Source organism: Carcharodon carcharias, chromosome 10 (genome assembly GCF_017639515.1).
Source record: "Carcharodon carcharias isolate sCarCar2 chromosome 10, sCarCar2.pri, whole genome shotgun sequence".
NCBI lineage: Eukaryota > Metazoa > Chordata > Chondrichthyes > Lamniformes > Lamnidae > Carcharodon > Carcharodon carcharias.
This window is the reverse complement of record NC_054476.1, coordinates 48,493,106-48,970,274: the sequence shown is the minus strand read 5'-3', so window position 1 is coordinate 48,970,274 and position 477,169 is coordinate 48,493,106. Positions and strand designations below refer to the sequence as shown.

The following is a 477,169-nucleotide window of genomic DNA, read 5'->3' as shown; positions in this document are numbered from 1 at the left end:
GACAAGCGTCTGGGGGGAGTTGAGAGATCCATAGCATCTGGTTGAGGTGGCATCTGTCACTTGGTTTCAGAGTGTGTTGTGTCTGACCACAGGGTGCCTACTGCTTTACATGGACTGTGTATTTACTGTGAACATTAAAATGTAAGATAGCTTTTGAAATTTGTGTTATCCTTACAAACCTGTATACATCTGTAAAGGCATAGTTATGGGTGAAGGAGTAATATAATATAGTTCATCTTCTCTTGTCGAATAAATGTTTTATTCTTTTGTTAAAAGTTCATCAGCTGACTCCTGTGACTCTGTTCAATAGCTACTCTCCACGTATCAAAACAAACAAATAAAAGTTAGGATCTATCAAGCTGGGTTTCACTCTGTGAGCAGGCTTGTCCAGGGGTAACTTCAGTTGCGAACGTAATACTCATGACACAAAAGTGAATGACTTCACATTTCCCCACATTGTACTCCATCTGACTCCTTATTGACCACTCCCCTAATCTGCCTATATCTCTGCAGCCTCTTTGTATTTTCCTCAAGGCTTGGTTTCCCACCAAGATTTATATTGTCAGTAAATTTGGATACATTACTCTCAGTTCCCCCATCTAAGTCAGTCATATAGATTGTAAATAGCTGAGGCACAAGCACTGGCCTTTACTAGCGGCCCACTAGTTACAATATCCCAACTTGAAAATGCCCCTTCTATCCCTACTCTCTGCTTCCTGTCATCAAGCAATCCCCTAACCACGCTAATATATCAATCCCAACCCCATGAGTCCTTGTGTGATCACATTTTATGTGACACATTGGCTGGGAATTTCTACTCCCATTCACGGAGGGCAGGAGCAGAAAATATTGCGAGAAGGTCACAAATCAGTTTTACAGTGTCATAAAACAAGATCGCAAAGGTGCGTTCCAGCCAACAATGCCAGGCGGCGTTTCCTGCCGTGGCACATCAGGAATGTCATTTTCATTTTTTGCATGACATTATATGGTCTCCTTGCCGGAATCATCCCTCAAAACTGGATCATCCAGGCACGTCAGCATGCAATTAGAATGATGTGTTTCACAACACTATATAAACAATGTGCACCAGTGACGTGCACTTTGCTCCTCACTTTGAGGTGAGTTCGCCTATCCTACTTCATGCAGAGCTCGCAGGAATCAACCCCAAGCTTTGCAGCCAAGTCTCTATCTACCAGATCAGTGGTAAGGCAGGGGTGGCTTTTAATGGGCTGCAGGCCTAGGCCTGAACTGGGGAAGGAGGGCAATTGGCCTCAGGCAGGAGAAGGGGCTGCCTGTACTGTTGGTTACAAGTGGGAAGGTTGCATTCAGACAAATGACTGGGGGGAGAGTGCGGTGGAGGGAGGCAGTATATGTTGAACATTGTAAGTTGCCTCAAGATGGGGATGGGTGAGGTTCACATGGGCCATAGGCACATCCACTTCAAAACGTTCAGGGGCGAACAAATGGATATGCACCAGCAGCACGCAGGATCAGGGAATACAGGAAGTGAATGGGGAGGTATGTGAGGGAGGGGGACCTGAATGTAAAGCTCCTCCAGGATGATGGGATGAGTTTCCATACTCACACAGGGAGGGTCCAAGCTGGTCTGGCAGTGGGAGTTCTGCACCACTTTCTTCCAACCTGTAGTGATGGTGAAGTACAAATTTAAAATGAGGAGAAGCTCTGCTGCTGAGGGGCCTGTGGGCAGATTGGAGGGTAGCTGCATGCACTGGTTTGGGGGTGTGGGGACGCTGATTAAAGTGGCACCCAACTGAACTATGTATTGCCAAATAAGGAGGGAGGTACAGCTGAGACATGTTAGGAGTCTTTCAATCACAGTGCAGGGAATCAGGAAAGTGAAGCAACGATGCCCATTCATGCAAGGCTAATCCTGCAGAGTGGCACTAATCGATTTCCTTGTTTCAACCCCTGGAAATTCCCCAGTCATAATGAACTCCAGAACAATTGGGCAAATGCTCAAGCTTTAGAAGCCTGTTAGAAAGTTGGCATTGGATGCTTCACTGAAGAGAAGACTCAGGTCCCCCTCATATAATCCCATTTCCTGAATAAACGTTTACCTCATGCTTATTCCCAAGACTGTAGTATTAGAGTGCAGTGAATGAAACTCCCAACACTTGGGCTGAAAGCAGCACAACAAGCACCTGGCCAAAGCAATCTCATTGCAGTCTGTCATGTTGTTGTGTGGAGGGGGGGGGAGGCGAGGTGGTTGGGTGCGGATACACACTCCGCACTGACCATCATCTCAGGAGCGAGCACTCTCCCACACAGGAACAAAGCTCTTGAACCCACTTTCACTGACAAGTCATTAAGAGAAAGAGGACCTTTGGAGACCAATGCTGACACTTGTATGTTTCTCATTGATATTGTAGGGAGGAGACCATCAGGAAGATGGAGGCTGGATTTATTGCTGCCTGCATTATTGCTTACAGACAGGAGAGAAGAAGGAGAAGATTGTGATGAAGGCACCTGGATCGCCAAAGGGAGAAGCAATACCTTCAAGACCAAGAGCCAGCGGGGCCATTTCCAGACGCAGAGGATGGGGCTCACAGAAACATGGTGCATAAGCGGCTCGCGAGACCCAGGGCCTACAAAACTCACATGTCTTATCCGCAAACGAGTGAGAATCAGTGTCGCTGATGGCTCAGCATGTCCAGGGATCTGGGGACTCATTTGCCATATTCGCCAGGAATTGGTGCCATGGTGACTGGGAGAGCACCCATTGCCGGTGGCTGTGAAAATAATGGCCACTCTGAATGTCAGTGGCTCCTTCCAGGGTTCCATTGAGGACCTCTGCGGGATCTCTCAAGCATCCACGCACAAATGCATTCAAGAGGTTACAGACGCCCTTTTTGCCAAGGCCCACAATTATATCAACTTTGACAGAGAACAAGCCAGGGTGCCAGACCTCTGGGCTTTGCTGAGATTTCCAGATTCCCACAAATGCAAGGTACCATTGACTGCACTCATGTGGCTATAAAAGTTCCCAGGCACTGCAATACATAAATCGGAAAGGTTACTACTCGCTCAATGTTCAGCTGGACTGCGACCATAAGAAACTGATTATGCAGGTTTGTGCCAGGTAACCAGGACGCATCCACAACCCTTACATCTTGAGTAGATCGCAGATCCCAGATGTCTTTGAGGGACCACACAGGATCCAGGGCTGACTCTTCAGTGACAAAGGGTACCTGCAAAATGGCTGGTGATGCCCGTGCGGCAGCCTCAGTCTCCTGCAGAAAGAAGATACAGCAATGCTTATGCTGCTACCTGAGTATTGATGAAGCATGCCATAGGCATTTGAAAAATGTGATTCTGATGCCTGGACAGACCTGGCAGAGCACTCCAGTACAATCCCTAGAGGGTCTCATGGATCATCGTGGCTTGCTGTGTGCTGCACAACCTGACACTGCAAAGGGGAGAGGACTTGCCAGATGATGAGATGGAGGAGCTGTACATCCCTTCTAATGAGGATGATCTCGAAAGGGATGAGGGTGTTGAATTCAAGGAAGCCGAGGTTGCAGGGGCAAAGGCCATAGCACAGGCCGGATGAGGCAGGTGTGCACATGAAGCCCTGATAGCCACCAGGTTCCACCAGGAGGATGAAGAGTTGCAGTGAGTATCCCTTGGACAAATGCCCTCCATCATGGGCCAGCGTGAGCACCAGCGTTACTAATCCCTTTATTTAGATCATGCACTTCAATATGAGATTAGTTAGACATCATGCTCACATTGTCCAGATCCTTTGAATGATGATTAGCCCTCGACAGCATGTGTCCTTGCTGAGATGAGGTGCTAACTGGAGGAGGGTGTCCCAGCATTAGATGTCAGGAGGTGATGCTTCTTCAAGTGTCTCTCCAGCATACAAGAGTTGCAATTGCACCTGGCAGGAAGATATAATAATTTTCATAATGTGATTGAAATTTATTGTAAAATAGTGGTATCTGTGTCTTTATATATGTGTGTGTGTATGTGTGTGTTTGTGTGTGTGTGTGTGTGTGTGACTTAATTGGATTAAAGGCAGCTGGTCTGAAGGCTTTGATGTTTTAGAAGAGAAGCTTGGGTTGAAATATCAAGTAGGTAAACATAGAGGTAAAGGGAACATTTACATTTTAAATAAACCAGACTAGATTGTTTCTAAAAGAAGGAATGAAATGTGTTACCTAGCCAGGTGAAGTTTACAAAGAGTGTGTTTATTTTTCCCAAAGATTACTGGTAAAACTTAGTGCTATGAGAGATTTTTATTATCAGAAAGATAAAGTCCAAAGACATAGTGAAACAATGGGAATTTGCATTCAAAGGGAAAAATATGTTTGAAGGAGCAAAAGCTGTGTGTAAGGGAAGGCATTTTTAAGATCTAACAAGCGTGAAAAGCCTTCAGTATCTATGCCTCAAGCTGCTGTCTTCAAAGAACTGAAGTTAAGAAAACTCACTTTGAATTCGACTGGTCCAAGGTGCCACGTTTCTTTGTCTGGGTCTTTTAAAATCTATGTGTCTTACTGTTGCTTTAATGAAAGTATAACTGGGAGTTAGACTGATTAGGAGTTATCAAAGTAGTAATTTTTAGATCTATGTTTTGTGCTTAAAAATCATTTACCTTATTAATAAATGCTTAATTTAGTTTTGTAAAAACCAATAAGACTTGGTGGTCTTATTACTATTGAATTTAAAGCACACATCTTGAAATTTATACAAATTGCAAAACAAGTTGTAGCAGTTGTTTCAAGTTTCCCTTTGGGATTTGAAACTCAGCATTTACCAATGGCTGTGCCCTAACAATAATAATAGAGGGAGAAAGTAAACTTTGGGGGTAAACTAGCAAGTAATATAAAAATGGACAGTAAGAGCTTCTTTAAATATATAAAAGGGAAGAGAGAGACCAAAGTGAACATAGGCGCCTTAGAGAATGAGGCTGGGGAAATCATAACGGGGAACCAGGAAATTGCAGAGGAGTTGAATAAATACTTTGCTTCAGTCTTCACAGTAGAAGATACTAATAGCATTCCAAAAATACTAAATAATCAAGGGGCAAAAGTGGGGCGGAGGAAATAAATACAATAACTATCAGTAGAGAAAAAGGGGGGCATTTTTGGGATGGCAACCTGTATCTAGTGGAGTGCCACAGGGATCAGTACTGGGGCCTCAATTAGTTACAATATATATTAATGACCTAGATGAGGGAAATGAATGTACTATCGCCAAGTTTGCAGATGACACAAAAATAGGTGGGAAGGCAAGTGGTGAGGATGACACAAGGAGTCTACAGAGGGATATAGACAGGTTAAGTTAGTGGACAAAAACTTGGCAGATGGAATATAATGTGGGAAAATGTGAGGTTATGCATTTAGTCAGGAAGAATAGAGGAGCTGAGTATTATGTAAATGGCAAAGACTGCAGAAGGCTGCAGCACAGAGGGATTTGTGAGTCCTTGTTCATGAATCCCAAAAAGCTAACATACAAGTTCAACAGGTAATAGAGAAGGCAAATGGAATAATGGCCTTCATTTCAAGGGTAATGGACAGGGCCCTCAACTGTGTCCAGCCCATCTCCTGCGCATCTGCTCTCACACCTTCCTTTCCCTCCCAGAACCATGATAGGGTCCCCCTTGTCCTCACTTATCACTCCACCAGCCTCCGCATTCAAAGGATCATCCTCCGCCATTTCCGCCAACTCCAGCATGATGCCACCACCTAACACATCTTCCCTTCACCCCCCCAGCAGCATTCAACATGGATTGTTCCCTCCGGGACAGCCTGGTCCATTCCTCCATCACCCCCTACACCTCAATCCCCACCCACTGCACCTTCCCATGCAACTGCAGAAGGTGCAACACCTGCCCCTTTACTTCCCCTCTCCTCACCGTCCAAGGGCCCAAACACTCCTTTCAAGTGAAGCAGCATTTCACTTGCACTTCCCTCAATTTAGTCTAATGCATTCGCTGCTCCCAATGCAGTCTCCTCTACATTGGAGAGACCAAACGCAGACTGGGTGACTGCTTTGCGGAACACCTCCAGTCTGTCCGCAAGCATGACCCAGACCTCCTTGTCGCTTGCCATTTCAACACACCACCCTGCTCTCATGCCCACATCTGTCCTTCACCTGCTACAATGTTCCAGTGAAACTCAAAGCAAACTGGAGGAACAGCACCTCATCTTCCGACTAGGCAATTTACAGTCTTCTGGACTTAATATTGAGTTCAACAACTTTACATCATGAACTCTCTCCTCCATCCCCACCCCCTTTCTGATCCCCTTTTTTCCAATAATTTATAATTTTTTATATATATTTTTTAATATATATTTTCCTTTTCCCACCTATTTCCATTATTTTTAAATGTATTTCCATCCATTGTTTTATCTTTACCTTTAAGCCTATTTCAATCCCTTCCCCCCAGCCCACCCCCACTAAGGCTATCTGTTACTTGCTTGTCCTGCTTTCTACCCTTAATGTCATCATTAGCACATTCCTCAGCTAATATCACTACCGTCAACACCCCTTTATCCTTGTGTCTTTGACATCTTTGGCAATCTCTTCTTTGCCTCCACCTTTCACTGGTCCTCTATCCAGCTCTACCTGTCCCACCCCCTTCAACCAGCTTATATTCCACCTCATTTCTATATTTCTTGGTTCTGATGAAGAGTCATACAGACTCAAAAGATTAACTGTTTTCCTCTCCGCAGATACTGTCAGATCTGCTGAGTTTTTCCAGTTATTTTTGTTTTATAAAAATAGGGAAGTCTTGCTGAAGCTATACAAGGCACTAGTTAGACCACACCTAGAATACTGTGAACAATTTTGGTCTCCTTATCTAAGGAAAGATATACTGGTATTGGAGGCAATCCACAGAAGGTTGATCCTGGATATAGAGGAATTTTCTTACGAGGAGAGGTTGAATAGGTTGGGCCTGTACTCATTGGAATTTAGAAGAACGAGAGGTGAATTTATTAAAACATATAGGATTCTTAGGGGGCTTGATAGGTAGATGCTGAGAGGTTGTTTTCCCTTATGAGAGAGTCTAGGACCAAAGGTATAATCTCAGAGTAAGTGAGTGCCCATTTAAAACAGAGATGAAAAGGAATTTCTTCTCTCAGAGGGTAGTGAATCTGTGGAATTCTTTACCGCAGAGGGCTGCAGAGGCTGGGTTGTTAAGTATATTCAAAGCTGAGATAGACAGATTTTTAATCAGTAAGGGAATCAAGGGTTATGGAGAAAAGGCAGGAAAGTGAAGTTAAGGATTATCAGATCAGCCATGATCTCATTGAATGGCAGAGCAGATTTGATGGGCTGAATGGCCTACTTCTGATACTACATCTTATGGTTTTATGGACACACAACCACAGGGTGAGAGACACTCAGAGTTGGACATTTAAGCGCCAGCATAATAATGTGGCTGAGCTTAGTCAAGGTGGCAAGGTGCTCCCACTTATTGCTGAGCTTAGCAGATGTACACTCTGAAAGTGGAAACATTCTTGGCTGACAGCAATGCTCACAAACTCTGAGTATGGGCTCATTGCATGAAAACCCTGCCGAGAGACAGAGAGCACATGGAGTAGCAGGATATATGAGCCTTCTCCATGCATGGACACATCTCTCTATGAACATTACACCTTCACCTTTCAAGAATGCAGATGAGATAGGAGAACACCTCTGCCTCAATCTTACACAGCCAAGAGTAAACATGGCATGACCTTGCCAAGCATGTGAACGAGGTTCGTTGCACAAGCACACTTAACATTAAGTTGGAGGGATCAGTGACATGGAGAATGATCTGGAAAAGGGACACGTTTAGTGGTGATATGGAAGCACACCGCGCAGACAAGAGACCCATAAGAGTGACATTTGTGATGTGGGGGGGTCGGGGCCAAGGTATCTCATGTGATTGACAGCGGCACAGCTCATCATAAGAAGGAGGCATACACAAGAGGAGGAGTTGTGAAATGAATGTGATTCCATTTACATTTGTGTACATTTTATACATGTTTATGAATACCCATGCCACCGTAGCGCTCCTAAATCTTTTAAACTTCCCTAACCCTACCGCTATGTCTTGGTTCTTCCCTGACATCCACAGTTGAGGTGGAGACAGCCAGTTAACTTCTACGCCCTGTTGTATGTGATGACCTTGGTGGGTGTCCTCTGGCAGGCTGTCAGTGTCTTGCCATGGAGTTGGTGCACTCTACTCATTATGTGGAGCTGGAGGTGATGGGGTCACAGGAAGAGGGGATTTGGATCTGCCAGAGAGTCCTGGAGTCACCTAGCTGGATGGCCCTGGGGTTTCCAGCTGCTGGTCCTCCTCCCTATGGGTGCCCTCGGGTCCCTGGCTGACCCCATGAAGAGAAGGGGATGCTAGAATGAGATCTAGGTGCCCCAGCCCCTGCCCCTTGCTTAGCCACTGATGGATGCCATAAAGGGCTGCAGCGATGGAGTGCTGTTTCTGCAGCGGCGCAGGAGTGATGTACTGGACCAAGGTCTCTGCACTGGTAGAGGATGTGCATGAGTGTTGTGATGGGTCTTCTGCTGTGCTGTCCTCTGGTTCCTCATCCGAGGTGTAGTCGGGGCTGGAGCTGAGTGCCTGGCTTGTGGATGGTCTCGGGAGCTTTCCAGAAGTGCCAGTGAAAGAAGGGAGAGATTATGAGTGCATGGCAGGCAACACTGAAACAGGACAAAGCACTCACAGTATGGTTGTCTGATGGACGAACTGGTGCAGGATCCTCACTTGGGTGTGCGCCATCCACCTCACCATTGGCACAGGCATGGGTCGACATCCTCTCCAGCCAGCTCTATTGCACAGTTTTCAAACACATGAGGACCTTGATATTGGGCACTCCACCCCGGTCTGGAACCTCTCCCTTTTATGGTGTGTAAGCTTGTCCTGCATGAAGACAGATGGAGAGAGTGCGAGCAAGACATATGCCAGGGGAAATGATAAGGATGCCTGGTGCATGTGCGTGGTGAGTGGAGCCATGGACAGGATGAGGACACAAGCTCCAGAGGAGATGAGGCCAGATGGAGATGTGAGGGTGTGTGTGAGAGTAAGTTGTGATGTCCCTTGACCTGGCAGTGAGTGAGATGGCAGTGAATCTGTGATGGGCTCGCGAGTGTGTGAGTTGAGAGTGATGAGATGGTTGGCTTACCCTGACAGAAACAGATGAGATCATTCATATCATTCATCCTCTTCCAGCACTGGGCGGCTGACCTCTTTTGCGTGGCATTGGCACTGGCCACCGCTGCCACCGCCCCCCCAAGCCAGAGTAGTGACCTTGCTGGACTGCCCGCAGCCAAAGCAGGCAACATTGACAATGTTGTGCAGGGGTGCCATTTAAATGTGACATTTGGAGTGAGGGAGCGGAGAGCTAACAGTGGGGTGAGCGAATCAGAGGCTGCTCACCAGACACCTGCCGTGTTTCACATGTGCGTGTGCATAATTAATGAGGTGGGGAGCAGACAATATGGCGCAAAAACCTACCAATAGGTAAAATGTCATTTTTCACACGCACTCCTGCACTTAGTGCAATGGGGGGAAATCCCATCCATTGTTGAATGCCTTTTGGAAATTTGAATGTGCTGCACCCACTTGTTTTCCTTTGTCGATCTTGTTAGTTACACATTCAAAAAAATTTTAGTAAATTTGTCAGACACAATTTCCTTTTCATAAAACCATATTGATTCTGTTTAATCATGTGATCTTCTAAGTGCTTTGTCTTCAGTGCTTTTTCTTCAGTGCTTTTTAAAAATAGATTCCAGCATTTTCCTTGCAACTGATGTTGGGCCCTATTTTTTCTCTCCCTCCTTTTTTGAATTATGTTGTTATATTTGCTTACTTCCAGTCCACTGGGACCATTCTAGAAACTAAGGAGATGGAAGATCACAATCAATGCATCCACCATCTCTTCAGCCACCTCTTTTAGAACCCTATGATGCACTCATTATGCCCAGGGGTTTTGTTGACTTTTAGTCCCATTAGGTTCTCTAGCACTTTTCCTTGACTGATATTAATTACTTTAAGCCACTCCCCTAAACTGTCTATATCTCTTTGCCGCCTTTTTGGATTTTCCTCAAAATACAGAGGAAATTGGTTCCCCATTAATTTAAGTATACTTTTTATTAAAAGTCAAAGATCAAAAATATTTGCTATGTTTGTCTATCTTGAGGTACCACCTTGTTCTTCTTTCTGTCTGAGAAATGCCCACCTCTCCCAGTGGGGCTGCCAGCCATCCCCAACAGTGGACTCTCTGATTGGGCCTGCAGCATCAGGAGCCCATCCACCCACCTTTCTTAATTGGATGGCAGGTGAAGGGGTGACCAATTAGGAGGCCGCCTTGCAGAAGATTGCTTTGAAATGCACCCTGAAGATCCACGTGGGATCCAAATTCAGAAATGGTTCTAACTCCTGAAGAAAACTATCATCAGAAGATTCTATTCTTTTTGTGGCCAAAGCAGTTTTTCACTTGCTAAATTATATGGATCTTCTCCAGCCACTGGCAAAGATCTGGTGGCAAGCTATAACTTAAAACTATTTGTGTGCAAGTTTGAACTTGCACAGCTGCTTCTGTGTTGTTTCACTGTCATAGAATCCAGATTGTTCACTGCACCTGGAACCTGAGGCAATATCTGTAATATAGAATCGCTTTGAGTAATATAAGTGCAACAGAAAACTCTCTGGGATTCTCCTCCAAAACATTATTGAGGCAAGGTCATTGAAAATTTCAGAACTGAGATTGATAGATTTTTGTTAGGCAAGGGCATTAAGGGATATTGAATAGGTAAATTGAGTTAAGTTACAGATCAACCATGATCTAAATTGAATGGTGGAACAGGGTTGAGAATGACTGGCCTACTCCTGTTCCTAGAAAATAGAAGCAGCTGGTGTCAATCATGAGACAGTGCTGCATTGTCAGTAAGTACCTTTATTGCAAGGATGGAGCCTGGCATTCTTTTAATTCCGCATGTTTTTTGACAGCTAATGCTTGTTGCCAAATCAGATTCAAGCCCTACTGTCAAGTAGTAAGGAAGTTTTGACAAAATGAGATATGAAAAGCTCAAAGCACTTCCCTAACAAAAAATCCCTCTCTTTTAATGCTACTGAAATCTGTGAACACTGCAGTCGAGTTGTTTTTGACACAATGACGTTTCCTTGCTGTTTCTGTTAAACATTACTTCATTCTCAGCGTTGTCATTCTACTATTTGTTTTCTTCAAAATATATAAAGAGAAAAATATCAAAAAATAAACAATTATGATTCAAAAACTGTAAAGCCTGTGTTATGATCCCCATGGGGGAACTATAAACCAAAATAACCAAATTACCATCAAAGAATGAATTACCAATAAGATTTCACATTTTGCAACTTTTACATCAACACAAATCTGAATTAAAGTAAATTAAACATGAATTAACAGGCAAATGCTACTTCAAATAAAAAGCTAAATTTCATTTTAACTCGTCAATACAACAAAGATACATCTTATGCAATCACAAGCATTTGCATCACTCTCCACACAAATGTGTCATTACATAGTTACATAGTTCCACGATATGCTGCTCTTTATTCATGCAGAGTTGGTGGGGTCCTGTCCAATAACAACTTTCACCTTTGGGTTTCATGGGTACAATTACCATCAGCAAGCCACACTTACACAAACCCTTTCTCCCTTGGGTCACAATAGTCCTGATGGCTTAGCTATACAGAGCTTCTTTTCAAACAATCAACCAATTACACCCCAATTCATGATTTGACCACGTCTGGGAAAACACACAGCTATTTAGCATCTCTGAGCAACTCATACAGCTTTCCAGGTTTTAGATCTTTTTAACCAACTTGCACATTGCCTCTTGTCTCCTGTCCTTTTCTGCCAAACAGGAAAACTGACCTCTTCCTGAGAGTGATTTTCTTCTTACGACAATTCTCCATGTTTCTCTCTCTGTATCTGTTTGCTTTCTCTTTGTGTCTTCATTTGTGCACTAACCGCCTTCACCCACCAGCTCCTCTGCTTGTAGCTCTCCTTTGTGTCTGCCAGCCACATGGCTTCTTTCTTAATTTCCTTCCTATTGGTACTGCTTCCTGGTCAAGGGCCAACAAGTCACATGGACTAGTATTTCCTATTATCCAAGAAAATTGATTCTTTTACAATTGATGCAAATTTTTAAACATTCTTTAAAACAATTGTAGATTACACAGACAAATTATAAATCTTCCTAACTACTGTTTTTAGGTTAAAGGCCATCACAACTGTGCACTTGTATCTATAACAATAGGTGCGCAACTGTAAAAATTGACAAAGCTTCTTACTTCAATTGTGATTGAATTGTTCTCAAGCAGGGAATAAAAAATAGTGACTTAGTATTTGTGGAAATGTTCAAATTGTTCAGTACCAACTAAAGAATATTTACTAATGAACTATTATATGCGGTGTAACAAATACAAAATAAGCACAAATAAAAGGTTGTCAAGTGGCACCATCTGGTATACCACTAAGCTATACAAATTAGGTAGCTGTAGAACAATTCCTGGTCTGTGTTGATTTTGTGGACTGCTCACAGCACACACACAAGAACCTAATGAAAATCTAAAATACGTTAAAAATGTCAAAGGTTGAAATAAAGAATAAAATAAGCAAATATGGCTGGTAGCTCAACAAGTTTATCAAGTGAGTAGCTGAGTCAAACAGCAGAAAGATCCCAGATACTTTCTCTGGGCTGCCATAAAGTTTGTTGATCTCAGCAGGTGATGATAGAGATGCTACAAATAGCCTGAAACCCTGGGTAAGGAGGGGGAATGTCAATTCCTCATTAATATCCAGCAGTTCTTACTGGAAGTATGCATGTTTGATGTTGATCAAGAACTGGATCAATCTTGGTTATCATGTTCCTAAAATAGAATAGCTTGCTGGCACTTACTGTCACAGCTCAAACTTGAATAATGGCACTTGGGTAAGTTATCAATGAAGATGTAGAACTGTACCCAGGAAGGATTGAACATCTTCAAAGAAGGAAAGAAAGCTAACTATCTAGACAGAAAAAAAATGTGGTTGCACTTTTTAACATTGGTATTTCCTGTTCTAAGTAAGAACAAATAGAATAAATTTTTATGTTAACAGCTGTTTTGGAAAATTGACATAGAAGTTATCAACTATTTGATGATAAGCTAAACAAGTAGTAACAGGAGTCAGGTTTTAGAGGGCTGAATAAAAGGGATGATAAGCAGGGCCTTTACAGATTATTATATACACTTGAGGAAATTAAAAATCCACTGGCCCTATTTGTTTGTATGATCTTCATTTGTTACAGATATCTGAAATAAGGAATCAAACGTCCTATAGGTGAAAACATATAATACAGGACAATTTTGACTTTTCAATGGATCATGCTGTTTTTGGTCATTGCTATGTGGGTTGAGCTTCATTCCAGAATTTGAGCACATAATTTAGGTTGACATTCTATTGCAGTACTTGACAAAGTGTTGCAGTGTCTGAGGAGCAGAAACTTTGGATGGAGCTTTAAACTGAGGTCCTAATAACCTGTTTAGGTGGTGTTAAATAGCCAATGACATTTCTCCCCTCATATGAATTTAATTGGGTTTGTTTAAGTTTAAGATTTTTGTTTGTGATTGGAGAATGTTGCTGTCAAACGTAACATGGAATTCAATTGTATTATGATCACTAGTTCCCAGTGGATCTTTTACTATGAGGTTACTAATTAATCCTGCCTCATTACACAATATTAGATCTAAGATAGCTTTATAGTTAATTGGTTCCACAATGTATTGCTCCAGGAAATTGTCACAAAAACATTCTACAAATTCACTTTCTAAACTACTCTTGTCAATTTGATTGGTCCAGTCCATATGAAAGTTAAAGTCCGCAACAATTATTTCCTTTGTTAGACAAGCCCATAATTTCTTGTTTAATGCTCTGTCCAACAGCATAACAACTGTTAGGGGGCCCATAAACTACTCTCAACAACGTTTCCTGAATTTGCTTGTCCTAATCTCCATCCATGCTTATTTTACTTCATGATCTTCTAAGATCTTTCCTCACTAATGTGCCAATATCACCCTTTACAAGTAAGGCTGCACCTTGTCCTTTGTCATTCTGTCTTTCCTTTCAAAATATTATTTATTCTGAAACATTTATTTCCCAACCTTGGTCACCATGTAACTATGTTTCTGTAATGGTGATTTGAACTAAGCCATTTATTTCTATTTGTGCCAACTGGTTCATCCATCTTATTGTGGAAGCTTTGCGCATTCAGATAAAGAGCCTTTAATTTCATTTTTCTACTACTATTCCCTGCATGGACCTTACACATTGATTCACAGTTACTGTTATATTCTGTCCAATTCTGCTTGTTTTACCCACCTCGCTACACTGTTCTGTTACCTCCACTTTTCTCTTTTGTTATGGACAGGAAGGGGATTAATTTAACAGCCCTGATTTCTCCAATCACCACCCATCCGTAAATAGAAAGGTGTTTTGATTTTGATTTCCTCCTTTATAAATGGCGCCATATTTTCCCAACCCCTCAGTTTTGGGGTAATCCAACTGTTATTAACAAATCTGCAGCAAACTCGAGATTTGGTTAACTAAGAAAGTTAATTTATTTGCACACATACAAACACAAGAGGAGAGGTCACAATGTAGTCTCATTTTTTCACTCTTACAATAAAAGAAAGGTGGTTAGAGAAAGAAAGGGGTATACAGGGCAAAAACCACAGAATAAAGAAGTTCCATGTGAGTCCAAAGTCCAAAATCTAAATCCAATGGTGTATTATTTCACAGAGTCGGCAGGTTGAAGACTGATGCTGGTTAATTCACTTTTCTACTAGAGATGACTTCCTTGGTAGAATAGGCACGTAGAGGTGAATTACCTTTGTAGGCGCTGATACAGAAGTTCATAAGTTCCAGTAGAAATGGTGTTGATTGGGTGAGGCATTTAAACCTGGACAGAGCTCTGGTTCTGCTTGCTAGATGGAAGATGCAGACCGCTATGCAGCTCTACAGGGCAATATTACAGTTGGAGTGGTCATGTGACTCCAATCTCTCCACTTTGGCTTGGACAAAATATGTATATTCCTTAGTCTGGATTCTTGAGATTGGTAATGTTTCAATTATTAAGGATTGAAAAAGAGATTTCAGGATCCTTTGTCCTAGTATTGTCTGTTGACCAGGCCGAGCCTTAGAAATGTACAATTCCCTTGGAATTTGGTCTCTATAGTCACCAGGTCATTAACATCTCCTCAGAGATAATGAGGTTGCTGCTGTTCTGAATGGCAGAAAGTTCCTTTTGCCTCAGTCATAGCCAGCCATGCTTTCAGTCATTTTAAAGCATTTGTTCAATTTTTTTCTAAATTATAAATTAGCCCTGATGATATACATATTCTATAAAAGTATAGAGTGAAGTCTTAGCCCCCTGACACTTTGGATTTCTAAATCTCCCTTCATATGAACCTGAACCAGTGCACCGTTTTTAACAAAGGTAACAAAGCAACGATTATTTTTGAGGTTCTGTGTTTTAAGTTGCACTATAACTCTTCAAACTCTCTCAGCAGTACACTATTCCTAGTTCTACCTGTGTTGTTGGTTTCTATGTAGACTATGACAACTGGATCCTCCACCTGCCACTCCAAGTTTGTTTCCAACTGTGAAGTGATGTCCTTAATCCTGGCACCAAGCAGGCAATACAACCTTTGGAGCTTGTGTATTGGCTATAGAGAAGAGTGTCTATCCTCTTTTCTATACTATCCCTTATTGCTACCTCATTCCTTTTCACTCCACCAACTTGAATGGCATCCTGCACCACAATGCCATGGTCAGTTTACTCATTTACCCTGCAGCCCTTTTCAATTACACAGTTTTCAAGCACGTTGTACTTGTTGGTCAAAGCCAAGGGCTGAGGTTCCTCCATCAGTACCTGCTGAACCTTCATACATGCCTGACTCACAGTCACAACCTCCTGTTCCTGATCATTAACCAGCTCTAAAATTCTACCTAACCAAAGCATATGACTGCCTCCTGGAACAAAGTCCAGATAGCTCCCCACACCACTTCCTGATGCTTCACAATGTCTGTGATTCTAACTCCAGCTGAACAAGTCTGAGCCAAAGCTGCTCATGTCACAAACACCGCAGTTATGATTGTCCGGGACTACAATGCAATCCACAGATTTCTACATGTTGCAGTCATGGCACACCACTATCCACCACTATGTCTGACTAACCTTACTTATTTAATTATTCAACTTGTTGTTAATTTACACAGCTAAATTAATAGTAAGTCACATAGATTAGAGACAAGAGAAAAACACTCACCGGTTATTGGAGGTTGAAAAATAGTTGATCAATTTCTCTGCTCCTGGAAACAATGGCTTGATGTTCAGTGGTGGGGTCATGGTCCAGGGAGAGGTAGGAGGAAGTGTCTGCGAGTTGACGCTCAGCCTCCGCGAGGTAGAGGTCAGTGCGCCAGACAACAACAGCACCACCATTGTCAGCGGGTTTGATGACAATGTCAGGGTTGGACTTGAGAGAATGGAGTGCAGTAAGTTCAGAGAGAGAGATAGAGATTAGAATGGGTGAGAGGAGCAGAGAAATTGATCTTTTCATTGAGAACTGTCGGCGCAACATTAGTTGTCTCAATTTCTCTGCTCCTCCCACCCATTCTAATCTCTCTCTCTCTGAACTTACTGCACTCCATTCTCTCAGGTCCAACCCTGACATCGTCATCAAACCCGCTGACAAGGGTGGTGCTGTTGTTGTCAGGTGCACTGACCTCTACCTCATAGAGGCTGAGCGTCAAATCGCAGACACTTCCTCCTACCTCTCCCTGGACCATGACCCCACCACTGAACATCAAGCCATTGTTTCCAGGACTGTCACTGACTTCATCTCCTCTGGGGATCTTCCTCCCACAGCTTCCAACCTGATAGTCGCCCAACCTCGGACGGCCCGCTTCTACCTCCTACCCAAAATCCACAAACAGAACTGTCCCAGTAGACCGATCATGTCAACTTGATCCTGCCCCACAGAACTCATTTCTCGTTATCTTGTCTCCCTTCTCTCTCCCATTGTCCAGTCCCTTCCCACCTACATCCGTGATTCCTCTGACACCTTACGTCACATTAACAATTTCCAGTTCCCTGGCCCCAACCGCCTCCTCTTCACCATGGACGTCCAATCCCTCTACACCTCCATCCCCCACCAGGATGGTCTGAGGGCCCTTAGCTTCTTCCTCGAACAGAGGCCCGAACAATCCCCATCCACCACTACTCTCCTCCGTCTGGCTGAACTTGTTCTCACACTGAACAATTTCTCCTTCAACTCCTCTCACTTCCTCCAAATAAAAGGTGTGGCTATGGGTACCCGCATGGGCCCCAGCTATGCCTGTCTCTTTATGGGGTATGTGGAACATTCCTTGTTCCAGTCCTACTCCGGCCCCCTTCCACAACTCTTTCTCTGGTACATCGATGATTACTTCGGTGCTGCTTCATGCTCTCGTTGGGACTTGGAAAAATTTATTAATTTTGCTTCCAATCTCCACCCCTCCATCATTTTCACGTGGTCCATCTCTGACACTTCCCTTCCTTACCTTGACCTCGCTGTCTCAATCTCTGGTGATAGACTGTCCACCAATATCCATTACAAGCCTACCGACTCCCACAGCTACCTTGACTACAGCTCCTCACACCCCGCTTCCTGTAAGGACTCCATCCCATTCTCTCAGTTCCTTCGCCTCCAGCGCATCTGTTCCAATGATGCTACCTTCAAAAACAGTTCCTCTGACATGTCCTCCTTCTTCCTTAACCGAGGTTTTCCACCCACGGTCGTTGACAGGGCCCTCAACCATGTCCAGCCCATCTCCCGCGCATCCACCCTCACGCCTTCTTCTCCCTCCCAGAAACATGATAGGGTCCCCCTTGTCCTCACTTATCACCCCACCAGCCTCCGCGTTCAAAGGATCATCCTCCACCATTTCCGCCAACTCCAGCATGATGCCACTACCAAACACATCATCCCTTCAACCCCCTGTCGGCATTCCATAGGGATCATTCCCTCCGGGACACCCTGGTCCACTCCTCCATCACCCCCTACTCCTCAACCCCCACCTATGGCTCCACCTCATGCCCACGCAAAAGATGTAACACCTGCCCCTTCACTTCCTCTCTCCTCATCGTCCAAGGGCCCAAACATTCCTTTCAAGTGAAGCAACATTTCACTTGCATTTCCCCCAACTTAGTCTACTGCATTCGTTGCTCCATTGCGGTCTCCTCTACATTGGAGAGACCAAACGTAAACTGGGCGACCGCTTTGCAGAACACCTGCGGTCTGGCGGCAAGAATGACCCAAACCTCCCTGTCGCTTGCCATTTCAACACTCCACCCTGCTCTCTTGCCCACATATCTGTCCTTGGCTTGCTGCATTGTTCCAGTGAAGCCCAACGCAAACTGGAGGAACAACACCTCATCTTCCGACGAGGCACTTTACAGCCTTCCGTACTGAATATTGAATTCCACAACTTTAGGTCCTGAACTCCCTCCTCCATCCCCAACCCCTTTCTGTTTCTTCCCCCTTCCTTTTGTTTTTTTTCCAATAAATTATATAGATTTTTCTTTTTCCCACCTATTTCCATTATTTTAAAATATTTTTAAATCTTTTATGCTCCCCCCACCCCCACTAGAGCTATACCTTGAGTTCCCTACCATCCATTCTTAATTAGCACATTCGTTTAGATATATATCACCAACTTCAACACTTATGTGTTCTTTTGTTCTGTTGTCTGTGACATCTTTTGATGATCTGCTTCTATCACTGCTTGCTTGTCCCTACAACCACACCCCCCCTCCACTTCTCTCCCCCCACCCAACCCATACACCCCCTCCACACACACACACACACACACACACACACTACACACACCTTAAACCAGCTTGTCTTTCATCCCTTTCCTATTTCTACTTAGTTCTGTCGAAGGGTCATGAGGACTCAAAACTTCAACTCTTTTCTTCTCTGCCAATGCTGCCAGACCTGCTGAGTTTTTCCAGGTAACTCTGTTTTTGTTCTGTTTGGATTACTTGACCAACTCGTTTAGAGAGAATGGGATGTTGCATCTAAAAGGTGTGACACGGCCTACCTCATACAGAGGCACTTCAAAGTAAAAGATACAATGCAAACTGAATTGTAATCTCCTGTGGTGGTGGAGATAATGGAAAATGATTACCATCTCAGCCGAAACCACCTTCTGTTGAATTATATCCCAAACTGTGAACAATAACTGAGTTGAATAGAAAACAGATCTGGGTGAATGATATGTTTGTTTTTTTCCCTTTCAGAGATACACAAGAAAAGAGATTTAAACAAGCCAACTGCAACCCTAGTTCTGTGTGTGACTCTGGTGTTCTGTTCTGGTATGTGTGTGTGCTGTGAAGGTCACAGTTGAAGAATTCCAATTGGGCATCTCCGCGCTTTTAGGTAAAACAAAACTCCCTGATTGCTGGAAGCAAGTCACAAGTCAGCAAAGCCACAGTTGAAAAAGAAACAGGACAGCTCCTTTCAGCTAACCTGCAGCACCAAGAATCTCTAAACCAAATGCTCAACTGCCAAAGTCAGTGCTGCTGGAATCACCCCAACTTAACAGCCGCAACATTTGACCTTCTACACCTCACGGGACAAGCCAAAGTACTGATTCGTATTTTTATAACTTTTACTTTTGGACTCAATTTCTCATTTCTAATCTGTGTGTATGCGTGTTGCCTTTTAATTCTTTTTCTCTCACATTTTAGTAACTAATAAACTCACTCTTTTTAACTCAAGAAAGTCTGGTTAAATTAGCTCTCTTTAAAACATAAATACATTTGGACTGGGAAAAGGTCCACGAGGGAAAAGATCCTTCATAAATTAGCCTTGTTGTGACCAACTAAGGGAGTTAAAGGAGGACAAAGTGCCAGAGCAGTAAAGCTAAAGTGTGATCTGGTGATAAGTGCATGACAGGCTGAGTGCTAGAAGGTGTAGCCAGGCAAGGAGGCTTCATTAAGAGGGAAGGTGTCATCACCTCTCAGCCAGGTTTCTGTTCGGGTCATGATGTCAATGCAATCATCAATAATAAGTTCATCAATGGCAAAGGCCTTGTTAACAAGTGAACTGCTAATCTGGAGGGAGATGTGTAAAGTGAGAGCTGATCTGCTAGCAAAGTCCAGAGAGTCAGCAGTGGAAGAGGTGAGTTGGACAAGGAGAAAGTTAGTAAGAGGGCACACTGGGCGGGAAGGTCAACAAGAGAGTGTGATGTGGCAATTAAGTTTCTGCTTGTAATGTGTGCCAATGCCGGGTGCCTCAAAGACTCTGTTAGAGGATGACAATAGGGAAGTTGTAGGCTTGTCTAACAAGAAGCCAAGTCTGGGATGCTGGCTAGAGAACCAAAAGTACTGAAGGGTTGGGGTAAGGAATTGAGAGGCTTGATTTCCAGAAAGTGAAGAAGTGAAAAGAGGTATGACACTAGAAGAGAGATTAAGAGGGGTAAAGAGAAAAGAAGTTAAAAAGAAAGAGCAAAAGTGGAAATAGATTGATGGGCTTGGGTCCGGAGTGACAGCCAAAATGGGCACGCAGATGGATGCAGAGAGAGCTCAAGTTACATAATTCTGGCTACATAAAAATTAGGGTACATCAAAGCATGATAGTAAATGGAAAATTGGAAATAAATGGTGTTAAGAGGAAGACGTCTAGAGTTCAATTCAGAGATTCTGTGGTGGAATAACAATGACACAGGTAGGGTGGAATCAGCATGAAGTATCAACGAGCTGTTGTCCAAGTTTGTAGACAGGTGAAGTGAGTGAATAGCGGTCATAAACTGCACTTTCAGAGAGCTTTGGGCTACTGCAGTCAAGCATGAGTTAGGATGGAGTGGGGGGCATGAGAAGGAATATGTGGCAGGTGAGTTAGTAAAGAAACAACTAACTTAAAAATATATTTTAACTTATAGCAGAATACGAGTGAAACAGTTATAGGAGGTGGCTCTAGTTAGCCAGGGTTCAACTCAGATTCAGTGTTTTATCTGTATTCTCACAGACATCATTGTCAATTTCATGTCATCTCTGATAGCCAATGTGCAATATTATCCAGATTATTACTTCCAACATCAATAAATAAGAAGAACAGGAGAAATAAAGCTGCAGGGGAAATTAAGGATTTTTTCTATCATTGCTTCATAGTTACATTGGGTTTTTCCTGCAGATCACCCTTTTATCTGTATTATTCTTGTAATTGCTTTTGGGTCTAAAGATTCCCAGTACATTTTGTATATTATGTGCATATTATATATATATGTATGTAATATATTCATGTATCAATTGTTATTAACGGTTATATTATTGTTATTTGTAACTTGTTGTTTAGTCTTAAATAGCTTATCTGCTTCCTTTTATTTTTCAGTTACCTTATGATCTTCTGTGCTGTTTATGTGTATTCCTCTTCTGTTGGTTCCCCTCTGATGTTATTGTTTTTTTCTTTTTTTTTGTCTTTTGGTCTTTCTCACTCTCATACCACTTTCCCTTCAGCATGGATGACCAATGACATGGTTCTTATTTCATGCCATTTATCTGCTTGATCACTGACACCTAATGTGTCCATCCTTTTTTTAGCTTTGTGGGTGACATTGGCAAAGTGATACTAAGAGTACATACCTTGTTTTTCTGAGGGTTTCTCATAGTCAACCAAATCAGATGGACTGGAGTCACATGTCTATCAGATCAGGTGGGACTGCCAAGTCCCTTTCCTGAAGGACCCAGTTGAGTTTTAAATGACAGTTTTCATGGTCATATTTACTGGTTCTAGCCTATAAAATGAATTCAATGTTTTAATTTGGCATGGTGGAATTTGAATTTATGACATTTGGGTTGCTGGTCTACTATGTTATCTATTCAACTACTTACTGTACCTAGGATGCCTTGTTTTACTTGTACCTCCTGTTATACACAAGATTGGTTATGAAAAGGGTCTCAGAGGCAGAGCCATCCCGGTCACTACGAGTTCAAACTGTTCCACTCCTATTTTTAGGATTTTTTTTATTTGTTCATGAAATGTTGGCGTCGCTGGCTCAGCCAGCATTTATTGCCCATCCCCAATTGCCCTTGTTCAGAGGGCATTTAAGAGTCAATCACATTGCTGTGGGTCGAGAATCACATGTAGGCCAGATCAGGTAAGGACTGCAGATTTCCTTCCCTAATGGACATTAGTGAACCAGATGGGTTTTTATGACAATTGGCAATGGTTTCATGGTCATCATTAGACTTTTTTAATTCCAGGGAACAGATGACTACAGGTTTGCAGTTATATATTCTTAATTCTCCTTAATATTCTCATTGCAATCAGCTTTATCATTCTATGTTGTTCACTTAATATAATTGATCACTGGCACTGTTGCTCTGAAATGGATATTTTTTCAATAGAATGGTACAGATTATGGGGTGATATGACAGAAGTGTTTAAAATTATGGAAGAATGGGATGGGGTAGATATAATCCAATAATTGAGGCCAAGAGTGAGGACCATGAATGCAAGATTAAATGTAAGAGATTTAGAACAGAAGGCAGGAGAAAATTATTTACAGAGTTGTGAGACCATGGCATTCACTTCCAGGATAAGTGGTTGAGGCAAAAACTATGCTAACATTCAAGATTAGATTGGATAGATGGATAAAGGAGGGTTGAAGGGATATGAGAACAGGGTGAGTAAATGTGATTTATGCGTAGAAGGTAAATGTCGACATGGGCTAATTGAGACAGAATAAAAATAAAATACTGCAGATGCTGGAAACCTGAAGCAACAGATAAAGCTGGAAAAACTTAGCAGGTCTAACAGCATCTGTGGAGAGAAAAACAGAGTTGACGTTTCGAGTCTGTATGATCCTTTTTCTGTTTTTGTTTGAGACAGAATAGCCTATTTCTACGTTATGAATAATGTTTAATCACACGGACTAATTCTTCCCTCAAATTTTAATTCCTGTATCCTACGCTTTAATTGATTCTACGTATATTTATTTTTCCTTGTTCTAGGCTAGAATTGAAATATTAGCAACAGCCAAGTCTAACAAGGGCGTAACGAATTAATTCGTACACTATACACAAATCGGCAATATCAAAAATGTTAATAAATAGTTCTAATAAGAATTTTTGTCTTTTCATTGGTACGTCCTTATAAACAGATTGCTCGATGATGAGTAATGCGCAGTACATCATTAAAACTGCATTACCGAATCCGTTTTTGGAATTCAAAAGGGGAGAAACAAAAGTAACAAAAATCAGCATTTAAGCAGTCTTTATGTAATGAAGGAAAATGCTGTAGTTTCCATTGAACCAGAGATAGACGAAAAACATCCAGAAGTGTGCTTAAATTCCTCTTTCAATAAAAGGGTGTTGTTTTTTTCTGTCTGGATCTGCAATGCAATTATGTCACGATTGATAGTCTGCTGGCGGATGAAAAAAATCATTTCTGCCAATTTACAATCAACTAGAAAATTAAATGGGTATAACTTTGCATTATAGTTTTGTTTTTTTTCTTCTGCAGATAGAGAAGGAGTGCTGATTTAAATAGTAGTATTGAGCTGAAGTAAAAGATAAGAAATGTGTGAAGAGGGGAGGTGGTGCAGTCACTATGAGGCGGGGACTCGTTGTCTCTTTAAGGGGTGGTTTGTGTGGCGTAGCCCAGCATGCAATGCAGCACCACTCTAACGGCGCTGGCTCGAGCTGTGATGGAAGTGCCGTGCGCCGGCGCTAGCCCGGGCTGAAGGGTCGGCGCGAGCCGGAGCGAGAGGGAGCTCGAACCGGGAATCCAAAGCCAGTGGCCACCTGCCCGCCGCTAATATGACCGCCAACAACACTACCGCTGGCTGCCGCTTCGCCGATTACTTCGTCATCTCTGGTCTGGATCTCGAGACCGGTTTGGAACCGGACGAGCTCTCGGGTGAGCGTCTCTTTCGTTTTTCTATGTTATTCTCAATCTCTGTCTCATCATTGTGATTGGAGCCGAGGGAAAGCGGAAACTTCAAACCTCTCGGCTCCTGGCACATTAAAAATACACGGCCACTAATATTTCAGGAGAAGTATTTCGGAATCCGAGCGAATAGAAGATACGATTTGAATGATTTGATAGCTCTTTTGGTCCAGATAAAGGCAGCGTTATTACCATCTACTGTTGCAGGAAGTGATGATATAGAACTGCCTTTTGACAGTTCGCAATCCCTGCAAATGGAGTTCGCTTTGTCCACTCTATTTTACAGCATCACTTGGTTTGATATTTTGAGCCCGGTAATTAGGCACTTTCATTAGTGCGAATATTTTTTAGCGAGCAACATAACATATAGTTATTAGTCGTTAACTAGTGGTACAATTGTAAACAAAGACACTGTTTAACCTACAGCACCATTTATGGATTGCATTAATTCACTATCTTAATATCTTAACTTTACATAGATAACGAACACCATCTTTGTGTGGTTAACAGTTTCCTCTTTTGACCATATTAAATAGGTCATATACTATCTCTTTTAAGTGATTTACATGGCTTCTGGTGGATCTATTTTAAACTATGACCTAGTTTTATAAATTTTGAAAGCATTTTGAACAAAGTCCTGTTTGGCACATTAAAGTCTAGCTATTGGTAATACAATTAATCTTGCTGCTGATGTCCTATGTTTTTGGATATGAAAATGGTACAGCAACTAGTTGCTTTCTTTAATTTAATGAATCATATTTTGTGTGGAGTTTAACACATTTCTAATTTTAATATTAATTATGTGATACACAAAACTCTTTACCGTACTTCTAAGTTTATCAAGAACACTAGATTTTCTTGACTTTTTTGCAGATCCATATTTCAAAAAGTGTCTTAAATTCTCACACTGTTGCATCAGTCATACCTCCTGTGCATGAGCCCTCCCAATACAAAGAACATTGAATCATAGACTGGTAACAGCACAAAGAGGCCATACAGCACATTTTTCTTTTACTTGCTTTCAATCAGTTAGCTAAATGAAAATGTTCTTTACATTTCTAACACTACTTGTTTATGAATGAGGATTACGGTATGGAGGCATGCTCTTTTCTGAATAAACTCAAACTTTTTGTTGTGAAAAATGCTACTGTAGGCCTCAAAGGATTAAGTGCTGCAGTTTGAGCAGAAAGTATCTTTGTGTTGTAGATTGCAATGTGTGTAAGTTAATATGATAGTGCTTTCATTTTTTTGGTATGTTTTGAAGATGAACATTTTATAAATCTAATGAAGTAGTTGCACAGTTAGTTTTTCCCCGTGCAAATGCATAGTGTTTAGTATAATTAATGTTGCTTGAGGTATTTGTTATTTGGCATTGTGGGTGCTGTGCATCAATGTAATCTAGACAGTCTTGTAAACAATAGAGAGATCCTTAGAAAAGGGGTGGAGGGTGGGCTTGAATCGTCTGCATTCAGATTGTCCTTGGGGGTCCTTCCACATCATTTCCTCTCAAGCGAGGCTCGAAAAGGATGATGTCATTGTTACTGAAATTCTCAGGAAGACAGCAACGACTATATGTTTCTCTTGGGATGCTGCATAGCCAATCCTGGCACAGACTTTGGTATTTAGCTAAAATGTGACTGTGAGGATGAGCTTAGAATATGACTGGAATACCAGTGCCCCAAAATTAATAGTTTCTGAGTGAATGCATAAAACTGCTCTTGATTTAAACTAGTTTGAATTAAATGCTTTAAAATGTGCACAGTATATTCCTTCTGTGCATTTTTGTTGCTAGTTCATCTTACTGTGCATGGTGATTATAAATAAAATATACACAGTATAACCAAGCCCCTATTTTAATTCAAAAATTCTGATAAGAAATTAGTGCACAGACGTGTTTACCAGCTTTGGTTCTTTTGTCAGAGTATTAATGATTTCAAGATACATTCTTCTATAAATTGCTTCTGCATATTATAAGACATAAGGTATAGGAGCAGAAATTAGGCCATTCGGCCCATCGAGTCTAAGTTTCTCAACCCCATTCTCTCACCTTCTCTCCGTAACCTTTGATCCCCATACCAATCATGAACCTATCTATCTCGGTCTTAAATACACTCAATGACTAGGCCTCCCCAGCTTTCTGTGGCAATGAATTCCATAGGTTCACCACTCTCTGGCTAAAGAAGTTTCTCCTCATCTCTGTTCTAAAAGATCTTCCCTTTACTCTGAGGCTGTGCCCTCGGGTCCTAGTCTCTGCTACTAATGGAAACATCTTCCCCATGTCCACTCTATCCAGGCCTTTCAGTATTCTGTAAGTTTCAATCAGATCCCCCCAAATCCTTCTAAACTCCATCGACTATAGACCCAGAGTCCTTAAACGTCTCTCATATGTTAAGGCTTTTATTCCTGGGATCGTTCCCGTGAACCTCCTCTAGACCCTCTCCAGGGCCAGCACATCCTTTCTGAGATACGGGGCCCAAAATTGCTCACCATAGTCTAAATGTGGTCTGACCAGAGCCTTATAAAGCCTCAGCAGCAAATCCCTGCTTTTATATTCTAGTCCCCTCAAAATAAATGCCAACATTGCATTCGCCTTCCTAACTACTGACTCAAACTGCAAGTTAACCTTAAGAGAATCCAGGACTATGACTCCCAACTCCCTTTGCACTCCAGATTTCTGAATTCTCTCCCCGTTTAGAAAATAGTCAATGCCTCTATTCTTCCTACCAAAGTGCATGACCTCACACTTCCCAATGTTATATTCCATCTGCCACTTCTTTGTCCATTCTCCTAACCTGTCCAAACCCTTCTGCAGCCACCCCGCCTCCTCAATATTACCTGTCTCTGCACCTATCTTTGTATCATCTGCAAACTTAGCCAGGATGCCCTCAGTTCCTTCCTCTAGATCATTAATGTAGAAAGTGAAAAGTTGTGGTCCCAACCTGACCCCTGTGGAGCTCCACTAGTCACCGGCCGCCATCCTGAAAAGGACCCCCTTATCCCCACTCTCTGCCTCTTGTACCTTGCCTCTAACACCATGGGCTCTTATCTTACTGAGCAGCCTCCTGTGCAGCACCTTGTCAAAGGCCTTCTGGATGTCCAAGTAGATAACATCCATTGGCTTTCCTTTGTCTAACCTACTTGTTACCTCCTCAAAGAATTCTAACAGATTTGTCACGCATGAACTCCCCTTGATGAAACTACGCTGACTTTGCCCTATTTTACAATCCATTTCCAAGTATTCTGAAATCTCATCCTTAATAATAGACTTTAAAATCTTACCAACGACTGAGGTCAGGCTAATCGGCCTGTAATTTCCCGTCTTTTGCCTCACTCCCTTCTTAAACAGGGAGGTTACATTAGCGATTTTCCAGTCCTCTGGGACCCTCCCTGACTTCAGTGATTCCTGAAAGATCACCACGCCTCCATTATCTCTTCGGCTATCTTCTTCAGAACTCTGGGGTGTAATCAATCTGGTCCATTTTGATTGTTTTATCTTAAAAGATTCAATCTGGTCCAGGTGATTTATCCACCTTCAGACCTTTCAGTTTTCCTAGCACCTTCTCCTTGGTAACGGTCACCATATTCACCTCTGCCCCCCGGACTCTCTTGAACTTTGGGGATGTTACTCATGTCTTCCGCTGTGAAGACTGATGTAAAGTACCTATTCAGTTCCTCCGTCATTTCTTTTTTCCCCACTACTACTTCTCCAGCGTCATTTTCCAGCCGCCCAATGTCCACTTTTGCCTCTCTCTTACCCTTTATATATCTTAAAAAAAACTCTTGCAATCTTCTTTTATATTGCTGGCTAGTTTACCCTCATATTTAATCTTCTCCCTCCTTATTTCTTTTTTAGTTGTCCTCAGTTGGTCTTTGTAGGCTTCCCAATCCCCTGGTTTCCCACTGCTCTTCGCTGCATTGTATGCTTTCTCTTTAGCTTTTATGCTGTCCCTGACTTCCCTTGTCAGCCATGGTTGCCTCATCCTCCCGTTAGTATGCTTCTTCTTCCTAGGGATGAATTTTTGCTGTGTCTCCGAAATTACTCCCAGAAACTCCTGCCATTGCTGTTCCACAGTCTTTCCTGCTCAGCTCATCTCCCACTCAATTCTGGCCAGCTCCTCCCTCATGCCTCTGTAGTTGTCTTTATTCAACTGTAATACCGTTACATCTGATTCCAGCTTTTTCCTCTCAGAATTTACCCTGCAATTTATCATATTATGGTCACTTCCTCCTAAGGGTTCCTTCACCTTAAGCTGCCTTATCAAATCTGCCTCATTACACATCACTAAATCTAGAATTGCCTGTTCCCTAGTGGGCTGCACCACAAGCTGCTCCAAAAAGCCATCTCGTAGACATTCTACAAATTCCTTTTCTTGGAATCCACTACCAACCTGATTTTCACAGTCTACCTGCTTATTGAAAACCCCCATGATCACTGTAACCTTGCTTTTCTTACACACCTTTTCTATCTCCTGGTGTTTCTTGTGCCCCACATCCTGACTACTGTTTGGAGGCCTGTACATAACTCCCATTATGGTTTTTTAACCTTTGCGGTTCCTCAACACGACCCACACAGATTCTACATCATCTGACCCTATGTCATTTCTTGCTATTGATTTAATTTAATTTCTTACTAACAAAGTAACCCCATCCCCTCTGCCAAGCTGTCTATCTTTTCGATAGGATGTATATCCTTGGATATTTAGCTCCCAGTCCTGATCCCCTTGCAGCCATGTCTCCGTGATGCCCACCCACATCATACCTGCCAATTTCAATCCGTGCCACAAGCTCATTTACCTTACTTCATATACTGCGTGCATTCAGATACAACACCTTCAGTCCTGTATTTCCTGTCCCCTTTCTCATTGTCGTCCCTTTATCTGATGTGGTTGAACTTAAGATTCCTAGCTCTTTCCAAACACTCTGTCCTACTTTGTGTTCTGGAGAATTTAATAGCCTCTCCTGGGCTCTCCTTTCTTTTCAGTTTTTTCATAATTTTCCATGAAGTTGAATCCACCCCCTCACACGCTAACATGCTGCTTTGTTTCCCATTAGTCATACTTCTTGGAGTTTTACCTTTTCCTACCCCCCCACTTTCTAGTTTAAAGTCCTGTTGACCACCCTATTTACCCTTGTCGCTAGAACATTGGTCCTAGATCGGTTCAGGTGGAAACCGTCCCAAAGGTACAGTCCCTCCTGTTCCAATACTGATGCCAGTGCCCCACGAAATGGAACCCCTCTTTCCCACACCACTCCTTTAGCCATGTGTTTACTTCCCTTATTCTCGCATCCCTATGCCAATTTGTATGCGGCTCGGGTAGTAATCCGGAGATTATAATCCTTGAGGACCCGTTCTTTAATTTAGTTCTTAGTTCCTGATAATCCCCAAACAGGTCCTCTTTCCTAGTCTTACCTATGTTATTTGTCCCGACGTGGACCACAACAACTGGATCCTCCCCCTCCTTCTCCAATATCCTTTCAAGCCGGTCGGAGATGTCCCTCACCCTGGCACCGGGCAGGCAACATACCATGTGGGACTCTCGATCCTGCTTACAAAACTTGCTATCAATTCCCCTAATTACAGAATCCCCTTCAACTACCACTTTTTGCTCCCCCGTCTTGAATGGCCTCCTGTGCCATGGTGCCATGGTCAGCAGGCTTATCCTCCCTACAGCCCTGTTCCTCATCCACAAAGGGAGCAAGTAGCTCGTACCTGTTGGACGAGGTCAAGAGCTGAGGCTCTTCTGTTCATGAACGCAGGATCCCTCTCCCTGCCTCACTTGCAGTCACACCCTGCTGACCCTGACCACTGACCTAATTTGAGGTACTTAATCTACCGGGTGCGACCGCCTCCTGAAACAAAGCGTCCAGGTAACTCTCCCCCTCCTGGATTTGTCGCAGCATCCGGAGCTCAGACTCCAGCTGATCAATTCTGAGCCGGAGTTCCTCCAGCAACCAACACTTGCTGCAGGTGTGGTCACTGCGGCTCGCAATGGGACCTGCCAGCTCCTACATCATACAGCTACAGCACATCACCTGCCCAGCCATCTCGACTTAGTTAATTAATTTATTAATCAGCTTGCAATTTTTTTTTTCAAATTTGGTGCAGATTTCCTACCAGCCAATCAGGTCACAGCTTTCCTGTGATGTCACTTTTTCAATTTTGGCTTCAGTTACTCTGTGCCCCGAGGTCACCGCTCCAGTGCTCCTCCCTCCGAGACTGCTCCCTGGAGACAAAGCCGCGAATCCCCGAGGTAAGCTAGATTTATACTCACCGCTCCGGTGCCCCTCCCTCCGAGTCTGCTCCCAGGATTTACTCACCAATCAGGTGCTTTTTCTTTAAAATCCACTTTCAGAAGAGTGTCCCTTGCAGGTCTGGTGCACTCCTAAAGGTACTGCCTCTTGCCCTCTTTTTTTAGGTTTGAGGAGGAGGGAGGGATGGAAACACTACAGCAATGTAATGTTTGGGGCTATTCCGTTCTTTGACAGTGGGTCCTCCTCGATTCCCTCCTGAGTCGTGGTGTCTGCGGCGACTTCTCCCAGAATGCTTCAGTCACTTCTCACCAGCGCCCTCTGTTGGATGCTCTTCCTCCTGTTGAGTGCAAGAATCCATTCGAGTTATTTGGAAACAAATATCTGCAATAGGTCTACAGTGTTACTTTTAATATGGTGCATTTTGTATTTAGAAGAAAAGGAAAAAGTTTTAGAACTCATGGACACTGGCACCAGTACTGAGACAGAAATAAACTGTACTGTTGGGACAGGTTCCGCCTGAACTAGGCTAATACCAGAGTCTGAGCGGAAATGATAAATAGGGCGGCCAAAAGAACTTTAAACTACCACATGTTGGGGAAGGACTCAGGTGGAGAAGGTAGTATGTTGCAGTAATAGTTCTAAAACAAATGGAAGGGAAGAGAGCAATATAATAGTCAAAAGCAGGCACTGCAGGTAAAGGGAAAATTTGAAAGATGAAAAGTGATTTTAAAAAAGGAGGCAGAAGTAAGGAATGTGTCAGTAAAACGTTGGAGCAGAAGGACAGGATAGGGATGTGTAGCCCAAATAAGTATTCTTTACACAAATGCACTGAGTATAAGGAACAAATTGAACGAATTTCAAATGCAAATTTAACTTGGTGGGCATGGTATGGTAACCATTATCGAGACATGACTATAGATGGTCAGGACCGAGGCTAAATATATTAGGTTAGAAGAAAGGGAAAATGGTAGCAGGGAATGAGCAGCCTTGGGCCAAGACCTTTAGGGTGGGGGGCGGGGGCCGCTCGCCGACGCAGGATGACGTCGGATGGAACTCCCAATGTCACCCCGCATCATTTCAATTTTCAGGTCGGCGGGGGTGCAGCCGAATCAGCTGTGCGCCCGCCGACCTATGAATGGTCTCTTGAGGCCATTTAAAAAATAATTGAGATAATTAATGGACTGGGCGGGCAGGCCAGGAGCCCTGGCGGGCTTCAGAAAAAACATAAAACCTCATCCACAGGTGGGATGAAGTTTCATGAGGGTTTTTAAAATTTACATAAATGTATGCTTTAAATTGATGGACTTGTCCCAACTGATGTGACATTGTCACATGAGGTGACATGTCAGGGAAATTTTATTTTTGCATCTTCACCATTTTTAAATTTGGGGCCAATCTTCCTGAGGCAGCACTTAGCCTCAGGGAGATGAGCGCACTCTCGGCTGAGGGATTCCGCCCCCCCCCCCCCCCCCCCCCCCCCCCCCAAACCCCGCGCAGGGAGCACATAAAGCTCCCTGCCAGATGTCATGCTGGGCGGGCCTTAATTAGCCCGCCCATGTAAAATGGCAGTGTGCCCGCTGATCGGGGGCGCCGATCAGAAGCACCCCCGCCTGCGCCCACTCCTGCATTTATTACCTATCTCTAATTGTTCTTCAAAATGGTGGTGAGCTGCCTACTTGACCTGCTGCAGTCTATGTGGTTTAGGTATACTGACAGTGCTGTTAGGGAGGGTGTTCCAGGATTTTGACCCAGCAACAGCAAAGAAGGGTCATGAAGACTTGAAACGTCAACTCTTTTCTTCTCCGCTGATGCTGCCAGACCTGCTGAGTTTTTCCAGGTAATTCTGTTTTTGTTTTGGATTTCCAGCATCCGCAGTTTTTTGTTTTTATCTATATATTTCCAAGTCAGGATGTTGTGCAGCTTGGAGGGGAACTTATAGGTGGTGGAGTTTCCATGTCCCTGCTTTTCTTGTTCTTTTAGGTGGTAGAGATCATGGCTTTGTGAGGTGCTATCAAAGGAGCATTGGTGAGTTGCTGCTGTGCATCTTGTGGATGGTACACACTGCTGCCATTGTGTGCTGTTGGTGGAGGAAGTGAATGTTTAAGGTGGTGGATGAACTGCTAGTCAAGCAGGTTGCTTTGTCCTGGATGGTGTAAGGCTTCCTGAAAGTTGTTGGAGCTGCAGTCCTTCAGGCAAGTGGGGAGTATTGCATCACACTCCTGACTTGTGATTTGTAGATGGTGGACAGGCTTGGGGAGTCAGGAGGTGAGTTCTCATTGCAGAATTCCCAGCCTCTGACCTGTTCTTGTAGCCACAGTATTTGTATGATTGGTGCAGTTCAGTTTCTGGTCAATTGCAATCCCTAGGATGTTGATGGGGTGTTTGGAAGGGAGAAATGTAAAACAGCTATTAAGATTCCAGATTTATGTAAGGCTAACTTCAATGGAATCAGTCAGAGACTGTCCACAGTAAACTAGACAGCTTTTAATGGGTAAAATGACAGGAGATCAGTGTGACATGTTCAGAAAATAATTTTAATGTTATACAGAACCTTATACTTCTAAAGGGCAAGAGTTCGACTTGTTAAAAAAGCCAGCCATAGACAACTAAAGAGGTAAGAGACAATACAAAACTAAAAGAAAAACTATCCAAAAATCCAAAAATATTATAGATCCTGGAAAATGGCAATGGAAGGAATAACAGAGGGTGGTAAAATAGATAGTAAGAGCTACAAAAGGAATTATGAAAAGAAACTTGCAAAGGATGTCAAAATCAACACAAATTTTCACAATTAGTAAAAAGAGGGTGGTCAGGAGTAATGCCAGCCCTTTGAAAACTGTTAATGCTAATATTGTAAATGAAAATAAGGAATTAGCAGACAGATTGAACAATTAATTTGTGCCAATACAAATAGCAGAACATGAGGTTAGCATGACAGACATTTTAAAGAAACTAATATTGAAATGTAGACCGTGACTCACCAAAATCATTGTAACAAAATAAGTGCTGAACATAATAATGGCCATAAGAGTGACATATCTCCAGAAATAGATGATTTCCATCCCATGGTTTTAAAGTAGGTAGGTGTGGATATAGCAGATGCCCTTCCAAAGGTCTCTTGATTTAGGAACTGTTCCTTTTAGATTGGAAAATTGTGTATGTCACTATGCTATTTAAGAAAGATGAGAAAAGGAAACCAGTGAATTATAAATTGATGAACCCAGCACCTGTTGTAAGGAAATTACCAGGATGTTGCCTGGGCTGGAGAGTTTTTGTTATGAGGAGAGATTGGATAGACTGGGGTTATTTTCCCTGGAGCAGAGAAGATTGATGGGGTACATGATTGAGGTGTATAAAATTATGAGGGCATAGATAGCGTAGACAGGAAGGAACTTTCCCCCTTGGTGGAGGGATCAATAACCAAGGGAAATAGATTTAAGGTAAGGGGCAGAAGGTTTAGAGGGGACGTGAGGAAGAATTTTTTCACCCAGTGGGTGGTGGGAATCTGGAAGTCACTGCCTAAAGTGGTAGTAGAGGCAGAAACCCTCATAACATTTAAGAAGCATTTGGATATGCACTTGCGATGCCATAGCTACGGGCCTAGTGCTGAAAATGGGATTAGAATAGTTGGGTACTTGTTGAGTCTGCGCCAGTCAAATGGGCCGATGGGCCTTTTTCTGTGCTGTAGACCTCTGACTGTATAAGAATGTGCTTAAGGATGTAGTGATTGAACATCTTGAAAATTTTGAACAGAGAGAACCAGCATACATTTGTAAAGGTCATGCCTGAGGAATTTGATTGAATGTTTTGAAGAGATAACAATAGTAGATAGGGGAATGTCAATGGATGTTAATTATATGGACTTCCAGAAGGCATTTGATAATCCCTTGTAAGGGACAGTTAGCTAAAGTTGAAACTAATAGAATTGAAGGCAAATTGTTGACCTGATTAGGTGATTAGTCGAGTGGTAGAAGACAAAGTAGAGATAATGGATGTGTGTTGGGGCCTCAGATATTCGTTCAATTTATTAACAGCTTAGATGATGGGATAGAAAGCCACATATCCATGTTTGCCATTGGCACAAAGACGGATGGCATTATAAGCAGTGTAGATGGAAACTTAAAATTACAAGAGATACTAATAGATTAAGTAAATAGGCTAAACTATGGCAAATGGATTTCAGTGCAGGCAAATGTGAGGTCATCCACTTTTGACTTTAAAAGGATAGAACAGGGTACTTTCTAGACCACTAAAAATGAGAAACATTGGAAGGTCAAAGTGAGTTCTGAATAAGAATCATATTCAACCCGAAACATCAACTCTGTTTCTCTCACCACAGAGGCTGACAGAGCTTCTTGAGTATTTCCAGCACTTTGTTTTTATTTTGGGTCGTCTAAGTACATAGATCATTAAAATATCATGAGCAGATACAGAAAATAATCAAACAAGCTAATGGAATGCCGGCCTTTACATCTAGAGGATTCGAATAGAAGAGGCAGTGGGGGTTGGGAGCAGTAGAAGTTCTGCGACACCATACAAAGCTCTGCTTAGATCACACCTGGAGAACTGTGAGCAGTTATGGCCACCATTCCTTAGGAAGAATGTATTGGTCTTGGAGAGAGTGTAGTGTAGATTTATCAGATCTCTGGACTCTAAAGACTAATTACAAAAAGAGATTACAGAAACTTGGATTATATACCCTGGATTTTGGAAAATTAAGAGGTGATTTGACTGAAGTTCTCAAGATATTAAGGGGAACATATAGAGTAGGTAGAGGGAAACTATTTCTGCTGTCTAGGGCACCATCTAAAAATTAGAACCAAATATTTCGGGACTGAAGTTAGGAAGAACTTTGACATGCAAAGCATGATAGAGGTTTGGAACTCTCAGCAAACAGCAATTGAGCAGTTGATCAAATGTCGACTTTAAATCAGTGATATATTTTTGTTATCGAAAGGTATTAAGGTATATGGGACAAGGGCAGATGTATGGAGCTCAGTCACAGATCAGCCACAATCCCATTGAAAGGCTGCAAAACAGGCTCTAGGGGCTAAATGCTTGTTCCTTTTTCTATGTTTCTAGAACTCCTCTCATAGCAAGCCTGCCATTTTAGCAGTAAAATGGGGTATAAGTTGGTGTATCAGTTTGACTTAGTTTAAGGATTCAGGTACCATTCCAGGAACTGAGTCTTTGTTTGCCTTCTCAGGTAGACAACAGTCCCAAGGCACTATTTCGAAGAACAGGGAGTTCTCTCTTGTGTCCTGGCCAATATTTATCTTCGTCCAATGCCACTATCTTGCTGTCGCACTGTTATTTATGGAAGCTTCCTATGTGAAAACTGGTTATTGCATTTGTAAAACACTTTCATCTTTCCTACAGCATTTTCTTAATGTTCACTATGTAATTGACATTGGGAGTTTAAGCTTCTCCAAGCCAAGTTACTAAGAAACTTTAAATTTTTGTTTACTTTGTATGAAAGCACACATTCTCCTCATAAGATCGTTCTTTACTTACTTAAATCCAGAGGGTTTGGGTGTGGATTGGTGGAAACGTAGATACCCACAAGTGTGTATTAAGTGTCACGATCCTGTTATGGACCATTAACTTTTAAAGAAACAATCTGAACACCCAGTAATTAACTGATAGAACTATGTCACAATATTCTACCTTTTTAACAAAAACAAACGTTAGTGTATATATAAAGAGAAATTAAACAAAGCAAACATTAAAACTTATAGCATTCTACTTTTTTACTCCCCACAAGAATTCCCTTATCCTACGAAATCTTGAAGGTTCATTCAGTTTTCCTGGGACCAACCCCAAAGGTATGCAAAACCTTCTGGAATTTACCTTAATTCTCCTTCGTATTCCACCCTTGAGGTACAAATTATGTGGGGATCTTTCCATTAGCTTTGGCTAAGCAATCCTCAAATTTTCTTCGAAGACTCTGACTGTGCACTCCTCATCTCCTGGCTCTCATCATACATTGACTGTTTTTTTCCCAGTCTTCCCCTACAGCTTCTGTACTTCTCTTTCCAAGCTAACTATTCAACCTGACTGCTTTCTGCCACAAGGCTCTGTGAGGACCACTGTAGATTTCTTCCACTAGCTGAAAACTAGAGTAAATCTTCCAGCTGTGCAATCCAAACTGATATAGAGCCACACCCACATTCCATGTGATGAACATTGAAGATAGGGCTGCACTTCAAACAGAGAAAATTCTAATTGACTATTGCTTCCTCTTGGCTCTCTCCATCTGGTGAGATGCAGCCTACATCACGGCAAAACTGCAACTGCCTCTGCCTGTTCCCAGACTGAACTGCTGGCTCCTTTCTTCTGTTTGCAAACACGCACAGATAACTTAACTTAAGCAAAATAACTCTCTACCCACACATCCTGTTTCCATTACGATGTGGTATGCTTTGGGATGGGCGCAAACAGAAATGAAAATGAATTAATTTACCTGCAAAACAGCCCTTTGATTCTGTAACCCACATGAATAATTTACATATTTGATGGAGTTTTATTGCTCCCTCGCCCAGAATTGCTGGCCTTGTTAAAGAACTCTCTTCTTGATGACCTGGTTTTACCTTATTTTGATCTGAGGACTACATTCATAGTTTAAATCTTTTATTAAAGTAAGGGCAGACCTTCTGCCTCCATTACAAGCCCAGAGATGGCTTATTCATTATTCAAGTTTAACATTTCGACCTCTGACCTTGTAAGATAAACATAGATTAGCTTCTAATTGTAATTAACTCCGAGATTGTTTGAATTGCATTTACTCCAGGTTGTTTATCAGCTTCTCATTCAGATGCCCCCATTTTCTACAGTTAAAACTTTAATCCTTAAAACTAAGTTATATTCTAAAACCTATGAATAATGATCTAGATATTCGCAACCAAAGGAAAGGCTCAATTAATCAAGGGAAATTGTGCAGGTTTTGGACTTACAAATTATAAGTTTTTTTTGCTGCTTGTCTAGCAAAGACCATCCTACGCCTTATAACATTAGCTTGAAGAGTTATTTGAATCTGAGTATAAAGGTTTCCTTTTTGGAGTACCCTCAATTTCTTCATAACACTTCATTGCTCTCTCCTGTGAGACCAGTTTCATGCCTGTTTTCTTAACTGTCTCTGGGAGCTGAAAGTTGCTGTTGTGCCTTGGTGACCAAAACTGGATGTGCTTACAAATCTTGCTATTCATTGCTTGCCAACAATTTGGAACATGAATTTCTTTATCCTTATTTGCATTCCAGTACAGACTACTACCACCCAGTATACACGTTACTTTTGTATAACTGCTCTGTGTCATGATTGGTGATGGTGTTAAAAATCTCAGGAATGAGACAATGATGGGCCTTTCCTTTCAGGGATTGGACCATGTTTTAGTGTCAAATTATTTTCTATAACAACAACTTGTATTTATATGGGGGCTTTAATGTAGCAAAAATGCCCAAGGAACCTCATGCATGGCCAAAGAGCTAAGTTTTAAAGAGCAACTTAAAGGAGGAAAGAGAAGTAAAGAAGTGGAGAAATTTAGAGAGAGAATTCCAGAGCTTGGGGCCTTGACAACTGCAGGCATAGTCACCAATGGTGGAGCAATTGAAATTGGGGATGTTCAGCATGGCCAGAATTAGAGGAGCGCAGGTTTCTTGGAACGTTGTGGGCTGGAGGAGATTCCAGAGATAAGGAGCATTGAGGCCTTGGAGGGATTTGAAATCAAGGATGAGGATTTTAAAACTCAGGTGTTGCTTGACCAGGAGCCAGTATAGGTCAGCTAGCACAGGGGTGATAGGTGAACTGAACTTGGTACAAGTAAGGACACATGCAGCAGAGCTTTGGATGAGTTCAAGTTTATGGAGAGTAGAATGTGGGAGCAGCCCAGGATATCTTGGAGGGTTTTGGGGCTAGAGGGGGCTACAGAGGTAGAGGGGGGAAAGATTCACAAACAAGGATGATAATTAATTGTGTTACTTAACCAGAAACCAATGCAGAATTGGGTGTGAGTTAGAATGCAAGCAGCACAGCTTTGGATGACCTCAAGTTTACAGAGGATAGAATGTGGGAGGCCAGCCAGGAGTGCATTGGAATGGTCAAGTCTGGAGATAACAAAGACCTGGATGATAATTTCGGCAGCAGCTGAGCTGAGGCAGGGCATGTTGTGTTATTATATTTTACATATTGGCAAGTTCACTCATTTCAATATATGATAACGTAAATAGTTTCATCACAGGGCGTGATGAAATGTCATGTGATGCAGTAGCTATCTTAGTTAATCTGCACATGTGTAGCAGCAGTAAGAAGAAACTTCCTTTAAAGATCTGTGTTCAACCTCTATGTCTGCCCTTCTGGAAAGCAATAATGGTAGAGGTAGTGAGTGGACAGCATTAAGCAGCAGCTGAAAACAACAATTTACATCAGAACCAAAAACAAAAATTGCTGGAAAAACTCAGCAGGTCTGACAGCATCTGTGGAGAGGAAGGCAGAGTTAACGTTTCGAGTCCGTATGACTCTTCATCAGAACTAAAGAGAAATAGAAATGTGGTGAAATATAAGCTGTTCAAGGGGGGGGTTGGACAGGTGAAGCTGGATAGAGGGCCAGTGGAGGCAAAGGTGGGATTGCAAAGATGTCATAAACAAAAGGACAAAGGGGTATTGACGGTGGTGATATTAGCTAAAGGATGTGCTAATGGTGACATTAAGGGGTAGAAAGCAGGATGAGCAAGTGACAGGTGGCCCTAGTGGGGTGGGGGGAGGGGATCGAAACAGACTAAAAGGTGGTGGGAAAAGAAAGAGATAGTTCATGACCTGAAGTTGTTGAACTCAGTGTTAAGTCTGGAAAGCTGTAAAGTGCCTAATCGGAAGATGAGGTGCTGTTCCTCCAGTTTGCGTTGAGCTTCACTGGAACATTGCAGCAGGCCAAGGATGGACATGTGGGCATGAGAGCAGGGTGGTTTGTTGAAATGGCAAGGGACAGGAAGGTCTGGGTCATGCTTGTGGACAGACTGAAGGTATGATTTATATCCTGTACATTAGAAGCCCTACCTGAAGCACTGTGGCTGGATCATCGTTTTCACATCATAGCTAGACTGTGACTAGTGTAACCGAGGCGTACTCCTGGTTTTGCAAGAGCCAGTAAAGATAAATGGCGGCGATTTCATCTACAGAGTTCAGCGCAGCCTTACGTTTTGGGGTGCATTCCTTCCCACCATCACATTTGCTAACCTTGATGTCAGGGCCCCTCCTGTCAGCAAGCCAAAAGCCTGGGCTGCAGCAGCACTGCTTGGGGTGTGGCTCCTTCTCAGCTCTGCAGCCACTGCAGTTTGCTGCAATTCCTAAAGCAACAGTTGGTCCTTCAGGGAGAAACGAACAGAAGGCTGAGGCAATGTCAGCAAGATTTCTGAGATGAACTGGAAAGCATCCAGTGTCTCAGGAGAGTTCAAACTGTTCAGACAGAGCATTGAGCTACACTTCCGAGACCACGAGGTTGTGGATGTGGAGACACTAGCTATACAGATTAGATTGCCATTGGAAATGAAGGTTCATGCAGAATTAATGCCTTGGACATGTCTGAGAATGACCAGGAAAATCTGGCAAAGCTATGGGCAACATTGGAAAATTAGTTTAAGATTAAATGAATTTCAGGGTACACCATCTGGAATTCATGTGGTACAGACAAAGTCAGCAAATGCCTAGTCAACTTTATTAACCAGTGCAGGGAAAAGGCAAAGGAATGTGATTTCTTTGGCTGATTTCTCAGGATGAATTATGGAGTTGGCTACCGTTTCCATCCCCAATGAAACTTTCCAGAAGGACTTCCTGAAAAAGCTGAGAGGACACAGCGTGGAGAAAATATTACAGGATGGGTGCAGATATGAGGTAATTGTCATAGGGAGACAGTATTTGCAAGCCTTAGGGTCTGTAATGTCTGTAGGTACAATATCCAAGGCATCCAGGCAGAACAAGGTGTATGGTAACTGTGGACTCTCCCATAAACCACAAAGACACCTGGCATATGCCAGCACATGCAAAGCCTGCATGCTTAGTGGTCACGGGCAGTTTTGCAGAATATCCAGCAGCGGCAATATGGGAAGAAGCCAGAGAGGACAGCATTCAAACCACAGAAATATGCCACCCAGAGGCAAGAACCCTCCAGGAATTGCTGAAAGCACAGACCCATACATGAAACGGGGGAATGTCTGATGAAACTGGATGAGGTGGATTGAAGTGAAGACGTTACATAGAAACAATTATTTTGTATGTTAATCTTCGTGGAACAGGTCAGTTCTTCTGTTAACAACAGAAGCTTTCGCAACGCTCTAGATTGTTTGCCCCACCGAGCTTGGCAGACATAGATTTGAGCGTGAATGTTGACGCAGGTGTAAGTGCCAAAGCTCTACTGTTCTGTATTTTCAAAGACTTACCACAAGGCATGGAAGTCTGTGGTCAAGCCCACTAGCTAAAGCTTAGGGCATATGATGGTTTGACAATAAAGTGCCATCGTTCCCTAGTCCCGGAATATTCAGGAATGGTCTACTCAGATGTTGTACATAGTGGATGTATCAGGATCAGCAGTAGCAGGCCTGCCAGTGTGCAGCCAACTTAACATGGTCAACATCTATGACCTGACGCAGTCTAAGGACCACAGCAGCCAAAACAGATGCACACCCACAGAATCAATCAGGATACCTTTTTATTGTGCCAAAGATGCTGAAGAAACAATATGACTGCTGTGTTCCTTATGTTCCAGTTCACAGCAGTGAGCACCCAGAGAAATAGGAGCAAGCCAAGGATAAATTCTTGGGGGACACCAGAGGTAATGGCGTGGGAGCAGGAAGATAAGTTTTTGCAAGTGATTTCCTGGCTATGTCCCGATAGACAAGGGAACCAGGTGAGATCAGTCCCAGCCAGCTGAACAGTGGTGGAGAGGCAATGGAGGTTGGTGTGGTCAGCCATGTCAAAGGATGCAGACAGTTGAGAAATCAAGAATGAAATAGTTTACTTTTGTCATAATCACATGGGATGCTATTTATGACTTTGAGACCTGAGGCAATTTCTATCCCAATTTAAGACTAACACAACAGGGAATTTTTTTTTTTTTTTTGCAGTGTGGAATCTTTTGTTGCCCTTTAATGTCAGTTAAGTTAGACGAAAAGCTATTTTCTTTGGTGTTTAAATATTATACATGATAATTTGGTAATTAATATTTTTGTCTAATTGAAGTTTGCTATTTAAATGAATTATGACCCCATTGGCAATGTTTTAATTTTCATTTACATGACTTAGATCCAAACTCATAGTTAAGCACTACGTACATGGATAAAATATTACCAAAATGGAAAGAAAATAATGTGCATGGAAATTCAAAGACTTTAGGGGGCCTTGATTGATAATAAATTGAAGCTGACACGAAAATGCTAGGCGGCAAGTCAGATGTAAAAACAGAAAATGCTGAAAAGCACTCAGCAGGTGAGCTGGAGAGAAAGTTAACCTGTCAGGTTGATTAGGATGCAAGTAAAATTCATTATTGAGCTGAAATAGTGAGGTAATCTTACCATTTTATAATTCATTGCTGCAACGGCATTTAGAATATAGTGTACATTTCCACCACACAAAAAAGGTATTACAACTTTGAAAGGATGCTGAAGAGAGCAACCAAAATGATTGAGGAGATAGAGAGATTGGATTATGAGGAGCGATTATGTAAATTGGGCAGGTTCTCAATGAATAGAGAAGGTTGAGAGGTGATATGCTGCTCTTGGGATTCTAAAGAGACTAGATGATGTAAACCATGACAAGCTATTTCACCTTGTCTAGAACAATACAACCAGAGGACATTCCCTGTGCTTGAAGGAAGAGACAGTGGAAGCAATTAGTATTGATTCATTCCAATGCATATTTGATTTCTTTGAGCAAATAGCATTTTCGTATATATGATACATTATGTGAGTAATGTGAGACAAGACATGTGGTAATTGTAGCATGCTTGGGAGGAAAAGGGTGACTTTGGGCCTATGGTTCCCGAAGCTCTCTACCACTCGGTTTGTTGTTCACCAATGATAGCATTCAATCTGTATCAATTAGTGAACATTTATTATTTGGGGAAGAGAAACAAAAAGATGAGGTGTTCTTGAGAATTTTATTCCTGTTGTGATTTTTTTCTTATTTGCAAGCAACATTTTTTAATGTCCTGAAAAGGCCCAATATTGTATTTTTCATTTTTAGGAATCTGCATGGCATCTCACATTGGAATTGCCAAATGGTGTTAAGTTAGGGATAGTTTATAACTATAATTTGTTAAGTCTAGGTTCTAAGCACAACTGCTGTTTAAAAGAGCCAACACAGGAATAATGGGCTGAATGACCCCTGTGTTGTAATTTTCTCTTATTCTAGGTGCTAAAAAAAATCTCCAGTGTTTGCTGAATTGGCAAAGTTTTTGATGACAAAATTAAAGTGAGCAAAATTTGACTTTGTCATATCCTCCTAACCTTGATCTCAACCATCAAATGCCCCTTTGGAAGATTCACAACTCTGCAAAAAATTTCATACCAGCAATCTTTTTGTCTTTTCTGGGATTCCTAATTTGCGTTGTATTACAGACGGGTTTGTTCATATTTATTGAGATTTCCCTTTGTTTACACCAAATCCATTTTAACTCCAAAGAAGTGAGAAACTGATGTATTTATGATTTTAATCATAAAATATTTCCCCAGTGCTGTGGGTCTTTGTGTATCTATGAGGAACTGGGTGGAGATTGCCTTTCACAACTAAGAGTTTGAGCAAGGCAATGTGCTAATTAACTAATTAACTTTGCTGCATCTTGGTCTGTTCTGATGCTTTGAAGTAATTCCAGATTAGGTACATAATAAAATTGGCGGAGTTGGTCAAGTTGAAGAAGGTCGGATATGGAAAATATGGAGTTTTAAGGTTTGATGATGTTTGATAAATAGGTTACTGCACCTTGTATTTGGTATTTTTCTCGCTTTCCAGCGAAGAACCAATTGTACTTTTTTGTACAATTGCAAATCTGTATCGGTGACTTGGATGAAAGGACCAAATGTGTCATGGCTGGATTTGCTGTTGACACCAGGATAGGTAGGAAATTAAGTTGTCAAGAGGTATTAGGGAGTCTGCAGAGGGATAGAGATAGGTAAATGAGCGGGCAAAAATTTCACAGATGGAGTACAATGTGGAAAATGTGAACTTGTCAACTTTTGCAGGAAGAATAGAAAAGCATATGCTATTTAAATAGAGAGAGATTGTAGAACTACAGAGGGATCTGGGTATCCTGGTACATGAATCACAAGAAGTTAATATGCAGGTACAGCATGTAATTAGAAAGACAAATGAAATGTTGCTGTTTATTGCAAAGGGAATGGAATATAAAAGAAGGGAAGTTGTACTGCACCTGTGTAGGGCCCTAGTGAGCCCACATTTGAAGTACTGTGAACAGTTTTAGTCGTCTTATTTGACAAAGGATATAATTGAGTTAGAAACAGTTCAGAGAAGGTTCACTTGACTCATTCCTGGGGTGAAGGGCTTATCTTATGAAGAAAGGTTGAAGATGTTGGGCCAGAAGAATGAGTGGTGATCTTATTGAAACGTACAAGATCATGAGGGAATTTAATAGTAGATACTGGGAGGGTGTTTCCTCTTGTGTGCGGGAGTGGGGAGCTTAGAACTAGGGGACACAGTTTGATATGAAGTTTCCCTTTTAAGATGAGGAGAACGTTTTTTTTTTTGAGGTTGTTAATATGTGGAATTCACTTCCCTGGAAATTGGTGGCGACTGAATCATTGAATTTATTCAAGGCTGAGTTAGATATATTTTTGTTGGACGAGGGAGTTGAGGGTTGAGGAAGTTGAAGACATCTGGGGGGACTGAAACTGGTTGAAACCATATAAAAGGTCGCAGAACTCAGATGATGATCCCAGTGGTGCAGTGCAGACAGGGTGAAGAAGATAGAGGCTAGATCCAGAAGCTGAGAATAGGTCAATATACAGTTACTGCAGCGGTTTCTGTTTCTTGAAGAAAACATTGGATCAACATCATCCAGATCGTCATAAACAGAGTTGAGGAGGTTCTGCAGATGTGCACCATTTTCTTGGGAAAACCGTGCCCATGGACTTGGGTTGGTTGTGCAGTGCTGTAAAGTTAAACCTCAGAGAAGAGGAGCTGAAATTCTTCGTGATAGAGGACTTTTTTAATGGAGTTTGAAGACATGTATGCTGAGTGGACTACCAAGCCAATTTGTAAGATCTGTCTTAGTTGTATCTACCATTTAATGTGTAACTTATAGCTTATAATTCATGTTTAACTTCGGTTGATTTTGGGTTTTGCAGTATGGGTCGATATCCAAGATAGTACTTAGTGTTTGCTTTGTTTGACTCTTGTACAGTAGAAATTCTTTGTTTTGAATCAGGAATCTTGAATCACTCCTTTAGTAAATAACTGGGATTTTGGATTTCTTTTTGTTTTAATAGAAGTTACTGGTCTTGACCCAGATCATAACAAGTATATCAAAGAGATTACAAGGAAGAATGTTAGAGGGTAAAAATCAGAATTTTAAACAGTTTAAGAAAATGAAGTTTGACATACCTGGTCTGTGTTTTTGTCAATTCTCTACTTTGTTAAGAAGCTTGCACCTTTCCTACAGGAAACAAAAAATGCCTCAATTAAAAATAGCATTTAGTGGAAAATAGAGACCATTGTAAGTGAAGCAGAGACATGGGGGGAGGAAGTGAGAAAGCAGGCTTTGATGCTGGAGTGCTTTCGTACAAGTACAGAAGTGGTCAGACTTCCTCCATACGTTATCAATAGAGCGCTGTTCTTTTTTGAAAAAGGAATTCTGTACTACCCAGCATAATTCAAGTTATGATTAGGTGATTATTTGAATAAGATGACCTTTTAAAAAAATGCTCCTTGGCTAAATGTGAATGGATAATGAAAATAAATTAAAATCAGAATAAAGATAAATTAATCCTGAAATAGAGTTGCTATTCCCAGTATTTGTGTCATTCTCTCTCTTCCCCTTTCATGACTTCTCTATGCAGCTTCTAGATTATGCCTTCAGATGTAAATAGTGTGATTTTTCTTTTTATTGTGTAAGTTTCTTTTCCCATTATTTTACCCAATGCAAAGTATTACAAACAAAACAAAATTGTTTCAGGCCTTTAAGATACCTGAACTGCATTTAGTCACTCAATTTCTATTTTCTCTCGGATGATTGCTATTTTCAAGTTAACTCTTTTTTTCGTATTTATTGGACAGTCCAGTCACCCTCGCTGATTTGCAGCAGTTTGAGATCCTTGAGAATAGGAACTATAAATACTGCACTATTAAAGCTGGATTGAACCTGTACTATGTCAAATATAAGATGAACCTTTTGAAGGGAAAATGGAGAAGCACAATGCAGGACTGAGCCAATAGCTGGCAAAAGTGTGAATGTGTTAGAATTATGCAAGTTGAATGGAAGAACATTTCTTCTCCCTGGGAAGTTGAATAACTTTAGTCAGTTGTACATATTAAGATTTTTGCTATTGTTTTGCCCTTGAACTTTTCAGTGTTTTTTTTTCTCTGTCACATATTTTTCTTTTTTCACTGTTAGGATGTTCCCTTTGCATTTTCCCTTTCCTGAAGTCATTGAATCTTTTGGAGTCTGGTTTCATGGGTGTCAGCTGCTGGTCGCTGCCTTGACCAAGTTATTTTTCTTATCTATGTTGGTGGGCTATATGGCTTCATGGATATTGAACCTGGGACCTGCATGGTTTGTATGGCTCATAAGACTGGCCACCATTACCAGCTGAAAAACAGAAAATGAGCTTTATGTTTTTGGCTATCAGGTTTGCTTTGTCCGGCAAATGCTAGCTGCGCCCTTGATATTAACACATTAGTTGATGCTTGAAACAATATAGGCAGAGAGACCGATTAGCTGAACAAACACTGGTGGTTTATTGGAATTAAGTACAGAGCATTAACAGCATGTGTACTTCTTCAATCACCTCCAGCTCTAGACTTAGTTCCCCAAGAAGCCCGTGCTGTGTAGCGATTGGTCAATACAGTCACATGGTCAACTAGCTACATTCTCTTAAAGGTATGTAGCACTCTACCTCATCACTCGCCTTTTACTTGAAAGTACAATTGACAAGTATCACAACATCCCAATTATTTACATGAATAACTATTTACAAGTCAAGTCTCTCAGGAGGCTTCCTTGGACATGTCGAGCATCGTTGCTCAATGGCCCTGGCTGGCTTTTCTGAGACCCCCTTCTTGGGTCAACTGTCCACTAGGCTTCTAAGTTTGTGTCTTTGACCTTCCCTGGCCCAGCAGGCCCCACTGGTGCTTCCAAATCGTGTGATGTTTCTTCCACGTGCGGTGCAGACTCAAACACAAATGATGATGGCATTCCTTCTTGTGGAACTGTCTTGTCTTCTCTTCTCTGGAGATGATCCACTTGTCATTTAATTATTCGGCCGTTTACTGACACATTATAGGAGAGAGGTCCTGTCACAGCACTCATTTCGCCTAATAGCCAACTGGGCCCATTTCCAAAGTTCTTTGCGAGAACTGTGTTTCCCACCGTGAAATTTCTTTCATGATTATGGTCATCATGTATAGCCTTCTGGGCCTTTTGGCTTCTCTCCATCCCCCTAAATTCGGCCTGATAAGAGTTAGACGGATGTGGACACATCTCTTCATTAGTAATTCAGCAGGGGCAATATCAGTGGTCGTGTGTGGCGTTGTCTGGTATGCGAACAGGAATCGTGACAATCTGGTGCTGATGGAATCCCTGTCCAGCTTTTTCATCCTGGATTTAAGTTTGGACTGCCCGCTCAGCCAAACCATTAGAGGCAGGGTTATTCCGTTGTGAACCTGTAGAACTCCCTGCTGGCAGATGCAGTCCCATTGTCTGACACGAGCACCTCTGGTAACCGTGCACCGTAAAACTCTGTCGCTCATGGTTTACAGTGGCATCAGACGTGGGTGACCGAAATTCGTAGACATCCATCCACTTGGAGTGGGCATCTATTAGTAAAAGGAACATTGTGCCCAAGAAGTTGATGTGGAGGCGCATCCATGGCTGCCCTGGCCATTCCCAGGGGTGCAAAGGAGCTAAGGGGGGGTAGCTTTTGTACCTGCTGGCATTGAAGACAACTTTTGACTAGGGTCTCTATGTCTGCATCCATCCCCGGCCACCACAAGTAGCTGCACGGTAGCGCCTTCATCCTCCTAATGCCAGGGTGAGTGCTATGTAATTCGGCTAGTAATGGCCTTCGCCCTCTCGGGGCCATGATAACCCTTGCTCCCCAGAGCAATATGTCGTCCTGGTAGGTGAGCTCATATCTGCAATTGAAATAGGGTTTCATATCATCAGATTTTTGGCTTTCCTGACCATCTGTTCAAGACCTGTTCCCGGACATGAGATAAAAGTGGATCTCGGCTTGTCCACTCATGGATTTGTTTGGCCTGGACAGGGGAGAAATCCAAAATATTTAGTACCAAATCAAGTTCCTGGGGAATTGGGACTTTCACGTTGTTATCTGACAGGGGGTAGCGGCTCGGCGCATCAGCATGTGCGATCTGGCTTCCCAATCGGTGAATAAAAGTGTATTCGTAAACAGCCAATATCAGTGCCCACCACTGGATGCAAATAGATGTGATGGGGGGTTATCACCTTATCCTCCACAAATAATCCCAGCAGAGGCTTGTGGTTGGATATAATGTGAAAATGGCGACTGTGGAGGTATTGATGGAATTTCCGAACACCAAACACAACAGACAAGCCCTTCTTTTCAATTTGAGAATATCATCGCTCTGCAGCACTGAGCGTGCGGGATGTATAGCCAATGGGTCATTCAGAGCCATCCCCAACTCCATAAGGGGATGTGTCACAAGTCAAAATCAATTCTTTCTTTGGGTTAAGGTGGACCAGTAGGACCAATGATCTTTGTAACTGCTTTACTTTTAGAAATGCATCCTGGTGCGGAGCTTGCCAAATCCATTTATAGTTTTTCTTAAGCAATGCATATAATGGAGCCGGTTGATAGATTTGGGAGGCATCTCCCATAGTAGTTTATCAAGCCTAAGAAGGCCTTTAGTTCTGTAGTGTTTCTTGGTGCAGGCGCCTTGCGAATAACCTTGACCTTTTCTTCCAAGCGATGTAGCCCCTGCATGTTGGCCTTATGACCCAAGTAAATTACCTCTTTGGCTTGGAAAAGCCATTTTGCTCACTTCAAGTGCACCCCCGTTTGTGAGAAGCGTTTCAGCACCTCTTCCAAATTAGCTAAGTGTTGTTTGTCAGTTTGTCCAGTGACTAAGACACCATCCAGATAAACAATGACATGGGGCAGTCCCTGAAGCAAATTTTTCGTGGTACCCTGGAAAATAGCACATGCCGATGAAACCCCAAAGGGTAGTTGAGCATATTGATACAATCCTTGATGTGTATTGATGGTAACAAATTCCCTAGAGCCTTCTTACAACTCTACCTGCTGGTAGGCGTGGCTCATGTCAATGTTTGAATATGTGATGCCCCGTGCCAATTTCGAGTATAAATTGTCAATCTTTGGTATCAGGCCTCTATCAATTTTGGCCACTCTGTTTACAGTTAACTTAAAGTCACCGCATATGCGAACACTTTGGTCTGGCTTCAGTACAAGTACAATGGATTCCGCCCACTTGGAAAATTGCACCGGTTGTAAGATATCCAGTTTATCCAGCCTGTTTATCTCGGTCTCGACCTTGTCCTGTACAGCATAAGGGACTGGTCTGGCTCTGATAACTCTGAGGGTTGCGTTAGGGTCTATATGGATTTTGGATTGTAGCCCATGAATCCTTCCTAGCTCGTCATTGAAAATGGAAGCATACTTTTGTAACAACTCCTGTAAGTTTCTTGTTCTGGTTTGAAAAATCTCAGCCCATTGCAATTTAATCTTTTTGAGCCAGTTGCAACCAATTAAATTGGGGCCCGCCCCAGCTATTACTATAAGGAGTAAATTTGCATACTGATCCCCATAGTGCACCAGGACTTGATATACCCCTTTCACTCTTATTTCTTTACCCGTACATGTTTTTAATTTAGTGTCCAATTCTTCCAATTCTTCCTTAAAGGATAGACTCCTTTTACTCAAGTATCTGAATTTATGTTCTCCTATGACAGACACTGATGTCTAAGTATCGACCTCCATCTTGATGGGTTGTTCATTGACTCTAATGACTACCTGGATTGGCTCAGTTCTACCGACTTTCAGGTTGTATAATGAATAGATGTCATATTCTGGTTCCTCTAGTTTTTCAATGAGACAGATTTCGTGATTTCTACCTTTGTTTTTAAAATGCTGTCTCAGCTTATCTTGACAGTGCCGCATGATGTGACCATTGCAATGGCAGAAAAAGCATTCTGTATTTATGAACTGTCGATTGCCTGCAGGCTGTCTGGATGCAGTTCTCTCATTTTAATGTTGTGGATTTTCACTGTAGTACTATTGTTCTTCAATGGTCTGTACATAGTGGGCGTTCCCTACCTCTCTACAGAGTCTGACGTTTTTGCGCCTTTTGTTACCAGTCTTTCCCAACCTACAAGATGGATGGCGCAATTTTGTGTATCTTTTATTGCCTCTGAGGCTCTAACAGCGCTCTCCATGGCCGTTGCCAATTCTAATGCCTTACTGAAGTCTAGATTAGTTTCAGATAGCAATCGATTTTGAATAGCATCCTCCCTGATCTCTGCATATCAATTGGTCTCTCAACATGTTATTAGTTGAAGTTCCGAACTCTCAGTATTCAGTTAATTCCTTTTAAATCAGCTACATAGACAGTATCTATGTGTTTAGTGATGTGTAATGAGGCAGATTTGATAAGGGAGCTTAAGGTGAAGGAACCCTTAGGAGGAAGTGACCATAATATAGAATTTACCCTGCAATTTGAGAGGAAAAAGCTGGAATCAGATGTAACGGTATTACAGTTGATTAAAGGCAACTACAGAGGCATGAAGGAGGAGCTGGCCAGAATTGACTGGGAGATGAGCCGAGCAGGAAAGACTGTGGAACAGCAATGGCAGGAGTTTCTGGGAGTAATTTGGGAGACACAGCAAAAATTCATCACTAGGAAGATGAAGCATACTAAAGGGAGGACGAGGCAACCATGACTGACAAGGGAAGTCAGGGACAGCATAAAAGCTAAAGAGAAACCTTACAATGCAGCGAAGAGCAGTGGGAAACCAGGGGATTGGGAAGCCTACAAAGACCAACAGAGGACATCTAAAAAAGAAATAAGGAGGGAGAAGATTAAATAAGAGGGTAAACTAGCCAGTAATATAAAAGAAGATTGCAAGAGTTTTTTTACATATATAAAGGGTAAGAGAGAGGCAAAAATGGACATTGGGACGCTGGAGAAGTAGTAGTGGGGAACAAAGAAATGGCGGAGGAACTGAATAGGTACTTTGCGCCAGTCTTCACGGTGGATGACACGAGTAATATCCCCAAAGTTCCAGAAAGTCGGGGGACAGAGGTGAGTATGGTGGCCATTACCAAGGAGAAGGTGCTAGGAAAACTCAAAGGTCTGAAGGTGGATAAATCACCTGGACCAGATGGATTACACCCCAGAGTTCTGAAGGAGATAGCTGAAGAGATAGTGGAGGTGTTAGTGTTGATCTTTCAGGAATCACTGGAGTCAGAGAGGATCCCAGAGGACTGGAAGATCACTAATGTAACCTCCCTGTTTAAGAAGGGAGTGAAGCAAAAGACGGGAAATTACAGGCCGATTAGCCTGACCTCAGTCGTTGGGAAGATTTTAAAGTCCATTATTAAGGATGAGATTTCAGAATACTTGGAAGTGCATGGTAAAATCAGGCAAAGTCAGCATGGTTTCATCAAGGGGAGGTCATGCGTGACAAATCTGTTAGAATTCTTTGAGGAGGTAACAAGTAGGTTAGACAAAGGAGAGCCAATGGATGTTATCTACTTGGATTTCCAGAAGGCCTTTGACAGGGTGCCGCACAGGAGGCTGCTCAGTAAGATAAGAGCCCATGGTGTTAGAGGCAAGGTACTAGCATGGATAGAAGATTGGCTGTCTGGCAAGAGGCAGAGAGTGGGGATAAGGGGGTTCTTTTCAGGATGGCGGCCGATGATTAATGGAGTTCTGCAGGGGTCAGTGTTGGGACCACAACTTTTCACTTTATACATTAATGATCTAGAGGAAGGAACTGAGGGCATCCTGGCTAAGTTTGCAGATGATACAAAGATAGGTGGAGGGACAGGTAATATTGAGGAGGCGGGGAGGCTGCAGAAGGGTTTGGACAGATTAGGAGAATGGACAAAAGTGGCAGATGGAATATAACATTGGGAAGTGTGAGGTCATGCACTTTGGTAGGAAGAATAGAGGCATAGACTATTTTCTAAACGGGGAGAGAATTCAGAAATCTGGAGTGCAAAGGGAGTTGGAAGTCATAGTTCTGGATTCTCTTAAGGTTAACTTGCAGTTTGAGTCAGTAGTTAGGAAGGCAAATGCAATGTTGGCATTTATTTTGAGGGGACTAGAATATAAAAGCAGGGATGTGCTGCTGAGGCTTTATAAGGCTCTGGTCAGACCACATTTAGAATATTGTGAGCAATATTGGGCCCCGTATCTCAGGAAGGATGTTCTGTCCCTGGAGAGGGTCCAGAGGAGGTTCACAAGAACGATCCCAGGAATGAAAGGCTTAACATATGAGGAACGTTTGAGGACTCTGGGTCTATACTCGATGGAGTTTAGCAGGTTGAGGGGGGATCTGATTGAAACTTAGAGAATACTGAAAGGCCTGGATAGAGTGGACGTGGGGAAGATGTTTCCATTAGCAGGAGAGACTAGGACCTGAGGGCAGAGCCTCAGAGTAAAGGGAAGACCTTATAGAACAGAGATGAGGAGAAACTTCTTTAGCCAGAGAGTGGTGAATCTATGGAATTCATTGCCACAGAAAACTGTGGAGGCCTAGTCATTGAGTGTATTTAAGACCGAGATAGATAGGTTCTTGATTGGTAAGGGGATCAAAGGTTACGGAGAGAAGGTGGGAGAATGGGTTTGAAAAACTTATCAGCCACGATTGAATGGCGAAGCAGACTAGATGGACTGAATTTCTGCTCATATGCCTATGTCTTATGTCTCTCCTGGAAGCCTATTCCTTGAATTGAATAGTGCTGCATAGTGACTCAGGGCTTTGGCTTCAGGCAGTTTTTTACAGTGTTTACTAATTTGTTGAAAGTCGTCTTATCGGGGGTGCTGGGGAGGCTGTGGATCAGGCCACACGTTTTGCTCCCGCATGAGGACAAAATCGCCACTGCGTTGTCCTCCCCTGCGATGTCATTAGCAGTAAAGAAGAATGCTAGGCATTTAAAGTAATGAGACCAGTCATCAGAAATGGGGTTGAATAGTTCAAGATGTCCAAACAACAGCGTACTCGATGACTAAGCAGACTATGCTTTCAAACAGCTTTCAAAATAATGTAACTGGCTCACTGTGGCCTTCTTGCTTGCTATAAATTGATCTGATTTATCCTCGTCGCCAGTTTTATGTTATCAGGTTATTTGGTTATCAGGTTCACTTTGTCCAACAAATGCTAGCTGCGCCTTTGATATTAACACATCAGTTAATGCTTGAAACGATATAGGCAGAGAGACCGTTTAACTGAACAAACACTGGTGGTTTATTGGAACGAAGAACAGAGCACTAATGCCATGTGTGCTTCTTCAATCACCTCCAGCTGTAGACTTAGTTCCCCAAGAAGCCCGCGCTGTGTAGCGATTGGTCAATGCAGTCACATGGTCAATTAACTACATTCTCTTAAAGGCACAAAGCACTCCACTTTACCACAACCTTTTCAATTGAAGGAGGGAATCATTCAAGAAAATGATTTGTCACCAGAATTTTCAAAATAACTTTTTTTTTTGAAGAGTCATTTCAATAATGTCAAGGTTCTAACATTGGCTCAGCAACCACAGTAAATGGTATGCCAATGAGCAATTTTGACCAGAAACCCCCATTTTGTGCTGAGTTGATTTCAGCTAGTTGGTGCTGGTGCTGCATTTGACCTCCGTGTCCTTTTGGTGGTGGAGGGGGACAGGGAGAATGTGTGCGGCAGGGGTGGGTGAAAGGAGGAAAGGAGAAGTCAGGATTGATCGCTATAATCACATGCTCATGTATGGGCATCAAGATAGTTTCTTTTAGGCTCCAGTCCCCTGCCCCCTCAAATAGTCAAATAGTCTCAAATATATGAAGAATTATCAATTTAACGTGGTATGTGAGGGCAGCTGGTGCTTTTGGAACTACAAGTTCCATCATGACCCAATGTTTTCATGACAGTGGGAGAAAATTAAGGAAGGGAGAGAAAGGCTAATGTTATGTTTTCTAGGCTTAACTATGTTACTTCCAGGTCACTGCACATGTGAGCTGTACTGCAATGGCTTTAACATAATTAATCAAGTTCCATCATGACCCAATGAATCAGTGCTTTGGTGAAACCATGTATGCAGATATTAGATGTGTATTCTTCTAAATCCTGCCTTGTTTAGTCATAGTTTTGACATGGGTATTTATCTTTTCAACAGAAAAAAGATTCAGAGCTGGGGAAAGCAGAAGTTAGCTTAGGATTTAAAGAAAAAAACAAATAAGCCAGAATTGTGACACTGTGGAGTGGTGGGCAGCTTTGATAATGCCTAGCTGATCTTGAAATTGCAGCTGTAACCTCCAGTTTATATAGGCTTCAGCGCTGAGTGTTGTCACTTCAGTTCAAATGTAGTAATTTTGCACTGAGCAGCTGTTAATGGTGTCATTGTGCTCTGATTCATCATGTGATGTTGCTACTACTGCTTTTTATTGTGCCAAGTAGCAGACTCTGAGAACCTCTTTTTTTTATCTCTGAGAACCTCATTGGTTTGTGATGGGAGATGGCTGCCTGCTTGTTCTTGGCCTAATGGGATATTTAGATTTTAAAAAAAATGGATGATATAAAATTTTTGACAATTCAACACTATGCTTAGTCAATATGTAGGTATTAATTTTAAAGTTCCTCCTTTTAATTCTCATCACAATGGATTATACTTATGTCTGCAGTGAATGACTAGATTTTACATTGAAATGCAGAAGTTTGAGGTTTTGTATAATACTGTGTGCTTTATGGGGGCATGTTCCCAGTCTAACTGTCTCTGTTCAGCAGTTTATGCCATTTGTTAAATCGGAGGAGTGGCGATGGTGGGTCAGGGAGTGGGGAGGGTTGTTGAATGGAAGGGAGGGATGGAGGGAAAGTGGAGGTGGGGAAGGAAAAGCTTTATAGGCCAGCCTCCCAGATTATAGCTTCTGTAAACTTGAGGCCATCCAGAACTCTTACTCATGTCAAGTACCGTTTACACATTACTGTTGTGTTCGCTGACCTATATTGATACCCGGTCAAGCAATGCCTGATTTAATAATTCTCAACTTTGTTTCCAAGTCCCTTCATGGCCTTGCCCCTCCATCTCTAGAATCTCCTCCACTGTCAGAACCCTCTGAGATATCTGCGCTCACCTAATTTTGGCCTCTTGAGCATCCCAGATTTTAACTGCTGTCTACCATTGGTGGCTGTGCCTTCAGCTGCTTAGGCCTTAACGCTTAGAATTTCCTCCCTTCTATGCCTGTCTATTTCTCTTTCCTCCTTTTAAGACTCTCCTTTAAAACCTACCTCTTTGACCAAGCTTTTGCCCATCTGCCTTAACATCGCCTTGTGTGGCTTGATGACAAATTTTATTTGCTAAAACTCCTGTGAAGCACCTTGGGATGTTTAATTATGTTAAAGCTATTATATAAATACAAGATGTTGTTGAAATGCCATCCAGTTTGAGTATTGCGCTTCTCTTAAGAGCCAGCTATAAAGTGATATTACTAGTAGAGGCCTAGAGATCAACTTATTTGCAACTACACTCTTGGATGAGGTTGCTACTCAGCACAGAGATTAAAACACAACCTTGATGGAGAGAATGTTTTTTTTTAAATTATATTCTTCCTTTTCTTCCTAAGTTTTAATGCTTTACTTCATTCTTTTCCTCTATCATCTAGAAAGTAGTGTTGGACAAAAATTAGACAGAGATACATCTTTTTGGTTTTGATTAAGTATTGGGGTCTCTATTCTTTGTGGTACAAGTCTCATTGAATAGTGCTGCAGTGTTCACCGAGTTTATTTACTTACTGCTGTGGCAACAGTAACACTGCAAAAGATTAAATTAATTCTCACAAACCCCAACTGTAATTAATAAAACCTTTCAACTAAAATAGCAGAATGTCATACTTTTAATAATGAGCAGCATTCTCATTTCACCTTTTGTGAATAAAGGGAAATATTCTGACCCTTGCAGGTTGAATGAAGTTGTTGCTGTAGTACATTCGTGTGCTGAAATTAGGTGCAATTTGTGAAAGATTTCTTAGGAACAAAATATAGCTTGAAGTTTAATTTGTATTTTGTGTTTGGGTGTTAAGAAAGGTGAAACATAAGTTTAATTTCATTTATAAGTTTTTGTGAGCTGGGTGCCGGGAAGTCTCGGGCCCTGTTTGTATTGATGCATTTTAATGAGGTTTTACAACTCTTGAAGAGATGGGTTACCAAGAGGTCTAGTAGTTCAGTGAAGTTACAAAATAAAGTAGAAAAAATTGTGCTGTTGCCTAGCGACAGGGGTCCAGAGATACAGAGTGACAGCAAAACAGAAGGGCAGTCAGTTAGTATATGTATACCAGAGAGCGCAGGCAGAAGGTCCAATCTATCTAATAAGAAATCTTGTAAGTGTCCTGGGGAACTGAGTTTACGGAACTCATGCATTTGTTCTGAAGTTGAAGTAATAGCGAGTTTTGATTGTGGTTTTTGGGGTGTCTCAGGGAAAGATATTAACTGAAGAAAAGCATCTAGTGAATGCTCAGAAGTCCGCCAGAAGAAACTGTTTGAAACTGAGCTAACCCAACAAGACAGCTTGGTGTTGGGACAGTGGTAAATCTTCACTGGTATTTTATGTATGTAAGGGTTGCTGGGATAAAAGGAATTGGAGTTTGAATCATTTTCTGTCTAATCTTTTTGTCTAGTGAAATATAATTCATTTTTTCTTGTTTAATAAACATTTTATTCTTTGTGTTAACTGTATACTGGCAGACTCTTGTGAATGTGTTCACTAACTGACCTCCATGGTTTCTTTAAAAAAGGCAAAGTTCGGATCTACCAAGCCAGTTTTCATTCTGGGATCTGACTTATCCCAGCTGATGTCAATTCTGGACCATAACAAAGTGAAGGCTCTTGTAGTATTTTTAAAATCCTTGAATTTTGGTGGGATCTGTGAATCCTTAAGGAAACAAGTACATGGAGGTACTGGGAATAGGAACAGGATTTGCTGTGAAGTATATTACATGGGCTGGGATTTAAAAATTGCTCTGCCTGTTGCTAAGACTTTTTCTGGGTGTGGAAGATGGAACAGATTGCTTGAAATCCTTGGCTAAAGTTAAACAGAGAGAGTGAGCAGATAAATTGGAGGTAGATATAAAATCAGGATTTTGTAAGGATGATATGATCAAAGTAATAACCAGAATTTCGAATTAAAAGAGGAGATACCTGAAATTGGTGTGTCACAGCTAGAGGCAGCAAAAAATTCAGTTGCAAATGAAGCAACTTGGGAGAGAAAGAGATGAAAAAACTTCAATTGGAAGAAAAAGAGGAAAAATTTAAAAAAACTTGAATTCGAAAGAAAGGAGAAAGAAAGAGTAAAAGAAATAGAAAAGAAAAAGTTCTTTCTAATTGGAAAAAGAGAAAGAAATAGAAGCTTGAGTTTCAAAGAGGGAAAGAAATCAGACAAGGTACCTTGGCTAGAGAAAAGTTTTGAATAGAGGAAGAAAGAGGAGATAGTAGCTCAGAGGCTGATGCTGATTCCACTGAAGAATTTCATTTGACCAAAAAGCTTCATTTAGTGCCTAAATTTACAGAGGATGGAGTTGAAAGATATGTCATCTCATTTGAAAGGATAGCTGTGAAGTTGAAGCAGCCAAAAAATGCTTGGACCTTTTAATGTCGTCAGGTACAGCTATGAGTGTGTACATTAGTCTGTCAGAGGAACAGTATGCAGCCTATGAAGCAATTAAAAAGGCAATACTCAGTTCAATGTTTATGAGCTTGTTCCTGAAGCTTATCAGTTAAAGTTTAGGATCATAAAGAAACCTAATCTGATATTTATAGAATTTGCAAGAGAGGAAGGAAAGATCAATGGTTTTGATCACTGTAGCTATAGAAAACTTTTGAGAATGTGAGGGAAATCATAATTATGAAGAATTCTGAAACAGTATTCCAGTATCCATTAAGATTTATTTAGATGAGTGTCAAGTATCAAAGATCTGAGAAATAGCAGTTTTGGCTGATACCTATGATATCTCACACAGCTACATGTGGTCATATGGGAATCAACAAAGAAACTGGAGGAGTAGAAAACCTGGGGTGAAAAAGGTACTAGCTCTAGGGAACAAACAGAAGGACGCCAAAATAATGAAGGACATAGGCTAGAACCTAAATGTGGTGGAAAGGAAACAATGTGCTTTCATTGTAATAAGACTGGACATACTAAAACCAATTGCTGGAAACTAAATGGGAGACCTACTGCAGTGCTCAAGGAATCCTCAGAAAAGGTGGTACCAGGAAAGGAATTAGATATTAAAACCGTAGCAGTGGTACAGGTGAAATGTGTTCTCTCAGAACCTGCTAGGAAGGAGGATATGACTCAGGATAGTCAAGAAAATCTTTTCTTGATCACTGCTAAAGAGAGTCGGGCTACCAGAGGTTCTGGATGTTTTAACTCGAAGAGAGATGTCTTTTCTTACTCCTCCAACAAAATAAGTAAACCAAGGCTCCTTAGACAGCATCTTCCAAACCCATGGCCACTACTACCTAGAACGCCAAGGGCAGCAGAGAGATGGGAACACCGTCACCTGGAAGTTTCCCTCCAAGTCACTCATCGTCCTGACTTGGAAATATATCGTTGTTCCTTCACTGTCAGTGGGTCAAAATCCTGGAACTCCCTTTCTAACAGCACTGTGAGTGTACCTACATCACTTGGACTGCAGCAGTTCAAGAAGGCAGCTCACCGCACCTTCGCAAGGGCAACTAGGGATGGGCAATAAATGCTGGCCCAGCTAGCGAAGCCCACATCCCGTGAATGAATAAAATAAAAAAGTTATGGAAAGGTTTGAAGCTTTTGTTTATAGAGAAGAGGTATTCCCTTATTCTTCTAATCAAGGAGGCAAACCAATAAAGATATTAAGAGATACTGGGGAAAGTCAGTCATTGATGCTAGCTGATAATAAAATTTTGTCTTCCGGGGGGCAATAAAGGAAACAATATTAATTGGAGGTTACAAGTTGGATTAAAGAGTGACGTAGTAAGTGGAGAGGTTGCAGTTGGAATAGTGCATCAAATCCCTATAGAACAAATTGATTTTATTTTGGTGAATGACTTGGCCGGTTCACAAATGTTCGCCTCATCGATGGTGTTGGAACAATCAGTGGAAGTGAAAGAAACTGAGATGCTACAGGATGAACATCCTGGATTATTTCCTGACTGTGTTGTGACTAGATCTCATACCCATGAAAATTAGAAGGGAAGAGGAGGAAGCTATACAAAAGGGCAATGATGTAGAAGTTGTTATCTGACACTATTTTTGAAAACTTTAGTAAAAAGGAGGAAGGTAAAAAAAAACGAGGCTCACATGTTTAACCCATCCTCTTTAGTGAAATGCAACAGATTGATGCTGAGTTGAGAGAGCTATATCAAGTCTTAATCCGACTGAATCAGAACCAATACCTGAGTGTTATTATTTTACAGACAAAGTGCTAATAAGGAAATGGAAACCGCCTCAAATACCAGCCGATGAGGAATGGGCAGAAGTTCATCAGGTGGTTGTCCCATCAGGGGGTATTGTAACAAAATTTTGAGTGGCTCACGAAATTATAACGGCAGGTCACTTAAGATTAGGAAAATGTGGGCTAAAGTACAGAAACATTTTTATTGGCCAGGATTACATACAGGTGTGTGGTTAAAGTGGGGAAACCCCAATCATCAATTAAACCTGCATCCTTAATTCTTATACCAGCTTTTGAAGAACCGTTTAACAGGGTCTTAATAGATTGTGTAGGACCCCTACTTAAAATCAGAAGTGGGTATCAGTATCTTTTTAACAAAATGGATGTTTCAGTAAGAATCCCTGAAGCAGTGCCTTTGGGGAAAATTACGGCAAAAATGGTAGTGGAAAAGTTAGGTAATCCAATCCTTGTAAAGAATTGAACTAAGGAGATATAATCAGATCAAGGCTCAAATTTTATGTCACAAATATTCAAAGAAATAATGAATAATTTGGGAATAAAACAATTTAAATCTTCAGCTTATTATCCATAATCACAAGGAGTGTTTAAAAAGGTGGTAAAAAACTTTAAAGATCATGATTAAAGCCTATTGTCAGGAATGTTCTAATGATTGAGAAAAAGAAATTCCATTTTTACTGTTTGCCATTAGGGATGCCCCTAATGAGTCCACAGGATTCAGTTCTCTTGAACTGATTTATGTGCATGAGATGAGAGGACCCCTTAAATTAGTTAAAGAAAAAGTTATAAACCAAAGTTCAGAGACTAAACTTTTCACCTATGTGTCACATTTCTAGGAAAGATTAACCAAAGCATGAGAGTTGAGAGCTATATCAAATCCTATTCTGACTGAATCAGAACCAATAACTGAGTGTTATTATGTAACAGACAAAGTGCGAATAAGGAAATGGAGACCACCACAAATACCAGCTGATGAGGAATGGGCAGAGGAGGTGGTAGCATAGTGGTATTGTCACTGGACTGGTAATCCAGAGACCCAGGGTAATGCTCTGGGGACCTGGGTTCAAATCCCTCCATGGCAGATGGTGGAATTTGAATTCAATAAAAACCTGGAATTAAAAGTCTGATGACCATGAAATCATTGTCGATTATGGTAAAAACCCATCTGGTTCATTAGTCCCCTTTAGGAAAGGAAATCGGGTCGTTACCTGGTCTGGCCTAGAGCAGATAAAAATGCCAGAACTCAAACTTTGTTGCCGGAGACCTGTCCCTGGTGAGACATGGTGAACCATTAAAAGCAAGGTTCTCTGGATCTTATCAAATCAAAAAAAACTTGATGATGTAAATTATATATACTCTAGACAGGAGGAAAAATTCAGCAAGTGTGTCACATTAATATGATAGCAAAGATAGTCAGGAGAGGATTGTGTTTACAGTAGTAAAAGAAGTAATGAAATAAAAATATAGAGCAATTCGAGAATGAATCAGAAATCAGATTGGAAAACATGGAGGTGCTTAAAAATTTAAATGTAATATTATGCTATCTTCCAGAAAACTGTTGAGATGACTATTACAAACTCATAAATCAATTTGTGTAAATAGGCCAGGGAAAACATCTTTGGCCATACATGATGTTAATGTGGGAGATGCATCAGCCATAAAGCAACATCCTTACAGACTCAATTCAGAGAAGTTAGCCCATGTGAAGGAAGAAATCAAGTTCATGATGGAAAATAACATTATTGAAATGAGTCACAGTAACTCAGGCTCACCTATTATAATGGTACCGAAGCCAGATGGGTCACAATGATTATGTATAGATTATTGCAAATTCAAATTGGTAACAAAGGTGGCTTCATCTCTGATTCCATGATTAGAAGACAGTATTGAGAAGTTTGGACAAGCAAGGTTCGTTACAAAAATCAATTTTACTGAAGGGATTTTGGCAAGTTCCATTGACAAGTATGGCCAAAGAAAAGTCAGCTTTTGTAACCCCAGATGGACTTAATTAATTTAAAGTCATGCCTTTTGGAATGAAGAATGCACCAGCAACTTTTCAAAGATTAATCAACAAAGCTCTTGAAGAATTATGCAACTGTGTTGTATATATTGATGATTTAGTTGTGTTTAGCCAAACCTGGGAGGAACATTTACAATTGTTTGATCAGTTACAAAGAGCCAATTTGGTCATAAACTTGGCAAAAAGTGAATTTGCCAAAGCAAAAGTGTTTTATTTGAGCCACATGATGGGACAAGGCCAAGGAGCACCTGGAGAAGCAAAATGAAGAGCTGTCTTGCATTTTTCAGTGCCTAAGACAAAACACGAGATTCTGCAGTATCAAGGCATGAGTGGATTCTATTGGAAGTTTGTTCTGAATTTCAGTACTGTAGTAGCTCCTTTGACAAGCTTCTTTAAAGAAAGGCTAGAAATTTGAATGGACAGAGGAGTGTCAGTGCTTTTGACAGCTTGAAAGCTGAACTGACTACCGCACTGGCTTTAGCAGCACTAAAGTATGCTAAGCCATTTAACCAGGCTGTTGATGCCAGTGACATGGGCGTTAGTGCAGTTTTACTATAGGAAGACGAAATGTGGACTGAATGGCCAGTCAGTTACTTTTCTTGAAAGTTAAATTCTTTCAGTGGGGGGAAAAAAGACTGAGTTTGGAGTTGGCTCTACAACATTTTGAAGTCCAACAATCCTGCAGAGACTGTTCTTTATATGGACCATAATCCTTTAACCTTTTTAGCAAAGTTTCGTACCAAGAATCTGAGACTCTTTCATTGGAGTTTAATGCTGCAACCATACAATTTGAAAATCATTCATGTAGCAGGAAGAGACAATAACATAGCAGATGCTTTATCAAGAGCAAATATGGGGGAACCAGAATGCCGTGATCAAAATGGACTTGTCTAGAATATGATTTATCTGAAAAAGTCCTTGTGTATTTGATGTAAGTACATTGTTATTAAAGTCTGTATAAGTAAAATAGAGATAATGATAAGAGGAGATTGTAATAGAAAATGAAAATGCCTCAAAAATGCCTTTTCAACTTTTCTTGTGGGGAGGTGGTAGGAACCATGTACAGATTGAAGTTTAATTTATATTTTGTGTTTGGGTGTTAAGAAAGGTGAGCTGGGTGCTGGGAGATTTGGTGCCCTGTTTGTATTGCATTTTTAAGGAGGTTTCACAACTCTTGAAGAGGTGGGTTACCAAGAGTAGTTTAGCGAAGTTGGGAAAAAAAGTCTAAGTGGGAAAAAAAACTGTGCTGTTGCCTCACGATAGGGGTCCAGAGAGACACAGGGACAGGGAAACACACAGAAGAGTGGGTTTGTGTGTGTATACCAGAGAATGCAGGTAGAAGGTCTAATCTCGCTAATAAGAACTCCTGCAAGCCTGTTGGGAAACTGAGTTTATGGAACTCGTGTTTGCTCTGAAGTTGAAGTAAAAGTGAGTTTAGATTGTGGTTTTTGGGGTGTCTCAGAGAGATACCAGCTGTAGAAAAGCATCTAGTAAATGCTCAGAAGTCTGCAGGAAGAAAAATATTTGAAACTGAGCTAACCAAAGCAAAAAACCATGATGTTGAGACAGTGGGCAGAATTTTGCCCTTGATGGGCAGGTGGGCCCCACCGGCTTGGCGGTGGACGGGCAGCCGATCACCGCTGCCAAAACGGGCTCCGCTGCTATTTTAAGTGGGTGGGCCAATTAAGGCCCGCCCAACGGGCCTCCCAATGGGAAGCACTATGTGCTTCCTGTGCGGTGAGGGGGGGATTCCCAAACTGTCAGAGTGCGCTCTTTCGTGCATGTATGTGAAAGAGCGCACATCTCTCTGAGACTAAGTGCTGCCTCAGGGAGAGTGCTGACAGTGTTTCAAACTTTGAAAATAGAGAAAAAAAATTAACATGCCCCCCTCATATGACAATGTCACACGGGATGGGACATGTTAATAAATATCACAAAAACTTTATTAAACTTCTTCAAAACAGACATGAAACCTCATCCTGCCGGTTTCATGTTTTTTTCAGAAGCCCGCTGGGGCTCCTGGTCTGCCCACCAACCTTAAGGTTGGATGGGCAGGGTCTTTAATTGCACTAATTATCCTGTCAATGTCCATTGACAGGTTGGCAGGCAGACAGCTGATCGTGCTGTCTGCCGGCCTTCCTGAATATTTAAATGGAGGGCCCGCCCCCAGCTCGCCGACAGAAAAATTCTGCCCAGTGATAAATCTTCACTGGGGTTTTGTGTATGTAAGGGTTGCAGGGGTAAAAGGAATAACGTGAGTTTGGATCATTTTCTGGTATCTGTAGTGAAATCTTTCCAACCTTTTTGTTTAGCGTGATATAGTTAATTTTTTCTTGTTTCATAAACTTTTTATTCTTTTTGTTAACTGTATGCTGGCAGACTCTTGTGAATTTGTTTAATAACTGACCCCCCTAGTTTCTTTAAAAAAAAGTTAGGATCTACCAAGCCAGTTGTCACTCTGGGATCTGACTTTTCCAGTATTAACATCAGCTGGGATCATTACAGGTTGTTTTTCCTAACTGTGTGGCTGAGATTAATTTAATCGAAGAGCTTTCCCTTGCCCTGTAGGATGCTTCTGTTGGGCTACTCATTGCAGGGGAAATGATACAAATCCTCCAACTCTTCTCCTCTGCATTCCTCATTCAAAATCATTGGGGGAGATTTTAACTCGCTCAAAGCCCATTCACTTGCACAGAATTAAAATTGGTCCCATTGACTTTGTTATGCTTCGGAATAGCATTTTGATACCTCGTCAAAGTGACCATTCACATGTGTGAACCTACACATTGTGTTGGCATCTTATTCAGCTGTTGAGGGCCGAGTCTGACCCTGTCTAAAATATCATGTTCTCTGACAAGAATCACTAGTGATCAGGAGTGATCATCTTAACTGAATTTTCTTCTCCCATTCCTAGCCCAGAAGTGCTGAGGTCAATTGTAACACCCCTGCTGTTAAATGGCTGTGACCAGGAATGTACACTCAAACAATGACCAAATGTGAAGTTTGGATCTCCATTTTTGATATACAGGCGGGATGTGCAAATGAAGTTAGCAACTTGACAGCTGCTTACATTGGGCACTTAGCATCTTTGTAGCATGTGCAAATTTGTACCCAAAGTATAACAGACTGAAAGTAGTACAACAGCTACTGGCAGACAAAAAGACTTGCTTTCATCATTTTATTGTTTTTATAATGGTCCAGTGAAAATGGAATGGTGTTAGAAAAATATATTTTAAAAAATGTTATTACGACAGTGGTTCATTTTTATTTAATTACTTGAAGCCTAGATGAGTGATCTGAATTCAGTTTGTCAAAAACTTTCTTCCAGCCACATATAATTTAACTCTGCTGGAAGTGGATGACAGTCAAGTAGAGAAGTGGACTACTCCAGTAGAAGTACCAGTCTTAATTTCTAGATGATCTTCTGATGAAAGTATTTTAAGGGTTTGTTATTAGTCCATGTGATGATGCTGTGGATAATCTGGTTTAATCTAATCTAATTTTAGATGTCGTTGCTGTTGGAAACAACCTTGATTATTATAGAGATGGTGAAAAGGCAAAAAAAGTCCAGTTAGATGGTTGGACCCTTTTTTATCTGTCCTTCATAAGTAATCTTTTTCACTTGCTTACATCATTTCTGTAGCAATGGCAGAACCTTAATTTTTGTTGGCTTTTATTCTGTTATGCGTTCCATTATGGTTACATTTATGGCATTGCAAAATGTAAAACTATTATCTGTAACATGGAGCACTTAATTTGGAAATTGGTCTACAATTGTATATTCCAATTAAGAATGCACACTTTTTGATAATTTACTGATTCTCCATCAAAGCTGTTCTTAATTAAGAGTAATAAAAATGGATTTAATTTAATTTACTGGTAAGTTGAAGAATTGCAATGTTGATTTACTTCGTTTTAGCTGTGTTGATCAATAAATGAAATATGTATATGATGCTTCAAGAAGTTTATTTAGGTTAGCTAAACACGACTTTATCTTTTGTAAAATCATGCTGATTCTCCATAATCAGTTTAGAATTTTCACTTATCCTGTCCAAGATAATGGATCTAGCAATTTTGCCACTACTAATGATAAACTAACTGACCTGTAGTTATTTGGTTCTGCACCTTCCTCTTTTTTGATTGGTAGTGTATTATTTGCTATTTTTTGTGTTCTTCCAGAACTAGATAGACTGGAGAAGCTGGGGCAGTTCTTCTATGAGAAGAGAAGGTTGAGATGAAATTTGATAGAACCATTCAAAATCATGAGAGAGCTGATTGGCAAAAGAAGCAATAGAGACATGAGGAACAACATTTTTTACACACAGAGTGGTTAGGATCTGGAATGCACTGCCTAAGAGTTTGATGGAGGTGGATTCAGTCGTGGCTTTCAAAAGAGTATTGGATCATTATCTGAAGAGGAAAGATTTTAAGGCTATGAAGAAAAGGCGGCGGTGGATTGGTGTTACTAGGTGAATTGCTCTTGTCAGCACAGCCACAATGGGCAGAATGGCCTCCTTTTGTGCTGTAACCATTCTATGATTCTATGCTGATGACACCCATCTATATCTCGCCACCACCTCCCTGGACCCTCCTGATTCTAAATTGTCCGCCTGCTTATCTGAAATCCAGTAGCAGAAGAGCAGAAATTTCTTTCAATTAAATATTGGGAAGACTGAACCATCATCTTTGGATGCCACCACAAAATCATGTCCTTTCCATGGCAACTGCCTGAGGCGGAACCAGACTGTTCACAGCCTCTGTATTAACCACCGTTTCATATTTGACCCTGCAATGAACTTTCAGCCACTTATCTACTCTGTTACTGAGACTGCTTATTTCCAACCAAAATAATATAGCCCATCTCTGTCCGTGCCTCAGCTGTTCTCCTGCTGAGACCCTTATCTATGCCTCCGTTAACTCCAAGCTTGGCTGTTCTAATGGACTGCTGGCTGGCAATCCACATTCTACGTGCTGTAGACTTGAGGTCATTCAAAACTCTGCTGCCTATGTCCTAACTCACACTGAGTGCTGTTCACCCATCACCAGTTGTGTTCTCAGACCTACACAGGCTCCCAGTTAAACAATACCTCGTTTTTAAAATTCTCATCCTTATTTTTAAATCCTTCCATGGCCAGTCCCCTCGCTATCTCAAACAAAAACAGAAAATCCTGGAAAAACTTAATAAGCCTGACAGCATCTGTGGAGAGAAAAACAGAGTTAACATTTCAAGTCCCTATGACTCTTCAGAGCTAAAGCAAAGTAAAAATGTGATGAAATTTATACTGTTTAAGTGGGGTGGGGTGGGGGGGCGGGGGGGTGTTGGTGGTGGAGCAGGTGAAGCTGGATAGAAGGCCAGTGGTAGATGGGGACAAAGGAGAGATTGCCAAAGATGTCATTAACAAAAGGACAAAGGGTTGTTAATGGTAGTGGTACTGGCTAAAGGAGGTACTGATGTTGGCATGAAGGTCAGAAAGCAGAATGTGATAATAGCAGGACAAGGGTAAGCACCCTGAAAAGAACAACATGAACAAGTGACATACGGCCCTTGTGGGGTTGGGTGGGGGGAGGGGATGGTAGTGGGAAAAATGATTGAAAATAGGATAAAAGATGGGGATAAAACAAGAAATAAAAATGAAAAGAAAAAGAAATGGATGAAAAATAAAAATTAAAAAATGAGTATTGAAAAGAGGGGATAAAAAGGAGTGAATATGGAGAAGAGAGTTCATAGTCTGAAGTTGTTGAACTCAGTGTTAAGTCTGGAAGGCTGTAAAGTGCCTAATCGGTAGATGAGGTGCTGTTCCTTCAGTTTGCATTGGGCTTCACTGGAACATTGCAACAGGCCAAGGAACGATATGTGGGCATGAGAGCAGGATGGTGTGTTGAAATGGCAAGCGACAGGAAGGCCTGGGTCATGCTTATGGACACACTGAATGGTTCCACAAAGCAGTCACCCAGTCTGCGTTTGGTCTCTCCAATGTAGAGGAGACTGCATTGGGAGTAGTGAATGCAGTAGACCAAATTGAAGGAGGTGCAAATGAAGCGCTGCTTCACCTGAAAGGTGTGTTTTTGCCCTTGGACAGTGAGGAGGGAGGAGGTAAAGGCCAAGTGTTGCACCTTCTGCGATTGCATGGGAAGGGGAAGAGGTATTGGGGGTGATGGAGGAGTGGACCAGGGTGCCCCAGAGGGAATGGTCCCTCCAGAATGCTGATTGGGGAGGGTGAAGGGAAGATGTGTTTGGTGGTGGCATCATGCTTGAGTTGGAGGAAATGGCGGAGGATGATCCTTTGAATGTGGAGGCTGTTGGGGTGAAAAGTGAGGACAAGGGGGACCTCATGGGGTCATGGTTCTGGGAGGGAGAGGAAGGTATGAGGTGTGGGAGATGGGTCGGACACAGTTGAGGGCCCTGTCAACCACAGTGGGTGGGAAACCTCAGTGAAGGAAGATGTGTCAGAAGCGCCGTTTTGGAAAGTGGCATCATCAGAACAGATGTGACAGAGGCGAAGGAACTGAGAGAATGAGATGGAGTTGTTACAGGAAGCAGGGTGTGAGGAGCTGTAGTTGAGGTAGCTGTAGGAGTTGGTGGGCTTGTAATGAATATTAGTGGACAGTCTGTCACCAGAAATTGAAATAGAGAGGTCAAGGAAGGGAAGCGAAGTGTTGAAAATGGACCATGTGAAGGTGATGGACGGGTGGAATTTGGAAGCAAAATTGATAAATTCTTCAAGGTCCAGGGAGCATGAAACGGCACCGAAACAATCATCGATGTACCGGAAAAAGAGTTGTGGAATGGGGCCTGAGTAGGACTGGAACAAGGAATGTTCCACATACCCGATGAAGAGACAGGGATAACTGGGGCTCATGCGGGTACTCACCCTATGTCCTTTAATCCTATAACCTTTGAGATATCTGCACCCCTCTAATTCCAGCCTCTCGAACATCCTAGATTTTAATTGATCCAGCATTGGTGGCCGTGCCTTCGACCGGGCTGAATTAGTTGAATGAGGTGGCCGTACTTACCAGTGTTTTATTGGTGGCATTACTGTACCTTGAGAATATCACTAGAGGCATTAGAGTGGAGTTGAGGATTTTTTTTCATGCAGAGAATGACAGGGATCTGGAACTCACTGCTTGAAAGGGCGGTAGAGGCAGAAATCTTCCTTGCATTTAAAAAATACTTGGATAGGTATTTGAGGTGCCGTAACCTACAGGGTTGTGGATTGAGCTAGAAAGTGAAATTGGCTGGTTAGCTCTTTTTCGGCTGGTATAGATATGTTGGGTTGAACAACCTTCTCTGTGCTGTAAGTTTTTTCTATATTAGTATGTTTCTGTATCCTTCTTTCAAGCAGTAGTTTCTTGTTCTCTTGCACTCATACCCAGATAGAATGAACAAGCTAATCTTAAACTGTACATGCACAACTTAACTTGCAAATTCTACATATGGATATTGCACTTAATTAAATATAATTTTTGGTACATTTTTGGTATAATTTTTGATCTTGTAGCTTTGACAGGTCTCCCGAGGTGGCTTTGACAAGTCTCCTGAGGATGTCTTTTTTGGCTTTCTTCTGTCTCCTCTGCTAAAGTTTGGTGTTGTGGTGATTCAGCACTGTCAGTAGCTTATCACCCACTTGGTCAATTTACCATCTCCCAGCATGGTGCAGTCAGTAATAGAAAACAAAATGCTGCATATATGCATTTCTTGTTTCTTGTATGGATTCTGTTATAACTGAATACTAAATGATTCGGTGAGTCTCCTTAAGAGGACCAGAATCAAAGTTCAGGTGCAGGAGGGAGAGAGGAGTGAAGTAATTGGGATGAATAGGTTTTATTGAAAAGCTGGTGACCTAAGACAATTATCTGTGTGGATGTGAAAATACATCAAAAAGATATGAAACTGGCTAATGAAAGAAACTGGAGATCTGACTTAAAATAGAAAATGATGGAAATTATAACAGGTTGTAAGTTCAAGTTGTTTGGACTGTTCTCTTGTTCTAATTCATATTTTTTTAATACTAGAGTGTACATGCAAGCATTTTTAATGATGCAGGATAATTTATTGAGACATCACACTTCAGGATTCCAGTATGAGTGAAGCATATAGAATCTCATAATTCTTCTTGTATTATTTCTACTTTTGATCTCTACATTCTGTGCATGCCATTACTAAATTAAAATAAATCAAAGATACATTATAGTGACATCAAAATAACAGCATTGAGCCAGCAAATGCCCTTAGCCCTTTTCCAGTCATCCTGTTATTTTGCCCTCTCAATCTCATCCCATCATTTTATGATTATACTGAAGGGTAGATGGTGGCGTAGTGGTAATGTCGCTGGACTAATAATGCGGAGATCCAGGCTAGTGCTCTGGGGACAAATCCCACCATGGTAGTTGGTGAAATTTGAATTCTGTTAATAAATCTTGAATATAAGAGCTAGTCTCAGTAATGGTCACCATGAAACTATTATCAATTGTTGTAAAAACCCATCTGGTCATCTGGTTCACTAGTGTCCTTTCGGGAAGGAAATCTGCCATCCTTACCTTGTGTGGCCTACATGTGACTCCAGATCCACAGCAATTTGGTTGACTCTTAACTGTCTTCTGAAACGACCTGGCAAGGTCAGCTCAAGGGCATTTGGGGATGGGCAACAAATGCTGGCCTTGCCAGCGATGCCCTCATCCCATGAAAGAATAAAGAAAAAAAATTGTCCTTACAAAATCCTCCTGTTCCCATAAACACAGCTTACATGGTTGAGTGAATTTCAGAGATTCCATCACTCCTTTCATTTGTGAATATATCCTTGTCCTAGGCTTGCTTATATAATGCATCTAAGCTCAGCAGAAAGCTGTTTTATCTCACGTTTAACTCATCTAACAGTCCAAAACATTTGAGGTACGTGGGTAATGTAAACTTTTATTCCTACACTGACCTTGGCCTGGACAGTTCTGATCCACATCTATACTGTTAACTTAGTTCCCCCATAGACCTGCTCCACGTCATCCCTAAGAAAATTGAAAGGTTTTCTGAAGTACTAAAGTCAATTCTCTGACCAGAGGAATGCATAGTACTTAAGAGAAAGATGATGTACCTGAAGCCTGCTTTGACCTTGGGTAGAAATGCCTGATTGAGATTGGAAGAGGGAATTGAAATGTCACATCAAGAAGGCTAACATCACAGTTGCAGATGGAATAGAAGTGTTTGGTAAAGCAGTTAACTAATATGAATTTTATTTATTTGGTGTAGGGAAGACCGTACCATGAGCATTGAATATTGTATATTTGATAGAAAGAAGTACCTTTAAATTGTTTCAATCAAAGAAATGTTTAAGATTGAGGGAAGAAGTGAAGGAATAGGTGCTGGCCCTGCTATAATTGCATGGGAACATATTATGGAAAGCCAACTGGAAGTAAAGTTGATGGAATTATTAACAAGTGTATTTGGGAGAAAATGCTACCCTTGGAAAGTGCAGATGGCAGGTGAAAATGGCCTTAGTGGTAGGATCACAGGTGGTAGAAAATTATCTAGGAAATGTGGAGGCTGAAGGTTAGGATTAAGGTTACCATCTTAGTATGAAAGGTGATATGAGAAATGAGTTGAAGAAGGCCAATGATTTGTCAGCTATTCTAACCTTGGCTGAGGGGTGGGGGAGAGAAAGAGAGACTTTCAAAAGCTCAAGTGCCAAAAGTTTAGCCATCAAACCAGGAAACCACGAGAAAAGGTTGGACTGCGCAAGAGGAAAAGAAGATTTAATCTAGGTAGATTTGGAAGTCTGCAAGCTATCTGTTGAATTTCCATTTCTTAGGTTTCCAGGGAAGAGAGGGAAAGTTAGGAAGGAATGGAACAGTCAGCAATTGGCTGATTTTTGTAAAGTTGGCAGATGGATGAAAATTAGATGTATATATATAGTCAATAAAATTCGGAAAATTAGGATGAAAACATGAAGTAGCACCATCAGTCATCCTTGTGATGAGGAGAGGTTAAGAAGGATCAGAATAAACTAAAATTACTAAAACAGCTATACTTGGACCTGTGCAAGTTCCCTAATGACACTCGTTAACTGGAAGAATTGAGTAAATTTAGACATTAATTTAGATATTCAGGGTGGGAACATGTTCAGCCAAGCCAAGGTGATAGGTGGGTCTGGTTGAGTTGCTGTTCAGGGAAGAAGCGGAGGCCCCATAGATCATCTCGATGAGGAATGGAAGTAGAAAGAACCAAACATCCGTTGTTCACCTATGATGATAGGGATCAGAGAACCTGAAATTGTCAAAATGTGAGAAGAATAATAGTACTGACTAGAAAGGGGCAAGAAGAATAGTCGAGGAAATTAGTTCGATGGAAATAATTGACCTGTTGGGACAATCCCATTTGTGTATCTTGGGCAACTTATAAAACAGTATAGAGACACCTAATCTTGGTGGTGATGAGAAGGAAAGATCTTTGGAAAACATGCCATCCATGGAAAAATGATCACAAATTCTTATGTATTGTAAAATGATCATATCAGGGTATTTAAATAATTGCTGTTAGACTTCTGAATATCTTTTTTGCCCCCAAAGCTCAGAAGTTACGGTAATTTACATGCTTCAAAAAATAAAATACATCAAATTTTGAAGATGAATTGTGAATCTTTTTTTTCCTGAATTGTTTGTATTTATCTGCCAGTAGGAAATTCCAGCACTTCTCAAGCATGTGCTCAACTGTGGTACATTCTGAACTATGCATACAGGTGTCAGATGTGAGCATCCTTTCAGTAAGCCTCATGCCTATGTTTGAAATCTGAAACCAGATGGTGTATTCAGCCATCATTTAAAGGAATTTATCTAGTTCTTTAGGGCCTTTTATATTTCTTTGCTGTGTGTGTTGATTGTTTGTTTGGCATGAGGGTTTATGTGTGATTTTAAAGCTTGGGGTGTGGTGAAAAATTTAATTGTCAGGGTTCCTGTGACAGATTACTATTCAGTAATTTCTGCTTGAAAGTACGTGCGTGCAGATCTCTTGTGGAGAAGAAATTGTTTTGATGTTCCAACAGTTGTTGCTTGCAACAATTTAAAGTTAATGTATGAAGATTGTCCATTTGGGTGAAGTACAGAAAGGTACCCAGCATCTGTGAAACTACCATTGGAAGAGTTGGTGCTTGCAGGAAGGAGACCAAGAAAAAGAAAACTCTATTCTGTTAACGAGAGACAGAAACCAAATATTTCTTTTGGTCACAGTTGAAGTTATTAATTTATGTAAATAGTGACATAATATAATCTCTTCTACCTTAAAACTTGCCAAAACTAATTGCTTACATGAAACCATGTTGGATTTTGTTTAAATTGAAAAACAGAGGTAAAGAGTCAAAATGCTGAGACACTGTAAAGTTGTACATCAAGATTTGCTGATTGTTATTGGACAATGATGAGTAGGGCTACTAGGTAGTAAATGTACATGCTGAACTCTGGCTTTGAATTTTCCACTTTGAAGTGGGATACAGTTCTTATTAAGAATGCTTTCTCCCTCTTTAATTTCATCTCCATCTCTCCGGAAATGTTGACTTGTGCTGAGATGCAGTTTCATAGTGGCTGTTGTCATCCTGTACCTCAGCCAAGTTACTTTTTTTTCTAGTAATGTTCAATCCTAAATTTATTTTTTTAATGTTTATTGACCTTTGGGAATCTTGTGGCTCTTTTTATTTGTTCATGGGATGTAGGCATCGCTGGTTCGGCCAGCATTTATTACCCATCCCTAATTGCCCTTGAGAAGGTGGTGGTGAGCTTTCTTCATGAACCACTGTAGTCCATGTAGTGCAGGTACACGAACAGTGCTGTTAGGGAGGGAGTTCCAGGATTTTGACTCAGCAAGTGAAGGAATGGCAATATATTTCCAAGGCGGGATGGTGTGTGGCTTGGAGTGTTCAATGAACGGCATGACACTAGGAAGTTCTGAGGAACAAAGGGACCTTGGCATGTGTGTCCATAGATCTCTGAAGGCAGAGGGGCATGTTAGTGGGGTGGTGAGAAAGGTATATGGGACACTTGCCTTTATCAATCGAGGCATCGATTACAAAAGTAGGGAGGTCATGTTGGAGTTGCATAGAACCTTGGTGAGGCCACAGCTGGAGTACTGTGTGTAGTTCTGGTCACCACATTATAGGAAGGATGTGATTGCACTGGAGGGGGTGCAGAGAAGATTCACCAGGATTTTGCCTGGGATGAAACATTTAAGTTATGAAGAGAGGTTGGATAGACTTGGATTGTTTTTGTTGGAGCAGAGAAGACTGAGGGGCGACCTGATTGTGGTGTACAAGATTATGAGGGGCATGGATAGGGAGCAGCTGTTTCCCTTAGTTGAAGGGTCAGTCACAAGGGGACATAAGTTCAAGGTGAGGGGCAGGAGGTTTAGGGGGGATGTGAGGAAAAACCTTTTTACCCAGAGGGTGGTGACGGTCTGCAATGCACTGCCTGGGAGGGTGGTGGAGACGGGTTGCCTCACATCCTTTTAAAAAGTATCTGGATGAGCACTTGGCACGTCATAACATTCAAGGCAATGGGCCAAGTGGTGGTAATTGGGATTAAGTAGGTAGGTCAGGTGTTTCTCACGTGTTGGTGCAGACTCGATGGGCTGAAGGGCCTCTTCTGCACTGTGTGATTCTGTGATCTGTGGTGTGTGGCTTTGGAGTGTTACTGACTGAAATGTTCATCATGCTTCCAACTCATTCTAAAAGACCATTAGTAATTGCTCTATACTTGACTTTCAATTGCCCTATTAATAAAGGGAACCCTTTTTGTCTTTGTACTCTAGCAGGATTTCCTGTGCATTGGTCTGATTTCTAGCCTGAGAACTCACTCAGTGAAAGCAGATTGGGTGAGGCAGAGCGTATGCTGATTCAATACTGCAGGATATGTACAGTGCTTGTATCAATTGCGTATTGATTAAAAATTAAGCAGAATTAGATTTTATAAAATTTCCTTTGTGTATGTATAAATGTTTGTTTCCTTGCCATTGCTCAACTTGAAGGATATTGTCCATGGTTTATAATGTCTCGTACTCTAGTTCTCCTTCTCCTTCATGTTTACTGTCAGCTCAGCATTGGCACTCTTCCCTTGGAATGAAAATTATGGTTTGTGTTGATTATCTAGGTTGATGTTTAAATACTGCATTGTCAGAGAGTTTATTTTTCAAATAAGATATTAAATCAAAAAGATTTTTGGTACTTTGTGAAGAAGAGTAGGGACTTCTCTTGGTATTTTGGCCAAGGTTCATTTTTCAGGCAGCACCCATTGGTCTTGCATCTCATTACTTTGAGTGGGTTCTTGCTGTTGTTTGTCTACAAAAGTTATTTTTCTGAACAAAAACATAAAAAACTGGAAAAACTCAGCAAGTCTAACAGCATCTGTGGAGAGCATCTGTGGAGAGAAAGTCAGATTTAATGTTTTGAGTCCATATGACTCTTCAGAGTTAATTTTTCAGTTATTTTTCTTCTGTGTTATGACACAGCTGATGGTAATGCTGAGCTGTTCAAATCCAGGAGGGAAACTTGAAACAACTGTCACAACTAATTTTTAATTTGTATATTTCAAGATGCAGACTTTGAATTCGGTAATAATAAGACCACTGAATCTTAAATAGGTTTTTTATAAAACTAAATTAAATATTTATTAATAAAAGAAAAGATTGTAAGCACATACATGTGTCTACAAATTACTGCTACAATAACTTTTAATTCCCCTAGTTAATCTGATTCCCAGTTACACATTTGTTCAGGCAACAGGAAAACACACAGATTTTAAAAAAACCCAGGCAAAGTAAACGATACCCTGAACAAATATAAAAAAATAAAAACAAAAAACTGCAGATGCTGGAAATCCAAATCAAAAACAGAACCACCTGGAAAAACTCAGCAGGTCTGGCAGCATCGGCGGAGAAGAAAAGAGTTGACGTTTCGAGTCCTCATGACCCTTCGACAGAACTGATTCTGTTCTGTCGAAGGGTCACGAGGACTCGAAACGTCGACTCTTTTCTTCTCCGCCGATGCTGATACCCTAAACAGTCGATTTCAAAGTGAGTTCTCTTAACTTTAGTCCCTGGAGGCAGCAGTTTGGTACATACAGGCCGAAGGCATTTCATCCTTGTTGAATCTTAGACTGCCTACCCTTACACACAACCATCACTCCTTTATAAATATTTTCCTCTTTGAATGCAAATACCCATTGTTTCACTATGTCTTTGGACTGTACTTTCCTGATAATAAAAAGCTCTCGTAGCACTAAGTTTTACTAGTAATCCTAGGTAAAAATAAACACTCTGTTTCATAACTTCTGGTTAGGTGTAATACTTCACTCTCTTTTTGAATTCAAGCTAGTCTAATTTATTTACAAATGCAAGTGTTCCTTACATCTTATATCCTAACACTCCACTCATGTTTACCTATTTAGCATTTCAAACCTAGATTCTCTTCTCATCAAAGCCTTCAGACCAGCTGCCTTTAATCCAATTAAGTCTCTCTCATGCACACACAAGCACACGCATACAGAGACACATACAGGCACAGATATCATTATTTTACAATAAATTCCAATAACATTGAGAATTACTATATCTTCCTGACATCTGGCTAAAAGTACATTAAGCTTGGAGGCTGAACTTTTAGGTGGTCGATGCTGAGAGTACTGAAAGGTACATTATATGATAAGTATTTTGGGACCTTAAACCTTGCCAGCTTATATCCAATGCTTGGGTGTGACAGAAATGGTCTGGCATGGCATTCCTGTATTTTGCAGAACTATTCATATATTAGAACAGTATCTCCCATGACATATAAATGGTAAGAGGATTTGTTACTTTATAGCAGTTTGGATGTTTATGCTACTTTGTAACAGCATCAGGGCCACTGATTTACAGTGACTGAATAACTTAAGTTCTTGTTACCATAAGGATTAACATAATTATCTGTCACAGAACTGTTGAACATTATCGGAAGGAATGTTTTTGAAGAACTGAATATCATGTTTTAAATTTTTAACAAAAATTAAAGAATGTTATTCTGCAGGACCTTTCGTTTCATTATATATCTCTATAATATAGCTCCTGTACTTTAAGGCATATAAAGTATTGTATTTTTTTCATTCATATGGCTTGGGTTGCAGTTATAGTTCTATGTCGAGGTTAACAATCTTATTTAGTGGCTTCAGTTGACGCAGTGTAAATGGTTGTGATGTCACCAGAAATGGATCTCTTGGGGCAAAAGTTCAGTTTATGGGTGATGGTCTAACCTGGATGGCCACAGTCACAACTTGAGCTGTTCCTCATGTTCTGCTTGTGGAGCAAGTGGCCATTGTAGTTTGAAACCCTGAGTGATGCCTGTTTCTTTAATTGGTGAAGAGATTTGTGTAATGAAAATATTTGTGTTTTGTTGATATTGTGAGATAAAAATAGAAACTTGCAATCACTTTACAAGGCTTCATTTACTCATAAAAATAGTACTTTTTTGGGTGGGGCATTGCATTAAATTGGATCACAGGATGCAACTGTTATTTTACCATTGTTTATTGGGGCCAAAATTGCACAATGCCTGAATGATACTGACTTCTGTCATTTCCAACTCAAAACGTAAAATTTTCTAATGCTGCACTGGTACGACTAACAGCTGTGTTGGGTTCGGCTTGGTAGTGGTGCTCCCTGTGGTTGATTGATGTGCTGTCATTATCAGTTGAGGTTGGGGAGGGGGGCTGGTAGGTGGGACGTGGAAGGAGTTATTATGATGTTTTATTATTCTACCCATTTTTGAGGTTTTTTTTGCCTAGGGGATGTCTGTCTGTTGAAATAAACTCCACTGAGGATAGATGATTTGATTATATTTCCATCACAAAAGAATGTTGTAATGATATTTGAGCTTTAAGTGGTGAGACTTTATGACTTGAGTGTGTCCAAGCACCAGTGTGTTCAATGCTAGGAATTGTAGCTTTTTCCTGGTCAGTCTTTCTCCTCTTCTCTTTCCATCCCTGAGGGCATTGAGTCTCGTTAATTACCCTAAAATATGTTGCTCTAGTGGACACATTTCATGCATAAGTCTTGATAGCAAGTGTTGGCAAGCCATTTGACTACATGATCATCCTGCCTTCATTTAGAATGTTGGATAAGTCTGAAGATTTAGCAGCAGTGGAGAAGGCGAGAGAGGTGGTGGTGAGATAGAGCTGGGTGTTGTTAGCTTACGCCTGAAGTCTAATGCTGTGCTTTCAAACAATGTTGCCAAGGGGCAGCATATAGAGGGCCAAAGACTGATCTTTGGGAAATCAAATGTGGATGCAATTGAGCAAACCAGTAGCTGATAATATTTGAAATATTATGGCAAAAGGAATGCCAAAGATCAGACTTTTGGAATTTTGAAAGTGCCGTTGAAGCGAATTGGGGAATAGTTCTTTCCAATGATGCATACATAAGGGCCAAATCTTCTGGTCAGTGTTTAAACTTTTTAAAAACATTTTAAACATTAAAAGCGTTTAAACTTCCTGGGTAATTTCTGTGTATGCCTGTGCATCAGAACTTCTGCAGGATCCTGATGTGTATCTCCTAACTTATGTCCCATCTCCAACAATCTGGAGAGTGGAAGATTTGGGCCTAGCAGTTAGGGTTGGGGCATGGAAGGGGGATGTTGATGGAGAGTGATACTAGGAAATGATCAGGTATAAAATACATCTATGCACTTCCTTAAAATTGGAAAATTCTGATTTTGTTAACTGCTTCATAGCTGTTGATTGTTGAACCCACACTGCTCATAGAAAATTAAAACCTGGAAAACATTGCTTTTACCTACACCCAAGCTGCATTCCACTTTCTGGAGCGGTACTGGATGAATGATGTCTTTCTAGACATATTTGTGCAAATGCTAGCAAGGTTTTTGTTGTTGACCGCTTTGGTAGTTGTACTCAAACTAAACTGGGTAAAAACAAATAGTGCTGCTAGCTAATTCAATAGATTTTCTTAGAAAAGTCTGGCCTATTTGTTGCTGTCAAAAAGTAAATAACCAATTATTAGTAGTGTCGCCTTTCTTGTCAGTCTACAAGGGAGAGATTTCATCCTCCTTGGATCAAGATAATTGAAAGATATGCCAGAAGCCCCATGTACAAGCCTGGTGAATATCTCTTATATAACCAAATGATGACAAGAACATGAAACCCTGTAGCTTCACCTCAACACTGTATCAGACTGCGAGATATTGCTCCCCTGGCTCAAAGAAGTGCAGAAATCTAGATAAATAAAATAATTTCCTATTTATGTATGTGCTGAAGTTCTTTTCACCACAGGCCATTGTTTACTGGAGGAGTTATTAATTGAAAAATGCCATCTCATAACAATTTTATTCCCTGGAAATGAAAATGCTTTAATTAAAACCTGAAACAACTTGGAGTTCTAGCAGCCATATCCTCTAATAACTATCGGGAATGGGCTCTGGGTTATCAGTTGACCCCTGCTGAAAAGTATATTATGTGGTCAAGCTGTGAAGATATGATTAGGTTTGTACTGCGCACAGTTGAATAACCTATGGACAATCACTTTCTAGATTTGGACATGAAGACTGGCGACTAGGGTTGTTGATACGTGAGTTACTGCTTTTAGGAGAGAAAGGAAAAAATAAATATGGTTTCCAAACTATTGCTCATACAATTGCTTCAAGAAAGTATAACAGCAGTTCTAATTTGGAAACCCTTAGTTACTTCACTGTGGTTTTGTGTCAGGATTGGTGCAGAGTTTTTATTGTGAGGGAGTCTGTCTTTCTGGATGCATGTCCCAATGTCTCTCAATCACATGAGATTATTCATGCTGGGGGAAAAAAAAACATTCTAATTTAAGACCAACAGTCAATAAACCTGATGAACGCACTTAATTGACTATTAAATTTGTTTGAAATTTCAACTGTAAATGATCCTTGGGGACTCTTCAGTTCTTAACTATTGCGCTGTCAATTTAGTCCTACACAAAATGTTCTTTTCTGAATTTTTTTTTTATCTTGTTCTTTTCAGTTTGTTTTCATTTTTTCATTTCTTGCATTTAAAGAGCCTGAAAATTTCCTATTGCTGACTGCAACGCGCTGGAAATTGGAAATGCAAACATGAAAATCTGGTTCACTATCCTTCATTACCCAGAAAAAAAATTAATTTGAAATGATTTTCTGCCATGTGATGAGATCCCTTAACTGCAAGTCCCTCCCTCTGTCTTTCTTTTGTTTGTAATGCTGCTTAGTTTCTTATCATTCTTCTTGTCCACACATGAAACTTCCCAAGCTATACATCTTTAATTGCATCTTGAATGAATGGACAGCAGGCATCCACTTTATCAAACCCGCTGGTGCTGTGTGACCAGCTTATGGGGAGCGTTTAATGTGCAATGTAAGGTCTAGATTATCCCTTCTCATTGGATTTCTACCTCCTCTCTGTTCAGTACTGTGATTGTTCAGTACTGTGATTGTTCAGTACTGTGATTAGGCAGCAAGCTGAAGTCATTGACTTGCTATTTGGAAGAACAAAGTATTAGCTTCAGTGGAGGCAGATATTTGAACCAGAAACTGGCAGTTCAACGAAAGTTCACCTAACCTATTTCTTTTTGCAAGCTGGAGCTGAACTTATTTTATGAACTGTCTTTCTTGTCAGGATTTTTTCCTTTGTGGATTGAACATTTAAGAGGACATTTCCATGTTAGTTGCCATCTCCTTTGACAAAAAAAAAATAACTTATAGGTGTACTTTTTTTCTCCCTCTTTGTCAATTTACTTTCATTTACACCCCTGAAGACACTGATTCCTTACAGTGGTGTACTGTGATGAAGACTGTTGTCCTCTATTGCTTTGTCCAAATAGCATCCTTCCTTCACCTAGGAGCCTTGATCTTGAGTGTCAGTGGGCTTATTTGGTCATGATGGAAATTGTAAATGATGAGGGATATTACTGCTTAACTTGTTTATGCATGCATGCTTGTCAGCAAGTGAGAGCATAATGTCCATTCTCAGTTGTTACAGATGAGTTGTTATTGCTCCAGGAACAATACCCCACATGAGTTAATATCTTTGAATGAATGAGGAGAAAAACCATTTCAGAAAATCCATGTATGGGGAAACCGGCTGCTGATTAACATGCTATTGTGTAGCTAAAAATTGGAGTAACCTGATATTCAATCTTGTACTTGATTGTAGGATGCATAAGCACAGAATAGCCTAATCCTGTACTGAAATGGGTGTCTACCAGTGCATTTTGCAGGTTAGAAGTGAGAAATGAAAGAAGAAGTATGACATATCAGGAGGGAAGTAGCAGTAAGAGAGATTAGAGATAAATAAAAGGCCACTTAGATTTCAGGAAGTTTGGGGGTGTGGGTTAGCTGGGGATGGTGTGTCAGGAATGGAGTGAGGCTACAGGGCAAAAAAGCATTAGTTTAGACTGAAGTAGGAGGACATTATTGGAGGTAATTATAATTATTTAAGTAAGATTAAGGGTAACAGAATTTTAATCTATAAGCATGCAATGTTATTCACAATAAGGGACTGTAGTAGAAAAATTAGTCCAGGTTGGTCTTTAGGTTCAAGCTAGTTTATTTTTCAAGATAACTCCTCAGTGGTACTGACTTCCAAGTAACATCCCCACAACAAAAACAGAATTACCTGGAAAAACTCAGCAGGTCTGGCAGCATCAGCGGAGAAGAAAAGAGTTGACGTTTCGAGTCCTCAACACAAAGTGTTCCAGCTGTAACTTTTTATTGTTTAATTGGGATAATCAATGCGCATCATCTGTTAACTAGCAATTGTCTTTAAAAAGGTGATTGTTATGCATTGACAGATTCCCTTTTTTTTAAATTAAAGCTTTGAAAATAAAATTAAGGAACATTCTGTTAGAAACAAACAGAAGGGAATGTCACATTTCTATATCTATAGATCCTGTATTTTCTTTACCAGATGTATAAACAACAAAAGTTTCCCCCCCCCACCCCATTTCATCATAAGACACTCCTCTTCTGATACTTCAAGTAGGCACTTCTTTTTGTAAAACAGTCTGATAGTTGATGACTTGTCAACCCATTTTATATTAGAGACCTCTCTTCTCTCTAACATTTCTATTCTTAGCCTTTTCTCAGTGACACTTCGTCGCATGAATATTATCCCAAAGAAACCTATTATCAACATCACATTCTATGGGCAAATGTTTCCTCACATTGCCCCTTATGATATTTCTGTCAGTATATTGGATATGTAAACCCTCATTTCTAATGCTTCTACTAAGGCCAGTTTTGCAGCAGATAAGGCGCTTTTCACTATTCTTTATTTCAAGTCCATTGCCACTGCATCGTTAAACTCCTGGCTGGTGGCAAGTCACAATAGGTTGTGGTGGTGTCTTACGATATTTAAGACAAATTTCACACTCAGTAGTGATTCATTCAATAAGATCATATCCTTTATCGATCACTCCCTCATCTCGAAGTAGAGTCTTCGGTTTGTGGTGCCGGATGTGCAATGCAAAATGCAATTTCCAAATGATCTTTTTGTCCACCAAATTCTTATTCTCAGCAGTTAATGAAACTTCATGAACTTTTTGATGAGAAATCTCTAGCTTCCTTAGTGGTATGCAGTAATAGCCTGACCAAGTAAAACATAGATCCACATTTTTTCCAAACATGACTGCTCTATCATTCTTTATATCTAGCTTCATCTTATCGACTTAACAATAGCAGTATCTCTCTAGAAACCACATCAGCACTGATAACAGATTAATATCCTCTAAACGGGTGGTCTTCCCTTGTAAGGTAGCAGGGATCAACGTATTGTCATCTGAACCTGAAGCAGGTAGAGCTTTCATACTCCTTGACCTTCTGCCGGTCTGCCCCGTCGAGACACTCCAGATAGCAGTCAAGCCAGTCCATGCTACATGTTGTAGAAGTGCAGCCACTGAGAAGGAATCTACCATCAACACACTCAGCACTGGATTCAAACTCTGATCAATACAATTCCACCATGGCAGCCACCATTATCATTTTCAGTTTCAGATGAATCTGTCTTGCGGGTCACTTCAAAAATGCAATTTCTTCACTGTGGCCAGTTCATCACGTAATGATACTGGGAAATAACACCTATTAACTATTCCCTGTGCATGTTTTGGGGTTAAACAACCATAGTCACCATCCCAGACATGTTTTTTGTCCCGACTCTCAAATTGGCTAGGGTTACAACCATTTTCAGATCTCTTGTCATTAACCCCATCTTTGTATTGGAATCTTTGTCTAATATTTGGTTGACCTCAAAATCCAGCCACCGTTGAATCCTCTGTCCTTTGTTTCACAGCATGATTGTTCACGTTTGCTAAGAAAGTGGCAGGGAACGACTGTGTTTCCCCAGAAATTTTTTAGGGCAGCAGCCATTTGATGTAGGAGAGATTGTTTCCCTCAGAATTGAACCCCTGTAGGTACTAAAAGACTATCAATGTGGGAAATACGAGCATAGTCCAGTAATTTAAATGCCGATACAGTTTCCAGAATTTCAAGTTCAAATCTGTAGCCTCCTTCATCATTTATCAAAATCCCTGATATATTCTTCCATGGACTGATCTGATTTCCTAAACCTATCAAAGATCATCCAATCTTCATACATTTCCAATAACTTACAATTTTTGGATATGTTTTACAAAAAGGATAACAGAAGGTTCAATCCCTCTTCGTGATCCAAATCATCCATTTTCTACTCTGAAAATACCTTACTCCTTATCTTACTTTTGGCTGGTAATGATAATACCAACGCCATACCTTGCTTCATCTGGGGCATGCAGGTAACCCAGGTCGACATTTCAACTTCAGCTTTTCATTGCTGATAAGGTTCAGAGTCAGAAAAAAAAATGGTGGATGTTCAATGCTTGCAATTTTGCCCCATCCTGCCACCATTCCATAACTTAAGTTGTCAGCAACACACTTCTCTTCCCTCAGAGGACTGAGATAAAAATCATATATAGCAATCAATTAGCAACACTTAAAGTTTATTCTCTGCTACCAAGCTATTCACAATAAGAGGTTGTAGTAGAAAAAATAGCCTAGGCAGGTCTTTTGGTTCAAGCTAGCTTATTTTTCAAGGTACCTCCTCAGTATTACTGACTTCCCCACAAAGTGTTCCAGCTGTACCTTTTTTATTCTGTTTAGATGGGATAATCAATGCCCATCACCTGTTGATCTTGCAATTGTCTTTAACAAGGTGTTTGCCATGCAGTGTGATTATTTTTACCTTGACATGCAAGACTATTAAAAGGATACTTAATTTTTTGTCTATGTTGTTTGTTTCCTCTGTAAAGACTAAAAGACTATGGAGTGATGACCTCCGAATGATTGTCAGGAAGTAACTTGATGAGAATTCTATATTTGAGGAATAAAGATTAACAAATTACAGATTTTAAATAGGAATAGTTTTGCTGTGAACTGGAAGTGAAATCTATTTTCAGGATATTGGCTCTCTCTCTCTCTCTGATGACTGAAATTACAAATTGAAAGGATCCAGAATGTAAATGAACTGGTGCTCGCACAGCTGTGCTTGAATATTAGGATATTGTGGCTACAGCACTTCACTTTCACAGTCCCATTTTAGAGTGGCAGTTGCAGCACCAGCAAGAATAATACACCAACTGTAATTCTTCTTGCATGTTTATACAGTGAGACATGGCACATCTTATTTCACACTCCTCCGTGTATGTGAATATTATTAGTAGGTTTTCTCTGCCTCAGGGACAGATCATTTCTTTTGCACATATTTTGAAAGGGCCAATTGAGCATGTTGCCTCTGCATTTAATCAGTAATCCTGATAGATGAATAATTTAGAAATTGGTCGCTAGCAAATCTGCTAGAGTTTGGACAATTTGCTAACATAATTTTTATTTTATAATTTACTCCACTGTCTCTGTCTCTGATTTGCTTGTTTGACATAGTGTTGGATGAGAAGAAATTTCTTCCAACTAAATATTGGGAATACTGAAACCATTGCTTGCATTCGCTGCCACTGACTCAATCCCACTCTCTGGCCTCTGTCTGAGGCTGAACCAGACTGTTTGCAGCCTTGGTGACTTATTTGATCCAGAACTGAAATTCTGACTTCCTCTTTGTCAGCAGGACGGTTTCTGTAATGTCGCCTGTCTCCACTTCTGGCTCAGCCCATAGGCTATGAAACCCTCAATGTTTTGAATGAGCTGAAGTTTACGGAGGTGGGAGGCTGGCCAGAAGAGAATTACCATATGAAGAAGGCATTGATGAGCCAAAACTACTGCCAGCTTAATACTGACATAACTTAAGGCTATCCTTTGGCTCTTACAGCAGAAAGCTTATAGATATTTGGAACTCCATATTTTTTCTTATTCATTCATAGAATATGGGTGTTGCTGGCTAGGTCAGTGTTTATTACCCATCCCTAATTGCCTTTAAGAAGGTGGTAGTGAGCTACCTCCTTGAACTGATGCAGTCTATGTGGTGTAGGTACACCCACATTGCCGTTAGGGAGTGAGTTCCAGGATTTTGACTCAGCAACAGTGAAGGAACAGCAATTATATTTCCAAGTCAGAATGGTGAGTGACTTTGAGGGGAACTTGTTCTTCTTCTTCTAGATGGTAATTGTTGTGGGTTTTAGGTGTTGAGGGTTTGGAAGGTGTTGTCTAAGGAGCCTTGGTGAGTTTCTGCAGTGTATCTTGTAGATGGTACACACTTCTGCCACTGTGCATTGGTGGTGGATGAAGTGAATGTTTGTGGATGGGGTGCTAATCAAGCGAACTGCTTTGTCCTGGCTGGTGTCAAGCTTCTTGTGTTGTTGGAGCTGTGTTCATCCAGGCAAGTGGAAAGTATTCCATCACACTCCTGACTTGTGTCTTGTAAATAGTGGACAGGCTTTGTGGAATCAGGAGGTTAGTTATTCGCCGCAGAATGCCGAGCCTCTGACCTGCTTTTGTAGCCATGTTATTGATATGGCTAGTCCAGTTCAGTTTCTGGTCAATGGTAACTCCCAGGATGTTGATTGTGGGGGATTCAGTGATGGTAATGCCATTGAATGTGAAGGGATGATGGTTAAATTCTGGAGATAGTCATTGCCTGGCTCTTACATGGCACGAATGTTATTTCCCACTTGTCAGCCCAAACCTGGATATTGTCCAGGTTTTGCTGCATTTGGACATGGACTGTTTAAGTATCTGAGGAATCGCGAATGGTGCTGAACATTGTGCAATCTTCAGCGAACATTCCCACTTTTCTGATGTTATGGTGGAAGGAAGGTCAGTGAAGCAGCTGAAGATGGCTGGGCCTCGGCTTCCCTGGCCATTAGCCAAAACTTAGTCCAGGGATGCGGACCTTTGATGAATTACTCAGCCCCGAGTTGAGCTTCTTTCGGGAAGTCTTTGGGAACTGGTAGATGTAGTGTATTTGGATTTCCAAAAGCCATTTTATAAGGGTGTCACATGTAAAGTTACTACACAAGGTAAGTGCTTATAGCTTCACCGCGCACAGAGCTTCACAGCTATGAAGAATAGTCATATAGATTCAAAACGTTAACTCTGTTTCTATCTCCGCAGTTGCTTTCAGACCTTCTGAGTTTCTCCAGCATTTTCTCTTTTTGCTTAAGTGCTCATAGTATTGGGGGTGATATGTCAGCATGGATAGAGGACTGGCTAACTAACAGGAAACAGAGGGTCGGGATAAATGTCATTTTCAGGATGGAAGTTGTTTTTTGGTTTCTTTTTTTTTGAAATTGCTAGTTTCCACTGGAGTTTAGATGAGTGAAGGGCGACTTGATTGAAATATATAAGATCCTGAATGGTCTTGACTGGGTGGACACGGAAATAATGTTCCCTCTTGTGCGTGAGTCTAGAACTAGGGGGCACTGTTTTAAAATTAGGGGGTGCTCTTTTTGGACAGATGAGGAGAATTTTTTTCTGAGGGTTATGCGACTTTGGAACTCTCTGCCTCAGAAGGTGGTGGAGACGGGGTCATTGAATATCTTTAAGGCAGAGGTAGATAGATTATTGTTAGGTAAGGGAATCAAAAGTTATCGGGGGTAGATGGGGATGTGGAATTAGAAATACAAATAAATCGGCCATGAGCTTATTGAATGATGGAGCAGGCTCGAGGGGCCGAATGGCCTACCTCTGCTCCTATTTCATATGTTCTCGTATGAAATGTAACTAGTGGAGTGCCATAGGGATCAGTGCTGAGGCCTTAATTATTTATGATCTGTATTAGTGACTTGGATGAAGGGACCGACTGTATTGTAGCCAAATTTTTTGATAATACAAAAATAGGTTGGAAAGCAAGTTGTGAAGCGGAAACAAAGAGGCTGCAAAGGGACATAGGTTAAACGTGTGGGCAAAAATTTGGCAGATGGAGTATAATATGGAAAAATGTGAGATTATTTTTCTATTCTTCCTGCCAAATTTGACAGAATAAATGGAGAGAGAATACAGAATGCTGCAGCAGAGAAGTACCTGGGTGTCCTTGTACATGAATCACAAAAAGCTGACATGTAAATTGAAGTAATTAGGAAGGGAAACAGTATGTTGGCCTTTATTGAAAGGGGGATGGAGTATAAAAGTAGGGAAGCCTTGCTACAATTGTACAGGGCTTTGGTGAGACCACACCAGGGTACTGCATACAGTTTTGTTCACCTTTAAGGAGGGACATACTTGCATTGGAAGAGGTTTAGAGAAAAGGCTGATTCCTGGAATGTGTGGTTTGTTTTATGAAGAAAGGTTGAGCAGGTTGGGCCAATCCTCATGGGGTTTAGAGGAATGAGAAATGATTTTATTGAAAAATAAGATTCTGAGGGGACTTGACAGAGTAGTTGCTTGGAGGATGTGGCCCCTCATGGGAGAATCTAGAAATAGGGGGCACAGTTCTAAAATAAGGGGTCTCCCTGAGATGAGAAGGATGTTTTTTCTCCAAGGGTCGTTAATATTTGGAATTCTATTCACTGGTTAGCAAGGGAGGCTGTTTCGTTGAAGATATTCAAAGCTAAATTAGACAGATTTTTAATGGAACAGAAAATGCTGGAAACACTGAGCAGGTTATGTGGCAACTGTGGAGAGAAACAAGTTAATGTTTCAAACCTTTCACAGGGGAAAGTTAGAAATGAAATAGGCTCATTAGATCCACCCATGATTATTCAGTGTTTGTCGGACTGCTGTTCTTGCCAAATCCTGAGACCTATTCAGCAGCACCAACTTGCTGTCTCTCAAAAGCTGTCCTGCTCCACAGTTTCATTTTATCTTGCAGCTCACCTGACATTTTAACAAAATACTTTTTCTCTTTCTTTCAGGTGTTAAGGATCGTAAGCTCCAACAGCCTTTGGGTGCTGGTGCCCCTCTAGATCTCTCTTCTCCTTCACTTTCCTCTGACCCCAGCTCCTTTTCTAATGTCATTCCTTGCCGTGTATTCCTGACACCTTTTCAATCTTCCTCTCTCTGAAGCTGAACGATCTAGCCTTATCAAAGGAATCAACTTTATCCCCTTATGCCCCCACCTTAATGAATTTGAAGCTTGGCATGATGTTGAGCTCTTCTTCCATTACCTTCACTCTATGCCCACTTCTTTGGCCAGGAGACCCACCCACCCAATGGACAATTTCACCTGTCTCCAATATTCTCCTTCCATCTGAAACCCTCCTTCTGGCCTCTTGTCTGTTCTTGATCTTTTCATTGAGAACTGCCGACATGATATTGACCATCTCAATTTCTGCTTCTATATCTTAAGGTCTTGTCGTCTCTACTCCCCTCTCTTGGTCCAACCTGTTTCCCTCTCTGAACTTGCTGTACTCCGTTCTCTCAGGTCTAATCCTGACATTGTTATCAAACCTGCTCTGTTGTTGTCTGGCAAATTGACCTCCACCTTTGCAGACGCTGGACGCCAAATCTCCAACACTTCCTCCTTCCTCCCCTGGACAATCAACAAACATCAAGCCATTGTTTCCAGAATAGTCACTGATCTCACCTCCTCTGGTGATCTTCCCTCCATGGCTTTCCACCTCATGGTTCCCCAACCCCTACAGCTCATGTCTATCTCCTTCCTAAGATTCATAAACAGGACTGTCCTTGTAGACCTATCATTTCTGCCTGTTGCTGCCCGACTGAACCGATTTTTTCCTACCTTGACTTGTTTTTTCTTCCCTTGTCGAGTCTCTCCTTATTTACATGCATGTCTCTTCTGATGCTCCGTAAGTTCAACAGTTTCCAATTTCCTAACCGTCTTCTCTTTATCACTGATGTTCAATCTCTCTGCACCTCCATCTCCCACTAGCATGGTCTGAACGCTCTCTTCTTCCTTGGACAGAAGCCCAACCAGTTTCTATCAAGGAATTTATAAAGGAATATGGTTATGTTTAGTGAGTGGGAAGTTGGTAACTTGTGGGCAACAGGCAGAAAGTGAATTTGATGCCAAGATCAGATCAGCCATGATTTTATTGAATGGCAGAACAGGTTTGAGTTTCAAAATGAGTGTTCATATGAAGTACTTTTTGAAGTGTAGCCACTGTTGTAATGTCTGAAAGTATTGTACTTGGTTTTAAGAAGCACCTTAAAGGGGGAGGAAGTGAGGTGTAGATGTTTAGGGCGGGAATTCCAAAGGACAGGGTCTTGGCAACTGATGGTCACTAGTGACTAAAATAAAGAATGCCAAAATTGGAGGATCACAGATACGCTGGAAGGTTTTGAGGGGTTTGATTAAGACACATTTTTCCAATGGTTGAAGTGTCAATAGCCAGAAGGCACAGATTTAGAGGCAACATGGGGAACAACTTTTTATGCTATGAATGGTTAGGGATTGGAATGATAGGGTGGTGGATGCAGATGCAATGTATTCTTCAAAAGGAAATTGGATAAATTCTTGAAGGAGAAAAAATTTGCTGAGAATTGGGGAAAAAGCAACAGAGTGAGACTAACTGGATTGCTCTTCGAAAGACTGGCATGGACTCAATGGGCTGAAAGGCCTCCTTCTCTGCTTTACTAATCAATGATTCTATGATAACCCCACTACCCTCCTCTGCCTTGCTGAACTTGTTCTCTCATTGAATAATTTCTCATCCTCCGCATAAAAGGTGCGGTTTTCGGTCCTTGCTACGTCTGCCTTTTTGTAGGATATGCCGAACATTTCTTGTTCCAGTCCTACTCAGGTCCTCCCTCAACTCTTTATAGTACATTGATGACTGTTTCAGTGCCATGTCCTGCTCTCGCCCTGAATTGGAAAACTTCATCATCTTTGCTTCCACTTTCCACCCTTCTCTGTTTCACATGGTCCATCTCTGACTTTTCCCTTCCCTTCACTTCCTTGACTTCTCTGTCTCCATTTCTAGTGATAGACTATCAATGAATATTCATTATAAGCTCACTGACTCCCACAGCTACCTTGACTATATTCCCTGACACCGTACACCTGGTAAGGATTCCATTCCATTATTCCAGTTCTTCCATTTTGATCGCAACTGTTCTGATGATGCAACCTTCCATATCAGCACTTCTAAGATACCTTCCTTTTTGCCTCGACCCAGGATTACCCCACTCTGGATGACAGGACTCTCGACCGTGTCTGCCACATTTCCCACTCTTGTGTTCTCACCCCTTCGCCTCCCTCCCAGACCTACAATAGGATTCCTCTTCACCTTCCAGCCTACCAGCCTCCATATTCAACAGACCATTTTCCACCATTACTGTCACCTCCAGCGTGATGCCACCAACTGACACATTCTCTGCCCACCCCCCCCCCCCCCCCCCCCCCCCAAACCTTTTCAGCATCCTGAAGCGACCATTCCTTCCATGATACCTCGGTCTACTCTTCACTCACCCTGAACACCCCAACCCCTTCTCGTGGAAACTTTCCATTGCAAATGCAAGAGATGTAAACATGTTCTTTTACCTCTTCTTTCCTCATCAACTAAGGCTCCAATTACCGCTTTCAGGTTAAGCAGACATTTACATTTACCTACTATTTCAATCTAGTCTACTGTATTTTCTGCTCACCATGTGTTCTTCTCTACACTGGGGAGACGAAATGCAGATTGGGTGTCTACTTTGTCCTCCATTCAGTGTGCAAGATTCCAGTAGACTTTCATTTTAATTCTCCACCTTACTCTCATGTTGACATGTCTATCCCCTGCATACTACACTGTGCTCCAGTGAAGCTCATCATAAGTTTGAGGAACAGCACCTCTTCTTTCATTTAGGCACATACAGCCTTCTGCTCTCAACATTGAGTTCCGCAGTTTCAGGTGCCAGTTTTGTTTCCTTTTCTTTGCATGGTTTGGTCTTTCTCTTATTTTTTGCTGTTAGTCAGCAGAACATCTGTCCTAGGCAAGCTTTGATTTCTTTGTTTCTTTTCTTGCTCCATTGCCATTCTCTTCGATCCTGGAAGACTAACTCTTCTGTCGTTCAATCTCCTCTGTCTTTCACCCTATCACAGACTTCCTTTGGTTCTTGTTCCATCCTATTACATTTTTAACTTTTCCTAGTTCTAATGAAAGGTCACATGCGTGTAAAGTTAATTTTGTTTTTCTTTACATATGCTGCCATAACCAGCTAGTGACAGCATTTTCTGTTTTTAATTTCAGATTTCCAGAATCTGTAGCGTTCTGATTTTTGATTAGACAGATTTTTGATTGACAAGGGAGTTAATGGTTATGGGGGACAGACAGGAAAGTGAAGTTCAGGCCGCAATCAGATCAGCCATGATCTTATAGAATGGCAGAGCAGGCTTGAGGAGCTGAATGGGCCACTCCTCCTATTTCTTATGTCCTTGTGTACCCTGATATTTAATCTCTCACCAAGACTGGTTTCTTTCATCTCCGCAATATTGCCTAGTTTCACATCTCTTTGAGAAAACTTTCAGTCCCTAATTGCCCCCTTCTAAGCTTTGTATCAATTTACCTTGTATCTATTTGTGAAGTATCTTATAATTTGCTTCTTTAAAGGCACTTTACAAATGTAAGTTGTCGTCATCATCAATGTTGTACTGAATTTATTGAAGGCTATAACCTTCAAGACTGCCTCTGTCCCTATCTGCTTTGATCCTTCCTGTCCTACATCCCTGTAGGAATGGTCCAGTTTTCCACCAACAATCTTCTGTCCTATTTTCCGTTCCACCTTTGTCAGCTCCTGTTCTACCTTTATCAACTGCTGTTTGAGCCATCTTGATCTTACCTCTTTTTTTTCCCCTCCCTTCTTACCTTCAAAAAACAAGTCATTGAGTCCGTAAGACCTTCCTCTTTGACTGCTTTTGCCTCCTGCTGATTCTCTTTTGCTGGACTCAGTTTCCACTACCCTGTGTTTTAAAAAAAAAACTGGTTGTATATAATGAGTGCAATAGCAATATAACTTATTGTTGCCTGCCTATCTACTGGGCACAACATTTTTTAAAGACTTTGTTTCTGGGCATGCCAGATGCATTGCTGAATCTTCTATTTCTTTTTTTTGCTACTTGCCTTTTGTAAGGGCCCAATGGATATGAATTTGGATGCTCTTAATCCAATTTCTGGTAGGTGTGGGCCCATAACACAACTTTTGCTGATTTAATACCAACTTGCTATGTTACTTAATAGACACAAGGATACCTGGTGTGGGAAATTGGGAATTGTTACATTGATGCAGTTGGAGGCCCATTTCTGTATTTGTGGTTAGGAACAGGTTCATGCTGCAGCTGGCTGTTAATGTGCTATGTCTGGAAGAACTAAATGTTGACACGATTGGAAACGGAGGAAGAGTTTAGAATTGGAACTTTGTTTGCACTGATCTGCATCATAACATTTTTTTAAAGTTTGTTTTAGAATTTTGATGTTAGGAAAAATACAAGTTTTTAAAAAAAAATTAAACCAAGAATTAGAGTAGTAATTTAAAAAAATTCCTAACATTTGCTACAGCTCAAATGAGTGTAAACCTAAAATTAAAAACAAAAATGGACATGTAAGAGCATAAGAAGTAGGAGCAGGAGTTGGTCATTTGGCCCCTTGACCCTGCTCTGCCATTCAATAAGATCAGTGTTAACCTGGTTGTGGCTTTAACTCCACTTTCCTGCCTGCCCCACCATAACCTTTAATTCCCTTTTTAGATCAAAAATCTGTCTTAACTCGGCCTTGAAAATATTTAATGACACAGCCACCAGTGCTCTCAGGGGTAGTAAATTCCAAAGATTAGTGATCCTCAAAAGAAGTTCCTTCTCATCTCAGTCTTAAATGGAGACCTATATTTTGAAATTGTGCCCCAAGTTCTAGATTTTCCCATGAGGGGAAACATCTTCTCAGCATCTACCCTGTCAAGCCCCCTTGGAATCTTACATGTTTCAGTAAGACTACCTCTCATTATTCCAAATTTAAAAAAGTACAGGTCCAACCTGCCCAATCTTTCCTCATAAGACAACTGTTCCATCCTAGGAATCCTCTGTACTGCCTCCAATGCAATTACATATCCCTCCTTAAATAAGGAGATGTAAACTGTATGTAGTACTCCAGGTGTGGTCACATCAATGCCTTGTACAGCTGTGTCAAGTCTTCACTACTTTCATACTCCATTCCTCTTGCAATAAAGGCCAACATTCTATTTACCTTCCCAATTATTTGCTGTATCTGCGTGCTACCTTTTCGTGATTCATGTACAAAGACACCCAGATTCCTCTGTACAAGTGCATTCTGCAGTTTCTTTCCATTTAAATAATATTCTGCTTTTATAATCTTCCCACCAAAGTGGACAACTTTGTTTTTTTCCACATTACATGTTAAATGATTCAAGCCAGATGGTGAAGTTCAAGCCACAGACCTTTTCCTTGATAGTAGGTTTATCATCAGGCTACAGCAGTACAAATCTTGGCATCCTAACCATTAACCCAGTGTTCCAGTAGACTCTATTTGTACTCTTTTTGAAACCAATTAAACAAAATAAACAAACTAATTAACAACCCCTTAAAGGGGCACTATAACAAAAAAAAATTTCAAAGGAAACTTATCAAAACAAAATGGTGTTCCAGGGGCAGATGACGCACTCCAACCACTGAAGCACTGACTGGTCACAGAAGGCCTCAAGCATACCGGTGGACAACCAGGCACGAACATAACTCTAGCCGGGTATAACAACCCCCTCCACTGCCTGCTGCCTGGACCTGTTAATGGCCACCTTGGCTAGGCCCAGGAGCAGGCCCACAAGGAGGTCTTCAATCTGCCCACCCCTCAGCACCAGGTGGCCAAAGATCAAGAGCATGGGCCTGAAGTGCAACCAAAATTTGAGGAGCAGCCCCTTCAGATAATCAAACAGGGGCTGCAACTTCTGGTATCCCATATAAACATGGAACATGGACTCCTCAAGGCTGCAGAAAATACAGGCAGCCTGGGAGTTCATGAACCAATTTGATCTACGATTGCACAGGACATCTGCGTGCAACACCCTCGAAGCCAAATCCTCGATGGTAAAGGGGAGGACTCCCGTGTAGAGAGCCCTCCACTGGGGACCCCACCATCTCTGGTTGGCAGTAGATGCTCTTTATTTGTGCTCTCAGCCTTTAATCAAATAACACCCATTATCTACATCTTTAATGGTTGGTTGATTATATATTAATAGATTACCCTTCCTTTAAATGAAAAAGTTAACATACATAAATAATTACAACGCAAAAGAAAAAATTGGTTTTCTATCTTCCTTATACTCATAACACAAAATGACCCTCTTCTGGACCTCCAACAATTTCTTGGATCCAGCAATCCACTTTGTAAAACAGTCTGATTATCGGTGAAAAACAGTCTGATAATTGTCGTTTGGTAGTACAGAACTTGAGTAATGCTGAAAAAAAGACTTTTTTTTCAAAGCTTTTTTTCTTGCACTCATCAGGACCATCACAAGGCTACCAATGTCAGGGGAAGCAACAACTTTATACCATATGAGAAGAGTGCAAAGATTGGCAAGTGGACTCTGATTGGTAGAGGTGTTGGTATGAAGAATGCACCAGTTAACTGCCAAGCATTGTTTGAAATTTAAACGAGACAGCTTGGCCCTGGTCAAGACATTGCCCTGGGGAATGAACCAGCGAAAGGCTGTCACTTATTTTGTTTAGCTGAAACAGGTGCAATGTGTGTACGTGTTCTTTCTGTCTGCAAAGAACAGGGCCCTGTGTATTAATATATGTAGCTTCCAGTATACGCAAATGCGCCACATTGTGAGGCCAACTGACAATCTTAAATTAGTTAGCATAATTTTTAGCACAGTGAGGATTTAGTAAATGTCCAATCGTGGAATCACATCGAATGTTGAACACTGTTTTGAATTTTGCAAGCACGTGCTGGTTGGGTATGGTCTGTACCTTGCCCTTTGTGAACAGTGGAAGGGACATGCTGTTTGATATGATCCACCAGTCTTTGGACCATATGGCCTACATACCTAGCATCACACTGGCACTGAAATTCATATACTATATTACTTATTTGTGTGATAGCAGAACATCTTTTTGGCTTGACAGCAGCATCCTGTTAATGGTGAATACTACCCATGCAGTAGCAGAATGAAACAGCTAACTTTATCCAGCTTTGTCCTCTATCCAGCTCTTTTTGTGTCCCCCCCCCAACCAGCTTTTATTTCACCTCTCTTCTATTTTTACTTAGTTCTGTTGAAGGGTCATTTGGACTTGAAACTTTAACTTTGCTCCTCCCGGTAGATGCTGCCAGACCTGCTGAGTTTTTCCAGGTATTTTTTTGCTTTTATCTTAGTATTTAATTGACTGCCACTTCTCTTCAAGGAATGCCTACCTTGAAGAAGTTTTGTTCTTCTCTCCATTAGGATTTTCGTGTCTCTCTTTTGCCTTGTTCACCTTCATTGCTTTCCATTTCTCTCCTGGTGTTTGACAAGGTGTTTACTAAAACCTGCTTTCACAGCCATATTTCCTTCCTCAGTGACTGTTTCCGTCTTCAACTTACCCCACGTGGATTTCAACTGAAGTTCCATCCCTCATGTTTCGAACCCACCCAGGATTACAGGTATCTTCAGGACAGACAACGCTCCTTGGACTGCTGTTCTCGTCGCATTCTGAGATCCACACTCTGTGCCATGCGCCGCCATATGAACACACTCGACCTCTCCCTCCAGCAGCACTGCTGCACCCTTTTTCAAAGCTGCGTGTGCCCCCAGTTTCATTTTATTCTTTGTCTCATCCAACGCCTCAACAAGAAACTTTGTCTCCTTGCTTTCAGGTGCAAAGGAACGCAAGCTCCAAAAACTCATCGACACCAACACCCATCCAGGACCCTCCATTCCTGCCTGTCTCTCTGTCCCCATCCTGTCTTACAATCCCAGCCCCAGCCGTGCATTCACCATACCCCCTGACCTTCCCCTCTCCGATGCTGAACGTTCAGTGCTCAGCAAAGGACTTAGTTTCATACCCTTACGCACTCATCTTAATGAATTTCGGGCTCGGCATGATGCTGAACTCTCCTTCCGCCGCCTTCGTCGCCGTACTCACTTCTTTGGACAGGAGTTGTCTCCCCATTCAACGGATCCTTTTACCCACCTCCAATATTCTCCCTGCACCTGGACCCCTCCCTCTGGATTCTTACCTTCTCTTGATCTTTTCACTGAGAACTATCGTCATGACATTAGTCATCTCAATTTCTCTGCTCCTCTCACCCACTCTAACCTGTCTCTCTCTGAACGTACTGCACTCCGTTCTCTCAGGTCCAACCCTGACATTGTCATCAAACCCGCTGACAAGGGTGGTGCTGTTGTTGTCTGCTGCACTGACCTCTACCTCGCAGAGGCTGAGCGTCAACTCGCAGACATTTCCTCCTACCTCTCCCTGGACCACGACCCCACCACTGAACATCAAGCCATTGTTTCCAGGACTGTCACTGACCTCATCTCCTTTGGAGATCTTCCTTCCACAGCTTCCAACCTGATAGTCTCCCAACCTTGGGCGGCCCGCTTCTACCTCCTACCCAAAATCCACAAACAGGACTGTCCTGGCAGACCAATTGTGTCAGCCTGTTCCTGCCCCATGGAACTCATTTCTTGCTATCTTGACTCCATTCTCTCTCCCCTTGTCCAGTCCCTTCCCACCTACATCCGTGATTCCTCTGACACCCTACATCATTTCAACAATTTCCAGTTCCCTGGCCCCAACTGCCTCCTCTTCACCATGGACGTCCAATCCCTCTACACCTCCATCCCCCACCAGAATGGTCTAATGGCTCTCCGCTTCTTCCTCGAACAGAGGCCCGAACAATCCCCATCCACCACTACTCTCCTCCGTCTGGCTGAACTTGTTCTCACACTGAACAATTTTTCCTTCAACTCCTCTCACTTCCTCCAAATAAAAGGTGTGGCTATGGGTACCCGCATGGGCCCCAGCTATGCCTGACTCTTTATGGGTATGTGGAACATTCCTTGTTCCAGTCCTACGCTAACCCACTCCCACAACTCTTTCTCCGGTACATTGATGATTGCTTCGGTGTTGCTTCATGCTCTCGTCTGGACCTGGAAAAATGTATTAATTTTGCTTCCAATTTCCACCCCTCCATCATTTTCACATGGTCCATCTCTGATATTTCCCTTCCCTTCCTTGACCTCTGTGTCTCAATTTCTGGTGATAGACTGTCCACCAATATCCATTACAAGCCTACCGACTCCCACAGCTACCTTGACATCCCGTTCTCTCAATTCCTTTGCCTCCGTCGCATCTGTTCTGATGATGCCACTTTCAAAAACAGTTCCTCTGACATGTCCTCCTTCTTCCTTAACCGAGGTTTTCCACCCACGGTGTTTGACAGGGCCCTCAACCATGTTCGGCCCATCTCCTCCGCATTCAAAGGATCATCCTCTGCCATTTCCACCAACTCCAGCATGATGCTACCACCAAACACATCTTCCCTTCATCCCCTGGCGGCATTTCTTCCCTCCAGGACACCACTCCTCCATCACCCCCTACACCTCAACCCCCTGCCACGGCACCTTCCCATGCAACCGCAGAAGGTTCAGCACCTGCCCCTTTACTTCCCCTCTCCTCACTGTCCAAGGGCCCAAACACTCCTTTCAAGTGAAGCAGCATTTCACTTGCACTTCCCTCAATTTAGTCTACTGCATTCGTTGCTCCCAATGCAGTTTCCTCACATTGGGGAGACCAAATGCAGACTGGGTGACCGCTTTGCAGAACACCTTCGTTCTGTCCGCAAGCATTACCCAGACCTCCCTGTCGCTTGCCATTTCAACACTCCACCCTGCTCTCATGTCCACCTGTCCATCCTTGACTTGCTGCATTTTTCCAGTGAAGCTCAACGCAAATTGGAGGAACAGCACCTCATCTTCCGACTAGGCACTTTACAGCCTTTGAGTTCAACAATTTTAGATCCTGAACTCTCTCCTCCATCCCCACCCCCTTTCCGATTTTCCCCCTCCTTTTTGTTTTTTCCAATAACTTATATAGATTTTTCTTTTCCCATCTACTTCCATTATTTTTAAGTGTATTTCCATCCATTGTTTTATCTCCACCTTTTAGCCCATTTCGATCCCTTCCCCCAACCTCACCCCCATTGGGGCTATCTGTACCTTGCTCGTCCTGCTTTCTACCCTTAATTAGCACTTTCCTTTGGATAATATCACCACTTTCAACACCTCTTTGTCCTTTTGTCTGTGACATCTTTTGGTTACCTCCACCTATCACTGGCCCTCTATCCAGCTCTTCTTGTCCCCCCCTCTTAAACCAGCTTATATTTCACCTCTTCTATTTTTACTTAGTTCTGTTGAAGGGTCTTTTGGACTTGAAACATTAACTGTGCTCCTCTCCGTAGATGCTGCCAGACATGCTGAGTTTTTCCAGGTATTTTTGATTTTGTTTCAGCTAACTTTACCTGTTGCTCAAATGTTTGAGATACCTTCCAAGGTAATCTGAGGTAGACTGGGCATTTTTCAAGGCCAAAAGTGACGGCCTTAAACCCGTTCATGAGTTTGTATAATATGCAGCACAAAATGATCTGATCAGGGTAGCCATTATCCTGCAGGATGTCTTTGATCTGCCCTATTTCAACATCAAGCTTGTATGGTGAGCAAATGGCTTGGTCCCCATTTATGAGGTTGCCAATAAGGTCAATCTTATAGTGCGTGGAACTATAAGAATCCCAACATGTGTATTGACCAATGAAGGTGGGCTTGTGGTAGACCATGGTAGAGAACCCTCGGACAGATTTCTCAACCAGTATGTCAAGGAAAGGAAGTTAATTTGACTGCTGCATTTTAAGGTGAATTTGAGTGCAATATGGAGCTCATTAAGACGTGTAAGAAAATTATTACATGCTGCTATGGATTTAAATGTAGCAAAGATATCATCCTCATACTGAAAATGTGCAAGGGGTAGGAAGTTAGGTGTCATTCTAGCAAAGACAATTACGCTGACGCCTAGTTTAAGATTGTCACTCGGGTCGGATGGCATTTGTGTCTGTTCTGGAAACTGCATATATTAATAAACCAGGCTCTGTTCTTTGTAGACAGAAATAACATGTACATACATTGTGCCTGTTTCAGCTAAACAAATATGTGATAGCCATTCGCTGGTTGACTCCTCAGGACAATGCCTTGACCTTTTCAGGGTCAAGCTTTCTGGTTTAAATTTCAAACAATATTTGGCAGTTAACTTTCAGTCAGCATTAACTGGTGCATTCTCCATGGCAACACTGTTACAAATCAGAGTCCATTTGCCAACCGATCAGCAGTCTCTTCTTATACAGTATAAAGTTATTGCTTCCCCTGACATCAATAATTTTGTGATTTGTCCTGATGTGTGCAAGACGAAAAGCTTTGACAAAATGTCATTTTTCAACAGTACTGAAGACTGATAGTTGATGACTTGCATCAACCCATTTTCTTAGAGATCTCTTTTCTCTCCAATGTTTCCTTTTATATTTGCAAAGTCAAAGTCAATCTTTAGCCTTTTCTCAGCAACACACTTTGTTGAATGACATTATCCCAAGGAGAACGATTATCCACATAGCGTTCAATGGACAAACTTTTCTCAAAGCCCCTCGTACAGGATTTCCTTCAGAATGTTAGATAGGTACAATACCATATCTATTGCAACTGAAACTAGGGTGCTCTAAACCACTGTTCTTATTTTCTTGGCTTCTCAGGCCAAGGGACAACACTTTCCCTTTTTCCTGACCAAGAATATGATGAACCCAGCTGTATTCAAATTTATCTATTCAGAAGATTGGTCTGGGAAGCATCATTACAAAGAACTAACTTCATATTCCTGATCGCTCAAGGCTATAAACTTAAGTGCGCATTTCTCCAAATTGTTTTATTTGCCCTCAAAACCTCATCTGTAGTATGTTTCTTCATAGTACTGAGTTCCAGTACATCATAACTGGCATTGGGTCTTGTCTGAGCGCATAGCTAATTTAACTTTCCAGTCAAGCTTCTTAACTCACTTTGTTTCTTTTTTGGATGCAAGACCATCTTTTTGTGAGGACCTGTCCTGATTTATTGGGGTACAATTAACACTTTCTAGACATAAAAGTTAATTCAAGGTTACTCCCAACCTCTTCTAATTAATCTCAAACCCTATACAATTAAAAGGTCCCTGAAGCTTGTTACGAAAGTTTCATCATTTTCTGGTTTGTTGTAAAGCATATTTATGGGTGTGAGTGTAGATGGTTCCGTATGGAGTCATTTGGAGTCAGGTAGACTGCAAGCTTGAAATTATCAAAAGAAACTAGGTGAATAAGTATACTTGAAATGTTAATAAGTAAACATGGACGCTGTCTTAGCATGTACGATGTGAATGGAATTTGCATTTTTAGAAAAGTGAAGGGATTGTTTGGATTTCAAAGGGATGTTAGTCTGTTTACAACTAGCTAGATAAGCAAGGCTAAGGATTGTGTTTATTTTTCCCAAAGGTTACTGACAATATTGGCAACATGAAAGTTTTTATATTATGGGAAAGGTACAGTTCCAAAGACACATGGAACAATAGAATTTACATCTTAAAGAGAGAGAAGCATGTATAAAGGAGAATGAAAGGGTATGTTGAGAGGCAGGTAAGAACTAACATGGGTGTGCAACAGCTTTGAAGAAGCCTGCTGCCATTTGTGCATAGGTCTGTTGTGACCAGTAACTAAAGTTTAATCAAGCCATTTGGAATTCCATTGTTATGTGGGGACTGTGTTAACTTGCTGTTTTTTTTTAAGTCTAAAATCTATTTTGGACCGTTGCCTTAAAAGGGCTGTGTAATCATGAGTAAGGTTAATTTAGGAATTTTGGGAGTGTTATAGGATTAAGTAATTGTAGTCTTATGTTTGTCTTGAAATCTTTTATTTCGTTAATAAATATGTTAATTTAATTTTTATAATCTCATTAGGTCTTAGTGGACTCATTACTCCTGAATTCAGTGTATACATCTTCTTGTAATAAATACAAATTGCAAAACCATTGTGATAGTGTAACCAAGTTTCCCTTGTGGATTTGGTCCTTCTGGCACACATCATCTGTAATGTCACAACAAAACTGGGGGCTCTTTGAGAGATGTTTGAAATTTGGTTTGGAGGTGTTGAATCTTAAGGCTGCGATTACGAGAAGCACATTGAACTCAGGAGTTGGTGTGAGGAAGTTTAAAGCAGCGAGACTGCAAAACTGGCCTTATCCATGGCTAAAGCTTTTTTGTAAGCAGGAGACATAACTCTGATTGGGTTACAAAAATATCTAAGCGTAAGTTAACAGTTGGCGGATAAGTTGCAGTTGAGGTTACCTGTAGGGGCAAAGAAAGCAGACATAGTTGAAATGATAGCAGAGCATTTGAAGTTGGAAAGGATACCTGAAATTAGTGAGTCACAGCTGGAGGTAGTAAGACTTCGGTTACAAATGAAGAAGCTTGGAAATGACAAAACTTGAACTAGAGGCAAAAGGAAAAGAAAAAGAGAGAAAGGGCATTTCAAAGGGAGCAAGCAGAAAGGCAGGAGAGAGAAAGAAAACAGGAAAGGGAATTGGAACTGGGGAAATTAGCAAGGGAGGAAAGAGAAAAGGAGAGAGAGAGAGTGAGAGAATATCCGCTTAGAAAGCTGGAAGTTAAAAGAGATATCAGATGCTGTGGCAGACTTTGATATGGAAATAACTACTTCCAGTCCAAAGCCCAGTGGAGAGATGTTTAAATTCGTACAGGCTCTTCCAAAGTTTGAAGAAAGAGATGTATAGGCATTCTTTTTTCATTACTTCTGGAAATAAGAGCACTGTGGATTCTGAGGTCCAAGCATGGGAAAACCCAATCGTTTGTGTACAGGTAAACCAGGGAGAATAAGTGATAGGTAAAGATTCATAATTTACCCAAGGGAGTTCTGAAGAGCAGGTTGCAGAAATGTTTAAAGATTTTGTATGTGACAGGAAAGTCTTTCCATTTGTACAGGATGGAGCAGGAAACGGTATTAAAATTTGAAGAGACACAGGCTAATCTATCTTTAATGTTATGGGATGGTAATATTTGTTGTTCAGAGGGAGTATTGCAGGAAAAGGTGATAATAAGTGGGGTTCATGGAGATGTTAAATCTATTCCATTGTGGAAGGTAAATTTAAAGAGTAAGTGGAAAACAGGTGAGGTGAGTGTTTGAGTAGTGGAAACATTGCCCATGGCAGGGGTTCAATTTATTTTAGGTATTGATTTTGCTGGGTCACAGATGTGGGTGATATCTACAGTAGTTGAGCAGCCTGTGGAGGTGCATTTAATGGAGGTGTGGCAGAAACAGCTTCCTGGATTGTTTGCAGATTATGTAGTAATGAGATCACAAACTCACAGGCTGAAACAGGAAAAGGAGGAAGTTAAAAGCCAGGGGAAAGGTGTTAACTTCGATTAGCTAATATTATCTTTGATAAGATTGTTCAGGGAGAGAGAATGGAGGCGAATGAAGCTGAAGTGTTTAGCTTAAGGAAGTTGGCAGAGTTACGACAAAAGGATCCACGAATAAAGCAGTTATATCAGACAGCTTACTCAGAAACCAAGGCAGAATGTATTCTAGAATGTTATTACCTTAAAGGTAATGTGTTAATGAGGAAATGAAGGCCGTCTCAGGTTTCAGCAAATGAAAAATGGAAGTTCATCAGATAGTTATACCATCTGTATACAGAAATGAGATACTGAGAGTAGCTCATGAAATTTCAATGGGGGTCATTTGCATAACCATGTAATCAAATTCTGTCAAACATGTCACACATGTCAGGTGACAGGGAAACCATAAGCAGTGATTAAACTGGCACCTTTAATTCCAATTCAGGCATTTGAGAAACCTTTTACGAAGGTCCTGATTGTGTAGGATACCACTAAGACTAAAAGTGGGAATCGGTACTTGCTGTCTGCAATGAATGTGTCTGCAAGGTTTTTGGAAGCGATACCTTTGCGAAATATTACAGCAAAGAGAATTCTGGAAGAGTTGATTATTTTTTTACAAGATATGGTTTGTCAAAGAAATACAATTAGGTCAGGGTTCAGATTTCATGTCACAGCTGTTTAAGAAAGTAATGGGGATAAAAGCTTGGGGATAAAACAGTTTAAGTCAACAGCTTACCATCTTGAATCACAAGGTGCTTTGGAAAGATGGTGTCAAATTTTAAAAACCATGATGAGGGCTTATAGCCAAGACTATCCACAGGATTGGGATAGGGGAATTTCATTCTTGTTATTTGCTATTAGGGATACTCCTAATGCATAAATAGGATTTAGTCTTTTGAATTAGTCTATGGTTATGAGGTAAAGGGACCATTGAAATTGAATTGGGAGAAATTGGTGGGTTAAAATTCGGAAACTACTCTCCTGGATTATGTGACAAACTTCAGAGAAAGATTGAACAGACCATGCGAGTTAGCTAAGGAACATTTAAAGATATCACAGCTCATGATGAATGCGAAGGCAGGTAAAAGATCCACAGCTCGTAGTTATGTTGCTGGGGAAAAAGTGTTAGCTTTGTTATCAGTATTGGGTGAATCATTAAAGGCAAAGTTTAGTGGGCCTTGCAGGATTGAAAAGAAACTGAGTGAAGTAAATTGTTTAATAAATACTCCAGACAGAAGAAAGAAGTAGAGGGTGTGCATTGTAAATATGCCTAAAAAGTACTTTGATAGGGAAGATAAGCAAAAGGAGGTACTGGTGGTGGTAGATAAGGAGAAAGAGATAGAAATGAAGAATTCTGAAATTGATTTTCCTCTAATCAAATTGGATAATGAAGGGTTACTTAAAAATTTAAATATAATATTGAATTACCTTCCAGACAAGTGTCAAAGTGATTTGGAGTAGCTTTTGCATTCACACAAAGCTATTTGTGGGAATTAGCTGGTGGGGACAAATTTAGCTACACATGATGTAAGTGTAAAGGATTCAGTTCCGATAAGGCAATACCCTTATAGATTAACTTCAGCAAAGTTATCACAAGTACAGAAAGAGATTGATTTCAAGCTTCAAAATTACATAATTGAGTCTAGTTGCAGTAACTGGAGTTCGCCTACTGTGCTGGTACCGAAACCAGATGGAACACTAAGACTGTGGGCAGAATTTTCTGCCTGCCGGGCGGACTCGACCCAATTTCCGGCGGGTGGGGAGCTGATCTCCACTGGAGAAGCAGGCCCCACCGCCATTTTATGTGACATCCGGCGGGAAGCGCTATGCGCACGAAAGAGTGCACATCTCCCTGAGCTAAGTGCTGCCTCAGGGAGATCGCTGACACTTCTTAAAAATATGAAAATTAGAAAAAAAATTCCCTAACATATCTTCCTCATGTGACAATGTTCATAATTTACATTATAAGTTTATTAAACTTTTTAAATCCCTAAATGAAACCTCATCCTGCCAGTGGATAAGGTTTCATGTTTTTTCTATTGCATGCTGGGGCTCCTGGCCTGCCTGCCAAACTTAAGGTTGGACGGGCAGGTCCTTTAATTGTTTAAATGATTCTGTCAATGGCCTCAATTGGCCATTGACAGGTTGGCGGGCGCATGCCCCCACCCTCCTGAAAATTTAAATGTGGCGGGTTGACGTCGGGGGTTCTCCCCGACGTCATCCCATGTCATTTTACACGTCGGTGAGCGTGCCCCGCCCCCTGCTCGCTGACGGCAAAATTCAGCCCTGATTGTGGACTATCGAAGTGCAGTGAGAAAAGCGGATTCATATCCTTAACTATGGCTGGAAGATTGCACTGAGAAAGTGGGACAATCAAAATTTATCACAGAGTTTGAGTTGCTGAGAGAATATTGACAAGTACTGTTATCGGAAAGAGCAAAGGAGATATTGGTTTTTGTGACATCAGATGGACTATATCAGTTTAAAAGTTATGCCATTTGGTATGAAAAATGCACCTGCAACATTTCAAAGACTGACAAAGGAAGTAATTGCAGGGCTAAGCAATTGTGCGGCATATATTGACAACTTAGTTTACAGTCAAATGTGGGAGGAGCATTTAAAACATTTGGATGAACTGTTTCCATGCATGAAGTTAATTTGGTGATGAACTTGCACTTTTGCAAACTGACTCTTAGCCAAGTTACATATCTAGGCCATACCATTGGACACGGTAAGGTAGCTCCGAAAGATTTGAAAGTAAAAGCCATTATGAATTTTCCTGTGCCCACAACAAAATGACCGTTTTGAGATTTCTGGGCATGAGTGGGGCTTTACTGGAGGTTTGTACTGAATTTTGAGTCAGGTAGATTACAAGCTTGAAATTATCAAAAGAAGCTAGGTATAGAAATGTACTTAAAATCTTAGTGAGTAAACATGGATGCTGTCTTAGCACGTAAGGTATGAAGGGAATTTGCACTTTTAGATACATGACGGAATTATTTGGAATTCAAAGGGATGCTAGTCTGTTTACAACTAGCTAGATAAGCAAGGCTAAGGAGTATGTTTATTTTTTCCAAGGTTACTGACTATATTGGCAACATGAAAGTTTTTATATTATGGGAAAGGAACAGTTCTAAAGACATATGGAACAATGGAATTTACATCTTAGAGAGAGAAGCATATATAAAGAAGAATGAAAGGCTATGTCGGGGTCCATTAAAGATCCAACAGGAGTACATGAAAGAGCCTTGAAGAATCCTTCAGCCATTTGTGCATAAGTCTGTTATGCCCAGTGACTAAAGTTGGATCAAACCCTTTAGAATTCCATTGTCATGTGGGGACTGGGTTAACTTGCTGTTTTTAAAAATCTAAAATCTATTTTGGACTGTTGATTTAACGGGGGTGTGTAACTGGGAGTAAGGTTAATTAGGAATTTTGGGAGTTATTATAAGTAATTGTAGTCTTACGTATATGTTTGAAATCTTCTTTTGTTAATAAATAATTTAATTTAACTTTTCAAATCTCTAAAGGTCTTAGCGGACTCATAACTTCTGAATTCAATGCACATATTTTAAAAAAATTACTGGCTAGGCCAGCATTTATTGCCTATTCCTAATTGCCCTTGTTCAGAAAGTGTTTTAGGTGGAGAAATTTTGTTAGACAGTCAAAGAAAAGACCAGCTTAAAGTTGCATATCTATATTCAGTGGACTCCAGGATGCCGAGGAAATGCCAAAGTGTATTTATAATGCACATACCATTATTCTTGACCACCAGTTGCCTATAGAATATTTTGAGAATGCAAATTCAAATGGGAAAAAAGAAACCAAGACTTTTCTACCCTGCCTTTCACGATCTCCAGATGTCCCAAAGCGCTTTATAGCCAATGAAGTACTTTTTTCAAGTGCAGCCACTGTTGTGATGCAAAGAAGCATTAAATGTGTAAGGTGTAGACAAAACTGAAAATTCAGAAAATAAGGTGCCGTGGGAGGGGGTTGAGGTGTAGGGGTGATGGAGGAGTGGATCAGGATATCCCGGAGGGAACGATCCCTGCGGAATGCCACCATCTTCCACCTTCCCATGCAATAGCAGAAGGTGCAACACCTGCCCCTTTACTTCCCCCCCTCCTCACCATCCAAGGGCCCTAACACTCCTTTCAAGTGAAGCAGCATTTCACTTGCACTTCCCTCAATTTAGTCTACTGCATTTGCTGCTCCCAATGCGATCTCGTCTACATTGGAGAGACCAAATGCAGACTGGGTGTCTGCTTTGCGGAACACCTTCGGCCTGTCCGCAACATGACCCAGACCTCCCTGTCGTTTGCCATTTCAGCACACCACCCTGCTGTCATGCCCACATGTCCATCCTTGGCCTGCTCAGCACAAACTGGAGGAACAGCACCTCATCTCCCGACTAGGCACTTTACAGCCTTCCGGGCTTAATATTGAGTTCAGCAACTTTAGATCATGAACTCTCTCCTCCATCCCCACCCCCTTTCCGATCCCCCTTTTTCCAATAATTTATAATTTTTTATATATATTTTTTAATACATATATTTCTTTTCCCACCTATTTCCATTATTTTAAAATGTATTTCCATCCATTGTTTTATCTCTACCTTTTAGCCTATTTCGATCCCTTCCCCCCCACCCCACCCCCACTAAGTCTATCTGTCATTTGCTCGTCCTGCTTTCTACCCTTAATGTCACCATTAGCACATTCCTCAGCTAATATCACTACCATCAATACCCCTTTGTCCTTTTGTCTATGACATCTTTGGCAATCTCTTCTTTGCCTCCACCTGTCCTCTATCCAGCTCTACCTGTCCCACTCCGCTTCAACCAGCTTATCTTCCACCTCATTTCTATATTTCTTGGTTCTGATGAAGAGTCATACGGACTCGAAACGTTAACTGTGTTCTTCTCCGCAGTTACCGTCAGACCTGCTGAGTTTTTCAAGGTATTTTTGTTTTTGTTTCAGATTTCCAGCATCCACAGTATTTTGCTTTTATCTTACTGAAAACTCAGAAGCTGCTTCACCTGCCAAAAAGAATTTGGTTGTTAGAAACCCACCATTTATTTTGTTTGAAACAAATAAATAGTTAAGGAAAATAGATTTATGCAAATTTATGAATGTTATTTAAATTATTTAGAGGAGATGGTGGCATTGCGGTAATGTCACTGATAAATCCAGAGGCACAGGAAATGCTCCAACGATATGGGTTCAAATTCCACCATGCCAGCTGGGGGAATTTAAATTTAACTAATAAATCTGGAATATGAAGCTAGTTTCAGTAATGGTGACCAAAAACTATCATTGATTGTTGTAAAAATCTTTATAGTTTACTAATGTCCTTTAGGGAAGGAAATCTGCCATCCTTACCTGGTCTGACCTATGTGACTCCAGACCCACAGCAATGTGGTTGACTCTTAACTTCCCTCTGAAGTGGCTTAGCAAGCCACTCAGTTCAAGGGCAGTTAGGGATAGGCAACAAATGGTGGCCTTGTCAGTGACGCTCACATCCCAAGAAAAAATAAGGGAAAAAAAATTGAGGAGCCTCTAAATACAATCCTTGTTCAGTGGAGGATCATTCCTTATTCCTTTGTGGAGCAAGAGATTAAGCCCCTTGAGCTGAATTTTCTTGGTTTTGGAGGCAGAGTGACAGGGAAAGTAGCAGGAAACCCTGTGGGCATGGCTCTCTGACGCTGTCCACCTGCTGACTTTCCAGGAGTGGGCTGCTCCAGGAATCAGCGATCTGCAGCATGGAGGTGGGCAGCCAATTAAGGCCCAAGCCTAGGGCCATTTTCCCCCAACACTTCAACTTTCCTGGCATTGCACGGACCTCTACTGTTTGGGAGCCGGCAATGCCGCAGAGGCGGCTGCTTGCCGGGTGGTCACCGGACCATAGGTAGCCGAATTAATTGGCAGTATCAGAGGGTCATAGTGTTCACAAGTGTTCACGAGAGGTCACGAGAGGTCACAGGCTCACTTCTTGAGAAGGCAGTACTACATCCTAGACCTGTCATGGCACTTCGTCATCTTTTTCGCTACTGAAGAGCGACAACTTTATGAGCGCCTCCAGTATAAGTTCCCGTAAGTCCCCCTCTTCACAGCAGCATTCACCATTCCCAGTGGGGCTCCTGTCTGGACATTACTGCAGATCTTCTTATTGTCCCTCCCAACTAGGGGCTACAGTTTGAAAATAAGGGCTCTCCCATTTAAGATGGACATGAGGAGGAACTTCTCTCAGAGGCTCATTAGACTTCGGAATTCTCTTCCACAGAGAGCAGTGGAGGCTGGAGCATTGAATATATTCAAGACAGATTTTTGATTGACAAGGTAGTTAAGGGCTATGGGGGGGTGGAGGGCGGGGAACAGGCATAAAAGTGGAGTTAAAGCTACAGTCAGGTCAGTTTTGATCTTATCAAATGGTGGATAGGCTTGATGGGCCAATTGGCTTACTCCTGTTCCTATTTCTTATGGTTTTGTGTATTAATTGGGGGAAGCCAGTCAACCAAGTGTGATAGCTGAATTAAGTAAGCCTGCTGGAGGTTTGCACTACATACAAGGCTTTTAATATAGAATTAGTAGACCTTCCATTGCTTTGCTCAAGATAAATCAAATAATTAATTGTTCTTTTTTAAATTGGTGTATTATACAGTTGTTAAGTTGGAGTTTAAATTGGCTTGTCCTGTAAGGTCAGCAAGTTCAATTATTAACAAACATAGAGCTGGCTCACAGTTTAATTCTTTGGTCAGTGAAATTTTTAGATTGAAATGTGTTTGTAGGTTTCTGATTTTCCAGCATTTTAAAGTCATTTTAATAGTTTTATGGACTTAGGCAGATGGAAAACTAAACTGAACCCTGATGCAACCCCAAAGGAAAATGCTGTCTACAGCTGCTGTTGACCGCTGTGCTATACCATGACACTTGCCACCCACCACCCAAAATGAATGAACAGAAGAAATCGTACTTCAAAGAAAAGCAAACATATAGAAGCAGTCATTATGACACAACGCGATTAAAGTTCTGTGGGGATTCTCCTGATTGTCAGCTGTAACTTGATGTATTTGGACTATTGTGAACAATTTTTGTCTCCATATTATGGGTTATAGAGACACTGGAAAAGATGAAAAAAAAGATTTACTAGAATTATCCCAGAACTGAGAGGCTATACCAATTGGAAAGATTTAACAGGCTGGTGCTCTTTTCTCTAGAACAGAGAAGACTGAAGGATTATCTGATGGAGGTTTTCAAAATTATGACAGGGTATCTGAACAATGGGCTGACTTTAGAAAAGAGAGCATTCAGGCGGAGACAAGGTATATTCCCACAAGGTGGAAAGGCAGGGCAAATACGTCCAGAGCTCCCTGCACGACAATAGAGATAAAATTTAAGATGAAGGAAAAAAAACGTCTGCACAAAGCAGATGTCAGGTGAGCGATACAACTGAGAACCAGGTTGAATATAGAAGGTTCAGAGGGGAAGTAAAAGCATGTAAGAGATGCAAAGAAAGAGTATGAAAAGAGATCAGCAACTAATATAAAAAGGAATCCAAAAGTCTTCTATAGGCATTTGAATAGTAAAAGGGTGGTAAAAGGAGGAGAGGGGCTGATTAGGGACCAATTTGCACATGGAGGCAGGGGTGCATGGCTGACGGATTAAATGAATATTTTGAATCTGTCTTTACCAAGGAAAAAGAAGCTGTGCAGGTCATAGTGAAAGAGGAGGTAGTCCAGACACTTGAAGGGTTTAAAAATTATAAGAAGGATGTATTAGATAGGCTATCTATACTTACAGTTGATATGGCACCAGGACTGGATGAGATGTGTCCAAAGATACTGAGGGAAGTGAGAGTGAAAATTCCAGAGGCACTGGCCATAATTTCGCAGTTTTCCTTGGACTCAGGTGGCGTCAGAAGACTGGAGAATTGCAAATGTTATACCCTTGTTTTAAAAAAAAAGGAAGCACTGAGGGTGGCAAGGGCGCAGAATGTACTCTGGGTGGGGTACTTCAATGTCCATCACCAAGAGTGGCTCGGTAGCACCACTACTGATTGAGCTGGCCGAGTCCTAAATGACATAGCTGCTAGCTTGGGTCTGGGCAGGTGGTGAGGGAACCAACAAGAGGGAAAAACATACATGATCTCATCCTCACCAACCTGCCTGCCACAGATGCGTCTGTCCATGATAGTATCGGTCAGAGTGACCACCGCACATTGTGGAGACGAAGTCCTACCTTCACGTTGAGGGTACCCTCCATTGTGTTGTGTGATACTACCACTGTGCTAAATGGGATATATTTCAAACAGATCTAGCAACTCAAGACTGGGCATCCATGAGGCGCTGTGGGCTATCAGCAGCAGCAGAATTGTACTGGAACACAATCTGTAACCTCGTGGCCTGACATATCCTCCACTCTACCATTAACATCAAGTCAGGGGATCAACTCTGGTTCAATGAAAAGTGCCAAGAGCAGCACCAGGCATACCTAAAAATTAGGTGTCAACCTAGTGAAGCTACAACATAGGACTACTTGCATGCCAAACAGAGAAAGCAGCATCCTATAGATAGAGTTAAGCAGTCCCACAACCAACAGATCAGATTTAAACTCTGCAGTCCTGCTGCATCCAGTCGTGAGTGGTAGTGGACAATTAAACAACTCACTGGAGGAGGAGGCTCCACAAATATCCCCATCCTCAACGATGGTGGAGCCCAGCACATCAGTGCAAAAGATAAATAGAAATGTACATAGAAAATAGGTCCAAGAGTAGGCCATTTGGCCCTTCGAGCCTGCTCCACCATTCATTATGATCATGGCTGATCATCCAACTCAATAGCCTGCTCCCATTTCCTCCCCATATCCTTTGATCCCTTTCACCCCAAGAGCTATATCCAACTCCTTCTTGAAAACATACAAAGTTTTGGCCTCAACTACTTTCTGTGGTAGCGAATTCCACAGGCTCACCATTCTCTGGGTGAAGAAATTTCTCCTCATCTCAGTCCTAAATGGTCTACCCCGTATCCTCAGGCTGTGAACCCTGGTTCTGGACTCCCCCACCATCGGGAACATCTTTCCTGCATCTACCCTGTCTAATCCTGTTAGAATTTTATAGGTTTCTATGAGATCCCCCCTCATTCTTCTGAACGCTAGCGAATATAATCCTAACTGACTCAATCTCTCCTCAAGATAAGGCTGTAGCATTCACAATCTTCAGCCAGAAGTGCTGAGTGGATCATGCATCATGGCCTCCTCCGGAGGTCCCCAGCATCACAGATGCCAGTCTTCAGCCAATTCAATTTGCCGCATGTGATATCAAGAAACGGCTGAACGTACTGGATAGTGCAAAGGCTATAGGTTCTAACAATATTCCGGCAATAGTACTGAAGACTTGTGCTCCAGAACTTGCCACACCCTTAGCCAAGCCATTCCAGTACAGCTACAACACTGGCATCTACCTGGCTATGTGGAAAATTGCCCAGGTATGTCCTGTATGCACACAGCAGGACAAATCCAACATGGCCAATTACTGCCCCATCAGTCTACTCTTGCTCATCAGTAAAGTAATGGAAGGGCTCGTCATCAGTGCTATCAAGTGGCACTTGCTTAGCAATAGCCTGCTCACTGATGCCCAGTTTGGGTTCCGCCAGGACCACTCAGCTCCTGACCTCATTACAGCCTTGGTTCAAACATGGATAAAAGAGTTCAACTCCTGAGGTGAGGTGAGAGTGACTGCCCTGGACATCAAGGCAGCATTTGACCAAGTGTGGCATCAAGAAGCCCTAGCAAAACTGTGAAGTCAATGGGAATCAGGGGGAAAACTCTCTGCTTGTTGGAGTCATACCTAGCACAAAAGAAGGTTGTTGTGGTTGTTGGAGGTCAGTCCTCTCAGCTCCAGGACATCACTGCAGGAGTTCCTCAGGGTAGTGTCCTAGGTCCAAGTATCTTCAGCTGCTTCATCAATGACCTTCCTTCCATCATAAGGTCAAAAGTGGGGATGCTTGCTGATGATTGCACAATGTTCAGCACCATTTGCGACTCCTCAGATACTGAAGCAGTCCATGTCCAAATGCAGCATGACCGGGACAATATCGAGGCTTGGGCTGACAATTGGCAAGTAACATTTGTGTCACACAAGTGTCAGGCAATGACCGTCTCTAACAAGAGCGAATCCAATCATCGCCCCTTGATGTTCAATGGCATTACCGTCACTGAATCCCCCACTATCAACATCCTGGGGGTTACCATTGACCAGAAACTGAACTGGACTAACCATATAAATACTGTGGCTACAAGAGCAAGTCAGAGGCTAGGAATCGTGCGACGAGTAACTCACCTCTTGATTCCCCAAAGCCTGTCTACCATCTACAAGGCACAAGTCAGGAGTGTGCTGGAATACAAAAACAAAAATAGCTGGAAAACTCAGCAGGTCTGACAGCATCTGTGGAGAGGAAGACAGAGTTAATGTTTCAAGTCTGTATGACTCTTTATCAGAGCTTCATTTCTCTTTAGTTCTGATGAAGAGTTATACGGACTAGAAACGTTAACTCTCTGTCTTCCTCTCCACAGATGCTGTCAGACCTGCTGAGTTTTTCCAGCTATTTTTGTTTTTGTTTCAGATTTCCAGCATCTGCAGTATTTTGCTTTTATCTTAGTTTGATGGAATACTCCCCACTTGCCTGGATGAGTGCCCCTCTTGCAACACTCAAGAAGCTGGACACCGTCCAGTACAAAGCAGTCAGCTTGATTGGCACCACATCCATAAACACTCACTCCCTCCACCACTGATGCACAGTGGCAGCAGTGTGTACCATCTACAAGATGCACTGCTGGAATTCACCAAAGCTCCTTAGACAGCACCTTCCAAACCCACGACCACCACCACCACCTGGAAGTTCCCCTCCAGTCACTCACCATCCTGACTTGGAAATATATCGCCCTTCCTTCACTGTTGCTGGGTTAAAATCCTGGAACTCCCTTCCTAAGAGCACTGTGGGTGTACTTACACCTCATGGACTGCAGCGGTTCAAGAAGGCAGCTCATCACCACCTTCTCAAGGGCAACTAGAGATGGGCAATAAATGCTGGCTCAGCCAGCGAAGCCCACATCTTGTGAATGAATAAAAGAAAAATGATAAGCCCAGCAACTTCAGGCCAGTTGGTTTAACTTTGGTTTTGGGGAAGCTTCTAGAAATGATAATTTGGGACAAAATTAATAGTCACTTGGGCAAATGTGGGCTAATTAGGGAAAACCAGCATGAATGTGTTGAGCAGAAATTGTGTTTAACTAACTTGTTGGAGATTTTTAATGAGGTAACAGGAGAGGGTTGAGGGTAATGCTGTTAATGTGGTGTACATGGACTTTCCAAAGGCATTTGATACAGTGCCACAAAACAGACTTGTGAGCAATGTTAGAGCTCATGGAATAAAAGGGACAGTAACAACATGGATACAAAATTGATTAAGTGACAAGAAAAACAGTAATGGTTAATGGCTGTTTTTCAGACTGGAGGGAGGTTTGTAGTAGTGTTCCTCAGGGGTTAGTGTTGGGACTCTTGCTCTTTCTCATTTTATATTAATGACCTAGACCTTGGTATACAGGGCACAATTTTAAAATCTGCGGATGATATGAAACTAGGAAGCATTTTGAAGGGCGAGGAGGATTGCATAGAACTTCAAAAGTACAAGTTTGTGGAATGGGAGAAAGTGGCTGATGAAATTTAATGCAGAGAATTGTCTGATTCTTTTGCTAGGAAGAATGTGGGGAGACAATATAAAATAAAGGATACAATTCTAAAGGGGTTGTAGGAGTTAAGGGACTGGGATGTATGTGTGTATCGATCATTAAAAGTGACAGGACAAGTTGAGAGGGTGGTCAATAAAGCATACAGCTTTATAGGGGCATAGCGTACTAAAAGTTATGTTGAATTTAAATGGAATATTGGTTTGGTCTTAACTGGAGCATTGCATCCAATTCTGGGCACCACACTTTAGGAAAAATGTGAAGGCATTAGGGAGAGTGTAGAAAAAATTCATGAAAATGGTCCCAGAGATAAGGAACTTCAGGTACGTAGATAGATTGGAGAAGTTGGGATTGTTTTCCTTGGAGAAGGGGAAGTTAAGAGGTATTCAAAATCATGAGGTGTCTGGACAGAGTAGATAGGCAAAAAATGTTCCTATTAGTGGAATGATTGTGGACAAGTGGACACAGATCTAAGGTAATTGGCAGAAGAAACAATGGCAAAATGAGGAAAAGCTTTTGAAACTGTTTAGGAACTTGAATACACTGCCTAAGAATGTGGTGGAGGCAGGTTCAATCGAAGCATTCAAGAGGGAATTGAACTGTTTTCTGAAAAAATAATGTGTAGGGCTACAGGGAGAAGGCAGAGGAGTGGCACAGGTAAATTTCTCCTAAGAAGAACTGGTGCAGGCAGCCGAATGGCATCCTGTGCTGTAACAATTTTATAATTTTGTACTTTGATAGAGTAAGTGTAAAGAAGGTGTTTCTACTTGCAGGCTAGACCAGACTTGGAGACCAGAAATATACAATAATTGCCACTAAATCCAGTGGGGCCTTCAGGAGAAATATCTTTGTCCAGAAACTGATTACAATGTGGAACTTGCTATCATAATGAGTCATTGAGGCGATGAGCATAGATGCATTTAAGCAATAAACACATGAACGAGAAAGAAATAGAAGGTTATGTTGATGGGATTAGATGAAGAAAAGTGGGAGGAGGCTCATGTGGAGCATAAGCACTGCTTTCAACCTCTTGGACCGAATGACCTGGTTCTGTGCTGTAAGTATGATGTAAAATTATGCAAAATCTGCAGAAACCCAAGAAAAATGGCCAAATTTGTGTTTCTCTGGGGTTTTCATAGATCTTCTCATAGATAGAACAGACAATTGGCTGGAGTCTTAATGGAAATTCAACTCCAAAACCTGTAACCTCTTGAGTGTCTTTGCCAAGCACACTTTGAGGCCTGTTGTCAAGCAGACTTCAGAACGGGTGACATGAACCTCTCCCCTCTCTGTTTGACCGTTTCCCTTAGTTTCTGGAAAGTTCCCTTAATCCACGACCAGCAGTAAAGACTGTTCCGATGATTCTTCCCCTTTGGCCATGCCAGCACAAATCTCCCGAAATCCGTAGACGGCTGTGGGATGGGTTTCTTTAACAGAGACTGCTTACCTCCTGCATCTGTGGAACTTCACAAAGCCAAGCAGCCACTTTTCTCTGCTGACCACACAAAAATGCTGTCTGACATTTGTTGATTTGAAGGGAAGCCTGTAAGCTGATCTCAAAAATAGCTTCAGAAACGAAAGACTCAGTTCTAAAACATAACAATCTTATGAACTTCATAATTGTAAGATGTGCCATTTTTGAATTGGTTAGTTATTAAGTTTACAAGTTGGCTGTTGTTGAGCATTGTTATTGTGGAGGGAGAGAAATGAGGAAGATAGATCCTCATGCCATCAATTGTTGAGTTGTTAAGATTGTTGTAATGAAGATCCAGATAAGTATTCTGTAGTTTGTTTTTGTTGTTTGATGTTTACTTATTTTTCTGGAGTTCTGGTTTGCCAGAATGTGAATGATGTGTATCAAGATTTTTTTCTTTCATTAAGTTTTTTTTTGAGGTTTTAAATTTGACAATTAATTTTCAGTTTTGGAGCAAACTTTAGTTACAGCGCAACTGACTTTAATGCAAATCGTTTTTGTACAACTTTTAGTTTATTGTTTTAACCATTATCATTTGTGAATATACTTATAAAGTAGAGAAGAAATTTGTTTGTTTTAATCTTTTACCTCTTGGGAGCTGGGTTCAAAAGTGGCCCGAGTTAGGATGATAGGTTATGAAGAATCCAAATAGATGGTTTTGATCAGCAAAATACTCTGAGTGAATTCAAAGTGCTTATTAATTACTCCAAAAATAATTTTAAAACTATAGATTTGTTATGAAGTGTATTCTGATATTTTGCTATTGTGTAATAGGAGTAGATTGGATAACAGTTTTTCAAAAAACTATTCTTTGGGAGTTGCTGGCCATGCCAATATTTGTTGCCCCTCCCTAATTGCCCTTGAACTGAGTGGCCTGCAGGCCATTTCAGAGGTCAGTTAAGCGTCAACCACATTGCTGTAGATCTGGAGTCACATGTAGACCAGACCGGATAAGGATGACAGACTTTCTTCTCTAGAGGACTCTAATGAACCAGATGGTTTTTTATGACAATGATAGCTTCATGGTTACCATTACTGAGCCTAGCTTTCAATTCTAGATTATTATTAAATAAATTCAAAATCTACCACTTGCCATGGTGGGATTTGAACCCTTTTCCCCAGAATATTAGCCTGGGCCTCTTTTCCCCTGATTGTATTTATTAAAGTTATAAATATTATACTGGTTATGGAAAAGTATGCTGATTATCTTTCGTTAAAGCACCCACTCAGTATTTGTACTGGTCCAGTAACTTTATCCCACTTGATTAATATTTATGTACTCATTTCCTTTCTCTTATTATATGTACCACAAACAAATCAATTTGTAATTAATTGTTATTTTATTTGTTATATAGCTTTATGCCAGTTCTTACAGGCTTCTAAAGGCAGAGATGGTGCTGGCCGTGTCAGTTCAAGTACAGACGAAGGTAAAATCCCTTCTGATGGTCCTATGTCAAGCTTATGACTTTAGTGACCTTTTGATCTTTTAACTTTCCAGCTCCTTCTTTTCACAGCAATGCTGCTTAGCAGGTGACGGGACTTCCAGATTGTATTTTAGGCTCCTCGCCTGGATACAGCTCTTGGAATAGCCTTTAAAATTTTTTTTTCATGTGGTGATTTCGGAAAGCTCTTCCTCCTTCTGAAAAGATGTCTCTCTCTTTTCTCTTTACCTAATGCAAAAAAGCACAGCAAGCTTTTAGAAGTGATTTTGTTGAATACAGACTGTCGTTAACAGTGCTTGTAGATTTCTCTTAATCACTCCTGTACAGTACAATAATGGCTAACAGTACCATTTTCAATTGGGGATAAACATTTTAATAACATTAAATATTGACATTACTGTTTACTTGTTGACCTATTGGAATTTTAAAGGAATAGTGTAAAAAAAAACAATTGGCTTCTGTTCAAAATACAAATATCAGATTTGTAAAAGAGTAAATACTTTCTGATTTGTAATGCATACATATTTACATAAAATTATGACTCTTAAAAGTTGTGCAAGGATCTTTATAGAGCCTTTTTTCCTAATTAAAGCAACCGAAAAAAGATTGAAACTGCACTATTTTTAACTTGAAATTATGGAAATGAGTACAGTGCTTTTTAAAGCTTTGTTATGCACATTTAAAGCTTTATAAAATTTGGCCTTAAATAATACTTTACTGTGTTTGTTGTGTAAGAATCTTTGCGCATCCTTGACCACTTTTATAACCAGTACTTTATGAATTCTGACTTTCCCTTTTGTAGGGTGACTTACTGTGATTCAGTCTATTCTTTCTTGGATTTTGGTCACTGCTGTATTGTTGTGTTTGTGTCCAGGATGGAAATGTTTTATCAGTCCATATGTTTGTTTTCTTTGTTTCAGGTGAAAACTATGAGCAGAGTCCATTGCGAAGAACTTTTAAATCTAAAGTATTGGCTCACTATCCAGAGAATGTGGAATGGAACCCTTTTGACCAGGATGCTGTTGGGATGGTTAGTATGCAGAGCATGTTCTGAGAAACTGGTCTAAGTCCAAACAAACAATTTCTGGAAAAGAAATAGATTTACTTGTTTTTACATTCAGACCCCTGGGTGGCAATCGTGGGACAAGTTCATGTGGTGAGATTCAGATCTGGGCCATACTTTGAGGTGAAAGTCAAGCTGAAGGCAGGTGCTTCCTCATGTGGAAAGGCAACAATTGTTTACCCCCCTTTTTCCCCTAATAGAAGCCTGAAAGGGAAGTCATTTATTATTGAAGTTGGGCAATAGGTATAGCCGAGGCGACGCAGATCAAGAGGAGAAGATAAATTAAATTACCCCACAGCATGTTGTTGTTAACATGATAATCAACACATGGGGGAGAAATTTCTCCCTGTCGGACAAGCTGGGCAGGAGCAGGCACAGGCGGGCGTACAGCCGATTGCCACCCATGATCGGCTGCTTGCTGCCATTTTGCGTGGGTGGGCCAATCAAGGCCCGCCCAGTGTGACATGCACCCGGAAGCGCTGAGCGCTCCCTGTGTAGGCGGGGGGAGGAGGGAGAATCGGGGTCTGCGCTCTTTCGCGCATGCACGTGAAGGAGCACAGAAATCTCCGAAGCATGGAGCTGCCTCAAGGAGATTACTTTGATGTTGAAAAATTGCAATTAAAAAAAATTATTCAGACATGTCCCCATCATGTGACAGTGTCACGAGCTGAGACATGTCAATGAATTTTAATGAAAATTTTTATTTAAATTATAAAGCCTTCATGAAACCTCATCCCGCCCATGGATTAGGTTTCATGATAAATTCGAAGGCCTCCTGGGCTCTTTACCTGCCGGCCAACTTTCAGGTTGGACAGGCAGCCCTGTTAATTATTTCAAGTGGTTGTTAAATGGCCTTTATAGGCCTTAGACAGTTTGGTGGGCGCGCAGCTGACTCCGGTGTGTGCCCGGCGAACTGAAGATTGGAATGACGCACGTTAACATTGGGACGCATGCCCGATGTCACCGCGTGCCATGGTACGCATCGGCAAACAGGGCTCGCCCCCGCATGCTGACCAGAAGATTCAGGCTATGGAATGGGCATCAAGATAAAGTAGTGGATTTAAAAGTTTTTGAAATACTTTAAAAACAATCAGGCGCAGCAATGTAGGGAGACTAGAGTCTTTTACAGATGGACAAGTTATGACAGGCCAAGTGGTCTGCCTCATTTGGAAATACCTTCTGAAGTTGTGTTGGGTATACTCCAGCCCTTGTGTATATTAAATGCTGCCTTGTAACATCTCTTATAATTCCTTCCATTAACTTGCTTATCACTGAGGTTAGATTCATTGATGTACTGACTCAACAGCATATTGGAACACCATAGAGTGGTGGACCAGTAGTTCAAAAAAGCTTCTCTTAGCCATGCTCTATAAATACTTCTGGAAAAGCCTGATATCGGAAGGTTAAACATGAGGGGACAGAATAGGATAATATAGCTTAAAACAAAAAGCATGTGTTATGGCACAGCTGATGGCAAATGCCGAGATGCCCAAATTCCATTGGGAAACCTGAAACAGCTGCCAAAACGGTTTTGCAATTTGTGTAGTATGAGGAGAGGTTCTGAAATCAGGAAGTGATGTCCCCGACCACTTGTGATGACTTTATAGTAAAGTAAACTTTATTAAAAGCGTAAAGAAAAAACACAATTACACTTAGACACAAGAATGGCTTTACACTTTAAAACAGTTCCTCAGGATCTTAGCTTAACTATACTCAGAGCTAACCTTCCTCTTTTGTGTTCAGCAACTATCCTCATAGATTTTCAAACTCTTTAGAATTCCAGCAATTTTTACGACACAGTACCTTTTTTCCTTGGGGTGGCCTCTGAGGCTGACAGCAACTATTAGGTCTTCAGAACAAAAACAGAATTACCTGGAAAAACTCAGCAGGTCTGGCAGCATCGGTGGAGAAGAAAAGAGTTGACGTTTCGAGTCCTCATGACCCTTTGACAGAACAGGGTTATTAGGTCTTCAGGCCTGGCCTTGTTCACACAGTCTTGGAGTTCTGACTAGCGGTCCTTTGGGAGATCTAAGCAGCTACCCTGCTGACTTCTGGGAAATGTGACCAGCCAAGTCCACCTAGGCATCAGTATTCCCTTAAATGCATCCCTTCCCTCTAATCTCTCCATTGTCTCAACCAGTCTCATTAGGAATGCATTCTTCCTCGACTTGATTAGACTTTACTTTAGATCTTAGACTTGTAAAAGCAAACTTACCCTTTCTTTACCTTATACCTTTTACAACCTGCGTATATCCCTTTTAACTAAAACAACTCAATTCAAAAGCGCTCCTGTTATTGCTTTATCTAAAACTCTGATTGAAGTTCCTCTTGGTTCGTTAACATATCAAAACCACTTCTTACTGTTGACTTTAGACCCTTGCTGCCACTCTAGCTCTTAATCCAATTACAGCCTGACTTCTAGTAGATTAAAAAAAATGACAGGGTTATAAACAGAAGAAAAATATTACAATTTCTTGTTTACTTAACACAAGCTTCTTGCAGCTACTACGTAGGAATACATCCTCCTTGTGAAATGTACAATGGGCTTGATTGTGGTGCCCTCTGGCTGAAGGGAATAGATGTTTTGATATCTTGTGGCTCATGAAAGAATTGAAAAGGCCAGAAGAAAATTAAGATAGCACCTAAACATGGGAGAAGAACTAAGATTATAAAGCAATAACTATCCAGCAGTTTCATTTCGTTTAGTCCTTCACATAGTTGTGGACATTTCAGATTCAGTATACAATAAACTCCTGTTAATATAGTCTTTTGTCCAAAGTATTTGCCAGTAATTAAATTAAACAATTTAAATGAAACATCATGGGAGGCAGTTTGTATTTTTTTTAAAAAAAACGAATTAACAGGCAATTCAAATGAAATGATTTGAATTGTAAGTAGAATGAGTTCAAATTTCTTTTCCCACTTGGTTAAGTAATTTTCTTCAAAAAAAAAGTTGATTTCTCAATGACTCTCTTGAGATATAAGCAATCTTGCTACTATCCTAATTGAATACCTTCTTGAGTCAGATGAGATCTTATTGGACAGTTTATCTCATTTTGGAATTTGTTTGTCAAAACACTGGCCTAGATTTTGTGGTCAATAGCAAATGACTGGGGCTTGCCATTCACTACGCTTACAACTGCACACAGACTTTTTGTAGCCATTTGAATAGCAACTTGCTGTAGTTGGGCAGCTGATTCAGCCCAGCATCCTCTACAAGGGTCTATGGTGAATGTGAGTTGATGGTCAGAAGGGGTGAGGGTGTGAAACTGATTGCACAGGTGATGTGGGATGGAGGATGGGGCTGGGGAAGAATGGGAAGCCAATTGCATTGGTCTAGGATGTTCTCGATTGTGGGGGTGGGGTTGTAAGTAGGGGAGAGTGAGGAGCCACTTGTGTAGCTGGGTGGTGGTTCCAATCACCGAAGAGGCAGGGTGGGGATTGCCTGCCTTTGTTCCACCTACATTAAAACAGCATGTGAGTGGGTTGGATTCCTGTTCCAGTTTTAAAAATATTTTAACCTCTGATCCAAAACTAACCCACCCGTTTTCACAAGTTAAGATTCTGACCACAAAGTGTAAACCAGAAGGTGTAAATTAATTTATTGTAAAATCATGTATAAAAAGCACAGTAATGGAAGAAAAAAGAGGGAGATAAAAAGACAGAAACTTGAAAAAAATGTTTAATTTAAAAAAAAACTCCCAACAATTTTTCCAGATTTTTTCTGTTGAGAAACCAACAGGCTATTTTGGATCTAGTATTGTGCAGTGAGAAAGGGTTAATTAATAACCTTGTAGTAAAGGAGCTTCTAGGAAGAGTGACCATAATATGATAGAATTTATTATTGAGTTCGGAAGTGATTTAGTTAAATACAAAACTAGGGCAGAATTTTGTCCTTGGTGGGCTTGCAGGCCTCACCAGCTTGGCGGCAGGCGCACAGCCAACCCCCGCCATCGAAACGGGGCCCGCCGCCGTTTTGAGTGGGCGGGCCAATTAAGGCCTGCCCAGCAGCCTGCCCGACAGGAAGCGCTATGCGCTTCCTTTGCGGCAGTGGGGGGAGGGAATCCCCATCTGTCAAAGTGCGCTTTTTTTGAGACCAAATACTGTCTCAGGGAGAGTACTGACAGGTTAAAAAAACCCACCAAAAATAGAAAAATTTAAAAATTATTAACATGTCCCCCTCATGTGACAATGTCACACGAGATGGGACGTGTTAATAAAAAGGACATAAACTTTATTATACTTTTTAAAAACGGACATGAAACCTCATCCCACCAGTGGATGAAGTTTCATGCATTATCAGGAGCCCGCTGGGGCTCCATGCCTGCTCACCAGCCTTAAGGTTGGATGGGCAGGTCTTTAATTATCTTAATTAGCCTGTCAATGGCCTCAATTGGCGATTTCGCTGTCCACCCACCTTCCTCCTGACATCATCCCACGTCACTTTCCTGTCAGCGAGCGGGCCCTGCCCCCAGATCGCCAACAGGAATATTCAGCTGCTAGAGTTTTAAATCTAAACAAAGCAATGGTATGAAGACAAGTTAGCTAAGGTGGATTGGGAATCTATGTTGAAAGATATGACAGTGGACAAGCAATGACTGGCATTTAAAGAATTAATACGCAACTTGTAACAAATATATATTCCTTTATAAGGCACGAAAACCCCACAAAAAATGTGATCCAACTATGTCTAGCAAAAGGAGTTAAAGATAGTGTATTAGATCAGTGGAAGAGGCTTATAGTGTTGCCAAAAGAGTAGTAAGCCTAAGGATAGAGAGAATTTTAGGATTTAGCAACTGAGGACCAAGACATTGAAAAGGAAAGAGAATATGATTGGCAAGAGACATGAAAACAGATTGTAAACTTTTCTATAGGTATGGAAATAGGATGAGATCATTAAAAATAAACATGGACCCATTAGAAATATGGACAAGTGGAATTGTAATGCGGAATAAGCAAATGGCAGACGAATTACATTAATACCTTCATTTTTTCTTTACAGTAGAAAACACAAAATACATTTATGAAGTAATGAGTAACCAAGGGAAGAAATTTCCCCCCGTCGGGGGCGGGGGGGAAGAGAATGTCCAGGAGCGGGCGTGTGCGGGCGTGCATTCGGGGGCGCGCTGCCATTTTACGTGGGCTGGCCAATTAAGGCCCGCCCAGTGTGACGACCGCCAGGAAGTGCAATGCGCTCCCTGTGCGGGCGGGGGGCAGATTCCCTGAGCCAGGAGTGCGCCCTTTCACGCATGCTCGCGAAAGAGTGCACTCGCCTCCCTGAGGCTAAGTGCTGCCTCGGAGATCGATGCCAAATTTAAAAATAGTACATGCAGATAAATGAAATTTCCCTGACGTCCCCTCGTGTGACACTGTCACATGAGTTGGGAAGTGTCCATCACTTTTAAATAAACTTTTATTAAATTTTTAAAAACCTATATGAAACCTCATCCCGCCCGTGGATGATGTTTCGTGCTTTTTCTGAAACCTGCCAGGGTTCCTGGCCTGCCTGCCAACCCTAAGGTTAGACATGCAGGTCCATTAGCTAGTCTAATTACTTTTTAAATGGCCTCAATTGGCTGTTGACAGGTCGGCGGTGCACAGCTGATTCGGTTGAGCCCCTGCCATCCTGAAAATTAAAATGACGTGGGGTGAGGTTGGGACTTCCACCCGATGTCATCCCGCATCATTCTACGCGTTGGCGAGCAGGGGGCGGGGCCCGCTCGCCGACCTCAACATCTTGCCCCAAGGGTTCAGCTAGAATTTGGAACTTAAAGAAATCAGTGTTGGTAAAGAAATTGCCCTGGAGAAATTTATTGGATCAAGTGGAGGGTTGTCATATAAGGAAATATTGGACTGGTTAGGCTTGCAAACACTGGAGTTCAGAAGAATAAGAAGTGACTTGAATGAAACATATAAGGTCCTGAGGGGTCTTGACAGGGTGGTTTTGGAGAGGATGTTTCCTCCTGTAAGGTGTTGCCCATTTAAGATTGATGAGGAGAATTTTTTTTCTCTAAGGGTTGTGAGTCTTTGGAGCTCTCTTCCTCAAAAGATAGTGGGAGAAGAATCTTTGAATATTTTTTAAGGCAGAGCTTGATAGAACCTTGATAAGCAAGGGGTGAAAGATTATAGGGGGTATGTGGGAATGTGGAGTTGAGGTTACATTCAGTTCAGCCATTGTCTTATTGAATGACAGAGCAGCTTAAGGGGCTGAATGGCCTGTTTCTGCTCCTAATTCGTGTGTTTGTATGTTTGTGGCAACAAATCCCCCTGAACCTGACAACTTGCATCCTAGGGTTTTAGAAGAGGTAGCTGCAGAGATTGTGGATGTATTGATTTTTGATCTTCCAAACTTCCTTAAATTCTAGAACAGCTCCCAAGGATTGGAAGGTAGCATCATAACCCTACTATTTAAGAAAGACGAGAGAAAACTGAGAACTAGAGGCTAGTTAGCCTATGCAAAATGCTCAAAGCTATTATTATATGGACGTGGTTACAGGCACTTAGAAAATCATAATAGGATTAAGCAGAGTTAATACAGATACATGAAAAAGAAATTGTGTTTGACAAATCTGGATTTTGAAAATGTAACTGGTAAGATGGATAAAAAGGAGAACCAGTGGATGTAGTGAATTTGAATTTTCAAAAAGCATTCGATAAGGTGTCACACGAGGTTATTGCATTAAATTAGGACTCATGAGACTGGGGATAGTAAATTAGCAGGGATTGAGGATTGGTTAGGGACAGAAAACAGAGATTACCTGCAAACAGGATATTTTCAGGTTAGCAGGATGTAACTAGTGGAACCACTAGGATCATTAGTTTGGCCTCAGCTATTTACAATCTATATTAACAATTTAGATGAGTGACTGAGTGTAATGTATCCAGCTTTGCTGACTATACAAAGTTAGGTGGGAAAGTAAATGGAGGAGAGGACACGTAGAGGCTGTAGAGGGATGAAGGCAGATTGGGTGAGTGGGCAAAAATGTGGCACATGGAATTCAATATGGCAAAGTGTGAAGTTATGCACTTTGGTAGGAAAAATAAAAAACAATGTTTTATGAATAGTGAGAGAAATGTTTGCAATAGAGGGGCTTGGGTAGCATGTACATAATCACAAAAAGTTAACATGCAAGTACAGCAAGCAATTAGGAAGGCAAATAGTACATTTGTTTTTGTTATAAAGGGAATGAAGTAAAACAGCAAAGAAATGTCACTATAATTATATGGGGCAATGGTGAGGCTACACTAGAATAGTGTGTGCAGCTTTGGCCTCTTTTCTTAAGGAAGGAGTTGTCTTAGAGGAAGTGCAACTAAGGTTTACTAGAATGGTTCTTGGACTGAGGCGTTTATCCTTCACTAGGCTATAGACTAGGCCTAAGATAAAAGCAAAATACTGCGGATGCTGGAAATCTGAAACAAAAACAAAAATAGCTGGAAAAACTCAGCAGGTCTGACAGCTTCTGACGAAGAGTCATATGGACTCAAAATGTTAACTGTATTCCTCTCCGCAGGTGCTGTCAGACCTGCTGAGTTTTTCCAGCTATTTTTGTTTTTGTTATAGACTAGGCCTATCCAGCTTTGTTGACTATACAAAGTTAGGTGGGAAAGTAAATGGAGGAGAGGACGCACAGAGGCTGTAGACAGATTAGTGGGCAAAAATTCAAGTGTGACTACATGTTTGATGGCGTGATGAGTCTTAATTACTCATTAAGGGCTTGACAGGGTAGATGCTGAGAAAATGTTTCCCCTGGTTGGGGAATCTAGAACTTGGGGTCACAGTCTCCGAATAAGGGATTGGCCATTTAGGAACAAGATGAGAAGGAACTTCTTCACTCAACGGGTTGTGAATCTTTGGAATTCTCTATTCCAGAGAACTGTGGTTTTCAGTCGTTGAGTATGTTCAAGACAGAAGTTGCGAGATTTTTGGTACCAAGAGAATATGGGAATAATGCAGGAAAGTGAAGTTAAGTTAAAGGATCAGCCATTATCGTGCTGAATTGTGGAGAAGGCTCGACCGGCCAAGTAGCTTATTCCAACTTCTATTTCTTATGAATGAGACCCCATGTTTCTAAAATTGCACTTCAGTGCCAGAGATTTTTGGCAGTAATTAAGACTCATCACGCCATTAAATGTAGTCGTACTTGAATGCAGCAGCCCTAACTTTTTCTCTTATGTTTAGTGGGTAACCAGTGGATAAGTACTGCAACTTTGATTGGTGTCAGTGCTGAGTTGAGCAAGTGGAGCACAGCCTGTGGAGCAGCAGGACACCTCCGACAACAACTTCCAGATTTCAGTAAGATAAAAGCAAAATTCTGCGGATGCTGGAAATCTAGAACAAAAACAAAAATACCTGGAAAAACTCAGCAGGTCTGACAGCATCTGCCGAGAGGGATACAGTTGACGTTTCGAGTCCGTATGACCCTTCATCAGAACTAAAAAATATAGAAATGAGATGAAATATAAGCTGGTAGAGGGGGGTGGCACAGGTAGAGCTCAATAGGGGGCCAGTGATAGGTGGAGGCCAGGAAGAGACTGCCAAAGATGTCATAGACAAAAGGACAAAGGGGTGTTGACGATGGTGATATTATCTAAAGGATGTGCTAATGGGGACGTTAAGGGTAGCAAGCAGGACAAGCTAGTGGCAGATAGCCCTCGTGGGGGGAAGGGCTCGAAATGGGCTAAAAGGTGGAGGTGAAACAATAGATCGAAATAAATTTAAAAATAGATGGGAAAAGAAAAATATATTTGAACACCTTAGGTCTGATGCAAGCATGACCCAGACCTCCCTGTTGCTTGCCATTTCAACACACCACCCTGCTCTCATGCCTGCATGTCCATCCTTGGCCTGCTGCAATTTTCCAGTGAAGCTCAACGCAAACTGGAGGAACAGCACCTCATCTTCTGACTAGGCACTTTACAGTCTTCCGGACTTAATATTGAGTTCAACAATTTCAGATCTTGAACTCTCTCCTCCATCCCCACCCCCTTTCCAATCCCCCTTTTTCCAATAATTTATAATTTTTTTTACAAATATATTTTTCTTTTTCCACCTATTTTTAAATTTATTTCAATCTATTGTTTCATCTCCACCTTTTAGCCCATTTTGATCCCTTCCCGCCACCCCACCTCCACTAGGGCCATCTGCCACTAGCTTATCCTGCTTGCTACCCTTAATATCCCCATTAGTACTTCCTTTAGATAATATCGCCACCATCAACACCCCTTTGTCCTTTTGTCTATGACATCCTTGGCAGTCTCTTCTTGGCCTCCACCTATCACTGGCCCCCTATTGAGCTCTATCTGTCCCACCCCCCCTCTACCAGCTTATTTTTCACCTCATTTCTATATTTTTTAGTTCTGATGAAGGGTCATACGGACTCAAAACATCAACTGTATCCCAGTCTGCAGATGCTGTCAGACCTGCTGAGTTTTTCCAGGTATTTTTGTTTTTGTTCCAGGTTTCTGTGTTTAACTGCCCATGTGCGAACTTTGGAAGTTGCTATCTGATTTACTCCATGCTATCAGTGAGCGCTGTTAGCTTAACCTTTATTCCTAATGCAAAATCTGTGCCAATAAGTGTTTCCCCCCACACCCATTTTCTGCTATTCCCACAAGGTTTTAACTGGTGAGTATTGTATGAATGAATCCTTCAACTTATTTTTAATCAGCACAGTGCTGAATAAGCTTTAGGGTAGCTCGAATGACTATGATCTTTAACTGCTGATGATAAATAGAATAAATGAATAAGAAATTATTTAAAATTAAATTTTAAGAACAGTCATGAACTGAATAGGAGGAGTTACTGATTTCAGCTGACTGAATTACCATTTAAGTTTTATCTTAACCAATTACGCTTTTACATGGGGTGCCACAGTAGTCTTGTGATTTAGCTCCCTCATGCTTCTGGGTTTTGTAATTTATTTCATAACGGTAAATGCCATGCCCTAATTTGAAAGCTGTCCAAAGCAAAATTGTGCCTTCATTACAGAAAATTTCTTTGTGCAGAGCAACAGATAGAAGATATGAATAGAACACCAGGCATATTGACCCATTCTCCTTTTACTCACTGTGTTGAGTGCATGGAACTCGCTACCATATGGAGCGTTGAGGTGAAAACATAGATATATTTAAAGGAAAGCTAGATAAGTTCACGATGAAGAAAAGAATAGAAGGATATGATGACACGGTGAGATGAAGTCAGGTAGGAGAAAGCTTGTGTGGCATAAACACTGGCATAGCCCTGTTGGGCAAACAGCCTGCTTTTGTGCTGTAAATTCTATGTAAGATATAGGGGAAAATAAAGAACTCTCAATACATTGCTTGAGTCTCAGGTTGACAAGTATGATGATTTACTAGGTTCATTGTGATTCCTTTGTTGGACCCCAGTTTGTAAGCCTATGTTTTAAAGTCGCTTGTTTTGCATTGTTGTGTTTATAATCTAACTCCCTTGTTTTTTTTGTTCAAGCTCTGCATGCCCAAAGGGCTTTCCTTTAAAACACAATCTGACAACCGAGATCCGCAATTCCATTCGTTCATCATCACCCGTGAAGATGGTTCCCGCACCTATGGATTTGCCCTCACGTTTTATGAAGAGGTGGCTAGTAAACAGATCTGCAGTGCAATGCAAACATTGTATCACATGCATAATGCAGAACAATATGACATCCTTCATACTTCGTCTACGATCTGCATAAACTCAACTGAGAGTAACTCTGATAGTTGCAGTGATATACCTACAGGCATGACAAAACTACAGCGTTTTAATTCATATGATATTAGCAAGGACACTTTGTATGTCTCGAAATGCATTTGCTTGATTGCACCAATGCCTTTTATGCAAGCTTGTAAGAAGGTGCTTGAGCAACTCCATCAAGCTGTGACTTCTCATCAACCTCCTCCATTACCACTAGAAAGTTATGTTTACAATATACTGTATGAGGTGCCTTTGCCGCCAGCAGGGAGGTCTTTAAAATTTCTGGGTGTATATGGTCCAATTGTTTGTCAAAGGCCAAGCACCAATGAATTACCACTTTTTGACTTTCCAATTAATGAGATGTTTGAGCTATTGGGTCTGGAAAATGTACTACAGCTCTTCACGTGTGCACTGCTGGAGATTCAAATCCTGCTGTATTCTCAACGTAAGTCCAGCATTCATTCATTACTTTTACATTTTATAGAAGTACCAGTAACTTTGATAGAAAATATTAGTACATATGCAACAGATTACAAGGGCAATGATTTAATCAAGGTGTTCAGATCACATCCTGAGTGAAAAGTAGTGCAAAGCTTCATTGTTAAAATAGGGAAGGAAAATAAAGAATCAAAAACAGATTGAAAAGAGCTAACTATGGAAAGATTTAAGAGGGTTTAACCTGAATAAATTGGAGCAAATTAACTGGTGAATCAATCAGGTATAAGTGGGAAATATGGATGTGTAAAGTTATGGTACAGTATAGCCTAAGAGCATTCCACTGAGAAAAAAATAGAGCTGCATCCTAAGTTACATTTCCATGAATGAATAGTTAAATGATACCAAAAATTGCTAAAACAGAAACCTGTGTTGCTAGGTTCAGCTTTTTCATAAAAGAAGTTGGGAGAAATACAAAAAGAGTAAAGGGAACTAAAGGTGAATATAAAAAATATACTTGCAAACAACGTAAGGGAAACAGACAATGTTTTTATAAACCTATGGAGGAAGAGAACAATTGAAGAGGATAAGGAAATGTAGAACTGTTTAATGAATGACTGCTTAAGTATTTAAAGAGGAAATTCCAGGAATTTTTCAGAACCTTGTGAATGAGGACATGGAAAGGCACCCAGTAGATGATATTTGCATTAATAAACAAATTGTGCTTGAGGTTAATGCTTCTTAAAATTGTGATCCAGGTGATATTCACCTCAAAATACTGAAGATGCTATGTGAGGAAGTAGAAGGGACTAAACATGATCTTTCAAATTTGATTACAGTAGTATCCCAGAAGTGTGGAGCATGTCAAACGTTACATCTTTGCTCAAAAAGGGAAAGGCTACGTTTAACCTGTTAGCCTTTAGGTCAGTTGTGATTCGTGTCATAAATTAATTTATGTCATAAATCACTTCAGACCATCATTAGAGGTAAAATAAATGAACACTTGAAAGGACATGGATTGAGAAATTAATTTACAATTGATTTGTGAGAGATGGGCCATATATGAGTGACCTGAATTTTTTTCAGAGGAGAAGAAAATATAGCTGTACTGTGATAGATACTATTTACACTGAGTATTTTTGGAAGTTTGCTTAAAGTACCATGTAAGAACTTGGTTGAGAAAATTAGGGCTATGATGTAAAAGGGAAATTGGTGGCATAGCTCGGGAAAATGGCTGAAAAGCAAATAGTTATGGCAAATTGATATTTCCCTGAATTACTGGAGGGGAACTCTAGGGATCAAAATTATTCTTCATCTTTCTATAATATATTGCATATTTTATGGTACAAGTGTATAGGATTAACTCTCAAGTATCTTAGCAGACTCCAAACCTGTGATTTTAATCGGGCTTTTCATTAAAAAAATTATCTTTCAAGTTGCTGTGGGTGGTGCAGCAATACTTGCAATGGGAGTACCATATGCTTTGTGGTTATGCAGACAATCTTATATAGACATCATTTTCCATTCCTTTGTTTTATCCAACATTGTGTTTATTCCCATCAACAGCAAAAATATAATAATACTGGATTTTTGGTATACTGACAAATGTGTCAAGGAACCAGCTGAATTCACAAAATCTTTGTCTAAACTCCTCAAAAAGGAGATTTGAGATTTATCGACCGTCTTAGATCCAGGAGTGAATGATGCTGAGGATTGGCTTGGCGACCTACTTACATCACCTAGTTTGGATTGAATATTCATCTTGCCAACCCTTAATTCAGATACCCACAGTTTACTGAGTGATTGAATTCACCATTTCTTGCTAAATCATCAATGAAGTCCAGTAGCGAGTCATAGCAAGTCATGCACTGACAATCGTTCATTGACTTTCAAATTATAATTATCACTACTTAAACATTAAGTATATAAATAATTTAGACCTTTAATAGAATAATAATTAATAGTCACTTAACAAAATAAATTGACCCAGCATTGGCCTGAATTTTACTGTGGGAATGACAGCAAAGCCGTCATTACTTCATTAAACCAATAGCATCTTCAAGATTTTGGACATGTGCAGAAATCCAATGCAGAAATCAGGAAGCTGCTGTCAGCAAGTCTATGCCCTTCGTTATGACATACTGCAGAGGTTCACAAAGACTATTATCTCCCTTGAAAAGCATGGATTGATGAGAACATTCAATCTAATGCTGTTAATCTCGCTGTAAAAACCCTGGAAAAAGTTACATCTGGCTCAGTGAGGTGTAACTGGGTTTTTAACAATGTGTTAATTTCATAATTTTTTAAATAAACTGTTGAGATGTGAGTATTGCTGGCAAAGCCAGCATTTATTGTCCATCCCTAATTGCCTTTGAGAAGGTGGCAGCTTAGGTACACCCCTGTTGTCATTAAGGCGGAAGTTCCGGGATTTTTACTCCGCAACAATGAAGGATCAGTGATGTAATTTCATGTCATGGTGGTGTGTGGCTTGGAGGTGGAACTTGCAGGTAATGGTGTTCCCTTGCACCTTGTCCTTCAAGATGGTAGAGGTTGTGGGTTTCTAGGGTTCTGTCAAAGGTGCCTTTGTGAATTGCTGCAGTACATCTTTTAGATCGTACACATTGAGGTCACTGTGCGCTGTGCATGGAGGGAATGTTTAACATGGCGGATGGGTGGTGATCAAGGGGGCTGCTTTGTCATGGATGACGTTCAGCTTCTTGAGTATTTTTGGAGCTGTACTCATCCACGCAAGTGGAGAGTATTCCAACACATTTCTGACTTGTGCTTTGTAGATGGTGGACAGGCTTTGGGGAGTCAGGAAGTGAATTTCTCACTGAAGAATTTCCAACCTGTGACCTGCTGTTGTAGCCACATCATCTATATCGCTGGTCCAGTTAAAATTTTGATCATTGGTAACTCCCAGGATGCTGATAGTGGGGGAATGCAGCGAAGGTATTGCCGTTGAATGTCAAGGAGAGATGGTTACATTCTCCGTTGTTGGAGAAGGTCATTGCCTGGCAATTGTGTTGTGCGAATGTCATTTGCCACTTATCAGCCCAAACCTGAATATTGTCCAGGTCTTGCTGCATGCGCACATGGAATGATTCAGTATCTGAGGAGTTGTGAATAGCACTGAACACAATGGAATCATCAGCGAAAATTCCCATTTCTGACCTTATGTTGGAGGGAAGACCATCGATGAAGCAGCTGAAGATGGTCGTGGCTAGGACACTACCCTGAGGAACTCCTGCGGTAAATTACTATTAAGCACCCTTACTAGCCTTGGAAAAATTAATTTTATATTTATGGAATGTCAAATTTTTCATTGATTAAAAGTTCCACAGTTTTAAAAGCATATTTTTTCTCTAAATGTCGGTTTATCTTTATTTTAGCTTCTGTCTTAATTCAGTCATACTTAAATTCAATTTTCAACTAGCAAAATATAAATGTGAAGAATTTTAAGCACTATTAATTTCCTGGTTTGCTGTATATGAATATTTCCACTTGATGGATGCCTGCTTGTTGATCACTGCAACTGCACACCAAGATATCCCACTGATTTTGCACCAGGTTTAAACAGCTGTGGCAGAAGGGGAAATTCCTGTCACTGAGATCACTAGACCTTTGTGGGTGGCTTTCTTTGCACTCAATAGCTTGTGTCCTTGCTTCCCGACTGATTGAAAAAATCCAGGCCAATATAAAAACAGTTTTGCCCATCACTAATCCAGCTATAACTAGATCACTGATTATAAAATTAAAGTTGAAGTCAGTGTATGAGGCTACTACAAATTAAGGTCAATATAAGACTGACTCCTTAGCAAGCTGATAAGTTAACTACATTAGATAGCCAGCCTATTGAATAGTTTAGCACCTATGTGCAGGTGATTAGATATGTTTCAGATTTTATAGAAATTTGTTACAATGGATGAGTTGATTATTTGCATATTTTTGGATGTTGACCTATGCTTCTGGAATTTTTGGATGATGAACCTCTCTTAATAATTCTTTTATTCTTTTTATGTGAACCTTCTTTTTCAGGATACCTTCTGCACTAGTAAACCCCATCTGAACTAGCTGGCTTAACTCTTGTTTTATATAACCTCGGGGAATTTATACATTCAAGTGACACACTTCCTTTGCCTGTAACTGGTTCATACAGCCTTACAACTTGACTTCTATAATCACTTTCTCTGTCCTGGTTACATTTTGGTACTTTTATTGTTTTGCATTTGCTACAAAAGAAGACTAATGTGGACAAAAAAACTCTACATCTAATGAAAACATAGAATCTAAGATAATGCAAGAGATGTGCCAAACACCCTCAAATGTACATTGCTTAAGAACAAGATCCTTTCCGTTCAATTGACTGATACGTTTGGGTCAATCACTTCTAACAGTCAGTCATATAAATACTCTGGAAGACCTCGAAATGAATGGGTGTCCAGGCATGTCAAATCACACTTTTACACCCTAGTTCCTCAGTCTTTTTTTAACACAGGGTCTTGTACTGGATCAGCTGAAGCATGGCATATTTATACCTCTTGGCCTTCTGAAATAGATTTTCTGTCACTAGTAAGGAATGTTTTGTTTAAATGTACATTTTCATGGCTTTAATTAGTTTGGATTCCCCAGCGTTTGGTTTAAATATTGACACCATTTCCTTTAAGCTGAAATTCCATTTTGAGGACTTATTTCAAGCAATGACTAGGGTATTTGCCTTGCAATATTTCAGCACAATAATATGTCTCCCGATGCACATAATATTTGCATTATCAAGCAACACAATGTAAAAACATAAGCACAATTATGAAAATAGTCTGAAAATGCACAAAACTGTCTCAACATTCTGTAGTAAAAACAATTTCACTTATTCAAACATATTAAGCAACTCTTATAATTTACTGTATGTAACATTGGACTCACCATAAGCACTACCATGGGAACTAAGTTATGAATCTGGACTTGGAATTAAATTGGCAAAGTTTACTGATACTGGTGGAAAGAGTAGCAAATTGCCAGAAGAAAGTAAGGTACTAAAAGGGAAAAGCAAACAGCCAAATAGATTGCAGAGGGAAGTGGAAAATGCAGGTTAATATAGAAAAATGAGAGTTAATATTTTTTGGGAGCAAGAATGGAAAATACATTTAAATCTGTTGATGCAGATACACATATGGGTTTTAGGCAAAAAATGCCAGTGAAGAAAATATGACTTTGAAGTCTGTGTCAGGGAGGTTTGTAAACAGGCTACAGTATTATTAAGTATTTGTGGCTACAGTATTATTAAGTATTTGTAGGACAGACATCAGCCATTTGTCCCATCAGGTCTATGAAGGTGTTTAAACTCCACATGAGCCTCCTCCCATCCCTCCTCTTCCCATTATAGATCACTAAAAGTGGATTAATAATACTACAAAAGTTGAACAAAACACTGGGCCTCATTTCTAGAGGGATAAAATTGAAAAGTATATGTTATGTTAAACCTATATAGAACTTTGGGTAGGCCACACTTTTGAGTACTGTGAACTGTTTTCTTTTTTCCATATTATATAAAAGGGATACAAGGTTTACCAGAATGATTCCAGAACTGAGGTTGTTACCTATCAGTAAAGATCGAATAGGCTGGGACTCTTTTCCACTGGAAAGCTGAAGGGTGACGTAATAGACATCTTCAAGATTATGAAAGGGTTGGATAGGGTAGATGTAGAGAAGATGCCTCCACTTAGAGGAGGCCAGAACTACTGCAGATCGCGGTGTATATGTTGATCCGGCATATAAAACAACCCCATTTTTTCGGTGCCGAAAATTATGTTTGGATCTATACTCTGTATAAGTTGGACCCTCCCTGCACTTTTCCTGCTAAGAATGCTAAACTTGCATTCATTTTTCACCTCAGAATTGTGTGTTTTACTCACCTTATCAGTTGATGCATGGGATCAAGCTGGGGAGCCGTGTTGCCAAGGCAATGCACTTTAGTTTAAGACTCACCCATGCAGAGCAGACCACGTGTGCTGAATGATGAACTGAAATGGGTCCTCAGGCAAAAGAATGAATTATGAAGCTGGTTTCAAGCCACAGAACATAACGCTAATTCATCAACTGCTGCAGTGAGGGAATTTATTGTTAGTGAATAACTGGTGCAAGAATGGAAGAAGAAGGAATATGCTCTGAAGAAGGTGCCCAAGACCAAATGCAACATGAGAACAGGGACCAGCCAGTAGTCTGATTCTGAGAAGCTTGTATCAGAATGGGTCCTCAAAAGTCGACAGAATGGTTACAACATCACCAGAAATGCAATGCTAAAGTGGGCTAAATCAAACCCCGATTGCAACAAAGATTTTGGAGCAACAGTTGGTGTAGCCGCTTTATGGAATGAACATATCTATTATCGTGGTAGAAAGCCAAAGCTATTGAGATGACCAAAGGACCTTGTTGCCAAAATTACAAATTTCCATCGATTCATCATCAGACAGTGGCATATTGGTAACATGGATGATACGTCCATGATTTTCAATATGCCAGGAAGCCAAGCTGTGGAGTGAAAAGGTTCAAAAACAGTTCTGGTGAAAGCCACAGGACATGCGAAGACAACATTCAAGGTAGCACCAGTCTGCATGGCCTACAGAACTAAATTAAAAACTATGGTAAATTTTCAAACAAAACCATGCCAAAAATCAAGTTCCCTGCATGAGTTTTCTTGTCCATGACAATGATTGGATGGATGAGGTTGGAGTGAAGCTCTAAATTGACAATGTGTTGAATAGACATCCTGGCGGCCTATGCAAAGTACTCAGCTTCTTAGTGTACACATGCTGAGATCTCATTTTACCGATGAGATCAAGAGGTACCTGCGAAGCAATAACACCCAAATTGTAGTTATACCAGAGGTCTAACGTCCATAGTTCAATCTTTTGGATGTGTACCTCAAGTCATTCAAGGATCATGTCTGCACAAAATAGAATAGGTGAATGGTTGATGGAGAAAAATCTTCACAAAGAGTGGAAATATACATGCTGCCCTGCTTGATGTTTTATGTGGCTTTGTCATCAAACCGTAGGATGCTATTAATGCACAAACTGTCTTCAGATTTATTCAAAAAATGGAGAATATCCTGTTCACTGGATGGAGAGTGAGATGTGATTTGTTGCAGAGGGATGATTCTGAAACCAAAAGTGCCAAATCTGATCCAGAGTGTGTTCCTTATGATTATGCCATAGCCAAAGTGACTCAGACTGAATTTGATGAACTCTTTGCATTGGCTGCTGAAGACAATTAATTTGATGGTTTCTAAAATGTTTTGATTGTGGTTGAAGCTAAATCAGGGCTAATGTGCATGTATGTGAATTACATAGTGTGATTAATAAGATTGGTGAACTACAGGTACAGGTTGACAAATGGAATTATAATATTATTGCTATAACAGAGACCTGGCTCAAAGAAGGGCAGGACTGGGCGTTAAATATTCCTGAGTACAAGGTGTCCAGGAGAGACAGGAAAGGAAGATACGTGGGGGGGAAGTGGCGATTTTGGTTAAAGTTGGCATTACAGTACTGGAGAGAGAGGACGTTCCAAAAGGGTCAAGGACAGAATCTCTCTGGCTAGAGGTAAGGAATGGGAAAGGTACAATAACATTGATTGGAGTAGTATTGGAAGGGATGTGGGGAAACAAATTTGCAAATAAATTATGGAGAGATGCAAGAGTTATGGAGTAATAATGGGGGACTTCAATTATCCAAATATAGACTGGGAAAGGAATAGTACAAAAGGACGAGGGGCGAGAGTTCCTGGAATGTGTTCAAGGTAATTTTCTACAGCAGTATATTTTCAGTCCAATGAGAGGACATGCACTTTAGGACCCAGTTCTGGGGAATGAGTTGGCCCAAGTGGATCAGATATCAGTAGGAGAGCCTCTAGGGGACAGTGACCATTGTATCATAAGGTTTCGGTTAATCATGGAAAAGGACAGAGAACAATCCAGAGCAGGGATAATTAATTGGGGGAAAGCCAACTTCGACAGGATGAGAATGTATCTGAGTCAAATGAGTTAGAATCAAATGTTGGCAGAAAAGACGATGAGTCACCTTCAAAGAAAAAGTATTGCATGCAATGTCAAGGTATATTCCCTTGAAGGGGAAAGGTAGGGCAAATAAACCCAGAGTGCTCTGGATGATGAGAGAGATAGAGATAAAGATGAAAAGGAAGAAGTACCCGCACAACAGATGTCAGGTAGAAAATACAATGGAGATTCAGGCTCAATACGGAAGGACCTGAGGGGAAGTGAATAAAGTAATAAGAAAAACAAGAAGAGAGCATGAAAAGAGGCTGCCACTGAACATAAAAGGGAATCCCAAGGTCTTCTATAAGCATGTAAATAATAAAAGAATGTTAAAAGGAAGAGTAGGGCTGATTAGAGCCAAAAAAGGGACTTGCATGTGGAGGGAAGCTGGAGAAATAGCGGAAGTGTTAAACGAGTACTTTGCATCTGTCTTTACAAAGGAAGAACTTGCTACCCAGGTCGAGGTGAGAGAGGAGGTAACTGGTACACTAGAAGAACTTACAATTGAGAGGAAGGTGGTGTTGGAAAGGCTATCTTTACTTAAAATAGATAGGGTACCAGGACCGGATGAGATGCATCCAAGGGTACTGAGGGAAGTGCAAGTGGAAAATTGCAGAGGCACTAGTGATAATCTTGCAGTCTTCCTTAGACCCAGTGGACGTGCCAGAGGACTGGAGAACTGCAAATGTTATACTCTTGTTCAAAAAGGGGTCCAAGGATAAAGTCAGCAACTACAGGCCAGTCAGTTTGACCTCAGTGGTAGGGAAACTCCTGAAAGCTGTAGTACAGGATAAAATCAATAATTACTTAAACAAGTGCAGGATAATTAAGGTAAGCCAGCATGGATTCATCAAGGGAAAATCATGTTTAACTAACTTGCTGGAGTTTTTTGAGGAGGTAACAGAAAAGGTTGATAAAGGAAATGCTGTTGATGTGGTGTATATGGATTTTCAAAAGGCATTTGATACAGTGCCACACAATAGACTTGTGAGCAAAATTGTAGGGTAGAATCTTCGGCTCAGCAAGCAGGGGGCGGGGCCCACTCGCCGAGGCATAAAATGTCATGGAGTGACGTTGGGCGTGTGCCCTGACGTTACTGCCCGTCATTCAGATTTTCATTTCGGCGGCTGCGCAGCTGAGTTGGCTGCATGCCCGCTGAACTGTCAAAAGCTTATTAAGGCTATTTAACAATCAATTAAATCATTGACCTGAGCTGCCCATCCAACCTTAACATTGGCGGGCAGGCGAAGAGCCTAGGTGGCCTTCGCGGTTTTCATGGAACCTCATCCACGGGCAGGATGAGGTTTCATGAATGTTTTCAAAGTGTTGGAAAATTTTTTATTAACATAGTTTCACAAAATTTTTTTCTCCCTTCACTCAATGTTTGGAACCTTAATTGGCCTGCCATTGTGAAATGGCGGCGCGTACCCAACCGGGGGGCACCGATCAGGTTCACACTTACTCCCACCTGCCCTGGCACAACCTCGCCGTGGGGGTCAAAATTCAGCCCTAGGTGTTAATGCCTATTCTGATTAATTCATTGTTGAGTTATTTCAGATTTTATATTGATGCAGGATGACAGCAGCAGTACAGATTTACCAGGCACTCGGTAATGAAGAAGCCAATTATTGACAACTGCTGGTTGAATCTAGTCTGCAATGCCTCTTTTTACTTCAGTCAGTTATCTTTGTCTTCCTGAAATGAAGTATACATTGTTGGTATCTCAGTGGCCTTGTTTAGTAATAACTTGATTTTCAATTGATATAAAGTTTAAATGCTGAAAACTTGTAAATTTTCAATGGTGATTGAACCTTTAGAGTATGCAATATTGTTTCAATGATCTGCAAGATGAATTCCTAATTGAAACAATATCAGTGTTAGTTCATGAATATTGCAATTTTGGAAGAAACCAATTTTTTTTGTTTGTTTTTGAAACCAAAGATGGCCATCAAGTATCAAGGCAGTTGGAAACTAAGAGATAAAAACAAAAAACTGTGGATGCTGGAAATCCAAAACAAAACAAAAACAGAATTACGTGGAAAAACTCAGCAAATCTGGCAGCATCGGCGGAGAAGAAAAGAGTTGACGTTTCGAGTCCTCATGACCCTTCAACAGGACTGATTTTTCTTTACAAGCAGAGGGGTGAAATATAAGCTGGTTTAAGGTGGGGAATGCGGGGGTGGGGGTGGGGGGGTGTGGTTGTTGGGACAAGCAAGCAGTGATAGGAGCAGATAATCAAAAGATGTCACAAAAGAACAAAAGAACACAGAGGTGTTGAAGCTGGTGATATTATCTAAACGAATGTGCTAATTAAGAATGGATGGTAGGGCACTCAAGGTATAGCTCTAGTGGGAGTTGGGGGGGGGCATAAAAGATTTAAAAATAATGGAAATAGGTGGTAAAAGAAAAATCTATGTAAATTATTGGAAAAAACAAAAGGAAGGGGGAAGAAACAGAAAGGGGGTGGGGATGGAGGAGGGAGCTCAAGACCTAAAGTTGTTGAATTCAGTATTCAGTCCGGAAGGCTGTAAAGTGCCTCATTGGAAGATGAGGTGCTGTTCCTCCAGTTTGCATTGGGCTTCACTGGAACAATGCAGCAAGCTAAGGACAGACATGTGGGCAAGAGAGCAGTGTGGAGTGTTAAAATGGCAAGTGACAGGGAGGTTTGGGTCATTCTTGCGGACAGACTGCAGGTGTTCTGCAAAGCGGTCACCCAGTTTACGTTTGGTCTCTCCAATGTAGAGGAAACCGCATTGGGAGCAATGAATGCAACGAATGAATCTGTTCTGATGATGCTACCTTCAAAAACAGTTCCTCTGACATGTCCTCCTTCTTCCTTAACCGAGGTTTTCCACCCACGGTCGTTGACAGGGCCCTCAACCGTGTCCAGCCCATCTCCCGTGTATCCACCCTCACGCCTTCTCCTCCCTCCCAGAAACATGATAGGGTCCCCCTTGTCCTCACTTATCACCCCACCAGCATTCACATTCAAAGGATCATCTTCCGTCATTTCCGCCAACTCCAGCATGATGCCACCACTAAACACATCTTCCCTTCACCCCCCCCCGGTGGCATTCCGTAGGGATCGTTCCCTCTGGGACACCCTCGTCCACTTGTCCATCACCTCCTACTCATCAACCCCCACCTATGGCACCTCCCCATGCCTACACAAAAGATGTAACACCTGCCCCTTCACTTCCTCTCTCCTCACCGTCCAAGGACCCAAACACTCCTTTCAAGTGAAGCAGCATTTCACTTGCATTTCCCCCAACTTAGTCTACTGCATTTGTTGCTCCCAATGCGGTCTCCCCTACATTGGAGAGACCAAATGTAAACTGGGCGACCGCTTTGCAGAACACCTGCGGTCTGTCCGCAAGAATGACCCAATCCACCCTGTCGCTTGCCATTTTAACACTCCACCCTGCTCTCATGCCCACATGTCTGTCCTTGGCTTGCTGCATTGTTCCAGTGAAGCCCAACGCAAACTGGAGGAACAGCACCTCATCTTCCGACTAGGCACTTTACAGCCTTCCGGAATTCAACAACTTTAGGTCTTGAGCTCTCTCCTCCATCCCCACCCCCTTTCTGTTTCTTCCCCCTTCCTTTTGTTTTTTCCAATAATTTATATAGATTTTTCTTTTCCCACCTATTTCCATTATTTTTAAATCTTTTATGCCCCCCCACCCCCACTAGAGCTATACATTGAGTGCCCTACCATCCATTGTTAATTAGCACATTCATTTAGATAATATCACCAACTTCAACACCTGTGTTCTTTTGTTCTTTTGTCTGTGACATCTTTTGATTATCTGCTCCTATCACTGCTTGCTTGTCCCAACAACCACACCCCCCCTCCACTTCTCTGCACCCCCCCCCACCTTAAACCAGCTTATATTTCACCCCTCTCCTTGTAAAGAAAAATCAGTTCTGTTGAAGGGCCATGAGGACTCGAAACGTCAACTCTTTTTCTTCTCCGCCGATGCTGCCAGACTTGCTGAGTTTTTCCAGGTAATTCTGTTTTTGTTCAGTTGGAAACTAACGTCATTTTCCTGAGATCAGAAGCTGAAGATATTTGCTTATCTAATTTCTTCATCTGTGATCGAGTTGAAAATCGCAAGTCTTGCTGTCAGTTTGTACTTCAATAGCATGTGTATTGACCCTTAGGCCTGATATGTCAGTTTTGTTTCGCTGTACCATGAACAAAAATTAAATTTGCATTTGTTGATGTGATAACCCAGTTTTACACACTACAATGATTTTTCTAGGTTGTTGTGTAATTTGGAATGAAATATGAGCAACATGAACACATTGGTGCTAAGTTGTATTCCTAAGGCACACTAGATGTGCTGCGATTCCTTGTCAAAGGACCACAGTGCACATAGTCCCCAATCTTGGCACCTATTACATTATTTAGTGATCTTTGATATTCTATATTGGAAAATTATGAGAGTCACATTAACAGCTGTAAACAGGATACCCGTGGGTTGATATGTATCTGAAAGTGAAAGATAAGTTACAATTTTGGGTGAGATCTGACAAAATACAGCTGCTAGCGCTATATTACCTAATTTTTTGAATTGTTAGGGCGCAGCCTGTGGTAAATGCTGACTTGTTCAAATCCCAAAGGGAAACTTGAAACAATGCCACAGCTTGTTTTGCAATTTGTATAAATTTCGAGATGCATGCCTTCAATTCAGTAGTAATAAGACCACCAAGTCTTATGGGTTTTTACAAAACTAGATTAAACATTTATTCACAAGAGAAATGATTTTAAGCACATACGTATGTCTACAAATTGCTACTATAATAACTTCTAAATCCTCTACTTACTCTGACTCCCAGTTACACTTTTGTTCAGGTAACAATACAACACAGATTTTAAAAGACCCAGGCAAAGAAACATGATACCCTGACAATCCAATTCAAAGTGAGTTTCCTTAACTTTAGTTCTTTGTAGACAGCAGCTTGAGGCATAGATACTGAAGGCTTTTCACACTTGTTGGATCTTAAAATACCTACCCTTATACACAGCCTTCGCTCCTCCATACATATTTTCCCCTTTGAATGCAAATTCCCATTGTTTTACTACGTCTTTGGACTTTACCCTCCTGATAATAAAAGTCTCCTGTAGTACTAAGTTTTACCAGTGATCTTTGGGAAAAATAAACACACTGTTTCAGAACTTCACCTGGCTAGATGACACATTTCACTCCCTCTTTTGAAAACAATCTCGTCTGGTTATTTAAAATGCAAATGATCCCTTTACCTCTATGTTTACGTACTTAACATTTTAACCCTAGCTTCTCCTCTAAAGCATCAAAGCCTTCAGACCAGCTGCCTTTAATCCAATTATGCCTCTCTCTCTCTCAAACACACACACACACACACACACATATAGACCATTATTTTACAATAAATTCCAAAAGCATTATATCTTCCTGGTATAAGATAACTAAATTGAACTAGCAAAGTGGCAATTTTGAGCTTAAAAAACTTTGTATTATTCGATCATTTGACTTGAACAACTTTGAACTAAAAATGGCCTTGGATACTTTCATATGTGAATCTGGGTGCTCCGTGCAGGGGAGGAGTTATTGTTTTTCTGCTAATTATTGGATAGTTTACTTTTTGGACAGTGCAAAATCAAACTGTAATAAACTAGTGGGATTTAGGGATTTTCCAGCAGGAATAGTCAACAAGAACCTGTGGCAGACTTCCCATAATACCATTGTGTTGTCTACTGGAGGCAGTTGATGTACAGGATTTGACATAACATATGTAAAGTAGATGTTCAGTTGCTGTCTTGAAATTGTGTTCATTGAAAACGTGGTGACTTTTCCAGGTTACATTGTCCCTCTAACAAATAGATACTGTAAAACCATCTTACTGACATAAAACAATCTGACTGCAGGATTTTAAAAAAACCAAAGGTGTCATTTTTCTTGGTGCAGATAGAATTGTGCTGTATATAAAATGGCTGATGTGTTTATCTGCACAACAGTAGGCTTGTCACATAATACATGTGATATTTCTGAATGATGTGGCATGGTGCTTTAGGAGCGTGCAGCCATCCTTATAGCATGTTAGGTAGCTCAGTGGAGTAATTATGTGGGGAAGGGGTTTTGATGTAAAACATTGTATTGAAGGCAGTCACTATAATTTGAATATTGAGATCCTGTATCTCTGCTTTCTCTCTCTCTCTTCAAGTATCATGCCCTAAGAGGGTCCATGATTATGCTTGGCAAGGTACTGCGGTGGTTTGACATTGCCTTCTGCAGGTTCTGGTTGACTGGGGACTCTCTAGTTCTAAAGTGAAAGCAAATGCTGCAGATGCTGGAAATCGGAAATAAAAACAGAAAATGCTGGAAAAACTCAGCATCTGTGGAGGGAGAAACAAAGTTAATGTTCTGAAGAAGAGTCATATGACCTTGAGACATTAACTCTGTTTCCCTCTCCATGGATGCTGCCAGGCCTACTGAATTTTTCCAGCATTTTCTGGGTTTTTTTTCAGACTCACCAGCTTTTACTGCCTGCCATAGGCATATTGGAAGGATTTGCAGGTTGATCATCAACCTGTTTGGCCACATTATGAACATATCTTCTGTGGCCATCAAGTCCTGGAGAGGGTTTTGTACTCTGAGCTTTTGGCTCAGAGGTACGGATGCTACCACTGTGTTACAAGACCTCCCTTGTATCTCTGCTAGCGTTGCACAAATAATTAACTCCTTGCCATTTAACGTTTGTGTTGCTTCTGCGCAAAATCTATGATATATAATGAATTGCAGTTTTTGCTCTTATGTCTTATAAACCTTGTAAAGAATTCAGAATAACTCTGAAACAAAAATTGCTATTCATTATATATTGTCATAGGTTTTGCACAGACGCAACATAAACGTTAAGTGGTAAGGAGTTAATTATTTGTGCAACCCTAGCAGAGATACAAGGGAAGTCTTGTGGCACAGTGGTAGCATCCCTACCTCTTATAAACCTTGTAAAGAATTCAGAAAAGCTTCTTTGAAACATAAATTATCCTTAGTCAGTTGATGAATGTGAGAAATTTTATGGAGTTAGGAGTGAGACCTCAAGCTTACTCCACAGAAACACCTTCTGACCAGAGCTTGCAGTTACATTGTGATGGTTGACTGGACAAAATTGAATGGAAAATCACGGCCACAGGAAGTAAGATTTGTGTGCAAAGTGTGCTGTACATAAGATATTTATTAATGTATAGACATTAGTATTAATATAATAAATGGGACTTTTTTCTGCCACCTCCCCACCCCATTCCCAATTATTGGGAGTAATGCTAACAAATGACATTGAAAGCAGGATTGGTCTGATAGCTGCAGTTATCATGTAACCTATACTGTAACTGAACTAGTAATAATGAAGTATAGCTGAGATTTGTTGCAAAGCAGTATGTTATTCAGACGTTCAGATGATGCATCATTTTTTCCACCTATACCTGAGCCAACAGCTTTGAAATCATTCTGATGTACATTTTTCCCTTCTTGTGTAATCCAGTATGCCATGGAGCTTGCAATGGTGTTTGTGTGACTGCTTCCACATTAACAGACTGGATAAAGAATTGTGCTTTAATTACTAGACTTTTTAATAAGCAAGTGCAATATTATAAAATTGTCAGTTTTGCTGTTTCAGAGAAGTTTTTCTGAATTCTTTACAAGGTTTAGAAGAAGTCATAAGAGCAAAAATTGCTATTCATTATATATTGTCATAGATTTTGCACAGAAGCAACACAAATGTTAAGTGGCAAATGGTGAGAGTGGTATAACATCTTCAGGGTGCTTTTGGGTCAAATATGTTATCTTAAATATAGAGTTGAGAGTTAATGTATGGACTTAAAATTAACACTTAACATGGCTGTGTGTTTTTATAAACAGATTACCAACGACTGATGACAGTAGCAGAAAGTATCACTGCAGTACTCTTCCCCTGTCAGTGGCAGCATGTGTATGTCCCTATCCTCCCTGCATCGCTCCTTCATTTTTTAGATGCTCCTGTTCCTTACTTGATGGGTTTACATTCGAATGGGCAGGATGACCGGTCCAAATTAGAGTTACCACAGGAGGTAAGTGTCTCTTAATTTACTTAACTCCAAATATGTAATATTTCTAGCTGTCAAGGCAAAGATTGTCTAGTTCTCTATAACAGTATCTTTTCCTTTTTGAAATAATTAGCTGGGTACAGCAGTGTCAAGACTATTTTACTGGATAATTAACAAGAGACCTGGACTGATAATCCAGAGAACATGATTTTAGATTCCACTATGGCATATTGAAAATTTGAATTTACTTCTAAGAATCTTGAAATGAAAATTTAGTAGAAGTGACCAGAAAGCTGTCTGATTGTCGTAAAACCCACTTGGTTCAGTATAATTTTTTATGTTCTTTCATGGAATGTGAGTGCCGCTGGCAAGGGCAGCATTTGTTGCTCATCCCCCAATTGTCCTTGAGAAGGTGGTGATGAGCAGCTTTCTTAATCTGCTGCATTACATCTGATGTAGCTATACTGACAGTGCTGTTAGGAAGGGAGTTCCAAGTTTTTGATCAAGTGACATTGAAGTGATATAGCTCCATGTCAAGATGGTATGTGGCTTGGAGGGTAACTTGCAGGTGGCGGTGTCCCCATGCATTTGCTGCTCTTGTCTTTCTAGGTGGTAGAGGTTGCAGGTTTGGCAGATTCTGTCAAAGCTGGCTTGGCAAATTGCTGTAGTGCATCTTGTAGATGGTACACACTGCTGCCACTGTACATCAGTGGTAGGGGAGTGAATGTTGTAGGTGGAGGATGGGGTGTCAGTCAAGCAGGCTGCTTTGTCCTGCATGATGTCAAGCTTCTTGAGTGTTGTTGGAGCCATGTTCATCTAGGCAAGTGGAGAGTATTTCATTACATTCCTGACTTGTGCCTTGGTGAACAGGCTTTGGGGAGTCAAGAGGTGAGTTACTCGTCTGAGAATTCCCAGCCTGTGCCACAGTAGTTGCATGGCTAGTTCAGTTAAGTTTTGTAATGACAAGTGGTAGTTTCAGCAATAAATGCTGGCCTTGCCATGATACCCATATCACAAGAATTGATACGCACAGGAGAAAAAAATAATAAATGAGTTGGTTATTTTCTAATTTTTTATTCTGCAATTCTACCCCCTCCTTGTTGACTGAAGTAAGGTGTGGCTGTAATGCAATATTTTAAGTTATTTATTCATTCACTGGACATGGACACACTGATGAGGACAGCATTTATTACTCATTGCGAATTCCCCTTGAGAAGTTGATGAGAAGCCTCCTTGAACCACTGCAATCAATGAGGTGAAGATAGTCTCACAGGTTAGATAGATTTTCAAGATTTTGCCCCAGTGATGATGAAAGAGTAATGGTATATTTCAAACTCAGAATGGCGTGTGACTTGGAGGTAAGTTTAGAAATGGGTCGTGTTCCATTTGCCTGCTGCCCTTGTCCTTCTTGGTGGTAGAGGTTGTGGGTTTTGGAGGTGCTGCCACAGAAGCCTTTGTGTGATGATGCAGTGCATCAGTGTGGATGGTACACACTGTAGCCAAAGTTTTACAAAATGGGTGAATTTGAACTGAAAGGAGTAAAATATTGCCAATATCAGTAGGAACATTTGGATTCTAGAAAGGAAAAAGATTTTTAAAACTATATTGCAGAAGTCAAAAGGATCTTGCTTTTTTTCAGGATGATTTTGTGTACCTGTATTTTATGAATAAAATCTTTCATCTGTACACATTTTCTGTTTGCTCAACGTGACTTCCTGTTTTCATGTTTTGTCTGCTTCTTTTTGGAACATAGGAACAGGAGTAGGCCATTTAGCCCCTTGAGCCTGTTCTGTTCTTCAGTGACATCATTGCTGATCTGTGGCCTAACTCCAAATATCTGCCTTATCCCAATATCCCTTAACACCTTTGATAGATTTTTTAACAATCTCATTTATAAAATTAACAATTTATCCAGCATCAATTGCCATTTGCGGAAGAAAGCTCCGAACTTCTACCACCCTTAGTGTGAAGAAGTGTTTCCTAATTTTACTCCTGAATGGTTTGGTTCTAAATGTTTCACTTTGCCCAATAATTGGAAATAGCTTCTCCCTGTATATTCAATATCTGTTCCACTTAATATCTTGCATACTTCAATCAAATTGCCTGTTAAACTTCTAAATTCCAGGGAATACAGCCCCAGTTTGCTCAAACTCTTCTTGTAGTGTAACCCTTGGAGTCTAAGTATCATTCCAGTAAATTTATGCTGTAATCCTCTGACTAATATATCTTTCCTAAGGTGTGGTTCTCAGACTACTTGCTCTAGCCAAGGCTTTGTGTAGTTGAAGCATGACCTCTTCACCCCTTGTATTCTAGTCCTCTAGATATATAATCCATTCACCTCTTTGTTAATGAATACAATTAATAGTTGAGGCCCCAACAAGGATCCTTTTGGGACACCACTAATCATATCCTGCCAATTAAATGTACCTGCCATTATCCCTACCCTTTGTCTCCATCCACCTAGCCAATTTCCTAGCTGGATCAATAATTTGTCTTAAATACTGTGAGCTTCAAGTTTAGTCTCTTATAAGGAACTTTATCAAATGTCTTCTGGAAGTCAATATAAATAATATCCATTGACATTCCCTGTTTACTCGTCACCTTTTCAAAAGAATTCACTCCGAATTATCAGGCATGACCTGCCTACTATAAATTCCCATGTCCTCACTTAACTGCTCCAAAATACAGCTAAATCCCTTTTCCCCTCTGCAGTACTGCTCAGTGCCATTGCTATCCAATTCCAGTTGGTGTTCCTTGCATACCATCTTGCAGAGTCTTATCAGCTTGTAAATCTGAGGTATAAACGATAAATAGTTGGCAAAGAAATAACATTTTCGTAGCAATGGATAGTGTTGAGGATACCATCTCTCATGTGGCATAACCTCCCATTGTTAGTAAGTCGCAGTGCCTATGCCTTACTGTGAGCTATACCAGTGGTGATTTACATCTAATGTATTAAACACTAGACTTTGTATCCATTTTCTGTCAATGTTTCCCGTTACAAATTCTTCACCCCCCTTTAATGGATATTGCCTATGTAAACTTCTCACATTATATTTACACACTCCAGTCAATGGTAGGAGTGTATTAATACAGTAGGACAAGTTTAGACAGGGAGTTTGTATTATAAATGTGAGCATGTTGGGGGGGTTGAATTTTAATGGGCAAGGTGAGGTTGGTTTTGATGCATCCAGGGAGTTAAATCCCCTAAAAGTAGAGTCAGGTTGGGAACCCTACATCATCTTGCCTCTTCTGAGTTTCAACTAGTTGGATTTGAAGATGAGTGGGGAGACATTGCCAAGATACTACAAGTCAGATGCCCACAAGTGCATCACCCAGTTCACCAATACCTTATTTGCCAAGGCTGCTAATTATACCAACTTTTCCAGGGATGAGGCCACTCAAATCCCTAGAGCTGTCGGCTTCACAGCCATTGGCTGGATTTCCACAGGTCCAGGAAGTGATTGATTGCACACAGGGAATCAAACAAGGGTCTCCTACATGGATTGCTATAATTCAGCCTCTAATAAAATTACAGAGCTATGATTGAATCTTAGAAAAACCTATGGCAGCCAAGGTGGCCTGAGATCTGCAGGAATCTTCGTGGATTGGAAGGAATTGCACTTCCTTAATGTCCAGCAAGTTTGGAACCATTGTAAAATCATCATACATGTTTGTGCCAGATATCTGGGATGCTACCATGACTCCTTCATTCTTCAAAAATCTCATGTGCCTCAGGTTTTCTCTCTACTGCACAGTCTCTGAGGCTGGTGGCTGGGAGCCAGGAGCTACCCGCTGAAGGCCTAGCTGCTGATTCCTGTGAGGAGCCCTACCACCGAATCAGGGGAGTGCTGTAACATGAGCCATATCATTGAGCCAATAATTGAGCAAGTGATTGTGTTGCTCAAGATGCAACTCAGGTGCCAGGAAAGATCTGGAAGTTACCTTCAATGTGTCCGAGCAAGGATTTCTAAGATTGTTTTGGTCTGCCTTGCTCTTCACAACATGGCATTGCAGAGAGAAGTGGCACTGCAGCAAGAGGAAGGTGGCATCCTCTGAGGAGGAGGGGTTTGGCGGAGGCTTCTGTTGTGCTTATGGTGCCTGCAGTTGCACACCTGGCTGCCAGGAAAGCCTGCAATAGACTCATCCAGGCAAGCTTCACTTAAAATGTGTCTCTGCAGCCATCAGAAAGCATGTGACTCCTGCTCCACCAACACATCTCATTCCAACAGTTGACCAGTGAACCATCACACTTGTTCTTCATCAAGGCTAATCATGGCATTCACCAGAAGACTACTGTCTGGGGTGAATGTGGGACGCAACATGATAGAGGCCATGAGAATGAGTTCACACAGAGCCATACATTCATTGAATGAAACTCATTATTAGTACATTAACATTGTTATAAATAATGTGCAACTTGTGCAACTAAAACGTCTTCCTTTGCTACTTTCAATTGCTTGTACATCGTGCTACCCCTCTAGCTTCAACTGAGTGGGAGGCAGGCTACACATTATCTTGCTCTTAGACATGAGACACCTGTGATGGATGTCCTCTGGGTCATGGAGACCATGAGGGCCCTGCCAAAGACTGTCTCACCTGCACTTGTACAGGGGCTGGCTTGGATATCGGGGCACGAGATAGCTTGTGTGGCTCTGCCTGAGCAAGGGTAGAGAAATGGGGTGCTGTGAGAACAGTCCCCATTGCCACATATTCCTGTGTCTTTCCTCTCGGCCTACCTAACCGCCAGCGGTAGAGCATTTGGCTGCTTGTCTTCTGTAAAGTGGCAGCTGTTAGTCTGGACCAGCATGCAGTCGGTGGCCTGCAGCATCTGATTTCCGATGGAGGTGGTGACCAGTGCAATTGTCTGAGAGATTCTAGCACTAATGCTTGGGATGCGCTCCTCTATTCTCTCTCCAGGGGTGTGCACTGCCATCGGAAATGCTGACAGCAGCATACACGTTTCCCCTTGTTGCTCCATATGTTTTTTTCATGGATGACCCATGAGGCTAAGCATCTAGGTCCAGCTGATCTGAACTTGGAGTGTGCTGCACTCTCTGACGGGGTCTCTACACTATTTTCCCTTTCTCCAGCACATACTCCTGCTCACATGTGATGTGCTGCATATTTTACTTTATCTGTCATGTATGACCCACCGAGGTGTGTGTATCTGTGTCAATGAAAGGTGTGCAAGAGTCATGTGATGGGGCATCTTCAAAGTGCTCTTTGGCCTGGTGCCTCATCATCTCCATCAGGACATGCAAAGAACCTATGGGAAATGAAAGACATGAGTTAGTGCTGAGAATGAAAAAGGGTAGAAACTCAGCATATGTAGATCTTGACATTTCATTTATTGATGACATCAATTCAATATGGGTTATGTTAAATGGCAGTGCATTAACTAATGCTGTCACCAGGTGTCCAGGTCAACCCCATAATTCCACTGCTGAGTCCAATACTTGTGCCAACTTGTTGATCTTCAGGCTGTCCCCCTCCATTGTGGTCAGGGTAGCAATGGCTGTAGTTCCAACGCTATGTTCTCTCTGGTGTTTGTGGGTGTTGCTCTACAATGAGAGAAGCAGAGAGTTATGAGTGTTGTGGGTGGAATGATAACATTTGAGGAGGCTAACCGTGAGGAGTGGGTGCGAGAGGACAATAGGATGAGGGCGAATCTGAGTGCTGTCTGTTGAGATGGAAATTTGGGGAATTTGTGTAACAGCAAGGTGTGCCAATCAGAGTACTGTGCAGGAGAATGCTAGGGAGGTCAGAGAGTGATGGTTTCCAGGTGAGAGTGGCATCACACTTGGCCTTGCAGACCTAATGAGGTTATTAAATCTTTTCTGGGACCGAATTCATGTGCTGGGCATCACACTCCTACTGCTCACAGCATCTGCTATTTCCAGCCACGTCTGCTTCATTAAGCTGGCTGGCCTCCTTCTCTTGTCCTCAGGTAAGAGGACTTCTCGTCTAACCTTCTCTGCGTTCATCATTATCTTTGAGGAAGAATCCAGGAATTGGGGAGTGGGTGGGGCAGGCTTCCTGGGTCTTGCTTCCATAATCCAGGCATTTGGCTTCATAGCAAGATTTCCTGCAGTCATTCAGGCCCCTATGGGGGTTCATTTGAATAATGAGCTTTTATCAATAGACCTGATGTGTGATCCCATCTTCCCCCTCTCATTGGAAAACCCAGAAGCAGGAAGCTAATGCCGTGTCTGGGTTAAACAGCTACAGCGAAGCTCAGTACTAAAACAGACTAGTTTCCAACCCGCTACAGGTCTCACTTGCTCCAGGGGCTATCTGTTTAAAATACCACCTAGGATTTTAGAGTGGAAATTTGAAAATGGGCAAAATGATTTACAAACCCTGAGCTAAATACTCCCCAAATATCTAACCCAGCTTCATCTGAATACTGTACTTTGTGTTAACATTCCATGCACAATGCACAGCAGACTACTTTTTAAAGTAAAATCTCAGAAATCATCTTAAGCAATAGATCTGAAGTTGCAGTCCAATCAGTTAAATAAATATGCCATGCCATAATTGGACTTGGGACACAGCTTGAATGGCAGAACAGGGTCAATGGCCCACTGCTCCTCCAATTGTCCTATGTTCATGAATTAATTATTTTTTAGATTTAGAGCAGCATACACATGTCAGTGCTGGCTAGAACAGGATGAATTAGTGATTGCAAACTTGAAGGTTCTGTAACCTGCAGAGACCAATAGTGTGCACGTGTTCAGTTTGAAAAAAAGATCAATTTTTATCTCTGCCAATTTTTATCTATTTCAATTTTTATCTCTTTCAAATGTAGTTTCAGCTGAGCATTTGATTATTGAAACTGACCATGATATTTGAACATGGGTTCTCATTTGTTCAAATAATTTAATTAATTTGTTCTTTCTAAGAGATTTTGCACACTCTGTAAACTGCTGATTCATTCCCTTAATTTCTTTTGGCTTACTGTATAAATTTGAGTATTATATGTGCCAAGACAGCTTTACAGTTATATGTGGGGTATAGGATACAGTTGTGCACTATATTTATGTCACCTTTGTGCTGTTACTGAAAGAAAAAAAGCTGGGTAAAAGTAACTACTGTTCAAGAAGGCAGCAAACCACCACCTTCTCTAGGGCAATTAGGGATGGGCAATAAATGTGATGCCCATATCCCATGAATGAATGAATGAATGAATAAATAAATAATTCTATATTATATACAATTCAGGTGCACACACCACCTGGGATAGTTTATTGAGTAAAATGCACTGTGTAATGTAATCCTAAGCAATAGAGACCTGGAAGACCACGTTTCTACATTTTAAACTGATGAACCAAATCTGTTTACACTCAGAAATCCATATCACCTATGCATTTTTACAGTGCTTGAATACATTTGTGCATTATTCAAAATTATCTTTATGGTAATTGACAATTATGATTGGACCATTTTTGTTTAAGTTTTTCAGGCTTTTTAAATAAAGAAATCTTCTAATGTATGTAACTATTTTTATTAACTGTATGCACTTGGAAGCCTTTATGTAAATAGGAGTGTGCCTTAAATGCATCATCTAGGTGCAGTTATTAATCTCTAATTTAAAGAATACATGCACTAGCTGACCTATAGCATTGTATAATTAAAAGAAGTGGTAAAATCTTTTAGTATGCTAATGCAACATATAACAATTCAATGAACAAGTTTGGATTATGATTACTTAAATTGTGAAGTTTATTTACTGAATTGTAAGAGTTCAGTGAGGAAAAGGGAAAGACTTCTTCAGTGCTTCTGGCTAAAACAACAAAAAGTTGGGCCTTATCCTTTCCTTTGCAATTAACAGTGACTTACTATGTATCTATGTTTATCTTATTTCTTCAGAGCATGTGTAATATTCATTGAGACTGAACTAAACAGCTCAGCAAATTTAAAGGGATGTTATAAATTATATGGTGCCAATGGAATAATTTGTTAAAGAGCTTGATTTTAAATAATACTTTACCTCTCTCTGACATTTTCTTTTGAAAACTATTGCTGTATTATGGAATGCACTTTAGAACATTCCTCCTTTATCCCTTTAAATCTGTTGTACTGTAGACATGGCCAGTGCTTAATAGCAAGATAATAGACAATTTGCTGAGCTGTTTAGTTCAGTCTCAATGAACATTACACATCCCCTGAAGAAATAAGATATATATATATAGATGTATAGTAAGTCACTGTTAATTGCACTTCAAACCACAATTGATTGTGAGAAGTTCTTTACAACATTTTAGCAGGGATAAAATGGTATGTAAACATTTTTTAAATTTAGTGATGGAATAGATAATAAGGAATGATATTTATTTGATCCAGTATAACTCCTTTTGGAATTGGCATGTGTCCATTTTACCAGACAATTGGTGGTCTATTCACGGTGCAGTGCTTTAGAAAATATTCAGTAGGAAGTTGGAAGGGGCTGAGAAATATAAAAGGAACTTTGATAAATCACCTACACATCAGTGAAAGACCCATAATCATGTTTAATTTGTTAATATTGTGACACCTTTTTTCATAACTTTTTCTTTCTTCTGGCCTTTTCAGTCAGATGAGTTTTTTTTATCTATGGTAGTTTTAAAAAATATTTTTAGCAATATTTGATCTGCCACAGCCTATTCTCATTGAAATAATGCCTGTGGCCTCTGTTGTTCTACTGTTGTCTGGCATCTGAAAATCACTGCAATGTTTATTTTTGGACGAGGACATGCCATTTATCCATTTTTACAGACTGACTGGTCAGACTCCAACTGCTCAAGTGGGCCACCAGCATTTTTTTGTGGTTATCCAATAAGACAGCACAATTCCTGTGCTGCCACCCATCATATGACAATGTGATGAGTGAAAGTAGAAAGAAGGGAAAAAATAAACTACAGACAGGTACAGAATATAACACAAAGGTAATGTTAAAAGAGCTGAGGAGCAATCTGTACTGCAGATAGACTGAAATGGGAAAAAGTGGCAATGATCTTTTTAAAAAGTATGTGGAGAAAATGCTACAGAAAAATATCTGTCAGAGACATAATAGAAACTCTAGGAGAGAAGAGATGACACAAGGGGAAACGAGTGCACAAGTCATGACAAAAAAATTGTGAGCATGTGGAGGGGAGAACAAATGCTAGGAAAAAGCAAGAAGATTGATGGAAATAGCAGATTGGTGATGAAGTACAGGAAATTGACCAAAGCCATGTAAGGCATTCAATAAAAATGCCAACAAGTTGGTGAAGTACCTCCTTGCTGGTTCCCTGCTGAAACCATCAATCTCTTCACACAATTGAACTTTGTGTTTAATTCCCATCATAGACTTGCTCCTTCCTTTGTAACCCCTTCCAAATTCCCTCCCTAGATCCTTCTGAGCTGTTAAGATCTTCCTCAAAACTCACCTCTTTGATCAAGCATTTTGTCACCTTCCTATTATGAAGCCTTTAGCTCAGTGTTCAATTTTTGGATTATGCCTCTCTGAAGCATCTTGGGGCATTTTTCTACTTTCGGAGCACTACAATGCAATTTAATTTCATGCCTAATTGTTTCCCTATTCTGAGACTATGCTGTACTGTAAGGTTTTCCTAGCGCTGATAAAAGTAGAATTGCTAATATTCATAGGGATGATTGTTAGTCTGTTGCTCTAAACTATATTTGGAATGGAGTGTTGTGGGCCTAAACCAGATCCCCAAGTTTTTGGTAAGATCCGGTTAGGGACCAATAACATTTTTGTAAAGTAGGCACATCGCAGGGAGGCGATGGCGTATTGGTATTGTCGCTGGACTAGTAATCCAGAGACCCAGGGTAATGCTTTGGGGACCCGGGTTTGAACCTGCAGATAGTGGAATTTGAATTCAATGAAAACATGAAATTAAAAGGCTGATAATGACCATGAAACCATTGTCGATTGTTGTAAAAACCCATCTGGCTCACTAATGCCCTTTAGGGAAGCAAATCTGTTGTCCTTACCTAGTCTGGCTTACACGTGATTCCAGACCCACAGCAATATGGTTGACTCTTAAATGCCCTCTGAAATGGCCTAGCAAGCCACTCAGTTGTAACAAACCGCTACAAAGTCACAAAAATGGAATGAAAACGGACGGACCACCTGGCAATGACCGAGGCAATGGAAACAAAACGGCAATCTCAGCTCTGTTGACCCTGCAAATCCTCCTTACTAACATCTGGGGGCTAGTGCCAAAATTGGGAGAGCTATCGCACAGACTAGTCAAGTAACAACCTGACACAGTCATCCTCACGGAATCATACCTTACAAGTAATGTCCCAGACACTACCATCACCATCACCATCCCTGGGTATGTCCTGTCTCACCGGCAGGACCGGCCCAGCAGAGGTGGCGGCGCAGTGGTATACAGTCGGGAGGGAGTTGCCCTGGGAGTCTTCATCATCGACTCTGGACCCCATGAAGTCTCATGGCATCAGGTCAAACATGGGCAAGGAAACCTCCTGCTGTTTACCATGTACTGCCCTCCCTCAGCTGATGAATCAGTACTCCTCCATGTTGAACACCACTTGGAGGAAGAACTGAGGGTAGCAAGGGCACAGAATGTACTCTGGGTGGGGGACTTCGATATCCATCACCAAGAGTGGCTCAGTAGCACCATGACTGATCCAGCAGGCCGAGTCCTGTAGGACATAGCTACTAGACTGGGTCTGCGGCAGGTGGTGAGGGAACCAACAAGAGGGAAAAACATACTTGACCTCATCCTCACCAACCTGCCTGCCGCAGATGCATCTGTCCATGACAGTACTGGTAGGAGTGACCACTGCACAGTCGTTGTGGAGACGAAGTCCAGCCTTCACATTGAGGATACCCTCCATCGTGTTATGTGTCACTACCACTGTGCTAAATGGGATAGATTTCAAACAGATCTAGAAACTCAAGACTGGGCATCACGAGGCCCTGTGGGCCATCAGCAGAATTGCACTGGAACACAATCTGTAAACTTATGTCCTGGCATATCCCCCCATCTACCATTACCATCAAACCAGGGGATCAACCCTGGTTCAGTGAAGAGTGCAGGAGGGCATGCCAGGAGCAGCACCAGGCTTACCTAGAAACGCGGTGTCAACCTGGTGAAGGTGTCACACAGGACTACTTGTGTGTCAAACAGCATTAGCAGCAAGTGATAGACAGAGCTAAGCAATCCCGCCACCAATGGATCAGATCTAAGCTCTGCAGTCCTGCCACATCCAGTAGTGAATGGTGGTGGACAATTAAACAACTCACTGGAGGAGGATGCTCCACAAATATCCCCATCCTCAATGATGGAAGAGCTCAGCACATCAGTGCAAAAGATAAGCCTGAAGCATTTGCTACTTTCTTCAGCCAGAAGTGCTGAGTGGATGATCCATCTCAACCTCCTTCGGAGGTCCCCAGCATCACAGATGTCAGCCTTCAGCTAACTCAATTCACTCCACATGATATCAAGAAACAGCTGAAGGCACTGGCTACTGCAAAGCCACGGGCCCGAAAAATATTCCGGCAATAGTACTGAAGACTTGTGCTCCAGAACCTGCAGTGCCCCTAGCCAAGCTGTTCCTGTACAGCTGCAACACTGGCATCTAACCGGCTATGTGGAAAATTGCCCAGTTATGTCCTGTCCACAAGAAGCAGGCCAAATCCAACCCGGCCAATTACCGCCCCATTAGTCTACTCTCGATCATCAGTAAAGTAATGGAAGGGGTCATCAATGTGCTATCAGATGGCACTTGCTTAGCACTAACCTGCTCACTGACACCCGGTTTGGTTTCTGCCAGGGCCACTCAGCTCCTGACCTTATTAAACCCTTGGTTCAAAGATGGACAAAAGAGCTGAACTCCCGAGGTGAGGTGAGAGTGACTGCCTTTGACATCAATGCCGCATTTGACTGAGTGTGGCATCAAGGAGTCATAGCAAAACTGGAGTCAATGGGAATCAAGAGGAAAACTCTCCGCTTGTTGGAGTCATACCTAGCTCAAAGCAAGATGTTTGTGGTTGTTGAAGGTCAGTCATTTCAGCTCCAGGACATCACTGAAGGAGTTCCTCAGAATAGTGTCCTCGGCCCAATCATCTTCAGCTGCTTCATCAATGACCTTCCTTCCAACATAAGGTCAGAAGTGGGGATGTTTGCTGATGATTGCATGATGTTCACCATTCGCGACGACTCAGATACTGAAACTGTCCATGCCCAAATGTAGCAAGACCTGGATAATATCAAGGATTGGGCTGACAAGTGGCAAGTAACATTCGCAACACATAAGTGTCAGGCAATGACGATCTCCAACAAGAGAGAATCTAACCATCGCCCCCTGATGTTTAATAGCATTAGCACCACTGACTCCCCCATTATAAACATCCTGGGGATTATTGTTGACCAAAAACTGAGCTGGACTAGCCATATAAATACTGTGGCTGCAAGATCAGGTCAGAGGCTAGGAATCATGCGACGAGTAACCCACCTCCTGACTCTTCAAAGCCTGTCCACCATCTACATGACACAGGTTGGGAGTGTGATGGAATACTCCCCACTTGCCTGAATGAGTGCAGCTCCCACAACATTGAACAAGCTTGACATCGTCCAGGCCAAATCAGTCCGCTTGATTGGCACCATATCTACAAACATTTACTCCCTCCACCACTGACGTACAGCAGTAGCAGTGCGCACTATTTACAAGATGCACTGCAGGAATTCACCAAGGCTCCTTCGACAGCACCTTCCAAACTCACGAGCATTACCATCTGGAAGGAGAAGGGCTGAAGATTAATGGGAACACCACCACCTGGAAGTTCCCCTCCAAGTCACTCACCATCCTGACTTGGAAATCTATCGCCGTTCCTTCACTGTCGTTGGGTCAAAATCCTGGAACTCCCTTTTTAACAGCACTGTGGGTGTACCTACATTACATGGACTGCAGCGGTTCAAGAGGACAGTTCACCACCTGCTCAAGGGCAATCAGGGATGGGCAATAAATGCTGGCCCAGCCAGTGAAGCTCACATCCGATGAATGAAAAAAAGTTTGAGATTCAAAACATTTGCTAAGTGAATACCACCACAAGATTCAACTTGTTTTGAGCAATCAATGAACTTTACTATATGAGGTCAAAAAGATAAAATAATTTACAATATCTATCTTATAATACTCAACATTCAGGGTTAATGAGAGGCACATGTGAATTAACATGCAAACTGCGGTTGAACACACCACACTGTGCAATAAATAGCAAATGTGATCAAGACAGGTCATCGATTTCTCAGCAACCCACCCAGACATCTGTAAACACTCTGTCAATCAATCTTGTTGAAACTTTGTCTCCCTCATGAGCGTCTCCAAACTTTTCACTCAAAGCCAGTCTGACTTGAACTGCCCCAACAACTGTACCTCTCCCAGGGTTTCAATCTTGTCTCCCGAGACTCCGTTCCCCTGGATTTCAGAGTCTGCATTCCAGCCTCTACTTACTGGCACCATTTCAGCTCTTCAATAGCCATCTAGTTTCACTGGGTTGGCACTGCTCCTGGATTTCACCAAGCTCCAATCTACCCAGCTACAGAAGCTATAATTGGCTACCAGGGCTTCTTCTGAGCCTTAACCCTTTGCAGCACGAACCAGTAACCTTCTGCCACCTTCTCAACTCCCCAGGACTTCTCCTGAGCCCTAATTGAACAGAGCTATCAAGTGGCTCCTGGGACTTCAGAGCCCCAATTACACACAGTCAGCAAACAGCAACACTTTTGCTGCCTGGAGCCTGTTAATAGCAGCACCTTTTTGGTATGGCCTTGTCCCCTGCTGTAGAATACTCACTCCTCTAGCAAACACATGATAATTTGAAACCCTAGCTCCACCCATTTCCATGATGATGTAGCCTTCCAGGACTCACTGAATGCTTTCAAATTAATAGCAACTCAGACCCCCGAAACAAAACAATTCTCTATTCTGCATTTCTTTGCAAGCAGTATAGACACCTCATTTCCAATTTTCCAGCTCCCAGCTGCTGTTTTGTGATCTTACCTTTCTAGCTGTTAACCCCTGTCAACATTGCCCAAACTTTTAATAATTAAACTTTCACCTTCCCAGAACTAAAAATTACCTCTAAAATTTTACTATGAACCATGAACTAGGTGTTTATAACAGTAGAGTCTCTTAACTTGAAGCAACTACAATAAAATCTAGCATGTAATTTGCTTCAGTTTTACAGTTTCTAATTTTGACTCAGTTATAATTTCTTTATTAAATTTATATTAAATTATAAGTTGCATACGTATATTTGTTGACTGTGTTCGGCATAGATAAAAGTATATATTTAAGTGCAAGGTAGCCGTTAGATTATAAGTAACCCTCAACGGGAATTAACTAGGGACTAAATTTAGGTCAAATGTGTTTTACTAATTATTTAATTGCGTCAACAATATGAATATTTTGTTCTTACGGAATAAGAGTTCAGCATGCTACTTGAACAGATTTTAACTAAATAAACTGTATTGGGGTTTGGCAGGGTTGCAAGAAAGTAACACAGACACCTGCAAACAAAGAAATTGTCAGGAAAATATTTGAATTTGAAGCAGCAAATGGATCATCATTTGCTTCTGAGAACTTGTTTAAATTCTAGCAACATCTCCAGTGCAAACTGGTGCATGTGGAAGGAAATTTAGACTGTTGGCAGTTGTACAAAATAGTGCTACTTTGTCTGGCATGGTATATTTTTTTTCTTGGTATGAAGCTGACCTGCCAACAGAATAAAGTGCTTCACCATTATTAGGATTTTGGCCAAATGCTGATGTGTCTATTGAGGAATTTTGAATAGCTGCTGTTAGATGTTTATTACAGAGAAATATTTTATGCTGTTTCAATTCCTGCAGCAGGAAGAAAAAAACATGTGAATTCTTGTATACGTAGATATAAATGTTTAAACAACTTTGGGTAGAATAGTGAAAACTTGTATTTAAAGAAACAATGCTCAAGTGCCAGACATTCTTGATTAGGGTACTTGAGTTTTAGCAACAGTATTGTGTTGGGTCAAGGGCCAAAAATGTTTTATTATCTAATGCTTTTGGCAGAATTTTAGGTGCTAGTGGGGGTGGGCTCAGAGACTGGCAGGTGAGAAAATTAGTGCTGCTGGCTGGAGTGCCAGTTTTATTTTGCAGTTCCTGCCTCCACCCATTTTCCTGAGGTTGGGGAAAGTGAGCCCTAGAAACCTAGCTGATTTGGAAATGAAGCCAGTTACTTTTGTTAATGAGCTCAATGTTTGCTTCTAAAGGATCAGTGGGCACACAGGTTGTATGCTGGTTCAGGGACAGTCCAGGTGCATGGAGGTGGCAAAACAGTAACAAACAAGTCATGGCTGCACCATGAAATTAGGTGGGCCCATAAAAGGGACCATGGCTGAGAGAGGCACAAAGCAGTTGGCTCACAGGTGCCATTGAGAATGTAGAGGTTGCAGGGAGAATAGTATGGGCAGTGGAGGGAGACTTGAAAGTCGTGTATCAGGGAGCTATAAAATGAGGCTATTAGGGTTCCAGACATTATTGTGAATGTAGCTGAGCATAAGTAAGGCAATGACAGGTGGTGGGATTAGAGTTCTCAGATATTGGGTCGAGTGGAGAAGAGGATTGCTATTGTCAGCAGCAGAGGCAGAGCCCCAGGCATGAAGAGGGTACAGGAAAGGAATGAGGGGCAGGAACTCAATGGAGCCATACCCACAGCATAGGTGTAACGCCAAAGACTGAGCTACTTGGACATGTTGGATAACCAGTGCCGCAGAAGATTGCGCCTATCCAGACTTCTCACTCAGATTTATACTCTTAGTGAAAGACCTCATACCACTGCTTTCCATGCCATGCCAGTAGCCGTCAAGGTCACTGTGGCCTTTAACTTCTTCCTCTATAGCTCTTTCCAAGGTTCAGCAGTGGACCTTGGTGGAATCTAGCAAGTGGCGGCAACCATTGCAGCCAACAGGATGCCTTATTTGTGAAAATTGGTTAGTATGTTCAATTTCAGATAGATGGGGCCTCGGAGGCAGAAAAGGCAGTAGGATTAGTGGAGTTTGCCTCCATCTCTGGATTCCTGCAGGTGAAGGACATCATCAGTTGCACCCATGTGGTCATTGAGGCACCAAGTGTGCATTCCTTCAGTGTTCAACAAGTCTGCAATCAGACCAAGAGCTTAACACACACGTGTGCTTGCAATCTTGGCAGCTGGCACCCTCCAGCTGTCGAGTGTGTCACAGCTCCTCATTCCACCCCCCAAACTTTGTGGATGGAAGGGATGGCTACTCACTCCTTTGTGATTCTGCGATTGAGGTGCTCAACTGAAGCCATCTGCTTACAAGGGACACCATTGAGAAGGACATCAGGCTTCTGATGAGGCGGGACCAGTGCCTGGACCAGTCAGGTGGTGGCCGGAAGTACAATTCTGTAAGAGATTTTTCATTTTTCACTGGATGAGCACATTGCTGGCTAAGCCAGCATTAGTTGCCCATAACCAATAGCCCTTGAGGATGTGGTGGTGAGCCGTCGTTATGATGAGTAAGGCAGATGAGTTGAGGGCACAAATTAACACATGGAAGTATGATATCATTGCTGTCACAGAGACATGGTTGAGAGAGGGGCAGGATTGGTAACTCAATACTCCAGGATATAGGGTCTTCAGGCGAGATAGGGAAGGAGGTTTAAGAGGAGGGGGGTATTGCAATATTGGTCAAGGAATCAATTACAGCAGTAAGGAGGGATGACACCTTAGAAGGCTCCTCAAATGAGGCCATATGGGTAGAACTTAAAAACAAAAAAGGAGCAATCACATTGCTGGGAGTGTGCTGAAGGTCCCCAAACTATCAGAGAGAAATAGAAGAGCAGAAATGTAGGCAAATTTCAGAGAATTGTAAAAATAATAGGGTAATAATAGTGGGGGATTTCAACATTCCCCAACGTTAACTGGGTTAGTCATAGTGTGATAGGTTTACAGGGAGTGGAATTCTTAAAATACATCCAGGAGAGCTTCTTAAGCCAGTTTGTAGAAGGCCCTACAAGAGAGGGGTGGTCCTGGACTTAATTTTAGAGGATGAAGTCAGGCAAGTGGTAGAGGTATCAGTGGGGGAGCATTTTGCAGATAGTGATCATAACTCATTTAGATTCAAGGTTGGTATGGAAAAGGACAAAGATGGGCCAGAAATCAGAGTTCTAAATTGGGGGGTAAGGCCGATTTTAATAAGATCAGATATGATTTGGCTAGAATGGATTGGGAGCAGCTACTTTTAGGTAAATCTATGTCAGAGCAGTGGTACTCATTCAAGAAGGAAATAGGGAGAGTACAGGGCCAACATATTCCAGTAAAGACATAGGGTGGGACCAACAAATCCAGGGAACTCTGGATTTTGAGGGATATACAGGATTGGATAAAGAGAAAAAGAGAGGCTTATGGCAGATACTGAAGGCTCAAAACAGCGGAAGCCCTAGAGGTATACAGAATGTGTAGGGAGGAACTTAAAAAGGAAATTAGGAGAGCAAAAAGGAGGCATGAAAAAACATTGGCAGGTAAAATAAAGGAAAATCCAAAGTTATTTTACAAGAGTAAGAGGATAACTATGGAAAGAGTAGCGCCCCTTAATGACCATAGTGGTAATTTCTGTGTGAAGCCTGAAGACGTAGGTAGGGTTCTAAATGATTACTTTGCGTCAGTGTTCACAATTGAGAGAGACGACCTGGATATTGAAATCAGGCAGAAGGACTGTGATATAATTAAAGAAATTAGCATAGAAAGGGAGGAGGTTCTAAGTGGTCTGGCAGGCTTAAAAGTAGATAAATCTCCAGGCCCGGATGAAATGTATCCCAGCCTGTTGAGTGAGGCAAGGGAGGAGATCGCGGGGCACTGGCAATAATTTCAATACGTCTCTGGCCACAGGAGAGGCGCCAGAGGATGGGAAGACAGCCAAAGTGGTACCGTTATTCAAGAAGGGAGGAAGGGATGAACCGGGGAACTACAGGCCAGTCAGTCTAACCTGAAACTATTGGAAGCAATTCTGAGGGACAGAATTAATCTACACTTGGAGAGGCAGGGATTAATCAAGGACAGTCAACATTATTTTGTTAAGGGGAGGTCATGTCTGACCAATTTGACTGAATTTTTCAAAGCAGTGACCAGGTGTGTAGATGAGGGCAATGCATTTGATGTAGCTTACTTGGACTTCAGCAAGGCTTTTGATAAGCTCCTGCATGGGAGACTGATAACGAAGGTAAGAGCCCATGGGATCCAAGGCAATTTGGCAAATTGGATTCAGAATTGGCTGAGTGGCAGGAAGCAGAGGGTGATGGTCGAGGAGTGTTTTTGTGACTGGATGCCTGTGTTCAGTGGGGTTCCACAGGGATCGGTGTTGGGTCCCTTGCTGTTTGTGGTATATATAAACGATTTAGACTTGAATGCAGGAGGGGTGATCAGTAAGTTCGCGGATGACATGAGAATTGGTGGGGTGGTAAATAGTGAGGAGGGTAGCCTTAGATTACAGGAGGATATAGATGGGCTGGTCAGATGGGCTGATCAATGGCAAATGGAATTTAATCTGGATAAGTGTGAGGTGATGCACTTGGGCAGGATAAACAAGGCACAGGAATATACGATGAATGGTAGGTTCCTGGGAAGTACTGAGGATCAGAGGGACCTTGGTGTACATGTTCACCTACCTAGCATGTCGCTACCTTAAGGTAGTGGGACAGGTAGATATGGTGGTTAAGAAGGCCTATGGGATACTTGCCTTTATTAGCTGAGGCATAGAATATAAGAGCAGGGAGGTTATGCTGGAACTGTATAAACCGCTGGTTAGGCCACAGCTAGAGTATTGTGTGCAGTTTTTTGAATCTGCATTATAGGAAGGATGTGATTGTATGTGATTTTATGGGAGGGATGTGATTGCAGTGGAGAGAGTGCAGAGGAGATTTACCAGGATGTTGGTTGGGCTGGAGAATTTTAGTTCTGAGGAGAGATTGGATAGACAGGGGTTATTTTCCCTGGAGCAGAGGAGATTGAGGGGAGACATGATTGAGGTGTATAAAATTATGAGGGGCATAGAAAGGGTAGACAGGAAGGAATTTTTCCCCTTGGTGAAGGGATCAATAACCAGGGGGCATAGATTTAAGGTAAGGGGCAGTAGGTTTAGAGGGAATATGAGGAAGAATTTTTTCACCCAGAGGGTGGTGGGACTCTGGAAGTCACTGCCTGAAAGGGTGGTAGAGGCAGAAACCCTCATAACATTTAAGAAGTATTTGGATGTGCACTTGTGATGCCATGGCATACAAGGCTATGGGCCTAGTGCTGGAAAATGGGATTAGAATAGTTAGGTACTTGTTTGGCCGGTGCAGACTCGATGGGCCGAAGGGCCTTTTTCTGTGCTGTAGACCTCTATGACTATGACTCTACGATTCGCTGCAATCACTGTAGATATATCCATAGCGCTGTTGGAAAGGGAGTTCCAGGATTTTGACCCAGTGACAGTAAGGAACAGTGATATGGTTCCAAGTCAGGATGTTGTGTGACTTGGAGGGGAATTTGGTGGTGTTCCCATGCATCTGCTGCCTTTGCCCTTCTAGTTTTTAAGGTGCTGTTGAAAGAGCTTTGGGTGAGTTGCTGCAGTGCATTTTGAATATATTGCACACTGATGACACTGTGCGATGGTCAGTGAACATTTAAGGTGGTGGATCAGGTGCCATTCAAGCAGGCTGCTTTGTCCTGGATGGTGTCAAGCTTCTTGTGTGTTGTTGGAGCTGTATTTGTCTTTGTCCAGGCAAGTGAAGATTATTCCATCACACTCCTAACTTGTGCCTTTTACATGGTGGACAGGCTTTGGGGAGTCAGGAAGTGATTTACTTGCCACAGAATTCCCAGTCTCTGAACTGCTCTTGTAGCAACTGTATTTATATGGTTAGTCCAGTTCAGTTTCTGGTCAGTGGTAACCCCCAGGATGTTGATAGTGGGGGATTCAGTGATGGTAATGCCATTGAATGTTAAGGGGAGATGGTTAGATTTTCTCTTGTCTCAGGTCATTGCCTGGCACTTGTGCAGCACAAATGTTATTGGCCACTCATCAGCCCAAGCCTGGATGTTGTTCAGGTCTTGAGCAAATGGACACGGACTGCTTCAGTATCTGAGAAGCCACAAATAGTACTGAGCATTGTGTAACCATCAATGTGCATCCCTGCTTCTGACCTGATGGAGGGAAGGTCTTTGCTGAAGCAGCTGAAGGTGGTTGGGCCTAGGACACAACCCTGACGAACTCCTGCAGCGATGTCCTGGGAAGAGATGCTTAAGCTCGCACAACCGCAAACATCTTCTTTTGTACTCGTTATGACTCCAACCAGTGGAGAGTTTTCCCCCTGATTCCCATTAACCTCAGTTTTTCTAGGGCCTCTAGATGCCACGCTCAGTCGAATGCTGCCTTGATGTCAAGGCCAGTCATTCTTCTTACGATCCTATTAGGGACCATTAACGTTTGAAGAAGAAATCCAAACACCCAGCAATTAATCAGCAGAATTACATCACAAGGTTTCATGTTTATTTTTGACAAAATCAAACTTTATCGTATGCATTAAATGAAATTTAAATAAAGCAAGCCCCACTAATTTGACACTATAGCTTATAAAGACTTATGCTGTAAACCCCCCCACCCCCAAACCCCCATCACCACCACCACCACCAACCCCCACTCCCTGGCCAAAAGTGACCCTATCTTACAAAATTTTGATGGTTCATCACAGCCCAAAAAGTATGCCATAGCCCTCTGGTATTTACTTTATATTTATCCTTCATATCCCAGCTATTTCTCCAGGTAAGCTTCTGCACCGGTCCTTCCATTTAACTTTTTGGCTATGCAGCTCTCCACCTTTTTCTTTATAGACGTCACAACAATGGTTGCCTCAGTCCTTTGTTCAGTTTGCTGGCTGATGTCCAGCTGCCTTCCCACAGCTTCCCAAGCTAACTTTGCCGACTGCTTTCTGCTGCAAGGCTCAGTAGATTTCTTCAGTAGCTACAAGCGGAAATCTTCCAGCTGCCTTTCCCTCATGAAACCCAAATTGAGATTGCACCCAACCGACTTCCATGCAGTGAAGTTAGTATTTTCTCTGCTTCAAATGCAGGCCTAACTGATTATTAACTCTTGTTGGCTCTCTCAAGCTAGTATGATGCTGTTTTAACCAAAGCAAAAGTACAACTGCCTCTGTTCCCAAACTGAACTTTCCGCTTGTGTCAGAAAATACACACACACAAATTAAACACAAGAATCTTTTAACTAAAGCTCCAACCTGAATCACTATCTCCGTGGCAATATGTGATGTTTTGGAGTTGTTCAACCTCTTTTATTCTGTAACTCATTTAAATAAGTTCTATCTCTCAATGAATTTTATGACTCTGTTTCCTAGAATTGCTATCATTTACCTTATTTTATTAAGAGAACAGTAGACATCCTGGCTGTACAGAGATGTCCAGAAATGCGTCAATCATTGTTCAAATATCTAAACCTCTCCCTCTGACCTTGTGAAATAAAAATAAGGTAACTTTTAACTAATTAATTCCCAGCTTGTTTGAATTGCATTCACTTACAAGCCCACGACAGCTATCGACTGGAAGGATAAAGGCAGCAGACATATGGGAATGCCACCGCCTGGAAGGTCCCTCCAAGCCACACACCATCCTGACTTGGAAATATATCACTGTACCTTCACTATTGCTGGGTCAAACTCCTGGAACCCCCTCCTTAACAGTATTGTGGGTGTACCTACATCACGAGTACTGCAGCAGTTTTCAAGAAGGCAGCTCACCACCACCTTCTCAAGGGCCATTAGGGATGGGCAATAAATGCTGACCTAGCCAAACGACACCTAGATCCCATGAATGAATAAAAGAAAACTTCAGAATTATTACCAGTTTCTCAATCAGGATTCTCTATTTCTTCTACGTGGAACACTTTAACTTCCAAGTGAAGAGTTATATTCCTAAAACTAAATGTTATATTCCAAAGCATATGAATCATGGATGAGATATTCACAACTCTCTTAACTCACCTCTTGAGTTTAGCTCTTTTGTCCATGTTTGGACCAAGGCCGTAATGAGGTCATGGGCTGAGTGTCTCTCGCGGAACCCAAACTGGGCATCAGTGAGCATGTTATTGCTGTGTAAGTGCCACTTGATAGCACCATTGACAGCACTTTCCATCACTTTGCTGAGTATCAAGAGTGAACTGCTGGGTGGTAATTGGCTTGGTTCGATTTGTCCTGCTTTTTGCAGACAGTACATACCTGGGCAGTTTTCCACATTGGGTAGATGCTAATGTTATAGCTGTACTGGAACAGCTTGGCTTGGGGGTGTGGCTAGTTCTGGAGCACAAATGCTATCAGAGTCTATAGCTTTTGCAGTACCCAGTGCCTTCAGCCATTTTGTGGTATCATGTGCAGCGAATCGAATTGGCTGAAGACTGGTATCTGACATGATGGGGACCTCGGGAGGAGGCTGAAACAGATCATCCATCGGCACTTCTGGTTGAAGATGGTTGCAAATGCTTCAGCCTTGATTTTTGCGCTGATGTGCTGGTTTCCCCATCATTGAGGATGGGGATATTTGTAGTGCGCCTCCTCCTTCAGTTAGTTGTTTAATTGTCCACCACTATTCACGACAGGGTGTGGTAGAACTGCAGGGCTTTGATCTGATGCATTGATTGTGGGATTGCTTAACACTGTCTCTCACATGCATCTTCTGCTGTTTAGCATGCACGTAGATCTCTGTTGAAGCCTGACGCCTCATTTTCAGATATACCTGATGCTGCTCCTGGCATTCTCTCTTGCACTTTATGTTGAACCAGGTTACATTAAAGGTAATGGTAGAGTGAGGAATGTGCTGGGCCTTCTGGTTACAGATTGTGATTAAATATAATTCTGCTGCTGTTGTTGGCTCACAGCACCTCATGGATGCCTAGTTTTGAGGTGCTAGATTTGTTCTAAATCTGTCCCATTTAGCATGATGATAGTGCCGTACCTTATGATGCCGGGTATTCTCCCTGTGAAGACGGGACTACGTCTCCACGAGGACTGTGCCGATGGTCATTGCTACCAATACTGTCATGGACAGATGCATCAGTCACAGGCAGATTGGTGAAAGTGAGGTCAAGTAGGTTTTTCCCTCTTGTTGGTTCCCTCACCACATGCTGCAGGCCCAGCCTACCAGCCATGTCTTTCTGGACTCAGCCAGCTCAGTCAGTAATGGTACTGCTGAGCCATTTGTGGTGATGGACACTAAAGCCCCCCAACCAGAGCATATTCTGTGCTTTTTTCACTCTCAGTGCTTCTTCCAATTGATGTTCATCAGCTGAGGAGGAGCGGTGGGGGTGGCGGTGCTGGTGGTGGGAGCAGTAGGTGGTAATCAGCAGGGGGTTTCCTGGCCCATGTTTTAACCTGATGCCATGTGACTTCATGGGGTCCAGAGTCGATGTTGAGGACTCCCAGGGCAACTCCCTTCAGACTGTACGCCACTGTGCTGCCACTTTTGCTGGGTCTGTCCTGCTGGTGGGAACAGGACATACCCAAGGATGGTGATGCTGGTGTCTGGCGCATTGTCTATAAGGTACAATTCTGTGAGTATGATTATGTCAAGCTGGTGCTTGTCTATTGGACAGCTCTCCCAGTTTTGGCACAAGCCCCCAGATGTTAGTAAGGAGAACTTTGCAGGGTCGACAGTGTGCTGTTGTTTCTGATGTCAATGACAATGCAGAGTGGTCCATCTGGTTTCATTCCTTTTCGACTTTGATACAGCTGAGCTGCTTGTTAGGCCATTTCAGAAGGCATTTACGAGTCAACCACATTGCTATGGGTCTGGAGTCACATGTAGGCCAGATCAGGTAAAGATAGCAGATTTCCTTCCCTAATGGATACAAGTGAACCAGATGGGTTTCATGATCATCACTACTGGGGCTAGCTTGTAATTCCAGATTTATTAATTAAATGTAAATTCCACCAGCTGCTGTGGTGGGATTTGAACCAGTGTCCTCAGAGCATTGGCCTAGGCCTCTGGATTACTAATCCAATGACATTACCATTGTGTCACTACTTCCCCCTCATGTCTCGTGCATCGTAACGCCACGCCTTGCTCTCCGTAACATGGATTTCCAGAGAGATGTGGACTTTGAAGAGGTTGAGGCCCTAGCATGACAGAGGAGGAAGAGGAAAAGCAGGATGTAGTAGAGGAGGAGGAGGAAGAGATTGATGTAGAGCATCAGAGGTGGCCAGGGCCAGTGTAGAACTTGTGGGTTTTATCAGGATGCCAGCAACATCAGGGAGCATCTGATCCAGGAACATTTCAGCTGAGCTCTTCTAATTCAGGAGGACAACATGCTCCGGAGCTCACTTTGCATTGCATGTGAGAACACTTTCATTGAAGGTACAACCTGGAATAGATCCATTCTTACTGCCAATGAATCTGGAGATCTCACTTTCCCTCTGCAAAGACCCTTGATTCTCTTTACCACTTCTTCCCTCTTCCAGTCTCACCATGAAAAAAATGGAAGTTCACAAGTCTGAAATCATGTGACAATATTTACAGTGTGCAGTAGCAACACTGTGCTGTTCGCCACTAACAGGATGCTGCCGTCAAGACAAAGACGTTCTGCCTATCACACAAATGAGTAATGTGGTATATGAATTTCAGTGCCAGTGTGAAGCTAGGTATGTAGGTCATACATCCCAAAACCTGGTGGAATGTATCAAACAGCATCTCCTTTCCGCTGTTCGCAATGGGCAAGGTACAGAACGTACCCAACCAGCTCGTGTTTGCAAAACTCAAAACGTAGTGCCCAATGTTAGATTTAAGGCTGCAGTTGGACAACATGTGCTAACTAATCCTCAGTGTGCTAAAAATTATGCTGACAACCAATTTAACATCATCAGTCGGGCTCGCATTGTGGCGCATTTCCGTGTGCTGGAAGCTACATATATTAATACACAGGGCTCTGTTCCTTGCAGACAGAAAGAACATGTGTACACCTCTTTCAGCTAAACAAAGTAAGTGATAGGCATTTGCTGGCTCATTCCCCAGGGCAATTCCTTGACCAATAAGAGTCAAGCTACCTGGCTTAAATTTCAAACAATGCTTGGCACTTAACTGTCAGTCTCCATTAATTGGTGCATTCTCCATTGAAAGACCTCTAACAATCAGAGTCCACTTGCCAACCAATCAGCATTCTGTACTCACAGTACAAAGTTGTTGCTTCCCCTGACGTTGGTATTTCTTGCGATTGTCCTGATGAATGCAAGATGAAAAGTTTTGAGAAAATGTCTTTTTTCAGCAATACAGCAAATTAGTTGATATGCCCCTTACAATCGTGACTGACAATCATTGGATCATGGTGGCTGCCTGGCTGTCTAGCATTGTAACTGGAACGTCGTAGTGAGATTTGCTTTATTTCAAATCCAGTTTTTTTTTTTCCTTTTATTCCTCTTCATTAAGGTAATGAAGCATGTTAAAGTTGCAGCCTAACTTGCCATTTTTCATACGAGTCTGATTGGGTATTTGGCTGACCATATGTTCTGATAAATGCCTGATCCTGTTTTGACCAAGTCTCATATGCATGCTTGCAGCAGGGTTACTGGGTCATGAAAAAGATGGAACTCTGGCTGATTTGAAATATATAGATTGTTGCAATCAAGATCATGGAGCTCGAGGCTTATTGTTGACTAACACAACACTATAAAACTTTAGTGGTCTGTTCCTTGGCCCACACTGGGTGAGAAGTTGATAATGTGGATTTTTCTTTAATGCTAGTAGCATTATCAGTGCTTGCATTTCTGACAATAGAGTAACTTCAATTTTTTTCTAAATATATATTGAACTTTTTCAGGCAAATCTATGCTTTGTGGACATAGACAACCATTTTATTGAACTTCCAGAAGACTTGCCACAGTTTCCAAATAAACTAGAGTTCATTCAAGAAATCTCAGAAATCCTAATGGCATTTGGGATTCCACCTGAAGGGAACCTGCACTGCAGTGAAAGTGCCTCTAAGCTGAAGAACTTTAAAGGAAGTGATGTGGTCTGTGATAAGAAGAATGGAAATGTTGCTGGGTCAGCATTGAACACTTATGAATTGCTAAAGGAAAATGAGACCATGGCAAGGTTGCAGGCTCTTGTCAGAAGAACTGGCGTCAGTTTAGAGAAGGTTAGTTTTTAATTAATTTTGGGTTATACAGCATGGTTTGAAGTTGTCTCCTAATGATGGCTGTGAAGATCTGAAATAGTCTTATCCTTCGATATATTTATTTGTAGAATATAAACATGATGAATCTTCATAAATGCTTGTTTTTGTTCTTCTTCTGTATTATTTTAATTTGTCCCTTATTGATAATCAGAATGCAAAAATGTTTTTAAGGTATGATTAGCTTTGTGGTGTTTTCAATAATCTGTGAAAAATTTACACTCACTTAATGTGATTGCATCAGGTTTAAGATTTATCAATTTCAAATTGGAATAGACGTTTTAAATTTTTCTTTCTGGCATTTTGCAGCTGGTGAGTGTTGTATTGAGTTGAAAATTTTAATTCCTGCTCTGTCTGAGCACTGGTTGACTATTTGAAATACACACATTCTCTGGCTCCAAGTTACATTAAGAGTCTTTGAACAGAGCAAAGAAGGTTAAGATAGAGGTATACAAAATCATAAACAGTTTTGGTAGAGTAAATAAGTGGCAGAAGGGTTGGTAACCAGATTTAAGGTGATTTTTTTATGCAGCAAATTGTTGTGATTTGGGATGCAGTGCCTGAAAAGGTGGTGGAAGCAGATTCAATCCTTTCAGAAGAGAATTGGATAAACACTAATTTGGTAAATAGGCATAGACATGTTGAATATAGGCTTTATCGCTACGTTTCAGGAGGGCATAGGTATGCTAACTGGATTTTCAGATAGATATAATTCAAAGTTGAAAAAATATAATCATTGGAATTAAGGAAAGAAAATACACCTTGAATGGCAAGATATTAAATGGAGTATAAGTTGAAATAAGAACTTGCTTTTCATGACCTCAAGATATCGAAAGTGCCAAATTACACAGCTAGGTCTCATAAATACAATGAGATAAAAGACCAGATAATCTATTTTGGTAGTATAGATTGACCAATAAATGTTAGATGGCCATTTAAGAAGCTGCCTTTGGGTAACCCGTCCAAATAAGGATGGATAAGGGAGCCAGCAGACCTAATGAGGGCCAGTAGCGATGAACAGCTGGCAGTCCCATCAGAAGAGGTGGTTGCTGCCAATGTAGGTGTAGAACATGAGACACTATAAAAGTATCAAGAATAAGTGATTCCACAGCTGTCAGCCCATCAGTGGAGAGAGGGAACCCCTCCATCAGATGGCCTGTAGGCTCTGCTATAGCTCTTTGGCACCCATAACTCCAGGATGGTGGGGAGGCTGGTGTTGGTCAGACCCTGCCTCTGGCAAGATTATTTGGAGATGAGATTGCATCTGGGAACCTCCTTGATGTGATTCTCTAATTTTGTTTCTGGTGCTGTCTCCAAATCATCCTCTGCAGGACTGTGAAAATTCAGCCCATAGTCTTTTAAGAAAATGATGGAAGGGACTTCTTTATTTTTTGCTTGTATCGGCTATGATTAGAATGAGATTTAGTTGATTTTAACCAACACACCATATAGTTTTAATATATTCTGATCTAAAAAATATTTCTAAAACTGCAGCTAGCCAATTACTGTGAGCCAGATAACTGAAGGAAAATAATCAGTAATTTATCCTGCCTGTCCATGTAAAGGCGGTTGGGGAAATTTATCTTTAAATTTATCACAGCATTGTTTCGCCACTAGCATTGACCACTGTTAAATTTATTTCCTCTATTTGCTAATTTAGTCAAATGGTGGCATCTAAAAGTGATTACACAAAACAACTGGAGGTCAAAGACAGACTTTTTAATTGCACTTCGAAACTTAACATTTCATGATGGCATGCTTGTTTCTGTTGTTTAATCACAAACCTCCAGCCCTCTGAAAGGATTTTGATATCACAGCAACATTTCGGTAACGAATAACTTTTGGGGAAATGTCCTGTTTTAGATCATCGCATTACACCAAAAAGAAAATTCAAAATGATTTGTGGAAAAATCATTGCGCTGTTGATGTACATCAACATGATGTATTTTGCAGTTGATTTAAATGAGAGGCGTATTTTTCATATAAAAGCAACAGTGAATTTTGCAGAAAGAGGTACATTTTGTTTGTGATCTTATAGTTGGTACCTTCTTTCATCTACTGTTGCTCAAATTATATACCAATTATTAATCAATTTCTTCCTTACCATTGCGTTGCTGATTTTTTTCACCTCTTTGCCTGTCCTGATCCCAAACGTTGGAGATGTTGGGGTCCTTTGCCAGTAACTCTTAGCCTACATATTAGTCTGCTCTGAACCTTTTGCTCTCTGTGAACTGTTTTCTTGGAAGGACTGTTTTTCCACTGGTCCATCTGTTTTCTATACTGTAGTTTTTAGGAGTATGAGAGGACTAAGTCTGTATACATTTTTATAAAATAGATATCCTCATAGTTATTTCTAAAATTTTAAAAACTGGACAAAGATCTTTTAAAATGGCTAAAGCTGTGTCTGTCTGGAGCTACCATGGTAGTACTGAAGAAGCTTGCACCTTGTTATCTCTGTGGGCTGCAGAGCCCAAATTCAAAGGCCATCTGCATTTAATAACCCAGGCTGGCCAACCAGAGTCTACTGGTCTGCTATGTTAAAGGGCCCCGCAACCTTCCTTTCAATTCTTAATGGTTGGGATATTTAACCACCTCGGCAACTCAGACGAGGGATACACGTCCCTTGTCAAAGACAATGTGATGAGATGAGAGTCATGTGACATGGACCTCTAGCTTGCGTAACCAGTAATATTGCCTCGCTATGCTGTAAAATCTCTGTCTGCTGTTTATCGTTCTATAAGCAGCCTCATAGAAAAAGTGCTTCGCCAGATGGAATACCTGGCCCCAACTACACTATTTCTGCTGGAACGTCTGTACCATCACCGACAAGATTGATTCATCTCTGCATGCCTATCTCATATGAAGTCAACTCCACCGGAAAAGTGAATTATACAGCTTTGATTTTCAGCCTGCCAATCTCCATGAAGGAATAACCCATTGGACTTTCATTTTGGGCTCTGAAACCCATGTGAAATGCCATTCCTTTCCTTTGTGGTCGCTGCACTGTAAACTTTCTTTTTCTCCATCCTTTTCCTATAACCGCAATGTTGTGATCCCTGATCCCTTTGAGTTCATCCTATCTTGAGTTGCTGTGGGGTTATTAATAGAAATATGTAAACAGAAAGGTGTTTTGATTTGCTTCTCCCTTTCTGTTTATGGATGGGTGGTGAAAGGAGAAATTAGTACTGTTTAAATTAACCCCCCTCCTGTCCGTAACAGAGGTTGAGCTGCTTTACTGTTATGGGATGGAACTGGCAATAAAGTTCAGTTGTGCGGCTACTTCAATGAGACTAAGTTTTCATGTAAACTATAACAATAAACTTAGGCAGTGATTTACAGTCCAACTCAGGCTGTATACTTTGTGCATTTCTCCACCCAAGATAACACACTATTTATCTTGCAGCTTTTAGTTTTTGGTGTCTTCGTCTGTTTCTTTCTCTTCTCTCTTGTGTATTGAGTTTGGTTTTTCTCCAATGCACGGACCCGATCAGAACGCTCTCTTTTATCCTTGCTCTTATCTGATTAAGCCCTCCATGTGCCCAGTCATAGTTCATGTGAGCAGTGCTAGCCTTATTTAATTACATAGTGCTCTGTGTATCATTATCATCATCGCCCTATTCCTACTTATCCCAGGGCTGTTACATCTTGTTGTTATTTGTTTCAAGGAGGTTGATGTATTAGCTTACACAACCAACTTCAAGGTTTAGTTTTCAGCTACAATAAGCATCTTTTTAAAAGCTTGACATTATTTCCCATAATCCCTGTACCTTAGCATCAATTGATGCTGTACCCTACTTCTAAGTCTTCCCACTGTACGAAACTACTAAGACTAAGACTTGGAGGATTGCTGGAGACCAGGCCCCTGCTCACTCCGAGTGAAATTTTTATAGCCTAATAATCTTACAACACTAATGTTCATAGTTTTATGTGGATTTTATGTTTGTGTTTAAAATTAAACAAACGTAATGTAACGTAATCTTGTATCTACTGATGTTTTAACAATGTCATTCTGTTTTCCAAAGTTGTGTTGTTTTGTAAGATGAGTGGAATTTTCAGCCTCCATGCACCTTTAATGTAATCTCAAGAATTCATTGTTAAACATAGTGAATCTATTTTTCTACTTCCACCCTTTGGAGAGATGAATTTCAAAATCTGGTTGAATCTGATTTAAAAAGGAAGATATTAACAATTGGTGGCAGTGTGTGCAGTTCTACTGTGGTAAATGCAACTACTTTTTATCGGCGCAGGAAACACTTGAGCCCCCTGTCTCAAGAAGTGCCATCAATGTAGAGTGCACTTTTGGTCACATATGAATGACTCAGTGAAGTGTTCTGGGAGAGGAGTAATGGAGGATGCTGTTAATGATGTATACCACATTCTTTTAGCATTATACTTTGTGAAGATAGTGGGCAGAATTTTCCACTCTGGCGACTAAGTGCAGCGATGGGCGGGAAAGTCAGTGTGATTCCCACTGGGCGGTAAGTCACTGAACACGTGCGATCTTCTGCTTTTCTGCTCATTAATTGTGCATCAGCAAGGAGCTCGGCAAATCTCGTGGTGGGACGGGTAGGGATTAGTTCGTCCCTCTGTTACTTCGTGGGGTCGAAGGTTCTGGCGCCATACTTAAATGGCACCCACACAGACATTAATTTACTGTAGCCCAGATGTTCTGTTGGACTGGTAATCCATGACACGAAAGCGATCAAAACCATCAGCACCTTGGTTCAGCAAAGCCTCCCTGGGGATTTTTATCCAGCAAAGGCGGGAAGGCCCTCGTTCCAGGGATGGGAGCATGAGGTCTTTCCACCTGACCACGCTGGCTTAGGAGGAGGTCACCGGGGAAGTTATCGCCCGTGTAAAACAAAAAAGGACAGCCTTCTAATGCCAAAAAAGGATGAATGATCTGCTCTGCTCCTCCAGGGTAAGTGAAAGGTCTTCTCACTCCAAACTCACACTCCCATAAGGGCATCAGATAGTCTAATGGTTGGAGCCCATAGGGGTGTCACACTCCACCAGCAGATGGGACAACAGTGTTGAATACCTGCAAGCCATTTTAAGGTCACCATCTCATGTAGGAACCCGGCAAACAGTTTCTTAATCCCTTACTGGGAAGGGCTCAACATGTATGCTTCAGATACTGGTATTGTCACTGGTAATCCAGAGACCCAGGGTAATGCTCTGGTGATGCGAGTTCGAATCAGGCCACGGCAAATGGTGGAATTTGAATTCAATAAAAATCTGGAATCTAAATTATGACCATGGAACCATTGCCTAGTGTTGTAAAAACTGACCTGGTTCACTAATGTCCTTTAGGGAAGGAAGTCTGTCGTCCTTACCTGGTCTGGCCTACGCATGACTCCAGACCTACAGCAATGTGGTTGGCTCTTAAATGCCCTCTGAAATGGCCTAGCAAGCCACTCAGTTACAAAGTCACAAAAAAGGAATGAAACCGGATGGACTGCCCAGCATCGACCTAGGCACCAGGTACAACAATAGCAATCTCAGCCTGTTGACCCTGCAAAGTCCTCCTTAGTAATATCTGGGGCCAGTGCCAAAATTGGGGGAGCTATCACACAGACTAGTCAAGCAACAACCTGACAAAGTCACCCTCACAGAATCATACCTTACAGATAATGTCCCAGACATCACCATCACCATCCCTGGGTATGTCCTGTCCCACCTTGCAGGACAGGCCCAGCAGAAGTGGTGGTGCAGTGGTATACAGTCGGGAGGGAGTTGCCCTGGGAGTCCTCAACATCGACTCCAGACTCCATGAAGTCTCATGGTATCAGGTCAAACTTGGGCAAGGAAACCTCCTGCTGATTACCATGTACCACCCTCCCTCAGCTGATGAATCTGTACTCCTCCATGTTGAACACCGCTTGGAGGAAGTTCTGAGGGTGGCAAGGGTGCAGAATGTACTCTGGGTGGGGGTTCCTGATGTCCATCACCAAGAGTGGCTTGGTAGCACCACTGCTGACCAAGCTGGCCAGGTCCTGTAGGACATGGCTGCTAGGCTGGGTCTGGTGGTGAGGGAACCAACAAGAGGGAAAAACATACTTGACCTCATCCTCACCACCCTGCCTGCCTCAGATGCATCTGTCCATGACAGTACTGGTAGGAGTGACCACTGCACAGTTGTTGTGGAGACAAAGTCCTGCCTTCACATTGAGGATACCCTCCATCGTGTTGTGTGGCACCTCTATGGGATGGATTTCTAACAGATCTAGCGACTCAAGACCGGGCATCCATGAGGCACTGGGCCATCAGAATTGTACTCGAACACAATCTGTAACCTCATGGCCTGGCATATCCCCCACTTTTATCATTACCATCAAGCCAGGGATCAACCCTGGTTCAATAAAGAGTGCAGGAGGGCATGCCAGAAGCAACACCAGACATGCCTAAAAATGAGGTGTCAACCTGGTGAAGGTATCTCACAAGACTACTTGCTGCTTATGCAGTTTGGCACACAAGTGATAGAGCTAAGCGATCCCGCAACCAATGGATCAGATCTAAGCTCTGCAGTCCTGCCACATCCAGTAGTGAATGGTGGTGCACAATTAAACAACTCACTGGAGGAGGAGGCTCCACAGATATCCTCATCCTCAATGATGGAAGAGCCCAGCACATCAGTGTGAAAGATAAGGCTGAAGCATTTGTTATAATCTTCTGCCAGAAGTGCTGAGTGGATGATCCATATCGACCTCTTCCGGAAGTCCCCAGCATCAGAGATGCCAGTCTTCAGCCAGTTCAATTCACTCCATGTGATATCAAGAAACGGCTGAAGGCACTGGATACTGCAAAGGCTATGGGCCCGAAGAATATTCCGGCAATAGTAACTGAAGACTTGTGCTGCAGAACTAGCCACACCCCTAGCCAAGCTGTTCCAGTACAGCTGCAACACTGGCATCTACCTGCTTATGTGGAAAATTGCCCAGGTGTGTTCTGTACACAAAAAAGCAGGCAAATCCAACCTGGCCAATTACCACCCCATCGGTCTAATCTCGATCATTCTACAAGGCACAAGTCAGGAGTGTGATGGCATACTCCTGCACTTGCCTGGATGAGTACTGCTCCCACAACACTGAAGAAGCTGGACACCATCCAGGACAAAGAAGCCTGCTTGTTTGGCACCACATTCACAAACATTCACTCCATCCACCACCAACGCACGGTAGCAGCAGTGTGTACCATCTACAAGATGCACTGCAGGAATTCACCAAGGCTCCTTCAACAGCACCTTCCAAACCCACGACCACTACCATCTAGAAGGACAAGGGCAGCAGATAGATGGGAACACAACCACTTAGAAGTTCCCCTCCCAGTCACTCACCATCCTTACTTGGAAATATATCACCGTTCCTTCACTGTCCCTGGGTCAAAATCCTGGAACTCCCTTCTTAACAGACTGTGAGTGTACCTACACAACAGGGACTGCAGCAGTTCAAGAAGGCAGCTCACCATCACCTTCTCAAGGGCAATTAGGGATGGGCAATACATGCTGGCCCAGCCAGCAAAGCCCACATCCCGTGAATGAATAAAATAAAAAGGATTGCTCATTCATCTACAGTGCTCACAGTCAATTTACCTGTCTTTATGCAGGACAAGATTCCCTATAACAAAAGGGAGAGAGCCAAGACCAGAGGGGGGACCCCAGAGTTGAGGGCATTCTCCCCTTAACAGGAACAAGCTGCAGAGCTAGCTAGAGAAGATAGGGATTGATTGGCTTCCCCCAACAAGTTAGTGAGAATGCATCCTGCATACATCGTCCACATGCAGACCATGACTGTGAGCGATCTTTAATGTAGGAGTATATCTAATCAATCACTAGTTCTCTTCTTCTTTCTTTTCCAGGTACCAGCAAGAAAAGTTAAAGGACATCCTCCTGCTGATGACTCAGCCCCAGGCCACCTCAGATGAGGAGGCAGACCAAACATACCATGAAGAATCGTCACTGTGTTCACCTGCATCCTCCACCAGTGCAGATTTATGCACCTCGGTGGGACCTCGTTCTAGAGTAGGCTTGGTTTTACAACCTGCTGATCACCTCACTGACGCAGCAGTCTCAGACAGTGACAGCTGTGTCCTCCAATACTTGGAGTATTGCTGGAGACCAGGCCCCTGCTCAGTCCGAGTCCGATGACAAGCCTTTGGAATTGACCTTAAGAGAAGTGTCTGAGATGCAGAGACAGGCAGGGCAACATCAGGTAGAGTTGTCAGATGCCATCAATAGGCTGGAACAAAGGATGGAGGAGTCCATCCACATTCTATCTGATGTCGTGGCTCTAGGATGCCATTGGAAGGGTGATGGCCACCTTGGAGACGCAGCTCCAGCAGTTTCTGCTAGATTTGTGCTCAGGCTTCCACACCATCACCCTAGCCATGGGTGCATTTCAGCAGTGGCTAGGCAAGAGGGGAATGGGGCACCTCGACCTTCCTCCAGGTGCCTCGTTTCCTCAAGGATTCATGGAGGGGACATTGGGCAACCAAAGGTGAGTATGGTGGCCATTACCAAGGAGAAGGTGCTAGGAAAACTGTAAGGTCTGAAGGTGGATAAATCACCTGGACCAGATGGATTCACCCCAGAGTTCTGAAGGAGATAGCTGAAGAGATAGCGGAGGCGTTATTGGTGATCTTTCAGGAATCACTGGAGTCAGGGAGAGTTCCAGAGGACTGGAAAATCGCTAATGTAACCCCCCTGTTTAAGAAGGGAGTGAGGCAAAAGACGGGAAATTACAGGCTGATTAGCCTGATGTCGGTCGTTGGTAAGATTTTAGAGTCCATTATTAAGGCTGAGATTTCAGAATACTTGGAAGTGCATGGTAAAATCAGGCAAAGTCAGCATGGTTTCATCAAGGGGAGGTCATGCCTGACAAATCTGTTAGAATTCTTTGAGGAGGTAATGAGTAGATTAGACAAAGGAGAGCCAATGGATGTTATCTACTTGGACTTCCAGAAGGATTTTGACAAGGTGCCGCACAGGAGGCTGCTCAGAAAGATAAGAGCCCATGGTATTAGAGGCAAAGTACTAGCACGGATAGAAGATTGGCTGTCTGGCAGGAGGTAGGGAGTGGGGATAAGGGGCTTCTTCTCAGGATGGCGGCCGGTGACTAGTGGAGTTCCTCAGGGTTCAGTGTTGGGACCACAACTTTTCACTTTATACATTAATGATCTAGAGGAAGGAACTGAGGGCATCCTGGCTAAGTTTGCAGATGATACAAAGATAGGTGGAGGGACAGGTAGTATTGAGGAGGCGGGGAGGCTGCAGAAGGATTTGGACAGGTTAGGAGAATGGGCAAAGAAGTGGCAGATGGAATACAACATGGGGAAGTGTGAGGTCATGCACTTTGGTAGGAAGAATAGAGGCATAGACTATTTTCTAAATGGGGAGAGAATTCAGAAATCTGGAGTGCAAGGGGACTTGGGAGTCCTAGTCCAGGATTCTCTTAAGATTAACTTGCAGGTTGAGTCAGTAGTTAGGAAGGCAAATGCAATGTTGGCATTTATTTTGAGAGGACTAGAATATAAAAGTAGGGATGTGCTGCTGAGGCTTTATAAGGCTCTGGTCAGACCACATTTAAAATATTGTGAGCAATTTTGGGCCCCGTATCTCAGGAAGGATGTTCTGTCCCTGGAGAGGGTCCAGAGGAGGTACATGAGAACGATCCCAGGAATGAAAGGCTTAAATATGAGGAACGTTTGACGACCCTGGGTCTATACTCGATGGAGTTTAGAAGGATGAGGGGGGGATCTGATTGAAACTTAGGCCCTATGTTTTGGTGAACTCCTCCCACATGCCCTCAGATCCTCCTCTATCGATTTTTTTTTCCCTAGCTTGTTTTTCAAACTGCATTATTCTACGGTGATTGTGAAAATGGTGCTTTTAACTTTAATAAATAAGACCAGCTTCCAACCTCCCCCTATCATCCACCAAATTCCTCCCATCCTCTATACTCATTGCCTCTTAATTCCCATTCCTCCTGTCACTATCCAGTCTACCACTGTTAACCCTTGACTCCATCATTGTACCTGTTGATATTCCTTTTCTCCCCCCGATCCCTTCAGCGTTGATGCCCCCTTGCCCTTTGTCGATCTGACCCTGTCCCCGCTTCTTGAGGCCACATACACATTTACTTTTCGGGACCTGCCCCACAGGACCATCGAATACTTACTCCATTACTTTTCAGCTGCCGACATGCAGAATCCAGATGCCTCCCCTGAATATAACTGTGCCCTTTGTCTCTCAATGCCATGACTCAAACCCCCAGGACCAAATGCCTTTGGCGCTAGCCACACCCTATACACTGTACTGTCACTGCTCAGAGAGGCCTTTCCATGCCTAAGACTGGGATCAAGAAATATGTGCCATGCAGTGCCCGAGAACATGCCTTAAACAGCCCCGGGACACTCTCCGATATATGTCCCTGACAGCATGGCCTCAGCACCAGGGCACACTTTGATATATACCCTCGGTAGTGTGCCTCAGCCCCAGGACAGAGGGTTGTGGATACTCCATCATTGAACACATTTAAGGCTGGGACAGACACATTTTTGGTCTACAGGGAATTAAGGGATATCGGGAGCGGGTGGGAAAATGGAGTTGAAGCTCAAGATCACCTTCCCCTCTCATGTCACAAGCCCCAGCCCTGCCTCCGCCTCACCTTTCCCTTTTGTGTGCCACCCCGCCCTAGTCCTGTCTCTGTCTCACCCCTCCCTGCTGGTCCTGCCTCCTGTGCCCAGCCTTGGAGCAGCTTGTGCTACAGGCACTTGATATTTTGCAGTTACAGCTTAAAAGAAGGCGATAACAGCATCTACTATCCTCCAAGTCACGAATGAACTGAAGCTCGCCAGATGTGTGCCACTTATACAGTCATAAAACAGACTGTTCTAATTGTTCGCTGGCAAGCCACATAATTTGGAGAGGTAACATAATTCTCGTGAATTAGCCTTTTAATGAGCATTCATGAGCTGCAAATTTGGTTCTCAACATAGCTCAGTGGGAAACTCGATCCACCTTTAGCCCGCAATCAAAGTCAGGAGAACAAAATTCCAAACTAATTTTCTGCGGGCAGGAAACTGTCTTTTTCGTTCATGCTAAATTTAGTGCCCTCGCCTGTCACGATTGCTGCTACTGGCAGGGGCAGAAGATTCCACCCAATGTGTCTATTATTTAATGTTTTATTTCCTCCCAGAATTGTGTTGCTAATGAAAACTTAAAAAACATTACTCCCAAATCATTTCAACTTTTTTTTCTCAAATGCAGAAAACAAAAGAAAAACCAGAAATTAGAAGATTTACATAAAAGCACAAGACTCCCAACCCTTTCATCAGCGAACAGAGTAGTAAATTAGACCTAGAGAAGATGCTAGGAGCTCGGATGAAGCATACCTTCTGTGGAACTCCTTTGTTGCAATAACATTATTGCCAATAATTGCTTTAGAGAGTTCATGAATCACTTTTTGACAGTAGGTGACAAAATTTTCTCTCTTTTTAAGGAAGGTACATTTCTTTATGGGACAGAACTGCTATTAACTAGCAGAAGATGATCCTACTTCAGTTAAATGCTCAACTATTATTGCCACAAAAATACCACTGTATATTTTTTAAAAGGCTGGGTATTAGTGCCCTTTCCCTCCCCAATAAATCTCAGCCATTACGTAGCTTTATAGTGTTATCATCTGGGTGGCAAAAGGCTACATTTTCTTAAGTTTGTTTCACAAATTGTTTCAGTTGGAACATGAACTGATTGTAAAAACAGACAAGCTCCCAGCATGTCTGAGTCTGTGGATCTTAGGTAGGGCAATTGTGGAAGTGCAGTAATTGATCTCGCTGCCCTTTGGTTTGGGAGAGGAAAATCAACAATTTCTGTTCCTTATTACTGTATTGTGATCCTTCTTGAAAGTTTTGAGTGTAAGCCCTTGGCTCTTATTTTTCCCTTCTTCCATACAGTTGAAGCAGCTAACACTTACTGTCTAGATTCATATATGAAGATTGTTGAATAAGGAGCCAGAGAGATGAGTAGTGCCCATGAAGTTGTATCTTGGCATAAGTTGGCCCCTTGGGATCATTGTGGGTGAGAGTATGTGGGAAGAAATAGGGATAAAGAGAGATGATGATTGTGGAGTGTTATGACCCATGACCAGAACCCCAGGTTTTGGTAAGGTTCAGTTAGGGACCAATAACATTTGTCATAGACAAACTTTGAGATTTAAGACACTTGCTCAGTGAATAAAGCCACAGGATTTCATGGGTTTTGACAAACAAAAATAGACTTTACTGTGTAAGATTGATAAAATTAAAACAATTTACAGCATCATTCTTATACTCTAACATTCAGGGTAAATATGAGAAACATGTGAATTGACAAGCAAACATTGGTTGAACACACCACACTATGCAATAAATGGTAGTGACAATGTCTTATTAATTACATTGTTAAGGTTTAATGGCAATTACATGGTTAAAAAGGGCTTGGCCTAAATAGCCAAGTGGTTATGGTACTGGGTTTGTAACCCCAAGATCAAGAGTTCAAATCTCACAATGGCAAACTATGAAACAATGTAACTTCATCTGAAACAGATGGAAACAGGTTTACTCAAAAAGAGTATCAAGAGTTCAAATCTCACAATGGTAGACTATGAAACCATGTAACTTCATCTGAAACAGATGGAAACGGGTTTGTACTCAAAAGAGTTACATCTAAAAAAAAATAATCAAGAGTTCAAATCTTACAATGGCAAACTATGAAACAATGTAACTTCATCTGAAAACAGATGGAAACGGGTTTGTACTCGAAAGAGTTACATGGTTAAACAGGTGATTAGTATTTGTACATCTATAAATGAGGTTAGCTGTGGCACTGGGGATTGGAATAGTGTTGACTGTGAACTAAGTTAATAAACTCTCTCCAGCAAAGAAAGCAGCTATGTCTTTGTTTTAACTACACCAATCAGCGTGGATTCGTCTAACAGTGCTAGCAGAGAATGGTTGGCCTAAAAGGTGAAGATTGGAAACTAAGATAGCTTTTCAAACAAAATATTGTTATCGGAGAAGAATGGCTGAAAGCAAGTGTAAAGTATTAGAGTATGATTTTCCACCATTGTTCTGTGAAGCTGAACCTTATGACCAATGGAAAAATGAAGTGGATACATGGACATGGGTCTTACCAATGAAAAAGCAAGGTATGGCTTTAGCACTTCCGCTTCCCACCAGAAGCAGAATCAGGTGCCAAGTATTTTCAGAGCTAGAAAATCATCTTTTGAAAACTGAGGAAAATTTGGATAATCTCTTAAAATTAATGGGTAAAATTTATAGGAAAGATGAACTGTTAAATGCATATGAAGCTTAAAAAAAATTTCTGAGGGAACATTGATTTCCAGCCACTTTCATGGCACCAATGGAACATTCAGCAGTAACACAAAAATTGGACGAATCAATGCAGACAGCATTTTGAAACAGTTTAGATATGGGGTGCAAGCATCAATATGAAAGAAGAACCCTAAACTAAAGAAATGAGGCTAGAGACCCTTTTGGAAGCTCTAACATGACAGGAAGTAGGTAACAACGGCAGGAGAATGAGCCCAGGAATAACTGAGGAACAGAAACATCGAAGATGAAAAAATACATATAATTTTGTTCAGTTTGAAAGATTGTTATGGAGTTTTCAAAAGTTTAATTTAAAAGAAAAGGGGGGGAGGAATCTGTCAATGTATCCTGCACTTCAGTGTCACTCTGTTCATTTTCAATCATCCCTTTATCTGCCATAATCTGCTCCTCATAATTGACCAACATATGTATCTGTGAAGTGCATGGTACCTCTTCACTTCCTATGCCCTGCTCAGATTCTGTAAATGTACACAGTGCCAGTTAGCCTCAAGGAATGTGCCCTAACAGCTTGATTCCCATGTCATAAAATTACTGCTTTCCATCACTGCCTATAACTTTCCCAGGTCCTGCAGTGCCACAGTATTTATATGGTTAGTCCAGTTCAGTTTCTGGTCAATGGTAACCTCCAGGACATTGATAGTGGGGGTTTCAGCAATGGTAATGTCAAGGGGTGATGGTTAGATTCTCTCTCTTGTAGTAGGAGATGGTCATTGCCTGGCACGTATGTGGTGAGAATGTGACTTGTCACATGTTTGCCCAAGCTTAGATATTGTCCAGATCTTGCTGCATTTGGACAAGAACTGCTTCGGTATCTGAGGAGTCGCGAATGGTGCTGAACATTGAGCAAGCACTTGCGAACATCCCCACTTCTGACCTTATGATGGCAGGAAGATCATTGATGACGCAGCTGGAGATGGTTGGGCCTAGGGCCTAGCTGTGTCTTTGTTATAACTTTGCCAACCGAAGTGGATCCGTCTAACAGGCAGATGTAACAAATCAATTGCTCAACAACCCACCCAGATATCAGTAACACAGTCAACCAATCTCACTTAAATTCTGTCTCTCTCATGAAGGATTCCAGTCTTCACCTTAGAAGATCTCGCCTTGAAATGCCTCTAAGAAGTAGCTCCAACTTGGATGGTGTCAACAACAGCCCAACCCATTTCAATCTCATCTCCCAAGATTCCGTTCCCTTGGATTCCCACGTATTCACCCAAGTACCAACTCACAAGCACAGCTTCAAACCTTTGGCCACACTGAGCAGAGCACTACTGATCCAAAGGGGTACCTTTGCTGCAATAGCCCTCAGCATGGAGTTATCAACCTTCGGCTGCCTTCTTGGATCTTCAGGGCTTCTTCTGAACCCTCTTCAATTACCAGCCTTAGATGGCATCAACAACAGCCCACCTTGCAAGGTTTTAATCTTGTCTCCTGAGATTCTATTCCCCTGGATTCTGGAGTATGCACCCAAGCACCAACCCAAAAGCACAACAGCAGCTCTTTGACTGCGCTGAGCAGAACACTACTGCTCCAAAGGGGTACCTTTTCCTCAGTGGTTCACAGCTGAGTTATCAACCTTCAGCTACCTTCTTTGCTTAAAGTCTGCTCCATGAAGCCCTTTTCTTGTTTGGAGCCTGTTTCTCTGCTCTTCTCATTTTAACTGAACTGGGACCATTCCCTGTCCCTGAACCCTCTCTGGGACTCTTCTTTCTTGTATGTGCAAAAGCTCTGAGGTCCATCAGGAGTTGAAGTTCCTGACCTTCACTCTCAACGAGGTAAGTACGGTTTTCATAACAGGAGAACATAAAAAAACTTTAGGACATGTAACTTGGGAGTGTGGATTTTTACTTTAGTGCATAGTATTATGAACAAGCCATTATGCAAAAATACATGAACTATTCATTTTATTTATATAAGCCCTCTCTGTTCCAAATTCCTTAAGAGCTCATTAAGGCTGTTTTGAGTTTAACCAAGCAGTAATTTATCAAAATCTTTGTTATTTTCTTCCTCCTTCTCCTCCTTTAGAGGGCACTGGTGACCAGGGACTTCCATTCGATTAGTTCATGATTATACTTTGCATAGTACTGCAGTGGTTTGCTGTTGCCTTCTGCAGTATGGGTGACCAGGAAACTTTCCCGCTTTTTCTGCCTGCCATCAGGCATATTGCAAGGGTTTACAGGATGATGATCAACCTGTTTGGCCACGTTATGAATGTGGCCATGAAGTCCTGAAGTGGGACTTGAACCAGAGCCTCTGGTTCAGAGGTAAGGATGCCATCACTGCCACAAGACCTCCCTGGTATTTTCTTAACAGGTGCACATTTCAATTTTCCTATTGATTAGATGGCAGGTTAATTAAAGTTATGAGCTGCAAATTGTATTCAATCCAGGTGTTGAATATCCAGGTTTGAACTCCTATTGCACTGGAAGATCACCAGTTTCCACTCTGAATACTTCTCTTAATTCCAGTCAGCTGCTCTTGCTGGGAGCTGAACAAAACTTTTAATTAAAAGCTGCCAGAGAAATAGATAATTTTGCAAGTACTTGGCAACTGTATATTTTTTAAAAAAGTGCAACTGATTGCAAAGCTTGAGCTCTGCATAGCTTCTGCTGTGATATCAGATTTGCTGTGATGTCAAACTTTAATTTTTCATTCTGACTATAGTTCACAGAAGCTTTATTTCACCATTATTGGTTGAATAAAATGATTTTTTCAGCTGCTGTTCTTTTATAAAATAATCTAGATATTGTTTCATGCCATTTCTTTCCTAAAGCTTGATTTAGTTCTGACATTGCTTATTTCCACAAGTTCAAAGTGCAGGGCATGTTCTTTTTAAAAAGAAAAACAAATTAGTAAATGTGTTATTTAGTCACAAGTTTTGTATATTAAACAATGGCATTTATCCAAAAAGAAAGTTAATGTGAAATAAAAATAGCTGGAAAAACTCAGCAGTTTTAAACGCCATTGTTTAATGTGATCTCAACAATAAGCAGATCAAGTTGTTCTACATGATGTCAGTTAGTGATGTCCTAAATAGTGTTATGAAGTAGACTTAGCCAAAAGCTATACCTGTTTAGTTCAGATTGAGCATCTTGCCTCAATGGGAGCCTTTTATCCCACATGTAGAATGGTTGTAAACTATATGTAATGTTTTGAAGAATCAGAAAATCTACACAATGTTCTTTAAATAAGCAGCAGTCTTTCAGCAAATGCATTATCGAAACAGTAGCTAAATATCTTCATTAGTGACATCAAGGTGGCTTCAAGGATTCCCATCATCCCTACAAGCAGTGTGGTAAACTTAAGGAATGATTGACCTGTTGCCTGTTGTATTATTGCAGTTGGAATTGAGAGAGGAAGCTGGAAGTAACAAAGATTTGAAGGTTCACTGTGATGAGGAGGAGCTGAAGATTCATCAGCTCAACATCCAAATCAGGGAAGTCTTTGCCAATCGGTTTACTCAGATGTTTGCAGATTATGAGGTGTTTGTAATTCAGCCAAACCAGGACAAGGAATCTTGGTTCAGCAACCGGGAACAAATGCAGAACTTTGATAAGGTGAGTTAAATGCGAAAGATACGTTGTTTGTTAAATGTCTCTTAAGTGGAGCTTGGAGGGATGCATACAAGGTTATAGTTATTGAAGACATTATGTTATTGCTTTTTTTTAAAAATCAGATGTTCTTTATCCTCCACTTTTTCTCCTGCTTTTCTAGTCCTTATCACCCTTCTTCTGAAAGTAGTGTCTCACATTGAGAAAGAACTCTTTGACTGGGACTCTTAAATAAGACTTGTTTAAAAAAATGTTTTTTTTTTGTTAACCTCTGTTTCTTCTCTCCGTTTGTCAACACTGAATTGCACCGGAGGCTTTGAGACCATGTGATTTCACACCATTTTTGCTAACTACTTTTTGGATGAAGGAGATAAAATGCAGCTGAGACAGACTGTGCTCAAGTAATAGCATCCTCATACCTGCATTTAAAAGGTAGAGGCACACCTACCTGAATTTATCAGAGCAGCTTTGCCTGTAGTTGGTCAGAATCACTAGGAAAGCACTGACAGCTGTGCCATCTGCTGCAAGAAAACCTACAGCTAGCATGCAGTAATGGTCAGCTGTGCCCCAAAGTTCTCCCCTCTGCTCCCTTTTAAGCATGCTGCAAACCTGGACATCCTGACGAATTGAGATAACATCTCCACTCATGCATCAGTTCTTCTTCAATCCTCAAACAACGTGTTTTCAGTGTTGCACAGTTTTACCCATGGCCAAGGACCCAGTTTCCTGCCACTACATTTATTGCATGAACCATGACGCTCTTAAATTGTTTTGTTATCCAGTCTTAGCAACGTCTGAAATACAGGTACCAGACCCCATATCTGGGAAGCTTGGGACTGGACATGTGCCGGATTTGGGGATTTTGGGTCCTGCACTTATAATCCATAAAATACTTATAATACAGGAAATAAATTATGAAAAATAAAGTTACAAACAACAGCCTCCTCCTGTTGAGCTCTCGCCTCGTTACAGTTGATGAGCCACTGAAACTCTACGGAACCTGTGGACAAAATCACAATTAATGACCCTCAATATAGCCTGAATTAGATACTTGCCACTGGCCTGAAGGCTTCTGTTCTTACTCGCCAGCTGTCCCTGGGAAATTTGACTAGCTCTGGGAAGTAGTAAGGGAGCCGTCCAGATGCGTTTTTCCAGCAACCCTGATACAATCAGAATGCTGGTTGTAACAGAAATAACACTCCCATACTTCTTTGACAAGGTCACCTGTCAGTTATGCTTCTTAAGAAGAAGTGGACAGCTGAAGGAACCAACATACGAACATAGGAAAGAGGAGCTGAAGTAGGCCATTTGTCCCTCGATCCTGTTCGCCATTCAGTAAGACTATGGCTGATCTGTTTGGGTTTCGAATTCCACATTCCCATCTACCCCCGATAACCTTAGGTTCTCGTTAGGCAAGGGAATCAATCTACCTCCATCTTAAAAATATTCAATGATCCCGTCTCCACCACCATCCAAGGCAGTGGAGAGCCAAAGCCATACAACCCTCAATAAGTTTCTCCTCATCTGTCATAAAGGGCGACCCCTAATTTTAAAAACAGTGCCCCCTCGTTCTGGGCAGACCCACAAGAGGAAACATCCTTTCCACATCCACCTTGTTGAGACCATTCAGGACCTTTATATACTTCAATCAAGTCATCCCTCAATCTTCTAAACTCTGTAAACAAGCTCAGTCTGTCCAACCTTTCCTCATAAGACAACCCGCTCATTCCAGGTATCAATCTAGTAAATCTCTTCTAACCCTTTACATCCTCCGTTAAATAAGGAAACCAAAACTGCACATAGTATTTGAGATGTGGCCTCATCAATGTCCTGTATAACTGAAGCATAACATCCTTACTTTTATATTCAATTCCTCTAATAAAGGATAGCATTCCATTAGCCACCTTAATTACTTGCTGTCCCTCCATACTAACTTTTTGTGACTTATGCATTAGAGCATCTAGATCCCTCTGCACCTCGAATTCTGCAGCTGTTCTCCGTTTAAGTAATACTTCTTTTTTATTCTGCCTGCCAAAGTGAACAACTTCACATTTTCCCACATTGTACTCCTTCTGTCAGATTTTTACCCACTCAATCTATATCCTTCCACAACCTTCTTACATCCTCTTCACAACACACTTTCCTACCTATCTTTGTGTCATCTGCAAATTTAGCTAACATGCCTTTGTTCCCCTCATCTAAGTCATTGATATAAATTGCAAAAGGTTGAGGTCCCAGCACAGACCTCTGCAGACTCCACTCGTCACACCCTGCCAATCAGAAAAAGACCCATTTATGCATAGTCTGCTTTCTGCCAGCTTCTTTCCATGCTAATTTGTTACCCCCTACACGATAAGCTCTTATTTTCCACAATAACCTTTGATGTGGCATCTTATCAAATGCCTTCTGAAAATCTAAGTACACATGTCTACAGGCTCCTCTTTATCCACAGCACATTACTGCTTCAAAGAACTCCAATAAATTGGTGAAGCATGATTTCCCTTTCACAAAACCATGCTGACTTTTGCCAATTACCTTGAACTTTTCTAAGTGCCCAGCTATAACCTCCTTAATGATAGATTCTAATACCCTTCCCCCCTGACAGACATCAAGCTAACTGGCCTATAGTTTCTGGTTTTCTGCCTCCCTCCTTTCATGAATAGAGGCGGTATATTTGCTACTTTCCAGTCTGATGGAATCTTTCTGGAATCTAGTTAATTTTTGAAAATTCACACCAACGCACCTACTACTTCATTAGCCACCTCTTTTAAGACCCTAGGGTGAAGTCCATCAGAACCTGGAGATTTGTCAGCCTGCAGCTCTATCAGTTTGCTCAATACCCCTTCCCTAGTGATTGGTATTTCACCAAGTTTCTCTTTCCTTTCAACCTTCTGATTTACAGCTATTACTAGAATTTTTTTTGTATCTTCTATAGTGAAGACAGAAGCAAAATATTTGTTCATTTCATCTGCCATTTCCTTATTGTCTACTATTAATTCCCCATTGTCACCCGAAAGGGGACCAAAACTCACTTTACGTACTTTTTTTTTCTTTTTAAATACCTGTTGAAACTCTTGCTATCCATTTTTATATTTCTAACTAGCTTCTTCTCATACTCCAATTTCTGTCTCCTGATTAACCTTCTTGTCATTCTGTACCATTCTTTATATTGTAATCAATCATCTGACCTGCCACTCATCTTTGGGCAGTTATGCTTTTTCCTTAACTTTTAGTTAACCACGGATGGTGGGTCCTCCCCTTAGAATTTTTCTTTATAGTAGGAATATACTTATTCTGAGTATTCTGAAATATCCCCTTAAATGTCTGCCACTGTTTCTCTATTGATCTATCTCCTGCCCAGTTCACTTCAGCTAGCTCAGCTTTCATGCCTGCATAGTTGTTCTTATTTAAGTTTAAAATACTAGCCTTAGACCCACTCTTCTCCCTTTCAAACTAGATGTAAAATTCAATCATATTGTGCCTTCACTCTGAGGTCATTAATTAATCCTGTCACATTACACAATGCCAAGTCTAATATAACCTGCTGTCTAGTTGATTCCAGAGCATGTCGCTCTAAGAAACTCAAAAGCATTCTATGAACTCCTCATCCGGGCTACTACTACCAATCTGATTTTTCCAATTTATATGTAGATTAAAACCACCCATGATTATTGCCATCACTTTATCACAGGCACCCAATATTTCTTGTATACTTTGTCCTACATTGTGGTTACAGTTAGGGGGCCTGTAAACCACTCCCACGAGTGACTTCTTTTCCCCTACTATTCTTTATCTCCACCCAAACTGATTCTACATCCCAATCTCCTGAACTGAGGTCTTCTGTAGCTATTGCACCAGTGCAATCCTTGATTAACAGTACTACCCCTCCCTCCACCTTTACCTAGCTTCTTGTTCTTCTTTAATGTCAGTTACCCTTCAACATTAAAGACCCAGTAGGAGGTACAGCATTGCTTTTCCGGAAACCAAGATAACATAATATCACAGAATGAAGAGAATCAAGAAGAATAATTGGGTTTGCTTGCCAATTTCAAGTTGCCGGTTTTCAGGTCCTTCTGGATTTTGGGACGCCCCAGATAATGGTTTCTAAAATCTTTCCCACCGTCAAGGCTAAACTGACTGACCTGTAGTTTTTCTTTTAAAAAAAAACAGGGGTATAACATTTGCAATTCTCTAGTTCTCTGACGCCACCCCTGTATCTAAAGAGGAGAGCTGGCATAGACTCAATGGGCTGAATGGCTTTCTTCTGTGCCGTAATTGACTCTGGTTCTATTGTGATGAACTCTGATACTTATCTTAATTGGCAGTCAGAGGTCAGGAGTTTGAAGATCAGGAACTACAATTCCCAGCTGGCGTCAAGCATCCTACACATGTGCCAGCTGGGAGATGGCCACACATGCATGGTTTGTTAATTTCACACATGCGCTGGATGGGAAATGTTTGTCTTTTTTACGTTCTTTAGCCTAGCAATTGGCCTTGCGCACATGTGCAAAAGTAAAAGAAGGAATGTGAAATGGCGTGAAACTGCAGTTCTGGTGACCTGAAGAAGAACACCATTGCAGAGAAGGTGTCCCAGGGAGCAGGACACAGGGAAGGGGACAGGGAGATGGTCCCAAACCAAGAAGAGAGTCCAAAACAAGGGAATAGGACAGAAACTGATCCAAGAAGGCAGTCCTAGGTAAAGAACAATGTCGGAGATCAGAAATACATCCTGTTAAACAAAGTTGAGAGAGGAGCAGAGCATTGATTCTGAATTAGACAGCTGTGGGGAACAGACTTAAAGCAAAGTGGGTTCGAGAGAAGGCCTGACGATCAGATGGAAATCCTGCAGGCGTATTCTTGTTGAAACTGTCTGAGTGGTAGCGACCTTTGGAGAGAATTCCAAGACAAATTTTTCAAATGTGGTGATTGGAAACACTCGTGAAAAAGATGGAGCTTTAGTGAGACTGGTTGGCTAACAGTGTAACAAGCGTTTTAGTGGGTTGTTGAGAAATCCATGGAATCTGATTTGGTTGTATGTGTCATTTACTTTGAAGTGTGGTGTATCTGTCCATAGCTCACCATGGTTCACATGTACTACACACTTGCCCTGAATATAATATAGATATGGTAAATTGTTTTATCTTTCCAAGAATTTCTATGTGTCTGTAAAGAAATAGCTGGAGTGAAGGAATAGTGAATATTTGAATCATTTTCTTGTGTTTGTTTTGAGATTTTTCCAACCTTTTTGTCTGGTGTAATATAGTTCATTTTTCCTGTTTAATAAATGTTTTATTCTGTGTGTTAAAAGTTTATCAGCAGACTCCTGTGAATGTTATTTTTTTTCCACGGATTCATAAAAAAAAGTTAGGACCTTTTCACTTTGGGATCTTCCTTATCCAGTATTAACATCAGCTGGGATTGTAACACTGCGACCTTCAAAATTTCCACGCCTACTTTTCTGAGCATCTTGTTTAGCATTCTTGGATGTATTCCATCTGGTCCTGGTGATTTATCAACTTTGCATACAGCCAGCCTTACTAATATCTCCTCTTTTATCAGTTGTTAGCTCATCTAGTATTTCAATAACCTTCTCTTTTACTCTGACTTTGCCATTTGTATATTCTTTGGTAAAGACAGATGCAAAATAGTCATTCAGTACCTTAGCTATGCCCCCTGCCCCCATGCATAGACTCTTTTTGGTTCCCATCTCTTACCACCCTTTTACTATTTGCATGCCTATAAAAGACTTCTAAATTCCTTTTTATGTTACTTATCAGTCTCTTCTCAGACTCATCCATTGTCTCTCTAATTTCCTTTTTCTTTTCCCCTTCGAACTTTCTATATTCAGCTTGATTCTCACTTATTACCAATCTGACATCTGTCATACTTTCTCTCTTTCTGCTTCATCTTACTGTCTTTTATCATCCAGAGAGTTCTGGCTTTGGTTTCCCTATCTTTCCCTCTGGTGGGAATGTACCTTACTGTATCTGAACCAACTCCTCTTTAGAGGCAGCCCGTTATTCCATTTCAGTTTTGGCTGCAAATCATTTATTCCTAATTGCCTGGAACATGTTCATTCTCACCTGACTGAAATTGACCCCACTCCAATTAAGTGTTTTTACTTTAGATTGCCCCTTTTCCTTTTTCCACAGCTAATCTAAACATTTTGATACTATGATCACAGTTGCATAAATATTCCCCTGACACTTAACCCATGTTAAACTTCTGACAGCCAGTTGGTGAAGGAAGAGATCAGAAGTCAATCTTTACCCAGTTTTAGATTTACATATGGACATACAAATTAAGACCAGGAATAGGCCACTTGGCCCCTTGATCCTGCTCCTCAATAATTCAATACTTATTCAATAATTCAATAAGATCATGGCTGATCTGAATGCAACCTTAACCCCACATTCCTGCCTATCCCCAATAATCTTTCACTCCTTGTTAAACAAGAATCTATCTAGCTCTACCTTAAAAATATTCAAAGACTCTGCTTCCACCACCTTTTGAGGAAGAGAGCTCCAAAGACTCTCAACCCTCAGAAAAAAATTCTCCTCACCTGTCTTAAATGAGTGACCCTTATTTTTAAACAGTGACTCCTAGTTCTAGATTCTGCCACAAGAGGAAAAGTCCTCACCCTGTCAAGACCCCCCCATATCTTAAAGGTTTCAATTAAACTGCCTCTTATTCTTCTAAATTCCAGTGGATACAGCTGAACCTGTCCAGCCTTTCCTCAAAAGACAACCCGCAAATTCCTGGTATTCGTCTAGTAAACCTTCTCTGAACTGCTTCTAACGCATTTACATCTCTTTAAATAAGGAGGCCAGTACTGTACACAATACTCCAGGTGTGGTCTCATCTATGCCCTGTACAACTGAAGCTTCACCTCCCTATTTTTGTAATCTATTCCCCTCATGATAAATGATAACATTCTATTAGCTTTCCTAATTACCTGTTGTACCTGCATACCAGCTTTCTGCGATTCCTGCTGAATTCAGAGTTCCTCATTCTCTCACCATTTAAATAATTTTTTATTCTTCCTGCCAAAATGAACGATTTCATATTTGCCCACCTTATACACCAGATCTTTGCCCACTCACTTAATCTACCCGTGCCACTTTGTAGCCTCCTTACATCCTCCTCACAATTTACTTTCCTACCTATCTTTGTGTTGTCAGCAAATTTAGCAACCATTCCTTTGACCCCTTCATCAAAGTCATTTAGCTAAGTTGTAAAAGGTTGAGGCCCCAGCACTGATCTCTATGGCACACCACTTGTCACATCCTGCCAACTAGAAAAAGACCCATTTAAGCCAACTGTTTCCTATTAGCTAGCCAATCTTCAATCCATCCCAACATGTTACCCCCTACACAATGAGCATTTTATTCACCAAACTCCAAGTCTTCACTCAGCTAGTCGGCTGCACTCCGTAATGTTTCACTTTATGAATAAGTGTATAACTCTTAAGTATACAGCCCATGCTTGTGTCAATAAGTATCTCTTTATGTATTTTTCTTTTTATAAGGAGAGACAGCTCCTTAAGGTCAAGTGACAAGGTGAGACACCTGCATGTTGTAGTCTGGAGCTATGGATAATGATGGTAGAGGCCCCAACATTCCTTCCATCATATGGCTGGCCAGGAATCTCTCTCACTCTTAGCACCTGCTATTGGTGTGTTTTGGAAGTATTTGCAGGTTGATACATTGGTTGCATTACAAATGTACCTTCCTTGGCCATCAAGTCTTGGGAGTGGGACTTGAACCCCGGAGCTTCTGGCTCAGAGGCTGGGACGCTACCCATTGTACCACAAGACCTTCACAGTGTGTCTTTATACTCTTTTGGGCAAAACAATTAAACAAATTATCTAATTAACAACTCCTTAAAGCAGCAGTGTAACAAGTCTCAACAACTTTAACAGAAACTTATTAAATTAAAATATCACTTCGGTGACTGACAATCCACTCCAACCCCTGTGGTGGCTAGCACTCACGGAAGGCCTTAAGTGTAGTTGCGCACACCAAGGGTCTCTCACCAAGGATACCTGGGCGTGGACGCAGGTGTCTGTCTATACTCCTTTGCATATACCAATAAAATAAACAAATTAACAAATTGACAGCCTCTTACAGGGGCAAGTGTCTCTTTCTACTCTTTTGAGTATACCAGTAAAAGAAATAAACTAATTAACAAATTGACAGATCCTTAAAGGAGCATAAAGTCTACTGCACCTGGTATTCCCAGTTAGTCTCCCATCCAAGTAGTAACCAGGCCTGAGTCTGCTAAGCTTCTGAGATCAAGGATTTTCAGACTAGTATGCCTTTAGAGGTGTCTCTTGAAATTATTTTGTAAATCATAAACCAATTTAAAAAAAAACTAATTGACAAATAAACTAATTGACAAATTAATAAACAAATTGACAGAAAAGGGGCACAGCGTCTCTTTATACTGTTTCAGGTCTATGACATTCCCGGAGAACTGAGGAAGCTGCAGCTACAAGGAAAAGCATTAACCCCTGTACAATCACAGCATAACACAACAGCTAGTGTCTCTTTATATATGCACAAGTAATTATCCAATGTGTGCCCCCCACTGTATATACTTATCCTTAATCTATACAATTGACAACCCAACTCATTCCCTTTTGATAAGATTCAGCAACACCACCTTCCTTGTTGGGCAGAAGCATACTAATTAAGAAGCTTCTCCTGCACAAATTCAGAAACTCATCCCCTCCCTGACCTCTACAATATTAATATCCTAGTCTATATTAGGATATTTAAAGTTCCCCTTTATTACCACTCTATAGTTTATGCATTTCTCTGTAATTTCCCTGCAAATTTGCTCCTTGGTAGCAGATAGAATACACTCAGTAGTGTAATTGGTACCTATTATTTCTTAGCTCTAACCAATAGATTCTTTCCTTGACCATTCCAGGACATCCTCTCTCTTCAGCTCTGTGTTATTCTCCTTAATCAAGACTGCCACCCTTTTTCCTTTCTTTCCTTTCCTATCTTTCCTGAACACCTTGTATTCAGGAATATTTAGTATCCAGTCCTGCCCTTTTTGAGCCTGGTATCCGTTATCACCACAACATAATATTCTCACAACATAATATTCCCATGTGGCTGTGGCCACCTGTGCTTTCAGCTCACCAACCTTCTTTGCATCGTTTTGTGTTTTTACATACATGCACTGTAAACCTAATTTAGATCTTATTGCATTCCATCTTAGTATGATCACAGCTCATTATATTTCTTACATTGGCATTTTCTGTCTGTCGGCATCCTCTGTGCACCTTGTTCCTCGCTTCTGGTGCTAAATCTTGGTTCCCTCCCAAGTTAGCTTATATCCTGCCACCCCCACTGCCCCAATGCCCACCCCAGCCACCAACAACAATACTAACAAACCACCCTTTGAGGACATTGGTACTGGCTCTGTTAAGGTGCAACTTGTTGGCAACCTGTTGGCCTGTATAGGCCCCCAACTCCCCTAAAATCCAATGCAGGAATCTAAACCTCTCTTCCTGTGCTATCTTTCCAGCTGTGCATTGATTTATTCTCTCCTCTTACTTCTATAGTCACTGGCTAGTGGCACTGGGAAGTAACCTGGAGACTACTGTCTTTGAGGTCCTGCTTGTTTGTCGTCTTCCTGGTTCCCTAAAATCCTCATGCAGAACTTTATCCCTATTTCTACCTATGTTCTTCATACTGAAATGGACCCTGATCTCTGGCTGTTTGCCTTCTCCCCTTCAAACTGCTTGACAGTCATTCAATGACATCCTTGACTGTGGAATCACATCTGTAGCCACAGAAATGTCTGTCGGTTCCAAAATATAGAATCCCCTATTGCTTTTCCAGTTTTCCTCCTGCTCCTTTGTACAGTTGAGCCACCTGCTGTGATGTGAACATGGCCCTGGCTATAGTTCCCAGAGGAAGCATCATTCTTACCAGTATCCAGAACTGAGTGCTGGTTGAAGAGCGAGATGTACTCAGGGGCTCCTGCACTACCTGTCTGGTCCAACTTGACTGTCTGGTTGTCACCCATTCCCAATCTTCTCCCTACTTCTCCAATCCATACAACTGAAGTCCCTCATCTCTGGAACCATTCTTTTGAATCTTTTCTGCACCCTCTCTAAAGCCATCACATCTTTCCTAAAGTGTAGTGCCCAGAATTTGATGCTGTACGCTAGTTGGGTGCCAAGCCAGTGTTTTATGCAGGTTCATTATATCTTCACAGGATCCCATATACCTCTTTAAGTGCTTTCTCATCCTTGCTATCTAGTCCTGCCACATTCAACAACTTAAGCACAAATACCCATGAGTCTTTCAGAACTGCACCCACAGCAGAATTATACCCTTTATATTGCTTCTCTTATTCTTCCTAACAAAATGTATCACTTTTATATGGCTAAAAAAAGTTGCCTACATTAGAGTAGCAGCCTTGACTCAGTGGTGACACTTTGCATCAGAAAAATGTGGGTTCAAGCCCTACTTCAGAGACTTCACGTAGTCGAGGCTGACAATTCAGTGTACTGGGGGTGTACCACACTTCTGGGGATGTTGCTTTTTGGTGAAAAGTTAAACTAAGGCCCTGCCTACCCCTTGTGATTCTTCAGTCTGCTTCCCTTCTTCACTGTCTAGTCGCATTGCCAAACATTGTGGCCCAACTTCTGTCCCTTCTGAGACACCCTTCATTGCATCTCATTGAGATATTTTTCATCTTGGCTTCCAGCTTCCCTTCATCCTCTGCCAATGATGCCCTGCTTGTAACACTTCTTGACCTGGATACTGCTTGATCTTGATTCCCCATGTGCAACACTAAGGAAGAGCAACTTGGTTATTAAAACTACTGGACGAAAATTCCGGTTATGCCAGATAATTGTTTGGAGAAGTGCCTTTGTGCAATATGGTCATGGGCTTGCCATAGTTATGGGACGATAGTCATCCTCCATGTATACAGGCTTGAGAACAGAGACCATTTCATCCAACACTTGGAACATGGTGTCAGGGGTGTGTAGCTGAAAGCGAGTGGATTTTGACAGCTGTAAGAGAGCCAGCAGCTGTAAGAAACAGCCAAGTATAATTAAAACTTCAATCTGCAACTTTGTACAGGACACCGGTCACTGGGTAACTCAGTATGGCTTTGCATTTTCCAGTACCTGCTGTTATGGAGGTGACGGCATGTTTGAACATAAATTGGAAATTCCTTCAGTTTCAATGGTAAAACTATGAAACTGCCACAGAGTTAAACAAGAAACCTAACTGAATAAGAGTAGCAACTCTGTTTTCAGTGCTGGGGAAAGAGTGCTACAAGCTGTATTGCCCTCTAGACCTCACTGAGGAGCAGAAAAACCACACGTGAAATTTTGGAGGCCTTAAGGACCCACTTTGAGCCCTCTATTAATGTTATGTATGAATATCATGTTCAACACCAGAGCTCAGAAAGAGGGGGAGAACACTGGACGCACCTCAGGGAGATTGCTGTGCTCTTTCACGCACATGTGTGAAAGAGCACTGGCCCTGACTCTCCCTCCTCCTCCCGTCCACACAGGTAGCGCTGAGCGCTACTGGCCATGTGTTACGCTGCACAGGCCTTAATTGGCCCGCCTGCGTGAAATGTCGGCACGGAACTGATTGCAGGCGGCGATCAGGCCCGCCCCCATTCCCATCCAGCCTGCCCGCCATAGGAAAAACCCTTTCCATGAAGTGTCAGATAGACACTAGTGCTACATACGATATCATGAGCTTTGCATACCTGTTTGAAACTGCTTAAGATGGTGACCCAAAAATTAATCCGTTGAAGGTAAAGTTGAGGCTATGTGATGGAACAATGCACACGCCAAGCGGGCAAATCAAGAAGAGACCCCAATGGGTAGAAAGAAAATTTGCAGTTCCAAATAGTAAACATTAAGCAAAATCCACTCAACTCAGCTGAAACAAGACAAAAGCTTTCACTGATAACCTTCCAGGTACCAGAAGAGGTTTGCAGTGTTTCGCACAGCACAAATCCTAAAAAATTACCAAGCTTTTTCACGAGTCTCGGATGTCTTCCTGGTGAATTTCACCTTGAAGTAGATAATAGTGTGATCAACCTAGTATCTTTCAAGGAGAGTTCCGGTTGCCACCAAGTCCAGACTGAAAGTCAAGATAGACGAGCTTGAAAAGGTGGGAGTAATCAAGAAAGTGACATCCCCTACAGACGAGGTTAGCCATAAAACAACTTGGAAAGCTGAGAGTGTGCATAGATTCAAAGGATTTCATTAAAGTTTTGAGGAGCTCTCACTACCCTGTGCCAAACATTGAAGAAATTTTGCCACAACTTGCCAAGGCAAAAGTCTTTACCACCCTAGATGCGAAAGATGGATACTGGCAAGTGAAGTTGGATGAAAGCAGCAGTTTCTTGACTATGTTCTGGAGACCATTTTTGGGAGGTACATGCGCATGCTGTTTGCATTTCTACTCCTGTGGAAGAGCATTAATGCCAACAACATGAGATAGTCAAATGATCTTCCAGGAGTGGAAGCGATTGTGGATGATCTGCTCATCTACGGATATGGAGATATGTTGGAAGAAGCCATCGCAGGCCATGATCAGAATCTCGTGAAACTGCTAAAGATAGTTTACTTGGTGGACCTGAAGCTGAAGATGACTGAAGTCAAGTACATAGATCATGTACTGGCAGCAAAAGGAATCTTTCCTGATCCTGATAAGGTGAGAGCTGTAGCAGAGATGCAGCAACCAGCAGATGTGAAAGCAGTGCAACAGATTGTTGGATTTGTGAACTACCTAGCAAAGCTCTTGCCAAATTTGCCATCAGAGTGTGAACCTCTACACAAGCTCACTAAAGGATGTTCAGTGGTTTTGGGCAAAGAACAAGAAGCAGCTTTCACTCGCTTCAAACAATTAGTGATGACAATGCCAGTGCTGAGATACTATGATGTCAACGATTAGGTCACCCTGCAGTGCGATACCAGTGAGACAAGACCTGGAGCAATCCTCATGCAGCAAGGATAACCAGCTGCGTTTGCACCTAGAGCATTAACGCAAACTGAATGATGCGACACGCAGATTAAGAAGAGTTCCTGGCTATTGTCTTTGCGTGTGAGCATTTTAATCAGTATATGTTTGGAAGAGACAAAATGACAGTAGAATCTGACCACGCACCACTTCAAAGCATTTTTCTCAAACTACTACTTTCTGCTCCAAAGCATCTACAAGGATGTTACTTCATTTGCAGAAATATCATTTGGAAGTGAAGTACAAGCAGGGGAAGCAGATGTACATCACTGACAAGCTGTCAAGAGCTGCACTCCATTTGAAGAAAGTTGCTGACAGTACAGAATGTGAAATCTTCCAAATTCAACAGAAGCAGCAGCAATACATGCTCTGGAAGTCATCAACCCAGCAGAGACGTTGAATCTGACAGATAAGTATCTTTCTCAGATCAAGCAAACTATGCAATTCTCCAAGTGCTACAGAAAGTAGTGATGAAAGGATGGCTGGAAACCATCAAAGACACATCTGTTCCTGTAAGAGAATATTGGGCATGACGGAATGAAGTGATTGCCCAAGATGGCATCTTGTGCAAAGGAACTAGAGTCGTCATATCGAATGAGATGAGGAAAAAGATGCTGAAGCGCATCTAAGCAAGCTATCAATGAATCGAGTCTATGCTGAGGAAGGCAAGAGAAATACTCTGCTGGCCAAACTTGTGCAATGAGTTCAAGGACATATCAGTCAATGAGTGCTTGTAATGAACAACAAGCTGAGCAAACTAAAGAGCTGCTCATGACTCATGGCAATGCAGACAGACCCTGGATGAAACTTGGAATAAATCTCTTTAGCCTCTTGGAACTGTTTATCTTAACACTGTTGGTTACTATTCAGACTACTGGGAGTTAGACAAGCTGACATTAATGAGCACCAGTGACCACCATTCCTGACATTGTGAGCAGTGACAGTGGCTCTCAGTTCATGAGTGAAGAATTCAGGTGCTTTGTAAATGATTGGGAAATTCAGCACTACACATCATCTCCTTACTACCCCCAGTCAAATGGAAAGGCTGAGGCAGCGGTGAAAATTTCCAAAGTGATCATCAAAAAATCGAGTATATCCAGAACAGAGGTGTACAAGGCAATCCTAGAGTGGAGAAACACACCTCCTGAGGGCATGGAAAGTAGTCCAGTTCAGCGACTAATGTCACACCACACCCAAACTACTGTTCCAATTGCTAATACACTATTGATGTGGAAGCAATAACAGGAGTGACTGACAAAATCAAAACGAAATGACAGCTAAATTTCACTTTGATAAAGCTGCCAAATCATTGCCAGAGCTGTGAATTGGAGAGCCAGCCAGAGTTCAAGCATTCAGTACTCTCAACAAAAGTCACTTGGCAACTTGGGACGTATGTGGAGAAGTTGTCACCTTATTGTACATAGTGAAAATGAATGACCAGATACATCATCGTAACTGCAGACATGTACATACAACTGAAGAAGCTGCTCCTTCACAGCAGACAGATGACGAGGAAAATGTGAGTTCACCAACTGCACAAGGAACTGAACAGCATCAGTCCCAGAAGCCAACTGTTCCCCAACAAAGGCAATGGATCAGCAACAATACTTGCCATGGCAGCAAAATTCCCTGGAGAGGCACCATCACTCCAGGAATGAACAGACAATAGACAAACAGCCAATAACAACCCACACTTGTATCATTAGAGGACCCGAATTCTTTAAAGGTTATGTGTGCAATGTGTGAGTAGTGACAAACGGAAGTGGGTCAGACTAGAATGACCAATTTTTTGTACATGGGCGATGATTTTCATTGTAGCTCATGTATGTGCCTGCCTTGCAGTGGCATATGATAGGATTTGCAAGTTTTTTCCTTTTTATGAAAAGGGGGATGTTTGGAGAAGTGCAATATGGCCATAGGCTTGCCAGAGTCATATGACCTCTGGTGTCATCCTTGGTGTACAGAGGCTCAAGAGCAGAGCCACTTCATCCGCCACTTGGAACAATAATAGTGCCCAAAATAGTAATTTTATTGTAATATTTCCCAGGAACTGATGCTACCCAAAACAATGAAGTAACACGTTTAAGTATACATGCTTAGTATCACACCTGGTACTCACCTGGTGCATGTTGCATTATAAATAAACTGCAGCAGCTCCAGACCAAGTTTAGGTCATTAGGCTTTTCATTAATTGTCAACTGAAATGGTTCTTTCATCTGTAATTGGTTGTATGTTTTTTGAGTCATTCTTGTATTTTTTCCCCACAGGCCTCTTTCCTTTCAGACCAACCAGAGCCTTACCTGCCATTCCTGTCCAGATTCCTTGAAACACAAATGTTTGCCTCATTTATTGACAACAAAATAATGTGCCATGATGATGATGATAAGGACCAAATCTTAAGGGTATTTGATGCCCGAGTTGACAAAATCAGAAGTTTGAATGTTAGAACACCAACGCTTCGTACATCAATGTATCAGAAATGTACTACCATAGATGCAGCAGGTGAGGGAGTCATGGGATGTCCAATGTTTGATGTATGTTCCACTTAATTCCTATCTTTCAGTGGACTGTTGTCTGTTTTGATTTCATTGTAGAACCTGTTGTCAAAAACAGAGGAAATGGGCATTTCTGTTTTTTAGCTGTACATGTACATGTGCATTCTGTGAGTTGAGCACAGATAGATCCACATCTTCCCAAAGATAAATACCACATCTTCCCAAAGATAAATTCCATTATGTAAAGATATTGATTTTTTTAAAAACATTTTTCCCCTCAAATTCTTTGCTTGGTAAGGTGAGGAATTTTGTTCCAGAGGAATGTGGCCTCAAGCATACTTAGGCCATATATATGTATAGTAATCGTCCTCTTACTCTGCCCTAACAATATATCACAAGTATAACAATATAAATTTTCCCATTTCCCAAATCCGTTGTGATTTCGCTTTTCTGAACAAGACTTACAATGTTGAATTAGTGGTGGGTATCATCCAACTTACCTGGGCAACAAATTAAGCCTTGCCAGCAAGATTCAAATCCTGCCAACAAGATTTTTTGCTTCAAACAGTGCCCATTCATTTCATATTGAATGTGTAAAAAAACTTTCCTTATAGACATAAAAATGTGAACAGCAGATGAATGCTTAGTAGCCACATTTGCACCTAGTTGCTTAGTACCAGCAAAACTTGGTATGGTGATTGACCCGTTGAAGCACAATTGTGATGCAGAATGAGTAAATTACTCAATTGCTGGCAATATTTGACCAAGGAAAACTGTTTCAGAACATCTCTGGTGGAGCTTGAGTGAAGTATTTAATTGTTTTTCAGTTAAATGACTTTTTTAATATGCCCATATTTTGATACATTTCCGGCGTAGTAGTTCTAGTTGCCTGTGGAAAAGGCTGTATGGCTGCCCTGAGAGATAATCAGGATCATCTGCTCATTTCATGATGGCCAGTGTGATGCAGAATACTCCCTCATCAGATACCTTTCCTGTCAGCAATGGCACCAAGCAAGGCTGAATAATGGCTCCAGTTCTGTTTGCCATCTACTTTTTGGGCATTCTCTTGTTAACAATCAAAAGTTCTTGACATAGGGCTACACATTCAGTTCAGGACATGTGGCAACCTTTTCAATCTCAAAGGCCCAAGCTTGCACAAAGATCACAGAGCAATTACTAAGTGAATTCTTGTTTGCCAATGACTATGCTTTCATAGCACACACCAGAGAATATCCAGCTGTCTATTGGCCATCCATCAGTTCCAATTGAAAACTACAGCATATTGTACTGTGATGTATGGAACACAAATTTTGACTCATATAGGGCAAATTCTCAAACCTGGCCTTGTGAAAGGAAGTACTCAGCAGAGTGTAATCTTTTCCTGAATGCGGGATGAAAAATTTAATTCATTGTTGTTTAATTCTGCTAGCCTGGTTGACTCTGGAATTTGTAGGGACCCCAGAGCAGGGCGCTTGCAAGTCCCTTCAATCAGAGGATGTAGTAAGGGACAAAACAGCAGAAATCAAAATAGAGGGATTTAAATATATTTAATTGACCAGGTGATATATATTTCAAAAATACTTATCTAAAAATAAGTTTACAATTTTAATAAAAGTTGAGTCATGGTGCACATTAACAATATTTAACTGAATTCTCAGGTCTCTTCCACTAACAGGTTAAAGGTAGTGTGCATGCCGGTCCTTCTACCAAATCACTATATATTTAGTTATCTAAATTTAAGCATCCTTAAGGACTTACTGACCCAGTAGCTTAGGGGAATAGAAGATGCAGATTTGTCACCTAATATAAATATTTTTATTTTAGGTTCAAGCTGTTCAATGATGAACGATTTTGTGAACTTTTAGTCGAGGCTGAGAATGTAAACTTGTAAGCAAATTAATTAAGATGCCAGAAATTATAACAGTTACAGTCAAACAAGGCTACCCTTAAATGAATTATTCTTTTATTGGGTAAACTTCAGGGTATTGGCTGATGAAAAGGCTTAAGCTGCCATTAATTTCTAATCAAATGTTGTTGTTTCTGATCTGATATACAGTTACGAAGAATGAGAAAAATTGATGTGTGGCAGCTAGTGAACTGAAGGCTTGTGTTTATTTAACATCTTTTTCATATAATCCTTATAACTGTTGTAATGGGAGTTGAATTGGGCATTCTCCAGACCTTCATTAGGTCACATTTTTTCTCCCTCTCTGCATCCCTCACAATCCGGCTACTTGTTCAATTGAGGTAAACTAAGCAGAAGCTATGAATCTTGCTTTTAGAAGTTTGAGCTGATGGTGTTTTAATTCTTTATTTGTTTGCCGTTTTCAGATGCACTACTCGAAAAGAGATTTGAAAATATTGACATAATAGTACCAATGCCTCATGTTGTTGGAACGGAAAACTGCAGAGCTCAACTTAGTAAATACAGTAGTTCTGCATTAGGGTGCAGTGGTGTTAAAGCTACATTTTTACTTTTTGGAAATTTCTAATGTTCATGTAGTCAAGGATTTATTGGAATTTTACACATAGTAGAGTGCTGCGTTCTGGCTTCTTCAACTCCATTTATGTTATCAGTTTGAATTCTGATTTTAAGATGGATTGAGAGCAAATGTCAAACAGTACAGTTTAAAAAGGTTTAGGTTAAATTTGGATTGACAAATATTGGACAAGGGATCGGGGTGGTGCAGCAAGTGGAGAAAGGAGAGGGGATTTCAGTACTGGGAACCAAAAAGAGTTTTTTTTTACAGTAATTGCAGCAGACATGAGCTGAAATAATTAGCATTTAATGATGATCACCGAATTTTTATAACACAGGAGACCATTTGGCCCATCGAGCCAGTGCTGATTCTCCGAAGGAGCAAGTCATCTACTGGCACTCCCCCTCCTTCTCCCTGTAGCCTCGCACTTTCTTCCTCTTCAGATAATACTACAATTCCCTCTTGAATGCCTTAATTGAACCTGCCCACTCTTAGGTAGTGCATTCCAGATCCTAACCACTCGCTGCATGAAAACCGTTTCCTCATGTTGCCATTGCTTCTTTTGCCAATTACCTTAAATCTGTGTCTTTTTCTTGATCCTTCCACCAATGGGAAAAGTTTTTCTCTATCCACTCTGTCCAGACCCCTCATGATTTTGAACACCTCTATCAAATCTCCTCCCAACCTTCTTTTCTCCAAGGAAAACAGTCCCAACTTCTCCAATCTATCTACATAACTGAAGTTCCTCATCCCTGGAACCATTCATATGATTTTTTTCTGTGCACTCTCTAAAGCCTTTACATTCTTCCTAAAGTGTGGCACCAAGAACTGGATGCAAGGCTCTTGTTTTGTATTCTTTTGTACTCTATGTCCCTATTAATAAAGCATAGGATACTGTATGGTTTATTAACCGCTCTCACAGCCTGTTCTGCCACCTTTACCAATTCCCTGTGCTCCTGCATCCCTTTTACAATTTTACCCTTTATATTGTCTCTCTACATTCTTCCTACTGAAATAAATCATTTTGAACTTCTCTGCATTAAATTTCATCTACCACTTGTCCATCCGTTCCAGCAACCTGTCTGTGTCATAGAAACATTGAAACATAGAAAATAGGAGCAGGAGTAGGCCATTTGGCCCTTCGAGCCTGCTCCGCCATTCGTCATGATCATGGCTGATCATCCAACTCAATTGCCTGCTCCCGCTTTCTCCTCATATCCTTTGATCCCTTTCACCCCAAGAGCAATATCTAACTCCTTCTTGAAAACATACAATGTTTTGGCCTCAACTACTTTCTGTCCTTTTTGAAGTTCTACTCTACCCTCCTTACAGTTCACAATATTTCCAAGTTTTGTGTCACCCACAAGTTTTGAAGTTGTGCCCTATACACCAAGGCCGAGGTCATTAATATATAAAGCAAGTGCAGGTATCCTAGTGCCAACCCCAGGGGAATTCAACTGTAAGCCTTCCTGCAGCCCGAAAAACATCCATTAACCACTGCTGTGTGTTCCCTGCCACTCAGCTAACTTTGTATCCGTGCTGCTACTGTCCCTTTTATTCCATAAGCTCTAACATTTCTCATAAGCCTGTTGTGCGATACTTTATCAAATGCCTTTTGGAAGTGTAGCACCTGTACTATGGTGTTACTTTAACTTGACATCACCACCAATCTGCAGGGAAATAAACTTAAAAATAAATTTTAGTTATCCTGAAAAAATCTGATTTTGTAAATGAAAACTGAGTAGCTGTGACTTGATTGACCTTTTTGATAATTAAACAGTTTTATTTTTACTGTAATATTTTAATCTACATTTCCAAAACTAACTTAGCTTTCATCAAAACTCTATGAACCAATTTACACATAAGCTTTGTGTAATTTCTGAAATACTAAGTTCCTGGTCATGGTATTTTTTGTGGAAAATGACCAGAGGAGCTGAGGCACTCTGAAAGCTGGAGAAAAAAACCTGTACTGTTGCTGAGGAGCCTCCTGATGGCTTACTCAAACATTGCAAAAGCCTGGCAGCAGTTAGTTTGTTGGGAGGAAATACCATGGAAGATTCAGGAAGAAGGGTTAATTGTGAGACAGTGGATGGAATATGGTGACAAGTCCTCCAAACTAAATTTGTCAGCTGACATGATGAAAATGATTCAGATTTTTTAATTATATAATTATTTAATGATTATTATAATAAAAGATGGTGTTTTAGATTGTCTTCAAATTGGTTTGTATTAAAACAGTTTTCTCATATTGCCATTGCTTCTTTTGCCAATTACCTTAAATCTATGTCCTCTTTTTCTTGACTCTTCCACCAATGGGAACAGTTTTTCCCTATCCACTCTGTCCAAACCCCTCATGATTTTGCGCCTACACAGACCTAGAAAGGAAAACTACTTTTTGGAGATGGGCGATTAAACAATGTTTTCAACTAAACATTGGTCCTTCAATTCTTTCTTACTACTCACAACTCACTACTTTTAATTCATTTTTTTGTTGTATCCTCTGGGCATTCTGACATTCTTCCTTCCTCCTTCTCCCATCCCCTCAGTTTTCTTCAGTTTTAGCACCCCCTCTCTTGAGATGCTGGTCAGATGCTCTAGATCCTTTGGTCCTGTACCCATGTGACTATTTCCTGTTGTTTGCCTGTAGAGGCCATCACTGTTGAACCAAGCTCCCTGCCCTCACTCAATAATGTCCACATAAATACATTTTTCATCAACAGCCTCTGGATAGAAAGCAAGAAAGAATTTGCAATTATATAGTGTCTTAAAAATTTTAGAAAGATCACAAGGTACCACATGTACAACTAATTCTTATTTGAAATGCAACTAAATACAGCAACCGTTTTATGCACAGCTGAGTTCTACAAACAACAATGTGATTAATATAAATCTGATAGCAGTGATTGAGCAAAGAATGCTGGTACCAGAAAGAACTTTTAAAAAGTGCTTTAGGATCCTTTAGCATCCACCTGAGCCATTGGAACTAGTTTACAGACTGTCTAATTGATATCATTTCTGTCGATGTGTCAGTGCCTCAGTAGTGCACCAGAGTGTAGGCCCAGTATATGTGCTGGAGGCTTGAATTCTCAAAATTTTGATTTGGATCAGAGATGGCTACCAACTGCCCAAGTTGATGCATAAGGCTCAGGCGTGGAAACCTGGCTGGTTCATCTCCCCAGTAGGGGGGCATTTTTTTTTTAATTCATTCCTGGCCTAGGCCAGCATTTATTGTTCATCCATAATTGCCCTTGTTCAGAGGGCATTTAAGAGTCAACCACATTGCTGTGAGTCTGGACATGTAGGCCAGACTAGGTAAAGACAGCAGATTTCCTTCCCTAAAGGGCATGAATGAACCAGATGAGCTTATGACAATGGTTTCATGGTCATCATCAGACTTTTAATTCCAGATTTTTACTGGAATCTGCCGTGGTGAGATTCGAACCCTGGTCCCCAGAGCATTACCCCAGGTCTCTAGAATCTCTAGTCTAGTGAGAATACCACTATGCCACCCACTTCTCATTTGGGGAACAGTGATCATAGTATCATAAGGTTTAGGTTAGCTATGGAAAAGTTCAAGGACTAATCTGGAGTAAAATATACTTAATTGGAGGAGGGTCAATTTCAGTGTGGTGAGAATATATTTGGCCCAAGCAAATTGGAATCAATAATTGGCTGACATAACTGCAATAGAACAATGGGCTGCCATTAAAGAGAAGGTCGTTCAAGTATTGTCAAGGTACATTCTCATAGAAGTAAAGATAGGGCAAGCAAAGCCAGAATTCCATAAACGATGAAAGAGATAGATCACCAAGGTGAAACAGAAAAAGTGAGCATCTGACAAATGTCAGTTTTTATAGTACATGTAAGAACCAAGCTGCATATAGAAAGTTTAGAGGGGAAATGATAAAGGAAAGTAGAGGCATAGAAAGAATGAGAAGTGAATGGCAGCTAAAATTAAAGGGAATCCAAAAGCTTTCTGTAGTCTTGTAAATAGTAAAACAGAAGTAGGAGGAGGGGTGGGGCCAATTAGGACCAAAAAGGGGATTTATGCTTGGAGACAGAGGTCATGGCTGAGATACAAAATGAATACTTTGCATCTGTCTTTACCATGGAAGGTGCTGCTGCCAAAGTCATGTGAAAGAGGAGGTAGTTGGTTAGGCTAACTTGATAAAAGAGGAGGTTTTAGAAAAACTGGTTGTACTTCAAGTTGATAAGTCATCGGGGTTCGATAGGATGCATCCGAGGATGCTGTGTGAAGTCAGGGTGGAAACTGTGGATGTACTATCCGCAATCTGCCAATCATCCTTAGAAGCAGGGGTGGTGCCATAGGGCTGAAGAATGACAAATGTTACACCTTACTCAAAAAAGGATGTAAGGATAAACCCAGCAACTGCACGCCAGTTAGTTTAGCCTCAGAAGTGGGAATGCTTTTAGAAATGATCATCTGGACTAATGTGGATTAATTAAGGAAAATGAGCACAGATTTATTAGAGGCAAATTGTGTTAAACTAACATGATTGAGCTTTTTGGTGAGCTTACAGAGAGAGTAGATGAGGGTAATGCAGTTAATGTGGTCTAATGGACTTCCAGAAGGCGTTTAATTAAACATGATATAATAGGCTTGGAACCAAGGCTGAAGTCCATGGAATAAGAGGGAGAGTGGCTGCATGGATATAAGGTTTACTGAATGACAGGAAACAGAGTGATGCTGAATGGGTGTTTTTTGAACTGGAGGAAGATATACAGTAGGGTTCCTCAGGAGTTGGTACTAGGATACCTGCTTTTCTTGATGTATATTAATGACTTGGACTTGAATTTGATGTACAGGTCACAATTTCAAAATTTGCAGATGATGCAAAACTTGTATTGTGAACTGTGAGGATAGGAAAACAACAACAACTTATATTTATATTTGTTTATATTTAGGAGGAGATGGAGGCGTAGTGGTAATGTCACCAGACTAGTAATCCAGAGGCCCAGGCTAATGCTGTGAGGGGCCTGGGTTCAAATCCCACCATGACAGATAGTGGAATTTAAATTTAATTAATAAACCTGGAATATAAAGCTAGTCTCAGTAATGATGACCTATAACAGCCATCATAGATTGTTGTAAAAACTGATCTGGTTCAGGGAAGAAAATTTGTCATCCTTATCTGGTCTGCCTAAATGTGACTCCAGACCCACAGCAATGTGGATTACTCTTAATTTTCCTCTGAAATGGCCTAGCAAGCCATTCAGTTCAAGGGCAATTAGGGATGCGCAACAAATGCTGACCTTAGCAGCTATGCCCATATCCTATGAAAGAATATAGAAAAAGAATCTAGTGCTTTTAACATAATAAAATGTCCCAAAGCATTTCACAGACATCACAAAACTAAATATGACACTGAGCCACATAAGGAGATATTAGGTCAGATGACATAAAAACATTCTCAGAGGTAGGTTTTAAGGAGCATCCAAAAGGAGGAAAGCGAGCTGGAGAGGTGGAAAGGCCTAGGGAAGGAATTCCAGAACTCGGGGCCTAGGCGACTGAAGATGTAGCCACTATTGGAGAAGCGATTAAAATCGTGTGTGCCCAAGAGGTCAATTAAAGGAGTGCAGAAGTTATGGAGAACTGTGGGATTGGAGGAGATTACAGTGATAAGGAGAGGTGAGACCATGGAGGGATTTGAAAACAAGAATGAGAATTTTTACATCAAGATTTTGCTTCATTGGGAGCCAATATAAGTCAGCGAGCATGAGTGATAGATTAGTGAGTCTTGCTGCGAGTTAAGACATGAGCGGCTGAATTTCGGGAGACTGCAAGTTTACAAAGGGTGGAATGTGGGAGACCAGCCAAGAGTACATTGGAATAGTGAAGCTTAACAGTAACAAAGACATGAATGAGGGTTTCAGGTTGCAGAAGAGCTGAGGCAGGACCCAAGTCGCAATATTACGGAGGTGGAAATAGGCAGTCTTGGTGATGAAGCAAATATGAGGTCAGAAGCTCATCTCTGCTTCAAATGTGTGACACCAAGGTCATGAAAAGATGAGCTTAATTTCAGACTATTCCCTGGGAGACAGATGGAGTCAGTTGCTAGAGAAGGAGTTTGGAGCAGGGGAGAAAAACAATGGCTTCAATCTCCCAATATTTAATTGGAAGAAATTTCTGCTCATCTAGCCCCTTCTTACACAGTCCCTTGGGATCGAGGATGACTTGATTCTTTTCTACTCCAATTTGATGGGATCTGCAATGGCTGATAAGTCCAAAGATCTGCAGACTTTGCCACATGCAGGGCATGTGTTGTTAGAAGGGTTGGGTGGTTGAGTTGTTTGGATGTTTGTGCGCTCTCTCTGATGCCTCAGCTTCATCCTTGCGTGTTCCCAATGAAGTGTCTCAATGTTTTTGCTGCGTTCTCCATTTTGGTTGGTCACAGGCCAGGGACTCCCATGAGTTGGTGGGCATGTTTGACCACCTCAGGGATGCTTTGAGGATATCCCCAAAATGTTTCCACCATCCTCCTAGAAGTCTCCTGCTGCAGCAGAGTACAGTAGTTGCTACGGGAGTCTGGTATCAGGCATACGAACAGCATGTCCTGCCCAGTGGAGCTGGTTTGATTGATTAGTGCCTTGTTACTGGGTATGTAGGCTTGGGAGAGGACTGTGCTGTTTCTTGCCACTGAATTTGGAGGATCTTGAGAAGTCGCTGTTGGTGGTACTTCTCTAGTGCTTTTTGGCGCCTGCTGTAAGTTGTCCAAGCCTTTGAAGTGCAGGGATCACGGCTTCCTGGTAAACCATGACCTTTGTCTCAGCTTTGAGATCCTCGTCCACAAATACTCATTTCCTCAGTTGTCCGAAGACTGAGAAGGCACATTGGAAGCAATGATGAATTTTGTTGTCTATGTCTGCCTTCATCGAGAGGAGGTTTCCAAGATGTGGAATATGGTATATGTTTTCCAAGATCTTGCTGTTTAATCTTAATCAGTGGGGCAAGTGTTGTGTTATGGGAGCTAGTTGGAAGAGGACCTTTATTTTCTGAGTATTTAGCGAAAGGCCCATTTTCTCATATGCTTTGATGAAGGAGTCAATAATGACTTGGAGCTCAGTTTCTGAGTGAGTGCACAAATGTCATCTGTATACTGGAGTTCAGTGACTGAAGTTGGAGTGATTTTGGTTTTGGATTGAAGGCTGTGTAGGTTGGACAGTTTCCTGTCTGTTCTATGAATTATTTCCACGCCTCTGGGAGTTTGCTGGAGGTGAGGTACAGTATTGCCAAAAGAAATAGGGGAACGAGGGTTGGTGTGTTGAGACAGCCTTGTTTGATCCGAGTCTTCACTGAGATAGGGCCTGTGGTGATTCCACTGGTGAGAATCATGACTTGTTTGTCATTGTGGAGTAGACAGAGGAAGATGATAAATTTCTCAGGGCAGCCAAATTTGAGGATACTCCACAAGCTTTTATGATTGACAGAGTAAGAGGCTTTTGTGAGGTCGCAGAAGGCCACGTACAGCGGTTGGTGCTGTACTTTACATTTTTCTCGGATTTACCGCTCAGTGAACTTCATGTCAGTAGTGCCTCGTGATGGGTGGAAGTCACGCTGCAACTCCGAAAAGAGCTCTTTGGCCACTGGGCGGAGGTGATTAAGCAGGAACCCTTGCAATGATATTCCCTATGGTAGACAACAGGGACACTGTTGGACTTGTCTCCCCTCTTGAATATAGCCACGATCACAGCATCCCTGAGATCCTGCAGCATGCACGCCTTGTCTTCCCAGATGAAGGATATGAGATTGTGCAGTTGTGCTAGGAGTATTTCTCTGCTGTTTTTCAGAATTTTGGCAGGGATTCAGTCTGCTTCAGGGGCTTTGTTGTTTTTCAGTTGTCAAATAGCTTTTTCACCTTTGCTTTGGACTGGGGTGGCACTGAGCCTGAGTAGGACAGGATCTTGTGGAATGGAAATGAGGATCTTCAAGTTGAAGACAGAGTCTCGGTTGAGGTGTTCTTCAAAACGTTCTCTACAGTGAGCACTCACTGCCTCCCAGTCCTTATTGAGCTCCCCTCCATTCTTGGCTTCCAACAGGGTGGGCCCTTGAGTACTTGGGCCACAAATCATCTTGACAACCCACAAGAAACTGTGCATGGAGTTCAAAACAGCACGAGAGGGGAGAGATCAGCTAGTTGTGGTGGAGGCCCAGTCTTTGAGCCCACCACATTCGGAGTAAAATAAAAAGTGACATCGCAGGGAAACAGGTAAGTGATTGGTTGGTACTTTGCTCATTTATCTTTCAAAACTCAGGTAATTTATCAGTAATTGTATAGCTTCATTAACATTAGTAATGTTTACTAGCGGTAATAAGCTTATTGGGAATAGTGAGGTTTATTAATTATAAGTTAATTAAGTAAAAAAATAAATCTATTATCACATAATAAAGATGGCAGGGCAAGTGATGTGTTGCAACTGCATGACGTGGGAGCTCCTAGGTGCCGATGTGATCCAGGGCAAACATGCCTGCATTCAGTATCTGCGGCTGCAGGAACTTCGGCTCAGATTCATTGGGCTGGAGGCCGAGCTGCAGACACTGCAATGCATCAGGGAGGCAAAAGTTAGCTGTACAATTCATATCAGAAGGTGGTCACACCCTTAGGATAGGGTCTTCTTATTTGGTAAGTGGTCAGGGACATGAGGGTGTGAGTGCGAATGAGGCAGGTATGGGGACCCAGAAGATAGAAGTGGAAGGGAGACAGCCTTTGCAGATGTCTAACAAGTTTGCGGTTCTCGCAACCTGTATGGATGAAAGCGAGTGCTGCAATGTGGGTGAGCGAACTGACTATGGCAGCATGGTACAGAAAGCCATTCATGCAGCGAGTGGGGATAGCATAGTCAGGGGTATAGACACAGTTCTCTGCAGCTGAGAGTCCAATAGCTTTGTTGCCTGCTCACTGCTGGGGTTTTGCTCTGAGCTGGTGGGGACCTTGCAGTGGGAAGGGGAGGATCGAGTGGTCATGGCCCATGTAGGTACCAAGAACATAGGTAGAACTAGGAAAGAGGTTCTGCTGAGTGAGTATGAGCAGGGAGTGTCTTATTAATAAACAGAATCTCAGAGTTGGTAATCGCTGGATTATTACCTGAGCCATGAGCAAATGGGCATAGGGTAAATAAGATTACAGAGTTAAACACATGGCTCTCAGATTGAAATAGAAACGGGTTTTGATTCGTGGGGCAGATGAATTGACAGCTCAAATAGAACTAAATATTATTTTGATCCCTGTTATGTTACAGCTGGACGAGCCAGATCCCAGGGTGGAAACTGGCTTGATAGATCCTAATTTTTATTTTTTGTTTAGAAACATGGAGGGTACCTAACGATCAGTCACAGGAGTCAGCTGATGAACTTTTAACAAAAAAAAACATTTATTAAACAAGAAAAGATTAACTATATTACAACTGTTTTTCACCCACAACTATACCTCTACAGATATATACGGGGCAAAATTTTTCGGTCAGCGTGTGGGGGTGGGCCTGACACGCCAACGTGTAAAATGACATGCGATGATGTTGGGCGTTCAGCCCGATGTCACTGCATGCCATCGTAATATTTCGTCTGGCGGGCGTGCGCTGGAGTCGGTTGTGTGCTTGCCAAATGAAATATCGGAGCACCTGCCTCAACGTCACCGCGCATCATTTTACATGTCGGTGAGCAGGCCCCGCCCCCAGTTGCCGACTCGTAAAATTCTGCCCTCTGAAATCAAGAAACCAAGTGACAGATGGCACTCCAAATAGTTCTCTCATCAACTCCCCCCAGATGCTTGTCACACTGTGAGCCAACCGGTCTCACTGAACTCTCTTTCAAATGAGGGTTTCCAATTACCACTCTCGAAGAACCCGCTTTGGAATCTTCTCCCAAACCAACACCTTCTCCCAGACATCTTCCACAAGGGTCCAACTCCAGGATTTCAAACTCTCCTCCCCATGTTCCTCCCCTCTGGATTGCCATGTACATTCAAGCTCTGTTTTCCACGGACATTCTCTTAAATGCTCATCTATGCCAACAGAACACCACTGCTTCACATGCCCATAATAAAGAGCTCCAGACCTTCAGCTGTCTCCTTGGATCTTCTGCTTCTTGCAAGCCTATTTTGCTTTAAGTCTATTTCCTGCAGCTTTCTCCCTTTAAGCTTGGAGCCTTTCTCTGCTTATTCCTGTTAACTTCACTTAACAGGACCTTTTCCGGATTCCTGTCCTTGTCCTTTGACTTAACTTAAAAGGCTTCTTGGGACGTTTCCCTTTTTCCTTTAGGACCTGCTCCCTGCAATTCCTTCTTCCAATAGATTGCTGACAACTTGGTATCTCCCATGAGATCCAGAACACACTCGACATTCACTGTTCCTTTACCTTTAAAGTGACTCATTTAAGATTCTTAGACTTTTCTCAGCAGCCTGCTGTTAAGCCCAGCTTGAAAGAGACTTAAACTGCTCCCTTCACCTTAGAACAGAATGACCAACTGAACTCAAATGTTTTCGGTTTCTTTGTCTGTGGGCCTCTCTCTCTGGACCTCTGTTGCTAAGCAACAGCACAGCTTTTTCTACTTTGTGTTTGGTTTAACCCTCCCTTCAAGAGTTGTAGAACCCCAATTATAATGCAGGTATTTTTAAAAATGAAACTAAAACTCAAGTTCACCCTTTCTTAACACATCAAAACAGAAGCACAAATCAAACTTAAACTTAAAACTAAAACTCATTCCTGATACCCACAAATACAAATATAACTTACTTGAACTATCTTTAGTTCCTAACAATATGTAAGAACTGTTAGCCATTACAGAGACATGGCTGCAAGATGACAAAAGCAGGGACCTGAATATTCAAGGATACATGACATTTAGGAAGGACAGGAAGGTAGGAAAAGTGGAGGGTTAGCTCTAAGGATGACATTGGTACAATAGAGAGAGAGAGATTACCTTAGTTCTGGTGATCAAAATGTAGAATCAGTTTGGGTAGAGATGGGAAATAGTAAAGGTAAGAAGTTACTTGTTGGAGTGGTTTATCGGTCCCCTAACAGTAACCACACTATAGGACAGGGTGTATAGGATGAAATAATGGGAGCTTGTGAGAAAGGTACAATGATAATCATGGGTTATTTTAATCTACATATATATTGGATGAATCAGATTGGCAAAGGTAGTCTGGATGATGCTTCATAAGCGTGTTTTTGGGACAGTTTCTTAAAGCAGCATATTCTAGAGCCAAGAGCAGGCTATAGTAGATTTGGTACTGTGCAATGAGACAGGCTTAATTAATGACCTCATAGTGAAAACACCCCTAGGTAGAAGTGATAATAACATGATTAAATTTCACATTCCGTTTGAAAAAGCGAAGGGTGAATCTAAAACTAGTGTTTTAAACTTGAATAAGGGCAATTTTGAGGGCATGAAGGCAGAGCTAGCAAAGTAAGTTGGCAGATAAGTTTAAGGGGTAGGTCAGTAGAGAAGCAATGGCAGACATTTAAGGAGATATTTCAGAATACTCAGAAAAGATAGATTTTAGTGAGAAAGAAATACTCTAAGGGAAGGACGCACCATGTGTGGCTAACTAAGGAAGTTAAAGATAGTATCAAATTGAAAGGAAAAGCATATAATTCTGCAAAGATGAGTGGCAGGTCAGAAGATTGGGTGGAGAATGAGGAACAGTTAAGAATGACTAAAAGGTTAATAACGAGGGAGAAATTAGGTTACAAGAGAAAGCTAGCTAGAAATATGATAATAGATAGTAAGAGTTTCTACAGATATGTAAAAGGAAAAGAGTAAGTAAAGAGAGCATTGGTCCTTTAAAGAGAGAGTCTGGGGAATTAATAATAGAAAATAAGGAGATAGCACATGAATTAAACAGATGATTTTTCATCAGTCTTCACTGCAGAGGATACAAATAACATCCCAGAAATAATTGTGAATCAGGAGGTGAAAAGGAGGGAAGAATTTAAAATAATTACAATCAGCAGGGCAAGGGTACTCAACAAATTATTAGAACTAAAAGCTGACAAGTCCCCAGGTCCTGATAGACTTCATCCTAGGGCCTTAAAATCAGTGGCTGCTGAAATAGTAGATGCATTGGTTTTATTTTTCCAAAATTCCCTAGATTCTGGGAAGGTCCCATCAGATTGGAAAATAGTGAATGTGACGCCTCTATTGAAGAAAGGAGGGAGACAGAAAGTAGGAAACTACAGGCCATCTAGCTTAACATCTGTCATTGGGAAAATGCTGGAACCTATTATTAAGGGGGTTATTGCAGGTCACTCGGAAAACCTCAATGCAATCAGGCAGAGTCAACATGGTTTTGTGAAAGCAAAATCATGTTTGACTAATTTATTGGAGTTTTTTTGAGAAAGTAACAGACAACATGGATAAAGGGGAGCATGTGGATGTGCTATACTTAGATATTGAGAAGGCATTTGGCAAGGTGCCACATCAAAGGTTACTACACAGAATAAGACCTCATGGCATTGACAGTAACATTTTGGCATGGATAGAGGATTGGTTAGCTAACAGGAAACAGAGAGTAGGTATAAATGGGTTATTTTCGGGTTGCCAAGATGTGACGAGTGGAGTGCCACAGGTATCTGTGCTGGGACCTCTGCTACTTGCAATTTGTATCAATGACCTGATGAAGGGACTGAATATATGGTTGCCAAATATTTGATGGCACAAAGATAGGTAGGAAAGTGAGTTGTGAAGAGGACATGAGTCTGCAAAGGGATGTAGATAGGTAAGTGAGTGCACAAAAATTTGGCAGATGGAGTATAATGTGGGAAAATGTGAATTTATCCACTTTGGCAGGAAGAATAGAAAAGCAGAGTATTATTTAAATGGAGAGAGATTGCAGAACTCAGAGGCACAGAGGGATCTGGGTGTCATGGTACATGAATTCAGGCAAAGTTAGTGTGCTGGAAAAGCAAGTGATTAGGAAGGCAAATGGAATGTTGTCATTTATTACAAGGAGATTGGAATATATAAGTAGCGATGTTTTGCTACAGTTGTACAGGGTGTTGGTGAGGCCACATCAAGAGTCTATAACTTGCACTGTGTACAGTTTTAGTCTCCTTATTTAAGAAAGGATATAAATGCATAGAAGCAGTTCAGGCAAGGTTCACTTGACTGACACCTGGGATGCGGAGCGGGGAGAGGTGGGGAGTGCGGATTATCTTATAAGGAAAGGTTGGACAGGCTGGACTTATATCCAATGGAGTTTAGAAGAATGAGAGGCGATTTTATTGAATCATATAAGGTCCTGAGGGGACGTGACAGGGTGGATGCTGAAAAGATGTTTCCCCTTGTGGGAGAGACTAGAACTAGGTAACACACTTTAAAAAAAATAAGGGTTGCCCATTTTTGTTCTATTCATTTATGGGATGTAGGCATCGCTGGCTAGGCCAGCATTTATTGCCCATCCCTAATTGCCCTTAAGATGGTGGTTGTGAGCTGCCTTCTTGAACTGCTGTAGTCCCTGTAGTGTAGATTAGGAAGGAGTCCCAGGATTTTGACCCAGCAACAGTGAAGGAACAACGATATATTTTCAAGTCAGAATGGCGAGTGGCTTGGAGGGAAACTTCCAGGTGATGGTGTTCCCAAGTACCTGCTACCCTTGTCCTTCTAGATGGTAGTGGTCATAGGTTTGGAAGGTGCTACCTAAGGAGCCTTGGTGGGTTTCTACAGTGCATCTTGTATGTGGTACACACTGTTACCACTGTTCGGAGATGAGGAGAGCATTTTTCTCTGAGGGATGCGAGTCTTTGGAACACTCTTCCAGAGAGCAATGGAGGCAGGGTCAATGAATATTTATAAGACAGCTGGAGATAAATTGTTGACTAACAAGTGTTATGGCAGGTGGTAATTGCTGGGCTGACCTAACCCCAAAGGGAAACTTGGTCAAGCTATCACAATGATTTGCAATTTGTATATATATTACGAGAAGGTATGTGTACTGAAGTCAGAAATAAAGATTCCACTACCACTTTTGGAGGTTTTAAATATTAAATTAAAATAATTATTAACGAAAGAAAACTTAAACATACAAGATTACAGTTACACAGTTACATTTAGTCTTATAACATTTCCTAAAAGATTTCTACTTAGCTAGACTCACAAATAAACACCTTTTTCCAGGCAACAGTCTCTCTAGATTCTTAATTTATAACACATCCAGTAATATTACTGCAAGGCACCCACTGTTGCTATAGGGGATGTATCTCAAAGGGCTCCTTTCCCCTCTCACTCAACAATGGAAATCCAAGGCTTGCAACAAAACCTTGACTTCAGGAACAACCAGGCACTTCTATGGGGTGGCTAGAGGCTGCATCCTTCACAGATCTGTTTTTACACAGCGCACTCTTCAAAATCTCACATGGCTGTACACCATACAGTTTTCAATCTTTTTTTAAATATGTTTTCATTCTCTTTTACCTTTAAACCTATTGTTCTTAACTTTCCTTGGAAGTCACCTTTCCCAGAATATAAAAATCTTACATGTTGTGTTCATGGTCACTATGTTTGGGAAACATAAACTTAATAACTTTGCCTTATTCATTTATGATCTTTGACAGTTGTAAAACTTCCTTTTTTCTCTCTTTGAAATTCAACAACTAAAAATTCAACTCCTCATTTATCTCCTAATGCACATTACTGTTCATGTCCTATTTACTTGTATCCCCTCTTAGCTTGTCCATTTCCACTTCAAAATGCCCACTTTTGCACCCAACTCTTTGATGATTTAAACCTTGCAGTCTGACTGTCTTCAGTTTAACTAAATAAGCCACATACACACACAAACATACACACAGCCCCCACAATCCTGCTTCACAGTATTTCGCAGTAATATTGGAAAAAATTATATTTTCTTTACACAAGGGAGTTAAAGGGGCTTGGGATTAGGTGAGAATGTAGATTTGAGGCTGCAATCAGATCAGCCATGATCTTATTAAATGGCAGAGCCAAATGGTTTACTAATTTGTATCTTTGTATGGTGTTGAGTGTTTGGATCTCTGCACTCTTTTTACCTAGCATTTGTCGTTTATGTCATGGGTTTTATGCTGTACCGTTGCCTTCAGATGCCTGTAGGATCACTGCATTTTCCTTGAGGTTGGTGATTAGTCCTGTATCTCTTCGTCTAGAACATCATGTTGTCATAATCAACCATAGGTCCACCACAATTAGCACCTGCAATTGGCCTCTCTACCCACAAAATATTGTGACTGGTTTGATGAAAATGACCAAGAGAACCTAACCATCGATTAGTAGTCTGATAATTTAGGAACAGTTGCGAGAGATGGTGGTATGGTAGAGCTGGGTGTCATCAGTATGTATGCGAAAGCTAATGCTGCGCTTTTGGATGATGTCACTGAAGGGCACTATCTAGATGAGAAATTGGAGGGGGCCAAGAATAGATCCTTGAGGGAGCACCAGAGGTAACAATATAATGATAGACTCCAAGAGGACATAGACGAGCTGGTGGAATGGGCTGACCCATGGCAGATGAAATTTAATGCAGAGAAATGTAAACTGATGCATTTTGGTGGGAAGAATGGTGAGAGGCAATATAACTTAAAGCTTACAATTCTAAAGTGTGTGCGGGAAGAGAAAGTTCTGTGATACCCGTGCACAAAGTGATGAAGGTAGTCGGGCAGGCTGAGAAAGTGGTTAAAAAGGCTTACGGATTCCTGGGCTTTATAATTGAAGGCAATGGAGACAAAGAGTACAAAATCAAGGAAGTTAGAATGAACCTTTATAAAGCACTAGTTCGGCCTCAACTGTAGTATTCTGTCTAACCCTTGGCACTGCACTTCAGGAAGAATCTAAAGGCTTTAGAGTGGGTGCAGAAAAGATTTATGAGAATGGTTCCAGGGATGAGGGACTTCAGTCATGTGGATAATCTGGAGAGGCTAGGGCCATTTCTTTAGCGTTCAATAGAGGTATTCAAAAGCACGATGGGTCCAGGCTGAGTAAATGGAGAGAAACTGTTCCCATTAGTAGTAGAGTTGAGAACCAGATGACACCCATTTAAGGTGAATAGCACAAGAACTAATGGCAAGATGAGAGAGAACTTTTTTTTACTGCAGCGAGCTGTTGGGATCTATAATGCATTGCCTGAGAGTGTGGTGGAGGCAAATTCAATTGTTGCTTTCAAAAGAGAATTGGATATTTACCTGAAGAGAAACAATTTGCAGGGCTACAGGGAAAGGGCAGAGCGGTGGGACTAGCTAAGTTGCTCTTGCACAAAGCCAATATAGACACGATGGGCTGTATGGCCGTCTTCTGTGTTGCACCATTCAACAATTGCGTAATTCCATCTATTTTCCTCTTTTCTTTCTTTTATTCCCCTATCTCCTATCTTGCCACCTTTCCCCTCTTGCTATTTGCCCTCTCACCTTCTTTCCCCCTTCCATTTCTCTTCCTGCTCCCATTGCTTGTTCCATCTTTCAACACATCCCCTTTCTTCCCATGCTACTAGGATCAAATGTAGCATCTCCACTGCTGCACTGGTTGAGATCATATACCAGGATTAAACCTGTGATCATTCTGATCTGTATGACTCAGTACTGCATCATGCATGACATCTACCTATTTAGGAGCTTAATATTTTTCAAAATCATTTACCATTGGACACAACTTTGGGGCATTAATATTCCAACATTGCCTGTTGTCACACTTGATGTCATATAAAAGGTCCAAAGCAAGCAAATCACAAATGACATTCACTTCATCCCTGCATGGATAATCCACTCTTAATAACTAGCTTTGCTGTATCAAAAATGGACATTATTGTGGTGAATTTTGAATTAATAAAACCTGGTGAGAACATAATTGCATGGTATTTGTGTTAGAACTTTACAGTAATTGCATTGCCTATGCTATGATTCAGTAAAATTCTGCCGATCTTTGAAGTGTTTAACTTTTTGCTATTGCCTACTGGACACAACATTTTTTTCAATTTTTTTGTGCCAGCATTATGATTTACTTAAATTCTCAATCATGAAAATGATTTGTGTTCTGCAGAGAAGGCCATTGAGCAAAGACTTGCAAAAATTGACCACACTGCTGTACACCCTCATCTGCTGGATATGAAGATTGGCCAGGGAAAATATGAATCTGGATTCTTTCCCAAACTGCAGTCAGATGTACTTTCCTCTTCACCAGCTAGTAACAAGTGAGTAACTCTGGTGTCTCCTAGTGTACATGGGCTGCTCAGTTACATTGTCCTGCTCTTCTATTTACAGTGCACCCTCCTCTGATTCAGTTCAATTAGACATAAACCTATCATGAAGAAACACAAGCATGTAACATTTTTTAAAATGTGTGCTTTTATGGCTGCACATTACAATTGTGACAGAAATCACTATTGAATTATATTGATTGGTGCAGCAGGCTCAAAGAGTCGAGGAGCCTGCTCCTGCTCCTATTTTTTATGTTCTATAAGACCCTATAGTGATCAATATATCTTTATGCTCATTGCTGATTGATAACCAACCTAGTTTTGTTTTTCACCATTCATGTATCATAATTGATATATGAAATATTGCATTAGCCTTACAGTTGATTGACTCAAATTTCATCTCCATGAAACAATATTCAGAACTGAACAGATAAGTAGCATATCAATTGAACATAGGAAAGACAGGCATAAACATGCAATGGAAGAATACTCAGGATATATGAAAACAGTCAATTCTGATTTACTAGTCAGCAAAACCTACTGTGAAAGGATAAACTAACTGTATGGAAGGACGAATGAAGTAGGCTTTCTATGGCTTTCCTGATCTTTGCTGATCTTTATTGACCTTTTATGGTCAAAGCAAGAGATCAATGAAATCACTTGCATATTTTATGTAATCACGTTTTGGCTGCCATTTTGGTTGGTCTTCTGCGGCCAATTGTATAATAACTTACAACTTATTACATAGAAAACATGTAAAAACATTACTAATTTGTTTAATTTATCCAGATAATTGCCTTATGTGATTGGAAATACACCAGCTAAATTTTTCAGGTGCTTGGGGTTTGTCTTTGGCTCTAAAGCCATTGCCTGGCCCAAGTGCTGTCCCAGCCAGAAGACAGGAAGGAAAATGTATATATATATTTATATGTATAGACGTCAACCGGGCTACTTTATAAAATTATTATTTTTATTTTATAAATGGTCAAGGCTTTACCCTGACTAGCCATGACTCATACCGGAGGAATTTTTAACCTTCAGAAATCAGCAGGGCCCTCATTATCTTTAAAACTCTGCAAGTGCCCTCTGTGACTGCCAACAATCAAATTCCAAAGAAATGCACCAAACCCATTTACATTTCTGAGGCAGAGCTCTGGCGAATGGAGACGGTATGTCTGCAAAGGACAAATGGGACCCTGACACCTCTATTATACACCTCAAGATTTCAGACCTGGAAAAATATATCCTTTGTCCAACGCCCAGGAGAAGAAGTGGGAGGTATGTCACATGACCTCCCCCAAGGTGCTAGAACCTAATAATATTGCTGTGTGGAACTGAACCCAGACGGTCTACCATTTTACCATCAAACAGGTAGCAGCAGCAAGAACTCTTTCCGGGCAAATTGCCTGGCCCTCACCTACACTGTGAACCACTAAAACATTGGAACTGCTGTATCTGTGCCTTCAAGGCTAATTCATCTCGACATGCCTTCTCCCATCATGAAAGTCCTCACATCTGGAGAGTCGGATCACCCTGCAAAAGTTTCGGCCTGCTAACCTCTGATGGAATATACCACTGAACTTGATTCTAGAGTCTGGACTCACGTGAAACCGTAACTCGTAATTTTATTGTGGTCTTGCCCTGCACCCCTTTCTTTCTTGTATGTAAAAGGGGTGAATGTTGGGAACCCCCTTATTGCGTTTTGTGTCTGTGTTTTACTTTATCTCAAGTTTGCTGTGGGATTATTAATATAGGATTGGATCATCCCAAACTGAAGGGTTGGGGAAAACATGCCACCACTTATAAAGGGGGAAATCAGAAATCAAAAACACCTTTCTGTTTACGGATGGGTGGACAGAAGAGAAATCAAGGCTGTTTAAATTAATCCCCCTCCTGTCAGTAACAGCTGCTTTCCAGCAGTTCTCGTGTGGCCTTGAGGTATGCCACACAATGTTCGCTATTTTGTTTTTTGAAACAATGTCAGCAGAGTCCATGACCAGTCATCCTATTAAAGTGGCTTTTTTGGATTATGATACAGTGGGGGATATGGCAGTAATCGGGAAAGTAAATATGCGATTGCTTATCCCATAATACTGTTATAATGTGTTTATTCTCTTTAAGGTGGGTAAAGCGGAGTGCCCCAGCTCAGTGGAGACGAAAGGACAGGCAAAAGCAACACACAGAACACCTACACCTGGATAATGATCAAAGGGAGGTCAGTAATTTCATTTGCAGTAATTTATTTAGTTTTTCTGACAATAATTGCCATTTTTAAAAGAAAAACTTAATAATTCAGACTTTATTGCCATGTAGCATGTACCTACTGCACTATTCAACAAAGGAGGTTCACTGATGAGCTTCTGATTGCTTGTGGTCTTTTCAGAAATATTAAATGATGGGGCATAAAATGAGCAGAAGCAGTCTATTCTTGCTTGGACTTTAATGGGATTCAGTTTGCTTCATATGCTATTTTTAGTACACTGGTTAATTTGCTTGCATGGATTTTCACCCTTGTTCCCCTTCTGTGTTGGCTGTATTCAAAGTAAATTTGTGCATTCCATTACTTTGAGAATAATGAAACATTATCCTCCCATTGAAGAGGCTTGCAAGACACTTACAATGTAGAAATATTGAGTGGGCAATTTTGTTCTAATTCAATCATACATGCAAACTTTAAAAAGTCCACTAAATCATTAAATTAGTGAAACAGTTCAGAGAACTGTATATAGTGAGGAACTCTAATTAATTAATAAGAATATGAATTCAGCACAGACATTTACAATATGGTAAAGTAGTAAAGATTTGCAGGAAGATGCAATCAGTTTGTATAAGTAACATTCCATTTTACTGTTACTTGGAGAGCCATCTTGAAAAGGATTTTAGAGAAAATACTGTACAGGTTTAAAATCTTACCTTGTGTTGGTGTGGAATTTTAACTCACTAAAACCCATTCCGTAGCACAAAGTAAAAATTGAGCCCTTAGTCATAAAATCATGGAACAGCTACAGTACATTGTGAGGCCATTCGATCATCAAATCTGTGCTGACTTTCTGCAAGAGCAATTTAGCTAGACCCACAATCCAGCCCTTTCCCTATCACCCTGCATTTTTTTCTCTTCAGGTACTTATCCAATTTTCTTTTGAAAGCCACAATTGAATTTGCCTCATATCATCCTTTCAGGTAGTCCATTTCAGATCCCGTAATTAGAGCTATCATCTTCCCAACAGATTTAAGTGTAGGTACAGAGACTTACCTTTTCTATAATTTGGGGCTAGTGGATTATTGAATGGTGGGATAACAAGACTAGAAATGTGCAAATGGTTATTTTTTTGGGCTTGATTGTGTTCAAATGGCAGTACAAGAACACCTCTCGGGTGCAGTAATTGAAAGTACTATATGTTTAAATGTCTAACAATTGCAAACAGCAGCCAGTATACAGTTTTTGTTTTGAAATTTCTTTATCTGATTTCAGTTTTACTTTTTCTTATTATGTAACTTTTTCTGTTTTTGTTGCTTTCTGTGATGATTTCCTTTCATGCTCTTTTTCTATCTTTTCTATCTTTATAAGGTTGAACATTTGTCTGTGTTGCTTTATTTCTTTTCCTTTTGATACTTTGGTTGTTTGTCTGTCTCACCATATCTCGATTGCATGATTCCTGTCTCATCAGTATGTGGATTGTCTGACGCCTGAACCGGAGATCGTATTGTATTTCAACTTGGACAGGCGTAACCAGATTACTAGGACCTCTGTAAAATCTGTGTCTGAGTTTTATCTGGTACGTTATAGGGGCTCACCTGCTCCTCAGTCAAGTAGCACCTTTATGAATGTTCCTGGTCATTTCACACACCCTGTGCAACCTTCAGAACTTTAGCAAATCCATTAGTTATAATGTTTGCAATGTTGAGATGTGACTGCTTTTTTGTTTGTATGTTTTGGTTATTAAAGGCACTCTTACATTATACATAAAACTTGAAAGAGAGGTAAAAGAACCTTTGGAGGTCATTTTTGAGCATTTTTCTTGCAATTTGCTTCTGCTGTTCTGTACATCCATTAGAGGATGACCTGGACAGAGGTTGATGGAGGCAATGGTGACAATATAAATGATTTAAAATAACTTGTTCCCAATTCCCCTGTAAAATAAAAATTTTCTATTAGCCTCCAAATATTATAGCAGACTTGGGAAGTAATGCTGAGGTCTTTCCATATGTCAAAATGCTTGCCAGTATGTGAAACAATGGGGCAGCCATGATGGACCAACTGGTCTTTTCTTGCCTGTCATTTTCATATGTTTGTATGTGAGCATGAGCATTCTGACACAATAAACTGAGTGCATTTACAGGGCAAAAGGAGGACATATTTCATGGATGGCAGGTTCTAAAATGTATGGAATTAAAAAGTGAGTCTGCATGTAGGTAACAAAACATGCATATGACATTAGGGCTACTGCTCATGGGGAACACATGATTCTGTGTTCTAATTTCTAGTCATTGTATGAAGTTCAGTGTTGAGGATGTGGTGGCAATGAGAGAACTGTCTCTGCAGTCAACAAAATGCTGTAATAGCCTCAAGATGAGGAATAATGCTGCTGAGAAATGGAGTCATTTGTTCTGTTGGTTGAAAAGGCATGGTAGATACAGCAGGGCCACTGAGTGGCATGGGGGGGGGGGTGGAGGAGACATGGGGAATGGCAGGGGTCGTGAAGGGGTGTGAGGGGTGGGGGCATCTGACAACTCATAGCATTGATTAAACTGCCTTGTCAAACTTTCCTTTACATAACAATCTACGAGACATTCATACTTAGGTGTCCTCTTTTCCTGAACAGAATCCATGTCTGGTTGTCAGAGCTGAAAGGGCAGAACTTTGAAAACAGTGTGCCTCCAGTTTTCAGGGGAGGTGTGAAGCAGTCCGTTGCTCTGATAAAATTGAAGAATTGCATGTGTTTGTTTCATTTCAGAGGACCTTTGACTTGGTATGTTTCATACAGCAAACATATGGTAAATTATCAGCAGTACCTAGCAACTAAATTGAATCTATGGACTGGGTTTTCACTATCAAAGGAGGCAGATATAAATGCCACCCCCCCCACCCATGCACCATTTTTTCTCTGGGGCAGCAGTGGCGGGTTGAATTGAGACCTGCTGATGCTGGAAGCAGTTTGGATATAGCCAATGGAAGTGGGTGAGTGCGAAGTGGACTTGTTAGAAGGCTTGTCTCAGTTTTCTGGAGTTTTGTTATCAAAGGCTGTTAGGCTTTCTAGCCCTCACCCTTCACAGCCCTTCATGCCCCCGCCACTCCCCATGCTTCCTTCACCCCCCCCATGGCACTCAATGGCCCTGCTGTATCTACCATGCCCACTCAACCAATAGAACAAATGAGCCATATAATAATAATGGCAAGTCTTGAAAGGCACTTAAAAAAAACAAAAATATTCTTTGGGAAAAAAAACTGCAGATCTTCTGTATCAACAGAAGCAGATCACTAAATGGCCTTGTTAGGAATGTTTGGCTGAGCTCCAAGAATGGCTAATGGATTAGCTCAGCAGGGATCTGTTTTCACAGGCTGAAGTGGAGTTTTTGCTTTGATTGATTGACATCTTTATGATATAATAAGTTATTCTTTCTTTGATCTGTTTTTTTCAATGCCTGGATGTTTATTTTCATGAGATTGAGGTGTAAAGGCTCTGTTATTGATACTATAATGGCTCTGTCTGATTGACACTTCTATAAGGTTATAAGAGCAGCAGTTTTTTTTCAAAGGATATTTTTGAGGTTTTTAAAGCGCATTAGAAGACTTGCCATTGTTATTATAGCTCATCGTTTCTATAATGCATACTGTTTGAGTGGGCATGGAGGATGGAGAGGGCATGCAGGTGGCATGGAAGACAATGGAGGGCGCATGGAGAGGGCATGGGTAAGGCCTTTTAAATATACCCTTCAAAAAATTCCTGAATCCAGAGTATGGCTCACAGCTCCTCTGAGGGATTGCGAGCCACGTGTCCTTGAGAAGCTGCCTGACTCCATGAAAATTGCAGAGGAGGTGGGGGGCTGGTGGGGTGTGAGATGCCTAAACCTGCAATGCAACTGGCCAAATCAAGAGTGCAGGGTGTGGGCTTGTTAGCTGCATCCTTATCCTGCACCAGTGAAAATTGCCCACGCTGGGAATGGGGATGGGAATGCTGGAATTGGGTCCTGCCCATCACTTTTAAAGGCCTCCAGAGTTGGCCTATCTGCATAAAAAGCCAGCCCTATGTCTGAAAAATCAATTAAGTTGACTAAAATTGAGTTCCATTGAGTTGAATTTTTAGTATTTCCCATCTTGCAGTTAAGCTTCCAAAGCAAAGAAAGAAATGGATTTTCAAACTAGAATGTCCTGTAGGGTCTGTATAATTACATTCTTGATTTGGAGCTAACAAAGTTAACCTGGAGTTAGGAATGGGGGGTGGGGAAAGAGTTTGCGTTTTATTTCTTGTGAAGATATTTAAACAGATGCATGAATTTGACTGTTAAAAAGGTAACCAGTAAATGACACCAGGAAGGTTCCAGACTTTTGGTTCCTTTCTTAAGTGCTTGCTCTTTATGTGTGAGACAGAACAGTAGAGTTGATGGAGATGACTATAGAAGGTATCATAACCAAGCAGCCCCCTTGGAACTTTCCTCAAGTAACTGGATAAAGATCAGGAGTGGGAAGTATGTCTTTTATCTTATTCTTCCTAACCTACATTCACACATTGTCCACCCCAGGAGCACTGAAGCCAGTTACAGCACCCTAATTGGCACCCTGATCAGCTAACTCAGTGCAGGCCATTAATTAAAAACAAAATTATTAGCAGATTTCACAAGTCACTTTATCTGGTTGTTAAGTTTAGTTGGAGAGTGGGAGAAGTACCTAAATTGACCCCAAAAGTTTATGACAAATTATAACTGTCAAATGTTTACATATGTGTTGGATTGCTCACCTTGATGCTGAGTTTATGTTAAAAAAGACCATAAAATATTTAACCTTAAGACCAATGCAACAGAATTAATAATGAATTTATTTTTTATAAAACGCTTCCAGGATTGTTTATGGTGTCATTGAAAATATTTACCTATGTGATACTGAGTTTAGTACTGAGCTGAGATGAAGTAAATAGCATGGGAGGAGGCCTGTATGGAGCACAACCACTGGCATAAATTGAATGGCTTGATTCAGTGCCATAATCAAGGCATGTAAAATTCTTTAACTGTATGAACAGCGGGCATGGTTAACTTGAACTAATTCTCTGAATTTTTAACAGATTATTTTTTAAATAATGAATGAAATAGAACAGCAGCAAATCCATATATCCATATACTTCAGCACCAAAGCTATCCTATTGGACAGCACTGCAGTTAGTGCAAAGAAAACCATAGCAACAAGCTAACAAGAGTTTTCAGGCTTTTTAACCTAAGGAACTTTCAATGCAGAGTTAAGTTACTTAGCTGTATCCAGCAGCACACCTCACCACAACTTGGCTCCTATATTTCATTAGTATAAAATCTTCCAATTCCTGAACTGGTTCTCCTTGACTTTAAGTAAGTTTGTTTATTTGTGCTATGTTACAGGTATAATCTGTTTTTTTTATTGCTGTGGTGCTCTAAACCGTTTGGAAACCTGTGGAAACTTATTTCATATCAGGCCCCTGCTGTCAAAGGGAGGAGAAACTATCATTACTTAGTAATGGATCTAAAGCTAGGCCCCAGCGATTAAATGGACAGTTTCTTGAATTAATTTTGTATTTTTTAAATAAATTTCAGATCTCTTGTTTTAGAATTTAGGATCTGATGGATAGGATTTTGATAAATATTTCCAGCAGTTTGACAAAATACAAAAACCCACTCCACACAAACTTGTCAAGAGAGCCCAGTCATTTTTACATATACAGCTGCCCATAGCTGAAAATATTTGTTCTTCCCTGTGTATGTTGTCAATGCATGTGTTCTAAAGGCTTTTTGGGGAAATGGGTCAATATGTACAATAGCACATTTGAAATTACAACATGGGCAGAATTTTCTGCCTGCTGGGCGGGCGGGCCCGACCGAATCTCCGGCAGGAGGGGAGCCAATCCCCGCTGGAGAAGCGGGCCCCGCCGTCATTTTATGTGGGAAGGCCAATTAAGACCTGCCCATTGTGACGTCTGCCGGGAAGCGCTATGCGTTCCCTGTGCGTATGCGCACGAAAGAGCGCACATCTCCCTGAGACTAAGTGCTGCCTCAGGGAGATTACTGACACTTTTATAAACATTAAAAATAGAAAAAATAGAAAAAAAAATCCAATGTCACATGAGTTGGGACATGTTCATGAATTATACTAAAATTTTATTAAACTGTTTAAAACCCTACATGAAACCTCATCCCACCGGTGGATGAGGTTTCATGTTTTTTCTATTGCCCGCTGGGGCTCCTGGCCAGGTCCTTTAATTGTTTTAATGATCCTGTCAGTGGCCTCAACAAAAACAGAATTACCTTTTAAAACTCAGCAGGTCTGGCAGCATCGGCGGAGAAGAAAAGAGTTGACGTTTCGAGTCCTCATGACCCTTCGACAGAACTTGGCCTCAATTGGCCATTGACAGATCGGCAGGTGCACAGCTGATTTTGCTGTGCCCCGGCCTTCCTGAAAATTTAAATGGGGTGGGATGACGTTGGGGGTTACCCCTGACATCATCCCGCGTCATTTTACGAGTCGGCGAGCTGGCTCCGCCTCCTGCTCGCCGACAGCAATGTTCAGCCCCATATGTGCGAGAGTTCAACGGCAATATTGAAGTTTATAGCAAAATTAGTTCTCCCACCTTCAGTGGGAGCTTAAAATTCCTTGTCGCTATATCTGAAGCTTTTTTTCTGAATGCCATTCTTGTACACATTCAGGGTAGGATTTTCAGGTTGTCGGGCGGGCGGGCCCAGGAGTGGCCGTGAAATGGCCCGCTGCCTGCATTAGCCCCCGACTGCGATTTCACGCTGGCTGGCCAATTAACGGCCAGCCAGCGTAAAAGGTGCGCTGAGAATCTCAGTGCTGCTGGGATGGGGGCAGGAGTAGTGCGAGTACAAAAGTCTGTGTATGCGCGGGGGAGCGTGCAGTGAAAGCACCCTGAAGGCAGGGATCTGCCTCAGGGAGCTGAAGACTTTTAAAATCTAAAATAAGGCTTTTGAAAATTGGAAGAAAATGTCCCCACCTAGGACTCTCACATGAACATAAACATAATAAAAGGGTTGTCAAAACATTTTTAAAAAAATTAATGTCGGAAGTCTCATCTTGCCCGTGGATGAGGCTTCCTAAAAAACCCAAAGTCCGCCTGTGGCTGATTTTTCCGCCCGCTAACTGTAATGTTGAATGGGCAGCGATAAGTGGCAGTTAATTGAAACTTTAATGGCTTCAATAGACCTCTTAATTGTTGGTGGGGGTGCTGCCAACTCGTGTGCGCGCCCGCCGACTGAAATATTGGTGAATGCTCGATGACATCAGGATATTCACCCGACATCATCATGTGCTATTTTACACCTGATCAGGTCAGGCGCGTGTCCGCCCGCCCGGGGGACATAAAATCCTGCCCTCGTTGTTGTTAATTGACTTGAACAAAATATGCTCATATAAAATTTCAATTTATAATGTAAAGTATTTGCATTCTGGTTTTAAAACATAGTTTTTCGTTAGTTTGTTATTCTTATCTACTCATCAATCATTTTTTAAAAATTTAAGCCTCCCTCTCCCAACATAGAAATCTCCTCAAACCTATTTGCACATGATCTGTTGAAATTGAAAGCACGTTGTTTTGTACATGCACTTTCTGATAACTAAAAACAATATTTATTCTTCTGTTTCTCCAACTGAAGAAATACATACAGGAAGCTCGGAATCTTGGAACGGGCATGCGTCAGCCTAAGTTGTCCAACCTGTCTCCATCAGTAATTGCACATACCAACTGGAAATTTGTTGAGGGCCTGTTGAAGGAATGTCGTAATAAGGTACTTTTGTTCTATGTAGTTTTTACCCATCCCTTTCTGAAAACACTGACTGTGGCTGGGGGTATTGTGCCACACCCACTAGCAGCCTTTTGGGAGCTCTCCAAAGTTCCTATTTTTATGTCTAAGTCTATACTTTGATTGTTATATTAGTTGAACATGTTGGTTACTCCAGCCAAGCTCAACCTTGTCTAAGCATGCCGGCATCTTTCAACAGCTGCCACTGGAAATAGGAAAGAACAGGTGGCTGGCTTTTTTGTGTCCTTCCCCTTCCTCAACCCAGAAGCATTTAGGCCAATTGTTTCCAAAACTCGAACTGTTTACCTTGATGCAATCGGCTAACTAAGCACAGGCCAGAAACCAAACCTGGGATCATCCTTGTCAGCATAATTTTATACTATACCAGGTGGTTCACCTGCTTACAAAGCTAATAAAAGATCTCATTTTTTTCTAAAAGGCCAATATTATAATTCTGAGTCATTGTTTATTTTTGGATGTGCTTATGAATCCACAAATTTATTTTTTGCAGACTAAGCGCATGTTGGTAGAGAAAATGGGGCGAGAAGCAGTGGAACTGGGTCACGGTGAGGTGACTATCACAGGGGTGGAAGAGAATACACTGATTGCCAGTCTCTGTGATTTGTTAGAAAGAATATGGAGTCATGGCCTACAGGTCAAACAGGTAAGTAACTAAGGTACATTTGAGGGATTTATGGAATCATAAAATGATTACAGCACCTTTGGCCCACTGTATCCGTGCTGGCTCTCTGTAACAGCTACTCAGCTGGTCCCATTCCCTGCCTTTTCCTCGTAGCCCTGCAGATTTTTTCTCTTCAGACATTTATCCAATTTCCTTTAGAAAGCCGCAATGGAATTTGCTTCCATCACACTCTCAGACAGTGCATCCTAGATCCTAACCACAAAATAAGGCCCTTCTTCATGTTGCCTCCGGTTCATTTGCCAATCACCTTAAATTGGTGTACTCTGGTTCTTGACCTTGTAATTGATGGGAACAGTTTCTCTGTATCTACTCTATCTACACAATTTGAAAACATCCATCAACCTTCTTTTGTACAAAGAGAACAGCCCCAGCTCTGCCAATCTATCCATGTAACAGAAGTCTCTCATCCTGGACATTAATCTTATGAATCTTTTCTGCACCCTCTCCAATACCTTCACATCCTACCTAAAATGTGGTTCCCAGAATTGGACACACTACTTAAGTTGAGGCTGAAGTAGTGTTTTATAAAGGTTCACCTTAACTTCCTTACTTTGTACTCTATGCCTCTACTTTTAAAACCCAGGACCCTGTACACTTTTTAACTGCTTTGTCAACCTTCCCTGCCATCTCCAACGATTTGTCCTCCAGTCCAAAAAAAATTCACCACTACTCTCTGTAACTTGTCACTTAGCCTTGTATCCATGTGGCAGGTGGCCCTTTACTTTCATGGGCTTCAACTTTGCCCCAAGCCTATTATGTGGCACTTTATTAAATGCCTTTTGTAAGTCCATGTAGACCACATCAACTGCATACCCTCATCAACTCTTTCTGTGACCTCATCAAAAAGCTCAACCAAGTTAAGCACAATTTGCCTCCAATAAATCCATGCTGGTTTTCCATTATTAGCCCATATTTGTCCAAGAGATTTAATTTTTGTTCCAGATTATCATTTCTGAAAGCTTTCCCTCCACTGAGATTAAACTTATTGGCCTGTAGTTGCTGGGTTTATCCTTACATCCTTTTTTTTGAGCTAGGGTGTAACAACATTTGCAATTCTCCAATCCTGTGACACCACCCAGGTTTCTATGGAGAATTGGGAGATTATGGCCAGTGTCTCTCCAATTTCCACCCTTAGTTCCGTCAGTATCTTCGGATACATCTGTCCATTCCTGGTGACTCATCAACTTAAGTATAGTCAGCCTTTCTTATGCCCCTCTTTATCAGTTGTTAGCCATTGAATTATCTCTTCTTTCATTGTGACTTTGGCAGTGTCTTCTTCTTTGCTACAGACAGATGCGAAGTGGCCATGCCCCAGCCTCCATGCATAAACCCTGTTTTTGGTCCCTAATTGGCCTTACTCTTCCTTTAATCCCCACTTTTATTATTTATATGCCTATAGAAGATTTTTGGATTCCTTTTTTATGTTGGCTGCCAGTCTCTGCTGATACTCTCTCTTTGTTACTCTTATTTCTTTTTTCGTTTCCCCTCTGAACTTTCTATATTCAGGCTGATTCTCACTTATATTATCCACCTGACATCTGTCATACACACCCTTTTCCTGCCTCATCTTACTCTCTATATCTTTCATCATCTAGAGGGTTCTGGCTTTGTCCATCCTACCTTTGCCCTTGTGGAAATGTATCTCAACTGTACCTAAACTATCTCCTATTTAATGGCAGCTGCCTATTGTTAAATTATAGTTTTGCCTGCCAGTCTTTGATGGCAATTTACCAGGACCAGATCCTTTTTCACCCCATTGAGATTGACTCTTCCCCCAGCTAACTATTTTAACTCTAGATTGCTCTTTGTCATTTTACACAGTGAACCTAAACCTTATAATACTGTTTCCATACTGACACTTGATCCACTTGTCCCACCTCATTCCCCAAAACCAGACCAGCATTGTCTCCTTCCTCATTGGACTGGAAACATGTAGAAAATTCTTTTGAATGCACTTTTGAAACTATTCCCTCTCTCTGTCATTTATCTTTTATAAATATTTAATTTTATTATGATCCCCACAGAGACCGATGGCTTTAAAAAAAATGAAATTCAAACTTCCAGTTGATAGCTGAAAGGATGACACGACAAGATTTCACATTTTGTGACTTATATTGTAACCACCAGACTAAAAGCATTTTTAATTAAACTGCTTTTGTCAGCAACTTATGCTTTAAACTACAGAACAGAACTTTTCCTTTTTGAACACAACCAGATAAACTTTACACTGTCCCTTTAGCAGCTATTCAAGTTTCCTGGACACAGTCTAAAGTGATTCTTAGCTCTTGAGGGTTTACTTCTGTTTCTTTCCTTTCCCATTCTGGTAGGTTTTAGCCCAAGAACTATCTTTCATGGTGATGTTTTTTCCTGGCAGTTCTCCCTCTGGTGCAAGCTAGGCTAATCCTCCAGTCATTTCAAAACCTCATGAATTTGGTTCACAAAATCTTTGCAGTGCAGAAGGAGGCCATTCAGTCCATCGAGTCTGCATTGGCTCTCTGAAAGAGCATTCTACCTAATCCCACTCCCCTGCCTCATCCCTGTAACCTTGCACATTCTTTCTTTTCAGATAGCAATCCAATTCCCTTTTGAATACCTCGATTGAACCTACCTCCACCACCCTTTCAGGAAGTTTGTTCCAGGCTCCAACCACCTCACATCACTTCTACTCCTTTTGCCCACTATTTTGAATCTGTGCCCTCTAATTCTTGATGTACTCTTGAACGGGAACAATTTCTCACTATATACCCTGTCCATACCCCTCAGGATCATGAATACCTCTACCAAGTCTCCTCTCAGCTTACTTTTCTCCAAGGAAAACAGACCCAACCTCTCTAATCTCTTCTCATAGCTACAGTTGTTTATCCCTGGAATCATTCTTGTGAATCTCCTCTGTACTCTCTCCAGTGCCTTCACATCCTTCCTGAAGTATGGTGCCAAGAACTGGACACAGTCCTCCAGATGAGGCATAACATGGCCCCTTTACTCTTGCACTCAATGCTCCTATTAATAGAACCTAGAATACCATATGCCTAATTAATTGCTTTCTCAACATGCCCTGCTACCTATAATGACTTACGTACTTATACATCAAGCTCCCTTTGTTCCTGTACCTCTTTTAGAGTTTCTCCCTTCACTTTATATTGTCTCTGCATATTCTTCCTGCCAAAATGAATCACCTCAGACTTTTCTGCATTGAACTTCATTTGCCATTTGTTTGCTCAATCTACCAATATGTCTATTGTTATGATCCCAGGTGAGGTTACCCCTGCACAAGCCTGATCCTAGAATGGAACCCAGCTTGATAGACCCTAACTTTTAATTTGTTTATTTAGATATGTGGAGAATAGCTACCAAACAGAGTCACAGAAGTCAGCTGATGAACTTTACAAAAGAATAAAACATTTATTAAACAAGAAAAGGTGAATTATATTACAATACTCCTTCACCCACAATTATACCTTTACAGATATATATAGATTTGAAAGGAAAACACAATTTACAAAAGCTATCTTATACTCTAATGTCCACAGTAAGTACAGCCCATGTAAACCAGTTGGCAACCCATGGTCAGACACACCACACTCTGAAACCAAGTGACAGATGTCACCCCCAACAGAAGCTATGGATCTCTCCTCAATTCCCCCCAGACGCTTGTCACACCATGAATCAACCTATCTCATTGAACTACGTCTTTCACACGGGGGTTTCAAATCTCCGCTCTCCAAGAACTCTCTTTGGAATCTTCTCCCAAACCGACGCTTTTTCTCAGACTCCTTCCACAAGGGTTCACCTCCAGGGCTTCAAATTCTCCTTCCGATGTTCCTCTCCTCGGGTTACCACATGCATTCAAGCTGTCTTCCACACACTCTCTCTCATCAGCTCAATTGTCAACAGTGCCACAGCTTCACACACACATAGCAAAGGGTTATAGACCTCCAATTACCTCTTTGGACCTTCTGGCCCCTTGCAAGCTGTTCTTGTTTAAAATCTGCTTTCTGCAACTTTTGTCTCTTTAAATCTAAAGCTTGAAGCTTTCTCTCTGCCCCTCACTTAACAGGACCTTTTCCAGGTTCCTGTCCTTCCCTTTTGACTAGAAGGTGGTCTTGGGACTCTCTCCTGCTCCAGTCCCCTGGATTTTGGGCTCTTTAGCTTGGGACTGGCTATCTGACCTCTTTGCTACAGTCTCTCCTGGCAGCTACTTTCATAACCAACTGAACTCTAACAGCTTCCAAATTAAACTGCTGTTTCTAGTTTCTTCTCTGTCTGTGGGAGGGACCAGCCTCTAGACATCTGTTGCTAGGCAACAGCCCAGTTTCTCTACTCCTATGTGTTTAACTTAACTTGCAGTCATAAAACTCTCATTAGAAATGCAGGCGCCTTGAAAAGTGAAACTAAAACTCAATTTGACCTTTTTATCATGCAGATACAGAAATACAAATCAAACAAACATTAAAGCTAAAATGCATTCCTAACAACCACTAAATACAAATATAACTTACTTAAACTACCTCTATCTTCTAACACTATGGGCAGAATTTTCTGGCTGATGTGTGGATGGCGGAGCCCGCACATCAGCACTTAAAATGTCTCACACTGACATCGCGTGAGCGTCCTGACATCAGCGCGCGGCATCGCGATATTTAAGTCGGCAGGCGCTATGCGGTGGGACGCGCACCCGCCATTAATTAAAGGCTTCGTTAAGGCCCTTAACTTGTCAATTGTCGACGATTTTGAGGGGCCCGTGCAAACTTCGGCTCGGCGCACGGGCCCAATGGGCAGGCAAGTAGGTGATTTTTTTTATTAAAACTCATGCACTGGTGGGATATGTGGACTCAGGGGTTGTTCATGTTTTTCATGAAGTATTTAATGCAGAAAGTGTTTTAAACTTGCCTGTGTGATTGTTAGCAGTTCACATCGACTTCCAAGAGCTTTTTGTGTACCTTGAAACCAGTCCGCAGACAGTTATCTTTATCAGGCCTGCAGCTTTCCAGAGGCCTCATTTAGCCTGGGTATGGGTTCTGACATCTCCACTGGAGGCAGCTCCTTTGAGGAGGAAGGGAGGACTAAAATAAAGAGGAGGCCAGGAATGTGCAATCAGCCTCCATGGGAGCCACCTTTGGGAGGCCAGGCACAGGGCCAAGAGGTTGTCCAAGGTGGAAAGGTCCGCAGAAGACGCCACTACCCTGCTGCCAGGGTATACAGGTGGCAAAACAGCTATGTCAATATGACCAAGGTGCAGTGCCGAAGGAGGCTCCATCTCTCAAGGGAGACAGCCAACTATATCTGTCAGATGATTGGCCCTGAGATCTCCCCTAACTGCCAGTGGTTCTGAAGGTCACAGTTGCCCTCCACTTCTATGCCCCTGTCTCCTTCCAGGGCTCGGTGGGTGATCTTTGCAGTGTGTCCCAATCAGCTGTCCACACTTGTGTCAAGCAGGTTACAGATGCTCTGTTCAGACAGGCATTGATCTTCATCCACTTCTGCTGCGACCAGGCAAGTCAGGCACACGAGCCAGAGGCTTCGCGGCCATTGCTGGCTTCCCCTGCATCCAGGGTGCAATAGACTGCACACATGTGGCCATCAAGTTGCCAGCAGGTGAGCCCGATGCCTTCGTCAACAGGAAGGGTTTCCACTCCATGAACATGCAGATAGTGTGTGATCACAAGATGCAGACTCTGCAAGTTTGTGCAAGGCACCCAGGCAGCTCCCACGACACCTACACCCTCAGACACTCCCAGGTTCCGGGACTCTTCAGTGCTCCGGCTCAGCTGGATGGTTGGCTGCTGGGTGACGAGGGCTATTCCCTCCGAAGATGGCTCATGACGCCACGCCGCCGTCCAAGAACAGAAGCTGAGGAGCGCTACAATAGGAGCCACGGCACCACAAGGGATGTGGTGGAGAGAACCATTGGTCTTCTCAAGATGCGCTTCCGTTGCCTGGACCGCTCAGGGGGTGCGCTCCAGTACCCCCCAGATCATGTCTCTGTGATAGTGGTAGCATGCTGCGCTCAGCACAATCTTGTGCTGGAAAGGGGGGATGCAGTTGACGATAAAGACCTTGACGCACTGGATGAGGCTGCACATGATGAATCCAGCCGTGGCTCAGAGGATGAGGATGCACAGGGCGAGGATGAGGGGCAGCACTCTGACCCGCTATTACACCAAAGAAGCAGGGACACCTGGGACAATTTAATCTAACGAACCTTCAGCTAGCTCCACACACATTGATCAGCAGGACCAGCATTGCCTGGCGCTTCCACACATGTCACTTAGGTGCTACATCTTCCACCACATCATCTGCAACTAAGGGCTTAGTACAGAAACATCAATGTCCACTCAAACACTCATGAGATGTCTGTGAAACGCATAAATGCAGCGCAAAGGAAACACCCTCAGTCATGGTCAGAAGAGTGGACTTTATTCTGTCCAACATAAAACAGAAACGTCTCTATGACAAACATAACTATTTTTTCCCTAATCTAGGGCCAACACAAAATCACCAGTGACATACCCGTGGAGTGCCTAATGTGCCTTATGCTTTTGTTTGCAGGTGCTACGTCTAGGTGCCGCTCCATTGCTCGGAGTAGTTTGTGAGACAGCCTGCTGACTCTGCTGTACTGTTGGCGTCTTGATGTACCTTGGCAGGCGTCCTCTGGTCCATGGAGCCTGTGATAGCCCCACCTTGGGGGGATTGGCCAGTTCCAGAACTGGCACCTCCCCAGTTGTCGCAGCCTCAACGGATGCAATGTTAACAGGCAGAGGGGTGGAGGAGCTGCTGTCCTCATCCGGAGCGCGCTGAGAGGAGCTCGCAGCGATGACAGGCAGCTGCTGCGCCGATGTGAGGTCACATTGGACCTCCCTGCTCACCGCAGATGCATGGGCACCGAGCGCTGACACTTGGTGCCCAGAACATCTCCCACATTGGGAATGACCACCCATGGCCATTACTGCTGTGAGGGCTGGCAGGTCAGAGTGTAACCCAATCAGAAGAGTCTCCATCCAATCGAAGCCCCTCTCCATGAGAGTCGCCAATCTCTCAGTGGAGGAAGCGTGAAGCTCTGTCCTGAGGTTCATGCCTTCACTGACACTCTGCCTAGACTCCTCCACTACAGAGACCAACTGAAGCACACCCTCATGCAACCTGCCAGATGCAAACATGATTCTTGCCGCTTGTCCTGCAGCTGCTGCTGCATTGTTGACAACTCCAGAGGCACATCATCAGTGCTGGACTCAGCATATGCCTGGTCCCCTGCAGCCCTCTGGCTGCTGGCGCCAGTGTCACTCTCTGTCCCTGCCATCTCCTCTAATGATTGTGAAGTGCCCTCTCCACTGTGACCCGGGACACTAGTTGACATTAAATTCCCCACCGAAGTGTTTGTGGCTGCGCTGGTGCTTGGCTGGCTAAAATGATGTGCTGCAAGTTGCCCGTCTTGGCCCTCAGGTGTGGAGGGGGGGGCTCCGGCCTCGTTGGCCGCAGCCATGCGGTGGTGATGCTGAAATTAACAAGGACAGTGCATCAGTTAGCGTTCAGTCAGTTAAACCTTTCATCCGTTTCCCCCCCAGCCTCATAAGTCACTCACCCTTCAGGACCCTAAGGAGACGAACATTGGTGGGGTGGAAAAGAGTCAAGATGAGGCCCAAACATTAGACGCACATACAGACAGGCTGGTCAGATGGCCTAAGGAATGCCACATGGAATGTTATATGCCATTGGAGTGGGGAAAGTGCAGAGGTACCTGACCTAGATGCATGCTGGCCTGGATAGATGTGGTGATGAGGAAACATTGCAAGTACTTGCGACATTTGCAGTGGATCACAGGAGATTGACAAGTCACATTATTGACCTTCATACCATTATGAGGGGCATAGAACAGGTGGGCAGAAGGCAACATTTCCCCTTGGCGCAGGGATGAGTAACGTGGTGGCATTTATTTAAGTTGAGTGCCATGAGGTTGACAGGTGAGGTGCTGAGGGCCTTTTGGACAGAGTAATGTGGGGTGCACTGACTGAAAGGGTGGTGGACGTACCAACCCCCCTAAGATACAAAACGTCTTTGACTGTGCAGCAGCGATGCCATGGCATGTTAGGCCACAGGGATATTGGTCACAAATGGGATAAGGCGACTTTGGAAGGTGCTGGAGATGCACACCCTCAAGGGGACGAGGGACCTTTGTGTATGACCCACATGTCAGAGTGTCTCGGTCTGTGAATGAGCAGTGTTGCAGCATTAACAACTGCAGCAACCATCAGTGGTTTGGATGGTGGGCAGACAGAGTGGATGGGTCTGTGGATCTCAAATACCTGGCCGCTGCACCCCAGCCTCGCCACCACCTGCTGCCCTGGCCACCTGCTACCTTCCCAGCTCCATAGCCTGCTCCTCGAAGGTGGTGAAGCGCTGGAGCAGGGCGTGCCCACCATCAGTCCGTTGGCACTCTCTTCGATTGTGCTCAGTTTTTGCCTGCAGAACAGAAAAGAGGATTTATTGGGGCTGATCGCTCATGTACTCTGCACCCCAACCACAGTGGCCCATCTGAGGCCTCCAGCGGCTCCTGTCCATACTACTGGTGATCAGTCCCCAGAAATCGTACAGCTGGTCCCAACCCCCTCCCCAATGGACACTTTGGACACATTCAGCGTCCGTCTCTTTGACTAACACACGGGTCTTAGCATCCATGGCAAGGAGGCGCAACTAGGTGCGGCGCCGAGGCCAGCAGATGGCACTTGGCCATGACACCTTGAGGCCCCCCTTCCACCATCTCATCACCATCAATATGACGTGTTGGAGTTCTGAGTATGTATCTAGCTGCTTCCCCTGCAGGTTGCCCCCAGACCACACAAATGTGACAAACACCAACATATGCTACAGGGAGAACCCATCTTCTCCTCAGCCATTAAGGCTGATGTAAGCATGGTCACTAGCTGGTTGCCCACCCAGCGTGCGCCAAATGCCCAATGCAGTAACGACACTAAGACATGGGGGTGTGGGGGAGGGCTCAAAGGCTAAGGCTGCCTGCTGGGTCAAATGACCAAGGCCGACATGGTACTCACCCTTTCAGAGCGCAGCAAATTATTGTTCCTGTGTGCCGCACATCGTCATGGGCGCTTACTGTGTCACCCACCTCCTCCCACACCTGGCTGGTGACATGGGGGGGGCCCTCCTCCTCCCATCCTCCGGATACAAAATATCCTGATGGCTGGACACCTCTTGGAGGAGGACAGCAAGGCACGCATCTGAGAAGCGAGGGGCACACTGGCCCCCTGCTGGCCTCTCCTGCTGCCTTCCCCCCCTCCTCTTGCTCCTGCTCCTGTTCTCTGAGAGCGGCCTGTTTCTCTCTTCGAGTGGCCATGGTGCACTGCCTCAACGAGGCTGCCTGGCCACTCTTTATACAAACTGCTGGTTCCCCATTGGAACCGGCGGTCTGACCATGCCCGCCTCCACAACAATTTTCCCGTTCTACACGGGAGTTGCTAACCCGCTGGGTTGGCCTTAATTGGCCCGCCCATGCAAAATGGCAGCACGGCCCATTTTGGCGGTGGCAATCAGCTGCCCGCCCGCCGCCAAGTCGCCTGCACGTCAAGGGCAAAATTCTGCCCTGTGTCTTTTTGAAGTTTAAGACTATCGTCATCACAGTTGACAATACGTCTAATTTATGTATCATCCACAAATTTTGAAATCATGCCCTGCATACCACAGTTTCGGTCATTAATACGTATCAAGAAGAGCAAGGGTCCCAACACTGAATCCTGAGGAACCCCACTACAGACCTGCCTTCAGACCTACTCTGTTTCCTGTCACTCAGCCAATTTCTTATCCATTTTATTCCATGAGCTAGAATTTTGCTCAAGTCTATTGTGTGGCGCTGTATCAAATGCCTTTTGAAAATCCATATACGCTACATCAACAGCATTGCCCTTATCAACCTTCTCTGTTCCCTCCTCAAAAAATTTCAAGTTAGCTAAACATGATTTTCCTTTAATGAATCCATGCTGGCTTTCCTTAATTATCCCACACCTGTCTAAGTGACTATTGGTTTTGTCCCGAACTATAGTTTCAGAAGTTTCCCTACCACTGAAGTCAAACTGACTGGTCTGTGGTTGCTGGTGTTGTCCTTGCACCCCTTTTTGAACAAGGGTGTAACATTTGCAATTCTCTAGTCCCCTGGCACCACCCCTGTGTCTAAGGAAGACTGGACGATTATCACCAGCGCCTCTGAAATTTCCACCCTCTCCAGCCTCAGTATCCTTGGATGCATCACATCTGGTCCTGGTACCTTATCAATTTTAAGTAAAGATAGCCTTTCTAACATCTTCTCAATTGTAAATTCCTTGAGTGCATCTTGGCATGAGCAGCATACTCTTCCTTCGTAAAGGCAGATGTGAAGTACTTATTTAATACCTCCGCTACTACTCCTGCTCCACATGCAAGTCTCCTCTTTTATCCCTTAATGGATCTGTCCTTCCTATTAGCACCCTTTTATTATTTCCATGCTTATAGAAGCCTTGGGATTCCCTTTTACGTTAGCTGCTACTCTCTTTTCATGCTCCCTCCTTGCTTTACTGATTAGATTTTTCACTTCCCCTCTGGTCTTTCTATATTCAGCCTGATTTTCCATTGTACTTTTTACCTGACATCTGTCATACGCGTACTTCTTCCTTTTCATCTTCACCTCTATTTCTCTCGTCATCCAGGGTGTTCCAGATTTATTTGTCCTACCTTTCCCCTTCTAGGGAATATACCTTAACATTGTTTGCAATACTATCTCTTTGAAGCTAGCCCATTGTTCAGCTACTGTCTTTTCCACCATTTCATTCTCATCCCATCAAAGTTGGCTTTCCCCCGATTAATTATCCCTGCTCTGGATTGCTCCTTGTCCTTCTCCATGGCCAACCCAAACCTTATGGTACAATGGTCGCTGTCCCATAAATGCTCTCCCACTGTTACTTGATCCACTCGTACCAACTCATTCCCCAGAATGAGGTCCAACAGTACCTATTCTCTGGTTGGACTATAAACATACTGCTGCAGAAAATTATCTTGAACGCATTTCAGGAACTCTCGCCCTTCTTGTCCCTTTGCACTATTCCTATCCTAGTCTGTATTTGGATAATTAAATTCCCCTGTTATAATTGTTCTATAATTCTTGCACATCCTTTCCGCTAGTTGGTGACCTATAAACTACGCCGATCAATGTTATTGAAGCTTTTACATTCCTTAGCGCTAGCCAGAGAAATTCCGTCCTTGACCCCTCTCAGATATCCTCTCTCTCCAGAACCGTAATACCATCCTTAATCAATACTGCCACCCCCCTTTTCTTCCTTTACTATCTCTTCTTGTAACCAGGAATATTTAATGCCCAGTCCTGCCCTTCTTTGAGCCAGGTTTCTGTTATAGTAATAATGTTATAGTTCTATTTGTCAACCTGTGCGTGAAGTTTACCAGTCTTATTAACCACACTCTGTGCCTTCACATACATGCACATTAATCCTGATTTAGGCTTTTCCCCTTGCTCTGACCCCATCTAATGACTTACTATAGCCTACTCTAGTTCTATCAAACTCTCCAATTGTTCTATTTACCTTGATACTAATCACTGATACATCTTCCTTATCAGTTAATACTTCTCTACTTCCCACTGGCAGTTTTTCTCCTTTCCTCTATGAATTTCCCCTCAGTTCCCATCCCCCTGCCAATCTAGTTTAAACCCTCCCCAACAGCACTAGCAAACTTCCGTGTGAAAACATTAGGCCCAGTCCTGTCAAGGTGTAACCCATCTTTCTTGTACAGGCCCCACCTGTCCCGGAATTGGTCCCAGTGCCTCAGAAATCTAAAGCCTCTCTTACTCCATTTCTCCATCCACATATTGAACTGCTCAATCTTCCTATTCTTATGCTCACTAGCATGTGGCACTGGGGATAATCCTGAGATTACTGCACTTGAGGTCCTGCTTTTCAATTTCATTCCTAACTCCTTAAAATCCACTTTCAGGACCTCGTCCCTTTTCCTGCCTGTGCCATTGGTCCCAATGTGGACCACAACCTCTGGATTCTCACTGTCCCCAAAAAGAATGTCCTGCAGTTGCTCTGTGACATCCTTGACCCTGGCATCAGGGAGGCAACATATCATCCTGGAGCCACATCTACAGCTGTGGAAACTAATTATGGAATTACCACTATAGCACTTCCACCTCCCTTCCTGTGCAGCTGAGCCACCCAGGGTGCCACGAACTTGCTGTTGCTACAGTCCTCTGAGAACCATCTTGCTCACCAGTATCCAAAATAGAAAAGCGGTTAGAGAGCAAGATAGCTTTGGGGATTCCTGCACTACTTGCCTTTTTCTCTCAGATACCCTGGCTGTCACCCATTCCTTCTCTGCCTGTGTACTTCTTAGCTGCGGTGTGACCACCTCTCTAAATGTGTTATCCACATAACCCTCAGCCTTGCGGATACACCACAGTGATTGCAGCCGCCGCTCAAGATCCACAACCCGGAGCTCAAGTTTCTGCAGCTGGTGACACTTCCTGCAGATGTAGTCATCGAGGGTACTTTGTGCCTTCACTACTTCCCACATCCCGCAGGATACACATGGCCGAGCTTAGCTGACATATTTTAAACTTTATATGAAGTGCTTACTCACCTGTCACTCACCAATCGCTGTCTCCTCTTCCTCTCGTGCTCTTTATGAAGTCTCGTTGCTCTTTCCCTCTCATGCCTCTTTTCGAAGCCTCGCTCTTTACAAAATGAAGTCTTCCCGCTCTCCGCACTCTTTATAAATGAAGTCTCCCCGCACTCTGCGCTCTTCTTAAAATGAAGCCTGCTTGCTCTCTGTGCTCTTTTTAAAATGAAGTCTCCTCACTCCCCATGCTCTTTTTAAAATAAAGTCTCCCCGCTCTTTTTAAAATGAAATCTCCTCGCTTTCCATGCCCTTTATAAAATGAAGTTTCCCCACTCTTCGAGCTCTTTTTAAAATGAAGTCTCCCTGCTCTCCATGTTCTTTTTCAATCCGAGTGCCAGGTGCCATCCGTATTCCTAAACAGTGAACCATAATCGGCCTCTAGCTGCTGTCCCTCTCCTTAATTTTGGAAAACTGTCTTGTCTATGGGTTTCAGGAATATCTTTAGGAAGCCCTTTTCCTCTCAAAGCCCATCTCCATGGTACATGAATCACACAGGCCTTGTATCCAGGTAGAAATACTGATTAGCTGTCCTTGAATCCTTCTTCAACTCTCTTTTTCTTGGAGTAAGATGACAGTTTAAAGTATAACTGTTTATAACCTGACATTCTCAACATCTTCCTGGGACTTTGAAGGCTCGCCGTCTAACCAGTGTAAGCATAATGCTGCTGCCACTGTTTCCAACTGTGAACACCTTACACCTTCTTTCCAGCAAACACCCAGGCCTCCTTTTAATCTTTAACAGCCATATCATCTAGGCCTGTTATCAGGCAGACTTCAGAACAGGTCACATGGACCCTTCATTTTATCACAAGTTAAAGACACAGTCCCAAAATAATAACAATCTTATAAATATCATGTTGGTAACAATTGCCTCCCCTGTTCATCAATGAGGCCTGTTTTGAAGTGAAAAAAGCATATTTTACTGAATGTAAATGGTTATTTCTGTGTGAAATCCATGCACATCTTCATGACATTGCTTATGATGAGTCAAAGGATACACTGTTTTATAGCAATAGATGTATTTAGGCCATGTAGGGGTTAATATCAAGAATACTGATTTACAGTGGCCGAATAAGACACTTTGTATTTATAAAGTGACATTTTGCAATTTTTTACTGATTCTTTGGATTAACTTCCATGACCCCATATATTGCTTTGTGAAAGCTGCAAGTGAGTCGTACACATAGTAATTTCCTTTAACTGTGTATTTAATTATTATCCCTTACCAATTTTAAGCCTGAGAATAGGCAGCAAGATAACATGTAGGATGTCCAGTTGGAGTTAGATACCTGCAGTAGAAGTTTCCTCAGGTGCGTCCTGATTAATCACTAACTCTGGCAAAAATCCATGACAATGGGGTTTAAGCCAATCACAGCAGTCAATAGGGAGAACCCCCCATCCTGAGGAAGTTGCCAGTGTTGATGTTTAGTAATACTGACTGGGGGAAGTGAGATTAAGTGCATGTGAGATGGTCCAAAGGATTGGTAGCATTGGGACAGAGCTAGGCTCTGGGAATATTGAAGGATAGACCTGTAGTTTAACAGAACTGGGGCAGAAGTTGACATTGCTGCAGTGGAGCTGCTGCAGTTTGTTTATTTATTTTATTCCTCCCTTATCTTTTTTATTTCCTTCCTTCTTTTCTCTCTGACCCTCTTTGGTTCTTCTCATCCTCTCCTTTTTGTGCACTCGCCTGGTTTTTTGTGCATCCCTCTGGTTTTCTTTGTGTGCTCTCCCGTTTCTTTGTGTGCTCTCCCGTTTCTTTGTGTGCTTCCCCTTTTTTGTGCACTCTTCTGTTTGTCATGCGCTCTCCATTTCTTTTTTTCTCACTCCTTTTTTTATTTCTTTTGCTTTCTACCTTCTTTGCTCATTCCATTTCTCCCTTCCCTTTTACCATTATCTTTTTCTCCTGTGTCATGAAGTGATGAAGTCTCGTATTTAAATCTCCATTTCTTAACAATTACTGCAAATTCTACTGATGTAAATTGTGGACCATTACCTATTATTAGGATATTTGGTAACTTCAACCTCTCAAATATTTCCTTGATTTCTCTCAGAACACCACGTGGTGTAACTGAAGTCTGGCTACTTTGATGAAGTTACAGGAGTAATCACACACGATGAACAGGGTGTGGTCATGTACTTTACACAAGTCACTCCATAACCTTTGGTTTGTAACCCCAAGATCAAGAGTTCAAATCTCACAATGCAAACTATAAAACAATGTAACTTCATCTGAATAGGAACAGATGGAAATGTGTTTGTACTCGAAAGAGTTACATGCTCTTATTTGAAAAACTCTGATGAGCCCAACAGATAACTCACTTAGCAATGTCTAGTTTGAGTTTATTTTGACATCCAAGGCCAGTATCTCTGCAGGTACAACCTTCTATGCTGATGTGTGTTGAATGTGTGACTGCCTTTAGTTCCTTATGTAGTTTTTAATTAAAATTCTTTCATGGGGTGGTAGAATTGCTCGCAAGGCCAGCATTTGTTGCTCATCCCTAATTCCCCTTGAGAAGATGATGGGATAGATACACCAGCACTAGTGTGAGGAAGGTAATTCCAGATTTTTCACCAAGCAACAATGAAGGAACAGCAATATAGTTCCAAGTCAGAATGATGTGTGACCTGGATGGGAACTTGCAGGTGGTGGTGTTTCCATGTGTCTGATGCCGTTTTCTTAGGTGGTGGAGGTAATGGGTTTGGAAGGTGCTGTCGAAGGCAAGTTGCTACAGTGCATCTTGTATATTGTACACAATGCACTGTGCATCAGTGGTGGAAGGAGTGGATGGTTAAGATGATGGATAGGTCACGCAGGCTGCTTTATCCTGGATATTGTTGAGCTTCTTGTGTGTTGTTGCAGCTGCACTCATCCAGGCATGTGGAGAGTATTACATCACACTCCTAACTTGTGCCTTGTGAATGCTTTAGGGAGTTACTCGCTGCAGAGTTCCCAGCATCTAAACTGCTCCTGTAGCCACAGTATTTATATGGCTGGTCTAGTTCACTTTCTGGCCAATAGTCATCCCCAGGATGTTGATGGTGGAGGATTTAGCGATGGTAATGCCATTGAATGTCAAGGAGAGATGGTTAGATTCTCTCTTGTCGGAAATGTCATTGCCTGACACTTACGTTACTTGCCACTTTTCAGACCAAATCTGAATTTTGTCTAGGTCTTGATGCATGTGGGCATAGATTGTTGCTTCATCTGAACACTGTGCAATCGTCAGTGATCATTCTCACTTCTGAGTTCATGATGTAGGGAAAGTCATTGATGAAGCAGCTCACAATTCTGGGCCTGGGAACTCCTGTGGTTAAGATGATTGGCTTCCAGCAATCACAACCATTTTCCTTTGTGCAAGGTACGACATCAGCCAGTGGATTCCCATTGTCCTCAGTTTTGCTAGGGCTCCTTGATGCTACACTTAGTCAAATGCTGCCTTGATGTCAAAGGCAGTTACTCCCACCTCACCTCTTGAATTCAGCTCTTTTGTCCATGTTTGGATCAAACCTGTACTGAGGTCAGGAGCCAAGTGGCCCTGGTGGAACCCAAACTGAGCATCAGTGAGTAGGTTATTGTCATTTTGGCAGGCTGTTTAATGGCTTGAGCACTATTGATTCCAATGCACGGTGGTCAGTTTCAACACTTACAACCATCTGACTATAGATGTGAGCTTCAGATTTATCACAGGTGAACATAACTACCACAAGTTCTTTCTTGATCTAGGCATATCTTGTCTTTGCTGAAAATGTGTATGACTGGTTGTCTGTTCTGCATCATTGCTGCTCTGATCCAGATTGAGCTGTGCTACATTGTATGGCAATTTCTTCCCTGAGATTTTCATAGCAAAACATTCGGGTGCCTGCGTCTGCTGGTTTGAGTCATTGCAAAGTCAGCTCTTGTGATTTGCCCCAGAATCATTCTGCTTCCTTCTGTGTCAAATCTCTTAGTATTTTTGTAATGTCTGACAGATGCAGGAGAAATTTACTCAACTATTGAATAATTTTAAGCAGTCCTTGGAACCCTGTTAAGTAAGTTGGTGATGGCAACCCCAAAATTGCTTTAACTTTGGCTGGTTCAATACAAAGTCCTCGTCCATGCAGCAATGTGTCCAATAAAATATATTTCTTGCCTAGGAAGTTTCAGTTTGCCCAGGTTTAACACAACATTGTGTCTGTAACATCACTAAAGAAGACCTTCCGGGTGTTTGTCTTGAAGAATTGCCTCTTCAAGCACTTGTCCAAAACCGATAGTTATAAAATCAACTATGATTAGCTCCATCCCTTGCAGGCCTCCACCAACTTGCGTGTTTTGCGTTGGAGGACTTTGGATGGTGAACTGATCCCAAATGGCATCTGCTTTCAACAGCATTGACCAATAGGCATGTGGGATGTGGTTAGATGTAATGATTGTTTTTCAGAACTTGTGCCCAAAACCATTGCAGATGGGGAGAATCATGAAGGCATTTGTATCTTGTGGGTGTGTAGCTACAGTTTCTGTAGTCGGGAGAGGATAATTTTCCCACTTGATAACTTTGTTTAAACCTTTGGGATCTAAGCAGACGCATAGTGTGCTGCTCTTCTCTGCTTTGACTACCGTTGAACTGATCCATGAAGTTGGTGTTGTTACAGGAATGATGAAATTTCAGGGTTCCCTTCAACTTAAAATCACTGGTACGTGACTTGTGGCAAGTCGGTTCAATTCTACTGCCTTGTCAAGCCTGATATGGCACTTTCCATCAACTTATCCTGCACCATCACTGAAGACTCAAGGATGTTTCTATACTAAGCATTCCTTGGACAGTGGTTTGTGGTTGTAAAGCATGTATACTGGTACATCAGTAGATGACGCTCTGTTAAATTCCTCAGTCATCTCCTGCCTTGTGTTTTCTGCTTGAAGGCAGGCCCATTGCTCATTGTCTGCTGATGCTTCATCCTGAGTTATTTTTCTTTGTTGTTTTAATTTCCTCAGTATCTGTAGATTTAATGGGCTGAGCTTTTGTTCCAGGGCTGTAATTCGGATGCCAGGCTGAATTCCAGGTCAGGAACCCAGAAATGGCCAAAGTGGAATCCTGGAGGATATTTTCGAGAAGGTAGCCAATTTCTTCTGGGAGCCCTGTTCAATTAACAATGGCAGCTGGGCCAATGGGAGAACCTGAGGGACTGGGCAGCTGACAGCCCACTGGGAGAGGTGGGCACTGCTACTGGAGGCGGGAAACTGCAAGTGTGCCTCAGAATGGAGATGCCCTCTGAAGACTTATAAATGGTCTGGCAGCTGTGGCCACCGCATATTTTGTACCATTATTGTGGTGAGGGAACCCCTCCAGAGAGTGGCTGTGACAGTAGACTGCTGCTGGTTTGCTGGTTATGCTTCTGATCCCCACCCCACACCAATCTGGCCTGCCTCCCGCTTGCTGCCACCATGCCATCTAGGGGCTGCAGCCACATCAAGTGCCTTGCCTGCCATCTGGAAAATACAGTCTGCGAGTGAAGAGTGCCCTCAATTTGCTTTTTAATTGACCTAATTTGCTACTTGTTCTGGTGGATGGATAACTGCCACTCTCCCATAAGCCGCCTCCCTGGTAGTAGGCCAGAGGTGGAACGTGCTGGCACCCCAGCCAATAGCGAGATATTGCTGGCAAGCCCATCTTCAAACCCACCTCTGCTATCCTATTAAAATTCCCACTATTGATGTTCATACCCACATGGGCCATTTTACCGAGCAGAGGGTATATTGTTTTGCTAGCGATGAACTTACTGTCCAGTTTGTACCTAAAATCACCATGTTTGACCCTAATTCTTAATTATCTTTTAAGCTACAATCTCTGTCTTAATTGGCTCAACCTCTGCTGGCTTAAAATCTTGTCTTTTACAGACAAGAAGGGGGTTAATTTAAACAGCACCAATTTCTGCTCTCACCACCCGTCCATAAATAGAAAGGTGTTTTAATTTGTTTTCCCCTTTGTAAGCGGTGGTGTATTTCCCAATCCCCTCGGTTTTGGTCTGATCCAATTTCTATCAATAACCCTACAACAAACTCAAGATAGGATGAACTCAAAGGGCTAGTTTATATGCACACACTCGAACAAGGGAGGAGGGTCGCAATGTTTCCTCCTTTGCTTTCATACAGTAAAAATGGGATAGAGAAAAGAGAGGTTCACAGTGCATAGACTACAGAGAAAAGAAATGATGTTTCATGTGGGTTGCAGAATCCAGAATCAAAGCCCATTGAGGTATTCCTTCATGTAGGTTGGCAGGTTGAGGACCGATACTGTATAATGTCACTTTTCAGGTGGTGTTAACATGTTGAGACAGAGATGCAGAGATGAATCAATCTTGTAGGTGATGGTACAGAAGTTCCAGTAAAAACAGCATAGATAGGGCAAGGTATTCAATCTGGGCAGAGCCCCTTTTCTGTGATGTTGCTAGTTAGATGGTAAAATTGCAGCTGAGATTTTGCAGTGCAGCCAGGCAATATTTTGCTACATAAGCTAGAGGTCCATGTCACTTGACTCCCACCTTTCCACATTGTCTTTGACAAGGGATGTGCATCCCTCACCCGTGTCCCCAAGATGATTAAATGTCTCAACCATTAAGAATTGATAGGAAGGTTGTGGGGCCCTTTGTCCCAGCAGACGAGTAGACTCTGGTTGGCCAACCTGGGTTATGAAATGCATATGGCCTTTATATAGTTCTCTTTGAATTTGGATTCTGCAGCCCATGGGGCGGTTGGGGGGGGCGCGGGGGGGGGAGGTGGTGGGGGTGCAGTGGTGTTTGTTAGTGTCTCTTCAAAGATAAAGAGGTGCAGGTTCTACGACACTGCCATGGTGGCTCCTTTAGTTCAAGGGTCACAGACAGACATAGCTTCAGTCATTTTAAAAGCTCTTTGTCCAGTTTTTAAAATTTTAGAAATAGCCATGAGGAATACTGTATCTATTTTATTAAAATAATGCAGGGTGAGGTCTTAGTCCCCTCAATTTTTTTTTGTATTGGTGAAATGGAATCATAACACATTCTGTGCCAGTGTCAGTTTAAAACCTGAGTTAGTTGCCTGCAACATACTGTGAATCTTTGAAACTAATAGCACTGGCCTCAATGATGATGGAGACTTTTTCTGTCCTTGGTTTGTCATGTATTGCCCTTGCTGTATGCATATGCACTGTCATGACCATGGATCCTATCTCCAAATTACGTATGGACATATTGAACTTTTACGTAAGACCAGTGTTTTTTTTAAAAGAGGGCATACAGCAAAAGCTGGCTAAGACTGTAAGCTAACCACTTGCTGGAAAACTCCTATGTGGATTACTTGACCAACTAGTTCAGAAAGAACACAACTAAAAGGTGCGGCACAGCCGGTTTCAGACGGAGGCACTTTGATGGAAAAGATACAATACAAACTGAACTATAATCTCCTGTGGTTGCAGAGAAAATGGAAAATGGAAAGCTCAGCCAAAACCACCACTTGTTGAATTATATCCCAGACTTATGAAATGAACTGAGTTGAAAGGAAAACAGATCTGGGCGAAAGACATGTTTGTATTTTCCCTTCCAGGAATACACAAGGAAAGGGGTTTAAAAAAGCCAACTGCAACCTTAGTTCTGTGTGTTAGTCTGGTGTTCCGGTGTGTGTGCTGTGAAGGTCACAGCTGAAGAACACCAATTGGGCATCCTGTGCTTGCAGGTTAAAAAAAATACCTTTCTCTCTGATTGTTGGAAGCAAGTCACAAGACAGCAAAACTACAGTCAAAAAGGAAACAGGACAACTACTTTCAGCCAACCTGCAGAACCAAGAATCTCCAAAACCAACTGCTCAGTTGCCAAAGTCAGCGCTTCCGGAATCACCCCAACTTAATGGCTGCAACATTTCACTGTCTGCTCCTCAAGGACAAGCTAAAGAATTGATTCATATATATTTTTAACTTATACTTTTGGACTCAATTTTCTCATTTTTACCTTGTGTGTACGTCTGTTGTGTTTTTAATTTTTTTTCTCATGTTTAGTAACTAATAATCTCACTCTTTCTTTGACTCAGGATAGCCTGGTTAAATTGACTCCTTTTAAAACATAAATACATTTGGACCGGGAAAAGGTATCCACGAGGGAAGGGATCCTTTTGTAAATTAACCTTATTGCAACTGACTGAGGTGGTTGAATAAAGAAGGGGTGCCACCGGGAGCATAACAATTTGGGGTACCTTGTCCAGGATCACAGCAAATCAGGGGACCTCACCTGGGAACCAGTTGTAACAGTGCTGGTGACTCTTTTTCACAGTATTTCATTGTGAAATAGTTGATTTTGCTGCATTTGCTGCACATTGTCCCAAAGACTGGGCACAGCTCTGTTCTGTGAAACTCATGTCTCTATCCACAGTTCCAACATTGATGAGTCTTTGGGATGCCTTTGGCGATATTGCAATGCTTGCCTTTGTTGTGTCTTGGGATTTCCTTGGCTTCCTGTATTTATGGAACATAGAACATAAGAAATAGGAGCAGGAGTAGGCTCTTTGGTCCTTTGAGCCTACTGCTCCAATCAATATAATTCAGTGGTGATTTCTATCACAATTGTGATGTGCAGACATAAGAACATTTTTAAATGTTATATGCTTGTATTGCTGCAAGGTTTTTGTCAAATTACACTGAATCAGAGAAGAGTGCATTGTAAATAGAAGAGTAGAAGGATGTAGAATAGAAGGAAGCAATGCATGCACACTAGAAGACACCAGAGTTACTCACTTGTTACTGGCTGGTGAAGTGGAAATCACTTCTGATTGTAGTTTGGGAAAGAATCCAGACTCATACTGTCCCTGCCAATCTTCATCTCCAGCAGGTGAGTGCACTCATATTCTGCTCATATCCCCTATGACTTTGAGTTGCATCACCACACTTTTAGATGTATAATAAAGTCTTCAAAAGGGTTGCATTAACCTCTGAGTATTTTTTTATTTGCACCTTTGTATCTGCAATCCTGAACACAAGTCAATCTCTGAGTATCTCTTCTGGCATTAGAATGTAAATTGCAGTCTTCAACAAGTTTTTTGAAGTACTGTATGATACTGGTCATATGTCTACCCAGTTTCTTGTATTTATCTGTTAAACTTACATCTCTCAAACTAATTGTTCTTACACAGTTGCATTACTGAGAAAACTTTGTCAGCACTAGTAGCATCTTGTCTCTATTTCCAGCTTTGGCTCAATCCAGCAAGGTGGAATAGTGTATCTTCCCTGATCACTGTTAGAAGTTTCAGCATCTGCACTTGTTCATTCTTCTTGTTGACCTCCATTGCAAGGGTTTAGTTTATGCAGGCTGCTTCAGATCTCTTCTACTTTTCTGAAGCATTAGAGCTGTGGATATAGAGGGTGACAGGTGATGGCAAAACATATCCTGACTCCATCTTGAACATATTGCAATTGTCGAGCAACTATTTTTAACTTGTGCAGGCCATTGATATGCTCACCAAAAATGAATTGTTTTAAACAATCACTACTACCCCTGCCATGTTAGCACTTACCTCTTTGAGAGCAGTTGAGGCCTAGCGTTGTTAAGTATCAATGTTTTATGAACAAACTAATTGTTATAAAAAACGATTTGCGGGAGCCAGCGTTCAGAACTCCGCAAGTTGCATGAAAAGTATTATATAAACATCAATATTACATTATGCTGTATTTTCTATTGATAGGGTAAATCGGCACTATGGTCTCACCTGTTACATTACCAAGAGACTAAGGGAAAAAAAGAAGCTGTATTAGGAAGCACCAACAGCACAGGTAGGGAGTTTTCAGCCTTGAATATACATTAATAGAAATTTGCCAAGTGTTGATTACATGTGAATAAACTTCCAGATAAAGTAGTGGAATCATTTAAGAAACAATTGGATATTACAGGTGAGTCACATTAGAATTTTTCAGGGTGGCTGAATTCAGATGGGCCAAATTGTCTCTGTAACCGTAATTCTCTTTCAGATGTCCACAAGATAAAGGTAGGTAAATGTGTCAAGTAATAACTTTCTTCTCCATGTAAGGATGGGCATTCCCTAAAGACATTGGCTGGGTTTTTCAACATTCTAACAGCTTCATGTTCACTTTTTGTGATACAAGTATTTTATTTCCAGATTTTTGTTTTAATTAAATCAAATTCTCAAACTGCCATGGTGGGATACAAACTCATGTTCTCTGGATTATTGATCCAGCCCTTGAGTTTATCAGCCCAGTAAATAACACCACACTGCCATAGCCCATTATGACAGTACCATATTCCATTCCTGTATATCAGTGCGTTTGATACCACCTGATTAAGGATGTGAGGAGCAGAAATGAAGCTGTAAATATGTTAAAATCCACATATCCTTGTTATCCTTAGGAATCATCCAAGATCTGGAGAGGAGAAAATTTGATTGTCCTGCCATGCCTCCCTTAAAGATCTCTCTGACCCAGGATATGAGGCAAGTTCATTATCCTAACCTGTTTGTTACTTGGCTCCAAAGATGTTTCAATTGAGTGTTTAAATTATCTTAAGGAAAAAGTATGGTGACTTACTTTGAATTGCGTGATTCACTATTTGGTGATAGTATGATAGAACAGTACACAAGGAAGATATTGTTAAGCTCCCGGATGAGGGAGTTTGATAATTGGAGTAAGTTTTTAAAGCTTCTTGATCTTACAGAATTAGTTACACTTTAATCACACAACCTAGAAGGAACAATTCAATCCATCATGCCTTTTTAAGTTCTTTGAAAGAGCTATCCAATGTAGTCCACTCCCCTGTTCTGACTTTATATTCCTACAGATGTTTCTTTTCTATAAAGGGTTATTCAGATCCATTGATCCATGATGTTGGTGTTATAAACATATAAAATTGTCAGGCAGGAAAAGACCAGCTGGTTTACTGAGCCGGTCCCATACTGTCATGGTGTAACTTAACAGCATGACTCCTGTCGCCCCTCTCCCATGTCCTGGGAGAGGAATAAATAACAGAGATAGAAACTCTGGATCAATTCTGTGGGAAAGATCTTGGAAATTGCTCCTTGACCCCTGAATGTTCACAGACTTTGTAAACAGTGCTCTAGGAATCTTAGTGTACCAACTTTGCATCAGATAAGAAGGCTAACAGTGCCATCTGCTGGGCAATAGTGCAAACTATTGAATTTGAGAAACAGAAAAAGTAGCAATCTTACCTTTGTAGTTAGTTGACTGCTGCAATGCAAATACTGCTTAAAAATACAGTACTTACCATTCTAAGACTCTCCCACCCTAGTTATGATATTTTTTGTTTCTCGTGGCTCGGATACACTATCATTTTCAAATAGTTTCTATAACTAATTTTAAATAATTTCCATGAAATTGAATTATTGCTGCCATTAGGTTCTAGATGATACTTTCTGTTAGAAACACCCCAGTGGGCAGTATTGGCTCAATGGTAACACTCTGGCCTCTGAGTTCAAACTTGTGGGATCAAGTACCAATCCCAGGAACTTGAGCATGAAATTTAGGTTGACGCTCGGAGCAGTAAATACTGAGAGTGTGCTATACTATCGGAGTTGTGATCTTTCAGATGAGATGTTAAGCTGAGGCCCCATCTGCCCCTTTGGGCAGATGTGAAAAACATATGGCAATATTTTGAGAATTATAGGGTAGTCCTGGCAAATATTTATCCTCACCAATAACAAAAACAGATTATCTGGTCATTATTAGGTTATTTTTGTGGGATCTGCTGAGGGCTAAATAACTGCCACATTTCCTACATTCCAACACCGATTAGACTTCAAAAATACTTCTTTAGCTGTGAAGAAATTGGGAGCCCCCTGCAAAAGATGCTATATAAAAAAAGTACTTTCATTTTCTTCCCCTTTCTCAAAGTTGCTGATTCGTGCTGTAGTGCAGTTCTGCAGCTCCCAGTATTCAAGTATTGTGCTCAGATAGCCATTCTTCATGTGTGAGCTCAGACTGTTTGCAAACTATTTTCCAGTGGAGACTAGTTGAGTCCAGTCCTGTTCTTGCTTACTAAGCACATGTGTGCACTTCAATGGAACTTATTCATCTGTACAGCTCAGCTGCATCAAGCTTTTGTGCAATTAAATTGTGCCCTTGTCTTCTGTTCTGTTACAAAATACTCATAATTGGCATGTTATTTTCACATAAATGGAGAATGCACTTCTGGTTTACAGAAATTCCTTTTTTCAGACCTTACTTTGAGCCGTGAATATTATCCTTTTTAAGGGTACAACCATTACTGTTATCGGGGATGATGAGTCCTAGTAGTCCAGGTATATTGTACTGCACATGTGCCCAAATTTTATCCTGTAGAACACACAAGTCTCTTTTCATTTTAGTTGATATAGTAAATGCAGGTAAACCAATAACGAATCCTACATTTTGCTACAGTTTGCCGGCAATTCAACGTTTCACTTGATCCTCAGAGCATTTAATTATATAACTATTGTTGTGAGCCTGGCACTTGGTTATAGAATGACTTGCAACCCCTGATTTGATGCTGTTCTATGAATGAAAAACACTACCGCAGTTATATCAGTTTGTCTCACTCAGTCTTGTGTTTCGCTAACTCGAATTGAATATTTCTCTGGCATCATCTTGAACAGAAATGCCAGTTACCACATGTGATTTATTTCTTACAAAGGAGTCTTATGGATGAGTACTTTTGACTGCAAAGAATATTTCTGATATAATGTAATAATAATTGCACCATTTTAAAATAAAGTTCATGGCGAAGCAGTGAAATCAATTGCACACCATTTAAACAAACTGTACGGAGTGACATATTAGAATTGATTTTGTCTAGTTTGGGAACCAAAAATTAAGTCTGATGGGATTTTTAAAAAAAAGTATATAGGTGAGTCATTTTGTATATTATCGACCAACTTAGAATGTAATTGAGTTTATTTTTGTTGTTGCTGCTTCAGTTTCCTGAACTATTTTGTCATTTGAACACTCCTAGCAAGATTTTGGGGATGTCACTGAGACAAATTTAAACTTTATGCATAAACTTAAGTGTAGATTGTCGAATGGCATTGAACATACCACCTGAACCAACAGTTTGGAATTTTCACTTTTAATAATGGCAAAACTGTCAGCGTTCACCATCATTACTGGTTAAAATTGACAGCAACTTCTGTGTGTAGTTAAATATAAAAATACGCAAGTTACTGTTGGTGATACACTTCTCCTCCAGAGGGTGTGTTTTTGCAGTCTTCATAGGTGCAATCAGCAGAAATCACTGATTTGACTTGAACTTCAAATTTTTAATGCATTATTCTTGTAAAAACCATTGAAAAAGTTGAGCCTTGTTGAATGAATGTAAGTGAGTTTTTAATGGTGCACTACTTTATAATTATTGCTGAACTCCAACGCTGGCCCTGAAAATCTGATTTAATAAGTCTGAAATATTATAGATTTTTCTACTTGTTAAAGTTTAATTGCAGTATTTCATTTTCTATCTTAATTCTATGTGTATGTCCTAATCTTTATTTCACTCCCTATAAAATGATTAAAAAATGAAGGCTAATCAATGCTTTGTACATCCTGGTTTGCTGTCTGAGAATTCTTCAATCTGGCTGCTCAGTCTGTTTGATGACTTCACTGTTCTTGGACAGCTGTGGTCCCTATAGATGGCACCAGAATGAAACTGACATTGCAATAGGGGAAATCAATGCCACAAAGCCTGCTAAATCCTTTGTGGGCAGTTTTCTTTAAGGTCAGTGGTGAGTGCTGTACCTTTGCCGCTGAATGCAAAATTCAGCGTATATCCCTGGGGCTTCAGGACAGAGTCAGACTTTGTGACATTAAAAACTCTCAAGTGAGGCATGAAATCAATTTGTGTAAAGTAATTTTTAGTCTCTGAAATTCATTCACCGAGTTTGTTTGGTGGGCATTGTTGGCATTTCCACATTCTTTGCTTTTGATCTTCCACACCAGTGCAAGTGAAAACAATATTATACACTGGCATCGCCAAAACAGACAGACAAATACAAATATCATGAAATGATGGTTATAAGAGAAAAATATTCCATTTTCATTGGTGTGATTGAATCTAAGGTCCATTTAAACATAGATAATTTGAATTAAAGTTTGTAGTTTTAAAGTGAGATTTACAGGCTTAGAAAAGAATCTTCCAACTTTTTCTACCAGTTTTTCTTCTTTCTGCCATCCACTCTGAAAGCGTCAAGTTTCACGTTTTTGCCCAAATGCCCATTATCCTCATGTGAGCTTTGACAGTAGATTGTCAGCAGCTGAACCAAATCCTGAACTTGACTAACAAACATGCACACATGTGATCAGAGGCAGTTGCTACTTCATGAATGAGAACCCTAACTACTATTTTTTACATTTTTGTGCTCCCTCTGCATTGGGGTGAGAATATTTTTAATGTCTCTGCAGCTGGTGAGGCTGTGATTAATTATATCGCTAAAGACAAGGGATCAAACTGGGACCTCCTTAGTTTGTTTTGCTTAGCTATGGAATAGTTAAGCACAGAGCCAGCACTGAAAGCAAAATAGTCAGCAGCAATTGAAGCCCAAGTCTGTTAATTTCTCCACAGGCCATCTCTATGCTTTTCTTTCTGTCCAATTTTTCCCTCATTGTCAACTCCCTACTCAGGTTTAATCAGTTTTAAACCCTACCTTTGCAATCCTGCTTGCACTTAACTGGACAAGCACCTCACCACCGAGAATTTGAGGCATGTATTCAATTTGAATAGTCGAGCACTTGTAAATTAGGCAACGAGGTGTTATTTTCTGAATTATCAATATCTAAAAGAGCCATGTAAATTGCTCTATGATTTTATTTAAAATTTCTGGCTTCCACAGTATTTTGCTTATGTAAATTGCTCAGTTTCCATCAAATGTACTAAGGTTACAACAGAGCCTCTACATTTACTTAACAAATAATGGATTACCAACTTTCTTTGAAAGTTTGTATCAAGGCACTTAATATGTCATATTTTGTGGGCTTGTTATTCTTGTTTCTTTGTATTCCTTTTTACCAGCAGTGTGTCTTCAAATGGCAAGTGCACTGTTGAGGGCATTACTGCACTGCAAAAACAGTGGCAGTATCATTGCAAACTCTGAAACTGTTAGGAAATAGAGATAGTTTAAGTAAGTTATATTGGTATTTGTAGGTGTTAGGAATGAGTATTAACTTTAAAGTTTAAGTTTGTTTTGTATTTCTGTATTTGTGTGTTGAGAAAGGTCAAATGGAGTTTTAGTTTCACTTAAAAAGGTGCTTACATTTCTAATAAGGAGTTTTATGACTCCTATAAAGTAAAGGTAAACGTAACGGGGTAGAAGGATTGGACTGTTGCTTAGCAACAAGGGGCCAGCGAGGCAGGTCCCTCCCACAGAGAGAGAGAGACACACACACACACACACAAGAAGAGAAACAGCAGTTGTTTTGGAAGAAACTTGATTGCAATTGGTTCTGAAAGTTGCTTCCAGGAGAGACTGGAGCAAAGGGAACAGATAGCCAGCCCCAAGCTAAAGAAAATCCCCAAAAGTCCATGGGAGTGAAGCGGGAGGGAAAGTCCAAAGAAGACCTTCTAGTCAAAGGAAAGATAGAAATCTGGGAAAAGGTCTTGTTAAGTGAAGTTAAGAGTGAGGGACAGAGAGAAAGGCTCCAAGCTTCAGATTAAAGATACAAAAACTGCAGAAAGCAGATATAAAGTGAGAACAACTTGCAAGAGGCAAGAAGGTCCAAAGAGATGGCTGAAAGTCTGTTACTCTTTGCTATGGGCATATGAAGCAGTGGGTGTACAGTGACAGCTGAGAAAGTGCATGGAAGACAGCTTGAATGCAAGTGTGACCCAGGGAAGAAGAACATCAGAGGAAGAGTTTTAAACCCTGGAGGTGAAACCTTGCGGAAGGCGTCTGAAAGAAAGTGTCAGTTTGGGAGAAGATTCCAAGTTGAGGCCTTGGAGAGTGGAAATTGGAAGGACAGAATTCAGTTAAACTGTTGGCTCACGGTGTGACAAGCATCTGGGAGGAATTGAGGAGAGATTCAAAGCATCAATTTGAGCTGACATTTGTCACTTGGTTTTGGAGTGTGGTGTGTCTGACCACAGTTGCCATAGATTTACATGGGCTGTGTACTTGCTGTGTACATTAGAATACAAGATAGCTTTCGTAACTTGAGTTATTTTTACAAATCTGTATACATCTATAAAGGTATAGTTATGGGTGAAGGAGTATTGTAATATAGTTTATCTTTTCTTGTTGAATAAATGTTTTATTCTTTTGTTAGCTGACCCCTGTGCCTCTGTTCAGTCGCTATTCTCCACATATCTGCACAAACAAATAAAAGTTAGTATCAATCAAGCTGGGTTCCACTCTGGGATCAGGCTCGTCCAAGCGCAACCTCAGCTGGGGTCGTAACAAAGTAGGATTTGTACCCTGGACCTCTTAGTGGGTGATTGGATGTGGAATAATAATTGGCCTGGGACTGGAAATCCTTGACATTGGTGGGACCTGTGAATCCTTTTAACAAGTACATGGAGGTAAAGAAGCACTGGACAACGGAATTGGAGTTGCTGTGAGGTATGTTGTACGGGTTGGAATTCGAAATGGTGTTGGAGGTTGCTAAGACTTTTTTAGAGATGGAAAACATAACTGACTGTTATACAGAAATTAGCCAAGAGTAAGATGATGGATTTGGCGGATAAATTGGAGTTAAAATTACCTGAAGGGGCGAGGAAAGTAGACATAGTTGAGATAATAGCACAGCATTTAAAATTGGAAGGGATGACAGAGAGACCATGTTTTCCAGGGAGTGAGTCACAGCTGGAGTAGTGAGAATTCAGTTAGAAATTAAAAAGCTTGAACTTGAACAAGCAAAGGAAATGACAAAACTTGAATTAGAGGCAAAGGAAAAAGAAAAAAAAAGGCAGAAAAAGAAAGGGCATTTCAAAGGGAGCAAGCAGAAAGGCAGGAGAAAGAAAGGAAGCTGGAACTGGAATTCCAGGCAAGAGAGAAGGATAAAGAAAGAGAGGCAAGGGAAAGAAAGAAGGAGCGGGAAAGAGAATATCAACTTAAAAGCCTAGAAGTCAAGAAAGAGATCTCAGATTCTGAAGAAAGATCTAATGAGGACAAAACTTCCAACCTAAAACCTAGTGGTGAGATGTTGAAGTTTGTGCAAGCTCTCCCAAATTTTGAGGAAAGAGATGTTGAGGCATTCTTTAATTCATTTGAAAAGGTAGCTAGGCAAATGAAGCAGTAAAAAGAAACCTGGACATTACTTTTACAGAGTAGGTTGGGAGGTAGAGCTTATTGGGTTTATGCTTCACTTTTGGAAGAGATATCGGTGGATTACGATGCAGTAAAAAAGGCTACTCTGAGTGCGTATGAGTTAGTCCTTGAGGCATACAGGCAGAAATTTCGGAATGTAAGGAGACAGCCTGGGCATATCTTTATTGAATTTGAAAGGGTAAAGCAAAGTAATTTTGACCGTTGGATAAAGGCATTAAAGGTGGAGATAATGTATGAAATTCTTAGGGAAATCATTCTCTTGGAAGAATTTAAAGATTCACATCCTGTTGTAGTTAGAACCCATGTTGAAGACCAGAAGGTTAAGACAGCTAGACAGGCGGCAGAGATGGCTGACGATTATGAACTGGTGCATAACTCTAAACCCTTTTTCTGTTATCCCCGTAAACTCGAGAAGTATAGAAGATGGGAAGATGAAAGGAAGGCAAATAGCCAGGGAAGAGAAGGGACAGTTAAGAATTCTCAGGAAATTTCTCCTCAGACCAGAAAGGAAGGTGCTGTGGGTAGAAGTGACATTCGAAAGCCTAAGTGTTTTGATTGTAACAAGGTTGGACATCTTAAGGCAGGTTGCTGGAGATTAAATGGTAGACCTATTGCAGTAGTAGGAATACCTAACAAATCCTCAGGAAAGGTTGCATCAGAAAAGGAAATGGTTGTTAAAACTGTAGCAGTAGTACAGATGACATGTGTTCCCTTGGAACATACAGGAAAGGGGGATAGTCCAGAGAATTCTTCTTTGATTATTAATGAGGAAGTCAAGCTAACAGAGGGTCTAGATATTTTCTGTCAAGGGGAGAAGTGTTCCCTTACTCCTCCAACAAAATAAGTAAGCGGATTAAAATTTTGAGAGATACAAGGACAGACCAATCATTGATGGTGGCTGATAACACAATTTGTGTTCTGGATAATTTTATGAAGGAAGAAGTATTAATATGAGGCATTAATGGAATTTATGAACATGTTTCTTTCTGTGAAGTTAACTTACAAACTCACTTTGTAAATGGAATTGTAGCAGTGGGAATTATTCCTAAATCACCTATTGAAGGGGTGGATTTTATTCTGGGCAATGATTTGGCTAGTGGAGACAGTAACGTGGCAACTACTGTATTGTAGCAGGTGGTTGATCTTAACAAACTTCAGGAAACTACTGTGGCCAAAAAAGAAACACTTTTTGCAGATAACAAACAATTGAAGGAAAATCTGATTAATGTAGAAATCCAACTTTCTTGTATGAAAGAGGAGTTTGCTAATGAAAGAAGAGAATTGATGAGAACAATTGAAAATCAGTCACAGAAAGTAGAACACTTGACTGAGGACTTGAAATGTCGAAATGATACACTTGTAGAAGCAAATTTAACAAAGGTCAATCTTCAGTTAAAATTTGATGAACTTCAGGCATCAATAGTTGTGAAATATCAGGGAAAATGCTTTGAACAAGGAAAGGAATTGTTGGTAAGTCAGAATTGGTTGATTGCAGAATTAAAAATCAAAACTAACGTACTGTTAGAACTTCGTTGTGAAAAGAGCAATGACAGCCCTCATTCCACTTCCTTAGATCTCAGGGATTCACACTTGATGACAGATAGCTGGCTTAACCATTCAACATCGGATCTGGCTGGGCTACATAATGTACTATCAGATCCTGCTCTCATCTGCCAAGACTGCTAGCTATTTCAGGATCATCTTGGAATGCAAAGATAACCCTAAGCTTCTTTTCTCCTCTGCAAGCCATCTCCTTAAACTCTTCTCCCCTGTCTCCTCTACCTTCACCTCTAACAAGTGTCAGGAGCTCATGGACTTCTTTGCCACTGAACTGAGACTTTCTGATCAGCTGCCTTTGCTGAATCCTAGTCCCCTCCCTTCCCCAGCCCACAGAGCCAAACTTCTTCTAATGTTTCCTCAGGCCCTAGCCCAGAAGCTCATTTTGTCCATGAGATCCTTTTTCTGCTTCCTTGACCCTATTCTCACTAAACTGCTGACCACCCTGATTTTAAATTAAGGGTTGTTCCTTTAAGACAGAGATGAGGAGAATTTTTTGCTCTCAGAAGGTTGTGCAACTTTGGAACTCTGCCTCAGAAGGCAACAGAGGCAGGACCACTGAATATTTTAAGGTGGAGGTGGATAGATTCTTGTTAGGCACAGGAATCAAAGATTATCATGAGAATTCAAAACACAAACAGATAGCCATAATCTTATTGAATGACAGATGGGGCTGAATGGCCTACTTCTGCTGTTATTTCATATTTTTGTATGTTCACTTAACTTCCCTTCCTGGGACAGACCTTCCCTATGGGCTTCTGAACCCTGTTGTCTGGGTCAAATGGAGGTCAGAAGGCCATACTGTGTAGGGCACTGTTACTGACCTGTGAATTTTTTTTCCCTAAGTTGGCCAATTAATGGCCAGAGCGAGAGCTCACTATCCAATTAGGGAGATCAGGTGGGCTTGAAGCTGGAAACCCTTGGAGGCAACAGCAAATGCTGTGGCAGGTAAGTGAGAGAGAGGGTGTACTAAAATGGAGGTGCTCTCTCAAACATTTTGAAATGTAAACTCAAAAAACAGATCAAGCAGATGACCACTGCTGTAGAGGGAAAACCATCCCATAGGGTGGCCTGTGGCTGCTGCTGACCTCAAGCCTGGAGGCCATATCCAGGCAGCTGTGCTAGCCTCACTGCCTGCAGGGACTTTGAGGTTTATTGGAAAATACCAGTCACCCTCCAACAATTGACAATCTGGAACAATGATCCAGGGGGATTATGAAGATGGGGAATCAGCATGCCGGCCTTTGAGTGAAATTTTGCACCTGCCCACCTTCGTTCTTGTCCCTCACAGGGCCTAAAAATCCAGTCCTGATCCTCATGTTAGATTATATTGTTAATGGTTTTCTCTGTTCAGGTACTGTTCCCTCTTTCAAATCTGCCATCAGCCCTCGCCTCACAAAACAAGCCCTTGACCCCTTCATCCTTGCAAACTAGAATCCGCTGCAATCACTTCTCTTCCCACTCCTGCAATGTTAGTTCTGGTGCCCCTAAGGATTTACACTTGGCCGCGTTCCTATTTCTCATCTACATGCTGATCCTTGACGACATCATTTGACAACATAGCGGCAGTTTCCACATTTATGCAATTGGCACCCAGCGTTATCTCACCATCACCTCTCTTGACCCCTCCACTGTACCCCTTCACTGTCTCTAAGTTGTCAGCCTAGTTATCCAACATCCATGTGCAGAAGCCTCTCTTCAGTTAATGCCAGGAAGATTGAAGACATTGTCTTCGGTCCCTGTGACAAACCCAATTCCCTAGCTACTGAGTCCATCCCCAACCTGAGGCTGAACCAGATTGCTTGAACATTTGATGCCATATTTGACCCCAATATAACCTTTCAACTATATATCCATAACATTATTAAGATTACCTATTTCCATCACATCTGGCTCCATCCCTGCCTCAGCTCAACCATGCCTTTCTTACCTCCACACTTGACTATTCCAATCACTTCTGGACAGCCTCCCATATTCTACTTTTTGTAAAGTAGAATTGACCCATTGAGGTCATCCAAAACTCTACTGCCCATGCCCTAACTCACAATGTTCCCCATCACCCATCAGCCATGTACTCAGTGACCCATTTAAACAAAACCTTGAGTTTAAAATTCTCATCCTTATTTCGAAATTCCTTACTGGCCTGGCCCCTACCTATCTCTTGTTATCTTCTCCACCCCTACAACCCTCTGCTAACTCTGGTCTCTTGATCAGCTTTGATTTTAATTGACCCACTGTTGGTGGCTGTGCCTTCAACTGCCAAGGTTCTAAGCTCTGGAATTATTACCTAAATTTCTCTGCTTCTACTTTTTTTTCCTTCTTTAAAACACACTTCTTTAACCATGCTTTTGTCACTTGTCCTATTATTTCCTGATGTGCCTGTGTGTCAAAGTTTGCTTTATAATGTTCCTATGAAGCACCATGAGATATTTTATTCTGTTAAGGGTGCATGTAAGTATGAGCATTTGTTGTTGTTAGTTGCTGATTGATTTCTTCTGGCTGTTGCTGTGATTGTGTAAGTGTTCGGTGGTTTCTAGAGTTGTTAAAGTTGCTAAAGTCTACAGATAATGGTATGACATGTACTGAAGAACTTTGGTCTTGACTTCAAGGATTCTGCATAGAACAACTTGTTTCAGACATGGCTGTGTAGTATGCATTCTTCTTGGACTACAGCATGACAGGGGGAATGAGCAGAGGTAGAGCAGGACAATTTACTAGAAGAGGAAGGAGAAGGAAGGGAAAAGGGCTCTCAGCACAAGCCATGTGCACTCAGGCCTGTTCAGAGAGCAATTAACCTACCTGAAGCTCAGCAAGGAACAATATGTTGGACATCTCTGCTTCACTAAGGACATCCTCAGTGAAATCTGCCACCTGCTGCCTCGCAGGGGATATTTGCAACATTTCCCATTTTGTCATCTACCGTTGCCTAAGGGAGAATACTGATGCTCTATATTTCAAGAGAGCTGAATACATTTGATTTTATCTTTACAGAACAAAGCAGGCACAGTGCATGCCTGGCTTTGCAAGGATTGCAGTCTGGCCCATTGGGCAGGATGCCAATGACTGCATGCATGTTGTTTTCCAGACTATGTTTCAACTTTACCTGGAAAAACTCAGCAGGTCTGGCAGCATCGGCAGAGAAGAAAAGAGTTGACGTTTCGAGGCCTCATGACCCTTCGACAGAACTGTCAAGTTCTGTGGAAGGGTCATGAGGACACGAAACGTCAACTCTTTTCTTCTCCGCCGATGCTGCCAGACCTGCTGAGTTTTTCCAGGTAATTTTGTATTTGTTTTTGGATTTCCAGCATCCGCAGTTTTTTTGTTTTTATATTTCAACTTTGTCATATCCTGCAACCAGGTGGGATTCCACTCCTTCGATGCTTCGCTGGTATGTGACCATATGCAGCGTATCTTGCAGGCCTGTGCCCAGTATACTGGAAGCAATCATGATGCCTTCATTCTGGGACAGTCCGTTGTGCCAACTGCATTTGAGCTACCGTGACGAACTAGTAGGTTACTTTTGGGTGACGCATTCTGCTTTGCAACATGGCTCATGGTGTGCAACTCATGCACATGTAGGCACCGTGCATACTATGAAAGCCATGCTGCCACAGGAAATGCAACAAAACAGGCCATTGGGGTGCTTAAACAATATTCAGTTGCCTGGACTGCTGTGGAGCAGCCTTACAGTACTCGACAGAGTGTGTGACAAGACTTGGGGTGATGTGCTGCATTCTGTATAATTTCACTATCATGAGGGCACAGCCCATGCCACCAGCTTTAAGATGTTAAATTTAGGAGGAGGAAAATCAAGGGAGGAGGGAACCAAGCAGCCCCTTTCTATCCGGGCTGTCCATGATAAACTCATCTAACTGTGATATCAATAAACACAACCTCCATCCCCCATTTTACCAACAGTGCCACATCTTACCTTCCTTCTATTACTGATCACCTGTGTTCGCTTGGCCACAATGCAAAAATAAAAACTGTCAAAAAGCAAATATACCAAATTAAATTTATAAATTGAACCATTCTATTTTGTGTACAAACATAAACTAATCATTTTTGTCCACTCCCTGGATGCTTGTCTTCTATGTGCCTTGCTTTTTCTGGTACTCCTAGGCAATGCTGCCCCAGTGACTGCGCCATTGTTGACTGAAGGACCTGACTTTCAGTGGGGAAAACTGCAAATGCATAAATGATAACACTCTCCTCCTCTGTCCTTCCACATTAAAGCCTCCTGAGCAGCGTCAGAAAAGATTGGAGCTCAATCTCTGCCATATTGTACCATTATAGAGTGTTCCCTACATTAAAACTATTTGTAGAATGTTATGATACGGCAGGTGGTATTTGCCAGGCTGACCAAATCCACAATGGAAACTTGGCCACGTTATCACAATAGTTTTGCAGCTTGTATTTATTATGAGAAGATTTATGCATTGAGTTCAGAAGTAATGAGTCCACTAACACCTTTAGAGATTTTAAAAATTAAATTAAAACATTTATTAACAAAAGAAAATAATACAACACATACACAAAATTACAATTACAGTTACTTAACATTATAACAATTCCCAAAATTCTTGGTTAACAAGATTCCCAGCTGCACACTCACTTTAAGGCAACAGCCCAAAATTTATACAGACAATCCAGCAACGGTACCACAAGCACCCATCTGACAGTGAAATTCCAAAGGCTTTGGTTACTGGAACAGCAGATTTCTGCAAAATGGCTGAAGGCTTTTTCCCACGTCTGTACCTTTCAGATATTAAATGACCACCCCCATAGCCTTCAAACTCTTCTTTAAATATGTTTCTTCCTCTTTAATCTGTAAATCCCATTGTTCCCCCATGTCTTCGAAATTTACTTTTCCCATAATATAAAAATCTTTTATATTGTCATTATGGCCAGCTTTTTGGGGAATAGTCAGTGTGATAACCTGCCATATTTATCTTGTTAGTTGTAAACATCCTACCATATCTCTTTGAAGAACAAACATCTCGCCACTTATCTTAAAATGCAAATTTCATTCACACCATGTCTGCTGAGACTTTACCTAGTTCATTCATTAGCATTTCACATGCCCTTTAACACCTAACTCTTGATAATTTCAATCTTGCAGTCCATTCGTCTCTAATTTAATCAGCCACACAGGCAGAATCATCCACACACACAGACACACATGCGTAAACGTAAGCCTACTTTACAATATCCCACAATAATATTATGAAAAATATGATAGTTTCGTGACAAGAATGACTTCCTGCACTTGTGCACTTCTGCTTTAAGAGATGTAGGCTAACTTTTAAGACAGTTTCTCATGGTTTTGTGCCCTTGCTAAGGTGTGCAGCCCCGAAACAGAATGCTTAGTGCTGGTTGCACACTACAATCATTTATATTATTGGGCAGCACTAAGTATACATGCCACCTGCATCGAAAGCAGTGGGCATGTAGTAATCACGCATCAAAATCCCAGCGCCATTTATCAGCCCCTGTCCAATTTCAAGACATGATTTTTCAAGTCTTGAACACTGGTAGTAGTTTATGTCAAGTATAGACAACATAACAAAAATGAACAGATTCCCTTTTCTACTATTCTTCAAAGTATAGTCAAATTATCTTTGCTTTTCTCCTTCACATTAAATGCAAAATGAAATTCTGAATGAAAACTTCTTCAGGATAGCACCAATGATTGGATTTAGAGAGGACCATTCTGTTGGAACAAGTCTTGGTGCTGTTTGAAACTCTGTTCAGTAGAAGCCAAAGACAGCTTTCAATTTTTGTAATTGAAAGGAAAAAATAGCTGCACCTACAGCATGTTTGATTTAAGTCCGAGATCAAATTTGCAGTTTCCTTCTTTGTGTATAATATGCAATGAGCGGTGTTCAATATGGTTCTTTCACAGAACAGGCACATCTAATTACTTGCCATCAGCCTCACAAGTTTCACCAATGCAGTACCATGCTTTCCCATGGAAGGAATTTCCTGAAAGATCTCTTAGCTCCCATTTCTAATAGGGGAGCCAGACATTAAACAATGCCATTGAGAAAAAGCAGCATGATGCACAAAACATCTTCACTGCCAAAATTACCTCATTTCTGCTGCTACAGTCCCATGGCAAAGCTGATTTGCAGCCTCTTGGATTATAGAAAATTAAAGTTCCTTCCACACAAATATTTTCAAATATTGCTTAAAAAAAGAGACAGGCTGCCAAAGCTTTTCACCTTGCATTCATCAGTTAATCTGAGATAGATTGGGAACTTTTCAGGACCAAATGCCTTCGGCCCATTCTTGAGTTTGCGTGATATACAGTGAGCAATGATCTGATCAGGGTAGCCATTATCCTGCAGGATAGCTTTGATATTTCGGCATCAAGCTTGCACAGTGAGCAAAAGGCCCGGGCCCTATTTACGAGTTTGTCAATAAGGCCAACTTTATAGTGGTTGGAACTGTAGGAATCCCAACACATATTGACCAGTGAAGCTTGCAGTGGACATAGTAGAGAACCCATTGGCAGATTTCTCAATGAGCATATCGATTACCCTGGAAGGGTAAGGTGTCTCAAACATTTAAGCAATAAGTGAAGCTAACCGTCTCACCCTGCTACTATGGAGTAGCAACACGAGTGGTGGTCTCCAATAACAGGATGCTGCTAAAAAGACATTTTGCCCATCGCATAACTGAGTAATGTGGCATATGAATTTCAGTGCCAGTGTGCTGATAGTTATGTAGGCCATACATCCCAGTGACTGGTGAACTGTATCAAACACCATGTCCCTTCAGCTGTTTGCAATAGGAAAAGTGCTGATCGTACTCAACCAGCCCGTGCATGCAAAACTCAGAACATAGGGTCTAACATTAGATGTGATTCTGCGATTGGGCAACACTTACTAAACAATCCTAATTGTGTTCAGAATTACACTAACAACCAATTTAAGATTATCAGTTGGGCTCGCAGTGTGGCTCACTTACATGTGCTAGAAGCTACATATTTTCACACAAGAGCCCTGTTCTTTGCAAACAGAACATATTCATGCATTGTGCCTTTTTCAACAAAAGGCTGGGGGTGGGGGGGTGGGGGCAGCCATTCCCTGATTCATTCACCATGGTAATGCCTTGGCTAATTAGAGTTGACCTGCCTGGTTTGACTTTAAAGAAACGCTTGGCAGTTAACTGTTCCCTGGTGCACTCTCCATAGCAACACCTCCACCAATCGCAGTCCACTTGCCAACCAATCAACACCATTTTCTCATGCAGTATAAATTGTTGTTCCCCTTTGAGATTTGGTGTTCTTGCAAAACTGTCCTGATGAATGCAAGATGAAAAGCTTCGATAGCATGTCTTTTTTTTCAGCAGTACTCAAGTTCTATACTACCAACCAACTATTTTCAAATATAGTACAACCATTGGAAACAATTGCTATTACCTGCACTGAATCTGTGGGAGGAAAAGATTGCTATGACCTCACCTCCCAAAGTACAGCTTTTGTGCAATATCCAAACTATCACACACTTGAATGGCTCAGTTTAGAATGTCTTGAAGTACATCTGTCATTAGACATGCTGTATTGCACAGCATAATCGCTTCAGCTTGATTCATTTGAATGTAGTTCATCTGCACTATTTGTGTGGAGAGGATTTTGCTTCACTTGTCTCACAGCTGTCTTATGTCTGTCACCAGTTAACTCATTCTGTCCATTGTGGGGCATCTAGCCTGCAGAATCCTTTGTGTTCATCTTCATTTTATTTGTTTCTTCAGTCAATCATTTCACAGTTACTTGGTTGTTTTCCAAAAAATCTGCATGCAGTCTTATTTGTGATCAATGCCAAAAAATGTAATTTTGTTTAATATTTGAAATGAAGATTGAAATATTCTACTAACAATGAAGTATTTATTTTTTAATACTCTCTGAATTATTGTCACTTTGAATCTCAGCGTGTCTCTTGTAATGCTACATTGAGTTCTACTGTTTGTGTGGCAGTGCTAAAATTGCAATTATTGGAAAAGATGACAGATCATCCCATGCATATTTAAACCCATAAATTGGAGTGAATTTGCTCCCTGTCCTTCCACTTTATTTTACTTTATTTTAATAACACATGTCCACAAAGTAAGCAACAGAAATATAAGTTCATAAAAGAAATAATAAAGAATGGGGCAAATATATAGGCCATGAAACTATATAGGCCATGATGATGTGACTCTTCTCTGATTTCTAGGCATGTTACATGGTCTGTTGAATTAGTTTAATAATTGGATTAAGTTTTTGTAAAAAAAAAAGTTGGGTATTAGATACACTATGATCACAGAATGATGCAACAAAGAAGGAGACCATTCAACCATTGTATCAATGCCAGCTCTATCTAGTTGGCTCCACTCCCCAGCCCTTTCCCCATGGATTTTTTTTTCCTTTTTAAGTACACATCCAATTCCCAACTGAAAGTTACAATTGAGCCCACTTCAGGCAGTGCATTTAAGATCAGGTCAGAATAACTTGCTGTGTGCTGGGGGTGGGGTGCAGAGGGATCTCTCCTCCTGGTTTTGTTTTGCTAATTATCTTAAATCTAAGTCCTCTGGTTACTGTGGAAACAATTTCCTCCTATCTATCTTATTAAAACTTTTTATAATTTTGAACATCTCTATTAACCCTTTAACTTTCTGTACCTGGAGAACAATCCAGTTTCTCCAGGCTCCCCACTAAATCCCTCATCCCTGGTATCATTCTGGTAAATCAACTCTGCACCCATTCCAAGGCCTTGGCATCCTTCCTAAAGTGTAGTATGCAGAGTTGGACACAATACTCTAATTGAAACCTAGCCAGTAAAGGCTTAGCATGACTTCCTTGCTTTTGTACTCTTATGCCTTTATTTATAAAGCCAAGGTTCCTGTTTGGTTGTTTTAACAGCCTTGTCAGTTTGTCCTGCCACCTTCAAAAATTTGTGTGTGCATGCCCACCAGGTGTCTCGCTTCCTGCAGCCCAGTTGAAGATGTAATGAAATGCTTTCTTTTTTTCTGGAAAAAGCTGGACATTTGATTATTTGGCAGTCATGTCCTTGTATTTGCACAGCGCTATGTCATATCATTAAAACAACTCAAATCATTTCACATATGCACTGGCCATATTCCTTATGACTTACTATTGTGCTTTGCAGCCATCCAGCATGGTTTAGTTTTTGAATTTTTAGCAATTAAACTTTTTTTTAGTCATTAATTGTAGCAGAGTGACCATATAGTATCCAGTTTACGCTGAGCCTTGTTGGAATAATTTGGGGATGAACTTTTAGCCCTGCTGGGAGAGGGGGAACAGAGGAAGGCGGGTGATGAAAATACTGTTGCTAGCCGGCATGCTGGTTTCCACTTGGACTTCCAACAGCATGGGAGTTTCGTCAGGGCAGGGGGATGTCAATCACCGAGAATTGCCCTATCAATTAATAAGTGTAATTAAGGTTGTTAAAGAGTTCAATGAGGTGCATGTTCAGATTTTGTTGGGGGGGGTGGTGGGGGGGCATGCTGCGTCAGGGCAGACCAGATGCACGAAGGCGGCAACACAATGGGGAGCCAGTCATGGCTGTCCCAAAGATATGGAATATGATGTAGAGGGTGACACAGCTATTGGCATACAGATAGCATCGGGTCTGCGCAGGTTGCCAAGTGTTGACTAAGTAGCCGGGCAGTGCAGGAGTTGTCACTCTCCAAGCATTGTGGGGGAGTAAGAGAAGGGGGATGTCTTCCAGGCACAATTGGGAAGCCACCTGGGCACAAGGAAGGCAGCAGCTGACATAAGAGTACAGCTCTCATATTTCAAATCCGGTGGCAATGAGGAGATACAACCTCTGCAGGAAGGGCACAGACCTGGACATAAAAAGGGGAGAGGAGAGGGGCAAGAGCCATGAGGTACACAGGGGCCATTCCCTCACCATAGGATAAGAACACGAGATAGGAGCAGGAGTAGATCATACAGCCCTTTGAGCCTGCCCCACCATTCAGTATGATCATAGCTGATCTTGGGCTACAACTCCACTTTCCTGGCCACTCCCCATATTCCATGATTCCTTGAGGGACCAAAAATTTGTATATCCCCAGCCTTAAATATAGTCAATGATGGAACAGCCACAACTCTCTAGGGTAGAGAATTCCAAAGATTCACAGTCCTTTGAGTGAAGAAATTTCTCTTAATCTCAGTCCTAAATAATTGATCCCCGTATTCCAGAATCCCCAGCCAGCAGAAACAACCTCTGTGTCTACCCTGTTGAACCCATTCAGAATCTTGAATGCTTCAGTAAGATCACTGTATTTAAACTCTGGAGAATATAGGCCCAATTTACGCAGCCTTTCATGATAGAACAATCTTCTCATCCCAAGGACCAATCTAGTCAAACTTTGCTGCACTACTTACAGTGGAAGTATGCTCTTCCTTAAATATGGAGACCAAAACTGCACTGTGTGGTCTCAACAAGGCCCTGTACAGTTGTAACAAGACTTCCGTTATGGACAGGGGAGAGATGCAAACCTGAATTCCTTTATTTAGTGGAATTTCCCATGCCCGTTGGCATCGGGCATGTTCAGCAAAGTGGACGATATGGCAAGAAGGCCAAAAATCGGTTCGACGATGTCATGAAACCAGTTTGCAATCATTCGCTCAGCCTGTTGATGGTGGGCCACATCTCCCGCTGTCAGACATGGGGAACCGCATTGTAATACATCTACAGTTCATTGTAAGGCCAGCCCACCAGATCATCCACCCACATTGTTGGGAAATATGCCAGTGTAGAACATGTCTTGACAAGTGTGACATGACTTACCGCCAGGGCCTTGCTTTTATCACAGACATCCAAGGAGCAGAAGATGCTGTAGCCCAACAGCAATGGGACCCTGGAGGAGCATCCATGGCATGCTGGATGGATTTTCATGGACATGGCTCCACTGTGAAGCAGCTCATGGAAGGTGGAAAGTCATCATTGAGGGTCTGCTCATAATGGATGATGGTTGAGGGGGTGGAGAGGAAGGTCCAGCTGTGTTTGGGAGAGGAAGATGTAATGGAGGGGTGGGAAAGGAAGGTCTAGGATTGACTGGGAGAGGTAGAGGTGTTTGGGGGGGGTGGGGGGTGAGTTTGGGAGGGGGTAACGAAGGTGTCGGGAAGGGTGAGGTTGGGGGGGAACAAAGCTGTCGAGTGAGGGGCGGTTGGGGGGTAGGGACTACAGGGAGAGGAGGGGGTAATGGGGGAGAAGACAGTAACTGGGGAGGTAGATATAAGTGGGATGGAAGATGTAAGGGAAGGAGTTTGGAGGAGGGAAGGAGTAAGTGTGGAGGAAGGAGTGCGGAGAGGGGAGGGAGTAAGGGGGGAGGAAGAAATCAGGCTGGAGGAAGGAGTTGGGAAGGGGGAAGGATTAAGGATGGCAGAAGAATTAATGGTGTCTGAAGGAGACAGGAACGCGGAAGGACTAACGGTCAGGGAGTCTGGGCTGGGAGAAAGACCAAGCCAGGGGTGGAGGGGAGCCCAAAGGGGGAAGGGGTTCCGGGAAAGGAGTGCTGGCAGGGAGGAAGGAGTTCCGGGGGCGAAGGGGTTCCCGAGGGGGAAATGTGTTCCCAAGGATGCTGCATGGGATTATGATCAGTGGATGGATGGAGATGCAGGTCAGCACAGATGGTCAACTGAAAGCAAACCCCAGCAGGCAGCATTGAAAATACTCAGGGCACTGAGATGAGTGCAATATGGGAAAGATCCGCGTGCATGGAAGAGTGCTTGCACAAGGCTCCGAAAGGCCCTGCCACAAACAAACATCTCCCTCCAGAATCACTCATGGGCTGGCGACGTGCAGCTGAACTGCTAGTGGTGGGGGGTGGGGGCTGGGGGTGGGGGGATGGAGTGGGAGAGCTCGCAAAGCCAGTAAGTGAAGCTGAAACACACCATTACAGATTATTCAGTGAAAGTGCATATATTTCCAGATTGTAAAGTGACAAAACGTGTTCATCCTTGTAACCAACTGTGATCAAAATTTCTTAACTTCTGAACACCTTAGACTTCACATTGCTGCTCTGACATCCACAGCAGGGGTGGAGACAGCCTGTGCAATGGTTGGCCTTGTTGCCTCTGAAGCTTTTGGTATGAGTCCTTTGGAGAGCTGAGGCCTTGGGGGTCTGGCTGTCCTCCTGTGGGCCAGCTGCTCCCTCTGCAATAACAGAGGATGAGGTTGAAGGGGTCACTTGGAGGGAGATGACAGTCCCTGAAATTCCGGAATGGAGACCCAGGAGTATCCAGCTGCTGCTCCTCCCTTCGGGTACTCGATTTTCTGTTTCATTGAGTAGGGAACTGAATGTGGCTTGAAGAACCTTGGAGAAGCTTCGGCCTTCACAGCAAGTTTGGCTTCAATGTTTTTAATAACTCCAAGGCCTTCTTTGAAGACATCAGTATGCTTGTCTAACAAAGACTGCAACTTGGGGTTGCAATGCACTTTATTTATTTTATTCCAGTCCAGCCGAATTTCTTTTAGCCAGTTCCTGCCCATAAGGGATGGACGATCCCCTTTCACAATGATAAGTGGCAACCTTGTTATTTGATCTCCATATTTAGCTTGAACGGATATTTTTCCAAGTATATTCGCAGGCTCACCAGTGTATGTGCTAAGCTGGAGGAGGTTTTCTCCAATTGGCATTTCTTGAAAATTTTCTCCCATGTCTTCTCTGAAGCAATAGAAACAGATGCTCCAGTGTCAATCTCCATTTCAACCATTTTACCATTTAAGGCAAAGCCAACTTTTAGTCCTAGTTTCCGGTCAGACTGAATGCAATACTCTGAATGCTCTTCCTCATTGTTGATGTTAGTTTCATTTTCTGTCTCGTCTGGACTCCCATTACTTTTGTATTTTATTTCCAAATAGTGCGTCTTTTTAAACTGCCTGTTTATTTTCAAGCGCAACTTGTCTGGGTGCTCCTCATGATGCCTTTTTCTTGATGGTACCACTTTACTGTGACCAGCCTTTGATCTACATGTACGCTGTGTATGTCCTTTTTTTTCCCACAGTAGTGACCATCAGCAATTTTCCACTTACAGGCTTCTGCATTATGCCCTATTCCGTTACAGTGGTAACATGTTTGAAAGCGAGTATACCCTAACTTAACTATTTTAACTTCGGCAGTGTTAGAATGCGCTTTCCAATCTCCAGCTTGTTTCTCTGTCATTTCTATGCTTTGCGCAATCTCGAACGCTTTCTTCAGTGGCAACTCTTGCTCTGCTAACAACCTACACTGAATTCTTTCATTTCTTAGTCCACAAACCAAGCGATCACTCAACGCTTCTTCCAGGTAACCTTTAAAGTCACAATGTTCGGCTAATTTTCTCAACTCAGCCAGGAACTGGGAAACCGACTCACTATCATGCTGTACTCTTCGATGAAACTTGAATCTCTTGACAATAATTGTTGGTCTGGGATCAAAGTGCTTTTTCAAAACGTCCACAAGCTCTTTAAAGCTTTCATCTACTGGTTTGTCAGGAGCAATGAGATTTCACAATAAAGTGAAATTTTTCATTCCGATGACTGTAAGAAACACTGAGGCCTGCTTTACCTCTTCAATCTCATTCGCAATGAAAAACTGTTTCATTTGCTCGACATAAACTACAAAGTCCATAGTAGCTGGATCAAAAGCCTCTAAAGCCCCTAATAATGATGATCCTATCCTTATTACCATTAGAAGTGTTTTGTCACTTATTAACAATTAAGAATACACACACAACTATCTGCTTCTGAACTCCAACTTCCTGTGTGAAAAATAGAAGATTCCTTTATTCCTTATTCTCCACCAGAGGGCCATACATCCATGACTTAGCACACCCTACTGGCAGGTTTTATGTAACAATTCCTTTTAGCTAAAATGTCTTTATACAAAAAAAGCATTAACATTAAACACAAACATCACAAGAAGCCTGCACACATCAGCAGGGAGAGGTCCCAGGCTGGGGGTGGAGTGGCCCACATTAGGCCCTTCACTCACTTTGAGGAGCATGCCATCACACTAACCGGTGATGAAGTGGACTGTGTGGAGACGTTGGGTTCGGCGGCAGAGACCCTCGTGAGGATCCTGCACCACGTCATCCCTCTCTCAACACAAATGTAAGTACTCTCTCTCCTGCTCTTGACTGTGCCGACATGCACTAATTATCTCTACTTTGGTACACAGGGAGCTCTTCCATGCAACCGACACCCTCACCCTCAGCTCCATCCACATCTTCATCTCCAGCCAAGAGGCCGCCTCCTCCATTGAAGAGCTGGAAATAAGCAACCTGGAAGACCTGTCACAGTAATTTTCCATATCCTCCACCAGCGCAGAAATACACACCTTGGTGGGATCTAGATCTAGGGCAGGCACGGTTTCACAATCTGGTGGTCACCACACTGACATGTGTCCGCAGCAGGAGGAGGCAGGTTCGGCCAAGCTCCCCAGCACTTGGAGGACTGCTGGGGAAAGCCACCTGTGAGGTCTGACTCAGATGGTGAGCCTCTGGATTTGGCTTTCCAACTCATCCTGGAGAGTCAGCGGAAGGTGGGGGAACATCACACACAGCCGTTGGAAGCCCTCAACAGAGTGGCGTGCAATTTAAAGGAGTGCGTCCACCCGCTTTCTGATGAAGTGGTGCACATATACGCATGTATGGAGGTCTCCATGGGGAGGATGGAGGATGCCACGGAGATCCTGGTTCAACAGAACTGCACCCAATCGCGGGAGCCATGGGTGGCTTCTTACAGTGGTGACGCAAGAGTGGAAATGGAGCACATCAACACCCCCCCAGGAGCTCATTCCCCTCAAGGAGTCAGGCTGACTTGAAAACTTTCAGATAATTGAGAAAGTTGATTACGCAGAGTGAGCAGCTCCAATAGTCCCAGTAGTGAAGGATGACGGGTCTATCAGAATATGTGGTAACTATAAAATCACCATTAATCCCTTCCTGGAAGTGCATTAGTGCCCGCTACCGAAAGTTTAGCTCCTGTTCTCTGCTCTGAATGGAGGTGAATTATTCACAAAGCTTGACCTATCACAGGCATTTTTGCAAATGCAGCTGAGCAAATATTCCAGGAAATATACAACCATCAGCACACACAAAGGTCTATATTAATGCAAACAACCACCATTTAACATCACGTAATCACCAACCTTATCCCAGCAGGCCATGGACAAAATACCGCAGGGCCTCCCTGGTGTAATCTGCTCCTAATTCAACATGCTCATCACCGGGAAAAACCTCCCAACTCATTTAGAGAACCTAGGCAGGGTTCTGCGTAGACTGGAAAATATGGCATGTGCTGTAAGAAATCCAAATGCTTGTTCCTGAAGCCCTCAGTGGAGTACCTGGGACATGTGATTAATGAAACTGGCCTCTCAACCTCACCCGGAAAGATGGAGGCCGTGGTGAATGCGCCACAGCCCAAAAATGTTAAGGAGCTTTGTTCATATTGAGACTTGTGAATTACTATGGTAAATTCATTTCCAGTTTGGCTGCCAAGGCAGCACCACTGAATAATCTGCTGAAGAAGAATGCAAAATGGGACTGGTCACAAGCCTGTCAGGAAAGTTTCAAGGAATTCAAGCAAGTGCTCACTTCTGATAAAGTCCTGGCACATTTCAATGAAAATTTACCTGTCAGCCTGGCTTCTGATGCATCTGGATATGGTGTTGGAGTTGTCATCTCCCACACATTTCCTGATGGCAGTGAAAGGCCCATTGCATTTGCCTCATGCACATTGCCCAAGGCAGAACAAAATTATGCTCTAATTGACTAATCTATGGAGTCAAGAAGTTCCACCAATATTTGTATGGGCGTAAATTCATGGTAATTACAGACCACAAGCCTTTGACCTGGTTGCTTAGCCCGAAGTCACAAACCCTGACACTTGCCACAGCGCGCCTACAAAGGTGGGTACTGATCTTAGCTGCTTACCAGTATGAAATTACATTTCACTCTACTGAGAATCTTGGAAATACGGATGCACTTTCCAGGCTTCTGTTACACCTCAGCTCCACAACCTGAAGTGAAGTCGCTGCTTTCAATGTAAACCAGATAGACATGTTACCTGTTAAAGCGGATTAAAGCGGACTTGAAACACAGAGGGATGCTGTGCTCTCCAAAGTTTACCAGAGTAAACACACAAAAGTGTGTACCTCAAGAAGTGACCACTGCTGAGCTTAAACCTTTCTACATGTGTAGATTTGAGCTCACTCTACAAGACGGTTGTTTGTTATGGGGAATCAGAGTTGTTATTCTTCTAAAATTCGAAACACAAGTGTTAGAAGAACTTCACCTCAGTCACATGGGAATCGTCAAATTAAAACATTAGCTCGTCTACATGCATGGTGGCCACACCTGGATAAAGACATTGAAGGCATGGTCAGTGATTGCCTTCCATGCCAAGAAATGAGGCTTCTCCTGCACCCATGGCAGAGACTTTATATGGACTTTGCTGGACCACTTCTTGGACATACGTTCCTGATTGTGGTGGATATCCATACAAAGTGGTCTCATGTTATTCCCATGAAGTCGACTACTTCAGCAAAGACCATTGATGCTCTCTTGAATGTGTTCACTATTTTTGGATTGCCTGAGCAGCTTGTGTCTGATAATGGCACATAGCTCACATCATGTGAATTTCAAACATCCCTGAAAAAACAATGGGATCAAGCAGACCCTCAGCTCGTCTTACCATCCATCCTCAAATCGTGAAGTGGAACGCTTTGTCCAGACATTCAAAACAGCCATACTGAAGGGGAGGATGCGAACAGATTGGAAGTTGAAGATGTATCATAACACTCCACATTCAACAACAGGCATATCTCCTGCTGAGCTGATGTTTGGAAGACGACTGTGAACCAGAATGGATTTGCTGTGTCTGGATTTGAAAGCAAAGATTAGTTCAAGGCAACTTGATCAGAAAAGCTCACATGACACAAGTAAACCAGCTTGTGAATTTAATCTGGATCAGTCTGTTTGGGTCCTAAATTATTGTGGGACACCAAAATGGCTCCTGGAAAGAATCATCAAGCATTGAGCAACACTGATGTTGAATCTTCCTGTGGAATCTGGAAGAGACACACTAGCCAGATTAGAGAAACCAAATCCAAGGAACTAAATTTCCAGAGATCTCCAGTGACTGGAAGATTTCTGGGAAACCTCTGCTCCAGTTGGTGAAACCTGACTTGATTCAACTGACAAATCTGTAGCACCTGTAACTCTTTCAAGTACAAACACATTTCCATCTGTTTTTTTTCAGATGAAATTACATTGTTTCATGATTTTACCATTGTGAGATTTGAACTCTTGATCTTAGGGTTACAAACCCAGTACCATAACCACTTGGCTATTTAGGCCAAGCTGTAGCACCTGTAGCTGCAACTGTTGAACCTGAACAGTAACAAGTGGAACAGCAGAACCTTCCATTTCTAAGCAAACAAATTGAGATACCTAAGCCAACATTCTCTAGACCAAAGTGAATCTGCTGAAGGGTCATGAGGACTCGAAATGTCAACTCTTTTCTTCTCCGCTGATGCTGCCAGACCTGCTGAGTTTTTCCAGGTAATTCTGTTTTTGTTTTGAATCTGCAAACCGCCTGACTGATTTGTTCCTGGCTAAAGGAGGAGGAGATGTGATGTTTGTGTTTAATGTTAATGTTTTTTTGTAAAAGGACATTTTAGCTAAAAAGAATTGTTATATAAAACCTGCCAGTAGGGTGTGCAAAGTTCTGGATGTATTGCCCTCTGGTGGAGAATAAGGAATAAAGGAACCTTTTGTTTTTCACGCGGGAAGTTGGAATTCAGAATCAGATAGCTGTCTGTGTATTCTTAGGGCAGAATTTTCTGCCTGTTGGGCGGGCGGAGCAGGAGCAGCCACACGCAGGCGCGAACCCGATCGGGGCCATGCTGTCATTTTGCGTGGGCAGGCCAATTAAGACCTGCCCAGCGCATTTCCAACTCCCGTGAATAGGCTGCTCACAATGGCCACTTGCAGGTTACACTGCAGGGGGTCTGCTGAGCAGGTCACGTCGAAGGGAAGGGTAAAGGATCAGGGCAGGCTGCAGGAGGTGTTGGTCCCCCAGGATGGGAGGAGGAGGCCCCCCCACATGACCAAACGTGCCTGAGAGGAGGTGGGGGAGGTGGTGAGTTCCCACGATGTGGTGTGGCGCACCTGGATCCAGTGCCGTAAGCACTTCAATGATTTGTTGTGCTCTGGAAGGGTGAGTACCATGTTGGCATTGAGCATTTAACCCAGCAGGTAGCCTTAGCTTCTCCGCCACCCCCCCCCCCCCCCCCCCCCCCCAAAAGTCTTACTGTCGTAACTGCATTGAATCATGTTGGGCATCTCTCGTACGCTGGGTGGACAAGCAGATAGTGCCCATGCTTAGATCAGCCTGAGTGGTTCATAAGCAGATGAGTTCTCCCCCGCACCATGTGTTGCTCTTAGTCGCACATGACTAGTCTGGGGGAAACCTGTAGGAGATGCAGCCAGGCGCATACTCAGAACTCCAACATGTCCTATTCATGCTGATGAGATTGTGGAAGGGTAGCCTCAAGGTCTCGTGGCCAAGAGCCATCTGCTGCCTTTGATACTGCACGTAGTTGCACCTCCTTGCTATGGGAGCCAAGACTGTGTGTTTCCTAAAGTGATGGACGCAGAATGTGTCCAACGTGGCTGTTAGGGGGGGTTGGGAGCAGGCGTACTATCTTTGTGTGACTGATCAGCAGTAGGGGGGAGAGGAGGCACTGGAGGCCTGAAATGGGCCATTGTGGCTGGGGTGCGGCATGTGCGTACAGAGTCCGTGTGCAATTAGCTGCAATGAATGGTCTCTGTTTTTCAGGAGAAGAGTGCTCACAATGCATGTGAGCATTTGAGGACTGGAGGCAGCCAGGCCCAGCTCATGATGTTGAGCCGTTTCGAGCAGGAGGCCCTGAAGTTTGAGAAGCGCTATACACTCAGGTCCACTGGTGTCGGTGAGGCTAGGGTGGAACGGCCAGGTATTTGAGGTCAACAGTGACATCTGCTATGTCCTCCCACCATCCATAGCACTGATGATTGTTTGATTTGTTATTGTTGCAACATTGCTCATTCACTGACTGATAGAGTCAGAGGTGTGGGTCATAGACAAAGTTCCCTCAACTCTTCGAAGATGCGCGTGTCAAGCACCTTTCAAAGCCGCCTTATCCCATTTCCCACCACTATCCATATGGCCTTATATGCCATGGCATCGCAACTGCACATCCAAATATTTATTACATGTTAGGAGGGTTTCTGTGTCCACCACTCTTTCAGGCAGCGCGTCCCATATTCCCAACACACTGTGTGTACAAAAGTTGTTTATCACATCACCTGTCAACCTTATGCCCCTTACATTAAACCAATGCCACCTGGTTACTCATCCCTCCGCCAAGGGAAAAAGTTCCTTTCTGTCGACCCTATCTATGCTCCTCATAATGTTACAAACCTCAATAATGTCACCCCTCAATCTCCTGTGCTCCAGGGGAAATAACCCCAGTCTATGCTATGTCTCCTCATAAGTCAAACTGTCCAGCCCAGCCAGTATCCTGGTAAATGACCTCTGCACTCTCTCCACTCCAATCACATCCCTTCTGTGACACGCATATCACAACTGCACAGAGAACTATAGCTGTGGCCTAGGTAGCGTTTTCTGTACTAGCAACATGACCTCCCTGTTCCTATATTCTGTTCCTCGGCTAATAAAGGCAAGTATGGCATTTACCTTCCTAAATGCCTTATGTACCTGTCCCACTACCTTAATGGGCCTGTCAACATGCCCAGCAAGGTCCCTCTGATCCTCCTTACTTTCCACGGTCCTACCATTCCTCGTATATTCCCGTACCTTATTTCTTCTGACCAAATGCATCATCTCACACTTATCCACATAACATTCCATTTGGCATTCCTTAGGCCATCTGACCAACCTGCCTGTACCCCTGTAATGTAAGGGTGTCCTCCTGACTGTTTGCCACCCCACCAATATTTGTGTCCATAGATTCTGGAAGGTTGAGCACATAATGAGCCAGGGGGAAAGGGATGAAGCATGTCATTGTGCACGCTAACTGATTACCTGTCCTTATTGTTAATTTCAGCATCATCAGAGCCTGTCCACCAGGAGGAATTCCAGATGCCCCCCTCACACCTGAGGGCCCTCAACTGTCACCTGCGTCACACCATTTCTACGAGGCAGGCACCAGCGCAGATACAAGCACCGTGGCGGGCATTGCAACGTCGACTAGTGTCCCAGGGCACAGTGGAGAGGGCATTTCACAATCGCTGGAGGAGCTGGCAGTGACAGAGTGTTGATGGCGCCAGCAGTCGGAGGACTGTAAGGGACCAGGCACATGCTCAGTTGGTGCATGATGTTGTGCCTCTGGAGTTGTCCGCGACCGAGCAGCTGCAGGAAATGTGGCCAGGTGTGCGCGAGCATCTGGGAGTGTTGCATGAGACTGTGCTTTGCTTGGTGTCTGTGGTGGAGGAGCCCACCTGGAGCATCACTGATGCAACGAGCCTCATGGCAGAGCATTATGCATCCTCCATGGAGGAGTGGCGACTCTCATGGAGGGGGGCCTCCTGGAGAACAAGCAGGTTCTCCTGGGGTTACACTTGGACCAGAAAGCCCTCACATCGCCAGTGGCCACAGCTGGTCATTGCCAACGTGGGAGATGGTGTGGGCTTCAAACTTCCCAGCTCGTTGCCCATCCATCGCCGGTGAGCAGGGAGGTCTAGGGCGACCTCATGTCAGCGGAGCAGCTGCCGGTCGTATCTGCGGATTCCTCTCATAGCGCTCCGAATAAAGGCAACATCTGCTCCACCCCTCTTCCAGTGACCGCTTCATTGGGTGAGGCTGCGACGACTGGGGAGATGCCAGCTGTGGACTTGGCAGATCCCTCCCAGGTGGGGTCAGCATAGGCTGCATGGGCCAGATGACGGCCGGCAAGGTCATCGAAGCCAACAGGACTGCAGAGTCAGCGGGCTATCTCAGATGCCACTCCAAGCAAGACGTAGCACCCGTAAACGTAAGCATAAGGCACCTTAGGCCCACTACGGGTTTTTCCCTGGTCCTTTTGTGTTGGCCCTAGATTAGGGACTTATTATTTGTTAATGCTTGAATAACGTTTTGTTTTGACTTTGTGTGAATTTCTGATGGTGAAAATTAAAACCAGAAGTGTTACCATGGCTGAGGGTGGCTCCATTGTTCTGCATTTGTATGTTTTGCATCATGTCATGAGTGTTTGAGTGAACATTGAAGTTTATGTCCAAAGCCCTTAGTTGCAGCTAATGACCTTGCAGATTTAGCACTTAAGTGCCAGTACGGACGCGCCAGACAAGGCTGGTCCTGCTGATCCATTTGTGTGGAGCTAGATGAAGGTTTATTGGATTAAAGCCTCTCATGTGTCCCTGCTTCCTTGGTGTAGTCCCGGGTCAGTGTTTAGCCCCTAATCATTCCCGTGTGCTTCCTCGTCCTCAGAATCGGTGCTGAACTCATTGTGTGCAGTTGCTTCCACTACGCCAACATCTACATCGTCCACCGCGTCCCCCCTTTCCAGCACAAGATTGTGGCGAGCGCAGCATGTTACCACTATCACTGACACACGACCTGGGGGGTACTGGAATGCACCCCCTGAGCGGTCCAGGCATCGGAAGCGCATTTTGAGAAGACCGATGGCTCTCTCCACCCATCCCTTGTGGAGGTGTGACTTCTACTGTAGCACTGCTCAGCTACTGATACTAGATGGCGGAGAGGCATCATGAGCAACCTTCTGAGGGGATAGCCCTTGTCAACCAGCAGTCATTCATCAAGCCAGTCCGGAGTACTGAAGGGCCCCGGCACCTGGGAGTGTCTGAGGATGTAGGTGTCGTGGGAGCTGCCTAGCAATTGTAGCAATTCAGAATGAATTCCAGCAGCCTTCTGTGTACTTTGAGCCTTCAGGTCAGCACTCTGCAGTCAGTAATCTTTATCGGGCCTGCAGCTTTCCGAAGGCCTCCATTTAACCTGGGTATGGGTTCTGACATATCCACTGGAAGCAGCTCCTCTGAGGAAGGAGGGCTAGAATAAGGAGGAGGCCAGGAGTGCACAATCAGCCTCCAGGGGAGCCAACTTTGGAATACAGGCGCATGCACAAGGGGCGCAGGGCCATGACATAGTCCAAGGTGGAAGGGGCTGCAGAAGACGCCACTATCCTGCTGCCAGGATATATGGGCAGCGAAACAGCTACCTCAATATGACTGACAGTGCACAGACTTATAGAATCAGCATCCTGTGATCACACACTTTCTGCACATTCATGGAGTGGAATCCCTTCCTGTTGACGAAGGCACCGGGCTCACCTGCTGGCACCTTGATGGTCACACGTGTGCAGTCTATTGCACCCTGGATGCAGGGGAAGCCAGCAGTGGCGGCGAAGCCTCTGGCTCACTGTACCTGGCTTGCCTGGTCCCAGCGGAAGTGGATGAACGTCAATGCACACCTGAACAGGGTGCCTGTGACCTCCTTGGCACAAGTGTGGACAGCTGATTGGGGGACATTGCAAAGATCACCCACCGAGCCCTGGAAGGAACCAGAGGCATAGAGGTTGAGGGCAAGTGTGACCTTCAGAGCCACTTGCATGGGGTGTCCACCCACATAGTTAGGGGAGATCTCAGGGCCAATCATCTGACAGATGTAGTTGATTGTCTCCCTTGACAGTCAGAGCCTCCTTTGGCACTACACCTCAGTCATACTGAGGTAGTTGCTTCGCTGCCCGTATATCCTGGCAGCAGGATAGTGGCGTCTTCTGCAGCCCCTTCCACCTTGGACTATGTCATGGCCCTGCGCCCCTTGTGCATGTGCCTGTACTCCCAAAGTTGGCTCACCTGGAAGCTGATTGTGCACTCCTGGCCTCCTCCTTATTCTAGCCCTCCTTCCTCAGAGTAGCTGCTTCCAGTGGATATGTCAGAACCCATACCCAGGTTAAATGGAGGCCTTCGGAAAGCTGCAGGCCCGATAAAGATTACTGACTGCAGAGTGCTGACCTGAAGGCTCAAAGTACACAGAAAGCTGCTGGAATTCATTCTGAATTGCTACAGATCACACAGGCAAATTTTAAAAACTTTCTGCAATAAATACTCACAGACCAGCTTGACAACGCCACTGAGCCCTCTTATCCCGCCCGTGGATGAGTTTCATTAAAAAGCCTCTTACCTGCCTGCCTGTTGCGCCCGTGGACTGAAAATCGCTGTCAATTGACAATTTAAGGGCCTTAACTAGCCCGTTAATTAATGGCGGGGATGCATCGAACTTCATCACATGCCCACCCAGTGAAATATCGCGATGGCACGCGTTGACGTCAGGATGCTCACCTGACGTTACCACGCGTCATTTTACGCCCTGGTGTGCAGGGCCCACCCCCCACACGTCAAGCAGAAAATCCTGCTCTTAGTTGTTAAGAAGTGACAAAACACTTCACTTCTCCTGTATGAAAACAGACGGAGTGTGAATCATGTGATCTGTAGCAGCCATATTTTGGTCCAGCAAAGTCCACTTTTTAAATAAGCAAAAGAGTAAGGTTTGATTTAAATAGTTTATGACGCCTTTCATGTTTTAGGGACACACTTCCTTAGTCTTATACTCCAAGCCCCTTTCAATAAAGGCTAACATGCCATTTGCCTTCCTAACTGCTTGTCGTACCTACATGCTAACTGAGTTTCTTGTGCGAGCACACCCAAGCCTCTCTGAACACCATGCCTTTTAAAAAATATTCTGCTTTTCTATTCTTAGAATAAAAAGTGAATAACCTCACAGATTATACTCTATCTGCCATCTTGTTGGCTATCTACTTAACCTGTCTATATCTCTTTGCAGCCACTTATGTCCGCCTCACAACTTACTTTTCCAGCTAGTTTTGCATCATCAGAAACATTACTCAGACAAAGAGACAGAGAGTAAAGTATGAGGCGTTAATATGAATTGTAATTAGCTGAAGCCCCAGCAGTGATCCTTGTGGCACTCCACTGTGAGGTTTCCTGTCCTTGGGACATGACATAAAGGCAACAAGCAATGATTTCAGTGTAACAAGTTAAGCGAATTTATTACGTAAATGATTGAACAAAAATACTGAACAATGGGAGACAGTAGAAAAGCTGCTTTCGATTTTTGTTCCTCAAAAATCTGCCTGGATACAGGTGATGTTGTCTTTGGTTCTCTCTGATATCTTCCCTTCAATGTTTTCTCTGGCTCCTCTTTCTCCTCTGTTCCTATGTGCCTGTTTAAAGTCCTTGAGGTCCGTACTTTTATTCCCTCACCATGTTTGCCGCGTGCAGTTTTGCACATAGCTCCCTGCCTAATTTCAGAAGACTTGACTCAACCATTCTCTTGTGAATAATGTTTGGAGCATTTTGAAAGCCTTGAGTGCTGAGGCTTCCCAATGCAGCTGAGTCTTCGACATACTGTCAAATGCGATAGAGAGGGCAATGCATCCTTTTAATCTACATATTGCATTTTCTATTCACCCTTTCCACCAAGGATGCCCATCTTGCCTTCCTTGCTCGTGGCCAGTGACCCTGGCCATGTCTATGGCTCCCTCTTCCGTGGTGACCCTCCTAATCTTTGGGCCCTTCCGCAGACATTGTGAGCCCGTTTTTCCTGCAAGGGCAAAAGATAGAGGGCAGTAGTGCTTTACCTTTATGTCTATCGAGTGTTAGCACATAAGCTGCTGCTATTGTCTCCAAGCATAAACATCTTGCACCTTCGTCCCAGTAAAACAATCTGGGCCCTTTTAACCTCCAACAATCAAACCAACAATGTTTGCTGTCAGGCAGACTTTGGATTAGGTCACATGATCCCTTCATTTTTACATTAAATCAGAGATACAGTTTTAAAACATATCAATCTTATAAACTTCATAATTCTAATAAATGTTTCAACCATATAGCCATTTTCATGTGTGAACATAAACAACAAGTACCTATTAGCTAATTGATTGTGGACAACATTATTGCCTTAAACTGCAATTCGAGTGTCACAATTGACCTCAAGTGCTTTAGGACAGTAAGCAAAAAATGATGGCCTAGATCTTGCAATCCCAATAGTCTTGAGTGCTGAGAAGTTCGCCATTATTGAGGTTTGCAATGGCACTGCAACTTCTGTGAATATTCAACCAAGATCTGTCAGTGTGAAAACTTGGGCTGTTTACTCAGCACTTACAATAGTCTTTACGTTGATTTATTTAGAGCTGCGCCTATGAGTTGTAGAGCCTGCTCAAGAGCGCAGCCTTTTAAATCAGTCAGAGTGTGAAAACACTTTCACTTCTCTGGCACTTCTGGTACTCCCTTATCCTGGTTCCTCAGACCTGCGGATGTCAGAAACAGCACTTTCATCATGCGCTGGTTCCAATGTCGGCAGGACTGAGAAACAGGGCATGCAGGAGTGGGGTCGGGGTGTCGGGTGAGGGAGACAAGGGGATGGAGCCTGGAGTGCTGCTGGGAGGAGTTGCAATTAAAAGTACAAAATTCAAAATCATTACAAACCATTTAGCTGTCATTGAGCTGAAGACAGACCTCAAGGGGAGTGTCTTCAGCTCCTGATGTCAGAAGTGGCATGGCTTTGCTCGGTATACGCCATGCCACTAGGCCTCTGCAGTCATTTGGTCATTAGATGCACACTGAAATGGAGAAAGCAATTTCTGCTGCAGTCTTAGGAACAGGCTAGGGTCATAGTTTTTCACACGGTCAGCTGAAAGTGCTTCTGTTTCGCTGCTAACTGCAAGATTGGCAGTCCAAACCACCCTCCAGCCTGATACTTAGTGACTCTGACTGGGAAATGCATGTGTGGGCTATGGGCGAGAACATTTTCACGCTTGACTGTGCTATTCCTTTGGTTAAATTAACAGGCTAACATATGCTGTCTGAATTTATATGTAAATAATGACTGCCTGGGAGTGCTGATTCCTGTGGCACCTTATCTCAACAAAATTGGGGTGGGGGAATAGTGCAGTGAAAGAATGCCAGGACTTTTGCATCTTTCTGCAATCCACCAATCCATGATGGAAATTTACAGGTGTGGATGTTGGATGAGCAGTAACTTGCTGGATTCTGTGTCCAGGTTCACACATGAATACAGTAAAATCTTTATTTTCCAGCATGCGCAGGGAATGGATGGTGTCAGTTAATCAAAAATGCTGGTTAACAGAGTTCCATTTACCAATGGAATACAGCACAATACTTGTAGTATGATCTTTCAAAGAATAAAGTGTGAAATAATATGCAAGTATTCAGAAAGTAAAGAACAGTATTCCTTTTAGTTCTAATCTTCAACAGTACATTAAAACATAAAGTATAAAATAATAGTGTACAGGTACTCAAGAGAACTAATCCTCAGCATCTCTTACAATTGTCCCTGAAGACGTGGAAGGTGTAGGAGATTATGCCCTAGTGCAATGCTTTATTGAATAAATCCATGATGTCTGCTCATCTATTTGACTTCAACATTTTCTGCATGAAAATAGAGTGCAGAAGGTGCAATTTCATAACCTCTTATGCTACTTGGATGGGAGACCGCCTGGAATTAACAGGTGCAGTAAGCTTTATGCCCCTTTAAAAGGCTTTGAATTCATTAATTAGTTTATTTGTTTTATTGGTATGCTCAAAAGAGTAGAAAGAAATACATTCTCCTCTAAGGGGCTGTCAATTTGTTTATTTGTTCATTAGTTAATCAGTTTATTTCATTGGTATGCACAAGACTATAAAGAGACATTTACGTCCATGCTCGGGTGTCCTTGGAGAGGGAACATGCAATGTCCACAGGTATACTTGAGGCCTTCTGTGACCGGTGGGCACTGCAGGGGCTGGAGAGCACATTCACTCCTCAAAATGATAGTTTAGTATAATAAGATCCCATTAAAGTTTTTGAGTCTTCTTACAGTGCCCCCTTAAGGAGTTGTTAATTAGATAATTTGTTTAATTGTTTTGCCCAAAAGAGCTTATAGATACACTGTGGCAGTCTTGTGGCATAGTAGATAGTGTCTCTGCTCTGAGCCAGAAGCTCTGAATTTAAGTCCTACTCCCAAGACTTGATGGCCAAGGAAGATGCCTTCATAATGCAGCCAAACAGGTTGAGTATCAACCCGCAAATCCTTCCAACACATGTCAATGGCAGGCACTAAGAATCGGAGAAATTCCTGGTCAACCATTTGGTGGAAAAAAATTAGAACCTCTACCATCACTACAGACTATAGAATGTGTGAAAAAGTGCATGTTGCAATTGCAACTCAGACTCTGAGTAATCTGTAACATACCACTGTTGGAGGATGAACATCATCTGTAGAATCAACAATTCCAGGAGATGAGGAAAGAAAAACATTTCCATGTTACTAATAGTTGTTGGCTGAGTATTATTATGATTTTAAAAACAAAAAACTGCTGATGCTGGAATTCCAAAACAAAAACAGAAATACCTGGAAAAACTCAGCAGGTCTGGCAGCATCGGTGGAGAAGAGCAAAGTTGAAGTTTCGAGTCCTTAACGTCAACGTTATTATGATTTCGCTCTCGTACCATTTCAATACCTTGATTTTAATAAGTCAGTCTGACGACAACAACTGGGAAATACATTAAGTAAGTACGGGGAAAAATACATTCACCATAGAGATTTCCTATTATTTCCAACCTAGTTAACACTTCTGCTGCAGAGGTATAAATAATGAATGCCCAAGCCCATTTTTTGAAATGCAAGGCTTTCCATTTCAGGGCTCTTCTGCTGTTTAGCATTGTCAGGAAGATATAAAAATGTTATTGAATTTATTGTAAAATAGTGGTGTCTGTGTCTATATGTATGTGAGACTTAATTGGATTAAAAAAGGCAGCTGGTCTGACGGCTTTGATGTGTTAGAAGATAAGCTAGATTTGAAATGTTAAGTAGGTAAACATGGGGAAGTTTAAAATTTAAGGTGTAAAAGAACATTTGCATTTTTAAATAAACCAGACTAGATTGTTTTCAAAGGTGGAGTGAAATATGTCACCTAGCCAGGTGCAGCTCAGAAACAGTGGCCAGGATTTTCCCCTCAGCGATTTGGGGGTGGGGCCCGCTTGTCGAGGGGAAAATAACACAGGGTGACATCGGGAGGAATCCCCGATGTCATCCTGGTCCATTTAAATATTTAGGAAGGCGGGCAGTCAGAGAAATCAGCTCAAAAACAAAAACAAAAACAGAATTACCTGGTAAAACTCAGCAGGTCTGGCAGCATCGGCGGAGAAGAAAAGAGTTGACGTTTCGAGTCCTCATGACCCTTCGACAGAACTTGAGTTCGAGTCCAAGAGAAATCAGCACCCGCCAATCTGTCAATGGCCAATTGAGGCCATTGACTGGCTAGTTAAGATAATTAAAGACCTGCCCGTCCAAGCTTAAGGCTGGCGGGCAGGCCAGGAGCCCCAGCGGGCTGCAGCTTATTCATGAAACTTCATTCACTGGCGGGATGAATTTTCATGTCCGTTTTTTAAAAATGTAATAAATTTTAAGTGTTTATTATTAATGTCCCATCTAATGTGACATTGTCACATGAGGGGGCCATGTTAATAATTTTAATATTTTTCTATTTTTAGACTTTACTTACCTGTCACAAATCTCCCTGAGACAGAACTTTGCCTCAGGGAGCAGTGTGCTCTTTCGTGTGCATGCGCGAAAGAACGCACTTTGACAGATGTGGAATCCCTCCCCCCTCGCAGAGCAATTCCTGTTAGGCAGGCCGCTGGGCAGGCCTTAATTGGCCTGCCCATTCAAAATGGCGGCGGGCCCCATTTTGGTGGCGGGGGTCGCCTATCTGCCCGCCACCAAGCCAGTGGGGCCCGCATGCCATCCGAGGGCAAAATTCTGCCCAGTGTGTTTATTTTGCCCAAAGATTACTGGTAAAGTTGGTACAATGATGAATTTTTATGATCAGGGAGGTATAGTCCAAAGACATAGTAAAACAATGAGAATTTACATTCAAAGGAGAAATATGTACAAAGGAGAGGAGGCTCTGTGTAAAGACAGGTATTTAAGATCTAACAAGTGTGAAAAGCCTTCAGCATCTACGCCTCAAGGTGCTGTCCACAATGAACTGAAGTTAAGAAAATTCACTTTGAATTGGCTTGTCCAGGATACCATGTTTCTTTGCCTGATTGTTTTAAAATCTGTGCCTTACTGTTCCCTTAATGGAGGTGTAACTGAGAGTCAGATTAACTAGGGGATTTAGAAGTTATTATAGTAGTAAGTTGTAGACATACGTATGTATTTAAAATGATTAATAAATGTTTAATCTAGTTTTATAAAAACCTATGAGGTTCGGTGGTCTTATCACTGAATTCAAAGCCCACATCTTGAAACATACAAATTGCAAAAATAATTGTGGCAGGTGTCTCAAGTTTCCCTCTGGGATTTGAACAACTCAGCATTTACCATTGGCTGTGCCATAACAAGCATTCATTGCCCACATATGAAAACTTTGGACTGTTAATAATGTCATTGGTGGAGAGGGAGCGTTGACTTTTTTTTTATATCAGATGACTTGCATTTCAGCTCTTTCCCTAATGGAGAAGGTTGATTACATTGCAGATTATCTTTTTATGGGTTTTCTTTGGGAGGGGCAGGATAGCAAAGGAAGAAGTACAGGTGCTAAGAGCTGAAGCAGACAAACTTCTAGTGGAAAATGATGGCATAGTAAAACATTTTCTCTGAATGTAAATGTTGTGAGTAGTGTTTCACAAGCATCCACATATAAATATATAATCTTGAATAAGGTATTGAGAGATAATATAAAAATTTGTTTATTTAAAAATTAGGGGTTATGGCAAATTGTTACACGGATAGACAAAGACAGCTGGATGATGTAGGAAGGCCAGTGGATTGTTAAGATAGATGATAGTTGTAATTCTATGTAGGGTTACATTTTGGAAGTAATAATAGAACAGGAAATACTGGTATGATTTTCCACTGATCAACTGATGGCAGAGATCATTATAACATCAAGCAGATATTGCCATATAAAGTCAAAAGGATTTTTATTGTCTAGAATACAAAAGGAAGACGATAAAATAGGATCTTTAGACCACAGTTGGAGGAAGTATTTTATGCACCCCATTATAAGGAAATGATAAAAACAATTTAAAAGGTGCAGTGTGTATTGATGTTGCCAGGGATGATGTGTTCCAGTTTTATGAAGAGAGATTTGAAAAGTTAGGGTTTTCTTCACTAGTACTGGAAAGGTTAAAGAGTGACCTAATAAAAATGCTTTATGTTATGGAGGTTTGAGACAGGGTACATAGTGATAGATTGATTTCCCCTGGTCACTGAGATGGTGATAAAAAAAACATGAGGAACATACTGCAAATTGAAACACAAAACATTTAATACGCAACAGTCCTGTTATAAACAGCTTGAAAAGCACTAGTTTTGCAATGAATAAAAGTTACACAAGCTGGACAAGAGATTGATAGGAGTCAGGTTATCGGGGCGGGGGGGTGGGGAGGGGTTTGACTACGTTAAAAAGTATAGAGTTGTTAAGTTTGAGGTACAAGTAAATAGGTTGGATCTAACATTTGTATTTTTAGATAAGTTGAGAGCTTGTTTGAATATCAAAGGGGAGTCAAAAGTGACAAGAAATATGTTTGCATCTTGCAGGAGTTCCAAAAGTAAACAGTAATGGGGATATTATAGTTTCTTGACACAAAAACAAAGACAAGATGGAAACATGAAAGATCTTTTTTAGAAGGATTTGAATTTCAAAGAGGTGGGAGAACAATGGAACTAAAATGAAAGGGAAATAATGGTATTTTAGAGTTGCTATTAGCTGGAGTTATGGAGATAGGTGGAGATAGCTGGAGCTATTGAGTTACAGCTGGAGCAGGATGCAGTTTGAATTCAGTCAAACCAGAAGAGTTAAAAACAAAAACACTGTGGATGCTGGAAATCCAAAACAAAACCAGAAGAGTGTTGGGCTGCAGCAAACAGTTTTATTTTGAAGGGGATTCCACCGCAGAGTGGAAGAGGATAATAGGCCTTGTGATATGCTGTTATTGAAGCTACAACCGTTTGCCTTGTGTAATATTACTGGATTTCATAGTAGACATCTATAAGGGAGCGTTGTCTGGAAGGTGTTTACTCGTGAGTTTAACCAAGTAGAGAGTTTTTGGGGGAATGTTTTGGACGACTAGCCTTAATTGTGTTACTGTAACATTGTGTGCTTAAGTTTTCTTTTGTACTTGTTAATAAAACTTTTACTTTTAATTTTTAAAATCCCAAAAGTGTTACTGGACCTCTTGCTGCTGATAAGTGGCAGAATGCAAAAAAAAGGGGTAAGCCAAGTTTCACTCTGGGATTTGGTTTGTACAGCTATTAACACCTGCTGTAGCCATAACATTGTCCATGTGTATATAGTAATGGGGGTGGTGGTGATGCTGGTTAAATTGAAATCACTATAGAAGAATTAATTAATAGTTTTGAAAATATCAAATGCAATACCAAGTTATTGGTGCTGATTTGTTTACAGTTTAACCTCTGAACACAGACTAATAGAAATTACTGCATAGAAGAAAACCTATCTGGAACATTGTACCTGCACTGGCCTTGAAATTGAAGTGAATACACATCCTGAAATTGTCTTAATAAGCATTTGTGTTTTGAAAGGTTTTTTAATGCTAGAATCTTCTCATTTGTATACCTGATAATAAATTAGTTACAAGATTAGCAGTTCCTTCATTTAGATTGGGCTGTAAATGGCTATAAAAGTTGCAGTGTGTTTTGTTATATTTGGTATAAAGAAGGAATTTTTTATATTTGTCATCAGTCTATGTATTTTATTCACCTTTTCCTCAATAATAGTCAGATTTTGTAGAGGCTACAATGTGTTTCTGGCAGAAATCCACAGAACCACTAGAGATCACAAAACTAGATTATTGTGACAAGCAGGGCTGGAATGTTTTGATTTACTATCTGAATCATTTTTCTTATTTCAGACACATCCAGAATATTGGTGAGATAAAAACTGATGTGGGCAAAGCTCGAGCTTGGGTGAGACTCTCTATGGAGAAGAAACTGCTGTCCAGACATCTCAAGCAGCTCCTCTCAGACCATGAATTAACCAAGTAAGGAGTACAGTATACTGTTCATGTAACTATCCAGGGTTATCTTTGTTGTATACTACATAGTATCCAGTGTAAATCATTAAGTTATATAAAAAAAAAAGACTAGTATGGCCAGTAAAAAATATAAAATTATGCAGCATATATGATTACAGAATTCCTAATATAGCTGAGTCAACCTGATGGCACCGCAGCTTATACGATGGCTGATATCCAATGCAAGATGTGTTCAAATGGACTAGAGTTGTGGTTCCAAGATGGTGTCAAAACTGGAAAAACATTTTTTGCAATTTAGAATGCAGTCACTGCATTGAAGCAATATTTGAACTTTGTAATATGGAAGTTAAGCTATGATATTTGATTTTTTTGAGCATTATATTTTATTTTTGCCTTTAAATTACAGTAGAAAACTCTGATTAAATCCACTAATATTTCCTATTTTTATCCCACACACCAGGGAAATGCATAGAATGAAATAAGCTTGCTTGAATTAATAGCCAGATTGGAGACTTGATTAACAGAAAGTGTCTGTTATAACTCTTGTTGACAGGACAAAGGTGATGGTATGTTATGCAATGAGATAAGGGCACTTACAATGGTGCTGACTTCAGCCAATTCAGTATAAACTGGGAATGTGCAGAAAGAAGTAAGGGTAAGGCAACAGAATTAGGGCTAGTAAATGTTGTTCTGGATTAATTTTTGTCTACTGTGGTTCTCATTAGTTCCCAATGAGAGATCACCATAATAACCGTTACAAACAAGAAGAACTTGCATTTATATAATGCTTTATGTCCTCGGGACTTCTCAAAGCATTCCAAATCTAATAAACCACTTTTGAAGCTTAGTTACTGATGTGTAGGAAAATGTAGTCACGTATTCTGTGCACAGGAAAGCCCAACAAACATGCCACAAATTAGTTTGAGTTAAACTGACTAGAACTTTGGGAGAACTCCCTGTTTTTTTGACAGTGACAAGGGAGCTTCTATATCCATCTAAATAACTAGAAAGGGAGTTATTTTAATATTTCATGCAAAAGATAGTGCAGCAATCCCACATTACTTTAGTGAAGTGCTGGCCTAGATTACATCCTAGATCATAGAATCACAGAAGACTACAACAAAGAAGGAGGCTATTCAACCCACCGTGCCCATATCCGTTCTCTGTAAGGGCAACTCAGCTAGTCCCATTTCCCTACCTTTTCATTCTTTTGTGTTCTGTACCTCTATTTATAAAACCCAGGATCCTGCATACCTTTTTAAATAAAGGAATGCCTTGTTGTTTTTTCCTTGTGATTTCCCTGCTAAGTCTCTGTTTCCTGAAAGTTGTGATGGCTAGTTTTTACTCCATATAAAGCAGATATCAGACCAGAGACCTTCAAGGTTTATATGGCTTGGCTGTTTTAGATAAATTTATTACACAAGTCTGTGAAGTTAAACGTTGATCTGCCTGTCAGCACATATCAATCATTTTCGACCCATTTAGCAAAGAGGAGAAATTGCTGGTCTGAATAACACAAAATATTATGTTGAAACCAATCAAATTAATAGAGCTATTAAAACCACAAGTGCAAGGGTTAGAGTGGGCCATATACACACTGGTAGAAGTGGGAGTAATTGACCAGAGACAACCCTGCAGAATAGAAAAATGTCTTGTATGCATGGGCTAGTGTGTTTAACCAGGCATGTGCAAATTATTTGCCAGTTCAGAATTTGATGTTGAGACTGTCTCAGAATCCTACTTTCACAGCATTCCTGTCAGCTCTGTGTTACATCATCTGCACGGTCGGATTACCATTATCAGAACTAATGTTCATGGTTACAGAAAAAGTAAGCTGATATTAACGTCAATTAACAATCCAAATTATCACCAAGTAATTTAACTGACAAGCTTACTATCAGGAGACCAACAGGTTGCCCATGTCTGCGATAGAAGGATGTCTGCGAATGAGACTTCAAGTTGACTGGGATTGGAGTCAATGCATGAGAAGCCCTTATTGCTGACCTGGAGACAAGCAGTCAGCAAAGGCATGGAAAAAGCAGAGGGCAAGAGAAATGACCAAATGAGGGAGAAGAGAGCCCGCCAGAAGGATAAAACATTGGTCAGCCTTGGGCAAATGATATTTATCTGTGCCAGCTGAGGAAGGAACTGCCACTCACAAATCAGCCTCTATAGCCACAACAGACATGTTCAGTACAGAAGTGACATACAACCTGGGCACAGTCCATCGTCTCCAAACATGGATGGATGCCTAACTAAATTTTAACTGTATTAGTCCTAGCTGCATTTTACTTAGTAACTATCACAAAGCCATGCTCAATGGCCAAGGTTACAATATGCATTTATCAAAATTAAGGTTACAGTCTATACTCAGTGCATTGTTACTGTGTATCGCCACTTCATTTTCTCTTCTAGCAACTATTTTATCCACAGTACTGTGATTTTGCTATGTGGCTGGCTTTCTCTGAGTTGTTGACATGTTGTCATTCGGCACTGAATGCCTATTTCTCAAAAGCCAGCGACAGTGAAGGAACAGCAGTATAGTTCCAAGTTAGGATGTTGTGGCTTGGAATGGCACTTGCAGGCAGTGGTGTTTCCATTCATCAGTTGCTCTTTCCTTAGCTAGTAGTGGTTGTGAGTTTGGAAGTTGCTGTTGACAGAGGTCTAGTGAGTTGCTCTAGTGCAGCTTGTAGATGGTACACACTGCTGTCACTGTGTGGCAGCGGTGGAGGAAATGAATGTTTAAGATAGTAGATGGGGTACCGATCAAGCAGATTGGTAATTGAATGGCCAGCATGGAGACAGCCAATTCAGGACAGCAGGCAGGTGGGCTTGCAAGGTGACAAGCCCAGTCAGAGGGCCCACAGCAATGCCAGGCTGGCAGTCTCACCAGGAGAGATGGGCGCTGCCAAGGCACACCAGGACACCTAAACATGGAAGTGCTCTCAGTTGCCTGCATTGAATGCATGAAATAAAGAAACCCAAAGCAATAGGGGCATTAGGTCAGCAGGAAAACCCCTCCATAGGACTACTGCAGGGATCCCTTCCTAATAGTACCTTGGGTGTAACTACACCACATAGACTGCAGCGGTTCAGGAATGTGGCTCACCATTGCCTTCTCAAGGGTAATTAGGGATGGACAATAAATGCTGGCCTAGCCAGTGGCACCCACAGCCTGTGAAAGAATAAAAAAAAGTTAGATGGGGCTACGGTCTTTCATTCCCGAGACTTCTTCATTGGGTCCTAGAGCCAGTGGTTTGCCATGGGAGGTTGCTTTGATTGAGCTGACAGCCTCTGCAAACAGCAGGGAGCTGGTCCAACCTTGGTAAAATACCAGTGCAAAATGGCCCCAAAGTGAGGCCTTAATTGGACTAATTGGCTGCTTGCCTCTGTGGAACAGGCAGCTGACATGTTTCTAGCCTGTTCCCCCCCGACCGAGAGTGCATTGGGGAGTGGTCCGGGCATGGCTGTTATTATGACCGATGCAGTTGGAAAAGCAGAGTTATTTAAAAGCCCTAGAGGGAAACTTTAAACAACTGTCAAACCTATAATTTTAAGTATTATGCTTGAGATGTGACTCTAAATTCAGGAATCAGACCATCAGTTCTTGAGGTTTTACATTAAACTAATTGAAACATTTCATTAATTTACATAGGTTAAGAATATATATGCACATGGCTACAAATTATTACTATCATAACATAACAAATTCCCAAACTAATCTCCATTAAGGCAACAGCAACCCAAAGAATTAACCAAACACCAGGCAAATGAGGTTCAGAACATGGAGCCAGTTGGAAGCTTACAGCTGCCTTTTGATTTTACATTGCCTCTGCTCTGCGCACCTGAAAACTACTGAAGTTATACCTACCACCAAGATTGAATTCAAATTCTCATTGTCTCACCAGTCTCTTTGAATTTTACCTTTTAACAATGAAACCCCATTAATTGTACCAATTTTATTAGTAATATAAACATATTGCTTGGTATCTGTTAGATAGGCGTCAAGTTTTCACCCCACTTCTTGAATGCTCTGTTCAAAAAATGCAAATGTACGCTGTCTCTCTTCCATATCAAAACTAGTACCAATCAAAGCATCCAGACTAGCTGGCTTTAATCCAATTAAGCCACATCTATTTTAAAAGAAAAATATTTTCCAAATATATACATTAATAGCTTTATGACAATGTCTCTGTTTTCCTGGTCCGCCTGTCACCTATATCATTCCAGAGGGCTGGGAAAATCCAGCTCATTATGCCAGTTTCAGAATCAAATTAGAAATAAAACTCCTTTAATTCTTCTGAATCCAATTCTGAATGATGGACCCAAGTTTGATTTCAGCATATCCTGAAAAAGACATGATGGATTTGAAAGATCCAAAGTAATTAACATTTCATCACACTCTGTTTTTATTTTGGGGTGAGGCCCCCAATGAAGAGTGAAGTACCGGGTCCCAACACTGCATCATGTTGATGTCAGGTATCTGACACAATTTCTCTAGGGTTGGCCAATTCACGGACAAAGACTGCGCTTGCCATTGGATGGCTCCTGAGGCTGAAAGGTTTTTAGGAGGCCTTTCAGCAATGACACATCAACAGCCCCACCATTCAACATGGGAGCTATTGATGCATGTGAGAGAGAGATAGGGTATGTTATGGTGAGGGGGTTCCTCTGAAAAGAAGGTTGAGAAAAGTTAAATTTAAGAAAGCCAGAGTTGCCAGACCATTATCATGGAGGGGTAACCCCTTCGTTGGATGACCAGTGACCTCATCTGGTGTTAGGACAGCCGGTCCCTAGCTGAATGGAGTGCTCCCTCACTCCCACTGTCCCCCATCCCCAAGATCTCCCACCAGGAGGCCACCTCCATCACTTGGCCATGTTTTGGCCATAGTGGGGAGCCTGCAAGCTGATTGGAAAATTCCTGTCAGCTTCCGTTGAATGGCCATCACTCTTTCACCGCTCTGCCCGGAGTGAAAAATGGACCAGTGGCAGGAAGATACCGGCATCCTGGCAAGCCACTCTCTGAATACAAATTTTCAGCCTTCCTGCCTTCAGTCCCACTTCCAGGAATCCAACATTCTGGCCATATTTAATCCACACAGTTAAACAACTACCATCAATTTGGTAAATATGCTTGTGCTAATTAGCCTGATGTTGCTTTCCACACCTATATATTTATGCTTCAGGAGCAGCATGTTATGTAATCACTTATCAATTCTCAGCTTAATTAGGTTGAGCCTGAATGAGAAGGTTGTGGGTTCAAACCCCATTCTGTAACTTGAGCGTGCAATCTACACTGATGATTCAATGCTCTGTTATTCTGGCATTTTATTTCATTTATGATGTTAACCCGAGTTTGGCTTTACCTATTTGGATGGGCTTAAAAGATCCTATGGCAGTGACTAAAGAAGAACAGAGACTTCTCTAAGTGTCCTCCCCAATGTTCTTCCTTCAACCAATACCACCAAGAACACTTCATGAGACCTTACTGTGGTCAAATTGCCTACCATATTTCCTTACAACAGTGGCTACATTTAAAGAATAATGCATTGGCCCAGAAGTGCATTGGGATATCCTGCAGATAAGGCACTATCTACTTGTAGCATTAGTTGACTTTGTTTTGAAAAGTCAATTTTAAAAGTGTGAGAATGGGAGACAGCACAGAAATAGGAGATGCAAGATTCTGGTGAAATCTTATTCTGAGGTCATTTTAGAGATATATTTTCAGTACTGTGTTGAGAGTCTAGTAGAATCAGTGACCTCTCCATGCTGGACATAACTCTACTTCCTGCTGCTGAGCAACTAGCAGTGACCTTAATGTGGACAAGAGTGCAGATATTCTAAAACTTTGTAGCGAAATAATGAATGGTATATTTGAAGTTTCAAAAAATCTTTAATTTGTTTTTATCTACTAAATAGAAGTTGCATTGGTTATGAATATGGCACAAGCCTGACTTTATCAGTTCCATCAAACATTAATTGTAAGATGCACAAGTACAAAAGCAGACAGGGATGGTCAAGGAACCTACAGCATTTGAAAAAAAGGTCAAAAATTCAAAACTTCTATTGTATTTCAGTTGAGCTTTACAATTGTGTGTCTTTGGTATTAAACTCTTAATGAAGAGCAATTTATGTAATTTTGCACTTCACTTGTCAGAAATTTGCTATTGTCAGAAATGCATGATTCCACTACAGGGAACTGAAAAGATATGAAATTATCTAATTTAAAGCAGCATCTAACATTCACCTTGGGATAAATTCAGATAACCAAAAGCTGCATCTTAATCTGAACTTTTTTTTTAGCAAATTTGACTTTTGAAGCCATCATTTTTCCCACCTTTATTGCTGTCCACTCAGAAACAAGAAGATATTTGAGCAGCCAAGTGTGCACAAATACGAAAGAACTGTACTACTGGAAGGCCTGCTTATGTTCCTAGCAATTGTATTCTGTTCAGTACTTCGAAAGTGTTGCCACCTTAACCTCATGCATGATTTGTTAAGCCACAATGATCAGAGTCATTTTCGGGTTCCTCAGGCTAGACACTCTCCAATGGCTGTACCAGAGACACCTGGGTATCACCAGGTGCCCGGTTAGAGCCCGTAATTTAGTCTGGTGGATGGCATCTCTAAAGCTATTAAGGAGATTAGTTCCAATTGTACTACTTGTGCCATCTATAAATAAGAGCACAAGGAGCCACTGATGCGTCCTGCATCCCATCCCAACCATGGGAGCATTTCAGAATGGACCTTTTTGTCTTCAAGGATCAAACCTTTATTGTCATGGATTATTACTGTCACCGGACCAAGATCAAATGGCTACACGGGCACATCTCGATGGCAGTTATTACCATGTGGAAGGAAATTTTTGCCACACGTGTTAACCCCAATTTGGTTGTCTCTGATGACAGCTCCCAGTTCGCCAATGACCGCTTCAAACACTTTCAGAGACATACAGCTTTGTCCACGTCACCAGCTCATTTCGGTACCCACAGGCAAATGGTGAGGCCAAAAGAGGAATCCAAAGTGTCAAAACCTTGTTGAAGAAAAAATGATGACGTCGACCTGGCCTTACTGAGTTACCAGTCTATCCTACTGGAGAACGGACTTGCTCATCAGAACTTTTTTAATGGGTAGGAGATTACTTACACAGCGCCCGAGTCTCCCACATACCCTTTGCCCATGCCTCAAGGTGACAGAGATCAACAATGTGTGAGAAAAGAGGACCACACCAGCCCCTGATGTATAACGTTGTCACAATGCACAGGATTTATCAACACTCTCACCAGTCACCGCAGGCAGAGAGAGAGGGGGACTGATTTTGTCCACACCTGTAAGGATTCATCTGTACAGAAACTTGGCCTCAACTTTGTCAGGAAACCCAGAGGTTTCCAACTTCCGTTCATCCAAAGAACCACGAGAGAGAACCCATCCAAGCCTGCAATGCATGCATCTTAAAGGACCAAATTTAAATAGTGATTGTCTCCTTGTATTTCTGTTCATAACTAAAATGCATGCTTTGTCTCCAGAATCCAGCTTTACTTGTGCATGTGTGCTTGAGGGAGTGAGTTTTCTTCGTTGCGTTTATATTTCAGGGTGTTATGTGGATAAACGTTATCTTTGCTACTGTTCTAAATTTACCCAAATGCTTACTTTGTGTCTATTGCTAAAAGACACAACACTCAAAAGGTTGAAAACACTCTGTCTAAACATACACCTTGTTGCAGACAACCAAGAAGTGAGGAGAAAGGGGAAAGATATGCCATCACCTCTCTCCTGTCTGTAAGAAAAATCTCGGTAAAGAAATGGCTTAAAGAAGGGCAGGAATGGCAGCTCCACATCCCCGGTTACAGGATTTTCAAACTGAATAGAGAACGGAATAATAAGAGGGTGGATTGCAATATTGGTTAAAGAAACGATTCCAACTGTGAGGAGGGATGATATACTAGAAAATCATCAAATGTGACCATATGGGTTGAATTGAAAAACAAAAGGGCGATCACACTCCTGAGAGCACACAATGGACCTCCAAACAAACAGTTGGGGCTGAATGTTATGGAAGTTGAGCAGACGTATGCCCGTCCTGATCGAGTGTGAAATTGTGTGAGAGTGACACTGGGCAAGCGTTCCAATGTCATCCCGCACTCATGCAATATTTTGGTCGGCAGGCATGTGCAAAAGTCGGAAACGTGCCTGCTGACAATTAAGAGGGCAATTAAGCCCACTAACGGCGCAATTATTTGTCATTTTATATGGCCCTTTCAAACTTACGGTTGGCGGATGGGAAAATTGGCTCGGCGGCCTTTCCATTTTTCAGTAAACCTCATCCAAGGGTGGGATGAGATTTCCGTAATTAAATAAAATAAACATAGAAATCTGTGGACAGCATTTTTAAAATCTATAATAATAACAAAAAAACTGCGGATGCTGGAAATCCACAACAAAAACAGAATTACCTGGAAAAACTCAGCAGGTCTGGCAGCATCGGCGGAGAAGAAAAGAGTTGACGTTTCGAGTCCTCATGACCCTTCGACAGAACTTGCAAGTTGTTATTTTTAAAATCTATATGTTCAGGTGCCTGTTTGTGATGCTTGGGTAGTTTTTTCCTGATTTTAGAAACTTTATTCCCTGGGTTTCGGGTCTTCAGCTCCCTGAGCTGAAAATTCAAGCCATGGAGATAGAAGAGTAAATTTGTAGGCAAACATCTGAGAAGCCCAAAAACAATGGGGCGGTAATAGTAAGTAAGGGTGGAATTTTCTATCCTGGACGTTAAGTCTGGTGGTGGGAGCAGAAATTGGAGTGACTTCCGCTGGAGAGTAGGATGGTTAAACACATGAGATCTTGTGCTGTTCAGCACATTGATTATGCATCTGTGAGGAGTACATCAAATCTCTGCCCCGCCGTCATCTCATAGGCTGCAACGTCTGTGGACCATATTTAAATGGCACCGGCACAGCCAGACAGTCAATGCAAGCAATATAGTTTAAGTCAGATTCCATTAAAACGAAGTACAGAAGGAGGCGGCAACCTTCAGCCCCACATTTCAGTGCACGCTCCTTGTGGATTCTCCTCCAGGCGTTTGTGGAAAGAGGACTTCCTGCTTTTCCAAGGGATGGGAGCAGGAGGTCCTCCCGTCTGACCAAGGCAGCCTGGGAGGAGGCTGCCAGGGAGGTGAGTGCCCGTGAGGTCCAAAGAAAGGCCTCTCGGCAGTGCAGTAAACGGATGATCTCATCCGCTCCGGCAGGGTAAGTCAAACTTCTACTCACTGTAAACGCTCAATCTCAAAAGGACATCAGGCAGCCTGAGGGCTAGAGTCCACATGGATGTCACACACTATCAGCGTATGGGGCATCAGCACTGATGTTTTCTTTTTATTCTTCCACGGGGCGGGGGCTTTGCTAACAAGGCCAGCATTTTTGTTGCCCGTCCCTAATTGCCCTTGAGAAGGTGAGCTGCCTTCTTGAACTGTTGTAATCCATGTGGTGTAGGTACATCCACAGTGCTGTTAGGGAGGGAGTTCCAGAATTTTGACCCAGCAACAGTGAAGAAATGGCAATATAGTTCAAGTCAGGATGATGTGTGGCTTGGAGGGGAATTTACAGGTGGTGGTGTTCTCATGCATCTGCTGCCCTTGTTCTTCTAGGTGGTAGAGGTCACGGTTTTGGAAGTTGCTGATGAAGGAGCCTTGGTGAGTTGCTGCAGTACATCTTGTACTGCTCCCATTGTGTGTTAGTTGTTGAGGTTGAAGGTGGTGGCCAATCAATCAGGCTGCTTTCTCCTGGATGGTGTCAAGCTTCTTGAGTGTTGTTGTAGCTGCACTCATCCAGGCATTTGGAGAGTATTCCATCACATTCATGACTTGTGCCTTGTAGATAGTAGACAGACTTTGGAGAGTTAGGAGATGAGTTGCTTCCCACAGAATTCGAGCCTCTGACTTGCTCTTATAGCCACAGTATTTATATGGCTAGTCTAGTTCAGTTTATGGTCAATGCTAGCCCCCAGGATGTTGATCGTGGGTGATTCAGCGATGGTAATGCCATTGAATGTCAAGGGGCGATGGGTGGATTCTCTCTTGTTGGAGTTGATCATTGCCTGGTGCTTGTGTGACGCGAATATTACTTGCCACTTGTCAGCCCAAGTCTGAATGTTGCCTAGGCCTTGCTGCATTTGGACATGGCCTGCTTCAATATCTGAGGAGTCATGAATGGTGCTAAAAATTGTGCAATCATCAGTGAGTATCTCCACTTCTGACCTTATCTTGGTTTCCTTTTGTTCTGTAAATTTTCTATGCTTCTGTGAAGGATAAACCCTTCAACAATGTAGCACTGCCTATATACTGAAGTTGTGGGGGCTTGAATCCACAACTCCATAACTCAGAGGTAAGAATGTTAACAGAGACAAGCAGATACTTATAAATATAAATATGTTTACTTATAAAATGCAAGATGAGAAATATTGGATAAGGCAGTAAACTCTTTTAAAATGTAATGGACAGCAAGGAATTGGAGCATGTATTTTCTTCAAATTGACAAGCTGTATATCATTCTGTCTCAGCCGTTCAACCTATCGATAGCACAACAATCTATATACACTCATCAATTATTACTTCTGGAGCTTTTTTAGTACTCATTGATTCATAGGATCTGAAATAGTTGTGAATCTTCATTCTGTTTAAAAGCTTTTATTGTTTGTTTCCCTAAGTTGCAAAGTCATCTCTGTTGATCTGAAAATTTACTTAATGTATTATTATTTGATTAATGTTGAAAAATAGTGCGGCTTTTGTAAAGCTTAAAATCGTGAAAGCAATCTTTCTTCTGTTGGAATGTTTTTGATCATTCTCAGATTTTACATTTCATGTTTATGCTGCTAATAGGAGATATGTTGAAACTGCAGCTTTCAAAAGAATATACTTGTTCTTGGGATGTGGGGAATACTGACAAGATCACATTTCTTGCTCACCCCTAGTTGCCTTAAAAATGTGATAGGACATCTTGAATCACTGTGCTTTGTGTGATTGTTCTCCCACAATGATGCTTGCTTTCATCACCATTTATCAATTTACAATTTATCTTTTTTCCCTTTTTATTTTCTTCTCATCTTCACTTTGTGGCTCAAAAAACAAATCATCCAACATGTGAAAAAAAACCATGCTGGTTTCTATGTTGCCTAAACTGCAGTGGCTGAAATTTAAAGTGGGCAGCCTGCTTGACTTTGATTATATTTGAATAATCCATGATGCAAGCTGCTCCATTTTATTTATTCATAGTATGCAGAGAAAATAACTGGGTCATGTCTGCCGTGTAGCTTTGTGACTGTTATGAAAAAGGAAGTACGATTCTTTCAGAATGTGCATATTTGTGGTAGAAAATGACGAGTGAAACTTCAACCATTCTTTTACCTGCCTGCTATCTTTCTGGCTTTACAAACAAAGCACTAGACAGTAGAATATACAAATGATGGTGGTCATGCTACAGAGTAATACTCTTCCTTTGAATAGTTTTAGTTAAAGACAGTTTCTTGCCCATATTTTTCCCCCTTTCTTTCTTTCTCTCCTGAGGACAACGAGGGAAGGATGTGAGAATGGATGTTATTTTTTAAAATATTTTTGAGGATGTTGTGTTATTCTGTGAAGAAGTGTGTGTGTGTGAATGATTAATTAATTAAGTTGGGGAAAAGTTACTAGAAGACAGGGTATCTGGATAGAGGCATTAGGATTGAGGTATAAGTGAACATGTTGGATCTAACATTTGCATTTTTAGATAAGTTGAGAGTTTGTTTGAATATCAAAGGGAAGCCAAAGGTATCAAGAAACATGTTTGCATCTTGCAGGAGTTCCATTGGTTAACAGAAGAGGGGGTATTACATTTTATTGGCCCAAAAGCAGAGACAAAATAGAAACAGGAAAAATTTTATGTTTGGAAGGATTTGAGTTTCAAAGAAGTATGTGAATAATGGAACCTGAGATGAAAGGGGGGGAAAGGTATTTTAGAGTTTGCTGTAGCTGGTTGGCGGGTAGCTGTTAGCTATAGCTGTTGGCTGTGTGAGGAATACCTCCTGGAAATAGCTCTTGGCTAGAAGAAGATGCAGTTTGAATCAGCCCACCTAGTCACACCAGAAAAGTTTAGGCTGCAAAAAGCAATTGTGTTCTGAAGCTTTGGATTTCCACAGTAGAGTGGGAGACAGTTTAAGAAGTCATGTGGTATGCCTTTATTAATGCCACAAAGTTTTCCTTGGGTAATATTACTGGATTTTTATAGCTAAACATCTTTTAAGGGAGTGTGGCCTGGAAGGTGTTTACTTGTGGGTCTGACCAAGTAGAGAATCTTTTTGGGGAATGTTTTGTAAAACTAATCTTAACTGTGTAACTGTAATCTTGTGTGCTTAAGTTTTTTTTCTTCTTGTTAATGAAACATTTACTTTTAATTTTTAAAATCCCAAAAGTGAAACTGGAGTTCTTGCTGCTGAGATCAATACATTTTTTTCTAGTTTTCAGGAAACAAAAAAAAGGTGTGGCCTGTAAGCAAAGTTTCCCTCTAGGATTTGGTTTGCGCAGCAGTTAACATCTGCAGTGGTCATAACAAGGAGCATAAGAACACAAGCATTCATCCAGTGTTATTTCTGATTACTATTTCTTATTTGCGAACCTAGACAGTAAACATCTGCTACATTTGGGGCTTTTTCCTAATACTTGTCCATGTGTTCAAAGCTAGATGTTAAGCACACAGGAAATCCTTATGAACTGAAGCCCATGTCCTTACTTAGTGTATTGTACAGGGCTAGCACAAATAGGTTTAACAATTAGCCCCTAATTGTCATAAATGGTTTCTGAAGTATATATGGTAACACACTGCTAGACCAATGCAATGTATAAAACTGCTTGATTTGATGGAGTTTCAGATGAAATATACAGAAGCAAAACACCTAGCAATACTGACACTGTAAAATGCTTAATAATCTCTTGTAATTTTTTTATTGTTATTGATGTGAGCTACATCTTAGTCTGTTGTCAGCCAATGGTCCTCCAAATAGAAGTCTTGACTTTTTTCTTTGATAGAGCTTCAAGATGAGATGTTGCAAATGGATGACACAAGTTCCAGTTTGTCCAATGAGTTTGCCACTCTTTATGTTCCTTGAAGTATTACCTTTGATCCCAGTGTCTTCTACCTTTTGAAATAAACCCTGCTTCTTAAGCATTTGCTCTACTTTAATAGATGTACAACTATTGTACTGCTGTATTACATTGATAATTGCAACGTGTACACTACAGTAGTGTTTGCTGTTCATTGTATTGTCTCTGGATTCTTGGGAATTGTTTTACAGTACATGGTTATGATCTCAAAGACATTTCAACCTTTGAAATCATATTACTTTTTAAATAGGAGTCTCTTTATTTTTAAGTATACAGTCCAGATAATGCTCTGTGCTTGATTGTCACTGGGTATAAATCCTGGTGTCCCTTACATGACCATTTTGGAAGAACGATCAGCACAAGAATTGCAGCAGTCCAGGAGAAGGCCCATCACCACTTTCTCGTGTTAAATTGGATGGAGAATAAATGTGGTTTTGCTTGCACCACCTACATCCTGTTAAAAAAGACAAAATGATATATGCTGGCACAGAAGGATTTTCTTTTTATTGTTACTTTGGATTTCTCTATCCACATGGTTGAGAATAGTTCACACAAAAAATCTTTAACCTGCTTTTCTGTTTCAGATGTTTGCATTTCCATATAATCATAGAATGGTTACAGTGGAGAAGGTAGCCATGCAGCCTGTCATGTCTGTGCTGATCTTCTAAAGGACCAATTCAGCTAGTGCCACTCCACTGTGTTTTCCCCCATCGCCATGCAAATTTTTCCTTTTCAGATAGTGATCCAATTCCCTTTTGGAAGACTCAGTTGACCCTGTCTCCACCATATTCTCAGGCAGTGCAGTCCAGATCCAAAACACTCACTGCGTGAAAAAGCTTTTCTCATGTCACCATTGCTTCTTTTGCCAATCACCTTAAATCTGTGCCCTCTGGTTCTTGACCCTTCCATCAATGGGAACAGTATTTCACATTCTATCCTGCCCAGACCCCTCCTGATTTTGAACACCTCTATCAAATCTCTTCTCCACCTTCTCTTCTCTAAGGAGACCAATCCCAACTATTCCAATCTTTCTACATAACTGAAGATGCTCATTTTTGGAATTATTCTTGTGATTATTTTCTGCACCCTCTCCAATGCCTTCACATTCTTCTTAAAACGAGGTGCCCAGAACTGGGCGCAGTACTCCAGCTGAGGCCAAACCAGTGTTTTATACAGGCTTAACATAACTTCCTTGTTTTTGTTCTCCATGCCCCTGTTGACAAAACCCAGGAACCTGTATGCTTTATTAACCCCTCTCTCAACTTGTCCTGTCACTTTCAATGATTTGTGTACATATACACCCAGATCCATTTGCTCCTGCAACCCCCTTGGAATTGTATCCTTTATTTTATATTGTCTCTTGTGTTTTTCCTACCAAAATGAATCATTTTACACTTCTCTGCATTAAACTTCACTTGTCACTTGTCTGCCCTTTCCACCAACCTGTCTGTCTTTTTGAATTTCTACAGTATCCTCTTCATGGTTCACAACACTTCCAAGCTTTGTATCATCTGCAGATTTTGAAATTGTGCCTTTGTACCAAGGTCCAGCTCATTAACATATACTGTATCAGGAAAATCAGGGGGCCTAACATCAATCCCTGGGAATTGCACTCTAAACCTTCTTCCAACCTGAAAAACGCCCATTAACCAAAACTCTTTATTTCCTGTTCGCATCAGCAGCATAAGAGTCTGGCACATAAAGGGTTAATGTGAGATTGAGTACAGTATCACCCACACAGTGATGTAAGAGAACACACGACCTGCACCTACGGGTCAGTGTAGGGTTGGACAGAGCTGTGTGTAGAAGCAAGCATGGGAGACTGCTTCTAGCTTGGACCTTTACTGTACCTATGTATGTAGTTTCTAGTACTCAATAAATACTTACTATTGAACTAAAACTACAAGCACCTTAAGATCTACCAAACTTCGCCCAATACCTTACAACATGGTGGCAGCGAATGGAACAACTCGTAACCTCACGGAGACTGCAGAAGAAAATTAAAATCCTGGAAAACTGAAGGAAGAATCAATGGAGAATTCTGATCTGATGAAAAGCTCAAGAAGCAAAGATGAAGAAGGAAATCATCAGAGAAAAGCTCCAAAGAAAGGCCTGGAAGCTGAAGGCAGAAATTAAATTCCTCGCTGCACGAGAAGACTCCATTCAGTCGTGAGTGTGCAGAGTCAACAGACCTAGCAGAGGTGAGCTAAAAATGTTAAATCTCTGGACAACACAGGTCCTAAAAAAAAGTTAAGTACTGCAGCAGTCAGAATGTGCCGTTTGAATCACAGTCCGAGAAAACCAATTCCCGTGGCAGCCAAGCTCACTCCGAACAAAGAAAAGAAATTAATTTAAAATTAATCACAACTGAGTAGGCAGCTTAAAAAACAAACCCAGCAAAGGCCAGTGTTTGATGCTTGCAAGACCTGAGAACATTGTGCTAAAGCGGAGAAGACTCTAACCAGTTGAACCAGGCAGCCATTGTTGAAAAATTTGAAACAGTGACATAGCAAACACCATTACTGCGAGAACCTGTCAAGACTGGCAAGCATGGGGGAAACCCTTTGTGAAGAAGCGTACAACGGTGCCATCCTGGATTTTTGGAATCCTCTTAAAGCTGAACCTGCATTTTAAAAATTTTAACCATGGATCAAAGATCCACTCTTCCAGATCAATTTGGACTTATCCAAGGCCCAGATCAATCACAAAATCGAAGACTTTGGAGAAAGAGATTCCTTAGATACATGATTGCTTCAGGTCTGGATAAAAAGACAGAAGCTTGAAATGTTACACACTGCTTTATTTAGTGGACCCAATAGCCAATGATATAATAGCTAGACAAGAAATCACCAAATCATCCGCAAAATTTGAAGTTTTAAAATTTTTCGACGCCTCGGAAGTAATAAAATCCTTGAAAGTACTAAATTTAATAAACGTGTCCAGCAGCAAGGAGAACCTGTCGATTCCTTCATTAATGACCTGTACAGGTGGCTGATGGTTGTGATTACTTTGATCTGAAATCTGATCTAATCAGGGATAGAATAGTTGTAGAAGTGGTGGATGACACACTCTCAGACGTTCTTCAGGCAACGGAAGATCCGGCCTTTGAGAAAGCCATCCAGATTGTCAGGCAATCTGAAATCCATTTGCAGCACAGATCCATATTAAGAGGAGAAAGCAAACCGTGATACAAAGTAAACCCCACTGTCCAGTTAGTGAAACAGAACAGAAACAGGGACACTCCAGGCAAAGGGAAGCAATAGCCTAACTGACCAGCATAGGAGTGATGAACATCTGGCAATTTCCCCATGCTTTCAATGTAACCAAATAGGACACTTTGGGAAGCAGTGCAAAGCCAAAACCTTAAAACGCACAGAAGATCCCGTGAGGATTCACGAGGTTGAGACAGCACACCAAGAGGACACACAACCATGCTTCTTGAGTGAGGTCAAAGATCCTGGATTTATGTCTGGAATACGGACATCTCAGTTAATGGCCATCTCACAGACTTAAATTGGACACGAGCCAGTGTTACAATCCTATAGGAGAAAGAGCCATGGCTGAAAGACCTCTAACTGCGAACAACGGCCATTGGTCTGGAGGAAACCAGCTTCTAGTCATAGGCATGATTCTGAAATCATTAAGGTATGGCGGTAAACCGAGTAGATGTACGTCACCTGTAACCAGCCTTTTTCCCACTGTGAGCCATGTGAAGGAAGAAGAGAAAAAAACACTATCAAGAGGAGCCCAGAATTCGCCCGTCCCGTAAAGAGCATGATAAACCAATTGCCATCTCCCATACAATTGGGAAATCAACAAAGAACGATTCAATGCCAAAGAATAGAAAAAGAGGATGAAAATGTAGATTGAAAGAGAATGAGTTAAAACATTGAAAACAACGTGAGTGGAGAGGCAGTCTGGAATCTGAAAACAGCGTGAGAGGAGAGGCAGTCAGGAGATTGAAAACAGCAGGAGTGGAGAAGAAAAATTTAAAAGTGATGTCACAGGAGTCCTGTAAATTGATTGGTTGTTAAGTATAGGCCATTCCAGACTCTGAACAGAAGAGATGATTGGTGAGTGATAGGTGAATTATTGTATTATACCATACTGTAGTAAACAATTTATGTAAAGTTTAAAGTATGTCAGTGCAGCTTGGCCATGTGAAATGTTCATCCTGTGGGATGTGGGCAGTCTTGCAGGCCCAAAGTCCCCTCAGTGACTACATCTGCAGGAAGTGTCACCAGCTGCAGAAACTTGAGCTCTGGGTTGCATAACTCGAACGGCAGCTGGAGTCACTATGGTGCATCCATAAGGCTGAGGATTATGTGGATAGCACATGTGTGCACAGGTAGAGAGGGAATGGGTGACCGCTGGACTATCTAAGAAACAGGCAGGAAGTGCAGGAATTCCCTGAGACTATCTTGCTCTCTAACCGCTTTTCCATTTTGGATACTGGTGAGCAAGATGGTTCCTCAGAGGACTGTAACAAGAGCCAGGTTCGTGGCACCATGGGTGGCTTGGCTGTACAGGAGGAGAGGAGGGCGAGTGGAAGAGCTATAGTGGCAGGGGATTCCATAGCTAGGGGAGCAGACAGGCATTTCTGCAGCCGTAGATATGGCTCCAGGATGGTATGATGCTTCCCTGGTGCCAGGGTAAAGGATATCACAGAGTGGCTGCAGAACAATCTTTTGGGGGCATGTGAGCAGTCAGAGGCCGTGGCCCACAATGGGACCAATAATATAGGTAGGAAAAGGAATGAGGTCCTGAAAGTAGATTTCAGGGGGTTAGGAAGGGAATTAAAAAGCAGGAGTTCAAGAGAGTAATCTCAAGATTACTCTTAGTGACATGTGTGTGACTGTAAGAATAGGAAGATCGAACAGTTCAACACACAGTTGGAGAAATGGAGTAGAAGGGAGGGCATTAGATTTCTGAAGCATTGGGACTGGTTCTGGGATGATTGGGACCTGCAGAAGGACAGGTTACACCTTAACAAGATGGGACTAATGTCCTTGCTGGGAGGTTTGCTAGTGCTCTTGGGGAGGTTTTAAACTAGATTGGCAGGGGGATGGGAACCTGAGGAAAATTCAGAGTGGAGAGGAGAAAAACTGGCAGTGGGAAGTAGAGAACTGATGAGAAGGATATATCCGAGTAGTATCAAGGTAAATAGAATACTTGGAGAGTTTGATAGAATTAGAGTAGACATTAGATGGGGTCAGAGTAAGGGGGAAAGTAGAAAAGCCTAAATCAGGGTTACTGTGCATGTATGTGAAGACATGGAGTGTGGTTAATAAGATTAGCGAACTACAGACACAGGTTGACAAATGGAAATATGATATTATTGCTATAACAGAAACTTGGCTCAAAGGAGGGCAGGACTGTGCATTAAATATTCCTGGATACAAGGTGTTTAGGGGAGATGGGAAAGGAAGAAAAGTGAAGAGGGTGGCATTATTGATTAAAGGTGGCATTACAGTACTGGAGAGAATGTTCCAGAGGGGTCAAGGACGGAATCTCTCTGGCTGGAGGTAATGAATGAAAAAGGTGCAATAACGTTGACCAGTGTTGTATATAGACCACCAACTAGTGTAAGTGATGGAGAGAAACAAATTTGCAAAGAAATTACAGAGTGGTGCAAGAATTATAGAGTAATTATAATGGGGGACTTCAATTATCTAAATATAGACTGGGATAGGAACAGTGCAAAGGGATAAGAGAGGCAAGAGTTCCTGGAATGCGTTCAAGATAATTTTCTGGAGTAGTATGTTTCCGGTCCAACCAGAAGGCAGGCACTGTTGTACCTGGTTCTGGGGAATGCATTGGTCTAAGTGGATGAAATATCAGTGGGAGAGCATTTAGGGGACAGTGACCATTGTACTATAATGTTTAGGTTGGTCACAGAAAAGGACAAGGAACAATCCAGAGCAAAGATAATTAACTGTGGGAAAGCCAACTTCGATGGGATGAGAATGCATCTGAATCGAGTGAGTTGGAATCAATGTTGGCAGAAGAGATGGTGGCTGAACAATGGGCCACCTTCAAGAAACGGTATTGCAAGCAATGCCAAGGTATATTCCCTTGAAGGCGAAAGGTAGGACAAATAATTCCTGAGCGCCCTGGATATGAGAGAGAGAGAGAGAGGTGAAGATGAAAAGGAAGAAGTGTGTGTATGACGGATGTCATGTAGGAAATACAAGGAGAATCAGGCTGAATATACAAGGACTAGAGGAGAAGTGAAAAAATCTAAGAGAGCTTGAAAAGAGACTTAGCTAACATAAAAGGGAATCCCAAGGTCTTCTATAAGCATATAAGTAATGAAAGGACGGTAAAAGAAAGAGTAGGGCCAATTTGGGATTATAAAGGGGACTGGCACATGGAAGTAAGAGAAATAGAGGTAATAAACAAGAACATTGCATCTATGTTTACAAAGGAAGAAGATGCTACCCAGGTTGGAGTGAGAGAGGAGGTAATTGGTACACTAGAAGAATTTACAATTGAGGAGGAGGAGGTGTTAGAAAGGCTATCTTTACTTAAAATGGGTAAAGTACCAGGACCAGATGAGATACATCCAAGGGTACAGAGGAAAGTGAGAGTGGAAATTGTAGAGGCACTAATGATAATCTTCCAGTCTTCTTTAGACACAGGGGTGGTGCCAGAGGACTGGAGAGTTGTGAAAGTTACACCCTTGTTCAAAAAGAGGGGTGCAAGGCTAAAGCCGGCAACTTCAGACCAGTCAGTTTGACTTCAGTGGTAGGGAAACTTCTGGAAACTGGAGCTTGGGACAAAATCAACCATCACTTAGACAGTACATGATAATTAAGGAGAGCCAGCATGGACTCATTAAGGGAAAATCAGGTTAATTAACTTGGAGTTTTTTGAGGAGGTGAAAGAGAAGGTTGATAAGGGCAACACTGTTGATGTGGTATATTTGGATTTTCAAAAAACATTTGATACAGTGCCACACAACAAACCTGTGAGCAAAATTCTAGCTCATGGAATAAATGGTAAAGTAAGCACTTGGATAAAAAAATAGCTGAGTGACAGGAAACAGAGAGTAGTGATAAATGGTTGTTTTTCAGATTGGAGGAAGGTTTGTAGTGGCGTTCCCCAGGGGTCAGTGTTGGGACCCTTGCTCTTCCTGATAGATATTAATGACCTAAACTGTGGTGTTCGGGGCATGATTTCAAAATTTGCAGTTGATACAAAGATTGGAAACGTTGTCAACTGTGCCGAGGATAGTTGTGAACTTCAAAAGGACATAGATATGTTGGTGGATTGGGCAGACAAGTGGCAGATGAAGTTCAATGCAGAGAATTGTGATGTGATTCATTTTGACAGGAAGAATATGGAGAGACAGTATAAAATAAGGGGGAAACTCCTAAAGGAAGTACAGGAACAGAGGGACCTTGGTGTATATGCACATAAGGCATTGAAGATGGCAGGGCATGTTGAACTTGTGTAAGACACTAGTTAGGCCTCATCTGGAGTACTACGTCCAGTTATGGGTGCCATACTTGAGGAAAGATGTGAGGCATTGGAGAGAGTACAGAGGAGATGCACAAGAATGATTCCAGGGATAAAGAGTTCATGCTATGAGAATAGATTGGAGAGGTTGGGACTGTTTTCCTTGGAGAAAAGAAGGTTGAGAGGAGACTTAATAGAAATTTTCAAGATCCTAAGGGGTATGGATAGTGAGAAACTGTTCCCTAACAAGAGAGCATCAAGAGCTAGAGGGCACAGATTCAAAATAATTGGCAAAATGAGTAATAGTGATGTGAGGAAAAGCTTTTTCACTCAAAGGGGGGTTGCGTCTGAAAGGGTGGTGGAGGCAGGTTCAATCGAGGTATTCAAAGGGGAATTGGATTGCTATCTGAGAAGAAAAATTTGCAAGGTTAAGGGTTATAAGGCAGGGGAATGGGACTAGATAGAATGCTGTTTCAGAGAGCCAGTGCAAACACAATGCGCTGAATGGTCTCCTTCTGCACAGTAAGGATTCTGTGAAAAAACACCCAGATGCCAGAACAACCTCAATAAAGTTCAACAAACTTTATCTGTAGCGACAGAGCCTACCACTCCTCCAGCAGTAGTGAAAGCAAGATATGGAAGGGTTATAATGCCTCCAGGCTGCCTGAACTTATGAACTCAGATACTTGATGGGGGAGATGGGTTTGTAGTAATGATGTAATACATGGGATAAACTGGGATAACTTGTAAATATATTGGATAAAGACTTGAGAGGTGTAGTATAAGGATGTGACACACAAAGAATTAACATGGAACTGAGTACAGTACTGCCCACACAGTGATGTAAGGGAACACATGACCCTCACCTAGGGGTCAGTGTCGCGATGGACAAAGCCGTGTATAGAAACAATCATGGAGACAGCTCCTAGATTGGAACTTTACTGTACCTATGTATATAGTTTCTAATAGTCAAAAAATACTTACTGTTGAATTACCTAAGCTTATGAATACTTTAATAAGACCTACTGAACTAAGCCCAACACCTAAGAACAGTATGATTAAAAACTGCGGATGCTGGAAATCTAAATCAAAAATAAAAATACCTGGAAAAACTCAGCAGGTCTGACAGCACCTGTGGAGAGAAATACAGTTAATGTTTCGAGTCCGTATGACTCTTCAACAGAACCTAAGAACAGTATCCATGTTGCTACCGTCTATTTTATTCCATGAGCTCTAACTTTGCTCACAAGACTGTTGGGTTCTTTATAAATGCTTTTTGGAAGTGCATGTTGGACCATATCAACAGCATTACCTTCATCAATCCTATATACATAGGTACAGTAAAGTTCCAATCTAGGAGCTGTCTCCATGATTGTTTCTATACACGGCTTTGTCCATCGCGACACTGACCCCTAGGTGAGGGTCATGGGTTCTCTTACATCACTGTGTGGGCAGTACTGTACTCAGTCCCATGTTAATTCTTTGTGTGTCACATCCTTATACTACACCTCTCAAGTCTTTATCCAATATATTTACAAGTTATCCCAGTTTATCCCATGTATTACATCATTACTACAAACCCATCTCCCCCATCAAGTATCTGAGTTTCTCTCAGTTTCTTCATTAAAAACTTAAGCAGGTTAGTTAAACATGATTTTCCATTAACAAATCCATGCCAGCTTTCCTTAATTAACTCATTTTTGCCTAAATGACTATTCATTTTGCCCTGAATTATCATTTCCAAAAGCTTCTCTGCTAGCAAGATTAAACTGATTGACCTGTAGTTGCTGGACTTTTCTTTACACCCTCCTTTGAAGAAAGGTGTAACATTTGAAATTATCCAGTCTTCTGGCAGACCCCCTGAGACTAAGGAAGATTATAAAATTATGGCCCATATCTACGCATTTTCCACAATCACTTCCTTTAGAAATAATCTCATTCCATCCTGGTGCCTGATCTTAACTTTAGATAGAGACAGCCTATTTAATATCACCTCCTAAACAGTTTTAAACCCCTCAAGATTATGAATTACCTCCTCTTTCACCATGACTTGGGCAGCATTTTCTTCCTTGGCAAAGACGATGCAAAGTATTAATTTAATACCTCAGCCATGCCCTCTGCCTCCATGGATAAATCCCATTTTTAGTCTCTAAATGGTAACACTCCTTTTCTTGCCACCCATTTGTTATTTATGTACTGATGAAAGGGAATCTGAAGTCTCCTATGTTAGCTTCTGGTCTCTTCTCATACTGTCTCTTTACTTCTCTTATTTGCTTTCAATATGGCCTAGTTGATAATTGTATTTTTCACCTGACATCTGTCACAAGCACACTTTTTCTGCTTTATCTTAGGGTGGGATTTTCTGGCCCTGCCCACCACCGGGATTGTCCAGTCCCACCAAAGTGAATGGACCTTTTGTTAGCCCACCACATCCCTGCCATGATGGGGGCGGAAAATCCTGGCCTTAATTGCTATAACTTTTATCATCCAGGGAGCTCTGACTTTGTTGGCCTGACCTTTCCTCTTCACGGGAATATACCTTGACTGTACTTGAACCATCTCTTCTTTAAAAGCAGCTGATAGTTCAGTTATAGTTTCCCCTACTAACCTTTGTTTCCAGTTTATCTGGGCAGAATCCATTCTCACCCCATTGAAGTTGGTGTTCCCCTAGTTAATTATTCTTACCCTGGATTGTTCCTTTTCCAAAGCCATTCTGAACTTTATGATACGGTGATCACTGTCCCCTTAAATGTTCCCCTACTGACACTTGGTCCACCTTATTTCTGAGAACCACGTGCAACAATACCTCCTGTTGTAGAAAATTCTGTTGTGGAAAATTCTCCTGAATAAGTTCTAGGAACTTTAGTCCCTCTCTGCTCTCTGTACTACCACTACCCTAGTCTATATTTGGATAATTAAAGTTTACCATTAAAACTGCTCTTTAATTCTTGCACTTCTCTGTAATTTCCTTGAAAAATTCTTTGTCTTCATCTTTCCCAATAGTTAGTGGCCTAAACACTACACCAACTAATGCAACTGCACCATTTTTGTTCCTTAGCTCCAGTCAGATGGATTCTGTATTTGACCCTGTTGCGCATCGTCTCCAGAACTACAATGTTTCTCCTAATCAATGTTGCTATCATTCCTCCTTTCCTTTCTTTCCTGAACATTGTGGATCCAGGACGATTTAATACCCAGTCCTGCCCTTCTTTGAGCCTGGTCTCTGTTATCACCACAACATCATGTCTTTAAGTGGCTATGTGCACCTGCAACTCACCAATCATATTTACCACACTCTGCCCATTTTCTTACCTGCGCTGTAACCCTAACTTAGACTTTATTATTTTTCCTCTTATGCTGAATCCACTTGCCAACCAATGAGCACACTCATGTACAGTATAAATTGTTGTTTTCCCCTTCTTGCGAAGTGTCTTGATGAGTGCAAGACAAAAAGCTTTGATATGTTGCTTTTTTCAGCAATATTCAAGTTCTGTACTACCAAACAATATGTTGTTATTTCCTATTCTAGTACCATCTGTCTCTCAATATCCTTTGCACCTTGGTATCCCTCTCCAGTATTACCACCTGGTTCTCACACCCCTGCTAAGTTAGTTTAAACCCTCCCCAAAAGCACTAACAAATCGTCCCACAAGGAAATTAGTCCCGGCTTTATTTATGTGCAATCCACCCTGGCTGTACAAGTCCCTTCTCCTCCAGAACTGATCCTAATGTTCCAAGAATCTAAAGCCCTCCCTCCTGCACCATCTCCCCAGTCATTCATTTTCTGCTCTATCCTCCTATTTTTATACTCAATTGTGCATGGTACCTGGAGTAATCTGCAGATCCCTACTTTTGAGGCCCTGCTTGCTAATTTCTTACCTAGCTCCCTAAATTCTGACTGCAGGGCCACATCCCTTTTTCTGCCTATGTTGTTAGTGTCAGTGTGGACCACTACTGCTAGCTGTTCACCCTTCCCCCTCATGGTGTTCTGCAGCCATTCAGTGACCTCCTTTAACTCGGCACCAAGGAGGCAACATACCATCCTCGATTCATGCCTGCGGCCACAGAAATACCTATCTGTTCCTCTAAATACCGAATCACCTATCATTATTGCTCTTTCAGTCTTTTTCAAGTCCCTTCCAGTATTTTGTTTTTTATTTATTCTTGTATCATAATTTTTAACCTATTATCTCAATAACTTAAGATATTAAAAAGTATCAGATTTACACTTGGTAATTAACTTGGATGCACTAGTTCCATTTGAAAGTTACTTTGCTGGGTTACATCAGTATTGTCTGTCCTTCCAGAAACAATTACCACGAATCAGTATCTCCATGTGCGCTGCAATGGTTGGTTATATGATCCATATTAGGAAAATTATATTTCATATTGACCAACATTTTGTTGGATTGAGCACGTAAAGAGAGATTCTAACACTGTTAACATTTGGTCAAAAACTTAAAAGATCTTCTTTAACTATTTCCTCAAGATAGTCTTGCTTGAATATAACTTTTTTTAATTTCAGAAAACTATATAAACGCTATGCCTTCCTTCGCTGCGATGATGAGAAGGAACAATTTCTTTACCACCTTCTTTCATTCAATGCAGTGGATTACTTCTGCTTTACTAATGTCTTTACAACAATCAGTAAGTACCTGTTGAAGTGCTAAAAATGCCTGATTCATAAATAGGAATTTCCAGGTGTTAATAGTATTGCAGCTATAAAGTATCGTTGCACTTTACTGTCAATACATTGTTGTGGTAACATTGACAAATGAACCACAGGAGTCTCAGGTACAAGCTATGATTGTTTATTTGAGCAATTGCAAGGAGAGAACCTCTTCAACGCAGCTTGAGGTAGCACTCTACCAAATTACAAGTATACAGATTATTTATACATCACTGACAAGAACATCGTTCAGCTTTCATCCAGGTAGAGCCTCCTCCCTCTATCTAAGCTGGGACCATCTGTCCTTTCCTTATCTGTTGATGAGCACACTTAATCTATCCTGTTTTCATCCTCCATCTCCAGTCTCGTTCCCAGGATCTTTCTGGTGATTGCAGGCCCTAAGTATGTGCAAAGTTCATCTGGTAAACCTTAACTGTTAATGTACTTGATGGCACTGTATGCCTGGAGATTCTAAGTAATTCCCTTTCAATAAATTCTTGCTGTATTCCCCCTAACAGTCCAAGGTAGCCAACTACAGTGGTACTGTCTGTCCCTTTACGTACTGCGAACCACTGTTACTGGCCAGGTATCCAGCTTTGGATTGTAAAGGTCAGACCATCTGTATCATCCGGCCCTTCAATTCAGGCCTCTGACTTGCTAAACCTCTTCTCCACCTGTTAAAGTTTCCCCAGCACCACCTCCTTTGTGGCCTTTGGGTACGATGAATCAAGTATGTTTAATATGTAACTAATATCAGCTGAATCACAACCAGGGCATGGGAGATAACCCGAATCCACGGGTATATTTGTACATTTGAGTCCCAATTCCACAGATCCTCCCACAATGTTGAGGAATCTATTTGCTCAATATCCTCTTTTAAGGCTCTAACCTGTTGCTGCAGTGTATACTAAGTTCTATATATCTGAGCCTGTCTCCGAATCGTGGTTAGGTGCGCTGGTAATAAGGGAATTTCATAGGTGATTCAAATATGGTCCCAGCTTAGATAGAGGGAGGAGGCTCTACCTGGATGAAAGCTGAACGATGTCAGTGATGTATAAATAATCTGTATACTTGTAATTTGGTAGAGTGCTACCTCAAGCTGCGTTGAAGAGGTTCTCTCCTTACAATTGCTCAAATAAACAACTGGTTCAAATACTGTGTCAGGTTATCCTTAAGGTTTCCACGACCTGAATAGTAGCTGCTCCTCTCTTGTATATTTCGAACAGTTCCAGCTTCCCCACACTTGCCAGCATCTGCGGGTGTAGGGTGAGTGATTGATTGTGGGAGGGGCACATCCGGTTGCTCCCATACTGGATCTTTTGCTGCCACGTGGTAATACGATATCTCCCATTCCTCATACATGCAATATGGGTCATTCTTTTTCAGCCCATAAAGTTTCCATTGTACAATTTGCTGCTGCTTTAAATCCGCACCTAGCTTCTTCCATCTCATATATTGGATGTGCACATACTACTGCGGTGGCCTCTATACTACACCCTTCTAATGTGGTGCTAACTATATTCCCTTCTATGTCTACTGCATATGGTGGAAAGTCATGGTACCTAATATAGTAATCCCCCCATATCACCCCAATATTTTTAATTCTATATAAAGTTCTGCTGGGTGTTGACATAGGTATAACAGGTATCACTAAGACAATGCCTATTAGCATATTATTATTCACTATACATTCAACATTCATTCTGTATGCACATGTTAAACCTCTGAGCTGGCAAGCAGTCATCATGATCCTTATGTCGTGAAAGATTAAATAAATGTTCATTAGTTACCCATAAAGGAACTACCCCTTCATTATCTGTCTTAAATTCTCTCGGGCTTATTCCAGTGCCCAGGATCCATAGATGCTGCAAGCTTCATTTCTGCTAAAATATTTTTCCTATCCCGATCAGTTCATGGTAACCAGGTTTTGAATTAACTGTGCCATGTCCTGGTCTATATTTAATTGAGTGTTATGAATTCCCTGTCCCAGTTCAAAAATTTCCTTAAGCTTGGAGCTCAAGGTCCAGATCTGGATTCATAGCTGGACAGTGTGGGTCAGTTGGTGTGAGGTGAGAGGCTTCAATTGCCTCTGCTCGGATTGTTGATACAATTGTGGGCGGTGGCTAGGTAGTGGTACTAATCTCCCCTCTAGGGTGTATCTCCCATGTCCATTTGCCATCACTATTTCCCCAAGTCGATACATCATTATCGTTTGGGCTACAAATGTTCCATTTGGAATTCTTAGGGCGGGAGTGAGCAACCATCGATGCATACATGCTACATAAACATAACTCTGTTTTACAGACAAAACCAAACTTCTCTGCCCACTCCTTATGCTTAAAACACACAGTAGTTAGATTTGGAAACTTAACATAAGAGCCAGCTTTCCCAAACAGTCCCCACTAACTGCTCATGCTTGTCATATCCCTGACACTGCCACGCCTGATCTGAAGCAAACCCTTGCTACAATTCAAACTCACTTGTTCTTCTATTGTTACATTTAGCATTCCCCGTTGTATATTGCATTCGGCACTGCTTGTGCTATACCAAAGTCCCTCCTGTGGTGTGGGACAAGCAGTGATAATCCCCAACCTTGTTGTTAGTATCGCCATGCCCACGAGCGTTGATATTGCAATTAGCATTCTGTGAACTTAAGCAGATAACCGTCCCAGTCGTCACCAGTCTGTTGTTGAGATTAGTTCTGGATAGAATCAGTTAATAAAAGGCTTCAGTTGTGACCAATGCTTTCAGCGCCCCTTTCCCCTAAAGTCCATGCACGCGCATGTATCGCTGGTCATGACTACCTCATACGGTCCCACCCACTTGGATGCAAACACCATTCGTTCTGGGTTTACCTTAACCATCACCTTGTCCCCCACCTGTGGGGGTCTGTTGTTGCCTTTTGGATTTATCGATTTCCATGTCCTTAATCATCTGACGGTCCCTGACTTCTTTCCTTAACTCATGCAATTGCTTACTCATTTCCCTCACAGTCTTGCACCCTCCCTTTTAGTGGTCCTACATTTCCCCCTCCTACTATGATTCCCTCAGGTAACTGCATTGCTCCCCTTATCATTAGTTCAAATGGGGTGAACCCAGTGATTCTGCTTGGGGTAGCCCTAAGGCACATCAGAATATTGAGCAACACTGTTGCCCAGTTGTTCCCTGTCTCTTGAATTGCTTTTGCTATTGATGTTTTGTTTAAAGTTCGGTTCATCCTTTCCACCATCCCTGAGCTTTGTGGGTGGTAGGGAATGTGGAATTTCTACTTAATCCCCATAAATTTACAAATTTCTTTAATGACTCTTCCTGTGAAATGAGTTCCCTGATATGAATCCATCTGGGTAGGCACCCCCCCACTCCTTCCAGTCTGCTATCTCCTGCTGCTGTCCCACGTCGGACCTCAGTTCCTTAAGCTGTTTACACAACTCTACCTTTCAATGGCACAGTATCTTCACTTCCAGTAGCGGTTCTCTCCGGGAGCTGCTTAACTCTGCCTGTCATCAGGGTATTAATCATGGGGTATTAATCATGTGGTCTTACTTTTTGTAGCTTGCAGGTGCATTAATATAGTCAGTAATACATCTATTTAGCCTTTTTCTAACTTTACCTTTACCTGTATCCATCTTGTGGTAAATTGTTGTTAAGTATTATTTCTCCTTACCCTTCAGTTGCCTCAACTACAGATTCCACATAGTTTTACCTCTAAGTCTTTTTTTGCCTGACCATGAGCATCCTAAGATTCTTTCTAGGTCAGTTTCTCTATTGTCTTGATTGTTTAAAATGTTTCCTTACTCTTTAGGCATATTAACTATTCCACGTCAGCAGGGATCTCTGTCTCTAGATCTTTGCTTATCTTCCCCTGTGTGGTTCCAACGTCTCAGTTGATGGCCAGATTATCAAATTCAGTTCCCTTAAAACAGTTTATATATTGTGCCCTATTTCCCTAACTCTTTTTCTCCTGCCCTTAAGCCTTTCCTCATACCATTTTACAAATGCAATAGCTACCATCTTGTTCAGGTTGTCTGGAGAGACTTTACAGTCCAATAAAGTATTCTCATAACATTTTTAAAACAGAAATCAGGCATTGACATGTTTTGCTTCTTTATCTTCTTTTCAAACAATATTTTATGGTCTCAAAAGTAACCCACTAAATTGTATCCAACCCTTTTTTTTTTAGAATAATCCCAGATTGATTAACTCAGCCAAAAAGTAGATTTCTGCCAAACTTTGTCAAGGCCTTGAGCTTAACTTTTTATTTTGGGAACAGACTGACAATTACAAAAGCTTGCAGCATTTGAATTAGTGTCAATTGCTGTCAAACCTTTTAAAATAAAAATTCCCTTTTGAGAACTTCATCGGGAACCAAATCGCAATTTTTAAAACCTTTGTAAGAACTGTAATTTATGCTATCAAAATTAAAACTACCTCTTCCTCATGTGTATTGATTTGTATCCAGATTAAAAGTCCCACATGTTTATCGACACATTCTTTATCTTGGGTAGCATCCTAGTTCCTCAAAAATAACCTATTAAATTACACTGCACTTTACATCTCAAGATTGTCCCAAATTCAAATAACAGTGCTGTTGGGATGCAGATTTCTTTTCATATTTAATTCATCTCTTCAAAAGAACCCTCTTTTTATCCATTGGAATCACCTAGACCGTGTGTTTGTCTTTTGGTTTCCTAGAATCCTTTTGAATTTCAAGTATTTTTTTTCCCTCAGAATTTTAGAATACAAACTCATATGAGCTAATGTAACTCGTATGTATCAATCCCAGTCAGCTTGGGAGCTGGTGATAAGGATTACCCCCTACCAGTCTGCAATGGGGTGGTACAATGGTTGGTTCATCTCAAACAAATGCAAACCCTGTTTTATCTTTACAATACCTTTGAATTGCGATTTTTGCCAGAACTCTCAACTCTAACCTTATACTCAAAACTTTGAAATGTTTCAGTATACTTTTCCTTCAATCTAATATGGGGCTTTCGACTCTAAAGTGCTGAACTACACACACAAATGACAATTTAGGGCTGAACTACACACACAAATGACAGTTTAGGGAAGAAAACACATGAATGCTCACATATAAATGCTTCCTTGTGCACAAACACATGCATTTCTAGAGGTATGTATTTATATTCCTATAACATTGAACTTAACGCATACTCTAAACAAAACTTCAAGTAGCAGTGAGGGGAATAAAGAGATCTTGGAGGCTCCACCTATAGGGACAATCAAACTGACTGAAGCTCACATTTCCTCTGCTCCTGCCTGTCACTGCTCATTAACCGCCCCCCCCCCCCCCCCCCCCCCTTTCTCTCTCTCTCTCTCTCCAGCACAAACAGCTCTTTTAACTTAGATCAATTCATTTTTTTTAAGTTACATAATAATTCAGTGGGGGACCTCTTGGGTCCCAATCATCTTTCCACATATTCCCATTCTCTGTAGTTTCACTATGATCCTCATGATGGAGTCCACGGCTGCCCAGTCGAGTTCCATAGCACTTTCCTGTTTTCCTATTCTTCTATTCCATCTGCCTCTGCGCAGTTAGTTCACACGGCTCTGACAACTTAGTTACTTGTGGCCTATCTGTTTTCCCCAATGGTCCGGCCTCTGCGCAGCTTCAACTATGGTTCTATTTCAAACCGTAGCCTGCCAGTGCGGCTCCGCCTCCTGGGTCTCTCTAACCAGTGGTCCGGCCTCCCTGCGTGGCTTCAGCACCGCTAGCCTGCCAGCGCGGCTCTGCCTCCTATCCCGGCGCCTTCTGTCCTGAGTCATCCTCCCGATTCTTTTGATACTCGACCAGACCGTTCTCAGGTAGGCTTACTGCACTAACTACAGGTGATAAATAAAGTATGCTCACCCACTTTGCAGAGCCTTCCTGAGAATCCGATCCGAGTATCCTGCCAACTATGCCATTTGTTGTGGTAACTGTGACAAACGAACCACAGGAGTCTCGGGTACAGCTTATGATCGTTTATTCGAGCAATTGCAAGGAGAAAACCACCTCAACGCAGCTTGAGGTAGTACTCTACCAAATTACAAGTATACAGCTTATTTATACATCACTGACAAGAACATTGTTCAGCCTTCATCCAGGCAGAGCCTTCTCCCCCTATCTAAGCTGGGACCACCTGCCCTTTCCTTGTCTGTTGACGAGTAATCTTAATCTATCCTGTTTTCATCCTCCATCTCCAGTCTAGTTTCTAGTGTCTTTCTGGCGATTGCAGGCCCTAAGGGTGTGCAAAGTTCATCTGGTAACCCATAACTGTTAATGTACTTGATGACACTGTTTGCCTGGAGATTCTAAGCAATTCCCTTTCAATAAATTCTTACTGTATTCCGCCTAACAACATTTATTTGAGATTTATTTTCTTGATGTGTATTAATTTTGGGATTGATAAAATAGTAATATGTAGCGCAGGGCTCCAAAACTGTGGGTCATCACCCCAGTGGGTCATGAGATGAGATTTTGAGGTTGCAAGCTCCAAGGCTGCAATGGCTGCTGTGGAACTTGGACTGATTTCTGCCAACGACGAGGCCACTTCAAATCCTGTGTTTTTTCTGTTGGTGGGCCTAGTCTAATGGACTACCCTTTGAGGCCTGATTGCTGCTGTAAAAAAAAAATGCCTGTGAAAAGGTAGGGATTCGTTTTTTGTTTTGTTGAAACATTGCCTTTCATCAACAGCCCCAACAGCCTTAACTCCTGTTCACCCCACCTGTCCCCCCAAGTCAAGAACTATAGCCTCTCCCAACTCAACAACTGAAGCCTCCCACCGCTGCCCCCCCCCCCTCTCCTACCCCCAAATTTTTCACTCTGGGGTCACATGAAGTCTAAGGCATTAAAATAAAGTCACACCAGGAAAAAGTTTGGGAAGCACTGATGCAGCTATTGATGCATTTTAATATTTCTAAATCTATAAGCTCAGGAGATCTACAATTTTAGAAAAATTACAATGCTGTATGTTTGTGGATGAAGAAGATCATATTTATTTAGAGGGAAAAGAATCGCTTTTAAATTTTGACAAATACTGTACACAAATTATAATGAAATGTAGATTTGCATTCACTTATTAAAACCATGTTGTGTTCCCCACTTTGTACCTAAAAGTTCTACAATGAGTTCAGTTCTAATTAGCAAAAGTCCTTGTTCAACAGAGGAACTAATCTTTAGACCAATACTGATTACCTGTAAAAGAAACCCCTAGATATTAAAATCACAGATATTTACAAATTAACCCTATAAATTGATAATTTAATAACTCACTTTAATTTTGCATTGGAAGAAAAAGAATCACAATATAAATAGAGAGGAGCATACTGCAGATATTGAACATCCGAAACAAAAGCAGAAATGCTGAAAACACTCAGTCAAACAGACAGAATCAGTGGAGAGGCAGAATGAATGGTGTTTTGGGTGGTGACTTTCTCAAAACTGGGAGATAATATTGATGAACACATTTAAAGTTTAGAATGAATGGAAGAGCGAGGGAAATCATGCATGCACATATATACCTACAAGCATATGTGTACATGTACATATACATATGTACATACATCTCCAAAAAGAGTCTAACCATTGCCCCTTGACATCCAATGACATTACCATCGCTAAATTCCCCGTTATCAACATCCTGGGGGGTTACCATTAACCAGAAACTGAACTGGACTAGCCATATAAATACTGTGGCTCCAAGGGCAGGTCAGACGCTAGGAATCCTGCAGCAAGTAACTCATCTCCTGACTCCCCAAAGCCTGTCCACCATCTACAAGGCACAAGTCAGGAGTATGGTGGAATACTCTCCAGTTGCCTGGATGAGTGCAGCTCCAAAAACACTCAAGAAGCTTGACACCATCCAGGACAAAGCAGCCCACTTGATTGGCACCTCACCCACAAACATTCACTTCTTCCACCACTGACCACAGTGGTAGCAGTGTGTACCATCTACAAGATGCAATGCAGGAACTCACCAATTCTCCTTATGCAACACCTTCAAAACCCATGACCACTGCCATCTAGAAGTTCAAGGACAGCAGACACAAGGACACCACCACCTGGAAGTTGCCCTCCAAGCAATTCACCATCCTGACTTGAAACTATATCACTGTTCCTTCAATGTCGCTACATCAAAATCCTGGAACTCCCTCCCTATTAGCACAGTGGGTGTAGCTACACCACATGGACTGCAGCGGTTCAAGAAGGCAACTCACCACCGCCACCTCGTCAATTAGGGATGGACAATAAATGCTAGTTTAGCCAGTGACACCCAAATTCCATGAACAAACAAAAGAGAAAGCAGCTTTAATATAGGAAAATATGCCATAGTCCTTCACAGAATCATAATCAGACAAAAAAATTGACAGTGAGACCAAGATGTTAGGGAGAGAGGCTAAAAGCTTTGTCAAATAGATGGATTTAAAGATGGGCCTTAAAGGATGAAAGAGAGTTGGAGAGGTGTGCCGGTTTAGAGAAGGAATTCCAGAGCTTAGGGCGCAGACATTGAAGGCATGGCTGCCAGCAGTGCAACAAATGCAGTGAGAAGATGCATTAGAGGTCAGTAATCCTGATTTCTCTGAGGGGTGTAGGACTGGAGGAGGTTACAGAGATAGTGAAGTGAAAATTAACGAACATAAAGAAATAAAATGAACTGTAAAATGCTTAAGTGGCAAACAGAAGATGCTTAATGAATATGCTTAGTGTCAACTGTGGCTCAGTTGGCAGTATTCTCATTTCTGAATTAGAAGGTTGTGGGTTGAAAACATGCTTCTGGACTTGACCCAAGGCCAACACTCCTGTGCAGTACTGGACGAGGCATTGACTTTTGGATGAGATGTTAAATTGAGGCCCTGTCTACCTTCCCTGGTGGACTTAAAAGATCCCATGGCACTATTTCAAAGTGAAAAATTGCTGTGCACAAATCATCCGCCACGTTTCCTACATTACGACAGTGACTACACTTAAAAAGTACTTCATTGTCTGTAAAATGCTTTGGGACGTCCTGTGATTGTGAAAAGAGTTATATAAGTTAAATATTTTTTTGCCTTTTGAGAAGTGAAATTAGAATGAGGTAATAGAAGCATAATGAGAGAAATAATAGACATTTACAAGTTACAGGGAAATGTCAATAGCTTGTCATTGAGATTATCAGGTAGAAATGGGAGCATGAAAAACTGGTAAATCAGACCAATCTCCCATAGCACAGCAGCCTGATATTGCTAATCTGCTCATTTCTTCTATAGATTAAGACCACTTGACAGCATAAAGTTCTGATAGTTTTCCCATGTCAAGCATCAATCTGAATCTTCCTCACCAACTCATTGCCATTGCCAGTTTGAGTGATATAAAACTTAAGTTTATTACTGCGAGGAGATTGTCAGCGGTTTTCTTATTTTGTGAATGCTGCCACACCCCCGTCCCCATCCAGCAGCAAAAAATCTAACTTTTATTAAGATGAGACATTTGGAGTGTTCATATTTTCTTGAGTTAATGTTAACTATGTAACTGAATAGCTGTTAACTAAGTGTCAACCCCATTTTACAGCAAATGCACCATAAGGGTAGTTTTCATGGTCACATCAGTTTTCAAGGTTTGGTCAACTCTTAAATGACCATAAGACATAGGAGCAGGAATTAGGCCATTCGGCCCATCGTGTCTGCTCTGCCATTCAATCATGGCTGATAAGTTTCTCAACCGGATTCTCCCGCCTTTTCCCTGTAACCTTTGATCCCCTTACCAATCAAGAACCTATCTATCTCGGTCTTAAATACACTCAATGACCTAGCCTCCACAGCCTTCTGTGGCAACAAATTCCATAGATTCACTACTCTCTGGCTAAAAAAGTTTCTCCTCATCTCTGTTCTAAAAGGTCTTCCCTTTACTCTGAGGCTGTGCCTTCGGGTCCTAGTCTCTCCTAGTAATGGAAACATCTTCCTCATGTCCACTCTATCCAGGCCTTCAGTATTCTCTAAATTTCAATCAGATCCCCCCCTCATCCTTCTAAACTCCATTGAGTATAGACCCAGAGTCCTCAAACGTTCCTCATAAGTTAAGCCTTTCATTCCTGAGATCATTCTCGTGAACCTCCTCTGGACCTTCTCCAGGGCCAGCACATCCTTCCTGAGATACGGGGCCCAAAATTGCTCACAATATTTTAAATGTGGTCTGACCAGAGCTTTATAAAGCCTCAGCAGCACATCCTTGCTTTTATATTCTAGCCCTCTTGAAATAAATGCCAACATTGCATTTGCCTTCCTAACTACCGACTCAACCTTAAGAGAATCCTGGACTAGGACTCCCAAGCCCCTTTGCACTCCAGATTTCTGAATTCTCTCCCCATTTAGAAAATAGTCTATGCCTCTATTCTTCCTACCAAAATGCATGACCTCACACTTCTCCACGTTGTATTCCATCTGCCACTTCTTTGCCCATTCTCCTAATCTGCCCAAATCCTCCTGCAGCCTCCCCGCCTCCTCAATACTATCTGTCCCTCCACCTATCTTTGTATCATCTGCAAACTTAGCCAGGATGCCCTCAGTTCCTTCATCTAGATCATTAATGTATAAAGTGAAAAGTTGTGGTCCCAACACTGACCCCTGCAGAACTCCACTAGTCACCGGCCACCATCCTGAGAAGGACCCCCTTATCCCCACTCTCTGCCTCCTGCCAGACAGCCAATCTTCTAACCATGCTACTACCTTGCCTCTAGCACCATGTGCTCTTATCTTACTGAGCAGCCTCCTGTGCAGCACCTTGTCAAAGGCCTTCTGGAAGTCCAAGTAGATAACATCCATTGACTCTCCTTTGTCTAACCTACCCGTTACCTCCTCAAAGAATTCTAACAGATTTGTCAGGCATGACATCCCCTTGATGAAACCATGCTGACTTTGCCCTATTTTATCATGTACTTCCAAGTATTCTGTAATCTCATCCTTAATAATGGATTCTAAAGTCTTACCAACGACTGAGGTCAGGCTAATCGGCCTGTAATTTCCTGTCTTTTGCCTCACTCCCTTCTTAAACAGGGAGGTTGCATTAGTTATTTTCCAGTCCTCTGGGACCCTCTCTGACTCCAGTGATTCCTGAAAGATCACCACGAATCCCTCCACTATCACTTCAGCCATCTCCTTCAGAACTATGTGGTGTAATCCATCTGGCCCAGGTGATTTATCCACCTTCAGACCTTTCAGTTTTCCTAGCACCTTCTCCTTGTTAATGGCCACCATATTCACCTCTGCCCCCCGACTCTCTTGAACTTTGGGGATGTTACTCGTGTCTTCCACTGTGAAGACTGACGCAAAGTACCTATTCGGTTCCTCCGCCATTTCTTTGTTCCCCACTATTACTTCTCTAACGTCATTTTCCAGTGGCCCAATGTCCATTTTTGCCTCTCTCTTACCCTTTATATATCTAAAAAACTCTTGCAATCTTCTTTTATATTACTGGTTAGTTTACCGTCATATTCAATCTTCTCCCTGCTTATTTCCTTTTTAGTTGTCCTTTGTTGGTCTTTGTAGGCTTCCCAATCCCCTAGTTTCCCACTGCTCTTCGCTGCATTGTATGCTTTCTCTTTAGCTTTTTATGCTGTCCCTGACTTCCCTTGTCAGTCATGGTTGCCTCGTCCTCCCTTTAGTATGCTGCTTCTTCCTAGGGATAAATTTTTGCTGTGTCTCCCAAATTACTCCCAGAAACTCCTGCCATCGCTGTTCCACTGTCTTTCCTGCTCGGCTCATCTCCCAGTCAATTCTGGTCAGCTCCGCCCTCATGCCTCCTTAGTTGCCTTTATTCAACTGTAATACCGTTACATCTGATTCCAGCTTTTTCCTCTCAAATTGCAGGGTAAATTCTATCATATTATGCTCACTTCCTCCTAAAGGTTCCTTCACCTTAAGCTCCCTTATCAAATCTGCCTCATTACACATCACTAAATCTAGAATTGCCTGTTCCCTAGTGGGCTCCATCACAAGCTGCTCCAAAATGCCATCTCGTAGACATTCTACAAATTCCTTTTCTTGGGATCCACTACCAACCTGATTTTCCCAGTCTACCTGCATATTGAAATCCCCCATGATCTCTGTAACCTTGCCTTTGTTACATGCTTTTTTTATCTCCTGGTGTATCTTGTGCTCCACATCCTGACTACTGTTTGGAGGCCTGTACATAACTCCCAATATGGTTTTTTAACCTTTGCGGTTCCTCAACTCTATCCACACAGATTCTACATCATCTGACCCTACGTCATTTCTTGCTATTGATTTAATTTCATTTCTTACTAACAAAGCAACCCCACCGCCTCTGCCAAGCTGCCTATCTTTTCGATAGGATGTATATCCTTGGATATTTAGCTCCCAGTCCTGATCCCCTTGCAACCATGTCTACCCGATGCCCACCACATCATGCCTGCTAATTTCAATCTGTGCCACAAGCTCATTTACCTTATTTTGTATACTGCGTGCATTTAGATACGATACCTTCAGTCCTGTATTTCCCGACCCCTTTCTCATTGTCGTCCCTTATCTGATGTGGTTGAAGTTAGATTCCTAGACCTTTCCAAACACTGTCCTATTTTGTGTTCTGGAGACTTTAATAGCCTCTCCTGGGCTCTCCTTTCTTTTCAGTTTTTTCATAATTTTCCATGAAGTTGAATTCACCCCCAACACGTTAACCTGCTGCTTTGTTTCCCATCAGTCATATTTCTTGGAGTTTTACCCTTCCCTCTCCGCCCCCCCCACCTCACTTTCTAGTTTAAAGTCCTGTTGACCACCCTGTTTACCTTTTTAGCTAGAACATTGGTCCTAGATCGGTTCAGGTGGAGACCATCCCAATGGTACAGATCCAAAAAATGAATCCATTGAATTTTATAAAGTTGACTGCATTTAGTTATAAACCTTGAGATCTTTCTGGCCTGTGTCAAATCCCTGCACTACACACTATACTAACTGGGGCGCATTGTAATTGTGTGGGCCTCTTCAATGTAACCTCATTGATAGTCTACAGTTGGCTTGGTCTCAGATGCTGCTAATATAAAGTGGTGTGTTCTAATTCTCAAGGCAATTTTTTTAAAATTACGAGTGTTGCCACGACTAAACAAATTAATGGTGGTACTTATGAATTACCATTCATCTGTGAAATTGTACAGAAGACTACACACCTTTTAGGGGGAGATGGTGGCACAGTGGCAATGTCAGTAGTAATCAGAGGCCCTAATGCTTTGGGACATGGGCACCACGGCAGCTGGTGGAATTTAAATTCAATTAATAAATCTGGAATTGGAAGATAGTTTCATGATCACCATGACTGAGACTATCATTGATTGTTGTAAAGACTAATGTCCTTTAAGAAAAGTAATTTGTGGTCCTATTCGGCCTGACCTACATCTTGCTCTAGACCCCACAGCAATGTTGTTGACTCTTAAATGACCTCTCAGATATTCAGTTCAAGGGCAATTAGGGATGTGTGCAACAAATGCTGGCTTTGCCAGCGATGCCCATCTCTCACGAAAGAATGGAGAGAAACACTTGATGAGGTAATGTGCTATTCAGTCAGCAAAAGCAACAAATTTTGAAAATTTTGAATGTCCACTGCTGAACCATTTTAAAACAAAATTCTTTCTATCTTCAATAATAATAAATGAAAAAGTGCTGAACGTTCTCAGTGAGACTGGCAACATCTTTGGAGAGAGTATCAGAACTAACCATTTGGATCGATCACCTTTCATCAAAACAGGACTTTTTTTAACTTTGTGACTATTATGTTTTCCATATATTTCAGGAATGTTAGACACTAAACTTTTTTTCTAAAAATGTTTTCTAAATATGCTTTGAAAAAATGCTGAAAGCAAAGGCAGAATGGGTGAGATAGGAAATCGCTAGTAAGGTTATGAATGAGTTACAAATATGCTGAAGTCCATTATGATACAGTCTTTAAATAGTCATTTGGTAGTCCAGTACTTGAGTATTGGTATGTCTCTTTTTCAATATACAGTATTTTTAAAAAAAACTGAGGGTGTACAATAACTATTGACCCTGAATTTGCAGGAGTGAGCATCTCATAGCGTGCCCTGTTAATCTTTTTCCCTCGTCCATCAGCTGAAACATTCATTGCCTTGTAAGTCACTGGAAGTGTAAGCTGATATAAGCGAGATGGCAGAAACAGCATCAGAACATTTGGGACCATGGTGAATAAAGGACCAATGGTCTATCTCTTTAACCAATTCAATTTATAAGTTGAAATGAACAGATTTGGTAAATTATAGTAAAATCAGGTACAGAAAGAGAAGTAGGGGGAAAGAAAGATTGGATTGAGAGAGAGAGTAAAAATCACAAAGGAAGAAGAGCAAAAAACATTTTGAAATTTAAATTTTTAAAGAACCTCTAACAACAATTTACTACCTTAGGAATGAGACCCCAGAGTTTAAATTGTTTCTGGAGCCGAGTGGTTGATCAGCAATGCAGGAACATAAATCTCCTTATTAAAAAGGTATCTTCATTCTTAAGTACTAGCCCTAATTTTTACGGTGAATTTAATTGTTAAAACATGAGTTCATGAAGCTCACTGAGAGATTGACATGAGTTGCTATTTCCTCGAGGCTAATAGCAGAGTAGTGCAAATTGTCAATGAACTTGTAACATTTCACAATTCATAGGATATCTCTTCCTTGCCCCAAGTTGAAGGACAATTTATACATTTAATGCCGACAAGTGACATTAAACCCACAGCTATGTTGACAGCAAATTCTGGGCTATTATCGATCAATAAGGTAACAGGGAGAAGATTTCTGTACACTGTACTATACTAATAAAGGTGTTACATACAGTATATTTTATATAAATTATGTATTTTATATTGACAGTGATTCCGTACCATGTGTTGGTCATTCCCAGTAAAAAGTTAGGTGGCTCCATGTTTACAGCCAATCCCTGGATCTGTATATCAGGAGAACTGGGAGAGACGGGTATCTTACAAATACCCAAAAGTATCCTTGAAATGACATTTGAGGTCAGTAGAAGATATAACTATACATTGGTTTGACTTTTTGCTCCTTAAAATTTCAATTTGTTATTCATTGCAAAATTTGGTGTACTTCACTTACATGTTTTTTGTTGAGATGCACAAAATGTTCAGAAAATGTCTTATCCATTGGTCCCGTTTTAATTTTTTTTTTTGCTACGCCATATACTGTTTCCCAGCTGAAAGGGTAGATGGATGATTCATTTCATAGCCTTTGCAACTAATCTTTAATAGGTGTGAGGATGTCATAGATTGTTCTGTAGGAATTAGGATTTAAAACTTAATTTTGTTTCTCCTGTTTTTATCTGTTCTGTTTAATGTAGGTCTTAAATTCTATATAATCCTAACCAAAATGACATTAAAACTTTGGCTCATTCTGAAGAAAGCAAAGGCTCAACAGGTCACAGATTTATGTAGAACTACTAAATATTTTGTTGCACAACTTCTATATAGTTTGGATTTTTATATTCATTCTTGGAATGTGGGGATCCCTAGCCATATTGGCATTTATTGCTGATCCCTAACATTTTCCTTGTGGGGTGTGGTGGGCATTCTTCTTGAACCAGTGCAGTTAGTATGATGGTGTTCCCACAGTGCTATTAGTTAGGATGCTCTAGGAGTTTGACACAGCAACAATGAAGAAGCAGCAGTATATGTTCAAGTCAGCACGCTGTATGGAAAACTTAGGAGGTAATGCTATTCCCAAGTACCAGTTGCCTTAGTCCTTCTAGGTAGTGGAGATCGTGAGTTTGGGCGGGGCTTCCAAAAATATCTTGGCAAGTTTGTGCAGTGCAAACTGTAGATCGTATCTGCTGCAGTCACCATATGCTATTCATGGATATTTAATATGGTGAATAGACTGTTGATCAAATAGACTACTTTCTCTTGATTGGTGTCAAGCTTATTGTGTTGTAGCTGACCCATTCTGGCAAATGGAGAATATTCCATCACCCCCTGACTTGTGACTTGCAGTCAGTGGAGGGGCTTTGATGAGTGAGGTGTTGAGTCACTCTGGAGAATATCTGACTTGTATTAGTATTCACAACGTTTAAGTGGCTGGTCCAGCTGGGTTTCTGGTCGAGTGTGACTCTTCCTGGATGTTGGTGGGGAACTCAGCAATGGTATTTTCATTGAATGTCATGGGATTATTCTCTCTCATGTTGAAAAAAGTTATTGCCTGGCACTTGCCTGGCAAATGCTCCTTATCACTACTCAGCCCAAGCTTGGATGTTGCCCAGCTCTTATTTGTTCAGATTTTATTATTATAAGACATGGAGAATGTCTTTATTGTCTCTCCCATTGGTTTGATTTGTCGATGCCCATACTATATACCAAAAGGACAGGCGGATGACCCGTTTTCTAGCCTCTCTGTCTTTGCAACTAATCTCAAGTAGAGTTCGAGAATGATGTAGATTGTATTGCAGCAATAAAGGGGCTGGATTTAGAGCTCCTGACGTGTATCCTGCCCACCAATTGCAGACCTGTGTCTCTTCAGTGGAAGAGGCCCGATTGAATTGTGGTTATCAGGCACTTAAGTGACAAGCATCGGGCCTTCCCTGAGATTTAGGACCCCAGCGGTGAAAATCCCGCCACCTGAGAGCTGCTGACCAGAGGGTGGCAGTTCCTCATTGCCCATCAGCACCATTGGAAGCGGGCGGGCTGGGGGGGGGGTTACAGGGAAGGGTATTGTTGGTGAGCAAGATGTCAGATGCAAGGGCAAACACGTGGGTCTGAGCAGGCACTCCCTTCCCGAGGCCAGGTCCCTCGATTGGGCATTAATAACTTTTGAAAAAGGCCACCCCCCCACCCCTCCCTCCACCCCAGAAGGTTGCCGTCAAACTGACAGTGTTTTTACTGGGAGGCCTTCTGGAGGCACAGGGAAACTGCTGTGACTTAGCAGTTGCTCAAGGATTCTCCCTAAATCCTGGTGGGAATAGGGATAATGACCTTTGAGTGGCTCATTAAAGAGCCTAATTAGCTAGCAGGCAGATTCCCATGTCTGCCCATTCCTACTATTGACTTAAGGAGGATCAGGTTTCCTGCCAGCAGGAATGGGTTGCGCACCTTCCCCTGCGATAATGCTGGTCTGCCTGCCACCTCGCCTGCTCCAGTGGGCTCAATAAAACCAGTCCCTCGATTTAAGTTTCAATTTGTTTCTCAGTTTTTAAATCTGTGATGTCTAACTTAGCTCTTACAGTTAAGATAACTATCAAGGATATTGGGAGAAATCTATAAATTCCAGTAATGTCTTTTTTCTGTGTTATTGCCGAAGCGAGTTGTTTTCTGTTTTGACATGACATAAATCCTTTCAAATATCCTTTTGTTATTTCTTCACTTCTCTAGTGTCAGAACTTGGGAAAGCTTACAACAGTGCTGATTGGCCACGATAACTCAGGGTTGTATGCCAAGTGGCTGGTGGACTATGTTGTTGTCAGGAATGAGATAACGGGTCACGCATACAAGTAAGTAATTCTGAATGTTAAAAAGTAGGGAGGTTTCAGTGACTTTCTTTAAAACTAAAGCTGTAGAAGAAAGTAAGAACACAGTACTTTTTGTCCAGCCATGTCTATCCCTTCAACATATCAAAAACAGTTTGCTGTATTTTGAACTCTACCTAGCCTATTTCCTCTTGGCAAGCAAGGAAGATGGGGAAGGCATCTGCCAAAATTACTTCCCCAGCTATTGAGAGAAAATCAAACAAAACCCCAAAATATGAATACAATCTGATGTTCTGAACTATAATTTCTGGAGCAGTAACTTGACTTGCTCATAGTCCCAACAGCACAAGTACCATGATGTTCTTCACAGTGTTTGCTTTTTACCTCTTATGATGATTTTAAGGGACTAGGCATATCTCACGTGCTTGTGAATATTTGGAGTGGATTGAAATTTTTATATTTTCCAACTGTTACGTCCTGTTTTTGGTGCTGAATGATCCAATTAGCTGCATTTTAGCCTTTGATCACTAACTGTATTCTGGTTGAAATTGTTAACAGCTACTCAAAAATAATGACAACACAATCGGTATTACACATTGGAGTCATTTTAATATCAATCTCATGGAAGCAAAATAAATAGATTTTAAGACATTCTATTTTCAACTATCTTGACTGGAAAAAATAAGTTATTAACTTTTTACCACTGGCTTATGGCTGGTTGATTTGTAAAACACATTCTAGAGACGCCTGGTCATAATGATAGACGACTTCATTAGCCTGATTTCTACTCACCAAAAAGGATTTGTCAGAAACTTTAATTTATAAATGGAAAGAAGAAAATATATGCGCTATATTTCAGATTTGAAGTTTTTGTGCTGAGTTCTTAGGTGGTGGATGACTGATATCGAAAATTGTGGTATAACGATGTTATTAATGGGCAATGATTGGATGTACAAAGTATAAATACACACCAGTGGGTACAGAAGATAAAATGAAAATAAAGTGAGCTGAAAACATAGTTAGAACCTGCAAATCCACAAAGAAGAATGTTTCCATCCTTTATTGCTTTATATTTTTTCAAATAATAAAACTTAGGCAGTACAAAACTTGGCTATTGCTGAAAAAAAGGACTTTTTTGTCAAAGTTTTTTGTCTTGTACTCATCAGGACAATTCACAAAAAAATACCAATGACAGTATAAATATGTTATTTCCCCTGACATTGGTACTTTCTTGCAAATGTTCCTGATGAATGCAAAATGAAAAGCTTCGATAAAAAAGTCTCTCTGTTCAGCAATAATAACATTTATTGTATTTTTGAATATCATTGGTGGATCAATTTAGTTTAGAATGTTTTTAGACCTTACTGGAGCAGTTCTCGTTGGCAGCCTCCATTATCGTGAGTCATGGTTTATGTGAATGCACTCTCACTCCTGAGTCAGTTGGTTGTGGGTTCCAAATCTTACCCCAGAGCTTTGAGCACAAAAGTTCAGCTGACTGTCCAGTGCAGTACGGAGGGAGTAGTGCACTCAGATGTGCTCTCGTTCAGATGAGATACTGGATGGGCTCTCTCAAGTAAGCTAAAAAGCACTACTTTGAAAAAGAACAAGGGAGTTATCTCTGATGTCCTGGCCAATATTTATCCCTCAATCAATAACAGATTATCCGAGCTTGCTGTGTGCAAATAGATTGTCGCATTTCCTACATTACACCAGTAGCTACATTTCAAAAAAGTACTTTGTTGGCTTTAAAGCACTTTTTGACTTCCTGTGGTTGTGTAAAATGCTGTATAAATGGAAGTCTTTTTTTTCTTCTTTATCAAACATGAGTCCAAGAAATTTATACTGGAAACTGCATGGAATGGGAAGAGTGATTGATGATGCTCCCAACTTATGGGTTCATGAGGCACAAAAAATGACTTCTTATGTGTAAATGCAAAATAGCACAATGAAGTATTACTGTGCTCAATGCAAAATAAGTGTTTGCAGAACTAAGCACATATGGCCTTTTTGGATTGTTCACTATAGGGATGTATAGATGGTTGAGAAAGAGGCCAGACAGACTTTAATAAGCAACAAATTCACAATCTTTTGCAGTACAAGAAAGATAATGAAAAACCTTTATACATTATAATTTATGTCTGGGATAATATAACTTTAAATTTTAAATGGTGTTTACATCAAACAGTTCATCTGGGATTTATCTGGTAAGTCAGTTGGTAAAACCATTGTAAGCCAGAGTCCCTGCTCCAGGTAACTAACTATTCCATGATGCATATTGGAAATGCATGTGTAGATATAATGTGAATAGTCTACTAATGTGTATTGACTACAAAGAACAGCCAGTTAGTTAAGGCAATTATGAACTGCTGCCATTCTTGGAACAAAATGCCTTCAAGAGATATATATTTATCAGCTCTGCAACATAATGTAGCCAATTGTGTTTATTCTGTTGCCAGGTTCCCATGTGGTAGGTGGCTAGGAAAAGGGGTGGATGATGGGAGCCTGGAAAGGATCCTGGTTGGAGAACTTGCTTCAGCCACTCAAGAACCTGATGAGCGTCACTGTCGGACACCCCCTATGCAGCAATCTCCAAGTATGATCAGGCGATTTGTCAATATAACGCCTACCAGCAGACAGAGTGAGTAATGATGGGATTTCTAATAGGAAGAATAGGAAATTAAACCACAATAAAAGGAAAAATATTTTTAATCCTCAACTGGGTATGTGCTTTAGCAGCAAAGCACTATTATTAGTACTATTGGAAGTTCGGAGATTTTAAAGAAATATTTTCCATCATAGGGTTATGAGTGCTGTGGAATTTGCTGTGCAGTATAATGGAGTGGATTCCCTAGAAGGGCAAGACGTGGACATTCTAGAATTTATTTATTTTATTTTTTCCACGGGACGTGGGCATCACTGGCTAGCTCAGCATTTTTCTTGCCCTTTGCTAATTGCCCTTGAGAAGGTGGTGGCAAGCCACCTTCTTGAACCGCCGAAGTCCATGTGGTGTAGAACACCCACTGTGCTGTTAGGTAGTTCCAGGATTTTGACCCAGCGACAATGAAGGAAAAAGCAATATTGTTCCAATTCAGGATAGTTAGTGACTTGGAGGGGAATTACAGGTGGTGGTGTTCCAATGCATTTGCTGCTCTTGTCCCTCTAGGTGGTCATGGATTTGGAAGGTGCTGTTGAAGGAGCCTTAGTGAATTGCTGCAGTGCATCTCGTAGATGATACACACTACTGCCACTGTGCTTTGGTGGTGGAGGGATTGGGTGTTGGAGTTGGTGGATCTAGTTAATTATAGTGTATCTAATGTTAGTTTAGGCAGGAGTCACAGATTTAGGGTAAACTGCTCTATAGTTGCCAGTCAATCTTATACTTGTAGCAATGGCAGCTCAGTAAGAGCATTGCAGAAACCAAGGATTATCTCCTATCTATCCTTTTGAATTGACAACATTATTGTTTGTAAAGGGGAAATTAATCTGATTAATTTCTGAGCAACAAATGATCATTGATAAATTATCATGTTTGTAGGGCTGCTAACTTGCAATACTTTGATGTCTTTCCATTTATCAAATTTGTCTCTTTTTAGTAGTTAATGATCTTAACACTGCACTCGTCACATCACATTTGATAAGTTAACAGAGAAAAAGCAGAACATATTCCGAAGGGATTATTTTATTGTTGCAGAGCTAAATACTGGTCAGATACAAGAATCTGTCGGTGAAGCTATTAATGGGATCGTCAAACACTTTCACAAGCCTGAGAAGGAGGTATGAAACTGGTGTTTAAATAATTAAATGAAAACTATTACCTATGGAGTAGTGAAAGCTTGTTATTGTCCATTTGGGCAGCTCACCTTATTGAAATTTTCTTTCAAAAGCAGATTTTTCTCGCAGATAGGTTACAGATAAAAATGGAAAGTAATTAAATTTTCACATTATAGCATTGTTTAAATTGACAGCTATGCTGTTGGTGACTTTGTGATATATAAAATTTTCTTTTGGGCTAATTGATCATCTTTTAAGGTTGGGTGCCAAGCTGTTGATGTCACATGACCTAATTTCAACCCATATTCTTAAGTACTTTTGTATAACACAAATATTCTACTTGACACTTATGTTATAGAAAATCCCACTTGAGACATTAGAAAATCCCACTTGAGATATTAGAGAGTGTGTATCCCAAATACTCATACTCTCATTGTGTGGACAGTGAGTGGGAAAAATATATAAGAGCAAATTTTCAGTGAAAATACCGACATGCAAGAGCTATAGTGTAGTGATAACATCAGACTTCAGTTTTCCTAATACTGTATAGACTTTGTCGTAACTCACCGGGGATATTGTACTGCAATATCAAGGCCCACAGCTCCCCGAGCCACAACAAATGTGAGAAGTTTGATCAACCCACCTAATTATTTAATTTAGGTTAACAGAATATGAGCACCAGGTTTGTAAACTTAATGGGCAGAATTTTGCCCCTGTTTGGGGGGGTGGGGGGAGTTTAGGAGCGGGTGCATGGAAGCGCGCCGCCATTTTATGTGGGCGGGCCAATAAAGGCCCGCCCAGTGTGACGTCTGTAAGGAAGCACCATGCACTCCTTGTGCGGGCAGGGCGGAATCCCTAAACTGAGAGTCCGCTCTTTCGCGCATGCACGTGTAAGAGCACACTCATCTCCCTGAGGCTAAGTGCTGCCTCAGGGAGATCGGTGCCAAATTTAAAAATGTTAATAATAGATTTTTAAAAATTCCCCTGACATGTCCCCTCATGTGTCACTGTCACATGAGTTGGGACATGTCCATCACTTTCATTGAGGCTTTTATTAAAAATTTAAAAACCTACATGAAACCTCATCCCGCCCATGGATGAGGTTTCATGCTTTTACCAATGCTTACCAGGTTTCCTGGCCTGCCCACCAACCTTAAGGTTGGACAGGCAGGTCCATTAAGTACTTTAATTACTTTGTCAATGACCTCAAATTGGCTGATTTTGCTGAGCCCCCGCCCACCTGAAAATTGAAATGAGGCGGGGTGACGTCGGGATTTCCGCCCGACGTCATCCCACATCATTTTACGCATCGGTGAGCGAGCTCCTTGCTCGCCAACCAGGAAAACCTGGGCAATAAGTAAATAACTGTTTATTGAACAAATTGTCTTTAACCAGAGGCAAAAGAATGAAACATGAATGGTTAATTTCTAAATCTATAACCTAAACTCTATCCCTTTTTCAATCCTTATATATATATATATATATATACACACACACACACACACACACACACACACACACACACACGACACATAGGACACACAAAAACATGGATTTTAAGGATGGAGGAAAACAGTTAAATAGCACCAATTCCAGAGTTCAGGATTTGATGGGTTGATTTTGATTGATGTCTTCCAAATTCCTTTCAGTTCTTTGTTGATGACACAAGGTGGTCTTCCCAGCACTTTCAGTCTTCAGTTCATTGGTTGAGCATTTGCTTTTCAATGCCTCTAACGGTGATTTTCCCCTTGCCCTCCTAACAGAGGTTTTTCAGAGAGAGAGAGCAGGCTATAGAGATATGAGAGAAAAACATACAACTAGCTATTATTGTAGAATTACTGGAACCTTACACACACAGGAGAAAGAGGTTTTTGGCCTTTGCTCTTTTTACATTAGGAGTTTCTTCTCTGCTGCAATGATCACACAAAACCCTGGTTATCTGGTTAGGAGCCAATTAGAATGTTGTTGCCAGGCAGTTCACCATTAGACTGGACTTCTCCTCACCACCATCCTGTCTTTCATGGCACATTATGTTCCAGAACAGCACATTGTATATACCCCTCACACTGTTCCAATAGACATGTCTTTCAAACTGCAGCTATTGTAATTTGAAATAAAAAGATATGTTCTTTACAACTGAGATAGTAATAGTGTCAAGGGTGCAGAGGGAGATGAGTTTCTGAAGTGTGTTCAGGAGAATTTTCTTGATCATTACTTTTCTGTCCCAATGAGGAAACAGTCATTGCTGGATCTGCTTTTGGGGAATGAAGTGGGGCAACTGGAGCAAGTGTCAGTGAAGGAACATTTAGAGAATGCTGATCATAGAAGCATAAGGTTTAGATTAACTATGGAACAAGACCAATCTAAGGAAGAATCTAAGGTAAAAATAATTAATTGAAGGAGACCCAATTTCAATGGTTTCTGAATGGACATGTCCAAGGTAAATTGGAATGAAGGATTGGCAGACAAAACTGTAACAATAATTTAAAGAAAAGGCTGTTTGGGTACAGTCAAGGTACATTCCTACAATGGGGAAAAGTAGTGCAAAGCAAAGCCAGAGCTCCTTGGATTATGAAAGCGATAAAGAGTAAGATGAAGCAGAAAAAAAGGGAGCATGTGATACCTGTCAAGTTGATAATATGTAAGAACCCAGGCTAACTATAGAAGTTAAGGGGGGAAGTGAGAAAGAGAATAAGTGCAGCAAAGAAAGAGTATTAGAAGAGACTGGCAGCTAACATAACAGGGAATCCAAAAGTCTTCTATAGTAATATAAATAGTGAAAGGAGAGTAAGAGGAGGAGTGAGACTAATTGGAAACCACCAAGGGGATCTCTCCATGGAGGCAGGGGGCATGGCTGAGGTACCAAATGAGTATTTTGTACTTGTCTTTGCCAAGGAAAGAGATGCTGCAAAAGTCAGAGTGAAGGAGGAGGTAATTGAGATACTGGATGGGCTGACAGTTGATAAAGTGGAGTTATTAGAATGACTGGTTAATCTTAAAGTTGATGAATCACCAGGACTGGATGGGGTGTATCTGAGGATGCTGAGGGAAGTAAAGATGGAAATTGCAGGTGGCGTAAAATATGGGAAATTCCAAATGTTACACCCTTGTTCATATAAAGCAAGCATGGGTCAGTCAGTTTAACCTTGTTGGTGGGAAACAATAATCCAGACAAAACTAACAGTCCATTGGGCAAGGGTGTATTAATTAAGGAAAGCCAGCATAGAATTATTAAAGGCAAATCGCGTTTAACTGATTTGTTTTGAGTTTTTTGGTGAAGTAAAAGAGAGATTTGGAGAATCTGTAGCTGTTCTCCTTGGCAAAGAGAAGGTTGATATGAGATTTGATAGCGATGTTCAAATTCATGCATGGTTGACTGTGTAGATAGGGAGAAACAGTTCCCTCTGGCAGAGGGTCGAGAACCAAAGTATATAGATTAAAGGTGATTGGCAAGAGGACCAAAGGTAACATGAGAAATATTTTTGTGCAGTGAGTGGTTAGGGTCTAGAATGCACTGCCTATGAGTGTGGTGGAGGTTTACTTAATTGTGGCTTTTAAAGGGAATTGGGTAAAAACCTGAAGAGAAAAAAAATTGCAGTTACAAAGAAAAGTCGGGATGGGGTGGACTGGGCCTGTCTGTTGCAGGGAGCGAGCATGAACTTGATGACCTTGAAGCCAAATGACCATCTCATGTGATTCCAATTTTAACTTAAAAAATATGGGCCTGACTGGGGTGGGGTGGTGAGGGGCTGTGGTTCAAGTCTCAGAAATCTGTTTCCTGACCTAAACCCGACTCCAACCTGTTCTTTTGCGGCAACTGAAGCCACAAGGTGGATGGGTGAACAACGCATCTAAGGAGGCAGATTTGAATTTTAAATATGATAATGAGGCTGTGTTTCTTATCGTCACTCTGCTTTTGAAATTTAACTGTCATCTACTGGGTTTCCCAAGTATCATGTGTCTGGTAGCTTCCTCGTGAAGAAGACTTGGTGGATTCACGAGGTAGGTGTCTTCACATCTGCCTCCTGTATCCAAGTTCCTGGCTGAGGATCCTTTGCAGTCATGGTTTCCATGAGGTCTCCAACCTTACCCGTGCCAGCTTCCTCATCAGTTAAAATTCCACAGCACATGGGGGAATCCTGAATTACAGGCACCACCCCCCGACCCCGCAACTCCCCTGCTTTCCCCTAAACCGACCCCAGCCCCCCACCAAACCACAGACTTTCTGGCCAACCTGCTCCTTGCGGGTCAAGTCAGTAAAAATTCTGTCTAATCTCGTTTATAGGTCACAACTTCTATTTGATTATTTCCTTATAACCTACCACTTCTGTTAATGCATTGATCTTAATGTAAATCATCCAAGCTATGCTGTCCTTAAAAGTATATTACAACATCTTTTATTTTGTATTATTGCAATATAGAGGGGAAGTCTTATGTTACTGCTCTGTGGAGAAAATGGACTCGTGTCAGCTTTAGAACAGGTGTTCCATCATGGATTCAAGTCCCCTCGACTCTTCAAAAGTACTTTCATTTGGGACTTTATGGGTAAATATGATACTTTTAAATTTATTTAGATAAAACCCATGGCTTTTTTTGGTAACATATCATGGTTTTATTCATAATGATATATAAGACTGAATATAAGAATATGTTGTTGGTAACAATTAGTCGTGGAATAACTCTGCAGTAATTTTTCAGAGGGAGACACTTGTCAGTTGGATCCATTTCAGTAGAAAGGAATTCAGTATCATTTCACATCCTTGTACTTGGTCTCTCATTGGTTGATGCAATTTGTTTTCATTTTGGCTGAGGATGCGTCATTTTACTAATGGAAAACCCAAGTGCTTGGCCACTGAACCAGTATTTTAAATGATTTAAACTTTGTATTAGAAGGATGAATTAAAACAATCCAAATTTGCATAAACATTTGGCTGCATAGTCATCATTGGCCCGGGAATCGCATGTCGGGCCATTTCCTGATGTTGTGTTCACAAGTTCAGAACAAACATGCACACGCTTGTAATTCTCAACCCAGGGAGTCAGGGACAACCAAGAATCGGGCTACTGCCTCCCAAGATGGTGGATACGGATGCCAGCAGGTTAGAAGGCTGCCTCCATTCGCTGGGTCATTGGCCCAGTTCTGTGGATGACTGTTAGGCCCCCTAGCGCTCACCCACTCCCATGCCTCCTCCATACACCGTCATATTTTCCATATATCCTCCATACCTGCTCACCCAGCATCCACTATGGACAGAACTCATGAGCCCTATAATAATACAGGGAAGTCTTTGAAATGCTAATGAATTTTAAAAATGATCCTCTTAGGAGCTCATAAAACTGCCAATCAAATATATAGCCATTCACACTCCACTTGCTCATAAATCTGTCAAAAAAACAACAATTAAAAGACCTTCTCAAAACACTTTAATACTATTAACTGCTCATAAAACTGTCAAATAAAGCTCACTGTTCCACTTACAGCAATGTAAACAACCCCTGCAGAGCTAAATCTATTAGTGAAGCTCTGCAAAGCATTAATAATGGCAGTACATTGTACAACTGTTTAAACAAACCTTAGCGAGTTCAGTACATTGGTGCCTTTGAAGTTGCCTGAGCAAATGGCCACCTGCTCAATTTTTCAAGGTCTTAACAGATGGACTTTCTATCAAAGAAGTCAGGCATCTGTTCAGCTGTTTTAAAGGCTCAACAGATGTATGGACTTTAAATCGATGTAAAAATCAAGACAGGGTCCAGATGCCACATTAACATCAGATTTACAATTCTGTTGACTGCAAAAGAGTACTTTATTCACTGGAGAAGGTACTCTAATGCAAGTGAATGATGGTCAACTTAATCGACATTTACCTTTTAAGGACAGAACTTCGTGATGAACCGCTGCATTAAAAACATAATTAACTTATACAGCATCTAACTATGACATTTGTAGTTGGTAAGACCTTATCTTTCAATAGTTCTTGACTTTACAATTGATTTCCCCAGGGTTCACAAGCTAACTCATCCAACAAGTTTCTCACAGGCTTCAGGAACCTATCCAACTTGCTGAAGATATCAGTTTGAGAGAAATTCAAAATTGAGCAGGCATTTAAAAGGCTGAACCAGATGTCACTTTGAGTGCACATTGCATTGTTATCTGCCATGATTCCCATGTTGATCAAAACGACAGCTGATGGGAATTAGTTGAGAAATTTAAATTTAAGGTCCCCAATGCCTGGAACGCCTGACAAAGTTTGCCCCATTTCAGGATGGCCCATTGTTTGTGGTTAAGAAGTAGTTAGCAGTGCATTTGTGTAACAATAACATGTAACCACGGTTGTGTGATTCATATTTTCTTCAGAAAAAGCCTATGTATACTTTGAGAGCTTGGAACGTATTGAACTTACCCAGGAAGAGAATTGGCAAACCAGGGCCAAGAATTTTTGTAAGTTTGTTGCTGCTATAAATGGTGCCCCCAGGAACATTGGAAAGGATGGGAAATTTCAACTTCTGGTGTGTCTGGGAGCAAGGTAATAAAATTGCTTTTATTTTGTGTATAGGTGAAAACAAATTATTACTGAAACCTACATGATCTTGTCTAGAGTTATTGGCTTATTTGTTTTAAATTCAAAATAAAAATATAATTTAGCTAGTTTTATGGTGGGGCTGAAGATAATAAGTTTGATTTTCACAACTTTTTCAGTTGGAGAAAGTTGAGACTTTATCCAAGACTTCATGTCAGGTCAGCAATCTGACTGCACAGAAGCAATGGAGGGCTTGAATGAAGTGGCAGAGAGGTAGAACTAGGGTTAGAGCCATTGTGTCAAAAGCGCACATGTGGAAGTTGACTCTATATCTACAGATAATATCAATGAGGGAAAGCATGTAGTTAAGGAACATTAAGGAAACAGTGTCCCACGTGTCACAGGTTGAAGGGCAGCCATGCAACGCATTCATCTCTGGCCATCTAAGGGGTGACCAACACTCTCCGGGAAGCTTTAAGGGGTGGTCACACAGGGCCAGAAAAGGTGCCAAGTGCAGCCATGATAACCATGTTTGTCTCTCTTTCATGCTGCAGGAGGACCACATCAGGATCATGGATCCTGGTGATCTATCTGTATGCCTGATGGCCTACAGAGCTTGTAGAAGACGGAGGAGAGAACAATTGAGGCACCTGGCCACACAAAGGCAGGAGCAGCAACCTCATGAAGAAGGGGCAGCAGGGGCTCCCGCACACGCTGCCCTGGAGTGACAGCGAGCCATGGCTGGTCGGTGCCTAGTGACATCCAGGGTCTATAGATGCCGCCTGCCATTCCTGCAGATGACTGAGAACTGTGTCGCTGAAGACTACACATGTCTAGGGACCTGGTGGCTCACATCTGCCACTTACTGCAGGACTTGGTGCCGAGGGAACATGTGGGCATCCACTGCCAGTGGCTGTGAAAATAACCACGGCACTCAATTTCAATGCCAGTGGCTCCTTTCAGCACTCCACAAGTGACCTTTGTGGGATTTCACAATCCGCCGCACACACATGCATCCGTGAGATCACAGATGCCATCTTCTCCATGGCATACAACTTTGTGCGTTTCGCCCGGGACTGGGACAGCCAGGATGCAAGGGCCATTGGATTCGCGCTGATCTTGGGATTCCCACAGGTGCAGGGTGCAATCGACTGCACTCAGGTCTCCATTGCTACACTCAATGGACTTCATCAACTGCAAGGGCTTCCACTGACTGAACGTGCAGCTGGTATGCGACCACCAGAAACGCATCCTGCAGGTCTGTGCACGGTTTCCAGGGAGTGTGCATGATGCCTACATCCTGAGTCGCTCACAGATCCCTGCAGTCTTCCGTGGTCCACAGAGGCTGCAGAATTGGCTCCTTGGGGACAAGGGCTGCCCACAGAGGCCATGGCTGATGACACCCGTGCGTCGGCCTCAGACTGCAGCAGAGCGACACTATAATGAGGCTCATGCAGCAGCTCGCAGACCATCAGAATGCTGAAGATGTGGTTCCGGTGCCTGGACCGGTCTGCTAGAGCCCTGCAATACAGTCCGCAGAGGGTGTCACACATCATTGTTGTCTGCTGCACCCTTTACAATCTGGCGCTGCAATGGGGTAAGGAGCTGTCTGAGGAGGAGATGGAAGAGTTGCATGTCTCCTCTGATGAGGAGGACGCTGACGGAGTTGTGGATGAGGGGGTCCTCGGTGGTGACAACGATGGGGATGAGGCTCTCGCATTGGCTAGATATGAGGAAGGCGCACTCGGGAGGCCGTCATAACTGTCATATTTGTGTAGGATGATGACAAAATGCAGTGAGATGTCACCGAAGATTCTCATATCGTAGTTGTGAACATTTGACTCCAATCAGGCTTATCTCACTGCCATTACCTTCTGAGAGAATGCTCCTGTCATGGAGATGCAGCGAATGCCCTAATAGTCGCTTGGTTGCAGGGGGATGATGACAACATGGAGTGAGGACACTCCATAGATATTCACATGTCTTTTGAGAATGTCTGACTCCTGTCTGACCGAGGGCAGCTTGCTTACGCTCCATGATCAGGGCCATCTCAGAGACGCAGCCATGAAACTTTAGACACATCTGATGCGCATCAGCTCTTCACGAGCTGGCACTCAGCGTCACTGGTCACAGGTGCTGGTGTGACGGGGGCCAGCCCCACCTTAAAGGTGCTGAGAGCACATAGAGAGTATGAGAGAACTCTGTGGCACTTACCCACTACATTCTGGCAGCAATGACCAGCACTGCTGAGGTGCAGGCATCAATCATGTTTTCAGGGAGTGCAAGGCTGGACCATCACTGTGTGCTGAAGACTGCACAGAACACAGGAAAGAGGCCCTGGACTGATACACCTGCCTTTATCTTGTGCAGATGGGTTCACGTCTCAGTGACAAGAACACTGTGCATCAGAACAAGGAGCCATAGGCAGGGAGACATCCTTGGGAGCTTATTGACAATAGTGAACATTATATAAAAGCGATTAACAGCTGTGCCCAGGCTGTGCAACTAATTCTCCCTCACCCGGTGCATAGGGAGACCGGCAAGGAGGAGGACCTCCTTGTGAACCTGCTCCTGGGCCTGGCCAAGTTGGCCATTAACAGGTCCAGGCAGCGGGTGATCGAGGGGGTCATCTTGCCTGACTGTTTGGCCCTCTTCTGCGGCTATGTTTGCGGCCGGGTGTCCCTGGAGAGGGAGCACGTGGTGTCTGCTGGCACCATCGAGGCCTTCCGTGCCCGGTGGGCACCAGGGGGGCTGGGGTGCTTTATCGACCCCTTTAATCATATTTTGATTTGATGTTTGTAAGTTACCTTTAAACTTTGTCCTTGGTTTTACAGCTGACCTGATTTAGGGGCTGTGTTTATTTTATCCCTTATTTTGTTAATTTAGTTTAATTGTTTGACTCTCAGAGTTAATTCTCCCTCACCCAGTGCAGAGTGGGACCGGGAAGGAGGAGGACCACCTTGTGAACCTACTTCTGGGCCTGGCCAAGTTAGCCATTAACAGGTCCAGGCAGCGGGTGATCGAGGGGGTTGTCCGACCCGACTGTTTGCCCCTCTTCCGCAGCTACGTTCAAGGCCGGGCGTCCCTGGAGAGGGAGCACGCGGTGTCTGCTGGCACTGTTGAGGCCTTCCGTGCCCAGTGGGCACCGTGGGGACTGGGGTGCTTTATTGACCCTCTTACAAACATCAAACCAAAATGTAATTAAGTTTACTTTAAACTTTGTCCTTGGTTTTACAGCTGACCTGATTTAGGGGCTGTGTTTATTTTATCCCTTATTTTGTTAATTTAGTTTAATTGTTTGACTCTCAGAGTTAATTCTCCCTCACCCAGTGCAGAGTGGGACCGGGAAGGAGGAGGACCACCTTGTGAACCTACTTCTGGGCCTGGCCAAGTTAGCCATTAACAGGTCCAGGCAGCGGGTGATCGAGGGGGTTGTCCGACCCGACTGTTTGCCCCTCTTCCGCAGCTACGTTCAAGGCCGGGCGTCCCTGGAGAGGGAGCACGCGGTGTCTGCTGGCACTGTTGAGGCCTTCCGTGCCCAGTGGGCACCGTGGGGACTGGGGTGCTTTATTGACCCTCTTACAAACATCAAACCAAAATGTAATTAAGTTTACTTTAAACTTTGTCTTTGGTTTTACAGCTACCCTACGTTAGGGGCTGTGTTTACTTTATCCCTCATTTTGTTAATTTAATTTATTTGGTTGACTCCAAAAGAGTTAATTCTCCCTCACCCGTGGCAGAGGGGGGCTGGGAGGGAGGAGGACCTCCTTGTGAAGCTGCTCCTGGGCCTGGCCAAGTTAACCATTAACAGGTCCAGGCAGCTGGCGATTGAGAGGGTTGTCCGACCGGACTGTCTGCCCCTCTTCCGTGGCTACATTCGCGGCCTGGTGTCCCTGGAGAGGGAGCAAGTGGTGTGTGCTGGCACCATTGAGGCCTTCTGTGCTCGGTAGGCACCGCGTGGACTGGGGTGTTTTATTGACTCTCAATCACATTTTGGTTTAATATTTTAAAGGTTCCTTTAAATTTTGTCTTTGTTTTTGCAGTTTCCCTAATTTAAGGGGCTGCTTTTCCTTTGTCACTAATTTTGTTACTTTAGTTTGCTTGGTTGAATCAAAAGAGTTAATTCTCCTTAACTGTCCTAACTCTGTTGCTACATCTTGGTGCTCCCTGGACATCCGCAGCGGAGATGGAGGCAGCCTATTGATGACTTTGGCAGGCGTCTCCTGGAGGGCTGAGACTTGGAGGCCTGCTTTTGGGGTCCTGCTGTGTGACAGGGCACCCTCTTCAGCTTGTGAAGCTGGATCTGTGGAGGTCACAGGAAGAGAGGAGTCAGATGGGCCGGTCACTCCCAGAGTCACCTGGGTGGATGGCCTTGGAGCGTGCACCTGCTGATCTCCCCATGGGTGCCCGAGGGCCCCTGGCTGGCTCCATGAGCAGAAGGGGTAGCTGGAGTGAGATCGAGCTGTCCAGCACCCCTATCACATACACACTGTTGGAGGCCAACTTTGGCGTCAGTGATGGAGTTAAGCCCATGCAGCAGTGCAAGAGTGATGTCCTGGATGAAGGTCTCCATGGTGGCCACAATCCTGCCAGGGTTGACCTCGGTGCATTGCAATGCCAGTGCTCTCACCTCAGCCTGAAGACAGACAGGTTCCTCCATCATGCCTTGCAGTCTGGGCAGTGCAGCGACCATCCCTTCCTGATGCTCCCGAGCTTGTCTTTGCAGCTCCAGCAACTGTGCCATGACTGAGTCCAGAGGCTCGTCGTCTGATTCTGACTCAGCAATGTTCTGGCCTACAGCAGTCCTCCGAGTGCTGGGGACCTGGGAAGTCCCTGCCTCCGCCTGCTGTGGATCAGAAAGTGCGATGTGCTCACCAGATTGTGGTCCCGAGGCTACTCTAAAGCTAGGTCCCACCAAGGTGTGTGTCTGCGCTGGTGGAGGGTGTGGGTGAGCGCTGTGATGGGACTTCAGGGTGGGTGCCTTCAGATTCCTCTTCAGAGGTTTTTTCTGAGCTTACTTGGAGGCTCCGGGTTGTGGACTCTGTCTGCTGCTTCCCAGATGTGCCTGAGAAAGCAAGGGGAGATAATTAGTGCATGGCAGTGGCCTGTGAAAGAGGACACTTCATTCACAGCATGGTTATCTGATGGAAGTTGCATTGCTGGATCCTCACTTGTTAGAGCAGTGCCAACCTCACCGTCAGCACAGGACTGGCCCTGCAATTTGAGAGGAAAAAGCTGGAATCAGATGTAATGTTATTACAGTTGAATAAAGGCAGCTACAGAGGCATGAGGGAGGAGCTGGCCAGAATTGACTGGGAGATGAGCCTTGCAGGAAAGACAGTGGAATAGCAATGGCAGGAGTTTCTGGGAGTAATTTGGGAGACGCAGCAAAAATTCATCCTTAGGAAGAAGAAGCATACTAAAGGGAGGATGAGGCAACTGTGGCTGATAAGGGAAGTCAGGAACAGCATAAAAGCTAAAGAGAAAGCATACAATGCGGCGAAGAGCAGTGGGAAACCAGGGGATTGGGAAGCCTACAAAGACCAACAGAGGACAACTAAAAAGGAAATAAGGAGAGAGAAGATTAAATGAGGGTAAACTAGCCAGTAATATAAAAGAAGATTGCAAGAGTTTTTTTAGATATATAAAGGGTAAGAGAGAGGCAAAAGTGGACATTGGGCTGCTGGAAAATGACGCTGGAGAAGTAGTATTGGGGAACAAAGAAATTGCGGAGGAACTGAATAGGTACTTTGCGTCAGTCTTCACAGTGGAAGACACAAGTGACATCCACAACGTACAAGAGAGTTGGGGGGGGCAGAGGTGGCCATTACCAAGGAGAAGGTGCTAGGTAAACTGAAAGGTCTGAAGGTGGATAAATAACCTGGACCAGATGGATTACACCCCAGAGTTCTGAAGGAGATAGCTGAAGAGATAGTGGAGGCGTTAGTGGTGATCTTTCAGGAATCACTGGAGTCAGGGAGGGTTCCAGAGGACTGGAAAATCGCTAATGTAACCCCCCTGTTTAAAAAGGGAGTGAGGCAAAAGACAGAAAATTACAGGCCGATTAGCCTGACGTCGGTCGTTGGTAAGATTTTAGAGTCCATTATTAAGGATGAGATTTCAGAATACTTGGAAGTACATGGTAAAATCAGGCAAAGTCATCATGGTTTCATCAAGGGGAGGTCGTGCCTGACAAATCTGTTAGAATTCTTTGAGGAGGTAACAAGTAGATTAGACAAAGGAGAGTCAATGGATGTTATCTACTTCCAGAAGGCCTTTGACAAGGTGCTGCACAGGAGGCTGCTCAGTAAGAGCCCATGGTCTTAGAGGCAAGGTACTACCGTGGATAGAAGATTGGCTGTCTGGCAGGAGGCAGAGTGGGGATAAGGGGGTCCTTCTCAGGATGGTGGCCGGTGACTAGTGGAGTTCCGCAGGGGTCAGTGTTGGGACCACAACTTTTCACTTTATACATTAATGATCTAGATGAAGGAACTGAGGGCATCCTGGCTAAGTTTGCAGATGATACAAAGATAGGTGGAGGGACAGATAGTATTGAGGAGGCGGGGAGGCTGCAGGAGGATTTGGACAGGTTAGGAGAATGGGCAAAGAAGTGGCAGATGGAATCAACGTGGAGAAGTGTGAGGTCATGCATTTTGGTAGGAAGAATAGAGGCATAGACTATTTTCTAAATGGGTAGAGAATTCAGAAATCTGGAGTGCAAAGGGGCTTGGGAGTCCTAGTCCAGGATTCTCTTAAGGTTGAGTCGGTAGTTAGGAAGGCAAATGCAATGTTGGCATTTATTTCAAGAGGACTAGAATATAAAAGCAGGGATGTGCTGCTGAGGCTTTATAAAGCTCTGGTCAGAACACATTTAGAATATTGTGAGTAATTTTGGGCCCGTATCTCAGGAAGGATGTGCTGGCCCTGGAGAGGGTCCAGAGGAGGATCAGGAGAATGATCCCAGGAATGAAAGGCTTAACATATGAGGAACGTTTGATGACTCTGGGTCTATACTCAATGGGGTTTAGAAGGATTTGGGGGTATCTGATTGAAACTTAGAGAATACTGAAAGGCCTGGATAGAGTGGTCGTGGGGAAGATGTTTCCATTAGTAGCAGAGACTAGGACCCGAGGGCACCGCCTCAGAGTAACGGGAAGACCTTTTAGAACAGAGATGAGGAGAAACTTCTTTAGCCAGAGAGTGGTGAATCTATGGAATTCATTGCCACAGAAGGCTGTGGAGGCCCGTCATTGAGTGTATTTAAGACCGAGATAGATAGGTTCTTGATTGGTAAGGGGATCAAAGGTTACGGGGAGAAGGCGGGAGAATGGGGTTGAGAAACGTATCAGCCATGATTGAATGGCGGAGCAGACTTGATGAGCCGATGCCCTAATTTCTGCTCCTATGTCTTATGGTCATCGCCGGCCAGCTGCATGGCTCTGTTTTCAAATTCTGAGAGAACTTTGAATTCCAGCATCCCTCCACCTGTCTGCAACCTTTCCCTCCTGTTGTGAACCAGTTTGTCCTGCATGGATAGAGATGAGGAGAGTGCATCAGGATGCCTGCTGGGCCAGATAGTAAGTATGGCTGGCCTGTGTGGGTGGTGAGTGGTCCCATGGATGGGATGAGGATAATGATGGTTTGTGTAAAAGAATGAATGGTGATGTCCCTTGCACTGGCAGAGATTGAGGGCCCTATGGGTGTGTGATGGGTTTGTGAGTATGTAAGTTGGGAATGATGAAAAGAGTGACTTACCCTGCTGGAACCGAGGAGATCATTCACCCTTTTGCAGCACTGGGTGGCTGTCATCTTCTGAAGGGCGTTGGCGTTGACCACCATTGTCACCACCTCCCAAGCCGGGTTGGTGACTTTGCTACCTATCCTGCAGCCAGAGCGGGGGGTAGAGCACATCCCGGCAGGACTCCACAGCATCCAGCAGTCACCTGAGTGACCTATCATTGAAGCGGGGGGCTGCAGTCTTTTTGCCTTTGCAGGCCATGTCTCCCAGGCAGCAGTGGTGAGCTGGTGGCGATGAGCACTTGGCTGGCGGCTGCCTTTTAACGACAGTGGCTGGTATGATGCAACAGAGGAGTGATGGCAAGCAGATGAATGAGATCCCGCCCGCCATGGAAATGGCATGTTTCGCAGGAATGAATATATACTGAGGCAGGCTTGGGCAGACATAGTGTGAAAATCCGCCATTTTCATCGGTGGGTAGGACTCCATTTTACCCACCCGCTACCGCAATTCTGGAAAATTCTAGTGCAATTCTGGAAAAAATCAGCCGAGTATTGAGACGTAAGAAGGGACGGCATTGCTGGAGATACTTTGACCATCAGATAGGTAATAGCTCAATCAAATAAAACAGAGCTGGACAATGAGGGATGGGTAGACAATAATGGGTTGTAATTTCTGAATTTCTGAACCCCCCAGCATCGGATCAGGTGTTACCCCAAAGATATGCTGGGAAATCCCCTTCAGAAGTTCACGGGGAAGGTTTACATGGCAATTGCCCAGAAGTGCAAACCTTCTTCCCCATCCCGCTGCCCCCGCCCCCCCATCCACCAAGGCCTGACATCCTCCCTTCCCACTTCTGCTCCCCCCCCGACCTCCCTTGACCTCTTCAACCTTCTCTAGACCCCTCCAACCCCCAAACCTCCTGACCTCCAATTTCTCCCCCCCCGCCCCCAAATCCTATCCATTTACCTTTGACACTTACTTCTCCCTGGCATATCAAGGACCTTTAAATTTCAATGGACCTTTAAACTTACCTGGTTTACAGTAGCTAGTGCTGTAAAAATGAGGCGAGGCCTCCTTCTCTTCGACTCTTCTGGACTTAACAGCTGGGCCTCGTGGACGCGCTGCACTGCCTGGATCTCTCCTGGCATGAGTCGAAAGGTCAGGCAAGATAGGATCGAAAAATATTTGACGGAAGTAATTGGGCATGGAGTAGCAATCTGACAATGATTGCCACTTCAATGAAGTTCAGGTCCAATGTAACTAGTTTATAGTCAAATTTATAAATTTGCAGGAGTTGATACTGATCCATCAACAAATGGATGTGTGTGAAATTTTACTTGTATAGAAGTTCCCATAGGTAATATTTGTACGTAAATGTTACCTATGAGGTTGTACTACACTCCTGTGTTCACTATTGTTACTAGGTGTTTTGTTTAAAAATTATTTAACATAGTTAACTTTATTTGCATTAACCATAAACAACCTCAAAGTTGCAAAATTTAAGGCTTTGGGAAGTTTTTGCACTTTATTCTTATAAAAGAGAAAGTGACACAAAGAAACTTCATAAATATAGTTTTTTTTTCGGAGAGGAAAATGCTGACAAGGTGCCTGCAATTTCTGACACTGACTGCTTTGTTCAGGCATTAGAGTTGCTCCACTAGTTGTCCAAGTCTCCCAGGACTGTTGTACCAGATGGAGAATAAGAGGCCTATAAAACATTTCAGTTCCCTCTAAATATTTCATAAAGAATTATTCAAAACATATTACTAATTTAAATGTTAGTGTCATACTAATCTTATATTTATCTCTCAGTTGATCAAATGCATATATGTCACTTGGTTTTGTGTATTTAAAAGCTCATCTGCATTTCAGCCACTGAATGTTGTCCTTTTCATTCCTGCTTATACCAATCTGATAGCTGGTTTACAATCCCAATGCTATACTTTTTTTTTCCAGTTATACCTCATTCCCACATTTGATTAAATGGATTGGTCCATCTTTGTGTCTTTTTTTAACTTGACAGGGATCATCTGTTGCATCACTGGATTGCTCTGCTTGCTGACTGCCCCATCATCGCTCAGATGTATGAAGATATTGCTCTGATTAAAGACCACACCCTAGTTAACTCCTTAATTCGAGTGCTGCAAACCTTGCAGGAATTTAATATCACACTTGAAACATCACTGGTCAAAGGAATTGATATTTAAAGCAAATCGCCAGCATCTAAAAGAAGAGTTTGCAGAAATGGTGCATACGTGACACAAATTTTGAAATTAAAAATACATGCAATATTGGAATTCAGCAACTTGTTTTGAAGTTGCAAGAACTATTCGCCATATTATATGTGCAGTGACCCTTTTTGAACCTGTACCTGAGGACACATCAGGCTATTCTAAGGTTTGAAAGAATGCGCATACACTCCGATTTTAATGTTTACTGTCAACTGTCGGTAGGTTTGCTTGTTGAATAGTAATGCTCAGCCTGTTCAAGAACGATGCTTGTTTCAAACTTGTTTTTCTAAAGAAAGTAAAAAGTATTAAGTTTGTTTTATTTTTCTGCAGATGGCCAATACTTGCACTGTTAACTTGCAATTTAAATAGTGTCTGAATTTTTAAAAAATGTACATATATCCAGTGCACTGAATTGTGCATAGCATTTACTTTGTAGCTGCTTAAAGTGTACATATATACATATGTTTGTAAGAATATATATATGTGTGTGTAATATGTATAATATACAAACATACACATAGACAGTATTCTTGTAAATTTAATTGGAGTATAGGTAGTATTTTTTCAAATGTTGATGGGTTAAATATAAGAGACTGATATTGTTCTGAGAAAATACACTCATTTGTATTTCTTTTTGATAAAAAAAATACTCATTCTTCCATGCCCCTTCTTGGTTGCTTTCATTTGCCTTCTATAACAAAGTTGAGATTTGATTGCCCATAATTAAACATGTTCCCTTGACATTCAAGTTCCTATGAACTCTCTATGGGAAATATTATCTTTAAACAGAAGTTGCTTATTGCGGCTAAAGTTCAAGAATAAAGAGGGTGTAATTATCACGATGGACTCGTCATAAATTGACAGTCTTTTTTTCACCGGGCCCAATCTTCTTTTCATTGAAGTTCACAGAACGATATTTCAGACCCTTTTTGGAAATACGTTTCTTATTCTTACTGTTGCTTTCACCTTGGTTTGCAATTAAAATCTTGGCAATATTTTCCAAATGAATGGAAAATAAAAATGGCCATGGTGAAAAATTAGCTGCTGATTTGTTATGAGCCCATTCCATGCTAATGGCATAGACCAATTTTGCCTCCATAATGTATTGCAAAAGATCGTACATTGACGACACAATTTTTCTGTGTGCATGCAGGAGTGTTGGTGTTCAGTGCATTTTCTGATTGGCTGCGACAACCTATTGCAGTGCTATCCGTAGTCCAGGGAACAGAGGAGGAAATTCCACCCAGACGGTTATCACCTTTGTATTCAAGGCTACTCTGTTTTTGGTTAGATTTTAACATTTCCGGACTTGCTGTCCACAAAACCTGGAGGCAGCTGCACTAAGTAGGCATATTGACTTTTCTTCCATACCGTTTTGATGGTTTTATACAGTGTATCTCAGTTGTGTCAGAACAGTACCGAAGAACTTGCCTAATGCTTAATATGTTTCCACTTGTGGGAGATCAAATTTATAAATATAAAATAGTCAGTAGTAGATTCAATAGGGAGTTCAGGAAAAACTTCTTTACCCAGAGTGTGCTGAGAATGTGGAACTTGCTACTACAAGGTGCAGTTGCGGCAAATAGCATAGATGCATTTAAGGGGAAACTAGATGAACGCATGAGGAAGAATGGAATAATAGGTTATGCTAATAGGGTTAAATGAAGAAGAGTAAGAGACGACTCATGTGGAGGATAAAAACCATGGACTAGTTGGACCAAATGATGTGTTTCTGTGCTGTACATTCTATATAATTTTAAATTCAGGTTTATATGTGAGGTTGACATCCAAATGTGATAATATCAGTTTTAAGAACATTTACCTATTCCAAGTAATGCACATTCAGTTAGTGTATTTAACAGACTTTCCATTTCACCTATATTCAGGCTTGTTTGGACATGCACAATACAAAAAATACCAAATAATCTGCATTTCTATAATTAAAATTGATCTCTTGCTTTAAAATGATTTGATTCTTCATTGATATTTCACAACAGATGTTCCAAACTAAAATAGTACATAAATGTAAACACTTTTTTGTGTTTCTAGGATGGAATTAAATTACAAATAAAATTATATATAGCATATTCCCATGCAAATGATGTGTGCACCATTTGAATCAGAGAGATTTTTGCACCTGATTTTTTTTTTATGTTTTTATAGCACACTTTCTATACATATTCAACTTTTTCTCTGTCCTGAGTTAACATTTTTGGCATGAACAATTTTGGCGCTAACACTTCACTGTTCCAGTTTGTTGATTGGCTCTAGATGATACAGCACCAAATCAGAAAAAGTAACTGTGGACAGACATATTGGAAGCAAGAAAGAAAAGAAGCTTGAAATTGACCATTATTAGCAACTACTAAAATCTTGTGAAACAACCAATCTTGAATGCTCAGTCAGAAGAACCTACAGTTTTTTCTTAAATTGTGAACTTATCCAATCATTTAAAGCACTTTTTCAATTTTTTTGACCTCCATTTTTCCTCAATAACTGAAATTTCTATGTTCAAAATATGATTTTAAACAAAATAAAAAGCTAAAAAATACATACATGGCTCTCAAATTTATCCAGTGAATTGGCCGGTTGCATATTGTGGTACTTTTCTGCAAGCTTTGATATAAAAGCTTTAGGTTGTTCCAGAAATTTGGGCTTGGACTTGATACTTTTGCTAGAAGCAAACAGTTTGCACTTATTTCTGGGAATTAATCACAAAACATTCTCAAATGGTGGAAATGTTAGAAACTTACAATTCTGTGCTGCCAGACCAAGTGCCTACCATAATGTTGTCAAAACTATATTTTCCTGCCAATTGCTAATGGATTTAAGAGCAGAATCTTCATAGAGTAGATAGGCATGCAGCGGGAAGGCCATTAGTGCATCAAGAACCTGTTTGCCATGGTTCTTTAACTCAGCCATGGCATTAGTATTCCGCTTTTGGCTTTTCTGGACAATCACAAAGTGCAGGCATGATGATGACCAACACTGTCAATGAAGGTTCTATACTTAAAGGGGTCCTAGCAGTGGTCAAAATGGCTGCAGGAAACTTGCGTTTGAAACCAAGAACAGGGAAGGAATACATTGCAAAGCTGTCCCTCAAAGTTCTCTGACTCTTTAGGTCATTCTGGAGGCCAGCCACCCAAATGAAGGTGCTGTGGCTGGATGTGACAGAGACTGTGAACTGCAGGAGTGTAATGCTCAGAACCTGGATTCAGTGCTGAAAAAGATTTTATGATCTCAGTAGACCTGGAAAGGTGCATTCCATACTACTTTCAGGTGACTTCATCATTCTCTGACCTGCTTAACGTTCTCCTGCATTGCACTCCAACCAACCAACACAGCTTTCACACATTCACTTCTCTCTAGGCACATCCTCAAATATCCTACATTCACCCTCATCCTATTGCTCACGTGCACCCATCCCTCACATCAACCCTCCTCAAATGTTCTCCATTCCACCTTAGTATATTCCCCTTCTCACACTCATAACTCTCTACTCTCTTTCATTGCAGGAAAAAAGAGTGCACAACTCCAGGGAGAGGCAGAGAGCCAGGGTGAACTTGCAGCCATATCCATCCTGACTGAATTGGAGGAGGACACTCTGGAGATCGGTGAAGTGGCACACACAATGTCAGCAATGGAGAGATGAGGGTGGCCAAGAGAAATGACTGCAAATAGATAATGCACTGCCACTTGGCACTTAACAGTCACTCATTTTCTTTGGCTATCGCCAGTAACTGAAATGTCATGATATTCACAATGTTGAGTTTACACCCTTTCTCAATATCAGCACTAATTCATTCTTTGATCTCCCACAAGGGTAATGGAGGAACCTAATGAAGGACCTGGTCGAGGAGTTCTCAAAGGAGATCAGGCGTTCTGAGGATGCACTGTCACATGATTTATGCATACCCTTCACTAGTGCAGATAAATACTTTGGTGCGTACGGCAGTAGAAATAGCTAGGCTATCACACTCCAGTATCTGGTAAGCAGGATGTAGATGCTGAGCCTAATTTATTATCCACGAACAGGGAACTTGTAGAACAGCATTGGGAAATGTGTACTTCTGGTAGCATTTCCAAGTGACAGTGTGCATCCTTGGAGATAGATTGAATGATTCCATTTCTAGCATGAGTGCCATGATGCCTCAGAGCTTTAAATTTTTGTGCTGATGTCCACCTCCATGAAAAAAGTGATCTCCTGTGCTTTTACAATCTTCTTTTCGACATAAACATACCAATCAGACACAAGGATTGGTGAAACAATATGTGGGTTCTTGATTTGAAAATAAGACTATTATACAATACATCTTACCCTTAGTCCTGCTGCTTATAGGCTGATTACAAGTCATGGGACTATTACATCATATCCTGTTGAGGTGGTAATGATTGACAACAGTTTAAGATACACCTCCTTGTAGGTGCATGTCACCATATCACATCACAGGCTACTAAGTGTATGCTGGCCAGACCAATAGCCTGCACACTCTGTGCAGCCCCTTTTCTTCCTAGTCATTTTCTCATCCCTCCCCATGCCGTTCACCCCCACCTCCCTCCGGCCAGGGTAGCTTTGTTGGACTCCCCTTATCTTCCACCCATCTCCTACCCCTCTGTCATCACTGTTGCTGCTGCCACTGACCATTGTCAACAGCAGGTGCATCATGCACTCCAATCCTCCCAATGCCCCACATCCCTGTATATTAGGCTCCACCCACTAAATCAACCCACTGACAAATCAAAGTTTAAACAAAAATTATTATTATTATTACAAATTGCAAATACAAAATGGTGATAGGATATATAAAGGGAAATTAAGAGATTTTTTTAAACAAACACATTCCAAAAATATTCAGCATACTTGACTACTCATTTTAACTTCATTTTGTAATCATTGTTGGGAGCAATGAAAGTCCACACAACATTATTGTACTCTTTTACATAATACCAACAAAAGTACATTGTTACTTTACTAAAAATTGCATTTTTTAAGAAGTTTTTCTTACAAGTTTATTGCATTCATTGTATCAAAATGACCCAATAAACATGATGTGAAATTTGATGGAAGAGATGTATCATGTGTAAAAATTTGACATGGCATGACCATGGGGAATATTGCTGTTGTTTTCTAAGATGTGTTTAATGTCACAATGATTTGTATAGTCTTGTACAATGTGAGCTGTAATCTCATTGTTCGTTATATGTTATGTACATATTCATTTATACTTGGATACTGGTTTTAAATGTTCTTTCTACATATCCCAAACTGTAGAATGCAGCATGAGCTACAAGTGTTGTTCATTTTTTTTAAAATCAATATCATTATATTTCTACTTAAGATTATAAATTTGGTCATTTTTGATGTACTTAATTCTTTCCTGTTCCGTTTAAGATATCGCCAATCAAATATTTGCTTGATTTGTTGATCCATTGATTTAAAGTGACACTAAGGCCAACACATTAATTTTATTGCTTTAGTGTGAAAGTAAATAAACTGACCACAGAGCAGAGCGCAATCCAGTCTTTACCATGAATCCCCCAGTTACACTTTAAAAGTGGAGAGGGGCACTGTTAAATTAAATTCATAGAAAAGCAGCATTCAATTCAAAAGCATAGCAATAATTTTGGTTGGACATTTTATTGCAGAAAAATGCCTTTTAAAAATTGAGGTAAAGAGAGAAATGAGAGATTTTTGGGTAGCATTTATACAAATACATAGATATTAAATAACTGAGGAAAATTATATTTGAAGTATAACATGATGGAACACTGGCTCCAATACTATTAGTTTCTTTAAATATTGAATAATGTTTCATTTCAATTAGTGCCTTGACCTTAATTTTTTTACCTTCAGTGACATTACCTTTCCAGCATTTTGGAATATAATGCAAGTAATAAAATGGATTAGTAGGGGCTTACAAACATAGGCAGCATGAGTAGGCCATACAGCAGCTCAGACCTGCTCTGCCATTTGATAAGATCATGGCCGTTCTGATTGTGGCCTCAACTCTACATTCCTGTCAACCCGCTATAAGCTTTGATTCCCTTGTTAATCAAGAATCTATCTAACTTAGCCTTAAAAATATTCAATAAGCCTGCCTCCATTGCTCTCTGGAGAGGAGAATTCTACATACTAACGACCCTCAGAGAAAAAAAATTCTCCTCATTGCTGTCTTAAATGGGAGACCCCTTATTTTTAACCAGTGTCCCCCTAGTGCTGGTATCTCCCAGAAGGGGAGACATTCTCTCAACATCCGTTCGGTCAAGTCCCCTCAGGATCTTATATGTTTCAATAAGATCAGCTCTCATTCTTCTAAATTCCAATAGATACAGCCCAACCTGTCCAACCTTTCCTCATAAGATAACCACCCCTATCCTAGGACTCAGTCGAGTGAACCTCCCCTGAATTGCTTCTAATGCAATTACCTCCTTTCTTAAATAAGTAGGCCAAAACCGTACACTGTACTACAGATGTGGTCTCAACCAACGTCCTGTACAACTGTAACAAAACATCCCTACTTTTATACTTGATCCCTCTTCCAATGAATGCCAACATTCTATTTCCCTTCCGAATCACTTGCTGCACCTGCATGCCAACTTTTTGTGATTCATATACCAGGACACCCATATCCCTCTGCACTGCAGAGTTTTCAATTTATCTCCATTTGAATAATATATTGCTTTTCTACTCTTCCTGCCAAAGTGGGCAAGTTCATGTTTTCCCACATTATTTGCCATCTGCCAATGTTTTTCTCAATCACTTAAACTATCTCTCTCCCTTTGCAGACTCCTTATGTCCTCTTCACAACCTACTCTCCTACCTATCTTTGTGTCATCAGCAAATTTAGCGACCGTATTTCATCCCTTCATCCAAGCCATTGATATCTTTGTAAATAGTTGAGGCCTCTGCACTGATCCTTGTGGTACCCCTGTTAGCTAACCAATCCTCTATCCATGTAATTTGTTACCACCTGCACCATGAGCTCTTATTTTGTGTAGTAACTTTTGATGTGGCAGCTTATCAAATGCCTTTTGGAAATCCAAGTACATCACACCTAAAGGTTCTCCTTTATCCACATTTCTTGTTATTTCCTCAAAGAACTCTAAATTCATCAGCCATGATTTTCCTTTCACCAAACCATGTTGAATCTGCCTGATTGCATTAATATTTTCTAAGTGCCCTGGCAATAACCTCCTCCATAATAGATTCTAGCATTTTCTTTATGACAGATATAGGCTAACTAACCTGTAGTTTCCTGCTTTCTGTCTCTCTCTCCTTTCTTGAATCAATGTATTGCATCTGCTATTTTCCATTCTGATGGGACATTTCCAGAATCTAGGGAATTTCAGAAAATTGCAAACAATGCATCTACTATTTCTGCAGCCACTGCTTTTAAGACCCTAGGATGCAGGCCATTAGGTCCTGGGGATTTGTCAGACTTTAGTTCTGAGCCTTTTTGAAATGTTGATTTGACAGCTCATTAAGACATTATACATGATATTTTGGATTATATTGCCTCAATTTGCAAAGGTCCATTGCATTTTCCTGTGACAAAATATATATTTGGACATTGGTTCTTTCATCTCCATTTACTGATTCCATTCCCATCAGATCCAAATGGGACATTCAGCTCAGAGTGACATCACTATGCTGATTGGTGAATTCATTTAAAATTCCTCATAATTTGGTATTTACAATGACAGCTCTATAGTTTCCTTTTCTTTCCCTTCCTCCAGCACCCCCTCCCCCAAACTCCCACAGATTTATAAAGCACAGTTGGCAGTATGAGATTGGCAGTGGAAACCCTTTTATAGAGCTTTGTTACTGGAGCACAGCACAGTTGCCTTTATAGTGGTTCTTGTCCAGCTCCAATTCTGGAAAATTGGTAGCCATGAATTGGCTCCTGGTAGTTATAATATAAAGTCCCTTGATTCCAGCTGAATCAATGATCAAGTTTATTCCTAGGTTTCCATTTCAGTAACTGGGAGAAGAAAGTTAGATTTAGAGATTTGAAATCCAAACCAATTTATAGACTAGTTTCCTGAGAATCAGACCTAATCATCCAGCAGTACAAAAGCAGCGGTGGATATTTTTGGATATGTGGAGTGAATTTATATAGGTTATAAGACGACATGGCTCAAGATGAAGCATCAGCAAGCAATGAGCCAAGGACCTGATTTGGGCAGAGCACATACAAATGAATGAATGCCATAATGGACAGGGAATTGCTCTCCTGAAAAACACATGGGGCTGGACTTTACAGGGGGGGGTGGGGGGGGGAGGTGGGGGGGGGGGGGGGGGGGGGGGGTCATATTCCCCACCTGCCCCTACTGAAAAGTTTGTCGGCAGCCTGCCTACCTAAAACCTGACTGCTGCACAGCAATATTGTGCTGAGGACAGCCTTAATTGTTTCAGAGTGGGACGTCTGTTCATTTCTGAGAGGAAATCCCACCCGGGAGAGTTGCCAGCTGATCTGATTGGCTGGCAGCTCTTTTGTCTCAGCTGCACCAAAATCAAATAGTGGCCACTTAAAGGCAGTCCCTGGAGAAGAAGTATTATGGATACCGGACTTCAGATAAGTCTGGGGATTTTGGACAGACCTGCCTGGTAGACTCCTGTGATGGATTGGGGGAGGACCTGGGGCTGCGTTTTAGAGGCTGGTGTGGAGGCTTAAAGTGCAGGATGGGGTGGGGTAGATGCCACTGATGGGCACTGGGCACACAGTGAAAGCTGTCAGGCTGCCCACCTTGTTTCCTTCCACCTTCTGCTGCACATCATCTTGTGGGGAGCGGAGATGGAGTGAGGCTCTTAAGTGGCCATTAATTGGCCACTTCAGGGCCTCAATAGGTCCAAGGACAGATGGGCTGCTTGACACCTTCCCTGCTCACCATAATATGGGAGAAAGGTCAGGGATGGGTGGAAAGGTGGCAGGTAGGCCACCTATTTTATTTTATAAGCCCGTCACCTTTAAACTAGCTGGGGAGTGGGGGATGTAAAATCTAACCCATGATGTGACATAGTTCTATGTTCTATCTGTATGAAACTTCTACTAAACTGTCATTTAGTTACATTCTGGAAGTTATGTTTATCACTTTGTTTTCCCCTCACCAATTCTCTCCTCTTCTCAAAGATTTTGACTGCATGTTGGGGTATGATTTCAGTTGGTTCCAAATACCCTGAAACCTCTTAAAACTGACTATTATTGTCAACATTGATTCCTCTAACTCAAGTATCCCACAACCCTACTAGTGCCCCAGTTGAGACCAGCTAACTAAATCTCAAGCTGAGACAGTTGGTTTACAAAGTAGTGCATTTGGAGAAGGTGGAAGAGATAGAAGAGTTAAAAATAGGGCCAATGCCAGTGCAAGCAAACAGGAAGCCAACTACTCTGTATAGCTTGTTCTGTGATTTCTGTGATTTTCTAAAGTCGGCAGACACGAGGAAAACGATGAGGTACAGTTCTTAAGTGTCCACCTTTAACACATTACGGACTTCTTAAGCAAAAATGCCCTGTTTCAGGGCCAAACTACAACAAATTTCTATTGTAAAAGATCCAATGTTAATAATGAGGATAGCTTTGGTGAAATCTAGAGTTTGGGGATGGTTTGGATGTGCCTGGCCTGGAAAAGATGATAAAGTAGTTTTAATTTGGAATGGAAGTAACAGGGATGGTGGCAGCATGTTTCAGCTGACAGTGTTCCTGGACTAGGAGAAGTTGGGGAGGTAGCAGCAAGTCATCCCCCCCCACCCCAGTTAAAAAGTCCAATCATGCGGCTGTTGGATGACAACTAGATTGATTTTTGGTTGTGATGCTCCTATTTTTTTTTATTCATTCACGGGATATGGGCTTTGCTGGCTAGGCCAGCATTTATTGCCCATCCTTAGATTCCCTTGAGAAGGTGGTGAGCTTCCTTCTTGAACCGCTGCAGTCCATGTGGCGTAGGTAAACCACTGTTGGGAAGGGAGTTCCAGGATATTGACCCAGCGACAGTGAAGGAATGGCGATATATTTCCAAGTCAGAATGGTGAGTGACTTGGAGGGGAACTTCCAGGTGGTGGTGTTTCCATCTATCTGCTGCTCTTGTCCTTCTAGATGGTAGTGGTCATGGGTTTGGACGGTGCTGTATCAGGAGCCTTGGTGAGTTCCTGCAGTGCATCTTGTGGATGGTACACAGTGTTGCTACAGCGCATTGGTGGTGGAGGAAGTGAATGTTTGTGGATATGGTGCCAATGAAGCAGGCTGTTTTGTCCTGGACAGTATCAAGCTTCTTGAGTGCTGTGGGAGCTGCACTCATCCAGGAAAAGTGGAGGGTATTCCATCACACTCCTCACTTGTGTCTGGTAGATGGTGGACAGGCTTCGGGGAGTCAGGTGGTGAGTTACTCGTTACTGGATTCCTAGCCTTTGACCTGCTCTTGTAGCCACAGTATTTAAATGGCGAGTCCATTTCACTTTCTGGTCAATGGTAACCCCCAAGATGTTGATAGTGGGGGATTCAGTGATGGTAATGCCATTGAACATCATGGGGTGATGGTTAGATTCTCTCTTGTTGGCGATGGTTATTGCCTGGCACTTGTGTGGTGCGAATGTTACTTGCCCCTTGTCAGCCCAAGCCTGGATATTGTCCAGATCTTGCTGCATTTATTCATGGACTGCTTCAGCATCTGACGAGTCGCGAATGGTGCTGAACATTGTGCAATCATCAGCGAACATCCCCACTTCTGACCTTATGATGGAAGGAAGGTCATTGATAAAGCAGCTGAAGATGGCTGGGCTGAGGGCACTACTCTGGGGAACTCTGCAATGATGTCCTGGAACTGAGATGATTGTCCTCCAACAGCCATCTTCCTTTGTGCTAGGTATGACTCCAACCAGTGGAGAGTTTTCTCCCTGATTCTCATTGACTCCAGTTTTGCTAGCGCTCCTTATTGCACACTTTGAATAGTTTGTCTAGGATCAAGTATGGAGGAAGTATCTCAACCTAGTGACAATGCTCTAATCTGAGTTTGTACCTTCAGGAGGAGGGGAGAAAGGGGAATAAATATATCTTTTAGATTATTGCTAGTAGGAGTGCATTAATGGCTATTACTATACCTACATAAGAGCTTACGAATGTTGCAACAATCACATACTTGAAGTTCTTACATCAACTGCCCATAGTATGAATTTCATTTCATTCTAAATGGTTGTATTATTATATTAACTTATATGATGTTTAAACAAAACAAATAATATTTTTGTTCTTCAGTGACAGAAACTAAATTAGGGCTGCATTTTAATTTTGCTTGTAGTTGGACCAATTGTGTTTATTAACAAGTCAACATTTTGTGTTTTCCTGTCAAACTCCTTAATGATTAATATTCTTATGGAGAATACTTTATAACAAGTTGCACAATATCAGAAGTTAGTGTAAAAGGATTTAATTGTTCACAAATACTGTGTTTCCCTTATAGACAAAAGATTAATTCCATTATGAATATTTTAAATATATTTTGACATGGAGCAAAATATTATGCAATGTATGTATTTTTTCTTAGAATTTACTGCTGTGGAATTATTTACATGAAACTATCATCAGTTGACTTAAAAAAAAATAATTACATCTTTGTTATAATGTTCCTTGAGTGGAGGCAGCTGAAGAGAATTAAATTTAATACGAACCAGAATTGATTATTCAACCAGGATTTTGGTGGGTGAGTGTATATGTATGTCATAATTATGTACAGTGTATCTAAATTTTATTAATAATGAAGACATGTTCATAGTGATAAGTCTGTATTTATAAGTGTATTGTATATTTTTACATGATGAATTCACTCCTGTGACTAGATAATGACTAACAGATGTATGGAGGATTGGTTTATAGAAGGAATAGTTTATTTATATCTGTCTAACTGCCTGGTTATCTATTCTGTAAACAAAACCTAGATCTGTACAATATAGATGGTCTAATGGTGTTGTATTTCAGGTTATCCTTATAAATAAACTGTAAATGTTTGATAATTACCTTCTGCCCATCTCTGTGCTCTACAACTTGCATTTATATTTTGCCTTTAATGTGGAATACTCCTATTCCAAGTTTAGTGTTCAAGTATTATGTGAGCACATCTCATAATTATTCATCAGTCAATAACAATACAGAAAATGGGTCATATAACTACTTTGTCTATAACTGGATGAATAAGCTTAAGTTGGCCATAAGTTTGTACCAACAGGTTGTTAAATTGACACATAACATTGTAGTTATCTCACTGATAGACTTAGCAATATACAAAATAAATATGCTCAACCCAGCCAGTTCCCTGGACAGACATAAGCACCTGGCATCACCATGGCCTGCAGGTTACCGCACATGATTAAAATTTCCACCTTTATTTCGAGTATTTATTTCAGAGTTTGTTCTATCTAATAGTTTGACATGAGTTCTACCTGCATTTACTCTGCAATCCCTGAAAGATCCAAAGAGCCAGAATTCATGGAATTACACGTTCAACTAAATTAACATCCCACTCTAGTTTTGAAGTTTTATATAACTGATAAGGAAAAGAAAAAACATGCATTTTACGTCATATTTAAGACGTCCACAGGACGTACCATAATGTTCAGCATTCAATGTTTTGGAAGTGTTGTCATCATTGTTTATTAAATCGTGTAACTAGTACAGGTACAATGTCCCAAATCCGGTACCCTCAGGACCAAGACCATGTGGATTTCCCCAGATTTTGGACACCCAACCTGTACAGTGCCTGGAACTAATAAAGACCCTAAATATAATAAGAATCCTGAGTATGATAACAACCCTGAAGCAAATATTAGAGAGATCTGCATACCAGGTTAACACAAAAGTAGATACTTCCGTCCTTCTCTTGGGCCCAGGACCCTACCTTGTCAGAGCGTCCAAATGCAAAGGAGCAGTCCCACGAGCCCGATCACCCTCCCCAGGCTGTCTTGCAGATGCCAGTAGTAACCCTCAGGCTGGCGGAGCCACATCATGTTCTCTCGTGGTCATGCGTTTTTCTCACCCCATCACCATCTACTCACTTGCATTCTCCTGGTAGTGAAGAACCAAGACCAAGGAAAGCCCAAGGAAAAGATTTCCCCAGAAGTCTGGGACAACAATTCTGCTCCACAACAGGAACAAAAATTTGTAGGTCCTCTTTCTGAGAGGGCAAATCTAGACATAGCAGAAGTGAAGGAAGATGACTAGCAAAAAACTGAGCAGAAGGATAATCAATAAAATAGACCCTGAACCTAAAACAGGCCCTGGAACTAGACCTGTGCACCATTTCAAAAATGTCTGGTTTTCGGGCATCACTGGTTTTCAGATAGCTGGATTTGAGGTACTGTACTTGTAACAGAACTGGTAGTTTTTATTTTTGAAAAGCATGTTCTTTAGAAGCCATTCATCAAATCAAGATTTAAAAAATCTGAATCTCTATTTCTTCAAGTTACCAATAATAATGGCCTGAATTTCTTTTGCTACCCTCAGCTAATTTTTCTCTTTTCTATCTCAATTTCTTTTTTAAAATTCATTTATGGGATGTGGGCTTCACTGGCTCAGCAGCATTTATTGTCCACCCCTAATTGCCCTTGAGAAGGTGTTGGTGAGCTGCCTTCTTGAACTGCTGCTGTCCATGTGACATAGGTATACCCACAGTGCTGTTGGGGAGGGAAATCCAGGATTTTGGCCCAGCGACAATAAAGGAACGGAGATATAGTTCCAAGTCAGGATGGTGAGTAGCTTGGAGGGGAACTTTGAGGTGGTGGTGTTCCCATGTATCTGCTGCCCTTGCCCTTCTAGATGGTAGTGGTCGTGGGTTTGGAAAGTGCTGCCTAAGGAGGCTTGGTGAGTTTCTGCAGTGCATCTTGTAGGTGGCACACACTGCTGCCACTGTTCGTTGGTGATAGAGGGAGGTGAATGTTTTTCGACTTGGTGCCAACCTGAAGACAATTACTCATAGTTTGGTGTTTTCATAGTTTCTAGCTGCCCTTCAATATCATGGTTATGGAAGGGAAGGCAGCGGGGAGATGGGGTTTGGGATCAGTCCAATTGAGTCGAATCCTGCCCTCATGCATCATACATACCATTGATTGTGGCATATAAGTCATTCTTTGAAGCTTCAAAAAATCCTCTCAAAAACAGGGTCGATTTATATGCCAAGCATAAAATGTGAACTGCTGATGTTGGTTTGTGAAAGAAAGGTGAAAAGGAAATATAACAATGGTCAAGTTAAATCGATGTAACATGTTATATTGAATGAATTAATCCTACAAGAATATCCTTAAACACAATCAAAATGTTCTAAAAACTGTTAATGTGTTGTCTTTGATTTCCAATGCAAAGAGTTCATCAAATTCACTGAGTCATTTTGGCTGTAGCATCGTCATAAGGATCCCACTCTGAATCAGATTTGGCAGTTTTGGTTTCAGAATCATCCATCCACAACAAATTATCTTCATCTCCACCCAGCGCAATGGATATTCTGCATTTTTTGAATGATCTGATGACAGTATGTTAGTAGCATCCTGCAATTTGATGATGAAACCACACAAAACATCATGCAGGGGAGATTCAGTGACGTTAATGCTATTGAACATCAAGGGGCAATGGTTAGATTCTCTCTTGTTGGAGATGGCTATTGCCTGACACTTGTGTGGCGCGAATGTTACTTGCCACTTGTCAGTCCAAGCCTGGATATTGTCCAGCCTTGCTGCTCTTGTAAATGGACTGCTTCAGTATCTGAGGAGTTGAGAACGGTGCTGAACATTGTGCAATCATCAACGAACATCCCCACTTCTGACATTATGATGGAAGGAAGGTCATTGATGAAGCAGCTGAAGATGGCTTGACCAAGAACATTACCTGAGGAAATCCTGCAGTGATGTTCTGGAGCTGAGGTGACTGATCTTCAACAACCACAACCATCTTGCTTTTTGCTAGGTATGATTCCAACCAGTGGAGAGTTTTCCCCGATTCCCATTGACTCCAGTTTTGCTAGGGCTCCTTGATGCCACACTCGGTCAAACAAGGCCTTGATATCAACAGCAGTCACTCTCACCCCACCTCGGGAGTTTAGCTCTTTTGTCCATGTCTGAACCAAGGCTGTAATGAGGTCAGGAGCCAAGTGGCCCAGGCGGAACCCAAACTGGACATTAGCGAGCAGGTTATTGCGAAGCAAGTACCGCTTGATAGCACTGTTGATGACCCCTTCCATTACTTTATTGATGATGGAGAGTAAACTGATGGGGCGGTAATTGGCCAGGTTGGATTTGCCCTGCTTTTTGTATGCAGGGCATACCTGGGCAATTTTCCACATAGCCAGGTAGATGCCAATGTTGTAGCTCCACTGGAACAGCTTGGCTAGGAGCGTGACAAGTTCTGGAGCACAAGTCTTCAGTACCATTGCTGGAATATTGTCAGAACCCATAGCCTTTGCAGTATCCAGTGCCTTCAGCCATTTCTTGATATCACGTGGAGTGAATGGAATTTGATGAAATCTGGCATCTGTGTTGCTGGAGACCTCTGGAGGAGGCCTAGGTCGTTCATCCACTCGGTACTTCTGGCTGAAGGTTGTAGCATATGCTTCAGCCTTATCTTTTGCACTGATGTGCCGGGCTTCACCATCATTGAGGATGGGGATATTTGTGGAGCCGCCTCCTCCAGTGAGTTGTTTAATTGTCCACCACCATTCATGGCTGGATGTGGCAGGCCTGCAGAGCTTAGATCTAATCCGTTGGTTGTGGATTGCTTGGTTCTGCCTATCACTTGCTGCTTACGCTGTTTGTCATGCAAGTAGTCCTGTGTTATAGCTTCACCAGGTTGACACCTCATTTTAGGAATGCCCGGTGCTGCTCCTGGCATGCCCCCCTGCACTGTTCATAACCAGGTTTGATCCCCTGGCTTGATGGTAATGGTAGAGTGGGGGTATGCCAGGTCATGAGGTTACAGATTGTGTTCAAGTACAATTCTGCTGCTGCTGATGGCCCATGGCACCTCATGGATGCCCATTGAGGGTATCCTCAATGTGAAGGCGGGACTTCGTCTCCACAATGACTGTGTGGTGGTCACTCCTACCGATACTGTCATGGGCAGATGCATCTGTGGCAGGCAAGTTGGTGAGGATGAGGTCAAGTATGTTTTCCCCTCTTGTTGGTTCTCTCACCACCTGCCACAGACCCAGTCTAGCAGCTATGTCCTTTAGGTCTTGGCCAGCTCAGTCAGTGGTGGTGCTACCGAGCCACTCTTGGTGATGGACGTTGAAACTCCCCACCCAGAGTACATTCTGTGTCTTTGCCTCACTCAGTGCTTCCTCCAAGTGGTGTTCAACATGGAGGAGCACTGATTCATCAGCTGAGGGAGAGTGGTACGTGGTAATCAGCAGGAGGTTTCCTTGCCCATGAGACTTCATGGGGTCCGGCGTCGATGTTGAGGACTCCCAGGGCAAATCCCTCCCAACTGTGTACCACTGTACCGCCACCTCTGCTGGGTCCGTCCTGCCAGTGGTACAGGACATACCCAGGGATGAAGATGGTGATGTCGGGAAACTGTCTGTAAGATATGACTCCGTGAGGATGACTATGTAAGGCTGTTGCTTGATTAGTCAGTGAGACAGCTCTCCCAATTTTGGCACTAGCCCCCAGATGTTAGAAAGGAGGACTTTGCAGGGTCGACTGGGCTGAATTTGTCGTTGTCGTGTCCGGTGCCTAGGTTGATGCCGAGTGGTCCACCTGGTTTCATTCCTCTTTTATGACTTTGTAGTGGTTTGATACAACTGAGTGACTTGCTAGGCCATTTCAGAGGGCATTTAAGAATCAACCACATTGGTGTGGATCTAGAGTCACGTGTAGGCCAGACCAGGTAAGGGCGGCAGATTTCCTTCCCTAAAGGACATTGGTGAACCTGATGGAATTTTAATTCCAGATTTTTATTGAATTCAAATTCCACCATTTGCCATGGCGGAATTCAAACCCAGGTCCCCAGAGCATTACCCCGGGTCTCTGGATTACTAGTCCAGCAACCATACCATTATGCTTTCGCCTCCCTACTGAAATCCCTCACTGCAGCACAGTTACCGTATTTGACAAGTTCCCAGAATCACAGAAATGTTACGGCATAGAAAGAGGCCATTTGGCCTATCTTGTCTGCACAAGTTCTCCCAATGAGCAATTCGCTTTGTGACATTCTCACTTCTTTCCCCCATAACCTGGCACATTCTTCCTTTTCAGAGAACAATCTAATTCCCTTTCGGATGCTTCAATTGCCTCTATTACACTCTCAGGTAGTGCATTCCAGACCTTAACCACCCAGTGGTTAATCCCGTTGTTTTACCAGCTGGCAACAATGGCAGATTCTCATGCTGTATCAACCCAAACCCGCCATACTAATTATGCATTCCTAGGAAACATGGCAGTTCCATGGCGGGTGGGGGCTCATTCATCCATCATGCCATCACCTTGCTGCTTCATCATGCCGGGCGCCATATTTAAAGTAAAGCCACACGCATACCTCTCAATGCTTCCGGCCCAGGATTGCTGCATGGAAGACAGGATGGCCCTGAGGTCAGTGGTCCTCTACCAAGTGAGGATCTAGCAGTGCAACATCCATCAGACAGCCATGCTGTGAGTGATGTATCCTATTTCACAGGCCACTGCCATGCACTAATTGTCCCTCTTTGCTTTCACTGACACATCTGCCAATCAACCAAGAGAACCCAGGGCCTTCAATCATGCCCCGAGGGAAGCTCAGAAGAGGAATCCACTGAAACCCTCCCTGAAGATCCATCACAGCGCTTACCCACACCCTCCACCAATGCAGAGACGCACACCTCGGTGGGACCTAGCTTTAGAGTAACCTCGGGATCACAATCTGGCGAGCACATCGCATTTTCTGATCCACAGCAGGCAGCAGCAGGAACTTCCCAGGTCTCCGGCACTTGGAGGACTGCTGGAGGCCAAAAATTAGCTGAGTCTGAGTCAGATAACAAGCCTTTGGACTTGGTCATGTCACAGTTGCTGGAGCTGCAAAGGCAAGCTTTGGAACATCAGGAAGGGATGTCCGCTGCACTCCTCAGATTGCAAGGCACAATGGAGGAGTCCATCCACCTTCTGGCTGAGGTGATAGCACCGGTATGCCAACACACTGGAGTTGACACTGATAGGATGGTGGCTGGCATCTTTACACCATTTCTTGTAATGTTCCAGTCCTCTGGCATCGCCCCTGAGTCTAAAGAAGACTGAAAAATTATGGCCAGTGCCTCCACAATTTCCACTCTCACTTCCCACAGTATCCTTGGATGCATCTTATCAAGTCCTGGTGTCTTATCAACTGTAAGTACAGACACCCAATCCAATACCACCTCCTTATCAATGTTAAATCCTTCTAGTATATGAATGACCTCCTCTTTCACCATGTACTGGGTAGCATCTCCTTCCTTGGTTAAGACTGATGTAGAGTATTCATTTAATACCTCAGCTAGGCCCTCTGCCTCCATGCATTAATCCCATTCAGCCCTACTCCTCCTCTTACCAGCCTTTTACTATTTATATGCCTATGGAAGACTTTGGGATATCCTTTTATTTAGCTGTCAGTCCCTTTTCATACTCTCCTCTTCTTTGCTTTTTCATCTCTCCTCGGAATCTTCAATATTCAGCCTGTTCTCATTTTCTACATGACATCTGTCATAAGGACACTTTTTCTTTTCTATCTTAATTTCTATCTCTTTTGACATCCAGGGAGCTCTGACTTTGTTTGCCCTACTTTTCCCTTTCGAGGGAATGTATCTTGACTCTGCCCAAAGTACCTCTTCTTTGAAGGTAATCCATTGCTCAGCTGCCGTTTTTTCTGCCAAGCTTTAACTCCAATTTATTCAGCTTAGATCTGTTCTTATCCCATTGAACTTGGCTTTCCCTCCATTTAATTATTCTTACTCTGGATTGTTCTTTATCCTTTTCTAGTCAGTGTAAACCTTGTGATGCATTGATCGCTGTCCCCTAAGTGTTCTCCTACTGACACTTGGCGTGCCTCATTCCATAGCACCAGGTCTAGCAGTGCCTCCTTTCTATTTGGTCTGGAAGGATACTGCTGTAGAAAATTTTTCTGAAAACAGTCTAGAAACTCTTGTCCCTCACTGCCCTTTGAACTATTCTATTGCAATCTATAGCTGGATAATTAAAGTTCACCATTTTAACTCTCTATAATTTTTACACCTCTCTGTAATTTCCTTGCAAATTTATTCCTCTCCACCCTTCTCACTAGTTGGTGGCCTATAGATAAAACCATACAATGTAATTGCACCTTTTTTGTTCCTTAGGGCTAGCCAGATAGATTCTGTTCTTGACCCCTTTGGGGCATCCTCTTTCTCCACCTTTGTTATGCTCTCCTTAATCAATGCCGCCATCCCTCTCCCTTTTCTCCCCTTCCTACCTTTCCTGAACACCTTGTATCCAGGAATATTTAACATGCAGTCCTGCCCTTCTTTGAGCAACAACAGTGTAATGGCAATCTGCTTCTGTAATTCACCAATCTTATTTACCATACTCCGTGCATTCACATATACACACATTAACCCAGATTTAGACTTTATAACATTCTCCCTTGGTCTGAATCTACCTATTCATTTACTATTCCTTGTTCTAGTGCTAGCTATCTCTCCCAGTACTCTGTGCACCTTGGTAATCCTCACTGATATTATCTCTTGGTTCCCACACCCCTGCCCAGATACTTTAAACCCTCAGCAATAGCATTAGCAAAATTGCTTGCAAGAAACTCCATCTCAGCTCTACTTAGGTGTAAATTTGCCAGCCTAACAGGTCCCATCTCCCCTAGAGCCAGTTCCAATATCCTAAGAATCTAAAACCCTTCCTCCTGGACTATCTTTCCAGCCACGCATTCTTTTGCTATCCTCTTATTTCTATACTCACTTGCACATGGTACTGGGAATAATCTGGAGATTACTACTTTTGAGCTCATGCTTGTTAATTCCCTACCTATCTCCCTAAATTCTGACTGCAGGACCACATCCCCCTTTCTGCTTATGTCATTCATACCAGTGTGGACCACGACTGTTGGCTGTTCACCCTCGCCCCTCGAGGTGCTGCGTAGCCAGTCAGTGACATCCTTGATCCTGGCACCAGGGAGGCAACACATCATCCTGGATTCAAGTCTGAGGCTGCAGAAACATGTGTCTATTCCCCTAACTATTGAATCACCTTTCTTGATCTTCCAGTATTCTTTGTACCCCATTGTACAGCTGAGCCACCTGTGGTGCCATGGACTTGGCTCTGGCTGCATTTCCCAGATGAACCATCACTCTCATCAGTGTTCAGAACTGAATACTGGTTGGAGAATGGAACGCACTCGGACTCCTGCACTACCTGCCTGTTCCTTTTTGACTGCCTGGTGGTTGCCCATTCCCTCTCTTCCCGTATTCTCTTAAGCTGTGGGATGACCGTATCTATAAACATACAATTCACAAAGCTGTCAACCTCACGAATGCACTGCAGTGATGCCAACTGTTGTTCAAGTTCCAAAATCTGGATCTCGAATTACTGCAACTGATGATACTTCCTGCACAATGGTTATTCAGGAGATTTGAAACGTCCTGGAGTTCCCACATAGCAAAAGATGTGTATTCTAGTGGTCGGGACAGCTCTGTCATTTCTTTATTTATTAGTTAACTTTGCTATTGTTAATAAACCTTACTGTTGTTGATAAAACTTGCTACAATTAATAAACCTCACTAATACTGATAAATCCTACTAATACTCAACATACCTTAATAGTACTATGCAGTTTTTAAAATAAAAGGTAAAAGACAATACCAGCTACTCACTGGGTTACCTATTATTACTACTTAACAGTTTATCGTTTTTAATTTGCCAGTTGTTTAGAATCAGTCCCTGTTATTACCCAGCACTTGATAAAGCAGAGTTATTTTAAAATCCCAGAGGGAAACTTTAAACAACTGTCATAACCTATATTTTTAAGTGGTATGTTTGAGATACAACTCTAAATTCAGGAATCAGACCACCAGCTCACGAAAGGTTTTATATCAAGCTAAATGAAACATTTTATTAAGTTACAACACATTAAACACATATACATGGCTACAAATTACTATTATCATAACTTTTAACAAATTTCCAAACTAATCTCCATTAAGGCAACAGCACCCATATACTTAACCAGACACCAGGCAAAGCATTTTCACCTTACAAACTCAAAATGAGGTTCCTTTCACTTTGGTTCCTGTGGAGACAGTTGTAAGCTTACAGGCTTCTTTGAACTATATTGCCTCTGCCCTGCACACACACAATTGCTATCGATTATGTCCAGCATGTCTCATTGAATGTAAATTCTCATTATATCACCAGCCTCTTTGAAATCCACCTCACCAGCCTCTTCAAACTCTACCTCTTCTAACACAAAACCCCATTCATAGTACCAATTTTATTAGTAATATAAACATATTGCTTGGTCTCTGCTAGCTAGGTGCTAGATTTCACCCCACTTCTTGAATGCTCTATTCAAAAAATGCAAATACACTCTACCTTTCTTACATCTCAAAACTAGTACACATCAAAGCATCGAAATCAGCTGGCTTTAATCCAATTAAGACACACCCACAGACTAAACCTCTATTTTAAAAGAAAAATATTTTCCAATAATATATACATTAACAGCTTCATGACAGTCCCGAAGCAGCAACACTCACTAACTTATGACTTTCCTGTGATGTCACACCTCAGTTTTTGTTTCCAAACATGGCTCTGACTGCCCAGTTCAGGCTGGACCTGAACTCTCACTCCTTTTTTGGCCTCCAAATCCCATTGTTTCTTGCTGCTTTTAGGGCCCAAACTCCCGCTGCTTCTCACCACTTTATGGTTAGCATTTAGCTTGAAATCTGCTTCTTACGTCATTCTTTATGTCGGAGGACCAATTTCTGTTTGTCATTCCCACACCCAGTCTGCTCTGTGTGGACGTGTCTTAAACTCCCATGCATTTTCTTGGAAAAATAGCCCATATCGCCTGCTTTATTCATTGAGCTGACTTATAAGGTGAATAAAGCATGCATTTCTGAGGTGAAAAATTGGAGTCAACTCCTAATCTGAGCATGACATTTCTTAGCAGAAAAGAGAGGTTGACTTATACTGATTATAAGCTGGATCCTGATTTTTGGCAATGAGAAAATGGGATCAACTTATATGTTGGGTTGACTTATATGCCATGATCTACAGTATATGCTTTCAGATACAGTCAGTGGGGGACCCCTGGATAACTATATTGTCTGATTTGTCAGCAAAGTTAGGATCAATTGTAGTTTAGACCACTTTTATTGCAATTGTTTAACTGTCCTCATAAATAAACTATAAATGTTTGAAGATTATGTTCTGCCCATCTCTGTCAACAATTTACATTTATATTGTGCCTTTGATGTAGAATACTCCAATGGGTACGGTGTCTCAAATCGAGCTATCCAAAAGCCAGCAATGTCTGAAAACCACATTTTTAAGCTGTCATGCACAAATTTTTATTATTATTAGATAAGTAAAATAACTTACTGGCTTGTTGGGCTAGGTGTTGCATTGGTGCGGTGGTGCGCTGATGGGTTATCGCCTTTCTTTTTCACTCCAAGTGGTTCAAGTGACTCTTGACCCAACCCAAACTACCTGACCCGAAAACTGGCAAGATCCGAAAACCAGCAGGGACTCAGTCTTGAGGTTGCTGGTTTTGAGACACTGTACCTGTATTTCCATTTTTGTTTTAAAATGTTATGTTAACAGTATGGAGTTGTGCGCTTATTCATCAGCCAATGACAATCGTTCATATGCCATATATTGTGCAGCGTATTCTGTCGCTAGCTGATCAATTAAATAAAGGTAGATATGCAAAGAACGCAGTATGTGATGTGCCACAAAGACAGAAAAATATTTTGTGAATACCATGGAGCCTTATAAATGAAAGAACCTTGTATTTGTGCCTGTGGCCTTGGAATTTGAACCATAAATATTTTGGATTACAACAACAGATAGTTGTATGGCAATTAGCTTTCTAAAGACCAGCTAGTCTCTTGGACCAAAGCCAATGTTGCTATCTTAAATGTTTCCCCATTCTTATAACTGTTCCTTTTGTGGATTATATTAAGGGTTAAGAATATAGAGCTTTGGTTTCAGTTTAAGGTAAATTGGGGGTTGTTTACTTTCAGTTTAGTTTAGTATGCCTGGGTGCATTTACAAATAATACGTGAAATTTCGACCAAACTGAGAGACTTTTGGAAGCAAGAAGGCCCTGAGGTTGCTATGGAGAAAATTGCTGAGGGTGGAGCTATTCTCTAAAAGGAAAACTGATTGGTTTGGGTTTTTTTTTAAGGAAAAAAGTAACTGTAAGAGAAGCTGACCTGGAAGCTTCAGACTATCATGTTTAACAAGATAACTCAGATCTGAATGCTTAAAGAGAAAAAGATGGAGTCCTAGGGAATTGGGTAAGACCAAGTAGCTCTGCAAAGAGAGGAGAAGTCCAGCTTTAGAATACACACCAAGGGAGTGTCTGGTGAGTCATGGCATGTGACCATCAGCAAAGCCTATAATTGAACCAGGAGGTTGTATTGTATAGACCTGAACTGTGACCTGTGCAACCAGACCCAGAGAAGAAAGAACTGCCTTCCAGAGTAGGAGTATGTTTAAAAGCCTGTCTGAGGGAAAGCCACAGTAAAAAGTTAAGCTGGGCTAAGTCTGTTGGATTGAGTTTAAGGTATATACGAACATACATACGTACATATGAATTAGGAGCAGGAGTAGGCCACTCGGCCCCTTGAGCCTGCTCTGACTTCCAATAAGATTATGGCTGATCTGAATGTAACCTCAACCCCACATTTCTGCTTACCTCCAATAATTTTTCATCCTCTTGTTAATCACAAATCTAGCTAGCTCTGCCTTAAAATATTCAAAGACTCTGTTTCCACTGCCTTTTGAGGAAGAAAGTTCCAAAGACTCACGACGCTCTGAGAAAAAATTCCCTTCATCTCTGCCTTAAATGAGCAACCCCTTTTTTAAACAGTGACCCCTCATTCTAGATTCTCCCACAAGAGGAAATATCCTCTCAACATCCACCCTGTCAAAATCCCTCAGGATCTTTAAAGGTTTCTTTGCCGTTTACTCTTCTAAACTCCAGTGGATACAAGCCTAACCTGTCCAACCTTTCCTCATAAAACAACCTGCCCATTCCTGGTATTATTTGAGTAAACCTTCTCTGAACTGCTTCTAACGCATTTATATCGTTCCTTAAATAAGGAGACCAGTACTGTGCACAATACTCCAGATGCGGTCTCCCCAGTGCCCTGTACAACTGAAATACAACCTCCCTACTTTTGTAATCAATTACCCTCACAATAAACAATAACATTCTATTAGCTTTTTTAAAAAAGCTAATATTGTTTAGAATCAATATCTTATTTGCTCAGTGTACTTATTTAGTCATTACTGCTTGTGTTTGTTTTGTTCATGTTTGTATCGTAAAGATTTTTTTGGTGTTTCAATTTAATCTTGGAGTCCTGCTGCTTATTTACTTACCCTTGGTTCTTCCACACATTACATTCTTTAAATTATTATGCTCTGTCAATACAAACCCTAACAAGTATCAGGCTTGTTCAGTATTCTCATAGCTGGGATCATAACATCTTCTGGAACGAACTTGTTCATTGTTCAGAGATTGAAAATGGAACAAAATATTTTACATTTAGGGTTGCCCGAAAACAATGGGAAAGTATGATCTGATCTGGTTGAATTTATTCTATTGTGGGGAAAATAATAGATCATCAATCTTCATGGACCAATTGTATTCATCAGCTGGGTCTCTCAAGAATTAGACCTAGGGCAGAATTTTCTATTCTGGAGACTAAGTCCAGTGACGGACAGGAAAGTCAACGTGATTCCCACTGGGTGGCAGGACAGCTGAACACTTGCGATCTTCCACTTTTCAACCCATTAATTAAGTATAAGCGAGGAGCTCGGCAAATCTCGTGACGGGGCAGGCAGGGATTCACCTGCCCCACCGTTACTTCATGGGGTCGAAGATCCTGGCACCATATTTAAATGGCACCCGGACAGACATTCACTTATTGTAGACCAAGTGTTGTGGTGGAGATGAGCCCTCAAGGCCTCAGGCCTGCAGAGAACGCCTGCCAAAGTAATCTCAGACAACAGGGCAAGTATATGTGGAGAGGCGATAGCATAGTGATAGTGTCACTGGACTGGTAATCCAGTGGTCCAAGCTAATGCTCTGGGGACATGGGTTCAAATCCCAACATAGCAGCTGGTATAATTTAAATTCAATTAATAACAAATCTGGAGCTAGTCTCAGTAATGGTGACCATGAAACATTTGTCAATTGTTGTAAAAATCCATCTGGTTCACTAATGCCCTTTATGGATGAGAATCTGTCATTTCCTGGTTGGGCCTACATTTGACTTCAGACCCACAGCAATGTGGCTGACTCTTAAAAGCTCTCTGAAATGGCCTAGCAAGCCATTCAGTTGTATCAAATTGCTATGAAGTCTAAAAGGAATGAAACTAGACGAAGCACCTGGCATCGACCTAGGCATTGGAAATGACAGCAGCACAGCCAGCCCTGTCAACCCTACAAAGTCCTCCTTTCTAACACCTGGGGAATTGTTCCAAAATTGAGAGAGCTACTTCACAGACTAGTCAAGCAACAGTCTGAAATAGTCATACTCACAGAATCATACCTTACAGACAATGTCCCAGACATCACACCACCATCCTTGGGTATGTCCTGTCACACCTACAGGACAGAAACACAGAAAATAGGAGCAGGAGTAGGTCATTCGGCCCCTTGAGCCTGATCTGCCATTCAATATGATCATGGCTGATCCTCTATCTCAACGCCACACTCCCACTTTATCCCCATACCCATTGACACCTTTAGAGTGCAGGGCCTGAATTTTACCCTTGGTGGGCGGGCGTGATCGGCAGGCCTGCAACTAGTCAGGAAACAGGCCGCCCCCGACCACGATTTCACCCTGGCTGGCCAATTAAGGCCCATCCAGCGCAAAATGCGTCTTCCCAATGATCGGGAAGGACCAAGCAGGTCCTGTCACCATTGGACCCAGCGGCCAGTTTAAAAATGGCACAGGCAGCTCCTGGAAGGCTGCCAGGGAAGAACATACTTGCAGAATTCTGAACACTGAAGTTACGGCTTTAGGTACGGTTGGAGATGCTAGGCGGGAGGGTGGATCAAGTGGGCACTCAGCCCCCAGGTTTTTTGATGAGTGCCTCGTGGTCCTGCTGGAGGAGGTGGCTGTCAGGAGGGCCACCCTTGTATTGAGGGACAGAAAAAGGCCACCGCACCTAACAAAAAGAGCTTGGTCAGCAGCCATGATGTTGTGCAGCACACATGGGTGCAGTGCTACAAAAGTGACCTGCTGTGCTCAGGAATGGTGAGCACCATGTTGGTATGTATCAGTGTGGAGGAGTGTTGAGGGCTGGCCATCCTCCCGTGGACTTCAGGGTTGTTAGAGTCTGAGTGCCAACTGTCAATGATGCTGTTGGCCAAGGGGGTGAGTCCTGTCTGCTTGGACAGAGTGCCTTGTGGATGTGCCCTGCAAGGCGTTCCTCAGGTGAGGTTGGCCAGGCTGCATTGGGACTGCAGGTAGAGAGTGGACTAATCCATGCTCCTCTGTCCTTTCAGGAGAACACGACCTATGACAACATTGAAAGATCGCGGACAGGCGGAGGCCCCCAAACCTCCTAATCCTATCCAGATATGAGCAGGATGCCTTGGAGCTGAAGGGACGCAATGTACTTTGGTCAACCGGCTGCAGAAAGGCTGGGGTGTCAAACGAAGGTAGAAGTGCAGTGCACAGAGGTGAGAGTTTCGGATGGTGCAAACATTCTTGTGTAGTCTCATCATTAATGGGAGCCTCAAAACTGGATTCCCCATTGATCATTGAAAGATGATGGCATCATGATGCAGATCTCCATTGCCTCACCAGGATGCCTGTCATGACTTAAACTAGTGACATGTTGTTGTTTTCCCTTTGAACCACTAGCACGGACTCAATCGCAGGGTCCCAAAGAGGCACCCCAACACCAGGTTTCACATGCACCTGCATCACATCCGCTTTCTGAACCAGGTACCAGCGCAGATACCAGCACCTTGGTGGGTGTTAGATCCTCTGCTAGAATGTTGGAGCACAGCAGTGAGGGCACTTCACACTCGCTTGAGGAGGAGGGGCAGGCAGAGATTGCCCAGGGTGCCGGCAGTCAAAGGATTACTGGAGACCGGGACAATGCTGAGTCGAAGGCCGATGATGAGCCTCTGGTGTCGTCCATTAGGCGGTAGATGCTGGATGTCCAGTGGGATGTGCGGGAGGATCTGACGGAGATCCATAAGGGTATGCGTGTCATGGTTTCTGTTGTGGAGGAGTCCATGCGGAGCATAAGCACTGCGTTGACCCTCATGGCCAAGCGCACTGCCTCCTCCATTGAGAAAGTGGTGAGTCTCATAGAGAGGCAGCTCCAGAAACAGACTCAGGGGCTTCTGGGGTTGCGCTCGGACCCGTAAGCCCTCACACAAGCAATGACCTCAGGTGGTCAGTGTCAGTGTGGGAGATGGATGAGGCACCCAGCATCCCAGCTAGGCGCCCATCCATCAATGGCAAGCAGGGAAGTCCAGAGTGACCTCATGTTGGTACACGAGCTGCTTGTTCTCTCTGCGGGCTCCTCTCAGGGCACTCTGGATTATGGCAGCAGGTCCTCTGCCCCTCTGCCAGTGACCGTGACATCTGATAAGGCTATCTTGACTGGGGAGATGCCAGCCATGGCACTGGCTGCTCCCTCCCAGCGGGGCCAGCACAAGGTCTACTGGCCAGAGGACAGCCGCCAATGCCATCAAAGCCAACAAGACACCAGAGTCAGCAGGCTGCCTCCAATGCTGCTGCCAGCGAGGTTGGGGGTGGGGTGGGGGGACTGGTCATGGTTGGTCTTCTGTTGTGTAATGTTTTGTTTATGTTTGCTGGTCAGGGACTGAAGACCAGAGAAGGTTATGTAAATTTTTTTGGATCGTCAAAATTAGATAAATTTTGTCGTAATGGCCTGAGCATGTTTCACCTTCTTATATTTTTGCTGCAGAGTACGCCACTATGTAATGCTGGACGTGAATGGCTCTAAACCTTAGTGCACAGGCACTGAGTGGACTTTGGGTTGAAATGAAAGGGTAATTTCAGACATCCGGACAGAGGTGGCAGCACTGGCATGAGGTGGCAGCCTAGCTGAAGGAGCATTGGATCAAGACATCCCTGGTTTCCCTGCCTCCCTGAAGGATACAGAGGTCTGCCTCCATGTCTTCAGTGCTCTCCTTACCATGCTCCTCTTCTGACTTACTACTGGATTCACTCTTTGTGGCCTGTGGAGCTGCGTCAACATCCTCTTCTTCCAGTGGGTCCCCCCTTGCCAGTACCAGATTGTGAAGAGCGCACTATGCAAGCACGATCAGTGACACCTGCTCTGGGGAGTATTGTAGTGCTCCCCTGAATGGTCCAGGCATTGGCAGTGCATCTTCAGAAGACCTATGGTCATCTTTATCACCACCCTTGTGGAAGCATGACTCCTACTATAACACTGCTCTGCCTCTGTTTTTGGGTGGCGGAGAGGCATCTTGAGCCACCTTTTCAATGGATAGCCCTTGTTACCCAGCAGCCATCCATTCAGTCGAGCTGGAACACTGAATAGCCTCGGCACCTGGAAGTGTCCCAGGATATAAGTGTTATGGGAGCTGCCAGGGTACTTTGCAAAGATGTGCAGAATCTGCATCCTGGATCCAACACACTATCTCGATATTCATTGAGTGGAATCCCCTCCTGTTGACGAAGGCACCTGGCTGACCTGCTGGCACCTTGATGGCCACATGTCTGGGAAGAGTGTCCTCTGCAGTTACTGTCACCGAGTGAAAGAAAACAAAGAGTGACATCACAGGAAAACTCTAAGTTCTTCGGTTGGTAAGTAACTGCTAGTTTGAACTACCTATTCTAAATTGATTTCAGATTAAAGATGACTACTGGGGCCCAGGATCGGAGGCCTAACACTTCAGTTTCAAGTTAGCAGAGAGAGCGGGTTCCAGTTGATTTTAAAAAGTATATTTTGAATCTCTATTCTAACTTGCTTTCAGATTAAAGGTAAATAGGAGAAATATTTTACAGATTGATAACCTAAAGACCAGTAGGAAATTTAAAAACGAATTGGAAAACTAATTAAAAAAAATAGAGTTGCAGGGCCAGACGACGTGTTATAGCTGCATGATGTGGGAGCTGGTGGATCCCATTGAGGTTCCGAGTGACACAATAGGGAGGGGGAGAGTTACCTGAACACTGTTTTTCAGGAGATAGTCACACCCCTTAGATTAACTACGTAAAATTCAGCCAGTGGTCAGGCACAGGAGGGTGTGACTATGAGTGAGGCAGGTAGAGGGATCCAGGAAGTAGGACTGCAGGAGCCTCAGCCCTTGCCCTTATCCAACAAGTTCGAGATTCTTGCTCCCTGTGTGGATGAGAGCGGGGACTGTAGGGAGGATGAGCAAACTGACCATAGCACCATGATACAGGGAGCCATTCAAGTGGGGGGAGAAAAGAGAAATGCAGTTGTAATCGGGGATAGTATAGTTAGGGGAATAAATATTGTTCCCTGTAGCCAGGATCAAGAGTCCCGAAGGCTGTGTTGCCTACCTGGTGCCAGGGTTAAGGATAACTCATCAGGGCTGTAGAGGAACTTGGAGTGGGAGGGAAAAGATCCGGTTGTCGTGGTCCACGCAAGTATCAACAATATAGGTAGAATGAGGAAAGATGTTCTGCTGAGGCAGTATGAGCAGCTAGGAGCGAAATTAAAAAGCAGAACCAAAAAGGAAATAATCTCCTGACTACTACCTGAGCCAAGAGCTAATTGGCACAGGGTCAGTAAGATTAAAGAGGTAAATGTGTGGCTCAAAGATTGGTGTGGGAGAAATGGGTTTGATTTCATGGGACGTTGGCACCAGTACTGGGGAAAGAGGGAGCTACGCCGTTTGGACGGGCTCCACTTGAATCATGCAGGGATCAGTGTCCTGGCGAATTGCATAACTAGGATTGTAGATAAGGCTTTAAACTAAATAGTGAGGCAGAGGGTTCAGTTGCATGGAAATATAAAAAATCAAAGTTTGAGTGAGTAAGAATGCAGGTTAGTGACGAGGCTGATTGTTACCAAAAAGTGAAAGGACAGAGTGTGTGAACGCTATTTTGCACCAAAGAATCATATAAGAGTGGGGAAAATTGACAATAGGGCTAACTTAAAGGCTTTGTATCTGAATGCGTATTGCATTCGGAATAAAACTGGTGAGTTAACAGCGCAAATAGAGATAAAAAGGTATGATTTGGTGGCGATTACTGAGACGTGGTTACAGGGAGAACAGGTTTGGGAGTTGAATATCCAAGGGTACTCAGTGTTTTGGAAGGATAGGCAGGAAGAAAAAGGAGGTGGTGTAGATTTGTTAATAAAGGAAGAGATCAGTGCTATATTGAGGAATGATATAGGCACTGGAGAGCAAGATGTCGAGTCAGTCTGGGTAGGTGGGAGTAATCTATAGGTCCCCAAACAATAGTTCAGCAGAAGGGAACAGTATAAACCAGGAAATACTGGGAGCATGTAAGAAAGGCACGGCAATAATAATGGGTGATTTTAATATGCATATAGACTGGACTTATCAAATTGGCAAGAGTAACCTCGAGGGAGAGTTCATAAAGTTATTAGAGATTGTTTCTTGGAGCAATATATGTGGAACCAACCAGGGAGCAGGCTATTCTGGATTTGGTTTTGTGTAATGAGATGGGATTAATTAATGATCTCAGTGTAAAGGATCCTCTAGGGAAGAGTGATCATAGCATGCTAGAATTTCAAGTTCAGTTTGAGAGCGAGAAACTTGAGTCCCACACCAGTGTTCTGGAGTTAAACAAAGGTAACCACATAGGCATGAGGACAGATTTGGCCCTAGTGGACTGGGCAGGAAGACTACACGATTGGACAGTTGATGAACAGAGTCAGATAGTTAATGAGATACTCAATTCCTCCCAAGTAAAATATATTCCAAAGGGGAAGAAAGATGGTAAGAGGGGGAAAAAGCATCCATGGCTAAGCAAGGAAGTTAAAGATAACATAAAGGCAAAAACTAAGGCATACTAAATTGCAAAGGTCAGTGGCAGGCTGGAAGATTGGGAAACTTTTAAAAATCAACAAAGGGTTTCTAAAAAAATAATAAAAAGAGCAAAGGTAAATTATGAAAGAAAACTGGCGCAAAATGCAAACACTGATAGCAAAAGCTTCAATAAGTGTTTAAAAGGAAAGAGAGTAGCTCAAGTGAATGTTGGTCCCTTGGAGGATGAGACTGGGGAGTTAAAAGTGGGGAACCCAAAAATGGCAGAGATGCTTAATCAATATTTTGCCTCAGTTTTCATGGTGGAGGACACTGGTACCATCCCAACAGTAACAGGTAGTGCAGAGGGTATAGAGAAGGAGGAACTTAGAATAATCACCATCACTAGAGAAAAAACACTGAGCAAACTATTGGGATTAAAGGGTGACAAGTCCCCAGGACCTGATGGCCTACATCCCAGGGCCTTAAAAGAGGTGGCAGTGAAGATAGTGGATGCATTGGCTATAATATTCCAAAATTCCCTGGATTCTGAAAAGGTTCCTATGAATTGGAAAAATGCTAATATAACACCTTTATTCAAAAAGAGGCAGGGAGAGGCAGAAAGTAGGAAACTATAGACCAGTTAGTTTAACGTCTGTCATTTGGAAATTGTTGGAATCCATCATTAAGGAAGTAGTAATGTGGCATTTGGAAAGTCAAAATGCAATCCATCACAGTCAACATGGTTTTATGAAGAGTAAATTGTGTTTGACTAACTTGCTAGAGTTCTTTAAAGATATGACAAGTGGATAATGGGGATCCTGTAGATGTAATATACCTGGACTACCAGAAGGCCTTTGATAAGGTGCCATATAAAAGATTAATACACAAGATAAGATCACTTGGAGTTCGGGGTAATATATTAGCTTGGCTAGAGGATTGGCTAATCAACAGAAAACAGAGAGTCGGGATAAATGGGTCTTTTTCTGGATGGCAAGCTGTAACTAGTGGAGTGCCACTGGGTTCAGTCCTTGGGCCCCAACTATTTACAATCTGTATTAATGACTTGGATTCAGGGATAGAAGGTACTATGGCTAAATTTGCAGATGACACCAAAATAGGTGGGAAACTAAGTTGCAATGAAGAAATAAGAAATTTACAGATGGATTATGGACAGGTTAGGTGAATGGGCCAAAATGTGGCAGGTGGAGTTTAACATGGATAAGTGTGAAGTTATCCATTTTGGTCAGAAGAATAAAAAGGCGACTTATTATTTAAATGGAGAGAAACTTACAGAATGCTTCAGTGCAGTGGGATCTGGGTGTCCTCGTGCATGAATTGCTGAAAGCCAGTATGCAGGTACAGCAGGTAATAAGGAAGGCAGATAGAATTTTGGCATTTATTGCTAAAGGAATAGAGTATAAAAATAGGGAAGTGTTGTTGCAACTGTACAAGGCATTGGTGAGACCGCACCTGGTTCTGTACACAGTTTTGGTCCACTTACTTGAGGAAGGATGTAGTTACATTGGAGGCGGTTCAGAGGAGGTTCACTAGATTGATTCCAGAGATGTGGGGCTTGTCTTATGAGGAGAGATTGAGCAGTTTAGGCCTATACTCGCTAGAGTTTGGAAGGATGAGAGGAGATCTAATTGAGGTATACAAGATGCTAAAGGGGATAGACAAAGTAGACATGGAGTGGATGTTTTCTCTTGTAGGGCATTCTAGAACAAGAGGCCATAGTTTTAGGCTAAGGGGTGGTAGATTTAAATCAGAGATGAGGAGGAATTACTTTTCTCAAAGGGTCATGAATCCGTGGAATTCACTACCTCAGAGTGCAGTGGATGCCGGGACGCTGAATAAATTTAAGGAAGAGATAGACAGATTTTTAATTAGTAACGGGTTGAAAGGTTCTGGGGAGAGGGCTGGAAATTGGAGTTGAGGCCGAAATGAGATCAGCCATGATCGTATTGAGAGGTGGTGCAGGCTCTAGGAGCTGAATTGCCTACTCCTGCTCTTCATTCTTATGTGCAGTCAATTGCACCCCTGGAAGCTGCATTGGGACACCTGGCCTCCTCTCCCTCCTGCCCCTTTCTTTCTCCTCAGAGGAAGTGCCACCAGGGGAGACCACAATCCCCATTACCAGGGTAAAAGAACGCTGTCTGATATCTGGAAGGGCCCGCATGGTCAAAATCCTCCAGGGGCCTTGGAGACACCAATGAGTCCTGAAATGAAGCCTAGAAATGCTAAGAACGAAGCTCAGAACTGAGATGAAGCTGTCATGTCAAATAAACGGCCAGCAGAAAACTATCACCTAAACTCTTCAGTACTCACACTGGCAATGCTGTTTACCCTTTTTATCCCACTCTTGGATGAGGTTTTGCAAGATGTGGGCTGTCCACCTGCCCGTTTTGCCGTGTGACGAGTGCGAAGTGTAATATAAAATCGCGTTCAATTGGGTTTTTAATGGTCTTAAGTGGCCTCTTAATCGATGGCTGGCGCAGCTCCAACACCCACTCATGCCCCGACACCCGTGCATGCCCGCTGACCTGATGATTGCGCGCGTGTGGGATGATGTCGGGAGGTTCGCCCTATTGGGTCAGACATGTGCCCACCCGCGAGGCGTAATATTCTCCCATAGGAATCTATTTCCTTCTTAAGTAAATTCAGTGGCTTGGCCTCCACAGCCCTCTCTGGTAGAGAATTCCACAGGTTCACCACCCTTTGAGTGAAGAAATTTCTCCTCATCTCCATCCTAAATTGCCTACCCCATATCCTGAGATTGTGACCCCTTGTTCTAGATGCCCCAGCCAGAAGAAACATCATCCCTGAATCCAGTCTGTCCAGCTCTGTCAGAATTTTATACGGATCCAGCAGAGGTGGTGGCACAGTTATGTACAGTGAAGGGGGAATTGCCCTGGGAGCCCTCAACATCGACTCTGGACCCCATGAAGTCTCATAGCATCAGGTCAAACATGGGCAATGAAACCACCTGCTGATTACCACCTACCGTTCCCACTCAGCTGATAAATCCTCCATGTTGAACAGCACTTGGAGGGAGCATTGGGGGTCGGCAAGGGCACAGAACTTTCTGGGTGGAAGAATTCAATGTCTATCATTAAGAGTGGCTCTGTAGCATCACTACTGACTGAGCTGGCTAAGTCCTAAAGGACATGGCTGTTAGACTGATTCTTCGGCAGGTGCTGAGGGAACCAACAAGAGGAAAAATCTACTTGACTTCGCCCTCACCAATCTAACTGTTGCAGATGCAACTCTCCATGATGGTATTGATAGGAGTGACCACTGCACAGACCTTGTGGGGACGAAGTCTCATCTTCACATTGGGGACACCCTCCATTGTGTTGTGTGGCACTTCCACCATGCTAAATGGAATAGATTTCGAACCGATCTAGCAACTGAAAACTGGACATTCATGAGATGCTGTGGGCATCAGCAGCAGCAAAATTATATACAATCTGTAATCTCATGGCCCGGCATACCCCCCATTCTACCATTACTATCAAGCTATTGGATCAACCCTGGTTTAAAGAAGATTGCAAGAGGGCATGTCAGGAGCAACACCAGGCACACCTAAAAATGAGGTGTCAATCTGGTGAAGCTACAACACAGGACTACTTGCATGTCAAACCGCATAAGCAGCACGCAATAAACAAAGCTAAGTGATCCCACAACTAACAGATCAGATCTAAGCTCTGCAGTCCTGACACTTCCAGTCGTGAATGGTGGTGGACATTTGAAAAATAAACTGGAGAAGGAGACTCCACAAGTATCCCTATCCTCAATGATGAGGGTGCCCAACACATCGGTGCAAAAGGCAAAGCTGAAGCATTTGCAGCCATCTTCAGCCAGAAGTGCTGAGTGGATGATCCACCTCAGCCTCCTCCTGAGGCCCCCAGCATCACAGAAGCCAGTCTTCAGCCAATTCGATTCACCCCACGTGATTTCAAGAAACAACTGAAGGCACTGTATACTGCAAAGGCCATGGGCCTTGACATCATTCCAGTAATAGTACGGAAGACTTATGCTCCAGAACTAGCTGCACTCCTAGCCAAGCTGTTCTAGTACAGCTGCTTCACTGGCATCTACCCGACAATGTGGAAAATTGCCCAGTATTGCCCTGTGCACAAAAAGCAGGACAAATCCAACGCAGCCAATTACCGTGTCTCCCTTCTTCCTTAACCAAGGTTTTCCACCCACGATGGTTGACAAGGCCCTCAACCATGTCCAGCCCATCTCCTGCACATCCGTCCTCACACCTTCCTCTCCTTCCCAGAGTCATGTTAGGGTCCCCCTTGTCCTCACTTATCACCCCACCAGCGTCCACATTCAAAGGATCATCCTCCACCATTTCTGCCAATACCAGCATGATGCCACCACCAAACACATCTTCCTTTCACCCCCCACTGTCGGCATTCCGTAGGGACCATTCCCTCCGGACACCCTGGTTCACTCCTCCATCACCCCCTACACCTCAACCGCTTTCCACGGCACCTTCCCATGCAATCGCAGAAAGTGCAGCACCTGCCCCTTTACTTCCCTCTCCTCACCACCCAAGGGCTCAAACACTCCTTTCAAGTGAAGCAGCACTTCACTTGCACTTCCCTCAATTTAGTCTACTGCATTCACTGCTCCCAATGCAGGTCTCCTCTACATTGGAGAGACCAAGCATAGACTGGGTGACTGCTTTGCGGAACACCTTTGGTCTGTCCGCAAGCATGACCCAGACCTCCCTGTCGCTTGCCATTTCAATATACCACCTTGCTCTCATGTCCACATGTCTGTTCTTGGCCTGCTGCAATGTTCCAATGAAGCTCAACGCAAACTGGAGGAACAGCACCTCATCTTCCGATTAGGCACTTTACAGCCTTCCAGACTTAACATTGAGTTCAACAATTTCATATCATGAGCTCTCTCCTCCATCCCCACCCCCTTTCCGATCCCCTTTTTTCTAATAATTATTATATTCTTTTAATATATTTTTCTTTTCCCACCTATTTCTATTATTATTTTTAAATTTATTTCCATCCATTGTTTTATCTCCACCTTTTAGCCTATTTCGATCCCTTCCCCCCACCCCACCCCCACTAGGGCCATCTGTCACTTGCTCATCCTGCCTTCTACCCTTAATATCACCATTAGCACATCCTTTAGCTAATATCACCACCATCAACACCCCTTTGTCCTTTTGTCTATGACATCTTTGGCAATCTCTCCTTTGCCTCCACCTATCATTGGCCCTCTATCCAGCTCCACCTGTCCCACCCCTCTTAAACAGCTTATATTTCACCTCATTTCTACTACTTTTTATTTCTGAAGAAGAGTCATACAGACTTGAGATGTTAACTCTGTCTTCCTCTCCACAGATGCTGTCAGACCTGCTGAGTTTTTCCAGCTATTTTTGTTTTTGTTCCAGCCAATTACCACCCCATCAGTCTACTCTTGATCATCAGCAAAGAGATGCAAAGTTTCTTTGACAGTGCTATCAAATGGCACTTACTCAGTAAATACCTGCTCACTGACGCTCAGTTTGGGTTCTGTCAAGGCCACTCAGCTCCTGACCTCATTACAGCCTTGGCACGAACATGGACAAAAGTGGTAAACTCCAGAGGTGAGGTGAGAGCACCTGCCCTTGACATTAAGGCAGCTTTTGACCAAGTGTGGCATCAAGGAGCCCTAGCAGCACTGAAGTCAATGGGAATCAGGGAAAAACTCTACACTGGTTGGAGTCAGAACTAGCACAAAAGAAGATGATTGTGGTTGTTGATCAATCACATTAGTCTCGGACAATGCTGCAGGAGTTCCTCAGGGTAGTGTCCTCGGCCCAACCATCTTCAGCTGTTTCATCAATGACCTTCCCTCGTCATAAGGCCAGAAGTGGGGGTGGTCGTGGATGATTGGACACTATTCAACACCATTTGTGACTCCTAAGAAACTGAAGCAACCCATGTCCCAGTGCAGCAAGACCTGGACAATATCCAGGCTTGGACTGACAAGTGACAAGTAAAATTCATGCCACACAAGTGTCAGGCAATGAACATCTCCAACAACCAATGGTTTGATGAACTCCAAACACTCAGGACCCTGCAATCATCGGAAACCTGACAAGCCTCCAACCTGGATGACCTTTGCATTAGGGAGAAACATGGTCTAGCCTGTATTCACACAGCAGCCAATATCTTCCCTTCATAGACCCTGCTGAGGACTTAAGAGATTTGCAAATGCATTGCTTTCAGAGCATGACAGGCCTTGACATGGTCCAGCTCACAAAGGCCAACCCTTTTTTGTATACCCAAAGTCAATGAGAGCACTGTCATTTTTCCTTGACATTCAATGGCATTATCACCACTCAATCCTCCACTATCAACTTCCTGGAAGTTGGCTAGAAACTGAACTGGATCAGCCATGTAAATACTGTGGCTACAAGAGCAGATCAGAGGCTTGGAATTCTGTGGACAGTAGCTCATACTGAGTCCCCACCGCCTGTCCACCATCTACAATGCACAAGTCAGGAGCTTGATCGAATACTCTGCATTTGCTTGGATGAGTGCAGCTCCAACAACACTCAAGAAGCTCAACATCACCCAGGCCAAAGCAGCCCACTTGGCTGGCAGCCCATCCACTACCATAAATGTACAGTCCCTCCACCACTGATGCATAGTGGCAGTAGTGTGTGCCATCTACAAGATTACTGCAGCAACTCACCAAGATCCCCTAGGCAGCCCCTTCCAAACCCATGACCGCTACCATTTAGAAGGACAAGGGCAGCAGACACATCGGAACACCACCACCTGGAAGTTCCCCACCAACCTCCCCCATCACCCATCAAGTTCCTCCCATCCTCCTCCAGAGTAACCACCTCTGAATTTCCATTCTTCCTTCATCCAACCTCCCACTGTTACCCCATCATTATATCTGTTGATATTCCTGTTCTCCCCCCTAATCCCTTCAGTGTTGAACTTTGTTGATCTGACCCCTACCCTTCTTGAGGCCACATGCACCCTTACTTTTCTAAACCCCACCAGGAGACCATCCAATACCCCCACCATGATTTTTCAGCTACCGACATACAGAATACGGATGCCTCCCTTGAATAGTATTGTGCCCTCTGTTTCCTAATACCATGCCTTGAAACTCCAGGACCAAATGCCTTAGATGACTGACCTACACACCATTCTGTGCATGACCGTCACTGCCCAGAGAAGCCTTCCCTTGCCCAAGACCAGGACCACGACATGTGTGCCATGCAGAGCCCTCTAACATGTCCTATACGGCCCCAGGACAGCCTATTCAATATGCCCCCGACAGTGTGGCCTCAGCCCCTGGACAGTGTCTCAAATATGCCCCTAACAGCATGGCCTCAATCCCAGGACTGTCTTTTCAATATGCGGTTAGGAACTAGAGATAGTTTAAGTAAGTTAAATTTGTGATTGTTAGTGTTAGGAAAGAGTTTTAGCTTTAAGTTCAAGTTTGATTTGTGTTTCTGTGTTGGTGTGTTAAGTGTTGGTATGCTGACTTTTAGTTTTACTTTAAAAGGTGCCTGAATTTTAATGAGGTTTTACGAATCTTGAAGGGAAGTTAAAACAAACACAAGGTAGAAAAACAGGGCTGTTGTCTAGCAACAGGAGGCCCACACAGAGCAACGGAGAGAAACAGAAAAGCAGTTTGAGTTCATTTGGTCATTATGCTCTAAGGTGAGGAAATCAGTTTAAGTCTCTCTCTAGCTGGACATACTAGCAGATTGCTGAGAAAAATAAATTTAAGAATCTTAGATGAATTCCTCCAAAGTAAAAGTAACAGTGAATGTCGAGTGAGTTCTGGATCACAAGGGAGATACAAAGTTGTCAGCAGCTTGTCAGCTGGGAGAGGGAACTGCAGGGATCAGGTCCTAAAGGAAAAGAGAAGAGTCCCAAGAAGGCCTTTAAGTTAAGTCACACGACAAGGACAAGAATGTGGAGCAAGACCCTGTTCAGTGGAAGTGAAAGCAAGGAACAGAGAGGCAGGCTCCATGTTTAGAGAGAGAGAGTTGTAGGAAGCAGACACAAGGCAAAGTGGCTTTGTGAGAAGCCAGAAGGTCTGAGGAGACAGTCAAGGTTGGTGACTCCTTAAGTTGGGCATGTGAAGCAGTGGTATTCTGTTCTTACAGCTGAGTATCTGACAATGTGTGAAAGAAAGCTTGAATGCATGTGATGATCCAGGAGAGAGGAACATTGGAAGGAGAGTTGAAAACGCTGGAGGCGGACCCTTGTGGAAGGCATCCGAGAGAAAGCATCTTTTGGGGTAGATTCCAAACTGGGTTCTTTGAGCGTGGAATTGGAAACCCTTGTGTGAAAGGTAGAGTTCAGTGAGACCAGTTGGCTTACAATGTGACAAGCGCCTGGGGGGAGAGTTGATGTGAGATCCATAGCATCTGTTTGGGGTGGCATCTGTCACTTGGTTTCAGAATGTGGCATGCCTGACCACACATTGCCTATTGGCTTACTTTGACTGTGTACTTACAGTGAACATTAGAGTATAAGATAGCTTTTGTAACTTGTGTTATCCTAACGATTCTGTATATATCTGTAAAGGTATAGTGTGGGTGAAGAAACATTGTAATATATTAACATAATTGATGAGAACAATTTAGAAACAGTCACAGAGAGTAGAACACTTGATGAAGACTTGAAACATGTAAATGATAAACTTGTAGAAGCAAACTTAAAGGTTAATCTTCAGTTAAAACTTGATGAACTTCAAGCATCAGTAGTCTCTATAAATTATCATGGAAAATGCCTTGAACAAGAAAAGGAATTGTTGGTAAATCAGAATAATTGGTTGAATGCAGAATTAAAAACCAAGACTAACAAACTGTTAGGAGTTCATCGTAAGAAGAGCAATGAGATTCTTGAACTCCGAAGCATATTGGAGAGGAGGAGAAAATCTGTGATATGAAGTGTCACAGTTCTGAAGTTGCTCCTGTGAATAAAAACTCCTTGTCAAATTGTGGTCCAGTTGAGCAGAGAACTGATCCAGGTAACATTACTGGTGTATCAACCTCAGTAATGGGCAGTACAAAGATAATTAAAATGCCTACAGGATTGGAAATTAGTAAGTGTCAACAAAAAGGACTAAAATCGCAAAATGACCCTTCGAGGTCAATGGACAGAGACACTGATTTACAAGTGCTTGCTGGTGCTAAAACATAAAATACAGCAGTTGGAATCCAAGCAAGTGGATTGTTTGCCAAAGACCATTCAAAACCTATATAGAAGAGGCATGATATAGTTCATGGATTATGCAAAAGAGTTGAAGGGTTAGAACAAACTATGAAACTCTAAAGGGAGAAAATAATTGACATTGCTCAAAAAGAAGAGGAAGCGACCTATTTAAAATGGGATTGGGAGAAACAACAAGATCATAAAAAGTTTAGAGATCAAACCAAACAGGAGTACAAAACCCTTTTGTGTGAACAAAGGAAGTATCTCAACAACATTCTTGAAACAGCTAAAAGAGATTTTGACCAGAGAAGAAATTAAATGTTAATGCACAAAAATGACGTTTTGACTTTGCTAAATTGAAATGAGAATTTACCACACTTGAGTTCGGAAAATGAGCTTGAAGATGGAATTATGCCTACAGCTCATGAAAAAGACGATTGAGCTATGGGCTTAAATGAAACATCCTTTGCTGAGTTAAAGACTGGGAATAAGAGGAAAAAGAAACACAAAGGTTGAATTATGATAATGCTATGATGTACAAATTCTGCTAATCTTGTTATATTTATTGACTTTGTTTAAATACACTTTTATAATTGTATAATATGGGGCAGAATTTTCCCCCCATTGGAGGGGAAGTTGAAGAGCGGGTGCCTGGAGGTGCACCTCCTATCAGCGCCCCCGATTGGGGGAGCTGTGTGCTCCCTGTGCAGGTGGGGAGGAATCCCTAAACCCGAGAGTGTGCGCTTTCATCCATGCGCACAAAATTGCGCACTCATCTCCCTGAGGCCAAGTGCTGCCTCAGGGAGATCGGCTCTAGATAAAAAAAATATTAAAAATAGAAAACAAAAATCCCTGACAGGTCCCCTCATGAGTTGGGACATGTCCATAACTTTTAAAAACACTTTAATTAAATTTTTTAAAACCTACATGAAACCTCATCCCGCCCGTGGATGAGGTGTCATGCTTTCTCTAATGCCCGCCAGGGCTCCTGGCCTGCCCACCAACCTTAAGGTCCATTAATTACTTAAATGATTCTCTCAATGGCCTCAATGGCCATTGCACAGCTGATTTTGCTGAGCCCCCGCCTACCTGAAAATTTAAATTGAGCGTTGTGACTTCAGGAGTTCCACCCGACTTCAACGCGCGTCAGGTTACACGTCGGTGAGCGGGCCCTGCCCCTCGCTCGCCAGCAGGAAAATCCTGGCCATGATGTGTAGTTGTGAAACAAGATGGAAAATTTATTTGTATAGACTATAATAAACTATTGTTAGAGGTAATGATGTTAACCTTGTGTAAGGTGAATGTAAAGCCATTGTAAAGAAACTTGCACTGTTGTTTCATGGGGTAGGGTGTTAGGAGCTAAAGATAGTTTAAGTAAGTTATATTTGTAATTGTGTGTGTTAGGAATGAGTTTTAGCTTTAAGTTTAAGTTTGATTTGTGTTTCTGTTTTGGTGTGTTAAGAAAGCTGGGAACTTTAGTTTTAGTTTTACTTTAAAAGGTGCCTGCATTTTAGTGAGGTTTTACGAATCTTGAAGGGAAGTTAAAACAAACACAAGATAAGAAAAACAATGCTGTTGCCTAGCAACAGGAGACCCACACAGAGCGACAGAGAGAAACAAAAAAGCAGTTTAAGTTAATTTGATCATTATGCTCTAAGGTGAGGAAAGCAGTTTTAAGCCTCTCTCTAGCTGGGCATACTTGCAGATTGTTGAGAAAATAAGTCTATGAATCTTGGATGAGTTGCTCTAAAGTTAAAGTAATAGTGAATGTCGAGTGAGTTCTGGATCTCAAGGAAGATACCAAGTGTCAGCTGTCTACTAGGAGAGGGAACTGCAGGGATCAGGTCCTAAAGGAAAAGAGAAAAGTCCCAAGAAGGCCTTTAAGTTAAGTCACATGACAAGGACAGGAATCTGGAGCAAGATCCTGTTCAGTGGAAGTGAAAGCAAGGAGCAGAGAGGAAGGCTCCAAGTTTAGAGAGAGAGAGCTGCAGGAAGCATACTCAAAGCAAAGTGGGCGTGCGAGAAGCCAGAATGCCCAAGGAGACAGTCGAGGTTGGTGATTCCTTACTATGGGCATGTGAATTAGTGGTGTTCTGTTTTTACAGCTGAGTATCTGACAGAGTGTGTGGAAGAAAGCTTAAATGTACGTGGCGATCCAGGGGAGAGGAACATCAGAAGGAGAATTTGAAGCCCTGGAGGTGGACCCTTGTGGAAGGTGTCTGAGAGAAAGCATCCTTTGGGAGAAGGTTCCAAAGCAGGTTCTTTGAGAGTGGAGATTGGAAACCCTCATGTGAAAGATAGAGTTCAGTGAGACCGGGAGGCTTACAATGTGACAAGCATCTGAGGGGGGAGTTGTTGGGAGATCCATAGCATCTGTTTGGGGTGGCATCTGTGCCTGACCACACATCACCTATTGGTTTACATGGACTGTGAACATTAGAGTATAAGATAGCTTTTGTAACCTGTGGTTATCCTAACAAACCTGTATATATCTGTAAAGGTATGGTTGTGGGCAAAGGAGTATTGTAATATAGTTCATATTTTCTTGTTTAATAAATGTTTTATTCTTTTGTTAAAAGTTCATCAGCTAACTCCTTTGACTCTGTTCAGCAGCCGCCCTCCACGTTTTTAAACCAAAAATAAAAGTTAGGATCTATCAAGCCAGTTTCCACCCTGGGAACTGGCTTGTCCAGTAGTATCATCAGCTGGGATCATAACAGTGCCCCCAACGATATGGCTCCAGCCCCAGGACAGTCTCTTAAATATGCACCAGCAGTGTGGCCTCAACCCCAGGAGAGTTTTTTAAATATGTCCCCGACAGTGTGGCATCAGCCCCAGGACAGTCTCAGAACCTTCCCCAGCCAGTCTTCCACTCTTCCATGGACAGTCTTTTAACTTTTACCCCGAGGCAGCTTTTCACTTTTCCACGAATAGTCCTTTAACTTTTACCACCATACAGTCTTTCACTCTTCCCCTCTGTTCCTTTCCCGCCCTCAGTCCTGGCTCCGTCTCACCCTTCCCCTATCGTCATCCCCTCTCCAGCCCTGCTTCCCTCTCACCCTTCCCCTCTGGTCATGTCTCCTGTGCCCAGCTTTGGCGCAGCTTGTGCTACAGGCACCGAATCAGTAGCAGTGATTATTAAAGGAAGGAGAAAGCGGCATCTACTGGCCTCCATATTGTGGGTGAAGTGAAGCTCACCAGGTGTGCACCACGTATATATAGTCATAATACAGACTGCTGGTGGGGCACTACGTTTGTAGGGGGAACGTAATTCCAAAGTGTTGGCCTTTTAATGACCATTCATGATATGCTAATGAGGTGTCAACCTGGTGAAGCTATACACAAAACTACTTGCGTGCCAAACAGCATAAGCAGCAAATGATTGACAGAGCTAAGTGATCCCACAACCAACAGATCAGATCTAAGCTCTGCAGTTCTGCCACATCCAATCATGAATGGCAATGGACAATTAAACAACTCAGTGGAGGAGGAGGATCCACGAGTATCCCCATCCTCAATGATGGGGGAGCCCATCACATCAGTGCAAAAGATAAGGCTGAAGTATTTGCTACAATCTTCAGCCAGAAGTGCCGAGTCGATGATCGATCTCGGCATCCTGCAGAGGTGCCCAGCATCACAGATGCCAGTCTTCAGCCAATTTCATTCACTCCACGTGATATTAAGAAACGGCTGAAGGCATTGGATACTGCAAAAGCTATGGGACCTGACAATATGCCGGCAATAGTACTGAAGACTTCTGCTCCGGAAGTTGCTGCGCCCCCTAGCCAAACTGTTCCAGTACAGCTACAATTCTGGCATCTACCCGGCAATGTGGAAAATTGCCCAGGTATGTCCTGTACACAAAATGCAGGACAAATCCAACCCAGCCAATTACCGCCCCATCAGTCTACTCTCGATCATCAGTAAAGTTATGGAAGGGGTATTCAACAGTGCTATCACGCGGCACTTGCTTAGCAATAACCTGCTCACTGATGTCCAGTTTATGTTCAGCCAGGGCCACTCAGCTCATGACCTCATTACAGCATTGGTTCAAAATGGACAAAAGAGCTGAACTCCCAAGGTGAGGTGAGAGTGACTGCCCTTGACATCAAGGCTGTGTTTGACTGACTGTGGCATCAAGGAACCCCAGCAAAACTGAAGTCAGTGGGAATCGGGGGAAAACTCTCTGCTGGTTGGATTCATACCTAGCACAAAGGAAGATGGTTGTGGTTCTTGGAGCCCAGCTACCTCAGCTCCAGGTCATCACTGCAGGAGTTCCTCAGGGTAGTGTCCTCGGCCCAACTGTCTTCAGCTGCTTCATCAATGACCTTCCTTCCAGCAATTGGTCAGAAATGGGGATGTTTGCTGATGATTGCACAATGTTCAGCACCATTTGCGACTCCTCAGATACTGAAGCAACGCATGTCCAAATGCAGCAAGATCTGGACAATATCCAGGCTTGGGCTGACAATTGGCAAGTAACATTCATGCCATACAAGTGACAGGAAATGACTATCTCCAACAAGAGAGAATCTAACCATCGCTCCTTGATGTTCAATGGCATTACCATCACCGAATCCACCACTATCAACATCCTAGGCGTTATCTTAACAAGGCATGTCAGAGGTGAGGAATCCTGCGATGAGTAACCCAACCCCTAACTCCCCAAAGTCTGTCCACCATCTACAAGGCACAAGTCAGGAGTTTGAGGAAATACTCCCCACTTGCCTGGATGAGTGCAGCACCCACAACACTCAGGAAGCTTGACACCATTTAGGACAAAGCAGCCCACATGATTGGCATTACATTCACAAACATTCACTCTCTCCACCACCGACACACAGTAGCAGCAGTGTGAACCATCTACAAGATTCACTGCAGGAATTCAACAAGAGTCCTTAGACAGTACCTTCCAAACCCACAACCACTACGACTTAGAAGGACAAAGGCAGAGGATAGATAGGGACAACACCACCTGGAAGTTCTGTACCAAGCCCAGTCAGCATCCTAACTTGGAAATATATCGCCATTCCTTCACTGTCGCTGGATCAAAATCCTGGAACTCCCTTTCTAACAGCACTGTGGGTGTACCTACACCGCATGGACTGCAGCAGTTCAAGGATAACTAGGGATGGGCAATAAACATTGACCCAGCCAGTGAAGCCCACATCCCATGAACAATTTTTTTAAAAATGGGGTCCCTGACATTGCTGAGCTAGAAACTCTACCTGTCTTTTACCTGCCATGAAAGCTGGGAGATCAAAATTCCAAACTATTTTTCTGCTGGCAGGAAACTGTATTTTTTCATTCATGCCAAATTAAGTGTCCCCACCCACCACGATTCCTGCTGCTGGTGGGAGAGGAAAATTCTGCTCCTAGTTAATAAAGGCTATGCCCTTGGAATTGCACATCTGGAGAGAAATCTGAGGAACTTTATAATGCTATGTGGTCATGCATAATATTTCAGCATTTGTATGCCAAATGTAAGTTTTGCTGCTTATTATTTCTTTGTGACATTTTGGAGAACTTTTTTTTTATTTTTCAGAGACATTGGCCACAGTGTCAAGTTCAAAGATTTTTTAGGATAAAAGCTACAAAAAGATCCAGTGGCCTGCAATCCACACCTTGCAGAAACATTTAATATTTCCAGTGGCATAGAACCATAGAAAAGTTACAGCACAGAAAGAGGCCATTCAGCCCATTGTGTCTGCGCCAGTTGAAAAAGAAATAATTTTTTAAAACTAGCTGCCCATTTTAATCCCACCTTCCATCACCTGGTCTGTAGCCTTGCAGGTTACAGCACCGTAGGTGCAGATCCAGGTACCTTTTAACTGAGTTGAATGAATTCCAAACACCTAACACCCTCTGGGTGAAGAGGATTTTCCTCATGTCCCCTCTAACCCTTCTACAAATCACCTTAAATCTGTGCCCCCTGGTAATTGACCTCTCTGCCAGGGGAAACAGGGCATTCCTGACTACTCTGTCTAATGTTATGACATGGTAGACCATATATGCCAGGCAGACCAAATCCACAAGGGAAACTTGGCCATGCTGTCACAATGGTTTTGCAATTTTTATTTATTATGAGAAGGCATGTGCACTGAATTCTGAAGTAATGAGTCTATTACCACTTCTAGAATTTTAAAAATTAAATTAAAGTATTAACAAAAGAAAATATTTCAAGCACATACATAAGGCTACAAATATTTAATACTGTAACAAATCCTAAAATTCCTTATTAACCTGACTCCCAATTGCTTGCCCCCTTTACGCCAGCAGTCCAAAATAGATATTAAATTTAAAAAGCAAACCAGCAAGTTACCACAGTATCCACTTGACAGTGAAATTCTGAAAGGCTTTTCTCCAACTTTAGTTACTGGTCACAGCAGGCTTGTGCACAAATGGCTGGAGGTTTCCTGAAGGCTGTTTCATACAGAATCACACAGTGCAGAAGAGGCCCTTCGGCCATCGAGTCTGCACCGACACGTGAGAAACACCTGACCTAACTACCTAATCCCATTTACTTGGACCAAAACTTTGAATGTTATGACATGCCAAGTGCTCATCCAGCTACTTTTTAAAGGATGTGAGGCAACCCGCCTCCATCACCCTCCCAGGCAGTGCATTCCAGACCATCACCACCCTCTGGGTAAAAATGTTTTTACTCATATCCCCCCTAAACCTCCTGCCCCTCACCTTGAACTTGTGTCCCCTCGTGACTGACCCTTCAACTAAGGGGAACAGCTGCTCCCTATCCACCCTGTCCATGCCCCTCCGCTTTCAGAGATCTATGGACACATGCCAAGGTCCCTTTGTTCCTAGTGTCATGCTGTTCATTGAATACTTCCTTGTCAAATTACTCCTTCCAAAGTGTATCACCTCACACTTTTCAGGGTTAAATTCCATCTGCCACTTATCTGTCCATTTGACCATCCCGTCTATATCTTCCTGTAGCCCAAGACACTCAACTTCACTGTTAACCACCCAGCCAATCATTGTGTCATCCACAAACTTACTAATCCTACCCCCCACATAGTCATCTATGTCGTTTATATAAATGATGAATAATAGGGGACCCAGCACAGACACTTGTAGTACACCATTGGACACTGGCTTCCAGTCACTAAAGCAGCCTTCTGTCATCATCCTCTGTCACCTACAATCAAGCTAATTTTGAATCCACCTTATCAAATTACCCTGTATCCCATGTGCATTTGCCTTCTTTATAAGTCTCCCATGTGGGACCTTGTCAAAGGCTTTGCTGAAATCCATATAAACTACATCAACTGCATTACCCTCATCTACACACCTGGTCACCTCCTCAAAAAATTCAATCAAATTTGTTAGGCATTACCTCCCTCTGACAAAGCCATGCTGACTATCCCTGATCAAACCATACCTCTCCAAGTGGAGATAGATTCTCTCCTTCAGATGCCTGTTGGAACTTACATGACCCCCCCCCCTCCCCCCAGCATAGCCTTTCATTCCCCTTTATATATGTTTCTCTTTCTTTAACCTGTGAATTCCATTGTTCCATATGTCTTTGGAAATCTACTTTCTCCATGATATAAAAACTTTCAAGTTGCCAATATTGTGTGTAACCTTTGGGAAAAATAAATACACTGCTTTGCCTGGCTTATCTGGCTGTTTGTAAACATCCTAACATTGCTTTGAAATCCAAACAACTCCTTCACTTATCTAAAATGCAAATTTCCTTCACACCTTATATGCTAAGACAGCATCCATGTTTATTCATTAGCATTTCAAGTACACTTCTATACCTAACTTATTTTGATAATTTCAAGCTTACAACCTACCTATCTCCAGTATAATCAAATCACATGGAACCACCTACACTCACACCCATAAACCTACTTTACAATAAACCAGAATAATATTATGAAAATTATCATACTTTCATAACACTAGGCCCCTCAAAATCTTTTACACCTCAATCAGGTTACCCCTCTTCCTCCTCAGCTCCAAGAAAAACAACCCCAGCCTATCAAATCTTTCCTTATTGCTACAATTTTCAAGCCCTGGCAACACACTTATAAATACTCTCTCCAGAGCAATTATATCCTTCCTGTAATGTAGTACACAAAATTCCAGCTGTGGCCTAACCAGCCTTTTATACAGTTCCATCATTACACCCCTGGTTCAATACCTCGGCTGATAAAGGAAAGCATTCCATATACTTTCTTTATCACCTTATCCACCTGTCCAGCCACCTTCAGGGACCTGTGGATATGCACTCAAAGGTCCCTTACTTCCTCTGCTCCTCTCAATATCATCCCATTTATTGTGTATTCCCTAGCTTAGTTTGCCCTCCCCAAATGCATTAACTCACACTTCTCGGGATTGAATTCCTTCTGCCACTTTTCTGCCCATTCAACCAAACCATTGATATAATTCTGGAGTCAACAGCCAACCTTTTCACTGTCAACTATACCTCCAACTTTTGTGTCATCTGCAAATTTCCCAATCATGCCACCCACATTTAAGTCCAAATCATTAATATATACAACAAAGAGCAAGGGACCCAACATTGAACCCTGTGAAATGTCACTGGAAACCATTTTCCATTCTCAAAAACATGCAATTGTTACCATTTGTTTCCTGTCACTGAGCCAGTTTTGAATCCAACTTGCCATATTCCCCTGTATCCCATGGACTTTTACTTTTCTGACCAGACTGCCATGTGGAACTTTGTCAAATGCTTTACTAAAATCCATGCAGACAACATCCACTATGCTACCCTCATCAATCCTCCTTGCTACTTTCTCAAAAAATTTGATCAAATTAGTAAGACATGACTTTCCCCTAACAAAACGATGCTGGCTACCCCTGATTATCCATCCCTTTCTAAGTGACAGTTTATCTTGTCTCTCAGAATTGATTCTAACAGATCTCTAATTTTCTCATACCATGCCTGTGTCTAGTGAGGATTGGAAAATGATCCTCAGAGCATCCATTATTTCCTCCCTGGCTTCCTTTAATAGCCTGGGATACATTCCATCCACCCCTGGTGATTTATCTATCTTCAAAGATGTCAGTCCTCCAGTACATCCTCTCTCACTATGTTTAATGTATCTAATGGGCAAAATTTTTCAGTTGGGGTGTGGGGGGTGGGCCGACACGCTGACGTGTAAAATGACGTGCAATGACGTCGGCAAGCGTCCCGACGTCATCGCGCAGTCCCACGATATTTTGTTTGGCGGGCATGCGCCAGAGTCGGCTGCATGTCTGCCGAAATGTTAATGGCTTATTAAGGCCATTAAGAAATTAATTGAAGTACTTGTGAACGCTGCTCGTCCAATATATTTCTATGAATTTTGCCATGTTTCTTGAGCATTGAAAATACATTTATGCAAGTTATAGTGGAGTGTAGAACAAGCTATGCTTCATTGAAGACTTTCTAGGCTCAGTAGTCCACAGGGCCAGGATTTTGCCCTCATTGGGTGGGCTCAGTAGGGGCGAGAGGGAGTGGTCAGGAAGCTGACCGCGATTTCACGCTGCCGGGTCAATTAAGGCCCGCCCAGCGTGAAACATGTGCAGCAGTGCTCAGCGCAGCCTGTGTTGTTTTGGAGGGGGGGGGGGGGGGGGTGGGGAGGGGGGGGGGTGGGAGGAGGAGGAGGGCAAGCGGGGAACTTTGTGCTTGCGTGCAGGAAAGCTCCCTGAGGCACAGAGCTGCATCAAGGAGATGAAGATTTAAAAAATTAAAAAGTAACGAATATTAAAATGTTAAAAAACATGTTCCCTCATGAGGCTCTATCACATGAGCAGGGACATGTTATTAATGAAATTTAAGCATTTTTATTTAATTTTTATTTGCTGTTGAAAACCTCATCCCGCCCATGGATGAGGTTTCCTGAAAAATCCAAAAACCACTTGGCCTTTTCGCCTGCCCCCCAAGCGTAATATTGGACGAGCAGCAAAAAATTTAACTTAATTATTACTTTAATGGCAATAATAGGCCTTTTAATTGTTGGTGGGCGCGTTGCTGACTCCCGCGCGCATCCACCCGCCTATTGAAATATCGTGCCAGCGCGCAATGATGTCTGGACACTCACCCAGAGTCATTGTGCGTCATTTTACGCTCGTTTGGGTCGGGCACACGCCGAAGAGTGAAAAATTCTGGCTCAGGATTGATCTCCCAAAAATTGCTATTTAGGAATTTTAGAAATCTGAAGCTGTACCTCTGTATTGGAGGCTTATTTAGCCAAAATTGCATAATTTTCTACAATTGCATAATAAACTTATAATTATGTAATGGAAAGATGCCCTGGCATATTTGATCCAATGCTCCGACTTGGTCTGATTCACTTTCTCTTCCACGTCAATGTTCAAATCACCATCAGCCCAGATCAAGAGCCTAAAGAATCTGCCAGGAAGATGTTTATGGAATATAGAATTATGTCACCTTTCTAAGGTAATCACTCTACCTATTTGCTTACAGCTGGTGAATTCAAATTTGAAGAATAAAAATTTATTTATTGCTACAAAGATGTGCTATGCAAAATATTAATTTATAATTTCACCTGCTGGTCCTATATATATATATATATATTTATATGAATATTGAAAACTATTTAAAGAAAACTGCACTTTTACTAAACAAAGGATACTGACTTGAAGTAGCTACCAATTTGCACCTGTGAATTCACATTCCATTCCATGGAAACACAAAGTCTACAGAGATCCCAACAGAGACAGTGGCACCCCCGGAGGTGTGAACAGTTCCTTCCTATCTCATCAAGATGGAGGATGGATCATTTAGGAGTTAATGGCTGGGACGTTAAAAATATTAACCATCTCAGCTATGAAACAATGACTAAAGGGAAACTATGCAAGACATGAGCTAGTCCTCTATTTTTTTTGGAATGTACAACCAACATGGAGAGATGTCATGTGATACATTTTGTGTGGATGCTGGAATTGGATCTAAGCAGATAATGCACAGATTGTCACAGGGAGCAGGGATCTCCTTCTCCCCCTCTCCCTATGAGATTTCATTTAAGTCTGCACCCTGCTTTGCTGAGAAAAGTGTCTACATCTCTGCAGAAAACTGAGGGCAGAATTGTCCAAATGTGCACTAAGTATGGTAGCAGGTGGGGAATACAATGTTTTACCCACTGGCCACAATGGCAGCTTCTCATGCTGTATCATCCAAAACCCACCATATTAATTGTGCATTCCTGGGAAACACACCATTTCCATGGTAGGCGGGTTCTCATTCGCCCACCACGCCATCACCTCGCCGCTTCATCATGCTAGGCACCACATTTAAAGTACAGCCATGGGCGCACCTCTCAGTGCTCCCAGCCCACAACTGTCGCACAGAAGACGGGGTGGCCCCGAAAGGCAAAAAGACTGCAGCCCCCTGATTCAGTGACATGTCCCTCGAGCGCCTTTTGGAGGCTGTAGAGGCCTGCCGTGATATCCTCTACCCCCACTCTGGCTGCAGGAGAGGCTGCAGCATGGGAGGCAGTGGCAGGAGTGGTCAGCGCCAATGCCATGCAAAGTAGGACAGCCACCCAGTGCCGCTACAGGATGAATAGTCTCATCCATTCCGCCAGGGTAACTCACTCTTCTCATCACTGTCAACTCACACACTCACAAATCCATCACACATCCACAGGGATCTCGCACCTCAAGCGACAAAACCACTAACTCTCACACAGAGCCTCACATCTCTATCAGCCTCATATCCTCTCGAGCTCATGTCCTCATCCTGTCCATGGCTCTGCTCACCAAACAAACATTCCATGCAGTGCCATGTGTCCTGTTTACTCTCTCCATCCGTTTCCATGCAGGAAAGGCTTGCTGGGAGTGGTCCCAGACTGGAGGTGGAGTAGCCCACATTAGGCCCCTCACTCACTTCAAGGAGCATGCCTTTGCGCTGACTGGTGAGGATATGGACTGCTCCTGTGGTGATGGTGAGGTCGATGGCAAACACCCTTGTGAGGATCCTGCACCCCCTCTCAATGCAAATGTGAGTGCTCTCTCACCTACTTTTGACTGTGCTGCCATGCACTAATTATCTCTAGTTCACAGGGAGCTCTGTCAAGTGACTGACACCCTCAGCCAGCCAGTCCCTCAACTCCATCAGGTCTTCATCTCCAATTAAGAAGACACCTCCTCCATTGAAGAGCTGGGCATAAACTGCCTGGAGGACCCGTCACAGTGCTTACCCACACCCTGCACCAGTGCAGGGATACACATCTTGGTGGGACCTAGATCTAGAGCAGGCTTGGGTTCACAATCTGGTTGTCACCACACGGACACGTATATGCAGCAGGAGGAGGCAGGTTCAGCCAAGCTCCCCGGCACCCAGAGGACTGCCGGGGAAGAGGCATCTATGAGGTCCGAGTCATAATACGAGCCCCTGGGTTCGGCCTTACAACTCATCCTGGAGAGTCAGCAGAAGGCATGGCAACATCACACACAGCTGTTGGAAGCCCTCAGCAGAGTGGCACGTGAGTCAGAGGAATGCGTTGGCCTGCTCTCTGATGAAGTAGTGCCCACATATGCACGTAAGGAGGTCTCCATTGGGAGAGTGGCGGATGCCATGGAGACCCTGGTCCAGCAGAACATGGAGATATGTGCAGACCTGCACTTCATTGCGGGGGCCATGGGTGAGTTCCTGCAGTGGCTACGCGAGAGAGAAATGGGGCACCTCAATGTCCCTGCAGGTGTTCCTTCCCCTCAAGGAATCAGGCTAGGGCCCCCGGGGCACCCAAAGAGAGGAAGAGCGGCAGCTGGATACCACAGGGTCATCCACTCAATAATCTCAGACATTGTCCTCTCCCTCCAAGTCCCCTTTGCTTGTGAGCCCCTCACTTTGTCCTCTATCACCACAGAGGGAGCAGCTGGCCAACGATTGATTCTGGAGTGAGACGTGGCAGAGCCTTTCAGGGCCTCGTGCAAGCACTCTCCCACACACGCAGATCCTTCCCGTATCACATTCGCCTCAATGTCCTGAGCATTTTCAATGCTGTTTGCTGGGGTCCACTTTTAGTTGTTCACCTGAACTGACCTGCATCTCTGCTCACCCACTGATCACACTCCCATGCAGCACCTGATGTTGCCCACCACAGCTCTTGTTTGACTTTTGATTTAGACTGAATGGTAGTGATTCAGTTTTTCATTCACTCACCTGTTTTTTCCCCTCCCCCAGTGACCCATTTCCTTTTCGTCATCACTGTTAACCCTCCTGGCATCACCTTTCACCTCCCCTCTATGGTCTACCAGCCACAACCCTTTTCCTTCGGAGATACCCAGGTGAACGTGCACATTCCCTTCCTTCCTGAAAAGCCCACCCCTTCCACATTAACTTCCCGGACCTCCTCCTACCCACCCAGGGTCCATGTTTGCCTTCAAGTCACCATCAACCATCCTCGCCATCCTTTCTACCGCCACCGTTGAACTCTCACCCTCCTAGCCTATCGTCTCATGCTACCCTTGATCATTCTCACCATTCCCTTGTACCACATCCATCCTCAGTTCGCTCCCCAGGAGGCAGTCATGGATTAATCAGAGCCCTCCCTTGCACAATCGCCTGGACTCCCCGAACCCCTGCCAAACCCCTTCCCCCCTTGGAATCCCTTCTCCAGCCCCCCACACCCGGACTCCACCCCAGCCATAGCCCTGTCCCACTCCCCCCCCCCACCCCCAGACTCCTCCCACCTTACTCCTTCCTCCTTCCCGGCTCCTTCCTCCACCCTTACTTCTTCCTCCAGCCTTACCCCCTCCCCTTTCCGCACTCCTCCTTCCCCCAGAATCCTTCCTCCCTCTGGACTCCCTCTCCTCTCTGGACTCCTTTCCCACTTTGCATATCTTCCCTTACACCTTCCACCCCCCTTATACCTACCTCCTCAGTTGTCATCCTCTCCCCTGTTACCCCCCCCTCCTATGTACTCCTTAGCTCCCAACCTCGCCCCCCCAATAGCTTAGTTCCCCCCCTCCCAACCTCACCCCCTCACACCTTCATTCCCCACCCTCCCAACCCCACTCCCCTGACACCTTTGTTCTCCCCGTCCCAACCTTAACCCTCCCTTACACCTCTTTCTCTCCCAGTCAATCCTAGACCTTCCTCGTCCACCCATCAGTATATCTTCCTCTCCAAAACACAGCTTGACCTTCTTCCCCACCCTCTCAACTATCATCCGTTGCAAACAGACCCTCAACAGTGACTTTCCAACCTCCATGGGCTGCTTTGTAGCAGAGCTGTGTCCATGAGAATCCACCCAGCATGCCATGGATGTTCCTCCAGTGTGCCGTTGCTATTGGGCTCCAGCATCTCCTACTCCTCGAGGTGAGCAAGGTCCTGACACTACGTCCCAATCTGTCTGTCACACTTGTCAAGACGTGTTCTGCGCGGCATGCAATCACGCCGATGTGGGCAGACGACCCAGCGGGGAGGGATGATTCCAGCGGGCTAACCTTATAATGATATGCAGATGTATTACAGTGAGGGTCCCAAAATCCAACAGTGAAACGCAGTCCAGCATCAATGAGCTGAGTGGACAATTGCAAATTGGTTTCACACCATTGTGAAACTGGTTTCTGACCTTCTCACCATATTGTCCCTCTCATGTGGCCGAGCATGCCCGACGCTAGGGGGCATGGAAAATTCCACCCAGAGAGCCTACAAAAAGGCTGTTGGATTTGCTACAACAGTGAATCCATAAGAAAAGGAGATCTACCAGCCAAGACTGAAAAGCAACTGCTTCAGTGAAGAGCCAGAGTCTGGACACAATTACTGAACCTTGATTGGCTTTGGGCAGAATATTCTGCGCCCACTGGCATGGGTGTGTTCGGCAGCATGAGCGGACAATATGGTGAGAAGGCTGTATTGCCTATTGGACTTCAAGGTTGAGGGGGAGGGAAAGACTGCCCTGTGGTTGCGGTGACTGGCAGGGGGAGGCATCGGCTGCCCTATGGATAAGGCACGTTGGAGGAGGGGGTGCAAGGACTGCCTGCAGTTGATGGTTGTGCATAAGCATACCCGGGGTTCGGGGGAGGGAAGTGGCCATGCATTAGAGAAACCTTGTATGAAGTGACCATTCCTCTGCAGCTGAGATGTTTCAGATGCAGCCATATTGCCATGTATGGTGCCGGGCCTCTAGTTTATCTGCCCACTCAAGCAACACAGAGGCATGAAAGTGCCACCAATGCTCCAGAGCTTTTCACCTCTTGGGTAAAGGCTGCAAACTAATCAGTGTTTTAGTAGACTGCAGGACAGTTGGATGACTGGCACATTGTACAATCTCCTTGCTAAAGCTGGCCATGGAGCAGTCACTGGTGGAGCTACTCACAGTCCCTTGCAATGTCATCATTCAGCTTTGGACCAGTCTCCCCCATGGTTCAAGCTAACAGTGCAGCCTTGCAGTGCAGGTTAGGAGAATGCCTGTGTCTGAGCTGAGGACACAGCCTGCAGTCCAGTGGACAAAACTCCCACCAATCGGTCAGGTGCAATGGGGCGGAGGTGGTTGGGGTTTCGGGCAGTAATGCAGCGCATTAAACTCTGGCCATCCAAGTCATGGCCAGCACTCTTTGTGATGCATTAAGGGGCCTTCAGATTTAACCAAGAGAGGTTCTCAGAACACCCAAGCTAACCCACACGTCTCTCTCTTTCATCCTGCAGGATGAGTGCAGCAGGAGCATGGAGCGTGGTGAATTAACCGTATGCCTCTGTATGCATACAGAGAGCAAAGACGACAACGAAGAGAGTGACTGAGGTGCCTGGCTGTGCAGCGGGAGGAGCAACACCCTCAGGAAGAAGGGGCAGCTGGGGCTGCTGCACCCGCCGCCAAAGAGCCACAGCGAGCCATCACTGGTCGGTGCTTAGCTAGACCCAGTGTCTATAGACACTCCCTTTCATTCCTGCAGAAGACTGAGATCCAGTGTCACCGAAGACTGCGCATGTCTGGGGAACTGGTCAGTCACATCAGCCAGCTACTGCACCACGAGAACATGGAGGGCATCCACTGCCATGGCTGTGAAAGTGACCACAGTGCTCAATTTTTACACCAGTGTCTCCTTTCAAGGCTCCACAGGTGACCTCTGTGGGATATCACATCCCTCCACCCACAAAGGCATCCACAAGGTCACGAACGCCATCATCGCGAGGGCACACAACTTTGTGCACTTCACCCGGGATCAGGAAAGCCAGGATGCAAAATTGTTTGGATTTACTGAGATCTTGGGTCTCCCACAGATGTAGCGTGCAATCGACTGCATTCGCTTGGTGCTCAGGTCTGCGTCGCAACAAGCGGTCAACTATGTCAACCACAAGGACTTCCATTCGCTGAATGTGCAGCTGATGTGCAACTACCACAAATACATCCTGAAGGTCTGCGCATGGTTTCCAGGGTGTGCCTACGACTCTTACTTTCTCAGTCAGTCACAGATCCCTGATGTTTTCCAGGGTCTACAGAAGCTGCAGGGATGGCTTCTCTGGGACATGGGCTGCTGCAGAGGATGTGGCTGATGAAACCTGTGTGGCGGGCTGAGACTGCAGCAGAATGGAGTTACAATGAGGCTCATGCAGCAGCTAGCAACTTGGTGGAGCAGACCATCAGGATGCTGAAAATGAGATTCTGGTGCCTGGACCGGTCTGGTGGAGCCCCGCGATATAACCCACAACGGGCATCATGCATCGTCGTCCTGGTGCTGCAGTGGGGAGAGGAGCTAGCTGAGGAGGAGCTGGAGGTCTCCTCCAATGAGGAGGACATCGACAGGGATGATGGTGAGGAGGTCCTCAAAGGTGATGATGACGGTGATGAGCCCTTTGCACTGGCCAGACGAGGCAGACATGCTCAGGAGGCACTTGTAGCTGCGAGATTTGTGGAGTTTGATGACAACATGCAGTGAGGAGACACCATTAGATCCTCACATTACATCTGTGAACGTTTGACTCCAGTCAGGCTGATGGCAGTGCACATATCCTCTGTGATAGGGCTCTTGTCATGGAGACACAGCAGAGGTAGTAACAGTTACTAGATTCCAGGAAGATGATGACGACATGCAGTAAGGACACTCCATAGGTCTTCATGTAGCCTCTGAGAAAGTCTGACTTGTGTCTGTGTGAGGGCAGCTCGCTTGCGCCCTGTGATCAGGGTCATATCATGGAGAAGGAGCCATGAAACTTTAAAAGCACCTGATCCTTTGTCAGCCTTCAGCACCTCACCCCTTCAGGAGCACAGCGTCACTGGTCACAGATGCTGAAGAGATGGGAGCCAGACCTTCCTTAAAGGTGCTGAGAGCAAAAAGAGAATGACGGAACTCTGTGACACCCGCCCACGACGTTCTGCCAGCAATGACAAGCACCATCGAAGTGTGGGCATCACTGTCCAGGGAGTGAGGCCAGACCATCACTTTGGTCTGAAGGCTGCACAAAGCACAGGGAAGAGGCCCTGGACTGAGATACCCGCCTTTATCTTGTGCAGAAAGTTTCACTTCTGAGTGACATGAACATTGCTCATCAGAATAAGGAGCCATAGGTAGGGAGACATTATTGAGAGTTTACTTACAATAGTGAACATTATGTACAAGTGATTAACACCCATGGCCAGGCTGTGCAACTTACATCTCCTTAACTTTCTTAACCCTTCCGCTATGTCTTTTTTGTGCGCCCTGGACTTTCACAACGTAGGAGGAAGCAGCTCGCTGACTGCTGTGCCCTGTCTGTGAAGACCTTGATGAATGTCCTCTGTAGGGCTGAGACCTGGAGGGCCCTGGCCTGTTTTTGGAGTCCTGCTGTGTGGCAGTGTCACCCTTCTTGTCTTGTGGAGCTAGAGCTGCTGGGGTCACAGGAAGTGGGGATTCAGATGATCTGGACACTCCCAGAGTCGACTGGGTGGATGGCCCCGGGATGTGCATCTGCTGACCCTCCTCCCTATGGGTGCCCCAGGGCCCCTGGCTGACTCCTTGAGGAGTAGTGGGAATTGAAGTGAGATTGAGCTGCCCTGTACCCCTCTTGGGTACACACTGTTGGAGGCCAACTATGGTGTCACTGATGGAGTTCAGCCCATGCAGCAGTGTAGGGGCGAAGCCCTGGACCAAGGTCTCCATGGCAGCCACCATCCTAACAGTGTTGACTTTGGTGCGTTGGCATGCTGGCGCTATCACCTCAACCTGAAGGCGGACAGACTCCTCCACTGTGCCTTAAAATCTGAGGAATGCAACAGACTTTTCTTCCTGACGTTCCCAAGCTTGCCTTTGCAGCTGCAGCAACTGTGACATGACCGAGTCCAGAGGCTCAACCTCTGACTTGGACTCAGCAAATTTCTGGCCTCCAGCAGTCCCCCCGAGTGCCAGGCACCTGGGAAGTCCCTGCTGCCGCTTGTTGTGAATCAGACAGTGCGATGTGCTCACAAGATTGTGATCCCGAGGCTATTCTAAAGCTAGGTCCCATCGAGGTGTGTGTCTCTGCGCTGGTGGAGGGTGTGGGTGAGCGCTATGATGAAATCTTAAGGAGGGTGCTTTTAGATTCTTCTTCAGAGGTTTTTCGCAGCTTGATTGGAGACCCTGGGTCATGGACTCCAACAGTTTCCCAGATGTACCTGCGAAAGCAAGGTGAGATAATTAGTGCATGGCAGTGGCCTGTGAAAGAGGACACATCACTCACAGCATGATTGTCTGATAGATGTTGCACTGCTGGATTCTCACTTGGTAGAGCACTGCTGACCTCATCGTCAGCACAGGAACAGCCCAGATTGATGAAGCAGCTCAAGATGGTTGGACTTAGGAAACCACCCTGAAGACCTCAAGCAATGATATCCTGGAGCTGAGATGACTGACCTCCAAAAACCACAACCATCTTCCTTTGTGCTAGGCATGACTCCAACTAGCGGAGAGTTTCCCCCTGATTCCCATTGACTCTAGTTTTGCTAGGACTCCTTGATGCCACACTCGGTCAACTGCAACCTTGATGTCAAGGGCAGTCATTCTCATCTCGGGAGTTCAGCTCTTTCGTCCATATTTGAACAATCTAATTTAATCTAACAGTGGTTCGCTAGCCCTTTGTATCTTCTCATTGTATAGTTACAAATACATTCCACATTGGATAGCAAAATTCTGCAGTGTATAGTAAAATCATTGCTTCAGGCTCCTATGGGGTGCTTGGCAGTAGCTAGGCTTTTGACATATTGTATTTGCACTTTTCTGGTATCCAGTTAGGGCTATTGGGCATGGCTTTGCAAAGCAGCCCTGGTCTTCCAACAGTCACCAGTTCATTCTCTTGGAATTTTTCAGTAGTGGAAACATGTCAACTACTGCATATTTAAAAAAAGTCATAGTTGTTGTCTGGAGAATGACATTGGTGTGCAAGATCACATTTCTCTGGTTGAATATTTAGAGAGGTACCCCTTCCTGTTGATGCATACTTTTGGATTTATGTGTAGGGTTTCCAACCCACCAGGATTGCCCTGGAACCCTCAAGAATTGAAGACTGATCCCCTGGACACTGCTGCAAGCAACCCAGGGGAAAAACAATCAGAGAGACATTAAAATATTGATTCTTTTTCATTTTCTTTCAAAATGTTTTTATTAGTTATAACAGTATTGAAGATGCCGTGGGGGGAGTGAAATGCCTTTGAGTGGGGCAGTTGTGCGAATTCATGTGATGAAACCTCCAGCTATTCACGCAATTTGAATTGGCAATCTTAATGGGTGTGGAGTTCTATTAGCCATGTTGATCCATTTTATCTTGTACTGGAGTCCTGCAGGAAGTGAAAGTTCTGTGTTTTCTAAAAAGACACCAGGGACTTGCTTTCCACAGGTATAAAAGGTAAAAATGGTGGCTTATGTGGTTGGTGTTAACCTGAAGCTACATAATCATGAGCAATTACAGCTGCTCTTGATTTAACCATATAAATCTGAGAATGTCTGGATTTGTTTATTTAGAATGGGACCCTTAAAGCCACAGGTCAGGTTAATAGTTGTGCTGCACCCCGGTTTGCCATCCCCGCTCATACTTCTGTTTAATATTCCTTTTAAAAAAATAGTTTAGTAGTTTTTATCCTGGGCCATATATATGGTCCATCATTCTGATATTTACTGTAAATTGGAGTCTGTGGTGATATCCTTTATTATATTCAATGTACATTTCAATGATAAAAGAACTTATTGTTTGCTCTGTGATTCACTGTCCCAATTACTTAATGCTTAAGGTCACATTCGGATAATAGGAAGGACAGTTATATTGGGCCCACTATGTTGGATATGAGTAAAAATTACTAGGAAGAGGTCCCACAGACAAGATCATGAGGCTCAACATATGAAAGTTATGGCTGTGAAAGTTCATTAATCCCATTACTGGGATATGAATCTGTGTTTGTTCTTGCTTCTGATAGTTGCCAAGTCAGTTTCATTTGAAGATTTTACATAATTTGCCTCAGGTTTACATTTTTCTGATTGTTTCATTGCACTTCAATGTTTTAAATTTAAACAATATATAATCTTTATTCTTTGACAGGACTTCCCTCAATGACTTCATTAGGTTTCATTTAGCTCACAGGTCAAATCTCCATCCACAAGTTGAAAGTTTGTATTGTTATTGCTGGCACCTGCAATCAGTTGGGGATCAAAACTCTTGATGTCTATATTAATTGAACCAACTCAAGTCTTACAGCATCTTTTCCACCAATCAGGTTCTGTTCCATAAGGCTTATTAAATCATAAAACTATGTCTAAATTTCATACTTTCTACTTTTGATACTGACTCTTCTTCCATTTCTTCCATTTATGAAACTAACCGCAATAGAGAACTAATTTTATGATCCCCAGGATTGTTTCAGAATTGCTGAATTCCCAAATTGGCCCAAAAAGAGTGAGGGCAATGCCTCACTTAGCGGGAATCGGGCATAGGCAAAGCCCTTGATTTCAGAGCTATGCCTGTCTAACTCTTGATTAAGTATCCTCTAAAGGGTCTGGGAGTTTTACAGGGTGGTTAGCACTCAGGGGGTGAGAAATGGTCAAGCTGCTCCTGATGATCTGCAGGAGATTGCTGGGTATCTCACTCTGTAAGTGTTAGGTCATTTGTTCATAGGGCTGAGCTTCTCTTTCCAGCTTGGCTCCTGCCTGTCCACCTTGGTAACCTGGAGGTTCAGCCATTCAAACACAGGGACTGTGGTTAGGCTGAATGTCAGGAGATTGGGGTGTTTTAAAGGGACTTTGGCCTCTTTAGGGGATTCCGGTTCAGTGTCCGGCTTGGGCACTAGCACAACTGGAATGTTCCAGCTTCTTTGCTAGGTGCTTTGGGTTGAATGGCAACAGGTGGGCAGCCCACTCCTGACCTTGGGCCAGCCTTTCTGGGTTCAGATGATAGGAAGATGGCTTTGTGGAAGGGGCCTCTCCTGCATGTGAAACCTTGGTTCCTGCACAAGATAAAGGCAGTCCAGGGCCTCTTCCCTGTGCAATGTGTAACCTTCAGTCCAAGGTGATGGTCCAGCTTCACGCTCATTGTACACATTAGTGATGCCTGCACCTCAATGGTGCTTGTCATTGCTGCCGGAATGTTGTGGTATTGTGTCACAGAGTTCTGTCATTCGCTCTGTGTGCTCTCAGCACCTTTAAGGTGGGGCTGCCCCCGGCCCCCATCTCCTCAGCATCTGTGACCAGTGATGCTGTCCTCCTGAAGGGGTCAGATGCTGAAGGCTGACAAAGGGTCAGGTGCTTTTAAAGTTTCACAGCTGCATCTCCGTGATATGATGCTGGTCACAGGGCGCAAGCGAGCTGCCCTCGGCCAGACACAAGTCAGACTTTCTCAGGGGCTATGTGAAGATCTATGGAGTGTCTTACTGCATGTCGTCATCATCTACCTGGAATCTAGCAACTGTTAGTTCCTCTGCTGCGTCTCCATGACAGAAGCATTATCACAGAGGGTATGTATGCTGCCATCAGCCAGACTGGATTCAAACATTTACAGATGCATGTGAGGATCTATGGTGCCACCTCACTGCATCCTCCATGAATCTGGCAGCACTGAGGACCTCCTGAGCATGCCTGCCTCATCTAGCCTGTGCAATGGCCTTATTGTCAGCATCCTCCCCCTCAAGGACCACATCACCCTCATTGAAGGAGACCCCCTCCTCAACCAGCTCCTCTCCCTGTTGCAACGCCAGGTTGTGAAGGGCGCAACAGCTGACACCCTCTGTGGACTATATTGCAGGACTCCACCAGACTGGTCCAGGCACTGGAACTTGATTTTCAGCAGCCCGATGGTTTGCTCCACCCAGGTGCGATTTGCAGCATGAGCCTCGTTGCACCTTCTCTGTGCTGCACTTGGAGGCCGCCACACGGGTGTCCCTTGTCCCCGAGGAGCCAACCCTGCAGCCTCTGTGGACCCTGGAAAACGTCAGGGATCTGAGACCTATTGAGACTATAGGAGTCATGGACACCTGTAGGATGCAGTTGTGGTGGTCGCACACCAGCTGAACATTCAGCGAGTGGAAGACCTTGCGATTAACATAGTTGACCACATGTCACCACTGAGATCTGAGTGCCACTTGTGTGCAGTTGATGGCAGCCTGCACCTGTGGGAAACATGAGATCTGGGCAAATCTTGCATCCTGGCTTTCCTGGTCTTGGCCAAAATGCACAAAGTTGTGTGCCTTCCCAAATATGGCTTCTGTGACCTCATGGATGCATTTGTGGATGGAAGCTTGTGATATCACACAGAGGTCACCTGTGGAGCCCTCAGAGGTGCCACTACTGTAAAATTTGGGTGCTGCAGCCACTTTCACAGCCACCGGTAGTGGATGCCGTCCATGTCCCCAGGTTGCCAAATCCTGCAGCAGGTGGCAGAAGTGACTAACCAGTTCACTAGACATGTGCAGTCTTCGACAACACTGGTATTTGGTCATCTGCGGGAATGAAAGGTGGCATCTATAGATTCTGTGTCTAGCTAGGCACTGACCAGTGATGGCTCACTGTAGCTGTTCAGCAGCATGTGCAGGAGCACCAGCCGCCACTTCTTCCTGAGGGTGCTGTTCCTCCCTCTGCCCAGCCAGGTGCCTGCGCCTCTCTCTTCTCCATCATCTCTGTTCTCTGTAAGCGCTAAGGCATACAGCTAGGTCACATGACTCCATGCTCCTCATGTGCTCCTTCTGCAGGATGAAAGAGAGAGATGCGTGGTTTAGCTTGGGTGTTCTAACAACCTCTCTTGGTTAAGTCTGAAGGCCCCTTAACACATCGCAGAGGCTGCTGGCTACCACTTTGATGGCCAGAGTTTAGTGTGCTGCATGGCTGCCTGAAACCCCACCTTCCTCCGCCCCACTCCACTTGACTGATTGGTGGCAGCTTCGCTCACTGGACTGCACGCTTTGCGCTCAGCTCAGGCGCAGACATTCTTCTAACCTGTGCTGCAAGGCAGCACTGTTAGTTTGAACCATGGGGGAAACTGGTCCAAACCTGAATGATAACATTGCAAGGGGATGTGAGCGCTTCCAGCAGTGACTGCTCCATGGCCAGCTTTCGCAAGGAGATTGTACAACGTGTGCAGTCATCCAATTGCTTTGCAGTCCACTAATACACTCATAGCCAGAATTTTACCTTCAGCGTGCGGACGCATGCCTGAGTGTAATATGACGCGCGATGACATCGAGCGTGCGGCCCCAAGTCATTGTGCATTCGCGCGATATTTCGTTTGGCAGGCACGTGCTGGAGTTGGCTGCGCTTCCGCCAATAATTGAAAGGTCTATTAAAGCCACTAACAAGGTAATTAACTTGAAATTTACGCTGTCATCTAACCTAACAGTTGGTGGGCAGGTGATAAGGCCAAACGACCTTTACATTTTTTAGGAAACCTCATCCACGAGCGGGATGAGGCTCCCTAAAGCTAATACACATTAAATAAAAAAACAGTCACATGAGGGGATATGTTTTATTAAATTTTTATTGCCTTTATTAATTTTTTTAAAAGGAGCTTCAGCCTCCCTGAGGCATGGAGCTGCCTCAGGGAGATTGAAGCACTCTTTCACACGCAAGCGCAAACTGCGCGCAAGGCCCGGCTCTCGCCCCTTCCCCTGCCTGCACAGGTAGCGCTGAGCGCTGCTGCTTGCGATCCACACAGGGCGGGCCTTAATTGGCCCACCTGCATGAAATCGCAGAGCGGAGCCAATCGCAGGTGGTGGCTGACTTCCCGACCGCCCCCGCCAAGCCTGCCTAATGAGGGAAAAATTCTGGCCCATTAAATTATAGTCTGTGCTCATGGGGTGAAAAGCTCTGGAACATTTGGTGGCACTTTTTAGGACTCTGCATTGCCTGAGTGGGCAGATAAACTAGAAGTCCGTCTCCAAGCATGTCAATGTGGCTGTGCCTGAGCTGCCTCAGCTGTGGAGGAATGGTCACATTATACAAGGTATACTTAATGCATGAAACAAAAATAAAAATAGCTGGAAAAACTCAGCAGTTTTGATGGCACCTGCGGAGAGGAATACAGTTAACGTTTCGAGTCCATATGACTCTTCATCAGAACTGAGGGAATATAGAAATAAGGTGAAATATAAACTGGTTGGGGGGGGAGGTGGGACAGGCAGCGCTGGATAGAGGGCCAGTGATAGGTGGAGGCAAAGGAGAGATTGCCAAAGATGTCATAGACAAAAGGATAAAAGGGGTGTTAACTGTGGTGATATTAGCTAAGAAATGTGCTAATGGTGACATTAAGGGTCAACTGCATTTGCTTATCCCAATGCGGTCTCCTCCACTTTGGAGAGTCCACACACAGACTGGGTGGCTGCTTTGGGTAACACCTTCAGTCTGTCCACAAGCATGACCCCGACCTCCCTGTCGCTTGCCATTTCAACACACCACCCTGCTCTCAAGCCCACATGTCCATCCTTGACCTGCTGCAATGTTCCAGTGAAGCTCAACACAAACTGGAGGAACAGCACCTCATCTTCCGATTAGGCACTTTATAGCCTTCCAGACTTAACATTGAGTTCAACAACTTCAGATCATGAACTCTCCCCTCTGTCCCCACCCCTTTTCCAATCCCCCTTTTTTCAATTATTTATATTTTTTAAATATATTTTTCTTTTCCCACCTATTTCCATTATTTTTAAATGTATTTCTATCCATTGTTTCATCTCCACATTTTAGCCTATTTCAATCCCTTCCCCCACCCCACCTATCTATCACTTCCTCGTCCTGCTTTCCACCCTTAATGTCACCATTAGCACATTTCTTAGCTAATATCACCACCGTTAACACCCCTTTGTCCTTTTGTCTATGACATCTTTGGCAATCTCCACCTACCAGTGGCCCTCTATCCAGCTCTACCTGTCCCACCCCCCTCAACCAACTTATATTTCACCTCATTTCTACATTCACTTAGTTCTGATGAAGAGTCATACAGACTCGAAACATTAACTATATTCTTCTTCGCAGATGCTGTCAGACCTGCTGAGTTTTTCCAGCTATTTTTATTTTTGTTTCAGATTTCCAGCATCCGCAGTATTTTGCTTTTATCCCTAATGCATGGCCGCTTACCTCCACCACCTACCCCACCCCGCAATCGCACACGCTTGCACACTACCATCAACCAGAGTGCAGCCCTTGCCCCCACCACCACAACGCACCTCAACCGAAGTGCTGCCCATGCCCACCCCCACCACCCTCACCTTGTCTCAACTGCAGTGCAGTCCTTACACCAGCATGGCACTGTCAGCCAGCCGGGAAAAAGCAACTTGCCTGTGCCCTCACCCTTGAGCCTCAGCCTTGAGGTCCAACAGGCAACCCTTGCAAGCACTGTGGAACATTATTGTGCACTCATTTCCGAGTTCCCCTTGAGGTACAGCCCACCAAGTGCATGCCTTATAAGTGCTGTTGTGAAACATACGTGCTCAAATGATCCAATGTGGGGGACAATTATGGCGAGTTGAGCTTATAATGATATGCAGATGTATTAGAACAAAGTTCCTGACATTTGGCAGCTGAAAATGTGGCCTGCCATTGACGGGCAAAGAGGACAATTGCAAACGTGTTTCAAGATGGTGTGAAACTGATTTTTGGCCTTCCGGCCATATTGTCCGCTCCCGCCCGCTGCCAATTGGAGTAGGCGATTCTGCCAGAGATTGATAGATTTCTGGATACAAATGGAATCAAAGGATATTTAGACAGTGCAAGAAGGTGGATTTGATCTCAAAGATCAGCCATTATCTTAGTGAATGGGTGAGCAGGTTAGATGGCTGAACGGCCTACTCCTGCCTCTATTTTTATGCTTTTATCTTCTTAATTTGAATCTTGGTTGAATAATAGTGATCACATAGAATCCACAGCAGAGACATGGGTCATTAGGTCCATGCTTGATTTTATGCTCTGCATGTGACTCCTCCCACTCTGTTAATTCATCTAATCATATTAACATATCCTTCTATTCCTGTCTCCCTTATGCACCTATCAGTCTTCCCTTATATACATCTTTACCTCAACCACACTGTTGTGTTACTATTCTGATTATAAACTTCCTATTCCTTTTGCCTTGTACCTTTATCATTTAATCCCTCCTGCCATCCACTATATCAGGCCTTTCCTTTTTTTTTCTTACCCTCATTCTTTTCCATGACTTTTTAAAACGCTGTTACATCTCTGGTACTCCCAGTTCTGATGAAAGGTCATCAAATTGAAACATTGGGACTGATTTTAACCCTGTGTGAGTGAATGGGTTTTGAATTAGATAAATTGTCTCCAGTTAGCTCTATTTCTCTCTCCACAGACACTGTAGGATCAGCTGACCGTTTCCAGCATTTCCGGTTTTTATTCCAGATTTCCAGCATCTGCAGTATTTTGCTCCAATTCTAATAAAGATTGTCTGAAATTATTGAACTCAGTGTTAAGTCCAGAAGTCTGTAAAATGCCAAGATGAAAGATGGGGTGCTGTTCTTGAAGCCTATGTTGAACTTCATTAGAACTGGGAGGGTGAGGACAGAAAGGGTGGAGAATTAAAATGACAAGAGATCAAACTGGTCACCTAATCTGTTTGGTCTCACCAGTATAGAGGTATACTGGATGCGCCATCATGTGCAGCAAGTGCAGTATACTAAATAGAAAAGGGTACAAGTAGATCACTGTTTCACCTGAAAGGACTGAGGGCATTGGATGGTGAGAAGGGAGGTGGTAAAATGGCATGTGTTGCAGCTCCACTGTGCCAAGGGAGGAAGAGTGGATATTGGGGCTGATTGAGGAAAGCACTAGGCTGTTGCAGTGGGTAAGTCTGAAAGGGGAAGGAAGGGGAAGATAGTTTTGGTGGTGGCATCATAGTGGTAATGGCAGAGGATTTAATTACTGTGGTGCTGGTGGGATGGGAGGTGAAGACAGGAAAAATGTTATTGTGGTTCTGGGAGGGGAGGGAAGGGAAGTGATAAGAGCAGAAGTGCAGGAAATTGAATGGATGTGGCTTAGGGCCCTGTCAACCACAAAAAGGAATAGGTATTTGAGACTGTACTATGGAATGTCATCAGCACTTCTGTGACAAGAGACAGAAAAATCAGGAGACTCAGACCAATAGAGGGGGATAGGTTAGAGTGGGTGAGGGATCAGCGAAATTGAGACTGCTGTTGCCACACCAGCAGTTCTCAATGAAAGGACTTCCCAGCATTTCAACCAGTTCTTACCCTACAGAATTGATTTCTTTCTATCTTGACTATTTTTCTCACCTTGTCCAGACTTTTCCCATCTACATTTGTGACTCATCCGTCATTCTCCACCACTTTAATGGTTTCCACTTTTTTGGCACTAACCATATCCTTTTCACCATGTATATTTAATCTCTCTACTCTTCCATCCCCCACCAGGACAGTCTTAAGGATCTCCATTCCTTCCTTGAATAGAGGTCCAGCAAATCCCCATCCACTACCACCCTTGTCCACCTGGTTGACCTTGTTCTCACGTTAAACAAGTTCTCTTTTAACTCCACTCACTTACTCCAAATAAAAGGTGTTGCTATGGGAACCTGTATGGGTGTTAGCTATGCCTGTCTCTTTGTGGGATGTGTGAAAGATTCTTTGTACCATTCTGAATCAAGACCCTTCCTTCACCTCTTTTTCTAGTACATTGATGACTGTATCTGTGTCGTTTCCCGCTCTTGCTCTAAACTGGAACATTTTGTCAATTTTGCCTTCAGTTTCTACCCTTCCCTCACCTTCTCATAGTTCATCTCTCATGCTTCCCTTCCCTTCGTCGACTTTTCCATCTCCATTTCTGAGAATAGCCTCTTAACCAATATTCACTATAAGCCCACAGCTGCCATGTCTACATTTCCACAAACCTCCCTTCCTGCAAAAATTCTATTCCATTCTTCCCAGTTTCTCCATCTCCATTGTATCTGTTCTGATGATGCAATCTCCACACCTTTTCTGATATGCCTTCCTTTTTGCACAACCATTGATTCCACCCCCGCCATCGTTGACAAGGGTCCTCGACCATTGTGTTCCATTTACCATACTTTGTTCGTCCTCTCAGTGTGCCGCAGACAAGATTAAGGTCCCTCTTGTCTTCACCTTCAACCCCACCATCGTCTTTGTTCAACAGATTGTTCTCTACCATTTCTGCTACTTCCAGAATGATGCAACATCAAATACATCTTCCCATCTCCTCCCCTTACTGTTTTTTGAAGGGATTGTTCCCTCCTTGACTTCTTGGTCCATTCCTTAATCACCCCCGGCCCTCTCACACCACCTGCCTATGCAAGCATAGGAGTTGTGTAATGAGACAGATTTGATAAGGGAGCTTAAGGTGAGGGAACCCTTAGGAGGAAGTGACCATAATATGATAGAATTTATCCTGCAATTTGAGAGAAAAAAGCTGGAATCAGATATAATGGTATTACAGTTGAATAAAGGCAACTACAGAGGCATGAGGGAGGACCTGGCCAGAATTGAGTGGGAGATGAGCCTAGCACGAAAGACAGTGGAACAGCAATGGCAGGAGTTTCTGGGAGTAATTTGGGAGACACAGAAAAAATACATCCCTAGGAAGAAGAAGCATACTAAAGGGAGGACGAGGCAACCGTGGCTGACGAGGGAAGTCAGGGAAAACATAAAAGCTAAAGAGAAAACATACAATGCAGCAAAGAGCAGTGGGAAACCAGGGCATTGGGAAGCCTACAAAGATCAACAGAGGACAACTAAAAAGGAAATAAGGAGGGAGAAGATTAAATATGAGGGTAAACTAGCCAGTAATATAAAAGAAGATTGAAAGAGTTTTTTTAGATATATAAAGAGTAAGAGAGAGGCTGGAAAATGACGCTGGAGAAGTAGTAGTGGGGAACAAAGAAATGGCAGAGGAACTGAATAGGTACTTTGCGTCAGTCTTCACAGTGGAAGACACAAGTGACATCCCCAAAGTTCAAGAGAATCAGGGGGCAGAGGTGAGTATGGTGGCCATTACCAAGAAGGTGCTAGGAAAACTGAAAGGTCTGAAGGTGGATAAATGACCTGGACCAGATGGATTACACCCCAGAGTTCTGAAGGAGATAACTGAAGAGATAGTGGAGGCGTTAGTGGTGATCTTTCAGGAATCACTGGAGTCAGGGAGGGTCCCAGAGGACTGGAAAATCACTAATGTAACCCCCCTGTTTAAAAATGGGGGGGGGGGGCAAAAGACGGAAAATTACAGGCCGATTAGCCTGACGTCGGTCGTTGGTAAGATTTTAGAGTCCATTATTAAGGCTGAGATTTCAGAATACTTCGAAGTGCATGGTAAAATCAGGCAAAGTCAGCATGGTTTCATCAAGGGGAGATCATGCCTGACAAATCTGTTAGAATTCTTTGAGGAGGTAACGAGTAGGTTAGACAAAGGAGAGCCAATGGATGTTTTCTACTTGGACTTCCAGAAGGCCTTTGACAAGGTGCCACACAGGAGGCTGCTCAGTAAGATAAGAGCCCATGGTGTTAGAGGCAAGGTACTAGCATGGATAGAAGATTGGCTGTCTGGCAGGAGGTAGAGAGTGGGGATAGGTGGGTCCTTCTCAGGATGGCGGCCAGTGACTAGTGGAGTTTCGCAGGGGTCAGTGTTGGGACCACAACTTTTCACTTTATACATTAATGATCTAGATGAAGGAACTGAGGGCATCCTAGCTAAGTTTGCAGATGATACAAAGATAGGTGGAGGGACAGGTAGTATTGAGGAGGCGGGGAGGCTGCAGGAGGATTTGGACAGGTTAGGAGAATGAGCAAAGAAGTGGCAGATGGAATACAACATGGGGAAGTGTGAGGTCATGCACTTTGACAGGAAGAATAGAGGCATAGACTATTTTCTAAATGGGGAGAGAATTCAGAAATCTGGAGTGCAAAGGGACTTGGGAGTCCAAGTCCAGGATTCTCTTAAGGTTAACTTGCAAGTTGAGTCGGTGGTTAGGAAGGCAAATGCAATGTTGGCATTTATTTCAAGAGGACTAGAATATAAAAGCAGGGATGTGCTGCTGAGGCTTTATAAGGCTCTGGTGAGACCACGTTTAGAATATTGTGAGCAATTTTGGGCCCCGTATCTCAGGAAGGATGTGCTAGCCCAGGAGAGGGTCCAGAGGAGGTTCACAAGAATGATCCCAGGAATGAAAGGCTTAACTTATGAGGAACGTTTGAGGACTCTGGGTCTATACTTGATGGAGTTTAGAAGGATGAGGGGGGGATCTGATTGAAACTTAGAGAATACTGAAAGGTCTGGATAGACTGGACGTGGGGAAGATGTTTCCATTAGTAGGAGAGACTAGGACCCGAAGGCACAGCCTCAGAGTAAAGGGAAGACCTTTTAGAACAGAGATGAGGAGAAACGTCTTTAGCCAGAAAGTAGTGAATCTATGGAATTCATTGCCACAGAAGGCTGTGGAAGTCAGGCCATTGAGTGTATTTAAGACCGAGATAGATAGGTTCTTGATTGGTAAGGGGATCAAAGGTTACAGGGAGAAGGCGGGAGAATGGAGTTGAGAAACTTATCAGCCATGATTGAATGGCGGAGCAGACTCGATGGGCCAAATGGCCTAATTTATGCTCCTATGTCTTATGGACTTATACAACACCTGCCATTTTACCTCCAACCTCTCAATGTCAATGTACCCAAACATTCCTTCCAGGTGAAACATTGATTTACTTGTGCTTCTTTAAATTTAGCGTACTGTATTCGCTGCTCATGTTGCAGCTTACTCTATTTTAGGAGATCAAACGCAGATTGGGTGACTACTTTGGGAAACATCTCCGTTCAGCATGAACTTGAACTTTCCGTCACCTGTCATTTTAATTATTTTCCCCGCTCCCATTTTGATCTCTCTGTCCTCAGCCTCCTATACTGTCCTAATGAAGTTGAGCATAAGCTCGAGAGAGAGCACCTCACAATTTAATTAGGTACTTTTCAGCCTTCTGTAAAAAGCATTGAGTTCATTGGTAGCTGTTTGATTCTGCTTTGCCTACTTACACCTCCTCTGGACACATCTTTTGTTTCTTTACTTGTCCAGTGCTCAGGATGTAAGAAAGTGGGATATACAGGATTGGCACAGGATGAAGATCTCATGGCAGTTACCACCTTTCTCATCACGCCCCACCATGCCGTTTTCCCTGACAAAGGCCATATCTACCTGAAATGTTAACTCTGTGTCTCTCTCCACAGATGTTGCCTGATTTGTTGAGTATTTCCTGCATTTTCTGCTTTGTAATTTAATGTGATGGAGAGAAGAAGTGCAGTCACTGCTGGGATATAGAATTTAGACCAGCTAATTTGCGCATGGCAAACTCCCACAACCAGCTATGAAATAAATGGCCATATCATCTGTTTTAGCTGCTGTTTGAGAGAAAATCATCCGGAGAATTCTCTTGCATGTCTTTAAAAGGTGGAATGGGATCTTTTATATTCACCTGCGAGGGAAACTTTAACATTTCAACTGAAAGATGACACCTTTGACTGTGCATCACTCCCACAGTTTTGCACAGAAGCTAAAGGAAATGAAGGGCATGTTGCATGTGAGTCATTGGTTCACATATTCAAAAGCTCATTAAAGTTTAGGCTGGTTTGCATGGAGGTAAATGTGGCCTCATTACTTAAAGGGAGAAAAAAATCAAAGGCGGGGAATTGTAGCCCTATTACATTGACATTACTTATAGCAAAGCTGCTGGAACACATGATACGATGTGTGATTTATAATCATTTAGAAAGTTTGATGGTTTTTTAGGATTCACTTCATGGTTTCAGGAAACATTGCTGCTTCATTAAATTGTTCAAGTTCTTTGAGAATTTGACCAGAATAGTGGATAATGATAGCCCTGTATATATTATATACCTTGATTCCAAAAGGCCTTTAATTAAGTGCTACATGGAAATGAAATCTTACAAAATTATGAACAGAATTTGTAAAAAGATTGCAGGATCAGTAATTAGTTTAAATCTTGTAGGCAGAGCGTTGTCATTAATGGGACTATGTCTGAATGGAACTTAGTCATGCGTGACATTCTACAAGAGCCTGTTGTACATTGCTGTACATCAAGCTCATTAATCGTTTGGATGGGGATTTATCCAATTTGTAAATTCGCAGTAGACATGCAATTATACACAAAAGATAGTAAGTTAGACTAAATCAATAGACTGCAGGACAATTTAAAATAAGTTAGTGAAATGGGTTCATTGGTTTTAGATATTCCTCAATGTGGAAACTCCAGGTATATCTATACTATTTATACTGTTAAAGCTAACAGGTCAGGAAAGTGACCTACCTGTAATCACTGATAACTTAAATATGCACATGGAGTGTAAAGTTGGTCATGCAGAAGACAATTAAGGTTTTAGATTGTATAGTTACGATCAATTTTTGTGCAAAAACATGCAGAGCATCATGCAAGTCTGGTAGCTGCCTTGATGTCGTCATCCGATGCCCATCTTCCAAACCCCATTTTCTTTCACCCCGAGCATTGGGTCAAGGGCTGGGTGCTAAGGGTTAAAGGTTACCAAATTTTCAAACCTGGCTAATGACATCTCTCAGAAACCTGAGCACAGATGCAATGCTTCCCTTGCCTAGGTAGATCTAAAAGTGATCTGCAGTTTTGCCCTCAAAGAGCCTCAAGGATCATTAGTATCTGCTGCCTGCTGCACAATTTTGGCACCCAGAGGGTTGAATCCATCAAGCCTGCTGTGAAGAAACACATCGAGGTGGAGGGGCATCCACAGCAGAAAGATACTGAGGAACAACAAGGCCCACCTATGCTGCCAGCTGAATGAACTCTTTGACAGCAGCTTATTGAGGAGGACTTTAGCTGTAAACTCACAATTGCCCTGCATTAACAGTACTCCCAACATCGGTCCCAATCCTTCCATAACTTTAGGACTGCAGTGAAACCAAACACAAGCATGGGGCTTTCAGGCAAAACATATTGGGTGGCCATCGAAGATACTTCAAGTACATGTGGTATAGAAGAATTTTGAAAAAAGTGCAATTTACATTGACCTATCAATCTACCTCCTACCCAAAATCCACAAACAGAACTGTCCTGGTAGACTGATCATGTCAGCTTGCTCGTGCCCCACGGAACTCATTTCTCGTTATCTTGACTCCCTTCTCTCTCCCTTTGTCCAGTCCCTTCCCACCTACATCTGTGATTCCTCTGACACCTTACGTCACATCAACAATTTCCAGTTACCTGGCCCCAACTGCTTCCTCTTCACCATGGACGTCCAATCCCTCTACACCTCCATCCCCCACCAGGATGGTCTGAGGGCCCTTAGTTTCTTCCTCGAACAGAGGCCCGAACAATCTGGCTGAACTTGTTCTCACACTGAACAATTTCTCCTTCAACTCCTCTCACTTCCTCCAAATAAAAGGTGTGGATATGGGTACCCGCATGGGCCCCAGTTATGCCTGTCTCTTTATGGGGTATATGGAACATTCCTTGTTCCAGTCCTACTCCGGCCCCCTTCCACAACTCTTTCTCCGGTACATCGATGATTACTCCGGTGCTGCTTCATGCTCTCGTCGGGACTTGGAAAAATTTATTAATTTTGCTTCCAATCTCCACCCCTCCATCATTTTCAGGTGGTCCATCTCTGACACTTCCCTTCCCTTCCTTGACCTCTCTGTCTCAATCTCTGGTGATAGACTGTCCACCAATATCCATTACAAGCCTACCGACTCCCACAGCTACCTCGACTACAGCTCCTCACACCCCGCTTCCTGTAAGGACTCCATCCCATTCTCTCAGTTCCTTCGCCTCCATTGCGTCTGTTCTGATGATGCTACCTTCAAAAGCAGTTCCTCTGACATGTCCTCCTTCTTCTTTAACCAAGGTTTTCCACCCACCGTTGTTGACAGGGCCCTCAACCGTGTTCGGCCCATCTCCTGCGCATCCGCCCTCACGCCTTCTCCTCCCTCCCAGAAACATGATAGGGTCCCCCTTGTCCTCACTTACCACCCCACCAGCCTCTGCATTCAAAGGATCATCCGCCGCCATTTCCGCCAACTCCAGCATGATGCCTCCACCAAACACATCTTCCCTTCACCCCCCCTGGTGGCATTCCGTAGGGATTGTTCCCTCCAGGACACCCTGGTCCACTCCTCCATCACCCCCTACTCCTCAACCCCCATCTATGGCACCTCTCCATGCCCACGCAAAAGCTGCAACACCTGCCCCTTCACTTCCTCTCTCCTCACCGTCCAAGGGCCCAAACACTCCTTTCAAGTGAAGCAGCATTTCACTTGCATTTCCCCCAACTTAGTCTACTGTATTTGTTGCTCCCAATGCGGTCTCCTCTACATTGGAGAGACCAAATGTAAACTGGGCAACCGCTTTGCAGAACACCTGCAATCTGTCCGCAAGAATGACCCAAACCTCCCTGTCGCTTGCCATTTTAACACTCCACCCTGCTCTCTTGCCCACATGTCTGTCCTTGGCTTGCTGCATTGTTCCAGTGAAGCCCAACGCAAACTGGAGGAACAGCACCTCATCTTCCGACTAGGCACTTTACAGCCTTCCGGACTGAATACAACTTTAGATCTTAAACTCCCTCCTCCTTCCCCACCCCCTTTCTGTTTCTTCCCCCTTCCTTTTGTTTTTTCCAATAATTTATATAGATTTTTCTTTTCCCACCTATTTCCCTTATTTTTAAATCTTTTATGCCCCCCCACCCCCACTAGAGCTATACCTTGAGTGCCCTACCATCCATTCTTAATTAGCACATTCATTTAGATAATATCACCAACTTCAACACCTCTGTGTTCTTTTGTTCTTTTGTCTGTGACATCTTTTGATTATCTGCTCCTATCACTGCTTGCTTGTCCCTACAACCACACCACCCCCCTCCACTTCTCTCCCACCACCTTAAACCAGCTTATATTTCACCCCTCTCCTTGGATTCACCCAGTTCTGCTGAAGGGTCATGAGGACTCGAAACGTCAACTCTTTTCTTCTCCGCCGATGCTGCCAGACCTTCTGAGTTTTTCCAGATAATTCTGTTTTTGTTTATCATTAACTATTGTTCACCCTAGTGCAAGCCTTAAGTTCCTGTATTAAGTGCTTTTCTACCTGTTCTATGACTAATTCAGAACCTTTCACAGTAAAGCATCCCTAGGTGTTTCAAAGGAACAGTAATAAACAACACTTGACACTGAGCCGTTGAAGGACATATAACGATATGTAACCAAAAGCTTTATCAAAAAGGTAGGAGTAATGTTTCATTGTCTGGTTGGGGTGTAGATGGGGGATTTGGGGACTGTCTGTTCTCCCAAAGTATGCAGCTCAAATCTGTAGTTTCCCAAAACCATGCCTCTCTTTATTTTCAGCAACTATTTACACATTTGGACCTCTACATGAGGTTGGAGCTTTCCTCCTTCCAGATCGCTCTTACTTCTCTGTCATGTGATCTGACATCAGTATTACATCAGCATCATGTATGCTTCTGATATTAACCCTTTACTCTACATCACCCCCTCCACCCAGTCTTTATCCCCATCATATTTACATCCTCTGACATCTCCCCCCAAAGTCTCAGACCTCACAGGTTTAGTCTCAGGTGCCTTGACCAATCTCCCTAATCTCATCTTGATCTTTTTTTGGGATCGAGGATAGTCTGTACTCTCCCCCTGTTGGCGTGAGTGATCTTCTCTGGGTGGCTGTCTAGCTTGTAGTAAGTCTTTCTTCTTCTTCATCAGGATCTGAGTAATAAGCCGAAGTTTCTATTGGCTTTCTCTCCAAGGATATTAAGGCACTGCAGTTTCTCTTTATGATACCCTGGTTTATTGAGTTTTTTCAATGATTGTGCCTTCCTTCTGTTGGTCTTGGATCCATACTCTCTCACCGGGCTTCATCACTGGTGACTCATGTGCTCTTTGCCTGTGATTAAAGTTCCAGGCCTAGTTGCTTCTTTGTTCTTCTTCATACTATCTTAACCTCTTGTAGTCATTCATGGTGATATTGGGTTTGAGTTTTAGTGCTAGAGAACAAAGCCGTGTTCTCAATCTCCTGCCCATTAGTAACTCTGGTGAGAAACTATTTTTGCAGTGGTGAGGTCCGATAACTCAGAAGAGCTAGATTAAGATCTTTGTTTCTCTTCAATAAATCTTTGACAGTTTGTACCCCCCTCTCGGTTTTTCCATTCGCTTGAGGATAGTGAGGTGAACTGGTTACAAGAATGAAGCAAGAATTGTGGAATGGCTCATTAACAAATTGCAACCTATTGTCGGACACTACGATATCTGGGATGCCATGTTTTGCATAAATTGTCTTGAGGGATTGGATGACTGCTTCTGCTGTGATACTATGCAATCTGTTTATTTCAATCAACTGTGAATAGTAATCATTGAGGAGGGTTTCCCCCTAAATTCAACTAAGTCCATTCCCATGGCCTTGATGGATGAGTAGAAGATAATAGTGGTTATTTTTGTTCGCAGAAGCAGTCATCCAATCCCTCAAGACAATTTATGCAAAACATGGCATCCCAGATATCGTAGTGTCCGACAATAGGTTGCAATTTGTTAATGAGCCATTCCACAATTTTTGCTTCATTCTCGTAACCAGTTCACCTCACTATCCTCAAGCGAATGGAAATAGCACAAATAAGACAGTTAGAAATCATTTCTTCTATACCCTGTGATGCTGTCATAACTCATCAATCTTAGTTTGAACCGCTGGATTCTGGGCAGCATCTTCACAATTTCTTTCATGTTCAGAAGGATGACTAGTGGCTCATGGTCAGTTTCAATTTTGAAACACAAAGCCATAACAGTCTGAAAATTTTTTGTGTGCCACATTGCTTTCAATGCTTCTTTTCCTATCGTGGTGCATTGTTGCTCTTCTTAGGTTTGTCACCTAGAGGCATAGTAGCCTTGTCTAAGCTTGTTGTCTCTGTATTGCAAATAAAACTGCCCCCAGATGTGTAGATGTTCCATCTGCTGCTACTATGGTCAGGAATTCTGGGTTGTAACATAACCCAGAACAGATTAAAAGTTGTTTAATCCTTTTGAAAGCATTGTTGGTCCACATTCCAGCACCACTGTTGATCTTGTCTTAACAGCTGTCTCAAGGGCTTGTTGATCTCTGCTCAATCTGGTAGGAACTTGCCTTCTTGGTTGACGATCCCAAGGATTCTTTGAAGCTCAGTTATGTTCCTGGGTTGTGGAAATTCTCTGATTACTTTCATTTTTTGTGGATCAACTGTGATTCTAGTGGCTTGTACTATATGACCTAGAAACTTGATGTGAGTTTAGGAAACTCACATTTTGTATTCCATGTTAGGCCTGCATCCTGCAAGACTCTCAAGACTGCTCTGACTCTATGATCATGCTCTTCTCTTGTGAAGCCATGTATAAGTATGTCATCCATAATTGCATATTATTCCTTCCATGTCTTCTATAGTGTGAGACATTGATCTCTGGAAAATTTGTTGAGTGCTCTTTATTCAAATGGCAATCTGTTGAAACAATAACAATTGAATGGTGATATAAATGTTTTATTTTATTCTTTCACAGGATATGGGCATTGCTGGCTAGGTCAGCATTTATTACCCTTCCCTAATTGCCCTTGAGAAGGTGGTGGTGACCGGTCTTCTCGAACCGCTGCAGTCCACGTGATGTAGGTACACCCACAGTGCTGTCAGGGAGGGAGTTCCAGGATTTTAACCCAGCGACAGTGAAGGAACGACGATATATTTCCAAGTCAGGATAGTGAGTGGCTTGGAGGGGAACTTCCAGGTGGTGGTGTTCCCTTGCATCTGCTGCCCTTGTCCATTCAGGTTGCAGAGGTCACGAGTTTGGAAGGTGCTGTTGAAGGAGCCTTGGTGAATTGCTGCAGTGTATCTTGTAGATGTGCATCTGTGGTAGAGGGAATGGATGTTGAAGGTGGTGGATGCAGTGCCAATCAAGCGAACAGCTTTGAACTGAATGGTGTTGAGCTTCTTGACTGTTGGTGGAGCTGCACTCATCTAGGCTAGTGGAGAGTATTCCATTATGCTCCTGACTTGTGTCTTCTGGCTGGTCAACAGGCTTTGGAGAGTCAGGAGCTGAGTTACTCGCCACAGAATTCCTGACCTGCTCTTGTAGCCACAGTATATATATGGCTGGTTCAGTTCAGTTTCTGATTAATGGTAACCCGAAGGATGTTGATAGTGGAAGATTCAGTGATGGTAATGTCAAAGGGAGATGGTTGGATTCTCTCTTGTTGGAGATGGTCATTGCCTGGCACTTGTGTGGCACGAATGCTACTTGCCACTTATCAGCCAAAGCCTGAATGTTGCACAGCTCTTGCTGCATATGGTTTTGGGCTGCTTCAGTATCTGTGGAGTCGCAAATGGTGCTGAACATTGTGCAATCAACAATGAACATCCCCACTTCTGACCTTATGATGGAGGGAAGGTCGTTAATGAAGCAGCTGAAGATGGTTGGGCCTATGGCACTTTCCTGAGGAACTCCTCCAGTGACGTCCTGGGACTGAGATGGTTGATCTCCAACAAACACAGCCATCTCATTTTGTGCTATGTATGACTGCAACCAGTGGAAACTTTTCCCCCTGATTCCCATTGACTCCAGTTTTGCTAGGGCTCCTTGATACCATGCTCAATTAAATGCTGCCTTGATGTCAAGGGCAGCCACTCTCACCTCACTTTTTCAGTTCAGACTTTTGACTAAGTCTGTAATGAGGTCAGGAGCTGAGTAGCCCTGGTGGAACAGAAATTGAGTGTCAGTGAACAAGTTATTGCTGAATAAGTGCCACTTGGTAGCACTGTTTACAACACTTGCCATCGCTTTGCTGATGATTGAGAGTAGACTGATGGGGGTGGTGACTGGCTGGGTTGGATTTGTCCTGCCTTTTGTGTACAGGACATACCTGGGCAATTTTCCACATTGCCGGGTAGGTGCCACTGTTGTAGCTGTGTTGGAACAGCTTGGCCAAGGGTGTGACAAGTTCTAGAGCACAAGTCTTCAGCACTTTTGCTGGAATGTTTTCAGGGCCCATATCCAGCGCCTTCGGCCATTTCTTGGTATCACACGAAGTGAATTGAATTGGCTGAAGACTGGCATCTGTGATGCTGGGGATCTCAGGAGGAGGCTAAAATGAGGCTGCGTGGAGGAGTGAGCTGTGAGGAGGGTGCAGAGATGCTTCAGTGTAATTTGGACAAGCTGACTGAGTGGGCAAATGCATGGCAGATGCAGTATAAAGTGGATAAACGTGAGGTTATCCATTTTAGCAAAAACAGGAAGGCAGGTTATTATCTGAATGGCTATAAATTGAGAGAGGGGAATGTGCAACAAGACCTGGGTGTCCTTTGTTACCAGAGATCACCGGTAATGGTTATTGGCTTGGTACACTCTCTTAACTCTAAATTCGCTTTATTCACGTCGTTAGATCATCTACATATAGCTTATACGTCGGGTTAAATATAGACATGCAGTTTACAGCAGGTTATACAATTTTATACCCAAAACCAGGATCTAACCGCACACCCACTAGGTTTCTCTGACACTCCCTAAGTGGTCACAGAATATAAAAGCTAATATCCGAAAAGGAGAGCTGACGCTGGCCAGGCGTTCTGTTCTCTCTCTCTTGTGTCTCTACATTGCTGATGTAGGTTCTTCCACTTCTGTGATGGTTGGTCTCTGGAGTCTCGCTGCCCCACACCCAAAATCCTCTCAGTATCATACTGAATCGTTTCTCTTCAAGCTGTGCTGTCTCTCTTCCTGTTGGTTTAGGCCTGCTTGCCTGATCTGTGGCATCTTCTCCATTGGCTCTGTTCCAAGACTTGCAGGATCACCTCGTTTCCCCCTTTTCTAAATAAGGACTCATCACATTTCCTTTGTCTTCAAGACAGTCAGCTACTTCAGAACTGGTTCCAGCCAGTTCGGACCCAGTGACTGGAGTCAGGTTTCAAAAGTTACTCAGGCCAGCAACTGGACTCAGGTTACTTCAGATCAAAAGTTGCTTTTGCCTGTGTCTGGCAGTTCAGCTGCAGCCCCTGGCCAACATCTCCCCCCTTTTGATCCAAAGATACTTATCTTCGGATAATTATTGTCCTGAGGTTGTCTTTGTCCCCCAATGGGCATGTTACATCCATGATATCATATGGTTATATAAAAATATAAAAAGAGAAGCGTATATAAAATATACTTCACACAGTATCCTTATAGTGATAATCATTTCTTCTGTTTCATTCTAGCACTAACATTCAATTGGTACAAAATTTCAATTTTCCACCTTCTAAGCTGATATATGTTGAATATGACAAGTATTAAAGCATGTACGATCACAACTACAGCAGCATATGATAAAATCCTGACCCATGGATGTATTTGAAGATTAAATCCCCAATTCCAAAACTTATCCCAGAACTCGGGGTCCCGTAGCAGTTCCTCTGCTTTATCAGCATGAGTTCTAATTATTTTAGTATGTTTAGTCCATTGATGAATTATCTCATTGGCTTCCTCCACTATTTCCGTCCAATCTGCAGTCAGGTGCGGAATAGGTGGTAGTTCAGTTGGAACATATTTCTGCAGATCTTGGTCTATATCGGTACGTTGGACTGTGAGGTTTTCATTTATTACCATCCTCATTATTGGCTTAGGCAGACCTTGTCCACCGATAACCAGGTCTAAGGTCACATTGTTAATAGTCACATTGTGTCCTTCTAGAGGGCACTTTTTCCATCCTTTGCTATAGTTCTTAGCCGTTGTGGCTATGTAATACGTTTGTCCCACAAGGGCATATTGTAAGAAGGACTGGCTGTTAACAGGCAGAATGGACATCGCTGGTATGAGTCGCTACCCCAGTCAATATTCACATAGTTGTGGTCCCAGTGGACCATAATTTTATCTCGACCTTCGCTCTCCGATGGTCGATCAATAAATGGACCCACAAATTGACTAATAATTTTTCCCTCTGGGATTACCAACAATGTCACCTCTAGAACTTTATTGCATGAAAACTGTACTCCCACTCCCTCCGGTGTATCCAAAGTTTTTCCCGCGCACGTTAACCCATCCATTCCCGTATAATACAAACTTAAGTCCCCTCTTTTCCCTTTGTTGGTTCGGACTGTCTTATTCTGCAGAGCAAAGTTGCTCCTGGTCTCGGGATATCCCTCCTCCATCAACACTGCTTCAGGTACGTTCATTCGTTGTGACGGCTCTGAGGCAGGTTCAACCGCAGTTCTGATGATGGTCAATCTGATAGCAACAAAATTCATTACCCCTTTCATTTTAGGCCAGACCTGTAATGAACAAGTGTAATTTCTGCTCTTATTTACAGTTTCTTTTCAGTACTATTTTAAGTCCAGTCTCTCCATGTACTGAGCCAGACTGTCCATATCCTGTTTCCAATTTCAGATTCTAACCGTCAGTTTCTCCTAACCCACTTATTCCCCCTCTTTGTTTTATTTTTCTTTCATTTTTTCCCTGCACTCGCCTCTGCATGTGAACAGTCAGTATCAAATTTGTTTTCAATCACCTCCTCTTTGATCTGTAGCTGGTCCTGTTCTTGATCTCCCTGACCTTTGGGATTTGGAACATCATTAGCATCAAGCAGCACGTGCCAATGGTGATTATCTTTTTTATCTCCCACTAGCTTTAGCTGATTAATATGATACCAGCCACTCTTACCTGGTGCGTTAATATCTTGTATACAGGTGGGCTAGCTTTATCTATTATCTCATAGGCGCCAGCAAACTTTGGACTCAAGAATGAGTTGGGTTGATGTATTCTAATCATTACTCTTTGTCCGGGGCTCAACTCTATCGGGCTAGCCTTTGCGTTGAAATAAGCCTTGCTTTGCTGTTTCATCTTTCCCTGTTGGTGAGCAGCTACATAATTTGCTTCTTTTACTGTTTCTACTGTTGTACCCATTTTTCTGATATAATGTGGTCTACCTTGTGTTCAGACAAATCCAAACCTACCAACCCCTCTATTCCCCTCATGTCCCTTCCTGTCATGAGTCCATAAGGAGTGTAGCCTGTTGATGAAGCCACAGTATTCCTGATTATCATCAGCACATAGGGCAGAACAACCTGCCAGGTTGTCTTGTGTTGCTGCACCATTTTGGCTATCATGTTTTTCAATGTCCGATTCATTCTTTCCACAATTCCACTAGACTGTGGTCCCTCGGGTATGTGGAATCTCTGTCTGATCCCAAAAAGGGTCATAACATCTTGCATTACTTGGGCTGTAAAACGTGTTCCCTGATCCGATTCTATGCTTCGGGGTAAACCCCAATGGGTAAACACATTCTCTAATAGAATTTTTGCAGTAATTTTGGCTGTGTTTGTTCTGGTCGGAAAAGCTTCCACCCATTTAGTGAAGGTATCCACTATTACTAGAATATACTTGTATCCTCCTGGAGTGGGGGGAAGGGGTCCTACATAGTCTATCTGTAAATTAGTCCAAGGCCCTTCTACTGGTCTAGCGTGTCAGAGGGCCCCTTTCCTAACATTTCTATCAGGGTTGTGTTGTGCACAGATCAAACAATTCTTGACATAGTGTTCCATGTCACCTTTCATTCCTGGCCACCAGCGCATCTCCTTTATCTGATCCAGGGTGCTCTCCGTCCCTTTATGTCCATAAGTCATGGTACCAGTGGATAATTTGGTTTCGTACCCCCTCTGGCACCACAAATTTTCCCTCACATAAAACCACTCCGTCTTGAATATAGACCCCCTCGTGCCTTTTGTATGTGTCTGATTCTGCTCCTTCTATTAGTTTTTTCAATTCTCCGTCTTTCTTTTGCTCCTCTGTTAAATCCATAACTTTGACCTGCTTCTCTCTCTGGCCCCCGATTTCCCCAATCGGTGGCTGCCATTCTTGTCCACTTACAGCACCTTGTTTAGCTAGTTAATCAGCTTTCCTGTTCCCTTCGGGAGATAGTTTTGAATGAGCTATCACTTTTGTGATCCCAAATCCTTTCCCCTATGCTTCTTCAAAGAGGTACCGTAATAGCAGGGATGAAGGAAGGGGCCTTCCATCCGCTGAGACAAAACCTCTCGCTTCGCATAGGGGCAAATGTTCTGTGAGGCTATTATAGATATACACGCTATCAGAATATATGACTGATCTAGGCGGAAAGTATTCCAGGTGACCAACCATATATGCGACAGCTGCTAGTTCTGCTGCCTGCGCACTCATGGTTTTAGGTAATTTCAAAGCCGCACCATATCTTTCCTGTCCATGTTCATCCTCCATGTATATCCCACAGCCAGTTCTCCTTTCTCCATCCTGTACTGATGAAGAGCCATCCACAAAAATTTTAAAATAGGGTTCTTCCTTTCCTGTTTCCTTCGTTTTTCTACTTTCAGGCCCTGTCTTACTCCCTCCCTTTTTCTTTGATGGGCCTTTGGGGTCATTTGCTATCATCAATTGACACTCATGTTTTTCTCCCTGATAAACTAAGTTATCTGCTAACATAGTGGTGGTTTTTACCCCCTTTACGGTTATATTTCTCCCTTGCAGCAACAATGTCCAACTATTTTAGCTAATTGCACCATCCTTAATCCTTCCATCTAACAGTAGCTGTACAGGGGTGTGTTCTGTTAATACTGCAAGTGGGTTTAGTCCCACTATTTAGGTAAAATGCTGCACTGCCCAAAAGACAGCTAGCAAGTGTTTTTCGCATACCGTATACCCCTGCTCTATCGATGAGAGCATACGTGAGGCATACGCTACTGGTCGTAATTTCCCATCTGTCTCCTGTAATAGAACTGCCGAAAGGGCGTTCTCTGTGGTAGCCACCTCCAATGAAAACGGTTCAGTTGGATTTGGGGTTTTCAGAGCAGGTGCGGCAGCTAATGCTCACTTTAGAACGGTCAAGGCCTGGGTGTGTTCTGTTTTCCACTCCCAGGCCACATTCTTTTTTAATAATTCCATTAGCGGGGTCGCTTTTGTGGCGAATCCATCAATGTGGTCCCTGCAATATCCCACCAAGCCTAAGAAGGACCTTAACCTTTTTACATCCTGTGGAACAGGGAGTCTGCCAACTGTCTCTAGCCTTCACTTGTCAATGTCCCTCTTCCCAGTGTCCGAATCATTCCCAAGTAAGTAACTTTTTGTTTCATGATCTGCGCATTTTTAGGGTTAATCTTTAATCCCAAGTCATGTAACAACTGCAGTAATTCACTTAGCAGTTGATAATGTTCCTTTTTGGTTTTAGTTTGTAGGAGTAAGTCGTCTACATACTGCACTAGACATTCAGGCCTCGAGAATCTTTTTAACCCTTCCCTCAGCCATTGGTGAAATATGGATGGGGAATTGTGAAATTCCTGCGGCAGGGCAGTCCATGTATATTGCTGTCCTTGGAAAGTAAACGTGAATTTATATTGACATTCTATCTCCAGTGGAAAAGACCAAAAACCGTTACTAATGTCCAAAACCGTAAACCATTGCACATCCTCATTTTGTCAAGCTACTGTCTCTGGGCTAGTTGCTACAGTAGATGTTGTTAACATGGTGACTTTATTTAATTCGCTGTAGTCTATCGTTAGTCGCCAGCTACCATCGGGTTTCCTCACCGGCCAAATAGGCGCGTTGTTAGTAGAAGCTATTGGTCTTAATATCCCTTGCTGCAGCAGACTCTGTATCACCTTCCCTATCTCTTCTTCTGCTTGTTTTGGGAAACCGTACTGCTTTTGTGGTTTGGGGTCTGGACCTTGTATACACACACTCCCAGTCATTTTCCCACAATCATGTTTATGTCGGGCAAATACTATTGAGTTTTGTGCGATAATTTGTTGTACTTCACAATCGTCACTCATTTCTCCGGGTTCTATCCACATTTCCCCGATCGTGCATATCCTATCCTGATATTCCCCTGCCGGGACGGGTGTGTGATTTCTACTGCCTATGCCCAAAGGCATTTGCCAAATTATACGATTAACGTGGTCAAAGCAGAGTCCTGCTTTGGCCATATAGTCGCTCCCTAATATATGTTCTTGTTCTCTGGGTAATTTGATAAGGACCACTGAATGCTCTATCAATATGTCTCCCACACCAACTTCCAATGGTACACTCACATATCCTCCTTGTGAATGTCCTGTGAATCTGCTTAGAGCAATTTTGTTTTGAATTTTTTAATCTACGTCATTGATCTGAGTGGTGTTAACAGTGGCGCGGGATCCCCTGTGTCCCAAAGGAATATAATAGGGCGGCCTCCAACCCTACCATTTACTAGAGGTGTCCCCATGTCATGCCACTGTGTATCACACACCCAAAACGGAGAGGTCTGAGACCGTCATTGCAGTTCGGGGTACAACCCGGAACTCAGTGGTATTTCTATCATATCACACTGAAGACTTGGTCTATTTGGCCCTTCCACGGGTAGGCTCTGGTTTCCTCCCCGACCTGCATTCTCTCGTCTCGAGTTTGGGCAGTCCCTTGCGAAGTGTCCCTCTCGGCCACAGTTATAGCATCTGGACATCTCATCTTGAGTTCTCCCCGTTCCCGAGAAGTTTCCTTTTCCTCTACCTCTACCCACTGTCTGATAAGCTGGAGGGGGTTTCCTCTGAATAGGTCCCCTCCCTTCATTTCTCCAGGTTGTCGCCTGATTCTTAACAGGCATTGCTCTCTCCCTGGATGCGTTGGATTTTGGTGTTTCCCTTGCCAATACTCTAACCATATTCCTGATTATCCAGGGCTCTGTATGTGTGTCATCAATGGGATCAAACTGATCTAATGCTTTCCTCGGCTCCTCAGTGCCATGTGACATTAGCGTTCTCAGCCATCGGTTCCTAATCTTCGGCTGTAAATTATCCTTATCTAGGCCTGTGCCATAGACCCCTTGAAACACCGTCCAAATGCGAGCTGAAAATGCACCTTTTCTTTGATAGCATTTCATCAGCACCTCCACTGGGTCCCCTCTGTTATCGCCCATGACAGATAATACTTGGTCCTTTAAGGCCTTATTTGTGCCTCTACCAAGTTTTTGTTCCTCCGGTAGGGCAGAGTGTATATTAGAATTAATTTTCTTTCCTCAGCATCGTCTAAACCGTGTACCGCTCTCTGTTGCCTAACTGCTAGGAACAACTCCCTAGGGTCATCCCCGGGTGCACACGTTCTTATATCTTTCGCAATATCCCTCAGTTCTTCTATCCCAGTGGGGTGGAATATGTCATATTCGGGCTGGCTTGCCCCTGGCCACCTGCCCCTACTGTGCTCTAGTGGTTACAAGGGGGGCCATTAGGGCAGACGGTTTTTCCGGTTCTGAAATATATGCCGGCGGTGGATCCACTGGTGGAGGTTCCTCATCACCGTTGCTGTATCTATCTGCCCTGTCTGCTAAGTCATCCCAATCTATATCCCCTTGACCGTTTTCTTCACCTCTTCCGGATGCAAAAGCACACAGTGCCTCTGTGCAGCTAGCTGATCTTGCAGCTTCACTATCAATTTCTGACACTTTTTGTGATCACCAGTACTTTTCCTGAGCTGCTCTGTGAAGCACATTCATAGCAGTTTTTAAATCACTACATTGTTGTTTCCATCCCTCCGCCTCAGCTTTAGCTGCTTGAGTTTCTCCCTCTCTCTTACTCTTTTCATCAGCCAATTTTTGCACTGTAACTGATATTGGTTCATGTGCATCAAATCCACACTTCTCTGTTCCTTTAAATCAGTTACTTTCTCACTAAGGCGGGCTATCTCCTCATGGAGTTTCTTATTCTCTTCCTCTAGTTTGTCTCGCTCTCTTCTAGCCTGCTGTTGGCATTCTTTCCATTCCTCAAATAAACATCCGATCACTACGGACTTCTGTACCTTTTTAAATTTCTTATCTGACATCTTTGTTTGCGCAATTCTCCAAAGGGCTTCCCCAGTGGGTTTTCTCTTGTCACCAATGTGACCCACATACTCCCCGTATTGCGGCCACTTCCCTATTACGTATTTTTGAAGGAGTCCCTTCCAGTCAAAACAGTCCAAGCCCCTGGGGCTTGGAGATTCCCTTTGATTCATCATCTTACATTAACAGCTATGAATTAACCCAAACTCCTGTTCTCTGTGTACTATGCCAACTCGGTTCGGCTCGAGTCTCCCGCTGACGGAGAGATTTATCCTCGAGTCCACCCAGGGACACCAAATATGTTGCCGGAGATCTCCAGTAATGGTTATTGGCTTAGTACAAAGAGGAGAAGAGTCAATTCTCTCTTAACTCTAAATTCGCTTTATTCACGTCGTTAGATCATCTACATATAGCTTATATGTCTAGTTAAATATAGACATGCAGTTTACAGCAGATTATACAATTTTATACCCAAAACTAGGATCTAAATGCACACCCACTAGGTTTCTCTGACAGTCCCTGAGTGGTCACAGAATATGAAAGCTAATACCCGAAAAAGAGAGCTGACACTGGCCAGGCGTTCCGTTTTCTATCTCTTGCGTCTCTACATTGCTGACGTATGTTCTTCCGCTTCTGCGATGGTTGGTCTCTGGAGTCTCGCTGCCCCATGCCTGAAATCCTCTCAGTATTATACTGAATTGTATCTCTTCAAGCTGTGCTGTCTCTCTTCCTGTTGGTTTAGGCCTGCTTGCCTGATCTGTGGCCTCTTCTCCATTGGCTCTGTTCCAAGACTTGCAGGATCACCTTGTTTCTCCCTTTTCTAAATAAGGACTCATCACATTTCCTTTGTCTTCAAGACAGTCAGCTACTTCAGAACTGGTTCCAGCCAGTTCGGACCCAGTGACTGGAGTCAGGTTTCAAAAGTTACTCAGGCCAGCAACTGGACTCAGGTTACTTCAGATCAAAAGTTGCTTTTGCCTGTGTCTGGCAGTTCAGCTGCAGGCCCTGGCCAACACCTTGTACACCAGTCACTGAAGGTAAGCATGCAGGTGCAGCAGGCGGTAAAGAATGCAAATGGTATGCTGGCCTTCAAAGCCAGAGGCTTCAAGTACAGGAACAGTGATGTCTTGCTGCAATTGTACAGGGCCTTGGTGAGACCACACCTGGAATATTGTGTGCAGTTTTGGTCTCTTTATCTGAGGAAGGATGTACTTGCTATAAAGGGAGTGTAGCAAAGGTTTACCTAACTTATTCCTGGGATGGCGGGACTGACATATGAGGAGACATTGAGTCGTTTAGGATTATATTCGCTGGAGTTCAGAAGAATGAGGGGGGATTTCATAGAAACCTATAAAATTCTAACAGGACTAGACAGGGTAGATACAGGAAGGATGTTCCCAATGGTGGGGGAGTCCAGAACCAGGGGTCACAGCCTGAGGATATGGGGTAGACCATTTAGGACTGAGATGAGGAGAAGTTTCTTCTCCCAGAGAGTGGTGAGCCTGTGGAATTCGTTACAACAGAAAGTAGTTGAGACAAAAACATTGTATGATTTCAAGAAGGAGTTAGATATAGCTCTTGGGGCGAAAGGGATCAAAGGGTATGGGGAGAAAGCGGGAGCAGGCTATTGAGTTGGATGATCAGCCATGATCATAATGAATGGCGGAGCAGGCTAGAAGGGCCGAATTGCCTACTCTTGCTCCTAGTTTCTATGTTTCTATGTTTCTATCCACTTGGCACTTCCGGCTGAAGATTTTTGCAAATGCTTCAGCCTTGTCTTTTGCACGGATGTGCTGAGCTCCCCCACTATTGAGGATGGGGCTATTTGTGGAGCCTCCTCTTCCTGTTAGTTGTTCAATTGTCCACCACCATTCACAACTGGATGTGGCAGAACTGCAGAGCTTAAATCTGATCTGTTGGTTGTGGGACTGCTGAACTCTATCTATAGGATGTTGCTTTCGCTGTTTGGCACGTAAGTAGCCCTGTGTTGTAGCTTCAATGGTTTAACACCTCATTTTTAGGTGTGCCTGGTGCTACTCCTGGCATGCCCTCCTGCACTCTTCATTGCATCAGGGTTGATCCCCTGGCTTGATGATCATGGTAGAAGGGGTGATATGCCAGGCCATGAGATTACAGATTGTGGTTGTATATAATTCTGCTGCTGCTGATGGCCCATAACACCTCATAGATGCCCAGTTTTGAGTGTCTAGATCTGTTCAAAATCTATCCCATTCAGCATGGTGGTGGTGCCACACAACACAATGGAGGGTATTGTAGGATTGGAATCCCCTCCAACTGGGAAATGCGTGGAGTATAAAACTCAAGCCCACGGATATGTTTTGGCCTTATGTTTTGCACCACATAATATAGAAAGTAATCTGCAGCCAACAGCACAGGGCTGTGCAGCAAGGGATTAATTCAGACATTTAGCAAAAGACAGTGACTCATCAAAAGGGTTTGGACATTAATTGCTATCATGGAATATTGGCGCAAGGAACATGCCATTTATATAATACAATCAAGAAATTGTAATGCAACTAAGGCCTGCATCACAAACCATGCTGCTGGAATCTGGCATTGCAACTATGATTGGTTCCTCTCAGGGAGAGGAATAGGGTCATTCAAACCGTCATCAATCTTGGAGCCAAGTGCCTCAAAACAGCAGGAGAATTGTTTAAATAATGTGAGAGCTGATCATATTCATCTGGGATATATTTTCCATGGAATGACTATTGTCTCAAGCAGCATGAGCTGATCATATTTTTTTGGACTAAGTGTAGAATAAACTAAGAGTGCTAACTACTGGACAATGGAATAAATTGGCCAGGCCAGCAGCAGAAATGGTCTAACTGGGGACGGAAATTGTAGGATGCGGCTGTTTTCTGCAGGCAGTCGAGGAAGTCAGTAGAGTCTGGTCAACTCCACCCTGGGAACTACAACACCATTGGAAGACCAACTCAGGAGTGATTGTAAGTATTAAGTTAGGATATAAAGATTTAAGTATTAAGGTAGGAACAAGGTGGAGGTTTAGCCTATGATCGGACAGGGTTCTGGGTAACTATATTTTGTGATTGCTGAATGGAGCCCTTCTCTGAGGGCTGTGGGCAATTCAGTAAAGCGATTGTGAATTATCAGAAGAAACTTGTCTCGCTGAAAATTCTGTTCAAGCCATACACTTGTGGATCTTGTCACAACCTTGAGCATGGAGAGGGTCTCTGAGGAGGAAAGGGGGCACCCCTGCAGTGTCCTCAATGTAAAGACAGGACTTCATCTCCACAAGGACTGTGCAGTGGTCACTCCTACCCATACTGTCATGGACAGATGGACCTGCAACAAGTAGATTGGTGAGGATGAGGTCAAATAGGTTTTTCCCTCTTCTTAGTTCCCTCAACACCTGCCACAGAATTAGTTTCACAGCTATGTTGTTTAGGACTCAGCCAGCTCAATCAGTAGTGGTGCCACCGAGCCACTCTTGGGTATGGACATTGAAGTCCCCCACCCAGTATACATTCTATGCTCGTGCCACCCTCAGTTCTTCCTCCAAGTGATGTTCAACATGGAGGAGTATTGATTCATCAGTTGTGGGGTGGTTGCAGGATGGGGTGGTGCAGAGTGTGGTAGGTGCTAATCAACAGCAGGTTTCCTTATCCATGTTTGGCCTGATGCCATGAGACTTCATGGGTTTCAGGGTCAATATTGACAATCCCCAGAGCAATTCCCTCTTTACTGTATACCAATGTGCCACCACCTCTTGTGAGTCTGTCCTGTCGGTGGGACAGGACATACCCAGGGATGGTGATGGTGGTGTCTAGCTCATTGTCTGTAAGGTTTGATTCTATGAGTATGACTATGTCAGCCTGTGGGACAGCTCTCCAAAATTTGGCTCAAGTTCCCAGATGTTATTGCAAGGTCGACCAGGCTGGATTTACTGTTGTCATTTCCGGTGCCTAGGTTGATGCAGTTTGATCCATCCAGTTTCATTCCTTTTGATAGTGGTTTTAATACTACTGAGTGGCTTGATAAGTCATTTAAGAGTCAACAGTGCTGTGGGTCTGGAGTCACCTGCCAGCCAGGCCAGGTCAGGACAGCAGATTTCCTTCCTTAAAGCCAATAGGGAGCCAAATGGGTTTTTACAACAATCATCAATGATTTCATGGTTACTATTACTAAGACTAGGTTTTCTAATTGCATATTTTATTAACTGAATTTAAATTCCATCAGCTTCCATGTTCGGATTCAAACCCTTGTCCCCAGAGCAATAGCCTGGGCTTCTGGATTACTATTCCGGTGACATTACCACTATGCCACCGCCTTTCCCCAAATGTGGCAAGCAATCTAGATTCTTTGTCCATAGGCAACTGCCAAAATCCACTATTCGCATCCAATTTTAAAAATAAAGTACTCTTGGCTAGTTTGGCAAGGTTCTCATCCATTGAGGCCAATGGTTGGATCTCACGTTTCACTAATTTATTTAAATGTGTTAAATCACACAGATTTTTATACAGCCATTTGTCTTCAGGACCATAACCATTCTTAAACACCATTTTGTTGGCATGGTGACTGGTGAGATAGTCTCTTGCTGCTGCATCTTTTCAATTTCACCCTTGAGTTTGTCCAAGAGTGGAGGAGGGACTTTCCTCAGTGTAAAGGGGCAATTTGGTTTAGCATCAGCTCCTAGGGTGATATGTTGTTCAATCTTTAACTTCCCTAGCCCTGTAAATAATTTTGGAAACTCATTTTGAAGTATTCTGCTGTAGTTCTTATCAGCAACTTCATCCTCTTTATAGATTAATTTCAGTTTTAGGCAAGCCTTTCTGTTTAGTGGAGAGCATTCTTGATTTTGAATGACATAGAGAGGTTTGAGGATTTCTCAGTCTTTATATTTCAGCTTTGCCACGAACCGGCCTTTCACTTTTAAAGTTGTCCCACCAGGACATTGTTATTTAATAGATGAGGGTTACAATGTAATCTGTTTGAGCCATTTGAGTTCATTTGGTAAAACAAAAATCCTTGCTCCTGTGTCTAGTTTAAATTGTGTGGGGTGTCCATCCACTTACTTGTTTTCAGTATAATTTATTTTCCCTAGGAAGGTTAAGTTCCTTTGCTTGTGATTCCTCCACTTATTGTATGTGACTCTGTTTTAAAATTTTCTCCCTCTTTTTACAGGTTTTCAACATTTTCAAGTAACAAACAGGTTTGAAATGGCCTATTTTTCCATGGCTGTGTCACTTGTATGCCTTTAAGGGATAGCGGCATGCCATCACTGGAAGGGAAGTGTGTTATGTGATCCAGTCTCAGTTTCACTTTGGCCTGTGAGCAGAAAACAGCACACATAGCTCTGCTGCTGATGACTTCAAACTTTCTTCCTTTGTATAGCTGTTCTCATGTGCCTAGTTTAAATAAATGAAACCAGAATGTGTTTGCACAAGCCATAATGAATGATTGGTGTCTTCATATCATTATAAAAACATGACATGGTGTTCAGCGGTGATCAAACAGTGTGGCAGCAAGATTAACTACAGGTTTAACTTGGTGAACAGCCTTAGATCATACTACATGACAGGAGACAACGCTCAACATTTTGATCAGACTGCAATGAAGCTGCAGCATCAGAGAATGTTGAAATCGCAGCCTGATGACTGCACAGAAAAGCTTTGATGACACAGTGCTCAAATAAAGGGCTGATAAGCAGATGGATCCTTCATGGTGAGTAGGACTTGTGTCAAGAGGACCAGCACCAGGTTAGCTCAATCAGGAAAGGCAAGTGGCCGGAGTGTGGGCCGGATCGATAGCGGACGAAGGAGAGTCAAACACAAAAATACAAACAAAGCTGTCATAAAAATTGGGCCAGAGAAGGTTGTGATTATAATGGGTGGCATCGGTAGTTGCTGAGCAATAAATTGAATAAGACAAGGAGGGAGGTTAAAGGGAGATTGCCAAAATGTCCACAAAACTCCCCAGTTTGAATTGGGATGCAGCTGACTTACTATCCGAATTCAAAATGTTTGAACAATGTACAGATCTATGGTTTCTTGATTCAGGTGAGACTGAACCAGGCAAGCAAGCCATAAGAATTCACCTAGCAATTGGGAATGAAGGTCTACACAGGTTGAACATGTCAGGATTGACAGCAGAAGAGCTTAAGGACCCCCAAAAGATATAGACTACATTGGAAGACCTGTTCAGTATCAGGTTAAACTTCCATATTCATCGACTAGAGTTCATGTAATTTTGACAACAGCCTGCAGAATCCATCCACCACATTGTCAGCATGTGCAGAGGAAAGGGTATGTACTGTGATTTTTTTGGACACACAAGTAGCAGACAGAATTGTTGAGTTGGTGATCGCATCCAATCCTATGGAAGTTTTCCAGAAAGGTCTGTTGGACAAGCACAAAATGTATAGCATCGAAGAGCTACTCAAGGATGGATATAAGTACAAAGCAATCCTCACAGGTCAGTGAAGCTTACAGGTCCTAAGAACAACCCCACTCACTAGAACACCCAAACTTTGTAAGACATATGGAATGTGTGTTTTTTTGCATGCACCAAGGGAATGCCTAGCTTTCCAGCAATTCTGCAAGGCATGTGGCAGAAAGGGCCCTTGGCAGCAGCAGTGCATGAGAGCAAAGGATGACGCAGCTACAACGAGTTGTGCGCTGATCCAAACAGACCATATACGATGGATACCTTCAAGAATGACCATTCGGTATTCTGTAAGAAACATACACATAAGGTAATTGACAAACCAGAAAATAGTGATGATGTGCAGGATGAGATGAAGAGCGGTGAACACGTGCTTCACACCATTAATCTTGTGGAAAATATAGAAACCATCAGACCATCTGAGGTGCTTCCAAAATCCAAATTATCTGTCCTAAGAAAGTTGGTAACTACTTGTTATTGGCCAAAATTGACAACAGCGGTAAGTGCCAACATAATACCTCTGCTGATTCTAAAAGGCATGTATCCACAACATAGAAGGCCATGGTAAAACATACTACTGCACAACATTTGACATACAATGGTTCACTAATTCCATGTGCAGGATCCATAATCCTGGAGTGCAAGTACAAGCAATCCTCCTGGGTGTCACAGATGTTCACATCATGGAGACCAGAGGCCCAGTGATTGTAAGTCTACCGGCATGCCATGATCTCAAATTAGTGACAATCCCTGGAATTAGTCAGACCTCATACAGCAGATTAACCTCAGAAACTACTCCCATTGCCTCAGTTCATGACCTAACATTGAAATTCCAGAATGTTTTGACAAAATTGGCAGTTTCAAGGGAGCTGCAACATTATGCTTGTAGGAGAATGGAAGCCTGTCAACTGATTTGGTACATTTCGTAAAACACAAATGCCAGAAGCTACAAGAAGAAATAGAAAAATATTCCACACTATAGAAACTGTGGAAAACCATCATTGATGAAGGGCCTGATTCAATTCAGCATGCCCACGGACATGTGAGACCATTTTGGCCTTAATGGGATGAACTAGGTATTTCCTGGAGAGTTAATTTTAAAGGCAGGCAGGTCACCTTACTGGAATCTTTGCGACCTCATATTCTTCAACAACTTCATCACACATACATCGGCATAGATTGAAGAGAAGACTCACAAGAGTGGCAGTCTATCGGTCAGGTATGAACAATGACATTGAAGTTATCATCAAGAAGTGCAGAGATGTCAAGAGCATCAGCCAAGTCAGCACAAAAAACTACACTCTGTATGAAGTTCCTACCTATCATTGGTCATCAATAGACTTTAATTCCAGATTTTTATGGAATTCAAATTCCATCATCTGCCATGGTGGGCTTCAAACCTGGGTCACCAAAGCATTACCCTGGGTCTTTGGATTACTAATCCAGTGCCATTACCACTATACCACCACCTCCTTACAAATCTCTACCTCTTTCGCCTCTTTTAATTGAAGGGCAAACACTTAACATCAGAAGCATAAATGATGATGATGTAAGAATGGGTAAGAGTATGGCATTTAAAACTGCAAGTGAGGTTGACCAACATGCATGATGAAAATGCAGGTACAGAACTGTCAAGTTTACAGTTGGGACAAAAAGTTCACATCCAGGATCCCACTGAAGGTACATGGCAGCCAGCCAAAGTGACAAGGAGTTGCTTGGAACCAAAGTCCTATGAAGTCATTACATACAAAGGTGCAATTGTGGGGTATAACCGAGGACAAATCAGATCCATTCCAACTCCTCTACCACTGTACATCAAGGGCATGATCCCAAATGCAACCAAGAACAACATCCAAGAGTGACAACCCCACAGATCTCTGTGAACCATTAAAGAAACTTCCAGGCAACATTCCCATTATAAGATCTGGGTGTACCAGCAGATTACCTCTTTGCTTTAGTGACTCATAGATTTACCAGTCCAATACACATATGTAATGGTAACTAAACATGAACATGTATTGTAAATAGTTATACTTCTTTGGAAGGTGGGGGGGAAGTATCTTTAGAAAGAAAGAGGGATATTGTAATAAGCCTTTAAGGGATAGCAGCATGCCATGCCTAGAAGGGAAGCGTGTCATGTGATCCAGTCTCAATTTCACTTTGCCCTGTGAGCAGAAAACAGCACACACAGCTGTGCTGCTGATTTCTTCAAGCTTTCTACCTTTGCATAACTGTTCTCTTGTGCTTAGTTTAAATAAATGAACACGCATGTTTACACAATACCTTGATGCCTTTATATCATTATCAAAACACAACAGCACTCTGCCCCCATCGCTAAATATTCTTCTCACCAAACCAAAGATATTTCAAAATGGTGGTTGATGCGCTTTTCCCCATTTTGGTGGGCTTAGGTTTTGGCTTTCCCTCTTATTGCCTAGAAACTGAATGGTTTTGCTTAATCTTCTCCACGGGACCTCTTCTTCCCCTGCAAACATCTGATTCTGTTTCCTGAGTTCCATATGCCTCACAATCTGCACTGTTTTTACGAGTGTTAAAACCTCTCTAGTCTGTAAGAGACTTGATAATGATCCATCTAGGACCCCGACAATGATTCTATCATGAATCAGCGCATCCTTTAAGATTCCTTAATTGTAGTTCCCTGCCAGCCTACAGAGATCGTTGATGAACAAACAAATCCATGATTTTACATGAACCTTGCTTTCTTTTATTAAATTTAGCCCTCTCTATTATTAAATTCCGATGGATGCTGAAATAAGCGTTGAAAGCTTGTAGCAATTCCTCATAAAAAGAAGTTAAAGTCTCATCAACCCCCTGCCTTGCTATAAATCCTACTGCATAAAGTAGTTTACTGACCTGGTCTTTCTGATCTTTTTTGTGTAATCCTGAAGCAGTTCTGTACCTTGTAAAAAGTCTCTCCAGTTGTTCCAGTTCCAGACCTGTTACAAGCTTTCTGGGCTCTGAAATGTTTCTAGGGGTGGTAGTGTGGATTCCATGCTTCTGCTGAACCCTGGAATTGTACTTACTTTTGTGCTGCTGCTGCTGCTTGTTGCTGCAGGCCTATGCTCACTGCTCTCTGGTCCCTGGGTCTGTGTCTCAGCTTGCATCTGCTGCTCCTGTGATGTTCCAACGTCTTGGTGAACCTTAATTTTTTTCCTTTTGTTCTTCCTTTAAGAATCCCTTCTTGCCAGCCCTCTATCTTCCTTTTCAGATCTGCTGGATCTTTCACTTGCTGCCACCATGTTTTGTTGTGTGGTTGGTGTCTAGATGGGGGTTTTGGAGATTGTCTATTCTCCCAAGGTGTAGGCTGCTCGGATCTGGAGTTTCTTAAAACCATTACTCTTTATTTACACCAAGTATTTAAACATTAACTCACCTCCTGGCTCCCCAAAGCCTGTCCTCCATCTGCAAAGGACAATTCAGGAGTGTGATGGAATACCCTCTGCTTGCCTGGATGAGTGCAGCTCCAACAACACTCAAGAAACTTGACATCATCCAGGACACAGCACCCCTTCCACAAACATTCAGTCCTTACACCACTGATGAACAGTGGCAACAGTGTGTACCATCTACAAAATGCACTGCAGAAACTCACCAAAGCTCCTTCCAAACCCATGACCACTACCATCTGGAAGGACAAGGGCAGCACAGATGGGAACACCACCACCTGGAAGTTCCCCTCCAAGCTACTCACCATCCTGATTTGGAAATATATCGTTGTTCCTTCACTGTCGCTGGGTCAAAATTCTGGAACTCCCTCCCTAAGAGCACTGTGAGTGTACCTACACCACAGAGACTGCAGTGATTCAAGAAGGCAGCTCACTACCCATTTCTCGAGGGAAATTGAAGATGGGCAATAAAGGCAATGCCCACATCTCGTTAATGAATTTTAATAAAATTTGGACCTCTACACGAGGTTGGAGCTTCTCCTCCTTCCACATCTCTCTTACTTCTTAGTCATGTGTTCTGACATTATTATTTGACCAAGGGCTGGGTTTGTCATTGTCATTTGTGGTGCCGAGGTCGATGACCAATGGTCCGTCTGGTTTCATTCCTTTCAGACATTGTATAACTGAATAGATTGCTAGGTCACTTCAGAGGGAATTTAATAGTCAACCACATTGCTGTGGGTCTGGAGTCACATATAGGCCAGACCAGGTAAGGTCGGCAGATTTCCTTCCCTAAATGGCGTCGTGAACCAGATGGGTTTTTACACCAATCAACAATAGTTTAATGGTTATCAATAGACTTTTAATTCTAGATTTTTATTGAATTCAAATTGCATCATCATTATTTATGCTTCTGATGTTAAGCATTTGCTTTACAATTAAAAGAGGTGAAAGAGATAGACATCTGTAAGGAGGTGGTGGTATAGTGGTAATGTCACTGGACTAGTAATCCAAAGACCCAGGTTAATGCTTTGGTGACACAGATTTGAATCCCACCATAGCAGAAGATGGAATTTGAATTCAATAAAAATCTGGAATTAAAAGTCTATTGATGACCATGAAACCATTGTTGATTGGTGTAAAAACCCATCTGGTTCACGACGCCCTTTAGGGAAGGAAATCTGCCATCCTTACCTGGTCTGGCCTACATGTGACTCCAGACCCACAGCAATGTGGTTGACTTTTAAATTCCCTCTGAAGTGACCTAGCGATCTATTCAGTTGTACAATGTCTAAAAGGAATGAAACCGGACAGACCATTGGGCATTGACCTCGGCACCACAAATGACAACAACAAACCCAGCCCTCTTGACCCTGCAATCCCTCCTTACTAACATCTGGGAGCTTGTGCCAAAATTGGGAGCTGACCCAATTTTGCTGTTCCTAGTCAAGCAACAGACTGACATGGTCATGCTCACGGAATCATACCTGTCAGAAAGATATAATAATTCTCATGATATTATTGGAATTTATTGTAAAATAGTGGTATCTGTGTCTCTAGGTGTCTGTGTGTGTGTGTGTGTGAGAGAGAGAGGCTTAATTGGATTAAAGGCAGCTAGTCTGAAGGCATTGATGTAAACATGGTAAACATGGGGGATGTTTAGAATGCCAGGTGTAAAAGGATATTTGCATTTTTAAATAAACCAGGCTAGATTGTTTTCAAAGGAGGGGTGAAATGTGTCACCTAGCCAGGTGAAGTTTGGAAGCAGTGTGTTTATTTTTCCAAGAGATTACTGGCAAAACTTAGTGCTATGAGAGATTTTCATTATCAGAAAGATTAACTCCAAAGATATAGTAAGAGGATGATTTCGCCCTCGTGGGGGGGATTCTAGAACAAGGGGGCACAGTTTCAGAATGAGGGGTCTCCCGTTGAAGACATAGATGAGGAGGAATTTCTTCTCTCAGAGGGTTGTCAGTCTGTGGAATTCTCTCCCCACAGAGAGCAGTGGAGGCCGGGGCGTTGAATATATTCAAGGCTTAAGTTAGACAGGTTTCTGATTGACAAGGGAGTTGAGGGTTTTGGGGGGTGGGCACAGGCAGGAAAGTGGAGTTAAGGACACAATCAGATCAGCCATGATCTTGTTGACTGGCAGAGCAGGCTCAAAGGACCTAATGGCCTACCCCTGCTCGGATTTCTTGCATTTTTTTAAATATAGAAACAATGGGAATTTGCAATCAAAGGGGAAAATATGTATAAAGGAGTGAAGGCTGCATGTAAAGGTAGGCATTTTAAGATCTTACAACTGTGAAAAGCCTTCAGCATCCATGCCTCAAGCTGCTGTTTTCAAAGAACTGAAGTTAAGAAAAATCACTTTGAATTTGACTTGTTTAGGGTATCTTGGGCAGAGTTTTTCAGTCGGCATGCGGGGATGGGCCCACCATGTAAAATGACGTGCGATGACATCAGGCGTGTGTCCTGACATCATTGCTCAGTCCCGCAATATTTCGTTCGCACGCCAGAGTTGGCTCCACGCCCACTGATATGTAAACAGCCTATTAAATCCATTAAGAAATTAATTGAAGTACATGTTAATGCTGTCCGTCCAACCTTACGGCTTGCGGGCAGGTGAAAAGGCCAAGCGGCCTTCGCATTTCTTCGGAAACCTCATCCACAAGCAGGATGAGGTTTCCTAAAGCTTTTATTCAATAAATAACAATTTTTTCATAAATATAAAAACATGTCCCATCTCATGTGACACAGTCACATGAGGGGACATGTTTAAATAAATTTTTGAGTCTTTGATTTAATAATTTCAGAAGCCCTTCAATCTCTATGAGGCAACTCTGTGCCTCAGGGAGATTGAAGCACTCTTTGGTGCGCATGTGTGAAAGAGCGCTGGCCCTGACTCTTCCTCCTCCTCTTCACAGGTAGCACTGAGTGCTACTGGTTGCATCTTACGCTGGGTGGGCTTTAATTGGCCCACCCATGTAAAATGGCAGCGTGGAGGGCGTGGTGCCCCTGCCCGCTTCTGCCGGGCCTGCTGGCCATACAAATATTTCTGCCCCATGTTTCTTTGCCTGGGCCTTTTAAAATCTATGTCTCTTACTGTTGCCTTAATGAAAGTGTGACTGGGAGTTAGATTGATTAGGGGATTTAGAAGTTATAGTAGTAGTAATTTGTAGATCTATGTATGTATTTAAAATCATTTCCCTTATTAATAAATGTTTAATTTAGTTTTGTAAAAACCTATAAGACTTGATGGTCTTATTACTACTGAATTCAAGGCACGCATCTCAAAATTTATACAAATTGCAAAACAAGTTGTGGCAGTTGTTTCAAATTTCCCCTTGGGACTTGAACAACTCAACAATTACCAGCGGCTGTGCCATAATAAAGTAGGGGGCTCTTTGCAGGATATATTTGAAATTCCTTGACTGGATTGGAGTTCGTGAATCTTAAGGTTACAGGTACGAGAAACGCTTTGAATTCAGGAGTTGATGTGAGGTTTTCTTAAAGTGACAAGACTGCACTATGGCTTTGGCAGTTGCTCAGACTTGTCTGGGAGTTGAAGTTATAGCTTTGGCCGATTTACAAAAGTTTACTGAAGTTAAGTTAATGGAATTGGTGGATAAATTGCAATTGGGGTTACCTGCAAGGTTAAGAAAGCAGATATAATTGAAGGTATAGCACAGTATTTAAATTTGGAAGTGATACCTGACACTAGTGAGTCACAGGTAGTAAGGTTTTAGTTAGAAATGAAGAGGCTTGAATTTGAACAAGCAAAGGAACTATTAAAATGTGAATTGAAGGCAAATGAAAAGGAAAAAGGATTGGAAATGAAAAAGCCGGAACTTGAGGCAACAGAAAAAGAAAGGAAAACGCGAGATTATTTCAAAAAGAAATGGAAATGTGAACACGTGATCTCCAGAGGGAAAAGTTAGCAATGGAAGAGACGATGAAAGAACAAGACAAAGGGTATTGGCTTAAAAAGCTGGATTTTAAAAAGGAGACATCATTTGCTGAGAAAAGCTCTGATGATGAAAAATCTTTAACCTAAAACCCAGAGGGGAGATGTTTAAATTTGTACAAGCTCTTGCAATGTTTGAGGAAAGAGATGTTGAAGCATTCTTTATTTCATTTGAGAAGATAGCTAAGCAGATGAAATGGCCACAGAAAAACTAGACATTTTTGTTACAATCCAGATTGGTGGGTAGAGCACATGAGGTTTAAGCTTCACTGTCAGAAAAAATGTTGGTGAACTATGATGTGGTAAAAAAACAGGCTATTTTGAGTGCATATGAGTTGGTTCCTGAGGATTAGGGGCAGAAATTTAGGAATTTGAGAAAACAGCCTGGGCAAACTTATATTGAGTTGGAAAGAGTAAAACAGTAATTTTGACCGGTGGATACAGGCATTAAAAATTGAGACAACATATGCAGCTCTTAGAGAAGTATTCTTTTGGAAGATAAAGATTCAATTTCTTCGCTAGTGAGAACTCATGTGGAGAAACAGAGGACTGAAATGGTAAGACAAGCAGCAGAGATAGCTGGCGATTATGAGTTAGTTCATAAAGGTAAACCTTTTTTCATCACCCTTTTAAATCAGAAAATGATAGAAAGTGGGAAGGTAAAAGGAAGGTGGGTAGTCAGGGAAGAGAAGGAGTAGTGGAATTTCTCAGGAAGTTTTCTTCTCGGAATAAAAAGGAAGGTGCTGAGGGTAGAAGTGACATTCGAAAATTGAGGTGTTTTCATTTTAATAAAGTTGGACACATGAAATCTGTGTGCTGGAAATTGGAGGGAAAATTTGTTTGAATTATAGTAAAAGTACTGTGGGTCCTGGGGTTCAGGCACAGGAAAAAATAGTGGTTTGTGTACAGGTAGAACAGGAAGAATCAGTGATAGGTAAAGAAGTGGGAATGTGTTCACAATTTACCCAAGAGAATCCAGAGGAGCGGGTTGCAGAAAATTTCAAAGATTTTGTGTGTACAGGGTGGAGTAGATAAAGATGTTAAAATTTTAAGAGACACAGGAGCTAGTCAATCCTTAATGTTGTGGGATAGTGATATTTGTTGTTCAGAGGGAGTATTTCAGGAGCAGGTGATAGATAATAAGTGGGGTTCATGGAAATGCTAAGCCTATTCCATTGTGGAAGATAAATTTAAGGAGTAAGTGGAAAACAGGTGATGTGATTGTTGGAGTAGTGGAAAAATTGCCCATTGCACGTCTTCAATTTATTCTGGGTAATGATATAGCTGGATCTCAAATGTAGGTGATGCCTATGGTAGCCTGTAGAAGTGTTTTCAATAAAATTGTTGTAGAGAGAAGATCCTGGATTGTTTCCAGATTGTGTGATAATGAGATCATAGGCTCATAGATTGAAACAAGAAGAACAGGAAGTTCAAAGGCAGGAGGAAGTGTGGAAACCTAATTAGCTGACACTGTGGCCAGGATTTTTCCCTCATCGGCGGACTCGGCAAGGGAAAACGGGAGTGGTTGGGAAGCCGACCACCACCCGTGATCAAGCCGTGACAGCGTTTTCACGCTGGCGGGCCAATTAAGGCCCATCCAACATGAAACACACATGGCAGCACTGCCTGTATTGGGGTGGGAGGAGGATGTGTGGGGAATTTCGTGCATACATGCAGGTGCGTTCAGGAAACGCTCCCTGAGGCACAGAGATGAAGAGTTTTGAAAATTAAAAATGAAGAATACTAAAATGTTCAAAAAAACATGCCCCCTCATGCCACATGAGCAGGGATATATTAATGAAATGTTAAAATTTTTATTTTATTTTTAATTACTGTTAGAAACCTCATCCAATCCGTGGATGACCTTTTCCTAATAAATGCAAAGGCCGCTTGGCCTATTTGTCTGCCTGCCAACAGTAAGGTTGGATAGGCAGCGCAAAATTCCATTTAATTGGTAATTTAATGGCCTTAATAGGCCTGTTATTTGTCGGTGGGTGTGCTGCTGACTCCCACGCGTGCATGCCAACTGAAATATCGCACAAGTGCATGATGACATTGGGATGCTCACTCGACGTCATCATGCTCGTTTGGGACAGGCACTTACTCGACTGATGAGTGTAATACTCTGACCTGTGTTTGATAAGATTCTTCAGGAAGAACGACAGGAAGACAATTTAGCTGAAGTGAATACCTCAAGGAGGTTAGTGGAATTATAGGAAAAGGATTTGCAAATAGAACATTTATATCAGACAGCCTACTAAGAAACAAAGGCAAAATGTATTCCAGAATGTTATTAATTTAAGGGTAATGTTTTAATGAGAAAATGGGGGCCTTATCATGTTTCAGCAAATGAAAGCTGGAGGGAGATGCATCAGATTGTATTACCATTTGTGTATAGAAATGAGATTCTGAGGATAGCTCATGAAATTCAAATCGGCGGGGTGGGGGTCATTTAGGAATTAGAAAGACATAGGCAAAGAGACAAAAACATTTTTATTGGCCTGGATTAAATAGGGATGTAGTCAAATTCTGTAGAACATGTCACACATGCCAGGTGATAGGGAAACCACAAGCAATGATTAAGCTGGCACCTTTAATTCAAATTTCAGCATTTGAAAAACATTTTACCTGGTCATGATTGAATGTGTACAACCCCTCCCTAAGACTAAAAGTGGAAATCAGCATTTACTGACAATAATGGATGTGTTTACCAGGTTTCCTGAAGCAATACTTTTGAGAAACATTACAGCAAAGAAAATTGTGGAAGAGTTAACTAAATTTTTTGCAAGGTGTGGCTTACCTAAGGAAACACAATCAGATCAGGGTTCAAATTTCATATCACAGCTGTTTAAGGAAGTAATGAACAGTTTGGCAATAAAACGGCTGAGGTCAACAGCTTATCATTCTGATTCACAAGAGGCTTTGGAAAGATGGCATCAAACTCTAAAAACTATGATGAGAGCATATAGTCAGGATTTGGATAAGGGAATTCCATTCTTGTCATTTGCTTTTAGGGATGCTCCTATTGCCTCAACTGGTTTTAGTCTATTTAAACTAGTTTATAGTCATGAGGTATGGGGACCACTGCAATTGATTCATGGGAAATTGGTAGGTCAAAATTCAGAAACTCTTCTCCTGGATTATGTGTCAAATTTCAAAGAGAGATTGGACAGAGCATGTGAGTTAGCTTGGGAACATTTAAAGATATCACAGCAAGTGATGAAAATGAAAGCAGGCTGGAAAGCTACAGCTCGTAGTTTTGTTGCTAGAGAGAAAGTATTAGTTCTGTTACCAGTTCTGGGTGACTCATTAAATGCAAGATTTAGTGGGCCTTACGGGATTGAAAAGAAACTGAGTGAAGTTAATTATTTAATAAATAGTCAGGTAGAACAAAGAAGCAGAGGGTGTGTCACATAAATATGCTTAAAAAGTACTTTGACAGGGAAGAGGACCAAAAGGAGGTGTTAGTGGTCGTAATTAATGAGAAATAAGCAGAAATGCAGGATATTGCCTTAGTGAAGATGAAACTTCTACAGAAACATCATGCATTGCTAAATTTGTCCTCCCCAGCTTATTTCCACAAATATCTTTGTGTGACCATAATAGCTCTTCTAAATCACTTTGATGCTTGTCTGGAAGGTAACGCAGTATTACATTTAAATTTTCAAGTATCCCCTCATTATCCAGTTTGATAAGAGAAAAATTTAAATGTATTATTTATTTAAGCTAGGAAGGACGAATTTAGCTATACATGATGTTTCTGTAGAAGTTTCATCTTTGCTAAGACAACATCCTTATAGATTAAATCCGGCAAAGTTATCACAAGTACAGAAAGAAATCGAATTTATGCTTCAAAGGTTGCAGTAACTGGAGTTCACCTATTGTGCTGGTACCAAAACGAAATGGAACACAAAGACTGTGGTTGGGATTTCCTGGCCCCGTCGTGGGCAAGACCCACTGTGGGCGAGACGGCGCCCCTGCCAGAAGTCCATTGGCTTGTGGTGGGACCAGAAGATTGCAGTGGCGGGCGGGTGCAGAAAATCCTGCCCTGTTTGTGGACTATCAAAAGATGAATGTGGTGATGTTTCTGGCGGATTCATATCTTATACAATGGTTGCAAGATTGTATTGAGAAAGTGGGACAAACAAAATTTATCACAAAGATTGACTTGCTAAAAGGATATTGGCGAGTACCATTATCAGAGAGGGTGAAGGTGATATTGGCTTTTATGACACCAGATAGACTATATCAGTTTAAAGTAAAGCTAGTATGAAGAATGCACCTGCAACATTTGAAAGACTGACAAAGTAATTGCAGGTCTGAGCAATTGTGCTGTTTCTATTGATGACTTGATAGTTTTCAGTCAGACATGGGAGCAACATTTACAACGGGCAGAATTTTCAGTTTGATGTGGGGGGGTGGGGGGGGGGGGGGCGGTGGCGGGTGGGGGGCGTGTGGTGGTAGGAGGGCCCTACGCGTCCGCGCGTAAAATGACGTTGGCTGAGTGTCCCAATATCACCGCGCGCCATCACGATATTTCGCTGGGTGGCGCGTGATGGACTCCAGCACGTGCCTACCATTAATTAACAGGCCAGGTAAGGCCCTTTAGTCTTCAGTCGATGCAGATTTTTAGGCACCCATGCAATCCTCGAGTTGGCACACGGGCACAATAGGCAGGCCGGTAAGAGACTTTACTATGAACCTCATCCACAGGCAGGATGAAAGGGCTCAGTGGAGTTGTCAATCTGCTTTGTGGAGTATTTATTGGAGAAAGTATTCTAAACTTGCCTGCGTGATGGACAGTAGTTCAGGACACATTCCAGCAGCTTTCTGTGTGCTTTTAACCTTCAGGGAGGCATTCTGCAGTCAGGAATCTTTTGTGGGCCTGTAGCTTTCCGGAAGCCTCCCCTTAGCCTGGGTACAGGATCTGACATGGCCACTGGAGGCAGCTCCTCTGAGGAGGAAAGGAGGGCTAGAAGGAGGAGGAGGCCAGGAGTGCACATTCAGCCTCCAGGGGAGCCACCTTTGGGAGTACAGGCGCAAGCACAAGGGACGCAGGGCAAAGAGGCAGTCCAAGGTGGAAGGGCCACAGTAGATGCCACTATCCTGCTGCCAGGGTATACAGGTGGCGAAGTAGCTATCTCAATATGTCTGAGGTGCAGTGCCGAAGGAGGCTCCGACTGTCAAGGGAGACAGTGAACTATATCTGTCAGATGATTGGCCCTGAGATCTCCCCTAACTGTGTGGGTGGACACCCCATGCCAGTGGCTCTGAAGGTCACAGCTGCCCTCAACTTCTATGCCTCTGGCTCCTTCCAGGGCTCAGTGAGTGATCTTTGCGGTGTCTCCTAAACAGCTGTCCACACTTGTGTCAAGTAGGTCACAGACACTCTGTTCAGGTATACTTTGACCTTCATCTACTTCTGCTGGGACCAGGCAAGCCAGGCATAGCGAGCCAGAGGCTTCGCAGCCATTGCTGGCTTCCCCCGTGTCCAGGGTGCAATAGACTGCATACATGTGGCCATCAAGGCGCCAGCAGGTGAGACTGGTGCCTTTGTCAACAGGAAGATCTTCCACTCCATGAACGTGCAGATAGTGCATAATCACAGGATGCTAATTCTACACGTCTGTGCAAGGTTTCCAGGCAGCTCCCACGACACCTACATGCTCAGACACTCCCAGGTGCTGGGTCTCTTCAGTGCTCCAGCCCGGCTTGATGGATGGTTGCTGGGTGACAAGGGCTATCCCTTCAGAAGGTGGCTCATGATGCCTCTTTGCCATCCAAGAACAGAAGCTGAGCAGCGGTACAATAGGAGCCATGCCTCCACAAGGGCTGTGGTGGAGAGAAGTATCAGTCTTCTGAAGATGTGCTTCCAATGCCTAGACCGCTCAGGGGTTGCATTCCAGTACCCCCCAGATCGTGTGTCGGTAATAGTGGTTGCATGCTGCGCCCTATGCAATCATGTGTTCGAAAGGGGGGTGATGCTGTGGACGATGAAGACATCGATACATTGTCTGCGGCTGCAGAAGATGAGTCCAGCACTGATTCTGAGGATGAGCATGCACAGGGAAATGCTGAGGGGCTAGACGCTGACCTGGGATTACACGAAGGAGGCAGGTTCACCCGGGAGGTTTTAATCCAACGAACCTTCAGGTAGCACAATATAAATGGATCAGCAGGACCAGCCTTGCCTGGCACATCCATACTCAGCACCTAAGTGCAAAATCTGCCAGGTCATCAGTAGGAACTAAGGGCCTTGTACATAAATGTAAATGTCCAAACAAACACTCATGGCATTTTTCTTAAACATACACATGCAGAGCAAACGAGCCACCCTCAGCCATGGTCACACATCTGAATTTTAATTTTCAAATCAGATGTTCTCCCAATTGCAAAACAATAATGTAAGCAAGCAAAAATAAATTCTAAGGATCTAATCTCGGGCCAATACAAAAGCACCAGTGAGAAACCCGTGGTGTGCCTAATGTACCTTACGTTTCCATTTGCGGGTGCTACGTCTTGGTGCTGTCCCATCACTCAGAGTGGCATCTGAGACAGCCTGCCAACTCTGCTGTCCTGTTGGCCTCGATGACCTTAGCGGTCATCCTCTGGCCCGTGGAGCCTGTGCTGGGTCCGCCTGGGCGGGATCTGCCAGTTCCACAGCTGGCCTCTCCCCAGTTGTCGCAGCCTTATTGAATGATACGATCACTGGGAGAGGGGCAGTGGAGCTGGTGCCCTCATCCAGAGCGCCGTGAGAGGAGCCCGCAGATATGACAGGCAGCTGCTCCGCCAACGTGAGGTCGCTTTAGACCTCCCTGCTCACCGTGGATGGGTGGGCAATGAGCTGAGAAACTTGAAGCCCAGACAATCTCCCACATTGGCACTGACCAGCTGTGGCCACTGGTGCTGAGGGCTTGCAGGTCTGAGCATAACTCCAAGAGGACCTGATTGTTCTCCTGGAGGCCCCCCTCCATGAGAGTCGCCACTCTCTCTATGGAGAAAGCATGATGCTCAGCAATGAGGCTCATTGCATCAGTGATGCTCCATGTGGACTCCTCCACCACGGACACCAAGTGAAGCCTAGCATCATGTAATCACACCCAGATGCTCTCTCACACCCGGCCGCATTTCCTGCAGCTGCTGCATTGCTGATGACTCCAGAGGCACATCATCAGGCACCAGCTGAGCATGTGCCTGGTCCCCTGCAGTCCTCTGACTGCTGGCGCCATTGGCACTCTCTGTCTCTGCCAGCTCCTCCAGCGAATGTGAAGTGCCCTCTCCACTGTGCCCCGGGACACTAGCCAATGTTCCAACGCCCACTGAAGTGCTAGTATCTGCGCTGGTGTCTGCCTCGCAGAAATGGTGTGACACAGGTGACACTGGAGGGCCCTCAGGTGTGAGCGGGGTCATCTGCAGCTCCTCCTGCTGGCCATGCTCTGATAATGCTGAAATGAACAACAAGGACAGTGGATCAGTTAGCGTGCACACAGTGACAAACTTTATTCCTTTTCCCCTGGCTCATTATGCGCTCAACCTTCTAGAACCAGTGGACATGAACATTGGTGGGGTGGTAAATAGTGAGGAGGATAGCCTTACATTACAGGAGGATATAGACGGGCTGGTCAGATGGGCTGATGAATGCCAAATGGAATTTAATGTGGATAAGTGTGAGGTGATGCACTTGGGCAGGACAAACAAGGCACGGGAATACACAATGAATGGTCCGAGGGAAGTAACAAGGATCAGAGGGACCTTGATGTGCATGCCGACTGGTCCCTTAAGGTAGTAGGATAGGTACATAAGGTGTTTAAGAAGGCATATGGCATACTTGCCTTTATTAGCCGAGGCATAGAATACAGGAGGAGGGAGGTAATGTTCCAACTGCAGAAAATGCTGCTTCGGCCACAGCTACAGTACTGCGTGTAGTTCTGAAATGCATTTTATGGGAGGGATGTGATTGCAGTGGAGAGAGTGCAGAGGTCGTTTACCAGGATGTTGGCTGGCCTGGAGAGTTTCACTTATGAGGAGAGATTGCATAGACTGGGGTTATTTCCCCTGGAGCAGAGGAGATTGAGGGGGCACATGATTGGCGTGTATATACTTGTGAGGGGCATAGATAGGGTAGACAAAAAGGAACTTTTCCCCTTGGCAGAAGGATCAGTAACCAGGTGGCATAGACTTAAGGTAAGGGGCATGAGGTTTACAGGGGATGTGATGAGCAACTTTTGCACACAGAGGGTGGTGGGAACCTGAAGCCTGAAAGGGTGGTAGAAACCCTCATAACATGAAATAAATATTTGGATGTGCACTTGCGATGCCATGGCATACAAGGCTATGGGTATAGTGCTGGAAAATGGGATTAGAATACTTAGGTACGTGTTTGACCCGCACACCCTCGAAGGGCCAAAGGGCCTTTTGCTGTGCTCCACACCCCTGACTCTATCATTCTATGACCGAGCAATGTTGCAACAATAACAAATTTAACAATCATCAGTGCTATGGATATTGGGAGGACATTGCGGATCTCACTTTTGGCCTCAAATCCCTGGCCGTTCCACCCCAGCCTCACTGACACCAGCTGACCTGGGTGCATGCCGCCTTTCCAGCTCAAGGGCCTGCTGCTCGAAGCAGCTTAACATGAAGAGGTCTGCTTGGCCACCTCCAGTCCTCGCATGCTCCGAGGCGTTATGAGCATTCTTCTCCTGAGAAAGAAAGAAAGAACACCATTCATTAAGGCAAATTGCACATGGACTCTGCACACTCATGTCGCACCCCAACCACAGTGGGCCATATCAGGCCTCCAATGCTACTGCTGATCATTCACACAAAGATAGTGGGTAGTAGCTACCCACTGCGTCACAAGACATCCTGATCTTGACTCAATCTTCATGTAACATTTGTGTTACCTGAGAAAGTTAGTACGTCTGCTCCCAAGCCCCTCAACGGCCACCTTGGACACATGCTGCATACATCACTTTAGGAATAACACGGTATTTGTTCCCATAGCAAGGATGCGTAACTGCGTGCAGCGTCGAGGGCAACAGATGGTTCTTTGCCATGACACCTTGAGGCTCTCCTTCCACCATCTCATCACCCTGAATAGGACATGTGCTGGAGTTCTGAGTATGCGCCTAGCTGCAGCTCCTCCAGGTTGCCCCCAGACTAGTCATGTGTGATTAAGAATAACACATGGTGCGGGGAAGAACTCATCTCCTCATGAACCACTCAGGCTGATCTAAGCATGGGCACTATCTGCTTGGCTACCCAGTGAAGGAAAAATGCCCTAAATGATCCAATGCAGTCACGACATTAAGACTTGTTTGGGGGGGGGGGGGGGGTGGTGGGGGGACCTCAAAGGCTAAGGCTACCTGCTGGATTGAATGCCCAATGCCAAGAGGGTACTCACCCTGCCAGAGTGCAACAAATTGTTGAAGCGCTTACAGCACTGGATCCTGGTGCACCGCACCATGTCGTGGGAGCTCACCACCTCCGCCACCACCTCCCAGGCACGTTTGGTCATGTGGGGGGGGCCTCCTCTTCCATCCTGGGAGACCAGCACCTCCCGCCGTGCTGCCACCTCCTCAAGGAGGACAGCAAGGCATTCATCTGAAAAGCGAGGGGCACAATGGCCCCCCCGCTGGCTTATCCTGCAGCCTGCCCTGCTCCTGTGGCAGACCCTGCAGCCTGCCCTGCTCCTCTGCACTTCCCTCCAGCCTGGCCTTCTCAGCTGACCCCCTGTGGTGTGTCCTCGAACTGGACATTGTCACCAGCCAACAGGAGGCTACCAGGCCTTCTTTTAAACAGACTGCCGGGTCGCCATCGGACCCAGCGGTCTGTGCACGCCCGCCACTGCCCGCACACTCCTGCTATCCATGGGAGTCGGCAAATATGCTGGATGGGCCATAATTGGCCCGCCCACGTAATATGGCAGCACGGACCCGATCACGGGCGGCGATCGGGTCCGTGCCCGCACCCGCTCTCTTCCCATCCATCTTCCCCACAATGAAAAATTCTGCCCAATATCTGGAAGAATTATTTATTTGATTACAATAAGCTCACTTGGTGATGAGCTTGGCTAAAAGTGAATTTGTAAAAGCGGGAGTTATGCATCTAGGCCATATCATTGGACATGGTAAGGTGGCCATGAGAAATGCGAAAGTCAAGGCTATTGTCGATTTCCCAGTGCCTACAACAAAATAAGAAATTTTGAAATTTCAGGGCATAAGTGGGTTTTATCAGAAGTTGTTCCAAATTTTAGCTAAGGAGTTGCTCCATTGACTGAACTATTAAAAAAGAACTAGAGATTTCACTGGACACAAGAGTGTCAGAAAGCATTTCGCAGTTTGAAAACTGTATTGACTATGACATCAGTCTTGGCAGTATCCAATTACGCCAAGCAATTTCAGTTGGCCTTTGACGCAAGTGATATAGGCATTGGGGCTGCACTGTTACAAGAAGATGACACTGCGATTGAAAAACTGATAGGATATTTTTCATGGAAGTTGAATGTACAACAAAGAAGATATTCAACGATCGAAAAGGAGACTTTGGGTTTGGTGTTAGCATTGCAGCATTTTGAGATTTATGTTGCAAACAATTCATCAGAAACAATTGTTTATACAGACCACAATCCTTTAAAGTTTCAGGACAAAGTCCGAGACAGACGTACAAAGCTATTCAGATGGAATTTATTACTGCAACCATTTAATCTATAATTATATGTGTAGTGGGACAAGAAAATCTGATTGCTGGTGCGTTATCAAGAGTTGAAGTTTAAAGGGAAAAGTGGACATTTAAAACCTGGACACTGAACTGAGGCCTGTTGATACAAAGGATTAGTGTATATATTGTTATGATAATGCATGCATTTGGTAATGTAATAGTGAAAGTATATAGATAAGTATAGGAGATAGTATAAAGTGGGTTAATGAAAATGAAGCCATCTTTTTAAATTATGACGGTTCATTTTCTTAATAAGGAGGGGGATGTCAGGAAGATATGATAATTCTCATAATGTTATTGGAATTTATTGTAAAATAGAGGTATCTGTGTGTGTGTGTGTGTGTGTGACTTAATTGGATTAAAGGCAGCTGGTGTGAAGGCTTTGATGTAAACGTGGTAAACATGGGGGAAGTTTAGAGTGTAAGGTATAAAAGGACATTTGCATTTTTAAATAAACCAGACTAGATTGCTTTCAAATGAGGGGTGAAATGTGTCACCTAGCCAGGTGAAGTTTACAAACAGTGGGGAGAATTTTCGGGCAGGCTGGGCAGGAGTGGGCTGAAATCGGCTGTGCGCCACCATTTTACGTGGGCGGACCAATTAAGGTGCTCAGTGCTACCTGTGCAGGCAAGGAGAGGAGGAAGAGTCAGGGCCTCCGCTCTTTCACGCATACACGCGAAAGAGCGCAGAAATCTCCCTGAGGCACGGAGAGTAATTTCATCAAGAAAAATTGAATAAAAGAATTTTAAAAATTATTCAGGTATGTCCCCTCATGTGACAGTGTCACATGAGCTGGGCCATGTTTATGAATTTCAATAAAAAATTTTATTTACGTAATAAACTCTTCATGAAACCTCATCCCGCCCATGGATGAGTTCCCATGAAAAATGCAAAGGCCACCTGGGCTCTTTGCCTGCCTGCCAACTTTAAGGTTGGATGGGCAGCCCTGGCAACTTCTTTAATTGGGTTACTAATGGCCTTAACAGGCCTTTGGCAGTTCAGCGGGCGTACAGCCAACTCTGGTGCATGCCCGCCAAATGGAAGATCAGAATGATGCGCAGTGATGTTGGGACGCATTTCCATTGTCACCGCACATTATTTTACATGTGGGCATGTGGGGCTCTCCCCTGCACATCGAGCAGAAGATTCTGGCCAGTGTGTTTATTTTTCCCAAAGATTAGTGGTAAAACTTAGTGATATGAGAGATTTTTATTATCAGAAAGATAAAGCCCAAAGATGTTGTGAAACAATGGGAATTTGCATTCAAAAGGGAAAATATGTATAAGGGAGTGAAGGCTGTGTGTAGAGGTAGGCATTTTAAGATCTTACAAGTATAAAAAGCCTTCAGCATCTATGCATCAAGCTGCTGTTTTCAAGGCACTAAAGTTAAGAAAACACACTTTGAATTCAACTTGTTCATGTTTCTTCACCTGGATCTTTTAAAATCTATGTGTCTTACTGGTGCCTTAGCAAAAGTGTAACTGGGAGTTAGATTGATTAGGGGATTTAGAAGTTATCATTGTGGTAATTTGTAGATCTATGTATATATTTAAAATAATTTCTCTTATTAATAAATGTTTAATCTAAGTTTGTAAAAAAACATATAAGACTTGGTGGTCTTATTATTACTGAATTCAAGGCACGTATCTCAAAATTTATACAAATTGCAAAACAAGTTGTGGCAGTTATTTCAAGTTTCCCCTTGGGATTTGAACAACTCAGCATTTATCATCAACTGTGCCATAACAATACATTACAGACAATGTCCCAGACACCACCATCACCATCCCTGGGTATGTCCTGTCTCATCAACAGGACAGACCCAGCAGAGGTGGCAGCACTGTGATATACAGTCAGGAGGAAGTTGCCCTAGGAGTCCTCAACATTGACTATGGACCCCATGAAATCTTGTGTCAAACATGGGCAATGAAACCTCCTGTTGATTACCATGTACTGTCTCCCCTCAGCTGATGAATCTGTATTCCTCCATATTGAAAACCACTTGGAGGAAGCACCGAGGGTGGCCAGGGTGCAAAATGTACCTTGGGACCTCAATGACCATCAGTAAGAGTGGCTCAATAGCATGACTACAGAATGAGCTGCTGAGTTCTAAAGGATGTAACTGTTAGGCTGGGCCAGCAGCAGGTCATCAGGGAATCAACAAGAAGGTAAAACATACTTGACCTCATCCCCACCAACCAGCTTGCTGCAGAGGTATCTGTCTGTGACAGAATCGGTAGAGGTGACCACCGCACAGTCCTTGTGGAGACAAAGTCCCGTCTTCACATTGAGGATACTCTCCATTATGTGTGGCACTACCACTGTGCTAAATGGAATAGGAGTCGGACAGATCTAGCAACTTAAGACTGGGCAACTATGAGATGCTATGGGCCATCAGCAGCAGCAAAATTGTACTCAGCCACAATCTGTAACCTCATGGCCTGGCATATCCCCCACTCTATTATTACCATCAAGCCAGTGGATCAACTTTGGTTCAATGAAGAGTGCAGGAGGGCATGCCAGGAGTAGCACCAGGCATACTTAAAAATGAGGTGTCAACCTTGTGAAGCTGCAACACAGGATTACTTGTGCACCAAACAGCATAAACAGAAAGCGATAGGCAGAGCTAAGTGTTTCCACAACGAATGGAACAGATCCAAGCTCTGCAGTCCTGCCACATCCAGTCATGAATGGTGGTGGACAATTAAACAACTCACTGGAGGAGGAGGCTGCACAAATAATCCCATCCTCAATGATGGAAGAGCCCAGCACATTAGTGCAAAAAATAACGCTGAAGCAACAATCTTCAGCCAGAAGTGCCAAATGGACAATGCATCACAGCTCCTCCTGAGGTCTCCAGCATCACAGATACCAGCCTTCAGCCAATTTGATTCACTCCACGTGATATCAAGAAACAGCTGACGGCATTGGATGCTACACAGGCATATTGACAATATTCTGGCAACAGTACTGAAGACTTGTACTCCAGTACTTGCTGCTCCAGTACAGCTACAACACTGGTATCTACCTGGCAAAGTGGAAAATTACCCAGGCACATCCTATACACAAAAAGCAGGACAAATCCAACCAGGCCAATTACCACCCCATCGGTCTACTCTCAATCATCAGTAAAGTGAGGGAAAGGGTCATCAATGTTGCTATCAAGCGGCACTTGCTCAGTAATAACCTGCTCACTGATGCTCAGTTTGTGTTCTGTCACTCAGCTCCTGACCTCATTACAGCCTTGATTCAAACATGGACTAAAGAGCTGAACTCCAGAGGTGAAGTGAGAGTGACTGCCCTTGACATCAAACCAGCATTTTGATTGAGTGTGGCATCAAGGAGCCCTAGCAAAACTGGAGTCAATGGGAATCAGGGGGAAAACAATCTGTTTGTTGGAGTCATACTTAGCACAAACTAAGATGGAGGTCAATCATCTCAGTTCCAGTCCCAAGAGTTCCTCAGGGTAGTGTTCTTGGCCCAGTAATCTCCAGCTGCTTCATCAATGACCTTCCTTTCATCATAAAGGTCAGAAGAGGGGATGTCTGCTGATGACTGCACAAAGTTCAGCACCACTCGTGACTCCTCAGATACTGAAGCAGTCCTTGTCCAAATGCAGCAAGACCTGGACAATTTCCAGGCTTAAGGTCACAAGTAGCAAGTAACATTTGCGCCACACAAGTGCCAAGCAATGACTATCTCCAACAAGAGAGAATCTAACCATCGCCCCTTGGCATTTAATGGCTTTACCATCACTGAATCCCCTACTATCAACACCCTGGTGGTTACCATTGATCAGAAACCAAACTGGACTAGCCATGTAAATACTGTGGCTACAAAAGTAGGTCAGAGGCTAGGAACCCTATGATGAGTAACTCACCTCCTGACTTGCCAAAGCCTGTCCACCATCTACAAGGCACAAGTCAGGAGACTGATGGAATACTCTCTACTTGCCTGGATGAGTGCAGCTCCAACAACTCTCAAGAAGCTTGACACCTTCCAGGACAAAGCAGTCCAGTGATTGGCACCCCATCCAAAAATATTCATTCCCTCTATCACTGATGAACTGTGGCAGCAGTGTGTACCATCTACAAGATGCTCTGCAGGCACTCACCAAGGATCCTTAGATAGCACCTTCCAAATCCACGAACGCTACCACCGAGAAGTATAAGGGCAGCAGACAGTTGGGAACACCACCTGGAAGTTCCCCTCCAAGTCACACATGATCTTGGTCACACCGTTCCTTCACTGGGTCAAAATCATGAAACTCTCTCCCTAACAGCACTGAGAGTGTACCTACACAACATGGATTGCAGCAGTTCAAGAAGGCAACTCACCACCACCTTCTCAAGGGCAATTAGGGATGGGCAATAAATGCTGGCCTAGCCAGTGATGTTCACATCCCATGAACGAATATAAAAAAAAAGAGGAAATTCCTGAGATTGGGGCCAAGGCAGCTGAATGTTTGGTTGCCACTGATGGAACTATTAAAATGAAGAATGTGCAAAAGTCCAGAATGGGAGGAGTTCAGAGTTCTCTGAGGATTGTAGGCATGTAGGAGGTCACAGTGATAGTGCGGGATAAGGCCAAAGATGAGAATTTTAATATTGAGACATTGTC

At 42.5% G+C, this 477,169-nt stretch overlaps 1 protein-coding gene and 1 long non-coding RNA gene across 6 annotated transcripts; one reads left to right on the top strand and one right to left on the bottom strand.

Moving 5' to 3' along the window:
* Nucleotides 1-23,748: 23,748 nt before the first annotated feature.
* LOC121283128 (DENN domain-containing protein 5A-like) lies at nucleotides 23,749-361,086 on the top strand. Of its 5 annotated transcripts, XM_041197264.1 has the most exons (24): nucleotides 23,749-23,959; nucleotides 116,458-116,529; nucleotides 117,465-117,574; nucleotides 128,073-128,745; nucleotides 144,690-144,877; nucleotides 170,724-171,041; nucleotides 187,808-188,023; nucleotides 203,301-203,535; nucleotides 223,029-223,179; nucleotides 225,307-225,400; nucleotides 226,854-226,961; nucleotides 233,032-233,163; nucleotides 233,690-233,842; nucleotides 256,233-256,320; nucleotides 256,913-256,994; nucleotides 297,341-297,469; nucleotides 322,576-322,697; nucleotides 337,575-337,720; nucleotides 340,076-340,194; nucleotides 342,627-342,808; nucleotides 343,862-343,944; nucleotides 348,363-348,486; nucleotides 350,297-350,465; nucleotides 360,223-361,086. In XM_041197264.1, the coding sequence occupies exons 1-24, from the start codon at nucleotides 23,860-23,862 to the stop codon at nucleotides 360,404-360,406; spliced, it is 3,978 nt and encodes a 1,325-aa protein (XP_041053198.1). In that variant the 5' UTR covers nucleotides 23,749-23,859; the 3' UTR covers nucleotides 360,407-361,086. The 5 variants fall into 5 exon arrangements, with proteins under 5 accessions (XP_041053198.1, XP_041053200.1, XP_041053201.1 ...); XM_041197266.1 differs by lacking the exon at nucleotides 116,458-116,529; XM_041197267.1 differs by lacking the exon at nucleotides 226,854-226,961.
* Nucleotides 188,018-231,729, bottom strand: LOC121283129. The gene is made up of 3 exons (XR_005944194.1): nucleotides 231,670-231,729; nucleotides 203,522-203,630; nucleotides 188,018-189,017 (listed from the first exon to the last, which is right to left on the bottom strand). It is a non-coding gene; the product is annotated as an uncharacterized LOC121283129 (long non-coding RNA).
* Nucleotides 361,087-477,169: the final 116,083 nt, after the last annotated feature.

Coding starts and splice junctions, on each gene's coding strand:
- LOC121283128 (XM_041197264.1), top strand. CDS start 23,860: ATGACCGCCAACAACACTACCGCTGGCTGCCGCTTCGCCGATTACTTC. Junction 256,321..256,912: donor AGGAAGCACCAACAGCACAG/GTAGGGAGTTTT, acceptor TGTTATCCTTAG/GAATCATCCAAGATCTGGAG. Junction 343,945..348,362: donor TTCACAAGCCTGAGAAGGAG/GTATGAAACTGG, acceptor ATTGCAATATAG/AGGGGAAGTCTTATGTTACT.